The sequence below is a fragment of the Lycorma delicatula genome, chromosome 8 (assembly GCF_047948215.1).
Source record: "Lycorma delicatula isolate Av1 chromosome 8, ASM4794821v1, whole genome shotgun sequence".
Taxonomy (NCBI): domain Eukaryota; kingdom Metazoa; phylum Arthropoda; class Insecta; order Hemiptera; family Fulgoridae; genus Lycorma; species Lycorma delicatula.
This window is the reverse complement of record NC_134462.1, coordinates 3,909,681-4,486,396: the sequence shown is the minus strand read 5'-3', so window position 1 is coordinate 4,486,396 and position 576,716 is coordinate 3,909,681. Positions and strand designations below refer to the sequence as shown.

Genomic DNA, 576,716 nt, shown 5'->3' with positions numbered 1-576,716 from the left:
CTTTACCTTTCGGGTAGGTAGTGGATTTCAGTTCCTTATTTTTGTTGTTCAGCCTTGTTTTAGACTTAGTTTAGAAGTGTTTTGTTTTCTTTTCTTAAGAGTCCTTAATGATAGTAGTACATCGATTGGAATGTCACACCTGGCATTTGCTCGGTGGCATCCTGAGCGAGACAAGAACAAGGCAGATAAATGCCTTTTGCCGAGGTATTGAAGATGACCGCCGATAAGCCCATAAGGGATAGGTACGGTGGGAATGACGTGATGACCGAAACTGCTACGTGGAGGGTATTCGCCTACGGGATCGGGATGATACCTCTCTTTCTTTTTCCTGTTTAGCCTCCGGTAACTACCGTTTAGATAATTCTTCAGAGGATGAATGAGGATGATATGTATGAGTGTAAATGAAGTGTAGTCTTGTACATTCTCAGTTCGACCATTTCTGAGATGTGTGGTTAATTGAAACCCAACCGCCAAAGAACATCGGTATCCACGATCTAGTATTCAAATCCGTGTAAAAATAACTGGCTTTACTAGGACTTGAACGCTGTAACTCTCGACTCCCAAATCAGCTGATTTGGGAAGACGCGTTAACCACTAGACCAACCCGGTGGGGTTCGGTATGATACCACTTGATTTATAAGTTAACGATATGAACTTTAAAATGTATTCAGTATGTTAATGGATAAAAGGTCCTTTCGAACTTTCATCTACAATATTTTGACGATAATGTGGTTGAAAAAATTAACTTCGAATAAAAAGTAATGATTATTTTTTATTTCGCGTATTTTTGTTTATCACAGGTTTATTAATCATCGATAGATTCAAATTTTCAACAATTTTAGTACAAAAATTGTTGAATTGTTAAATTTTCTTTTTATAAATGTTCCTTATATTTCTGTAAAAAATAATAATAAAATTAAAATATTTTATTTGGTATTATAATACAAATTAATATTAAGTTTCTTTTTTTTATTAATTATTTAAAAAAGAAGCAATATAGAAAAATCCCATCGTGAAGTTGCTTGTTTTCATTAACAACCTCAGATAAAAAAGGTATTCTTGATTACTTAGAAAAATCATCAGTTATTTGAAGCCATTCAACCACGTGTTGTTTTCGTTTCAGTCATAAAAATATATTTCATTTTTATTTTAATATGTTATTTGTATAACAATTTATTTATTTTTTATTATTATTATGAATACATAGCTAACACAAAATTTGAACTTTATTTACCATAAAACTTTAGTTGAATAGTTATTCGTTATTACTTTTGTTAAAAGTATTTCAGTTACATCGAAAATGTATTTCACATAGAAAAGACTGTTTTTTTTTAAAAAAAAAGAATATTGCATTTCTTGGTACAATATGTTAGTATTATTTGGAGTACTGTAAAACATTATTTAGGTAATATATATAGGAAATATCGCAGAAGAAAATGCATTAAAAATTCATTTTTACAAAACTAAATATTTTTTTAATTCGCATTTTTTTTTAATATGTTTATGAGATTAATGTCATTAGTCATTTTAAGGAATTGTTAAGGTAAATTAATAAGCAATTATATATACTGTATTTGCTCGTATCAGAAAATTTTCAGACGGCTTTTGTGAAAAAAAGTTGATAAAAAAATAAGATTTATTTACTAAGAAGGTTTTTCAAAAAACAGGTAACAATAATTTTAAAAAGGATTGTATAAAAAACAGATAATTTGGTAAGCTAATTACAAGTAAAAATAAAATCTAATTAATAAAAAGTTGCAATACACAAAAACATTTAATTGAATGAATATCAATTACAACAGATAAACACTCACTTACAATAGCATTACTGTTTTCTGAAGGGGTATCAGTATTATTATTATCCCATATTAGGTCTTCTTTTCCATTTATGGGATTTGTGATGCTACATCTTTTAATAGAATGAGATATTACTTCATTCGGGATTTTATTCCGGGCGATAGAAATCCATTCTGCTATGCTGTTGAAGAACTTGCTTTTTTGATCTTTCCGGAATCATTTACAGAACGGTTTGCCGAATGTAACCAATTTTCGTATAATTTTCTTACATAGTCTTTTTAAAAGGCTTCATAATATAGACATCGAGTTGTTGGAGATGGCTGATCATACCTCCTGGGATTATTACAGTCACAATTTTCTTTCTTTAATTTATTTTCCACTTAATCTGCTAACCGTCTTTTAAATTCACCTAAAACAAGCATGTTTTTTGGTATTTGGAGAGTTTTTGATTTTATGATTAACGCTGAATTTACCCAGACTTCGGAAAGGCATCTTAACCACCATCACTTCTATGACTTCCTTGACCATGACTTCCTGGCACCTAATCTGGTTTGAATCCGTACCTTTAGGGCACGGTTATCCTGTTTGGGCCACTGGTTACGGTTGACTATCTGCGCCAGCGTCGACTCAGTGTGGGCACACACTATCACTTGAATAGGATATTTCACTTTTTTTTTTGGCGTGTCGTTGTTTTCTTATTTAATATTAAGAATGGCGGTAATTTTTGTCCGTTTGTCGTAATACGTAGCGTTACAGTGACACGTTTTTTTTAGCGTCCTGTGTTACTATTTGAACTTCTTTTTTAGCCTTTGATGTTACTGTACTTACAGATCAAAGTAAAGGGAGGTTCATCCGCTGTTCCGATATTCAATGAAAAGAATTTATTAACTCTGATGAGATAATCTTTTTATTTTCAATTGTAAATTTTCGTAATAATTTACGATATTAAAAAAACTGGAAAAACAATTAAAAAGAATATTAAATTATATAATAAACCTTTATTTCGAATTGAAAATAAAGATCAAATCTAAGCCGCACCCGATTTTTTAGATATTAAAAAGAAGAAAAAAAGTGCGGTTTAGATCTGGGCAGATATAAATATATTACTAGCAGCTATTCTGGACGACGGCCAATATATCTATTTTATTGGCAATAATAATTACAATAAATTATAATTTTTTAATAAAATAATATTAATTTATTAGTAACATCCTGACCTGAAACGGAATTTAGCAGTTTTGTATTATAATATTATAAATAAATTAGTTTTACGAACGATATTGACATATAAGAGAAGGCAGCATGCTTTAATTCAGTAGTTTAATTTATTTCTACTTTCATATAAAATTTATGATACCATTCTATAATTTCTTTATATATAAGGTTATGTTTTTATTTATTTTTTTGTTTCCTTTGTGAATACTAATCATCTTCATTCGTTGAAAAAAATAAAAGAACTTTTTCTTATATAATAGTTACTCTAGTAACCAATAATATGTAAACTTCTTCCTTAATGTAACGTGTAATCTACATAACAAAAGTAACGAAATGTAGTAGAAATAACAAAGATGAACCACTGAATGTGAAAATAGGAGGAGAAAAGATTATGGAGGTAGAAGAATTTTGTTATTTGGGAAGTAGAATCACTAAAGATGGACGAAGCAGGAGCGATATAAAATGCCGAATAGCACAAGCGAAACGAGCCTTTAGTATGAAATATAATTTGTTTACATCAAAAATTAATTTAAATGTCAGGAAAATATTTTTGAAAGTATATGTTTGGAGTGTCGCTTTATATGGAAGTGAAACATGGACGATCGGAGTATCTGAGAAGAAAAGATTAGAAGCTTTTGAAATGCGGTGCTATAGGAGAATGTTAAAAATCAGATGGGTGGATAAAGTGACAAATGAAGAGGTATTGCGGCAAATAGATGAAGAAAGAAGCGTTTGGAAAAATATAGTTAAAAGAAGAGACAGACTTATAGGCCACATACTAAGGCATCCTGGAATAGTCGCTTTAATATTGGAAGGAAAGGTAGAAGGAAAAAATTGTGTAGGCAGGCCACGTTTGGAATATGTAAAACAAATTGTTAGGGATGTAGGATGTAGAGGGTATACTGAAATGAAACGACTAGCACTAGATAGGGAATCTTGGAGAGCTGCATCAAACCAGTCAAATGACTGAAGACAAAAAAAAAAGTAATCTACTACAGGTCATATCGATTTTGTAACTACCTTTTTGTTATTACTATTTCTAAAGAACATTACAAAAATTAGATTTTTTATCATTCTATACCCTTTATCTAATTTCAGTTTTTTTTTGCTTTATATAAAATTATTATTTATTATCGTTTTCTTTATGTTAATCCGGTGATTTAAGCTGAACTAAACTGAATATTTCCCTTTGAATTTTTTCCATGTTTTTCACTCACCTTCCAATATTTCAATTTTTTGATAATATGTCCTATATCTTTTTTATAAGCTTAACCCGATGGGCATCGTGCTTTAGAATTATGCTGCAAAAAGGAAAAAAGGAAAGTAGAGTAATCAGTCAAAAAATGGGGAATTTTTTTTTCATTCTTCGACATTTCATGACCAAGAGACCCAAAAAAAAAAGAATAGGTAGGAGTAATATTCGTATGTACGTATGATATTTGAAGCTGAATAATTTTTGATTGGATAAACCCATTTTGATGAAATCTGGCAGAGAGACTCGTGTATATAGGGCATTTTATATATGAAAATTTGGAATAAACATTTTCTTAAGGGACAATTTTCTCAAAATTTTTCAAACATAACCCCCTTTTATATTAAGATCAGAACTTTCCCGCAAAATTGAAAAACTCTTATCTTTTTATTTATTGCATATATTTTAACTATTTTTTTTTTAATGTCTTCTTTGTCATAGAAGTAGTGCAAACTATCCCCAAAAAAATATTCTGAGGGCAATATTGTAAAGGAGCCGATCAAAGTCTAAAAATATCGATTTTTTTTCATTTTTAATATTTTTTTTTTTGATTTAAACTTTTAGTAAGAATTATACAATAAAATTTTAGCATACTTTATCCCCACCAAAAAAAAAATGTTGGCAACTTTTTATTATTTTAAATATAATATTAAAAACAGCTTACCAATATATTATTTGATTTTCTCAAGCGTTTTCGGCTATTCTGCCATCTTCAGGAGGAATATAAATAATTTAGAATTAAAGTATATAAAATTTACAAGTTATATATTTTATACATTTTTTAAAAATGTATTTTAATTCTAAATTATTGTAAATACCTCATGAAGATGGTAGAATAGTCAAAAATCTTTGAGAAAATCAAATTATATATTTGTAAACTCAACGGTGCCATGTTTGAAAACGTTTTATTGGTTGTACATTTTTCAGTGGGATTATTTTTAAAGTATTACACTTAAAAAACTAAAGTAGGTAAATTAAATAATCTTTGTGGAAGGTAATTTTTTTTTGTATATTGGGGATTAGAAAGAAGTAAAAAAATATCGATATTTTGAATTTTTAAATATTTTTTCATGATTCCCACTACATAAAAATAAATACTGAATGTCAGGAAAGTGTAACAACTTTCTTGTCAGCTTTTACTTCCTTGTACGAAGTAAAGGAAGTATTGCGATTACAAAAAATTTTGGTTTCCAGATTTCAACGGAAATATCCGTTTTGACCATCCCTGAATCCATTTTGACTAGTTTCGGCGTGATGTCTGTATATGTTCGTATGCATCTCGCACTCAAAAACGATTAGCTGTAAAATGTTGAAATTTTGAATTTAGGACTGTTGTAACATCTAGTTGTGCACCTTCCCTTATGATTGCAATCGACTAATCCAAAAGTGTCCAAAAATACCCAAAATCTATTTTTTTGGATTTTGGGCTTTTTCTTAACTGCATTAATAACCCCTCATTGAGAGCTTTTCAATAATATATCATAAATTGTACTTATTTTCATCGGTTCCAGGGCAATAGCCAAATGAAATTTTAATTAATGAAATACTTATAACGAGAAGGCACACCGGTTCGAATTAGACATCTCCTTTTTTTTATTTTAATTTATTAATATTTATTGACCTCTGATTATAAAAAAAAATTACGATAAATAATAATTGAATAATATTAAAAAAAAAAAATATGAAAAAATATCAGTAGTTATTAATGAAATAAAATTGTATGTACTTTTCATTTTAAAATAATGTGTATATGTAATTTAATAGGCGTACAAGGAAGTCATGTAGAGTCCACAAAGAGTTTTTTTTTAAATTTCATAAAATTTCTGCGTCCAGTAATGAGTGAGCTGTAGAAAAATATTTTATAATTGTGGATTTAACCGTTTGTCAGATGTAAAGAAAAAAAATTTCCTTTTTTTAAAATTAAATAGCGCCTTGTTCCTTGGAACAATATATATATGTATCTACCTGTTGAAGGATCATAATTTTCTTGAAGAAGAAAATTCCAACAGCAGTTAATGTACGCATTGTCTTCTTAGAAGTCGTAAATTGCAAAAAAAATGTCAAGAGGATGAAAACGTCATGAATTATATTTGTTCATAAGATTAATTGCCAGAATATTTATTGTATGATTTTTGAGTCTTAAATAGTACGTTAGCAAACTTCGAGATATCATCTGTGACTAGATATATTAAAGTCTCGATGATGAACTTTTAATAATAACTTGACTCAATTAATTACAAAATTATTTGTAATTTCCCAAAGTGAAACTATAATGTTCCATAAAATTTTGAAACGAAAACTTTGTAATATACTTATGTTAGATTTTAGGTAGGTTTCATGAGAAAGCTACCTATTGTAATGGGTAACATGATTCGACTCCGCAAAATTTGACATATCATCGAGTTTTACATCCCCCAGACCCTTAAACTATCATCAGTTCAAAAGTTTATATATACATTTATATATAAATTTCACTTTCTTGTGGACACGATAACTGCCGTAATTTTGCGCCAATCACTTTCAAATTGTTCTCTATAAAACACACGACCCATAATCTCGGTCGAGTTTATTAACGGCCAAAATGGAACCATAGGGGTGGAAATGGGGTTGCTTTTTCGAAAAAAAATATTGCTATAACCTTTTCATTAAGTAAAATATCGCATTCGTTTAAAGTTCATACGGTTCATCGGATAAGGGCCTAAAACTTATATCGGTAAAGTTTTTTGATATCACCAACCATTGACTCAGGGAGTGGAAAAATGGGGGTTTTGAAGAGAAAAAATCATACCTCCCTTAATAGGTATAGTATCGAATCGGTTTAAAGTGGTCCTCTAAACATTACCTAAAACTTTTGTTAGAATTAATTTTTGATATAACCAATTTTTACGGCAAGGTATCACCAAAATGTTGCTGGAATTGTAAGACGGGGGCTTGTCGTTTGCTAAACATTTTATCACACGCAACCATTGTCGTATTGAGTAAATTTGAAGTTTTTCTTAACTTTAAGGTGGGAATTTTCTCCTTCTTAGCACCGGTGAAATCTTTTTTTTTTCAACTTTTTTTAAAATTTAATTATATTGATTTATTAATAGTTATTAACCTCTGATTGTAAAAAAAGTTTTACAATAAATAATTCAATAATGACAATAAAAAAAAAAAAAATATGAAAAAATCATAAGTTATTAGTGAAATAAAAATTTATGTACACTTCATTTAAATTAAAAAAAGGAAATGAAGTCGGATTCGAACCGATGTTCCTTCCGCTTGTAAGAACAAAATATTTCATTAATAAAATTTCTGGAACCGATGAAAATAAGTGCACATATGATATATCGTTGAAAAGCTCTCAATGAGAGCTTATTAATGCAGTTTAGAGGAACTTCAAAATTTTTTGACACTTTTGGTCAATTCAATTGCAGTCAAAAGAAGAGGTGCACAATTAAATATTACAACAGTCCTAAATCCAAAATTATAGCATTCTACACCTAATCGTTTTTGAGTTACCCGACATACATTCGCAGATACGTACGCATAGACGTCACGCCGAAAATAGTCAAAATGGATTCAGTGACGGTCAAATGGAATTTTCCGTTGAAATCTGAAGACCGAAATTTTTCGCTATCACAATTCTTCCTTTTCTTCGTACAAGGATGTAAAAATCGAGATTTGTAAATAACAGTTAATTATTTTAATTGGTCAAAAATTATTTTTTTTCGTAACTGGTCCCTGGTTACTGAATCCACTGCTGCAACAATTCGATTTCGCAGATCTTGAAGAGAACCGGGCTTAATTGGTAAACCCACCGGGTTGATCTACTGGTTAACTCGTCATTGCAAATCAGCATTTCGAAGTCGAGAGTTCTAACGTTCAAATTCTAGCAAAGGCAAGAATAACGTTTTTACGGATTTGAACACTAGATAGTGGATACCAGTGTGATAGTGATACCAGTGGTTGGGATTCAATTAACCACGTATCTCAGGAATGGTCGATCTGAGACTGTACAAGACTACACTACATTCATACATATCATCCTCATTCATTCTCTGAAGTAATACCTTATGGTAGTTCCGGGGGATAAACAGAAAAAAAGATAATAACCCTGAAGTAAAAGATTACATATACATATTTGTTGTTTATATTCTAATGTCGACATATTACAAAATAGAATTATAAACGAGTGTTCCGGCTAAATTGATAAAAAAATATTATTTGCTATTTAAAAATTAAAGACATAAATCATTTCATTTAATAGAATGTAACAATATTAAAAACGACTTTCTTATAAAAAAAAAAATACCAATAATACACGTGTAACGACCCGCTTGCAATAAATTATATTATGAAAATCAAGTTTAAATTTAATATTATATTATAATACAATATAAATAAGATAGGGCACCTTACAATTTAATATCAACGCATCACTTTATATTTAAATGACTTGAAAATAATGACGTGATATTTAATAATTAAAGATGTTTAATATAAACGAGGTCGTGGTTTTAAATGGACTTTTATTCAAAATCTGTAAAAGATCTTTAATAATTAAAAATAAATTACTGTTTTTATTTTAATGTAAAATATTTATTTTTCAAGTCGAATGAATTTTTTAATTTTAAGGGGTTTGAAAATGGGTAAAACCCCCCCAAATTACAAAATAGTTTATTTCATTATATTTTTCGACTATCTAATATTTTAGGTAGATTTCATAAAAAAAATACCACCTGTTGTAATGAGTACCATGAATCGACTTCCGGAAAATTTCGACATTTCTTTGCGTTTCACATCCCGCAGACCCCAAAACCACCGTCAGCTCAAAAGTTTATATATATATATATATATATATATATATACTAGCTTTTACCCGTGGCTTCGCTCGCGGTGAACCTTTAAACGAAATACGCGAGCAACTATGTCATGTCGATCAGTGGCGTTTTGCCCGGGCATTAGCTCTTTAGTTACATTCTGCCACGAAGGATTACAGGATTACAAGGAGACTGCCGTAAGTTCGTACATAAGCGAAAGCGTCTTGAGTGTATTCATGCAGACAACGGGGACTGTTCACAAAAGTAGAAGGCAGAATAACCATCTTGCCTATGTCGTTAGGTCTAATATTACCATCTGCGCTAATCGCATCTTGTAGATGAATGTAATTTTCAGCTCGTAATTTCGTCTGGTTTATAGAAATGTAACGAAGGCGTTCGCTCTCTTCTTTAATATACATATGTACCAAGAATTGATGAAAGAGTTGCCTTGACCGCGAAAGGAGACTGAAGTCGTGCTCTCGAAGCATCATGTGATACGCATAAAAATCCATGCAGGAAACTTTTTTATCGGGAACTGGCTGTCTTGTTGTTGGATTAATGACTGGGATATTGAAACTATATCCTGGCTCACCTTTACTGAAAATTAACGGGTACTGCAAAGCATCATAAAATTTATGAGTATCGGCTACGCGTTTCAGCGTATTATCATGTGCCCGCAACACTATGTCTCGTGGAGAGCACGGGTCACCGGTAACCAAAACAGCAACTTCATTGATCATCGGCGCATTATAACGCCTCTCATGTTCGCCACGTGGAGTTCGATCAGCATGAATGACCACTATGTAATTATCTGGAGGCCAGTTTTCTATTGCACTTTTAAAGGTATTTACCAAAAAATTGTGGCTGTGTAACATTCGTTGAATTTTCAATACTGTATCTTTGTCGATTCCCTCAATATATTGACAACGACGGTTTACTTCATCACCCGTAAAATCCACCTGCAAAAATTTATGCTGTTCATTATCTGCTGGAAAAAGTGATCCAGTTTGATGATATATCTGTCCTTGTACGGTAAAAGTTGGTGAAAATCCGGGCATTCTTATCACTTTATCTACTCCAAAGGATGTCATTTGCAAGCAAGAGCAATACTTTCTGATTTTACTTAAAAATTGCTTCGACTCATTTGTAGCACTTAAATATAGTTTTCAAAGGCACCTCTGGTTCAGCAAGTAAAGGAAGCGAAACTTTACCGCTGGAGCAGCATATTCCAGCAGTTTCATCTTTCCGTTTCAAAGCATCGCAATGCTGACATTTTCTATTCGTTGAGCCAATACTAATTAAAGAATGCTTATGGTATTCAAGTGAAGGATCATATTGAAATCCAGAATTATTAAATACAGACCAATTGGTACGCATGAAATTTCGACGGCGCGCGATTTGCATTTCTGCATGAAAGATTCTTCTCGCCTGCGATTGTTCTGGAGTTTCTCTCGCTCTTATAACTGCCTGCTGTTCAGCTTGTCTTTCTAAACGAACTTGTGTTTGAATTGGCGTTTCAGCTGCTCTTAAGGTAGCTTGGCGTTCAGCTTGCTCATCTAACCTTTCTTGTCTTGTTGCCTGTTGTTGTGGTCTTAGTTCTGCGTGAGCGGAAAATTCTTGAGTTCGAGCAACTTTTGCCGCCCGGGCCCGTGATGAATCCCTGGACAGGTTAGATTTGCGCTTCCGAGGCATTTTAGAAAAAAAAACAAAAGAGTAAAAACTGAAAATAGCGTTAGAAGTAAAACAATAAACAGGCACCTAACCTCAAAAACTGGAAAAGTTTTAGTATTGCTTAGAAGCGACAGAAGAATAACCATAAATATAGAAGGATTCGAAACAGCAGAAGCACTATACTCGATTGAATAGTGACTTGACCGTCGGTATTACAGTGTTGGATCGGCACTTTATTTCATTTACTTACTGGAACGCCAGATGTCGTTGAATTTGGTCAAATTTTTTGTCGGACGATCATACCTACTAATATAAATTTTTTACCCTCCGGAAAAAATATTGTTTTTTTTTTTCACTAAAAATTGTCCTATGTCCTTCGCAATACATTTCAGAATATGTGTACGAAGTTTAATGATGATCGGTTGAGAGGTTTCTGCATGAAAGCGTAACAAACAAACTCACATTCACATTTATAATAATTATTAAGGATATATATATATATATATAAAAAAAAAAAATAAAAATAAAATAAAATTTTATTATATATATATATATATATATATATATATTTTACTTTCTTGTGGACACGATAACTGCCGTAATTCTGAGCAATCACTTTCAAATTGTTTCTTAAAAATAACTCGTCCAATGATCTCGGTCGAGTTTGTTAACGGTAAAAACGACCATGGTGATGGAAATGGGGGGGAACTTTTTCGAAAAAACAAAATATCGCTATAACTTTATTATTAAGTAAAACATCGATTCGATTAAAGTTGGATTTGGGCCTAAAACTTATATTTAAGTAATTTTTTTTATATCACCAACCATTGGCCTAAAAGCTTGAAAAATTTTTATTTTAAACACAAAAAGCATCATAGCTCCCTTAATACAGTATCGATACAGCTCGGTACAGTATCGAATCGGTTTAAAGTGGTCTTTAGTCCTCTAAACATTACCTAAAACTTTTATCTGAAACAAATTTTGATGTGACCAACCCTTACGGCAAGGGATGACCAAAATTTTTCTGGAATTGTAAGAAGGTCGTATGCTAAACATGTGAAATATTTTTCACATGCAACCATTATCGTATTGAGTAAATTTGAAGTTTTCTTAATTTTAAGGTGGACATTGTTTTATCCCCACCTTAGCACCGGTGTGCTAAGGATCTACCTCCGCTTCCCCGTGTGCCGAAAGGGATTTTTTTTATTGTCCCCGTAACTGGACGCCATAAGATTCGTCTAAGAATAGCTTAAAGCAAAATAAAATGGATTCAGAGTATCTCAAATCGACGTAATACATAAAATTCATTGGAAATCTTTGTTTGTTTTGTTACCACCACAATCTATATATATATATATATATATATGTATGGTCTTGTTACTAAAAAATACAGTATCAAATTGAAAATTCTCTTTCACATTTCCAATAGATTTCTGGTTATATTTTAGTCTTTTTTTTTTTTTTTTTTTTTGTCTTCAGTCATTTGACTGGTTTGATGCAGCTCTCCAAGATTCCCTATCTAGTGCTAGTCGTTTCATTACAGTATACCCTCTACATCCTACATCCCTAACAATTTGTTTTACATATTCCAAACGTGGCCTGCCTACACAATTTTTTCCTTCTAATATTAAAGCGACTATTCCAGGATGCCTTAGTATGTGGCCTATAAGTCTGTCTCTTCTTTTAACTATATTTTTCCAAATGCTTCTTTCTTCATCTATTTGCCGCAATACCTCTTCATTTGTCACTTTATCCACCCGTCTGATTTTTAACATTCTCCTATAGCACCGCATTTCAAAAGCTTCTAATCTTTTCTGCTCAGATACTCCGATCGTCCAAGTTTCACTTCCATATAAAGCGACACTCCAAACATACACTTTCAATAATCTTTTCCTGACATTTAAATTAATTTTTGATGTAAACAAATTATATTTCTTACTGAAGGCTCGTTTCGCTTGTGCTATTCGGCATTTTATATCGCTCCTGCTTCGTCCATCTTTAGCAATTCTACTTCCCAAATAACAAAATTCTTCTACCTCCATAATCTTTTTTCCTCCTATTTTCACATTCAGCGGTCCATCTTTGTTATTTCTACTACATATATTTACTTTTGTTTTGTTCTTGTTTATTTTCATGCGATAGTTCTTGCGTAGGACTTCATCTATGCCGTTCATTGTTTCTTCTAAATCCTTTTTATTCTCGGCTAGAATTACTATATCATCAGCAAATCGTAGCTTCTTTATCTTTTCACCTTGTACTGTTACTCCGAATCTAAATTGTTCTTTAACATCATTAACTGCTAGTTCCACGTAAAGATTAAAAAGTAACGGAGATAGGGAACATCCTTGTCGGACTCTCTTTCTTATTACGGCTTCTTTCTTATGTTCTTCAACTGTTACTGTTGCTGTTCGGTTCCTGTACATGTTAGCAATTGTTCTTCTATCTCTGTATTTGAACCCTAATTTTTATAAATGCTGAACATTTTATTCCAGTCTACGTTATCGAATGCCTTTTCTAGATCTATAAACGCCAAGTATGTCGGTTTGTTTTTCTTTAATCTTCCTTCTACTATTAATCTGAGGCCTAAAATTGCTTCCCTTGTCCCTATACTTTTTCTGAAACCAAATTGGTCTTCTCCTAACACTTCTTCCACTCTCCTCTCAATTCTTCTGTATAGAATTCTAGTTAAGATTTTTGATGCGTGACTAGTTAAACTAATTGTTCTGTATTCTTCACATTTATCTGCCCCTGCTTTCTTTGGTATCATGACTATAACACTTTTTTTGAAGTCTCACGGAAATTCTCTTTTTTCATAAATATTATATATTTTAATCATTATTAAAAAACCAAAAATTTGATAATTTTTTTAAAATTTATATTAATTTATAATTTTATTTTTTTTTATTTTTGTCACATTTTATTCATAATTTCTTGCTGGTTTGTAAAATATATAAATTTTTCAAGTTTTTATTATAAATATTATTGTATAATACTGGTTTTGTATTAATTTATTGTATATAAAACTGAAATTGCATGGTTTTCCATAGTAATAGTAATAATACCTTTGCTTATATGCAGTATTTTCTAGTTATTTTTGAAGTGAATAACCTATAAATAATGTACTATAACCGTCCGAAGAAAAACATACAGTGAAAAATTCATGGACATTGATTTTTTTTCTTTATAGTATAACATCAACTTAACTTTGCGATGTAGTAGGAAATATTATTCCATTTTATTATTATTGTTATTATTATTATTATTATTATTATTATTAATTATTACTATTACCGTAATATTTTATAATTCTTTTGTATTCTTGTTAAAAGATTCCAAAAATGTTGAATTATTTCCACGCAATAACAATTTACTCTCGTTTTTGTTCGCACGATATAAAACTTATGTTAAATAGATGTGATTTATTTACCCAATTTTTATACGGAAAATTACCTTTGATTCCATATTTGTAATTTAAAAATATTATTATTATATCTCATGAATTATTTATTATTATTATTTTATATATACAGACATAATATGAACGGTACTTTTGCAATTATGTAATTTTCTAATTTTTTTTTTCATGTAACCAACTTGCAGAAGAAAATTCTTACCTTACAAATTATACGTGGGTATTACACCGCTATCCACCATTTCCTGCGCTACACACGCTATTGGCTTTCTCCATTTAATCTTTTAATGCGTCTAAATCAATCTCTTTCTTTTTTTATGAAATCAAAAGTGTTTTATTCCTATGATATTTTTTAACGACCGGATTTTTTAGTTTTATATAGGATCAATTCATGTAGATCTTTTCTCCTTCGTTCTGGACAAATTATTTATTTGTAAATCATTATACGATAATTTTTTTTATACAAAATTTTCAATAATTTAACTTATATATTTTCAGTTGATTTCTTAAGAAAAAAAAAAGTACAACAACGTTGTTATATTTTCTTGGCACTGGTTATGTGTTCTTACATACTTGAAAAATAATGATATATAAAAAATAAGTCTTGTAAACATCTTGCAAACATTACCTTACTGTCTTATTGACGTAGGAACTAATTTTATTCTTGACGACCGACTATTATAAACATAACAGTTTCATTTAAAAACGATTATTGATTTGAATTTAAATAAATTTCCTTTAGAAAATTCCTGAAGATGGAGTAACAGCTCCGAAAGTACTAGGATTTACACTTTTTAAATTGTTGGTAAGTGAAAACTTGATTTATACAATTATATAAAAAATGTTAAAATATTTTTTTAAAACCGATATTTTTCTGCACCCCCACTCAAAAAAACCACCTCCTAAGATTTTTTTTTTATTTGTCTACATTTATTGTGTTAAATGGAAGAAAATTAAAAAAAAAAATTGACTGAAAAATATGTAACCAATAAAATGTTTCTTAAGATTTCGTATTTGGAGTCGGAAGAGAATTGTGATGTAATTTTATAATATTATTACTAAAAGTTTAAAAAAAAAAATTATATTTTTAAAACTATGATCGGCTTTTCCACCCTTAATATTGTTCCAATTTTCTTTTCTCGGTACTTCACTACTGCTATGTTTTGTAAGACGTAAAAAATTCAGTTAAAAAATATTTGCAATAAATAAAAAATAGCTTTTCAAAATGAAAATATTAGCACGCACACATATACTGAGATAAATATAAAGTGAGGTTATGTTTGCCAAAGTTTGAAAAAATTAGCCCCAACGAAATAATATACCCCATCCTTTGGAGATAATTTTATTTATTTTTTTTTTTTTTTTGCTCAATAACAATTATAATTACAATCGGCTCTCCTGCGGAGCCATAAGTAAATTTCCTGACAAAAGTACGTGATAAGAAGGTCCTTAAGTAACCCCCCAAAAAATAATAATACACTATAAACAGTTACAAGCAAACTGAACGTGAAAAATGAAATTTCAAGCTCAGTCGTAAATCAAAAACCATTAATTTCAGCACCACAAAGTCCACAAAACAAACATTAATAACAAATAAAAAAGAAAGAGAAGTAACAAGAAATTAGATACGACACCACTAAACTTGACGGTGTTAGATTCCAAACCGTTACGCAGACCCTAAGTCGAGTACATGGGCACGTTTCAACCGTCGGACGTCTCTGCTGTTATCGAGTAGATTAATTGCAAAGTGGTTTACATGATTCTCAAACCGATGCAGGTATTTGACATTGCGCTGTTGTGCAATCTCACGAACCGACGGGAGCTCCAGATAATCGTGAATCTCATCGTTCCGCGTGAACCACGGAGCTTCGGCAATTACCCTCGCTACTTTGTTCTGAAATCGTTGTATAATTTCCACATTACTTTGGAGATATGGACTCTAAAGTTTTACCAACATATTAACCCATATTTTCGAGTCATCAAAATTGATTTATCTAATCAAAAGATACTAAGCTTCAAATAAGCCAACACATATAGGAATATTTACGTACGTTCAAATATTTCTTCATTTTTGTTTTTTAGGGTCCTGGGTCGTGAAATATCGAGAGAAAAAACCACACCCTGTTTTTCGACCGATTATCATCCTCATCTTCTTGCTATGTACCAGGAAAGTAGTATGTATTAATATTACAAAAAAATTTATTTATTATACCTTTTTTCGTAGAGTTTCAGAACCGATAAGTTTTAAAAATCTTTTTTTTATCATTTTACTTATCTTTTGTATAATTTTCTTAACTATTAAATCTACCGGTTTTTTAAAATTTCAATTCTTGAGGTTATTTGTGATTTATATTTGATCACATGTAAGCATCATGATTATACCACTTAAAATTATTCAATTATTGATATCAAATTTTAGATTTCTTCCACCAGCTTTGTTATAAAAATTCATTTACTTCTTTTTGATTTTGGTCACGTACAAATAAATTTATTAATTATAGAATACTTATTAAAATTATTATAAGATTATTCTCTTAGTATGATTGTAGATGAATTTATCGATTTAACTGGCTTTTTGTTTGGTGAAAAAGATACAGTTGATTTATTTTGAAAAAAACATACATTTTATATATATATTTTTTATATTAGCTATTATTAATTACTTTCATGAAAAGTTAGTTACATGTAAAATATAATTACATTTTTGTAATAAGGATATTATTATTTTTATAAAATTATTTTAATATGACACTTTCAACTTAACGATTTTTAAATTAGATTTTCTTTTTTTTTCAAATACAATTTTTTATTCAAAAATAAAATTAATTTTAGGTCAATCTTTATAATTTTCAATATTTTTACTTTTCCGGTGAATATAGCTAGAGTGGAATTAAAGGGGAAAGTATGGTGTTCATATAAAAAATGGAGTATTGATTATTTTTGCAAAAGTTTACATTTTACATTCCAATTAGTTCATCTAAAACAAAACAATAATATGTATGTATCTACGCGTTTCCACTACTTTTGACCAATATCTCAGCATTGATTAAATCGATTTTCTTCAAATTTGGCTCAAATATTTTTATATATGAAGCAGTGATCATATTTTTATCCAAACTTCGTTAAGAGAAAAAAACAATTTCGATTTATTTCAGAGGTATTTTTTGATAAAACTTTATTAAACCAAATTTGTTACCTACAATGCATACATAAATAATTTAATTTTTTTTCTTTTTTAATCAATCCTCGCCACTTAAATTTGAAACATATTTTTTTTTATTATTTTACTCTATCTCTCATCGGTTTTGAAAAGGTTTTTTAAAGTTTTTATGAAGTTCTTAAATCTCGGTCGAGTTCGTTAATGGGCAAAATTGGACCATGGAGGGTGCAAATGGGGGAAGCCTGTTTTGAAAAAAAATATCGCTATAACTTTTTTTTAAGTAAAATTTCGAATTCGTTTAAAGTACCTACCATTCTTTAGATAAGGGCCTAAAACGTATCTAAGTAAAGTTTTTTGATATCACCAACCGTTGGCCCAGGGGATGGAAAAAATGGTTTTTAAAGACAAAAAAATTATACCTCCCTTACCAGGCACAGTATCGAATTCGTTTACACTAGTCGTTACTAAAAATATTACCTAAAACTTTTGTCTCTAATAATTTTTGATATGACCAATCCTTACGGCAAGGGATGACCAAAACAAATAAAAAGGATAAAAAAAAACAAAATATTGCTATAACTTTGTTATTAAGTAAAATATAGAATTCGTTTAAAGTTTCTAATATTCTTCGGATATGGGCAAGGGGTGAAAAAAATGGGAATTCAAGGACAAAGAAAATCATAGTTCTCTTAATAGGCATAGGATCGAATCCGTTGAAAGCGGTCGTTAGTTCTCTAAATATTACCTAAAAATTTTGTCTGAAAGGATTTTTGATATGATCAACCCTTACGGCAAAAGATAACCAAAATATTGTTGGAATTCTAAGAAAAAGAAGCTTCCCATATGCTAAACATGGGAAACTTGTTTATATATGAAACCATTGTCGTATTGAGTGAATTTGAAGTGAATACATTTAAACTTTCGTGATTTAGTACTGTGTATATTTTAATTTTTGCAAGTGACAATATTTTATTGGCAAGGAGTGTGATTTTTCTGTGTGTTATTCTTGCTTAATGTGAAAGTGTGTAAACATGCCTAAACTTAAGAAGAAAAGTTCGGTATATTCAAACAAGGTAGTGTAAGTTGTAATACTTAATGCGGGTAATCTAGGCCTATTGTACTTTAAAATCGTCTTCTCGACATTACTGTTATTACATTTATACATGTTTTTAAATAAAACTTTCTGAAATCATTGTCTTTTTTTATCAATACAAAGAGACAAACCTAGAATCTCCTACAAATCCTCAAATATTTATGTTGTTAAGCAGTTCAGGAAAAATCATAAGGAAGTTTTGATAAATTTAGCAATAGCTTGTAGTCTAATGAAAAAACGGAGTACCCGTAAAACACGGAAAATAATGTTTAATACGAGCTCGTACAATCCGAGTTCGCCTATCTCTATTTTGCTCCGGTGAAATCTACATCCGCCTTCCGGCGTACCGAAAGGAAATTTTTTACACCGATATTGTTTTCAAAATTATAAAGATTTGTATACTCGTAACAGTTTTGTGTATATCATACAATTAATTTTCTGAAAAATTCGCTGTGTAGTTATTATTGATACAAATTTACTTTAATAGTATAAATCTAATGACTTTTTTAAAATTTAAAAAACATCTAAATTAAAAGTCTGATAAGACAATCTACATAACAAATCATTATGTTTTTTCGGTTGTGATAAACGGTTATATTTAATTTCTTAACATTTAATAAAGAATGTAGGCTCCCTCAAAATGTTACTTTACCAAGTAAGGGCACCTGCATATTTATTTCACAGAAGAATGAATCTGTATTTCCTTAACGACAATATAAATTATTCCTTTGAAGCCAAAGTAAAACAACTGTAATTTTGTAAACGGATAATAATGAATTAAAAGTTTATTTATTAATAATTATTTTTCTTTGGTGCCGATTAGTTTTTCCTAAATATCATTACAATATCACGCCTGAATATATTTTTAAATAATTAGATATCAATTAATTATTAGTTATTTTCCAATTACAAAATAGTAGTAACTATCAAATTAACTGATTCACGGAAGCGTGATCCCGTGCCTTCCTCTAACACCGAAGGTTTCACACAAAAACTCTTCCTATATCTAACTTCAATTAGACTATGGACTCAGATCATTTACTTGATTGCATTTTTAAACACCATATATACTATCCTCATACAACCAAAACAAATGCTGATCTCAACAAAGACGGTTTTGTTCTACAATTCAATTTACGCAAAGTCCTCTTAACTCGGTTAAAAATGAAGAAACAGATTATCAAATTTAATAAGCCTCTAATGAAAACATATCACCTCTCTCTGCTCTGATCAATTTTCAGGAGCGAGGTCAATGCGTACAACCTCCCACACCGCAGCTCCTAACACCGCAGCCTAACAGCGATTATCTAAGCTAACCGGGACTCGATGCCAAAACGCCTACCTTGGCGAAGTAAGTAAGTACCCGGGCGCGTCCCTAGCCACCCGGGTTGCTATTCTATTTATACACCTATAGCAGAATCAGACTCCCTCAGCCATTCCACCGCAAGGCTAAGAGTCTAAGAAAGCCGGCAATTATGTTTCATTCCTATTCGGTTTTCCCGTTATTAATTTGCAGATCAAAACCCTAATCGACCCTCGCAACCTATCTGACACGGCGTACATCATCGGTCGATCAATCAGCCTACACTCCGGACACAAACCAAAATTAATGAAACCAAATCTGGTCAACCTATTTCAAAAATCACCACGTCCACAAAGAAACTGTGTAATATGACGATTTTGGGAAATCCACTTCTAACTTTCTAAATTTCAACTGCCCTTACTTCTAAATCAGGAAAAATTTCACGCGCTTTAAGGGCCATCGGACGATTTAGTCCACCTTAACTACCATAAATGAAAATCTTGGTCGTTTATTTCTTCATGTATTCAGTTGTTTCCTTTTTGGAAACAACTGAATACTAAATTTTGTCGAATGTATTGATTTAAATATAAAAATCAAATTTTTTTCTAAACAACAAAAAATTATAATTTACGAACACATTCGTAAACCGATCTGGACCTATGGCATCCTTTTACGGGAAATAATCTTGAAATCTAACATAAATTTATTACTACGTTTTCAACCCACAGTTTTATCCATCATCTCAGATTCACCTTGGTACATTATGAATAACATTATATATCGAGACTTGATTGCATTTTTTTAATCATACAATCATACAATTGATTGCATTTCAAAACATACAATCGCAGAAGAGGTCTAATGTTTTGTTTTAAAGGATCGTTCAAGACTCCACAACTATCTAGATATACTGGCATTTAACCTTTTGGCCAACGTTTATAGCGTTTACATCCTATTGATTTTTTTAAAAATTCGCAATCATAAAAAAAGAATACACATAATGAATAATCTCTTCAAAAAATTCTCCTTCAAGACATTTTAAAATGCGATCATTCCATCTCATTTATATATTTTTCCAAGAGAACAGATTTCTGATATCTAACTGAGCTAAAAAAAACTGCAAAACTATCTATTTAAAACGTTTTAATTTAACACAGAACATTTGTTTCAACTGTAGAAAAATTCAAAATTATCATTTGTGGGAATTTGTTAGTATTTGGTAATTAATCAGTTTGACGAAATTAATGTTAGTAGATTCTGAATTAATTATTTTTTTGTCAGCAATATTTTTTTTGTCCAAACGCAACTTTGTTTAAAAATGTCATAAAACTAAATAGCATTTCTAAAGTTAAATACTGATAAAATGTTTTTGTGATTTTAAAAATAAAATCTAATTGTTTATATACGGTATTAATTAAAACGGTCGACTTTTATTCGTTCAATATTATACAATGAAATAATAATCGTTGTTCATTAATGAACCACTTGGAATGCAACACGGATGTCCCTTCTGTATCTCTTGAAAATATTGCCATCGAATTCATAGTGTTTCTTCAGTAATTTATAATTTATCTCAGGGCGGAAATAATCATTTTATTTGATACCTAAAACGTCTAAGCTATTTTAAAAAAATATATGCAAATATATTTGTCTTTAAAAGTCAATTTTTTATATTAAATTTCATAAACCAAGATTTAAAAATCGATCTGAGTGAAAAAGAACAAATCGTTCTGACTAAAAATCAGGAACATATTTTTATTACAAACCATCTAAAACGTTAATAATTTTTATTAAAAAAATAATTTACTTTTAAAGGTATAAAAGGAATTTGAAAACGAGTTATGTGTCAAATCCTTGTGAATGTACACTAATGAGTTATTTCTTCAAGTTTATTGAATGAGCATCCACAGGTTTACTGCTACTGCAACTAGATTATATCACAAAGTAATTCCGGCTGTTTTTACTGTTAAAATGATTCATTTTTTTACGTGGTTAAATTTGTTGCAAATATTTAACCTTGTTTTCCGGTTTACATTATCGGTTTTATTTGGAATATATATTTATTTCATAAAATTGGGCTTTAATATTTTAGCAATATCCATTTGTGTTCTGGATAATATTGAACGCAATTTAATTTTCTTTTGCTTTTATTTTATATTTCTACGTATACCAAAAATAATAATAATCAGAAAATTATAAGCACACGTAACTAAGAAATTTCCTTTATTATATTTAATAGTCTTAAAATAATATATAAGAAACCAAAGCAATTAAAAAAATGTGATGTGGATACCACATAAATAACTTGCACGCCTATTAAATTACATATCCACATTTTTTTTTTAAATGAAAAGTAAATAAAATTTTATTTCATTAATAACTTCTGATATTTTTTCATATTTTCTTTTTTATTGTTATTATTGAATTATTATTTATCGGAAAACTTTTTTACAAACAGAAGTTGATAATTATTAATAAATCAATTTATTTAAATTAAAAAAAAAGTTTAAAAAAAGGAGATGAAGTCTTCTTTTAGAACCCCCTTTTAAATTCGGTATAACTCTGAAACCGGTATAACAATGAAAGTAAGTACCACTTACGAGATATATCGTTGAAAAGATTTCAATAAGGGCTTATTACTGAAGTTAAAGAAAAGTTCAAAATCCAAATGTTTTTGGATTTTGACCTTATTTGGGCACTTTTTGTCCAGTCGATTGCAATCAAAATGGGAGGTGCATAACCACATGTTACAACAGTCCTAAATCCAAAATGTCAACATCCTACGGCTAATTGGTTTTGAATTATGCGATACATACATACTTACAGACTTCACGCCAAAACTAGTCAAAATGGATTCAGGGATGGTCAAAATAGATATTTCCGTTGAAACCTGAAACAGAAAATTTTTTGCGATCACAATACTTCCTACAAGAAACTAAAAAGTATATAAATAAACAAAATGTAAAAATAACAGCTGAACGAATCTGCTTAGCCATTCTTGTGGTACAGAAAACAAAACCTCAATATACAGAGTGAATCAAACCAAACCCCTTCACTACTTTAACAGAATATGTTAACCCCTCCACTACTTTAAAACCATTCCAAATAGAACACTGTAACTTTTAAGATACGGTATCGGTCAATTCCTTTACCTTTTGACGAGAAATAGAATTTCAACCTCTTCTTGGATGTTGGGGTCCTGGAAGTGTAACTCAAATATTTTAAACGGTAATACCCTTGGTGTGATAGCAACATTTAAAAGGTCTCATTTAAAAGACAAGGAAAATGGCATAGATAAAAATCTGATACGATATCTGTAGCCAAAATGGCGGCGAGATAAAAATCCAATTTCGAAAATTCCCAAATTTAGTAAGTGCAAATAATAAAATTAAACATAAAGAAATTAAAGTGAATTAAATCAAAATTTAATCTGATTTAATTAATAATTATTTTAAAAAACTAAATTTTTATTTTAAGAAATTACATAATTTTTTTTTAAACAAAAATTGTTTTTGTTTCAACTTATGAGTAAATAAATAAAAATAATTACCTAACCATGCTAACCAGCTGATCACTGTTAATCTTACAGTTGTTGCAGAAACTTACTTCATTGTTGTGTAATATTTCAGTTACTTCATCTGTTTCATTACTACGCTGTAGTTTCTTATGAAAATTTATTTTTATGGATTCGCTAATTAATTTTGTTCTACATTTACTGCATTTGTATTTACACCTGTTTTATTTCTTTTGTAATTGTTATTTCCTGAATTATTTTTTTCTGTGCCACCTGCTAACATTACTATCAAAATATCACAGTAAACAGGAGAGGGCCATACTTTTAAAGATAAAGGGCTTTGATGATAGAGGTAGGTTGTATAGTGAAGTTAATGAATTGTTCAATACAACATTTAACAATCGTAATTCTTTTTGAAAAGATACAGTGTCAAAAACCATCAAACGATTTCAAGAAACAGGGAGCATTAATAATAAGGGAAAACCAGGGAAGCCTAAATCTGCAGCAATAGTAACAAATCGTAAGAAATTATGCAAGAATTTATTGAGAATCCTCATTCCTCGACTCCAACAGCAGCATGAGAACATAATATTAGCTAAAGTTCAGAAGCGTTAAACGTTAAAAAGTGAAGATTTCTTCCAACTCTTCAAAATTTGTCTAGTGCAAAAACTTTATGAAGATGATTACAATCGAAGACTTAAATTCTGGGAAATTATGATGAACAGTATTTATGCAGATCCTAATTTATTAAACATCATCGTTTTCAGTGAGAAGACCACTTTTTTAAATGGCAGTATAAATCGTCATAATTATTGATACTGGACTGATATTAATCTACACTGGTATCGACAGCCACATACAGTATTCAGTCAAAGTAAACGTACGGGCAGGTATTGTTGATGGACGATTGATAGAGCCTACATTTATTGATGGAAATTTAAACTCGGTGAAATATGAGGCTTTGCTTCTCAGCTATATCATTCAAAACGTTGTTGGCCCCAACTTTCAAAACATTTGGTTTTAAAAAGATGATGCCCCGCCTCATTTTAGTCTTCAGGTTCTTGAAATTTTAAATTAATTTTTTCTGGAAGATGGATTGGTCGAAGAGGTCAAACAGAATGGCGAGCGAGATCACACGACTTTTCACTATCGGGTTACTTTTTTTAGGGCCACTTAAAAATTATTTTTTATCATAATAAGCCCCAAGATATCGATGATGTACAAAATAGAATTCGAGAATCGGCACAAAATATTACAAAGGAATCGTCGAATAATGCAATATCATCCTTTTACAACCGACTGGTACACTGTCAAACAACAGAAGGAGGACATTTCGAACAATTATTAAAATGAAATGTAAATAAATAAGCAAACGTTATAATTAATTCATAATTTTTTTTTAAATAAATTTATTCGATTAATAACATCTGCCTTGGTGTAGTACCTTGGTTAGGTTTAATTATTGTAAATCTTTTGTTTTACCGGTTCGATTAAATAAATAATAGTCTTTATTATTTTATATTGTAAATTAATTTTATTATAATATTTGAACTTGTAATAACTTTATATATAACAATATTGTATTATCACATGTTGAGTCGTTGACAGCTGACAGAAGACTTATTATTTTAGCAGGAGGCAGCGTAAATTAAAGCTTTGTTTTTAGCGAGGAGGGAGCCGAGTGCTGCCGCCCGGAGCTGTGTGCAGCTGTCCAAAGGAACTTTAAAATTTAAAAGTCCTTTTTTAAATTATCAATGAATTTTTTTCAAAATCCAAATTTTATCCCGCCGCCATTTTGGGTACAGACATCGTTCAAACGTTTTACTTATACCGTTATTCTTGTCTTAAATAGATCTTAAATATGATATATCACACAAAGGGTGTGATACAATATTATTATTTTAAATATTTGAGTTACGACCGGGGGCCACCCTCCAAGGAGAGGTTGAAATTCTCTTCTCGTCAAAAGGACAAATAGTTGACCGATAGCTTATTTTGAAAGTTAAGTATTCTTTCTGGAACGGTTTTAAAGTAGTTGAGGGGGTTTCCATACTTTTGACTCGCTCTGTATACATATTTCCAAATCTTTGGGAATCATATTTTAATGATAAACAAAAAATAACTTCTTTATATATATATATATATATATATATGTATATTTAATAAATAGGTATATTTAAAAATTAATGTAATGTCAAGGAGTTAGTGTCCTGCTTCCCCACATTAACTCAGTATAATAATGTGACTGAAAAAGCATCGTTAATCATTGGTAGCAGTTTTTGTGTAGCGGAGTTTAGTAATCCACAATATGTTACCTCAATCAGTAATTAATTAGTAAATGTTTAATTAATATTAGTATACGATATGTTAATGTTAAAAGATTTTCATTAACCAACAGGATTACTTTTTGGTATTTCTTTTATGTTTGTTTTAAATACTCTTTAATTTAGAGTTAATTAAATATTTAATTAAACTATTATTTAATGCTCTATTTTTTTTTTTTAGTTAACTTAAATTAACATGTAAATTATAGTTACAGTAAATCTCCCCATTATGGAAAATATATTTAACTCGCAATAATATTACAGAGATTTAACGAATTTACAAAATTACATTGATTTATAAATCATGCGTATTATGTTTGTTTGTATTTAAATGGTACGAAACACGGTTTTACCTACTAAGCAGTTTATTTCCTGGTTAGGTTTTATAATTAAACCACCTTATTATTAATAAAAGTTTTGACAAGATCATACGAAAAATTGCTTTAAAAATCAATGAATCGGCAACCACTGCCGTTCCCCATATTTTTTTAGTATGGATACAACGGACGTCTGCATAAAATTCATTCAATACCCCCTAAAAAGAAAAGATCAAAGAAATGTTAAAGAGGTGAACCTGTAATGAGGAAAGACCTTCAACGGAGTGAACTCCTAAACGAGACAGCCGACGTGAAGTCGGCTACAATCAATTTCACTCATAATTCTTTAAACATTACGAATAGCTAGAATGAGAGTGCTACATTTCTGATCAACAATTTAGTTTTGATCGGCGCAAATATTTTTTAGATACTAAAATCTTTATGAGAACAAGCTTAGGATATTTTAAGAAAGACTGTCATCACTCACTAGAATAATATTTTTTGTAGACATATTACAGCCTTTTTAATTTTTTGTAGGTCCAAATAAAACATTTGCAACTATGGATGAAATATGTTCAGATGATTTAATGCTACAAAATTAAAAACAAAAGATACCCTACGGAATAAGCACAAAAAAGAAACAAATATTTGAAAGTAAATTTAACAAAAATATAAGAATTTTTTTTATTCGGCGAAAATAGCATGACGAAATGTGATAACGCCGTTAATTTTATAAACGATTTACTTTGAAATTTTTTTTCTGGACGGTTCGGAACTAATTATCCAAATCCTTCTTCTTTAGGGTTGTTATTACAGATACTATTGTTGAAGATGTTCTTCGTTAACGGTCAGTGATGTACTTTACTGGAAAAGGAACTGTATAAGTATATACGAAAAGTCCCTCGGAAGAATAACTTCGATCAAATTTTATACCATTATAATGTTTATAAATAAAACATTTTATCCTCATTCGATCAGTAAATTTATTGATTTCAGTTTTACCTGAAATAATACCTAATTTAGTTACCTTAGAGAAAAAATATATTTTGCGTGGTTGTAGGTTATATAAATATTATATTTTGGCATTCTTTCAGAATTTTTCCTCCCAAATTTTTGTAATATCATAATTTATTAAAAAAAAAGCATGTATAATAATGATTTGATAAAATCATTATTGTGAAAAGAGAATATGATTACGAATTCATATAATATATTTGTAAATATAATATTTATTATAAATCAAAATTACAATTACTTTTACATACACAATAAAAAAAGCTTATTCTACTAAATGATTAATTACATTACAGAATGTAACTCACTAATACGTTGAAGTAACAAATTAAACAAATCATTCTCATCCTTATACCAGTGACGCCGTAGAAATTCACATAAATAAGAATCCAATAAACTCCATTAGCCATCATTAATGATTGTATCATTGTTGTACATAATTTGTATAAATAACGTTAATTAGACGAAATTAGCGAGCGTAGGTTATGTTCGGTTGGTTTTCTTGATACATGTACGATTCGTAAATAATCGTTAAAAAAAATCTGATGTGGACACCATATTACTTCTTCCTACGCCTATTTAATTAAATAAACACATTGTTTTTTAAATGAAAAGTACATAAAATTTTATTTTATTAATAACTTCTGATAATTTTTTTTTATTTTTAATTATTATTGAATTATTATTTATTGTAAAATTTGCTTGACAATCAGAAGTTAATGATTATTAATAACTCAATACATTTAAATTTTAAAAAATTAAAAAAAGTAGATGAAATCTGATCGAACCGATGTGTCTTCCGTTATAAGATCCAAATATTTCATTAATTAAAATTTCATTTGGCTATAACTCTGAAACCAATGAAAATAAGTACCACTTATGTGATACATCGTTGAAAAGTTCTCAATGAGGGCTTATTACTGCAGTTAAGAAAACGTCCAAAATCCAAATTTGTTTGGATTTTGACCTTTTTTGTCCATTTTTGGCCTAGTCGATGACAATCAAAAGGGGAGGTGCACAGCTAGATGTTACAACAATCCTAAATACAAAATTTCAACATTCTACGGTTAACCGTTTTTGATTTACATAGATACGAATGTACGTACCTACGTACAGTTTTCACGTCGAAACTAGTCAAAAAGGGATTCATGATCGGTCAAAATAGATATTTCGTTGAAATCTGGAAACCGAAATTACTTCGTACAATGAAGTAAAAATAAAAAAACTTAGGTGGGGGAAAATTCCGAAAGAGAACCTATATTATTATCAAGGGAGAAACACTCAAAGTAAATACTCAAAGCTTAAAATCTTCATTATTATTATTTTATAATTTCCCAAGAAGGTGAAATTCTGAAATATTACAGAGTTCTAATAATTACAGAGACAAATGAAACTTCTGAAAAACTATTTAATAAATAGACTTGAACTGTGTACAGTTCAAGTTGGTACCTGTGAAACAGAAAATATCAGCTTTTCAAAAAGAATTTTCATCATTATAACCTCGTTTGTTTATTTACAAACGTCGAATTCTCCGGAAAAGTACACCATGGAAAAACAGCGTGATATAAGATTTTTATTTTCTAAAGGTGTAAAACCAGCCGGAAGGAATATAATCACTTATGTTAAAACGGTAAGGTAAAATGTTTATTAACCGTGTAAATTTATTTAATTGGAACGAACAATTTCTACTTAAGAAATACGAATTTATACGGATTTAAATACTAGATCGTGCATTCCAAACCCACCGGGTTGGTCTAGTGGTGAACGCGTCTTCCCAAATCAGCTGATTTGGAAGTCGAGAGTTCCAGCGTTCAAGTCCTAGTAAAGCCAACTATTTTTACACGGACTTCAATACTAGATCGTGGATACCGATGTTCTTTGGTGCTTGGGTTTCAATTAACCACAAATCTCAGGTATGGTCGAACTGAGACTGTACAAGACTACACTTCATTTACACTCATACATATTATCCTCTGAAGTATTATCTAAACGGTAGTTACCGGAGGCTAAACAGGAAAAAGAAAAAGATAGTGCATTCCAGTGTACTTTGGTGGTTGGGGTTCAATTAACCACACGTCTCAGGAATGGTTAGTCTCAATCTGTACAAGACTGTAACCTCATTTACATGTCATACTTATCCTCATCTGACTGGGCCGTGGAGGGGCTTCTTATTGTTCACTAGTTGAACAGATTGCAGCGTACACATTAGAAAAAATATTAAAAACATTTATACACATACTTTTCATTTAAAAATGCTTCATCTAATTTTCATGATTAAAAAAAAAGTAAATTAATTTTGGTATTCCATTTTCCAACAAAAACTGTTTGTTGTTGAGCAGAATGAAGATTGATACTAACGAATCGATTTCGAAAAAACTGTTCTTACTGTATTATTTTTGTTTTAATTTATTATTTTTAAAAAAGGGTAACAAGAAAGTCTGAATTCTACAGTATTTCAATGGATGAGCGTTTTAAAAATACTAAATAAATTCGTTTCAAAATTAATAAATATAGTGGAGCTTGTATTATTTCAAATTTTAGAATAACGGCAATGATTTTTAAATTTGAATAGCTCTATAAATATTAATTTAGTTAATGTGTATATATTTATTACGTAATCTTATAAGAATTTTATTTAGAATAGAATTATATACATATAAATAATTATTTTTGTAGGGAAAATCTGAAAAAAATAGTTTTTTTTTAGTTTCCTCAATTAATAAAAGTATTTTATTAACAATAGCGTAAATTTGAATTCATTTTTTATTGATTTTCCAAAAATTAAATGTATTTCAAAATTTGTTAATATGTCATATTAATGAACGTGGTAATATCCTACTCTACTAATCAGCATTTTTATGTATATGTGTACGTGTGTGTGTGTTTGCGTGTATGGGCGCGCGTGCGTGCGTTCACCTTAGCTTAGCACCGGAATATACTAACCACTATCGAAAAATCCCGATTCGTTAGTACATGTCTCGTGATGGTCATGTGTATACCTGTTACATTAATATACATCGATATATACCGTATATATATATATATATATATATATATATGCGAAATATAATCGCAAATATCTCTAAATCAATTCTAGTGCTCTGAAAATTTTTTCGGCCCCCCTCGGAAGCTCCTTTTTCGCTCCTAGTTGTGCCCGTCAGATAATAATATTTCCAAGTACCCCCGGGACGTCGTTCGGAAAATTTTAGACGGGATGCGATGGGGTACCACCGTAATATCTCGGCAAACACTCGTCCGTTTTTCACAATTAAAAGGGCGCATGTACCAGTCGGTCGAGCGGTGACGGTTTAACGCATCGGGTACACTGTTGATCGACCGGATCTTGGTTATCCGGAAATTAAATCGTTTAATTCTATGTTTTGATTGCACTCACCCACCGTAAAACGTATCTATCCGATCTTTTGCTAAATACGCTCATACCTGTGCGTAAGCGCTGCTGTAAAGTATAAACTTATGAAGACTAAAAAGTAGAAAGTAAAAATATGTTAGAGAATTTTTAAAACACCACTCTTACATTAAACGCACTAAAATATAAAAGAATTTAGTAAGTTATCTCAGAATGTATTTGACAACAAGCTTTGATTTTTTTTTTTTTTTTTTTTTTTTGGTTGTTTATGGGAAAAACGCTTGGGCGTTATCATCGCCCGGTAGTTATTATTAAAAGGGTAATATAACTCCGAAATAATAAGCTATACAAGGTGTAAATGTAATATTAATCATATAATAAAAATTTACTAAAACAAGCCAAGAAGGCAAAATAAAACCCAAAACTAATATCACAGACAAAGTTGATAAAACATTAAAGATAAAATAATAGAATAAAGAAAGTATAAAAACTTACCTAACTCTGACGGGTTGTGCAAAAATCCCCACCCCGGATAGTAAAATTAAACTAAAAAATCAAATCGAAAATAAAGGTTAGAATTATTAAAAAACTCTTCTTACAGAAAAACACATATAAGTATATTAAATCCTTTGCGGTAACCCAGTACTATGCAAAAAGAGAAACATTCGCTCCAAAACCCTGCCATCATTGCCCAAGACATCACGAATGCTGCTGGCTATATTAAACTGACGACGCAATGCCGCATAACATACGCAGTCCACGAGAATGTGGTGCACAGTCATGCGGCAGTTGCATCGTGTGCACAGGGGTGGGTCTCCTCCTGACATTAGATATTCGTGTGTGATCCTCGTATGCCCTAATAGTAACCGGCAGAGGACCACTTCCTCACGACGAGAATTCCTGCAAGAGGAGCCCCACGGCAACACCGAGTCTTTAATCCGTCGAAGTTTACTATCGACGACAGCTGTCCAGCCACTTTGCCACCTTGCACGCAGTAAGGTGCTTACATATTACCATCAAAGCTTGCCAACAAGCTTTGATGGTAATATGTAAGATTATGTGAAAGTCATAGATTCTGATTAAAAATTTGATGTTTTTGCCAATTTTTTTCCTATGAATGGCCTAAAGAGAGGGGTGCAACACGAATAAGAAAAATTGGCAAAAACATCAAATTTTTAATCAGAATCTATGACTTTCACATAATCTTACATATCACCATCAAAGCTTTTTGTAAAATCCATTCTGAGAAAATTAATTTTTACATTTTAGTGCGTTTAAATGAGTGTTGTTTTAAATTTTTTTTACATAATTTTTATTTATTTATGTGACTGTTTTTCTTCATAAAATAATCAACTATAACCAAAAAGTAGGCACCGGAATGTTCCGATCACTAGCGGAAAATCCCGATTTGTTAGTATCAATTTGGAAGTTAAATTTCCAATTTAAACTTCGTTTTGAATTGGTTGGTTTGCTTGGTACTTCTTCCTCCACCACCCGATTCGGTCACCCTAAAGCATAAGACCGAATGTCTGTGCCACAAACGGCTACTGAGCCTCGAAACAGTTTAGCGACCGGTGACCTAACTAGCTCCTAGAGCTAACCTAAAAGCGTGAGCGGAATAAACGTGGTACCATACACCACTCGCTTGCGTTTCCCACCGCCACTTGTCATATATCACTAAAATGGGTAAGCGCACCCGTGAACTACTAAAACATATATGACTATCAATAATTAAATTATCTCAACAGCAATTCGCTGCCACGGCAAAGCCGCTGAATCCCAATAAGTACCTGCCCTCCATTAAAGCACTTGGAGCCCTAATCTGGCTGGTAGCCAGTCGTATCTCTCGGTTAGCGTGCTACAACAGTGCGGTAAGAGTCTTTTTCCTTAGGCAAACTACTGATGTCGGTTGAACAAAGGAACCGCATCAAGAAACTCCCATACGGTCCGACAATGCGGCTCTCGCCACATTGACTCGCCGCTTGTGAACAGCCAATTTTTCCCTTGACCTCTAAGTTCCAGAGAGGCCTGAGTTCTGGCCCTCCCAAGAGCTCAGCAGTCGAACACCATGTTCGACTGGACCTCCCGGCAGACGCACAGCTCATCAGTTGCCAGACGGAAACAAAACATAACTTTCGTTATATCAATTTTAATCGTTCAAAAAAAAATGTTTTTACACAAGAGGTAATCAATTTTAGACCTGATAATCCCATTCCGAAACGACGCCTGCCAGGGAAACCTGCTCGGAGGGCCTAGCTACGGAGGCGTGTCTTAGGCACGCCATGCAACTAGTTTCATAATAAACGGTAATTTAATGTTGTTTACCTAATATTATTACAAAATCGTGTTTTCCAGTTATGATTTAAAAATAAAATAGAAACAGGTACATAGAAAAATAAGCGTTTTCCGACAAACGTTAAATTATTGAATTTTTGTTTTTAACACTCAACGTTGTATTACAGTGTTTTTATATATATTTATATAAAAGCGTTTACGTTTGTACATGTTTATGAATAAGTACACTAGTATATAAAGTATACTTCTAATTAATTTATACTTGCCCGTTCATTAATTATTACCAAAACTAAAAAAAAAATAACTTTTTATAAAATTGAATAAGTTACAACTTAAGAAGTTTAAAAATTTAATTAAATGTTCATTTCCACTTGTAAAGAGTAATATAATAGTAATATTCCTTTTTAACTATAAAGAGATGATAAAAAGAAATTGTTATTAACGACATCTTTCAATATCAGGTGGATTAAATAAAATTTCTCTCGCTAAAATCTTATGTTCACAGAAGCGACTAGAATAAAAAAAAGTTAAGTTACAGAGGTGGATGAAAACAGGTTGGTAGGTCGGGAAAGGTGAGGTATTTTCTTCGGTAGGAACTAGAAACTTTGCCGTTTCTACTGGCGATGTAATGGACGTCATTAGTAGAGACCATTAGTGCGGCTAACTTCTTACCGCAGCAAGTACTTGCGAATGAATTCCGGTTATATCTAAAGGAATACCGCTAAGGAATTCTATCATCAAATTTCCAAGTATTGTGATCGTTATTTATTAATTTTTTTCATTATTTAAATATACGATAAAATAAAAAGTTTTACATATATTTTGGTGATCTCTGGAACGTTTGAAATTATATCGGTAATAAAAATAAAAATGCGGTCATAGATAATGATATTAATTAGTTTCGTTGATAATGCTTGACATAAAACCGTAAAACTCTTTCTCGGTTTCACCAAGTTCTTGCTATTTATTACTTTTTTAACGGTTATATCTTTTTATTTTACAAAATATTTATCCAACCGCAATAATTATTTGTGATTGTTACGAATAACCACGTATAGTTACTAGTTAAATAGTACTTAAAATTTTAAAATATATTATTGTTATTTTTAGATTTGTATTGCTTACAAATAAAACGTATAGTTATAATAAACTTACAATAATTATTACAATTATAATCGTATAAAAAACTATTATTAATATTGTTTAGTTATTAAAAACCATAATATATATCCTCCATTCATTTATTTTTTGATCGATGAAATTACACAGAAGCTTTGAAAATCTTGTACGTTGAATATGAAAATGGAATTTTGTAGCATATGAAAAATTCCATGTCTGACTGGGATTCGAACCCGAGACTTTCGAATGCAAGTCCGTGACGCTACCACTCCGCCACGGAGATCGGCATATAAATTTACTTTTGCACTAATCTACGTCTCACTAATAATTTAAAAGCTTACCATTCTATAATACTTATATTGGGTCGATTCATTCACACTTGCAATTGACCCCAAACTATACGTATTTCACAGATGACAGGAACCACGGCGTTACTCGCAGATTTGTCGTCTTAATACCTAACGACTTCATAATTTTGAAACAATTTTAACATACCTTTACCACTCATTGATTTTACTAATAAATACGAAAAAACTGGAAATTGTTTTAAATGAACTGGATTTAATATTAAAAAGTGAAGAAAATATGAATTTATTTTACTAAAGCTTTTTCTTCAAGATAGTTCAATGAGTAAACAGTGTTTAAAGAATCGTGGTTAATTTAGGTACTGGGAAGTCTCAGAAGACTTCTTTTTTGTCTCCTCCTCTTCGTCCTTCTTATTTTTTTTCCTCTTTTTCCTACCCTACCATCTTCTACCGCTACTGCATACCATTAATATTACGAATTTTGGCAACTATGATAGTTTACCTTCATGTTTGACATTGCCACTCTGACTAACTGACAGTAACTTCACTCAAACCGTTACCTTAAACTTTTCTCAACCAATATTTTCTTCTCCTTCTACGCCTTTTTCCCTAAATTATTATTTACAGTTTCACTTTATTTTTCACCACGCATAACGCGGCCTTATTATTAAACTTTAAATGCTTTTATTATTTCTTATTCTTTTTCCTATTTTTGTCAGAACCTTCATGTTTTTTTCTCTGTCCATCCCACAATATTCTCAAAAATCTTTGATATACCACGTTTCAAGAAATAATCAACGTTTATTACGTTAGTTTTTATTAACCACTACAGTCAGTAAAAAATAATAAGTACAATTCTGTTTAAAGAAGCGTTATTGAGAAATTGACACATCTTCGGTTTTGTCAATTTTTTTGTTGTAAATTACATATAATATTCTAAAAATAACCGTTAAATAATTCTTTGTTGTATCGTAAAACTTCTTACTTTGGTTATAGCTACTGTAAATCTTTCGTTGTTGAAGCTGTGATAAGTTTACGAAAGCACTATTTTAAAAAATGTAAAAATTATTACGTTAAACCGCATCTAATGGTTAACGACAAGTAATTCGATAATATAATTATAATTTACTATACTGGTAAAATAAAGAGCTAAACAATGTTTGAAAAATTAATATGTATGAGCGCGCGCGTTCACACACACACATATACAAATATACGAACTCAATTTTATATTATTATACGAGTATAATACCTATTAAAAGCCCTTTCCATAAGCCACTTTTGGAAAGTCTCTCGGTATCCTACGATAATTTTTCATTCTCTACCGACTCAACAATTCGTTTTCCTGAAAGCTGTTTTTCACACTACCGATTGTGTCCACACCTGTTGCGATTATTGACAAATTTCCTACCCTAAGTAAGAATGTTCCATGATACTTTTTTATTTATTCTTTTTACAGTATAGAAATGAGATTGACATTAAAAATGTCAGTTTCTAATTAATTGATAATTTATTGAATTAACTTTGATACAATTTTAGTAGTAAATAATTATTTTTTTTATTTATTTTTTTTTCATATTTAGTTGAAGGATTAGACACAACTTTACTGTATGAGTTTCATCTACTTTCAGTATTGATAGGAGGGTATTAACCTAGTAGAAAGCAGACAGATCACTTTTATAAAATTATTTATAATCCAATCGCCTTTTATAAAATTGTTTAACTATTTCCACATCGCTACAGAATTATGAGAATAGACGAGAGTTATTTTTTTAAAAAATCTCGCATCAGATGGTTCCTATTTAAAGTAATTTTTTCAGCATATTTTACTGCAATAAAAGTTTTCAAAAATGTCTACTAAAGGGACTGCTTCCTCCTTATGTAACGATGCTTCAATTTCACAAATAATTACAGGTTGGATGATTACTTAGTACTTGAAGGGAGTCTAAGTATTCCTTTGGGTTGGATTGTTTCGCGGACCCTTTTTTCTTCCTACAGATCTATCCAGGGCTGGCTTTATCCAGTTCTTTTTCAAAATTAGTGGGACTTAAAAGCTTAACGGTTAAATGGGTCCTAATACAGTGCATACGATACAATTATACTTCACGGTGCATTTTTTATGGTTTAGAAGTTTTTTATTTTTATTTTTAAAAAATAACAATGTTATTTTATAACCACGTTATGAACTACAACTATGTCTCTTATTCTTTTTTATTTATTTATTTATTTTTGATTCTTTTGCTTAATCTTTCAAAACCTTCAATCTTTGTATAAATTTAAAAAAAAACTCAAATTCTCCTATATCTAAGTTTTCATCAAGTCTTAATTTTGTAAAAAGAATTAAAAATATCAGATTAATAAACATTCATAAAACTGTAAGTAAAATAACAAAACTATGATCGATTCGAATTTGAAGATTATGGATATTAAAACTGAATTATCATCTTAGAAGTAAACTGGCATATTAAAATCACCCTTAATTACGTAAAACTTTTTTTTTTTAATTTTCTAAACAATTTTATTATGTTAGTTAATTTTTTATAGCTGTAGTGAAATATGTGAAGACTAAAGTAATTTAATGTGCTGCAATTGATAAAATCCAATTACACTGATATATCAAATAAATGTGTCCACCGATTCAGTATCAAATTTATTATCGTAATATTTAAAGGATTTTCTCAAAATGACAAGATGACGGTAATTAATTTTTTTTCATAGATATGAGTGCGTGCGAGTGAATTTGTATCCGTTAAAACGTATAACAAACATATAAAAGAATAATGTTTTATAAGTTCAAAGAGAAGTACGGTAGATTTTAAAGGGGCACAACGAAGAGTTCAACAGGTTATTCTCTGTAACACGGCTGTCTCTCCACCATTAATTTGACCTCAGATCGTCAGTATAAGTGCCTTCTCCTTCAGTACTCCCACACTGTACAACGGTAGTTTCCAACGCGTCAACCGCTACCCCTCCCTTTTCTTTTACCGGTACAACCCCTACTTTTGCTCTTACGACTATGTTTCCCCTTATCAATCCCTCCCCTTTCGCTATCTCTTTCTAAACTTCAACAGGAGGTTACCCGTTCTGCCCTTTACAATTAAACACTTCACTGACAAAAAGACATCCTGGCAAAACAATTTATACGTTTAAAGTACCCGTGTTATTCATTATGGATCCAACTTTTCCCTATCTTGTTTTATTACGCTGTGTTTATTCATATTTGATGCGATTAAAAATTTATTCATTTTTTCTTCCCGCTAAAACTGATTTTCTACGTAATTTAATTTTTATTGTATAAAAATGAAAAATGAACTGTTTTATTAAAAATCTGAAAACATTTATTCTTAAAAAAAATTAATATTCGCTTGCAATTTTAACGAATAAATCATTTAATTTTGAAAATGAAACGTAAAACGAGCAGACTGTATCCAAACATCACCCTGAGGCTTGGCCCTTTTAAATGATTTTGTTGCTGTAAACAGCTGCAGGATTATAGAAGTGTTAACGAGTGAGCTCCTGTACGAGTAGTATTCTCTAGAACTATTCCTTCTTTCTCTCAAGCATGTCAAATGACTTTTTGATAAAATTAATTTCTCTGACAAAATTGTTTAGAACAGAATGTTATACCTTTTGCATCGTCCAGTTATAGTTGAGTAATACGATTTTCTGTGTTACAGTTATCTAGATTCATAATAATAGGATTAAAGTTAAAGCTCTGTAACAGTAAAATAAAACAATCATTGTTCTTTAATCCTAAATGTATCTTAGAAGGATTGAATATATCATTTTAATTATTATAGCTCCGCCGACCAACCTCCGTGGTGAAGTGGGTAGCTTCTCTGCTTCTAATCGCGAAGGTTTTTAATTCGATTTACGATCAGGTATTGTATTTTTTCACATGCTACAAGATTTATTTCTCATCATAAAAAAATTATGAGGAAAGTATATAAAAAGAGTATATCTTTTTTTTTAATTTACATATAAAAATATAATAATAAATTTATCATTGCTAATAAATTCTGTTATAAGTTTAATTTTTGTAATAAATTATTTTTAAAATTTCTTGTATTATTACTAATTGAAATATTAACTATACTTTTATTTAAAATTTTTACTTAGAATCGGTTACATTTTTGTAGGAACCTTAAGTAAATTATATCACGTATATCTATATATATATATATATATAATAATGAATTTTTGTTTGTCTCATGCCTTCCTACCGTTCATCCGATAGCGATGAAACTTTGGGGAATGGTTGGGCGCATGCCAGGGAAGGTTTCTGAATTAGTTTGGACCCGCTAAGTGGGGCTGGGGTCGAGATATTTCGAAAAATTTTATTTATGGTCCGATTTGGCTCATATTCAGAATATATATTAGTTATGTGAAAAGAAATATTTTGAGTAAAAATGAACTCGCTAGGTGGCGCTGGGGTTGAGATATTTGGACGAAATTTTATTTGGTTCTTAATCAGAATATGTATTAGTTACATGAAAAAAAGTTTTGCAAAAACTATAAATACTAAATCTAACAATAGCGAAGCATTGCCGGGTTTGCTAGTATATATATAAATAAAAATGAATGTTTGTTTGTCTATATGTCTCCTAAACCGTTCATCCGATAGCGATGAAACTTTGGTGAGTTGTTGTGCGCCCGCCCGCGAAGATTTCTGGATTAGTCTGGATCCGCTAGGTGGCACTGGGGTCGAGATATTTCGGAAAATTGTATTTATGGTCCGATTTAGCTCATATTCAGAATATATATTAGTTACGTAAAAATAAATATTTTTTTGCGAAAAATGGAAAAGAGAAAAAGGGAGAAAGGGAAGAAAGAAGAAGGAAAGAGGGAAAGGTTAAATTTTTGGGAAGTTCCATAATGTTGAGTTTTTATAATGTTTTATCAAAATTTCATTTGTGTTCATTTAATCTATATATACACAAATCTAGCAATGGCGAAGCATTGCCCGGTCGACTAGTACATATTAGAAACGAATCCAGATAAAAATTCCTCAAATTTATATACAAGTCCGTTATAAAACTTCTAAGAGCAGAAAGTAGAACGTACCCAAGGTAGTTTTGAACAACTGTACTATCAGTAGTTGAGTAGAAAACATTAACAATTATAAGAATCATAAACATAGCAGGTAAACAAAACATTTTGAAAAGAAAAAATAAACCAAAAAATAAAAATGAAAGTGAAAACACAAGCGGAGAAGAAAAGAATGAAGAATTGTTTAATGCCACTCAAGGGGTGTGATTATACGTGGAGTTAGTAAGGTTCAGGACTTGTACCCTTAAATCTAGAGATCTTAAATCTAGACTATCCTGCTGGGGTTGAAGTTATGACCCATGCCGACGATTTGGTGGTCTTGGCGAGTGACAGGCATGAATTGGAGGCACAAGAAAAGGCCAATTTGGCATTGCAGATAATAAATGGTTGGCTATGTGAAAAGAATCTAACGCTAAATACCGCTAAATGTAATTTTATTACATTTACTGTCAGAAGGATCATCGAACGGCCAAATATCAAGGTCAATGAACAAGTAATAGCAGAAACAGATAGATTAAAGTACTTGGGGGTCACCTTTCAGAGATCAAGGTGTTGAAGTTCATGAATCGAGGCATAGGCTAATAGAGAGATGGCAGGAGAGATGGAGCACAGCAGGCCCTGGAGACAGGACTAGAAGGCTAATCCCCGATCTAAGGAACTGGATATATAGAAAACACGGTGAAATAAACTTTTACACGTCACAGTATTTAACAGGACACGGTAGTTTTAATTACTATCTGCATACAGTCGGTAGAAGGGAAACTGCAACCTGTATGTACTGCGACTTTGATGATGATGTCGAACATACTTTCACTGTATGTCATAAATGGAGGGAAGAGACAGACGGTATTGACCTGTCATATAATGGAACTGGCAGACTAATCAATAGCATGTTAAACAGTGAAGAAACTTGGAAAAAAGTTGAGTCGGTCATCAAAAGAATACTTATGCAGAAAAACAACGATGAGAAGAGACTAGGATTTTAAACTTTAGCATAGGGCAGGGTGGACAGCCTCAGTGGTGAGGGGTGACATGCCGAGGTGTGTCGGTTCTGATGATCCACTGGGGACTCCTAAGGGTTTTTTCGTTAGGTTAAGATCAAGATCTGAGAAGTCCCAATCGCCACGTCACGACAATACATGGTATTGACGTGGCGATATACGGATGGGGCAAAAGAACTCAAAAGAACCGACCGGTGGGCCGACCTGCCATGCCGGACTTATAGCCGGTAGGTGGGAAGGCCCATTAGAGTAGAACAGGCACTCCCCTGGGTTGCGCAATACCAACCAGTCGGAAAAAAAAAATGACTTGTAGCCGCTTAATTCTTGTAACATCTCACCGTTGTCTAGAAGGTTTACGACCAAGTAACTTGGTGATTTAATCGAAGTTCATATTTCAAACTGATATATTATATTTTTTCCTTGACGTACCATAGACCCAAATATTAGTGGATGTTTTTAGCAAACGACAAAACCTCAGCTACATATTTTATTTGTTCTGAAACCGTTTTATGATTTCAATATCTGTCTTACTTGCCGTGCCCCGTAGTTGGATGCCATATTTATTGTTGGTTTCAAAATTGCAGAGTATAAAAATAAACAAAGATAACTCAGAACTCCCGCTCAGCTCTCAGTACATTTCTTTGAAATTCATATTAAGTTGCTTTTTCTCCTCCTCATATGAAGGTCAAACGACACATCAGAACACACACACACGTCAAACGACGACACGACGATCCAGGTGAAGACCCGTGTACTTATACTTTCAGTTATCGGGATTAAAATGCCATCAAGATAGGTAGACCGTAGGCAGTCTCCTTGCATTGCTCGACTTAGCTTATCTTCCATAACCCAGCCGCCTGCTGATTAGATTTAATTTTGATTGTAGATTGGTTGAGGTCATAGTTAGGTTGTCGTCAATTATTAACATCATTAATATAATTATTATAAGTATTAGTATAATTATTATCTTAAACGATTTTTTTTTCTCTTAAAAATTCTCCATATTAAAAAAAAAACTCTATTATTATTATTAACTCTTTTATTTTTTTTTAAATAATAAGATTTTAAATAATTTAAAAGTTTAATTTTAGACAATTATAATTTATTAAATTTAAATAAACTATTTTACAATGAAATTTATTTACATTAATATCATTCTTTGAATCGTAGTTTTTATGAAAAAAGAACTTATATGTATTTTGTTATTATTTTTTTTAATTATCTGATTTATTGTTTTCATAAACCTACAGTTATGAGTAAGAATATATTGTGAATTGTAGAATGCTAAAATGCATTTTATTCTATATATATCCTACAATTCTGTTTTTTTTTTTTTTTTGATGATTAATTAATTCGCCACAGAAATTTGTACATGTAGATATGAAAATGGAAATTTGTAGCGTATGAAAATGCTATGCCTGATCAGGATTCGAACTCGGGACCTTCACATGAAAGGCCGGGACGCTACCACTCCACCATAAAGATCGGCGGATAAAATTTATTTTTCTGTATTTTTTTCTAATTTATTTCTTTTAATTTTTTATAGTTTAAGAATAAGGATGAGTTATGAAAAAAATAGGTGAATTTAGAAAGAGCGCAGACAACAGTCTGTAAATTTTTGTTTACTGAAACATTTTTTTTTGTTTGTAATTTTCATCCTCACTTAAGGAAAAAAACGCAAATTTTATTTACATCTTTTATTTTTATAAAGAATATTTTCCCAGATTTATTTGGGTTCTGACAGAAAAGGTTTTACTGAATTTTTTTTTACGGTGAAATTCATAAAATCCGATATTCATTTTTTTTCAAGAATCCTTCAAAAATATATTTTAATTTCGATGTGAAAATGAGAGTCGTACCGGAAATTTACCACAAAACGTAGTTTTAAGTATTTGAAATTCTAACGTATATTTTCTTTTTAAATATACCTACGGGGTAAAACATGAAATTGAAAATAATTTTATCATGAAAAATGGAGAAATTCAATTTTAATTTCAAATGAATGAACTAATGAAGTACAAAATTAATGAAATACACGCTATAATTTTTGTTCACCTTAATAATTTTTCTACTGTAAAAAAACAAATTAATTGAAATTGCGGAAAATAAGATAAGATTATTACCTTAAGCATTACAAAATTACAAGTATTATAGGGATGTGCATCAAATTAGCAAAAAGAGGTTTTAAAAATTAAACCTATAAATAAATAATATTAAATATTGTTTAATAAGTATTTTTACTATAGGTCTTTAGTATAGGTCTATCAATCAGCCACAAGATGTTTTGCAGGACCTTTAAAATCTGACTGTTAGCATAGAAAGGCTATTGGAAAAGATAAAGGAAATTAAAAAAGAGAACCGGCCTAAGCCTTATTTAAAGATTTTTTCTCAGTACTTTTCCAAAATTTCACTGATGAATTTCAAGTGAAAGCAACTTTCATTTTTTTGATAAATTAAATGATTTTTCGGGTTGGTTTATCTTTATTATTATTTGGTTCATCTTTGAACGTTGGTTTATCTTATTATTTGGTTCATCTTTATTATCAACTCTTTGATATTTTTACCCTTTGCAAATAGTTTTAAATGCAGTTTTCTGGATCGGTAGTAATTTAGATGGAAACTTGTTTAAATAATTTTTTTTTCTGAAAGAAGAGTTTAATCTGTTTCTGAAAGAGGAGACAACGTGCAGCACAACATGTCAAGTAAAGAAGTAGACATTCCTAAGATATCTATCGTGTAAATTTCAACCTATAGATTAATTAAAGCAAATTAATTGTTAAAAAGTTTTTTAAAACTATTTATTCTGTTCCACCGTAATCAAATATAATCAGTAAAACGAAATAATCGAACTGATGGGCACAAATTGAAATTGACAAATTCTTTATACCGAAAGGCTTTTTATACAACAGTTCTGTTCCGAACCAAAACGATAACACGCAAATAAGATCAATCAAAGTTGGTTACTAACCTTAAATGCAGGTTAAGTTATTTGTATATACAGAACATAGTTTCGGATAGGATCAAAAATTTCCTTCACTTGCTACCTACGAAAATAGTGGTAAAATTGTCAATTTAATCATTTATACATTAATACATGGAAACCGATTTACATAAATTAAATGTAGCCCTTTTTTAAAAAATTCAGTCGCACGAACTACGCTTTCTTTCCTAGTTTGATTTATTTAGCGACAATTTATAGCAAAATATTACTATACATGAAATAACGCTGTAAAATACGACTCATTCTCAGTTTTACTGCCCCCTCTCACGCTTTATTGCTCACAGAAAAAAGGAAATACTTTCTTCTATTTTATTCTAAATTACATAAAAGATTTTAGTGTTTCAGGTCTAATTTTTTGTGTATACCAAGAATTTACGTACTGGAGTATTTTTTCATGCAGGTTTTACATAAGAAAAATTTTTTTTAAATTTGAAAAAGATAAATTAAGATCGGTTTTTCAAGCCATCCGATTTGAAAGCTTTCTCATTTAGCCTCGCATTTTTTAGAAAAAAAAAACTGATTTGGACACTATATGACTTTCTTTTACGTCTATTAAATTGCATATACACATTTTTCTAAAATGAAAAATACATAAAATTTTATTTCATTAATAACTTCTGACATTTTTACATATTTTTTTATTTTTTTTTTATTTTATTGAATTATTATTTATCGTAGAACTCTTTTTACAATCAAAGGGTAATAATTATTAATAAAACAATATATTTAAATGAAAAAAGAATTAAAAATGGAGATGAAGTCTGATTCAAACCGATGTGCCTTCCCCTTGTAAGATCATAATATTTCATTAATTGAAATTTAATTTGGCTGTAACTGGAACCAATGAAAATAAGTGTGGACTACTTATGAAATATCGTTGATAAGCTCTCAATGAGGGCTTATTACTGCAGTTAAGAAAAAGTCAAAATCCAAATTTTTGTGGTTTTTGGGATTTTTTGGACATTTTTGATTCGGTCGATTGCAGTCAAAAGGTAAAATGCACAACTAGATGTTATAAAAGTCGTAAATTCAAAATTTCAACATTCTACGGCTAATCGTTTTTGAGTTATACGAGATAAGTACAGAGGTCATGCCGAAACTAGTCAAAATGGATACTTGCGTTGAAATCTGAGAACCGAATTTTTTCGCGATTACAATACGTACAAGGAAGTAAAAAAAGTGAAAGCAAATGGTAGGAAATTCAACCTTTCGGGAGGATTTTAAGAAATTATTCATAATGGAGACGAAATATGGGCTGGTGTTACATCCACCCGAAATTAAGAGACCAGACGTATCAATAATGATTTTTTTAAATTTATTTTTTATATAATATCAGTTTGTGCCATCAGTTCGATTTATTCTTTTTACTGGTTGTACTTAATTACAGAAGAACTTAGTAAATACTTTTAAAAACCTTTTAAGAATTTGTTTGCCTTAATTAGTCTATAGATTGAAATTTACATGTTAGATATCTTAGAAATGTTTGTTTCTTCACTTGAAATCTTGTGCTTTACGTCGCCTCCTCTTTCACAGATAGATGTCAGTTTTCTTTAGTATGATTGATTTACAAAAAAAAATCAATAAAAATTATATGCAGAGTGTTTTTAAATGGTGGGCTGGATATACTTTTTCGGATTCTACTTGTAAAACTAAACAAAAAATATCCTTAGGAAAAATGACGATTTCTCCTTCGTTCTCCCATTATCCGCCATTTTGTTATTTTTATATAAAAATTTATACCTCAAGTTCGGATACAGGAACAGCATTAATATTTGGTAAGCGTCTGGGTAATAATGTTTTTAAATTATCAAAAAAAAAAGGACTTAAATAACTTCGCAAATTAGAAAGTGGCGGCCATGTATATTTTTCAATCCGTTATATCTGCATAAATATTAGCTTTATTAAAATTTATGTTATTTGCTAAAATATTAAGCCATTTATTTTGAACAAAATAACATTTTATTTTCTAAAATCGGTTAATAGTCGAGTTATGACAGAAAATTGATGTTGTAATTTTGTGTCATAATTATAAGGTCTATTATTGTGAGAAAATTATTACGTAATTTGATATTAATTTACAATACTAGAAAATTAACATAAATAAAAAGCAGGGGCAAATAAATGTGAAGAATACGGAACAATTAGTTTAACTAGTCATGCATCAAAAATCTTAACTAGAATTCTATACAGAAGAATTGAGAGGAGAGTGGAAGAAGTGTTAGGAGAAGACCTATTTGTTTTCAGGAAAAGTATAGGGACAAGGGAAGCAATTTTAGGCCTCAGATTAATAATAGAAGGAAGATTGAAGAAAACCAAACCGACATACATGGCGTTTATAGACCTAGAAAAGGCATTTGATAACGTAGACTGGAATAAAATGTTCAGCATTTTAAAAAAGTTAGGGTTCAAATACAGAGATAGAAGAACAGTTGCTAACATGTACAGGAACCAAACAGCAACAGTAACAATTGAAGAACATAAGAAAGAAGCCGTAATAAGAAAGAGAGTCCGACAAGGATGTTCCCTATCTCCGTTACTTTTTAATCTTTACATGGAACTAGCAGTTAATGATGTTAAAGAACAATTTAGATTCGGAGTAACAGTACAAGGTGAAAAGATAAAGATGCTACGATTTGCTGATGATATAGTAATTCTAGCCGAGAGTAAAAACGATTTAGAAGAAACAATGAACGGCATAGATGAAGTCCTACGCAAGAACTATCGCGTGAAAATAAACAAGAACAAAACAAAAGTAATGAAATGTATTAGAAATAACAAAGATGGATTAATGAATGTGAAAATAGGAGGAGAAAAGATTATGGAGATAGAAGAATTTTGTTATTTGGGAAGTAGAATTACTAAAGATGGACGAAGCAGGAGCGATATAAAATGCCGAATAGCACAAGCGAAACGAGCCTTCAGTAAGAAATATAATTTGTTTACATCGAAAATTAATTTAAATGTCAGGAAAAGATTTTTGAAAGTGTATGTTTGGAGTGTCGCTTTATATGGAAGTGAAACTTGGACAATCGGAGTATCTGTGAAGAAAAGATTAGAAGCTTTTGAAATGCGGTGCTACAGAAGAATGTTAAAAATCAGATGGGTGGATAAAATGACAAATGAAGAGGTATTGCGACAAATAGATGAAGAAAGAAGCATTTGGAAAAATATAGTTAAAAGAAGAGACAGACTTATAGGCCACATACTAAGGCATCCTGGAATAGTCGCTTTGATATTGGAAGGACAGGTAGAAGGGAAAAATTGTGTAGGCAGGCCACGTTTGGAATATGTAAAACAAATTGTTAGGGATTTAGGATGTAGAGGGTATACTGAAATGAAACGACTAGCACTAGACAGGGAATCTTGGAGAGCTGCATCAAACCAGTCAAATGACTGAAGACAAAAAAAAAAACAATTAATTTTTTATCTAATAGTACGTAAAGTTGAGGACATGAAAATAAACAAAATTACAACATCGATTTTCTGCCAAAACTTGTCTATTTGTTAACCGATTTCAAAACATAGATATCATTTTGTTCAAAATAAAACACTCAATATATTAGCATAACATAGATTTTGATAAACCTATTATTCATGGAGATATAACGGATTGAAAAATAAATATGGCCGCCACTTCGTAATTTAAGGTATTAAAGTCCTGATTTTTTGATAATTTTAAAACTTTATTACAAAGACGCTTACTAAATATTAATGTGATTCCTGTATCCGAACTTTAGATATAAATTTTTATACAAAAATAACAAAATGGCGGAGACGGGGAGAATGAAGGAGAAATTGCCATTTTTTCTAAGGATATTTTTTGTTCAGTTTTACAAGTAAAATCCGAAGAAGTATACCCAGCCCACCGTCTTAGAACATTCTGTGTATATATATAAAATTATTACGAAGGCTTGGAAATTAATACCAGTCTCATTTGAGTTACAAATTTTCATAGGTCTAAAACTATATATATATTCCTATGAAATATATATTTATATATAATACAACAATTTGATAGCTTTGGTGCTGTTTTTACTATAATGTTTAAAAAGAAGTTTAATTATACGTTCTGTAGAATATTTTTTTCATACTTTCAGCATTACTGTAATTTAAACTGGAAATCATATTTCAGGTATAAATGTTTATATTAATTACTTTTCAGTTTGCGTTAAAAAACCCGACTTATTCTTATAAAAAAAAAACACAATTAGATTTAAATTCTTTATTAAAATTCTACAATGGCGGCATTATTACCAAATAATAATTAAGGAAAAGATAGGCTGGATACAAAAATGTAAACCACAATCATCAGATTTATATTGTGAAAAATTACAAATAAATAGTTTTTTTTTCAAATCAATAAGAGATAAAATTTATAAATCGCGTGACGTTTAATTAAAACCGATGTACAGGTTAATCTTCTATAAGTGATTAACAGAACGTAAATCTAACTAGTATAATTTGAATATCTACCTAATGTATGCAAAATCAGAAATTTCATCAAATTCATCAGTGTTTTACGTTAACGACGTTTCAGATAAACAGAAAATAAAAATAATTTTATAAATACTATACAGTAAGTTGGGTGAAAAACAATATTAAAACTTTATTATACGCAAATAAGCAGTCCCCAATTATCTTGACTGTGTATCAACCATTTTTGTACTTGTTACACTCATATAAATTTCATTTTGAAAATGTATTAAATTATTTCATTTTTATCAGTTACAAAAAATTATAATATTTTTTCGGCTGTAAAGTTATATGTCTTGTGTTGGTTTTGTAAATATCTAGAAGTAAAAAAACATGACGTAATTAAATTTATTTAATTGAATAAAAAAAAACGTAAATATTAAATACCCAAAAATCATATGAATTGAATTACATTCGTTTTTATAATAATCGGAAATACACACGGATTTTTCATACTGCTTGAGAATAAACTGTCGTAACAATTATTAGATAATTAAACAGGGACTCTACTATAATTTAACCCAAGACAGGTAATGGAAAAAATCTGATGTGGATAACAAATGATTTCCTTGTACGCCTATTAAATTACATTTACACAATTTTTTTTGAAATGAAAAATACATAAAATTTTATTTTATTAAAACTGATATTTTTTCGTACTATTTTTTTGTTATTATTATTGAATTATTATTCATCGTACATTTTTTTTTACCATAATCGGGTTAATAATTATTAATAAATCAGTATTCTTAAATTAAAAAAAGGAGAGTCTGATTGAAATCGATGTTCTTTCCCCTAAGATTAAAATTTTATTTGTCTATAACTCTGGAACCAATGAAAATAAGTACCACTTATGATATATCATTGAAAAGCCCTGAATGAGTGCTTATTACTGCAGTTATAAAGAAGTCCAAAATCCAATATCTTTTTTTTGGGCTTTATTGACACTTTTGGTTCAGTCGATTGCAATCAAAAGAGGAGGTGTAACAACAAGATGTTACACCTCCTCGTTTTTGAGTTATGCGAGATATATAACTACGTACAGACGTCACGTCGAAACTACAGAGTGTCCCGTATAAAACGCAACCCAACATTATATTGGTAGGTATTGAAATAATAAAAAGGCATGTGTAAATGTAAATGTAATTTTTATTATTACCATCCATTACCTTACATTTAGAGTAAATGTTGGAAGTGGCCGTCATCTTCTTGAATACAAGCTTCAATTCTTTTTACAGGGTTTCTTGCAACTTTTTTCAAAGTTTGTGGCTGGATATTTAATACAGCTTGTTCAATATTGACTTTCAATCGTTCAAGTGTTCGTGGTTTGTTGCTGTAGGCTTTTTCTTTGACGTAACCCTGTAGAAAAAAATCCGCCGCAGTCAAATCTGGAGATCTTGGTGGCCACAAGCTTCGACCGATAACACGATTACCAAAGAATTCCTCAACGAAATCAGAAGTTGAACCTGCGAAGTGCGATGTCGCACCGTCATGTTGTAGCCGGCAGTGTCTGTCTTCCCCTTCCAAGAGTGCGATGAACTGAAATAAAATATCCTGATATCGTTCTGCATTAATGGTGTACTCGAAAAAAATACGACCGATTATTTTCTTCCGCGAAATCGCTCACCACACGCCCAACTTCTGCGGGTGTAATTGTTTTTCGTGATAAACGTGGGGATTTTCAGTGCTCCAAATTCTACTTTTTTTTGCTGTTTACGTAGCCATCTAAATGAAACCGTGCTTCATCTGTGAAAAATAACAAATCCATAACATTAATTCCCTCGCGCAGAAATCGACGAAACCGTTGACAATATTGTAGCCGTTTTTCTTTGTCGGGCTCAAGAAGTCGATGAACCGTTTGAATACGATAAGGTCGTAATTGTAATCGTTCGATCGCCCGATGAATAGTTGATTTAGACAAATTAATTTCAGCAGACAAACGTCTGATCGATTTATTTGGCGAGGCGAGTAATCGGTCTTTGATTTCAGTGACTGCATCTGTATTCAACACTGACGCAGATCTTTTGTGTTCCTTGTTTTTAACAGAACCGGTCTCTCTAGATTTTTCAACTAACCTTAATACTGATGTTTTGTTAGGAACTGGTTTATCTGGGTACTTATGGCGAAACAAATCTTGCACTGAGACCGCTGATTTCGTACTGAAGTACGACTCAACAATGAAAACACGTTCATCTAGCGAAAACATCATCTTGTCTCTAGTATTACACTGAACGTTATGATTGCATTGTTGTTACTATCATCGGTAGTGTTCTATTGAGTCGCTGCGATGTTCAGATGTTGGACGAATCCATTTCAGTAACGAGTAGAGGAGTAAGCTTGACTTTTGAAATTTCATGGATGAGTGATTGATGGGTTGCGTTTTATATGGGACACCCTTTGTTAAAATTGATTCTGGGATGATCAAAATGGGTATTTCCGTTGAATTTAAATCTAGAAACCGAAATTTTTCACCATCAAAATACTTCCTTTACTTCGTACAAGGAAGTAAAAAGTAACAAAACAGAACAAAATAAATTAAAAATTAATAAATACAAAATTTATTTACCAATAAATAAACAGACACAGAGAATAATTATCAAATCAAGCAGAAAATAAAAAGGAAAGAAATGAAATCCTTGTAAAAATAACTTATTTTTGAATAAAAATTTAGACATAAAACTTTAAACAACTTTAAAATTTATTTAATGTGTAATTATTTTTACCATTTTAGTTATTAAATTTAAAAAAAATAAATACTTGAAATTAATTTTTTTTCTGCTTTTAAACGTTTAAAAATTATTTTTTTTTAATTTTTTCATACAACAAGTATGTTTCTAATGCGAACAGTTTAGAAGAAAACAATCATGCAAGAATAGTTAAACAATTTTTACAAAACAATCAGATTTAATTTATTCTAACCTAGATACATAGCATTGCAATTACAAGGATAAAATGCGATTAAAAGGGGAACTTTATAGAGTTTATTGCATGCTTTACACGGGCTTAACTTCGAGTTAAATATTTAAAAAAATATATTTTTCTTTGTTTTTCGTTAATTTTTTGACGATATATTTCAGGAACTAATTTATTTTTTAGGGTTTAATAAAAATGTGTTTGAGAAAAAAGTAAGGTTCATCCCTTATTTTTAAACTTTAATTTGTAGCCTTTTTAAGCTTCTAACCGATCAGCAAAGGTAACAAATCAATGTTATTTTTACTATCTTCAGAGGGTTGAAATTCAAACTGGTTCGCAGAATTTGTGCTATTCTCTGTAATAATGTGACCGATATTGAAAAACAAAGAAAATGTTGAATTAAATGGTTGTTTTTAAAACGTTTTTAAACAACAACCAATATCAACTGGATGAAATGACATTTATACATAAAGGAGGAAAAAATTGTTTAACCACGTTATTGCATTGGCTTGTAACTACTATTGTGTGCTGCTCCAAATAAAAAAAAATCTGATGTTATTTCGTATGACTTTCTTGTGCGCTTATTTAATTTCATAAATACATTTTTTGGTGCACTTCATTTAAACCTATTTCATTTCAAAGCGAGATACGATCCTTCAGTTCATTAATAAAGTAAACATTTACACAGTTGCTGAAACTAGAAAACGTGTACACAAATTAAGATCAGAAGAATTATATCAAACCAAAGAGCGATTAAATGATTGGATTCAAAAAACAAATAAACGAAATGATGATTAATTTCGACTTAGGGAGAATGTTGTTCGACAATATCAGAGGAGTAATGAACTAAAAGATAAGAATATTGTGCAGTTTATTAAAGATCGGGCATGTATGCCTTAGTGTATATGTTGTTGTTGTGAGGGTCTATTTTTCAGTCACTCAGTTATCTTTATTGCAGATAAAATTAAACTGAAATTAAACTAGAAAATCCAAAAATAATACGATTCTAAATTATAATTTTCAATTGATATTAAATAATCAAATGTTTCACTAAATCTATTACATATATTCATATGTAATAATGCCTATTAAATTACTCGCACATTTTTAAAAGTATATAGATTTTTATTTCACTAATAATGATGATTTTTTCATTTTTTTTTTTTTTATTATTGAATTATTATTTATTGTAATTTTTTTTTACAATCGCAGATTAGTAATTATTAAATCAATATACTTAAATAAAAAAATAGATTAATCTGATTCGAACTGAAGGGCCTTCCCTTGTAAGATCCAAATATTTCATGAATTAAAATTTTATTTGGCTATAACTCTAGAAGCAATGAAAATAACTACCACTTATGATATTTCGTTGAAAAGCTCTCGAGGGCTTATTACTGCAGTTAAAAAAAATTCCAAATTCCATATTTTTTTCATTTTGAGCATTTTTGGTCCAGTCGATTGCAATCAAAAGGGGCGATGCACAACAAGATGTTACAACAGGCCTAAACCCAAAATTTCAACATTCTACACCTAATCGTTTTTGAGTTTTGCGAGATAGGTACGTCCAGACGTCACGCCGAAACTAGTCAAAATCAATTCAGGGATTGTCAAAATGGATTTCCGTTGAAATCTGAATACCGTAATTTTTCGCGATTACTATACTTCCTTTACTTTGTATAATGAAGTAAAAATAATAATTGTCTTGCGTATGTTAATGTAAAATACCCAGTCTAATTTATGTGTGTTTATTGTTGAAGTGATTTTAAAAGAATTTCAACGAAAACCAAATTAAATCCTTTACTTTTTAATTACATCCTTTACATTTTCAAATGCAATTTATTAAAATATATTACAGTCTTTTAGTTTTTAAAAATAGCCATTCCTAGAAAAAAAAACTGTTGGTTCAAAAACATCCAAACTTGATGTGGAAAATAATAGAATATTTAAAAATTTAAATAGTGTATTTCTATTATTTTTTCTGCGAGTTTTACACTAGCATTAGGTCGAGTTAAGAACTAAAAATTCTGTATTTTTTCTTCAGATTTTTTTACCTACAGTATTAAAATGAACTTAACGGATTTGAAAAGTATTGGGAGAATAAATATTATACTTTTTTCCGTTATTTTTTAAACTGGTTGTGCAGTCAAACTCATTATTAAAGATACAGATAAAGAATTTATGTTATTATTAAACAAATTCATTTCATATTATTTACTTAAATTCTATATGAATTAGTGAATAATAATGAAACGAATATGAATAATGATGTACTGTCAAAGTCAGAAGTCAAAAAAACAATAACAGAAAGAAAAAACCAATGACAAAAGTAAACGTCATGAGATAAATTGAATAGTAGGATACTGTATCCTGAAAAAACAGTCCTGCAAAACGAATCGCGCAAACGTACGTGTTTGTTGTAAGAGGAAAAGATGTTATTGTATGTGACAGAAAATCTAAGCTGCGAGAGAAAAAATATTAGTAGTACACAATTCTTAAAAGAGGGTAGAGTTGTATCCGTATAAAAAGAAAGAAACACTTGGCATGTTTGAAAACGCGTGCGTGCCTGAATATATGCACTCACCATATGACAACTGTGACCGAATGTTTCATAAAATATGTCAATTTATCCGATGTATGCGTGCATAAATTTTACTGGAGTGCAGAGTATACCGATCTTTAAGCATTGTACTTTTCAAATGTTCTCGGTAAGACTACTACTGTTTTTTTTTTTCAAATCACGCCTGATTCCATATATATAGAAACATCTGTTCTCTTCTCAACCTATAAAATAGTATTTTATGATTGTAACTATGCGATCAATGTTCGCTATCGAGAGCCTAAATATCTCAATTTATACTTTTCTTTATTCATTACCCAAACGTAGTAGATATTATCATTTATAAACATAACGAAAGGCCCAGTAAAGTAACTAAGCTAATCAGCTTTTGGAGACGTAAAAGTAAATATCGAAATTTTTTCTCTGGCGTACGGAAGAGAGAAACGTTTTATCTTAACTCGTTTTCAAAATTAAATTACTTACGCTAAAATATTTATGGAAAATGACAGCCTGTAATATCATGCAGTGAATAATTAAGCGATTTTAAGAGATTTTCATTCATAAATGTGACGTAGTATGAAATAATGTAAACCAACTAAATGGTTTTTTAAATTTATAAATTACTTTGACTTAAATTTCTATCTTTTATCTTCGTACCAAAGGTAAATATGAAAGAAAATATTATTTAAAACAGAATGTGGTAGACTATGACATACTGAATTTTTTTTCTGTAATTTAGGTACAAAATGAAAAAGAAAATTATTTCACGATTTAGAAAATGTTGACCCGTTGTATCTTTCTTCTTTTTTTAAGCGCCTTCTCCTAAATGGAGGTTGGTGGTCCACTTGCCAGCTCCGACGGTGAAACATCGAATAGAGCCACGCCGTGTGAATTCAAAGGGATATCCTTCACGATCTTTAATCCGGTTGCCTTCTACACTCTATTGCCTTCTTCGCAATGCTACATTTCTATTACATTCTTATTCTCAATGATAAATTTTGGTTCTTTCGCCTTTTCTGTTCCATGGACAATGCCCTAAACTCTACCCGCTCATTCACTCTCAAAGAGGCTGTTGGCACTTGGTAGAGAAGATCTTCTTATCCCTGAAGATACTGCATAAAACAACATGCTATAAACAACCGTTCGCCTCTCTCTACCACGGTGAGATGGATGTCAGGATTTCACCATCATTGAAATTGAGATCATAAAGGCATTTTTCAGCTTCTCTGAATCTTAGAGAGGAGATCCATTGTATCTTTATTCAACAAAAAACCAAAATATATTTTCTAAAAAATTTATAGAAGTTGATAGGCTAAAACGTAATTCAAATGAAATATAAAATATAAAATTTTAACAAACTATCATTCTTAAAGGTTATGAAATAACGCAAACCGCGTCAATAGCGATTATAATTGTGAGTCTAGATATCTGCTTTAGATTTTTTTTAAATTTATTCCAATACATGATTTGAATGAAAACACAAATTATTTTTCTGAAGAGATTTGATTTGGAATAATTACAAAACCCATTTAAAAAGATTTCCGTAGATTAGGTGAAAAACGAAAAAATATTTTTCATTAGGTACATGTTCAGTTAGGTAAATGTTGTGCTCGGTAAGATTGGTTGTGCTATGTTTTTTCGTGCTGTAAGTTAATTATATGTTTGAATTCCTGTTCTTTTTTTTTTATTTTGTGAATTTAATGTTTATTCAAGTATTCTCAGTTACGTCTTCTGTTCTTGTAGCATAAATGTTATTTACCGTATTGTTTTCCTTAATATAGAAGATGCATAAACTCTTCTTGCGTTTCTGGTATAATTATAAATTTTAACAAACTTTAATGTTGATGTGCTGTAATTACATCAACTCTCTTTCGTAATCACTACCCAATCCAGACCATCAGATCCTCTCAAAACAGTACAAAATTCTTACTTCAATATAACTTATGATGTAGTTATATTTTAACACAATTAAAAAAGAAAAATATGGATTACAAAGAATTTCCTGAATTTGGAAAGATAGAATTTAGTTCAGTTGTGTAACAGAATTGTAAGTAATTTAAGCTCATTATCTGGATGTAAAATAAGATTATTTTTTAATTACTTTGAGAATCGTATAGTTACCTAATTTATATTAATTTCCTTTATTTATTAAGGTATAATAAGGCATATCTGCATGAAAACATTATTTTCGTTTCGAAACTTGATAAAATACAACAAATCAAATATATTTTATATTTTTTAAATATTTCACACGAAAACGGGGAAAAAATTCGATATATGCAAACCAAGTTGTATTCAACTTTTTTGAAACAAAGGAAAAATTTTTTTTCTCTAAAAAATTTTATTATAAAAAATGCAAAACCTTTATAAAAAATTTCAATTAATAGAATTATAAGAAAATATTATTTATAATTTAAATATTATACGAGAAAATCTAAAAAACAAAAACAGCAAATCATGGTTTCGTTTCAAAACAATAAACTAGATTTATTTCCTCTATTTCATTTTCCATAGTTAAATTTATATTAAAATATGTTTTTTTGACAAAATTTAATGAAGACTTTTGAAAATTATAAAATGTAAAATATTATCTTATCTCTTAGTAATTTAATTAAAAATGTCATTGTTTCTTTGTTTAATTGTTATTTGGGTGATTGGTAACATTATTTTTTGGTGTTTTCTTTGTTTTTTGTTTTGAATTTTAGACTTTAATTAGTATTCTTTGGACTCATTTTTTTATGTACTTATTTATGTTTAGTATATATTTATGAATATTATATAAGATATGTATATATACGGATACCGTTCTTTGAGGGATATTCAAATATACTTATGGTTCCGGTTAATTGGAACCAATTAAAAATTAAACACTCCGGCAAAAAAAAAAAAAACTTAAAAAGTGAATAAAATTAATTATAAATTAGTTTGATGCAATAACTACCTATTTATTCTAAAATGATTATAAAATAAACGACTAATAGAAGTTTAAGAAATTATCATTTTTAAATGTGACGTAGATGACGAAATTTTAACCAGTCAGTTAATCGCCGTTATCAATTGTGTGTTTTGATTTAGCAGAATTCTTTTTAGCCTTTCTACTAATAAAAAATCTGAAATAAAACATTATTTTTGTAAAGAAAGGGATTTTTTTTTGTCTTCAGTCATTTGACTGATTTGATCCAGCTCTCCAAGATTCCCTATCTTGAAAGGGATATAATCCTACAAATTATTAATTTTTTAACATATTTTCATAAAATGAGGAGACATTTTTAAAATATATAAAATGTAATTCTGTATATATTCTAACTCTTGGCTTGGTAAAAAGATAACATTTTATAAAATTTACAGGAAATGATAAGCCACAATAAAAGTTATTGGATTAATAGAATTTTAAGAAATAATCAAATTTTAAGAAATAACCCGCCAGGTTAGTCTAGTGGTTAAACTCGTCATCGCAAAATCACTTGATTTTCGAAGTCCAGAGTTCTAAGGTTCGAGCCCTTGTATATGGACTCTTCGTTTATATGGATTTGAATACCAGACTGTGGATACTGTTGTTCTTTGGTGGTTGGGTTGCACAGATGGCTGCAGAGTACTGTTGACATCACGTCACTGTGCTGTTACTCTATAACTTGGTACACATAATAAATTAAATAAATCGATGTAAAATGAGACATATGATTTTAACCAGTCGTTCAGAATCTAGAGACAGTGCAACAGACAATTCAATTTATTTATTTTTTGTTTCTGTATCGATGTAAATCTGGTTATAAAAATTATTTGTAGTAGAAAAAAGTTCAAATTATTTAAAATATATGAAGTTTTGATTATTTTCTTCTGAAATTTAAATAAAAAATTTAAAACATTATTTCAGGATATTAAAAGTTCTGATTCCGTTATTAGTATATATTTATTGTTTTCTCTTACTGTAATAAGGACTCATTTTTTAAAACGGGATCGCTAATTGTAAAATTCAATCTACCAATGAAATTTGAAGGAAGATATATGCTAAAGGTGCTATAGTTTAAAAAATTGAATATGGAAATCTAGAAAGGATGGAATATAATCTATCCTTACTACTGCCTTATTCAGTATTTACAACTAAAATTTTATGTATCAGTTTTTACATAGGTAACTTTTGACTTTGAACATTTTTAATAGACAAGCTTCATAGAATTATTCAAAAATAATTTAAAAAATTGTAATCGGGAAAATTTCGGTTTTCAGATTTCAACGGAAATATACATTTTCACCTCCCTGAATCCATTTTGACTAGTTTCGGCGTGAGATCTGTACGTACGTATGTACGTGTCTCACGCATAACCAAAAAACGATTAGCCGTAGAATGTTGAAATTTTGAATTTAGGACTGTTGTAACATCTATTTGTGCACCTCCCCTTTTGATTGCAATCGACTGGACCATAAGTGTCCAAAAAAACTCAAGCAAAAAATTTGGATTTTGGACTTTTTTTAACTGCAGAAATAAGCCCTCATTGAGAACTTTTCAACGATATATTATAACTTGTACTTATTTTCATTTGTTCCAGAGTTATAGGTCGATAAAAGTTTAATGTAATATTTGGATTTTATAAGGCGAAGGAACATCGGCGAAAATCTGACATTCTTTTTTTTTAATTTAAATATATTGATTTATTAATAATTATTAACCTGTGATTGTAAAAAAAATTTACAATAAAAATAATAAATCAATAACAAAAAAAAATGTAATAAAAATATATCTAATTAAATAGGCGTACAAGGAAGTTATGTGGTGTCCACATCAGATTTTTTTTAAGTTTAAATGCTTAAACCAGATATAAATTTAGATATATAGGTAAAAAAAAATTATATTAAGGCATTGCCCAAATTTTATGATAACATTAAAAAAAAATTATCTAATTGAGGTTAAAGAACTGCTGTATGACTGCAAAAGTACTCGTACATAAAAAATGTACTCACCATAAAAAATTCTCCCGTTTACCTATTCTTTTTCTTTCTTTTTTATATATAGTCGCTAAGATTTATTCCATTTATTATGATTAAAAAAACATTCCTTTACTACAAAAGGCTTCACTTTCCTAAATATGCATATATACTGTGCTTAAAAGCTATGATTAAAAAGTTCTTGTCAAGTTAGTAGATAAATTGGATCAATAGCTTTTAGATACTATGACACCTTTAAAAAGGAATACTACATGAAACTCTTTAAATCGAGTTAGAAGTGTAGTAACTTTTAACTCGATTGCTCGATTGTATTATAGTCACCGGTACTTTGGTTAAACTAATGGTATTGTCTCTGTAAGGTATTGGTCTATAAAGGTTTTATCAGATCAGGCAACTTTAATTGGCTGTTGGACAAGTTTTGAGATATTTTATATTAGTAAAAGTTTTCTTTGTATTAACAGAATTTAATTAATGTTAAGAGAAAGTTAGCGGTCAGTAATTTTATATTTTGCAATTTTTGAATATAAAATTTGTCACGTATACTAAAATATTTGTTACAAAGTTAAGTATATAAATAATAACTAACAATAGTTATATGTAATAAAAAACCCACCGGGTTGGTGTAGCGGTGAACGCGTCGTCTCAAATCAGTTGATTTGGAAGTCGAGAGTTCCAGCGTTCAAGTCCTAGAAAATGCAGTTATTTTTATACGGATTTGAATACTAGATCGTGGATCCGCCTGTTGTTTGGCGGTTGGGTTTTAAATAATCACACATTTCAGGTATGGTCGAACTGAGACTGTACAAGACTGCACTTCATTTACACTCAAGCAAATCATCCTCATTCAACCTCTGAAGTAACACCTGAACGATAATTCCCGGATACTAAACAGGAAAAAGAAAACAAAAGTATGTAATAAATGAAAAACTACTTTCATTTATATTTCAGGAAAACTTTACTCCAAAACCATGAAATTTGGTACTGCATCATGTGAAAAGGATTTTTTCACATGCTGTAAGAAATCCTTTTGCAGCATGTTAAAAAGGATTTTACAGGATTTTGATCGGTTGATATGATAGGAAAATACTAAAGCAGGGTTAAATCTCGATCACAACTAATTAGAATTGCTTCTAGTAAGTTTTTAGCTTATTTAAAAAATTTGGATATGCAAAAAAATTTTTTTTTTTGTCTTCAGTCATTTGACTGGTTTGATGCAGCTCTCCAAGATTCACTTTCTAGTGCTAATCGTTTCATTTCAGTATACCCTCTACATCCTACATCCCTAACAATTTGTTTTACATATTCCAAACGTGGCCTGCCTACACAATTTTTTCCTTCTAATATTAAAGCGACTATTCCAGGATGCCTTAGTATGTGGCCTATAAGTCTGTCTCTTCTTTTAGCTATATTTTTCCAAATGCTTCTTTCTTCATCTATTTGCCGCAATACCTCTTCATTTGTTACTTTATCCACCCATCTGATTTTTAACATTCTCCTAAAGCACCGCATTTCAAAAGCTTCTCATCTTTTCTTCTCAGATACTCCGATTGTCCAAGTTTCACTTCCATATAAAGCGACACTCCAAACATATAATTTTAAAAATCTTTTCCTGACATTTAAACTAATTTTGATGTAAACAAATTATATTTCTTACTGAAGGCTCGTTTCGCTTGTGCTATTCGGCATTTTATATCGCTCCTGCTTTGTCCATCTTTAGTAATTCTACTTCCCAAATAACAAAATTGTTCTACCTCCATAATCTTTTATCCTCCTATTTTCACATTCAGTGATCCATCTTTGTTATTTCTACTACATTTCATTACTTTTGTTTTGTTCTTGTTTATTTTCGTGCGATAGTTCTTGCGTAGGACTTCATCTATGCCGTTCATTGTTTCTTCTAAATCCTTTTTACTCTCGGCTAGAATTGCTATATCATCAGCAAATCGTAAAATCTTTATCTTTTCACCTTGTACTGTTACTCCGAATCTAAATTGTTCTTTAACATCATTAACTGCTAGTTCCATGTAAAGATTAAAAAGTAACGGAGATAGGGAACATCCTTCACGGACTCCCTTTCTTATTACGGCTTCTTTCTTATGTTCTTCAATTGTTACTGTTGCTGTTTGGTTCCTGTACATGTTAGCAGTTGTTCTTCTATCTCTGTATTTGAACCCTAACTTTTTTTAAATGCTGAACATTTTATTCCAGTCTACGTTGTCGAATGCCTTTTCTAGGTCTATAAACGTATGTTGGTTTGTTTTTCTTTAATCTTCCTTCTACTATTAATCTGAGGCCTAAAATTGCTCCCCTTGTCCCTATATTTTTCCTGAAACCAAATTGGTCTTCTCCTAACACTTCTTCCACTCTCCTCTCAATTCTTCTGTATAGAATTCTAGTTAAGATTTTTGATGCATGACTAGTTAAATTAATTGTTCTGTATTCTTCACATTTATCTGCCCCTGCTTTCTTTAGTATCATGATTATAACACTTTTTTTGAAGTCTGACGGAAATTCCCCTTTTTCATAAATATTACACACCAGTTTGTATAATCTATCAATCGCTTCCTCACCTGCACTGCGTAGTAATTCTACAGGTATTCTGTCTATTACAGGAGCCTTTCTGCCATTTAAATCTTTTAATGCTCTCTTAAATTCAGATCTCAGAATTTTTTTCTCCCATTTCATCCTCCTCAACTTCCTCTTCTTCCTCTATAACACCATTTTCTAATTCATTTCCTCCGTATGACTCTTCAATATACTCCACCCATCTATCGACTTTACCTTTCGTATTATATATTGGTGTACCATCTTTGTTTAATACATTATTAGATTTTAATTTATGTACCCCAAAAGTTTCCTTAACTTTCCTGTATGCTCCGTCTATTTTACCAATGTTCATTTCTCTTTCCACTTCTGAACACTTTTCTTTAATCCACTCTTCTTTCGCCAGTTTGCACTTCCTGTTTATAGCATTTCTTAATTGCCGATAGTTCCTTTTACTTTCTTCATCACTAGCATTCTTATATTTTCTACGTTCATCCATCAGCTGCAATATATCGTCTGAAACCCAAGGTTTTCTACCAGTTCTCTTTATTCCGCCTAAGTTTGCTTAGGCCGAAAAAATACCATAAAGGTATTGTATTTTTTGAAACTAGAAATTGATCTTTTTACTGAATTTGTAACTTTTATTTGTTTAGCCAGTCGATTTGATTTTTTTTTATAAATGAGGCGTTATCAGAAAGGGAACAGTATTATTTAGCACTAATCGCTGATAAAAGGGGGATAATCACAGAAGGGTAAAGTAATAGTCTCATCCCTCATCCTTCAAAAGTAGGAATTTTGAAAATGCTAATGTTTTGAAAATATCTGGATTTATAAATTTGTCAAATTTAACAACATGGCTAAAAAGTACAATGGGTACACTCTGATCTACACAGACGGGTCTGTCTCGGCCGACGGATGTGGCTGTTCTATTGTACTCCTGACACCGGGATATTATAAAAACTTAATGCCTGTACTTCCTTGTTCTTTTGCAAGGCCTATGCAATTTACTCCGCCTTGAAAGTTATCTAAACCCATAGTGATGACAGCTTCGTAGTAATTGCCGACCCTAGGAGTGTACTTGAGAGCTTGAGCTGCAGACGGTCTGAATCCTTTGCCCAGATTATTCATGATATCCTTTCAAGGATAAATAATGATACAGGTATGGGGCCCTGGCCATTGCGGCGTCCTCGGGAACGAACGGGCCGATGAGGCTGCCAACAGAGCTGCAATAATTGGTATCCGAGTACAATCGACATGTAAGAGAACTTCGTGAGATCAGTCCGTGTAAAATTGCGGGCTCAGTGGAATAGATTCTGGCTGCTGAGTCCTCCCGCTGCATTGCATAACATCCGGGAGAATATGCTCGAGAAATTTCTTTCTCCGAGCAACAGAAGAGATCAAGTTATCTTAACTCGACTGAGGTTGGACACACCAGGCTTACCCACGCTCATCTATTTGGCTCTCCTCAGATCTGTGGGGCTTGTAAGTCAAATGGTCCGTGCACCATCAACTCTTTGATTGCCCAATCTTTGGAACCATCCGACAAAACTTAAACCTAGTTTCAGATATGAAATTTCTATTAAACCAGAAAGAAGGTATAAAACGTCTGTTGCGATTGCTCTCCTACAGTGGAATGTTGTTACTTGTCTGTTTGTTCTTGTTATTTGTGAATATGTAGTGTTATTTCAGTCGTTAATGGCTGTAACTGTTGATACGACTGTAAATAAAAGCATTAAAAAAAATTTTCAAATTATTTTTCTAAATAGGTATAATCGGGGAAATAAAAGTTCTGAATTTTAAATTAGTCAATTTTTGATGTATTTAATTTTTTTTTCGATAGTTAAAACATTTTCATATTAAGCTTTTTAATTAAATTTTTCATCTAATAATCCCCTTAGAGTAATATTTTATCAAGGTTCTTGAAGTATGGAAAATTTCTCTGAATTAGATATTATTAAGTAATGATTTAGGTAATTGATTAGATTTATAAATAAGTTAGATTAATTAATAAGTCATCATAAGTGTTAATTTTTAACCTTTTCACTAAAACGGGGTTACAGTTCAAGTACTATACAAATTCTGATAACTTTTTAACTACAGTGTACAGTGTTGCTAGTCTTTTTTTTACATTAATTATGAATTGATTTTATTCAATTTTTTATTTGATTGAATTGTATATAATCTACGCACGTGTACATTTTTGATTTTTGTAAATGTGTTAAAATCGATTAGAAAGTGCTGGGCGTTGGCTCACGTATGCGGTATCTGGCCCCAGGCGGGAAGGCTATGTAAGGGTGCTATCCAAAAGGAAGGTGCCAGCAGAATTGGTTAGATTCTTTCCACACACTAACAGGGTACACACATATACACACACACACAAAAATACTTTCTTTCCATCTTTCTCTAGCTCTGTCTCTTTCTTTCTATGTCTCCCTCATGAAGATACACACACACATATATATATACATTCCTACCTATAAACGCGCCCGTACGCTCGAACACAGATTTCGTGTGTGATACGGTACAATTTGCTACACCCACTTCTTACTTTCACGATCCGAAACATAGCCTCTTCCGACATCTTCTGAAAACTGTTCCTGAATTGTCTCTTGCCACACCCTTTAAATTGCTGGTCTTTCTAATAAAGAATTCCTTTTTTGTAGGTCTACATATAGGTAAAAAGATAAAAAACTTTTTTTCCGAGTTGTTAACCAAACAAAAATAATACTATTATTTTTTCTTTCTTTTTAACTATATTGATCATTTCCAAATTTAATTTAATTTAAATTAAAATTCAATTATTTATTCTCAAATATAATTCACAGAAAATCGTAAATCCATTCAAAGTTCAGCAATCTAATCCAATTAAAGTCCAGTCCAATCAACTACGAGAGTTTGCTGCATAAAGTTGCGAGGTAAAAGCTTAAAACAGTTTACTTAGAGATTCAGCATTTTACTTTAACATCTTGCTTTAAAATTTTCATTAAAAGCTTTATTATTTGGCTTGAAAATTAATTTATTTTTCTCCTGCATTTACTCGTACAGAAATAATTTTATTTTGGTAAAATTATTTTATTTTTTTGTAGCTTTCTACATTAACTACGTGAAATCCTTATGCACAGAATTTGTCTTAAATAAGCATTTTAATGAACAGGATATCTGTAAAATTCTGAATTTAAAATTTTTAAAAACTCTTCACATTTTTTATGGTGGATATCTTACTAGCAAAAAATATATTTTTAAAACTAGCACGGTTTTTTTAATTAAGCTATTTTAACTTTTAAAAAATCTTTCGTCCAATTTATTTAAAATTAAATTAAGAAATTCTATTTTACAAAAATAATATTAATGTAAGTGATTTTAGTTTTAACTAATTGACTTTCCTCCCATCGATCTGTTGGTAAAGGAATGGACGGACAGTTACGTCCCCGAGATATCGGCTGCATTGGTACGGGACGTGACTTTTAACGTCTGGCAAGATCGGTGGCAGGCAGGCAGGCGAAACGGCAGCCTGACGACAGTCTTATTACCGGACCTGCGATCGTGGTGTTTGAGAAAACTCGGTGACCTTGACTATTTTGTTTTTCTTTGTTTAATCTCCGGGACTACCGTTATATATTGATTCAAAGAATGAGACGAATGATTTTTAGCGTGTGTAAAAGAGCCAAGCCTGACCGGGATTCAAACTCGGGACCTCCGGATGAAAGCCCGAGACGCTACTACTCGCGCCACGGAGGCCTTGACTATTACACCACGCAAATGTTCCACAGGCCATGGCAATTTTGGCAGTACCTTCATCGTATTGGCAGGCTTGATACCCCCGATTGTATGTACTGCACAGAATGTGACACCGTCGAACACATCCTGTTTCAGTGCCCTGAATGGGAGGAACAAAGGGCTCGTGCAAGGATTATTGGCTTGTCACCTGCGTCCCTGCTACCTTACATTATCGCTTCAACTACTTTCTGGGATGCGTTCAGCCTCTTTTTTCGGACGGCGCTTAGATTCTTTGAGGAAGAATAAATAATTATTGAGAATTCTCCTCCATTCCTCAGGCATCCCACTGGGGTCTTCCTAGCATCATCAGAACATGCAGACTTCCTCTTCTGAACAGCCAGCCCATCCCTCAACTGGAGGGATGTGAAGGACAGCTCTCCAGTTATAACAATTTATGTGTATTGCAGAACCTCAGAGTGATTGTTAATATTTTAAATTTAAAAAAAAAATGAAATTTACAAAAAAAGAATAGTTTCTGCAGATTTGGAAAACGATGTTTACTTTATAAATTTTTATTTGTTATAAAATCAGTCAAGATTTTTTTAATGGATAATAAGATCATGGGTAAACATGACTTTTAAATTATGATTTAGAGGGATTAATTTTTGTGATCTATAAGAATACTGGGAAAGATTACTTTTTCCGGATATCGTTTCAAGGTATTCTTTTTAAAGTTCAATATGTATTTAATAAATAAATACAGTGCGTCTAATGAAAAAGCTTCCTTTTAAATAAAAGCTTGCTCGCTTGCTTGCACGAGGCAGGCAGTGGCTGTTCAGGGCATTATATTACTCTTTTCTCCTAACATTAGGCTCATTCAGAAACCGAGAATTCTGCAATATAGAAGGTAGGTGGATGGTAGGCGGATTTTTGTTTGAGACTGGGTGGAAGTCCTGAACAAATTTAAGACAATATTTATTGCACGCATTGATTATGAAGAGAATAAGAAGCCCCGTAGTCAAGCTCGTGGTATAGTTAATAACGTATACGATTTTATAAAGAAAGAAGCTGTAAAGTTAGGAAAATTAGAAGATAAGCATTTAATACGCATTCAAGAATAATAAGAAGAACCGCTTAAGCTGCAGCTTTTGGGACTTCAAGATTACAAGTTCAAAAACTGCGAAAAGAAAAGCAGGATCTTCTTAAATCTAAATTGCAGTCATGCTCATTCAGCACACCAAAAAAAGTATAAACAACGTTCAAAATCAGTTAGTGGATTAGATAGTTTTGATCAAGGCGTTGTAAGACGAACGGGTAACGATTTTCACCCAAAACATAATGAACTGCCTACATTAAATATAATATTTATATTATTCTGTACAGAATAATATTTATATGTATTAAAAATTATATAAAAATATTAGTAATGAACGTGTGATTACGACCAACCGTTAATTTCGTCAATTAACGGTTTAAAAGAGAAGCCATTGTCGTTATGGGAAAATTTTCATTTTCCCATACGTTACACCCCTAAGGGTGTAATCACATTAATTATGTGATCATGTGATATCAAAAGAGTATTCAATTTAAAGGTTCTAGAACTACACTAGCAGTTATACTGAAAGAGTTAGCGTTTAAGTGGTGTAAAATTGATGAAGACTTTTGATTGAGAAAGACATCTGGTGGTACAGAATAGAATATTTAAGAAAAGTGACCGATAACAGAAAAAAAAATTCTTGTTTATTTGGTCGAATCGTATATTTTAACATCCCATTCGACGACAAAATCGTGGTCAAATTACGGTGGTGCAGAATTAAAAGTGCCGATTTGTAAAGGTGATCGGTTAATGATAATTTACGCTGGAGGAAAATAAGATTCATTTCGAAGGCGATGTTAACTTGGAAAACGAGTTCAAAAAGCGATGACTATCATTATAACAACATGAAGTGAGCATCTATAAAATTTAAGTGGTTTTTATCGACAATGCCCCATAATTCTAGAGAACCATCCGAATTCAAATTATAGAGAACATGGCATGAATAATTGGTTAGAAAGTAACAATATTCTGTTTAATAAAGCAATTAAAACCATAATTGTATGACAATTAATTCACGTAGATATTCAAAAATAAAGTACCATTTTGGTGAACTATAAAAACATATGGGTATCAGGTTCTGCGACTTTCACCTTACCAGCTCGATTTAAATCCGATCGAGATGATACGGTCGGCTCTGAAAAGATATGTTGGAAAGTAATAACTTGGAAACTACAGTTTCAGTGTCAATATTAAAAACTTTTCTGAAACAAGAAAAAATGACTAAAATGAATAAGGACGATTGGAGGCCATACTGCAAACATGAAAAAAAGCTGAAACTGAGTATAAGAAGATGCAACGGCTAATCGATGAAATTACGAATAAATTTATCCTACATCTAGACAGTGGTAGTTAAAGACTGTTCCCATGAAGACGTTGAAGATGTTGAACTTTCACAGGATATTTCAAGGGTTAATAATAATTATAATAATAGTAGTATAATCAACAATGAAAATGATCTTACAAAAAAAAAGAATTTCAAAATTCTAAATAATAAAAAATGTATATATTGTTCAAAAAGAACTGTACAATAATAATTATATAGCCAGTTTAATGTAAGTATGGATACAATATACTCACTCAAGCATTAGTTAAGATTTGTTTAATTTTAAAAAAAGCTGAGAACACAGTTGTAGGACATCCCTGTCATGTGGCTATTTTCTGAAGCACGGCTTACACACACGCACAACTTAATTTAAAATATTTATAATCTTATTTATATAGAATATTTTTTGTTTATTTAATTCAATGATTCTAACTAAATCGCGTGCGCATACTGTATTTCATTCGCGCAGGTGTGGCGGTACTAGCGGCTACTTTAAATACTTTTTTATACTTAATACTAAAACTCCACTGCTCATCTGAGACTTATCAACATAGCAGACGACCACAGCAGCTGGACGTCAGTGCCACACTAGCGCTCCTTGTGGTGAGATGGGGTATTATTGACGCAGTATACCCGCTTAGACGCTAATTTATTTTCAGCATTTTTGCGGTGGGGGTGGGATTTTACAAATTTTTTTTTGGAAGTATTATTATTTTGTAATTGTTAACAAATGCGCCTAAGAAAATTAGGCGAAATCTCGAGATACTGTGGGTGACCTTGTTCTACAGCCTCAGCCCCTTGACCTTTTAAATTGAAAATTTAATAACATCAATGCCTCATATATATTAGTAATCTGACCGAGTTTGGTCAAAATCGGTCCAGTAATTCTGAATGATATAAGGTGATTTACAGGGCGACACCGATCATATATACGTACATACGATCATCTTGAAAATTTCAATCCGGTTTTTGGGTTTTTTATGTTTCTTAGGTGTCAGTACGTAAAGATCCGGTGAAAATCGCATATGCTCAAATTGGGCCGATTACAATACTTTCCCTTGTAAAGCTATAACTCTGTCATAGCGCTAGACGGGAAAGTAATACACCTAAATTAAAATTCTTGTTTTTGCAATTTTTATTTATTGTATTATTAATACTAATTACGTAATAATGAATTATAACTCATAAAACGGTAATAAAACAAACGTGTATAAATAAAAGTACAACGATTATTACTGTTGTCCTATTAAATGTTTTCAGGTTCGGTAGTAATGCGGTCTCAATCTTCTCCAATGTAAGCTTTTATTTCCAGTGTACGCATTATACATTACGTGTTTAAAACTGATAAAATTTTAAAATCGGTCTTATAAACATACTTGGAAACAAAAAGACATTCGGTTCAATGAATTGTGGTTCAATAACACTTTAAAAAAATTGTTATTAAATATTATTGATCTTATGTAAAAATACAAAATTAAATAACTCAGGTTTACTAATTTGAAATTAGTTTCTAGTTAAAGTTTCATTTATAAGAATTCTTTTCTCTTTTTAAAACTTTGTTTTAATCATAATAATGTATAATAGTAAGAGAAAGAAGAAAGATAGAGATAATAATACTGAAATAAAGGGAAAGGTAACAGCAAATGTGTTTATTGAAAAGGAAAATTTTAATTGTTATACTTTACGCGCTAAAGGAAGTTGGATAATATTTAATATAGTCCTTCGAAGGAAGTAAAAGTTTTATATATTTTCATCATCTTTATATTGTTAAGAAATTCTTCTGTTGATTTTGTAAATAAATGTTTTATTTCTTAATTTATTCTCAAGAGAATAAATTACGTAATTAATATTTCATTAAATTATGTTAATATATATAGTCATGAGATTTGTTGCATAAAGGTGGCGATGTTAATTTTCAACGAAAAAAATATTGTTATTGAATTCAATATATATATATATATATATATATATACTAGCGGACCCGACAGACGTTGTCCTGACGCGACCTTATTCTGTAATAAATGCACACACATAAATATAAGTAACTTAATTTTAAGTTAAAATTAGTAGGGATGTGTTCTAAATTTCATTAAAATGAATATTAGTATGATATTATCAGTTTGTGATTGTTGTATCATTTTAATGGGTTTATTGATTAATTATGTGTAGTATGGTTAATATTTATTTTCACTAAATATTGAGATGTCCGATGAAAATTGAATAAAAAATCGAAACGTCGAAAAATTAATAATTAGTGTAATTAATAAATTTTCATCCACATTACTACTAATTTTCACTTAACATCATACTAAAAAAGTACCTCTTACATATATTTTTTTTTTATTTAATAATTTTGATGTTCCATAACCATGTAACAGCTTAATTAATCAATTAATAAAAAAATTAAAGCGCTGTAAAAAAGCAACGTAGTTAAAATTTTAGTAGAAATTTTTATAATTTTTCTCATTCTTTATTTTAACATCTATTTTACCAAATGTTAGATAATTGTAAATTAAAAATAATTTTAGAAAACTTTTTATAAAATTAATCAGCTAAAACATTATAAATTCATTTTTTTAAATATACTTTAAACTATATTATAAGTAACTTATATTTTAATTTTATAAATGTTATAATTTATTTTACAAACGGACATTTTTATTTTCAAAGAGCCGTTCAAACTTCATAAGTTGCATAGAATCAAATGAGAACTGACAATTTAAATTTGTAGGTTAAGTTGATTGTTATTGATTACATGTGTATACATCATTAAAATTCATGTAAAATACTCACTTCAATACTGCACCTTACAAATTTGCACATGTACATTTTTTAATTAAACTTTAAAACCTTATTTTAATAAATAATAATATAATATAATATTCTCAATAAGCGCGCAATTCTAGCAGACTCGGCAATGCTTCGCTATTGCTAGATCTGAGTATACATACAGATTAAATGACAACAACTGAAAGTTTCATAAAACATTAAAAAACTGAACATTAGCAATTTAACAAAATTTAACCTTTCACTTTATAAAAGTCAAAATGTAAATAAATCCAAATGGCAAAACAACAGCACTACCTATCGGATTTAATTCACACCACTCTCTAATCACAGTATTCGGTGGAAAATAATTTTTTAACGAAAAGTGTGATGGCTACAAAATCATTACAATTAATACTGAACATTAAGAAACTTACAAAACATTACGGAACCTTATAAAATTTCACCTTTAACTTTATAAAATTCAGAATGTAAATAAATCCAATTGTCAGAACAGTACTAGCTATCGGATTTAATTCAAACTATTCTCTAAATACGAATTTTAATGTAAGAACAACACTAAGCTACGACGCAAGTAACTGATATGCGAAAAAGCAACAAAATAAAAAAAATTCTAGAATCCGATCGCAGCACCAACTACCGGGTTTGACTAATAAACCAAAAATTTTAAAAAATACTTCTAAAACGCGATCGCAGCTCTGCCTACCGGACCCAATTGTGAACCTTAACCATCCCAAGATCAACAACACATAAATAAATTAAAAAAACATTTTCACTTCAATACTGTACTTTACAAATTTGCACAATGTATATTTATTAATTACACTTTAAAACGTTATTTCAATAAATAATAATATATTTCTCAATACGCGCACAATTCTAAACACGATCGCAGTGCTGCCTACTTGTTACTTAATCAGTTGTGATTTTGTTTACATTGGCAACGGTCATACGGGCTCTTTGTGATTGGTCGTTGTGTTTGACAGCGGCCATCTTGCATTGATCTGATTGCTTTTCCTTTGTTTACATTTCCATCTGATTTATTAGTCTCTTATTTATTAAAAAACTGGTTTCTCGCGATTTTTTGTAACAATAATAACACAAAATTACGAAATATTTTTCTCAATTTGATCGCAGCACCAACTATCGGGACAAACTAAAATTAAAATAGAATATTATTGAATATTCGATACTGCGATGGTAGCGCAGTCTGCCGGATCCAATGGAAAACATTCCAAAATCAACAACTACTTATAAATAAAAAATTAATTAAAAATCATTTTCCAGTGGACCAAATTGTAAATCTAAATCATTCTCGAATCCACTTGAACACAAAAAATTTCATCAAAATCAGTCCAGCCGTTTAGGAGGAGTTCACTTTCATACACACGCACACAAGAAATATATATATATATATATGTGTGTGTGTGTGTGTGTGTGTGTGTGTTAACATTTTATAACTCAGATGTTATCGTAATTTCGGATTCGGATTAAGCATCGTTAGAGAATTACAAGAATGGTTGGGATCGGCCGTCGGGTTCACCTCAAAATGGACGCCAAAATTAAAATTTTGTAATCATTACGCAACAATGGTGTAAGCTATTAAATTGGTCCAAAGCACTATTGTAAAATTTACTAAAATGTGTAAAATATATAAATATCAATTTTGTTAATCAAATGTAAAACCCCAAAATGGTTTAAAACTAACGTTTTAATAGTTAAAAAAAAAATTCCATAAAACCGCCAAAACACGAGAGAAATAGATTATTTTAACTTAGCTTATGCTCCCAATACAGATTTATTATCTGGAGATTTAAAATTTTTTTTTTAATTTAAAATTATAAAAATGTACAACTTTTTAATTGTTACAGATAATGAAAAGGAACCAACTACGTACAGGACTGTAAATTATGATAACATGATATGTGAGTACTGATTTGATTAGTCACCAAATATTAATCTTGTGATCTAAGAAAACTTTAAAACATAAAATAATTTCTTAAAGAAAGACTTAATGTAACCTTAATGCTCAGTAATGACATTATGTAACTAATTTTCATAATGACATATATTTAACGTTTTATATATATATATATATATATATATATATATATATATATATATGTGTGTGTGTGTGTGTGTGTGTGTGTGTGTGTGTGTGTGTGTGTGTGTGAGTGAGTGAATTAATTAATATAATAATTACAATATATTATTAGTATAATAATTAATTAATTATATATGAGGACTGTCCAGAAAGTAACTTAAGTTTAAAACTGAATAAAACCAAATAACAAAATAAAAAAAAGGAATTTTATTATCTATATTTGAAAGGAGCAATCTTAAAATATTTTTCTACATAGTCGCCATTTAAATTAAAGCACTTATCATAACGATGCACAAGCTTTTCAATTCCTTCTCTGTACAAATCTACCGCCTTAAATTTTTTACCCATCTTGTACAAAACTTGTGACCAAGCTTCTCCTATACAATTTCATGCATTAAACTTCGTGAAATTTGGGGGAAATGATGCGAGAGTTCCATAATCATAACGCGGCGATTTTCAGGAATTTTATAGTTGAATTTCATCGTCCGTTCATCAATCACAAGGCTCGGCCGACCACTGCGGTCCTCATCATGAACAGTAGTGCGACCATTTGTAAACTGAATGCACCATTGCCTGACTCCACCTTCACTCATTATTCCATCTCCGTACACCTCACAAAGTTAACGATGAATTTCAATTAGTTTGAAAAACCTAATCACTGAACGCACCTCACAACTCGCGGGATTTTCTACTGAAGCTCACATTTCAATAATTCACAACAAAGTAGAAAAATCACAGTCCACACGCTACGACAGCTTGATGCGTACTGAGTGTAGAAACATTTTAATGCCAAGATGGCGGTTCTATGTCCACCCATCTCCACGCTAGGCACAAACGTAAGTTACTTTCTGGTCCGCCCTCGTATATGTATACATATATATTAATATATTATAAACAAATATATATATACTCAGATATACTAAACATACATATAAAATTTACAAAAAACAACAGCATTAAACAGTAATACTCATATATATTAACAAACATTAATATGTAAAACTCTTGAGTTAAGCAGAAGTTAGAGATATCTTTGTTAGAAATGAATTAATAATTAAGAGAACAGTAATAATAATAAGAATGTTCTTCTAGAAGGTCTAGACTTTTAATTGATAACTGGTTCGTATTAGAATATTGAAAAACCAACATAATTCTTATACGTTTTGTTTGAACTAACAGATTTTGATATTATCAATTCTCAAGCTTTATGATATACAGAGTGTTCAACTTAAAAGAAAGCCCCATCACTTAGTTTAGTTTATAAATAATATTTTATCGGCAAACATTTACATAACAATTTGCAAAAGGTGTTGAAAATGACCATCCACTTTTATGCATTTGACAACACGTTTGACCATATTCCTCGGTTCTCTTGTTAGCTGTATCCTGTCTATTTCCTGGATGGTATTGATAATGTCTGTCTTCAATTCCTGCAGCGTATGTGGATTGCTCCTATAAACAAACTCTTTTAAGTAACCTAACAGAAAGAAGTCTGAACTAGTCAGGTCAGGAATTCTTAGTAGCCACAATCTTTTAGAAAGGACTTCCTACCGTTATCCAACAATGAAGTTTGTACATAGTTTTTGATAAAGAAATTACTTTTTCCAACTATCTCCTTTCTTATAAACTAATTTTGTGACCAGTTCTCAGGCAATGTGGTAGGGCTACATCCGGTTTCTGTGATCTAAATTTATAATAGCCCAGACATTATTTTATGCTTCATTTTTTTTTAGTTTCCCCTACGTAACCGAAATGCCAAATAATTATCATTAAAAAAAAAAAAAAAATGTATAAATTCCCTCTTTCAACGAATTTATTTTTATTTTTAGCATTTCTATTTATATTTTCAGCGTTTCCACACACATAGACCAATTAACTTGAAATAGCTGCTATACGATAAATTTGTGATATATATATATATATATATATATATATATATAATATTTTAAATATTTTTTACCTTGCTGCAATATAGAGGGAATATCCTAATTTTTATTCTCCCTTTTTCTATCTCACTTTTTGAAAACGAAATATTTATAAAGAGATTTTTGAGCATAATGTTGTCTACCAATTTATTTCATTATACGTTTGGTATAACCGTTTATTTATATTTCATTTAATATACCGTTTGTTTCAATATGAATATCGGGGTTTTAGAACTATTTAATATTTCTCAAGTTTCACGTGCGTTGATTAATTACACATGAAATGAACGAACAAATCAAATAGTTTTAGCTGTGCTTAAGTCCTAAAGTCATAAAATTGTGGTTTGCGTGCTAGCTTTGCAAATGTAATGATGCGCTATGACGATAAAGATTTTCTTTATCGTGTAGTATTCAGTAACGAATCAACATTTCATGTTAATGGAAAAAGTAAAAACTCATAATGTAAGTTTCTGGAAATTAGAAAATCCTCACGAAATATTCCAGTGTAAACGAAACTCCTCAAAACTGAAAGTTTTTTGTACCGTATCCCGACGGTAAGTTTACGGGCCGTTTTTTTTTTCGGAAGCAATTGTGTCTGGAATGAACTGTCTTGATATGCTACAACTGTGGTCATTTCTTCAAATGCAATACGAATCACAGAACTTTATTTGGTAACAATATGGTGCGCCTCCTCACTGGCCTAATGCTGTGATTGGTTTAATTAAATTATTCGCGATCGCTGGATTCGTCGCCGAGGAACAGATGACAGAGCTTGTTTACCGTGGCCACCGTGTTCGCCCGATCTGACCCCGTGTGATTTTTTTGCTTGGGGGTTTATAAAGGATCAAGTGTATGTGCCACCAGTTGTCCTACTCGACTTGAGACACAGGATTGAAGCAGCTGTCGCGTCAATTACTCCAGACTTTCTGATTAAAGTATGGGAAGAACTCTCCTATTGGCTGGATGTGTAACGATTGGTGCTCACATTGAACACTTATAATATTAACTGTTTGAGTTGCTTTTTCATTTCGTGTACAATTTATTAATATAACTAAAACCTAATAAATATTACATAACTTTAAAACTCCGATATCAGTTTTGAAACAAAGGGTATAATTATTATTTGTTTTTTTGTCTTCAGTCATTTGACTGGTTTGATGCAGCTCTCCAAGATTCCCTGTCTAGTGCTAGTCGTTTCATTTCAGTATAACCTCTACATCCTACATCCCTAACAATTTGTTTTACATATTCCAAACGTGGCCTGCCTACACAATTTTTTCTTCTACCTGTCCTTCCAATATTAAAGCGACTATTCCAGGATGCCTTAGTATGTGGCCTATAAGTCTGTCTCTTCTTTTAACTATATTTTTCCAAATGCTTCTTTCTTCATCTATTTGTCGCAATACCTCTTCGTTTGTCACTTTATCCACCCGTCTGATTTTTAACATTCTCCTATACCACCGCATTTCAAAAGCTTCTAATCTTTTCTTCTCAGATACTCCGATCGTCCAAGTTTCACTTCCATATAAAGCGACACTCCAAACATATAATTATTATAATTAACTGAAATTTAAGTTCAGAGAATTTAAATTCAATTTTTTTTCCAAAATGCAAATAAGCTTATAATAAGTTGAGCAAATATTAGTTGTGAATTCCAGCAATTTAGTTGATTTATAAGTCAAACTTCATTTCGGCGTTTCAAACGTTCGAAAAGAGAACTGCCAATAAGTACATTTTTTTAGGACAATTTATTTATCAACTCACAGACTATAATTTGCATTGATTTCCTAAGTGTAAACATCGTTTACGTTTACTTTTTCAAATCGATGCCATTATTTAATTTTAATAATTGTGCGTTCATATAACAGGTTTTTTCATCATTTTCTTTGCTATAATTTTAAAAATGACCGTGGAATCCGACTCATCACTTTTAATTAAAATTTTATGTATTCTGAAAAAATCCAAACAAACTGAAACGAGATAGAAATAGTAGTAAAAAGTCATAATATTAATTGGGGAAAAAATGAACATGTTATCAAGCGCGCCTATTTCAAAATAAAAACTTCGTGATAATGCGGTTAGACGAAGCCTGATGGACTAAATTAAAGAACCATAAAGAAAAATGTGTATATGAAAACCAACTGAACGTTAAATTTTGAGGCTTATATATAATGTTGCTCATCTGTACGTACTGAAATGGACAAACTGTTAATCCTTAAAATCATAATAAACACATCAATGAAAATATTATTTTCAGATATTTATGTACTGTTGGGTTCCAATTTAATTTTGTTTATTTATTAATCAAGAAAAATTAGCCCATATTAATTTAATCTCTCGGAGTATTAGTTATACCCGTATATGTTTCAGTTATATTTTTAGATTTGAATTTTGATATGTATACCGATATAGATAATATTATGCTTAAAAAAAAGACTTGTCTGTTTATTTTATACCACATATTTTTTAATTATAAGCAATATAATAACCGATTTTTCTACTTTAATCTGACTATTATACCATAACACCAAGATTTTTAAAGCCATTTCTGAAGTTTGTTTTTCTCTTCAATCAATTTTTAACATCTTGCAATTTCTTCTCTTTTATAGTCGTACATAGAATCTGAACAATGTAATTCTTTCAACTTTTCATCAATCGTCTTCTACATCGCTTTACCTCGCTTTCGATCGCTTCCTTCACCAAATTTCCAGCCGATATTTTTTCCCGCCTTTTTTTTATCTGTTGTGACGTAATTATATACGTCACAACCGACAACCACTTCAAATATTCTTATATTTACCGTTTCCTTTTTTTATGTTCTGGGTCATTTTTTTAATATTCTAGGTCATATGATGTCTTTTTTTATAAATTAACTTCATTATAATCTTTTTGATACAACACGCAAAATTGCAGCGAAAATTCAAACTAACACACAGTATTGGTGATACTCAGATGATAATGAAGTAAAAACCGGATGTATTTTTTAAATTTTTTAAGTCTATTTAGCTTTCTGCTGAACTGTAACATAATTTGCTATTGATTTTCAATTTTTTTTTTTTAAGAGTATATTTTATTTTATTTTTTGTCGATGAATTCCACAGAAGCTCTGAAGTTTACACGTGAAATATGAAATTTTTTGCGAATGAAAAAATTCCATACCTAACCGGGATTCGAATCCAGGACCTCCGGAAGGCCTAGACGATACTACTTCACCATGAAGATATTAAATGTTATTATACGATTGATTTTAATATATAATTAATATTTTTTATATAATTAACAGAAATCAGCTATGAACACATCCAGAATATCAATTTTAATATAAAATAAGCATTTTATATAGTGTCTAACGAAGAAACGGAGAGATATTTAGTACTTGTTCTACTGGTTAAAACAATGAAAAAAATTCCAATATAAACATAGTTCTGGAAATACTTTGTTTTCGAGTTACGGCTAACGAAAAATTTCGCCCGGATTTCAGCTCTTCTGATAAAAAAAAGCCCTACTACAATTTTTGAGACCTAAATTAAGGAATAAAGTTGGTGGTTTCTTCCGTAATTTGAGCTAGGAAATAGGATAAAACAGGTCCCAGTACTGTAACTCCAGTAGGTTTTAAGATACCCGATGTAAAACACAAAATTCGGTGCGGAAAATCAATTTTTTTTTTAAGGTTTGTAATACAATAACTTTGTTAAATGAGTAATAAATGCGGAAGATTTAGAAACAAAACTTGAATAATAATACGATTTTCTGTATATTTTTCGTTCGTTTTGCTTCAGTAAAAAACAATTTTTTTTAAGTTTTTATTTACTTTTTATTGGCTGTATTTAAGTTAATTTTCTCAGAATTAAATTCTCTACAAGTTTTGTTTCTCTTGTCGTAACTCGGAAACAAAGGGTTTCCAAATCTACGTTTGTATGAACATTTTTCGTTATTTTCACCAGTAGAACTCTTCTGAAAGTTGCTCCATTTCTTTATGGGACACTCTGTATAATAATAGACTTTTTAAATTCATTGATTTATCTATTAAACTAATGATAAATAAGCATAAGTTGATATAATATTTTAACTGATATTAAATAGGTTTATTTAATCATTCGCGGATGATTTTTGTTAATTACCAATTTCAGTAAAATAGATCGCATTCAAAAAAAAACCGTGTAACTAAATTCAGCAAAATGATAATAATTTACAGCTTTAATATATTTATTTTTTTAATAAATCACTAAAATAATTTATAAAATAGAATAAATTTACAAAAAATAACCAGTGGAAAATATATTGTATGGCTCACCTATTGAATGGTGAAATATTTTTCTTCTCTAGGGAGATATTTTCTAAATATTGTAAAAATTACGTAATATAAAAAAAATCACAAATTAAACAAAATTATAGCCAAAGGCTTTATTAATGAATAGTCAGCTCGAATTAGGTCAGTCAATCGATTATAAATAGTTTGAACTGAATGTTATTTTCATCGACTTAAATGTTGCCTTTCTTGTGATTTATTTTATTTCGTCTTATACAATAATAAGCCTGTATTAAATACAAATAATACCAAAAAAAAATTATAAAAATAAAATAAATTGCGTACAGCACTCATGGCTAATGCAATCAGAGCGATTAAGTTTTGATTATAAAAAATAATAATGTTAATATAAAACCAAAAAAATATAAACAAAATTTCTCATTTCAAGTACATCACTGCTAGTAAAACAAAACTAATAATCTTTTTTTTGAAAACCATAGATATAGTCTCTGTTTTATTTTTTTTCTTGTTAACCTACGGGACAACTATTAGGTATTGGTTCAGAGGATGATATGAAAGATTTATAGCGTGTGTGAAAATGCCATGCCTGACCGGGATTCGAACCAGGAACCTCCGGATGAAAAGCCGAGACTTTACCACTCGGGCCACGAGGGCCGGCCCCTCTTTCATTTAGTTTCTTATAGTCTTACCTAATTTACTCAGATATATATTTACTTAATAAAACACTATCTGTTCTTATTTAATTATAGTTAAAGTAGTAGCACAATTTGTAGAGCTATTTCATTTATATTTACAACAATAGTTTTCTTCTATCCAATTCCCATCGTTTAAAAGGTTCACCAACTCCTTAAAAATTGAAATTTAAAAGATTAAACACATCAATTCCTTAAAATTAATTTCTTAAAAGATAAAATAACTTGTTACACAAGTATCTCATCCTAAATTTACAAAGCATAGTATAAGTGAAATTCATCTATATCTGCCTTTTTATTACACAAAGAATACGTTTTTAAATTCTGTTAAATACACTGTGTTCACCGTAAGAGCTAACCTAGCTATTGTTTGTAGTAGTGAGATTTTACTGCGTGTGAAATTGTTTTAGTGAAGTAATTTACTTTAGGCTTAGTTTTTTTAGTTCTCACCAGTATTTATACAATACTTAATCATCTTTCCTGGTTCCTTTAACAGCGATATAACTTTAAATAAAGCTGCCATTTTATTAATTTGTAAATAACTCGATTTAATCAGCGCTAAATAAAAACGTCGAAAATAAATCAGATCAATAATCGAACATATAAACTGTACACGTAATATTTGAGCGAGTCTCTATCTCTCTCTCAAAGCCTCGTGGTTTGTTTACAACAGGATAATTCTAAAAGTGAATCGAGTATTGTTATTAATGTAAACAGATCAATTCTGCTCTACCTTTAAAAATTGTTTAAAGAAAATATTCAATTTTTCCATTTAAATTATGTTTTAAAATCCAAATTTCCAAAATGCGGTTAGTGAGCACCGTTTTGACTTTTTCTACTCTAATAAAATTTGATTTCATCTATGTGACTAAATAAACGATTATGTTCACAACAATAATGTCCGAACAATAAATAGTCATTTTGAAAGTATTATTAGTATTATTCAATGAAATAATTATATATGGACATTAGCATCCCCCGCCGTTTCTTCTTCAATGCTATATGCGTATAGCTTAACAAATTGGAAATTTTTGAGTAATTATGTGTGGGCTGTTGCTCTCAGAGATATCGCTATTCGCAACTTATCGAATAAAATAGATTAATTTGGTTGAATAATAACGTTCATTAAAATGGAATGTCAAACATCTTGATAAAATTAGTACATTATAAAATTTCCGACTAAATTACATATCTTGTTTATATTATATTATTTTAGTAGATTATTGTAACGGTTCGTAAGAACGATGAAGCTCAGAAGAATATTGTAATCGTCTGTAAATTTACTACTATGTAAATGTAAGATAATATCCCTTGAACCTTTGTTTTTGTCCACTAATAATACATCTACTTCATCAATTTTAGGCGCAATGCATTGCTCTCTATGTTATATACCGGAAGTTTTCAGCACGAATAATCAATTTCAAATTATTTAATTTATTGGAACATCTCGACTCAAGATTATACTTGAATCTCTGTATGAACCCTTATATCTTACAAAAATGTTAACAATAATTCAACGAGTTTCCTATTTCAAATTCGGGGTTATATTTGATCGGCTGATATTTTTTCAGTTAGACATAAAATATTGTACAGACATATAATTTATAAAAATTGGATAATATTTTCATATTCAGGAAGTAAACAACTAATCAAATTATAAACTCGGCCCTGTATTATAAAATTAGGCATAAAATTCCCTTCTCTTATCCCTTTTGCTCCGTTTGACATCATTTGAAATTGTAGTGTCTAAAACTACATAAGAAATATTTAGATAAAAGATGTATTCCCAAGATCAATTTTTTTAATGAAATTAAGAGTATATTGATGTTCTTCAAGAAGTACTTTTCCCCCGGCACAGCAAAAACTAACAGTTTCATCATTACATTTTTTTTTATAATTCAAATTTTTACACATTTTAATCACATCTATTTAATTCAGTTTGATAATTTCAGGGTAATAATATAATCAAAAATTGATTCCAGACCTAACATATTTCTCGAAAGTTGAACTCTATTTTGAGCTTATCGTTGCTCTTCAAGTTTTTGAGAAGTTTCTGGCGTAGATTCAAGTTATCTTCGATCATAAATTCTAGTACCCTTAGAAGTTCTTCCTATCTGTGACCTCACTGATTTAGGCATTATTAAATTATTATTTTTTTTTTGTCTTCAGTCATTTGACTGGTTTGATGCAGCTCTCCAAGATTCCCTATCTAGTGCTAGTCGTTTCATTTCAGTATACCCTCTACATCCTACATCCCTAACAATTTCTTTTACATATTCCAAACGTGGCCTGCCTACACAATTTTTTCCTTCTACCTGTCCTTCCAATATTAAAGCGACTATTCCAGGATGCCTTAATATGTGGTCTGTCTCTTCTTTTAGCTATATTTTTCCAAATGCTTCTTTTTTCATCTATTTGCCGTAATACCTCTTCATTTGTCACTTTATCCACCCGTCTGATTTTTAACATTCTCCTATAGCACCGCATTTCAAAAGCTTCTAATCTTTTCTTCTCAGATACTCCGATCGTCCAAGTTTCACTTCCATATAAAGCGACACTCCAAATATATACTTTCAAAAATCTTTTCCTGACCTTTAAATTAATTTTTGATGTAAACAAATTATATTTCTGACTGAAGGCTCGTTTCGCTTGTGCTATTCGGCATTTTATATCGCTCCTGCTTCGTCCATCTTTAGTAATTCTACTTCCCAAATAACAAAATTCTTCTACCTCCGTAATCTTTTCTCCTCCTATTTTCACATTCAGTGGTCCATCTTTGTTATTTCTACTACATTTCATTACTTTTGTTTTGTTCTTGTTTATTTTCACGCGATAGTTGTTGCGTAGGACTTCATCTATGCCGTTCATTGTTTCTTCTAAATCCTTTTTACTCTCGGCTAGAATTACTATATCATCAGCAAATCGTAGCATCTTAATCTTTTCACCTTGTGCTGTTACTCCGAATCTAAATTATTAATACCGAATATAAATCGAATCTATACCAATTATGTGTATGGCTTAGCCTGATGGAAGAACTTCTTAGTTCAGAATATAAAAATTTACATAATGTAGTTTACTTGTGTGAGGATGAATTCTTGCGGATCGCTACCAGATTAGACAATGAAATTAAATTTAGTAATGGGTCAATCCATTTGAAGTGACCCAAGGGTGGTTGCTTGAGCAATTAAAAAAAAATTAAAACTTATCCACTTGTTTCGTATATGTATCAGAAATTAAAACTATTTTTTTTAAATTTTTATTTAAGCAGTTTACCTGTGGTGACCATTTTTGTTACGGTGCATACACCTATTTTTGTGATTGTAAAGGTTTATGGAAAAATTCATAACTAAAAAACTATTAGTCCTGGAAAGATGAAACAAAAAGAAATTTATTTATATTTTCTCAAGGTAAAACTGTTATTGGTTTATTTACCTATCTCTCTTCTTTCTATGAGAAAATTACTAATAAATTTAAACATGAAAAACGGCGAAATATTTTTGGTAATTTTTTTTCATAGAGGCTGTTATAGTATACACAGTTTGAATTATTTTTTTATACGTAGGTATGTATGTTTTACCATAAATAATATTAATTGTGATGTACTTAGCCCTAAATTTAGGAATTAATGAAAACTAATTTTTTTTTTTTTTAAATTCAAATTTTGGCTTCAAATAACTCTGGTGGGGCTGGTGATAAAAATCTCAAATTTGCACAACTTACAGTGTTTTTGTAGATTTTTATGGCAAATAAAAAAGTTTCTTGCTTATTTTACTAATAAAACGTTATAACCTCTCAAAAATCATGAAAAACCTGTTAAAAGCGATACCATTTTGACTCGCTAAATAAGTGCTCCGAGGGGGTTTCTTGTCTTCTTGACACTTTAATATTTTATACTTATTACTATACTTGAAATAGCCTTGTTTGAACCATTCAACTGCAGTTTTCATGTTATAACAGGCGTTTGAAGTAATTTCCAGTCGTCAGGAAAATTCATGTTGCAACATCCTCATTTATGTTTGTTGCATCATTTAGCTTTTCAATTACAGACTGGTCAGTCTGACATTAGTCAGTGACCTATTCATATCTTTACCGAGTGTCTCAAACTTCATCCTGTGTTTGGAAGGGTTTATTAAATAAATAAGTTTTACTTACTTGGTGTGGTTAAGCACACTAAATAATAAATTTTTATTGCTACAAAAACAGGCTGTTTCATCGAAGAATAATTAAAATTTTGCTACAATTTATTTTTTCTTCGATAGCGTTTACAAAAATAAACGAATATAGAAATAAAAATAATTTTTTGAAAAAAGATGTAGGTTACACATTGAAATCTCAGTTTTGGTAAGTTTTACAAGCATTTTTGAATCAAAATTGTATTTTTTTGCTGGTATTGGATAAGTTATCATTAAATTACGACCTATCATTAATAATTTAATAAAAATTATTTTTAAAATATTGAAAACGTCAACTTTAACAACATAGGGGCTAAATACAAAAAAATTAAAGTGCAAAGAAGAAACTCCCTTGGAGCACTTATTTAGTCAGTCAAAATGGTATCGCTTTTAACAGGTTTTACATGATTTTTGAGAGGTTAAAACTTTTTTCTTAGTACAATACACAAGAAACGTTTTTATTTGCCATAAACGTCTACAAAAACACCGCAAGTTATGCAAATTTGAGATTTTTGTCACCAATCCCATGAGAGTTATTTGAAACCAAAATTTGATTTTTTTTAAAATAATTTTTTAAAAATTCATAAAGATTTACGTGTACCCACTAATACTTACCCACTATATTTACTTGCCCACTAATATTATTTATTAATATTATTTATGGTAAAACAATTAACACATATCTATATATAAAAAAATAATTCAAATTGTGTATGCCATCCCTGCCTCTTGAAAAAAATTAACTAAAGTGAAATTTCACCGGTTTTCATGATCAGATTTATTGATAATTTTCTCATAGAAAAGAGAGAGATAGGTAAATAAACCGGACCAGTCTTTTACCGTGAGAAAATATAATTAAATTACTTTTTGTTTCATCCTTCCAGAATCAATAGTATTTTAGTTATGATTTTTTCCGTAAACTATTACAATCACAAAATAGGTGTGCGCATCGTAACAAAAATGGCCGCCACAGGTAAACTGCTTAAAGAAATAAATAAAAAAAAAAATAGTTTTAATAGTTTTAAATTTGTAGGAAACAAGTGGGTAAGTTTCAATTTTGTTTGAATAGGTCAAGCAACCAGCTTGTTTATTTGGGACACTTCAAATGTATTAACCCTAATAAAAGTTCTAGGTTATTTATTTATATGTTTTTTATTTATGATTTATATAGCAGCGAAATTAGTGAGGTTTGAACTGTAGTAAATATTCCGGAGTCATAAGAAATTTATAGTTAAAATTTCGTAATGATTGGTTCAGTAATTTTCGGCAGTTACGGGAAAAAACGAAAAAACTCTCTGAATGTAGTAGTGAGATAAAAGAAAGTAATCATACAGTTCGTCTTCTAGTAAAAATTTGATCGACACTACTACTTGCAACATGATAATATAACATTATACACAATAAGTACAATATTAACATTGAGTTTTGAAAAGAAAGATCATTTCTATTGGACTACAGTTTCTTTCAATCAGCATATTTAACTCTCCCATAAATTTTTTTTTCGAGGTTATCTAAAGAAATATCCCACGCACAATCGACCAGTTGAAGCAGAACATTGAAACCTCGGCATCAAAGATGCAACCATTCAAAGGGTAGAAACTAAAATGAACAAAAACGCGTTCAGATCTGTATAGCTCCTGATGGAAGATATTTCTTTTCAACAATCATTAAAAGAAATTCGTCTTTATTCAAAAGAAATACGAGCTTTTTTTTTAAATAAGAAAGTACTTAACCGTATTCAATTTTTTGAATTTATGAAGGGTAGAGATTTTTATCAGTAAAATTATATTAACGGTTTTACATCAGGTTGCATATGGGACTTAAATTTTTTATTAAATTAGATTTCATACACTGTTAAAGCACCATAATTATTTTTTATAAAAATTCATGTTAAGTATCGATATGGAATTTAAATAAGCTTCAGTATTTATAATTTCAGGTAAATAATGAATTAGCGTGCGTATTTTTTAAAATAAAGTAATGCATTTTAAATTTCCATGAGGATGGGAAAAATTTATGAAATATACGCTACTGTAATAAAGTAAGGGTGAAATAATATGATAGGAAAAGAGAATAAAAGAGGGGGAGGGGGTGCGAGAAGGTTATAAAGAGACTGTAAAAGCACGTGATGAAGTAATGTATAGTAATGGCGTTTAACAAAGTTGCAAGTTAAATGAGAGACTGCTGCTGCAGTACGTAATGACGAATCTGCCCTAGTGAATCAAACAATTAGTTCAACAAAGCTTTTACTCACTTTACTCAAATCATCTTTCTCTCTCCCTTCCCCGCCAACTAATTCTGTCTCTTCTCTATCGCTTTCTCTCGTTCAATCGCTCTCACTTTATTTCTTTCTATCTCTCCCCACCAAACAGTAATTTTGAATTTCTCTTACAACACTCTCTTATTCCTAAAACACCTGAAGGCAACTTTCGTTATAGATTTAAAAAAAATGTTTTTTTAAAGATATATTGATAACAACAGACTTTATTATTAAAAGCATTCCCCATTCTCTGCAAAATGCTTATTTACAAAAGTTGTTTTTATTTTCTGTACGATTCTAATATTTATTATTTTAAAATTATTGTTTACTCTTCCCTTTTGATTAGAGATAGAGTATGCGATTAGTATTGTCTATTAATGGTAAAAGGCAGATTTATTTGTCGCTTTTTATTACGTGTAACCGTAAGAATTTTATCTATAAAGCGTATAAAGTATTTGTAGTCCATGAGCCTACAGTAAGAGTTACGTTTTCTGAAATTAATAAAGTTCATTATATAAAATATGATAATACGGTTAACAGTATGAAAACGTTTAATTAATCTTTAATTCGTTCCGGTAAGTTCGGCCATCTGACTAGTACTCAAAAAAGTAAATAAGTAAAACTATAATACAGTTATAGGACTTTCCCGTCACAGGCTTTTTCCTGATGCACGACTTTTTTCTTAACACACACACACACACACACTCACAACTTAATTAAAAATATTTATCATTTTATTTAAATACTAACTGAAGAGGCGTGCCCGTAGGAACGCCCTCCACATCTAGACCCTCCAGGCGGATTGCCCTGGCAGGCGACGTCTCGGAATGTCATTATTAGGTATCCAAAATTTAGTACCTCTTGTGTAATTTTTTTTCAAATGATGAAATTGACATAACGAAAGTTAAATTAGAAATTTTAATTTAGAAATTGATACTAACGAATCGAGATTTTCCGCTAGTGATAAGTACATTCCTGTGCCTACTTTTTGGTTATAGTTCATTATTTTATGAAAATAAACAATCACATAAATAAAAAAAATACATTATTAAAATATATTTTGCATATATATCGATACATATACGATATATCGATATATAGTAATATAACAAGTATACTCCTGATCACCACGAGGCATGTACTAACGAATCGGGATTTTCCGCTTGTGATCGGTACGTTCCGGTGCTAAGCTAAGGGGATGGACACACACACACACACACATATATATATATATATATATATATATATATATATACATACAAGTCTCTATTAGTAGGATAGGATAATATTTTTTGTTTATTTAATTCAGTGATTCTAACTAAAGCGCGGGTGTGGTGGTACTAGCGGCCACTTTAAATATTATTAATTTTCTTAATTAATTAACGATAGGAGGCTAAAATGGCGTCTCCTTGTGCTTGATCGTGTTGATGGCCCGTTATGATGATCCAGTTTGGCTTCTTGGTGCTCACATTTATTGTTTTTTGGCTGTTTCAAAGTTACTGTTTCGTTTACTGTTCTGTTTAAAGTTGTTATTTGTTTGTTTGTTTTGAGGTTAATGTTAATTGGACATTCGGTTAGACATTTAAAGGCACTATCAAATGTTATATTATTTATGTTATACTATTGTTTATTTTTTATGTTATGCTATTGTTTTTGTATTACTTGTGAATTATCACTGGGTGGTCCTCTTTCAGGTAATGGTCTGTCATACGACTTACTTATAGAATCATTGTAAAAATTGGTTGCAAGTAAATAAGGAAATTCAGCAAAAAATATAAATATATATATATATATATATATATATATTTGTACCGATCACCTGTGACATCACAATATATCAGAGGACTAAAGTAGCCGTACGTCAGTGCAGTACTAGCGCTCCTTGTGATGAGAGAGGGTGCTATTAAGGCAGTACCCACTTACCCGTTAGTTTATTTAGATCATTTTTTTGAGATTGGGATGTGATTTTACAAAGTGTTTTTATTGCAAATATTATTTTTTAATTGTTAACAAACGTCCATAACAACAAAAAAATACCTTAATTATTAAAAAATCTCGACATACTGAGGATGACCTTGTTGTAAAACCTAACCCCCTTCACCCTTTAAGTTGAAAATTTAACGGCATCAATGCCCTGTATGTAGAAGTAATCTGAGAAAATAGGTCAGTTTAAAAAATTGGTCAACAGAATTGATCAGACAAAATTGGTCAAAATCGGTGCTGTATTTCTGGAGATATAAGAGGTGCAAGATCAAACACACACGTACATACCAAAATTTCCAACCGGTTTTTGAGTTTTTTGGGTTCCTTAGGTGTCAGAACGTCAAGATCCGATGAAAATCGCATATGCCTAAATTGGACCGATTACAATACTTTATTACCTTCTAAAACTGTAGCGTTGTTATAGCTGTAGACGGGAAAGTAAAAATTATCGGAAACCACTTCATCCTTTACTACTGAATGTGCCTATTAAAAAACAGTGGTTGTTCTTAAGCTAATCCATACTTTATTTTAATGATACTATTAAATTCGGTAAATTCAAATTCTACTTTCTTTAAAACTGTTCACCATAAAACCGAAGTTTTTATAATCGATCTTTATACAATTTTTTACGACGAATTGTAATTATTAAACTACTTTACCGTGAATCATTTTGTTTTCTTTAATTGGTGTTTAAGTATATGAATCGATATAACTCCGAGGTAGAGAATTTCTTGGAAAGAGATTTTATTCTATACAAGAAGAAAATATACTTTAACTTAATGAGAAAATAATCTGAGTTGAGCTTAGACAATATAATTTCTGTCTTTTGATATGTTGATAAAAAAAAGATTAATAAAAATTTAAAAAGTAGAATATTATCGCATAAAAATATACGTTACCAGATTTTCAAGTGAATTATATGACAGAAGAATAATGGAAATTACTTTTTAATGTCTAAATGAGATTGTAATAGATTAAAAGAGAGAAGACTACTACAGTGAAATGAAAAGGAACCTAGCACACATATAAATAGGGTACGCTCTTATACATTTTGTACATATATCTATCTGTCTTAGCCGTTTAAATAATGCATCTGTCTATTTTCATTCCATCTTAGAATTTTCTCATTATAAAGCGGTATTTATCATCCCACTTACTTCCGATGTATTTCGACCCTATATACTCGTAAAATGAATGTCACAAGTATAACTGTAGTCTATTATTAAGAAAATGAGAGATATTTATAAAAAATATTCTTGTTATGAAGTGCCTTTATTTATTATCATAATCCAATTTTCTTCGTGTTTTATACCCGGCTTTTTTTTTCATTTTACTCAACTTATTAATAATGTAATATTTTATATTCGGTTCTGAAATAAGTCTTAGCACTTAGGTAATGATTAGAAACCTCAATAATAATTTTAACCGTCCTGAAAGAGTATGAATTCTTTTTAGAAGTTTTTTAAAATTTTTTCATTTTTATAAAATTTACATATAATTTTTGTTTTTTGTTAGAAGTAAAATTTTTTCTATCGATCCCGAAATAATAAATTTAATTTGGAGATATTTTAATCGTAAAATTATATCACCATAATTTCTTTAGAGTCATCGGAAAACGTTCCAGCAATTTAAAAAAATCGTATTTCAGAAACTACTAGAAATAATCAAACGAGTAATTTTTTTTTTTTAAATTACGCGACTCAGAAGATTTATTTTCATACCTTAGGATAGTTCAATAAGAGCCCCGTTGGTTACTCTGCAAACATCCAGCCGATAATTGACTTCTGCCCAGGTCCGCAGGCGTAACTGTGGCAATAGCAGCAACCCAACTGCGGCAATGTACATTCGTGATTTTTTTCACTTTAGACAATGTTTTTAACTATCCCCATAGAAAAAAGTCTACAGGTATCAAATCTGGGCTTTTCGGAGGCCAAAGCATAGGACCAACCCTACCAATCCAACGATTAGGGAATCATTCATTGAGAACGCGTCAAACCCTAAAGTAAGGGGGCGCACCACCTTGTTAAAACATTACGCCAACCTTACATTCTTGTTCGATTTGACCAACCTTCAGAAAAATACTGTGGCGTATACGTTCAACTGCTTCGTCACTTGTTTTGGACCGTTCGGGGGGAGACTTTTTCACTTCGACGTTGCCAGGTTTTCTAAAAAACTGTTCGTACCACCGTCTAATGCTGTTTGCATGAGGGGGATCATTGTCAAAAACACGCCGAAAAATTCCTTGAAAGTTCAAACCGGTTTATACTCCGCTAACCACGTTAAGCACTGTGCTTTCTGGTAAACTGTCTCCATTGCATTGACAGTGTCGCAGAGGGTTGTGCCGTTGTTCGCATCGGCTCAAGGTCACGGCCGGTCACGTCTAAAAATAACATAATGATATCCCAATTATTATGCAGTTTTAATTAATAATTTATCCCAATTAAATAGCGAAATATTATTTTTATTGCTGTGATCTTTTTCGATGACCTCTATTCATCCAGAAATACAGATTCTGTACGAAAACTTTAATAAAATAAATTGAAAAACAAAATTAACACTAAAAACACTAAACGTCACTTCGATCGTTATATAATCATCATTGTCAGTAGATACTGGGAAAAATCAGTGTGTATATATATATATAAATATATATATATGTATGCATTTATAATTTATTACTTCCGCTTTTTTATTATTATTTTTACACACACCACAAATATTTGTTTATATGTGTGTGTATGTGAATACAAGAGAGAAACAGTGAGAGTGTGTGTGCGTATGTGTTAAAATAATAAGTTAAAAAGTTAAATAATAACTTTAAAAAAATAGCACAATATTAATTAACAAATAATAATAATAATAAATCGTGCGAAACACATTACTTAAAAAAAAAAAAATCTTTTTAAATTCTTAAAAAGAATTTATTAAGATCAGAATTATTACTTAATAGAATTTATAGAACAAAGATAAAATTGCAAACAACTGTCGTCGTTTTCAGAAAAATCATTCGTAAGATTAAAGTTAACTTAAAAACAACTAAATCAATGAGCCGGCCTCCGTGACGCGAGTGGTAGCGTCCCGACCTTTCATCCGGATATTCCGGTCAGGCAAGGAATTTTCACACGCTACTTGTCATTCATCTATCCTCTGTAGCAATACCTAACGGTGGTCCCGGAAGTTAAAAAAAATAAAAAATCAATGAGCAGGCCTCCGTGGCTCGAGTGGTAGCCTCTCCGCCTTTCATCCGGAGATCCCAGGTTTGAATCCCGGTCAGGCATGGCATTTCCACACGCTAAAAATCATTCATCTCATCATCTGAAACAATACCTAATGGTTGTCCTGGAGGTTAAAACAGAAAAATCATTGAAACCTTCAAACCATATTTGTCTAATTATTTATTTATTTTTTTAAAAGTATTCTCTCTTCGCGTAATATAAAAGAGAGAAATAAAAAATTCCCTTTTCGCGTAACATTTATTTTAACTTAAAGCGGCAAAAACTATAAACTAAATTATAAAAATCCGACCGCACGAAAGTGTTCCTCGCTTTTAGAAAAACGGCAACCATAATAAGTCGCTAAAATTCTAATTAACGAAATAAAATTAATCATATAACACGAAAAAGATAATTTTTGGTTATTATCAATGGAAGGGTCGAAATGAATGTGCATTTTTCATAAAATTGTCTTATAGCCAGCCGCCTGGGGCTATAGGTCATATTCTTGAGGTCTACTATAATACAAAACCAAACATTCCCGCACTGGAAAATTCTCTAGTGTACCCCTGATGGCATTATCACTAGACATGTACGTTGATGTAAGCAGTATTACAAAAACTATTAAAATCTGTTATTTCAAGATATTCAACTCTTACTTACATAATCAAAAATTATTATCTGTCAACCATTTAATAAAATATAAATATCAGTAATAATTACAAAATTAAAAAAAAAAAGTAATATTACCCAATTATTATGTCACATCATTACCTTGTAATTACAAGTAATATAACCGCAAAAATTCAATTCATTATAATAAATAAAACAGAATTATACAAAGTTCAATATTTTTTATGGAGGAAACAGATTAAAAAAATATCCTCTGACCCAATTGTTGACTTACTTTTTTCTATAACTTTGTGACTGAAGAAGGAATAATATTTATTAATCATGTATTAACAAAGAAATTAATTTATTCTATTTAATAATATTTATTATTCTTTACATTAACTTTTGTACTATTTCCTCGTGTCTGTTGTGACGATTTTTTCACAATTTGATGTTTTTTAATACACATCTCATCATTTGACTTCAAGCAAATTTTTTTTTCACGGTTTATGAGCATTATTTAGTTTTCCAGGTGATATATACATATATATATATATATATGTTTGGGCAAAAATGTAGAATATATATTTTATTTCAGCTTCTAGTTGAGACATTAAAGTGTTTTACAAAGCGTTTGAAAGCTCTTCGTTACAGTTATACTAAAGGTCTACTGAAAATGCATTAAAAATTCAAGATGTTCCGAAAATAACAAAATACAATTTTTATGTTTTAAAGTAAACACTCTTGTAATTTTAAATAATCCTTATTAAAACGGTCATTTTGATTATAACAATTATTATTTTTTATATTAATTACTAGCTGAATTAGGGAGCTGATTATTTTGAATTCTTAGCGTTATTGCGTCGTCTTGTTTCACCATACTTACTCGAAAAAATTTAAAAAGCTATTTAGCTAATTTTTAACAAAAATAAACAAAATTTACTCCTCACGTACAGGCTGTTCAACAAATTATAATAATTAAAAATTAAATTAGTTTTAATTATAATGAATTTAATAATATTATAAATTTAATAAGTTTAAATTTATTAAACATATATTTTTAAAAAATCATATATTAATTTTTCTTAATTTTTTTTTAATAATTACGTCAGGATTATATTTTTTATATAATTTTTTTTTTTGTAATTTATTGTAATTAAATTTTATGTTAAAAATAATCATTTGTTATTTGAGTTATGTAATCCAGCCCAAGGTACAGGCCTTGTAACAGTACAACGTGAAAAGATAAAGATGCTACGATTTGCTCCTGATATAGTAATTCTAGCCGAGAGTAAAAAGGATTTAGAAGAAACAATGAACGGCATAGATGAAGTCCTACGCAAGAACTATCGCCTGAAAATAAACAATAACAAAACAAAAGTAATGAAATGTAGTAGAAATAACAAAGATGGACCGCTGAATGTGAAAATAGGAGGAGAAAAGATTATGGAGGTAGAAGAATTTTGTTATTTGGGAGGTAGAATTACTAAAGATGGACGAAGCAGGAGCGATATAAAATTCCGAATAGCACAAGCGAAACGAGCCTTCAGTAAGAAATATAATTTGTTTACATCAAAAATTAATTTAAATGTCAGGAAAAGACCGTTAAAAAGCTCTTCGTTGGAGCTATAATTAGAGTGTGCTCAAAATGGATTAAAAATACTGAACATACCGAAAATTATATATATAATAATACTATATATATATATATATATATATATATATATATATATATATATATTATATTAAGGTCCGAAGCTCCAGCCCCTGGACCCCTCGGGGTCCAAGTCGACCCAAGTGAGTCCCAGAGCCGAACCAGGGCCCCAGAGCTCGCTTTACTCGACACTGCCGTCTAGCAATCTGGACCCTCTCATTTTTCGTTACCCTCATGGTTGTGAGAATAATACTGATAAATTAATTACTTAGATATTCAGGCTTTATTGAAACCTGAAAAAACTAAATTACAAAAGAGAGATTATTTGTAACTATGGTAACTAAAGTACACAGATACAACATAGACCTTTGACGAGGAAAACTCCACAACCTACTTTAGATACCATGGTGGCAGAAATATAACATGGATTAATTCTTTTTTCTTACAATATCCTTAATTTACAACATAATCCTCAAGAAGGCTAGGGCCTCCATCTATGGCTTAAAACCTTTCCTGGAATAACAGAAATGTATCCTGTAAATTTGAAAGGGATCGGTCGATTAGTTCTCGCGTGATCCTGATAAAAACGGACAATCTTTCGCATTTATATTCGAGATATATTATTTGTCTGTTTGCATTATTGAATAACAGTGGTTTTTTGGATAGCTATTTTATTTTTTATATTAAAAGTAATTTCAACCTAAACATCAAGAAAATTGGTTTCGAAAGCTTAATTTAAGAAGTAATATTTTTTCGAACACTCCAGAGGGGCTTAGCTTATGTATATTATTCTACACAATTTCTCTGATACCGTTTTTTATATTTTCATATAGCGAATATTTTTTGCAGAGGTATTCTTATTTTAGATAAAAGGAAAAATAAAACCTTTTTAATAAATATAACATTTTGAAAAGTTGGAAAACCGACATATAAACGACAGACTAAAAGGTGAAAAACATTAATAATTTTTCAATTTTTCTTAAACATTTTTTAAAGTTGGCGACCAACTAAAGGCTAGTAAGTTGTTTATTTTCAATCTGGCACAAAATTTTAAAAGTAAAAGTTGAAAAAAGTATTATATTATTTTCAATTTTTTTAAAGTTATTTACATTATCTATAGAAAAAAGATTTTACAACAATATTAACGTCCATTTGAAGGTAATATTGTATATAATCTTCAAATATTGATTTAAAAAATCAGGTCAATCTTGAATAAAGTGAATAAAAATGATGCGCCTATTTAAAATTTAACTTTGAAACTGTTTTTTGCTCTCCTGATAAGTTGAGTTTTTCACGTTCGTTACTTTGTCGTCGTGGAGACTACGTACGTGCACGCGCGCGTGCACGTGTGTGTGGTTGGAAGGGGGTTGTTTGTTTATTTATGCGTGCGCGCGAGTTAATAAGTTTAAAAAAAGAAATTATAATAAATAGTAATTGAAAGACTAACTGTATTTCCAAAAAAATAAATACGAATTATTTTAGCTGAAACTTAATACTTTTTTTTAATATAACTAACTTTTGAGCGATATTGGTAATTCTAATGAAAGAGTAAATTTTGCTTAAAAAATGTTAATTAACTCTTAATTCAGTTTATCTTGATTTAATGCACCATTTAAAATTAAATAATATCTTACAATTTATTCTTAAAATTAAGTTTTCTGGAAGATGAGAACAGTTTTTGAAATAATAGTTAAAAGCATGATAGACATTTGCCGGGAATCTAACATTGAACAAATGATCAAGAAGCTATTCCAACTACTATTTCATTTAAATGGAAAAATTAAGTTTTCATCTAATTAAGGATTAGTATCAGTAAGTTTTTAACTGTTTGTTTCTAATTTAGGAAACCACAATTTAATTGAATGATATTTTCGTACTCCTCCTTCCTCAAAACGTAAAAAAATTTCATTTTCACTCTCCACTCCGAAATGCGACCGAAAGTAATACCGTAATTTTTTTCAAAAAATCGGTAAACATTGATCAAAAAGAGTGATAATTTTACCTCTAAAACAGAAAGATTCAAATTAAAATTAAGAAAATAATATATTCTCAGAATAAACGTTCCTTAGGATATATATTTTAAGCTTAAATAACGAAATTTTTATTGGAATTTAAGGAATTCTTTTACGTAAACTAAACGGATCTTTTTTTAATTGAATTTCGGATAAATATCAGAAATTATGATTGTTACTTGAGTGTTAAAAATTTTTGATTTAACGTAAAATGTAATCGTTCAAGTTCCTAATTTTGTTTATTATATTCTTTTTAATAATTTCAAGATAAAAATTAATAAAATAATTTATTTTTTAAAGATATAGTGTAACGATAGAAAACTTTTATAAAGAAAAAATGTACATTATACTTAAAATTCGATAAATTTTATGAATTTTGCGAGCAAAAGACGAGTTAAGGAGAGTGATAAGAAACTGAGAATAAAGGAAAAGAATAAACGACTTTGTTAGACGAGAAATAGAAACCTAGAATTTGACAAAGTACGAAGCCTAGGAACTACGATGGTTCGTTCCCAGTATTCAATATCACATTTGCATCTCATCAGATGTACTAGTCTCGTTTCACTAACACACATATACACATAAACTACCAAGCTAGCATAGCGGCCGATGATATTACGCCGTTCTGAAATCCACCCTTTTCACACTGTTCTCTGCTTTTGATCTCCCTTAAGACCCTAAAGATATTCTTACCCTACCCTCTTAAACCTCCACTAATATTTTATGTATGGCACCCTCCTCATCGTGTATCTTCTGTGTTTCGTCAGCCCTAATGACCTTGTTATCCAACAGCCGGCGGGCCCAACACTCGCACCCCACCATCATTCACTCTCAATCTCTCTTACTTTCCTTGTCGATCTTTATCTCTCCATAAATTCCTACCCTGTGCCAGTACCATATACATCTAATGAATCTTAATATGTTGCAGGATCATCACTTAAAAAAAACAAACACTATACCACAACATACCGCAAAAGAATGATATTGCTTATTACGGTATATACATTTAATTTTATTAATTAGAAATCTAAGAGAAATTAATCATTCTTTGTAAAATTTATTGTACCGTACGGAAAGTAATTTTAAGTCTTTGAGGCTAGAAAATATAAAAAAATATTTCTTTAAATTCTGAGGATGATTTTATAAATCAGATCTTATAGCGTTTCAAAATTTTAGCTTAATTACTATAAAATCAAACATTATTACTCTATATAAGTAGCAGTGTAAAGCTCGGTGTTAAAAAAAAATACAACGGTCTGTAGAAAATTGTTTGGATAATTTCTTTCATTTAAATTCAAAATACAGAAGATTAATAAGATGATAATTTTCTCAGTCAATGTGATATGGATCTTTCGAGTGATTCTAGAAATTTTAGGTAGATTTCATAAGAAAGTTACCTGTTGTAATGGGTTCCACGATTCGGCTTTCGAAAAATTTTTACCTATCTTTGCGTTTCAAATTCTCCAAAACCCAAAACCATCATCGGTTCAAAATTTTATATATATATATATATACTTCTCGTTCTTGTGGACACGATAACTGCCGTAATTTTTCGCCAGTTACTTTCAAATTGGTACATAGAATATAATAACCCAAAATCTTCGTCGATTTTGTTAAGGGGGCAAAATCGGACCAGGGTGGAAATGAAGGGCTTTTCATTTCACAAAAATTGTTATAACTTTCTTATTAAGTAAAATATCGAATTTGTTTAAAATTCCTACTATTCTTTGGATAAGTGCCTAAAATTTAGTGCCTAAGAAAAGTTTTTTGATATCACCAACCATTGACTCAGGGCGTGGAAAAAAATAGGGGTTTGAAGACAAAAAAAAATTATATCTTCCTTCATATACACAGTATCGCATCGGTTTAAAGTATTTATTAGTCCTCTAAATATTACCTAAAATCTTTGTTTGAAGCGATTTTTGATATGACCAATCCTTACGACAAGGGATGACCAAAACCAAAACGCAAAAAAATAAATAAATAAAAAATAAAATATCGCTATAACTTTCTTATTAAGTAAAGTATCAAATTCAGTTAAAGTTCTTACTACTTTTTTGATAAGGGTCTAAAACTTATATATGTAAAGTTTTTTTATATCACCAACCATTGACCAAGGGGGTGGAAAAAATTGGGTTTGTAGACAAAAAACATCATACCGCCCGTAATAGGCACAGCATCGAATCGGTTTAAGTTAGTCCTCTAAACATTACCTAAAGCCTTTGTCTGAAACAATTTTCGATATGACCAACCCTTACGGCAAGGGATGACCAAAATATTGCTGGAATTGTAAGAAGATGAGGCTTGTCTTATGCTAAACATGTGAAACGTTTCCAAACATTGTCGTATTGAGTAAATCTAACATTTTTCGTAAAAGTTGGCGTATTTCAGGATTAATAAATCTAGACAGGATAAACCGATTAGGATGAAATTTGAACAGTCGTATATATGGACCAATTTTTTGGTAAAATGTTGGGGTCAATTTTCTAAGAATTTTGCAAACATAACCCTACTTTACATTAATCTCAGTACATACGTGCATGCTTCTTAGCATTTTTAAAAATTTTGCCTCAAAATTCCCACTTCACCAAAAATTAAAAAAACTACCTTTTTATTTATTACATTTTGTAGCCGAAGGTTTTTAGTTTCTTCCTAGACCAATAATAGTGCATGTGACACGTAAAATAATTGAGGAGAATATTGGGAATGAGGAAGCCGATCAAAATAAAAAATAATGATTTTTTTTGATTTTTTAAGGCTTTTTTAGTTGATTTAAACTTTTTTTAAAAAATATTACAATAAAACTTCATCATAAATCACCCCCACCTAAAAAAAATTTAAGTAACTTTGTTTATGTATTTTTTCATGATATTTTTCTACTCTGTAAGAATAAACAACCAATGCCAGGAAAGTATTACAACTTTGTTGACCGTTTTTTTTATAAAAATTTTGCCTGAATCTGGAAGTAATTTACCTTGTTCTGGTCAATGGACAATTCAAACGATATCTTTTATTGAGAAATTCTGAACTAATTTCTTACATAGTGTCTGCATAGCGAATTTATTATTTCTACGGTGAAAGTAAACAAACATAAATGATTGTCCAGCCTGAATTCTAAGCTAGCTTCTAAAGTTTGTCTAGAATGTTTACTTCGGCTGAAATGTTGAGCATTGATTGATGTGGGAAGAAGTAAATGTGCAATCTGCAAAGAGCATTTACTTTTTAATAAGTAGAAACAGGAAAGCTGTGATAATTAACAATTCACTATTTTTTTTAGTTGTTTTAAAAAACATCTAACACTGAGAGATTTTATATTTTGATGTGTGTGGATCGGGGAATATCAATTAAAAATATCTTCAATTCTTTGCTAGTTTAGGAATAAGGTACGTTTTCCGAAAAAAGCGTATTTAAAATTAAAAAAAGAACTGAAAAATTTATTCAAGCAAAAATATATTTTGTGGTGAAAGTAAACGAACACATGATGTAAAACTTGACTTCCGACCTAGCATTAACTAGATTAGATAACGTGATGGGCATTAAAGATGAGGAATCAAGCAACACAAAAATCATTAAAATTGGTCCGGTATAACTCTAAAAATATGAATTTTTTATAAATAAAACTCTTAACCTTTAATAAAGTAAAATCCTTATTAAATGTAGAAATACAATACTTTATTTGATTAACAAAAAAACCTTATATTGAAAAAAATTTGTTTTTGTGATTAATTCACCTCAGAAGCTTGTACGTGGAAATATGGTGATGGAATTTTTTGTAGCGTATTAAAAATTCCGTGCCTCACTGAGATTCGAACCTGGGATCCCCGGAATAAAGACCGGTACACTAACACTCCGACACGGAAATCTGCTTACTTCGCCTAGCTAGAGATCTAATTACTTCGTATAATTGGATATTTCGTGGATAGAAATAAGAAAAATAAATGATAGAAATTAGTATCACACGCACACTCACGCGCGCACATACATAATACATTCAAGCGCACGCACACATACACACACACAAAACACGTACAAATCTGTAGACATATTTGATAAGAGTTCCCAAAGAGTGTAAGAATTACCAAGGGAAGTCGTATTTAATTTCCTAGGGAAGAATTTTATATTAAAAAAGTAAATAATAATTTAACTGGGTAAACAAAATATAATTTACATTAAGTAATGAAATAAATGAATTTCTTCTTTTATAATTTTTATAGAAAGTTTTATAAAACAAAGAGACCATTGTTAGTAATAAAAATATTTACCCGTTCCAAACTAATTTTTTTTCTCGACGTACTGAGATCGACCAAAGAAAACAATCTTGGTTACAAAATTTAATCTACTCGTATATGTGTTAATATATTTAATAACTCAGGAACAGGTTAAAGTAAACATCATTAAATTTGGTTTGTTCATGTTACAGATGTTGATCCTAGTAATTTTCTTCCTTTTTTTTTTTTATTATCATATTTGCTCAAATCTATGCCTTACTTATTTTCCTTTTTTTGATATCAAAAAAATCGGGTATTTAGATCCGAACTTTTTTTTTAATTTGAAAAAAAGGTTATTATAACTTTTTATTAAATCCTCTTAGATTTTTTTTTCTCGCTTCACTATGTATTACGGCAGACGGCCAGTAATGACGGCTGGAAAATCAGTGCCCAATAACGAGAAATTTTCCAATGATATTGATAGTGCTTGCCCACAAGAATAGTTGGATAACTTCCAAAATTATGGAAGACTGGGTAAATTCCGTTGGAACAGAAGACCAGGAACTCTCTGAAAACCTTAAAAATAATTGTAATAGTTACATTAAAAGGATAGTTAGAGGATTCAGTGAAAAATAAAATAAAGAATGAAAAGTATGAGTCGGTGATAATCCCGGTTGGTATGACCAGCCAACTCCAGTCATTCGATGTCTATATTAGGAAGCCTTTCAAAGACTACGTAAGAAAATAATATGAATACTGATTGCATTCAGTAAAACCATCCTCTAACTGCTTCCGGAACATAAAAAAAAGCAAGTTTTTCAACAATACCAGAATGCGTTTCTATCGCCTGAAATAGAATTTCAAGTAAAATAATCTCTTGCTCCTTTAATAAATTCATAATCACAAATGTCATGGATGGAATAGAAGACGACCTAATATGGGATAATGATGTTGACACTAAATTCAGAGACTGCAGCGAGAGTGAACGTGAGTGTTTATCTCTATTATTAATTCTTATTCAATTTAAATTACCTATATGAAATTATATTATGTAATGTGGGATTTTATTATTTAAATTTAGATTTTATTTTTTCTAGTAATTAGCTTATCAAATTATCTATTTTGTTTTTACACAATCCTTTCAAGTAATTCTTATTATTTTTTTCTTTTGAAAATTATCTACTTTACCTTTTGAAAATTTTTATGGTTCAGCTTAGATTTGAGCAAATGCTGTAGTTGATGGGGTACGATGATTTGGCGGTTTACTGCATCTAGAATTAATTACATTTTAGAGTGAAAATGTTTTATGATGGAGGTCTTCTTTTAGTTTATCAAAAAAAAAAAAAAAAAATACCTTACTGAAATAATATCGCGTGAAAATAAACAAGAACAAAACAAAAGTAATGAAATGTAGTAGAAATAACAAAGATGGACCACTGAATGTGAAAATGGGAGGAGAAAAGATTACGGAGGTAGAAGAATTTTGTTATTTGGGAAGTAGAATTACTAAAGATGGACGAAGCAGGAGCGATATAAAATGCCGAATAGCACAAGCTAAACGAGCCTTCAGTAAGAAATATAATTTGTTTACATCATAAATTAATTTAAATGTCAGGAAAAGATTTTTGAAAGTATATGTTTGTAGTGTCGCTTTACATGGAAGTGAAACTTGGACGATCGGAGTATCTGAGAAGAAAAGATTAGAAGCTTTTGAAATGCGGTGCTATAGGAGAATGTTAAAAATCTGATGGGCGGATAAAATGACAAATGAAGAGGTATTGCGGCAAATAGATGAAGAAAGAAGCATTTGGAAAAATATAGTTAAAAGAAGAGACAGACTTATAGGCCACACTAAGGCATCCTGGAATAGTCGCTTTAATATTGGAAGGACAGGTAGAAGGGAAAAACTGTGTAGACAGGCCACGTTTGGAATATGTAAAACAAATTGTTAGGGATGTAGGATGTATACTGAAATGAAACGACTAGCACTAGATAGGGAATCTTGGAGAGCTGCATCAAACCAGTCAAATGACTGAAGACAAAAAAAAAAAAAATTTAATTATGCCTAAATCAGTGAGGTCACAGATAGGAAGAACTTCTAAGAGTACTAGAATTTATGATCGAAGACAACTTGAATCTACGCCAGAGTCTTCTCAAAAATTTGAAGTTTGGACTTGGAATATGCAGTGGAAATCTTGTAGCGTATAAAAAAATGTCATGCCTGACCGAGATTCAAATCCAGGAACTTCCGAATAAAGGACTTGAAACGCTACTATTCCACCCGGATGTCGGCAAATTATATAATAATATACGCTTTTAACAACGTAAAAAATATGGTCTTAATGTTTTCTTATGTACATAATACTGTCTCGTAACGTAATATTTTAAGCTAGTAATGCAAGAAACTGGCACAACCATGCAAGGATTTAAGTAGGAAATGGATAATCTTTTCCTTCTTTACTGAGCCGATCTGCTACTCCATTTAAGGAAGTATTTAATCCCTGCAATATATTTTTTTGAACCTGTTTATGGCTAAATCTATGGCTATATATTTTGTTTCGGCATTTTGTTTTTAAATTTATAATCAGTATTAAATTTTTTCCATTTATGAACATAGAAATAAATTCACTTAAATTCGTATAGTTTTTTCTTTATATTTATGTTAAAAGAAACAATTCTTTATCTAGGAAGTAAAAATAAAAAAAATTTAAAAAATTTCTTAAAAATTCCTCGCATAAATTAGTAAAATGAAACCTATATATTACAACAACAAAAAAAGGTAGAATATCTATAACAAATGAACAGATAATGAATCTGTAATTAATTTTTATGAGCTTTTTAAACCGATTTGAAAATGTAGTTAAAATCGGATATTTTAAATCTAAATTTTTCAGTTTCATGCAGGTTGAAAGGGATATTTTTAACACAGTTGAGGGAACTACTTTGTTACAGTGCTACTGAAGCGAAACGTATGTATGCTCTAGCGTAATACTATGTGTCTGTGTGTACCTCGGTCTTTCTGAAAGCAGCAGAACCTGTCTCCCAATATGTGGCTCTTATCTTTCCGTAATCATTTTAAAACAAACCGTTTTTAATAATTATGTTTGTTATAGATATCAAAACATATTCTTTGTATTATAAGCCCATTCAAAGATCAATAGATACGACACTGGTGAAGGATGCAAAGAAATTGATGACATAACATTGTCTTATACCGTGCTATAAACATCAACTACAACCGCTCACCAAAACCGATAAATATTCAAGACACAAATAGAATGAATTACTACTACACATCATCCAGTTAGGCTTAAAAAATATAGATTTACTTTTAATAAAAACTAGAAATCTTGATTGGATTTTTATCGAATATATTTTATATCAGTTAGTTATAAAAAATAATCTACGAATCTAATTTTCTTGATCTCCCGTTGATTAAATATGTTGCTTCAAAGGCTTAAAAGGCTATTTTTTATTCTGCACACAATAGTATGTGCATATCTGCAGGGCGTGTCTACGACACGCGTCTCGGAATGCTATTAACAGTTGTCCAAAATTAATTACCTCTTGTGTAAAAATGTTTTTTTTTTAATGATAATAATTGATCAAGGAAAAGTGAAAAAAGGGTTCGTCATCGTTCAGTTAAGCGCCCTTCCTCATTAATTAAGTTTTAGGGTGGATTACTATCATCGCACTTTCTAAAACCAAAATAACTTCAAAGCAAAATATCTGCTTACACTTTAACTCTCCTCTTCAATAAACAAAAATCCACTTATCAATGTAGACCATCCAAATTTAGACTCTCAACATTTTCATCGATCATAATATCCATATGCGAATTTACACACTACGAGAGCTGGAAGCTTAATTATAAATTAAATTAATTAATTTATTATTTATGTATTATATTCAATTTACGAAACAGATTATCGTAATGCGAAACTAACCTTCCGATATCAATGAATTAAAATATCAATGAATTCTAAATGGATAATTGATAGTATTTTCAGTATCGATTTATTTTTATCGAAAATAGTTGTTTTAAGATCTGCTATGACATTGAATGAATGAATTACGGTAGTAAAATTTATTAATTTATTTTACTCTTATTACTATGTTATTATTTATTGTTTATAAACTTTAAGAAAAAATCTTTTTTTTTTTGAGTTCGTCATTTTTATCCCCCTCCTGGACCCGGACACGCAACTAGGCATAAACTCAGCCTCATGTGATGCCATCGTCTCAAGTTATAAGAAACATAGTTCTCCCCGGGACACGGTCTTTAAGTTATGCGCCGAGCCTCTAATGAGGGGATCCCAAATGAATCCCCACCACCGGGACTCGGTCTTTACGCCACCCCTCAAGAAAACGTCTTATGATTTTTTGACCGGCAGTATGTTCAAACATGTAAGCATGTTCTCAGCTAAGGGGTCGCATATACAGACACACACACACACACACACACACAAATTACATTACGTTCTTTTGATACCTACTGACCAAAGTTACATATATCTTGAATAAAGTTTCTCAATATTGTTTTGCTTAATAGATCAGTTGCTCATCGAGCGCATAATTTTTCTTATATTGATATAGTCTTAAAAACAAATATTCTTTTATTTTTATAAACGTTAATATATTATTTTATCGATAAATACATATATAATTAAGCGTTATATTTTTTAAACTCAGAATAATTTGATTACCACGTCATTTAAATTATTCTTGTGAAGTAAATAAATGAATTGATAAAGTTATATACAATTTTATATAACCGCACTAATTAATAACTTTTATTTAAACAAATATATAAATATCATATATATATATATATATATATATATATATATATATATATATATATCTAAATAAACTTGATTCAAAAAGTTAAACAGGAACGATTCATTTTTTTTTTTTACTTTAGGATTTTTTCTTTTTAGGAAACAGGGGAATCGTAATTGATTTTAACAATCACTCTTTCCACTAATTGATATTAGTTATTACCGTATAATAGTAGGGGAATAACCCCCCCTCCTTTTATCTACTCTTCTCTACCAATACTAATATACCATTTTACAATATTGGCAATTTATACAATCAGCAAAATTAAAGCTTTACATTAAACTGCATTGAAACGAAACAAAATTGATATGAGAATAACCTAGTTATTGAACTGTAGCTTCTACAGTTCATATATATATATATGAATACTCACTAACACATAGACTTAAAAGTACATCATTTTACTCATTCATTGAATTTTTTATACACACATACGGATACACGCACATGTACGCTCTTTTTTTTTACATGAAGCAGTTCATATGTTTTATTCCTTTTTTTTATGTTTACGCAGGAAAAAATTTGTTTCTTTTTTTTTTAATTATCATTAACGATTTTTTTTTGTTTCGACACAAAAAACATATACTCTTATTTATTTCTATAAAAACGTGCACAAAAAGCTCTCGTTTACGAATTTAAATAATAAAAAAGAAATTCAAGATTACTCCGAGTATCAATTTCAGACGTATGAAATAAAAATATCATGTTAGATTATACTGAAAGTTTCATTTATATAATTTTTACGAATAAATATAACTTATATTTATTGTAAATTAATAATAATAATAATAATACACTTTAATAACAAAAAATATATATTTTCGTTTATAATATTCGATGTACTTTAATAAACATTATAAAATTAATGATTCTATGTGTGATAATTAACCAACGTGAATATATCAAGTAATCCAGATAGTTTGGTTTATATTAGAAATTATATTAGTCCCCAATTTAACTAACAGTAAATGTAAACGAAGAAAGTTTGTTTTTACATCGGGTAAAATACGTTTAAATGACTTTGTGATAGTAAAATGTGAACCGACTGAACAAATAAGTTACTTAATTGTATGTACATTCCATAAAATCAACATTATTTATTGTTTAAATAATATTATATTTTATAACCTTTTGAATCGTCGTTTTTAACAGTCGATCATTATCGTGAAATAGTTGTAATGCAGGATGTTAGACTGAAGGCATTAATAATATTAATAAGCTGTGATTTAGCGTTAATCACTTTTATTATAACCGAGTTCTATTTCAGGGCTGGGAAGATCATCATTTTATGTTATTTTTTATTAAATTAAATAATTTAATAAAACAGAAATCTGAAAGAGTCCCAAGAAATATGGGGCAATTTGTTGGTAAAATTTTATGGTCAATATCTCCAAGGGGTGGAGTTTTTGGGATCAATTTTCACAAAATTTCCTGTTATTTATTTATCCTGGCACGGGTTTTTTATTGTTATATAGTGGAAAAATATATATGAAAAAGTTACCTAAGATTTCTTTTTTGGGGTGGGGATAATTTATGATGAATTTTTATAGTAAAATTATCATTTTATGTTTATATAAATCAAAAAATTTTGAAAAATTCAAAAAAAATGTTTTTTTCTACTCTCCACCTCCAAAAACACCTTCCACGAAATATTTTTGATTTTTCTACTTTTCGTTTGTTAAATGAAGGAAACTTTTAAAAACTTTCCGTCGAAAAAATGTACAACCAATAAAAAATTATCTAAGATTTCTTTTTTGGGGATGGGGAAAATTATTATAAAGTTTAACAGCAATATTATTATTAAAAAAGTTTATTACTTAAATACTATTAAAAATAAAACAAGAAAAGTTGAAAAATTTAAAAAAATCTACGTTTAAAATTTGATTGTATCCCCCCCCCCCCCTTCAATATTGTCCCTAAATTATTTATTTTGAGTTGCTTGCATACTACTATGCCTAGAAAAAAATACTTTTTTAAAAGTTTGGTTAAAAATATACTGTAAATAAAAAAAACAGTTTTTTCGATTTCATGAAAGGGTGGGTTTTCGGGCAAACTTTTTTTAAAAATTGTAAGATAAGCATGCATGCATGAATGTACTGAGTTTAATATAAAGTGGAGATAAATTTGCAAAATTTTGAGAAAATTGAACCCAAAAATCTATCTACTCCACCACAGGGAAATATTGACCGTTTGTTTGAGCTTCAAACACACCAACACACGTACTTACCTACGAATATGAACCCCGCTTTTTTTTTGTTTTTTGGGGTTCCTAGCATGAAATGTCGAAAAATACTCATTTTCCATTATCTAACTGATTACCATACTTTTTCTTCATGCAGCATGATATGATGACATTTTTAGAGCTGTGATGAGAGGAAAGTAAAAAAAGAAGTTAGTTAAATAATAAATTATTAGGTATGTATTATTCACAGACCTAAAATAAAAAAGGTAAACCTAATATGAATTTTAAAAAATAAGTACTCACAGAAGGTGAAAAAATCAAGTATTTTTCAAAATATTCTACATAAAAACTATTGAGAGACTATTTCTATTTAACAAATATTTCTTAAGAGTATCCAGATATAGTGGTGTGGAAATACTTTTTAAGTAAATCATTGCATATTGTTAATGTATACTCTGTGTGTGTGTGTGTGTGTGTGTGTGTAGAATGATTTACGAAAAATGTAACAACTTAAGAAGTCGTTCTACTGGTTCAAATAAAGAAGAAATTTCATTAGCGACTGTAGGCTGGCAAAAGATTTCACCCTGATTTCTACACCTTCCGTAAAATTAAGCTTAACTGTAATTCTTGGGACGCAAATTAATTGATAATTTTAGTGAATTTGTATGAAATATGACTTGAAATTCTGAAAAAAATATATTCGAGAACCGTATTTTTAGGAATTTTTGTAGAAATCTGGGCAAAAATACAAATTATTTTCTGGGTGGACAATGTGTTTTTTTGAACCGAAAAACACGTTATTTTATGTTTGGAGTAAAATAACTTTGTTAAATGGCTAAAACAAAAGATTTTTAAACAAAGCTTGTAAAAAATATTATTTTGAGTAAAATGATATGAATGAAGTCTACAGAAACTAAATGTAAATGTAAAATTTTCGAAATTTATTATATATATATATATATATATATATATATAGAGAGAGAGAGAGAGAGAGAGAGAGAGAGAGAGAGAGAGATATATATGCATGATATACAGTTTTTATTTAGAGAGAGAGAGAGAGGGATAAATTCATGGAGTAAAAAATGTGAAATCTTTAAAAAAAACTTTTAGTCTTTAGTCTAGAAATTAAATTTTATATTATAATTTTTATAAAACATTTAATGAGAAAATTTCATAAATTAGTTTTGTTTTTTTAGAAATATCTGTAAATGTGTCTTTACAGAACATCCTTATGATAAAGAACTAGAGAAGACCTACGAATCTAATCAGTCAGGAAATTTTGTCTTTATATTATATTATACAAAACGTTATATTATAAAAAACAAATCGTTAATTATTATAATTTTACAGCTTGGGAAGACTGAGAAGCGAAATCAGCTCCAATCACAAAAAATGTAAAAACCATACAAAGTTGTTTACGCAGCCCATAGTTGGACTACGTCGAGAAAAAAAGAATAATTCTTTAGCTGATCACGTTTGTAAATTTTTTAAAGATTTTCTTTTAGAGTTACAAAAAAAATTAAATTATTTTTTTTTTCTCACTAAGTATTTCAATTGATATTTCAAATAAACCACAACTCGTAAAATTTTTTTCAAGATTTTCCTTAAATATTATTTAGAATTCTAATTAAAGGTTTTATCCTCTTCATTGTTTAATAAATCTTTATTATTAAATATATCTTATATTTTAACATCATTTTTTCTTTATTCTATATTCTTCTTTCTGGAAACAAGAAAGAAAAAGATGAATATTTTATGTATAGGTAAATTTCTGTATGAATTCAAACTGTATGATTTCAACTGTTGACCAGATCTTCTCCAAATCTAAAAATAAAAGATTGATGATTTTTTTCATAATTTAATGGGATTTATTATATTTTTAATATACGACTGCTAGACTTTAGCGGGGACGACAAGATGGATGAAATAAGTTGTAAAAAGAAAAGCCGGTTCTTTGCCAAGAAGCAAACTGAGACAAGCTCGGCCAGCAATTAACGAGTGAGCAGCCTATCAACTGATATTTTCTGTAGAAAGAGATTTTTGATGAGACGAGGCAAAATTTATTAAAATTCAACTGTAGTTTGGAGCTAGGAATGATTCCAACCGATGTAAATTCGTCTCTTTATGCGGTGAAGCTTAATGAAATGAGCCCCATAATTGGAATTTTTGAGATTTTTTCTGGGAAATTTATTTATCTTTATTTTTATAGTTACCGCAGCTTAAATAATCGTACTTTTCCTGTAAAAGATGTATCCAGTTATTTTCTCAAATTACATCCTTCTTAAATGAAATAGAAAGGCTTTTGATATTGACAACAGTAATAATGTTGCAATAATTTATATAATTTTAAATGTTAAAGTATTGTCAATACAATTAAACATTTTTAAATTTTGGAGTTTAATACTTAATGGTTTAACCATGATTTTTATTCTTTTCTGACTCATCAGTAAATTTTACTGAATTTTGTTTTTTCTAACCTCCAAGGACTACCGTTAGGTATTGCTTCAGAGGATGAGATGAATGACAAAAGCAAAAAATGCCATGTCTGACCGGGATTCGAACCCAGGACCTCCGGATGAAAGACCGAGACGCTACCACGCGCGCCACGGAGACCGGCCCTTTTAATCCGTTTAACTAAACTTAACGTAACTACTACAACCTGCAGGCACAATTGTCTATTTTATATATTCAAATCTTCGACTTTCTCCATAGTGTTTACCTTCTACATATCTCTCTATAACCTGAATGACCAAATTAACTAAACCTGAATGTCTTAATTCATGTCCTATCGACTCCAGCTTATTTGTCCAAAAATCTGTTCGTCTCGTATTTTATGATAATTAGCTTTGTCGTTTTATGAACAGCACTGAAGCTATAGAAATCATGATGATTTCCAGTTCTTAATTAGGGATATCTCAGCCGGTTCCAACTTCCAATATGATTTTAATTAAATAGATTTTAATGGTTTAAATAGAAAATTAATTTATATATTTTATAGTTTTTGTAAAAGACTCCAGCCTATGTCATCAAAAGAGAATCATATGAAAATTGGAACTTTCTTAAAAACTATCAATTGCCAAAAAAAAGAAAACTAAAGTAATTTCGGATAATCTAACCTTCCTTTTGTATTATACAAAGAGTGCGTATGTGTATGGGAGTATATACGCATGTGTATAGCAATTATATTAGTGGAATGTTTTAGTATTTTGTTTATTAGCGTTGTTGTTTTGAGTGTTAATGTTGGATCAGTATAAAGTCCTTCTGACTAGTACAAGTGCAATGATAGCTGATTATGTAGATCTCCAATTTTAATGAAAACTTCTTCAATAATTCTGTAAAGATTGTTTGGATAAGTGAAAAGCAAACAATTTTTTTTAAGAGTTAAATTTTTTTTTGTAGAAATAGTATTTGTTTATTTTCCTACTGGAAAAGATTTTTTTTTTTGTAGGAAAAGTATTTGTTTACGTCATCTATACTAAAGTAAATGTAGACAATATATAGTTAAAATTATCTTCAACAATTTGTTTTTTTTTTTTTAACAATCCACTAAGCTTCTATTAAATAATAAATTTTACTACCCTTCGTTGGAAGCTCTCCATAGCTTTCTCCCGATCTTGTCTCAAAGCAGAATCTGAGAATCTTCTGAGACCTAACAGGTGGTCCAATCATCGAAGATATCTTTTTTTTTTGTCTTCACTCATGACACTGGTTTGACATGAGACTAGTTTGATGCAGCTCTCCAAGATTCCCTATCTAGTGCTAGTCGTTTAATTTCAGTACACCCTCTACATCCTACATCCCTAACAATTTGTTTTACATATTCCAAACGTGGCCTGCCTACACAATATTTCCCTTCTACCTGTCCTTCCAATATTAAAGCTACTATTCCAGGATGCCTTAATATGTGGCCTATAAGTCTGTCTCTTGTTTTAGCTATATTTTTTCATATGCTTCTTTCTTCATCTATTTGCCGCAATACCTCTTCATTTGTCACTTTATCCACCCATCTGATTTTTAGCATTCTCCTATAGCACCGCATTTCAAAAGCTTCTAATCTTTTCTTGTCAGATACTCCGATCGTCCAAGTTTCACTTCCATATAAAGCGACACTCCAAACATACACTTTCAAAAATCTTTTCCTGACATTTAAATTAATTTATGATGTAAACAAATTATATTTCTTACTGAAGGCTCGTTTAGCTTGTGCTATTCGGCATTTTATATCGCTCCTGCTTCGTCCATCTTTAGTAATTCTACTTCCCAAATAACGAAATTCTTCTACCTCCGTAATCTTTTCTCCTCCTATTTTCACATTCAGCGGTCCATCTTTGTTATTTCTACTACATTTCATTACTTTTGTTTTCTTCTTGTTTATTTTCACGCCATAGTTCTTGCGTAGGACTTCATCTATGCCGTTCATTGTTTCTTCTAAATTCTTTTTACTCTCGGCTAAAATTACTATATCATCAGCAAATCGTAGCGTCTTTATCTTTTCACCTTGTACTGTTACTCCGAATCTAAATTGTTCTTAAACATCATTAACTGCTAGATCCATGTAAAGATTAAAAAGTAACGGAGATAGGGTACATCCTTGTCGAACTCCCTTTCTTATTACGGCTTCTTTCTTATGTTCTTCAATTGTTACTGTTGCTGTTTGGTTCCTGATATCTTTTTACGTCCTCAAAATTCAAGCTGTTTTAAAAAATTATATCTTCTTCTTTGTAACTCACAAAGAAACTTTATTACTAAATTTTACGTTAATGTATTTTTTATTTTGTTAGCCTTGAAGAACAGCAATCAAACTTTAGAATCGGCCTGTATAAAGTAAACTTATCTTCCACATGCTATCTGGTTTTTTTTCTCCATAAAATCCAGTCGTAGACCTTCACAAAGACTACCCTACTTATCTATCACTAATTCTGTATCGATCATTATTTTTAGCTGCTTACAGCTACCACTTATCATATAATTTTCTCAGCACAAAAATAGCTTACATTTATATTTTCAGTTTTAATTATTCCCGGATTATAATTGCTATTTTGATTCTGTTAGCGTCCCTAGAACTGTTTATTTATAAACAGCTAGCAATTCATTTCCCAGAAATGGTTGCGGATAATTTAAATCATGCGCATTAAAAAATAACAATAAATAAATCAAAATTATGATAAAACAGATTGTAAAATTACAAAAAAACAAAACGTAAAAAACAACAAAATTTAATTCAGTTTAATAATAATGAATGTAAAGCGGTTACGAATAGTGGTTATATTACAGAAGTGTTCATCTATGTTTTACTTTTTATAGTTGGAAGGCAATTTGACAGGTCACAGAAATGCCAGCTTGGCCCACAAATTCCAACCGACCTCTTCTTCTCTTGTCTGGACAAATGTCAGACACTGAACTTATAAACAAGTTCCCTTCTGCTATTATTATTACTATTATTACTAGTTGTATTATTATTAATGTTATACATCCGATAAAACTTTACCGCTATCTTTCTCTCTTTTATAATAATATAATTTCCTTTTATCATGCCTTCATCCGTTCACCCGTATATACTGTACATATATATATACGTTTATGTGTTCTATCTTCATTCTCCATTCTCTTTATCATCAAAATTAGTCGGTTTGAAACTGAGAGACTTAGCCGCAAGTGAAACCAGTTCAAACTAAACTGGCGGTATATATAGTTTTACTATTGGTCTTCTTAGTTCTCTAGTTTAGAAGTTAAATTCAACCCCTTTTTGGTTACAATAGACACAGTAGTTTAGTATTACTTACTTTCTCGTAAATTTTAGTAACAATTAATGCTTTGTTATTCCATTCAACTCAAAGTAACAATAGTATAGTAATATTAATTATATTACATACTGTACTGATTATAATTATAGTATTGAGATAAGGTTTAATACAAAGCTACTTGTAACAGCATAATATGAGTATCATACATTGTACATCAGTTATCTAAATACTGTTTGTTCATTACTTATTTGTTAATGATGAAACTTAGTTGTAAATTATATCAACCCATCGAAATTTAATTTTATCAGTATACCAGTATACAAAGTCAAAATAAAACAAAATATACACGCAGTAGGTAAAAATTAGTTTTCCCTGTACGAAGATTTAAATTGGGTAAAATGTTTTAATAGATTGAAATACTGGTCTTGCAATTAGTAATCAATTGTTATAATAACATATCAATTTTTATTCGGTTTATTTTTATATCTTTATTGCGAATAACAGCTTTTAAATAAATAAAAGAAAATGTTTTTGTTTTGGTTAAAAAAAAAATAATACAGATCTTGTTTTAGTAAAAAATTCCACTCGTTTTTCTAATACTCCTATGAACTGAAAATAAAATTTAAAAATACTGTCTTGGAGATAATCCACAATTAGGTAGGTTTCTCCTACTAATTTGCATTTTAGCTGGTTCTGAAGACAAGAATAAATAAGTCCTAAAATAACAACCAGGCTTGTTTCTCAGGTTAGAAAAAAATCAGAGCAAGTTTAAAATAAAATTTACAAGAATTGAAGTTTTATAGGTCATAATTATTTAACACACTTGGTTTAGTTGTTTTGAAGGATGGAATTTTGAGAGGGATTTACTATTTACTGTGAATCAGATCCTTATTTCTCTAACAGTAATATATGTTTTTAATTCAATGACCTATTAAATTATCATAATTATAAATACTGGTCTGATGAAAATCCTCACGTAATTATGAAGAAGGTACTTAATATACCTCGAGTTAATATTCGTTACGAGATCAAAAAAAATAAATTTTGGGATCTTATATTTTTTAACAGAGAGTAATCGGGAATTCATACGAGGGTAAGTCAATCCGCAATGTAGTTATAAATTTTATTGGAATACAAACAGAAAACTTACATGTACATCATTTTTCAACATAGTCCCCTTGCATTTCAATGCACTTGGTCCATCGTTGCACAAGCCTCCTGACGCCCACATAAAATAAGGTTTTCGGTTGAGCTGCGACCCAGGAATGCACCGTTTCTTTCACTGTTTCGTCCGAGGTAAATCGACGGCCCCTTAATGCCTCTTTGATTGGACCAAACAAGTGGTAGTCAGAAGGGGCAAGATCAGGACTATACGGAGGATGAACCAGTACTTCAAACTTGAGTTTCTGGAGCGTTTCAGCAGTGTGTGTAACAGTATGTGGACGGGAATTGTCGTGCAACAACACAACACATTTCGACAGCAGTCCTCGGCGTTTGCTTCGAATTGCAGGCTACAGCTTGGCAGTAAGCATCTCACTGTAACGCGCACTGTTTATTGTCGTACCCCTTTCCTCATAATGTTCCAGTACTGGGCCTTGTGAGTCCCAAAAACCGTAAGCATCAGTTTTCCTGCGGACGGTTGGGTGTTGGAACTTTTTTTTGCAGTGCGAATTTGGATGTTTCCATTCCAAACTCTGCTGTTTACTCTCCGGCTCGTATTGATGGATTCATTTTTCGTCACCAGTGATGATTCTGTCTAAGAAGATGTCCCGTTCGTTACCATAGCGATCCAAATGTTTTTGGCAGATGTCCTAGCGCGTTTGTTTATGCAACTGTATGAGTTGTTTTGGGATCCATCTTGCACAGACTTTATGAAACCCTAGTCTGTTGTGGATGATTTCGTAGGCAGAACCCTGACAATTTGCAGACGATGCGCCACTTTATCAGTACTTACTCGTCTGTCTAAGAAAACCATGTCACGTGCACGCTCAATGTTTTCCTCATTTGTGGCGGTAAACGGTCTTCCGGCTCCTTCGTCGTGCGTAATACTTGTGCGACCATTTTTTAATTTTTCAATCCATTCGTAGACACTCCGTTGCGATAACACACTGTTCCCGTACTGTATCGAAAGTCTTCGATGAATTTCGGTCCCTGATACACCTTCCGACCCCAAAAAACGGATCACTGAACGTTGGTCTTCTTTGGTGCAAACAGAAAGCGGAGCACCCATGGTTAACGGCAGGGCAGCGATGACGGAACTAACCTAACAGCATCAAACCTGCACAGATAAAACAACAATTAAACCACGCATGCGTCATCTACGCAACACGACAATAGTACCAACATAAACAAAAATATAACTAAATTGCGGATAATAATTGACTTACCCTCGTATTTTGAAATGTTATTCTTTCCTGAAATGTTAGGAAACCCTGTTGACCGGTAGAAGAATGGTGCTAATCTCATTAAGCTTTTATTTTCTGAAAAATAGGGCTCTATGACATAATTGAAGGCCGACCTCCGTGGCACGATTGATAGTGTCTCCGCTTTTCACTCGGAGGTCCTGGGTACGAATACCGGTAAGGCATGGCATTTTTCATACCCTAAAAATTTCCATTCGAACTAAATGATCATAGCGATCCTCGCACATTACATCGAATAAAATAAAAATAAAAAAATAATTGATGGACCTGCAGTTTATGTGATTTGATGACGTGAGAATTTTATTTCTGATGTATCGTCAAAGATATGGTATTTTCTTCAAATTCACATATCCTAAACTGCTTCAAGATTTTGTTTGAAAATTCAAATGATTTTATGAAATGAAGTAAGACTTTACTGGAAAAAGTTTAGTAGTTAAACGCTGCGACGACTTCGTAAAGGTAGTTAGAACGACAGTTTGAATACTCCCTTTGATAAACATTAAACAACTAAACTAAAAACCTTTTCTTTAACTTTTCTTATTAATCTTTTTTTAATTAATAATTAAGAAAAATTGAGAATTTAAAGAAAATTCAATTTCTAGTTGAAAAACAAAGATTATAGATTCTTTTTTTATATGCTGTAATTTACCCATACCAATGAGAATGATTTTCTATCAAAGTATTCAAGTTTTATTAGTTTAAAAGTTTAAAATTTTATTTTATACGATAAATGATATGTGTAGTAGTTTGCTTTTAGTTGTGAAATTTTCTCCTAGTAAAGGCAGTTATTTTAACACCAACTTTGGTGGTTGGATTTCAATTAAACACACACCTCAAGAATGGTCGAACTGGGAATGTACAAGACTACACTTCATTTACACTCATTCATATCATCCTCATTCATCCTCTGAAGTAATATCTGCAAAGGTAATTACCGGAGGCTAAACAGGAAAAAGAAAGAAAGTTGTGAAATTCTCAAAAATTAATAATAATTCATTCTTTTCAGATTTTTTAATTTTATGAAAAAATGTTTTATCTTGTTTGTAGTTACAAAACCAAAAAATAAACCGGATTACTTGTCCGTAAAAATGTCTTCCAATCGATATAGATTGCATAAAATACGAATTAATTCGTAATATTCCACCAGTATTTTTTTGTAATTTAACATTCTTCTTTTAATCAGTGAATTTTGTTTTCTATGTATCTAAAATTTCAGTTATCATTACTTTTTTTTAAAGTACTTCCTTTAAAATTTTCTGCCGAATAAAATTTAAGAATAATATACAAGTTGCATTCTTTTTTTTTTTTTACGACTTTAAAGGAAACATTCATTTCAGTGTTTTACACATCTTTCCTTCTTACCACTGAGATAATATAAGCATGTCACACATATCGACTTCATTTCTTCGAGAGTATTCTTGATTATTAAACACCAATTCTCTTTATGATAAACAGAAGGTGTCCCCTGCATCGAGTTAAATTCCCTACCTCTTAGGTGGAATAATATGCGTATGTGCAATATTATTTGTGCCTCGTTGTAAACGGCAACCGAAAAGCATTTAACTTCTCATTTTCTATCATGAATGTTGCACGGTATCATTTTTTTGACGACAGTTTTATTTTCTGAAGCGGTTTTTTTTTCACGTGTCCATTCATGTGTAACTGTTCTATTTATGGTTATAACAGGTGGTTAAAAGTAAATATAAACTATTTCCCATCATCACTTTGTAAATTTAACTAAGAATTAAAATAAAAATTTACAGCTGATTATCTGTCCCCTCTTATTCCAGAAAAAAAACTGTCATTCAGATTTCATTGAATGCAATTTTAAAATCAATTAACATATTTTTTAATTTATTTTTATAACAAACAGTTAATTTATAACTTCTCATAAAATTGGAATTATCATCTCGTACTAATTAATCAATTATTTTTATTTTTAATCTCCCTATTCCGATTTAAAAGAACTGAACCGATTTCATAATTTTAATTTAATAAAACTTCCCGATCTTTTATAATTAATTTAACTTTCTTGTTATGTATAATAAAAAGCTATATCTCAACTGAACTATGATAATGTCATCGGTTACAAAATTATGATACGACAAATTTTGAATTTTAAATAATTTTAAATAAGGATGAAGAAAAATTAATAAATAAACATTGATTAAAATTCATGTATTTATAATTTTTACCTTATAATCGCTTTCATAATCTTAACAGTTTTTAATTATACTATATTAATCAGGTACTTAACATATTTGGCAAATGGGCATAAAAGTATAAAAAAAGAGTTCCATTGTTTTCCTACATCACTAAATTATTATATATATATATATGTAAGCATAAGTGAATTTATTATAGGGTCTAGCAGTTTTATAGTTATTTTCATATTGAGCATTCAAGCGGAAATTTCAGATTAGAATTTATTACATACCTTTTCAATATTTTATATTTCAATATGTCAGAACATTCATAAATAAACGAAAGATGAGTAACGGAGATGGCGAAGGATCGGTAGATAGACAGATAGGTTAGGTAGGTAAATGGATGAAGAAAGAGAGAGAGAGTAATAAAAAGAGAGATATTATTGGGGGAATGATAGAAAACGAATCGTATAATAATCAGGACCATCGGTTGAAAAATATCAATAAATGATATGGAAAATATTAGAGAATAAAATCCATTAATACATTTATTATTATATTTGAATATATATATTTTTTAATACAACTCCATTCCTATAAAATAAAATGTTAAATACCGTATTAAAATATTACAAAATAAATTATAATCCTTCTGTTTATAAAATGCATGTTAACAGCTAATTAAATGGAAATAACTCGTAAATAATTAATCACTTAAAAGCTCTCAGAATAACAAAAAGTAACTAACTGATCAAGTATTTTTCTAAAAGGATGACAAGATATCATGCAAAATCCCAAGGTCATGGCAGATCCCTTGAAGTACAATATTAATAAATAATAAAAGAGAAATGTTTATCATTTTTATTAATAGAAAGAAATAATTATAGTTTTTAAAAATAAAAAATATTACTATCAATCACTTTTAATAAATAAAGTTGGTACAAATTAAATCGAATATTTTGAAAGCGTCGTGTTAATCTTAAGTACACGTTAAACAAGTATTCTGAAAATTTAAATTTATCTAACAATCATTGTTTAATAACTAATCAATAAAGTAATATTATTTTTCTGAAAAATAAATGTTTGATTTTAAAGAAATTAATTTTAAGATTCCTTAGATCGTTAGATTAGTCAGTGAAAGTGAAAGTAAAAGCATAATAAGGCTCTTTCTCGTAGAATGAAGTTAATGTAACGTTCAGATATTCTCTTGAACTGATTTCTTACAAGAGAATATTGTTATTTTTCAGGGATAAAGGTTTTTTTTCTTTTTTTAGGGAGGATAAGAAAAGTTACTGCAGTCTTAATAATATTACAAAAAATTGTTAAAAACTTGCTTTATACTTTTTAGTCATACTTCAATCAAATTATTATCATACATTGTATGAGTTTAATTAGTAGCTTAATTTGGATTTCAAAATCCAAAGGTACGGAGTCGAGCTCTTCGATACGTAGCCGAGTGAATCGTCAGGATCTTTGTCTCAACATACTGCTGCCAAAAATCATACATCTTTATATATATATATTTCTTGTGTGCGTGAGTATGTCACTGAACTCCTCCTAAACGGCTGGACCGATTTTGATGATATTTTTTGTTTGTGTTCAAGGGAATTCGAGAATGGTTTAAATTCACAATTTGGTCCGATGGAAAATGTTTTTTAATTACTTATTTATTTATGTGTTTTGTTGATCTTGCGATGGTTAAGGTTCACAATTAAATCCGGTAGGCAGCGTTGCGATCGTGTTTTAGTATTTTTTTTTTAATTTTTGGCATATCACTCAGAACCGGTAGTTGGTGGTGCGATCGAATTTTAGGAAATTTTTTTTTTGTTGCTTTTCGCATATCAGTTACTTGGGACGTAGCTTAATGTTGTTATTACATTAAAATTCGTATTTTTAACAGTCTACTGTGTTTAGAGAGTAGTTTGAATTAAATCCGATAGGTAGTGCTGCTGTTTTGCCATTTGGATTTATTTACCTTCTGACTTTTATAAAGTGAAAGGGTAAATTTTATGAAGTTCCGTAATGTTTTGTAAGTTTCTTAATGTTGAGAATTAATCGTAGTTTTCAATAAAAAATTATTTTCCACCGAATACTGTGATTAGAGAGTGGTGTGAATTAAATCCGATAGGTAGTGCTGTTGTTTTGCCATTTGGATTTATTTACCTTCTCACTTTTATAAAGTGAAAGGTTAAATTTTGTGAAGTTCCTAATGTTCATTGTTTTTAATGTTTTATGAAACTTTCAATTGTGTTCATTAAATTTGTATGTATGCTCAAATCTAGCAATAGCGAAGCATTGCCGAGTCTGCTAGAATTGCGCGCTTATTGAGAATATTATTTATTTAAATAACGTTTTAAAGTGTAATTAAAAAATATACATTGTGCAAATTTGTAAGATGCAGTATTGCGTGAGTATTTTACATGATTTTTCATGAATTTAAATTATGTATACACTTGCATTCAATAACAATCAACTTACCTACAAATTTAAATTGTCAGTTCTCATTTGATTCTATGCAACTTATGAAGTATTGAACGGCTCTTTGAAAATAAAAATGTCAGTTTGTAAAATAAATTATAGCATTTATAAAATTAAAATATAATTTAAAGTATACTTAAAAAATTGAAGTTATAATTTTTGTAGATCATTAATTTTATAAAAAATTTTCTAAAATTGTTTTTAATTTACAATTATCTAAAATTTGGTAAAATATATGTTAAATAAAGAACGAGAAAAATTATAAAAATTTCGACTAAAATTTTAACAACGTTGCTTTTTTTACAGTGCTTTAATTTTTTATTAATTGATTAATTAAGCTATCACATGGTTATGAAACTTCAAAATTATTAAATTTAAAAAAATGCATGAGGTACTTTTTTAAAATAATCTTAAGTGACAATTAGAAGTAACGTGGATGAAAATTTAGGCACTTTCGTATAAACGCCAACGCAGCTACAGCTTTATTTAAAAACAAAGTAGTCAATCGGATTTCGGTGGTAAATGAACAGTCTCTTTATTAATTTTAATAAATGGTTATTTATATTTATTTATTATATAATTATAATTTAACCAAACTTAACCTACGCTCGCTAACCTTGACTAATTAACACCGTAATTATATTGAGTAATTATTTAATAAATTTAGTAATTATTGCAATTATATATTATTTAAATAATCAAAACACTCTTGTTAATTAGGCAAGGTTAGCGAGCGAAGCGAGCGTCGGTTAAGTTTGGTTAAATTATATTTATAAAATAAATAACCATTATTAAAATGAATAAAGAGACTGTTTTGAATCTTTGTTAAACTCTATATCGGCCCATTTTCCACCGAAATCCGATTGACTACTTTGTTTTTAAATAAAGTTGTAGCTGCGGTGGCGTTAATACGTAAGTACCAAAATTTATGAATTACACTAATTATTAATTTTACGACGTTTCGATTTTCGTCAGATATCTCAATATTTAGTGAAAATAAATATTAACCATACTACACATAATTAATCAATAAACCCATTACAATAATACAACAATCACAAACTGATATATACTAATAGTCATTTTAATGAAATTTCGTCCACATTCCTGCTAATTTTAACTTAAATAAGTTACTTATATTTACGTGTTGTGCATTTATTACAGAACAATGCCACGTCAGGACAACGTCTGTCGTGTCCGCTAGTATATATATATGCACGAGTGATGACGAAATGTTGTCAATTTCGAAACCACAAAAACTCCCGTACCAAGCGTTTGTCATTTGTTTATGTTAAACAGCTATCGGATTTGTCATCTGTAACCCCAAAAACCCCGCGTAGTCGTTTTGCAGATTTTGCAATTTTTTATACCCGCACCCCCGTTACCCCCGTACGGGGGGGTGTTTGCAAAAGTAACAGTCGACTATTGTATTTCCACCGGACCTTAATAACTGTACAAAATCTCATCAATACGCAATATCAGGAAGTACGTTAAATTATTATACCTATACCCTTAATTTACCTTCGTACGAGGGGATGTATGCAAAAGTAATAATGGATATTGTATTGTATCCGACCTTAGTAACTGTAGAAAACTTTATCAACAGATAATGTCAGGAAGTATGTTAAGTTATTATACCTGCACCATTAATTTACCCCCGGTATGGGAGGGATTTTTGCAAAGGTAATGGTGGAAAATCGTATTGTCACTCGACCTTAGTAACTGCGCAAAATTTCATTAATCGGCAATGTCAGGAAGAATGTTGAATTAAGAATGCAAGATGCGGGATAAACATGAAAAGAAAAAACATTAAGTTAAACAAAAGCAAGTAAAAATAAGACGGTGGTTCAATAATTAATGAAACAGATTACAACAAAGGAAAAATTAGAAAAAGAAAATAAAGAATAGAGTAAAACTGTCTGACGTTCAAAATTGGCACTCCTGACATAGTCAATATCTGCTATTTGTAAAGAATTTCAATAACCGATTTTTATACAAGTTTAGCTGTATCAGCGTAATCAGTGAATGAAAATTCTCCATAACACATTTCGTTAGTCTTACATACAAAAAAAATAACGTAACTCAGATCACTTTATTACATATTAAATTATGTATTAACAAAAAGTATGCAGAATTGCCTGTTTTTCCGGTCTACGTTTATGCCTAAACTTAATATAATGTTAACATGTATATAAAACTTAATAAAATTAAGTAGTGCAATTTAATAAGTATATAAATTAAATAATATAATTAAATATAATACTAGTGTAATACTAAGTGCAATGTTAAAAATCTTCACTAAAGATCATAACAAAAAAGTGAAGCATGACAAATAAAAATTAAAAACCAAACTAGAACTTTAAAGACTGTGTAAACCTACTACAAAAATAGGATAAATTGAAATAATTAAAAAATATAAACAAACTGATTGGACAGAAGTGTAATTTTATAAAATTAAAAATTATTCATAAACGTAAAATTTTAAATATACATTAAAAAATAATAAATTATTTAGTAAGGATTATAAATAACTAATTAATGATAAATAATTTCCTTTTGATAAATAATTTATGCATTAATTAAAAATTAAGTATGTCTTTCATGTTTCTAGAATACTACTATTGTAATGCTGACAAATCTGCTAACTTTCTTCCAAGCTCCTGAATTGTTGGCGCACGTTTTACAATACATTAATTTAATAATTTTTATCTTGTTGTTTAAGTAGTAATCTAATTAATTAAATATGCGTACTTACATCGTGTTGAAAAACAAACGATTTCTTAGCTAAATTTCATAAGAAAGCTACCTACTGTAGTACGATGATTCGACTTCCGGAAAATTTCGATATATCTTCGCGTTTCACACCCGCTAGACCTCAAAACCACCGTCAGTTCAAAAGTTTATATATGCATTTATATATATATGTATAATATACACATACATATTTCACTTTCTTGTGGACGCGATAACTGCCGTAAATTTGCCCCAGCACTTTCAAATTGTTACGTAAAATATAACGACCCAAAATCTCGATCGATTTCGTTAACGGGCAAATTCAGACCACGGGGGTGGAAACGGGGGCGCTTTTTCGAAAAAACAAAATATCGCTATAACTTTCTTAAGTAAAATATCGGATTCGTTTAAATTTCTTACTATTCTTTGGATAAAGACCTAAAACTTATCTGCTTAAATTTTTTTATATCACCAACCATTAGCCTAGGGGTTGAAAAAATTGTGATTTCGAAGACATAAAAAAAATCATACCTCCCCTAATAGACACAGTATCAAATCGGTGGTCGGTAGTCCTCTAAATATTACCTGCCTGAAACAATTTTTTCTATGACCATCCTTACGGCAAGGGATGACCAAAATATTGCTGAAAGTGTAAGAATATGGGGCTTGTCGTATGCTAAACACTGTAACTTTTTTTTTCACATGCATCCATTGTCGTATTGAGTAAATTTGAAGTTTTTCTTAACTTAAAGGTGGAAATCTTTTGAATCCCTTACTTAGCACCGGTGAAATCTATCTCCGACTTCCGGCGGGCCGAAAAGTATCTTTTTTTACGAAATATCTCGGCAATGATACTGCTGGGTTTTCGCGGTATTTTTATAGAAGTTAAAATTTAACCCTTGTCCTCGAATTATACAATAAAATTAAATACATTTAGATAACTAGTACGGTAAACCTTACGACGCTTTCTTAGATTCTTATTTATTTTTCTAATTTTTAAGGAAAAAAGGGAATAAAATTTCTTTAACTGATAGTTCTTTTTTTTAGTCACATTTTGTACCGAATTATCAAAATAAGTAATTAAAAATCTATTTATACATAGTTTAAGAAAAAAAATGAATCCCTTCCTACGTTACAAAAACTGAAATTTATTCTCATCCTGATATTTCTAAATTTCTTTGTTTAACAATAAAAACGTTATAACATTAAAAACTAATGTTGAATAATTACTAGTAGAACTTTACAAAAGCTATTACACCGACTCCATCGCGTACTTTATACATCCCACCGTACAGAAAGCCTTTTCCACATCGTTTCTATTCGCTCCTACTTCCAACAATGAAGCATATTCCACATTTTATCGTAGAGTATTCCCATTAAATTGCTTTATGTAGTTACTCTTGCTTATATATATATAAAAAAATATATATATATATATAAAACACCTATATATGTATACACCTATAAGCTGTATAGGTGTATATAAGCAAGTATACCAGTCCCGTCGCGGGTTCACCCCCGCTATACGGTAACTAGCGTTTCTCGTTGCGGTCAATCTTTTTATTTTACTTTTCTAGTCAAGTAACCGGAGATAGGTGTAGCCACTTGCGTCGCACGTACAGTAACAGAGGCTGGGTAGGTTGACCCGACGCGCCGTACTCCGTCACACGCCTTAAAAAACCGAAATTCAAAAAACCCGAAAATAGTTTTTAGATATTTATCTGAAGAGTATTAGCAAGTCGAAATCTAGTTAACATAGATTTGGGCTAGTTTGTTATAGAAATTGGGAAAATTTGCGATCATTGTTCAAAATTTGTTATATTTCTTTACCCCCATTGAAGATCGAATTTTGAAAAAGTTTAGAAATTCGTTTCTTCATTTGTTACCGGAAAATTAAAAAAATTGTAAATTTCATTGTTACTTCATTTTACCCCTTTAAATTTCACAAAATACTTTATGTAGCAGGCATTTACATCGTAAAGTGAACGTATATGCAAATTTTCATCAATTTATCTTTAGTACTCTCCTGAGCGTAGATTATGAATCACTCACGACATGTTGTTATATATATATATATATATATATATATATATAGTGTGTAAAACGTATAAATGTGGTGTGTATAAAACGTGTGTAGATATAAATCGTATATACACGTATAGATATTCGCTTTTTTTTACCAAAAGCTTCCTAACTGCATAATATAATTTCTTATGAAATTAATTTTTTGCATTTGTTGGTTTTATTTTTTCTTAAGATGTCTGCTTCATCTGAACATTGTATAGCTTCTTATATATAAATGCGAAAATTTGTGGATCTGTCTTTCCGTTTCTTTGTTTGCAACAGTATGACGCAATCTACCCAAAAACATCCGTGGTTTCTTGTGCAATGATAATGAAATTTTAACCCGGATGTTTCTATTTCTGCGTAGTGCTGGGTTAATGCAAAAAATTTAATCTCGTTGCTTATATTTTTTAATGCTTTTAGTTTTTAAATAAGTTTTTTCTGAGTTTTTGATTTTTTTTTTATCCGATTAGGAGCCCTTTACACTCCTTATCGGAATTTGTTAAATTTTACATAGATATTTTTTTTTATATTTTAAAGACTGTGTGAAATTAATTGTAAGATTTTATTAATGTTAGTTTTATGCTTTATTTCTCCTTTTTAATTTTTATTTTTAACCTAGTTTTAATTATATAATTAATGTTAGTTTTAAGTTTTACTTAATTTTGTTATTTTAGTTTTTAACCTAGTTTTAAGTTTTATTTTAGACCATTTATAGTTTATAGTTATCCAAGAATGGGTCCTTTACACCCATCTTGGACTTTGTAAAATTCTATTTAATCTTGATTTTATATTAGCTTTTACCTGTGATATTAGTCGTAAGTTTTATTCATCTTGTAGAATAGTTTTAAATCCTTTTATTTTTTATAAAAATAAAAGATTCCGGGCGATGATAACGCGCAAGCGTTTTTCGCCCTAAAAAAAAAAAAAAAAAAAAAAAAAAAAACAGTATGACGTGAGAATCAACCTACTGATTGCTTTCAAATCTTCAGAATACAAGTGTATTCCCTTGGGTTTTATCCCAGGCAGGGTTTTAATTCATAGATCAAGACTTAATTAGGGATTAAGATATTAAAGATATTCGTGAAAATTAATCCTTTTACGATATTTATTTCTGTCCAAACAGAAATATAATGAATTAAAATCACTTATTCTTTTTTTTTATGAATAACTGTAAAATATTAAATATTCTCACAACCACGAATATGACAAACGCTCAGGGTCCGTAGGGCGGACCTCTTACCGGCAAATAACTACTGAAGATAAACTAATATTTGTATGAATGTATGAACATTTTTACCATTTGTATACCTCCATACGGTGTAAATGCACACAAAGAAAGGAATTTTTGAAACTCCGAGTATAAAGGATTAAAAAGGAGTAAGAATGAAATTTACTATATTTTTTTTTTATTCTCGGTAACAAATGAAGATAACATGTTGATTTTTGGTGTATTTAATCTTCATATGTATATCTAAAAACCGATTTCTAAATTTTTTGAAATTCAACATTAAAAGAGATGAAGAAAAGTAAACAAGTTTTGAATAAAAATTGCAAATTATCCCCAATCCCAAACTATACTAAACGAGATATCCACTAGATTTACGCTTGCTAATACACTTCAGATAAATATTTAAAAAACATTTTCGGGCTTTTTGGAATTTCGATCTTTTAAGGGATGGGACAGTGTACGGTGCGGCAATTCAACCGACACAGTCGCTGCCGCTGTTACTTTATGTGTGACTAACTCCAGTTTAGTTGACTAAAAAACAGAAAATAAAAATGATTGACCTCAACGGGAGCATCAAAAACTTGTTTTTTACTAAACAAACAAAAATTTACAATAGTATAGCTTCCGATAATGCAATAAAAAGTACTACGACTATGAAAAAATAGACGTGCTGTTAAAATAATCTACTGGAAATAAATAAGCTCACCGTTCGATAAAATGCACGTGGTTTACAATAAAACTGTTTTATTTTATTTTTATCATTAAGGAAGACTTTTGTGCGTATAATCAAATCTGTGGTAAAAAATAATGTTCCGTTTAGAAAAATGAAAATTCGGTCTAGCTAACTCACTTCCGGCCAAAACCGAAGCTGATATCACCAAACACGAAATCATATGTGGTTTACTATTGTAAATTTAATATATGATTTAATTTAAAATATTGAAATTACAGCGGGAAATATTAGAAATAATATATTCTATAAACTAATTTTTGTGACTAGTTTCTAGAAAGTGTCGGGCTGCAACCGATTTCTTCAATTTAAACATTTTTATAACTACATAAAAGCTGCTGAATTCTAATTTCAGTACGCTTTTAGTTTGAAATATAAAACCTAAATTGCAATTATTTAAAATAGAGTTATAAAGGACGTAATTATTAGTAATTAGTTAAAGAATTTATTTTGTCAATAATATAATGAAGAAATTAAAATGTTGAACAATGAAGGAAATTTTTTTTATATCTAATAACTTTTTAGAATTTTAAATTTGTTAAAATTATTTTTGGGGCAAGTTTTTAAATCGTAATAACATTAAACAACCTTTTTCTAGCATACATTTTGTACATGGGAGGGATCTGTTGAATCGGTTTAAAGTTCATTATTATACGTAAGATAAAGTTTTATGTAATCCAGCCCAGTTTAACGGGCGTATAGTAAATCTATTGAACGATTTTGATTGGAGGTTTCAGTTGTTATTTTTTTAACTAAAATTCTCAAACAGTTGAGATTGACCAAAACGGTAACAGTTATTATACTTTATAATCTCGTTTTTTAAACAGCATTATAAATTTCCCTTTTATAGTTTTTCTTAGCATTGTTTATTAATTCATTAATATTTATTATCTCTTTTTAATTTTTCATTACTAATTTATTTTAGCTTGTTATTTATACTCTTTTCCCCCAGATGATCATTTAAAAATCGAAATGCAATATTTTTTTTAGATTTTAAATAAACATTATTTACAACAGTTAGAAATATTAAAAAAAATAAATAACCGTTGCCGGTTATTATTTAATTAATTTAATTGTTGTGCCGGTTAGTATTTCTCGTTTATTGTAAAACAAAAAATAATCAAAATTATTTTAATTGGTCGTCAGATTTTAGTCTGTAATGTTCGTAAATACAGAAATACAAAAATAATTACGTTTATTATTATTATTATTATAAATTATATAAAAGTAATATTCAGTAATTAATTGTTTTTTTTTTTTTTATTACATGCAGAAATAATTTTACATGTTTACTGTTAACAACTAACTCCTTTATATAAATATTTACATTAAAAATGAATTACAATTATATTTAAATAAAACCAATGAACATTTTATCATGAATTTATAGGTAATTATATTATATTTTACATAATTTCAGAATATATTAAAAAAAATACGTATAATTATTAAAATTTTTTCTTATAAATTATAAAATAACGTACTATGTGCTACGTGGAATTTTAAAAAAGAGCACTACAGTATACAGAGAATATGATTACGCCATTGCTCTTTTGTTTTTACCTGTTACGTTATAAAAGGAAGTTGATATTAAAGGAGATACGTAGGTAAGCAAACAGTGTTTCCCGGGCACAGAATGAGATATCGAAGAAAAGGATGGCAGGTATAGCAGCGGTGCGGGCACGGTTCGGGCCCATTATTAAGGGACATTTGTATGCGAATAATAATATGATCGGGCAAAACAACCGATCTCAGTCGGTGGACTCGTGCCAGAGCTGTGATAGGATGAGATAGGCAATGAACATTACATTTCACTATGTCGCTCTCTTTCTCTCGTTCGGTGTACATACAACTAAACCGATTCAACCCGTATGAACCCGCAGCACGTTATAAAAACATGCAACTTGACGTTAATACCTTACTTTGTTGTTTCGTTGGCTTAGTTTTGCTTTAACCGTTCTCAATTTTTTTTATTTCTTACGAGTTTATTTCAAACTATTGCAAAGGTAAATTATAAACGTATAATTTCTAAAGTATATTAGAGCATTAAAAACGCTCCGTACAGTTTTCCGAGATATTTAATTTAAGTCATTAATAAATAATAGAGATTTGAGTGATGCGCTACTACCCACTTGTCTTTCTTTATTAAGATCAACCAACCGATGGAGGTTTGCCTTCTAAACCGTTTATACGGAAATAAAACTTTTGTCTTCGAAAAACTATTACAATAGTACGACCGCTTGTTGAAAAATTAATTTAATACCGAATTGAAAATTATTTTGTGTTATTGGTATGCCTTAAGGTACATTTATTTGATAAAAATTTTAATGATTTACGAAAAATGTCCTGTTTTCGCCTTTTTTCTAGGACTACAATTTTTACGTTCGTTAATTTTGTTTACTGGTTTAAGATTATTTTTTTCTTTATTTGTAAACACATCAACAATGTAACTTTAACTGTAAATATACAGTGAAACAAATTCAGGGCTATAATTTCTGAGTAATTAAATAAAACCCGACTATCAAAGAACACCGATATCCACGATCTAGTATTAAAATCCATACAAATGCAACTACGTTTCTTAAGATTTGAACCTGAGAACTCTGAACTTTTATATCAGCTGATTTAAGACGTCGAGTTTACCATTAGACCAACCCGGTGGGTTAAGAAGTTTACCTAAATAAAATACGTATTATATATCATATAAGTATTTAAAAACACATTTCCAATATTCGGTTTGATATGAAGAATATCTTTTCTAAAAACAAAAAGAAAATAGCTATTTTCTGTCTGATTAAAGAAGGAAACTTTTGTTTTCATTGAACCATCTATTTTGATAACATTATTACGATGCTATATAGTAACACAGTTGCACTTAAACACAGAGTGAAAAGAGGGTTGAAAAGAAAATAAAGTTTTTCATAACGTGTTGCAAAATTAAGTTTTTTGTGGGAAAAAAATAGTAGTTGTTATATAACTGTTAAATAGTTTCCTATTTTTTACTATGAACGACTGTACTATTTTCTAATAGACAATCGAGTTTCCCAGTAGTTTCAAAGAAGGTTTTCTCTTTAAGCTCATTGTCCGTTCTGTTCTTAGGTGAAAAAGTAAAAGTTAAATTACATTTTAATAACAAAAAATACTCTCCTTTTACTATAATATTTTTTTTTATATTATCTCTAAAAGAAATTACGGAAATTGCTGAACTGGAAAAACAGGAGAAAGTATGTCAAAAGTACTTTCATTCGTAATTTTCTGAAATTCCTGTTGGCTTACTTTAAATTATTTGCATCCCACAACAATAACGAAGAAAAGTTTTAATTAATACCGTGGAAAACTAATTTTTTTCTGCCAAGTATTTCGTAAAATATAACTTCCCATTAGTATTTTCTTTTTTAATTCATACTATAATTAAATTTTAACGTTACCGATTACACTGTTCTATCCTTCGACCGTTATTTGTTATCAGGATCTAGTTAGTAATATATCCTGGCTTGGCAATACAACCATGTAGCTTTGCTCTATGTACACTATACTTAACAAACACGAGACACAGTTATTTAGGGGTCTTTTCTAAATAAAGCTGCATTAGGACACACAGTAACATTCGAATTGTGATACGACTGAATCATTAACAAATAAGTTTAAATCGTTCACAGTTACTAAGACTTTATTCGTATTTATTTTTAAAACGAATTCGGAATAAAAAAATTTTATATGTTACGTCTAACCACAGATAGAATATTTTGCTAAGATTCATTATTTACGAGTAAATTATAAAACAATTGCCAACCGGTGCTTGAAAAGATGGTTTGATATTTGAAAAATTCATTTTCAGTAAAATCGTAGAATATTTTAGCTTCTTTTTCTAATGCCTCTCTAAAGAGATCCAACGTTTTTAGTACAGAAAAAACTGTCAAACACGGAGGAAATGGGCTCCATTTAAAAGATATGCATAAATCACCAACATTTTTTGCCGATTTATCGGTTATTATAATTTTAATTTTATTAATTTATCTGATCAACTGTATCTTGAATGAATAATTTCAGTGTGCTATTTTGTGATATATGGTGAAATTCCTAGTAAATATATATATATATATATTAAGTTAAATCTTCTGTATACGAGTATTATAAAAGGTAAATTTGTCCCTTATGGGTTCCTATACCATCATCCGACTAGGATGAAACTTTTGTGAGTTGTTGTGCACGAAGGTTTGTGAATTAGTTTGGACCCGATAGGTGGCGCTGAGGTCGAGATATTTGGAAAAATTGTATTTATAGTCCGATTTGTCTCATATTCAGAATATGTGTTACTTACATGGAAAGAAATACCTCTTCAAAAAATGGACGCGCTAGATGGCGCTGGGGTTGAAATATTTGGAAAAATTGTATTTATGGACCTATTTGGCACATATTCATAATATAAATTAGTTACGTGAAAATAAATATTTTTACGAAAAATGGACCCGTTACGTGCTGCTGGGGTTGAGATATTTTGATAAATTTAATCGCATAATTACCGTCTGAGGAAGTCTATACTAACATAGACAACGATCGATATAGACAATGACAATCGTTATAGACGATATCTCTCGATATACATAACTACTTTAAATTATAAGTTTTAGGTTATTTATTTACACATTTTTTTTATGAGTTTAATGAATACAGAGGGGCCCAGGGTGCAGAGCCCTCTGGTTAGATGGGAAGGGCAAGTGATGCGAACCTTGACTGGCTAAATATTCCTGGTCGCGACGGGAAACACAAGTAATCATATAGTGCGGGCGAAGCCACAATGAATCTGCTAGTCTGTTAATAAATAAAAAATATTTTATTACGATCGATATATGATATTACATTACAAGTGTATAAATCAGGTCAGAAATGGATGGATATATTATTCCATTGACAAAAAATAACTGTTTATATATTTACCTGGTGGGTTGACCAAGGAAAACTTATTAAAAACCTTCAAAAAATACGCAATTGTTTATAAAATACAAAGGGGATGAAGGAGAAGGCTTGGAACAGAAATGAGTGAAAACAGTGGTAGACCTGTCACCAGACAGAATACCAATTTATGATGGTTATGGTGGTGGTGGTGGTGGTGATGATGATGATGAACGAGGTACCTTAAAATGGGATTATACTTAAAAAGAATAATAATGAATACTATAAAATATATTTAACAAATTTGCACAATTATATACTTGTATAAATGTACCCATTTGTGTTGTATAAATAATTATATATATACAGAGTGTTTCTAAAATGGTGGGCTGGCTATACTTTTAACAATTCTACTTGTAAAACTAATCAAAAAATATCCTCCGGAAAAATGGCAATTTCCCTTTCGTTCTTCTCCTCTCCGCCATTTTATTTTTATATAATAATTTATATCTCAAGTTTGTATATACGAATCGCATTAATATTTGATAAGCTTCTTCGTAATAAAGTTTTAAAATTAGCAAAAAGATTCGTAGCAAAATTATGTCTTTCCTTGTTCTCCAGTTTACGTTCAATTCCATGCAATATTAGTTGTTTTTATTAATTGTTAATTCTAGTACTGTAAATTACTATAAAATTAAGTAATAATTTTCTCACAATAATAGACCTAATAATTATGACACAAAATTAACACATCAATTTTCTCCCATAACTCGCCTATTTGTTAACCGATTTTCAAAAATAAAATGTAATTTTGTTCAAAATAAAAGTCTAAGTCGTGATTTTTTGCTAATATAGAAACTTTATTACCAAGACACTTACCGAGTACAAATGTGATTCGTCAATCTGAACTTGAGATATAAATTATTATATAAAAATAACAATATGGCGGACAGAGAGAATGAATAGAAATTGTCATTTTTTCTAAGGATATTTTTTGTTTAGTTTTACAAGTAGAATCCGAAAAAGTAATAGCCAGTCCACCATTTTAGAAACACTCTGTATATATATATATATATATATATATATATATATATATATATATATATAATTATTCACGAGTATTGAAATAAATGTAATTACTTTAGCTACATTAAATAAATATGCAGGTTTTAGTTTTACTTTACACATTCAATTTGCTGACTTGAATTAAAAACGTTAAACTGTACAGCTTTCAAAATCAAAGAAAAGATAAATATTGATGAATATACTGAGCTTCGTTTTTTTTACGGTCTCTTTAAATTTAAACCATAAATTTTACTATGTAATATATTTATTAACATAGTAAATATTTATTGTTCATTATTTAAAACATATTATATAAATAATATGTTGTAGATATATTAAAAGAAATAAAGTATAAAATTAAAAATACTAACTATGCACTTTATACTTTTTGCAGTAAAATAGATGAGTGAAGATACATTTTCGACATCATAATGTTAAATGTGCATTTGAAATATATCTGTCACCAGATTTATTTATTTACTTTTTGGATAATCGTTATAAATAACTTTTCTTTTTTTTTAAAGTCTTAGGGGCATCGATTGCTATCATCATTCCACAATCATATGCCCTTCCACAACAAAAAAATTAAATATATACTTTTCCCTCCCGGTTAAAAGCACGAGCGACATAGTCTGTAAACTTCTCTTGTCAAGAGAAAGATCATCTAATAAACAGGCTTATCGTAGGATTAAAAACCACGGAAAGAAACACAAATGGCGAAGGTGTAAATAGTCCTTGCCACTTTATTTTAAAAGAAAGGATAAAATTTTGAAATAAAGATATTAGAACGACCGCTTTAAACCGATTCAATATGTGCCTATTAAGGGAGGTATGAATTTTTTTGTATTCGAAACCCCATTTTTTCCACCCCTTGCGCCAATGTTTGGTGATATCACAAAACTTTACTTACATAAATTTTAGACCCTTATTCAAAGAATAGTAGGAACTTAAATGAGTTCGATATTTTACTTAATATGAAAGTTATAGCAATATTTTCTCTCTTTTTTGTTTTTTTGTGGTCATCCCTTTCCGTAAAGGTTGGTCATATCAACAATTGCTTCAAACCAAAGTTTTAGGTAATTTTTACAGGACTAACGACCTCTTTAAACCTACTCGATACTGTGCCTATTAAGGGAGATATGATTTTTTTGTCTTCGAACCCCATTTTTTCACCCCCTGAGCCAATGGTTAGTTATGTAAAAAAATGTTACTTTCATAAGTTTTAGGCCCTTATTTAAAGAATCGTAGGAACTTTAAAGCAATTCGATACATTACTTAATAAAATAGTTATAGCAATATTTTTTTTTTTTCAAAAAAGCCACCCCGTTTCCATTACCATGCTCCGATTTTTGCCGTTAACGAAATCAATCGAAATTTTGGGTCAAGTTTTTTTAGGAACAATTTCAAAGTAATTGGCGCAAAATTACGGCAGTTATCATGTCTACAAGAAAGTGAAATATATATATATATACATATATTAATAAATATAATATATGTATATATATATATATATATATATATATATATATATATAAAGTAGATATATATATTTATAAATGTATGTTTAAAATTTTGAACTCTAGGTGGTTTTGATGACGGGGGGATGTGAAACACAAAGATATGTCGAAATTTTCCGGAAGTCGAATCATGATACCCATTATAATAGGTGGCTTTCTTATGAAATCAACCTAATGGTACTTTTTGATGTTGCGCATGGCTGTAAATTGATCTGAATATTTCCGCTTAAAACGCCATTAGCAAAGATGGCGAGTCCTGAGCAGAAAGCTTTTTCTATTTTTCAATTTGCTAAATATGAATCTGCAGTTACATTTCATCCCTATTTTACAGCCAATTTCTGCCAGCGAAATTTTACTTTCTACCTTGAAAACTTCGTTTTAAAGATATTAACCGACATTTTTTAAATACCACAGATCAAAATGGTATAAAAGTATGAACATATTCTTACTCTGGGATAGCTTACCCCAATTCTGAACGTGAAGTTTAAGTTTTAAGTTTCTCCTAACTGTTTCAGTCTACTTATTTTCCTCCCTACATCGTATCGTGAGTAAACAAAAAAATTGGTATTCAATATATAATACGTAAAATATAATTTATAGATGATAAATAGACAAATGTTAGGTCAACTTTTAATGTTAGGGCTCTTATAAATCGGTCAAGTACTTTATTTTATTAGAATTTATATATATATATATATATATTATATAATAAATTTTATTTTTATGTTAAGTTTTAATGAAATTTTTAATCGCTATATGTTGATATTAAAGCATTATTTTTACGGTCTTGTAAACATTTCCGTAAAAGAGAGATCAGAAGAGTTTTAATTTTGAAAATAGTAAATGATCATAAATATTTTACCACTATTACCCGAGAGAAAGAAGTATACAAAGGAAGTTTACAAAAGTAAATAAATAGTAAAGAACAAAACTGCATCAAATCTCTGACGTTATACTGATCCAATGACTAACGAGTGCTCTGGACGGTTGCTGATCAGTATGCGGAGCGCCTACTGGCGGACAAAAACTCAAACATCAACTCTTGACAGGCTAAGTGCTTCCCGCTAGTCTCGCCCTGATTTACTCGCCGACCATTTCTTTACCCAAACGGCCTTCTCATCTCTGCTCGTTTTTTTTTTCCTTTTTTTTTATTATTTATTTCTTCTTACTCAACATCGTTTTAGTACAGAATAATGTATCTGACAGAAATATATGTGTTGCTGTACATTATGGCTACATTAGTTTTGCAATATACTGAAACTTATACGTGCATAGATAGTATATATGCGAGTCTATATTTATATATATGGTTTGTATAAGTGTGTTTAAATACATTTTGCTAGCAAGCTAGTACTTCATTTTCGATGTAAACAGATAATACTGTCAAGGATTTCTACTGCAAATAAAGCGTTTTTATACAGTTATTAGGAATTGAATGAATTTCCAGTTATGAAATGATCGATTGAACTAGTCGCAACGATTTTAAAATTTAAAGTAAATGATAGAACTACACGATTGTTTTTATCTTAATATGAAAAAAATAAAATGAATTTTATGGCAATTTAATAAACCAATTTGGTTTCAGGAAAAGTATAGGGACAAGGGAAGAAATTTTAGGCCTCAGATTAATAGTAGAAGGAAGATTAAAGATAAACAAACCGGACATACTTGGCGTTTATAGACCTAGAAAAGGCACGATAACGTAGACTGGAATAAAATGTTCAGCACTTTAAAAAAATTAGGGTTCAAATACAGAGAGAGATAGAAGAACAATTGCTAACATTTACAGGAACCAAACAGCAACAGTAACAATTGAAGAACATAAGAAAGATGCCGTAATAAGAAAGGGAGTTCGACAAGGATGTTCCCTATCCCCGTTACTTTTTAATCTTTACATGAAACTAGCAGTTAATGATGTTAAAGAACAGTTTAGATTCGGAGTAACAGTACAAGGTGAAAAGATAAAGATGCTACGATTTGCTGATGATATAGTAATTCTAGCCGAGTAAAAAGGATTTAGAAGAAACAATGAACGGCATAGATGAAGTCCTACGCAAGAACTATCGCGTGAAAATAAACAAGAACAAAACAAAAGTAATGAAATGTAGTAGAAATAACAAAGATGGACCGCTGAATGTGAAAATAGGAGGAGAAAAGATTATGGAGGTAGAAGAATTTTGTTATTTGGGAAGTAGAATTACTAAAGATGGACGAAGCAGGAGCTATATAAAATGCCGAATAGCACAAGCGAAACGAGCCTTCAGTAAGAAATATAATTTGTTTACATCAAAAATTAATTTAAATGTCAGGAAAAGATTTTTGAAAGTGTATGTTTGGAGCGTCGCCGTATATGGAAGTGAAACTTGGACGATCGGAGTATCTGAGAAGAAAAGATTAGAAGCTTTTGAAATGCGGTGCTATAGGACAATGTTAAAAATCAGACGGGTGGATAAAGTGACAAATGAAGAGGTATTGCGGCAAATAGATGAAGAAAGAAGCGTTTGGAAAAATATATTTAAAAGAAGAGACAGACTTATAGGCCACATACTAAGGCATCCTGGAATTGTCGCTTTAATATTGGAAGGACAGGTAGAAGGAAAAAATTGTGTAGGCAGGCCGTGTTTGGAATATGTAAAACAAATTGTTAGGGATGTAGGATGTAGAGGGTATACTGAAATGAAACGACTAGCACTAGATAGGGAATCTTGGAGAGCTGCCTCAAACCAGTCAAATGACGGAAGACAAAAAAAAAATGCATTTCAAAATAAAATATATTCTTCTTACAATGCCTTTTGTTTGAAAGGAATAAACCGTAATAATTTTTAACCTTATTGAAATTTAGTGATTTTCATTTAATTTTAAAAGTTTTATTTTTGTACATTTTTTAACGTATTCTACTAAAATATTAATAAAGAATGTTCTATTAAGAAAACGCCTAAAAACGTTTTGTTTTCATGTCACAGTTACGGAAAATATTAATGAAAATAAAATTATTCATTCAAATTTTTCAAAATTTTATTCTTTAAATTCAGAGGAAATTCAAATAAAACTGTTCAAATCCTAAATTTTAATAATTTTTCAATGAAAGTTCTAAATTTTTATTAATAAAGGAAGTTAGAGTTCCTATTTTAAAGCGATTTTTTTATTATTTATTGATAAGTAAATATTCCCGAACAATAAAAAAATATTTTGTTCCATATAGTTACAAGAAATTCTGATTAAGTTTGTTGCAACCATTAACTTTACCATACAATTCGTATTCGTTTGGGAAATATAATAACTATTTTTGCTGATATTTTAGTTATAAATTTAAGCTAAATCTTTCTAATTCTTTTAAATTAATTTTTTGAAATTTCTTTTTACTTTAATAAGTAGTCTACGTTTTCTGTCAGTAAGATATGTCCTTTACCTAGTTTACACAATAAATAATTTATATATATTATACATTGGACTGATTTCATTTTTATATTTAAAGTATTTGCTAAGTGAAATTAAAAAAAAAAAAATGTGTTTCATGCCCTAAAGGTTAAAAATAATAAAAATTTGTAAGGACTCTTTTCACGGTATATTTAAAAAAAAAATAATAATGATTTTTCAGTTCTCTTAATATTGATCGAACTACCAAATGGGATTATGAATAAAAAATACTACAGTCGTGTAAAATATTAAACGAAAAAATGCTGTACAAATATCCAGAAATTTCTAAAATGTAAACCTCAACAGGCGAGAAAAAACAAAATACAATTTTCGAATGTGTTACAAAATATTAACCAAAAATTTTCAAATATTTTAACCAGCTTCACTTATTTCTTCATCGACATATTAAAAAAAAAAGAAAAAACGTGTAATAAATGTTAATGTTATTGATTTTCTTTTAATACATATAAAAATACTTGTTTGACTATACAGTCTTCCACGAAGAAACGGAGATAGTTTCAGGATTTGTTCTGCTGATGAAAATAATGAAAAATGTTCAACAAAAATAGGTCTGGAAACGCTTTGTTTTCGAGTTACTGCTGGAGAAATATTTCGCCCGGATTTCAGCTCCTCTAAAAAAAAGAAACCCTACTGTAATTTTTGGGAGACTGCACTGGTGACGGCATGGATTACCATGCAGCCGTGAGACGTAACGGCATCTCGACTATGGTAGTAAGTGAAAGTAAATGTCACGTGAGACTCTGAGATAAAGCTGAGTGGGTGTAGTAGGTCTATCCGCGTCTCCCTGATAGACTAAACCGTAGTCCATAATGAAACAAAGTCAGGGGTTTGAACTGAAGTAGAGTTCAGTAAGGGAACTAGGAATAAATTTCGTTGTTGCGAACAATTTTTTTGGTGGTATGTTATCATTCATTTGCCTCAAATTTTATGAGAAATTTAAGCACGAATTGGCTCCGTAAAATGTAGAACTAGGCGCGGGGTTAGTGCTTCCGCCAACTCGGTTAGCAAGTTGAGAGAACAACGATACAGTACATTTAAGATGTCCGGATGAGGCTTGCAGCGAAGGCAAAAGCTGAGTTTATTGTCTACCGAGGCATTTACATCAGTGGCATCCCAACGAGGCCTGGCTTATTACTATGAGGTGTAAAAAGTTGGCGAATGACGACTCCCATTAAACACATCAGGGCTATGAACGGGGGAGGGTGGTGACCGGAAGGGACACAAGGCGGGTGTCTTCCCCTAAGAGGTTGGGATGTAATTTTTGGGACCCAAATTAAGAAGTAAGGTTTTATGTAATTTGAGGGGGGAAATAGGAGAAAATCGGTTCCAGAACTGTAAATTTAGTAGCTTTTAAGTTATCCAGCGTAAAACACAAAATTCGGTGTCAAAAACAAGATTTTTTTAGGTCTGAAGTTCAATAGCTTTGTTAAATGACTAATAAACGCAAAATATTTAGCAATACTTGTAGAGAATTTAATTTTGAAATGATTAATTTGAATATAGCCAGTAGAAAGTAAACAAAAACTTTTTAAAAGTCGGTTTTTATTGAAGCAAAACAGACTAAAAATAGATAGAAAATTGTATTATTCTTTCTGTAACTAATAAACATTATTCTTAATGTTCATTAAGAATATATTGGAAAAATATGTTTCCAACATTCCAAAATTTGGGGTTCATATATCAGGGCGCTTTTTTTTAATGATTAAGATATTCACTAAGATTGATTTTGAATAAATTAAAATCGAAAAATAAAAAACGATTTTTGACTTTTTTTTAATTTGAAGTTTCTAAAAAACTTTTATTTTCATTTTGGGGGCTTCCATACGCAAGGGAAACATTAGGATTAAATTAATTTTTAAGAAAATAATCCATGATTGACGATAATAAATGTTAAAAAACCTTTAAAAATTGTTTAAAAAATTCAGAGATACAGCCATAATTCTGAACAAGCGAAGGAAGGAGAGATGAAAATTTTTGGCTAACTTTTTTTCAAAAAATACTAAAAAGTAAGGGCTATCAAAAAATGTAAGATTTATTTTTACGTTTTAACGAATAGATAACTTGCAAGATTTGTTTAAATTTCAAATAAATTTAATTAAAAAAGTATATTTTGTTACCACAGATCATTGGAGTGAGATGGTCAAAAAGTTGTTTTAATGCTTTGAAGGCCTATGATGTTTAAAATATAGTTGCAAAAAAACTCCCATTAAATTCTTTTCTGAAGCAAGCTACAAGTAAAAAATGAAAAATATATAAAATATTTTTTTGGGACGGAGGTGAATATTAAATAAAATCTTTTGATAATTAGTATAGCGATAAAAACCCTTCAACTTTCATAAGATTTTTTTTTGTTAATGTGCCCCAGTAACGATCTGAAATTTTATTTCGGCTAAAACACCCCCACCCCTTTTTCCAATTTTTGTAAAAACTTAATTCATTCTTTCCCCCTGAAGGTAGTACCTATCTACCAAGTTTTAAGAAAATCGGTCGACGGGGTCCACAGTTAAAAGACAGGCCAACATACATACACACAAACATCCGTCTGACGAAATCCTCGTAGACTTTTGAACTTGGGAGCCTTGGAATAATTTTTTTCCGCAGATTGTTTACAATTTATTTAAATCCACTTTTTTGTTAAAATGTTTTTTATTCTCTCTATGATACAAAGCTTAAAAATGACCAATTATTTCAATTATTTTTTTACCGAACTGTATACTTTCCTATTACTGCTATAACAGCATATATTGTAATAGCAGGGAAATTGAACATAACTCTACTAAAATAAATTACAAGAATTAAATACAAAAGAAATATATTTATATAAAAAAATTATCTTAAATACTTTTAAATATAAAACACCGTAATTATTAATTTTATATGTTTAGTATTTTATTGATTTTCATTACTCTAATCTCTGTTTTAGAAATAAAATAATTTTATCCATTGGTGAAACCTTCCTAAACAAAATGATTTGCCCAAAACTACTTTTTAGAATTTTTAAACAAATACGTTTTTTAGATTACTAAAATTTTGAAAAGTTTTCATAAATATATAAACTTCCAAAACGTATTGTCATCGAGGAAAACACTAAAATAAATTTTCTTTATTAAAGTTAATTCATGATCAATTTACATTTGTTCCTTCATTGAAAAGACATTAAATTCTTTTTGTAAATAGTTTCAGCGTACCGGTTTAATATTTTTATCAATTAGTTAGGTCATAAAAGTTACTTCACTTAGCTCAACCTATTTAAGAATGGCTCTTAAATATCTGGGCAAAAGTTGATCATTTAAGCTGATCATAGTAAAACTAATTTATTTGTAAAAGTGGGAATAGCACACTGGACAGACCAGAAGCTTAAAGGGTGTCATAAAGCTATAATCTAAGTGAAATTATATATCTTTTTATTTCTTCTTCTTGGGTAATCCTTTTTCCTACCTATCCTTTTTTTCTAAATCTTTATTCCACTTCCTCACTTTGTATTTCTATATGTATAGATCTAAGTGTAATAGATCCATGTAGACCTGTGGATTGTAGCCGATGATCTGAACAGCTAGAAAATTTATTCTTGACGTGATCTGTTGGAAATTTTCTATGTAATGTTGATTGCAAACGAACAGACACGGATTCCAGATCTGGTTTTCCAATCTTAATTAAAGTATAACACCATTAAGTTGTATAAACTCAAAATCCGTTAAATGTTTTATAAATTAATAAAATGTTTTTTGTGGCGTACGAGAACAAACACACACCCGCAAACGATTATTTACGAACTTATCGAGATCAAAAAATTAAGTTGAAACATATATTTAGGTTCACAACAGTAAAACAATTAAAATGTGCATAAAATGAAATGTGTAAACGATGTACGTACTCGGTTGAAACATTCAATTTATTTAATCATAACCTTTTATTAGAGGACTTGGTAAAGCATTAATTCATTCACTCATTTGTGAAAATGAATATGTGCAAACCTTTGTTACAATGTATGTAGGGGTTATTTGTTATTGAATTATATGTTTCTACATATGATGTTATCTTTTGTGTAACTAAAACTGATCTGTAAAAATAAAATCATGGGCTATTAACTTTTTTTTTTATTCTAGATTGTCAAACAATTCAAAATAATTTAAAATTGTATATAATAAGTAAACTTAAATGTAATTTAAAATAAAAAATAATATCATTAATTAAAAAAAAAAATCATTTTATATTAAGTAAACGTTTTATAAATTAATTAATTATAATGTTAATATATTGTTTTATGTAAAATGTAGTTATACAATATGTAAATTGTATTTGAAAATTATGTTTAACTCAACCAGTTTGGGCTTCTATTTATCCACTACATAAAAAACGGAGTTTCTGGAGAGATCATTAGACAGCCAAAATACCAAAACAGTAACTCAAAACCTTACCGTGAATCTTATATGCTTCTAAGAAAAACTCTTCTAAGAAAAACTTCTGATAAAAAACTTCTTTTTTTACTGCAAAAATATATACAATAAAAATGTATTTTTTTGCAGATATTAAAGGACTCTCAAGAACAGATTTTTGATTCCTTAAGAAAAATCTCACCTATCTTTAGAATTTTAAGACATATGGAAATATTCAATTGAATTGTAAAATGTTGTACATCTAACTATACGAAGTTGTTAAACAATTTTTTTTTTTTTTTAAATTATAATACATTTACTATTTATATAATAGAATTTATACAATATTATAATGTTTAACTTTTTTTTTCTTGATGAATTAATTCACCACAGAAACTTGTAAGCTGGATATATGAAAATTTTTTAGCGTATGAAATACGACTTAATGGGATTCGAACCCGAGATTTCCGAATGAAAAGCCGAGAAGCTACCACCCCACCGCGGATATCGACAGATGACTTTTTTTTAAAAATAATTATGTGTTTCAAGTCATTTCTTGCAGTATAATTATTTTTATAAATTCTTTTTCTTGATTTATTTCTATTTGTTAGTTCAAATTAAGTTTACGAACATTTAAACACTGTTTTATAGAATCCTATCTAATATTTTAATCTTAATATAATATAAGAATTACGGTTTCAACTTAAAAAATGGGCGTCACTTTGCTATCGATAAAAAATTAAAGTTTTAGATATTCTATTACTAAGGATATATCTGAAAGATGAATTTTCTAAAACAGAAGCAAATTTAAATAATTTTTACCAACTAAATTATGCATACAAGACCATATATGGGTGTGTTTCATGTTCGCTAAAACCGTCCCCTCCTCACTGGTGCTGTAATTTTTTTTTAGATTTAACTTAATTCGGTAAAGTTTAGTAACAGACGATTACAAAGTACTCTTGTCTGCCATTCACACACCGATAATTAAGAACCTGACTTTCTACTACCTACTTTTATTTCAATACAAGTATGTCTGATTATTACGTCTTAAGTATGGTATTTATTTGACTTAATTTTAAATTCTTGACTTTAATATAAATTCAGGTAATAATAATAATTTACCAAATTCTTTTAAAGTTTAAGTAATGATATTTTTTTTTATAAACAAGAACAAAACAAGAAATAACAAAGATGGACCACTGAATGTGAAAATAGGAGGAGAAAAGATTATGGAGGTAGAAGAATTTTGTTATTTGGGAAGTAGAATTACTAAAGATGGACGAAGCAGGAGCTATATAAAATGCCGAATAGCACAAGCGAAACGAGCCTTCTGTAAGAAATATAATTTGTTTACTCAAAAATTAATTTAAATGTCAGGAAAAGATTTTTGAAAGTGTACGTTTGGAGTGTCGCTTTATATGGAAGTAAAACTTGGACGATCGGAGTATCTGAGAAGAAAAGATTAGAAGCTTTTGAAATGCGGTGCTATAGGAGAATGTTAAAAATCAGACGGGTGGATAAAGTGACAAATGAAGAGGTATTGCGGCAAATAGATGAAGAAAGAAGCGTTTGGAAAAATATAGTTAAAAGAAGAGACAGACTTATAGGCCACATACTAAGGCATCCTGGAATAGTCGCTTTGATATTGGAAGGACAGGTAGAAGGGAAAAATTGTGTAGGCAGGCCACGTTTGGAATATGTAAAACAAATTGTTAGGGATGTAGAATGTAGAGGGTATACTGAAATGAAACGACTAGCACTAGATAGGGAATCTTGGAGAGCTGCATCAAACCAGTCAAATGACTGAAAACAAAAAAAAAAGTAATTACTACTGATCATATCGATTTTGTAACTACCTTTTTATTATTACTATTTCTAAAGAGCATTACAAAAATTAGATTTTTTATCATTCTATACCCTTTATTTAATCAAACCAGTCAAATGACTGAAGACAAAAAAAAATTTTTTTTTACAATATTTTCGAAGAAATTTATCAAAAGGAAAAAAAATTCAGAAATATTGTTAATTTGTATTAACATTATTTCTTTTTTTCTTCTTCTGATTCTTTCATGTCAAAAACAATTTTTTTTATTCTTGTTTATACTTTAATTTTAGAAGTTAAGTGAAGATATAAAAAGATAATATAAAAAAGTAATGTTCCATTCTATCCCACTACTTTTTTTTTCATCTTCATCAGTCTATCAGACTATTTATTCTGTGGATATTATAATAATTTACGTAGTAATTAGCGTATAAAGTGTTAATAAAAACTTTTACTTGATAGTTAAAAATATTACATTTCTTCAAGAATCGTAAGAGTTTACAACCTTTTATGCCAACAAATATTATTAAAACACATAATCTTAAAAAATTAATCTATTTTTAAATTGTTCACCCCGTTTCTTAAATTAAAAATGTAGAACACTTAAATATTTATGTATAAATACATGGTCTTTAAAAAAAATGTGAAGAAATGGGAAGTGAAAGACATTCTTGACCTTTCACCCCTGACGTCACCCCCTCCAGGTCAAGGTCATGGTTATTACCATGTGCTGTTAAAATTTAATGCATATTTAACAACGGGAAAATAAAATGTCACCCGACGCGACAGGTGCTGCTATCAAGTAGTATCAGTCTTACACCGCTAACATTCCAGAACTCATTTACTCCTCCACTCTCATTTTCACCATTATTATGGAGTTTAGTACATCTATTACGTCAACGCTCCTAAAAAAACGTGTAATAATTGAAAGTTTTAACAACGGAAAGCTAGTGTCGTTAATCGTTGTTTAAAACCGTTGCGATAATGAAACTGTTGATCAAAGTGCTGTAAGTAGGTGGATAATAAAAATTCAATCGGAAGCTGATAAAGCAAATATCCAGGTTAAAGCTAGCAATGGTCAAACAATTTCTGTGACTAATGAGACGTAACAAAAAGAGCTGGATGAACTGATTCAAGATGACCGTCGCATTACGCAATAACGCATCGCCACCTTGTTTAGGCATACATTATTCAGCAGCTAAATACATTATTTTTGCCACGGGTAGGACGTATATTATTCCGCAGCTGAGCTACCGTAAAATCTGTTCGCAATGGGTATAATGCAAATTCACAGAGAAGGACAAACAAAAAAAAATGTTGCGAACAGCTTTTGAAATGTTATGATGAGTAGAGAGATTAATTTCATTTCAATATTATGATGGTAGATAAAATTTGGGTAAATTATTACGACCCAGAAGAAACGGCAGAGTATGGAATACTGGCACTATATTTCGCTGCTATCAAAAAACTCAAAATACAACCCTTTTTCAGAACAATTCTTTGGAGTTTTTTTGGGACTGTACGTGTTTAACTATCTGGAAGCCGAGCAGTACCGGTTTTGCGATACATAGAGAAGTTAAAACACATTAAGAAAAAAGTCTGTCGTGAACGATAATCTGTTAAATCCGTTATGATAATCAGAGTACACAGGTTATATATACCTTTTTATTACAAAATATATTGATTGATAGTTAGCCAATAGATCTGTAACATGATAATGTTCGACCCCCACAGATCGCACGCAACCGTCGAAATCTTGTAAAATTGAAATTTGAATCTATTTCTCACTCTGCATAGTCACCAGATTTGGCCCCTGCAATTTTCACTTCTTTCTGAATTAAAAACGGATATTAAGGATATTCATTTCATACAGATTATGAAAAGGACGTAGTGACATAATGGAAAAGACTGCCAGCATTCTTCATCGATGGTATGAGAAAATTGGTTCACCGTTGGAAAACATGTGTAGCCACAAATGATTACTACTTGGAAAAATAAACGTGAATTTTTGTAGCAAATATAAATTTACTTTTATGCCATATTTGTTTCATTTTATTATTTCTTTTATGAGTTATTAGCGGCTGGGCAATACGTTTCAGCCACCCTTCATTTTATTACTCGTGTTATTCGGGAGACCATCGCCTGGGATGAATGGACTTGCACGTTCATCGCCTGGAAAGAGACCTGGGACCGCGAGACCAGAGCACGATGGACCGCAAGGCTTATTGCTCTGATCAGATCGGTGTGATGGAGAGGTGAAGTACTCCAACTTTCGCGGCCCAGTTTTTAACGGGTTTATTGCTCCGATGTACGGGAGTACACCGAGAACACTTTTTTTGAGTGTCCTCGGTGAGTGGTGGATATAGCGACATTACAGGGGGATCTTGGAGCACGGAGCCCCCACAACGTGGTTGTCATGTTGCTCCGGAATTGGAACAGCTGGGAGAGTATGGTCCGATTCGTCTGGGGCATTCTCAAGGCCAAAAAGAGTGACCTGGATAATCTTGAGCCAGGTGCAGACTAGATGGTAGCCATTTTAGCTAAGGATAAGAGGACTCAGCTCGAAGTAACGTGTAAAACGGTTCCCGGCCGAGTCCTGGTAGAAAGGGGGGTGGTTTTAGACGGTAGTCTGCTGATAGCGGTTTGATAATACCACCAATAGGAGCCCGACACTGTGCGTAAATGTGTTTCCACCTGCTTCACAAGAAAAAAAAATTATTATTTTATTAAACACTCTATAGGATTTATTACGATTCTGTTTGATATCAGGATTTTAAAAAAGTTGAATTTTACTGGTGTGAAAACTGGTAAACAAAAAAAAAATTTTTTCGTGTATGAATTTGGCATTAAAATTTACGATGATAAATATAATATTTTTTTAATATATAAGTGATATAACAAATGATGCTTTACAAATGCTTAAAATCATGATAACATAAAGGTGTGTGCGATTGTAGACTATGTATATTAGAATTAAAATAAAACAGAAATTCTTTTATAGTCTTATAATATAAGTTTTGAAGTGAATTAAAGTATATTGATTTATTTACAAGTACAAAATAGCGTTAGAAATATGTACTTAAGTAGGAAACAAATAAAGCGCCGCAATTCTTAAATTAGTGAATGCAGTCGAATTAATAATAGCACCAGCGTAAGTAAAAATAGACCACGACTCGTGGCTATTTTTTTTTATTCGCGTACAGTGTATATATATATATATTACATGGTCAGCCATGTTATAAATTGTACATACATTTCAAAAATACCTCATGAATCCCGGAAATACTTCTATTATTTTACCGTAACAGCATAAAAATAGGGAATACTATACCTTTCATTCGTTAACTTTTTTTCTCATTACTATACTCCCTCCCCTTAGCCGGTTCCACAGTTAAGTATAAAGCAGCCAATGGGAATCTCCTTTAACTCTAAAAAAGAAAACTCTAACGAGCCTTTCTGCGCACCAGCTGAACATCCGGCAAGGCAGGTCGGCACATGACAGAATAGAATTTTTAATTTTATTATAATTTAAATTTTACATAAATATTTTTGCCATAGTGTTAAATTTACAATCTGTTCCAGTTTACCGGAACCATAGGTAACTTTGAATATAAAAAAATATTACATGCAAAGAGGGGTTTCCATTGAAATACCTCAAAGAACGTAATAAAATAACTATTAAAAAGTAATACCAAAAATCATTGAAAAAAAGCTGGCGGCACAGTTGTAGGGCTTTCCCGTCACCTTTTTTTTTCTGATGCACGGCTTACGCTCAAAACTTAATTTAAAATATTTATTATTTTATTTTAATATAATATTTTTTGTTATTTGATTCAGCGATCCTTACTAAAGCACGCGCGCATACTATATTTCATTCGCGCGGATGTGGCGGTACTAGCGGCCACTTTAAATATTATTCATTTATTTATTAATTCTGTGACGTCACAACATAGCGGACGACTACAACAGCAGTACTTCTGTGCTATACTATTGCTCCTTTATGGTGAGGGGGGGTACTTTTGACGCATACCTACTTAGCTACTAGTTTATTTAGAACATTTTTTGGGGTGGACATGCGATTTTGAAAAAAAAATCTTTTTGCAAATATTAGTATTTTTTTAATATACTAATAACATTTGCAACAAATATAATTATTATAGAGTAAACACATTATCATAGATTGGAAAACATTATTATAATTAGCTTTTGGTATATTTTGAATGCAATGCCGATTCTAAGCCAGGTAATACAGATTAATATTTGCGTAATGCTAAAAATTTAATTTCTTTAGTCACTCGCAATAGGAAATTGTATTTACCAAAGAATTATTAATCAGAATTTACCGAATAATGTAAATTAATTAATCCAAGTTTTAAAAAGTCCTTAACACTGTGGTAATGTATGAAACAATGTTAACTATGCATTGCAACATCGGATCTCAAAAAAATCAGGCCTTGGATCTTCGCTTTGGATGTGGTTCATGAATTAGAAATTCAATTTTAGAGAGATGGAGAACATTTTTTTTATTATTTCGACTTTACTCAAAGAAAAATATTTTTAAAAAAGATATTAATTAATTAGGTCAATAAATAATTGGAAAACTGATACAAATTCAATCAATCCTTTATTTAGAAATATGTGAAATATGATGTACACTTTTAATTAAATCAAATGAAAATATTTTGCAAAAGAAAATAAATAAAAATGTTATTTGATTTTCACAGATTTAAAAAAAAAACCACAGCAGCTGTTACATCTTAGGTGTAACAATAGAATAAAAATACTTTTTTGTTCGATTTTTTCTATTTTTTAGATTTATATATATTCGATTTATTATATATTATGATTTATATTTATTCGATTTTTTATTCTATTTTATTTTTGATATGATGGATTTTCATCAAGTATTATTTCATCGATTATTATTTGAAAATATTTTGCCGTTAGAAAAAATATTTTGAAAGAAATTAAAAAGTGTGCGCTATTATTCCTTGGCATTGGTTATTTATTGTTAAAAAGATATTTTTGGGGTAGGGTTAATTCATGATGAATTTTATTTTAGAATTATCATTATATATTTAAATAAACCTCAAAAAGTTTTAAAAATTCAAAAAATCTGTATTTTTTAAATCTTTTCTGCTCCCCCATTCAAAAAACAAATTTTTAAAACATTTTTTTTAAGTTTATGTTTAATGGAAGAAATTTAAAAAAATTCCGCAAAAAATGTACAACCAATAAGAAATTACCGAAGATTTTTTTTTTTCTGGAATGGGGGTAATTATTATAAAATTTTATTTTAATATTATTATTAAAAGTTTATTATTAAAACTTTAAATACGATTATAAGTTTCAAAAAACCGAAAACATTTTTGAGAAATTCTAAAAATCTATATTTTTAAACTGTGGTCGGCTTTTCCCCACCACCAATATTGTCATCAGAGTATTTTATTATATTTTATTTTGGCCGCTTGCACTACTACTATGCTTAGGAAGACATTGAAAAAAGTTTGATTAAAAGATATTCATTAAATAAAAAGATAATTTTTTTTCGATTAGATGAAGGAAGAATTTTATAGCAATATTTTTTTGTATATAAAGTGGGGTTACATTTGCAAATTCTGAGAAAATAACCCTAAAAAACCTATTCTTAACCCTAATTCTATTCTTAAATATGTATTATACACGTAAACATTTTTTTTTGTTTTCCGGACTCAAGGGGGATGAAATTTTGCTAAAAAAGTGGGATGTATTATTGTGTGTCTGTGTGTGTGTGTGCGTGTGTTATTTTTATGTTATGTATGCTAATAACTTGGAATTAGTCGGATAAAAAATATTCAGATTAGTCATGGTGGCTTCTATAAGTGCGGCGTTATTGCTATTAAATTTTAAAAATATATATATATAAGTGATAAGTAAATAGAAAAGGCCAAAGATTATACCCGGCTGCGGCTGTATTAAGAAAATTTTTACTCGTATCAGTTTTGAGCTCTTTAATAAAGATAAACTTTTTTTTCTAATAAAATGTTACCCGAAATGAGTATCAAATTTCAAAATAAAGATTTTAATCGAAATCTTCATCATCTTATATTTTTTTTCGTTCAAAAATCGTAGACATAAATTTTTTAGGAAAGTATGATTTCGTCGCGCCGATTTTTAGTTTCACAGCTACAAGACAATTGTTTTAAAAAAAAAAGGTTATATAAAGTTTCGGAAGATTTAAGTACATACATCTGTTGGCCTATGTTTTGATTAATATCTCCAAATTGACTGAACAGAAATTCTTTAAAAATCCCCCAAAAAAGTGTCTATATATGGACATTGTTGGCAGCAAACTTTGGACAAAATTAAAACGAGGATGAGGCAATTTTTAGCATTTCAAATTTTTATTTTTTCTATAGCGATTGAAAGTGAAGATTAGTATGACGAAAGTAACAGTTTTTGTCCTATCTTGAAAACTCGTTGACCAAAATCCTTCATATATGTCAAACATATTTGGCTATATTAACCCAGATTTGGACTTATTTTCGACATTTTCGAACAAGGAGATATTACGGTCTCTGTTCCCCCCCCCCCCCCCCCACCGACAATATAAATGCAGGGTGTCCCAGGATGTTGCCCAAATTTAAGATTCTAATACAGGGCATCAGAATAGACAAAAAATTTCATGTGGGCAGAGATACAACTCGCTCGCTTCATTTTCTCTGTCCGCCTTTTTGCGTGTGTTTCTTTTTTCAATAAAAATGTATATCTTAAGAACGGATTTAAGTGTAATGGAATTTTGTGTACGTACCCAATAATACTTTTAGATATAAATAATTTCTCCTTTATAAAGAAATAAGTTAGAAGTTTTCTTTTTGGAAATTAAACATTTTTTTTAAATGAAAAGTACATAAAATTTTATATCATTAATAACTTCTGATATTTTTTCAAATTTATTTTTTTTATTGTTATTATTGAATATTATTTATTTTGATTTTTTTTTTACAATTCAAGGTTAATAATTATTAATAAATCAATACATTTAAATTATTATTATTTTTTTTTTTAATTATGTATATGAAGTCAGATTCGAAACGATGCGCCTTCCCCTTGTAAGATTCAAATGTTTCATTAATTAAAATTTTATTTGTCTATAACTCTGGAACCAATGAAAATAACTACCACTTATGAAATATCCTTGAAAATCTCTCAATGAGAGCTTATTACTGCAGTTAAAAAAAGTTCAAAATCCAATTTTTTTTTTATTTTGGCCTTTTTTATCCAGTTGATTGTAATCAAAAGGGAAGATCCACAACCAGATGTTACAACAGTCCTAAATCAAAAATTTCAACATCCTCCGGATAATCGTTTATGAGTTATGTGAGATACATACGTACGTACAGACGTCACACCGAAACTAGTCAAACCTCACGGATGGTCAAAATGGATATTTCCATTGAAATCTGGAAACCGAAATTTTTCGCGATCACAAAACCTCCTTTACTTCGTACATGGATGTAAAAATGGTAGCAATTAATTTTTTTTAATCATTTTTAGTTCATAAAAATTGGCTTTATCGTATTAGGTTTTATCAGGTAAAATATTAAACCTTTTTACGTGAACAAAATCACACCACATTTATTAAAATTTGTTGATAAACTGTTGAGGTAAAGCAGAAATTATTTATGTAGATCGCAAAAATAATGCGTGAAAACATTCACAGTATCATCAAATTGCATAATCCCCACCTACATACTTACTGAAAAGCGAATAACCTTTTAGCAATTATACTTTAAATTAATTTTTATATTTTATGATAAAACGTAGTTCGGTCATTGGTACCAAAATATTTTACTATGAATATTGATTTTTTTCTCAATTATATTTTTAATACTGAATAATTGTAGAAGCATAAACGTCATTTGACCAAGGAGGTTAAACCGTACTCAATATCTTTTTACTGAAAAATTTTATTTTTTTTGCTATTGTACTTTAGTTAACTGAAAATATTTAAAAACCGTGTGATGTATTTGAAATTAAAATTTATTAAGATGAACGCCGGTAAAGTTATGCAAACTTTGTCAGAATTTTTTTTTTACTAATCGATTATCGAACAGTGAGGTTCCCTACCGCTAAATCGATAAAAAAACTGTTTTTTTTTTATGTTACTTGCTATATATAACTCCCAGGGTTTATAAAACAACGAAATTTAACTCTCAAGAATAAAACAGAAATAACAACTTCATATACCTTTTTAATAAACAGTATTATTACAATTTTCGGCTACGGCATTGGATGTAATAAAACGTGATTCAGTTCATAATACAAACGGTTAAATTAAAGAGCTTCATTATTTCTATCGATATTAGCACCTTCAATAATATCAAATGGGTATATGGTATGGACGTATAAATATTATTGTTTATTATTCTCTATTACTGTCCTTTGTAAGCTGGAATGCTTTTAATAACGCTACTCTATTTATACGTATTTGAACTTAATATATATATATAAAAAAACTAATTTTATATATATATATATATATATATATATATATATATATATATATATATTGGTTATTTCATGTACTCGTTTTTTTAATAAGAATTAATTTAACAATCTTGTATTCACTTATGTAAATACCACAAAACACATCAACATATTCGTATTCCGTCTGTTAGGTAAAAACAAAAGAAATAATTTTTTTTCAAGTATACTTTTGCATCTTGTCTAAAATGTTTCTCAACAAGTTTTTTTTTTTGTAACATTTGTTCCAAAATTTGGGACCCGATCCAAGCCTTAGGGTATATAAATTTTATGTATATTCAGAACTTTTATTTATTAATATTTTGGTAAAAAATAATCACAAATAATAATTATGCAACAATATAAACTGATATTTAGTATGTAATAAAGTTTAACTAGTTTAAATTTACAACTAGCCGGTGAAAAGGTATTTATTCCTAAAATATAGAATGATCGTAAAGTCGCCCAACCCAAATTTTGCTTTGTAGGAATGATAGTTAAATTTGTAAAAGATATTTTAATTATGGTAATTTTTTGTGTGACAGAATAGTGTATGGTAGCACTGCCAGATCATGCCTCCGAGCAACAGTGGGCGTAGCACCAATGGTGCCTATAATTTTAACAATATTAAACCGGTATGCTGAAACTATTTACAAAAAGAATTTAATGTCTTTTCAACGAAGGAACAAATGTAAATTGATCATGAATTAACTTTTAATAATGAAAATTTATTTTAATGCTTTCCTCAATGACAATACGTTTTCGAAGTTTATATATTTATGAAAACTTTTCAAAATTTTAGTAATCTAAAAAACGTATTTGTTTAAAAATTCTAAAGGTAGTTTATGGCAAAAATCTTTTTGTTTAGAAAGGTTTCACCAATGGATAAAATTATTTTATTTCTAAAACAGAGATTAGAGTAATGAAAATCGATAAAATACTAAACATATAAAGTTAATAATTACGGTATTTTATATTTAAAACTATTTAAGATAATTTTTTGTATGTAAATATATTTATTTTGCATTTAATTCTTGTAATTTATTTTAGTAGAGTTATGTTCAATTTCCCGGCTATTACAATATATGCTGTTATAGCAGTAATAGGAAAGTATACAGATCGGTGAAAAAATTGGTCATTTTTAATCTTTGTATCATAGACAATAAAAAAAATTTTAAAAAAAAAGTGGATTTAAATAAATTGAAAACAATCTGCGGAAAAAAATTATTCCAAGGTTCCCAAGTTCAAAAATCTACGAGGATTTCGTCAGACGGAACGCATTAAAACAACTTTTTGACCATCTCACTCCAATGATCTGTGGTAACAAAAAATACTTTTTTAATTAAATTTATTTGAAATTTAAACCAATCTTACAAGTTATCTATTCGTTAAAACGTAAAAAAAATCTTAAATTTTTTGATAGCCCTTACTTTTTAGTATTTAAAAAAAAAAAATAGCCAAAAATTTTCATCTCCTTCCTTCGCTTGTTCAGAATTATGGCTGTATCTCTGAATTTTTTAAACAATTTTTAAAGGTTTTTTAACATTTATTATCGTCAATCATGGATTATTTTCTTAAAAATTAATTTAATCCTAATGTTTCCCTTGAGTATGGAAGCCCCCAAAATTAAAATAAAAGTTTTTTAGCAACTTCAAATTAAAAAAAAATCAAAAATCGTTTTTTAAATTTCGATTTTAATTTATTCAAAATCAACTTAGTGAATATCTTAATCATTAAAAAAAGCTCCCTGATACATGAACCCCCAAATGTTGGAATGTTGGAAACATATTTTTCGAGATTGCGGTGATGATATTAAACATTTTGATTATTGGTTTATTTTGATGAGCATCTTGGCTTCAAAAATTAAAATTAAAAGATTTAAATTCAGAGTGTCCCACAAAGGGACGGAGAAACTTTCAGGACATGTTTTACTGATGAAAATAATGAATACATACTAAAATATTGAATTTATACGAAACGTTCCTGAAATGATACGGAAAGCAACCCGGAAATGTTTTACGTCGGGCAGAGTGCTGTGTACATTGTGAAGGATGGAATTTCGAACAATTAGTGTAACTGAGTTTTGTTATTTTATTACCTTTGTCATTCAATTATTTTATTTGTTGTTTTGCTGTATTAAGAATAATGTTTATTAGTTACAGAAAGAATAATACAATTTTCTATGTATTTTTAGTCTGTTTTGCTTCAATAAAAACCGACTTTTAAAAGGTTTTTGTTTACTTTTTACTGACTGTAGTCAAATTAATCATTTCAAAATTAAATTCTTTACAAGTATTGCTAAATATTTCGCGTTTATTAGTCATTTAACAAAGCTATTGAACTTCAGACCTAAAAAAATCTTGTTTTTGACACCGAATTTTTTGTTTTACGCTCGATAACTTAAAAGTTACTAAATTTACAGTTCTGGACCGATTTTCTCCTATTTCCCCCCTCAAATTACATAAAACCTTACTCCTTAATTTGGGTCCCAAAAATTACATCCCAACCTCTTAGGGGAAGACACCCGCCTTGTGTCCCTTCCGGTCGCCACCCTCCCCCGTTCATAGCCCTGATGGGTTTAATGGGAGTCGTCTTTCGCCAACTTTTTACACCTCATAGTAATAAGCCAGGCCTCGTTGGGATGCCACTGATGTAATGCCTCGGTAGACAATAAACTCAGCTTTTGCCTTCGCTGCAAGCCTCATCCGGACATCTTAAATGTACTGTATCGTTGTTCTCTCAACTTGCTAACCGAGTTGACGGAAGCACTAACCCCGCGCCTAGTTCTACATTTTACGGAGCCAATTCGTGCGTAAATGTCTCATAAAATTTGAAGCAAATGAATAATAACATACCACCTAAAAAATTGTTCGCAACAACGAAATTTATTCCTAGTTCCCTTAGTGAACTCGACTTCAGTTTATCTCCGTGACTTAGTTTCATTATGGACTCCGGTCTGGTCTACCGGGGAGAGCAGACAGACCTCCTACTCCCACTCAGCTCCATCGCAGAGTCCCGCGTGTCATTTACTTTCACTTACTAACATCGCCGAGATGCTACTACACCTCACGGCTGTTTGGGAATCCATCCCCTCGGCAGTGCAGTCGCCATCCCGCCGACAGTGACGCTTGCTCATTCAAAAACTGCCCTCGTCAAAGCGATGCAACACCTCGCGGCTGCATGGTTACCCATACCCTCGGCTCAATATGAGATACAATAATTTTTAAATATCTTATTGGCTAATCGAATTTTATTCAAATCATTGATTTTTTTACAGATTTTGAAGAATAAATGCACATGCGTTTGCGATTTGTATATAATAAATAGATAAGTAATTTTTTTCACTCAAATTGTAAGGTAAAAGAAGATATTTATGTATTTAAAGATATTATTTTTCCCAAAATCTGAAATAATGTAGTCAAAAGTGTCAGTTAAATAAGTAATTTAAAAATACACAAAAATGTTCTCAATAATTTCTTCTTGGTTTGATGAATTTTATCATTCGCTAAATTTTTTACGGTTTTTTTTTAACTTCATTAAGCAACAAACATCTGTCTGGATAGTAAACGGAAGATAATCATTCCGTATATTAAGAATACATAATGTTTCCCATAAAATATTCAGAAAAAGATTAATTTATCGCATTTTACCATTTTTATTATAAAATAAAATTTTTATGTATATTTTACGTCGACCACCAATATATTAACGATCATCAATTATTTAATCTAATACTACATCAAAATGCATGAAAGGTCTTATAAAATTTATTGTGTACAATTTTTTAGAAAAATTATGCCAATTCTTCATTTAATAATCTATAAGGCATAATTAGATAATTACATATACGCACTGTTTCATTTGCTTATTTAGATGTTTATTGCTGTTCAAATACAATACATAAAACTTAATTGTTGGAATCGGCTGTTAGTACTACCAACTTTGTTGGAAAGTTGAAAAAACTTGGAAATAAATTACTTCAAACAAATTTCAGTAAAATTAATTTTTAATTAGTTTTAAACAAGTATGATAATTTTTTTTTTTTATTTTTCATGTTTTTCTTTATTTTAAATTTTGATCGTTATTTTTTCTAATATTTAATTCTTTTGTTTTGTAATATTGAATATTTTTTTCGTTTAATACCTACTATATCATATTTTGACATCTTTTGTTTTTAATAAACTTCAAAATTCTTACGTTTGTATTTAGTAATTGTGTATTTTATTCCTATTATTTTACTCAAATTCTCTGCATGTTTTATCTAAAACTTTTATCTGCTTAATATTTATTTAACGAAGGTATTTTACGCCAAACATAAAAATAGTGTAATTTTTGATTCCAGTCTTTTGTTTTTTACCCCAGATTTCTTGAAAACTACTAAAAATACAGTTTTGAGATTATTGTTTTTTTTTCAGTTTTTCAGGTCAGCATTCATATAAAAGCACTAAATTTACCTCTTAATTGGGATTTAAAAATTACTGTCTGGCTTGAATTTATCGAACGCGTACATATCAGGGCGAAATCTTTATCCAGCCGATACTCGATAACGAAACGTTTTCAAACTTATGTTTATACGTATTTCTTCTTTATTTTCACAAATAGAACGTGTCTAGAAAGTTTGTTATATTATTCGTAATCACCTGTAGTGTGTGTGTGTGTGTGTGTGTGTGTGTGTGTGTGTGTGTGTGTGTGTGTGTGTGTGTGTGTGTGTGTGTGTGTGTGTGTGTGTGTGTGTGTGTGTGTGTGTGTGTGTGTGCGCGCGTTCGTGCACTCAACAACTTTAATAATAATTTTAAAAATATGATTTATTTCGATTTATTTCCTAAAAATAAAGTAATAATACAAATAAATAAACCCGAAGATTAAAAAGTAACAACAATTTATACATATAAACACTTTTAAAATGTTATTTTGTGTTTATTTGTCGCCTTAACCGTTTCCGTTTTGAAGTATCTTCCTATAATAAGTCATACAGTATTTTCATAATAATTATTCTACGTTATTTACTCTTTCATTCACTTTTTCGTGCAAGTTTTATTGAGTTTTTTATTGACATAATTTGGTCATAAATTTCCTTTTGATTGATGAGTTTCCTTTAGATCGGCTCTAAAGGAAGATTTTATCGTAGTCTTGATTGTTTTTGGAATTTTTTAATACCTGCTTAAATATACTCGTGTATTACTTTTTTTAATAATTATATGCCTGAAAAGTATATATTTATACGTATATTATTTAATTTTTTAATTTAAATTTGTTTAACAGCTAAAACAGTTCTAAAAATAAATATAATTATTATTCTATTGAACTTTAAACTATTACTATTATACTGTTTTAGAATTTTATTCTATGCTATTGCATAGAATAAAGTTAATAACATATAGCATAACAATTTGTTGAAGTACATTTATCCTGTTGCAGGAAGCTACTGGTGAATTTATACACACATTCAATATTCTAAACGCAAATTTCAATTAGCTTTTGTTATCAAATAATTTCTGACAAATGATGCTTGTGTAGAAGCAAATTAGTAAACGTGTTTCGCAAAATTAAAGCCATTTTACAACCACAAAGATGTTTCGATTTTTTTATTTTTTTTTTATTAAGTAAGATTTTTTATATGAATTTTAATTTTTAATTATAATTTAAATAATATTACTTCGTTAAAAAAAAATAATTACTGTATCTATTACTAAAAAAAATCATTGAAAATACTTATATTTTAAATTTCACTAAATGATCACTTCGGTTATAACGAAAGTGGTGGTTTTAACCTACAAATATTTGAGGTAAAAATAATCTATATATCTATAACGGGTAACAATAAATGCATCTTTTACTGTCATTTATTACTGATGAAAATAATATTTAAATAAAGAAAAATTTTGTTAATGATCAAAAAATTATTCTTTTCTTTGTTTTGGCCGAAAAATATTATTTATATTTCTTAGAATTACGCCACAAAAATGCTGTGTTGCAATTATGTGTGTTAATTTTTATTTAATTCAAGAATAATTTGAGGAAAAATTGTGAAATTTCGTAAGGTGGTAACTTTTGTGTTGTAAGGAATTTATTTTCATAATAATTCATAAAAAAAAATAATAAAGCATGGGGGAAATTACGGAGGGGGTATAAATTAAAAGAAATAAACTTTATGAAAACTGTACTCGTATGTTAGATTTTAACTAATAATAAAAAATAACACCATGGAAAATAAAAAAATTTGTAAGTTTTCCCTCTAATAAAAAGTATTATTTATTTCTAACTGTTTATCGCTTTAACTTTACGATTTCATTTTTTTTTTTACTCAATTTTTTATCTTTACCAGAAGATAAAGTCAATAGATTTTTATAACATTTTTTTTTCATCCTGTTAATATTAATTTTTATATTTTTTGAATTTTTAATGTATTTATTTGTTGTTAAAATGATATGTAATCAAGGTAAGAAACATTTTAATACATTATAATGTTAGAAAGTACAAAATTATTTCTATCCGTTTAAAAATATGAATTTTATTCTTTTTAACCGTTTACTATGTCAAATCATTGTCAATTTGAAATTTAGTTTATTTCTTTAATGGAGAAACTAAGTTTTTCCATTTCAAAACTTAAATCGAATCAGGCTAGGAATAGTTTTAAACTTTTGTTATTGAGAAAGAAAATAGGTTTATTTTTCTTTTGTTTTTTTTGTTAAAGTTTGAAAGTTTTAAATACAAAATATTAAAAGATCGATACAGTAAAAAAATTTTAAATTTCTAGGAAGAATAATTTATTAAAATGACTGGAAAAAGAAGCTAACAAAATCAGAGTTAGAATAATGGAACTAAAATTTCAAATGATGAAAGTATTTTATATTCAATAAAAAACAAAATCCACAAAAATAAAAACGAGATATTACAATACAATTCCAAAATCAGAATGCCCCTATATGCAACCGAATATTTATCCTTAACTAGGAAAGGAGAAATAAAATAATTAAAAAGAAAAGAAGAAAACAAAATAAAAAAAAAACAAAAATTATTGGGAGCAAAAAGAAGTAAATAATTTTTTTTTGAAAATAAAAACTACCAGACACGCTTAATAAAAGAAGAGTAATGTTTATTGACACTTTTCCCGGATTCATTGAGGATAAATTAACAAAGGAAACATTTAAACATTTTAATTTAAACCCCAAAATAGTTAATAACTGGATAAAAGAAGTTAAAAAAGAAAACATGGAAGAAATGAGCAATAAAAAGGAAGACTTTACGGTAGATTATGGTAAAGAAAACTTTTAGAGGAAAGATTAAGAAATTTAAAGGTTTCCTGAAAAGAAAAACTCAAGAAGTCCAGGTCAAAAGAAAGAAAAAACAACTTTGTGAAAGAACGAAAGAATAATGAAGGAAGAGAAAAGAAGATCAAATCACTTATTTCACGAGATTTGAAGGTAGTTAGAATCAGCAATAAGAAGAATAAATCTAAAATATTATTATTTTATTTGTTTTTAATTATATTTTAAATAGAGTACCTTAACGTTGGGACTGAATTATCATCTATTTTTAAAAAAACTTTTACCGGTTAAAAACAAATCCTAGTAAAGGTTTAATTGTAAAAAAATAAATAAATTAGGAAAATGGATATTCTTTAAGAGTAACAATAATATTTTTATTGCGTAAAAAACAATAAAAAATTGCTTCACAGTCGTCAACAATCAATAACGACAAAATGTAGTTAAAAGTCTACAGAAATTATTAAAATTTTAAAGACCTTTCTATCCATTCATTCGCCTCATTGAAACATACAAAACGTATTATTTATGCACAATTCACATCATTTGACATCAGGCTCTGTCCTTATAAAATTTTGATTAATTATCCCAGCGGCCATCCATGAACTCAAACAGATTAGAACGCCTTAGATACTGAAAGGCGTTTTAGTCGAGATTTAAACCGGCTCAGAATGGGAATTTGTTTGAAATCTTCTGGAAGCCTATTAATTAATCTGACACCAACTTGCGACGACAAACGTTCGAAAGCCACTGTTCTGTGCTGTTGGTCACCCAAATTGTCCGTTCCTCTGGTATCGTGCTAAATTGCATTTCGAACGGGAATACATCACAAAATCTAAGATATAAAAATAGTACAAAGTCAGAAATTCCAGCTCCGAGAAAGCGTCCCTACACGACACTAAATTTTAATTTCATAACCACTAACAGCTTTCTTCTACACCCGAAACACCCTACTCGGCAAGCTCCGACCACAGTATCCCCAAATTCGAGTCCCGTAAAACAAGTGTGGAAATATTACCCCATTGTAGGCCATTTTCAACAGATCTAAAGTGCAGACACTTGCGAGTTTACGTAGGACAAAAATGCCCGATAAAATCTTACCACAAATATGATCTATGTGTTTATCCCAGGTCAGTCCTCGATCAAGATGCATACCCAGGAATCTGGAAGATACAGATTCCTCTAAGAGTTCATCATCAACCATCAAGGAAGGTTTCCTGTCATGCTAATGCTCTCGGAGACAAAATTGAATAACATTCGAGTTTGATTTATTGGTCCTTAAGTTTAATTTTTTAAAGTGTTGAATTAATTGGTTTAGTTCAACGAAAGTTTTGACCTCCAAATGACTAAAAGATTTATCTCTATTATAGTAATAACAATAATAGTAATGTATAACGTGATCAATGTGGGAAGGATTCAGTTTTAAGCTTTACGTAAATGCTACGAAGCGAAGGTTCATTATCATCATTGTCAGTTTGTTTTTTTTTCTAACTTTATCAAGAAATGTCGCTGTGTTGTAAGAATCATTTTCAGTAAACTTACAACAAAACTTTGCATTTTTAATATTCTAATTAGAAATGGAGAAATCTGTTTTTGTTTTTTTTTTCTTTTTTAGTAATCTATATAGATAATAAATCGTACCTTGTTTTTCCTATTTGTAGATTATCGTATAAGTAAAGTAAGGTGAGGTATCTTATATAAATTTATTTTATTGCTAATCTTTTGTCGTTTCACTCATAATTTGTGTAAAATTAAATTAAATCGCTCGTCTGTAGTATTAATTAGCAAGTTAAATCTTTTAAATATTTTGTGAGTATAATTATGAAATAAATAATAAATTAATTGGATTAATCTCTTAAAATAATTAAATTTCTCTCATTACACTTTATAAAACTTATAATATTTATTAAAATGTTACAAATTAATAAAACATTTTAAAATAAAATTACGAGTTATAAAATATTTTGTAGTAATTAAACTATTTCTGTAAACTAATACTCTGCAAGAAAAAAATTAGATTAAAGTTTGATCTTTTTTTTAAATATTTGTTTAATTTAATTTTAGTCAACTTAGCACAATATTAAGAAGACAAGCTGTTATCTATTAATTAAATAGAATATATTAATTATGTAGAATAGTAATCGATTAAATACAAATATAAAATTTCATAAAAATAAAATTAACAATCACCAATATTGTTTAGTGTATAAGATTTAACAGGCTAAATTTCCCAGCCTAACCGGAGTCAAATTATACAATATCTTGCATAATTTTTTCATTGCGATTTTTTCATTCCAACTCCGTGAAGCTGGAAAGTCTTAGTAATTCAGTCATTAAAAGTCTTTTTATTTTCATAATAATGGTTTAAATAGGTAACAAAAAATTCCCCGATTTTTTTTTTTTTTTTAATTTTGCGGCCTCCGTATCAATCAGGCTTTTTTAATTGTTTTAATGATCACCAAAATAAGATTTAACAACCAAGATTTCCAAATCACAAATAAAAAATCGTCGATTTTGGGGCTCCAAAATCAAAAATTGCCCTTCTGTAGGAACAATTCTGCAAAACTTTTTTTTATAAAAAAATTATGTTAAACAAAAATTATATTTAAAAAAAAGCTTGATTAAAAATATTGAAAAAAAATGTATACTTTTATGATATAATGAAAAAAAATTCTTTCGTAATAAATGCGTCAGAAGGGTGGATTTCCAGTTTTACCAGTTAACCTTAGAAACGTATCCAAAAACCCTATTTTTCCCCTGTAATTCTCATACCTGTCAACCGAATCGCTTGAAAATCAATAGGACTCTACTCTCAATCCAACCACCAAGTTTCGTCAAAATCGATTAAAATTTGCGTCCGGTAGAGCAAATGAAAAAATCTTATACATACGAGTATGTATATAAATATGACCCGGCGTCGAAACAATTTCCAATTTTTTTGGAAATCCGCTGGTAAAAAAAAAAATGTTTATAGTATAAACTGAAAAATGTTTGAACCAAAAAACGGAAAAAAAGCAGAATATATATTTCTTAGAAGTGAAGAATAAATTTTAAGAAAAGTTTTTCTAAATATTTTGATATATAAGTTAAATAAAGAAAAAATTTCCGTAAGTAAAGTTTTCTCTAAATCTGACATCCCCTCCAATAAACTCTTTAATAAAATTTTCTAAGAAGTTTCTTTAATAATTTTTTCTCTAAAATGACTCTGAAGAAAATCGAAATTGTTTTTTTCTCGATATCCCCCGTCCCTTTAACGAATTTAGATAAAAATAATACCATTAATGCCCCATAAATAAATATTTGAGCCAAATTTTCAATTCTCGTGTTTTCTGCATTTTTCTTACCGTATAGAGAGATCCAATGTTCGCTAATATCTCGACTCAGAATTGAGGAAAAACTTTGGTTGAGGTCTCATTAGGTGTGACTTGATTCGCTGAGTATTCTAAGCCATAGCCCGTCCTAGTAGATCATTCGGTTTAATTATTGCATTTTTCGTGTTTTCAGAATTTTAATGTGGGGGTAAAATCTTAATTAGAGTGTTTTTACAGCATTTTCTACGAAAGGAACGTTAACGTGAAATCGTATCTTGGTAAATGCTGATCGTATGGAGCGATTTTAAGTGGGAATTATATTATTATAATAAAATATTACGGATTCTATTATATTACACAGTATAATATGATTGATTATAATATTATAAGCATTATTATCATCATCATCATATGATTATCTGCGCTGAAGTAGATTTCTTCCTTTTATCTGCCACCATTCAACTCTAATTCTAGCATATCTTTGATTGCTTGAATTTCATTTTTTAGATCATGTTTTAATACGTTTTAGCTTTTCTTCGTTGTACCTTTTACTGATCCTTCAACAAATAAAAGAAAGTAGTAATACGTCACCTATTATTTTCAGATTTACAAAAAAAAAATATTACACCCTTTATTCTCTATTGAAATTCAATTTTGATTGCCACGTTGTACCCCAAGTTACAAAATTGACGTCCGATATCGTAGGGCTAGGTCATGTCTTCCGTATAAACGTTAGCAGAAAACTAATATCGAGCCGAGTCGGGTAAAAGCAATAAATAAAGAAAGAAAGAATCTGAAGGAATATAGTATGTACTTCATACGTGCCGACATCTTTGATCTGTTTTAGTCGGTGAAATTTCTCATCATTTAAACCATATGGACATGTTTTTACTGATTACTGGTTTCAAAATAATAAATATTTAATTAATAATCATTAAAATCATCCATACTTACATTTAATGCATGTTAATTTTTATGTTTTTTTAATGGGATCAGTCAGGTTTCATACATCTGAAAAAAAATCGATTCTTGGAAGATATTTGTGAAGCGGCTCAGCGGCGTTGCTTTAACCGGATAGATTCTGCAAATAATTTTTGAGATTTCCATTATTTAATTTCATAATTTCTTCTCTTAATTATTATAATTCTGTTTATCTTTTCTGCTTAATTTCCATATTTTTTTCTGAAAGAATTTGATAGAATTTTTATAGTCAGATACTCTTCTGGACACAAATCTAACAAAGGATGCCAATAGCGTATGACCTATATTTGAATTTAAAGAAGGGTTTGGAAGCTCAGCTTTATGTAAGTTTATTATACAACACCATATAGGAAAAACTGTCCTTAATTCGATTCACGTCCAGTGAATCTTCGTCAGATCACAGAAAGGATGCTCTGAGTCAACAGACCCTTTCATTCTCAGTTTAGATTTACCAGGACCTGTCTCCTTAATTTAAAAGGGAAAATGGATCAAAGATTAGTGAAATAGATGGATACTAAGAAAAGGTTCTCTGTAAACTCAAATCCCGAGGAGAACTACAAGTAGCAGACGCTTATTACGCCTAAAATCCATCAAGAGATCAGACAGATCAACTATTTTCATTGGTCAGTTGAAATATATACTCCAATAAAAATTATTCTTTCTCTAAACATTCAAGAGCAACTCAACACCATACAAAAGGTTCTCAAAGGAGCAACCTTTTCTATGTCCAGAATTAAGTAGTCGATGAAAATTTCTAACTAAACTACGTGGGGCGGTTAAAATATAATGCACGCTGAAATAAAAGGAGAACAAAATATCACACAAATCGAAAGGTGCTGTCACTTTGCAGTTTCTTCCCAGTATTACTAATATCCCGAAACTCATTTTGAATGTAAGTCATTTTCTCTCATTTCCCTTTCATTTTCTGTCAGACGCCGTTGTTATGAATTGGAGTATGTGGAGTGAATGTGTGTTATGTAATCGCGTCTAAATAGTATCGTGATGAGGGATATGAGCTCCTTTTCAATATTATAATGGGAGACGAAACTTGGGTGCATCAATACGACCCAGAAGAAACGACAGAGCATAGAATACCGGTTCTATGCTTAGCTACAATCAAAAAGATTTATAACACAACCGTTGGCGAAAAAATTCTTTGACATTGATCAGAGTACCAAACACGTGTAAGTGACTGCTTAGAAGCTGGGTCGTAAATTCGGTGCGATGCACAGAGACGTTAAAATTATTTAGGAGATGGATGTCTCGTGTTCGAAAATCCACGGAATCAGAATTTTGCCGCGTTAATGCTTGGACATACACATATGAGCGTTCAACCGTAGAGGCTCTTGTAAAGTTGAAATTTCATCCTATACCATATTTGGTGAGTATAGAGATATGAAAGATGTGAAAATCTCAGATGCCCTGCGAGTTTTACTTCTTTCCGCAATTAAAGATGGATATTAAGGGTATTCATTTCACCAAGGATAATAAACTGAGGGATACTGTGACGTTGTAGATCAAGGAAAGAAGGCTAGCATTTTTCATTGACAGGATAAGAAAATTGGTTCACGGTTTGAGAAATGTGTAATTGTAAATGCTGACTACCTTTTTTTTTTTTTTTTTTTTTTTTTTTTTCTTTCTCAGCTCCCCTGGGCCGGACCGACTTGTTGGTATTACGCCGCCCAGGGGAGTGTCTTTAAACTCAAATAGGCCTCCCCACCTACCGGCCTACTGGCATATACCGGCAAGGCAGGTCGGCCTACCGGTTAGCTCTTTTTGAGAGTTCTTTGTCAATATTGGTCCCAAAAGGGCAATACTAATACACCACGCCAGACCCAGTTCGCCGCGACGCGGTACCGGGTCCCTTCAGAATTCAGTGTGCTGTTGCCTGACTGTTACCCGTGGAGTCCTTGGTGGCTCATCAGTGCCAACACACCGCGGCATGCTGGCCCTCACCAGCAAGGCTGTCCACCCAGTCCTATTCTAGCCAACACCTTGTCTTCTCTCATCGGAGTACTCAAAAAAGGTGTGCTCAGCATCATCTATCTCGTTGCAGTAGTTGAAAATTGGCTCTTCTCTCTTGCCTATTTTGTGCAGGTAGTTATTGAAGGAACCATGTCCTGTAAAAAACTGCGATAGGTGATGATCAACCTCACCAAATCTTCTCGACAACCGTGGCTTGATGTTGGGGATGAGGGTTCTCGTCCATCGACCATCTTTCCTGCCAGATATTATAAACGGCATCCCTGACCTCTTGTTCTGGCTTGCCTTGTGCCCTCTCCACAAGGCAATAGGATTATTGTCCGTTTTTCTGGAGGATAACTCCTAAGTACTTGATGTTATACGCTTCTTCTATAGCATGACCGTTAATGGAAATATTGAACGGTTCTAGCACTCTTCTACCCGTAAAGGCAATACACCGGCATTTTTCCGTAGACAGTTGCAGACCCCTGGACCTCAACCACTCCTGTATAGTGTCGATGGCCGCATACACTCTCTCCCGCACCTCCAAGACCGTCCTTCCCTCTACGAGGACTGCAAGGTCATCTGCATAAGCCAGCACCTGAACGCCGACAGGAAACTCCTTCTGAAGGAGTTCATCTACAATCACCAGCCACAACAACGGCCCCAGAACAGAGCCCTGCGGAACTCCACCGTGCATTTGAAAATGTACTGTTTCTTCCTGTGCTTCCACCAGACATCTTCTGTTGGACAAGTAACATTCAATTTGCCTACGCAGGAACGGGCTGAGGCCCCTAGCCGCAATTGCGTCATTAATATGACCCCAACCAATAACCCCGAACGCGTTTTTTATGTCTAGTGATAGCATCAGTGGAATTCTCCTGGTTCGCCAAGTGCCTCTCTTCACCTCGTCGGCCCATCCCGAAATTCGGCAGATAGCCTGCACGGTAGATCGCCCCCGCATAAACCCGTACTGGCTAGGACTGATTCCGGCTCCCTCTTCTAGTTCTTTGATGATGCGGCGAGCCAGCATCTTTTCTACTAGCTTCCCCATCATGTTAAGGAGGCTCAGGGGTCTATAGGTTATATCTTCCTCCGAAGAGGTGCCTTTAGGTAGGAATACCACTATGGCCTCCTTCCAGCAGTCGGGGAAGTCTCCGTTCTCCATGCCATGGCTGGCAATCTCGAGCATCTCCCAGGGAGCCTTCTGAACCAGCCCCTTGATCACTGCCGCGGGAATCTTGTCCGGGCCAGGGCTCTTATTGGTTGCCAAACTCCTCGCCGCAAGTTGTAGCTCTTCCATGGTGAATCTTCTATTGTCGCAAGGTGTGGATCTCACGATATCAGGCACTGTATGCGGGAACAACCTGGCTACCTCCCTTGCAACACTGGTCTTATTGAGGATAGGCATACGTCTCCCGAACTTTTTGGTCACAATACGATATGCCTGGCTCCAGGGATTGCTGTCAAGCTCTTCGCAGAGCCTGATCCAGCAATCCTTTTTACGTCTCTTAATAGCCTTATTGAGCGTTCTTCTTGCCTCGAGGTATCTATTGGCTATTTCCTGGTACCCTTCTCTGTTATTTCTAAGAATACGTTGTTTCCTTCTCCTAAGGGACTGGGGCTCTTGTCTCATTGCTTCAATTTCAGCAGTCCACCAATATACGGAGCGCCTCCTTGTATTGTTAGCTGCCATTCTGTCCATTTCCTGCTTTATTATATTAGATAAAGCCTCAGGTGATTGTTGATGTCTATCAGACAGTCTACTTGCAGTCCTGTTGACGATTTGCTCTATTTGTACTGATGAGAATCTCGATGGGGGGGAGTGCACTTCACGCCTGAAATCTACGTCTTTCAGATCCAAGATAGTGGCGCGGTGATCGCTCGCTATATCTTCTGAGAGAACCATCCACTGGTACTGATTCCTCCTCCACCTACAGTCCAGGATGGTGAGGTCAAGCACCGACCGATGACCTCTCGCTACGTACGTGGGCGTATCGTCATTAATGCAGATGCAGCCGGCAGTTTCCAGGAGATCGGCAAGAAATGTCCCCTCCTGAAATGCTGACTACCTGCAAAACATAAATGTAAGGTTTTGTGATCAACAAAATTTACTTCAATGCCATAGTATTTTTCATTTCAGAATTTTTTCTCATATGCGAGTTATGAGTAACTATATTTCAGCCACCCCTCGTATAAATCAATCAGCTAGATCTTCATTGAAAGTAATGATATATATAAACGGATCAGTCATCCATTTACTTATCATGATGGATGTTATTTAACTTCAATATTCACTAAAGATTAAACGCGGTTTGGATCACTTGTAATTAATTGGTTATTGTTAATTAATTATCTCAACACGTAGCCTAATATATACAAAATTATATTAATTGCATCGTTAGTAATTCGTATTTAAAATTAGATTTTATAATGAGATAAACACTACAGTTTGTTTCATTGAATCCTCTTAAAATTTTAGTGATATATCCCATTCATTTGATCTAAGTCGGAATTTGGTTCTGAGTTTTGGCATACCTAAAAGTTGGGAAAAATTCATAAAAGATTGTTGGGATCTTTTGGTCAGCTGGTGTTTACATCAGTTATATTCCTTAAGGAAAAACATTAAATATTTATAAATTTTTAATCTTAAAAGAAGATAAAATAGATAAGGATTTTAATTTACTTCTTTAGTTTATTAAATATTTGCATAAACGATAGATTTTTCTTTATCTGATAAAAAATGTTCATATCTCACATTTAAAACTCGGTTTGTTTTATAATTCCATATCCAGAGGAAATAAATGAGTTTGATAGGATCACACTCATGCATTAATGAATTTATTAATTCACCACTGAATATGATATGATTTGATTGCTAAAAATTGTCCCTCGTCAGATTTGTTTTATTTGTCTTACAAAATCATTAAATCATCCATAGTCTATGTTGAACTGTAGTATTTACGTTTTTATAATAGTTTTTGTTATATACTAGCAGGTCAGGGCTCGCTTCTCTCATCCATCCCATCTAGCCAATGGGCTCTACCCCCTGGACCCCCTCTGTATTCGTTATTCTCATGATTCTGAGAATAATATTGATAAATTACAATCATTTTCCAACGTTTCCCTCGTTCTTGAGTAAAAGCTCTGATATGCTCCTGCTGCAGACGAAGCTGCTGTTTGAGTCTGGGCGTAGCGTTCTCTGTCAGTAATTAACCGAGAATCCCGCACTTCAGCTGTTTCAGAAGACTGTAATATCCTCATTAGACCGTCATACTCTCATTCTTTTAGCAAACTTTGAATAATAAGAAAGGTTAATTTTCTTTCTCGAAGACATATTTTTTTAACTTTTGACAATCCAATATCGACAGCCAAAATAAACAATTAAAACTCGTAAACGTTCGCTAAATATGCTATTTTAAGTTAATTACAATACTAATAAATAAAAAACAATTAGTTACTACACACATAAGGTTAGATGATTTGAGTATAGATCTGAGCTCAAAAATCTTTTTTTGTTACCATGGTAACAGAAATACAGGGTCCGGCATATAAATCTGACGATTTTGTAGTAATTGTTATGTTGGCACCACTGTAGATGAGAAGGCGGGAATGTTGTACATCGACAGATCTATTCATACTATTTCAGTAGCCAGTGTATCGTGGTCGGGTGAACAACGAGCGTTTGTGATCGAAGCCTATTTTAAAAATAATTACTCGGTTATTGTAACACAGCGTTTATTTCGCTGACATTTCAATTTAAATCGACACGCGTCTGTTCCTAGTAGGAATACGATATTGTTGTGGGTGAAGAATTTTAGGAACACATCGTCTGCTTTACAAATGAAACCAACAGGACGAAAATGGACTGTGAGAACGCCTGTAAGCATTAACACGCTGTAAGGTTAGCTGTTACGCGGTCTCCACGACGTTCAGCAGCGAGACATGCTGCTGCGCTAGCCATTTCTGATCGAAGTGTACGACGAATTCTTTATGCCGATCTGAAATTCCATCCGTATCAGATGATGTTAGTGCAGCAACTTAATGCAAATGATTTGGCGTCTCGCAAAGCTGCTTGTGAGGTCATCCTCGAAAATGTCCACCAGGATGCCATTATTCTTTTAAGTGACGAGGCACATTTTCAGCTGTCAGGATTTGTGAATTGTGACAAGAATACCGTTATTGGGCTTTGCATAATCCACGGCAAATTCTTGAAAACCACTTCACAGTCAATATGTTGCAGTGTGGTGTGCTGTTTCAAAGTCCGGTATAATTGGCGCATATTTTTTTGAGGAGTTAAATCGCAGAGTAACAGTAACATCTCATCGATACGTAAACATGTTGAATGAATTTCTGCGACCGAAACTAAATGACTTTCAAGGACATGAAATTTGGTTTCAACAGGGTGGTGCCACCGCCAATACGGCGAGAATCGCAATGGATGTTGTGCGAGAAATCTTTCCTGGACGTTTGATTTCCCGATTTGGCAACATTCCTTGGCCAGTGCGTTCACCTGATCTGGTTGTTTGTGATTTTTATCTGTGGGGTTATCTCAAACATAAAGTCTTCAGTAGGCGACCACAGTCAATCGCAGAACTCAAGGATGCAATTCAACGAGAAATTGAAGCGGTTCCACAAGTGATGATTGACCGAGCAATATCAAATTTTAGAATGAGGTTAAGCGAGTGTGTGAGGAGTAATGGAAAACATTTGGACGACATAATATTCAAATAAAAAAAATCTATGTAAGTAATTCATTATAAATTGCAAAAATGATCTTTAATTTGATATATTAAATGTTTTAATAGTACGAAACACAGTTTAATTATTATCCCTCAAAAATCTTTAGGTTTATATGCCGGACCGGTTAAAGTCAACTAAAAGAACTAATTTTTTATTCTTATACTAAGTAAAGGAAGCATTGTGATCGCGAAAAATTTCGGTTTTCAGATTTCAACGGAAATATCCATTTTGACTAGTTTCGGCGTGACGTCTGTACGTACTATGTATCTCGCACAACTCAAAAACGATTAGCCATAGTATGTTGAAATTTTTGATTTAGGACTCTTGTAATATCTAATAGTGCACCTCCTCTTTTGATTGCACTTGACTGAAACAAAAGTGTCAAAAATGGCCAAATCCAAATCAATTTGGATCTTGGACTTTTTCTTAGGTGCAGTAATAAGCCCTCATTGAGAGCTTTTCAATGATATAAGTGGTACTTATTTTCATTGTTTCTAGAGTTATAGCAAAATGAAATTTTAATTAATGAAATATTTGGATCTTGCAAGGGGAAGACACATCGATTCGAATCAGACTTCATCTTTTATATAACTTTTTTTTTTTTTACTTTAAATCTATTGATTTATTAATAATAATTATTAACCTCTGGATTATGAAATTTTTTTACGATAAATAATAACAATAAAAAAAATTATGAAAAATTATCAGAAGTTATTAATGAAATGAAATTTTATGTACTTTTCATTTTTAAAAAAAATGTTATATGCAATTTAATAGGCGTACAAGGAAGTCATGTGGTATCCTTATATTTTTTTAATAAAGGATTGATTCTCTTATATATATAGATGTTGTAATTAATGGTTATTTGTAGTTTATAATATTATTATTCTTTACAGTTGTTAATTTCATGTTTTCTTTTTTAAATTCTATCTTGGATTAAGTAAATAAAGTTTTTTCTTTTTAAATAAGTTGGATTTAAGTTTTAATCGTCACTGTACTCTTTTATTTCTCATATATTTTTTTCTATTATTATTTTGTTTTATTTTTATCCACAGTAATTGGTATATACCATTGGCTGGATAATTATTATAAAAAAATAATTAATTAAAAACAAGATAGATTTTTTTTGTTAATTTTACGACTCATTTATTTTATCATCAGTCATCTTAACTAGTTTACTTGCTTATCCAATTCTCCATTTTATTTTGTACTAATACGCTAAGCTTATAATCCCGACCTTCTAAATCTTTCATGCAAAGCTTCATTTATTTCTATCATCTCTTGCTTTTTTCTACCGTCTTCAGTTAAGTCGATTTCTTTTAGTAATGAGTTAACAAAATTCGATTTTTTTTTTATACAACAGTAGTTTGATAAAGACTTCCTATTTCTTTCGGTTTTGTTGTATTTTAATATTAAAATATTTATCTTATTCTGTTTCCTCTATGTTTACTTTTAGTATGAAATTAATTAACTTCGTTTCTGTTAATAACTGATGAAATTACTTCTTCTTTTTATCTAGTTTCACTTACTTCTTTAGAAGTTTCTCGCTTCTCCAGTTCATCTCTATTTCATATTGTATCAATAACAATAATTTTCAGTAAACTCCAATAAAACTAATGTAACACCTATTCTTTTCGTTTCTGGTTTTCTAACTTCTTGTTTATACAGCTAGGACGTTTTATTCTACCAGAAAATACATTTCTGGGTTGAAAACACCTCTGGTTTGTTTACATATATATATTTACGTCTGATTTTCTGTTTCCCGTACGCTGTCTATCCTATATAATTTTATTGTTTAGGTAAAAAATGTTACACTTTCAAAAATAATCTGTTTTCTTTTCTTAATATCTAATTACGTTTGCCTACGCCCTTTTCTGTTATATTCCATTTACTTTATTCTATTCTTACTTATTTTTGATTTGAATTATTTTTTTTATTTTTAGCCGCTGGTTATTTTCTTATAACTATTCAATCTTTCCTTGGGTGATTAAAATTTTTTATATGAATACTGATTTTATGATATATTGTATGGGTTTTTTCATCATTCGATTTTTACCACTATTTTTTTTATAGATAAAGGTTGCCTCTTTTAAACTATTTTATATCTGTTAGGCCGTTTAGGTAATCTTTATTCTTGTGTACTTGTCTAATATACAGAATTGAGTTACAAAATATGCACTTAACGCGGTTTTTTTTTATTCAATTTGTTTCTTTTTTAAAAATATTCCATTATTCTATAATTTTTATCTAACTAAACTGATATAGCAATGTATTTTATAAATTAATTAAAATTAATCCATGATTGTGGTTATAAAAAAGTGTCCCAAAATGAACTGATATTTTAAATATGGCGTCATTTTTTCTCGGTAAAACTAAAGTAGAGATTTTTATATGGAGTTGTTGTAAAATCGCCCAACCCGGTGGGCGATTTCTGGTCTAGTGATGAATTCGTCATCGCAAATCAGCCGATTTAGAAGTCGAGAGTTCTAAGGTTCAAATCAAAAAGGCAGTTACTTTTATACGAATTTGAACTAGATTGTGGTTACCGGTGTTCTTTGGTGGTTAGATTTAAATTAATCACACATCTCAGGAATGGTCGACCTAAAACTGTACAAGACTACGCTTCATTTACGTTTAGTTGGGCGTGAGAGCGATTGACCGAGCCCTTTAGTTCCCATGCATTCATAATCTGGGTCCGGTAACTTTTCTCACGGAAAAGTTACCTAAATCAGTTTAGGATGTGTCAGAGAGCAGTTTTACAAAAGATGATTGTTAAACGGACCTGTTACCTTTACTAAAAGGATTACTTTTAGCCTCTTTCGTGATGTGTCCCATTATTATATTTTCTACTACTTTCTTCTTAATTGGTAGGAATCCGTTACTCGGGTTCGTTATACCAGCCATGTTACAATATAATATATATACATATATATATATATATATATATATATATATATATATATATGTATATATATTATTTGAATCACAAACCACGTGTCTATTCATTAAAAGTTTGAGGTTAGTTGTAAATTTATTATTAATAATGTCGACGTATGTATAAATCAGTTCATGTTTACATCCTGTTAATAACAATGTAATTAATAAATTATGAATAGTTACATCAGTTTAATTAAATTTGTAGAATTAATTTTGTTACTATTTTTAAGATTTAGTTTTATTGATGTTTTTTTTTTTTTATCAGTTTATGTTTTAACTCCAATTCTTGTTATTTAATAATATTGTTATAACTATTTATTTTTTTGTTTATTCCCGAATAATTAACACAAATAAGTAAAAATTTTATTTTTTTCTTTGAGTTTTCTCTTTCTTTTGGGCTTTTTCTTTCCTGTTTTTTCAATCGGTCATTCTTTCATTTTGTTTCTTCCTTCTATTCCCTGTCCAGATGTTGTTTGTTTCTTTTTTCCTCCTTTTCTTGGAAAACCTTGAAATCTTGTATCAATTTTGTGAATGTTGTTCAATCTTGTATTATTTCTTCAGAGATTTTTATAGCTTATTAATAAAAATCTGTATGATAACCTGCATAGTACTTATATATATACTCGTATTTACGTGCACGCGCGTATGTGTGAGTATGGCTATTTTGATTGACAGATACACGTTTCATCTAAAAGCAGTATACTCACGAGAATAATGCGATCATTATAATCTCGTAATTTATACCATACTTTCATTAAACTAGAGAATTAAAGAATTCCATATCAATAAAAATTTGCTGAATGCAATAATTTGGAAACTTTTTTGTATCTTAAAACACATTATTTTACACTTCAATTTTGTTTATAAAATTTCACAAAACTGTAAAATAAAGCAGCTATGAGATCCAATTGTAAAAGGTCATTCGACTTCTGTAAAATAATAGGATGTTTACATGATGGATTCGAAAACAATGCCAAGTCTTTCGTAATGCCAGTGCCAATGTAATCCCTTTGGCCAATGCCAAGTTTTAACCTAATTAATGCATAAAAATATTAGTTCTACTTTAGTAAAAATATTCAGCGGTTTTAATGGTTATGCTGATCATTTTATTTTTCTGCGTTCGTTACAAAAATTGGCACACTCATTTTTAATGAAACGTGTTTGATAAAGTTTCTTTATTTCGTTTACTTATAATTAATTTCATGTTGATTTGCTATGTGAAAAATAAAATTTTATGAAGTTATATTTAAAAGCACACTGTACAATGATATTTTTTAATATTAATCTATTGTGGTTCATCACAATTTTTTATTATCAGTATCAGATAATTTAAGTCATTTTATTTATAAAAGAAATATAGTAATTTTATCTTCAGCCAATTAATTCCATCAACTTTTCGCCCCGACCTATATATATATATATATATATATATATGTTTAAAAAATCGGATGTAAATCTATTTTCAAACCGTATGGACGTTCTATTGTATGGATCGGACTGATTTTTTTTTTTATTGTGCTCGGAATTACCTTCAGTTATGTCATCGAGCGTTACCGGACCACGAACTTGAATATCCTCTGAGAAATCCTCAAAAAATTCTCATTTATTCTTTAATTGAAGAAATTTCCGAGATTATTACTCACAGGAGAATTACTTTGAAGGTCCGTTGATATTTGATGACATATCTACGGACCATTCCGAGTAGAATTAAAAAATGTTAGCCCGATCCGTCCAGAAGAATTTCTGGTCACACTAGAAATAGTTTTAAGTACGCTTTTTACCTGCGACAGGAAAGGAAAAAGAAAAACAAGGGGAATTGGAGATGATTCGTGTTGCAGATGGAATAATTTTTTTATAAATTGTAGTATTGATTTATGAAAATTGTCTTCATTCTGTAAACGGTGACTCTTTAATTATGCGAATTATTTATTTAACCAATTTATTACTACATTTTTATCCATTAATATGAATGAATAGCGTTTAAATAATTTCATTGAAATATAATTTATTAATTAGGAAGTAAACAAAGATTAAACGCATAATAATAATAATAATTATACTATTGAATAAGAATTATTAACCAAAAAAAGACTAAAACAAATCAATAATAAAAAAAGGATACTGGTAATAATAAACAAGTCCTTGACATTTAAATTGACGATTCTGATGCAGATATTTTGTTAGATTGTTAGGTAAATAAACAACTTATTCATGCAGTACGGTATTAGAGTGCGGGAGACCTCTATCATGATATGATTATACAATACAGTTGTAGCCTATTTTACAGTTTTACGAGATTCTACGTAGTTTTAGAGAGTGAAGTTTGAAAGGGTGTTAGTTGTTTTCCGTGTTGGTAGGCCTGTGTTTGTACGCTATCACAAACAGTTAAACCGACTGATTCAGCATGATAATGATTTTTCGCTCGGTGTGCAACTACCCGCGCCCGCAGAATGCGCCCACCGGCAGAGAGCTCAGCCGAGCAAATACGGGGTGTAGATAGAAAGAATGGGAGGGAGCGAGATTGAAAGTGTGTGTGAAAGAGAACGAGAGAGAGCGAGGCTACCGAACAGATAGTCCTCTATACATCCCATATCCCATCGGCAGGCGAGCACTACATATACACTAGACTGTGTGTTTGCCTATTCTTCTAAACTTCCCGCCGCCTACCGGCAAACAATTCCTACTCTTCCTCCCCACCGACATCGCACACTAACAAATCCCTGCTGAAAATTATATGATATCATTGTGATTTATTACAACCCTTTCTATTGCTTTTCATATACAAATAGATTTATTAAATTAGATATAACCTAATATTATGCCCGTAAAAATAAATGATTTTACAGATTTTTACAATAGTAACAAGTATTATTTATATATAAACATTTTTACATTAATATTTAGTAACTTCTCCATTTTCTAATTACTTAATTTCATAACATTATTATAAGATTATTCTTCATAAAACGATTTTAGGTGATCTATTATCGAAATTAATTTTTGTTGGTTTTAACAAATAATAAGCTATTAATTCAATTGATTATTATTCTGAACGGAAAGAATCCTCAGATTTTTAATAAAATTAAAGTAATTGCGATCAAAATGAAGCAGTATTAAGATAGTTATAAGAACTGCAATACTAATTTTGACATCTCACTCGCCAAAATATTTTATTAAAATAATTTAAAACTAACAGAATCTGAGGTGAAACGTATTAAAATTAAGAATTCGGATTAAAAGGAACATGGGAATAATGAGGATAAATACTCATATTAATCTTGGAAAAATAAAGCTGCCTACAGTGAAATATTAGATTAGAAGTAAATAATTGCCTAAGAATATATTTTTTTTGTTTTTGTTTTCTTATATAAGATTGAAATATTATAGAAAAAATGTATTTACAATACACAGTGATTCATATAGTATTACTGGCGCTTTCTAATCTCATTCTACTAACAAAAATAATGAAAAGCGTTCATATAAACATGGCTCCGGAAACGTTCCGTTAGCAAGTTACGGCTAGCGAAAAAGTTACATTAGCAAGTTGCGATACGGGAAAAACAGAGGGTAGCGAGGGGGTGATGGACAGCCCTTTATGGAGCTGCTGCTTGCCGGTGCTTGCACGAGTGAACAGTGGCTATGAGACACGGTGACTACAGAGCCCCTGAGTGCTAAAAGATCGCACTCCCGGCGGGGATTCCCCCCTCCTGGGGTGTCTCCTCTAGAGGCGAAGGCATAAAGACTGAGTTCGGCTATTGGAGTAGATGAACAGGGAGACATAGTCGGACCTGATAACTCCTCTCCAGAAGTTAGAGGCAGAGCAAAAAAGAAAAAAGGCAAGATCCAACTGACGAGCCGACCTGTCCTGCTGGACGTATAACCGGTAGACTGAGAGGCTCGTTAGAGTATTGGACACTCCCCTGGGCTGTTTTATACTTAACTGTGGGTCCGACCCGGGGAATGGAAAAAAAATTTTGGTTCCCTTTTTGGAACCCAAAAAGGGATAAAATTCATGTTTCTTATAGTTATAATGTTTCTTATGGTTTTTTTATCTGAAAAATTGAATAAAACAGGTTTCAGAACCATATATTTAATAGTTTTCGTAATATCCGGCGTAAAACAGAAAAATTTATTCTCTAAAAACACATTTTTTACATTGGTAATACAAAAATTTTGTTAAATGACTAAAAAATGCGTAAAATTTATTATCAAAACTTGCAAAGAATTTAATTCTGAGAATATTTATGTAAAATAACCCAATAAAAAACAAAAAAATTTCAAGGAATTTTTTTATTACTAACATTTACCGTATAAGTCAATTGATTAAATTTTTAGAAAGTGTAAAGTTAAAAATAAATTAACAAATATTAATTAGAAAATATATTTATTTATAAATTAAAAAATAATTAATAAATACAAAGTAAAATGTTAAATTTAATAAAGTTTACAGTGTATTTTTAAAAAAAGTTCTTCAACTTCAATACATTTTCCTGCACGCTTTCGGATTGCTAGCGTTGTTCTCCGCACTACAACACGACTTTCCTTAATTTGTACAACAGCATTTATATAATACATTTATTTATACAAACGTTTTACGCGTATCAATGTTTCTCTTGAACGCAATACTTTTCATTCAATCCACACCCAAAAATTTAACGATATTAGATCAGGTAGTCAGGTAATCTTGGTGGTCAGGAATACGGCCTGCCGTGGCCAGTCCAGCGCTCTGTAAATTGCACATTTAAGTGCGACGATACTGCACGTAAGAAGTGAGAAGACGTATGTGCTGAAATTAAGTGCGGTATCTTGATGCTAGAACTCTTTTAATAGCAATCCAATTGTTCCTTAAGGAATTCCAAGTAAATGTCGGAGTTTAAACGTCCTTGGAGAATGAATGGTCTAATTCAGAGGTTCCCAAACTTATTTTTCTCATAGACCACTTTCAAAATTTTGCTGGTTCCGGTGGACCCCCTTTTTTTTTTTTTTTTTTTTCTCAGCTCCCCTAGACCGGACCGACTTGTTGGTATTACGCCGCCCAGGGGAGTGTCTTTAAACTCTAATAGGCCTCCCCACCTACTGGCTATATACCGGCATGGCAGGTCGGCCTACCTGTTAGCTCTTTTTGAGAGTTCTTTATTAATATTGCCCTTTTGGACACCACGCCAGACCCAGTTGGCCTCGACGCGGCGCCGGGTCCCTTCAGTATTCAGTGTGCTGTTACCTGACTGTTACCCGTGGAGTCCTTGGTGGCTCATCAGTGTCAACACACCGCAGCATGCTGGACCTCACCAGCAAGGCTGTCCACCCAGTCCTATTCTAGCCAACACCTTGTCTTCTCTCATCGGAGTATTTCTGTACAACAACTTGTCTAACAAAACTAGCAAAATTATTCCAGTTTGACTCGTTTCTTAGCATGTAGTCTATTGTTGTCTCTGGAGTTATACCTGTGAGTGCCTTACTATGTCTAAGTGTGTCCCACCTATTGCACTCAAAAAAGGTGTGCTCAGCATCCTCTATCTCGTTGCAGTAGTTGCAAATTGGCTCTTCTCTCTTGCCTATTTTGTACAGGTAGTTATTGAAGTAACCATGTCCTGTAAAAAACTGCGATAGGTGATGATCAACCTCACCAAATCTTCTCGACAACCGTGGCTTGATGTTGGGGATGAGGGTTCTCGTCCATCGACCCACAGCCTCCTGCGACCATCTTTCCTGCCAGATATTATAAACAGCATCCCTGACCTCTTGTTCTGGCTTGTTCCGGTGGACCCCCTGGAGCTACATTTCTACCATATTTCCAGTCGACGGAAAATGTGAAGATTAGTAGATCTAACTATGAAAATTTGCGTTACGGCCGAGTTCCACGAACTAATAGCAACTGAAAAAAAAAGTGAGAATTGATTGGTTAATTTTTGATTGACTGTGCTCTGAGTGGATGTCAAAAAAGTAAAGTTGGCCGATCAAAAAAAAAATGCTTCCATCCAACTTTACATTTTTGACATCTACTCACAGCACAAGAAAGCAATCGTTCTCACTTATTTTATTTAGAAAACTTCCCATTCGGAGTGGTAAAAAGCAAAAGAAAAATAGTATATTTTTTGTGTTGCATTTATTCAAATATGTAATCATTACACTATTAATTATTATTGTTATCAAATTTTAAATAATCAACACGGTACAGTCGACATTTCTTCTTAGATTCAGCCATGTTTCGCATCAGTTACCTACCGGTAAATAAAAAAAAAACTTTCTTTTAGTAATCTCAAAGCGGTCTTACTTAACAGGATATGACTATTTTAACAGAATAGGATTAATTAATTATTGCAATGAAATAAAGTACCAGCGGCAAACTGATTCTAATTATTAAAAGGAATAAATCGGTAAGATCCAGAATAAAGTTTTATGAAAATGGCTGAACCGATTTTAATGTGATGTAAAACATTTTTTTCATTAATTATATTTCTGTAAATTCTATAGAAAATACTTTTAAATAACCAATATTTTGATATCACAACTCTGCGATTTTAATCATTTATTTATTACATTGATGCACGTTACGAGTATGTAAAGACAGGTACAATTTATGAAAATATACAACGTATTACAGAATAAGGGTTACAACCGGGAAATGGTATGTTCAGGATAAGTTTTTAAGTCGATTTCAATAGTTTTTTTATATATCTGAAAAAAAAATTTAGACCAAAAATGAATAAATTCTTAAACGGAGACAGTAAAAAGTGGTCACATTACAATATTGTGATGTCGCGTAGATAGCGTAGCCCCCGCGGCTTTGACCGCGCCGCGCGCGACGTTTCAATATTGTGATTTTTACTGATTTTTTAGTAATTTTTGGTGTAAATTTTTTTTCAGATATATAAAAACAAACTATTAGAATCGACTTAAAAACTGATCCTGAACATAACATTTCCCGGTTGTAACGCTTATTCTGTAACACGTTGTATAAATGTATATAATTATTAGTGAACCACCACACAGTCGGGTAAAAAAAATATTACTAATAAAGTAGGGACAAAAAGTTCAACCTTTCTCGGCTTTCTGTTCTTTTAGGGAAGTCTCTAGTAATGGCTCTGTTCAGTATTTAATTTTTACTACTTGCCTACTACACGCAAACATTACAAATATACTTATTACAACATAAATATATCTTTATCGCAGGCGGGTTGGAAGAGATTTCTTTTAGGAATAAGCCTCGGCTTTTGTACCTACGTATTTTTTCGTAATTTGTGCATTTTTTTTTTTACTGACGTGTACAGTAAATTGTCAAATAAATAAATAAACAATAAATAAAATAAAAGTAAGTACAACAAAAAAGCAGGTAAGTACTTACTACTTTTTCCGACACTGGCAAACGCTAACATCTATTCACTTTACTTTTCTTTTCGAAATTCCGGAAACAAATGAGGAACGTTTATCCTCGGCAATCGTATTTATATTAGTGAAGAATCAAACAAGTTCATGCAAGATTGCTAGCACACACACCACAAGTCGTATTTCGTCCCTTTGCACGTCTGAACAAGCGTTGCGGACGGCGGCGGCGGCGGCGGCGGCGGCGCTTTACAAATCTCGACACGTTCGTTGTACTCGATATGGAAGATGCAAGTTTTTATAAGTAACAGTCGCTGAGCTTCTCAAAACATTATCTGCCTAGATTGATACGCAAAGTCAAGCCAACATTTTAGTTCTTCACTATCGAAACCAGATGAATTTTCGTTGACCCCCGCTTATGAATTGTGAACTCCCATTTTGTTGTCACGCCAACGTAGACCCCCGTCGAGTCTCCCGTGGACCCCTGGGGGGTCCACCTGGACCACTTTGGGAATCAATGGTCTAATTAGATGATCGTAGCCGGTCTCCGTGATAGCGTCTGTGCCTTTCATCCGGAAGTTCGGGGTTCGAATCCCGATCAGGCACAGTATTTTCACACGCTACAAAATTGTCATTGATCTCATACTCTGCAGCAATATTTAACGGTGCTGGTCAAATTTTTATCTTGTATTGCTGATTTTTCTGATCCATTTTTCTTTATAAGTTCACTTAGATATCTGAATTCTTTGACCGTTTCTACTTTACCTATTCCTGTTTGTATAATATTTTGTGTGGTTTTTAATACTTGTCAATATTTTTACCAAATTATTCTTTTTTATTATTTTATTTATATTTTGATTTTATTTTAATAATATTTCAACTTTAATGGAATATGTATCAATGCTATTTTTGTTTAAGTAAAAATTACATTGAATAGTACTTTATTTCTACTAAAATTTTAAATGCTTATAATTCTTGAACCCGTGGACCAATTTTAAAAATTCAAGTTTGCTTATAAGGTTATACTCATGCGGTTAAATTAACAATCTTTTTTTTAATTTTTAAGGGTTTCACTTCTTTTAGTGGATAGAGAAAGAAAGAAATTTTGATTCATTTAATCAACTCCCTTCTATCGCTATATATATATATATATATATATATATATATATATATATATATATATACAACCTAACATATATATATATATATATATATATATAGACCCTATATAATTATTGAGCCTTTGGAGGCCAAAATTAAGATTACATTTATTGTTATTGGAAAATAACATGCGACCACGTATTCGTTATTTTCGATGACCTTCTGCCATTTTTGCAGCAGTATCACAATGCTTTCGTTATAGAACTTCTGTAGTTTCTGGTCAAAAAATTACGACACGTGGTTTTCACAGGCCTCTTTTGAATCTAACTTAACATCATTCAGGGAGTTCACCGAAGCAAATGATATTATGACACTCCGAGCTATCAGCGGACGTATTAAAACCTCTCTGTCAAGTTCTCTTAATTTCTAATGGGTCGTTAAAGATGTATGCTGTCTTATGTTGTCAGCGTGATGTACGATACCCTTTTTGTTGGCCAGTTCAGGCAATTTATTTTGAATCTTTAGGTGCAATCGCGCTAATTGTCGACAGTACAGGTTTCAGTCTATAGTTCTGCCTGGCGGCAGCAGCTCGTGTTGGATGATGCCCTTCTGATCTCACCAAACGCCCAAAATAACCTTTCTGGGTGTCAGTGTGGGCTTTACCACAGACTACGGAGCTTCTTCTTGCTTCAGCCGCGAACTTTTTTGCACATTGTTGTCGTAGGCTAACCACTTTTTATCACGCTTGATCAACTACTTCATAAATGCCTCAATTTCATTACGTTTCATTAAAGATTCGCGGTAAATGTTTCTTACTTAGATTATATGGTACCCAAACGTGGAGCTTCTTTTTGTAGCCAGCTTTCTCCAAATGGTTTAACATTGTTTTGTGATGGATGTTTAGGTCATTGAAGTAGACATGTCTGCTTACATACCAGTCTTCCTCGACTTTCGCCAGAATACGCTAATACTATCTCGTGCGCAAAACGCTCAGTACCTGTTAGAAGACTACCTATTACCGATATATTCTGATTAATTCATCACATATAGGCTAGAAGCTTGTACACGGGAACATGAAATGGAAATTTTGTAGCTTATGAAAAATGTCATTTTTTCGTTATTTGACTTGACCTTAACTCTTCAAAATAGATTAATTACAATAAAGATTTTATTTAATTTTTATTCAAAATTTTCAAACCCGAAACATTTTAACAAATTCATCATTTTTCATTTTTTCTATGTCGCCTTTAACCCTTTTCAAATTTTATAGTACGCCTATGGTAAAAAAAAAAATATATTTTAATTAGATAAAAATGTTATTAACGTATATTTTTATTACTATATCAATCTTTAAATCATTACCAGAAAAGTCAGCCATAAGGCCCCTATTCTGGATTTCTCAATTACCAATAAGAATTGAATTTTATACTTTACTATTTCTGTTATTACCTTTGTATCTTGGTCTAAATATTACACCTTCCAAACGCCACGTAAATTTTTCTGTTTCAGTAAATTTATTTCCCCCTATCCCTATTTATATAAAGTAGCTTTTATTTCAAATACGATAATTTTAATTTTTAATATTTTCACTAGTCCTTTAGTTTTCTGTTTGTCCGATAAGTTGAAATATCTATTTTAAAATCTTTATTTTTTATAACTGGAACAAATGGAACGTTCCAAAGACCACGAAAGGCGAGCTACATTCCAGAAAGGATCTATTTTACCCCTTTGTGTATTAACGTGAAAATAAAGGATGAAAAATTGGTCGGAAGAAAAATTAAAAGAGCGAAATAAGAACTAATCTAAGGAGAAGAATTAATTTAAAAATTTCTTAATAATGTTATTTTGTTAATTGAAACGAAACATTTATTAAAAGGAATAGTCTTTTAATAAACGATGTGACTTAATCGATTAAAGAGAAATCTATTTTAAAGATAAATAAATATATAACACACCAGTTATCAATGAAAAGTTAGTAAGACTTTTCCGAATGAACATTCTTATTTCAGTAATGTTTTCTCAATTATTAATTCGTTTCCAACAAAGGTATTATTTCTAACGTCTACTTACGCTGCATACGCTAAGTTAATATCTCATGTTATTTATCTCGTGGTTTTTGGCTTTTTTTTTTCAATTATTAAAAAGGTAGTTTTTGCGCCGTCTTACACTTGGTTTTAAAAATTCATATTTATATATTTATAAAACTTTACATTAGAGCGTTTGAACCAATTTGATAGCTTCAACAACATTGAGTAAAAGCAATTAAAAAAATTTAATTTTGGCGGCCATTCTGAGGTAAACCCGACGGCCGATCGCGGTTGTCTGTGTATTTTTGTTATCCTCAAATGATGCTTCAATCGAAATCAAAATCCGGCACCAAAAAGTATCGCATACATACATACATACATATTGAATTCAACAACGATCTGTTCGTTCGTTGAAAATAAAGAATAAATGAAGTGTAATAAAGATAATGGTAAGATAAATATTTAATTAAGGAGTGGTATATAAAATGAATTAAATAGTTTTATTACTTAGGCTTTACAAGGGACGGAATGTGTAAAGAAGACATACAAAGCAGTAATACAAAAAAGAGATCCTTCTTCCTTACATCTAAGAATTTACTAACATCAAACATGAACTTACGAATTAGCAAGAATTTTTTAAGAATATTCTTGTAAAATATCGCACTTAATTGCAACTAAACATAGAAAAATAAAGTCGGAAACTTTAAGAGTAGAGGCTTTGTAATGTATTGTTACGGTAAAATGTTAAATTAATGTTTCGATGAATTTTATAAATAACAATTATTTATCCAACTGCACAACTTAAATGTACTGTACGTACCATAACGAGAAATTGTTTATTTTTCTTGTAAATAAATAATCTAATGATTCGTTTATTGACTGATTTTCATGTCGGTGTGGTAGCGTCTTTGCCTTTCATTTGGAGGTTTTTGGCTTGAGTCATGTCATTTTTCACACGCTAAAATATTCATTATAATCAAAATCGCTAAAATATTCATCATCCATCAATAACTGTTGTTGCTGCTGAATAAATAAATAAATAAATATTTTAACCATCCGGGATTAATTAATTTATAATGAAAGAAAAAAGTGAAAGTAAAAAGTATTAAGTAAAAGGGTAAAAGAAACGTTTGAATATTACATAAATCATTTAAAGGTGTGTATTAATAGTGTATGGGAGCTATATTAAAAATTAAATGATTATAGCAGAATAAAAACGAAATAGTGTATCACTAGTAGAATCTCCCTATTATCCTGGAATAATTGCTCTATTAATTTTATTAGGAGCCATCTATAAATTTCATTAAAAAAAAAATATTCTATTTTATAGACTCCCTTCCTTCTCGGTCCGGAAATTTCGTCAGAATTTAGATCTCTTTTCCCGCATTTCTTATATAATATTTTCTTAAAGCAAAAAAATTAAAGAATATTTTAAATATTAAACTGTTTATTATTTACTACAACTTAAATTTAAAAATTCATTTTTTCCGACAGTGAAATGTGTAAGGGTTTTCAGTTAATTTTTTTCCTATTTTTAGATTAATAAGAAAAATATAATTAATATATCATTTTTTTAATGAAGATTAAAGAAAAACAAACCAACATACTTGGTGTTTATAGACCTAGAAAAGGCATTCGATAACGTAGACTGGAATAAAATGTTCAGCATTTTAAAAAAATTAGGGTTCAAATACAGAGATAGAAGAACAATTGCTAACATGTACAGGAACCAATCAGCAACAGTAACAATCGAAGAACATAAGAAAGAAGCCGTAATAAGAAAGGGAGCCCGACAAGGATGTTCCCTATCACCGTTACTTTTTAATCTTTACATGGAACTAGCAGTTAATGATGTTAAAGAACAATTTAGATTCGGAGTAACAGTACAAGGTGAAAAGATAAAGATACTACGATTTGCTGATGATATAGTAATTCTAGCCGAGAGTAAACAGGATTTAGAAGAAACAATGAACGGTATAGATGAAGTTCTACGCAAGAACTATCGCGTGAAAATAAACAAGAACAAAACAAAAGTAATGAGATGTAGTAGAAATAACAAAGATGGACCACTGAATGTGAAAATAGGAGGAGAAAAGATTACGGAGGTAGAAGAATTTTGTTATTTGGGAAGTAGAATTACTAAAGATGGACGAAGCAGGAGCGATATAAAATTCCGAATAGCACAAGCTAAACGAGCCTTCAGTGAGAAATATAATTTGTTTACATCAAAAATTAATTTAAATGTCAGGAAAAGATTTTTGAAAGTATATGTTTGGAGCGTCGCTTTATATGGAAGTGAAACTTGGACGATCGGAGTATCTGAGAAGAAAAGATTAGAAGCTTTTGAAATGCGGTGCTATAGGAGAATGTTAAAAATCAGACGGCTAGATAAAGTGACAAATGAAGAGGTATTGCGGCAAATAGATGAAGAAAGAAGCTTTTGGAAAAATATAGTTAAAAGAAGAGACAGACTTATAGGCCACATACTAAGGCATCCTGGAATAGTCGCTTTAATATTGGAAGGACAGGTAGAAGGAAAAAATTGTGTAGGCAGGCCACGTTTGGAATATGTAAAACAAATTGTTAGGGATGTAGGATGTAGAGGGTATACTGAAATGAAACGACTAGCACTAGATAGGGAATCTTGGACAGCTGCATCAAACCAGTCTGAAGACAAAAAAATTAATTTATTTTAAATAGGAAAAAAAAGAAAGGTTATATACGGAAGGAACATATAAAGGAAGTAAGCTAATTTAAAGGACTAAAGGAAGGAAGATTTTAATGTTTATTATTTTTAAATAAAAAATATATATATGATACAAAAATTAGATTTTTAAATAGAAAAGAAATATCTTTAACAAAAATGTTTTTAGGTTTTTTTTTAATGTAAACATTATTTTTTTTTTTAATTTCACACATCACACATGAGGTTTTCAGTGTTACGTACGGTGTTTATAACATTGTATATTAGGCACTTAGTGTAGATAATTGAAGCAAGCAAAATAATCTTTAAAGAAATTTGTAAATATGAAATTTTACCGACTTTTTTTTTATTAAATTTTTTTTTTATTATTTAATTCACAGAGTTCTTGATAATCTACCAGAAATCTTACACAAAAATATTTTTTACACTTTCCTCACCATACATGAAAAAAAAAAAAAAATGTAAATATTGGTTACCTTCTTATCAAGGAATATGTTATCAAGAAATCTGTAAGGATTTGTGTCGGGCAAAGTTATTTCTGCTTGTTACATGGAAGGATTTAATAATCATATAGAATATTAATTTATGAAATATTACTTTTATTGAAATATATTAAGAAAGTCGGAATTTATTTAACTGTATTAAATTAGAATCAGTCACCCTGTTTCTAAAAGAAACCAATTCTATGACTAAGGAATACCCGATCAAAATTAAAAATGTATGGTTATTTTTTTCAAAATACCATAAATTATGACATTTTTGGGTTTCATACAATGATTTAAGAAAATTATCTTATTTTCATCAAAGATATTGGTTTATCCAATTTTTTCTTATCACATCCAAAAATAATCGAGCCGATTAAAAAAATAAAACTTCCAGATTAAATTTATTTTAATTCTATTTGTATTCTAAACTTTACAATAACTTTAAATTTACTTGAACTTTCTTATATACTTCTTGGAATAAATAGCTTTTTGACATCTTTCTTCAGGATACATTTCACCTTCTAAAAAGAAATTAACGTCGCATAAATTTTGCTAAACTTTCCTTGTATTTGTGAAGTTTCAAATTTAACTCCAACCTAACACTGATAAAGTTTATAATGGTTTTTACTCTTTAACGTTGCAAATTACAATTTTTTACACATTACATATTAAAAATTACACAACAAATTTCTTATTTAATTATTTTCTTTTGTAAATAAATAGTTGTAGAAAAAATACAACTGGCTCTAAAAAAATTGTCATTGCCGGTTTCATTCATTAAAAAACAAAATGCAGTAACATTTCAAGAATGATAATCCCTCCAGTGCCTGTTTCTAAACGGTGATTCTATGTACGTGTGATAAAATGTATGAATTTTATCGCTTTGATAGAAAATGTGTCTAGATTTCTAGGCCAAGAAATCTATTTAAAAAATGTTTTAATTCCACATCTTCAACGTTAAGAAATCAAGAAAAACATATTTTTCTGATGAAGAAGGAACTTTATGTATTTCTAAAAATGTACTAATGATAATCAATCGGACACAAAAATCGTTCAAAACTGTCCCGTCGATCTCTAGAAATAGGCAGACTTTTATAAAAATCTTAATATTTTTAAAGTTATTTGTTCATTTATATAGTAAAAACAGTACTTGATACCAAGTAAAAAAAAACTATTGGATAATAATGAATATTGTAGGGTATGAAAAATGAACGGAATTTGAACCAGAAACTTCCAGATGAAAAGCAGAGGCAGTATCACGACGTCACGAAATTTTGTACATAGGCAATAATAAACATTTTATTTAGTATAACATGACAATAAAGATGTTTTAAATAGATTTGTTAAATCATTCTTTTGGAAAAGAATGTAGTTAATTAGAAAGAGTGGCGCTTAATAAGACAGCTGTACTGTAACTAGATAATAAAAGTGAGGGTAGGAAATGAAATGACAGGAAAATAGGGATTGGAAAGAAAGTGAGGCAGGGATGCTGCATGTCACCAGCCCTCTTTAATATACATCTGGAAGAAATAATTATATGTGGTCTGAATGGGGAAAAAAAAAAAGTAAAGTTCGGGGGAAGAATAATAGAATGTATAAGTTTTTCTGATGACATGGCGGTACTGCCGAAGAGTCAAAATAAACTAAATGAAATGCTTGATGACTTAAATGAAGCTTGCGAAAGCCAGGTTTTGAGAATCAAAAAAAGAAAAAAAATCTGATGTGGACATAACATGACTTCCTTATACGCCTATTAAATTACATATACACATTTTTAAAGTACATAAAATGTTAAAATGTTATTTCATTAATGACTTCTGATTTTTTTTTTATTTTTTTAATTGTTATTATTGAATAATTATTGTAATTTTTTTTTACAATCAGAGATTAATAATTATTAATAAATCAGTATATTTAAATTAATTTAAAAAAAGTTAAAAAAATAAAAGGAGATGAAGTCTGATTCGAACCAATGTGTCTTCCCTTGTAAGATCCAAATATTTCATTAATTACAATTTCATTTGGCTATCCGTCTGGAATCAATGAAAATGAGTATCACTTATGATATATATCGTTGAAAAGCTGTTAATGAAGGCTTATTACTACAGTTATGAAATAATTCAAAATCCAGACTGTTTTGAATTTTAAACTTTTTTTTTATACTTTTAGTTCAGTTGATTGTTATCAAACAGTAGTGCACAACTAAATGTTACAACAGTCCTAAATTTAAAATTTCAACATTCTACGGCTTATCATTTTTGAGTTATGCGAGAGATACGCCGAAATTAATCAAAATGGATTCAGGGAAAAATTGATACTTCCGTTGAACTCTGAAATCCGAAATTTTTCGCGATTACAATACTTCCTTTACTTCGTACAAGAAAGTAAAAATGTATGATATTAGGTGGAAAAGAGGAGAGAATTGAAAATTAAGATAGGAAATGAAATTTTAGAGCAGGTGAAAAATTTCAGTGCTTAGGGAACTTTATAACTGATGACCTGACTTGCCTGTTACAAATTAAAACAAGAATATCGAGAAGTATGCAGGCATTTAATAAGAAGGGACGATTGCTGTTCGAAAAGTTAAACTTAGCGTTAAGGAAGAAATTAATGAAATGTTTTATTTGGACTGTGATGCTCTATGGAGCTGTAACGTGAACGATGAGAAAGGCAGATAGAAATTGAACTGAGGCTTCTGAGATGTGGATATGGCGCAGAATGATAATTGTCAGATGGCAAGACCATGTAACAAATGAAGTATTAAGGAGAATCGGAGAAAACAGGAGCATGCTAAATCTTATTGAATAAAGGAAAAGAGACTGGCTAGGACATTGTACTAGAAGAAGGTGCTTATTGTGGAACGGAAGGAAAGGAAGACAAAGAAAGAGGTTTCAAGTGATGGATGGGATTATGGAAAAGGGGAAATATGCGGATACAAAGAGGTTACCAAAGGATAGAACAAGGTAGAGAGCAACAGCTGTGACACTATAATGAATATTAAATTAAAAAAATTATAAAATTTGCGAAAAAAAATCAATCTACTTGTTTGATATTTCTATTTTAATTTATTATACAATTACCGGTATGTTTGAAAAAAAAATCTTTTTTTAAAAACTGGAAATGCAACTTCTCACTACTGTCATAAAGATTGGAAACTATTCCAGGAGTGTGATATCTCTAACTGTCGTATAATTTTAAGAAACGAACTAAATGTGTAGTTTAAACAGTAATAAGCTTGAGAACTCGTTAAGTTTGTTGGTTTATTAACCCTAATTTAACAATAATGGGATAACCTTGTTTGTAGCTGTTACTTAATTATTAAAGTAACTTAATTAGTCGAAAGTTAAAAAAATAATAATTTTCACATTTTGTCAAAAAAGAACATTCGTAAAAATTTATATGTTTTAATTTTTTATTTTTAAAATTTTTCAGTTGTAATATTTCCTGTGTTTATTATTGTTACTTTTACCACCGTCTAAGAGGATAAGCTACATAAATTTTTATTGTTCTAATCCTATTTTACATGATACACTTCAAAATATACCTAAACGGATATTCAAAAGATTATTGGAATAATTTTATTTAAAAGACAAAATATCATACAAAATTAATAATTCTATATTTAAGCACTCATAATAATATCACACTCGCATACACACACACACACACACACAGAGAGAGAGAGAGAGAGAGAGAGAGAGAGAGAGAGAGAGAGAGAGAGAGAGAGAGAGAGATTTATCATTTAGAATTTCATAAACCTAGATTTTTTTAATTTATTTTTTTTTCTATTCTGGTGACCTCAAAACAAATAAAAAAAAGGTTGCGGCAATTTAAAAAATATCGCATCTCAGAAACAACTACTAGAGATAATCAAACGAATATTTTTTTTTTAAAACTCACTACTCAAAAAGTTTTTTTACATATATTAAAATGTTTCAATATGAGCTCCGTCGGTCGCTCTGTAAACATCCAGCCGATAATCGACTTCTGCCCAGATCCGCAGGCGTAACTGTGGCATTAGCAGCAGTGATCCGGTCTTAAATGTTGTACATCCCTGATTTTTTTACTTTACACAATGTTTTTAGCGTATATCCTTAAAGATACATATATGGCGTATACATATATAGCGTATATCCTTAAAGATTTCTTTAGAGCTTTAAAGTCAAATCTGAACTTTTATATGTAATTAAAATTACTGGGGTATAAAATTATGGCTTTTGTTAAACAACCCTCATTGTTTTTTAACAGATATCATTATGTTTACAGTGACAACTAAGCCACTCCAACAGTTGACAATGTAAATATTGTACAAGATTAGTTCCTTTTAATTTTGAGCTGATTTTCTAACCCTTGATATATATTTATTGGAGTTTATAGATAAAACAAATTTTTGTCATTTAAATGCTCAGGGATGTACTTTATCCCTTGTATTTTACAAGGGATACCCATTTAGATAAATGTAATTTAATTTTTTTTTTTTAAGTGAAACCAAATATGTAGTAGGCTAGTTGTGTAATATCAAATTTTCATTTCATACCGACCGTTATTGATGGAGCGAACGATATTTTCGTTTAATAAAAACATTAATAACGAATATTTTTGCAGAGTTTTCAATCCGCACGAATAGCCTGATAAATATATCATCATGCACATATTTTTATCTCGTGCTCTTTTACTGCTAATGCTTTTTCCCAACTCCTTTATTATAAATATGCCATTCCATCTCATCCCACTGTCCTCTTTTAAGGTATAGGTGAATACTTAATTCTTTTACCATTTGATATCTCTTTATTTAATTAATCTTTTTTATTATCAATGAAAATATATTATTAATAGTAGCACAGTCGAAATTTCGTATTACGGTACTTATACGGAACTCATTTGAGTCGTTATAGTCAACCGTTCAAAAGATACATAAATTTTTTTAAATTAAAATTACATAATTTTTAATTATGAAGTTTATTTTTGAAATTCACAACTTTATTATAGTTTTTACAATGATTATCTATTTCATGTAAAAACTACAGGATGATTTTTTAGTCCTGTTACCCAATTGATAATGTCTGGTAATTTTTTTCTAAGAAAGGGAAATTTTGTTTTGTGACACGAAGTTGGTAGCGCTACTCAACCGGTATAGGCACGGCAGTGTGAGTTGATTCTCCTTGAACTGTGTAAACTTTTGTGCCGTTTTCGGTCGTGTTACTAACAGAATGTCTTTTACCATAGAACAACGAGTTTTCATTCTTGAACAATATTTTCGCTACGAAATCGTACGCGAGTGTAAAAGAATCATTTAAAATTAAATTTGTTTGTGTTCCTCCGCCAGAAAAAATGGCAATTTCTAGGCTAGCAAACCGATTTCGAGAGACAGGTAGTATTTGCGAACAGAAAACGTAGTGGTCAACCAACTCGCTTGACAGATGACGTTTTAGATAATGTGAAAACAAGAATGCTCAATTCTCCACGGAAAAGTTTACGAAAACTTTTCACGCAAGTTGGTTTGGCATATTCAAGTGTTCGAAAGCTGCCAAAAAAATTTAAATTGTATCAGTATCGCGTACGATTAGACCAAGAGCTTCAGTTTCCAATTTAAACAAGTGATTGCAATATTGCTGTCGGTTTAGGTCTCTCGTAAATGATAACCGAATCGAATTTTTAAACGCAGTGTTCTTTAGTGATGAAGCTTGGATCCATCTCGATGATTATATGTGAACAGTAAAAACTGTCAAATTTGGGCGGTTGAAAATCCTAACGCTTTAAAGACAAATCTTTGCATCCTGAAAAAATTGGTGTCTGGTGTGCGATATCTCGTCATCGTATAGCCCCCATATTCTTGGAACAGACAGTAAATGGTGAAGAATACAGGAATATTGTGCGCCAATTTGTGTCCCTCCTGGAACCTCAAGAACGGTATTGCTGGTTTCAGCAAGACGGCGCTACATGCCACACGTCTCGAGAAACCATGGATTTTCTGTAAGAGTTCTTTGATGATCGAATAATAAGCAAGGGCTTATGGCCTCCAAGGTCCCCAGACCTCACATCTCCTGACTACTTTTTGTGAGGCTATATTAAGTCGAGGCCTTCAAAAACAATCCTCTCACTATTGATGAACTTAAAGTCAATATTACAGACAATCACGAATATTTCCAATGCAACTCTTAAAAAATATGTTGAAAAGAATGTGCGTGTATAACCGCAAGGGGTGGGCAAATTGAGCATATTCTTTAACAATTATGTAAGTAATAACTTTTTATTAAATCTCTTTTGTAAGTAACAAATACATTTTTTTATTCCACCTAAATTTCCCTTTCTTAAATTGCATTTAAAATTGGGTAACAGAACTAAAAAGTCACTCTGTATAATAGAATATTATTTATTAACACTATTTAAAAGACATGCTTTTTTAAAATATATTCCAAATTAAAGAACTTTCTTTTTCCTGTTTAGCCTCCGGTAATTACCTTTCAGATAATACGTCAGAGGATGAATGAGGATGATATGTTTGAGTATAAATGAAGTGCAGTCTTGTACAGTCTCAGTTATACCATTCCTGAGATGTATAGTTAATTGAAACCCAACCGCTAAAGAACACTGGTATCCACGATCTAGTATTACAATCCGTGTAAAAATAACTGGCTTTACTAGGACGAACGCTGGAACTCTCGACTTCCAAATCAGCTGTTTTGGGAAGACGCGTTCACAACTAAATTAAACCCGGTGGGTTAGATTAAAGAAATATCGTGTTCTTAACTCCACACATTTCCTAGGTATGCAAAGAATGCGAACGGACTATGTTAAGGAAGTGTTATTATAATTGCCATTCCTTCATTCATTGCTGTAGTATTTCTCTAGCCACTGTCTATATTTCTTGCCGCCCAAGTGCGCAGAGTTTAAAATTGACTAATATTATTAAAAGAATAATATCTTGCTTAAAATCAAATAAACGACACCAACTACTATTTTACTTAAAATTTTATTAATTAAAATAGTAATTATATTTCACTTAAATATAATTATTTTAATTAATTATTAAGCTCTAACATAATAAGAAATAATTTATTTGTAATACAGTGAAATAAATCAATTTTTTAACTATTTCTTATGACGATGACGTACTTACTTATTATTTTTTTCTCCATGACGATCGGTAGTTAAAATTTTATAAATAATTACATTTTTAATGAATAACTGGTATCAATGTTCAAAGCTACATATAAAAAGGATATTGAAATATTTATCAGTATTTTAAAAGATTGTGTATTAAATATGTATAATTCCGTTTATCATCAAAAAAATATGATGTGGACACCACATTACTTCCTTGTACGCCTATTAAATTACATATATACATTTTTAAAAGCACATAAAATTTTATTTCATTAATAACTTCTGAGATTTTTTCATGTTTTTTACTGTTATTATGGAACTATTATTTATTGTAAAAAACCATTGTTAATAATTATTAATATATTAAAATTAAAAAAAAAAAATTAATAAAAAAGGAGATGAAGTCGGATTTGAACTGATGTGTATTCCTGTTTGAAGATCCAAATATTTAATTAATTAAAGTTTTATTTGGCTATAACTCCGGAACCAATAAAAATAAGTACCACTTATGATATATCTTTGAAAAGCTCTCAATGAGGGCTTATGACTGTTGTACAAAATCGAATTTGTTTGGATTTTGGGCTTTTTTGGACACTTTTGATCCAGACGATTGCAATCAAAAATGTAGTTGCACAACTAGGCTTATTGCTGCAGTTAAGAAAAAGTCCAAATTCCATATTTTTTTCATTTTGAACTTTTTTGGTCCAGTCGATTGCAATCAAAAGGGACGATGCACAACTAGATGTTACAACAGTCTTAAATCCAAAATTTCAACATGCTATGACTAATTGTTTTTGAATTATGCGAGATACGTACATACGTCACACCGAAACTAGTCAAAATGGATTCAGGGATGGTAAAAATGGATATTTCCGTTCAAATCTGAAAACCGAAATTTTTGGTGATCACAGTACTTCCTTTACTTCGTACAAAGAAGTAAAAATTAATCATTTTTATTATTTTAACAGTTTCTTAGTTTTAACAGTTTTCTTTGTTTTTGTATCAATAGAACCGTAATTACATGAGCAGTAAAAGAATAAAATTTCTAGCTGCTGTATTTTTTTTTAAGTTTCCTCTGTAATTTACAAAAAATGTTTCATTGTTAAGACTATTTGTGTATTTTTGATACTTCGAAAATGATTGGTTTAAATTAAAAGTAAATTATTTTTTTTTTATTATCAAAATAAAAGAAAACATACAAATTTGTTTTTTTAACTTAAATCATTACAAATATGTCGAAACTTATTTTGAAAAAATTGTAATTTATAAAGAATGACATCAAATTCAAAAATGATATATTTTTGGAAAAATTAAATTTTTTTAAACTATAAATTTAAACCAGTTTTCCATATTTATCTTAGTATCAATTGTGGAAAGAATAAACTCTCGTGTTTTAATGTATACGCGTATCATCGACACATTACACTATAGTCGTGTTATAAATTTAGTACAATCCAGCTGCTCCATTTTGTTTATGTTCACGTTTATTACTGGTTCCAATTAAAGACAGATTCTGGCCTGGCAGAACACAATTGACAGTATACAATAGTGTATACTGTTAATTTATGATACACGAAAAGAGATATTTATGGAGCTGGAAAAAATAAAGTTGTTCCATATTCCGAAGAGATCCGAGTTATCATCGAGGTAGCGAAGATTCTGAGAGAATTCAATTGAATTGTTTAAAGGGAATTGAATTTTAAGAAAATTTTATTTATTCGATATATTCAATTTATTAAAGATAATTCCAGAGGAAATAATAACAATTTTTTCCTCAATTAAAGAAACTTTTGAAAGAAATAAAAATTCTTTTCGGCAACCCTGAAGCTTTACACCTAACAGAAGCTTAGTACCGGAAAATTTCACCGGTGCTAAGAAGGGGATAAAAAAGATTTCCACCATAAAGTTAAAAAAAACTCAAATTTGCTCGATATGACAATGATTGCATGTGAAAAAAATGTCACATGTTTATCATACGACTAACTCCATCTTACAATTCCAGCAATATTTTGGTCATCGCTTGCCGTAAGGATTGCTCATATTAAAAATTGTTTCAGTCAAAAGTTTTAGGTAATATTTAAAGGACTAAGACTACTTTTAACCGATTCAATATTGTGTCTATTAAGGGTATGAAAAAATCATACCTCCCTTCGAAACTCCATTTTTCCACCCCCTGGGCCAGTGGTTGGTGATATCAAAAAACTTTACTTATATAATTTTTAGGCCCTTATCCAAAGAATAGTAGGAACGAATTCGATATTTTGCTTAATAAGAAAGTTAAAGCGATATTTTGTTTTTTCGAAAAAGCCCCTCCCCATTTCCACCTCCAAGATCCGATTTTGGCCGTTAACAAAATCGACTGATTTTTTGGAACGATTTATTTTTAAGGAACAATTTGAAAATGATTGGCGCAAAATTACGACAGTTATCTTGTCCACGGTAAAGTGAAATATATATAGATGTAAACTTTTGAGGTGACGGTGGTTTTGGAGTCTGGGGATGTGAAACGCGAAGATATTTCGAAATTTTCCGCAAGTCGAATCATGGTACCATTATAATAGGTAGCTTTTTTTATAAAATCACCTAATAACTAACTAAACAGATTTACTTTTACATATTTTTCTAGTATTTTACAGCGTTTTTTATCGACTAGACCCTTCATTTTGTTATGTTTACTATATGAGACGTTATCAGGATACATTTTTTAACTTTTATCTCATTGTAACTTATACATATATATGTTCCAACCTCTAAAAATAGAAATCTATAAATTTTTCTAACTTTTTAATATTTAACCTATAGAAATGAAACTTTTTATTTAAATGAAACGTTATCACGCTATGAATATCTTTTCAGCATTTATCTCATGAGCGTAGGAAGAGATTTATACAAGTTTTTTTTAATGTTGGTTTTCGTTGAAGCAGCTAAACCTTATCATTAGAAGTGTTTTTTAACTAAATTTTATGAAACCTAACGCTGGATAGAATTGAATTTTATGCGTTTTACTGGTTTAAAAAATCATTTTAAAACATTTAATATATATATATAATATATTGTATTATAAGCGATATTGTAGTACTGTGTTATTATAATATCGGTTAAATTGTATGTCCTCATATATTGTATTTCCTCATACTGTGAAGAGCAGCAACTGCATTACTGCTTTTTTTTTAGTGTAAACAAAAATTAACGATCCTTTCGTTTATAAATATTTGTTTTATTATTATTATTTTTATTGTAAAAAAAGAGAGAGAGAAAAAAAATGGAAACTAATGAAAAAAAGAATATATATATATATATGTTTAATTATTTTAATTTGTAATTTGTTTACAGAAGCGTGTGAAAATTAAGAAGAGTTTTATCTTTTGTAAATGATAAAATTACGCATGAGCAGAACTGAAAATTAAAGAGACAGTTACAAGACGGGTGTGATGAGGGTCAGATTAATTAATTCAATAGAATGCGGGTAATTGGACAAGCTGTCCTTTCTCGCCTCATTCCTAACTCTAAAATTACATTTTTCATGACCACGAGAGGTATAAGTGACGAATTAAAAATACAAGAATGCCATCTAACTAGTCAACAATGCATAATTTAATTTTGTACGCCAAACTTAATCTAATTCTATACCGATGTTGCTAAGTTGTTTTTCGTTCTATATATAATTTTTTATTACTTTTTTTTTAATTCCTTAATATTTAAAAAACAACTAAAAAATGTACAGAATATAATTATAGACAAGCGCATGTGTATGTAGTCAATATTTTAAATGTTGTGTTTTATCGATCCGACAAAAGTAGAGTTCACACCCGCTAAATCTCTTACAAGTAAAATTTATTAGTTCTTTAATATTTTACAAGATATATAAATTATATGTCACAAACGATAATTTCAATTCTATAAGGATCATCAATAATTAAAAGACACAAACAGCTGTGGAGGATTTCCAAAAGAGGAAACATTTGGTAAGAGATTATGAGACTTTCAGAACAGTAAGTTGGTAACTCTGTGATGACTTTTCATCAGCTGTTTAAGTAAAATTGTTTTGTTTGTAACCTTAAAATCTCAGTTTACAATCGTGAGCTCTCCTCTTGAAGTTTGCAAATTAGAATAGAAAAAAACAAATTGAACAGCGTGTAGTGATCCCTTTTTGGGTAACCGTATTTAAAAAACTGGTTATCGTTTATTCGCGTATGACCAAACAATAGTATCACTAGGAAGGTGATCTTTTTCACAGTATTCTAACCTGTGATGACACATGGATTCACCGTTCTGAACCAGAATCAAAAAGACAGAAAATGGACTGGAAACAAACAAGTTCACGCGTCCAGAAAAATATGCTAAATTGGCTACGACATCAAAACAATGATTTCTTTGCGGCAGGGATAAATAAATTGATTAAATGAACAGACAAGTGTATTATCGGTAGGAATTGTGTTGAAAAAGTTTAAAAATGTGACATTGCTTAAATTGTTTTAGCTCCAGAGCAACCTGTCTTTTAAGTATTTAATGATCCTCTTATTCTAAAATTTACAATAACTAATATAGAATTAAGAAGTGATTACGGGATTGAGGTTATAGTTACAAGATCAATAATAATCATTATTCAAGGAATATTTATTTCTACTATTTATAAAGATATTTATCTCGTACGTTTATCAACGAATAATGACCCCTTATCGCCTGTTCACAACGAACTTGCCGACTAGCTTCTCGTACGTCATTGGAGAACAGAATACTGTTGTAAAACCGAATCTACTCGTACGCACTCTTCGTCGTACACTCGAAAAATTTACTTCGAATAGTACCTCGCATTGTCCCACTCTCAAAACTGACCGTAAATGGGTCAGAGGTTCCTTTATCCTCCGATATGTAGCAAAGTTTGGACATCCGTCTTTCGCTGCTGTGCTTTCTAACTGGGTGGCAGGTTTTTTTTGTTTTTTTTTGTCTTCAGTCATTTGACTGGTTTGATGCAGCTCTCCAAGATTCCCTATCTAGTGCTAGTCGTTTCATTTCAGTATACCCTCTACACCCTACATCCCTAACAATTTGTTTTACATACTCCAAAAGTGGCCTGCCTACACAATTTTTCCCTTCTACCTGTCCTTCCAAAATTAAAGCGACTATTCCAGGATGCCTTAGTATGTGGCCTATAAGTCTGTCTCTTCTTTTAACTATATTTTTCCAAATGCTTCTTTCTTCATCTATTTGCCGCAATACCTCCTCATTTGTCAGTTTATCCACCCATCTGATTTTTAACATTCTCCTATAGCACCACATTTCAAAAGCTTCTAACCTTTTCTTCTCAGATACTCCGATTGTCCAAGTTTCACTTCCATATAAAGCGACACTCCAAACATACACTTTCAAAAATCTTTTCCTGACATTTAAATTAATTTTTGATGTAAACAACTTATATTTCTTACTGAGGTAAGGGTATGTATGTATGTATGTATGTATGAGCTGAGGGTGGCAGGTATGTTTTTTTTTAATGACTGACTTGTCTTTATAATTGAATTGAGTTTGGATTTCGTTCTGATTATTTTCTAGAGTAAGAATTCTAAAGTTATTATGTTTATTTCTCAGAAGAGTTGCAATATTATGAGTCTTCCTTGAAGCACAATTCCTCTTCACTCAGTCCTGTGAAGGGCTTTCGGTTGTAATGCTTTTTACCAGTGCCAGGTATATTATACTCACTGCCCCGTGGCAATATGTACATCTCTGGACCTAGCAGTTGTCCTGACATAATAATAGCCGATCTATCGACTTGTTCTTTTAGCGTAATGGTTTCAAAATATTTATTCTCCTAATCTTTTACACTTTTCTAAAAGTTCTTTCCGTTGTACTTTTTTGGTTATTTCTAGATTATTCTCTCTTTTTAGGTGTATTTATAGATTTATTACTTTATTTTTTTCTCTCTCTCTTTCAATTCTTATTCTCCCACTTTCCATTACTAGAAGCTTCTCTAAGCATCACAATATTTTCAAATTAAATTATTTTAGTACTACTTGGTTTTATGATTAAGTTTATATGGCTCAGATTAATGGTAATTACTTTCATTAATGGCAGTTACTTTTATACGGATTTGAATATCGGTAGATACCGATGTTGTTTGCTGGTTTTTTCTTTTTCCTGTTTAGCCTCCGGTAATTACCTTTCAGATAATACTTCAGAGGATGATATGTATGAGTGTAAATGAAGTGTAATCTTATACAGTCACAGTTCAACCGTTCCTGAGATGTGTATTTAATTGAAACCCAACTACTAAAGAACACCGGTATCCACGATCTAGTATTCAAATCCATGTAAAAACAACTGACTTTACTAGGACTTGAACGCTGAAACTCTCGACTTCCAAATCAGCCGATTTCGGAAGACGCGTTCACCACTAGACCAACCCGGTGGATTGTTCTTTGGTGGTTATGTTTCAATTAACTACACATCTCAGGAGTGGTCGACCTGAGACTGTACAAGACTACATTTCGTTTACATTCATACATACCATCTTCATTCATCCTCTGAAGTAATACCTTACTGTGATTCCGGAGGTTAAACAGAAAAATATTAATGGTAATTGAAATACACCGTGAAACAATGTTAATGTTAAGTTTTAACATAAATGTTATTCTTAACAAAGTCCATCAAAAATAAATTATATATAATAAGTGCGTGACAAATTATGAAATACAAAATTTTCTTCTAGTTCAGAATGTACTACTGCCTACAAATGCTTTAAAATAAGACACAACTCTCAATTCAATTTCACGATAATTTTTTTAAAATTCTATGGTCATTCAAATTTCGTTATAATTGATTTCGTTATTTCTAAGTGGTACATGAAAAATATTCAATAAAGTATTTAAGTAATGAGTTAAATTGTTACATTATTCGCTACAAAAAATTTAAATACAAAAACGTATCCTCGTTGAATATATATTTTATAAAGGTAATATATTTATATTTATAACAAAGGTAAGAAATTGTGAAATAGAAATTTTGTAACTTAATCTCAACCACTTACTATTAGCTGTCGTCTCTTTCTACATGAAACCTTACTTATAATTTTACTATTTGAATTATTTAATCTGTCTTTCCCTTTCTTTTTTCATCGTTTAGATGTATGTGCATTTATACCGCAACCTACGCGATATTTTAAGTTCAAGCGTTTTGGATTGCAGTGAAGTCAAATGTGAAAGGCAAGAAAACTGCACGTGTATAGCGGAAACTCATGAGGGCGATCCGCACAAAGGTCCTCCAGTTTGTTTCAGTTACAAAGAACAGTTAAACTCTCGTTTAACTGTCCGGTTTACAAAATGGAAGTAGATTAAACCACCCAAAGACTAAGCTATCCTGAAGCAAGGAAAGTTGTCAGCAGTCGAATATATCGACTGACAATGACTTATGCAGAAGCGGCTGCTGCCCCTTCTTAATCCAGCTTTATTAATCAGCTTTTATTTGTGAGCTTATTAGTTTTAGATTAAAAATAAAAACTTTAATAGGTATATGATTTATCAAGAAAAGCTATAAATGTGAAAAGACAGCACGTTGAAACATCATTTTTTATGGTCCATCTTAATACCACGTAACATCAAAGAATATTTAGTCTTAATTACGTTTGGTAATCTATTAATTACAATGTCTTATTGTAATCTCCAATACTTTCAATCACATTTATAACGTTTTAATAGTAAAATAATAAATCTTGTTTTCTGATACAAACTCTCTTTACAATGAATTTAACTATCCATCTTCTACGTACAAACCTTAATCGCACTTCACTAAATCGGTGTGAATACTAAGTGAAACAACAAACGTTACAAATGTTAATCATCGTAAACACAACGAACGATTTATTTTAAATCGTAAAAAATAGTAAGAATAAAAAAACGTGAACTTTTCCTGTAACGATGCTTTTAAGATTTAGGTCTACAAAAAATTTCTTCTTTTAGAACAAACATTTTACTCGGTGAAAATAAACAAGTGTTTAACCTTGGATAAAATGATCGTAGGATTTTAATACTTATGAGTCCAAGAAAAAGGAAAACGTTGAGAATTATCACTTGTTTTATAACCTACACATTTTATAGCCAACCTTGGTTTTCCTACATTAAATGTTGAATACTTTTTATTGATTTTTTAAGTATGTTTACTAATTTTTCTTTTTTTTCTTTTTCATATTCATTTTCTTATCAAATACTGTCTTGATTTCTGTCTTATGAGATACTGTCTCTCTTGATATTGCCTTGTATGAATTCACATTTATTTGTTATCTATATATATATATATATATATAAAACATTGTATCTTCAGTCTCAAATTAAGGTTTTTATTACCGATTTTCGAAAAAAATACGGTATTGCTTTGAGTCGCATGGTTGAATTAGGGAGTGAAAATGGATTTTATTTAAATTTTGATATGTGAGGAGTACGAAAATATCATTCATATATAAAAGTTTGTGGCTCAAAAAATCTCCTAAACTATTAGTTAAATTCATTGAAATTTTGATATGCTGTAATAATGAATCTGAAGTTGGGCATATGGAAATTTTGTGAAGATTGGTTGAATCGTTCTTGAGTTAAACTCAATTTAAGGTGGAAAATATTTCAGCGGGGTAAATTAGAAGCTTTGTTCTGTATGATATTGTAGGTTGGAAAGTTGAGGTTTTTTAATCTGCGGTATCTATTTTTAGAAATATTAAACCAAATTAAATTAACTAAAAGTCGGCCTTCTTGCACAGAACTGCCGAAGATGTTTTTCGTAAAAAATAATAAACTTTTAATATATTTTAAATACGAGTATATTAATAAAATTTAACCAGTCAATTTTACCGTTCATTACTTATATACAGAGTGATTCGGGGAAACGGAAAATAGTGAAAATTAGATAATCCTATAAAAGATGATATAAACTAAATTTTTTATAAATCTAAATAGAAAAAAAAATGCCAAAATTTATTTTTTGAAGATTACATCTTGCAGATCACCTTAGTCTCTGCGTAGGTATTCTTGCAGTTTTGTAGTGAAAATGCAAGCTTCAATGCAACATTTCGAAAGGAATTTCAACAACTACTGTTCGGATCATGGCGTTTAGGTCTATTGTAGCAGGTCGACTACTATAAAAAAAAAAGGTTGACTATAACCCACCGGGTTGGTCTAGTGCTGAATGCGTTTTCGCAGATCAACTGATTTCGAAGTCGAGGAGTTCTAATGTTCAAATCCTAGTTAAGGCAACTACTTTTATACGAATTTGAATACTAGATCGTGGATACCGGTGTTCTTTGGTGGTTGGGTTTCAATTAACCACACATCTCAGATGGTCGTCCTGAGACTGCACAAGACTACACTTCATTTACACTCATACATATCATCCTCATTCTTCCTCTGAAGGTTTATCTCAAAAGTAATAACCGGAGGCTAAACAGGAAAAAGAAGACCTTTCATTAATAGCTGGTTTACCATGAATTCTAGAAATCATAAAAAATTATTTTCGAATTAATAAAAAATTATATATATATATTAATTTATTTTTCGATTAGGAAAGGCCTTTCCAATCGATTTAGTGGTGAAAGTTCGGGCAGCGATGTAGAGATTGCGAAGAGGCTGGGAGGCCGAGGTATTTGTGATGCGGTTTCGGGCCGGGCCAGTACCGGAACGGAACGGTGATCACAATGCACCGATCTAAATTTCGTTCAGTTGCCCATCTCCCGCCTGCGGAAGAGGCTGCAGAGCCTCGCAATGGAAGCATGGCAGCTGGAATAGGACACCACGACTAAGGGAAGATCCCTGTACAAGTTTATACGGGATCTGGGGGATTGTATGCCTCGAGTTCGTTTTTAAGGGCAACGTGTGCCCAGGTGGTTCACCAACCATATTAATTTGAACCAATATCTGTTTCGGTTCCGCCTGACAGCTGATGAGCTGTGCGTCTGCGGGAAGGTCCAGTCAAATGAATACCTTTTGTTTGAATCCCTGCCCTTGGGGAGGCCAGAGACCGAACCACCCTAGAACTTAGAGGTCAAGGGGAACGTTGGCCACTCACAAGCGGCGAATCAGTGGCGACAGCCGCATTGTCGGACCGTGTGGAAGTTCCTTGATGCGGTTGCTTTGTTCAACCAACATCAGTAGTTTACTGAAGAGAAAGACTCCTACCGCACTGCTGTCGGAAGCTAACCTAGAGATATATGGCTAACCACCAGCCAATTAAGGCTCCAAGCGCTTTAATACGGTGAACAGGTACTTGCTGGCATTCAGCGATCTAGGCGTGGCAGCGAATTGCTATCTAGACGAAGTCAATTTTAATTTATGGATGTCATATATATTTTTAGTAGTTAACCTACCCATTTTAGTAAATATATGACAAGTGAGCGATTGGGACACGTAAGCCGGTGGTGTACGGCACCGCGCTTGTCCGCTCACGCTGTCAGGTAAACTCTAGGAGCTATTTAGGACACCGGTCGCTAAACTGTTTCGTGGCTCAGTAGCCGTTTGTGGCACAGACATTCGGTCTTATCCTTTAGGGCGACCGAATGGGGGATGGTGGGGTGAAAGAAATGCCAAGCCAACCAATGCCTTACGATGCACATCACTCCATAAGCTAATCTTATTGCTGTGAAGCGGGTACTAATGTAGCTGTGTAGGATTCTCTTATGCCGAAAAACAAAACTTTGTTTATTAACAAATCCATTAAGAAGGAAATGGGCTTCGTCCGACATCCCCATATGTTAACAAACTCATTTTCCTTGTTTATCTTTATTCCCATTCGTTCACAGAATTGATAACGTATTATACGATTATTCGGTTTCCGTTCCCGGATGATCTGCAAATTCTACGGATGGTAAAGTAAGTCCTGCAACAGTATTCTTTGAAATCTTGAATTATACGTCTGTAAAGACACTGCATGACAACGAATCGAACGGTATGTCTTATGACAGCAGCTCAAATAGTCACGATATTTTCTAGCGTACGAACGTCTCCATACCGCCTGGAGCTTTCTTTGTCATTAGTTAAACTGTTTCCTCAAAATTACGAATAATTGTATGTGAAGATTGTAGAAGAGTGTGGTGACCTATATTAAACTAACGGCGAAATTCTCTACGCATAGATTTTACGCTGTCATTATTTTTATAAAACGCTTTCATGACAAAAGCATATTGCACAATACTCTAAGTATCCGTGATAACTAAACGGTAAGGAATGGAACTCAAGGATGGCCGGAGAATTTGTATCTCCCTACTAATCGCAGAACCTGGACAAATGTCCCTCGCTGCTATATGTTTCATTTATCGGGCGGGTCGTTGTTTATTTAGTGAAAGTTATGATTATTTTGTTTCATTTATGGATGGAACTGTTATTTGCGTTCCGATCCTTTAGACCGGTGAAAATTTGTTGACCGAGACTCCGTGGGAGACTAGGCGCATATGAGCTTCGTTCTTCCGGCGTGATCCCACTTCGTCCGTCCTCGGAAGTTCTTTCGGTGCTAGCGTCTTCCGACCTAGCAGGAGTACGCCTTTCGTTGACCGTAGTGTTTGGAGGAGGCGATGCGGTCCCCTTTCCGGAGGGAGTCGCATCTGATGGCCGGGACGTAATTGTAAGTATTAGGAAAGGATGATGGGTGTTTGGTGAGGTGAAGTTAGGAGAATTTCTTCCCTCTGACTGTCTTCGTTACTGCATCTCAGCAGGGCGGATTCCAGTCCATGTTGGCATGCCGATTTTCATTCTTCTTTTCCTTTTTTGCCTGCCTTTCCGTGAGCCGGTTGTAAATGATTTACAGTCCGTAAATCTGAAGTTGTCCCGTGGCTCTGAAAAGGACAACACGGGGGAAAGTGCAGGCCTCTTCTTTCTTCCGTCGGGCGGCTGCGGGGCTATTTTTCCTCGTTTGTCGATGTCTGTCTGCGATCTTCTTCGCCTTCTTGAGGTGGGTTAGGTTCTTACAGTTGTTTTAAAAAGTTGAATTAAAAAAAAATTTGAAAATTTACACTATTTAAGCGGAGAGAATTCGCAAGTAGTTTTATCTGGGAAAAAAGTAAGTTTAATAAAATATTGAATGATATAAAAAAAACCTAATTAAAAAATAAATAAATAAAAATAGGACTGAAAGTAATGAAATATGCCAAAAATGAAGATAAAGTAAGAAAGCTGTTGTATGAATTAAAAAAATGTTAGTTATTTCTCTTAACTTTAGGTTCTAAATGATTAAAAATGTTTTATTTGATACATAAAACAATAAGATTCTCAGCTCCTTTGTCCTTTATATGAGAATGCTTTAAATAATAATGGTAAGTTACGATCGATAATGTCTGTATTGACCGAATCCGACTTTACATATTCGGATAGTAAAGAGAAATACTTTCGTTGTTAAAGAATATTTCAAAGCATTCCTTTTTGATCGTATTGAACAGTACATTAGTTGATATCACAGTAACTATAATGAAACATTTATTTAATGTTTCTGTTGTAATACACGATTCCAACAAACACAATTTTAATCGAAAACATTTTATTGTAAACAAAAGAACAGAATGTACAAAATGTTCAATAGCAAAAGGTTTAAATAAATTGCTTTTCTGTCATGAAAGGAATTTGTACAGCAATGAATACGGGGACGACATATGACTGCGTACTAAATCAGACGGTCGACAAAAGAGCATATAAATCTGGCAGCGATGCCGGACCGAACCCCTCCTCCATAACTATTCTTTCTTGCAAACTTGAACACTCCGTTGCCAATTGTTCTGTTGACATGTAAACAAGGACTGGTGGTTTATTGCGGCAAGCAACACGCCCATTACTGTCGTCCAAATCTCAACTACCGTTCACCATAACACCAAAACCACAGATGACCGTGACCACAGATCAAAATGTAATTGATTCCGTGTGTAATAAATAATAGTAATAGTATATTATTCTGTAAATATTTGTTTAAATTATATTCTTTTCAGATATGAAGCGTGATTCAGAGATAATGAATGGAGATAAAAAATCATTGTACTCTGAAATTGAAGAATTATTTCGTTTAAGCCGTAAGTTGCAAAAAAATGTGGAAGTAAGAAAACCAAAGGAAACAATATCAGAATGGTGACTTAAAACATAAGCTTAGAAGATAGAATAAAATTAAATATTTGTCTTTAATGTAGTTGATAAACGTAGTTAAGAAGATATTGTGGTAAAAGACGAAATAAGATAGATATCTGAGACAGGGTTTAAAAAAAAAATAATGAAAGTAATGTAATTGTAATTTGTACTGATAAAAATGTTAAATGAAAATTCAAGTTGAATGGAGAGGAAAAAAAGAAGTAAATTTGTAATTTATTAATATAGTAGGAAATTCAAAACGTGTCGGTTTGTTGCGCCTGGTTCTCTGAACAGTGGATCTTATTTTATTCACTTTGATAGTAACAAGTCACTACTAGCTGTACATTTACTCAACCTCACAATAACTGTTGCTTTGCATACAAATTTGTGTAATACGTGAACAAAACTCACCTTCATTATCGGTTATGTAATATTCCTTGAAGTATTATTTTAGATGTAATTCACGTTATTGAAAGTTTGTACCGACTACTGAAAGTTTCCTTATTCTATCCTAGAAGAGTGATTAAATTTTCATCGAAATCTATTTATTTTTTTTCGTAATATCCTTTAAAAACGCTTAGCTGGTATTTTTCAAAATTTGTAAAATAATTTCTGTTTGACAACCATCATGATTATTCTATTATCTTAATTGTGCGTGAAATTTTAAGTAGTTACTGGCTATTTATATCACATATGCTCACAAGATATCAAAGACAGTGACAGAAAAACGGGCACGTTTGTTGATATGGGACAAGGTATTTTTAGCAAAAATTCATAAATACCCGAAAGGAAGTGACTAAAAATAAAGAAAAGGGGTTCATAATTAGAAAGTAACGTTCCATTCACAGACTTTTAAGGTTCCCGGATGGACTTGAAACTCAAAGTAGTACATAAAAGCTTTTTCAGGCAACGGACTTTCATCCCGCCTATAATTTCTCGAGAGATCAGAATAATTACTCCGGGTGTGAGCAGTATACCAGATACATTGATGACGAAACGATTTTTATTAACCGGCTGAAATATAAGCTACAAAAATCTTTATCGTTATCTCTATCAAGAAATTCACATGAGAAGTGGATTATGTCTTTTTTATTGAGGAAACCTTCGTACATTATCAGAATTGTGAAACGTATGGAATTATAAAATTAAATAACATCCAATCGATGTCCTTTTTTCAATTTGTTATATTTTTATGTTTAAGAGAAATATATTAGTTTAATATCTTTCAATAAATTGGGGTGTGTTAATGGTGAATCCCAGAACTAGATTTCTTTCTACTTCCTTTTTTTTAACAATTAGAATTTTTTAAATACATAAAGTAGCTCATAAGTAGTAGATAATATTTTAACGCGCCGTAACTTCTAGCAGTATAGGCATAAAGAGAAAACAAATGGTTTATTTTGTAACACAAACACTCTTTAATATTGGTTTTCCATTATGTGATCAACTTGTATGCTATTAGCGTCAATAGAGCCTGTAATCGCAAAGACAAGTTTTCACACGATTTTGCACACAATTCATGAGGAACAGCAGTAAATTCCTCAGTAATCACATCCTTCAGATCTTGTAGGGTGATGATGTTGCGGGAATAAATGTTGTCTTTTAAATAGTCTCACAGGAAAGAATCTGGTGGGATGAAGCAGGAGAGCGGACGACGTCCGATCCAAAGTCCAGGGAATGCCTGGTCCAACCGATTCCGTACTATTGTGGCATAATAATGGGGAGCTCCATCCTGCTGCCACTACAATGGATCAAAGAAGTTTCTCTGTTGTAGTAAAGTGTAAACAGTATTCCTAATGAGCTCCAGGGAATTCTCACCATTGAACGCCGTCTTCAAAGAAAAAAGAACCAATGACTCTTTCGTACGTAACACCTTCACAGATCACGATGCCGGGACTTTTATCATCATTTTCGACTACCGTTTGGATTCAACGTACGCATGTAAATACATTTAACTTTTGTCAGTTTACACTACCGGACAGGTGTAATTTGGCTTCATCAGCCCACACTACATTTTGTTCCAACTGTGCGTCCTCTTCCAAATTGGTGAGCTACTCTTCTGCAAATTGCAGGCAGCGATCAGTGTAAAAAAAAACCTTTTGAAACATTGCAATATGACACTTCTGCTATATGTTAAAAGTTAAATCCGTCAGAAAATACACATCTACTAGAAGTTACGGCAATTCAAACTGCGGTCCACTACTTATAGGCCACTCCTTACGTATTAAATATAATTTCAGAAATTTTGTCAGTCTGATGTACAAAACGTATACGGTCAAATGAATAAGGCAACGAGAAACTACTTCATTCTTCAATTTCCGGGATAAGCCAGCCATTAAATATTTATCCCTTATGAATGATTATACATTTATGAAAACGAATCGTGTCTCATGTTAACCATTTTCTTTTAAAGTCGATTATGATATCAAACAAACATATAAGGTAATAAAATAATACGAATCAATTCTTATCAAGTATTGTTGTCGGAAAGTTTGAAAGGCATGTTTTATAAAATTAGGTTATATTAAAGAGAAAATTTCATGAAATAAATTTGGATAAAAATGTTTTCGAAGTTTTATTACGGTGTAAAAACTCCGAGTAAGATATTTTGCTGCTAATGAAAGAAAGATGATGGCGGTTCTGTCAGATTTGAAAGAAGAAATGATTTATAGATTTATTGAGAGCTAGCTGTGGAAGAAGTGAAGTAATAGTAGTGCCAATTTAGTGCGGAAGGTTTATACTGAGTTTTAAGTTAGAGAGAAAAAGTAACATTGCTAATGTGCAAGTTAGAAAAAAAGATTCTGTCTTCCCATTGTACACCGACTACACTCTTCGCCTCTATACAACAACCCCTTTTCATTCCTTCTTCTTCTTCATCTTTTTCTACCAAAAAAACAAGTGAACACAATTTCCCCCACGTAACGCCTCCTAACACAGGTGCACATAACTTTTGGTTTTCCCGGCATTTGACAGCGTTCACAATTTCCTTTAGATGATGAAAAGTTTTACTTTAGCAAGGTCAGAAACTTTTCCTTAACTTTTCTCTCTTTCCACTAGCGAAAATAGGTCTTGGAGGGTAGGAAACAACGTTATAAATATGTTCATACACAATAGGGGGATTATCTTAGACCCAAACAACAGTGGCAGCAGCCTGTTGCCATCGTATTATAAAGTTAACTCCCCTCTTTGATAAAAAAAAATTGATATAAGTGCTATTCAAACATTATTACTGATACTTTATCGGAAGTTATATATACATATATATATATATCTGAATTCAAACTCAGTTTTCAAACTTTTCATTCTTTTTTTTTTATTGTAATATTTTTCTTTCAAATTAGATTAGTAAAATTATCATTTCTTTTTTTAATAAATAATACATAGAAAAAAAATATATATATTATGTATATTTATATTTTTTTTATTATAAAAATATTTAGTAGAACCAAGATTTTTTTTACCTGACTGTAGAAGAATATGAAATATTTTTATCATTTTTTTTTTGTCTTCAGTCATTTGACTGGTTTGATGCAGCTCTCCAAGATTCCCTATCTAGTGCTAGTCGTTTCATTTCAGTATACCCTCTACTGAAATGAAAGATAAAGATGCTACGATTTGCTGATGATATAGTAATTCTAGCCGAAAGTAAAAAGGATTTAGAAGAAACAATGAACGGCATAGATGAAGTCCTACGCAATAACTATCGCATGAAAATAAACAAGAAAAAAACAAAAATAATGAAATGTAGTAGAAATAACAAAGATGGACCAATAAATGTGAAAATAGGAGGAGAAAAGATTATGGAGGTAGAAGAATTTTTGTTATTTGGAAGTAGAATTACTAAAGATGGAAAAGCAGGAGCGATATAAAATGCCGAATAGCACAAGCCTTCAGTAAGAAATATAATTTGTTTACATCAAAAATTAATTTAGGGATGTAGGATGTAGAGGGTATACTGAAATGAAACGACTAGCACTAGATAGGGAATCTTGGAGAGCTGCATCAAACCAGTCAATTAACTGAAGACTAAAAAAAAAAAAAAAATACCCTCTACATCCTACATCCCTAACAATTTGTTTTACATATTCCAAACGAGGCCTGCCTACACAATTTTTTCCTTCTACTTGCCCTTCCAATATTAAAGCGACTATTCCAGGATGCCTTAGTATGTGGCCTATAAGTCTGTCTCTTCTTTTAACTATATTTTTCCAAATGCTTCTTTCTTCATCTATTTGCCGCAATACCTCTTCATCTATCACTTTATCCATCCATCTGATTTTTAACATTCTCCTATAGCACCGCATTTCAAAAGCTTCTAATCTTTTCTTCTCAGATACTCCGATCGTCCAAGTTTCACTTCCATATAAAGCGACACTCCAAACATATACTTTCAAAAATCTTTTCCTCACATTTAAATTAATTTTTGATATATATATATATATTCATTATCATATATATATATATATATATATATATATACAATGTGCTACAGTCACTCTAAAATGATAGCAATGATTTTCATAAAATATGAATAAAATGGTTTGTCAATTTTCCGAGTGAAAGGAAAATGGTAAAGACGATTTTCTCACTTTGAGAAAAAAGCAAAAACAAAATTCTTTGTAAAAGAGAGAGAGAGGAGAGATATTTTGAGAAAGATGGGCCGACAACACAGATATATATATATATATATATATATATATGTACAATTTTTCTAAGTTAATCCTTTCGAGACTCATATATTACTCTGAACTAATATAAAAATATTAACCAAACTGATCCACCTAAATACAGAAGTATACATTAAATAAGATGACTCTTTATTTTTTCATATTTTTACAAAAACGTTTTCGCGGAAATCCCCATTTTCAGTTTTAATTAATTTTAAACTGTTTACATCAAATTACATATTACACTCAAATACATTCAAATTTGTCAGAGGAAAATATAAATATTTTTATCATTTTAAAAATTAAAAATAAATAAAAACTATTTATTATAAATTATAGAATTTAAAGATTAAAAATTAAAAACTACATATAATCAAATATGATGTCTAATTTGGTAAAAATAAAAATAAATAAATAACCAGGATAAAATGCACCATGTAGCTTAGCCAGCCAATGTTACTCAAATCTGACATCATATTTGATATATGTAGTTTTTAATTGTTAATTTTTAAGATTTTTCCCCTATAATTTCCATTAAAAAAAGTTTTAAAAAAGTTGTAATTTATTTTTTTTTTTTTTATTAACTATTTTTTTAACGTTATATTTTTCTTGATAAATTTAAATGTATTTGAGTGTAATATATATTACACTGAATATTATATTTGATATAAAGAGTTTGAAATAAATTAAAACTGAAGATGTCGGTTTCCACGAAACCGTTTTTGTAAACATATGAAAAAATAAGATAAATCTCACCTTATGTAATGTATATTTCTATACATACATGATTTTATTTAATAATATGGTAAAACAACAATAAACGTTTTCTAGAGTATTTTCAGAAAGTAAAAAAAAAATTATTTAAATAAAAATATACTTGAAGTTTTTTACTTTAATAAATATTACAAATATATTAAAAAAATATTATTATTACATAGAGTTACATGTTAAAAAATATAATAAAATCAACTTACAAAAAAAATCTTAGAAATAAACAAATAATTTTTTTTTCAATTATTTAAATTCCAACTTTACAATTCAACATCACATTATCTAAATTTTGGGGTGAAAATAATTATTTATATAAAATATTATTAGATTTGATTTTATAATATATTATAAGGTATTTATAAAAATATTTATGGATTTCGTGGAGAGCTTTCTTCATTTTTAAAATTAAATATTTGGAAAATTTTTTAAAGAAATTGTTCGAATTCGTAACAAAGGAAAAAGACTTTATTTTGTTATACAACATATATATATGTGTTGTAGAGAGTATAATTTTCAAAAAGCTAAAAATATTTTTTTTGTGTATATTCTATAACCTTTGATTCTAATAAATCGATTAAAAAAAAAACCATAACTGATTTTTATATATATATACAAAACTAACACGAAATATTTTGTTTTTTTTTTTTGTTTTTTAAATTATACACCTCGAAAAAAAATTCAAAAATGTTTTTTGAAAATTTTCTTTTCCTTATTTTATTTAGCCTTTATTGAAGGAGGTGTTAGATTTAGAAAAAATATAAGAAAATTTTTTAATCTTGATTTAGATATAAATATTTTTAGAAAAAACTTTCTTAAAATTTATTCCCTACTCTAAAAAAAAAATATTCATTCCGTTTTCTGCCTCTTAACTGTTTTCATCGCTTAAAAAAATTATAAAAAATTTGAATGGCTTTTGTCCTATATTATATTTCGGATCCGAAATAAGAAGCAATTATTTTCATCGCTTTCATAAAAGTTTTACTTTATTTTTCCAATATTTTTAAACAATACGCTTTTAAATTAATTTTTTTACTTCCTTGTACGAAGTAAAGAAAGTGTAATCGCGAAAAATTTCGGTTTTCAAATTTCAACGGAAATATCAATTTTGACTAGTTTCGGCACGATGACGGTACGTATGTATGTATGTATGTATGTATGCATATCGCATAAGTCAAAAGCGATTAGCCATAGGATGTTGAAAATTTGGAGAACTGTTGTAACATGTTGTTGTGCACCTACCCTTTTGATTGCAATCGACTAAACCAAAAGTGTCAAAAAAGGCCAAAATCCAAACAAATCAGGAATTTGGTCTTTTTCTTAACTGCAGTAGTAAGCCTTCATCGACAGCTTTCCAACGATATATCATAAGTGGTAGTTATTTTCATCGGTTTCAGAGTTATAGCCAAATAAAATTTTAATTAATGAAATATATGGATGTTACAAGGGGAAGGTACATCGGTTCTAATCAGACTTTCTTTTCTTTTTTTCCTTTAAGTTTTTTTTAATTTAAATATATTGATTTATTAATCAGCTCTGATAGTGAAAAAAAGTTTACGATAATTAATAATTCAATAATAATAAAATTATGAAAAAATATCAGAAGTTATTAATGAAATAAAATGTTTCATTTTATTTCATTTCATTTTTAAAAAATGTTGTATGTAATTTAATAGACGTACATAGAAGTTATGTGGTGTCCACATCAGATTTTTTTTGTTGGGATTATTTCTCTGTGAATAAATATTTCCTAAATTTTCCCCACAGAGTGGGAAAGCCCCAAAAATCAATTTTTTTTAAAAATCTTATTTTGGCAATCATAACTTCACCACACACCCAGAAAAATTCGATTATTTATTAAAATTGTTTAAAGTAATTATTTATTACATGATTACCAGGTCGGGAAAGCGATCCAACCTAATTACCGTCTCAAATGGTTGATTTATTAATTTCGGTTCAATTTCGATTCCTTTCGGAAACGCAATAATTTCGTTAACATTTAACATTTGGCTAATCGAGAATATAATATTAATAAAATGTAAAGTTTTTATTAGAATTACGAAAACCGATCAAAATACTGTTTATAAATCCGATAGGATTTAACTTATCCCACTGAAGAAAGAACGAAACTTGTTCAAAATAGATAAATTTATTTAACTTTTAAGATATATTACAAAAAGAGAGTTAGGATTACTAGAAGAAATACACAGTGAAGTTAAGATAAGCCCGATTAAATACCTTCATTACCACAAATTTCAAATTGAAATCTTTAATACTGTACTAGTTTTTGCTATCCTTTATCTTTAATGACATCTAAGAGTTCACAGATCCTTAGTAAGGTAATAAATTCTGGATTTATCTCGTTAGATTACCTGTAAGGAAATGGATTATAGAAACTGTAGGAGAGTAGTAATATTTCATTTACTATAAATTAAATTCTAAATTACTATTTAATTTTACATTTTTAAAATGATCCTAGATGTATTAAAAAATATAATGTATTATTGATACAGAGTTTGTCTGAATTAGAAATATTTTTAAATATTTTATTAATAAAAAGAAACTTTTAATTAATAAAATTGAATTCTGTTAACTTAATTAAAAGTTATATCGCTGAATTATTTACTTAGCTGAAAATTATCAGATTTATAAAACGGTACTTTGAACAGTTTTCGTACGTACTCATAAAAATTTACATTTCAGCACGAAAAGAATTTTACTTAGTTTTACGTTTGTATACCGAACATCAAATATTGATTTCCTTCGTTAATTAACTACCGTCCTCTGATACAAATTACCTTCGGGAAAGAGATTGCTGCGGTCATTACTGGTTTGTACCGAAAACAGAAGTAACATTCTGATATGATTGGCCAGTTAATTTTAGGTGAATAATCAGTATGCGGTAACCATGTCGGGTGAAGCAGGGTGAGACTGTTGGTCAGCCTAGGCCGTCCAATTTTCTACTTCAGTTGAAAGCCATTTATCTCTGGTAGCGCTGCCTGTAGGATTTACTGCTAACTAACCCGGCCGTTGGAACACTGGGGCAGATCATTAAAAACACTGTCTAGTACCCTATGTTGTTACTACGGTTTGCTGTAGCCACTGCCTGCTAGAATCGTTTATTCTCTCATCCCAACTCCATTCACCATCTGTCTGTCTGTCTATCTGCTTGTCTTTCTCATTCGTTTTCCTTTATTAATTCCTTATTGATTCCTTTAGTTACTTGTTAAGATATAAAGCTCCATTAAGGAAATAACCCGATGTAATCTTCTTGTGAAATAGTTTTAAACAAAATTTTTATGTTTTTCTCAAATTTTATTTTAAAAGTGAAGATGGACTGAATTTTATAATTTGTTGAAAATATATTTTCTTTATTATGTATTATAACTATAAAAACCACAACTAACTGTTTGAAGCTATTATAAAAGAATTTGCAATTTTTTTACAATAGTATAATTTTATCGTATTCTTCACAAAATATGTTTTTTTTTGTCATATTTTTAGAAGTAATAATGTGCCCTACAATAGAAACAAAATGTTATATAAGATTTCATGGTATTCTAACTTTAGAGCTTTGCTGCAAGAAAGAAAGTATAGTAATCGATCAAAAAATGGGATATGGACTTTTTCATTTCTCGACGTTTCATGTCCCAGGATCCCCCCAAAAAAAAATAAGTGGGAAGTCGTGTTTAAAATAAGTGGGAAGTGTTCGTTTCTAATTAAGTATGTTGATGTTTGAAGCTTAGTAACTTTATACTGGATAAATCGATTTTGACGAAATTTGACACAGAAACTTGTGTATAGAGCGATTTGTTGGTAAACGTTCGAGTCAATATCTCCAGGAAGTAGGGTAAATAATAGGGTTAATTTTTTCAAGTTTTTGCAAACATAACGCAACATTATGTTAAGCTCAGTACATGGGTATATGCTTATCTTATTACTTAAAAAAAAATTGCCCCCAATTTTCACCTTCCCCAAAAATCGAAAAAAGATATAATTTTATTTATTCCTTTTTTTCAACAGAATTGTTTTATGTCTTCGTAGACATATTAGTAGTGCAAGTGGCTCCCCAAAAAATAAATACTTTGGGGGCAGCATTGGAAGTGGGGAAGCCGATCGAAGTTTAAAAATATCGATTTTTTTCATGTATCATTTTTCACTACACACGAATAAATTAACCAATGCCAGGAAAGTATAACAACTTTTTTGTAATATATAATAAATAAACTTACATTGTTTCTTAAATAAAAGTATTTAATTTTATATTATAAAAACGTGTAATGGCTTTCTTTTGCATTAATCTTCAACAGGATATAAAAAATAAATAAACTCTGATCGAAACTAGAAACAACAAAAATTGAAAGAACAATTTCCTGTTATTTATTGATTAATTAAAATAAGTTTAAAATTAATCTGTGTTAATTTTTTTTTTTTTTTTTGTTTTATGAAAGAACGGGTATCAGCAGTTAAGGTCATCAGCCCGGTGGAAATTAGTAGCGTATGAAAAGATGCCATGTCTGACCGGGACCTCCATAGGAAATACCGAGCGCTACTTGTTCAGCCCCAGGCGTGGGACAGTAAATATATACAAATGAGGAATAATTAGGTATGTAAAAATAGAAAATGAAAAGTGAAGGTTGAAGTTTGGAATTAAAAATTATTAATTAATCTCAGTCATCACAATAATAATAATTGTGCTTCATATTTCAGCGATTTCACTTCGTCGTTACTAGAACCGAATTCCTACATTTTTTCCTTGAACTTTTCTTCTGTAATTTGTACTTTTTGATCTTCTGTGATCAGTGCTGAACAATTTTTTATCATCACGTTTTCGTTTGGCTTGTTTTTCTAGTATATATTTCATCTGAGTACTAGTAAGAATTTAAGATTTTATCTTTCTTTGATTAATTTTAACTTTACATTCGTCACCTTCAGGTAAGGACAAATTTCTTCAGGATTCCTGTATAAACCCACCGGGTTGGTCTAGTGGTTAACGCGTTTTCCCAAATCAGCTGATTTGGAAGTTGAGAGCTCCAGCGTTCAAGTAAAGCCAGTTATTTTTACACGGATTTGAATACTAGATCGTGGATACCGGTGTTCTTTGGTGGTTGGGTTTCAATTAACCACACATCTTAGGAATGGTCGAACTGAGAATGTACAAGACTATACTTCATTTACACTCATACATATCATCCTCATTCATCCTCTAAAGAACTATCTAAACGGTAGTTACCGGAGGCTAAACAGGAAAAAGAAAGAAGGATTCCTGTATAGTGCGCCTACTATTCCTCCTACTGAATCTGTTTCAACTTGTTTTTTGGAGTTTTGGAGTTGATTTTTAGTTCCTAATAAATTCGGTACGTTCCTATTTTACCCTCAAAATTTAAGTATGATCACAACACAATTTTCAGGATTAAGCCTACTAATTTTCGTTTATATATGGTCTACTTATTACTTCTGATTACGTAAAATCTTTTTCAGTAAATACTACATCTTAATTAAATAGCCTTGCACCAGGTATCATTATATTATGCTCAAACCAGGTTTCTGCCTTCACCAGAAGTTACGGTTCCAATTTGTTTTACACCCTTCAAAGGAAGCTGACTGTTCTTAGGCAGTTTCACCCGTATTCCACACTTGATGGCACTGAAACCCATACTTGTCCTAAAGCTATTCGAGAGAGCTGAAAAATTCTGTGATATTGTGCTTATTAATACTGTCATTTCCTAAGGCTGATGTATCTGGTTTTCTCAGCCAATGGTTAATAATAATAATAGTTTTACTTTATTTTTATTTCTTCTTTTTATGTTCTAAACTAGAACAGCAATCTAAGCCTTGGCATATTGTACATTACACAGGTAACATTAAAAATATTCATATAACAATAAACGTAATCAAGATCAATCTACGTATAATAACAATAATAATAATTATAAAATAATAACAATAACAGTAATGGTGATTCTAACTACAATAATTATCATTTTACATCAACATCAGACATGACAAAGAGTGTATTATCTAGTAATATAAACAACCATTTGGAAAACAGAACGATATCGGAGAGTCTACAAATATAAAATTAAATATACCATAGAAATCAAAAAGAAAGGATGTCAATTAATTTTCTTTTAAATGCACCCAAATTTGTGGCAAAGCATCCAACTCATTTCTGCGGCAGAGAGAATTTAATGTGTGGTTGCATCTTTCCACTGGAGCAAAATCACCATCATATGTATAGATAGATATATTCCTACTTTTGCTTGCGATGTCAGGCATCCTTAGCCCAATGCCGCATATGTCGATGACAAAATATTCCCAGCAATTGCGACTCCTCCGGAGAGTAGGGGTCGCATTGCTCCCTCCTTATAGGTAGTGCCCCGTTGTGGCGTATTCCTGCTAGCCTATGAAGCGTTATCACCGAAAGGACTTCAGTGGACGGTCTGAAGGGGAATTACGTCGGGAGGACAGGTTTCATAAGCCTAGCCTTCCGCGGTCGGCCCATAAAAATGGGATCGATAACGCTGGTTTAACAACGGATTGGAATGCAATTAAATCCGTCCTTAAAATACTAAATAAACAAAACAAAACTTGAAACATTAGACCCGGCATTTAAAAATAAACCTTTTAAAAAAACACGCCCGATTAGAATCATCCAGCAGCAAGGGACTCTGTCCAGGTTCTGCGATAAGTAGGGAGAAATAAACTTCCGCCAACTTTGCATTCCATTCCATTCCAAAATAATCATTCAGAGGTTGTATACAAACGGCGCTTCGTACTTGATTCTTCTTATACTGAGAATAGAAGCGTACAAAGTCCAGCATTCTTCTTCATAAGACACAGCCCGCTCACAAATTTATTGATGATTTAATGGTGATTAATAGTCCATCGTGGTCAGCCTCAACCTGCGTACTAATTATTTCTATCGTAATTCGAGATCGTAGAGCAGTAATTAAGTATCGATATAACGATAGTCTTTTACGATTGCGTAAATTCTGCGAAATCCCCTACCGACCCAAAGAAGCAAGCCCAAACATCGTCTAGCCTTGAAATTCACCTATCAACATTAAATAGTAACTTGGCATTAAAGTAGACGTCCAGATAAAGGGATATTAGTTACACTGGACTTTCATATTAACAACTTTATAGTCGAAGCATACATTGTCTTTCTTGAAAAAGTCATGACAAAAGTCTTACCCAGATTCAAGTTAATTTTTTGTTGACAGACCGATAAAACATTAAGTCGATATCACTTTGCAAATCAAGAAAGTCATGAAAATTATTAATAGCCCATTTGTATTAATGTATTATTATTAATAGTACATTTTAATGTCAACCGAAAATAAAAAAAAAAAATCTTTTTGATGTATTTAGTAACATCATTAACAAAAATAATAAATTACAACGGTAACAAGATGGAATCCTTGTAGAAGCCATGAGGCCGCTGCATAATATACGGATAATTCGTTACCCACCTTCACACAAAAGGATCTACTATCGAGATACGGCCAGCCATTCCAATATCTTCCCTGTTGTACCACATCAGGAAATTTTCGGAGTAGGATATTATGCGGAACCGTATCAAAAGCTTCAAGGAAATCAAAATATATAGTATTACCTCTATTCTTATCTAACGGTGTAACAAAATACAACATGCGGTTAAGATTAGTTAACGTTGATCTACCACTCGTAAAATCATGCTGTCTTGGATCAGTTAAATTTTTAATTACATCATACAAATAGTTGTGGACGATTTTCTCAAATACCTTAGCGATACAACACAGAAGAGAAAACAGCCTGTAACTTCTGACCTTATAATGATCACCCTTCTTCGGCACAGGCGAAACCAAATCTATTTTCCAAAATTTTGGAAATACACCATTTTCTAAGCTGAAGTTATAGATCCATGCGAGGACTAGTGAGTGATATTAGAGCAGATAATCCTTTTATTATTTAGGAATAAAGTCCAATTATTATATTAAGATATCATAATATCCCGTAACCAAACGAGGTCGAAGCACGCCAATAGCTCTGGAAACATCAGACTTAGTAACATTTAGATTTTCTTGAGATATATCAACTCCTTCTTCACTAACTTCATCTACACTTACAGGTTTATTTCGCAGATGATGAACTCATTGAAAATATTTTTTTTTACAAAATCTTAATATTATTTTACAAAATTTGAAATTACTTTGATTAGATGATTTATTAAAGCTAAAGGATAGAAGACAATGTGAGAAAAATTAAATAGTCGTAAGGGCTACTTGTGTATGAGATACCGGCATAAATTTGTGACAACAAAAAAGTATTCTGTATGCAGAAAACAATAATAAAATAATAAAAATTAATGAATTTTTAATTTCTTTCCATCGCATACCATAACCGTATTAGTACATTTTTCTTTTATACCAACAATTATATAAAATTTGGTTATGCTTCGCTTTATAATTAATTTTTACACTCATAAAGATACAGAATATAACAAAAATGCAATTTAAGACAACCTAAACGGATTATCGTTGGATGACTAAATATTTTGATAAATTTTACACTGCGTGTTGGGTAATAAAAATAATTCAATGTTATCAGTTTCCATTTTTTTAATGCGCTTCTATAAATACTTATTCGCTAAATCTGCCTCTTTTAGGAGGGAGTACTGTCCCGAATATACGGGGAGCCACATACAAATAAGTTTCTAGAATTTTCTTTACGGGGGTCTTGGAGGAGAAAATATACCCATCGATCTTAAATTGTAATTATTACAAGTGTAGTTAAACGAGTATTGGCGACTTTTGATATAATTTTTTTTTTAATAAATATCTCAGTGGAAGGAACCCTCTCTCTCTAAACAAAAACATTGAAGGATTAGTGCGGGATATTTTTAGGTACGTTCCGTATTATAAATTACTGACCTAACATAACTGGTTTAATTTCTAAGCGCTTCTCCATGCTAATATTTAATACTGAAGTCTGCTTTGAACGCACAATATAACACATTCATTACATAAGTTGGGCATAAGCTACAAATAAAGAATAATTTATAACATATGCTGAGAAACGCTTTTCTTAAACGTTTGATATGGAAACTCCAGGTCAGTCGGGAGTATATTGTTATGCCAAGATATTTGACGTGGTCAGCCTTCTCAATCACAATAGTGTGCCGTGCATCCAATAGTGTGTATTTTGAAGTGACTGGGTTGTATTTGGCCTCAACTTACAGAGGAGTCATTTTTTTCCCTACATTTATACTCAAAAAACATTTACGAGAAACATATATTAGATTTTTGAAGGTCCTCGTACACCAAATACGAAAGAAGATCTCTTTTATCGGCACCGTAACAGCGCCATATCATCGGCAAAATCTGTCAGCTTGCCGTTCAGTTGCTCTTCACACAGGTATTAATGAAAATTAGGAACAGTTTGATTGATAGTCCTGAGCCCTACGGTACCCCACATTTTATTAAAGCATTGACGTTGAACGTTTCCGAAATACGGACTCAACGAGTCCTACTTAACAAAAATATGGTAAACCAGTCACTGCAGACTTCTCGTCACCGGTATTATTCAGTTTACTTAAAAGAGTATTGTGCCCTACAATATCAAATGCTTTTTTGATGTCATCGCAGCCTTCTCGTCATTATTAACCCTCTGGTAAATAGATTCCAGAAATTTAACGTTGCTTCTTCCGTTTTGAGCCTTTCATGAATTCAGTTTTTTTTTTATCAACATAATTAGTTTTTCTAAGGTAGCAAGACACTCATATCCTAACAAGTTTTTCAAAAATCTTTACAAATACAGATAGAACAACCGGTTTGTAGTTATTGGGACAATCTCTGTCCTCCTGATTTATGCAGTGGAACAATAACATCCAATTCTATTCCTATCAGTATCTAGTGCTTTTTTCGATTTTAAAAGATTTGACAATATTTTCGGTTTCAGATGTAGTCAGGGAAAAAAAGAACATCGAAGGAAGATAAACTTTATTTTGACCAATAATAAATTATATTGGTTGAATTTTTTTCATTTAATTTTATGTTTTTAACATAAAGCTCATTTGTTGTTTTTAAATACGTTAGCTATTGGTAGCTTATAAGTTAAAATATCCCCGTTTTCTCTCGTTAAAGTTTTATTTCCCTTCTGTTCCGGTTTCACCTGTCAGCTTATTAATTCATTTCCACCCTTCCCTGTTGTTTCTTTTAACATTAGAAAAGGTTTCCTGACTGTAATAATTTTTTATTTGTAAAATGTCAGTTTTTAGTTTATTGCGGAATTTCTTGTAATATTTAAGTTAATTTTTGTTATAACGATGTTGTATAACCTTGTTGTCGTTATAACCTTATTGTATAATGCGATTTTTATAAACCGTTACTTAACCAAGGGGTAGGTTTTCTCCTAATGAGATTGCCTTTTAAGTTTACGTCCCTGGTAGCTTTTGTAACAGCGTTATTAAAAATGTTTAAAAAGTAATGAAAGCAACGTCATCGTTGTAAGCAATTATATTTGCCCAGGTAGACGGCACATCTTTAATAGGAGCAAATCAATTTTGTTTTATGTGGATCTCTTTATTTAAAGGAGTTGAATTATAGGTGATCAGTGATGTTATTGTGTCGAAAAGTAGGACTTGGATGGATATCATTTGTTGCTTAATCAAAAACAATGCATAAATAATGATCGGTACAAAAAACACAGTATTTACATCGACGAGTTGGCTCGTTAACAAGTGACCAAAGCTAGATAAGGTGAAATTGTATTTATCATTCATGATAACTGTTTTCAAAATATCTACGTTTATATCTCCTGCGTATAAATGAATCCTATTTTTAACATTCGCGAAGTAGTCTTTGAGTTCATTAATAAAAATGTTATGTAAATTACGGAATCTATAAAATACAATGAGACAAAAACGATAGTTATTCACTTCAATATTGATTTTTATACCGCCATCGTAAATAATCTTATCAATTCCAAATCTAATGAATATAGCAACACCTCCAGACCTTTTTTCCTGTTTAGCCTCCGGGAATCACCATTAGATATTACTTCAGAGGATGAAATGTATGAGTATAAATGAATTGTAGTTTTACACAGTCTCAGATCGACCGTTCCTGAGACGTGTGGTTAATTGAAACCTCGATCTAGTATTCAAATCCGTATAAAAGTACTGATTTTGCAAGGATTTGAAAGTTGGAACTCTCGACTTCGAAATCATCTGATTTGGGAAGACGCGTTTACCACTAGACCAACCCCGTGGGTAAAAACTCCAGACCTGTAGTTAATTTCAAATCTAATATATGTAGCAACTCCGCCAGACCTTTAGTTGTATTTACAATTAGCATAGCAGTGATAATTATAAATTGAATAATTATTTATTTCATCGTGAAGATCCATGTTTCAATAAGAACAATACAGACTGGAAAGCTACCTAATCTATTCAACTCCAGTAACATCAAATTTAGATTTTCTCTCGTATTTCGTATATTATGTATAAAACACAAAATATTTTGATTTGATCAGCTATCTTTTATAAAAGCTAAGTAAATAAACTCAATTAAAACTCTATACAGTAAACAAAATAAATAAACTAAAAAAAATTGTAGTAAACCGTTAAATGCGATTTGATATAAGATTATCACACTAATTAAATCTACTTAGACTAAACAAATGATGCAATACCTAATCAATTGAAATTTTTTTTTTTTTTTGTCTTCAGTCATTTGACAGGATTGATTACAGCTCTCCAAGATTCCCTATCTAGTGCTAGTCGTTTCATTTCAGTATACCCTCTACATCCTACATCCCTAACAATTTGTTTTACATATTCCAAACGTGGCCTGCCTACACAATTTTTTCCTTCTACCTGTCCTTCCGCCTTCCTCTTCACACCGAACCTCACTAATTCCTACAACATCCAGATTTATCCTATCCATTTCCCTTTTTAGATTTTCTAGCCTACCAACCTTTTTCAAGCTTCTAACATTCCACGCTCCGACTCGTAGAATGTTATTTTTTAATTTTCTGGTGACCCCTTCCTTAGTAGTCCCCCGTTCGGATCTCCGAACGGGGGACTATTTTACCTCCGGAACATTTTACCAAGGAAGGCGTCTCCATCATTGTTATATGAAAATGCAGAGAGCCACATTTTCTTGGAAAAAAAGCAGCTGTAGTTTTCCATTGCTTTCAGCTGCACAGAACTCAGAGGACTGAGTGATGTTGATATGGCCGTGACTCACGCCCCTAACAACTACTGAAAGAGCTGCTGCCCTCTTTCAGGAATCATTCCCTAGTCTGGCTCTAAACAGATACCTTTCCGATATGGTTGCACCTTCGGTCCAGCTACTCTGTATCCCTGAGCGCTCAAGCTCCCTCACCAACGGCAAGGTCTCATGATTCATAGAGGAGGATATATATATATATATATATTTTTTTTTTTTTCTTTTGTAATACTTTTATTTATAGTCGCATTAACAGTAAAGTCATTAGCGACTTATCAGTGTAATGTAACTGTAACGGTAAATTTGTGGTCTTGAACAAACTCAGGTTGACTACTCAACCTGAGACGTGTGGTTAACTGGAACCCATCCACCAAAGAACATCGGTATCCACGATCTAGTATTCATATCCGAGTAAAAGTAACTACCTTTATTAGGATTTGAACATGAGAACTTCGACTTCGAATTCAGCTGATTTACGACGACGAGTTTACCACTAGATCAACCCGGTGGATTGAATCGAATAATTATTAATTGATAATAAATGTTGAATAATTTTTTTTTATTCTCCAGAACCAGCGTTAGGTATTGCTTGAGAGGATGAGATGAAATAACAATTTTGTAGCGTGTGAAAATTCCATGCCTGACCGGGATTCGAACCCGGGATCTCCGGGTACCTCTCGCGCCTCGTAGACCGACAATAATAAAATGCAGTTATTGAATAAATAGTTAATATAATTGTATCATAGTGAAAAAGTATAAATAATAATAATTTATTTTCCAAACTAAGAATACACTTTCTAAGATACAACAATACAATATTATTTACAATATACAACAGTTACAAATTAGACATAGCTTATGAATTACATAAATACTTCTGTTGAACTACAAGAGGTATCTCAAGAGTAACTATAGTTTTCTAATTTAAAACTGTGATGCAATCATTTATGATGAAATAAAAATTTTTGTGATTTAATAATACCCGTCGGTTGGAAAGTTATATACTTCTTGAGGATAAGAGTCCTTCCTGTTTTAGGGGTTACCATCAATTGATGGTTAAAACATTGAAGAATATTAAATATATATTAATGAGGACAGAAGTTGATGAGGAGAAATTTAACAAATAATACAAATTATACAAACATTAACGAGAGGGAAAATCATTCAGTTTGTCATTAGAAGTCAAAAGCTGATTCACGAAAGCCATAAGCTGTATGCTTTCATAGGATAACTTGTCAATTTTAGTCACAATTGAATAAAAAAAGAACTCCAGGTTTTCATCCTGAATGAGCCACCGCTCAAAAAAAATTCTAAACGAATTTAAACTTAGACTATCTCTCACACAATTTGGTAAAAAATTATAAACCTATGGTGCCATATAAGTGAAAAATCTACGAAAACACTCCTTCCGGTGTCTACGAAGTACAAAATTAACCTTGCTTCGCGTATCTCAGTCAATTATTATATATTTAAGAGAACCTTATTTTCACTTCTAAGAAAGAAAGGTTTAAGTACCTTAAACAAAAATAAATTCCTCAAAGGGAGCAAGTTCAAGATACAAAAAAAAAACGGGAATGTTTGTGTCCTAGCAGGTATTCCACATATGATACGTACAGAGTGTCCCATATAAAACGTAACCCAACCTTATATTGGTAGGTAATGAAATAATAAAAAGGCATGTGTAAATGTAAATGTAATTTTTATTATTACCATCCATTACCTTACATTTAGAGTAAATGTTGAAAGTGGCCGCCATCTTCTTGATTACAAGCTTCAATTCCTTTTACAGCGTTTCTTGCACCTTTTTTCAAAGCTTATGGCTGGATATTTAATACAGCTTGTTCAATAATGACTTTCAGTTGTTCAAGTGTTCGTGGTTTCTTGCTGTACGCTTTTTCTTTGAGGTAACCCCATAGAAAAAAATCCGCCGCAGTCAAATCTGCAGATCTTGGTGGCCACAAGCCTCGACCGATAACACGATTACCAAAGAATTCCTCAACGAAATCAGAAGTTGAACTTGCGTAGTGCGATGTCGCACCGTCATGTTGTAGCCGGCAGTGTCTGTCTTCCTCTTCCAAGAGTGCAATGAACTGAAATAAAATATCCTGATATCGTTCTGCATTAATGGTGTACTCGAAAAAAATAGGACAGATTATTTTCTTCCGTGATATCGCGCACCACACGCCTGACTTCTGCGGGTGTAATTGTTTTTCGTGATAAACGTGGGGATTTTCAGCGCTCCAAATTCTACTGTTTTGGCTGTTTACGTAGCCATCCAAATGAAACCGTGCTTCATCTGTGAAAAATAACGAATCCATTGAAAATATTGTAGCCGTTTTTCTTTGTCGAGCTCCTGAAGTTGATGAACCATTTGAATGCGATAAGGTCGTAATTGTAATTGTTTGGTCGCCCGATGAACAGTTGATTTAGACAAATTAATTTCAGCAGACAAACGTCTGATCGATTTATTTGGCGAGGCGAGTAATCAGTCTTTGATTTCAGCGACTGTATCTGTATTCAACACGGACGCAGATCTTTTGTGTTCCTTGTTATTAACAGAACCGGTCTCTCTAAATTGTGCAACTAACCTTAATACTGATGTTTTGTTAGGAGCTGGTTTATCTGGGTACTTATGGCGAAACAAATCTTGCACTGCAACCGCTGATTTCGTACTGAAGTACGACTCGACAATAAAAACACGTTCATCTAACGAAAACACCATCTTGTCTCTAGCGATACCCTGAACGTTATGATTGCATTGTTGTTACTATCGGTAGTGTTCTACTGCGTTGCCGCGATGTTCAGATGTTGGACGAGTCCATTTCAGTAACGAGTGGGGAGTAAGCTTGACTTTTGAAATTTCATGGATGAGTGATTGATGGATTGCGTTTTATGTGGGACACTCTGTATAAGATGTTTCTGGCCTATTACTATAGGTCGGATTTTATTAAAATACGCACTACCCCAACACTCAGTTCTTTATCTTAAACGAGATTCAGTCATATACCAATAACATACAATCATAAAATAAATATATTTTGAATGTTTTAACGATTTTAATCAGGATTAAGCTTAAATTAAATTATTCAAATCAAAAATTGGCTGTAAAATAATACAAATTAAATAGCTAAAAATTTTTAAAACTTAAAAATTGTGTGCTTTACCTTTTTCTTTAAGTTTCTTCCTATTGTTCAATCTATCAAATTAAATCTTTATGTTTTGAAATCTACATCCAAATTACATTATCTATGTTTAATTTTTTACCTTGGAATTTATATTTACCATGAAAAATAAATTCTTTTATTTAAAAAGGAAATGCTTTCTAGATTAAAAAGGCTAACATTCTTGTCAAAAGGTATTAAATTTCCACGAAAGAGTGAATCCCGTGAATTACCTATCATCCGTGAATATCGAGTTCGAATCCTGGTCAGGTATGACAGTTTGCATACCACAAGATTTCATCTTCATATCCCCATATACAAGCTTCAAAACTGTGGTTTTGCTTTCATCAAGCAAAAACAAAGAATTACATGAACTCAATAATTACAATTACATGGAATTACAATTCAAATAGGAATCTCTTCTTTTTTATAAGATAAAACTAAATGATTATCAGCTATAAAAGGGATTAAGTTCTTCAAATAATAGTCCCTAGATGACAAATCCACAGGTGGTAGCAGTAGAATGCCTCCCAGATATAAATGGTTGGAGGAAAATTAAAACCTCTCAGGAACCAAGAGACAACAGAGGATGTATTTAAAAAGGATGATTGAAATCACAGATTAATAGCCTTGAGAGCAGAAGAGATGAAATTCTACTGGTGAATAGAATGTATAAAACTCGAAGGAAAATCCTGTAAACTTAATGCAGTTAGGTAGTGTCCAAAACCAACCGGGTTGGTCTAGTAGTGAACGCGTCTTCCCAAATCAGCTGATTTGGGAGTCGAGAGTTACAGCGTTCAAGTCCTAGTAAAGCCAGTTATTTTTACACGGATTTGAATACTAGATCGTGGATACCGGTGTTCTTTGGTGGTTGGGTTTCAATTAACCACACATCTCAGGAATGGTTGAACTGAGAATGTACAAGACTACACTTCATTTACACTCATACATATCATCCTCATTCATCCTCTGAAGAATTATCTAAACGGTAGTTACCGGAGGCTAAACAGGAAAAAGAAAGGTCGTAGTCCAAAACTCCACGCCTTTCCTTGTTGTTTGATTAAATAATGCGATCGGGAGAGATTAATAATCGATCGGGAGGCAAAATTAATATGAAAAATTATGTTCAATGTATATTATATTTTTATTTTTAAATGGGAGTTGAATATTATATAAAATAGATAATAAAATTTGTTTAAAAATTCTAATACGTAATCTTTTCCACTTTTCAAGATTCTAGTTTTGTAAAAACTTTTTATTTGAATTTATTGTTTAAACAGATTATTATTATTGAATGAGTGTAATATAATGCACATAAATTATAATTAAAAATTTGTTTGTTCTGAAAATAAACTATATTAATGATTAAGCTATTTAAAATAAACCTTAAAATCTTTGATAATTTAGTAAAGTAATTTTTATTTTTGCTAATTTTAACTAATGCCATTACTTAATAGGAAAACCTTCTCTTATTATTGTTATTTTCTTTATTATAATTTAACTTTTCGGGATTATTATACCCTTATTTCAACGCCTAACAGTCCAGCATGCATAATTTAATAGCAGTCTATTTTGGTCTGTTTTCATAACTCTTATTAATTGCAATGGAACTTGATTTGAATGGCCGAATTCTGGCAAATAGTTTTCTTTCATATTCAAAACAAAAAATTATTGTAATCATATTCTCATTTTCCCACCAACCATGAAAAGTTTATCTCTAATACCGTACTTTTCCAGATGATCACTTTTATTTGTACTTTTCAAAAATATACAAAATTAATTCACAAACTTTATGAAACTTTTAAACTGTTATGAAGCTCATACAAAAAAGTAAAAAATGTATACACAGTTGACTGTCCACCTAGCAAGTCATAATTAATTAATTCAATTAATTGACTGTGTACATCGTTACCGTTTTCCTGAGCATTTAAAACTTTGAAAATCACACCACATACGAAATTGAATCCGATCCAGTTTTTTTTTTAAATAAAAATACTATTGTATCTATCTGCGCAAGAAGACCGATTTTAAGTTTCTGACAACTATTTCGCACTGAGAAACGCACTGATTTTCAAAGTAAAACACACTACATATATTCTGTTAACGATTAGACCCTACTCACAAGCATCAAGTTTAAACTTGCTCATCATTGTGACTCGTTGCATAAGCGCGTCTGAAAAATATACCGATACAAAGTCTGTTGTCTATCTTAAACTGTTCGTAACTCATGAACCACTCAATCTTCATCTAACTTTCACATTCACAACTTCATATATACCACTACAGAATATCTAAATTTCAATAAAATAGATCAAGTAGTTTTGGAGATTATATATACGGAGTGTTCCCGGACGTATTCCCCGAATTTCAGGACACCTAAATCAGCAAAAAAGTTCATATCGACATTTTGCTTTGTTCTCTTCTAGACGCCGTTTCGTGATTTTCAACAAAAAAAAACTATTTTTTTAGGAACGTGTAAACCTACTTAAATAAATTAAATTTGGCCAATCTAAGATTAGTATCTTATTCTACCAGGGTGATTCAAAGAAACGGGAAATTAAAAAAATTAAATAACGTTAATGAAAAATTTTTTTTAGAAAATGAAATTTATTTCATGTAATTGTACAAATGTTGCCATTTTAGGATATACATTTTAGTTTATTTTTTAAAGATGACATCTTCCAGGTGACCTCCTCTTCTACGTAAACACTCACGAAGTCTCTTCGTTAAATTGTTCACGGTTTGACGTAAAATCTCGACTGGAATTTCCGCAATCGCTTCTCGGATCTTTGCCTTCAGTTCTTCCGTTGTAGCAGGTCTACTGTGGAACACTTTGGTTTTAAGGTGACCCCACAAAAAGTAATCGCAAGCTGAGAGATCAGGCGATCTGGGAGGCCATCTAATGTCACCGTTTCGTGAAATGACACGTTGTCCAAACAATCGGCGTACAGCTGCCATCGATATTCGTGCAGTATGTGACGTTGCTCCGTCTTGTTGAAACCAGGCTATGTTAAAGCTTATGTGGAAATCTCTTTTGTTGTTCCACAACAAAGGTTTCAAGCACGGCTACGTAACGAGCCGACGTCACTGTAATCGCAAGACCGTTGTCATCCTCAAAAAAATAAGGGCCTATAACACCGTAAGATGACGTAGCACCCCACACGTTCACTTTCTGGCTGTGCAACGGACGCTGGTGTAGCTGCGTAGGATTTTTCTGTTCCCAGTATCTGAAATTTTGTCGTTAACAAATCCACTGAGGTGGAAATGCGCTTCGTTTGACATCCCCAGTTCGTGAACAAACTCTTCGTTATCATTTATCTTCTGAAGCATTACATTACAGAATTATACTCGCACAACTGCATCGTTCGGTTTCAGTTCCTGGACGATCTGCAACTTGTACATATGGTATTGCAAGTCCTTCATTAACATTCTTCGAACACTTGAACTATGTAATTGTAAAGATGCTGGGAGACGATGGATTGATCGATGAGGACTTCGTGTGACAGCATCTTGTAAAGCTTGAACATTCTGTGGTGTACGGACGGTTCGCTCACGGCCTGGAGGTTTCTTTTACATTGCCGAACCGGTTTCCTCAAAATTAGATATCCATGTTTTAATTGCATGTGCTGATGGAACACGGTCGTTCCGTCCCAGACTAAAATGACGGCGAAATTCTCTACGCGCTCCCACCACACTGTCATTGTTTTTGTAAAACGCTTTGATAGCAAATGCACGTTCCGCACCACTCCAAGGATCCATGACAACTAAATGGCAGGTTAGGTTAAAGAGGCTGGCGCCACTTATCAAGTGGTACCAATCGCCCACGGCTACCAACACAACTTTCAAAATTTCCCGTTTCTTTGAATCACCCTGAAATAAAAAAATTTGAAAACATCACCTCAAAAATTTCAAAATGTGGCCATCTAATTATTTTAAACTTCAATATCTTTATAATTATTTTTTCTATCAAATTTTACTTATTACAATATTTATTAAGCATTTTATTTGAACAAAATAACACCTCATTTGTAAAATTCCGTTGGCAAACAATCGAGTTATTGTAGACAATTAACCCGGCAGTATGCTTGTGCACCGTAATGCAAGATGGGAATTTCTATTAATTTACTATTACTATTTGTTATTAATAATTTTTATTATATTTAGTGGAGGAAATAAAAACAAGCATAAAATTATTAGTCACAAAAAATTAAAGTGATTTTCAGAAGGAAAACAAAGACTTACGTCGATATGAAACTTTTTGCTAATGTTGGTGTCCTGAATCAGTTCCTGAAGTTCGGCAAATACGTCCCGAAACATTCTGTATATATATATATATATATATTTAGAATTATCCTCTTATAAAATAAAATGTCATACTAATTGAATTAAATTAAAATTTAATTTTATGTATATCGATTTACGAAATCAGGATGCTAAATATGACTACATAAAATAATTAATAGTATATTTTAGTAATACAAGAGAAGTGCTATCTGCTATCACGACCCCATGTAATCAATAAATATATTTATCACTATATGCTTTTAAAATTTAAACGAATTATGTAGTTGATGCCACCTTGAATCTTCCTTTAAAATGCGGGTGACTTACCACTGAATCGACTTACAAACGCAATTTACTTTATTTATCTACGTATATAATTCTATTTTTCATGAATAGCAATACAAACCTACAAAACTATTAATACCATGACCTATTTTAGTAAGTTCGTATTTTACAATACAAAATAGAATTATTTAAAATAAAAAATTTTAAAAAATAAATTCAAATTTTCGTTAGATTAAAAGGGTAGATTCGGATATAAAGAGAAGATTGTTACAACTAAAGATTTTATAAGTAGCAATTTGAATATAAATTGACTTAAAAGGTCATTTGGTATGAGGACTGAATAATGAGATGCAATAAAACCGAGTACAAATCCGATGCAGGTGTTAGCTATGAGCCACCCGTTAACAACTGCATTAATCAAAACGTGCAACTGACACGCGGAGTAGACCACTACCAACGTATGTTGTGTAATGTCCAATACCGTGGGCGTGATACAGTAGCGTCACGTTATATTTTAAACTGTTAGGGTAACATGTACGTACGATTGTATCCTGTAATGCAAGTATAAAAATGGTAGATTGATTTACGCGTGGGATTTTAAATCACACCCTTAATTTTAGAAAATCGCTTAAATAAATTTTACTTTTTTCTGTTTTCTTATCGCAAAAATACATTTTAAGTCAATAAATATGGTTAAAATTAAAGTGTATATTTTAATAAAACTAAAGATCTACAATACATAAACGAATTTTTTTTAATAATAGGAAATTTGTGATTAGTAAATATTTGACTAGGTAAAATTTATTACATGGTTTTCATTTTCATTTGAACTATGTATTATTTTGTTTAACACAGAAATATTGACTGTTTTCGTCGACCGTAATCTGAAAAAATTCAAATTTTGAAAGAAATGCATTACAATAATGGGTTCAAATGTTTATTTTTAAACAAACTCTAGAGTATTTTAAAGCGAAAGAAATATTTATTAAACCAAACATTTCAATATTTGATATTTGTAAATGTAACAAGAGGATTATAAAAATTAATAACATCCGTAAAGTCCTCGCTCAAATTGAAGAATTGTTTCCTAGTATAGATTGGTTTATAATGGGTTCGATTAAACATTAACAGACAACGATTTGAAAGGTTTCATACAATAAAAATGTAGATTAGTGCATTGTTTATTCAAAATATTATGAATACATAATTATGTTATTATACTGTGTAGCAAGTTATGGAATATTTAAAAACAGATGAAATCAAATGTTTATTGATGTCCAGATTATAATATATTTTTTATTTTGGCAATTTTTAAAAAATAATCTGTATTTAATAGTTTTTTGTAAAAATGAATTGTAAATTTGCAAAATTATTTATTTTTACTTTAATTTTCGAATGTAAATTATAAAAATTAATTGTTATAGATTTTTTCTTCTTATAAGTCTTTTTAAATGTATGTATGTATGTATGTATGTATATATATATATGTGTGTGTGTGTGTGTGTGTGTGTGTGTGTGTGTGTGTGTGTGTGTGTGTGTGTGTGTGTGTGTGTGTGTGTGCGTGTGTGTGTGTGTGTGCGTGTGTGTGTGTGTGCGTGTGTGCGTGCGTGCGTGCGTGCGTGTGTGTGTTTGTGTGTGTGTGTGTGTGATTTTCTGTACAATACATAAAACAATATATATATATATATATATATATATAAACTAAATATATATAATAATATATATAAATATATATAATAACTAAACTTTATTCTTTGATTAGACAAATATAAAAAAACTCAATAAGTTAGAAAATTATCCAAATTAATAGAAAATTCTCTAATGCAATTCATTAAGTCAACAACCAAGCAGACAAAAGCAGAAAACCTCGACGTTTCGTCCAAGATATAGGACTTTATCAAGACAAACCACAAATGACAAAAAACAACACCAGCAAACACTTATAAACCCCAACCACGTAATCTAATAAAAACCAAAACCCCCACTACTAAAAATGTTATCATTTTCATAGATACTCCCACCACCATTCCAATGATAGCATTTTTAGTAGTGGGGGTTTTGGTTTTTATTAGATTACGTGGTTGGGGTTTATAAGTGTTTGCTGGTGTTGTTTTTTGTCATTTGTGGTTTGTCTTGATAAAGTCCTATATCTTGGACGAAACGTTGAGGTTTTCTGCTTTTGTTTTTGTTATTTTGTTTGTTTGGTTGTTGACTTAATGAATTGCATTAGAGAATTTTCTATTAATTTGGATAATTTTCAAACTTATTTTGTTTTTATATATATATATATATATATATATATATTGTTTTAATAATATTTATTCACATTTAAGTTGTATATTATTAGTACTTTTTTTGTTTATATAGCTTTATAACTATATACTGGATGGGCGGGAATTAACTCCGTATTGGAAATTGTTTATAACGTTTTTAATACTTAACCAATTTTCATGAAACAAAAAGCATTTTGTCCCTTACAATGGTAGAATTTGTTACATTATATCTCATTTATATCATTGCTGGTATCGGTGGTGGACCATAGCACAACGTCTAACCTTACTTGAGCGGGCTCAGCTGCAATCCCGGTACGAAGTATGGCGGTCCATACTTCGGTATGATTCCATACGGTATCAGGTGTTAGGAAACGCGGTCGCCCCTCAACATCCAAGACGGAAGAAAATTTGCAAGTGGTTCACGAAATGTTCGCTAGAAGTCCTCAGATGTCACAAAGACAGCCATCTCGCAAAAACGGTTTAACCCGAGATACAATCCGTACTGTTCTGAAGAAAGAATTGAATTTTCGTCCGTGGAAATCGCATTACTGCCACGAATTATCACCGGAAGACTTCTTTTTCCTGTTTAGCCTCCGGTAACTACAGTTTAGGTAATTCTTCAGAGGATGAATGAGGATGATATGTATGAGTGTAAATGAAGTGTAGTCTTGTACATTCTTAGTTCGACCGTTCCTGAGATGTGCGGTTAATTGAAACCCAACCGCCAAAGAACACCGGTATCCACGATCTAGTATTCAAATCCGTGTAAAAATAACTGGCTTTACTAGGACTTGAACGCTGGAACTCTCGGCTTCCAAATCAGCTGATTTGGGAAGACGCGTTCACCACTAGACCAACCCGGTGGAGTATCACCGGAACACTGTGTTCATCGGTTGGAATACGGGAAGATGACCCTTGGTATGAAGGCTGGTCCGAATTTTCAGTAATATCCTATGATCAGATGAAGCCGTGTTTCATGTTTGGGGGTTTGTTAACCGACGCAATTGTTACAATTGGGCAACAGAGGATCCGAGAGTGGTTGTTGAAAAAAGCCAACATCGCCCAAAGGTCACAGTGTGGTGTGGCATGACATCCACGAAAGTTGTGGGTCCATATGTCATTTGGGACACAATGAATGCAGAACGGTACCTTGATATGCTTGCAGATTATGTTCACGGTATTGTATCCACATGGGACAATTACAACGACCTAATCTTTACTTTTTCACAGTAATTATTTCGCCTTTAAAATTAACTCTATATACCTCACTTCTGAACCACGATATGTATAGTGATGTTTGTGTATCCGTCTCTGACGGATTATCCGACTGATTATCGGTTCAACGATAGAAAAAAATTCGTGCAGCACGTGTCCTTCTTCTCCATTTTTGTATACCAACCTCTATGTTACAGGTTATGAGTACGGGGTTCATAGTGAACCCCGTACTCATAACCATTCATAACCATCATTAGCATAGTGCTAATGGAAATCGGTTCGGCATATACGTGCATTTATGTGGTTGTAAAACGTGTTGATTGAAGTTTAATATCGAACTGACAGTGTTCGGCCTAGTAAGATTTTCTAACGAACAGTACAACATACATCCCATAGTTTTCTTGTCATATAAGATATAAAATGCGGACGGTTCTGAACACATACTGGTCTCGTCAAACACAACTGCAGTCTTCTGTTTTTTTATTTTTATGTTTTTTTCTTTAATCCCACAATAAAAACATGATTCGCGTCTTCGTTATTATCCTCATCGCACATGTTTTTTTGGTCATTTCATGTTTCAACGTCATTTCTATGCCTTCGATTTCGTACATACCTTCGATTAATTCGATTTTATTTGTCAATATCGTAATAAAAAAAAGATGGCCAGTATGACCGGCGTCTTTTGAACCAATCGTCACTTTCATCCTCTCACGCAGTTTGTTTGGGTCATCAAAATAAACGTAATCAGTTTTTGCGGTTTTATAAAAAAACCACTGGCGGCATCTTTAACCATCAAACATTTTTTTCTGTGCTGGAAATAACTTCTTTATTATTTTCATATATTTCAAATCGACATTCGATTTTATACTGCCGTATCTTGAATTCTGTATTCTATGATCATTAGTAAGCATAAGAATTTCTTTGTACTCTCTGAGGTCTTCGTCAGCATATATATATATATAGAACTCGGTTCTTTATAAAAAAATAAAAACTCTAGGGAAATTCCATATTAAACAAAATCACCCATTTCACATAGTAACAAAGAGACCACGATCACCAATTTTATCAATTTATGTAATAACAATACTTACAGGAACAGTAAAATGAACTCAAACAAAATATTATAATATAATACTAATAAGAGGAACTTTAATATTAATAATTACAGCAACAGTATGATGACCAGACGTCAATCCAGAATCAACATTTCAAGGAAATCATTAAAGTAAATCCTCGTTTGCCTTGGAATCTTGTCTCGTATAAAAATTACATTGTCTTAATTGAAACGAACAGGATTTATCTCCGATTTTCAAATCATCACTTTCAAAGTGAATTCCGTAAACATAATTGGTCTTATTTTTTGCATCGCTTACGGCATCGACCATGTACTTCCTAGCAAGTTCGCCTTGAAATTTATTCTTAACCATTCCACGGCCTGCAGTTTTCCTGCTGGGTGTTGCCAACATCTCTTCTACCGTAACAGGTGAACTATACTCTTTTGATGATGATAAAATTTGTTTAAGCGTATGTACAATCTTTCTGAGCTCCGGTATTTCCATCTCACGTAAATCAGGAGATGATGATGTATAATCTGGTGGAACAGTCCTTTCAGTTGTATCCGTTTCCTCAATTCGGACTGCGCACGTTTACTTTCAACTTCTTCGGCGGGTTCAAGCATTTGTTTTTTTCTCATTATACTAGCACGATAGTCATCCATGCGTACGTCATAATCATATTCATAAAGCATTTGGTTGTCTTTCATCGCGTCATAAAGATGATCCGTTGGAAATAGATAGAATTCGACTTAATCTTTAGGCTTACGCTGTTCGATTATTTCCCCTGTAGATATATATTTTGTCAATTAGTTTGTTGGTTAGTTGGTAACATGTGTAAACTTTTTACGTGTAGCTGTTACTCTTTGCTCAAACCGAGCTGCATAGTGTCATGTTTTCTCTTTATGCTCTTTACGATCTCTGCGATCTCCTCGACGAGCTGTTCGTTATTCGCTATTGTGGACATAATGATATATACAAGAATAATTCACTCGCATATATATGCGGTAAAATCAGTGGATTTATTAACAAACACGCTGTCGGCAACAAACCTGCTAGCGGATCCGCTAGTACTAGCTCACCCGAAAGCGGGTATGCTTTAAAGCTTATTTTACTTCGTAAAAATTCTGTAACAAAGATGTACGGGGTTTGGCTATTAAATAAAGAGACTAATGCTTCTACAGAAAAACTGCGCATGCGCCAAATTCGTAGACCGACAGCTGTGTAGCGTAAAACCTTCTCTTTCGATTGTTGCCGCTTCAATTTCTGTAGACATATTAGTCTGACTAGTCTGACCGTGCCTTTGTTTGGATAACATCTGTTTTTTTTCGTTTTGCCGAAAAAATTATAAGGGTTTTATAAGAGATTGTCGTGAAATTTCATATGAAACGTGGAAAAACCGCTACTGAAATTTACCTTTTATTAAAAAAACTACATGGCAATGAATGTTTATCACGTGCGCGGGTTTTTAAGTGTTTTAAGCGTTTTCAAGATGTCCGAGAAGACGTTGAAGATGATCAAAATTCTAAGCGATGATGATAGTTTTTTTGATATTCATGGGATTTTGTACCTTTACTGGATTCCTGAAGGTCAAACTATTAATCAACATTACTACCTTGAGTTCCTTTCTCAACTCCGTGAAAAAATAGGAATAGAACGACCCGAATTGTGAAAGAACAAGTCACGATTTCTTCATCAGGACAACGCACCGGCTCACACCGTATTTGCTGACAAGATGTTTCTAGCCAAGTATAACATTCCAGTGTTAGACCATCCGCCTTATTCGCCTGACCTGGTACCATGTTACTTTTATTTGTTACCCAAGGTCAAATCTCCATTAAAAGGAACAAGATTTCAGACCGTTGAAGCTGTGAAAGAAAAAGCGGCATGCGTCATGTTAGAGCTCGCAGAAGAAAACTTCCAGCACTGTTTCAAACGATGGAAAATTGTCATGGAACGTTGTAGGTATAGAGGAGGGGTGTATGTTGAATAGAACAATAACTAAATATGTACAAATTTAAAATAAAATATTTTACAGCATTAGTTTCGTTATTTAATAGACGCATCTCGCATAAGTTAAATCCCTTTTGTCTTCGCGTATTGTATTTATTTCTATGGATTTAGTACTCTTTGATAGATGCAAACAAACAAAAGGCATAATTTCTAGTAGGCGATAAATTAATGTATTCAAGTTTAACTTTTATGTACTTTTAAAAAAGTAACGGCGATTACCTTAGCGCTCGGGAGAATATGAAATTTAGTCTCCATCAATTAGGAATTAAATTTTAAAAATATATTGTTCTTTTCGCTTGTACGTATTGCGAGTTACAAAATTCCTAACTGCATGTATCCGTGTTTAATTTGTATCGTTTACTAGAAAGGTAGGTTGACAGATACGCGTTCAATGATAAAACGTATAAGTTGCAGATTTTATACACAATGAAACGACAGATTCATTGTTTATGTTAACTGGTGCCCGTAAACTGGAGTACGTTGAGGTGGTACGTAAATAATTACAATTCTTTGAACATATTATAGAATAATTTTCCTTTATGGGTACAACTGAAAAAAAAAACCAGATGTTTATATTAATCGTCATAGAATACGTGTATGTATGACGTGCACAACTCTCTCCAGCCCACGCTCTTTCTCATCCAGGAACTCACTCACTCCTCTTCCAATTCTCTTTAGCCCTCCTACTTGCCTCTCTGAAACTTACTGAAGCGTTCTATATTGCGTTTGCGCTTGCAAGCACACATTAATACTCATGCCCATATTAATAGCATTAAAGGACTTGGTTAATTTCTGAAAAACCTTAGCGGTTTTTGCGAAACGAAAAACTGAGCTATATAATTTTTTTTTAATACATTATCTCTAAGGGAAAATACAAAATATATATTCCTTTAAATAACAGGAAAATTATTAATATATTTAATGATTTTAAAAAATATGTAAAATAATAAAGAATTTCGAAAATTATACATTTAAACGTGTAACATGGAAATATATAATAATGCAAGACGTATAAATTAAACTACATTTGAAATATATACTCGTATCAATTCCTTTGGAAATCAGTGGACATTGTAATGAAAGCGTAAAATTATTTCATCGTTAGCGTCAGAAATTTATACTTGTATCTTTAAAGTCTTTTTAGTTTTTATTTAAGAATCATGAGAACCTAGAAAATTTGACTTGGAAATTTCGCGTTCAGGCCGCAAACGCAGTCCGACTAGTACAGCGGTCACTAGTAACGATACGTTTCTAAAGCGAGACCGATTGGATTATGACATATTAATCCTACAATATGGTATAATTCAAATATAATGTCTTACTAATTATCTTATTAGGAAACGTGTTGTATAACTTTTAGAAATTGTTTCCGACTTTCGTTTACCCATAATAAGAAATCGTTTTAATATACGAATTTGACTAGAAATATGTGGATTTCAGACGGCATTAGAATATAAGTTAACTGTTTTTCAGAGACTAATACGAAAAAACAATATATCATTGTTACCTAAACTGCTAAATGGACGAAGCAGGAGCGATATAAAATCCCGAATAGCACAAGCGAAACGAGCCTTCAGTAAGAAATATAATTTGTTTACATCAAAAATTAATTTAAATGTCAGGAAAAGATTTTTGAAAGTATATGTTTGGAGTGTCGCTTTATATGGAAGTGAAACTTGGACGATCGGAGTATCTGAGAAGAAAAGATTAGAAGCTTTTGAAATGCGGTGCTATAGGAGAATGTTAAAAATCAGATGGGTGGATAAAGTGACAAATGAAGAGGTATTGCGGCAAATAGATGAAGAAAGAAGCGTTTGGAAAAATATAGTTAAAAGAAGAGACAGACTTATAAGCCACATACTAAGGCGTCCTGGAATAGTCGCTTTAATATTGGAAGGACAGGTAGAAGGGAAAAATTGTGTAGGCAGTTTGGCCACGTTTGGAATATGTAAAACAAATTGTTAGGGATGTAGGATGTAGAGGGTATACTGAAATGAAACGACTAGCACTTAGCACTAGATAGGGAATCTTGGAGAGCTGCATCAAAACAGTCAAATGACTGAAGACAAAAAAAAAAACCTAAACTGCCGCCTTTATAAAAAAATTAATGCTTAATTATATTTTTCCATGGTAAATAATTTAAGTTAAATATAAATTTCTATTATTAATGTATTAATAATAATTTAATTATTAACGTGTTCTATCTATAATTTCTATTATTAATGTGCTTATTTTGTTTGTCGGTTTCTCTCTTCTTTTACGAATATCTGTTAATTCATATTCAGAGAGAGAGACCGGGAGAGAGAAAAGTAAGGCAACCATTTTAAAGACACAATAAAAAATAAACGATTTATTTTTATTACAGCTTGTCGGTTTGTGAACACGCGGTTTTAATGTCTTAGATACCAATTGTTCCTTTAAAAAACCTTTAACTTCTTAAAAACTATTATGTAAAAACTGAATGGCTTAAATTAAAAAGATTGAGGATATATGCAACAATCACTTTATACAAGTATTAGCGTAAAACACTCTCGTTTACTCGATAATAGTGTTACTTTGACAAAAATACTAGTAAATAAAATGTTTTCAAAATTTGGCTACGAAGTGTACGGTTTCTTCTTTTTTTTGTAGAGGTGGAGGAACCCCATTTACGGGCGCCAAAGCATTGTCGGACTCGCTAACAGGTTCGGCAAGCTGTTACAGAAAATGCGTATATAATTCCCCACTACCGACTAAACCTACACCCCTGGCAAACCCACCTTCTGGGAAACCGCTAATAAAGCATTATTTCAGGAAAGGGGGTAAACGCCCACACACACTCGATCTCCACAAGCAAACATCATCCATACCAAACCACTACACGCACACCACAATACCTAAAGGAGAAAAACATCCAGAAACACAGCACACCTAACAGATACTAAGATGTATCACACATTCATACAATCAAGCCGAGACAAGACATGCGCACAACAATTATGAAGACATAGCCACAAGACATAATTTATCCACCAAAGCACACTCAACAGTTAATTAAATTTCCACAATCTCACCCAGAGTACACAAACTCACACCCACTATCTAACACACACACAACTCAATTACTTACCGACTTATTACTTACTCACACGACCGTCAGCCATAATCACTAAAAACGTGAGCAACGCCCTCAGGCACCGGGAGCGGAGTGTCCATGCCTCACCGCACCAAAACGAACCCCCCCCCCCTTAATGCTAGAGAGGGCGACGGTTTATAATCCTACGAATATAATACCCTTTTTCTTATAAATTAACTGAGAATAAAGAAATTGGTTATAATATACCTTGAAAAATGGACCACAATATCTGAAATATTTATTGTCAGAAATTTATTCCTGATTTATATTTATTCCTAAATATGTAATCGTGCAAATTGATGTCTAGTTCTGAAGTTAATACTTTTAATGACTAGAATACATATTTACGTAATATTTGGATTTTACCGACAAAATTCTACAATGGAAAAATCCAGATAATCGGTACAAACTTAAATTAATAAAATGTTTGATACAAAAGACGTTTTTAAATTAATTTTGCCTACAGAAAATAAAATGCACATAAAACCAATCTTAACAATGGTATAAACCGATCATATACAATGGTATATGATTGTCAATAGGAATCACTTGTTAAAACCAATTTATTACGTGCCTGTTTATGAAAAAAGCATATAAAATCGGTCTGTTTAATAACTGTCACATCAGACAGTGCAAGTATTTAAATTTAATAAAATTCACCCATAATGTTTTAACTTCAATGACAATAATTATAGTTGTATATCTCTAAACTAGTTTGATTTATTTATTGTCTTTAAACTCGCAATTTCAACAAAAAAAATCCTTTCTTAATGTACACTTGAATTTAATACCGTAAGAAGGACGTTTATATAATTTTTTATTAATTTATCTTCAATAGTTTTTCCTCAAGTAATCTTAAACCGGTTGGTTCAGGATTAATTGGGAACAGATATCTGGAATATTCTGAGAAAAATAAATATACCGGATGTGAATTGGCGACTGATAAAAAATATTACAAAAAATAAACAAATCTCCTGAAGAAAAATATGACAAAGTTAACATTCCTGATTATATAACATTAGGGTTACAGCAAACGGTAGTTTGATTTATTATTATTTGAACTAAATAACGGAAGATTTGAACAATTTTTATTCTACCATTAGACTTATGTTTTAAATAACTTGCTAAAGAAGCAGTTCTTCTCCCGGCAGAAATTATTAAGTCTGGGAATCCTTGTCTGTCTGTAATAATTTCCCACAATTGTAATAGTCCCTTTTTTACAGAATTATCGTATAAGTTCACATAAGGTTTTTAAAGGAATAGCGGCAAGAGGAAAAACCACTAAGGGGTGGTTTTTCCTCTTGCGACGAAATAATTCCTTCAGGTAAAATCAAGAAAGTTTTTTAATTCGTAAGTAAATTAGAATAGCTTGGGGATATAATTCCAGAATAATCTATTCAAAACATTTTGTATTAAAAATAGTTGAGGAATCACAGTATTTTATAATTTGTATAAACAATATATTTCCACTTAACAATTTTTTTTAATATATTATCCAAGCGCTTTCAGAGCCATTTCTCCAACATCAGGGATTAATTAAAACTATGAATTTTTATTCCATTCGTATAGTATTATATGTATGATTGTAATTAAAATTAAAATGAAATCAAAATTTTATTTTCGTAACAGTCTGTCGTCAATAATTAAAATAAGTTATACCGTAAGTAAAACAAAAAACCTCATATCAGTAAGGTTTTTACGACAATTTAGATCCGGAGTAACAGTACAAGGTGAAAAGATAAAGATGTTACGATTTGCTAATGATATAGTAATTCTAGCCAAATGTAAAAAGGATTTAGAAGAAATAATGAACGGTATGGTTGAAGTCCTACGCAAGAACTACCGCATGAAAATACACAAGAACAAAACGAAAGTAATGAAATGTAGTTGAAATAACGAAGATGGACCACTGAATGTAAAAATAGGAAGACAAAAGATTATGGAGGTAGAAGAATTTTGTTATTTGGGAAGTAGAATTACTAAAGATGGATCAAGCAGGGGGCGATATAAAATGCCGAATAAAACAGGCGAAACGAGCCTTCAGTCAAAAATATATTTTTTTTACATCAAAAACGTCAGGAAAGATTTTTGAAGGTATATGTTTTGAGCGTAGCTTTATATGGAAGTGAAACTTGGACGATCGGAATACCTACCTGAGATGAAAAGATTAGAAGATTTTGAAGTAAGGTGCTATAGGAGAATGTTAAAAATCAGATGGGTGGATAAAGTGACAAATGGCAAAATCTATGGTATAATGGCAAATAGATGAAGAAAGAAGCATTTAGAAAAATATATTTAAAAGAAGAGATAGACTTATAGGCCACATATTAAGGCATCCTGGAATAGTCGCTTTAATATCGGAGGGACAGGTAGAAGTAAAAAATTGTGCAGGCAAGCAACGTTTGGAATATGTAAAACAAATTGTTAGGGATGTAGGATGTAGAGGGTATACTGAAATGAAACGACTAGCACTAGATAGGGAATCTAGCACTAGATAGGGAGAGCTGCATCAAACCAGTCAAATGACTGAAGACAAAAAAATTGTATTTTATAGAGAAAATATGTATAACAAAATTCAATTGATTTATATTTTAATTGAAGTACATAAGCAACGTTTGCTTTAAAATAATATCGAAAAAGAAAATATTTCACCGTTATGTAGTGTGAAATTTCTGTTTTTATTTGAATTAAATTATTATTTAATTCGAATTTTTAACAGGAAAATATGGTACTCATAAATTTAAAAACACTCAAAGGTACGTTTTTCAATTACTCAACTTTGTTTTAAATTAACGTTTAACAATTTTAACATTTTTCCTACATAACTGACATTAAAACAGGAACGCTTATTAAATGATACTGCTGTTACACGTGTTTAACACACACTGTAATACACGTGTAAACACATTCAACATATTTTCTTTTTTAATTTTATTGTTTATTTATTTTGTATTATAAAAATTATCATGGAACATACACATGTCATAATGCAGTAGTATAACATACTGGCGTACACACGGCTTCTGTATATATATATATATATATACACACACACGCGAAAGTAACTTATGGATACCATAAATTTATAAATTTCTTGACACTGTTAATTTTTCATTTTTTTAACATTTAATATTATTGCAATATCAGATAAATAAATAAACAAATTGAAAGTTCTATATACTTTTTAATAAAATAAATAACTTATTTTAATAACACATTTTAATATTAAAAAAATATATATTTGCTTTTATTTTAAAGAAGCCTATATATTTGAAACATCTTTGTTAAATAATTTTCTCGAGTTTTTCCGGGTAATTTTCTGATATAAGTTTTACTTAGTTCTCTTCAATAAATGTTTTCATTTTTTTGTATTTCTTTTAAAAGTAAGACCCTCAACCTTTCTAACTAAGTTTTAACATCTTACATTGAAATTGTATTTAGAGAATTTCTTTAGAAAATTACTTCTCAAGTTAAAATTGTCACACATTCTCAATTCTACACTACAATCTATACTATATATATGACAATATTATAAGAAAAAGTTGTTCGTTTACTTGAATCTCTTGTAACCAGAAACATATATAATAATATTCTTTAAACAGTATTCATTTCTACGTTAAAGAAAATTCTTATGCAGTTGTAAGGAAGAGATTTTATATTTTGCCTTTTTAAAATTAATATATTTAATGAATCTTCCGTTACTTTCTACTCATTTTTAATTTTGGGTGATTTTATTTACGCGAATGTAGTTTTACTGTATTGTATAAACTTTGTCAGATAATATTATAAAGTCTCACGCTATACGGTAGGTGGGGAACAGATTGTAAATTATATTACAAAAAGATGCACGCAGGCGAAGAAATACTTTTCTGTAATTTTTAGAGCCAAAAAAAAACTACAATCAAGGAATTTATATTAAGTTTCAAGTCGTCTATTTCTAAATATTGTAATACAGAACGGAACGCAAGAATGGCGAGAGTTTTAATATTTTTCCCTTCAGATCGTAGAGCCTGGACAATAACCCTTGCTGCTGTATCTTTCTATTATCGGGCGGATTTCATCGGTTATTTATTGGCGGTTATAAATTTTAACTTTTATTTATGGACGGATTTGGTAATTTGCGTTCCTATCCGTATGGACCATCGTGAAATTTATTTACCGGTTCTGACCGTGAGAGACTAAGCTTTTGAGCCTAGTAATCCCGGCGTGATTCTCCTTCAGTCCATCCGCTGAAGTCCTGTCGGTACCAGCACCTATGGGCTAGCAGGAGTGCGCCTACCGGAGCCCTAGTTATTTGGAGGGAGAAATGCGCCCCATTCTCCGGAGGGAGTCGCATACGCTGAATAAATGAAATTGTGGTCTCTTCGTGGGACGGTGTGGGGTGTTGACTAGCTTTTTAGAGTCGTAAAAAAATTTAATTGCAAATCGGTCCCTTTCGCGGCCGGAATTTTCGCGCGGTTTCCATTTATAGGTTACTCGATATAGAGGCTCCTAAGCCTGGTTTGTCATTTATTGACTCTCGTACCACCTCTTCAGGGTGGTTCGTTTAATACGGCATGAGGCCGTTTTGTTATACCCTGTGGAGTACGGTCCTCTCGGCAGATATCCTGGAGATGACCGTTACCAACTTGATGGAGCTCCTACACATTTCACATTTCTTTTTTGTAACATTTTCTTCTAAGTTTTCGTCGGTTTTGTTGTTAGTTAAAGTCGACATGTTTAAAATTTTATTTCTTTTTTGTTGATATTATTTACATCAATCTTCTTATAATTAAATTCTCTACAATTTATGTTTAAAAAATGTACGATTTATTGCCAATTTAACAACGTTATTGTACAACAAACGTAAAAAAATGTGTTTTAGACCCTATTTTTGGCGTTTTACATGGGATATCTTAGAAACTAAGAGAGATACAGTTTTGGGACCTATTTTTTTGATTTTCCAGTTCAAAAATCATAAGAAACAATCGAATTTGCCTCTTAATTGACCTTCCCAGAATTTCAGAAAGCCTTAATTTATTCGGAGGAACTGAAACTCGGGCGAAATCTTTCACCCTATATAACTCGCTAACGAAGCGTTTTCGGACCTATGTTTATATGAACTTTTTTTCTTATTTTTAGCCTCTAGTTTGAGTCGTCAAAGTATTGCCCTATCCTCCTGAATCACCTCTATATACTAGACTTCATCAGGATCAGAATGTATTTGGAGAGATTAGTGGTGGACGATTTACTCAATATTTTTTTTAGCTTAGGTTATTAATTTAATGAAACACAATTGTCAGATATCCTTAGAACCGATGTTATACATCCGTTGAAGAAAGCTAAACAAATACAAAGAACTCTGCAACCATAAAAGTCCTTAAAGTCTTAGAACGATTTCAATCGACAGAACCAGTTAGACCATGGAAAGGGATGAATCAGCGATAAGGATAAAAGGTAGATAATGAGAAAGTGTTGGCCTACCCACAGAGAAACTGTAAATGAGATAATAAACTTTATTCAAGAGTGTTTAATTTTCTCGAAAAATAAGGATGCAAACAGTTAATTGCTTATCAACGATTTTACTTCGACCAGATTAAATATATGCTTATATAAAAACTGTTTTTACCTCCGGATAATAGAGATCTACCCGAGAACAGTCAAAAGATTCATTAATTAGATTTAAATCCGAGTAAACTGTGGTCAAAAGAATCTGTTTTACTCTTTCCTCAACTTACATGACTGTACCTATTAAAAAGACCAAAATCAATATGAAACTAACCCATCAACCAACCTTACCAATGCCAATCCTTAATCCTCAAACTAGGTACAGGAAAATCCTAAAGAGTATAATAATCCAGAACTGCTGAACAACATCGGATTGAAGATTTTTTTTTAAATTGTAGACAAGTAGGTTAATAATTTTTTAAATGGCCCCCTTGAGTTTTTTTAGGTTATAAGCAAATATTTCTTATAAATTGCAATTTATTAATACTCATTTATATCTTTATTTTTATATTGATAAAGAATAGAGACCGAGAGTTTTAAGAGCACAAAATACGATTACTGTATTATCAACGATTTTTATTTTCAATTACCATATTTTACCGTTAAATTTACGCGTTATTATTTGTTAATTCTTGATTTATAAATCGTGATGATTTATTTTATCCCGTTGTTTTTACAAACTTCAACTCTGTTTGATAAGAGATAATAATTACTAGCCTATAGTAAAATTATAATTACTACATTAATAAAGAGAAATACTATATTTCAACAAAAATGGATGACTCTTGAGTGAACTGAAATTTTGCCACACAGTAATTGAAGTGCCGGCTGAAAGAGCAGAGTGACATATGAAGCAATTGAAATCACTTTGAAATTGAATTCTGTTTTAATTTAAAACGGTCATACTGTTTTTCAATTCGACTGATTAATGATGTAACATTCGGCGGCATACGTCATTAAGAGTTTCAGAAGAGTGTGCGTGTGAGTGCGGGGGGGAATAGGAAGTGAGGAAGAGAGGGAAAAAAGAATCGGAAGAAGGGAAAAAGAGAGAATGACAAAGAGTGAACAGTGAATTTCAGTTCGGTTCAATCAAACTAGCTCTTATTTCAAACCAAATAATTGGATTTACGACGCCTCACTTCAGTCATTTTAGTAACTGGAGAATTTCTCCTCCATTTTAATTGGAATTTATCATTTTAATTGCGTAATTTTTTTCCCTCCTCTTCGTAAAATTAAAACAGTTTCTTAACAATTTTCTATTATTTACCACCTCTAGTTAATAATGGCTATAAAAGTAATTTATTTCCAACATTTATTCTTATTACTTCCGAATAGTAATATATATGGATTTTGTATCGTATACTTAGTTACATTGAACGTTTAAATAATATAACGGTTAAATGACCTATTAAACTATTCATTTTAAAATCTAATTTATTGTTTTTAATTAATTTTTAGTAATATATTTAATTAAATCGACTTTCAATGAACAAATATTTTCTAAGGTTGGTGATTTTGAATTAAAGTTTTATGTAATATATGACATAATAACCGTGTAAAAAAAATTACAAAAAATGACTTAGACTTTCCCCAGAACTAGTATATTTGCTATCGGCTCCTTAAGTGGAATAAAAAATAAATCGTTTGATAATAAGCACATGATATGTCGTTTTTAAATAATTCTCGTAATAAGTCAATCCGTAAAAATGTTATTACTAAGAGAGCTTCCGAGAGCTTCCAAGAGAAGATTAATAGTGTCTACAGTTATGTCTTCTGTTCTGTATGCTGCCCCGGTTTGGGGCGCCGCCGTAGATGTTAGAAGAAATTTAACTCGTCTTCAAAGTTTACATCACCGTACGTTGTTGTTCGTGATATGTGAATATGGGATCGTTTCATATGACGCAGCCTGTTTGCTAGTTCCAGCTACGCCAATTGAGCTGCAAGTGAAAGAACGAATGAAGATATGATGAAACATGATGCGATGAAGGCTACAAGAAATTCCTGAAAAATCAAACGGATGACAGGTAGAGGTTCTAATTGGATAATTACAGACATAGATCTTTGGTTAAATAGGAGTCATGGCGAAATGAATTTCTTCATAACGCAAATGTTAACAGGTCATGAAACTTTCGAGTATTATTTGCATAGGTTCGGCAAACGTAGTTCTCCCTGCTGCATGTATTGTAGTAGGATGGATACTGCGGAATATACAATCTTCGAGTGTGAGCAATGGCGCGTTTTACGTAGGTAGGCTGGCCTGGATGGGTTCCAGCCAGAGACTTTAATACCTTTTATTTTGACATCAAATAAAAATTTGAGGGCTTTTAATTCGTTTACCACTAAAGTGCTACCCAACAAAGACGAGGAAGGGCGCGCAGCATGGAGTTTAGAGTTAGAGAATGGGGGATAGCCCTGGTCGTGAGGGCCGGCATGCCGAGGTGTGTCGGTTACGATGATCGACCGGGAACTCCGGGGTCCTTAGACTGGGATGGGGCAAAATAAAAGACCCAGACCCGGCTGCTGGATTGGGTGGCCGGGGGCAACTGGGTCAAGCCTGGTTCTCTCTGCTCAGTGGTCAGAGGCGTTCACTTTTAAAAACCGAAAGGAAAATTTTAAGAACGATTCACAATATCATTAAATTGATATTTGCGTGGTCTTCTACAGGCCGATTCGAAAAAAAATGAATATAAAAATACGTACTGGTATATGAACGATTTGTTTTTAATTTCTAACACCTAATTATCGACAAAACTTGGCTTAGGAATGATGGTGATAGGAATGAGTAAATTTCATAATAATTACTTTTAGTTCAGACTTTTATTTGCATCTTCAAAGTTGTTGTTAACTTACTTCGCATCGTTTCATTGTTTCCACTAGTCAAAAACGGAGGGATTTTTTTTTTATAGACCACAACCGGAAAAGTTACAGTTACCGTGAATAAAAAACAACAAAATAAGTGAAAAAAATTTACTACAGTTTACATGCAATGAAACAAGCAGTATAGATTTATTTTAAGTTATGTTCAGGTTTTTCAATTTCTAAATTCGAAGATTCAGCAAAAATTAAACAACGTCTAATTAAAAAAGATCACGAGTGTCTATGCTATTCATAAAAGTTTATAAATAAACGAAACATCAAAAAAGGCCATTAAAAACAAACCTATTATTTCGTAAAAGGTATGTAATATTTCACAACACAATATAAAGTCAATATATCAATATTTCACTATTCCTGTTAAAAATACAGCATGTATTTTTTTATATTTAAATGTATACAGAAGGTTTCTAAGTTAAACTTTTAGCATCTACTCCACTTTTCATCTACGATCTACATTATTTTTACATCGATTGGGTCAAAAGTTAATAAAATAAATCAAAAATAACCGATATTCTATGATACTACATCACCTTCGGTCGAGTTCATTATAACTTAGTTATGGAGATTACCGACATGACTAATTTATTTTTTACTTTTATGCAATTTTAAAAAAGCTGACAACAAAGTTGTTATACTTTCCTCGCATTGATTATTTATTAATTAATAATTAATATAATATTTAATAATTAATTGATAATATTTATATAATTTAGTTAAAAAAATTCAAAAAATCAATATTTATTTACTTTTTTCTGTACTCCTGCCCTTAAAATCACGTCATATTTTTTTTTTACGTTTTCTATGTTAAGAAGACTAAAAAAAATTCCAATGAAATATTTACAACCGATAAAAAACTACATAAGATTTCTTTTTAAGGGTGAGTCTCAAACGTACAAAAATAAAAACAAAAAAAATTAGGAGGTGATTTTGGGGGTAAGGGTGCAGAAAAATGTAATAAGTATCGATTTTTTTAATTTTTTAAACTTTTTTCGTGTATCATTATTTTTCTACTATATATATATATATATATATATATATATATATATATATATATATGTGTGTGTGTGTGTGTGTAGCTGTGTGTGTGTGTGTGTGTGTGTGTGATTAAACTTTATTTTAATATTATTATTAAAAGTGTAAATAAGCCAAAAAAAATTTTTAAATATTCCAAAAATCTATATTTTAAAAATTTGATCGGCTCCCCTTCCCCAAATATTGCCCCCAAAGTATTTTTTTGGGTCGTTTTTACTACTATGGCTAGGAAGACAAAATAATTCGGTTAAAAAATATGCGATAAATAAAATGATAGCTTTCTTCGATTTTGTGAGAAGAGGGAGAATATGGAGGCAAATTGTTTTTTAAATGTTAAGATACTTTTTAATGGTTTTTTTTAATGATACTAAGATTAATATAAAATAGGATCGGTTATATTTGCAAAAGTTTGAGAAAATTGACCCCGAAGAAACTATTTACCCCAGCCCTAGAAGATATTGACCCCCAAATGTTTACCAACAAATTACCCCATATACACTGGTCTCTGTTCAAATTTCATCAAAATCGCTTTACCCAGTCAAAAGTTAGTAAGCTTCAAACACGCCAACGCACGACATATGTACGAACGAAATTACCCGTACTTTCTTTTTTTGTTTTTTGGGGTTACTGGATCATGGAACGTTGAGAAGTGCAAAAAAACTATATCCAGTTTTGTGACTGATTATCACCGTACTTTCCTTTTTGCAAGCTCTAAATCTATGATGCCAGACAAGTAAAAATGATATATTCCCAAAAGAATCCCCCTAAAGTAGAAAAACATGAAGTTCATTAAAAATTTTTGTAAAAATTATGAAAATGAAACAAAAAACTAATAATCTTTTTGAGAAAAAAAAAATTATTTATATGCAGATTTCTACAATCACATTCCTCTTTTTTACTTTTAAGGCCGCAAAGGATCACTTTAGACAGAATAATTCAAGTCTTTTTTCCCGATCTTTTGGCCTTTAAGTTCTTAGCTTTTACTTTCTCCCAATATTTAGTCATTCTTATTGATCTTGCTTTACGATCCTCTTCTGAATAAACCCTTTTTGTATAATTAAAAGTTCTTACTTTAAAGTTGGTATTCGGATCTTTAATAACAAATTTTAATTTTTCGGATTTATTAAGTAAATCTTCGTAAGTCGAATTTAATTCTTGCTTGTCTTCTCTAATTTCTTTGATCCATAATGGCGGATTTTTAAAGACCAAAATCGATCGATAATTGTCTTAGTAATCCTATCCTGCGGTAATCTTAACAAGCGTGCACAGAAAGAAATTTGCTTCTTTTTCATAGTATCAAGTTTTCATTCCAAGTTTTCGTACAGAAAATTATTAGGCGATAATTTGTACCGATTTTCGTGTTTATATTTTTTGTTTATGGAGGTTCTAAGAATCCTGCGTTCAACTTTAAGCAAAGGTTCAGTCCTATTTTTCTGATTTAATCTAAATAAAGTCTCGCTCGCGTAAATAATTACCGGTTTAACCACAGTTTTGTAACGTCTAATTTTAGTGTTAATCGAGAGCGATTTTTTGTTGTAAGTATTTTTGGTTACTTTTAGCACTTTAAATAATTTATTAAGTCTTTCAGCCCAATCACATTCCTTTAATTTTTTTTTTCATTATTTTAATTGTTTTTCATTGGTTCTACTTTATTTGTCGCCTTTGGTGTACTTTATAAATCAAAACGAAAAGTACATTTTTTTTCGTGACCTACTTCTTACGGTAAGATTGGATTCAGGCAAATTTTCTTTTTATTTTACATGGATCGTGGAGATTCAGCTTTATCGATGGGTCTTTAACTGTTCGGCTGATTTTGTTACTATCGAATAAAATAGAGTACCCGCTACACAAGAGTGCTAGAGTATGCTCTTCAGTATAAGTTAATATTTATTTACGATAGATATGAAATCTGGGAACGAATTACATATACATTATAATAAAGGAAAGAAAAGTTATTTCTCGTAAACACCTTGGTAGAAAAGTTCTTTAGACACAAGTTCAAACATAACATAATATCACATTCTTATCTTTTTTCTCTTTGAAAAAAATGCGGATTAAGGGTATGTAAAGAAACATTTATTTACCAAGTTTTTTAAAATTCAGGAAAATAGCATTATTCTTAACATATATATCACATTTTAGATAAAACTTCTATGTAATTAATAATTGCTTATCTTTTGAACACGAATAATATTTCGGGTTAACCGATATTTATGATTATTCGATCTGGTGTTAAACTTTCCAAGCTGCATTTAATTCTGAATAAAATCGAATATGAAATAATCGTAAAGTAACCCGATACAGAACAAAACTTTGCCGGCTATAACATATAAAGGTAAAAAAAAAGAAAATATGGAATTTTGCACAGATCAAATTAAATAAAAAGCACTACCTGGACAAGATTAAATTAAAAACAAACCAACAAATAAAACAAATAGCAAAGCTTCATATATTTACATAAATATATAAAGTGAATGTAATCTAGGCAGCAGTATATAAATAAAAGGTTTCCATCTGAATGGAGAGAAAATAATATTAAAAAGATTAACTAAACTTCAGACTTGTTTCAAATTTCATATTTGTATCTCAGTCGTATATATGAGTACGTGAATAACCGCGTGTAATAATACGCGGTAATTATCTACGGAAAATATTGGAGCATTGTTATATTATATGAAAAATCTATTGGTTTATCTGATGCGCTTTAAATTTAAAATGGAAAGAAGGAATTTTTCGAGGGGTTGTTTATGCCTCATTATCTCGATTTTCCTTAGAAGCTAATTGCTGACATCGTCTTACCACTTACTCCACCTGCTGATATTACTTTTCGCGAAGTATGTGTAATCAAGTCATATGTATTTGATTAAACGTGCAGTTCCTATGAAGTCATATTTGACTTGAGGTTCCTGCATATTAAGAAACCCCAACAAAAACACTGCATTATTCTGTTATTTTTTTTTTTCGTATAATTGATATAGACAATATAGACAGAAAACATTATGAATGTTAAATACAGAATGTCCCACGAAGAGAATTTTTTTTATTTTTAACCTCCGGGACCACCTTTAGATATTGCTTCAGAGGATGAGATGAACGATTTGTAGCGTATGTGAAAATGCCATGTCTGGCCGGGATTCGAACCCGAGACCTCCGGACGAAAGGCCGAGACGCTACCACTCGCGCCACGAAGGCCGGCAACGAAGACGCTTTGATTCAGTATTGCATTCCCATTTTTCCACTGATTCTCTTGAAACTTTACAGACTTTTTAACTAAAGTTCTAAAAATGTTCTTTAAAAATGTTAACCTTCTAGGTTTTATAGAAACAAAATGGCGGCTTTCAAACAAAAACATGATTTCAGATAAACCACATTTTTTATTCATTACAAAATAGCTGGTAAAAGATTATTAAAAACTGATGATAAATGAAGTAGAATAATTAGAAAACGTTAGATAATAATTCACGGTTATAATTAAATTAATTTGTTTTATTCAATTTGAACAGCTGTTCGATAACATCATGTGTTTTTAATCATTTTTACCAGCTATTTTGGAATGTCGGATATGACATTTTCATACACGCTCCAATGCTCATCTTCTGAAACAATACCTAACGGTGGTCCCGGAGGTTAAACAAAAAAAAGAAAAAAAAAGTTAATTTGTGAATAACGAATGAATAAATAAAAAATCTGATTTATTTGAAATTAATGTTTTTGTTTGAAAGCCGCCATTTTGTTTCGATAAATCCTAGAAGGTTGAAATTTGCAAAGAACATTTTTAGAACCATAGATAAGATTATGATAAGATAAGATCAGTCGTATTCTATTGTTATCTATTTCATACTGAGATTTTTATCAACTTCGAAAATAATTTCCGATTTTAAATATTTGTTTACGCCAATGCGTATAGGTTTTAATCCAATAATGTTTTTGTTATTATTTTTGTCTGCTGTGGTCGCAATATTTCATAAAAGCAATTTCTATTTATTGACCAAGACCCGGTTCTCTGCGTGTGGGGGGGACGGCATAGCCGGACCTTCTCTTACGTGCGGAGGATTAGAGGCGGGCCGCAGTAAGAAAAGATCCGAAACCGGGGGGCTGATCTGCCGTGCTGCACGTACAGCCGGTGGGTGGTGAGGCCCCCTTAGAGTCACAAGGACACATCCCTGGGTCGTGTATACTTGAGTGGATGTCCGGCCCAGGGATGTAGGGGAAAAAACAAAAAACAAAAAAAAAATTCTATTTAACCAAACTAGTCTTAACTGTTTTTGTTATCTCTACTTTTAATGTTGTCAAAGTTCCTAGAAGTCTAATTTCCTTTGTCTGCGATCACGTCATTTCTTCAACTTGTTCGTATTCTACGTAGTCTACTTGCTTTAAAAATAATCGTTGTTAAATAAAGTTTCGTACCCAAACTTTCCGTTTATGCTAATCGTTCTCATACCAATATTAGCGCATTATCTCTTTTAAACACACATACACTCTCTTCTGTCCGTTGCCTAGTTTGTTTCCCCCTCTTCTCATCACGCCTTTTCTTTTGGGAGAATGGACCTAACTTTCACTATGTGTGGTCGCCTGCGTTTCGCTTTCACGTTTCTCTCTCTCTCTCTCTCTCGTATAGCTTGGCTATTCTCGTCGCCTTTGTGCACTCATAACGTGTTCGTTCTAGAAGCGTTGTTTTTATATGTTACGCTATCAATATTGGACTTATACTTATTTCGATCTTACAGAAGTTAGTTACTGAAAATAAGTCACGTTATCTTCACCGTTTAGTGTGGCAATACTCTATCGCCGTCTTCTCTTGTTGTACTCGTCAGTGTTTCGTGATTTTACAGATTTCTATGTTCGTTTTGCCTCGTTTCTTTGTTAAGGGAATTTCAATAAAATGCGTACAGTGTCAACATCGTCTTTCAAGCATCTTTATTGCAGTTGTTAATATAATTTACAACTAATATTTACATTTACCTCGTGTGTTTTGTTTTATGATTGTCTCATTATTCTATTGTTTCAACGAAAGTTTTTGTGAAAGAAGTGTACAACATTTGTTTTTAAAAAACTGTTACATGCTTCAGTTCAGATCGTATTCCTAATATATTCTAGAGCAATTTTTTTACCTCGTAAGAACTTCCGACGTTTCCTCTGAGTCTCAGACTCAAGTGCATCAAATACTGCCGCTCCAATATGTAGATACTTGATTTATTATGAGATATTTATTGAATATTCTGAATGTCTCCATTGTCGTTAATAGTTATAAGCGAACCTTATCTTCCTTCAAAACAATATATTACTTATTGAGAAATTATCAGGTACAATTTGATAAACTTTATTTATGAATGTGTGTACATATTACTTTATGAGTTTATTATTCCTGTATCGATAGAAAACTTTTCAAATTTTTAATTTCAGAAAAGTTAGAAAAGTTATATGTATGATTATAATTTTACGTTCATATTTTTTCTGTGCAATCGCTAATATCTTCCTTTGTGAAGTTCACAGTACAACATTTGTACAGGTTATTAATAATTTTATTGGGTATTTTGTAGTATTTTATTATATTATTGTTATATTTGTTGAGCTACATTGTATTTTTTTTACAATTCATTGAACAAAAATTTCAGTTTTTTTTTTATGTTGTGATTTATGATAAAACTTTAATCATTCATTTATTGTATGATTACTTATAATTTTTTTGCATTGTCATATCATACATATTGTATTATTTTAATTATACTTTATATAAAGTCCAATATTTTTGCCAAAACGAGCTATGTGTCATTTTATTTTGTAATTTACCCAACAATATTTTTATAAAATACATTTCGTAAAAATTAAAATTATTTTGGTAATATCTATCTGAAATATTGTCTACTGTTTCATCCGCAATTTGCAGAATAACAAATCGATACTTTGTACGGCAAAAAATACTATTTACCGTAGTTATTCTTAAAATCAAGTTATCAAGCTTAAGATTCACTTTTTATTCATATTTCAACAATTTATCTTAAATAAACGTAATATTAACATTTATTTTATAATTATTTTATTTATTTACATTTATTTTAACCTTTTATTTAATTAAAAAAATAAATTTTTTTTAAGATTCATTCGGTCACAGATGCATTTCTTAAAGACTTACACTAAATACTTTGTAGCAATTATAATTTAATTTTAAGGCAACGTAAATTACATTACTATATTAGTAAGACTATAAACGTGTTCTAGGTCTATAATCACTAGCATAGCAAAGGAGCATTATCATTTACTAAGCGCAGAATTTATAGGTTTGCTAAAAAACAAGTAAATTTATTCTCCATTATATTAAATATATTAAATCTTCTTATACTTTATATAACACCTTAAGTTAACATTAACCTCTAAGGAAATGTACTTTCTACAATTTTTGTGATGAATAAACATTTAAAATAAGTTATAAAAATCATAAATATTATCACCGTATTATTTATGTAATACATATAGTTTATTACATAAACTAAATATGTGAAATTTATGTTTATTCTGTAGTCTCTAAAGACGAAGATTGTTTTATCCACCTTAATTTAAAATTTAAAATTGAAAAAAAAGAAATTAACAAAAAGAAATTCTGACAATTGTAACGGCCACCTTGTTTAGGATTTTATTTTTTTAAAAACCGCTCTATAATAAACCGTATTTAAACTTGGCACTTTTTGAAGAATTAATACACGAAGAATTCAACAAAAAATTAGCCAATCGAAAGAAGTAGCTGAAAAAACAAGCTTGCAGTCTCCTTTTCAAACTCAGAAACGATGAAAAGTGCCAGTAAATATTCCAAAAATACAATAGAAAAATGTATTGCAAAATTAAGATGAGATTCCATTTTAAATATGTTGGAGAAATAATTAGTTGAAATGGAACAGATAAACTAGTGATTGAGACAAAAACACAAATTATAACAATAAACTTTAATACAAAAAATATTTAATAAATGCAAAATTAAGGCATTACAGCACTGTTATAAACCAGTAATCTTGTACGGCATGGAAGTTACAAATATAATTGAAATAGAAAATCTATTCAAGATAGAAAGAAGAATTTTACGAAGGATTTTAAGAAGAATTTTAAGAAGAACACAAGAACGTAGAACACTTCTTGTGTTCATTTGGACATTTCACATACGTACGTACAGGCGCCGAAACTAGTCAAAATGTATTCAGCGATTGTCAAAATGGATATTCCGTTGAAATCTGGAAACCGAAATTTTTCGCTGCCACAATTACTACGAAAGTAAAAATCAATAAACATTAAAAAAAAGTTTAAATATTTTTTCTTTTTAAAAGAAGTTTATTTTTATTATGACACAGCAACTTTACAATCTGTTCACCAAGATAATTGAACAATAAGTAAAAGAGATGTATCTGAACTAACATTAAATTGCCGCAGACCCTCACTGGCTTGTGACTTAATAATGAAATAGAAGAGCACTCCGTACGGCCAGACCATAAAGAAATAAACAAGAAAGTTTCTAAATGTGGAAAAATATGCCTGAAAAGGTATATTCCAGAACTTTTTATTTAATTACATTACAGTTAGTTTTATAGATAACGTTATTAACATAAATAAATAAGTTTTCAAATACTTAGAAAACTCATACACTATGCGATATAGCTGATGGTTAATTATTTTGTAATTGTGTTTAGTGTCTTTCTTATGTTTCATATTTTTCGAGTGTGTTGAGAAGGCTTATTTTAAATAAATAAAGAAATAAATAAATTAAGAGCCTACACCAAATATTTATTGAAATAAATTGGTAAATGAGATTACAAATTTTGTAAAACCGTTTACAAAAATGTTAAATAAATTCATCAGTAGACATTGTAGAAAAGAGTTTGTGTGTGTGTGATAAACATAAACAATTTTTTTTAATATAAAAGTTCAAATAACTGTTGACTTTCTAGACAATCACAGTAGAAAGCATAAATTTAGTTTAAAGGGTTATCATAAAAGAATGGTGCGGTTTTGAACATGGTTTAAATTAAAACAGAATTACTTACAGTTTATGTTTTTTATTTTTCAAATTTGTCGTCTCAACATTTTTTTTACATAATTAATAAATTTTTTATATGTGCGCCCTTAGTCGCTCGACAAATTTCCAAACGATACTCAACTTCTCACGAAACATTAGTTAACATTTCTTCGTTAATGGTTGTCATTGCTTCATTAATTCTGTTTTTTAAGTGGATTAGGTCGCACATTTTTTGTGTGTAAACAACGCTTTTGATGTACCCCCACAAGAAAAAATCTCTAGGTGTCAGGTCTGGACTCCTTGTAGGCCAAAGTATGGGTCCTTGCCGGCCTATCCATCGATCTCTAAATTCTTCGTTCAGCGTCCGTGACCAATGCATTGAAGTGCGGGGCATCTTGTTGGAAATGAAGCTCCACTAATTGTTGGAAATGGAGCAACTCCATTAATGGTTATTTCAGCAAAGAAGAAAGGCCCTATTACACGATTTTTCATTACACCACACCACACCAAACATTAACTTTAGGCGAATCGCGTTGTTTCTCAATAATTCCGTGTGGATGAGCCTCATATTCGTGAATTGTGTCTGATAACACATCCATTCACATGGAATGTAGCTTCGTCTGTAAATATCATCTAAAAATGATTCGTTTTCACTTATTCTGTCCAAAAATTTCAACAGCGAAATTGTAACGTTTTAAACCATTATCGGGTTTCAATTCCTGCAGTATTTGGATTTTATAAGCGTGTAATTTCAGTTTTTTATGTTAAACTTTGTGAACTGTTGATTTTGGAATACCTAATTCGACGCTTCGACGGGGGATGGATTTCCCTACAATCTTCCTATGAATTACTGAAACCGCACCATTCTTTTATGATAACCATACATTCAAACCTATTTATACCTCCAAATCAGATCCCTACCACCATTTAGCACACATCTCTTTTAAAGGCTGATTATGTAAAATTTATCTCAAAATACTCCAGTTGAAAATACTTCTTTATTGTTAATCAATACTTCTAAGTATTCTTTAGTATACAATTTTTTTTCGAAGCAGTCTACGAAGATTCTACGAACCCCATATAGTTTCTTTTTTACTTTTTTCTTTTCCGTATTTTTTACATTTTCTCGGAAAGCATCCGTTTTTCTTCTTTTCTTTTAGCGCTTTTCTTTTTCTATTTATAAAAACCGTCGCGTTTTAAATAATTTCTCCTTAATTTCAACATATCCAAACACTCCTCCCCTTTTATTCGTAAGTTTTGAAGTTTCGCTTTCACCTGTTTTATGTATCCTGATTGGCTTTTTATTTTGCAATTTTTTTCAAAACTTTGTTTATTTAATCTTTTTGGATTCATTCAGATTATGTGCAAGGAATTATTATTATTATTTTTTTTTTCTCCATTTACGTTTTTTATAGATTTTTTTTATATATCTTTTTCGGTAGTGTTTTTGATGAAGATTATTTAACGTTTGAAAATCGGCCATTTTGATTAGTTTGTACATAACATTTTTTGTCTATGATTTATGAGAAAATCTTGTTTTCTAATTTGGCTTATTTTATGATATATGTAACAATGTTATATTGCGGTAAATAACTTTGGATATGTTTTATTTATAATATTTACAAATGTTGAACCTATTTTTGTGTAATACTTAGATATAATTACATTAAATAGATTTACAATAACCTTTTACATTAACCATTTTTTACATTTTATTTGATGCAACGATCGTATTTTTCTTAATTTAAAAAGTAAAGTTGTTACTTCTGATTTAGCTGAAATAAAATAAATTTCAGGGGAAAATAAGAATAGAATTTTTTTTTAATTTTAGAATTTTTTGATGATTTCTACAAACCTTGATTGAGAAAATTAACGTTTTGCAACAATGTAAATTATGGTAGTACGACACTGATCTAGAATTCCCAAATTCCCATCTGACTGATTTGACAGATTAGTTATAAGTGACAGAAGTCACATGATAACTATGACAGTTTATTATAACGGTGAAGTCTGACGCATCATTCAGGAACAATTACCTCAATTTATTGCGAATATAAAAGATTTGTAAACTCGGGTATTATGAAAAGTTTTTTTAAAATTTGCTTTTCTTCAAAAAAAATAATAAATAAATAACAAACAAAAAACAATACATAGTAAGATTGAGGCATGTTCTCATATACGATTTTATAATTAGAGCGGCCGGTCCACGCTTTTCTTTTTAGTCATACATAAATAGAAAATATTTATTTTTTTAATTTTTACTACGTAATGTTGTTCTTATCGTTTGTTTATTTTTTTGAATAAAAGTACATTTATAAAACTCTTTTCATTCTTTTTTTTTATTTTCTACTATTTAGTTTTAATTGAAAAAAAAATTATCAACTATATATATCTAATGTACGCGTATGTATATCATATTTATGCATATATGTACATGTAATTACATACATGCATATATGTTTAATTTTTTTTTTTTTTTGTATTTTATTAGATATACTTATTAGGCTGATTGGGATTTTAAATAACAGCAAGGAATATTAATAAAATATTTAATAAGTTTTTATTATATATTTAAATACATTTTCTATTTACATTTTATTCTATTTCATAGATTTATTTCTCATATGATCCATTTCCGCTATGACATCACCGTTACAAGGTTTTCTGCCTGTTAATTTTGGGTCGTCCAATTCTTCAATCCAAAGTCCATCAAGCTAAAGCTAATGTATGCTTGTCGTTCGGCGAAGAACTCGGACCTAGGTAGACAGCAGTGTAGGCCAGCGCAATGTAGCGGTGTACTTCCTTGCATAATGCGCACTCTTAATGTTATAAAATTTTTGTAATATGTTAATTTGACCACTATTCTTTTTTTTATTGTATAAGTATTTAAAATGACGATTTAAAATGACGAGTAAGTTTTTACCTTTAGTTGTTTTAACTCTTTACAATCAAACCAATGTTTGCATGAAATTTTATTCTACATTATAATCTGGAGAATTAGTCTCCAGTTATACATAATGATACCAGTTATTTATATATAAATCAGATGATTAGCGTACATGAATTTTAGAAGTTTACACTAGCTTTATTAAAATCCGCTTCAACAGTCACCTGATTACTCAAGCGAATCGACAGTTACATCTTACTGAATCTCTCTCTCCTCCTCGCTCTCTCCTCACGATGTTCCCCTTGTATCTCCGAACACTTATATATAAATATTCTATAAATAAAATATGGAAACGTATGAAATGAACAAAAAAAATTTATAATTTATTGTGTATTAATCAAATTATTTATTCTGTATATCCCATTGCCCGAGTGCAGCCAAGTTACATGTAAGGAAAACATATTGTGAGAAATGATTGCTGATTAGCAAACAGATTGGAACTAAATACAAATATACAATTCACCAGAAATATCAATAGACTTTCTAACTTGAGAAAGTCTACATGGCTTGAAAGTGTAAAATACTCGTTTAATCTAAATTATTTAAAATTTATTATATATATATATATTGAAAAAAAAGTCTTTTAATCTAGGTTTCGTTTTTATATAAATACAGCACATCCTAATCTTGTAAAACGATGGATAAAATATTTCTCATCCGATTTGGCCAGTCGTTAACCTTTGTAGTAATCAACTAAACTTAGACAATTGACGTTAAGACAAACTGTAATATATTCGCTTAATTTAAATGGACTTCACATTTATTAAGATGTTTTGCGTTATTTTTTATAATAATTAAAATTATCAAGTAGCAAAAATAAAGTTTTCATATTTTAAGTGAAGCACTCAATTAAATCTAAATTGTTAAAATTGACAGATTAAGTGGCCGGTGGACGCTTATAGGTTTGGATAGGCTGTATGAATTTATTTCTACACAGCCTTCAAAATTTATTGACTAAGTTTTATAAGTTACATTTTTTAAATTTGAAAACTATTTTCTCATTTCAGAAAAAATCTATTAATAAGGATTAATTAATTTACAAACAATTATAAACCACTATTTTTTGCAATAGTCGTATGAGCACAAAAAAAAATTATCATTTGCAAAATTTTATAAGTGAATTAACTTAAAAATATGCTTCTTATGATTTTAATGTTAACTGTAAATAACTATATTTTTCAGCACCTAAAATCAATTTTTATTACTGAAAAAATCACTCACTTCAAACAAATTGCTTTTCGGTTAAGTTTTTACCATAAGTCAATAAAAAGAGGTTTATCAAAATATAACTCTCACGACTAGATAAATATAATTACATATGTGGACTAGCGTAGAATCGATTTAGAAAAAGAATTGAAAGAAATGCTCCGACCCTAAAATTAATAAAAATTGTATTTATATATATATATATATATATATATATATATATATATATAATAGCAGACTCTTCGGCAATATACCAAATAAGATACACTCCCACTCTTCGGCAAGCATTGCTGAAGAGTGGGCGAGAGAGAGTATAAATGAACACAATTTAAAATTTGATAAAAAAATTAAAAACTGAACTTCACAAATGTTACCTTTCACTACTTATTCTCCTTCCCCTTTTCCCTTTCACCCTTCTCCTTCACCCTCTCCCTTTTCCCCTTTTCCGTTTCCCCCTTTTCTGTTTCCACCCTTTCCCCATTTTCCATTTTCCCCTTTTTCCCTTTTGCCCGCGCGTAAATCGGTCTGTTAGTTTTTTGGTCTTTAGCGGACACACATACTAACATGCCTTTTATATATATATATATATATATATATATATATATATATATAGAATAAAAAAGTCTGTTTGTATATTTGTTTGTTAGTTTCGTAAATATCTCGACACCGGCCCCACCTAGCGGGTATAGTTTTTGCAAAAATATTTCTTTTCACGTAACTAATATTCATATTCTGAATATGAACCAAATCGGTCCATAAATATAATTTTTCTAAATATCTCAACCCCCAGCGCCATCTAGCGGGTTCATTTTTTGCAGAGATAATTCTATCCATGTAAGTAACATGTATTCTGAATATGAGGTAAATCGGACCATAAATACAATTTTTCGAAATATCTCGACCCAGCGTCACCTAGCGGGTTCAAACTAATTCAGAAACCTTCCGTGGCATGCGTCCAACCATTCCCCCCAAAGTTTCATCGCTATCGGATTAACGGTTTAGGATTAAATTTAGGATTTTTTTTTTGTTATTCCTTGTATTGTGTCTATTCATCTAAAAATTTTAATTCCTGTTGGAATTAATAAAATTATATTAATTTATTGATAAATTAATATATATGTGTTGAAGGAGTTATTTACCTGTTACTTTAAATTATATTTTGGTTCTTATTTCATAAGAGGCATACAGACAGACAAACATTCATTTTTATATATATAGATATATATAATTACATTAGTAGTATTAATTATATTTTAATGTACACATATTTGGCTCGTCCTTAATTTTTGTATTAAAAGTATTTATCAGTCATTGATAAGCAGATTTTAAAAATCTTATAACTATTCTAATTGATCTATATAAAACTTTTCTCATAGAGGTTCGGAGTAATTTTATTATCTTTTCCACATTTTTAAGTTACAAAAATTTAATTTTTTAAAAGTATTTTTTACTTCCTTGCACGAAGAAAAAACAAATAATGTGATCGCGAAAAGTTTCGGTTTGGAGATTTCAACAGAAATATCTTTTTTGACCTTCTCTGAAACCATTTTGACTACTTTCGACGTAACGTCTGTACGTATGTGCGTATGTATGCATAACTCAAAAACGATAAGCAGTAGGTTGTTGAAGCTTTGGATTTAGGACTGTCGTAACATCTAGTTGTACACCTCCCCTTTAGATTACAATCGACTAGATCAAAAATGTACAAAAAAGGCCAAAATCCAAAAATTTGTATTTTGAACTTTTTCTTAACTGTAGTAATAAGCCCACATTAAGAGCTTTTCAACGATATACCATAAGTGGTACTTATTTTCTTTGACTCCAGAGTTATAACCAAATAAACTTTAATTAAAGAAATATTTTTACTTACAAGGAGAAGAGCACATCGGTTCAAATCCGAATTCATCTCCTCTCTTTTTTCTAATTTTTATTTTTAATTTAAACATATTGATTTATAATTATTAACTTCTGATTGTTAAAGAGTTTTTACAATAAATAATAATTCAATAATAACAATTAAAAAATGAAAAGTATCAGGTTAATAAAATGAAAAGCATATTATTAATTAAATAAAACTGAATGTTCTTTGCAGTGAAAAAAAGTGTATATGTATGTAATTTAATAGGCGTACAAGAAAGACATGTATCCACATCAGATTTTTTTTATTGTTATTATTGAATTATTATTTATCATAAACGTTTATTTACAATCAGAGGTTCATAATTATTAATAAATCAATATAATTAAATTAAAAAAAAAAAAAAGTTAAAAAAAAGAGATGAAGTTGATTCTTACCGATGTGCTTCCGTTTGAAAGATCCAAATATTTCATTAATTAAAATTTTTTTGGCTATAACTCTGGAACCAATGAAACTAAGTACCACTTATGATATATCGTTGAAAAGCTCTCAATGAGGGATAATTACTGCAGTTAAGAAAAAGTTCAAAATCCAAATTGTTTTGGATTTTGGGCTTTTTTGGTTCAGTCGATTGCAATCAAATGAGAAGGTGCTGTTACAGCAGTCCTAATCCAAAATTTCAACATCCTACGGCTAATTATTTTTGAGTTATGCAAGATACATACGCACCTATGTTCGTACAAATATCACGTCAAACTAGTCAAAATGGATTCTGGGATGGTCAAAGTTAATATTTCCGTTAAAATCTGAAAACCGAAATTTTTCTCGTTCACAATACTTCCTTATATGAAAAACTATCAGAAGTTATTAATGAAATAAAATTTTACTTATTTTTTTGTTTATTTAATTTAATAGGCGTATAAGGAAGTCATGTGGTGTCCTTATCATATTTTTGGTTCAAATAATACAAATTACTGTCATTTGAGATGGTTTTTAAATAGTTTTTTTTAATCAAGAACAGAGTATTGCAACGCAAGACTAAATTTATAAAAAATGTTATTACTTTACATTGATTTTAATAAGTACAATTGCGTGCGCGCATACAGAGACATGGACAGACTCTGCGTATAATAAAGTTTTTCCAAATTTAAAAAGGCATTCTTATATCTGGAAATTAAACTTGTACAAATTTATAAAAATTAAAGTAAAACTAGTTTTATTAATATAAATACATCTTTGTTATGTTTTTTTTTTTTTTAGATAAAATAACCAATAATAATAATATACATTGCTACATTACAACTTTCATTTATGTTATCTGTTTGTATATATTTAAGTTACGTGTACAAAAGTGTTTTGTGTTATATGTATTGATTGTATAATATACCAAGACTTAAATAGCTGTTCTACGTTCCAGATAAAATAAATAAAATTTATTATTATTTAATAATTTTATTTTAAGCTTTATTTAAATCGTAGAAAGTTTACCGTCATCATTGACAGTTTGTTTCTTTTTCTTCTCTTCCTGCTTTTTTTTATTAACCAATTATTTAGCTGATCGATTGTTAGTAATGAGAAATGAATACAAAACAAACGACTAAAAATCCCATTTTTTATTTTCTGTAATGGAAATATAATATGTATATAATCAAAAAGTTGGTTTCCGTTTGGTAAAGGGTTACAAATAAATCATTATAATGCTAAGGAAATGGAAATAAAATGGAAGGGAACGAGAGAGTGTGTATTTGCTATTGTAAAGGAAATGAAATTCTGTTTTATAGGTTTATGTTATAACGGCCTTCAGGCTACAACGAATGAAAGCTTATAAAATGCCTATGAAGAAGTAATACACAAGATTTTATATCTAAGTCATCAGGGTTTCATAGCAAATTGAATATAATTAAGTTTACTTTATAACTAATTAATGTAATATAATGGGTTTTAAAATTTGTATATCACGTAATTTGATTAATGTAATCTACGATACTGTTGTTTCATTTTAAACTATAGTGTTAATTTTAGTAGCCATTACAAAATAAAGTCTACGTTAATAAAATTTAAACACAAAAAAGAGTTTCCCTGACTAAATGTCTCATAATTGAGTAATTCAGATTATATACTTGTACCGTACAATTAAATATTGTGTTCATTTTATATTCCTCCTTTATAACCAAATTTTATCCCACATTAATTCAAGATAATTTTATAAATTATTAAACATAATCCTAATATGTATTTTTAAAGCTTAGCCTATATATAAGTTAAAAAACTTAGATAATTAAAATAATATTCTAGTATTAAAAAAATAGGTGGAAAAAGTATCAATTGTGTCAGATTTGCTGATGATCTGCTGATTATATAGATAAAAACATTACAAGAGATGATAAAATCACTGGAAATAGGAATGGAGGAGTACGGGATGAAAATAAATATGAGGAAAATAAAAATTGTGAAGGTGAATGAGAGGGAAGATATGGATGTTGTAACAGCATAAGGAAAAACTGAACGAGTGAAAAAAAAATACAGATACCTCGGGACAGTACTAACTGAATAATGGAAGAGAAAAGAAGAGATTAAGGTAAGAATTGCAATGGAAAAGGAAGCCTTCTTTTGAAAGAAAAACCTACTCTGTAGCAACGTGGATCTGAATTTGACGAAAAAAATTGATAAAATGCAATGTGTGGCGTATACTTTTATACGGTAGTGAAGCGTGGTTACTGGATAAAAAGAAACAGATAAGACCAAGTTTTGGGTCTGGAGGTGGATAGAGAAGATAAAATGGGTGTACAGAGTAAGTAACATATAAAATAAATATAGAACAGTATTGACTATCAGAAGCAGGAAAAGAAACAAGTATATCGGGCATATAATTAGGGGAATAGCAATAATAAATACAGTTCTTGAAGATGAAAAAAGGAGAGGAAGGAAGAGGCTGACGTTAATAAATGACATAAAAGGTACTGAAGGTTATGAAATTAAAAGAAGAGCATGAGACAGAAACAAGTGGAGGGAACAATAGTGCCAGGTGTATAAAAATCTGAGACGGAAAATATATAAGTATAGTATTAAATAATATCTACGATTGAATTTGGGAAAAGGTATCTCAGAAAGATACACACATTTCATAAGTTATGCAGAATAATTTAGGTTAAATTTATGCATTTGTCGATTACCTTTAAAAATTTATCGGACTTTATTTAGAGCTTTTTAAATAAATCAAGAAACTATTTTTAGATTCTGATCAGAAGGTCGTACTTTGACTGATTAAGTTTCCCAATTTATTTAAAATAATTAAAAATTATCTATTTCGGAACAATAGTATTCTGCAGATGTATTTTTAAATAACACTAATTTAAAAAAAATAAAAAATAGTTTATTCTGCATCCCGTTCAAGTGTTTATAAATGTACTCAAAATAGTTTTTAATAGCGTTGTCTGAATTCTGAATTATCTTTTAGTAATCTTCTGTTCTTAATATATTCCTTAACCACTTACTCATCTACAATTATATAATTATAATTGGCGTTTATAGACCTAGAAAAGGCATTCGATAACGTAGACTGGAATAAAATGTTCAGCATTTAAAAAAAATTAGGGTTCAAATACAGAGATAGAAGAACAATTGCTAACATGTACAGGAACCAAACAGCAACAGTAATAATTGAAGAACATAAGAAAGAAGCCGTAATAAGAAAGGGAGTCCGACAAGGATGTTCCCTATCTCCGTTACTTTTTAATCTTTACATGGAACTAGCAGTTAATGATGTTAAAGAACAATTTAGATTCGGAGTAACAGTACAAGGTGAAAAGATAAAGATGCTACGATTTGCTGATGATATAGTAATTCTAGCCGAGAGTAAAAAGGATTTAGAAGAAACAATGAACGGCATAGATGAAGTCCTACGCAAGAACTATCGCCTGAAAATAAACAAGAACAAAACAAAAGTAATGAAATGTAGTAGAAATAACAAAGATGGACCAATGAATGTGAAAATAGGAGGAGAAAATATTATGGAGGTAGAAGAATTTTGTTATTTGGAAGTAGAATTACTAAAGATGGACGAAGCAGGAGCGATATAAAATGCCGAATAGTACAGGCTAAACGTGCCTTCAGTAAGAAATATAATTTGTTTACATCAAAAATTAATTTAAATGTCAGGAAAAGATTTTTGAAAGTGTATGTTTGGAGTGTCGCTTTATATGGAAGTGAAATTTAGACGATCGGAATATCTGAGAAGAAAAGATTAGAAGCTTTTGAAATGCGGTGCTATAGGAGAATGTTAAAAATCAGACGGGTGGATAAAGTGACAAATGAAGAGGTATTGCGGCAAATAGATGAAGAAAGAAGCGTTTGGAAAAATACAGTTAAAAGAAGAGACAGACTTATAGGCCACATACTAAGGCATCCTGGAATAGTCGCTTTAATATTGGAAGGACAGGTAGAAGGGAAAAATTGTGTAGGCAGGCCACGTTTGGAATATGTAAAACAAATTGTTAGGGATGTAGGATGTAGTGGGTATACTGAAATGAAACGACTAGCACTAGATAGGGAATCTTGGAGAGCTGCATCAAACCAGTCAAATGACTGAAGACAACAAAAATTATAATTATATAATTATTTATACAATTATATAAAGAAGAGAGTATTTGTTTGTGCACGATAAACAAAAAAACTACTCGATCAATCGCAACCAAATTTTTACCCATATTTCTTGCATAAAATGAGAAGGTTTTAAGATATATTTCATCTCAAAAAATTTCGAAAAATACCATGAGTGTTTATCACTGTTTGAGTTGGGTTTGAACTGAATGATTATGAATATCTAAAAGCCTTTTTCTAGATTTTTTGAAATTCCGCGTTTCAAGTGTTTTAAGTGATTTTTGAATTTTTTTTGTAGTTCTGTTAATCTTTTAATTTCTCGGTAACAAATGAAGTGATCAACCCGATTTTTGGTGAGTGTAATCATCATGTCAATAAACCAATTACTAGATTTTTGAAATTCGATCTTGAAAGGTGATGAAGATAGGTAAAAAAATATTGAACAATGATTTTAAATTTTCCCAATCCCGACTATAGTAAACGAGATATTCAGTAGATCTGGGTTTGCAAATACTCTTTAGATAAATGTTTAAAAACCATTTTTGTTTTTTTTTAATGGATGCGTAGGTATACGGCGCTGTGTCTCAACCAACACTGCCGCTGCCACCGTTACTAAAAATGTGAGACTGGCTCCGATTACTTGACTAAAAAAAAAAGATTGACCACTAACGCAAGTAACATATAGCGAGGGCGAGCTGCGACGGGACGCTAGTATCGTTATATTTAAATAATATTCATATGAGCTTTAATCACGTCTCTTTTTTATCTTATATGTTTTTATACAATGTATATATAAGTAAAAGGGTAGATTTAGTGTTTTTATATGAAATTTCATCTCAACGTATGAAAAAAAATCGGTCCCAGTAGGGTATATAGTCGTTTTTGAGAAAACTGGGGTAAAAGACAAAAAAAATTGAGGTCGCAAACCGACTATTTTATATTTTGTGTAAAATATCTTTGTTAAAAACGTAATAAACTCGTAGAAATTTTAAATAAAACTTATAGAAAATTTGATTTTTAGTAAAACGGTATGATTAAAGTTTACAGAAACTAAATTCAGACGTAAGAATTTTGAATTTATTTTAAACAAAACATATCAAAATGTGCTAAATTTTAACTTTGTATTAAACGAAACAAAATTTTCAGCATTTTAAACAAAAGAATTACATATTTTATAAAAGTAGCAAATACAAATTCAAATAACAAAACCAATAAACCAAATTCAAATGACAAACCCACAATAAAACCAATTTAGAAATAATTAAAATAAATTGCTGAAAACGTCCTCTGCCACAATGGATATCGAACTTTACTCAAAGAATAATGTTTTTGGTGGTCAACAGAATTATTTTGTATAAGTTCTACCGCAGTGAGAATTTTAATAACTATCTCTTCTCTGGTATACACTTTTGTTTATTTTGTAAAGATTCCAAGTGGCCTCACAGTAATAGTCCAGACTTTAAGCCAGAAGACTTTGGAGGCCAGTTGATAGTGTGCCAATCCAACTTAATTGCTTAAAGTCGCATTTAACTGTTGTCTAACTGCTAGAGAAAAATTTCAAGTTGCGCAATCGTACTAGAAAAGGTCTGTTTTGTTTTTTTTTATCAGAGGAACATTTTCCAACTGATCTGGCAAATTACTCTGCAAAATATTCTATTATGAAACACCCGAAACATTCTTGTTGAAAATAAATGACTCAAATATTTTGTGATCTATATCACTGCACCATACAATTACGTAGAATCTTTGTTAGTAATCTATTTTGACGGTTCCGTATGGATTTTTGTGACTGAAAGTTGTTACACTCTTTGTTAATCATTCTGTATTTGCTTTTTTCTTATAATAGAGTGATGTATAGGTATCGGTCAGAATAAAACGTTTATTTATTTATATTATAACTCGCCTCAAATTACAATTCACTAAAGTTTATATATATATATATATATAATATAATTATATTATATATATATATAATTTTGCTTTTTGCTTCGAAAAGACAAGCGTGTAAGGAAGGCTATCTTAATTTCGAGATTAATGTTGATAGAAATGATAAAGAAAAAAATAGTAGATTAACATGATATTTTTTGATAATGAAAAGGTCTAAAATTTATAATCTCGGATAGAATAGAATTTTAAGAAATACATGTGCAAGACATAAATAAAAAATAATTATTTTACAAAACTGTTAAAAAATTCAATTTACTTTAATTACAGGAGAAAATTAAGAACATAAAGCACCGACGAAGTAAGGAGTTTGATAGGGATAAAGCTTACTACGGTTTTCAATATGTATATTGAAAATTTGTTTTCCATGGAAAAATAAAAATTCTACGATTCAGCGATGATACTGTTATCTGAAATTACTGTTCTATTATCTGAAATTAAAAATAAGGTGAAAAAAATACTAAGTAATTCTAATTGATTGTCAGAAGAGAAATTTAATTTGAAAATAAATTTGAATAAAACAAATATAGTATATTTGATAAAGTGGATGTTAATAATGAGTTATATGTTATGATAAGGAAACATAATTTACATGAAATCGAAAAGTACTTTTATAGCATAGTACAATTTCAAAAGATGGATGGAGTAAAGAATACATTAAAAACAGGTTAGAAAGAGGAAGAAGAATCTTTACATAAGAAACAAATTTATTATTATCAAACATGGATTTAGGAATTAAGAGAAATTTCTTTTTTTGAATTCTTGTATAGTGTGTCATTTTACGCACAGATATGGATTAAACAGGAATACTGTAGCCAGCTCATTCAAACAGTATACGCAAACGGATTTGAAGACGGAAGACGAGTAAAATGGAATGAGTTAACGAAACTTATATTTTATTTTGATAATGTATATGTATATATATATATATATATATATATATATATATACGCCAACTTGTCCTGACTGACTGAAAATAAAAGTAATTAAATGTAAAAATAAAAAAAAAATGAGAAACGAAGTACGATCACGTTGTAGTGGTTTCGGGTAACGATAAAAACCGGGCAATATTTTTTACCCGAACAAAGTACGGGTAACCAGTTATAACTAATATTTTTAAGATGGAGGACGAATGTTGAAACCCACATTCTAAAATCACTCAAACTTTCGGGTCCTACACTAGCAACCTGTTGCTCTGAAGAAATTACAATACACTGATATTTTTTATAGATTAAACAGGTTTTAATTTTTATTTATGATTATTATTCTCACAAGCATACGAGTTTAATAAACATAGCGGGGTCCAAGAGGAAGAACACTCAGGCTTGACCGGAAGGTCGAGCGAAGTGAGTCATGACCGGCTTTCCTTGACCCGACGGGAAAAATAAGTAACTATATAGCGCTGGGGAAGTCGCGATGAAGATGCTAGAACATTTTTAATATGTCATCATAAAGACGTATTATGTTATATATAAATGCGAAAGTTTGTGGACCTAATTCTGCTTGTTTGCCACAGCTCACACGAGAACCGGCCAACCGATTGCTTTAAAATTTTCAGAATACGTTTGTGTTATCGGAAGGAAGGTTTTAAGCCGCAGATCGAGTCCCTAGCCCCTTTGGGGTTAAGGTATTAAAGAGATTCATTAAAAAAACAAAAATTAATACCATTTTCGGTTTTGATTTAATTTTTATTTTTTAAATGGTCCGATGGTGTGGCTCAACCAGCACAACCAACCTCCACTGTATCTCCGACGCGACAAGCTGCACCTGCCTCCGGTTACTTGACTAAAAAACGTAAAATAAAATAAAAAAACCTTTCGGTACGCCGGAAGGAGGAGGTAGATTTCACCGGTGCTAAGTAGGGGATAAAAAAGATTTCCACCTTATAGTTAAGGAAAACTTCAAATTTAGTCAATCCGACAACGGTTGCATGAGAAAACATTTTCACATGTTTAGCATACGACAAGCCCCATCTTCATACAATTCCAGCAACATTTTGGTCATCCCTTGTCGTAAGAGTTGATCATATCAAAATTTGTTTGAGACAAAAGTTTTAAGTAATGTTTAGAGGACTTTTTTAAAACGATTCTCTACTGTGCCTATTAAAGGAGGTATGATTTTTTTGCTTTCGAAACCCTATTTCTTCCACCCTCTGGGCGATAGGTAAGTTTTAGGCCCTTATCTAAAGAATAGAATTCGATATTTTACTTATTATGAAAGTTATAGCGATATTTTGTTTTTTTGAAAAAGCTCCCCCATTTCCACCCTCATGGTCCGATTTTGCTCATTAACGAACTCGACCGAAATTTAGGATCGTTATATTTTATGTATCAATTTGAAAGTGAATGGCGCAAAATTATCGTGTCTACAAGAAATTGAAATATATATATAAACTTTAGTGAATTGTAATTTGAGACGTTATAGTGTAAATAAATAAATCTTTTATTCTGACTGATACATAAGAATACTTTCTATAGATCACGCTATTCTAAGAAAAAAAGGTTTATATATATATAAACGTTTAAACTGAGTGGTTTTGGGGTCTGGGGATGTGAAACGCGAAGATATGTCGAAATTTTCCGGAAGTCGAATCATGGTACCCATTACAACAGATAGCTTTCTTATGAAATCTACCTAAAAATTGTCCGTGACGGGAAAGGCAAGTAACCATATAGCGCGGAAAATCCGCAACGAGAATAAACATATACGTATATATTCTTATTCTGACTTAAGTAGTCTTTGTATGCCACTCCTACAAAGAAAAAGTTATCTAATTACGTTCCACGCAGTTCTGTATCCAATAACAATTTGAATTTTCATCATAGAAATTCATACCGACAACGGATAACGATTTTTCACCTCATTATATTCAGATATAAGCGTCAAGCACTTTTCTACTATTTTGAACATTTAAATATAGCTTAACTTATGGATTATTTATACAGTGGATCTGTATGGATCATCCTGATGAACGCGTAGACATATACATCCTTACTTCACATGTTTCCTAAGTATCTCCAGAGTTATAATTTGACAGGTTTTCCTCTTACTTTTACCCAATTCTTAATTCGTTGCGTATTGAAGTCGATATATACATATGTCTTTATTATTCCTCACAATGGGTTTTCGGCTGTGGTAGGGTCAGGAATTTTTGATGTTCATTGCAATGGGGCTGATGATAATTATTAACCACAGCCAATCTAGAGGACTGGAAATTGTTCATTTAGGAAATCGCGTACTCTCGAACAAAATAAGCTGGAACCCGTCCTACTGTATCCAGAATATTCAACTTTCCTTAAGGTTGAGGTATTAATCATTTCTCCAACATTTACAATTAAGAATCGCCATAAATGTACTATTCAAAAGAATATGAACTGAACAAATACCGCGATGTCAACTCGGCCCATATCATACATGCAGTGGATTATTTTCCGACTCGCACATAAAATGAGCATTTTCCTTAGCCCAGAAAATCACATTCTTTACTCGTAAACTGTGATAAATTGCACATTCATCAGAAAGAAAACATTCTTATGCCGAACACTGAATTTGGAAATTGTGCTAATAAAGCGGATGTCCTGTAACACGCTGCTCCATGTCTCTACCCGATAATTAGCAAATGTTGGTAGAAATGATTTCATATTCAAGTCTTAACTAATACGATCAAGTATTATTATTATCGGCAGTATATTAATTTCGGCGGCTTGTTTACAATAGATTTAATAAGAGACTGCTCAATCTAATCGGCGATGGCGACATATTTGCATTCACTTTTTAAAACTACCTGAGAACAAATGTATTTTTCTCCTCATCAAGCAGTGTTCCTTTACGAGGCAAGTCCTTGTTAAAATTTAACGAAATGTATTCATTATTTGTGACATTGTTTGCTCTTTGTATCGTCGATCGTGTTCCCAAACACATGACAATATTGTAACTTCGTCCGCTATGATCTGACATGAATTTTTAACTGAATTAAAAGGATGAATTAGTGTTTTGTTAACCTTGAGTGTTAAGATAATAAACACAGTAAAGAAATTTGAAACCGAATACTTCACCACTTTCAATATAGTAGCAACATATTAATTGCAGAGTTGAAGTTCGGGGGACTTCTCAGATATACTGTAGAATATGAAATATATCACTTCAGATTGAGCTCTGTATACTTGGAAGGAAATGGTTTACAAATAATATAATTTACAAGAAATTTTTAATAATTACCGTAAATTTTACGTTTTGTTTTTTTTTTGTATGTATTAATATACTGGTTTGGATGGATTTAAAAAACTGATATGAATCATTTTATTTTTTAAATTGGTATATCGTAAATATTATCAGTATTTTTTTAATGAATCGATAAAACTTCCCATACCACAATTGCAAAGGATTTAGAACTTGTATCGTGAAGTAGATTGATTGCTGGTATTTTATAAAAAAAAATGATTAATTACTTTATTTTTCGAAAGAAGTATAGAATAAAAATAGATATTAAAGTATAGAATAAATTATACAAATAGACAATGAAAACAATTATGAAAAAAGCAAACAACTGAAAACATTGAACGTAACAAATATATTGAATTAATAAGTAACCGAATAGGTTATAAAAACAGTCAAGTGACTGATGTTTAAAGAAAAAAAACTTAAAGCAACATTTTTAAATTAATTTAAGTAATATTAATAAAAGGACGTTAACTCATTTTAATTTAAAAAAAAATGAAACCGCTTCTTGTTATTAAAAGTCTCAGTTCTTATTTTAATTTTTTAATTTAATAAAAACTTTATTAAACAATATCCTTTTCTGGAGATATAAGCTATATATATATATATATATATATATTTATACAATTTAAAAAAAAAAAACAAAAAAAAACGTTAGTTTGAATTAAGTAGATTTTATTAGATTTTTTTTCATTAAGAATTAAATTTACTTAGTTTATTCACCACCATATAAGGGTAGATGGAAAGATAGGAAGGGTCAAAATTGTAGGGAAAGCATTTTAATTTGAACGAGTAAAATGTTTCTGTACCTCGCTCGTGTACTGTACCCTATACAGCCTGTGCGCTGTGCTGGCACCTGTTACATTGCTCATTGTATTAATAATAAAGCATGGTTCGCTACAAGTGGTGTTAGCGGGTAGGTTAGAGGGTAGGGAACGTGTATTCCATAGTAAAAACACCACAGCGCATGGCTTCTCACTCAACTGTCTGTCATGCTACAGTATAACAAAATAAAAAAAAACTTTTAATATTTTATGTAGACTGCAGTCTGATGTAAATGTAATAAAGAACAGAATTAATTTAAAATACGTAAAAATCGATAATTTCAAATAAATTTGCCCTACAGATTATCAATTAATATTTAATTTCCGATGTTTAGATAATAATTATTTCATATATGTAATTTTCCAAAAAATATCCTGTTTTTTGTAATGAAATATTTTCTTTTAAATAATATTGAAAAAAGGTTCATTAATTTTTTGTTCAACAATATCTGTCCCAGTGTTTCCTATTATTTGTTATGTTTGAAAGTCATCAGATATGCAAGAAACACTAGTCAAGAGTTGCTTTTTCTAAGACAGCGTTTTTTAACCGCGGTAGCAAACCCAATTGGGTCGAAGAGATATGAAAGAAGGATCGCAAAATTAGCCTACAACTTTATATGTAAACTATAATGAAATCATTTTAAAAGAAAAAATATCGTTTATTATAAACATTTTACTTACATTTATTTATAAGTACTCATTGAAACAAAATAAATTAATAAAATGTTGCGTTCGTTTACATTTCATACGTGAATCTATGTTAGAAACACACAAACCCAAATCGTTTTTAAGTGATAAAAGACGATTCCTGTATTTAGTTTTTAGCGCAACCATAGATGAAAACACCTTTCCATAGAGGCAAGATGTAACGAAAGGGATTAATAATTTTAATGCTTCTGTAACTAAATTTTACTTCGAACAGCAAGCCAAAACTTAACTAAATATTCAGATGTGAATTGTAGTTGTAAAGATTTATCGGTAGACATTTCGATGAGCTGGTCGTGAATTTCAACTGGTAACTTAGCAGCTGTACCAACGTTTTCACTAAATGGATTCAGTAAACGTCGTTTCAAGAAATCATTTTTTATCATCCGGAAAATATTCCGCCAACTGAATCTTTAGCTTACATAAATGCATCTTCATGCTATCTAAACTGTGGTGAATAATAGTAGTGTCTTCTTCATCCAAATTTTTCTCAGTGTAATCGGAAGTCGAGTGAAAATATATTAACTTTTTGTTTTGAAGGCGATTAATTCATATAACAAGCTTCTTCATGAAAGCGTGAATTTTTTCATTAATAAAATGTTTTCGTAACGTTCTTGCAAATTTACATTCAAGTTCCTTAAATTTCAAAAATACATCACCTAAAGTAACCCATCAGTAATATACAGATGATTCAGGAGGATAGGACAATACTTTGACAACTCATTCTAGAGACTAAAAATAAGAAAAAAGTTTACATAAACATAGGTCCGAAAACGCTTCGTTAGCGAGTTATACAGGGTGAAAGATTTCGCCCGAGTTTCAGTTCCTCCGGGTAAATTAAGGCTTTCTGAAATTCTGAGAAGATCAATTAAGGGGCAAATTCAATTGTTTCTTATGGATTTTGAGCTGGTAAATCGAAAAAAATAGGTCCCAGAACTGTATCTCTCTTAGTTTCTAAGATATCCCATGTAAAACGCCAAAAATAGGGTGAAAAAGCACATTTTTTTTTTACGTTTGACGTACAATAACATTGTTAAATTGGCAATAAATCATACAGTTTTTAAACATAAACTGTAGAGAATTTAATTATAAGAAGATTTATGTAAATAATATCAACAAAAAATAAATAAAATTTTAAACATGTCAACTTTTATTGACAACTAAACCGACGAAAACTTAGAAGAAAATGTTACAAAAAAGAAAACAGACGTGTCTAGTAGGTACAATAATTTTAGACCTACGGAAAACAAGTTGGCAACACTGATGTTTTTCATCACAATTTGTTTAAATACTACTCATTGTTGTCAGTTAATTGTGGTAATGTGTTAAAGAACCTTTCGCTGATCAATTGTGTTTTTAGTAGTACGTCGAATTTTTATTGTAAAAATTTCAGAAAGTGGTGCTTTTCCACCAGAGTAGGGGTATTCGGTAGTTGTGCCCGGTTTTGTTTGGTATTTTCATCGGTTGACTGGTAATTTTGGTTGCTTTGGTATGGTATAGGTCAAAATTACGATGTTGCGAGGAATTTTTGAGGATATGAGCTTAATATTTTATTATAGTTCAGTTTGTAAATTTCATTGGTTTTCAGTTTTTTGATTCGGTTTAGATAAGATTGAAAATATATTTTGTAGTTATTGGGTTTTAACACTGATGGAAATGTATTTCGAGGCGTTTGCATCGATGACATATTCTGATACAGGCCGTGCTGATGACTGAAATATGTAATCAGGTATTAAAGGTCTAGAAGAACCTCCGGAAAAGCCCCCATCATGGCCATGAACTGGAAGGGGGGGTGGGCACCGGAATCGTCATAAAGCGGGTGTCTTCCCCTGTGGGGTCAGGATAGATGTCATAGAACAATCTTGTCTTTTTACCAGTCGATTCATTGGATGTAGATGGCTCACTTCGTTTTTTTTTCACAAATTTATCCATTTTGAATAAGAATCTAATTGAAAATAAAAAAAAACAGTTACACCGTTTGAGCGCACACTAAAAAATCGAAACCTCAATTATTATTATTTTCAATGAAACTTCGCTTTTAAAATCCTAAATAAAGGCACCAGACGCATTCAAAACTAAACTGACGTTCTGTAATCCCTTACGTCTCATTAATACTGCTGACAGCACGACGTGTTCAACCATATTATATGCATGTTCGAACATGACGCTCTCTCAGCGAATATTGTACAAGCAGACCAAATTAAAGAAGCTCGTACACATCAAGTTGAAACTGTAAATACATTACATTTGTACACTTCATACATTCATGGTCATACCTGTCGCTTTCAATACAGCAAAAAAGGTTTTATCTAGATTTCAATGGGTTGCGGTTGGGGGGTCACGAAATATTCGTTATATACTTTTTTTACTTTTTGGGGGTTATGGAGCTAAAATGGTTGAGAATCACTGCTCAAAGAGACGTATAATGATTTTATTACACACCCAAGCCCTGTGATGAAGTGAAGTTTAAGTATCAACATCCCAACCCCATAGGGGAAGACACCCGCCTTGTGACGCTTCCGGTTGCCACACAACCCCCCCCCCCCCCGTTCCTAGCCCTGATGGGCTTTAACGGGAGTCGTCTTTCGCCTTCTAACTTTTTACACTTCACATTAATAAGCCAGGCCTCGTTGGGATGCCACCGATATAAATGTCTCGGTAGACATTTACATCGGTGATTTTTAAACTCGGCTTTTGCCTTCTTTGTAGGCCTCGTCCGGACATCTTGAATCTCCTACATCGTTGCCCTCTAAACTACCTAACCGAGTTTGCGGAAACACGAACTCCGCGTCTAGTTCTACTTTTACCGCTTGGAGTTTAAGTATCACTGAAAATTTATCATTTGTATTTCTGAGGACTTGAATAATATGAACAGTATATAAGCCAACAGAAAAATTGTCACCAGTTGTAAGCCTAAGGTGGGATCTGTTATTCTTGGCTATGCCATTTTTGTAAGTTGTTTGTGCCCCATGTCAGATCATCTAAGTCATTATATAAAACATACTTGTATAATCAAACCTTACATTTCTTGTATGATAACTAAAAACACTCAGTGGTTGCTTTATTTATATTTTTTACAATATATACTAGTTATCTTTTTATTATAATCCACGTCAAAATTATACAATTCTTTCAAATTTTATCGCTTTAAATTGATGGCCAACTTTTCTATAAAATAGTAGTTTCTACTGTCATAGTTAGCTTTTATAAAAGAATATTAATGCGATAGAAGAAGTTCACTTATAACAACAAAAATGTTTGAAAATCAATAATGTATATCTGACATCATAAAACAAAAGTAAATATATTTTATTATAATTAATTCGTATCGAGTGGTAATGTTTATTTGTTATATGTATAATCAATTTTTTTTGTGTATATTTTTCATAATCTACAGTATATATTTTTACATTAAAAAAAAGTTCAAAATAGATGATCTGATTATTTTTTATTTTGATAGATGAATAATTTATCACATGAGTTCGATGCTTAAGCGTGAAAATATATAATTCAAAAATTTAGCGTATGAAAAATGCCGTGCCTAAATAGGATTCAAATCCTGGGAGATTCCGGATAAAAGGCCGAGACTTTACTGCTCCGCCATGTAGTCGGGCTGATTTGGGTCGATTGTTTTTATGTCCCGTCATAACAACCATTTGGAATAATGGTATTAAAATGCTAATTTCTAAGTTAGATCTTACCATCAATTCTCATAGCGAGTAAAATATTTTTTTCATCTATCACTTCATTTTCATCTTCATCATTAAAATATAATATAATTATATATTATTTAATGTATAATATATTTTATATTATTAAAATTAATGGTCAACCGATTTTAATCATTCTTCAGGTTTAAATAGCAACCACCGCTATGAAATAATGGTAGTGTCTCAACCTTTTGTACAAAAGAACTTAAAATCCCTGACATATTTTTTAGATTCATTGAATTAATTATAGAAACGTTATTTGTAATAACCACGATTAAAGTGTTAGCTTTTTATTTTAAATATTTACGAGAAACATCCTCTTTAAATTAGGATTCAAAAAAGGGAAACTTACAAAAATCTGATAATAAATTTTGCTTGGAATATTAAAATATTGAAAATGGATTTTACCTCTCTTTTTTTAATATTTACTTGTTAAGGATCCATTCTAGTGAAATATCTATCTATCATGCTAATAAAATATTTGAAAAGATAAAATAATGCTTACTTGTATGCTGATTTGAGTGAGTATATACGCATTTATTTTTTAGCGGAATTCCAAAGAATCTGTACAAATCGAGAAATCGCTACTGCGCCCGCTTAGTTTTTATAAAGGGGTGTCGAACCCCCTTATATAATTTTATTATAATCCGATATAAAATGGAGGGAGAACAATTCTTCTTTACGTTTTGGAGTCACCTGAACATGATTCAGTAATGTTTATATATATATATATATGTTTACAGTATATATGTATAAGATTTTTCAGTCCGCTCCACTGAACGCAAATCTTAACCAGCTTTGACGAAACTTGGTGTTGGTGATTTCCAAACCTTTGGGAATAGAGCCCTACTGATTTTTAAGCGAATCGGTGCACAGTAATCGGAGTTAAAGCCTAAAAACGGGTTTTTTGGTAGTTTTCAGCTTTTATTCGTTCTACTGGGCGCAGTATTTAACCGATTTTGATGAAAATTGGTACGATTTTGTAAAACTAATAGAAACAGAACCCTACTGACTTTCAAGCAAATCGGTTCACAGGAACCGGAGTTAGAGGCAAAAAATGGGTTTTTGGGTACCTTTTCAAGATTGTCTTTTGAAACTTGAAGGGTGACATATTAGAAAGCCAAAGTTACAATTTTGCGAGCACCATCAGGTGCGTGCTGGTTTCCCAATAGTCCCAAAAAATCAAGTGTATTGCTCAATCAGTTTTTTTACAAGCACCGCTAGGTGCGAGCTAGTTTCGTTTTAGTACTTTAGTTTCGCAATAATCCAAAGTATATCTGGTATGAAGGAAAGGAGCTTGTGCCCAAAATATCAGTTTTGAAGTTTTCATCGTTTTAGATGTTTTAATGTTTCGTGGCAGTTTGAACCTTTTCTTTTTTATGAGTACGGTTCAAAAACCACACAAATTATAGTATATAAGTGGTTTGTAGGCAACTAGAACTGTTAAGCAGTTATGACACAGTCACAACTCAACAACTATATGAAAAGAAGGAAGAAAAAAAACAAATATATAAACATAATGTACTTAATGGAATAATGCATAATACCTTACGGTATTATAAAAGAACAGATGATACTAACATAACATGAAATAAAAAAAAAAACCAAAACCTAGGTAAAACACCGAAACCAATACAATTTAAAAAATAATTACAACAGAACTACATCCTTTCTAAGTCAAACCGGAAATCCACCATTCTTACTGAATGGTGGATTTCCGGTGTATTTTATAAAATAAAAACAGAGGTTTTTATTTTAAATAAGAATTTTCCTTCATTTCCACTAAAGTTTCCACTGATTTCTTTTAGACGCTTAAAATGCATTTTAATTTTATTTAAATAAATGCTTAAATTTACTTCTTTTTTATAACTACTGAATGTTTTAGTAACGAGTGATAATTTTATTATAAAGAATTACTGTATAATAAAAAAGTCTGACAAATCTTTTTATTACAAGAAAAAACCTGAAAACGATATTAGAAATTAATTCAAAAGAAATTAGTTACGTGTGAGTTATGTATTATTAATACGCCATTTCCCAAGATATCTGGTAAATTGATTTAATAAAAAAATACACTCAAGAATTTTTGGATGATGTAATCTCATATGATCTACAAACGTGAAAGAGCTTTTATATATTTCGACAGGACTCTAGCGTGTGCATATTTTAAATGAGATTAATAAATAATAAAATGCTGTAAATTCATATTACTCGTACTTTTATTATTTAGAAAAACTGTGCTCTATCATCGATTTTATCGTCTTTTGTGCAAGGTTTAGTCAGCTTTTTAAAATTATCAGGGAAACTGGAATAAGAAAAGATGGACCTCTTGTAGATCGAGATAATTCGTTAATCTATCTCTAAATCGTTTATAAAAAAAAAAATAAGTTCATAACGGAGTACGCGTTACACAATATTTATTCCAGAACCTGATCGTTTTTCCTTTGTTGTTGGATTATTTTTATAGAATAGTAATTATAAGTTTTTTTTTTAATGACATTTCATAGTGCTTGAATAGTTAGAGGTACACAGACTATGCTGCCAACCTATCGTGAATAATTTTATTTGAAAAATACATTGTTGCAGTTACCAATAAGATAATTTTTCACTTAAAAATTCATACAATAACTAAAGTTTTTGCACGGTCCTAAATCGAAATAAATATTAAAAGTTATTCGTATGCAATTAATTTTGAGATATCTTAGATGGTCCAGCTAGAACTCGATATAACGTGAGAATTTTTTATAAATTTTAAAAGTCAAATTACATTTATTTACGTTTCCTTTTTTTTATCAATATCTCAAATTAATAAAAAAGATTAAGGAGAAAGAAGACATTAAGATTTAAAATATATATATATATATATATATATATATATACAAAGTGTGAAAAAACGTTGATCAAAATTATTTTAAATGAAAAAAAATCTAATAGAATGAACCTTTATTTCTAAGATTAACAATTAACAAGGTTCCTACATAAATGTCAAAAATATTTTCTAAATATAAAAATTTATAACAAATTTCCTTCGATTTTTTTTTAAATCAAGAACTACAACCTTCGAAGATAAACTGATTTTTTTTGTTTTCCTATAATTTAGTAGCTGCTTTATGATGAAAAGTTGCAATATTAAAATTACAAGTACAGTTTTAAACAACTATTACGTAATATTTTTAAAAATTCCAAATGAATATTTCGTTTCCTTTCGGAAGAAAAAAATTATAAATAACTAAAAAAAAAATAAAAAAATAAATTTAATTGAAATAATTTTGATTCAAATCATTTATAATTGAATGTGTGCTTTTAAGTAGATAGCTAAGAACTGTGATCTAAAATACTCCAGGCAATTAATATAGTACGTATAATAAAAAGAGGAAAATAGGAGGAGAAAAGATTATGGAGGTAGAAGAATTTTGTTATTTGGGAAGTAGAATTACTAATAATGATGGACGAAGCAGAAGCGATATAAAATGCCGAATAGCACAAGCGAAACGACCCTTCAGGTAAGAAATATAATTTGTTTACATCAAAAATTAATTTAAATGTCAGGAAAAGATTTTTGAAAGTGTATGTTTGGAGTGTCGCTTTATATGGAAGTGAAACTTGGACGATCGGAGTATCTGAGAAGAAAAGATTAGAAGCTTTTGAAATGCGGTGCTATAGGAGAATGTTAAAAATCAGATGGGTGGATAAAGCGACAAATGAAGAGGTATTGTGGCAAATAGATGAAGAAAGAAGCATTTGGAAAAATATAGTTAAAAGAAGAGACAGACTTATAGGCCACATTACTAAGGCATCCTGGAATAGTCGCTTTAATATTGGAAGGACAGGTAGAAGGAAAAAATTGTGTATGCAGGCCGCGTTTGCAATATGTAAAACAAATTGTTAGGGATGTAGGATGTAGAGGGTGTACTGAAATGAAACGACTAGCACTAGATAGGGAATCTTGGAGAGCTGCATCAAACCAGTCAAATGACTGAAGACAAAAAAAAGAAAAAAGAAATAAAAAGGAAAAAAATAAAAAATAGCGATAAAGAAGCAAATCAATTTCTGCAGATTTTCTTTTGTTGTATTACCAATTCTATTTAGATATACGACACCATTCAGCGGTCATGTGAATTTAAAAATAAATAACTTTAATTAACACATTATTATTAAAGTTATGCAAACTAATCAATTTGATAATTAAATTTAATGTAATTACAATTTAATTTAATCATTTTAACTACTTAATTACTGTTTTGATAGAATTTACGGAAAGCTAAATAAGTTTAATAGTCTAGTAAGTTGTTTGCATAGTAACAGTAAAGGTAGGACACGGTAGAGTGTAGAATAACGTAACACGGTATAGATAGTCAACTTGTATTGGGTATTGTAAAGGGCGGAAAGTATTGGCAGCAACCACCCTTTCGTAGTCATCGAAGGGTCGGGGAAGAGAGAGGCACCTATCATTTCCCACCCGTTCGCTCTTTCTCTTCTTCGTCTACTAGCTACTACTGACTCACCGATCTACTCCCTCACTACCCTTATTGTCCACAGGGAGTTTGAATCTCAACTCTTCCGCATTGCGTGCTTGTCGACCAACACGCCTTGTCTTGTACCGGCCCGATTGCTTGCCTAAAGGATAGATCGGAGGGGATGCCGTCTATCGTTCATTACTTATCCTTTATACCCCTTTAATGTCTTTTGACTTTTCAATAACTGAAACTAACTAGCTACTCAGAAGTATATCCTCGTAAGTTAATATAAATATGCACGATATTTATATATGAGCACGCAAATGAATCGCTTTGAATTATTTGTTAAAATATAAAATAAAGTAAGTCGATGTACATATATTTATATATAAGAACTTAAACTATGATCTCCTTTATAAATAAAATGTATGGATTGTTCGAATTTTATTATCATAATAAAGTGTTCTGTTTTCAAATACGACGTTTCTGTCTCCCAGCTGCAATAACTGCATTTTCCATTTATTACAATTTTCTTATACTATTATATTATTATCGTTCTACATTGGTTATTTGTTTCATTTCCCCTATCCTGTTATCCTGTTTAACCATTTATATTTTCTTGTTATTATTACAAATTATTTTTTTCTGATAATGCACGAGCTTATTTAAAATATTAACTTTTATATGAATCCGTATTTTTTTTTTTTAATTTTGGTATTTACAATTCAGTTGAAAGTATTATACCAAGGATACTTTGAATACATCGAATACCAAAATATAATATTCTACAATTCAAAAGAAAGAATAAATAATTAAAAAAATAACTACTACTGCGCGCTATGTATTTTAGGAGTAAAACTAATACAAAATTGTAATCAAAATAGGAATGCTAAAATTTCCAGTTTGTTTAAATGTAGAAATTTTGTGAAAATAATATATATACACTAATTTATGTGATATGAATCTTTTCACATTCTTTTTATAAAGTTAATTCGAATAATTTTTATTTATTTACTAGCGGATCTGCCGCGGCTTCGCCCGGGCTGTATAGTTACTTGCGTTTCTCGTCGCGATCAGGGATGTTTAGCCAGTCAGGCTCGCTTCACTTGCCCTTCCCGTCTAACCAGAGGGCTCTGCCATCCTCGGCCCCCTGTATTCATTAAACTCATAAAAAAATTATGTATTTGTATATATATCGAAAGATATCGTCTATAACGATTCTTGTCTATGTCAATATCGACTTCCTCAGACAGTTAATATTTTTTTTTTTTGTCTTCAGTCATTTGACTGGTTTGATGCAGCTCTCCAAGATTCCCTATCTAGTGCTAGTCGTTTCATTTCAGCATACCCTCTACATCCTACATCCCTAACAATTTGTTTTACATGTTCCAAACGTGGCCTGCCTACACAATTTTTTCCTTCTACCTGTCCTTCCAATATTAAAGCGACTATTCCAGGATGCCTTAGTATGTGGCCTATAAGTCTGTCTCTTCTTTTAACTATATTTTTCCAAATGCTTCTTTCTTCATCTATTTGCCGCAATACCTCCTCATTTGTTACTTTATCTACCCGTCTGATTTTTAACATTCTTCTATAGCACCGCATTTCAAAAGCTTCTAATCTTTTCTTCTCAGATACTCCGATCGTCCAAGTTTCACTTCCATATAAATCGACACTCCAAACATACACTTTCAAAAATCTTTTCCTGAGATTTAAATTAATTTTTGATGTAAACAAATTATATTTCTTACTGAAGGCTCGTTTCGCTTGTGCTGTTCGGCATTTTATATCGGTCCTGCTTCGTCCATCTTTAGTAATTCTACTTCCCAAATAACAAAATTCTTCTACCTCCATAATATTTTCTCCTCCTATTTTCACAGTAAATATGTGATTAAATTTTTCTAAATATCTAAACCCTAGCGCCACCTAGCGGATCCATTTTTCGCAGAAATAATTTTTTTCACGGAACTGATAATCGTATATATTCTGAAATAAGCCAAATCGGACCGTACATTCAATTTTTCCAAATATCTTAGCTCCAGCGCCATCTAACGGACCCATTTTTTGTAGAGGTATTTCTTTCCAAGAAGTAACACATATTCTGAATATGAGCCAGATCGGTCCGTAAATACAATTTTTCGAAATATTTAAAAAATTTTTTGATAAAATTAGATATTTGATATTAGATTTGACGTTTTTATTCAGTTTTTGTTGACTTTATTCGTACCATTTTACTCAGAATCAAATTCTCTACAAGTTTTTTTTTTTTTTTAACTCTTCTGTATTTATTATCTATTTAACAAACTTATTTTACGCTAAAAATACTCTGATTTTCGACCCAATTTTTTGTCTTTTACTAGATTTCTCAAAAATTACTAAAAATACGGTTCTTGCGCCTATTTTTTTTTTTTTTTTTCATTATGTCAGTTCAATTATAAAATAAAACCATTAAATATGTTCCTTAATTTGGGGTCCGAGAATTACAGTCTTGTTTAATTTTAACAGGAGCAGAAATCTGGGTGAAATCATTCGGCAGCCGACATTCGCGTTATTGAAAGCGTTTCCTAACCTATGTCCTGAAAATTTGTTACATTCTTAATTTAACATTTGTTAACATTATGTTTATAAAACACTGATTTTCATCTTTAAAAATAAATTGAAAAACTGAATAATTGTCAAGAATTATTTTTTTCAAAAAATAATGAAGAAATATCATCCAAAAAATATATATATATATATTTTAGGCCTCAGATTAATAGTAGAAGGAAGATTAAAGAAAAACACTTGGCGTTTATAGACCTAGAAAAGGCAGGAACCAAATAGCAACAGTAATAATTGAAGAACATAAGAAAGAAGCCGTAATAAGAAAGGGAGTCCGACAAGGATGTTCCCTATCCCCGTTGCTTTTTAATCTTTACATGGAACTAGCAGTTAATGATGTTAAAGAACAATTTAGATTCGGAGTAACAGTACAAGGTGAAAAGATAAAGATGCTACGATTTGCTGTCGAGAATAAAAATGATTTAGAAGAAACAATGAACGGCATAGATGAAGTCCTACGCAAGAACTATCGCATGAAAATAAACAAGAACAAAACAAAAGTAATGAAATGTATTAGAAATAACAAAGATGGACCAATGAATGTGAAAATAGGAGGAGAAAAGATTATGGAGGTAGAAGAATTTTGTTAATTGGAAGTAGAATTACTAAAGATGGACGAAGCAGGAGCGATATAAAATGCCGAATAGCACAGGCTAAACGAGCCTTCAGTAAGAAATATAATTTGTTTACATCAAAAATTAATTTAAATGTCAGGAAAAGATTTTTGAAAGTGTATGTTTGGAGTGTCGGTTTATATGGAAGTGAAACTTAGACGATCGGAGTATCTGAGAAGAAAAGATTAGAAGCTTTTGAAATGCGGTGCTATAGGAGAATGTTAAAAATCAGACGGGTGGATAAAGTGACAAATGAAGAGGTATTGCGGCAAATAGATGAAGAAAGAAGCGTTTGGAAAAATATAGTTAAAAGAAGAGACAGACTTATAGGCCACATTACTAAGGCATCCTGGAATAGTCGATTTAATATTGGAAGGACAGGTAGAAGGAAAAAATTGTGTAGGAAGGCCGCGTTTGCAATATGTAAAACAAATTGTTAGGGATGTAGGATGTAGAGGGTGTACTGAAATGAAACGACTAGCACTAGATAGGGAATCTTGGAGAGCTGCATCAAACCAGTCAAATGACTGAAGACAAAAAAAAAGGTAATCAGTTTTATCCAAACTCATTATAGCATTATTTTATAGGCCTTTAGATTTTAAAATAAAAAACTAAAATATTTTTAGTTGATTAATGACTTTATTTCTGTTTTTCTTCCTTTTGTTATTTATTTTAGGACGCACATAACAATTTCACCAATTTCAATTTGATAAACAATTTTTTTTTTACTCCCTAATAAAAGCTGTCTTTTATGTTTCTTTAAAGATTTTGTCACCCATTCTAGCAATTATCTCTTAGCATTATCTAAGACACTTCAGTGCTTATTCAATTTTAATCAAATGTACAGTAGATAGATTGTGAATTAATGTTTAATTGTGATTTAATCCACTCTCATTGCTAGTTTGTTTTTGGTCTATTTAAATTGTTTAATCTTAAGTCTACTGTCTTATTTTTACTTTTTATTTTTAATACTTTTGTTTAATACTTTTTTATTTCCTTTTGTTTAATTTTAATGCTTTTATTTAAGTCGCATTAACAATTACAGTCATTATAGATTTATCAGTAATGTAACTGTAGCGGTAAATGTATAGTCTTGAACAACCTCAGGTCGACTGCTCCTGCGATTAATTGAAACCCAACCACCAAAGAATACCGGTATCCACGATCTAGTATTGAAATCCGAATAAAAGAAGTTACTTTTATTCGGATTTCAATACTAGATCGTGAAGGTAGTTGCCTTCATTAGAATTTAAACCTGAAAACTTCGACTTCAAAATCAGCTGATTTAGGACGACGAGTTTGCCGCTACATGAACTCGGTGGGTTATTCATTTTATTGTTGTATTTATGAAGTAAATTTTCCTTAATCTTAAAACATTTATAATAAAGCGTATCTATAAAATTATTTTTTCCTTTTAATATTATTTTTTTAAATAACAATTCCTAAGTACCTACTAATAATGATTGAATATCAGTGGATAAATCCATAACGTTTAGATTTTAAGTAAATTTTCTGTAGACAGTTTTTAATTTTCAGTTAGTTATGTTTAATTCTACTTATTTTTTTAACTGTGATAACGTGATCGTTAAATGAATACAAAATCTGTCTTTGAAGAGATTTGTAATGATAAGTATTTCATTGTGATCATCAATTTAAAAATAGATAAAAAATTAGTTTATATCTAAATTACAGTTACCAATTTTTTATATGGATTCTAACAGTACTGTGATATGTTTTTCTTCCATATCGATAAATACCGAAATCAGTATAGGTTACAGATTACGTTTCTTTTTATCGCTTAAGTGAAAGTAAATTGTATTGTATCTTTGAATAATTTATAACTTTATACATACTAATTTATTTTGCTTTATATTTTTTATGTTTTATATTTACATAAGTGAATGTAAATTTTTGTTTGTTTATTTACTGGATCATAAACTATTCCTGTAAGCCGGTATAAGTCTTTTGAGTTTTGATTTTCAGACTGCCTAACCGTTTATAAACTTTGTTGTTCTCTTTTGTTTAATTTATTTCTTATGTTCAAGAGGTGTTAAAAAAAGTACTCGCTGTTTGTAATTCAATAATATCTAAATAAAAAAAACTTACTCTAACTAATCTAATGTGTAGTGTAGTGTAAACTATTAAATTTTTCGTGGTAGGCGAGGCTGGCAATTTATGCCGCACATATGGTTTTGGTTGGTAGTGGAACGATCCAGACATATCAGTCAGTGCAGCCGAAGACAATCAGTTTGCAACAATGTCTGAGGTTTGCTTACCGTTTGTTGAACGCAAGGCTGCACTGAAGTAGTAATGGAAGTACGAGAACATTCACGAGTACAACGGCAGTGGCAAAGTTTGGAACACCACCACCAAACGACAAACAGTTGCCCGAAAACGCGATAAATTCAAAGCTAACAGAACTGTTAAAGATGTGCACAAGGAAAGATCCGGCCGACCACGAACAGCTACAATTCCGGCATCCAGTGCTGCGTTGTTGCAACATTTCACCCGATCATCGCAAAAAGTAAACCAGAGAGCGCGCGAAAGCGGGGTGAGCCGGTCAAGTGTAAGACGCATTTTGAAGAATGCAAAGTGGAAAGTGTACATTCCAAGACCGCTACACCCGATGAATGAGGACGACCCAGATCAAAGGATGAATACTGTGAATGGATTCAACACATGATTGGCGAGGATGAGGAATTTTCAGGGAAGTTTGCGTGGACTGACGTGGCGCAATTCAAACTTAACGGTACTGTAAACCGTCACAATTGTACCTGAACATCCTCATGATTATGCGGACAAGGCAGTTAATCTAGCAAGGGTTGCTGTGTGGTTTGGTCTATCAGTGCGTGGTTTGATTGGTCCCTTCTTCCAGGGTACCGTAACTGGTGAGGCGTATCTTGATATTCTTCAGATAAGGATTTTGCCTGCCATCCAAAACCTGTACGGTGATGAACCTTTTTACGTGCAACAAGACGGATCCCCGCCTCACTACTATCGAGGTGTCAGGTTGTACCCCGATAAAATTCTACTTGGATTGTAGGTGGGTTGAAGAGGTGTTGTTGAATATTCAACTCGATCTCCTTATTTAACACCTCTGGATTTCTACCTTTGGGGGACCGTCAAGAATGACATGTATTGACAAAAACCAGCAACAATTGACGACCTACGTGAAAAAATCGTGGAGTCATGTGCTGCCATTACGCCAGATACACTAACAGCCGTAGTTCGGTGTGCAGTTCGACGCCATGGGCGTTGTATGGAAGCTGCTGATGGTCATTTCGAACACATGCCATAATCCTCTCTCAGTGTTAAAAATTGTCACGTCAAGTCAAATTTGTCACGAGATATGGACCGGCAAACAGTGAGTACATTTTTTTGAACCTCTCTGTATATAATGAATTTGGCAAATAAATAAATTATAACATCAATAAAGAAAATATATTGGGGAGAATTTCTATTTACGATTTAATATTATATATACAAATTACGCTCCTCGTATTTGGCCGTTAGCCTTTAGTTTTGGAAAGGAATAAATAATCATATTGTGAGAATTACTTACGTAAGATTAACCCGCTATATATTAAGGTTATTATATCAACTGGCTATCAATAACAGATTTTAACCGATATCTTAATTTTTCTTATAAAACTCTTTTATCCTATAAAATGTAAAACAAATGGTAATTTTTGCCCGATGCTAAAACTTGAAAGTATAATGCTGAATTATTGAACGCGTAGAAACGTAAAGTTTCTTTTGAAAAGCGGATAAGGTAATAAATTGTGAACCCAAGAAGTTGCAAATTCCCTTAGTTTATCTAGAAACAGGGATAAAAGAGAACCTCGGTGATGTTCGTTTGTTCCTTCTTTCTTAATTTTTTTTTTCTTTTATTTTACCCCCTTAAAAAGACAATACATTTCACGTGATCAGAAAGAAATATTTTGTGTTATTTTGGTACTTTTTATTCAGTTAGTTAAAAAATCGCGCAGTACTTTTTTTATGTAAATTTAGTTAGTATTATAATTCTGTTTGACTAATTTGTGAAAGTTTCATTAACTTAATTCTTTATACTTAAAATTAAATGGTACACAAAATAAGTTGTATGTGTACATCTTTATAGTTTATAGTTATTATTCAAAATAACCTAATTTAACAAAATTTTATTTAGCAGTCATTTAAAGCAGGAATTTTTTGTGTATTAATTCTGTAGAGTTGATCGTCAACTAAAATTTTAATTTCTCTTACTAGATTTAAAATTATAAATCAATAATTAGATTACTATTTTTATTAGTAGCTGCTTTAATTTTTAATTACAAAAACAATAAATGTTTACCAAGGATTTTCTTTTTTAATTAAAAATGCAACTAAAATTCAATAACCTACAAAATAATGTAGGTCACACAGAAATAAAAATAGTTTTTAATTCTAGTGCCTTGAATTATATTAGTTACAAACACAAATTACAAAAAACAATTAGAATCAATTTAATTTATTATTTAATAATAATTTAACTACTTGTTTTTCTATAATGGTTGTATTTTGCATTCGGCGTCTCTGATCCTCTTCTCATTTTCCAACCTTTTTTTTTTTTTCCTCTCATCACCCCTACATTTTCCAACCTAATTTATCCTTTCGCTACTTTGGGAACTGAAGATAAAGGTCAAATCCTTGTTAGGTACCATTTTATTAATGACGGAATTTATGAAATAAATTTAATGAATTTATTTCATTAAAAAAAAAATAAAATTGACGGAATTTTTTAAATATCTGTAATGTGATCTGAGAGAGATGGCTGCAAACGTACTTGTCCAAGAAATCATCAATTATCAAAACGTTTTGAATTACTGAAAAGGTGTTTTATCTAGATACGTTTTGAAATACTGTTTTAATTATTTCCAAACTCTTTAGCTCTTCTAAAAAAAGAAACACATGTTAATAAAACATCGATTTGTTATTGTTAATAACCTTGATAAAAATACCATTATAAATAAATGTTTAATTTTTTTATTGTTTTAATTGCAGAATCAAATTTGATATTGTCATGAGTAAGTTATCGTGGATGTAGTATTTGTGGAATGACCAAACTACAACGAGAAAGTTATAGCGTCGTATGCTGTGAAATTTATTAGCGCTATTGCCTGAAGCATTTTACGGTCCAAGTTGGAACGAAATTGGGTTTGCCAAATAACTTACAGCTAAACCTAAACTCAAGGTATTATTCCATTTTAAATAAATATTATAAATACTAAGTTATAACTTATATTAGTTATCTATTGTTTTGTATATATTAATAAATTACTTTTAGAATATAAGCGGTCAAAATTATTATTAAGTTGCTATACTTAAGTCCTAGCGTAGTGTATTTTAGTTAACTCTTTTACTTATTATATATTGACCACAAAAACAATTAAGATCACGATCCATAAATAACCTGCCTTATCGGTGAACTAACCAATAAAAGCGATTGCAGTGTTAGTTTTCGAATATATTATGTATATATAATTTATTTTTTAATATGATTGGTTCTACGTACACCAGTCGTCTACTATAAATATCATTCTTATTAATGTATATTTATATACGTCTGATAAATATCAGTTCCTCTGAACTCTGCTCGCACATAAAATGAAATCTCCCGATGACATATAAAATTGTAATCAGGCAAAAATATGTTCGTTACTTACGTAACGATAAAACTAATAGTTAATGGAGCTTACCTATTGTTCTGATTCTTTATTTACGTTTGACCCGAATGAGTATAACATTAAATGTTATTTAGAGATTTTTCGATGTACAAAAAAGACTAGATTAAACTAAATCTCAAATTCATAAAAATAAAATCTTATTTTTTGTTATATAAGATTGCGTTTTGGCTTAAAAATTAATTTTCTATTCTTAAAATTAATTAATTTTTTGTATAACAGAATATAGATTAAAAAAGGGGGATTAAAGAAACAGTTTTTGTTTTAATTTACTAATTTGGAAAAAAATATTGATTTTTCCTTGAATCTCTTGGAATATTTTTTATAGATCGTTAAGAAAAAACCAAAGTTCTGGTTTGAATCGCTTTGATTTCAATAGAATATTAAAATCATTTATACATAAATAAAAAGTAACAACTAATAAATAAAAATATAGAAATTTAAAAGAAACAGTTTTTTTAATGTACTTAAATATTTCCTCATTCTACATTCCTTCTTTTAATTTATATTTTTAAAAATTAAGGATAAACAGATTTAATTATTTGTTTTTTTCTATTAATTTTTAACTGGTTAAATTAAATTCGTCTACACCATCGTCGAAACAAATACGTTAATGCGTGTTTTACAAAGAATCTTTTATCCCAAAACAAAAAATATGATCAAAAATTTTCTCTCGCGTTACCTTTTTTTAGATATTTTACCTTAAAAATCCCTATCATGCCATTTTTTACGCATTATAGAAATAATCTGTTATCTTGGGAATTGTGTTATAAACATGCCAAATATGACTATAATTAGAAAAATAATCTTTCTATAACATAGAGCATGTTGGAATAAAAGTGACATAAGAAAGTATGTCATTATTTTTGAACGCAACCAATTATGTGGCGACTTCAAAGTTATTGGTTTTCTTGGTTTGGAAGGTAGCTTTACAACAGTTGTTTTTTAATGTTATTAGGACAGTTGTGCAATAAATGAACATGGTTAAAGAATGACTAAAAAAAATGGTTAAAAAAAGACTTTTTTATTCCAGTCTAAAAATATATTAAATTGTTCCTTCAGTCAACCCTCAGCGTGATATTTTACCCCCTTTACATATTAAAGAAGGGTTGATGAAGAATTTTGTTAACGCATTGAATAAAAAAGGAAAAGGATTTAAATATTTAAGACCGGTGTTTCGTAAATTATAAATCCAAATTAAAAGAAAGAATATTCTCGGATCTCAAAATAGAAAATTACTGGATGATGAAAATTTTGACATAAAGTTGCATAAAGTACAGTTAACGAAATGGAACTCGTTTAAGGATGTGATACATAATTTTCTTGGAAATAACAAAGATGAAAATATCTTTTAGTAGAAAAGTTTTTGTTGAAATATAAAATTTTGGTTACCAAATGTCATTAAAAATTCATTTTTTGCTTTCCCTAGTTGAATTTTTCCCCACCAATTTTAGGTGTTGTGACTGACGAGCAGAGAAAACAAATGAAGCAAGCTAACCGCGGTAAACGGGACGTATCGATGATGAGTGTCTAAGGAGTCACTCATCAGGAGTTTGTGGAAACCGAGGCGTTTCTACAAAAAGAAGTCCGTACAGTAAACAAAAGGAAGAATTAGTTTATTAATTCATCGATTCAGTTATCAAACATTTTTGGTATGTGATAACTATTTTAATTATATTCTACAAGTTATTTCTTTTTCTAATAACCAAAGTAAAATATGAATATTGAAAATATACAGAATGTATCTCGAAGTTCTCCGGAGACGTTCATAACGTATTCTACTCGTGAATATAATGGTAAAAGTTCATATAAACATATTTTTTAAAACGCTTTGGTAGCGAGTTACGGCTAGTGAAATATTTCGCTTAGGTTTCAGCTACCCCGGTAAAATGAGTTCGTAATGGAATTTTTAGGATGTTAATTAAGTGACAAATTTAGTAATCCCTTTTGGTTTTTTTACCTAAAATCGAATAAAATAGGACCCACAATCATATCTGCAATAGTTTTAGCGAAATCTAGGGTGAAAACTAATAAACTGAGGTAAAAACCACCTAAAACCATTAAAAAAAACTTGTAAAGGTTTAAATTCTGAATAAAATGGTTTAAAATAGTCTGAATAAAGCAAAGAAAAGTTTTTAAAAAATCGAATTTTATTTAAAAACAGTTATTACTAAATTTGCCACTATTTAACCTAAACAAAAACCAAATTATTTTTTGGTAATATGAAAAATTTGTAAAAACAAAATCCACTATTAAAAATTAAAAAAAAAAAACGGAAACCACACAATTGTAAAATAAAAATCTATATAAATAAAAATGTAAATGATTGTTTGTTCAAAATCTTAAATTTCCGAAAATTCTTCACCGATTGCTTTGACATTTTGACACAACGTTGCATTCGAATACGAGCGTGTTTTTATATATACTATTTATATACCTAAGATGTCACACCTGTGACAAGTAAAAACATGTTTTGTTTTTTTTAAAAAGCGCTATCTGTTGGATGTAAAAGCAACACACGCTATACTAAATATTTTACGATTCCATTTCATTTTTTCCGATATGTGTGTCCACTAAAGACTAAAAAACTACTGGACCGATTTACGTGCGGGGAAAAAAGGGTGAAAGGGGAAAATCGGAAAAGGCAAAAGGAAAGAAGGGGAAAATGATAAAAGAAAAAAGAGAAAACAGGGAAAAAGAAAAACAGTAAAAGCAAATGGAAAGGGGACATGACAAAAGAGAAAAGGGAAAAGGGGGAAATAGGAAGGTGAAAAGGGAATAAGGGAAAGGGTTGGAAAGGAGAAAATTAGAAAACGAAAAGGGGGAAAAGGAAATGGGGAAAGGATAGGGAGAAAAGGAAGAAAGGGTAAAAGGGAAAAAAGGAAAAGGTTAAATTTTGTGAAATTCCATAATGTTAATTTTCTTAATGTTTCATCAAACTTTCAATTGTGTTCATTTAATTTATACATATACTCAGATCTAGGAATAGCGAAGCATTGCCGGGTCTACCGGTAAATAAATAAAAATTACTTAGATAATAATATTTTTATTAACGACAGAAATACAATAAATTATTTGAAAAATTATTATTTCAAAGTTGGTAGTTAAATTACAATAGTTTATCAACAATACTCAATATTATTTAATGCTCAATGCTAAATATTATTACTCATATTTAAATCATTCTGCAAGGTACATTATGTGCATCGAGTACTGGGAACTGTGCTGTTATTAGCATAGGTTTTCTGTGAATTTTAGTTTGAACGCGATAGATTTGCCATTAATTAATTCCGTACTTAATTACAACAGAGGAATACGCTGTAATTCAGTTTTGGTGTGTGTAATGGTAATGCTACTGTTGCTGCAGTAGATAATGAAATACCTTTTTCCGAATCTCAGGATTTCAGATCCCAGAACAATTAGCGCGACTTTTCGTAATCTTTAGAAAACAGGTTCATTATCTTCATTACTTATTCGTACCAGCTACGTACGAATGATCTGTCCAATTATTGATGAAATTATTATCGCTGCAGTTCAACGCAGTCCAGGCGTCAGTATACGACCTCTTTCTAAACAGATCGGAGTTTTTCATTCGATGTTTTGGAAGACACTTAAATAAAACAAGTTTTATCTTTATCATAAATAGTTAGTTCAACATCTACACCCAGATGACAGTCCGCTTCACTTGGAGTTTTGCAAGTGGTGGTATAAAAATCAAACATTCTACATGTACATCTTTACAAGTTTACCGTCGAGGCAAATTTGACTTGATATGGCGTCAACAACTTGCGCGATGAGCATTGATGGACAGAAGTAAATCCTCATGAAACGGTGGAAAGCAACGGTGATTTAGCTTCAATTTACGATGCGACGTTTTCCAAAATCAGGAATTTAATAACAAAGGATTAGAAAAGTATGCATAACTACAATACGATTTTGGGACCTATTTTATTCAATTTTTCAGGTCAAAAATAATAAGAAGTCAATCATTTTTTCCCCTTATTTAACGTCCTATAAAATTTCAGTACTATTTCATTTCAACGAGGTAGCTGAAATCCGAACGAAATCTTTCATTAACTCTCAAAAAAAAACATTTTAGGACATATGTTTATATAAACTTTTCCCATTATTTTCACGAGTAAAGTAGGTTATGAATGTTCCGGGAGAACTTCGTGATACAATCTGCATATAACACTTTACAAAATTTGTTATACCTACAATTGACCAATTTCATTATTATTTAGCTTTTTTTAAAGGGTTCAAAAAAATTTTGATTGAAAATGCAGAAAACCAAATTTTATTTCAAATTTAGCGCTCAAAAAAGAATAAAATTCACTTATTCATATTTCTGTTAAAAAAATCTGTTTCAATTTGTAAAATAGATTAGTGTTAAAAAAACGATGTTGAAATAAATATTTATGATAAAGATAAAAAAAATGAATTACGATAAACTTTTAGTTACGTGTGAACATTCAGTAACTAATTATGCAACTATAAAAAAAATGGAAAATTAAAAAACGCCTTCATTTCATCGGCTGTTATTTTCAGCGTCAGTGCTTATAATCGATGGACAGTGGTTCCAAATGGTTTTGTTTGGACCGGTACATTTATTTTTTGTCTGATTATAATATTACAGATGTCCCGGGTGAAAATATCTTAGCCGAGTAAGATAACTAAATTGAAGAACTTTACTAAATTTATTAAATTTAAATAAAGGTTTAAAATATTTACTGTACACAAATTAAATTGTAGATGGAGGACAAAAAAACAAATTAGACTTCAACTCGGCAAGATTAAATTGGACAAGAGAATGGCGAGCAACAATCTCCCTAGGGAAATAACTCACTTAAGAGCTAAATGAAATCTGTTAGCGGCCCGTCACCAGTTACTAGATATAGCTTGTCCTATTACGTAAAGCGTGAGCAAACGGGTAGGAGAAGATTGAGAGTCGACTCGAGTCTCTCTCCCGTTTATTCTTTCTCACTCTCTCTCCCTCTCTTCCTTTGTTACTGCCTTTACCTCAGCTAACAGAGTTCCTGTTGTTATTGCTCTTTTCTCGCACATTTTCAACTCCCTGTTTCGTGAAGTTAGACGTAGTAACATTAAATAATCAGATTTAAAAATAAAAACCAAAGAGAAATTTGATAAATAAATTCTGCGCTTCTGAAAAAAAGATTTTAATAATTGAAGGTTGATTACGTCTAAAATGCGTACTTCATATACTAGGACTTACGTAAACAGTTGCGTGTTTTGATATTTGTATTCCCTTTACAAAAATTTGTAATAAAAAGAAATTTATTTTTTTTAAATGCATCTTCAAAACGTTCTTCATAAATACCTATTATTACATTTGAGAATAAAACTACTAATGATAGTTTTTTTTATGATAATTTTATTAACGCATCTCTTTTCTCATTATCGAATATATATTTAGCGTACTACGCTACCTCAAAACCTATTTATATTCCTTCAGATGATTGTAAAGAAAGAAATTAAAAATAAACTTTGATAAATGTTATTTGAAAATTCTTCATTCAAAGTTAAAAGCAACTTTTTCCAACAGGTGGATTTAGCCCCCTGGTAAAATTTAAAAAGAAGTTATTATCTCTTCTAAATATTTATTTAACCTCTTCTATATATTTACTTTATGTCCTTACGGTACATAAAATAAAAGCAAATACTAAATTTTGAGTAAATTTTTATCTGATGATTTTATATTTATAAATGATTGATAAAGTTTATATTTTATATTTTTATTTACGTTTTGTAACACAGATTATTCTTAGTTACGATATAATAAAATATAATACGCAAGTTTTTACGGTTTTATTATTAAACAACTTATTACGAAGTTATTCTATTGCACAGCGTGTTCGGAAAGTTTCTGCGCACTGGAATTATGGAAATGTTAAATAGTAAATTAATTAAAGTAATTATAATTATTAAATAATAATAATTAAAAAATTTATATTTTACTTTTTTTATAGAAACGGATATTTGAATGACTAGAAGAGTTTATAAAAGGTTTTTTAAATGACCTTCTCTAACATCAGTACAACACTGCACAAGTTTCAGTTTGTTTTCAAACACTTTAACCAGCTGATATACTGGAATATCTCGTACTTATGCCGTTACTGTGGTCTTTCGTTTGTCAATGGTGACGTTACACTGCCCGTTTCGCTGCCTCCCCTCCCAACAGAAAGTAACCTTGAGGAGTCAGATCGGATGATCGTGCAGGCCACAAATCCCTCGAAATGATTCGTTCACCAAAGACATTTCGTAAAAATTGTCATTGTTAGCTGTGTGCGGTGTGGCATCATTGTTGGAACCGACTGTGATTGATTTTCATTTCTGTTAACTGACTAAAATGAAGTTCGTTAAAACAGAACAATAACGGATTATTATTAACCGTATTTTCAAAAAAAATTGAACCTACAATGCGTATTCAACTCACACCGACCCAGACTTCAATTTTCGCTTGGTCTAATTCATGGGGGTTAGTTGTCGACCACAGTCGTGTATTTTTTGAATTAATATACCCTTCCAGATGAAAACACGCTTCATCTGTAAAAACGTAATGTCGAGGATACCTACGGAATTTTGGTCAGTAGAACGTTTAAACCGTTGAAAATAGTTTAGTCTTTTGGCTTGATCTGTAGATTTCAGTTTTTAAAACACATTACTTTGTTGGGGAAAAGTTTCAGTTTTTTCTTACAGCTTAATGTGCGGTAGCAAATCCGATATCTTACTGCTGTGCTAACTTTCGCAACGACTTTGATGGATTTTCGACCATACCATCCGAAATATCAAGCAGCTTCTGTATGTTTAGTTTAGATAGTCTTTCACTTAGAATAGCATCTTGAACCGAAACTTTTCCTTAAGAGTTCGAACTGTATTGCGCTGAGGAAAAGAAGTATTTGGAAACTTTTCAAAAAACATTTGCTTCACTAAATGTTTGTCACCTTTACGAAAGGCACGTTCCAATGAGAAAAGTACCGAAAGAACCATTACGTTTCTCCCAACTATTGATTCCGGTAAACGAAAAAACACAAAACGAAACGAAGCACGTTGAATCGCAACTCGAACTGACATCTTGGTTATTACTGAGCAACGCCTAACGAACCCATAAGGCAACCAATCTAACGCCGAAAGAACAGAATGCACCACATTATTCTAAAGCATCCTCTACTTTCGGAACGCACTCTACAATTAGTATGAAAATATCCGTCTACTGATTCTTAACTTAATAACAGCTTTTACAGCTGTTACAGTATACTGTTTAAAGTAGAAGATAATCCGGGAATTGTTTCCCGGTAATGTAAGAAACCAAAAATTGTCAGCTCTACAAATTCAAAGAGAAATCATAAATAATTGTACAAAATACCAAAATTTGTTTTCAATGTGGAATTACGAATATAAAAGATATCCAAACAGAAATAGTTATTTTTTAATTTCATGCAGATGCTAAAATTGCCGGTAGAAATCTATTTTTCAACGATAATAATAGACGTATAAAGATTTTTTTAAACTCAGATGTTATGTACTATATTCATAATCATGTATAAATTCGCTTACTTATGCGTATTAAATTCATATATGGTTATAATATATAACTATTTAAAAATGACAGTTTAGTTTTGTAAATTCACTAAATATTTATCACGCCTTAAAAGTCATTGAGTTTACATTTAATTGACTGATATTAATTTAAGATAAGAATCCTAAACGAAACATATAAGAATTTGGGTTTTTAATATTTAAAAACAAAATTAATCTCAATTTTTTAAATTTTATTTTAATCTGAATTCAGTTAGAATTTGCGTTAATTTGGCGAGTGAGGAATAAATAGAAACTATCTTACCCTTCTTCGGTAAAGAAAAGGAACTACAGAATAGAGATGACAATACTAAGAGAAATGTTACTTGTAATCGTGATTATAGTTTTTGTTAGCTTTCTTATATCTCGTAATAGTGAAAGATACTGTATACAGCCTGAGAAATTGTTTACAAAACCTTCGTAATTATTTAGTATGTTAGATTCGAAACGACTTAGGGATTTTAACAAAACTTCTTTTACGAAAGTAATACACCAGTCTACTAATTTTACTTCAAGATAATATAATACTGTATTTACAAGACGATAACAAAAAAAAAATTTGGTAACCTTAGTACACAATGTTACGTAGGAGGAGTAGATAGAAATAAAAGATAGAAATTTAACTTTAAAGATAGAAATTATCAAAGATGTCACAAATTATTTTAATATACTCTTTATTTAAAAAAATTAATTAAATAAACATATCAAACCATTCATCCATTGAGAATTCATTTTATTATTTTTATCTCTGCTAGAATTAGTTTTAACCAATTAAAGGCCTTTTCTGGTTTTCTTTATAATATTATGTATTAATTTCAGTTAGTTATTAAGGATAAAAAAGAATCAAAATGAATTTTTAAGTGAGTTACTTAAAAAAAGGATATTTTTCTTTCTTTTTTCAACGATTTGTACTTATATTTTAGAAATCATTAAAAAAAAATTATATTTAAACAGAATATTTAACGGCTATTTGGAGTATAAATGATTTTTATTTCTATTTTCCGGTTAATAAAAAGTGCGTTGATTTTTTTTTTTTAACTTGTTTAGCGAATTTAACGAATTTTATAACTTGGATTAGAAATTTTATTTAGGAAATGCTAAGCTAAACATCTTTTAGAAACTGAGCGTTTGGAAAAGTAAGACACAATTTGTTAAAAAAATGTTTTGCCAATTTTTTTTAAGATGACTAACTTGTAGTATGGATATGAAAATGTAAAAAAAAATATGTATATCAAAAGAAAATATACATAATGTTAAATCTAATTGTGAATAAAAAAGGTGGATATTTAAATTGATGAATCAAATGAGAATTGAAAAATAAGAGGAGAACATGTTGGGTTAGATCCTATATTGAAGCGAACGAGATCATAAAGAGAAAAATGCAAGAAAAGACAACAGAAAAACATTTGGATACTAAAATACATCAACGCAAAATGAAATACTACTCCTGAATGGATTTAGAGAAGTAGCAGTGTTATACAAAGTGATCGTAAAATCGCGTAACCCAATTTGTTCTGCTTTGTAGGAATGACAATTAAATTTGTAAAAGATATTTTAATTAGGGTAATTGTTTTTTTTTTTGTGTGACAGAATAGTAGTGTATGGTAGCACCGCTAGATCACACCTCCGGGCAACAGTGGGCGTGGCACCAAGCAGTTTCTTCAGTCCGAGCAGCAATGTCTTTTACGCAAGAACAACGCGTCTTGTGTTGAGTTGTGAGTTACTGCGAATCGAAATAGTACGCGAAGTGTCAAAAAGATTTTTTAAATATATTTCCAGATGCTAATGTGCCAAAAAAAATCCACTATATGTCGTTTAATTAATAGTTTTCGGGATACAGGTAGTGTGCATGGTCTAAGCGTACCGGCCTTTCCAGTGTTTTAACTAACGACACTCTGCAGACGATAAATAAAACACTTCTTTGTTCTCCAAAAACGTCTCTTCGAAAACTTTCTAATCAGATTCAGTGATCGTACGGAGTGTTCATAAGGCTACTAAAGTTCTAAAATTACATCCGTACCGAATGAAACTAAGTCGTCAGCTTCAAACACCAGATAAGAAGTAGCAAATCCAATATTGTAGGTGGTTTAAAAGTTTCATTGGAAATGAAATATCTATTCTAAACAAGGTTTTTTTTCAGCGATGAAGCTTGGTTTCATCTTAGCGGATATGTTGACAGTCAAAATTACAGAATATGATCTTCAGAGAAGCCACATGTTTTCTAAGAACAGCCATTACATTCGCAAAAAATTGGGGTGTGGTGTGGTGTATCTCGTTGGAGAATTGTCGGGCCTATATTTTTTTCGGAAACCACCACAGCCGAACGGTATCAAGAAATAATCATGCAGTTTATAGCATTGCTACATGCTGATGAACGTGATTGCTGGCTACAACAAGAGGGAGCAACTGCACACACGGCGAACAGTAGGATTCAATTTCTTCACGATTTTGTTCGGTGGCCGGGTAATTTCTCGTGGTCTATGCCTTTCTTGTTTGCTGGACTGAGTCCTCCCGATTTTTATTTGTGGGGCTTTCTAAAAGCTAATGTATACACAAACAACCCGCATACAGTTGATGAACTTAAACAAAATATTGAGGTCTGTATATTAAATATCACTGCTGCTACATGAAAAAGATTGCATACAATGTAATGTATGCGTTGATGCGTATGTAATTTACGCGTTGAAAATCATAGTGGACATCTCCACCACTTATTATGAACCTGTAAATACTTTAGTACATGTTAATATTATTTTGTAAATTAATAAAATGGCTTTCTAAAAAACAAATTGTTGTCATTTGGCTTGTGCGACTGTCAAGTCGCACAACCCAACGAGTGATCGTTAGATCACTCGTTATATAACAGCAATTTCCGTATTTGAAGTAGTTTCTGTTTTAATAATTACTTACGTAAAATTACAATTGTGTTACTATAACATTACTAATTCACAATTTAACCAAGTGTTACTATTTTTTTCTTGAGAAGTTATCAGCGGCACGTACTCTCTCGAAACGTAGATACGCGCAGAATTAAGAACTTGTTATCAGTCGGAAATAAGTATTCTCGTGAGAGCTGAACTGTATTTAATATTTGTAGGCGAGGCATGGTAGAAGGGTATTCTCAGAAAGTCATGGCTTGCGGTGGTGTTTACGGGAGGGGAGAAGAGTAGTTGTTGAAGAGATTGTAAAGGGGAATTCACCTTGCTAGGGGCCCCTTCTCATCTGTTTAAAATTCAAGAGGACAAGAGAGTTACCGACCGTCCGACATACGTACGTTACTGTTTTTTCATACGCCCATCTCGTTCTGTTTACGGCTCTTCTTTCTTATTTTTATAAAGTTACAATGCACAAAGTACGGGCGGGACTAAGGTTTGAATTCTTAACTACCCATTCCTCTAATCCTGTTCCGTAGAAGCTCCATTATTCAAAACCAGTAAACAATACCATTAAATTATACTTTTCTTTCCTAAAAACAAAACCGCTTTAGTAGTACCCTCAAAGTCATTAACTGCTTCCTCTTTCCCTCTTCCCGTACTGCATACTACTTCCTAACTTTATAAACAAATGCTCGACTGAGTTACTCTTTTGTAACTTTTAACTAAAATACAATATGTATATTAACTCAGATCTAATTTACCTTCATTTTTTTATATATATATTTATTAGTACTATGTTAATTTTGTTAAATATTCATTCAAATTGAATTACTTCCTTAATTATATTAATTAATTCTTTTTATAATTCTACGTTTTTACTTTTTCATATATATAGAAAAAAGTTTCGCACATTCTATTAGCATAATTAATAAGGATTTTAAGTTACATGGAAATCTATATATATTAAAAAAAAACGTCGTGAATGATTCTTAATCAATGCCCAGCAAAACTACTGAAGCTACGCAGATCGATGAAAATTTTTATACACATTCTTACGGAGAAAGTATACACTAAAAAAGATTTTTGAAATTCCGAGTTTAAAGAGTTAAAATGCAGTAAAAATTAAATTTACTATTTTTTTTTTAATTTCTCGGTAATAAGTTAAGATATAATTTGATTTTTAGTGTGTATAATCTTCACACGAATACCGAAAACCTATTTTAAAATTCATCCTTGAAAGGGATGAAGTAAGAAAAAAACATTTTTAACACTCATTACAAATTTTCCTTATTTCCGACTAAACGATTTATTCACCTAATTTGGGCTTGCAAATACTATTCAGTCAGATAAGTATATAAAATCCATTATCATGTTTTATGGATTTTAATATTTTAAGGGGTAATAAAACATAATTTTTTTTTGCATTTTTCCCTTTTTACCTCTATTGAATCAATCTTTATGAGAATTTGGCAACCCTGTGATGGTAATTTATTTTTTTAATTCTAATTATGTATTTCGCGAGGGAATCCGCGGCAGGAAATATAAAAACCAATTAGTGGATCCTATACTGACCAAACTGTGGCTTTGAAAAAATTACAATACACTGATAGTTTTAAAAATTGAACAGCTTTTAATTTTTATTTATCATTATTATTCTCATAAGTATGAGTTAAATGAATTGAGGGACAAAGGGGGCGGAGCCCCCTGGCTAGACATCCCCTGGCCGCGACGGAAAACCATACAGCGCGGGCGAAGTCGCTACGGAAATGCTAGTGCTAGTGTGTCCGTAAAATAATAGTGGGGTTTTAAATGGTTATACCCTTAGAACAAACTACTGTAGAGAGATGAACTGTATGTTAAATGAAAGAGAAACACTCCAAGTTTATGTGTGCAAAAGCTAGCGCATGCATGTTCTGTTTCCAGTACGTCAGCACGTGCGCGATAGTCATCATGTTTGCAGTCCAGAGGAAGATTCAGTGTGTATTTTGGCCTGGTATATTTGAGTCAGTTACACGTAATCAATGAAGACTCTTTGCATGAAAATAACATTCAGCAATGGGGCAAAATCAAAGAATCAGATTGAAAAGTCTGACTGAAGCAGTGCGAATAAGTTTATTGCACAGCCCGAAGAAATCCGCGCGGATAACTTCTTGACAGTTTTAAGCATTGTTTTAAGCATTCTTAAAACAACTGTTCGCAATGCGCTAAAAAGACGGTTACATTTGACTGCGTCCAAAATTCAGCAGGACAACTTTATCCGCAGGACAACGTGAAACGATTTGATTTTGTTGTAGATATTCTGGATAGCGTAGAGCAGGATGATGATTATTTTAAACGAGTTCATTTTCAGTGATGAAGAACCGTTTCATGTCGAGTACATCGGCATAATGTTCTTATATGGCTTATATGAACCTCCACATCCGCCTTTATCAGCGCACCATGAAAAAGTCATCATCATCGCACCATGAAAAAGTGCGATGATGACCGTGATGGTGCGCCATCAGCGCACCGTGAAAAAGTGCTGCGCTATTGGACGAGACAGATTTATTGGCCCCTTTTTTTTTTCTGAAAAAAAATAACGGAAAACTTTTTTTTTTGTCTTCAGTCATTTGACTGGTTTGATGCAGCTCTCCAAGATTCCCTATCTAGTGCTAGTCGTTTCATTTCAGTATACCCTCTACATCCTACATCCCCAACAATTTGTTTTACATACTCCAAACGTGGCCTGCCTACACAATTTTTCCCTTCTACCTGTCCTTCCAATATTAAAGCGACTATTCCAGGATGCCTTAGTATGTGGCCTATAAGTCTGTCTCTTCTTTTAACTATATTTTTCCAAACGCTTCTTTCTTCATCTATTTGCCGCAATACCTCTTCATTTGTCACTTTATCCACCCGTCTGATTTTTAACATTCTCCTATAGCACCACATTTCAAAAGCTTCTAATCTTTTCTTCTCAGATATTCCGATTGTCCAAGTTTCACTTCCATATAAAGCGACACTCCAAACATACACTTTCAAAAATCTTTTCCTGACATTTAAATTAATTTTTGATGTAAACAAATTATATTTCTTACTGAAGGCTCGTTTCGCTTGTGCTATTCGGCATTTAATATCGTTCCCGCTTCGTCCATCTTTAGTAATTTTACTTCCCAAATAGCAAAATTCTTCTACCTCCATAATCTTTTCTCCTCCTATTTTCACATTCAGTGGTCCATCTTTGTTATTTCTACTACATTTCATTACTTTTGTTTTGTTCTTGTTTATTTTCATGCGATAGTTCTTGCGTAGGACTTCATCTATGCCGTTCATTGTTTCTTCTAAATCCTTTTTACTCTCGGCTAGAATTACTATATCATCAGCAAATCGTAGCATCTTTATCTTTTCACCTTGTACTGTTACTCCGAATCTAAATTGTTCTTTCACATCATTAACTGCTAGTTCCATGTAAAGATTAAAAAGTAACGGAGATAGGGAACATCCTTGTCGGACTCCCTTTCTTATTACGGCTTCTTTCTTATGTTCTTCAATTGTTATTGTTGCTGTTTGGTTCCTGTACATGTTAGCAATTGTTCTTCTATCTCTGTATTTGAACCCTAATTTTTTTAAAACGCTGAACATTATATTCCAATCTACGTTATCGAAAGCCTTTTCTAGGTCTATAAACGCCAAGTATGTTGGTTTGTTTTTCTTTAATCTTCCTTCTACTATTAATCTGAGGCCTAAAATTGCTTCCCTTGTACCTATACTTTTTCTGAAACCAAATTGATCTTTTCCTAACACTTCTTCCACTCTCCTCTCAATTCTTCTGTATAAAATTCTAGTTAAGATTTTTGATGCATGACTAGTTAAACTAATTGTTCTATATTCTTCACATTTATCTGCCCCTGCTTTCTTTGGTATCATAACTATAACACTTTTTTTGAAGTCTGATGGAAATTCCCCTTTTTCATAAATATTACACACCAGTTTGTATAATCTATCAATCGCTTCCTCACCTGCACTGCGCAGTAATTCTACAGGTATTCCGTCTATTCCAGGAGCCTTTCTGCCATTTAAATCTTTTAATGCTCTCTTAAATTCAGATCTCAGTATTGTTTCTCCCATTTCATCCTCCTCAACTTCCTCTTCTTCCTCTATAACACCATTTTCTAATTCATTTCCTCCGTATAACTCTTCAATATATTCCACCCATCTATCGACTTTACCTTTCGTATTATATATTGGTGTACTATCTTTGTTTAACACATTATTAGATTTTAATTTATGTACCCCAAAATTTTCCTTAACTTTCCTGTATGCTCCGTCTATTTTACCAATGTTCATTTCTCTTTCCACTTCTGAACACTTTTCTTTAATCCACTCTTCTTTCGCCAGTTTGCACTTCCTATTTATAGCATTTCTTAATTGCCGATAGTTCCTTTTACTTGCTTCATCACTAGCATTCTTATATTTTCTACGTTCATCCATCAGCTGCAATATATCGTCTGAAACCCAAGGTTTTCTACCAGTTCTCTTTATTCCGCCTAAGTTTGCTTCTGCTGATTTAAGAATTTCCTTTTTAACATTCTCCCATTCTTCTTCTACATTTTCTGCCTTATCTTTTTTTCTCAGACCTCTTGCGATGTCCTCCTCAAAAATCTTATTTACCCCCTCTTCGTCAAGCTTCTCTAAATTCCACCGATTCATCTGACAACTTTTCTTCAGGTTTTTAAACCCCAATCTACATTTCATTATCACCAAATTATGGTCGCTATCAATGTCTGCTCCAGGGTAAGTTTTGCAGTCAACAAGTTGATTTCTAAATCTTTGCTTAACCATGATATAATCTATCTGATACCTTGCAGTATCGCCTGGCTTTTTCCAAGTGTATATTCTTCTATTATGATTTTTAAATTGGGTGTTGGCAATTACTAAATTATACTTCGTGCAAAACTCTATAAGTCGGTCCCCTCTTTCATTCCTTTTGCCCAGCCCGTATTCACCCACTATATTTCCTTCCTTGCCTTTTCCAATGCTTGCATTCCAATCTCCAACTATTATTAAATTTTCATCTCCTTTTACGTGTTTAATTGCTTCATCAATCTCTTCGTATACACACTCTACCTCATCATCATCATGGGCGCTTGTAGGCATATAAACGTTAACAATCGTTGTCGGTTTAGGTTTTGATTTTATCCTTATTACAATGATTCTATCGCTATGCGTTTTGAAATACTCCACTCTCCTCCCTATCTTCTTGTTCATCACGAAACCTACTCCTGCCTGCCCATTATTTGACGCTGAGTTAATTACTCTAAAATCACCTGACCAAAAGTCGCCTTCCTCTTCCCACCGAACCTCACTAATTCCTACTATATCCACATTCACCCTATCCATTTCCCTTTTTAAATTTTCTAGCCTACCAACCTTTTTTAAGCTTCTAACATTCCACGCTCCGACTCGTAGAATGTTATTTTTTAATTTTCTGGTGACCCCTTCCTTAGTAGTCCCCACCCGGAGATCCGAACGGGGGACTATTTTACCTCCGGAATATTTTACCAAGGAAGGCGCCTCCATTATTGCTATGTGAAAAATGCAGAGAGCCACATTTTCTTGGAAAAAAAGCAGCTGTAGTTTTCCATTGCTTTCAGCTGCGCAGTACTCAGAGGACTGAGTGATGTTGATACGGCCGTTTAAGTCATTGTGACTCACGCCCCTAACAACTACTGAAAGAGCTGCTGCCCTCTTTCAGGAATCATTCCTTAGTCTGGCTCTCAACAGATACCTCTCCGATATGGTTGCACCTTCGGTCCAGCTACTCTGTATCCCTGAGCACTCAAGCCCCCTCACCAACGGCAAGGTCTCATGATTCATAGAGGAGGAACGGAAAACAACTTCTTAGATATGTTAGACAAATACCAGAGAATTCCATTTTCCCGTTACATGGAGCTCCTCCACATTTTGCTGCAATCGTGCAGAATTTTCTTTTTACGAAAAATTTCCTCAGCGATGGGTCTTTACGGTCTCCAGACCTTATCCCAATGGATTTCTATTTTTGGGGTTATGTAAATAAAGTATATTCCGTTCAACTTCGAAATCTGGACGATTTTAAAGAAAGGATCACTAAAACTGTTTCTTCTATCACGCCGGATGTTCTCAGCCATGAATGGCAAGAGGCTGAATATGGTCCTGCCGTTTGCAGGGCAATTAAGGAAGCACATATCGAAATCTACTAAACAGGTAAGAAACTTGGAGTTTTCTCTTTCATCTCACCACTACTCTCTCTTCTGAAGCTATGACTATTTAAAACACTACTATTATTTTACGGACGTACTGTATATAAAATAATGTTTTATATGACTAATAAAAAAATTCTTGTCCGGTTCCTTCTGATGAGGATGATTGTGCCTTAATACGCTTTACAAGTGTTGTTTAGGCTTTTTATAACCGTTAAATGATACTGATAAATTTTACACCATTCTTTGATTGATGTTTTACAATTAGAATGAAATGTAATTTGTTGTTCAATAATCTGGATTAACTCGGGTAAATTTACTTGTAGTTAAATAAAAACAATTACCATCTATCAGAGTTGGTGTTGTTAACAAATAAAAAATTTCATTTCAAGAGACGGAAATTTCAATATTTCCTAACTTCCATCACTTGATATCCAAAAAAAATAATAAATAAATATTAAGGAATCTGATCTTTTATATTTAACGATTTATTTAGCGAAGCTATATTTTGAAAAAGTTATGCATGAAAGTTAGTAGCAAAGTAAAGATAACAAAGTAAGTTACATTGAATAAAATCTATTTCTGACATAAATTTTTTCTCTTTGATATTCATTTTTACTTCCTTGTACGAAGTAAAGGAGTATTGTGATCGCGAAAAATTTCACTTTTCAGATTTCAACAGACATACATATGTAGATTTCATTACATACATATGTATGTATCTCGCATAACAAAACCGATTAGTCGTAGGATGTTGAAATTTTGGATTTAGGACTGTTGTAACATCGAGTTGTGCACCTACCCTTTTGATTGCAATCTACTGAACCAAAAGTGTTAAAAAAAACACAAAATCCAAAAAATTTGGATTTTGGATTTTTTCTTAACTGTAGTAATAAGCCCTCATTGAAAGCTTTTTTACGAAATATCGTAAGTGGTATTTATTTTCGTTGGTTCCAGTGTTATAGTCAAATAAAATTTTAATTAATGAAATATTTGGATTTATGGGGGGAATAATGTACATCGGTTGGAATCAGACTTCATTTCCATTTTTTTTTTTTTTTAATCTTTTTGAATTTATTTTTTTTTACGTTGTTTTTTTTAAATTAAAAAAACAAATTATTATTTTTTTTTATTTTTTAAAACAAAAAATAATATTTGTTATTATTTTTTAATAATTAAAAAATAATAAATTATTTGCCTGTGAATAATAATAATAACCTGTGAATGTAAATGAGTTTTACAATAAATTCAATAATAATAAATTTAAAAACTATGAAAAAATCAGAAGTTATTAGTGAAATAAAATTTTATGTACTTTTAAAAATGGGTTTATGTAATTTAATAAACATTATAATTAGAAAATTATAATAGAAAACTATAATTTAGGATCATATTATTTTTGGATCTTCTAGTTTAATTTTATTTAATTCTTCTGGAATTTCTGTTTAATATTATCTACATTAAAGTTAACTACAGAATGACTGAAAAATAGGCCCTCACAAGAACAACAAGTTCACTGAGGTATACATGCCCGATTTTTAATAAATTGCAAAAATTCTTATCTTTTAGTTCATTACTCCTCTGATAAGTCGGCGTTGATCATAATTTCGTTTATTTGTTTTTTGTTGCCAATCATTTAATCGCTCTTTGGTTTGATATAATTCTTCTGATTTTAATTTGTGTACACGTTCTCTAGTTTTAACATTTTCAAAAATGTGTATATGTAATTTAATAGTTGTACAAGGAAGTCATGTGGTGTCCACATCAGATTTTTATACCACGGAACCACTATCTACAGTTATAATGTTTTTTTTTTAAATATTGAAAATGTAACTTTCATTTTAACCATGATCGTCGCCAATATTGATCGCGTAGTTACTGTTATAATTACAGTACTAAAGCAACAAAAATTTAGTAGTAGTAGTAGTAGAACTGGAGGGAAATTTTTCCCATATCTCAGGCTCGTGGTAAAAACAATTTTATTTGTAATATAGTACCTAAAAACTTTTTTTTTAATTTGTTTTTTTTCTCGAAATTTTGCCTTTCTTTTATAATATATAATCTAATTTGTTACTGTATAAATATTTTAATTATTAAATACGGTAAAAAAAAAAATTGCTAACGCTAGAAGTATTGAACTCAAGACCATATAATTCAGATCCGATTACTACACCTACTAGGAAAATTTTGAAAAAGTTTTTTAAATTTTTGTAAGAGTTATTTATTCGCTTAGTTGTATAACTGATTTTTTTATATGTATATTGTTTTATAAATAAATATTCACGTTTTAAATATTCTCTATTTATTATTTTCCTTTTTTTTTGTAAGTTACTCATCGATTTTTTTAAACTGAAATTGATAGAACTGATTATAACGTTTAGATATCCTTTTTGGTATATAAAGATTCGTAGTTAATGTATAGAAGACATTGATCTGATTCATTGCTACTCGTAAGTTGAATTTTATAAATGTGTGTGCGCGCACGCGTGCAGTTATTGAACATCCGTTTGAATGAATGAATGTGCGTGTAGCAAACGACCATTGACTGATATAAAGGATTTGAACACACACGAGGGTATGTTTTACCCCAATATAGACGGAAGCGCAGCGGGACTGTCAGCTTGGCAGCTAAGGTTAGTCTTTGTCGTATACAACCCGTTGATCCATCCCCGAACATCTCTGTTATTAATGGCTCCAAAAAGTAAATTTCATTAATCTCATCTCACCCCACAAATCCGACTCTTGTCCTGTACTGAAAACTCACCACTTGACCTAGCGGTGTCCAGTACCACCCTCCTGAAGTGGACGTCTTGTTCTTCTACACTTCCCCTCTCACACCGCTCTTCTAACAAACTCCTTTTGCTCTGTCACCCGCACTCTACCCCTTAAATCTTTAGAGTTAGTTTTCTGTTCAACTTTCACGCCCTAATTTACAGTCTTTCCCTTAACTTCCAGGATTACATTTCCGTTTCTTATCTGGCAAAGAGTTTGTTAAATGCGTTCGCCTCTTCCACACTCCTTAATCTCCTCGCTTTAAAGAAGAGAATTTCCCACTTTTTCCTCAAAAGATAAACTTACATCGTAATTGCCTAACTTCAGATTTTAATTGAAATTCTTAACCGTAATATTGTGCAAAATATACATCTTAATTTTTATCAGTAATTAATCCAAAGAATTCTGAAGCAGTAATTAATTTTTTTCCCCCTTAGATGAATTAAATACATTTTAATTTATTCGCATTACAAAGAGTTATTTAAAATTAAATAGTTTATATTTTCATATTAATAAAGTTTCATTTATTTTTACTGAATTTTTTAGAGAATTTTAAAAATTTATTCGAATTTCTCGCATACGAAATATAATAATCCAATTTTATAGTAAAAATAATTTCCTTTTGTTTATTCAATTTTCACCAAATTATTCAATAAATGTAAAAAAAATCATTTTTTATGAAAATTTTACTTTTCTCGATCGCAATCGATCTATCAACAACTTAAGTTAATCTGTAACTATCAAATCTTAATTTTTATTTAGATAAAGCTACAAAGCATTACTTCTGTTAATTTTTACATAATCAAATTATGCAATTTTTTTCTTAAATAAACAATTTGTTTTTAGATCGATTCGTTAATTTATTATGAAATGACTATAAAAAAGTTGTTGTGTAACACTTTAATGGATTTCTTTAAAAGATTAATTTTATCTACATTAAAGTTAACTACAGAGTGACTGAAAAATAGACCCTCACAAGAACAACATATACACTGAGGCATACATGCCCGATCTTTAATTTACTACGTAATCATGAAATTTAGCATGAGAAATATGATGTTAATGTTATTGTAGAGTATACAGCCTTCTTTTCTTTCTCTTTCCTGTTTAGCCTCCGGTAACTACCGTTTAGATAATTCTTCAGAGGATGAATGAGGATGATATGTATGAGTGTAGTCTTGTACATTCTCAGTTCGACCGTTCCTGAGATGTGTGGTTAATTGAAACCCAACCACCAAAGAACACCGGTATCCACGTTCTAGTATTCAAGTCCGTGTAAAAATAACTGGCTTTACTAGGACTTGAACGCTGTAACTCTTGACTTCCAAATCAGTTGATTTGGGAAGACGCGTTAACAACTAGACCAACCCGGTGGGTAGAGTATGCTGCAGCCTTCTGAATAACTAAATCATATACATTGTAAGTGTTTTCAAATAAATTTTATTATCTTCAAAAACGAACATTATATTATCTAAAACTATCCATCCATTAATTTTGTAATCATTTTTCAATCATATAAGGGCCTATGTGCTTACGCATAGGTATTTTTTTTTTTTTTTTATGATATTTACAGAAAATTGAATCCTCGGTGAAATACTTTTCTCCTTTTACATTAATAGAAAAAACTTATTAGATTATTATATTACTTCTAGTAATTAATAATTAACGTAAACTTTAGGTTTTAGCTAATAATAATGTTTTATAAAAATATCACACTCATTTCCTTGAACCGCAGACATGCCGTGCCAATCATATCAGGAAAGATTGTTGTATAGTGGTTTTGCTACACTGAATACGAATAGAATATGCTGCAGCATATCAGCACGCTATGCACAACGAATGCATGTGATGGTATTCAATTATACAAGTTATATAACTTTAATATACTTATGTATTAGCTGAACAGTGAAGATTACCTTTACAGAAAACAATTTAACGTTGACAAAATTCTACCACAATCTTCTCTCTTCTTTATTTATCTTTAAATGTCTTTATTGCTTATTTTGTCAATCCACCTAATTTTTAACACTTTTCAACCACATTAAATTTTACTAGGCATTTTTTTTTCGAGTATGACCGACTAAGTAACACGTGAAGCAAGATTTTGCTTTCATTTCTCTTTCCTTAGGGAGTATTTTTTCTGATCTTCCAATAGTTTATTCTTTCGCTTCGTTTTTGTCTTCTTTCTTCTGATCATACATTTTTGGATTATTTTTCCTTTTTCTTAGAAACCCTTGAAATGTTGTACCAATTCTGTGAATGTTTTACTTTGTACTTGCTATTTCTTCAGCTATTTTCATTTTTTGTTGGTCGTTTTCAACGACTGAGGTTCATTAATTTCCTTTCTTTTTGTTGTAAATGTGGATGAAGATTTTTTTTGTGAGCCTGTAACTATTCATTCTCATTAAGTTAAGAAATTTGGCTCTTCTTTTTCTGCTCGTATCTGATATTTTCTCATTTTTATTCATTTTTACCTATTTTTATTGGTTCTAAGATTTTTCTCAAAATTTTCCTTTCTTTTTTTATATTGTATTTATGTCACCGGATTTCTAACTGAATATGCATTCTAATGTATATAGGCCTTCTGATTTTAATACCGATTACAATGCCTGATTTTGGTTTTTATTGAGATTTTTTTTGTGAATATGTTTTAATACCTTATGCCCAATTCTATTTTCTCGTTCTTGTTTGATTGGATTCCTTATTTAAACCATTAATTTCCCAGATATTTAAATTTATTGGCTTTTATGATTTTTCCATATTTCATATTTAGAGACTTGGCGGAATCTTTAATGTTGGTCATGAATTCTGACTTTTTGAAGAAAATTTTTAGGCCTATCACGAAGCATTATTATTTATTTTCTTCTTCCTTTCTTTATTATCTAATTTTTACGTTTATAAAGCTTTACATTTTATACAGATATTTACATAGTATAAATGTACGAATAAAAATAATTTTTAAATTAAATATAAATGTATAGTATAAAAATTCCAATAACACAAAAGAGCCATGTTAACTCATGTTTAATAGTTAACAGATATTCTTTTAAAGTATAATATTTTTAAATTTTAAACATATTTCTTAAATAATAAAACTTACTATTTGAATTTTAGCATTTTAAATTCATTAATGAATTAATTTTTAGTAATTTGTAGCTGTCTTTTTTTCTTTTTTTTACTTCAGAACATTAAAACTTAAATAGAAACTTTAAAATTATTATTTTTTATCATTTAAGTACATATTTTTGTATGAGTTTGTTTAATTTTTTTTTATAAAAGTTCTATTTTATTAATAGGACATAAATTAATACCTTATTTTGGACGGATGTTCATTTTCCTAGTATATATTTTTCAAAATATATATTTAAAAAAACAAATTGTTGATTTTACGTTGTTATTAAGAATAATATATTAATATAATGTATTGCAATATAATAATAGTCAGTTTAAAAATATTTAATCGCTACTATGATCAAATTGTATAATGTTAACTGCCAGTTTTATATGAATTATGAATAGTTAAATAAAATAAAACAATGAACGTTTGTAATCCCCCTATACAATGTTCTGCTTATTGATGTCGGATGTATATCAGATAAGCAGTGACGGCGTATTTTGATTTTTATTTATTTATTTATTTGTTTAATAAAAATAAACCCAAAAAAATTCCTCTAAACAACATTAATTCTTATGTGGATAGTTTTAATATTGCATTAATAAAAACATGCTTAAAATGTTATCGATAAATTTAAAAATTGATCGTTAGAGCAAAAAATAAATCTGCATCGTGGATTATCTCTTATATTTCCTATTTGTTTGCGTAATATAATAAATAATAAAATACTATATAGTGTTTATATTACAACCACCATCAATGTGAACGCGTGTGTTCACTGACCTAACATCCGTCGAATTTTGGGCGTTCACCATTTATTTTCAGCTTTTCCCGTATGTGCTTCCTCTACATCCCTCTTTTCCGACTATTACAGATATTCCACCCCTTAAACACCTCCTCCTACTCACAAACGTACCGGCCACAATCCCGCAGGACAACCAACACAAACTGATTTCCATCACACTTCCTGGAATTTATCACAACCCTACCAAAAGCCCTAATACTCGTACCTATATACCTTTTTACTATTTTCACAAACTTTCATCAAATCATGAATAACCGTTCGTCCCACTTAACTTTTACATTTATTTATAAATAAAATTTTGTTATTACAACGAAATTTTATTAAAGAAATAATAAACATAAAGTTTATTGTATTTTGTGTAGCGTAATAGTATATTATTTTTCACAAAACAAATTTATTTATTTATCAACCAAAATCATCATCCTGAATCCTATCCCTAGAAAAACCCTCTTTGGACTATTAGGATTCAATAAAATATATATATATATATATATATATATAAAATAATAAAAAATAAAAAATGTACAAATCAATTCATCAAGCAAATTGCTCAAATTTATTTTTAATTCACAAGACCGTTTAAAAAACAAACGGATGAATAAAAGCAATCATTTAAATTTATTTAAATAGCTTTGTGGAGAATAATATTTCAAAGAAGACAATTACATTAAAAAAATAATAATAATTATAGTTTTTTAAAGTAATTCTAAGAAATACATAAACAAAAAAATATTTCTGCACATAATACAAATTAAATTTTTTGAGAGCTTTTCAAATTCAACCTTCACATATCAATCTAAAAAGGCGTTTCTTGTCTCTTTTCTCTGTTTAATGGTTGGATTTCCTTGTAACTAAATCTATTATTATAATTTTTTTTATTTAAATAACTCATATTAAGGTTAAAAAAAGTAATATAATAAATAATTAATATTATAATAGTCAAAGAAGCAAAACTTTTAAAATAATACTCTATTCTCTTAGTACATTACAGAATGCATACCATTTTATATGAAGAATGGTGAAATTTCTTATAATAATAAAAATTATAACGAATTGTTTATTTTTTTTATTTTTATTTTTTTTTTGAAGAAGAAACGCATGTTTTTAATTTTTGTTTTTTTTTACACTGAAATTCATTTAAATTATAAGAAAAAACTTAATGAATACAAGATAAGTTTGCAAACTATAAAATTTAAAAAAAATGTAAAACTTGCATTGTTACAAATCTCTGTATGAGCTTTTGTAACATATATGTTATGGTACAGAATAATAGCTCACCTAACCTGTGTAGGAAGGAATAGACAATTCATGGTGACCGAGCAAGTTGCATTTTAACGCTTCAGTTCACAATTTTGTTGTTAGGTTCTACTTAACAATTTCCTCTTTCCTCAAAAATATTATAATCCCCTCACTACACGAAAATTCGATTCAGTAATGCTACTATACGTGTCTGATTTACAGAATATCATCAATTCAGTCAATCTATAACTTAAATTGCCGTGGATAAACTGCTTAAGCTATATATGATTAGCTTTGTAATGCGGTAGACTGTTTGAATCGAATTTAGTTATCGATTATTAAATAGTGTATTGCGATTTGCGTTTATTTAATTTAATGTAGATTAATTATATAATTCTATAGAACAATAAGAAGTAAAGAATATAAAATCTGTAATTATGTATTAAAATTAAATGGGAGAAAACATTATTATTCATCGTCGGATAAGTTAATTCCTATTTAAGTTGGTTGGGTATAGGATACAAAAGATGGTTTAACGCACCCAGCCTACACTTAAATTTCTTTTAACCGGATTAAAAGCTAAAAAAAAAATTCAAATTTTCTTTCCTAAAAAAAAAAAAAATGGTTGGAAAGAGAAAACTAACAAAGAAAAAAATAGTTAAAAATATACATTGCCAGTACATAATACGATTTTCTCCTAAAGGCAAAAGAATATATGAATAAGTTATCCATGTTTTTCAAAAATTATATACGTAATCGAGTGATTTCGCGTTTCATTCCAACTAACTTATTAACATCATTTACTGACACAGCTTCTTAACTTATATAAATTTGCCAAAATTAACTGTTTTTTCAAAATAAAAATAAAATCATTTAGTTGAGCTGTTGATTTATACGTTAAAGGTCCCGTGCTCGATCCCATTTTTTTTATTCTTACAATTTATATCGCTAACTACACATAAAAAATCCAATTTATCATTAAAAATAAATGAGTTATCCTTAAGCTTCTTGAGTGCATGTACAAGTTAGTAGAAAATTTATTACTTAGACGATTATCGTAATCTGAAATATATTCTTTTTGAACAATCTTCATTTATGAAAAGGTTATATTTTATTTTGTAAAACTCTTAAAATTTTCGTGATGTAGACATTTAGAATTTTGTAAATGAATTTAACATTTTTTTAAATAATTTTACAAAGAATTTAAAGATTTAAAAAATTAAAAAACTTCTGTAAAATTTAGAATTTTTGTAAAATTTTGTACCAAAGTACATCTCTGTTTTAGCTTTACTCTTAATACTTAGAATTTTGCAATTTATTCTTTTATTGCTTAAGCATATTTCAAGTCAAATATATTTTTTTTTTTTTTATTTTACATTTAATTCCTATAGGCTGGATCTTAACGAACACTATCCTGTAACATCATATATTTATTTTTCTGCCTTTTATATCATATTCGGTTACAATAATTATATTATAGAGGTAAAAAAAAATCAGCTGAAACTAAGTCGTAAAAACTACTTCAAGAAATAAAACAATAAATACACTTTATACGTTATGTAAATAAAGTCAAAAGGAATTCTCCTTAGACTGAAGAATAAATTATGTATCATGATCGGTTATTAATGACATTTTTTCTTTTTCTGTTTTATTCTCGGGAACCAGCGTAAGGTATTACTTCAGAGGATGATATGTTTGAATGTAAATAAAATGTAGTCTTGTACAGTCTCAGGTCGACCATTTCTGAGATGTGTGGTTAATTGAAACTCAACCACCAAAGAACACCGGTATCCACTACGTCGAATTAAAAAGATAGACTGACATGATATAGAAATAAAATTATTGATAAAGGCGTCTAATACCATAAAATCTCCTTCTATATATCTATATATATATATATATATATCCTTTTGACGGGTTTTAACTACTGGATCCCAAGAAAACAGGGTTGACTATGCGGAAAACAGTCGTTCCTTAAGCTTGTTCTAGACGCCAAGTACCTTTTCGAGTTGAAATCATGGAACATTCTATAAAAAAGAAATAATTGAACATCAGATGTAGCCTTAGTAAGTTTTCTTCGTACTTCTTTAATAGAACCTATCTGTCGTCCTGTCTCAAGGAAATGAGATTTCCGTTTCCTGTTGTAATTAGTAAATAATAAGAATTTTGCTCATTAATCATTTTAATCTGGAAAACAGGTATTTTTTTAAGATGTTAAAAAAAGTTTTGAATTTTAAGATTTTTAAAAACATTTTAATAGTTATTTAAATCTACGTCAAGTCAACAATGAGTTTGGTACATAATTTATTTTTCAGTCTAAGTCTCCTTTTGACTTTTTTTTACATGACGTATAAGCTATATTTATTGCTTTATTTTTGAAGTAGGTTTTACGATTTAGTTTTAGCTGATTTTTTCTTTTTAGTAATTTTTAGCATGTTTTTAGCATGCAGATAAATTTTAGCATGCAACTATCAAAAAATAGCAAATATTCGTTCTGTTTCTTCTGAGAATAATTTAATATCTTTTAACCGTATATGTTTCCGTTGTTCTTTCAGTTGTATAATCATTTTTGTTTTTAAATTTTACATATCCAGTTTCGCTTTTTTCCGTTTCTAAGGTGAGAGAGAATTAGCAAAAAACTATTTCAACCTTTATTTTCATCCTTTGGAAGTGGAGCTATTTTTAATATCTGCGTAACATTAACTTATATAGATATACCCTTACAATTTTAAATTCTTTAAAAGCAAAAATTCAGATGATGTACTATTTAATAACACGCAGTAAAGCAGTTTTGGAAAGATAAAGTTAATTTAAAAAAATAATAACGTCGGAATTTTGAGATTAGAATAACAATAAAAACGAATTACTAAGTTTAAATAAAAAATATATACGAAAAATAAACTGTTTATTAAAATAATTTATCAGTTTGATATTAACTGAATTTTTTTGTATAACCCTTGTTCTTTAATTATTTTTAAATATATGTGTATAGTCCACCGGCTGGTCTAGTGGTTAACTCGTCGTCACAAATCAATCGTTTACCGTTTAACAGCTTATTTTCGAAGTCGGAGGTTCGAATCCTAGTAAAATCTAGTTGCTTTTATATGGATTTGAGTACTAAACAGTTGATACCGGTGTACTTTGGTAGTTTTTTCCGTCCCTTGGAACCGGATTCGCGACTAAGCTTCAAGGGGTGCCATCGTCTCGAACTGCCTCGGAAGGGTAGAAGGCCCCACCCAGGCAGCCGGAACTCGGTCTTCCTTGCTTGCCATCCCATACTTTGGTAGTTGGGATTCAATTAACTATACATCTCAGAAACGATTTACCTAAGTATGTATGTTACAAAATTGACATGTCATGCATACCATCCTCATTTCATTCGGCCGTGGGAGGGTTTGTTATTGTTCACTAGTTGGACAGATTGCAACGTATACATTGGGGGGAAAAAATACACACAAATAATATCTTAAACAAAGGTTTAGTAAATTTTTAATTGAATATTAATAATAAATTACTTATTAAACACGAATTCGTTTCCGTTCATACTATTTTAATAAAACAGTCCTGTATAGAGGAAAATAGCAAAATATATGGAGAAATAGAACAATGGAAATTATAAAAGCTTCTTTCACTGTATATGTTTAATGTTAGCAAATAAATAAATATTAGTTATTTATTATTAACATTATAATATAAGCCTAGTTCATAATTCAAAACAAAATTATTATAAATATCTGTTTTTAAATCACTTGGAATAAATTATGTCGTATATTGTAAGCGAAATTTTATTTTTTCATATTTTATATATATTTCTGTTTATAATTTAACAGTTAAATTTAAAAATATTTATTACTTTTATTTTATAATTTATGAATAACCAAAATATATATATATATTTTGTATTTTTACGGGCATCGACTACTAAGGTCATTAGCCCTCATCACGTTCTTAGAAAAAAAATTAGTATCACCACCAGGATCGTCATATGTAAGGGTGTAAAGGGCCCTTACATTTTATTTAAAAGCACAAACTACACAGAAACATTAAAACACAACAAAAACAAAACAACACTTATAGGGTGTAAAGGGCCCCAATATTAAAATTTGAGATAAAATTCTTTAAGAACATAAAATTTAAAAAATACAAGTTATCAACACCATTATCTTCTTCTACCTGTCTCGATTATTTATTAGTTTAGCACCCTCGGGGCGACCAGAACCGCCGTTAAGCAGTATGTTAGTCGCGCCAGGATGCCGTGGCAGTTGACTCCCCATATAAACAGGCTACAGGTATGCATTGCGCCCACCCATAGCCTCGCGCCCTCAGTCCACCCTTGCGGGTCCCCCATGCCATCATTGGGCACACCCCGACTCACTGCTCTTGAATGCAGACGAGCCAGGGTGGCCTAGGCAAGAGAGCTACCTCCCGTCACTATACGTGCCACGATTCGAGACCCCATATATAAATGAAACTACCTCTTACAGACTCTTTATCACAGCTTTAAATTTTTTCACTTTTACAGACTTCTGAGAAGTCCACTGGCGTGTAAATAAGCAACTATCTTTTCTTCATTTCCATTATCCAGATCAGCAGTAATGTCATTTCTTAGACGCAACCTCTTTCTGAGGTTCTTATATATTGTATACTCTTCTATTAGATGCTTAATTGTAAGTGTTTTATTGCAAACACCGCACATTGGTCTCTCTTCGCCGGTTAACAAATATGAATTTGTTAATCGCGTGTGACCGATTCTAAGTCTGGTCACAGCTACTTGTTCACGGCGAGTCAACTTCACGTCGCTTTTCCATTTATACGGAGAAGTTTTTACTGAGTTTAGTTTTGTATTTAAACTCCAACCAATCAGTATTCTACTTGTTTCTTACTATGTTCGTTAGACGGTTTTTAAGATCTGCTACTCTTACAGGAAATACAACCAAATCATCGTAGACTGTTGCCTTTCTGGCAGCTTCGTCTCCGCTTCCATTACCTGTAATACCAGCATGCCCTGGAGTCTATACACATACGCATCGCTGTGCTCGTTGGTTTAGAACGTTTAAAATGGACAGGAGGTTTGAAATTAGGAATCGGAACATATTAGCACTCTCTCTTCGCAATAGTGTTCAGTAAACACTATTGCGAAGGTTTTTATTTGTTTTTATGTCGATTACAAATAATTTGAGATAAAGAAAATTAGGAAAATTATCTCGAAATCGGATAAATTTCCACAATTTTTGTTATAATACTAAAGATATGTCTTACGAATATTCACTTGTGCGGAGGTGAAAAAAATCGATATCCTGCAAAATGTAATCGAACGGAGATCTCTGTCGATGTTACATTACGTCATATGAATTCGCAAAGTAGGGTAACGTAGATCTCAATGCCACATTCCTTATTATTCCGTCTTTTCGCTGCTGCCCATAAACTCTCCGCTGTTTTTGTACGCGCCCCAGTAATTAGATCTCGAATGTTAACTGAGCGATTAACAGTTTGACGTGCAAAATTGTAACCGTGTCGATTATCATCACAACTCCGCCAACAATCAGAAATTAGCTTTATTCCAGGTTTAATACACTCCTTTGTAAAAAATACATAATAATGTGTCTTTTGTTCGATGGGAGACCGCATATACGAAACATTCTTTTATCTCTCTGCAAATTCCCGCAAACACCCGCTGCTGAGGGTAAACCATCTCCACATTGTATTTTCTCCTTGAAAAAAGAGATTCGTCTATTTCCACATTCAGACCGTTCCCGCATATTATTACGTTACGGAGTAACACATTTGAGTTGTTGAAAAAAGTTTTCAAAATTGTTCCAATCACTTACAGCGGCCCTATCCATAACAAATTTTTCGTTAAAAAAAATTAAAACTGGTATATTCCTTACTCCATGCGTACAAGAAATAAACGCTTTCCAATTTAGCTTGCTGATCCCGGGTTCGAATCCCGGTTAGGAATGGAATTTTCACACACTACATATCATTCATTTCATCTTCTGAAGCGATAACTAACGGTGGTCTCGGAGGTTAAAAAACAAAAAAAAAATGTTTCAGCTTGCTGGATTGCAGCCAAATACCGTTCCTTAAACGCGCAGAATTGCCTCAACTCGCCTTTTCGTTTACGCCATTTATATCTTCTATCGAAAGAGATATTTCATGAGCCGATACGCAAAACCTAGGATTATGTAAAATTCCTTTGGCTTGAAAAACCGAATAGCTGCTTGTTGTTTATTTGGCATCTAACGGATTAAATCAATCAAACCTCTGTCGAATAAAAATAACGAACAGTGACAAGCACAAACAACATGCGCAATACACGATTTAAACAACAGACTGCACCGACTAGTATATAGTCAGCGATACGACAATGATAAGACAGAGGATAAAATATTACTAGAACGACGGAAGCATTAACAATTTATTATTGTGTATTAATATATAATCCATTCTATATTCACATAATCTATATAACGATATTAATAATTAATGAAGATTAAGGAATGTGTTTGCTTTCGAAATAAGACCAAAGATTAGATATCAACCCTGATTAGTTAATTTGTTTCTATGAATTTACGAAGAGTTCTGAATAAATTAGATTATCATGCTGAAAATTATGATTCGAATAATACAATAATTCCATCTGCATCGGGAGTTGTGTCTCCACAGTAACTTCATGGTGTCTTTGAGGGACAGCTCCATGCGAGAAGGGTGGGAGGCTTCGGTCTTCCACCTTCAACGATCAGGTGGGGACTCCTTTGAGATGCCATTGGGGGAAATGTACGACCGTAGTCCCGGCGGGGATCCCTTTGGGGGTTTCCTACTAGAGGCGAGGCGTCAAGACCAGTATCTCGGTGGGGAGGTCCCTTTTGAGAACTCCTCATTTGAGGCAAGGCATCCAAAAAGGCCGAGTCCTGGCTGCCTGGGCGGGGAGGTAGTTCTTCCGAGGTAGTCTGAGGCGAAGGCAACCCTCGGAGCTGAGTTTTTGCTTAATTGCGCAACCGGCTTCAAGGGGCGGGAAAACTACAGACGTATATAAAGAAAAAAAGTACAAGGATATACCTGAAAAATAATATTGAGATACTTATTCTTGATATGACAATAATTGTAAGATGATGCACGTTTTATATATATCTGTCATTAAATTATAATCAATAAAAATTATTCCGTTATGTAAATGTTTCATTACCTCGAAACGGTAACTCTAGATATTTGATATCTAATCCCTTATACCTGAAGATGTCAGTAGAGTTCTGATTATAGAAACCTTCTGACGGCTAGATGATGTTGATAACTTAACCGTGATATAAAATCTTAGTTGGAATACGTTTCCCGAAAGATAAATATTCTCCACTAATTTATTATATCCGTACTTATAAAAGTCAACTTGTTCCCTGGTGTATTTTATAATTAAATAATATCTAGTTGGAAATACCTGGGTCTGTATTGCCATCTCAAACCTCTTAATTTTCAGATATATTTGCGTTACCAGCAGTTAGTAGTTCGATTCATATCATACCAAATTAAGAGATGCTTCAATCGTAGTGTTTTTCAGTTTATTCGACTAGCTTCTGCGTATTTGTACAAAGTTTTTCATCTCATTACTTACTGCTACATGTTTAATCGCAGAATTGTCGATTCTCTGCCTGGTAAAAGGCTTAGTACAATTCGGATTCTTCTGATTGTAAGTGGAAGTACATTCATAATGATGTAACATAGCGGTTTACGTAATTATCAAATTTCTAATTCATCAAAAGTGACGAGGAAGCAATATTACATTCCCTGAAGATGTTTTTTTAACAAAACAGAATAATTAGAGATTGAAATGGTGTTTGATACTTAATATGATAATAATAAAAATATTATAAGAATAGAAAATTTTTAACAAGTTCCTAACTATGTACTTAACTTTTAACATACATGTGTATATTATAATTATATATTCATTCTGAATTTTGATTAATTTAACTAATGTTGGATGAAGGCAGACAAAGATAAAACGGATCAGGAAATAGCAATATATCAGGAAATAGGTTAAATCCTACATAATCATACGAATTTTATTAAAAATATATTACCATTTTTATAAATTTCGTTAACATTTAAAGTACTGCAATTCTAAATCAAGCTAGTCTATTAGAATTAATAATTCTACTGGCGAAGAAATTCTCGAGATTTAAATTTGTTATTGGAATCAGACACGGCTAAGATAAAGGTTATGTCAAATTGCTTATCACAAATCCCAGTTTACGAAAGACATTACTTTCCGATCTGGTTAAAGGATAAATTTAAAATCTATACGTAGATAGGTTACTGAGAACTTATCTACGTTCTACGTTCTTCCGTTTCAATGAATTCCAAACGTGGCCTGCCTACACAATTTTTCCCTTCTACCTGTCCTTCCAATATCAAAGCGACTATTCCAGGATGGCTTAGTATGTGGCCTATAAGTCTGTCTCTTCTTTTAACTATATTTTTCCAAATGCGTCTTTCTTCATCTATTTGCCGCAATACCTCTTCATTTGTCACTTTATCCACCCGTCTGATTTTTAACATTCTCCTATAGCACCGCATTTCAAAAGCTTCTAATCTTTTCTTCTCAGATACTCCGATCGTCCAAGTTTCACTTCCATATAAAGCGACACTCCAAACATACACTTTCAAAAATCTTTTCCTGACATTTAAATTAATTTTTGATGTAAACAAATTATATTTCTTACTGAAGGCTCGTTTCGCTTGTGCTATTCGGCATTTTATATCGCTCCTGCTTCGTCCATCTTTAGTAATTCTACTTCCCAAATAACAAAATTCTTCTACCTCCATAATCTTTTCTCTTCCTATTTTCACATTTAGCGGTCCATCTTTGTTATTTCTACTACATTTCATTACTTTTGTTTTGTTCTTGTTTATTTTCACGCGATAGTTCTTGCGTAGGACTTCATCTATGCCGTTCATTGTTTCTTCTAAATCCTTTTTATTCTTGGCTAGAATTACTATATCATCAGCAAATCGTAGCATCTTTATCTTTTCACCTTGTACTGTTAATCCGAATCTAAATTGTTCTTTAACATCATTAACTGCTAGATCCATGATGATTTTGTATGTAGTCGTAAATAACATCGTAATTTATGGATTTTGTTGCACAGTGCAAATGTATAAAGTGGTGATGTGTTTTACTGTATCACGGGCATTTTTTTAATTTAATTTATTATTTCTCAATTGTAGAAATTACTATGATCTAAGGTACGTACAATTTATGTTTGCCGATTTAAAATGAACCCTCGGAAAATGATAGGTAACTTAGTTTCTCCTTTTTGAATATATAAGATAAAAGATACGTAGATAATGAAATTTTATTTAATCATTTCTTTTGTATGTTACTTCACTAGAGATGTAATTTGATACTAAAAACATGCGGTAATAAACAGAACGTTTTGATTTGATTACAATGAATATTGAAATCAAGTCAAATTTTGTTGTTTAAAATTATGATTAACAGATTGCTATATATAGCTATGGAAATAATTCAACTAATTTGCCATTGCGCGTTTTTTCAAATTAGAAAAAATTATCGCGTATTTTTTTGTAGTATGTTTTATTTTGCACGCACACTAATATTAATATGGCTTGTTTTTACAATATACCAATTTTTTTATAAATTAATCTAATGTAACAAATATATCTGTAAATGTTATATATGTTACAACATTTACAATATGTGGTATAACGAAGCTTTTTAATAAAAAAGCTTTATTATACAAGTACGTTTACGTACATGAATGTCTGTGTATGCTTGATTCCCAAGTGTGTATGTATATACACATTTGATGTGTATGTATCTTGTGTATGAACATACAGTACCGTGATGTTTGCTTAAAACCGGTGTAACCTCCAAATCAATTTGAATGATTATTTTATTTTTATTTATTTTTTAATAGTAATCTTTGAGCTGTTATTTCAATCTTCAATTTATCCAGATTACTGCATCGGTTGGTAAACATTAAACAAACTACCCCCATGAAATTCCATCTACTTCTTTAAAAGAATCCTTGTTAAATTAAAAACGATTTTGATTCATACATAAACATATTAGATTTAGTTTTCTAACGAACAAGTCAAATTCGATAACGATATCCTATATAAACAAATTATATAATAATTATAATTAATTGTTTGGAATATGTAAAAAAAAATTGTTAGGGATGTAGGATGTAGAGGGTATACTGAAATGAAACGACTAGCACTAGATAGGGAATCTTGGAGAGCTGCATCAAACCAGTCAAATGACTGAAGACAAAAAAAATTAATAGGTTGGCACTACTTAATTTATATTTCATAATAGTCGCAAGCATCTTACAGACGTGACGTTACATTCTTATTGAATGTCTTTTATTTCTTAACGACCGACTATTATGAACGGAACAATTTTAATTTAAATATAATTATAGATATGAATTTTGAATTAACATCTTATATGAAATCCCTGATGAAGGAGTAGCAACTCCGAAAGTACTTGAAAACTTATTTGAAAATTGTTGGTAAGTGGAATTTTATTTATAAAATAAACATATTAACCTAAAATAATCCTTTATTTTACAAGAATTGATAGATGTGCGATTAACCATCCTTCCATATTTTCTAGATCTCAGAATCTCCTAAACGTTTTCTGTATAAGAATTCTTGAAAATAATACATAAAATCAAAAGATATCAAAATTCACCAATTCTTAATTTTTTTTTTTTTTTTTTTTTAATTATTGATTACATCAGAGCTATTTTTAGTAAGAAAGGATTGTTATTGCTATAATTTTTTTTTTATCACCGTTTTGATAAATGGTAAGTTTTCCCATTTATTCCAGCAACAACTGGTCTTATTTGATTTATCTCATTTTGGGTCACAATATTATTTTGATCATGAATACGTAACAAATAATTAGCCTACGTTTTTCTTCACGTCCTACGAAATCCATTATCGTAGATTAGCAAGTAAAAATTAAATCACATTGTTTACGCCATCGACGAAAATTGTTCCTTTAATGTCGAAAATTCTGGGAGTTAATTTATTGCCGCTTTCTTCTGCTTATAAAATCATATTCCTTTTTATAACATCTTCGTAGTAAACTCTTCTTGATGCTATTGCTAGTAAAAATGATTAAAAATATTGGAGATAAAAAAATACAGTATGTAGAAAAAAGAAACAGCAAAAAATGGAAATATATGAGAAACCACAACCAGGTTATAAGACAGATTAAATAACTATGAAGTTTACCACAAGTAATTTATATTTTCCAGGTTTTTCTTAAAAACTTTGTTAACCTCTAAACAAAGTGAAAAAACTCACTCTTATCCTTTCCTTCCATTAATGATCCCGATAGCATTCTGAAAAACTGTCTGACTAAGAAAATAAGTTAAAACTAACAATTTTCAATGAACAAATTTTATTATCTCTGGAAAGTGAGTGGATGTATTTATTTTCCCGTGTTAATTTTTTTCTAAATGTTAATGTTAAATCGTAATAATATACAATAATTAAGGTATTAGGAAATAAAAAACTAATAGGGTTTAAAAATGTATAATAAATCTTTTTTTCAAAATAAAAATTCTTTTGGATATAACGAAAAGGAAAAATATGCGGCTTAGATTTTAGCAGATATAATATATCATAATTTTAATATTCATGAACCAATTTCGTAATCTTTATTCATTTTTTTAGTACGCCTCGACTTATAATTTTAATCTGTGTTTTATTTTCATATTTTCCCTTTGTTTCGTTAAACAATTATTTTAGTTAAATTATTGATATGTTGTAAATTATTGTAAAGTTGATAGATGGGTGGAATATATTGAAGAGTTATACGGAGGAAATGAATTAGAAAATGGTGTTATAGAGGAAGAAGAGGTAAATGAGGAGGATGAAATGGGAGAAACAGTACTGACATCTGAATTTAAGAGAGCATTAAAAGATTTAATGGCAGAAAGGCTCCTGGAATAGACGGAATACCTGTAGAATTACTGCGCAGTGCAGGTGAGGAAGCGATTGATAGATTATACAAACTGGTGTGTAATATTTATGAAAAAAGGGAATTTCCGTCAGACTTCAAAAAAAGTGTTATAGTCATGATACCAAAGAAAGCAGGGGCAGATAAATGTGAAGAATACAGAACAATTAGTTTAACTAGTCGTGCATCAAAAATCTTAACTAGAATTCTATACAGAAGAATTGAGAGGAGAGTGGAAGAAGTGTTAGGAGAAGACCAATTTGCTATCAGGAAAAGTATAGGGACAAGGGAAGCAATTTTAGCGCTCAGATTAATAGTAGAAGGAAGATTAAAGAAAAACAAACCGACATACTTGGCGTTTATAGACCTAGAAAAGGCATTCGATAACGTAGACTGGAATAAAATGTTCAGCATTTTAAAAAAGTTAGGGTTCAAATACAGAGATAGAAGAACAATTGCTAACATGTACAGGAACCAAACAGCAACAGTAATAATCGAAGAACATAAGAAAGAAGCCGTAATGAGAAGGGGATTCCGACAAGGATGTTCCCTATCTCCGTTACTTTTTAATCTTTACATGGAACTAGCAGTTAATGATGTTAAAGAACAATTTAGATTCGGAGTAACAGTACAAGCTGAAAAGATAAAGATGCTACGATTTGCTGTTGAGAATAAAAATGATTTAGAAGAAACAATGAACGGCATAGATGAAGTCCTACGCAAGAACTATCGCATGAAAATAAACAAGAACAAAACAAAAGTAATGAAATGTAGTAGAAATAACAAAGATGGACCACAGAATGTGAAAATAGGAGTGGAAAAGATTATGGAGGTAGAAGAATTTTGTTATTTGGGAAGTAGAATTACTAAAGATGGACGAAGCAGGAGCGATATAAAATGCCGAATAGCACAAGCTAAACGAGCCTTCACTAAGAAATATAATTTGTTTACATCAAAAATTAACTTAAATTTCAGGAAAAGATTTTTGAAAGTGTATGTTTGGAGTGTCGCTTTATATGGAAGTGAAACTTGGACGATCGGAGTATCTGAGAAGAAAAGATTAGAAGCTTTTGAAATGCGGTGCTATAGGAGAATGTTAAAAATGAGACGGGTGGATAAAGTGACAAATGAAGAGGTATTGCGGCAAATAGCTGAAGAAAGAAGCGTTTGGAAAAATATAGTTAAAAGAAGAGACAGACTTATAGGCCACATACTAAGGCATCCTGGAATAGTCGCTTTAATATTTGAAGGACAGGTAGAAGGGAAAAATTGTGTAGGCAGGCCACGTTTGGAATATGTAAAACAAATTGTTAGGGATGTAGAATGTAGAGGGTATACTGAAATGAAACGACTAGCACTAGATAGGGAATCTTGGAGAGCTGCATCAAACCAGTCAAATGACAGAAGACAAAAAAAAAAAATTGATATGTTTTGATGTCCATGCGAGAATTACTTTAAAATGTATGTTGATTTTGCATAAATTAAGAATTAGATGGAACAACCTAGTGTGGATACCGATAGCAAATGATATAGATGAAAGATATGTCCATTTACTACTCGTATCCAGTCTTGTTTACTTATAGCTAATCGGTAAATTAATGCATCTGTCATTATTACTAGCAATTGAATTATTTTATAAAAAATATAGTTGTAAACGGTAACGAATGTTGTAACTTGTTTTATGGTTTTATAAACAATTAGACGTAAATATTATTTCTCTAAAAGTAACTTGTAATAGAGTAGTAAAACTGTTGCTATTACAAAGTTTGTTAAGAGTAAACATTTGGATTAATATTATAATATCTTTAAGCAAAAACCAACAGATTGTAGGTAGCAATCCAAACAAACGCTTATAACCTTGTTTTTATTCAAGTAGCCTACAGTAATGTAATGTTATAATTTTACTGCAGTTGTTGAAAGTATGGTTTAACTATGTTACGAATGTGAATAGCCTACGTTAACAAAACATTTCTCAATATTCTGTTATTAATTTTTTATGTAAATTTAGGGAACAAAATTAATTACTATACATTTTTTCTTAAAAAATAAAACATCTTTATGAAACACAGTTCAAATTTTTTTATCGTCTTTATTATATAGTATTGTGATCCATAAAATAATTGATGAACCACACAGGTCTTCTTCTGTATGAATAATGTGTTTAGTTTCTTCTTCCACTGTTATGACTTTTACGTTAGATATTCATAAAAAAATAAATTACCCAGAATTTCAGTAGTTATGTAATTTTTTAAGCATTTGGGGTACCGTTGGTATTAATACAATTGTATAAATTCCATTTACCAACAATTTTAAATGTATATATCGAAGTACTTTTGGAGCCGTTACCATCGTCAGGAATTATCAGGGATATTTTTAATTAAAATGTTTTATTAAATTTATTATAATTTATATTGTATTCAATTTTAGCGAATATTATATTATTATCGTTAGCTCTATTTTCTCCTTTATGTGTATTTTATTTTTTAATCTGGTGTATAATTTATTATGATAATTTTATCATAATAAATGGTGTATAATTTAGTTATTAGTCTCTTATGGCTACATCAGTACAAACGGAAAGACTTTTCTCCAAATCAGGGCAAATATTATCCGAAAGACGTGCACCATTAAAACTGAAAATAATGGAAAAAACGTTTTTTTTAAACGTCAACAGCAGATTACTTGATTAAGATTTTTTTTTTGTCTTCAGTCATTTGACTGGTTTGATGCAGCTCTCCAAGATTCCCTATCTAGTGCTAGTCGTTTCATTTCAGTATACCCTCTACATCCTACATCCCTAACAATTTTTTTTTACATATTCCAAACAATTAATTATAATATAATTATAATTATTATATAATTTGTTTATATAGGATATCGTTATCGAATTTGACTTGTTCGTTAGAAAACTAAATCTAATATGTTTATGTATGAATCAAAATCGTTTTTAATTTAACAAGGATTCTTTTAAAGAAGTAGATGGAATTTCATGGGGATAGTTTGTTTAATGTTTACCGACCGATGCAGTAATCTGGATAAATTGAAGATTGAAATAACAGCTCAAAGATTACTATTTAAAAATAAATAAAAATAAAATAATCATTCAAATTGATCTGTAGGTTACACCGGTTTTAAGCAAACATCACGGTACTGTATGTTCATACACAAGATACATACACATCAAATGTGTATATACATACACACTTGGGAATCAAGCATACACAGACATTCATGTACGTAAACGTACTTGTATAATAAAGCTTTTTTATTAAAAAGCTTCGTTATACCACATATTGTAAATGTTGTAACATATATAACATTTACAGATATATTTGTTACATTAGATTAATTTCATCCCTAACAATTTGTTTTACATATTCCAAACGTGGCCTGCCTACACAATGTTTCCCTTCTACCTGTCCTTCCAATATTAAAGCGACTATTCCAGGATGCCTTAGTATGTGGCCTATAAGTCTGTCTCTTCTTTTAACTATATTTTTCCAAACGCTTCTTTCTTCATCTATTTGCCGCAATACCTCTTCATTTGTGACTTTATCCAACCGTCTGATTTTTAACATTCTCCTATAGCACCGCATTTCAAAAGCTTCTAATCTTTTCTTCTCAGATACTCCGATCGTCCAAGTTTCACTTCCATATAAAGCGACACTCCAAACATACACTTTCAAAAATCTTTTCCTGAAATTTAAATTAATTTTTGATGTAAACAAATTATATTTCTTACTGAAGGCTCGTTTAGCTTGTGCTATTCGGCATTTTATATCGCTCGTGCTTCGTCCATCTTTAGTAATTCTACTTCCCAAATAACAAAATTCTTCTACCTCCTTAATCTTTTCTCCTCCTATTTTCACATTCAGCGGTCCATCTTTGTTATTTCTACTACATTTCATTACTTTTGTTTTGCTCTTGTTTATTTTCACGCGATAGTTCTTGCGTAGGACTTCATCTATGCCGTTCATTGTTTCTTCTAAATCCTTTTTACTCTCGGCTAGAATTACTATATCATCAGCAAATCGTAGCATTTGATTAACATAAAAATACCATATTTAAAATTAAAAAATAAACCTAATTAAAACAAAGTAATTAAAAAAAAACTTAATAAGATAAATAAATAGAAGTTATTAGTTTTATTAATTGAAATTATTTATTACTTACTTGTACGAAGTAAAGGAAGAATTTTGATAGCAAAAATTTCAGATTTCAATGAAATATCCATTTTGATCATCCCGGAATCCATTTTGACTAGTTTCGGCATGACCTCTGTACGTACGTATGTTTGTATGCATGTATGCATCTCGCATAACTCAAAACCGATTAGCCATAAAAGTTGAAATATTAGGATTTACGATTGTTGTTACGTCTAGTTGTGCCCTCCCCTTTTGATTGCAACCAACTAAACCAAAAGTGAACAAAAAAAGCCCAAAATCCGGATTTTGACTTTTTCTTAACTACAGTACTAATCTCTCTCATTGAGATCTTTTCAACAATATATCATAAATGGTACTTATTTTCATTGGTTCCAGAGTTATTTAATTGAAGAAATATTTGGATCTTAAGGGAGTCTCATCGGTTCAAATGAGACTTCGTCTCCTTTCTTTTTTTTTAATTTAAATATTTGCTTTATTAATAATTTTTAACTTCTCAGTGGAAAAACAAGTTTTACGATGAATAATAAGTCAATAATATCACAAAAAAAAACGAAAAAATAACAGAAATTATTAATGAAATAAAATTTTATGTACTTTTCATTTTAAAAAAAATGTGTAAATGTAATTTAATAAGCATACAAGCAAGTCATGTGTCATCCACATCAGATTTTTGTATTGTGATCGTGATGAATCAGTTCAGTTTTGTGTAGTTGTAATTTGTTCAGTGTGTATTCACATTTTTCGTTTAATATTTATGGTTATAAACAATTTTTTCACGCGATAAATAAAAATAGTTGAACAATTTAAATACTAAGGTGAAATCATTCACTGCAGATTGAAGGAAAAAAAATTCATGGCAAAACAGAATAACTAGAATTAAAAGAGCACAAAGTCTAACTTGGCAAACATATAATAAAAAATGTCTCTCAATAAAATCCAAAATTCACCATTATAACACAGCAGTTCTTCCAGTGGCGCTTTATGCTTGTGAGTCTATATTTCAGATTAAGAATGAAAGTAAAACGGACCGATTACTTAAAATAGAAAGGCGAATTAACACAACTTGTTTAAATAAAAGTTATCAAAAGGATGGAGTCTAGCGAATTGCCACAAATGAAACAGTCTACGAACAAGTCGACCCGATTCTCAGTACAACGAAAAAACGAAGAATTTCCCATTTTTTCCACGTACACCTGAGAACCGAATTCTAAAACAAACACACAAGTCACAAGGTCACAAGGAATATTAACAAAAAACCTGTTGAAAATATGTTGGAAAAATCCAAAGAGAAAATTGGCTTGAGGGTTTAGGACGCCTGTGATAAAATGAAAATTAAATACGCACTTCAAAACAATAGATTCAACGTTAAAAAATTAGAAAGACAAAAAACAAAGTGGAGGTCACAGAAGAGATCAGGAAGCAGCGATCCGATAGAATGAAGAAATACTGGGAAAATCGAAAGGCTATAAATTCAAGAGGAACTGAGATATGGATGACGAAAGTGGTCCAACGTGGCCTCAAAAGTAAATAAAAAATTTACTTTTTAATTTTTATGAAAATTTTACTGGATTCATGATACAAAAATTATCAGATAATCACAAAAGGTGACCAATATTTTTACTTTTTTTTAATATTTTTCTGCAGAATATAAATAAAGTAATAATTATAAATAAAAAGACATTTAAAAAAATCGGTGGAGTGAATGAGTCGAGTAAAAAAATTTGTTTCATTGTATTTTAATTTTTGTTACAATACTAAAAAACTATAATTCCCTTTTTTTAAAATGGTCTACGATGTAATTTACCCGAAATTTCTTTGCATAACATAGTATTTGTACGTATGATACGGGTAAACTGCCATACAGTATCGGGTATCTTAGTAACGAATATTCAGTAACGGGTATCCAGCTGGAAAATACCGAATACATACGGGTACTAAATTTATCGTTATCTTTACAGTACTGTAATTTTTTTTTTTAAATAGTATAATATTGAAAATTCAATGTCAAAAATTAGAAGAGTGGCTTTAAAAAATTTGACAACGACAACTTGTTTTATTTAATTTTTTTTTTTTTTTCTTTTACTTAATTTTTTTTTTCAAAAAGTATATAACTTGATGGCTTGTGATTTTAATTTACTTGGAATATTGCATTCAAAAGATTAAAATATTCCTATTCAGTAGATAAGAATTTTATTAGATAACATTATATAACGAAGTACAAAAGACTGTAAGGAAATAGTTCCGTCTAGTACATTTATTTGAGTGCAATCCATTCTTATTTGCATATTGGTTGGTCGATGAGAAAAATTAATGCTGAATTATTCCAGCAAAGAGAGCTCATTCATATCATAAGGGAGAATAATCATGTGAAGTTTTACATAGTAATAAAAAATTTTATGACTGTAGTAAATGTAAAATGACTCGCGGGTGTCGATCGGACAAATAGTACTTTCACAGTCTATTATGTTTTTCGAAGAGTGAGAAATTTATTGATAGGTGACGTCATCATTGTACGTCTGTTTTGTTTTATTAATGTGAGTTAGAAATTAATGCCGAGACCACCCTCAATCGAAGCCGCTACTTTCGGGACGTTGTGCCGGTTTATCCTTAGAAAACCGGATCCGAGAAGCTGGGATGACAATAGAATTGATGAAAATCTATTTAACTGGAGGAAAAACGATTGAGATTCTTACCCGGCAATGGAAATTTGGCGAGCAAAAGGAAGTTTCCTAGTCGATGAACGGAACCGTTTCCCTGAAATTTTATTGCCGTTGTTATGAGATTGTTCGTAATTACGATATATGAAATCCACTGTTTCTGATCGGTTATGATTGAACATTTAATTAACTAATTGTTAATCAAAAGCTGAATTTTGTCGGTCCAGAAACGCAAGCGCATACTCAGAATATGAACGGAAGTGGCGTTTGGAGAAAATGTATAGTACCAATCACGAATTTCTCGGCGGTTATTTATGACATTTTAAAATTAAAAATTGCGGCTAACAAAGATGAGTTCAATGAAATTTAAGAAGAAACATTTTACAGTTCTTCCGAGCAGAATAAGGTATCAATCTGTGATTCTGTGATAAATTGCCGGTAATTTTTTTTTTTTTGTTATGAAAGAACGGGCATCAACAGCTTTTGTCATTAGTCCGGTAGAAATTGGTAGCGTATGGAAAGATAGCGTACTTGACCGGGATTTGAACCCGGGACCTCCACACGAAACGCCGATATTCCTTAATTTGTTTTTTTTATATAATTTTTTTGAAAGAATGCTTTTTATCAAATGTCTGACGATGATGTATGATTTTCACACACCAGCACGGAATATAAGTTTTAAAATAATAACGATGACAAAAAAGCTCTTTGATCATTATTTCATTTTAATTAATTATTTTTTAACCCATTTTAATTAAAGAAATTCCATCCTTCGTACTTCTTTTTTTTATGTATGACTAACTTTATTCGTCAAATAATCCAATTCTTTTTTTTTTATATTCAAGAAATTCCTCTAACGGTCCAAGTTTTTTTACAAATTACTTAAGTTAAAAATGTCTTAAATGAAAAACGATACTATTTACATATTCAGTATCCCAGATTTTTTTTTTTCATCACTGGTTAGTATCGTATAATATAATATGCTGCTACAAGCTTCTTGTGATTCCGTTATTAAAAGTATGTTCTTGATAAAACTAAACAAAATTAGTTGAGGTAAAATGTCTGCATTAGGCCTACTGTATACAAGAAATTTGCATAATACGCTTGGTAACAATTTCTTAGGTATGTTTTTTCTTATTTTTATCAAAACAAAGGTTTTATGCCTTAACGTTTCTTCGAAGTGGATTTTTTTATACCGGTAGCATTTTTTATAAGCCTATTTATATTCTAAGTAAAAATTATGAAATAAAATAAAAATAATAAAATAAAATAAACGTAAAATATAAGAGTAGCGTAAGAGTATAAGAGTAAAATATAAGAGTAATTTAAAAAAAAAAAAAAAAAAAATTTCAAAGAATAACACTTTTTCAATTCTTCATTAAATTTCATCTGATTAAATTGATGGTAATTGTTTGATTTGAATAATTTATTAATGAATGTATAAAGTTAAAACTTAAAGAAGATTGAAAAAGTATTAGTTTTTAGTGAAATTTGTTTTTAAAAGATGTCAATTTTTTTTAGAAACTTTACTTATTTATAGTTTTATAAAATAGATTCTAATTCAATAAATATCGAAATTAATTTTCATCAAGAAATATGTTTATTTGTCCTTATCGGGGAAAAGTAAACTGTTGATGTATTTTTTTTTAAACAAAAATAAGGTAAGGAACTCTAAGAAATTACCTCTACCAAACGAGAAATAAGACTTTGCAATGATGGAATAAGTATACTTTTTTAATTTTATTTTGAAAAAATAAGAAAAAAGTTATAAAGAAATTACGCAATAGACAGCTAATTAGCACGGGTTAAAGAACTCTGAAATACAGAATATCTATTTATTTTTACTATATGTTTTTCAAATAATTTTCTGTGTGAATATTCTTTGGATATAAAACTGATAACATAATAGGACATGCATGTCTTGGATTAACATTACATCATTATATTAAAATAATCGTACAATACCGAATGATTATAAAAAAAATAAAAAACTATCTTAAAATCAAGTTTTTCAAACATGGCACCGTTGGTAAAATATAATTATTGTAATTACAATATTAAAAAAGATTTCCTCAAACGTTTTCTGCTATTTTGCCATCTTCAGGAGGAATTTATAATAATTTAGAATTAAAATATATAAAAAATATAAAATTAGAGACATAGCAATTGATCGTCATAAGATAAAAATTTTGTAAAAATGTTAAGGTCGTATGTTAAAATAATTACTTCCGTTTGGTAAGAGTTTCACAATTGTGATGAATTCTATTGATTGTAAAATCAGTTTAGCTAACTTAATAATAAAAAAATAATATAATTTAATAAAAAATAATCATAAACAGCAATTAATAACTTGGTTAAACTGATTCCACCACCAACAGAATTCATAACAATCTTGACACTCTTACAAATCGGAGGTAATTATTTTAATTTATCTTATGACTTTAACATTTACAAATTTTTTATCTTATGACTATCAACTGTTTTACCTATAATTTTATCTTATGAATTTCATATTTTTTATATATATTTTACTTCTAAATTATTATATATTATTATATTTTTTGGCAGAATAGCCAAAAACGTTTGAGGAAATCAGAAAATATATTGGTATGCTGTTTTAATATTGTATTTATATCTTAAAATCGTTTATGTAAGTAGATTATACGGAATAATTTAGGAAACTGTAACAAACTTTCAGGATATATTCTACTGGTGAAAAAAAGTTCTTATAAATGTAGGTTCGAAAATACTTCGCTAGCTAGTGACGACTAGCAAAAGATTTCGCTCTGATTTCTGAGCCTTTGGCAAAATTATGCCAGACTGTAATTATGAGGTTACAACTACTAGAAATAGAATTCTGGAATCTACTTTTTTTTAATTTTCAGATCAGATTTTAATATTAAATCTTTTAACTTTATCAGTTAATTTGGAAAAAAATTAGGTGCTTCATTTGGTACCACATAACTTTAACTTTTTTTAAAGTTAAGGTTATTTTAAACTTAACGTTTTATATAAATTCCGACCTAAAATTTGAAAAAAAATAGGTTCCAGAATTCTATTTTTAGTAGTTTTTTAAAAATATGGGGGTAAAAGACAAAATGTTGGAGTCGAAAAACACACTATTTTAGTTGGGCGTATAACAACATTAAATAGATAATAAATAGAAAATCAAAACGTGTAAAAAATCCCTTTCGGCACGCTGGAAGGCGGTGATAGATTTCACCGGTGCTAAGTAGGGGATAAAAAATATTTCCACCTTAAAGTTAAGAAAAATTAAAAATTTATTCAATACGACAATGGTTGCATGTGAAAAAAACTTTCACATGTTTAGCATACGACAAGCCCCATCTTCTTACAATTCCAGCAATATTTTGGTCATCCCTTACCGTAAGGGTTGGTCATATCAAAACTTGTTTCAGATAAAAGTTTTAGGTAATGTTTAGATGACTGATGACCACCTTAAATCGATTCGATTCTGTGCCTATTAAGCGAGGTATTATTTTTTTCCTTCCAAACCCCATTTTTTCCACCCCCTGGACCAATAGTTGGTGATATCAAAAACCTTTACTTATATAAGTTTTAGGCCCTTACCTAAAGAATAGTAAGAACTTTAAACGAATTCGATATTTTACTTAATAAACAGGTTACAACGATATTTTGTTTTTCGAAAAAGCTATCCACATTTCCACCCCCACAGTTCCATTTTGGCCGTTAACAAACTCGACCGAGATTTCGGGACGAGTTATTTTTAAGGAAAAATTTGAAAGTGATTGATTCAAAATTACGGCAGTTATCGTGCCCACAAGAAAGTGAAATATATATATATATATATATATATATTTCACTTTGTAAATGTATATATAAACTTTTGAGCTGACGGTGGTTTTGTAGTCTGGGAATGTGAAATGCGAATATTGTCGAAATCTTCCAGAAATCGAATCATGGTATCTATTAAAAAAAGTAGCTTTCTTATGAAATCTATATAAAAGTGTAACGTCCATAGAAACTAAATAAAAATACTAGAATTGTGAAATTTATAAAAAACAAAACAATTCAAAATGTGACAGATTTTAACTATTTGAACGAAACCAAATTTTCAGTATTACAAAGCAAAATAATTAAATATTTCAGAAAAATAAACAATCAAAATTGAAAAAGAAAAATCAAATCAACAACATATCAATAGAACTATTTGTTAGACTTTTAAGCAAATTAAAAATCTTTTTTTCTAAATTTGTTCGAAATAATTTTAATTCAAAAACAGTTACATATGAGAGTCACCAAAATCCATACTACACCGTCAAAACTGGATTCCAATAGATTCATTATCGAAATACGTTTATTCTATGAGAAGTATTTGTTTAATTTGTACACTTCATAAAAAAAGCCATACAAATCAAAGTACGAATCTTTTCTCTCATTGACGTTGGTTTTATACAAAAGTAGTTAGAAGAAGTTTTATTAAAACTAAGCCCATATTAAAATAACTAAATAATATTTATGCATATATTCTGAAAGTAATTTGTGTACATAAGAAGGACTTTATACGATATATTGCAGCTGATGGATGAACGTAGAAAATATAAGAATGCTAGTGATGAAGAAAGTAAAAGGAACTATCGGCAATTAAGAAATGCTATAAACAGGAAGTGCAAACTGGCGAAAGAAGAGTGCATTAAAGAAAAGTGTTAAGAAGTGGAAAGAGAAATGAACATTGGTAAAATAGACGGAGCATACAGGAAAGTAAAGGAAAATTTTGGGGTACATAAATTAAAATCTAATAATGTGTTAAACAAAGATGATACACCAATATATAATACGAAAGGTAAAGTCGATAGATGGGTGGAATATATTGAAGAGTTATACGGAGGAAATGAATTGGAAAATGGTGTTATAGAGGAAGAAGAGGAAGTTGAGGAGGATGAAATGGGAGAAACAGTACTGAGATCTGAATTTAAGAGAGCATTAAAAGATTTAATGGCAGAAAGGCTCCTGGAATAGACGGAATACCTGTAGAATTACTGCGCAGTGCAGGTGAGGAAGCGATTGATAGATTATACAAACTGGTGTGTAATATTTATGAAAAAGGGGAATTACCGTCAGACTTCAAAAAAAGTGTTATAGTAATGATACCAAAGAAAGCAGGGGCAGATAAATGTGAAGAATACAGAACAATTAGTTTAACTAGTCACGCATCAAAAATCTTAACTAGAATTCTATACAGAAGAATTGAGAGGAGAGTGGAAGAAGTGTTAGGAGAAGATCAATTTGGTTTCAGGAATAGTATAGGGACAAGGGAAGCAATTTTAGGCCTCAAATTAATAGTAGAAGGAAGATTAAAGAAAAACAAACCAACATACTTGGCGTTTATAGACCTAGAAAAGGCATTCGATAACGTAGACTGGAATAAAATGTTCATATATAGGAGAATGTTAAAAATCATATGGTTGGATAAAGTGACAAATGAAGACAAAAAAATTAAGTTAAATTAAATTTTTTACTTATAACAGTATCTCCTCTATTCTTCCTATCGAAATTTATACGGCATTGAGATCTAGACTACTAAGGTGTTAGACCGGAGGAGAATTAATAGATTCGAAAAGTGAAAGCGAAAATGTGATTCGAAAAAAAGACGAACAACTCAGTTATTAAAAGAGCTGGCTATACAGAGAGAATGTATCTGAGAGCTGGGGAAGAAAATTGTTTTATTCGCAATGTGCTTCCAACACATCGTCCGTTTTTTGACCAAATAGTCCGTAGTCCCGGTAAAAATCTAGAGAAGAATGTAGGGAAAAATCGTGGACAGCAGGTCACGCGAAAGACCGCTGAAAAGATATTGTTTCTGATTGAAGAGGCGACTAATGTTGTATAAATTTTCTTCGACTTGTTCTCGATCTAAACCGAAAACTACCATCATCAACATCTATTTCTAATTGTAACTGCATGGAATCTGAAACTGCAAGCAGATTTCGTAATCTGACTTGCAAGGCATAGCTGTCAGCTTGTGACGCGTCGAATTTGTCCGCGAATGTTCCAATTCTTATAATGGAGGCTTTAATTGATTTTCTTTGACGTATATTATTTTTGGTCCTACGATTAAAAAAATTGGATAATCCGGATAATTAAAAAATTATATGAAATAGCCGAAGTTTTAATATTGTTATATATAAATACACTGCACCTTGGCAAATGCAATTATTATTGGTGATCGTCAATAATAATAATTAAATTATGAATGAACTAAAATATTATTTTGGAGTTTTCTTCGCTACATTGAAACCGGTTTCGTAATTTACGTTAACACCATTATCTGTATAATACTTATGTAATTTAGTTTTACTTTGTTTTTTTAGCCATATTAGTTATTGTAATCAATATGGATACAGAAATAAATTTTTTTATACGATAGCTAGTTTTAAATTTTCTAAGATGTCTGAAGTATTAATAATTTTTAGTGATATACTAACTTCATCGCTGATTTTTATTGACGGAATAAAAATTTTTAAACAGATATTGTGTACTAATATTTCTTCTGTTAAATAAAAATTCATGTAATTTTTTATTTTATTACAACTTTTTTCAAATTACAACTGGAAAAACGTTAGACGCATTGATTCGAACGACAGAAGGTCGTGAGCTACGGCGGAAAATTGTCAGCGGATATGAATTGGGTCACCAGCTCTCAGACAAGAGAGGAAGAAGCACTGCTGATGATGATATGTTTATCTCGTACTTATCCTGTATTTAGATTTCAAATCAAATTCTCTTCAACTTGATTTTTAAATTCTCTATATGTCTAAATTATAAAGAATTATTTATTTTATTAGATTTACAACAATTTTTTTATGTAATCGTATTTTATTTTATTTAACAAAATTAACTTTCCAGTGAGAGAAGGGTAGAGAGAAAGAGAGTGTGCGTGCGCGTGTATTTACTGTTATTTACAATATTGTTTTTTAAATTGTATTACCTTAATAATATTACTTAATACATTCTTTCCTTTTTTTATCTTCGATTCATTCATTGCAATTCAAACTTTATCCTAGAATTACTGTATCTTGATTCATTTTCCTTCTTTCTCCGTCTTTCTCTTTATTTCTGTATCTACCCATCTTTATCTTTCAATCGACCATTCGTTCCTATTGAATTGTTATTGTTAAAGTTATTGTAAACCTTGATATAAAGAATGGAGTATCTACTACGTCCATTCAACTCTGTTTTTCTTTGTTATTGAATTCCGTTTTCTTTTCCTTTTTTTTTTTGTATAGAAGTTAAAATCTTACCGATCCATTCTTTTGATAATACATAACTATTCTATCTAACCAAGTCAACTGAAGAATCAATCGCGCTTCCGTAAAAGAGGGGAAAAAATTAAATGATGTAGAAAAAGCGTACAAAAGGTTTATTCTTTAAACTTTAATAATTTTTTATTCATTAAATATATTGTTTTTAGTTTAACAAATTGCATCCTATCAGCAAAACATAATATTATTTTGTTCTTTGTTGTTTCTCCTATTCATTATATACTTGATACTTTCACAGAGAACTCTGTTATTTTAGCATTAAATAATCTAATAAAATTACCTGTAATAATAAACGAAAATGGTTATAATATGAAGGATATAAATAAATTTAAATATAAAGAATTAAATCTATTCTCGTATAATGAAAATTGTCGATCTCCGAGGCAGAGAGGTAGTATCTCGGTTTTTAATCTGAAGGTTTCCGGTTCGAATCGCTATCAGGTGTTTTTCATACGCCAAAAATATGAAACCAACTGAAGTTCTTGATTTTGTCTCTAAATGTGTTGCAGTTTTGTGTTTATTCATCGGTGATGCTTATTTCTTTGATATCTTTATACCTTTACAGATAACGTCGATTTACCTATTTTTTCTTTTGAGTTTTCATGGATGTACGAATACGTTTTGTGAATTTTATGTTTCACGCGAGAAATATGACCGTAGAATTGGATGGTGCGTTTTCGGATTAGATCGGTGAGTCTTTCACAGTGAGTATTGAGTGAGTGTTTTCTTTTTAACACACATTTCATGTTACTATTAAATTACAGTACAAGGTGAAAAGATAAAGATGCTACGATTTGCTGATGATATAGTAATTCTAGCCGAGAGTAAAAAGGATTTAGAAGAAACAATGAACGGCATAGATGAAGTCCTACGCAAGAACTATCGCATGAAAATAAACAAGAACAAAACAAAAGTAATGAAATGTAGTAGAAATAACAAAGATGGACCGCTGAATGTGAAAGTAGGAGGAGAAAAGATTATGGAGGTAGAAGAATTTTGTTATTTGGGGAGTAAAATTACTAAAGATGGACGAAGCAGGAGCGATATAAAATGCCGAATAGCACAAGCTAAACGAGCCTTCAGTAAGAAATATAATTTGTTTACATCAAAAATGAATTTAAATGTCAGGAAAAGATTTTTGAAAGTGTATGTTTGGAGTGTCGCTTTATATGGAAGTGAAACTTGGACAATCGGAGTATCTGAGAAGAAAAGATTAGAAGCTTTTGAAATGTGGTGCTATAGGAGAATGTTAAAAATCAGATGGGTGGATAAAGCGACAAATGAAAAGGTATTGCGGAAAATAGATGAAGAAAGAAGCATTTGGAATAATATTGTTAAAAGAAGAGACAGACTTATAGGCCACATACTAAGGCATCCTGGAATAGTCGCTTTAATATTGGAAGGACAGGTAGAAGGGAAAAATTGTGTAGGCAGGCCACGTTTGGAGTATGTAAAACAAATTGTAGGGGATGTAGGATGTAGAGGGTATACTGAAATGAAACGACTAGCACTAGATAGGGAATCTTGGACAGCTGCATCAAACCAGTCACATGACTGAAGACAAAAAAAAAAAAAAAAATTAAATTAAATGCATTTTTAAATTTTATAAATCATCGAAATTTTGCGTCCTACGATTTTTTTTTTTTTTGTTGAAAGAATGATAAAATTAATTACGTAGCATACTAAACTTTTAAGTTCATTAATTATTTGTTTTATAGCTGGTATCTATGTTTAGACTTAGGGTTATTTAAAAGAGTAATTTAAATTAGGAACTTTAAATTCTACTTTAAAGAAGTACTTTTCATTTTTAAAAGTCCTTGGGACAACTGCACACAGCTCCTGGCGACTCCATCCACGCTAAAGCAAAACTACGCTGGCTTCACTAGAATAATCAGTCTGATTCTATCCTTCAGAGACTCAACTTGTGTTTGTTATGAATGTACAATTAATTAATTTAATAATGTTAAATATATGAATTATAAGTTCAAGATTAAAATAAAAACAATTTATATTATAAACGAAGTAAAGACTGCTTATTTGTTTGAACTAGACCGCATTAAAATATTTAGAATAACTAACCCTAACTGAACTATTGAAACAAGGGTGTGTATTATTCGACAGCTTAAATCTGAAGAGTCCAGCTGGTTTAAATATTTGAAAAGGTTTAAGACCCTATATACAATTTACTATTTCAAGCAAATTTTAAAAAATGAATTCAAAAATAAATCAACCAATATTATTAATTTGTAATTCAAATATGAAAATAAATACAATTAATTATACATAAAATAAGATAAAGGCCTTGTAAGAAAAAAAATATATATATTTTTCTAAAAATCCTTTTAAAAGGATACAAAATATTAATTTTTATTTCACTTTTAATTCTTAAATATGTCATAGAAGTACAAAGTAATAACCTATTTTATATATATATATATATATATATATATATATATATATATATATATATATATATATATATATAAAGAGAGAGTGAGAGTGTAAGAGAGAGAAGGGATGAAAGGAAAATATCCATCGGATATATACCAATATATAACCTTACATTGTTTTTCAATTAACAGATTCCTGTTTATAGCTATCAGGATATGTCAGCTAATTTGAAACAGTGTACTTTTTTATAAATAACAAAATATTGCAAGTGTGATTTTTGCTTCTAAATAGAATTAAATAATTGTTTATTAACACAACCGTAGATTCATAATAATTTAATCAATAAAAATGTTCGGCTATATTATTATATACAGAGTGATTCACAAAGAATGTAACAGACTTCAGGACATGTTCTCTCAGTGAAAATAAAGAAGAAAATTCATATAAATAGAGGCTCGGTAACGCTTCATTACCGAGTTTCGGTTGGCGAAAGATTTCGCCCTGATTTCTGCGACTTCGGTAAAATTAAACCAAACTGTAATTCTTGGGACCCAAATTAAGCGATATATTTTGTTGTTTTATATGAAATCTGATTTTAAAAAAATTTTAAAAGCTGTTTTTTAGCAGTTTCCAAAAAAACTGGGATAAAAACAAGAATGGTATCGAAGAACACGACCGCAGTTTTAAGTTTGGCGTAAGGTATCTTTGTTAAATGGGTTATAAAAACATAAAAGTTTTTAAAAAAAACTTGTAGAGAATTTGATTCTGAGTAAACTGGTGCAAATAAAGTTCATAAAAAATAAATCAACGCGTAAGAATTTTGAAGTTAATTAAAATCAAAATGCAAAAGATTTTAACAAATTCGATTGATTAGTTTAATGGCTATTGTAGTAATAAGTAATAAAAACTGTTAGAGTTTGATAACCTGGTTCGCACTAGTTTTAAATAACATATTGTAAAAAGACGTTGAACTTTACGATAAAAAAAAACTGTAATATTAATTTTAAAAAAGATGAGATATTTCGAAACAGAAAAACAAGATAACCAAACAGGAAAAAATAAAACAAAGATATCAAACGTACCAACTAATGAAAGCTTTAATTACTCTGTACAATAGAAATCTGCTAGAATCTAACATAGACATAGAAATCGTTAGATTAGAATCGTCTTAAACAATCGCTTAAATACTGTTTTAATTTTACGATTTAAGGAACACGCAACAGAAATTTTAGCAATTTAACTATTTCCTCGCTTGAAATATTTACAAGTTATTTTTTGACTATTAAAATGTGTTTTAGCATTTACTCTTGTTCAGTATAGAATTAACAAAACAAGAGATAAATAATAACATTTAAAAAACACGACTGCCAACATTGCTGACAAATATTACTCTTTAATATAGGATAATTAAAGACCGTCCGGGTGACAATTTTTTATATAGTATAATTTTTTTTTATTATTTAAACATATACATATATATGTATAAAGCCCATGACACTCCCGGTAACGTAAGGATACCAACGCGGGATCATACATCGAAATCTGTTCTGCCGTTGAGCTGCTACGATTGAACAACATACATATGTACACACATACACACACACACACACACACACACACACACACGCTAAATATATTACGCTCCTTTTTGGGTAGTCGTGTAAAAAAAGTCATTTCGCTGTATTAAATATTAAAAGTGCTCCTCTTTTATAAAACTTTATATACTTACAACTCGAAAAAACTGTTAAAGTTAGGGAATTGTTTGCCTAAGAAAAAGCAAAGTGTATGCACATGTCCGATAACGTGTTTTATATCTTGTCTGGTTCCTTTTTTTGCGTGATATGAACAGGGTCTTGTGATCTGGAACAGATTATAATCTCCATCATTGTATGGTTTCTGCCCTGTGGCAGGTCCCTCCACACCGAGTCCATCTCCATTCTTTCCTCTATTTGTGCTACATTTTTAAAATCCTAATAGATTTCACTTTTATTTAAATTGTCTATCATTTTTAGTCTTTTCCGGGTAATCTTTTTTTTTAACTTTCTACTAATCCCTCTTCTCTCATGATATCACAGTTTTCCTATTCTGAACTGTTCAAATTCTCATACAATAGAAGAAAAATAGAAGTTTTCAGATAGCGCCGTTTTCACAAATAGTTTTCTGGACATAATTGAAATAAATTTGAAATTATCTCGTGCTTGGAATGTATAATTATAAAAATAATATATAGTAATCAAGAATCATGCTTGTTAAATTTTGTAAAACTCAGCAAGGTTTTTAAGTTGAAGGAATCATTTTTTTATTTTAATTTATTGTTAATTAATCCTTTAGAACTCTTTTTAATTCATTTGCGAACGGCTTTTTGAATCTTATTCCATCATCGGATTGATTATTATTTGTTTTTTCATGATTATTTTTTCTATGTAATTAAAATAATTTTTTTTAAATTTAATATTGTCAATATATAAAAAGAAAATATATTAAAACTCTAATTAATTTTTGATGCACTATTCTCTTAATATCATTCAATCTCTATGCAAGTTACTCTCTCTCTCTCTCTCTCTCTCTCTCTCTGTCTCTCGCTCGCTCTCTCTCTCTCTCTCTCTCCCCCTGTGTGTATGCATGTATGTATGTATGTATGTATGTATGTGTGTGTGTATATATATATGTGTGTGTGTGTGTGTGTGTGTGTGTGTGTGTGTGTGTGTGTGTGTGTGCGTGTGTGTGTGTGTGCGTGCGCGCGCGCGCGCGCGCGCGCGCGTGTGTGTGTGTGTGTGTGTGTGTGTGTAGGAAGGGGGGGTCAGTCAACAGTAAGTGATAAATGTTGGTATATTGAAATTATTTTAATTTTTTTTTTCCCGTGCCTCCCAAAACCAGACCCCCGATTAAGCATGAACACGGTTCTGGGAGGTCCATGTGCCTCTAGTCGCCAGACGAGGGAACGCCAAGCCCGGCTATGCCGTTCCCGGTCTCCATCACCCAGCAACCGGGACTCGGTCCTTTGTGCTTCGTCTCTAACGGGGACACCCCCGAAGGAATGGCCCCGCCGGGACTCAGTCTTTTAGCTCAGGGACTCCAGAGTCCCCGCACTTCACCACCGCCCACCCGTATAAGCACGGGCGAACGGCAGCTCCGTACGGATTGTCCCTCACCCCCTCGCTTCCCGATATTTCATTCGCAGTATTCCCGTCACAGCGTCGAATTCCACCGAACTGCGTAACATCGTTCCAACGATTATCTCCATCTCCAGATGCCCAGTTACGGCAGTACAGTCGCGGCGTTCCTCGTCCCACCGCGGACACTGGAACATCACGTGTTCCGGCGTGTCTAACTCCCGATAGTACCGGCAAAAGGGGTCTTCAGCTCTTCTTCGTCCACACAGGTATGAAGGAAAGACCCCGATGGCCGATCAGGAATTGTGCCAGCCAGAGTCTCAGTTCGCTAAACTTCCTCCCGGCTCCACGGCTCAATCTGTGTGATCAAACGATGCGTCCACCTCCCTTTCGTGGATGCATCCTACCTGGCTTGCCAATCCCTGTAGACAGTTGAGTTGGCATCGTTCTTAGACACACCCTGATAAAATTGCGCACGAGCCGCCACCAGCTGTTGAAGTGGCGGCATCCCAGTCGCCACCAGCAGCAGTGGCGTATGCCGACGCCACCTTAACACCCATACGGCGCTGTACACCCTATTCCCTATTTTATTCTCTTAAAAAAAATTTTATTTGCTTTTAAATTTTTTACCTACCAAAGTACAAATTTGTGATAACTATTTTTTACTTTATATCGCTTAGATTCATTTCTTCATTGAATATAGTCAGCGTTTATAAATGTCATATAGTCAGTGAATGTAAAAAGGAATTCTCTTTTACAAATATGTGTTTAAATGCACGGTTTAAGGTTGTATAAATTATCTGTTCCAGTTTTTTTATGCGTGTGACTTATTTAAATTTTTATTACTTATTTATTTTACTTTTTTGTGACAATCTTGTTTAGAAATATATGGGAATTAGTAAAGAAACTAATGGTAAACAACTGACACTTTCTACGGGGTACTTTTTCTTTTTCAGATTATGAGTGACATTTGCAAGCGTGATTTCTATCTTAATATAATACCACTTACATCTGTTTAATTATGATGTCTAAAAGACGTCGCTTGAGGTTTAATTTTAGTAAAAACTTAGTAATTTTTATAATGGTATAAGAAGATAAAGTGCTAAGAAAAAAATTTAAAAAAGAATTCATGTTAGACCTATATTCATTCCACTGACAAATCAATACTAACCCAGTGTGCTAGAAGAAATATAGAGCTTCTATAAGAAATATGAGTCTTCTTAGCTACCTACTTGTAACTGAATGGTGTTTTTAAAATATTATTTTTCATATTTGAATTTTATTGACTGAACGAAGCGAGGTCCTATTTAAGTCAACCCTTAGCCACTTCGTCTGCCAGTTATTTATTATTTTATTCTCTAAAAAAAAAAAAAATTATTTGGTTGTTAACTTTGTTAACTAAACTAACTTTTCAACGTACTGGAGTAGTTAAAATGAGAAGTATTCGGTAATTTTGAAATCGTTATTTTATGTATAATCGTAATATATGAATGTGTGTATGTGTGTGTGTGTGTGTGTGTGTGTGTGCGTTAATTTATGTTACGGCCATATAATTTTTTTGATATTTATTAAATTTTTTAATAAGGTTCTTTCATACTAGATATATCGATATATATGTAACGATTTTTCGTAAAACGTTTGATTTCAAATCGACGGCTATTGTCTTTCTGAACTAGCATGATGGCGAGGTACGGTGGAAAGGAAGTTTCGTCTCCAAGCCATCACTGTCGGAGACGTAATTTCCGCTCTACTACAAACGTAACCAGCGGGTTTCTGTCTGTCTGTCACTTTAAAAGTGTGACTACATACTTTACTCTCCCACGTTTTGCTCCAGTAAATTATTTACTTAATTTTTAATGTATTTTTCTCGTATGACATAATGTAAGATGTCTTAAGACATCTTACATATATCGGGTTACAGTAAGACTGCTCTTCTGCTATTCAGTGATCTCCGGCATGGAGAGCAACACTGCCACCACGTTGTAGAGCTCCAAGAATTGTAATACAATCGTAGGGTTCGTGGCGAAGGTTCTTTAGGAGAAGGATCGGGGATGACGAACAGCCCTCTGCGGAGCTGCCGTTCGCACACGCTTGCACGACTGGACGGCAGCGATGAGCTACAGGGACTCTCGCACTCCCGAGCAGTCCCGGCGGGGATGCCCGACTAGGGTTGTCATTAGAGGCATTGGCATAAAGACCGAGTCCCGGTTTCCGATGTTGGGACCCAGGGACGGCGTAGTTGGGCCTGGTGAAGCCTACTCTGGGGGTTTGAGGCGGGCGCAAAGTAGGATCCGACCGGTGGGCCGAGACTTGGAGGCCCGTTAGAGTAAAGTACACTCTCCTAGGCTGTGTAATGCTTAAGTGCAGGATCCGGCATGGTGGAGAAGGTAAAAAAAAATTGTAATGTTATTTTTGACATTAGTTAATCCTTTTTAATCAATTACAATCTACGATACCACTTTTTATTTATTTTCTATTCTATTAATTTAAGATTTCAGATTGTTAAATTCAATACAAAACGAAAGAAGTATACTTTGCGTAAAAGTACTAGTTTTAATATATTTTAATAAATCATTATTTTTTTAGATTATTTTTTAGTAGGTGGTTTGAAATTTTTTAAATAGTATTTAAATAAATTAGTCTACCCTATATTTAACGTAGAGCATTAGAAATCGTTTCAAGACTGCAGTATTTTCCCTCTGCATTAGCAAAACCAAAAAGAAAAATTTAGAAAAAACAGAAGAGAAAGAAGCTAAGAAAAAGTAAACAAATTAGAGCAGAAAAAAAAAGAATGAGGGTAAAATGCAAAACTTAAGTTAGAAGGGTGGAAACAAACGGATGTTAAAACCACTAATTATAGAGCTAATGAAAGTCTCGTATAGTCCAGCTGTAACAGTTTAGTAACTCCCTCTTGATAGTACGCGTGTGCTGTTTTGTTGCTCATATGTACTAATACTAATAAACTAAGTTTACTAGTAATAATTTTATATCCATTTAGATTTAACCGCAAATTGTATGAAAGTTGCACGTCCATATGGCGCAAAATTTTACTTGTTCAGTTTTCAGAAATGATGTTTTTATGTAAATTCATATTTAATATTTATTTAGTGCAGTTTTTTAATAATTAAATTCTCTTAAACTTTTAAGATATTATTCATTACTTGCTCGTTAATTAAGTTATTATACAGAGTGAATCAAAAGTATTGTACCCTCTTTCTACATTTGAAGCTGTTTCATACAAAAACGTTTAGTAATTTTTATTAATCAATTACTCTACCTTTTGGAGATAGTAATCAAATTTTCCCTCTTTTGGAGGAGGTTTCTTCAAGACTAGAAAAATGGTGATAAAAAAGATCCTCTCGGTTTCAACCCAAAATATCTGAAGGCAAATTTCAGATTATCTCTGATTTTCAAATTATTATTGATAAATTTTAATACTCATTCGTTTGGAGGTTCGGTGGAGTGAAATGCTTTTTGAAGTGTGAAACTTTGGATTGTCGAAACAGGACCAATCAGGCTAAGACAGGTCAGCACTATCAAATATAATTACAATATAACCTCAAAGTAAAAATTAACTGTAATTTAATAGATAAATATAAAAAGCTGAATTCCCTAGTGTTCTCCAATTTACCGGTTCTTATCTACTATACAGAAGTAAAATCTTACGAAAATGTTTTCATATATTAGTTGCTTTTATTCTTGTTCCTCTGATTTCTTTCATTATAATGAATCTCAGATTATTAAAAAAAAAAAAAAAAAGATTTCGGCCAGATGGTGAAAAGAATTCCCGATTGAATTTTCAAGTTTTTTAAAACTTTATTAACTTAAATTCAATCACAAAAAAAAAGTTTTGTTGAAAAGTGATCTGAACTTATTTCCCAGCTCGAATAGAAAAAAAAAATCAGATATAATTTTTTATTTTTATTTTATCCAATGAAATTTTTTTGCCAGAATGAAACCTGTTTGGGTTAAATTTTCAATCGTGTAAATTGTTGATAGAAACTTTGTTAAAGTTAGTTATTCCGTTTGTGTAAACAGAAAAAGACAAAATCAATATAATAGGTTACAAATTTGATTCAAATTAATGTAATAAAATGAGACTTTTTTATTTTTTATTTTTTTTTTTTTACGCAAAACTAAACAATAATTAAACATTTTTTTAAAGTTTGTTGGGTTTCAAATTATTCTTCAGCTGACTGCGCTGTCTGGAGGACTGGAAGACATTCTTAGTTTAGTTTTTTTTTTTTTTATTTGCAGTGTTAGTGTACGGACAAGTCAGCCGAGAAGAAGAAGTCCGACAATACGTTCTGTGCACGCCAGTTAGGCGTCTGCATCACAGCAATGTAGTTTCATATTGTTAAAGTTATAAATACAGTGTTATTAGTTCTTATTCAGTTGCAATTATTTACGCAAAATACAGTTCATTATTTTGCTATAACGTACAACCCGTTACAAAGTTTATCGACAAAATTTTGATTATGCTTATAGAAAATATATAGTGCTTTAAAGTACATTAAATAAGTAATATTTTAAGAATGATCAGCCCGATTTTGATGAATTAAAAAGTAAAAGAAAGTTATTATCATCTTCTAAATCACACTTCAAAATGATAATGTAAAAACCTTTTTTAATAAGTAGCAAAGGTAGGATCTCGAGATAATACAAAGCAAAAAATGACGCTAAAATACAATATGCAATAACTTAAGAAATATTGTTTCACAAATACGAATTTCGTGAAAAACTTAGGCTCAAATCTTTGTTAAAGCAATCTTAATTTTTTAAGGTGAAAAAAGGTTTACAAGGTGAAAAGATAAAGATGCTACGATTTTCCGATGATATAGTAATTCTAGCCGAGAGTAAAAAGGATTTAGAAGAAACAATGAACGGCATAGATGAAGTCCTACGCTAGAACTATCGCATGAAAATAAACAAATACAAAACAAAAGTAATGAAATGTATTAGAAATAACAAAGATGGACCACTGAATGTGAAAATAGGAGGAGAAAAGATTATGGAGGTAGAAGAATTTTGTTATTTGGGAAGTAGAATTACTAAAGATGGACGAAGCAGGAGCGATATAAAATGCCGAATAGCACAAGCTAAACGAGCCTTCAGTAAGAAATATAATTTGTTCATCAAATTATCATCATTAACATCAAAAATTAATTTAAATGCCAGGAAAAGATTTTTGAAAGTGTATGTTTGGAGTGTCGCTTTATATGGAAGTGAAACTTGGACAATCGGAGTATCTGAGAAGAAAAGATTAGAAGCTTTTGAAATGTGGTGCTATAGGAGAATGTTAAAAATCAGATGGGTGGATAAAGTGACAAATGAAGAGGTATTGCGGCAAATAGATAACGAAAGAAGCGTTTGGAAAAATATAGTTAAAAGAAGAGACAGACTTATAGGCCACATACTAAGGCACCTGGAATAGTCGCTTTAATATTGGAAGGACAGGTAGAAGGGAAAAATTGTGTAGGCAGGCCACGTTTGGAATATGTAAAACAAATTGTTGGGGATGTAGGATGTAGAGGGTATACTGAAATGAAACGACTAGCACTAGATAGGGAATATTGGAGAGCTGCATCAAACCAGTCAAATGACTGAAGACAAAAAAAAAAAGAAATAAATTTTCCGAGTTAGATCGTGTGGCACCCAGTCGGGCTTCTTTTTGTAGCCAGCTTTCTCCAAATGGTTTAACACTGTCTGGTGATGGATATTTAGGTCATTGGCGATATCATGACTTACCTGCCCCCTTCTACGTTTTCCAGAATACGCTAACGCTACTTCGTGCGCAAAGGGCTCAGTAATTTTTAGACTACCTATTTATTATAAATATTTACGAATTTATATTACTTAGTAGCATCCCTCCGTCGTGGCTTCGCTCGCGCTAAATGCGTATAGAACTTCAAAAATTGGATGTAATATTTTTAGTTATTATGTGTGGGCTATCGGTCTCAAATTTTTTCGCTATTCACAAGTTACCGGATAAAATAAAATCTTTAGATAAAGAATGAGTTTCCAAAATCAAATTTTTGTCAATTTCAGGGTTATAATCAAAATCTGATTTTAGACCTGTCATATTTCTCGAAGGTTGAACTAGATTTTGAACCGGGTCGTAATGCTTCAATGAGCCAGAAGAGACTCCGATGGGATAGTGTCCAAGGATGGACAATGCTGATGGGTGGTGGTTAGACATCGCCGTGTCACATCAGGTCAACCGAGGCAACGTCTTTTAGGCGGTTACCGGATGCCCTGGTGTGGTTAAAAAAGGATTGAAAAAATAAAATATCTATCGATACAGACAATTCCAATAAATTTAGTAGGAGAAGTTCCAGGTTATTTATTTATACATTTTTTTTTATAAGCTTTATATAGAAATTAGATTTAACTACCGTAAAAATTCCGGGGGTCAAGAAATCTACAGTTAAAATTTCGTAATGATTGGTTCAGTAGTTTTTACGGTTATCGGGAATAAACGAAAAATACGTTGTCTTTTTATATAGTAGCGAGATTAGATTTTTATACGTATATTATATATTGTAATAATAATTATATAGAATATTATTATATCTTGAATTACATCGATCTATTTAATAAAGTAATAGTATCTCTAAAAAAACATCTTAAGTTATTGCTAGATTACATAAACAAACGTCAATTCGTGGAATTAAAATGATTAACAACTTTTAATTGTTTGAAGAATTGAAAATTGTGGCCTTTTATAATTTTGGTACACAACTGTATAAAAAATAGTTGACGTCTATATAAAAAGGTATTTATTTGTCATAATAATTGTAAATTTATATTTTGATTGCATAGATTAGCAATACATACAGTACGGCGTGCGAATAATGCTTCCCAGCTTGATCTTTAGTCACTCGGTAAAAATTTTGAATAAAATATATTTATTCTAGACGAAAAAAATATATATTTATAAATAATTTTATAATCTATTCACGTTTCTGCGACAAAATATTTTTTTCTTTAACTTAAATATTTCTTTAAGGTTTCTTTCTTAAAGAAAAATGGCCTTTAAATAAGTTGTAAGAATGGAAAATCGTAGCCAAAATGGTTAGGGATTTGAAAATACCATTTTTCCCCAGAACGAGGGTTATAATTTCAAACGCTGCACAAAATACGGGCACAATTCAATTTGTTACTTCCTGCGTTAGAGGCGGATTTACAGTCGTTCAAGGCCAAGAAAGCGGCGTGGTAGTGGAATGGCGGTGTGGAAGAGTGGAGTGGAGAGGTTCTAGAAAGCGGACCAATAAAGCTAGGAATTATGTCTGGCAATAAGAAAAGGTGCCTGCCTGCCCGCTGCTGGACGCCATTAGCTTTGTGGCTGAATTGATCTTATTAATGGTATTTTTGCCGCTGAAAAATTATTACTTCTTTTATATTATATTCTAGTTTCTATTATATTTATTTATGTTTCGGTTACAAATTTTCTATCGTGTTTTTATTTTACATATTACCAATAGCGTTTAATAACTCTATTTTATATTTATTTGTTAAAGTTGAAAATTATGAAAAAATTAATAAGAAGTTATTATTATTTTTTAAATGAATAAGAACTGAATTTATTTATTTTTTTAAATCTTAACTCTGGAAATATAAATTAAGAAGTATTAAATAAATAATAATAATATTATTATTATTATTATTATTATTACTATATATTATTTATATATTAATGAGAAAATTATATGATTGTCAAATTGTTAAGAAATATTATATAAAATGGTAAAAAGTAATCTTGTACCATTAACTGAACACGATACAATTACTCTTTAAATCCATAAAATCCGTATAATTATAAAAATATTCAAGAGGATTTTTTCTTTTAAACATATAGATTTTTGTATAAATTTAGTTCAGCCTGTTGTTAATGGTATTCTCAGAGGATAAAAATAGTTACGTATAGTAAATATTTTAATTATATAAAATAACAATTTTCACGTTGACATAGTTTTTTAATATTTTTTCATTTTAAAAAGTTGAATAAAACTTTATTAACTTTTAATTTATTTCATTAACGTTTATATCATTAATTCTGCTTATTAAATTATAACAACTTCCATTTAAATTCATTCATCTAAATATAAATGCCAACAAAGTAGCACTCAGTAGATTTTTATACATTGAACTAAGAAATTCCATCAGGATAAGCGACACACTTAATTGGTATAGATTCGACTTTCAATTCGGAATAAATATTTTCATAACGCCTAGGTCAGTTAAGTCACAGGTAAGAAGAAGAACTTCTAGGGCTACTAAAATGAATGGTCGTAGACAACGTGAATCTGTGCCAGAACGTTCTCAAAGATTTTAAAAGCAACGTATACACTCCGCTCAAAATCGAGTTAACAAACTTTGAAATACGTTACATCTCAAATCGGCTTTTGATTATCACCCTATAATTGACAATCTAAATTTGAAAGATATTCAAATAAGTATCGGCACATACGTTGGCGCAGGGACTGAAAGTCTATGTACTAACATATGCCAACGTATGTGCCGATACATCTACTCATTTGAATATCTTTCAAAAAGTAGATTGTCAATTACAGAGTGATAATCAAAAGCTGATTTGAGATGTAACGTATTTTAAAGTTTTTGAACGGAATGTATACGTTGCTTTTCAAATCTTTGAGAACGTTCTGGCATAGATTCACGTTGTCTACGACCATACATTTTAGTAGCCCTAGAAGTTCTTCTTCCTAACTCAGGCCTAACTGACCTAGGCGTTATGAAAATTAAAATCTGTTTGTGTGTTTCTAAATATGCTTTATCAGTTTTTTTTCATAGTCGTTCGATGTTGACATAGCTTAAATTCGATCAGCAATTAATGCTTTCAAATTATTTTATCTTCTATACTGTCCTTTCTGTTATCATTATTAAAATTCTGTCAGCATAATAAAAATAAAATTATTTCTGATTTCTACTGTTTACTAATAAGAAAAATAGTATTCTTGGAACCGTTTTATCTACACTTTAATCCTTCACAAGATTGAAATTTTTTAAACGGGTACCTAACATCTAAGCAAAATTTACAGAAAATGTTTAGTTGATTTAGGGCCAAAGATATACTTGTAGTATAATATGTGAGTAGATGAATGAGTTTCGCGTATGTTTGATATAAATTTTTTACTATATATTCATATTTTAAGGAAGAAAAATAAGTTTTATTTGAATTTAACCACGAGTAAAAGAAAAATAGTCTCAAAATTAACGCAGGATTTCAATTGCGCACTATTTTTTTCCGTTGGGTTGGCAACACTCTCTAAAGCACATGTAGTAATTACATTTCAATTAGTTGTGATGGAGAAATACACAATTCAGGAGAACATAAATATTGTGAAAGCATATTACAAAAACGGAGAGTGTTGTGCTGAAACTGTCATCGCGTTATCGCGAAATGATAATATTTTTGTAGCTTCAGCTGAAAACCATGGAAGCTTTGATATCGATGAGATGATTTTCCGATAGGATAACGCCACGAAATCTTGTGTTGTTACAGCAGAGATTTCACGGGTGGCTGATTTCGCGTAATACTGATCACCAAGGTCATGCGATATTAAATCATGTGACTTTTATCTCTTGGGATTTTTAAAGTCCTAAACATTCCTGAACTTAAAGAATAAATCCGACGTGTAATCGCAAAAATTTAGTTACATGTCTGAGAAAATATGATTTCATATATAATCAAAAGATTGCGCGATTTTTATATGAAACGTGAAAGACAACTCTTGAATATTGTTTTTCATATTTAATCGGAGTGTTTACTCTTTCAAAGAATGTCGAATGTTTACCGATTCATGCGTGAATAAATGTTCATTTTGTAAATTTAAATGCATTACTTTTGGGATACTCTAGATTATGTTATTTATTTAATAATTTTTCTATTTCTGATTAATATTCCGAAAGAGTTTTGTTTGTATAAAGCCATTTATTTAATTATATTTATTTTTAGATCCTAAAATAACATATAGATTAAATCTTAAGAGCATTACTCTAACTTTAAGAACACAGAGTGTATGTTTACTCTTAGTCTTCTATTCTTGACTCCCTCATACAACCTACTTAATTGTACTTTCCCCTTTAAAACGCCATCCTCAACTCTCCTTTTTCTTTTTGTCTTCTCTTCCACTTTTACTTATCTTCTCCACGTCCGTTCGTTCTGCTTGCACTATAGCAGTACAACATTCGTAAAAGTAGCGAGATATATCCTTGTAGTGTAGCGTTTCTTGTTTCCTATCTCTACACAGTCGGTTGCCTATCCATTTTACTATAAACCTCTACAACTATTCTGTTGTTAGTCATTCTCTCTTTCATTCTACCTCCCTTTCTGTCTCTCTTTTATACCAAACAGTTTATTTATTTCCTCCTATTTATTCACATATATAGGATTATAATTTTGTAATATTATTATAATTCATAAATTAAAAGATTTAATTTATTAAATACAATAAAATTTAAAAATCAAGACTGTCATAAAATTTTAAAGGAAAAACCTAACTACAAAGTTGTTATACTTTTTTGGCATTGGTTATTTATTCTTATATAGTGGAAAAATAATTTAACATGAAAAAAGTTTAAAAAATTGATATTTTTTATACTTTGATCGGTTCCTCCATCCCAATATTATCCTAAAACATTTGTTAGGGCCACTTGCACTACCACTCTGCTTTTTTTTGTAGAGGTGTGGAATCCATTTTATAGACCTCATATGGCAATGTCGGGGTCGCTAACAGGGGTTCCTCAAGATGTTTATAAATGCGTTTGTGTACCTTTTTTTTTCCTGTTTAGCCTCCGGTATCTGCCGTTTAGATAATTCTTCAGAGGATGAATGAGTCTGATATGTATGAGTGTAAATGAAGTGTACTCTTGTACATTCTCAGTTCGACCATTCTTGAGATGTGTATTTAATTGAAACCCAACCACCAAAGAACACCGGTATCCACGATCTAGTATTCAAATTCGTGTAAAAATATCTGCCTTTACTAGGACTTGAACGCTATAACTCTCGACTTCCAAATCGAAGCTGATTTGGGAAGACGTGTTAACCACTAGACCAACCCGATGGGTTTGCGTTTGTGTACCTGCACACTACCGAATAAACCTACACCCCTGGCTGCCCGCCCTTCCTGGAATTACTTAAATAAGGATTACTTCAGGAAGGGGGGGGGGGGGTGATACGCCCACTCATTCGTACACCACAATGCAATACATCATCATCAAAACAATACACAGGAACAACATTTTGCCAAGAAAACAAATCCAACGACTGACAATACAAATCATGATTCAACAAAATCAAATCAAAACAAAATATATATATATATACATTAAATCTAACAAAGAAAAACTCAGACTAGTTCATATAAAACACTACATGAGCAAAGAATATAATTGCAGACAGTACATCAAAAACTTATCAAATCAGCCCCTATCAAAGGTATGTAAGTGCCACGAACATCCAGAAAGATCACAAGTTTCCGGAGCAAGGAAAACTAAATAACATAATACATAAAAATAATATAATACAGTACTACTAAGCTTAGGAAAACAAAAAAAAATTTTGATTAAAAATATGCAATAAATAAAAAGATTTTTTTTTTTCGATTTTTGGTGAAGGGGTAAATTTGTGGGAATTTTTTTTTTAATGGTAAGATAACCGTGAACTGAGCATGATATAAAGTTATGTTGGCAAATTTATGGAAACTTTTTTTTTTGTCTTCAGTCATTTGACTGGTTTGATGCAGCTCTCCAAGATTCCCTATCTAGTGCTAGTCGTTTCATTTCAGTATACCCTCTACATCCCTAACAATTTGTTTTACATATTCCAAGCGTGGCCTGCCTACACAATCTTTCCCTTCTACCTGTCCTTCCAATATTAAAGCGACTATTCCAGGATGCCGTAGTATGTGGCCTATAAGTCTGTCTCTTCTTTTAACTATATTTTTCCAAATGCTTCTTTCTTCATCTATTTGTCGCAATACCTCTTCATTTGTCACTTTGTCCACCCGTCTGATTTTTAACATTCTCCTACAGCACCGCATTTCAAAAGCTTTTAATCTTTTCTTCTCAAATACTCCGATCGTCCAAGTTTCACTTCCATATAAAGCGACACTCCAAACATATACTTTCAAAAATCTTTTCCTGACGTTTAAATTAATTTTTGATGTAAACAAATTATATTTCTTACTGAAGGCTCGTTTCGCTTGTGCTATTCGGCATTTTATATCGCTCCTGCTTTGTCCAACTTTAGTAATTCTACTTCCCAAATAACAAAATTCTTCTACCTCCATAATCTTTTCTCCTCCTATTTTCACATTCAGTGGTCCATCTTTGTTATTTCGACTACATTTCATTACTTTTGTTTTGTTCTTGTTTATTTTCATGCGATAGTTCTTGCGTAGGACTTCATCTATGCCGTTCATTGTTTTTTCTAAATCCTTTTTATTCTCGGCTTATTTACCGATAAATTGTATCATGTGCACGATGTTCTGTGTTTTTCCCTGTGTGATGAAACGCCAAGAAATCCAAAAAGAACCCCATACCCCATTTTTAATTGTTACCGTAATTTCCTTCTTGCAGCATAGCTCTAAAGCTATGATGCCACAAAAATATAAAAAGATATTTCAATTCAAGGAAACAAAATAAGTATATTAAATTTAAGCAATACGGAAATAAAATTTAAGTAAGAAGAAATACTAAACGATATGGATTTTCTGATTGAAAGAAGTTTTGATTGTTATATAAACGGTAAAAAACAGTTGTAAAAATAGACTTTTCTAAGGATGGACTTATCTCCCCTCAGATTTCGTATTTTCTATTTCTGATTAATAATATCATATTGAAGTATACAACTCAAAAGTAAATTTAAACAATAAGGAAAAAAATCGCTTTAGCAGCCTTATAATAAATATACAAAAAAACTTAATGAACAAAGGACGTACACTACGAAATTAAGCGCTTTCTATTACTAACTTAAGCGGCTGAATTTCCAATAATATACTTCTGTAGCTTGGCGTACGGAAGTCGATAGTTTCTTTGCTGTTTATTTTTGTAGTTTAATATCTTGCTTATAGTAATAGTAAAAGATAGAGGAAAATTGTTTTTACTTTCCAATCAATTTTTGCTTAATCTATTCAATTTTATTTTATTAGTAAAGTTTTTCTTAAAAATAAAAATAAGGTAAAGCTACAAGTTACCATTTCTTTTTTCTCTTTTTTTTTAATTGAACTCAATTTCACGCGCTAATGAAAAAATTGCATTGATTCTAAAAAATCATTTTAAAAAAAATTATTTCTTACTATTAACTAATAATAAATCTTTTTGTCATTTTTTCTCATAACTTGGACAATTTTGAACCAATTATTTTCTAATTATAGGTTATAATTTTTAAGAATAGCACTTCAATCAGAAATAAGAAAAAATGATTAACATAAATTTAAAACCAACCATTACTGTTGCAAAAATGAATAAATATTTGTAAATAAAAATTTGATTAAATATTTTGTTCCAAAGAGGATGATGTACTGTAATAAACGGATCAGGGGCTCGCTTATTAGTGAATAAAAGACGTCTGGCCTTTTTGAATAAAAAAAAATATTCAATGATAAATTTAATTTCCAAAAATATATACAATAAAAAAATCAATTTTTTAAAATACAAAATTTATACATTACAACACGGTTATAAAACCTGAAATTCTTTACGCGCAGATACTTTAACATTAAATAATCAAGAAAGAATTGACGATATTTTGAAAAAGGAAAGAAAAATTCTAAGAAAAATATATGGCCCGAATTTTGAAAATAATAAAATATTTTTTAGCTCAAACATGAAAATTTATAGAAAATTTCAAAATATACATAATCGAAAATTAAAAAGCCAGAGAATAGTGTTTTACAGTCATTTAAAGAGAGTGAATGAAGAAAAATAAATAAGAAAGATTATCAACCTCTTCGATAAACTAAAAAGTAAAAATAATTCGCTTCTACAGATCTCCAAGAGATAAGAGAAGAAGAAATTTTAGACAGAGAAATCTTCAAGAAAAAAAGTACATGAGTTGAAAACAATTAAAATGGTTCAAGACGGAAAAGGAGACGACAAGAAGATAATCACAGAAGAACAAGTAGAAATATTAAGAAAAATGATGTCTGAAAGACGGCAGAAGATTAAAGCCTTAAAGGAAAAATTAAGTTTACTCATGCAATCCAAAGGTGACAAATTCGAAAAAAATATATATGCCTCATATAACATATATGTATACATTTTTTTTTTTTTTAATGCTTTTATTTACAGTCGAATCAGCAATTATAGCCATTAGCGACTACAGTAACATTATCATGTAGTATTATATAAAACAACAAAAATAAACAATAAATAAACAGGAACAATAAAGAATAAAAAGAGACAAATAACAACAATAAATACAAGATAAATACATAAATCAGACAAAAATCACTAAATGGTATTCTTCATTCCATTGTAGGAGAGGAACCGCAACAGACGTTTTATACCTTCGTTCTGGTGTACACATTTGTTTTATGTAATTTGCATAAATTTATACATAAAACTGTAATTACAATTAATATCAGATTAGTTAATATTAATTCCTTTACGGGGTGGGGGGACATAGGGACGAGATAGGTAGTATAAATCTAGCTTCCCTGAGGAGGGGCATTTCGGCTATCCAGAAGAGGATCGGAATGACCCAATTATCCAGGGAACACCCCGATGGGGGCCTCAGAAGAGGGCCAAGCTAGGATGGGGCAACTGCTGCCGCGTCACTATGGGGGGTTACTAGATAGTAATGCTGAAAGGCGGATGCCGGTTACTCACAGGGTGGTTAAAAAGGGTACGACAAAAACGGTAATTCTAAGATAAAGAATAAGCATCTTGAAATTATTCTTATGTTTTAAATTAAATAATTTTTGCGGCGAGATAATTCAAATAATTACGCAGTTATGGCCGCACAATTACAGTAGCAAATACTAGTTACAACGGGGATATTATAACTAGTGGCTTGACAAAAGTTATTTTTTACAAAATATTTGTTTTCAAACACAATTACGTCGTAGCTGTATTCATAATTATTTGTAATTACTGATCATTTTTTTCTAATTTAGTTTATAAAAATATAAACGATATGAATTATTTTTGTAATTCTGAAAAATAATTTTTTCTGAGTGAAATAATTATTTTTTTAAAAATGGTAGATCGAAAATCTGAATTTTTTTTAAGATAAATTTAATAATGAAATTAAATTGGGTATATTAATAGAAAATTATTATGAAAATTAAATTAGACCACCTTTAAATTTTTACCGTAATAATGAAACGTCTTATTAAGATTAAAACTCGTCGACAAAAATATACTTCAAGTACAGTGTAAATGTTGCATATTTATATAATAATCTCTTTGTTTACGTTTTGTATTAATAGTTTGTTTCTTTTTTCTAATTGATTACTCTTATAGGATAAAAAAAATAAATAAATTATCATAAAAAATATAAATTTTTAACCCTTCTAAATTTATACATTTCTAATCCATACGTAGAAAAATATTCTTCTTAAATAAAAATAATCAAACGCTTCAACAAAATATTTCATTAATAAAAAAATCGTTAAACGGGAATGAAAGAAAGTTAGGATCTTTTATCTTTTATAGCCTCGCATCAGGGTGCCGCTTAATTACGTGAAAGATCAACCATTTCACTCGTTCCAAACTACCCTCCCCGCCAATTAACAATATTGGACTCGGGTTATACGCATATACCATTAATAAACAATTAAATCACGCGGTTTGTTGAATCCAATAGACATATTGGATCCGGGTCCCAGCTACCTAAGGGGAGCTTTAGTTCCCGACGATATAGTTTGAGGCGATTACACCCCCTGGAGCTGAGTAAATGTTTAATTGCGAATCCAGCTCCGGGGGGGGGGGGATAAAACAATGATGTACTCAAAAAAAAAATACATATTTAAAATCAACAATACTAAGTATTTACTGTAAATACTACGTACGGTTTTTTCGAGATTATTATCAAACAGATTTATTGCGTTGTTTACTAAAGGAGTACTATCTATTTTTGATATTTTGTGGTTTCACTCCTATCACGTGATCAACAAAAGTTTAAGTATCATTGTCGTGTAAGTGTCCCGGGAAATAAGCAATTTTCCGGTAAGGTTTACATTTGTCTAATACTGAAGTTGATTTAGCAATTTTCTATTTTATAAAGATTTCACAGCATCTTCTTTGGTTTTGATAAGTTCATCTAACTCGAAAAAAAATTGTTATTAAGTTAAGATTAACAATAAATAAAAAAAAAATATTGTCACTTATTATCGATTCGATAAAGAATGTTGAAAGATTACACGCGTTAAAATTCTTACAAATGCAATTTATTTGCTCTTAAGTATCTTTTATTTACAGGATAAGTAAATTATGTGAAACAAACAATAATTATTATTCAATTATGAGATTTATAAAACTTAACATAAAATTAAGAAGTGAGATTAAAATTATAAAAATTGATAATAAACTTTGTACAACGAATATTTACTTCTAAAATTTGCAAATGAAAGTAGCTTATATTTTTATTAATGAATAATGACACCTTGTCCTCATAGTGAACTCACCGAACAGCTTCTTGTACTTCATCAGAGAACGGAAATTTCTCGTAAAACGGAATATAGTCGTGAAGCATTCTTCGCTAGTGCACTAACTGTTAACATACCCTCTCTTTAAATCTTATCGTACACTATCTTACTTGCTGACCCTCGGCAGTATTTATACCCCCCGCGGGCCTAAAGCTTATCCTGACGTAATAGCAGTCAGTTCATCCAAATGTTCATTCAACCGTAATTTTTTTCAAAATATTTACGCTCCAAATTTTCTACCCTATTCTAAAAATTCTTCCTATCGTTTCTGTTTCTTGATATTTTTGGATTTATCTGTCATAAGATTTATTTTTTTGATTTATATTCATCACTCTCTCGCGCTCCCTTTCTTAATTTTGCACTTTTCATTGCTAGAAAGCTTTCTAAGCATCACGATATTTTTAAATTAATTTATTTTAGTACTTTATGATTTAATATGATTCAGATTAATGTTAACTGAAGTACTCTGTAAACAAACGTTAATTTTAAATTATAACAAAAGTATTATTCTTTAAAAAAATCATCCAAAATAAATTGTAATAAAAGAGGAGATTTATGTTATGTGTATAAGATTTTCGGTAGTACTTCCTTTACTAAAATCTTCTTTGCACGTCACACTATAAGAAAAATAAAACTAAATTAATGCATATATAGGCAAAATTTGACTGTAAAATTTACCCTGGAGCAGACATTGATAGCGACCATAATTTGGTAATAATGAAATGTAGAGTGGGGTTTAAAAACCTGAAGAAAAGGTGTCAGATGAATCGGTGGAATTTAGATAAGCTTGAGGAAGAGGAGGTAAAGAAGATTTTTGAGGAGGACATCGCAAGAGGTCTGAGTAAAAAAGATAAGGTAGAAAATGTAGAAGAAGAATGGGAGAATGTTAAAAAGGAAATTCGTAAATTAGCAGAAGCAAACTTAGGCGGAATAAAGAGAACTGGTAGAAAACCTTGGGTTTCAGACGATATATTGCAGCTGATGGATGCACGTAGAAAATATAAGAATGCTAGTAATGAAGAAAGTAAAAGGAACTATCGGCAATTAACAAATGCTATAAACAGGAAGTGCAAACTGGCGAAAGAAGAGTGCATTAAAGAAAAGTGTTCAGAAGTGGAAAGAGAAATGAACATTGGTAAAATAGACGGAGCATACAGGAAAGTTAAGGAAACTTTAGGGGTACATAAATTAAAATCTAATAATGTGTTAAACGAAGATGGTACACCAATATATAATACGAAAGGTAAAGTCGATAGATGGGTGGAATATATTGAAGAGTTAAATGGAGGAAATGCATTTGAAAATGGTGTTATAGAGGAAGAAGAGGAAGTTGAGGAGGATGAAATAGGAGAAACAATACTGAGATCAGAATTTAAGAGAGCATTAAAAGAGATAAATGGCAGAAAGGCTCCTGGAATAGACGGAATACCTGTAGAATTACTGCGCACTGCAGGTGAGGAAGCGAATGATAGATTATACAAACTGGTATGTAATATATATGAAAAAGGGGAATTTCCGTCAGACTTCAAAAAAAAGTGTTATAGTCATGATACCAAAGAAAACAGGGGCAGATAAATGTGAAGAATACAGAACAATTAGTTTAACTAGTCATGCATCAAAAATCTTAACTAGAATTCTATACAGAAGAATTGAGAGGAGAGTGGAAGAAGTGTTAGGAGAAGATCAATTTGGTTTCAGGAAAAGTATATGGACAAGGGAAGCAATTTTAGCGCTCAGATTAATAGTAGAAGGAAGATTAAAGAAAAACAAACCGACATACTTGGCGTTTATAGACCTAGAAAAGGCATTCGATAACGTAGACTGGAATAAAATGTTCAGCATTTTAAAAAAGTTAGGGTTCAAATACAGAGATAGAAGAACAATTGCTAACATGTACAGGAACCAAACAGCAACAGTAATAATCGAAGAACATAAGAAAGAAGCCGTAATGAGAAGGGGATTCCGACAAGGATGTTCCCTATCTCCGTTACTTTTTAGTCTTTACATGGATCTAGCAGTTAATGATGTTAAAGAACAATTTAGATTCGGAGTAACAGTACAAGGTGAAAAGATAAAGATGCTACGATTTGCTGTCGAGAATAAAAATGATTTAGAAGAAACAATGAACGGCATAGATGAAGTCCTACGCAAGAACTATCGCATGAAAATAAACAAGAACAAAACAAAAGTAATGAAATGTAGTAGAAATAACAAAGATGGACCACAGAATGTGAAAAGAGGAGGAGAAAAGATTATGGAGGTAGAAGAATTTTGTTATTTGGGAAGTAGAATTACTAAAGATGGACGAAGCAGGAGCGATATAAAATGCCGAATAGCACAAGCGAAACGAGCCAACAGTAAGAAATATTTGTTTACAGCAAAAGTTAATTTAAACGTCAGGAAAAGATTTTTGAAAGTGTATATTTGGAGGGTCGCTTTATATAGAAGTGAAGCTTGGACAATCGGAGTATCTGAGAAGAAAAGATTAGAAGCTTTTGAAATGCGGTGCTATAGGACAATGTTAAAAATCAGATGGGTGGATAAAGTGACAAATGAAGAGGTATTGCATCAAACAGATGAAGAAAGAAGCATTTGGAAAAATATAGTTAAAAGAAGAGACAGACTTATAGGCCACATACTAAGGCATCCTGGAATAGTCGCTTTAACTATGGAAGGACAGGTAGAAGGGAAAAATTGTGTAGGCAGGCCACGTTTGGACTTTTCTTTACCTGCTGTAATCAGCCCTCATTGAGTGCTTTTCAGTGATATATCATAAGTGGTACTTATTTCATTGGTTCCAGTCTTATAGCCAAATAAAAGTTTAATTAATGAAATATTTGGATCTTACGAGTGGTACATCATTTCAAATCCGACTTCATCTCCTTTTTTTAGAAAACTTTTTTTTTTAATTTAAATATATTGATTTATTAATAATTAACCTCTGATTGTAAAAACGTTTTCAGAATAAATAATAATTCAATAATAACAATAAAAAAAATAAAATATGAAAAAATATCAGATGTTATTAATGAAATAAAATTTTATCTACTTTTTATATGTAATTTGATAGGCGTACAAGGAAATCTTGTGGTGGTCTACATCAGATTTATTTTTAAGTAAAATTAATCAATATTATTTTATTAAGTAAAATTTTATATTAATATACTGTTACTTATAGCGCATAACATCTGTAACATAATTTTTTTTTAATCTAAAAGTCATGTCTTTTATTCCAGCTTTTTACTTTTTGAACAACTGAGGATGAAATTCTATGTGGTTATAACTTTCTGAAAATATGACATCTAGTGAAAGTCGACCCTTTTATTTACATGTCGTAAAGGGAATTCTACTCTCTGTAAGTAATAATAATTTAATAATATCTTCCTTAATTAGAATAAAAACTTACGGTTTTTTTTTTTAATGTCAGAAACTTTTTAACAAGTTATTAAACAGAAAGGTTGTTAAAAATTAACAAAAAAAAAAATCCTTGACTACAAAATAAAATCTCTCATTTTATAGTCGATATTTTTTTTTTGTTTAAATACATCAATTAGAACCAATTAATTATTTTTTCGTAGATAGTTTTAACTTACTGCATCCTTATTGTAAAATATAATTAATTATAAAATAATTTTTTTCCATTTACAGATATTGTTTTTTCTCTTCGCGTTAAATATTTTCTCAGCTTTATCAGAACGTTGTTTTATAAAATTTAATTAAAAACAGAATTTAAAAGTGTAAAAATGTATGTTTACAATCACATTTATCGATCGGTAGTTAAATATTATATTACAAATTGTTTTTTAGGTAATGAATCCATTGTTTGTAATACAGTATCATCATTTGAATATACATTTTAATATAAATTTTAATAATTTAATTTAAATTTATTATTTCCCTAAGCCAAACTTTGTAATCAAATTTTACCTTTTTTATTAATTGTATTTTCCCTCTATTATTATTTTTATTATTATTATTAAATTTATTTTCTCAAGCGTAAGGGTTCAAAATTCTAATGTAAGAGATTTCTAATTCTAATATTTATTATAAGGTAAGTGTTTATGAATAAAAATGCGAAGAAAAAAATTACTAAAAAGATTTTTTGTACAAATGACAGAGCTGCATCAAAAAAGTCAAATGACTGAAGACAAAAAAAAACAAATGACAAACAAAAATTACAATTAAAAAAAAAACGCTTTCAAGAACATTTGCAAGCATATAATAACAATAAAAAAACTAATGTGTACACTACATGACTTCCTTGTACGTCTATTAAATTACATATAACCATTTTTTGCTGCACTTCATTTAAATTTATTTCATTTGAAAGTGAGATACGATCCTCCAATTATTTAATAAAGTGGACGGTTACGCAATTGCTGAAATATTAACATCAAATATCTATACAATTATTAATTCAACAATCTTACATGAAATATTAGGATACAGTAAAAGTCTCTTTATTACTAGATCAATATTATTCGTATCTTTGTAAATTGCTAATTAAAAAATGTTTTAGGTTTTTTTTTTTTAAGTAAAATTAGTCAATATTACTTTATTACGTGCGGAATAAAGTAATATCTCAAAAAAAATGACAAGAAAATTAATATGAAGAGGAAGAAAATGTTAAGAACAAGGGAAGAATAAAAAAATTAAGAAAAGATGGTAAATATAAATAGGAAGAAAATGTTAAAACCAAGGAAAGAATAAAAATATTAAAAGAGGATGATGAATATAAAGAGACGGAAACTTTGAAAACTAGAGAACGTGTAGACAAATTAAGATCAGAAGAATTATATCAAACCAAAGAGCGATTAAATGATTGGCAATAAAAAATAAATAAAGAAAATGATCAACTCCGTCTACTTATTGTGGGAGAATATTGTCCCACAATATCAAAGGAGTATTGAACTAAAAGATAAGAAGTTTTTGCAATTTGGTAAAGATCGGGCATGAATGATCAGTGTATATGTTATTCTTGTGAGGGTCTATTTTTTAGTCACCCTGTGGTTAACTTTAATGTAGATGAAATTAAACAGAAATTCCAGAAAAATTAAATAGAAATTAATCAATTTCATTTTTTTTTTTTTTTTGTTTTGTTTTTTGTGTTTTTTATTTGTGTAACCTTTGGGTCCACCGTTTGTTATTGCTGAGATGAATAATTTGTAGCGTGTTTGAAAAATTCCGTGGCTGACCGAGATTTGAACCTGGAATCTCCGGATGAAAGGCCAAGACGCTACCACTCGCGTCACCGAGGCCGGCTGATGTAACAATGCCTATTAAATTATAAATACGCATTTTTAAAAGTATATAAAATTATATTTAACTAATAACTTCTGATTTTTTTTACGATTTAATTTTTTCAATTTTTTTACAATCACGGTTTAATAATTATTAAATGAATATATTTAAATTTAAAAAAAGTTACTAAAAAGGAGACGAAATCTGATTTGAACCGAGCCTTCCGTTGTAAATCCGCATATTTCATTAATTAAAATTTTATCTGGCTATAACTCTGGAACCAATGATAATATGTACCACTTTTTCAGCGTAGAAAAACTCTCAATGAGGGCTGATTAATACAGTTAAGAAAAAGTCCAAAATCCAAAACAATTTGGATTTTGGGCTTTTTGAACACTTTTGGTTCAGTCGATTGCAATCAAAAGGGTAGGTGCACAACTAGATGTTACAACAGTCCTAAATCCAAAATTTCAACATCCTACGGCTAATCGTTTTTTATTTATGCGAGATACATACGTACGTACAGACGTAACGCCGAAACTAGTTAAAATGAATTCCGGGATGGTCAAAATGGATATTTCCGTTTAAATGTGAAAACCGAAATTTTTCGCGATCACAATACTTCCTTTAGTTTGTACAAGGAAGTAAAAACAACAGTAAATTGATCACGTTAGAGGAAAATAAATACGTATTTTCACGTGTAGAAAACTTATCCTGTTACAAACCAGTAACCACAAACATAAGACCGCGAATAGTTGGTAATTAAAATTTTATGGAAATAAAGAACTTTCACGTAGCTTGACTGACGGTATATTTTCAAAGTTAACTATCATTGATATTAGTAATTACTTGTTTTAATAACAGAATGTGTAAAGCCTTTTGCTTCGGAGTAGTCTTTTCGGCTTTTTAATTAGCTACCGTACAAATCAGAGCTGTATGACAAAATGGTCATCAGTTCTGCTAAGATATCTAAGTTTTAATTAATTTTTTACTATTCACGGTGGAAAAGTGAAATTAGGTGATTATTATTAAATAATAATCTATAAAACTAAAAGCCTGTTTAAAAACGTTATCGCTACTATTTTAATAATTTTAAATCTTATTTTATTGATGTTAATTAGAATAAAATAACTTTTATCTGTTAATATTCGTTTGATGTTGCTAATTAAGAAATCGGAATTCATTGGTTTATCACTAGAAGCGTTGTTATATATATATATATTTTTTTTTTTTAATTTGGACGATACCTATAAACAGTGATAGATATTAAATTTTTCTTTTTAATACTTATCAAAAGAAAGAATAAAACGAAGTGTATATTTAATTATTAAAGAGAAAAATACATATTATATCATTTAACATTTTTTTAATTCTTTGAATAGTTTAATTGATATATATTGGAGCTTGGAAATTTCAAATAAATGAAAATAAAATGTTATAAAAATTTGAACATTTTTGTTTATAAATTGAGAGCTTTTAATGAAAAATATTGTTGATAAAAGCATATTTTAAATCTATTTATAATTCAGTTTTAACAACATTATTTAGACAAAAAAAAAGAATAATAAATTCTCAAGATAATTTTTTTGCTTATCAAATTACAATAAATAAAAAGAAACAAAAAGTAAAAATGAGCTTGTTATCATGTTTTATTTCAATATTATATCATAAATTTCTTTTTTTTTTATAGTATAAATTTATTTTTGTAACTATAGAATACAAAAAACGTAACAACTTATCCTGTTACAAACCAGTAACCACAAACATAAGACCGCGAATAGTTGGTAATTAAAATTTTATGGAAATAAAGAACTTTCACGTAGCTTGACTGACGGTATATTTTCAAAGTTAACTATCATTGATATTAGTAATTACTTGTTTTAATAACAGAATGTGTAAAGCCTTTTGCTTCGGAGTAGTCTTTTTCTATGTTAGTTTCAATATAATCGCTGATATACCTAAGCAAAAACACGTCTGCTTTAAAGAATGATTCAGGAAGAATGTAACAAACTTTTAGGACATGTTCTAGTGATAAAAATAGAGAAGAAATTTTGTAATAAACATAGGTTTAGAAATGCATCGTTAACGAGTGTCGGCTGGTGAAAAATCTGCCGTAATTTCTGCGGATTCGATAAAATTAAGCCAGACCCAAATTAAGGAATAAATTTTAGTCTTTTTATATGAAATCAGACCTGACAAATTGCAAAAAATAGATTCCAGAACTGTATTTTTAGTAGTTTTTAAGAAATTTGGGCTAATAAATAAAAAAAATTGTTTTATTCAATGTTTACCGTAAAATAACTTAATTGAGTAATACACATAAAAACACACTTTTTTTTCATCAATTAGTATAATTACAATCGGCTCCCAAATTGGAACCATAAGTAAGTATCTTGACAAAAATCACGTGATAATGGGCTTCCAAAGGAACTCCAAAAATAAGTAATTTACAAAAATATTTACAAGTAATGTTAAAGTCCAATATGGAATTTCAAGTCCAGTCTCAAATCTTAAAAATATTTATCTCAACACCTTTTAGTCCATAGAAACCAAACATTAATAATAAAGAATAAAAAACAAAAACAAATAAAAATAATAATAATACTAGATTTGGCGTTGTCAAATCTCAGACTTCATGTAGTAGTCCCTAAATCGAGTACATAGAGACGTTCCAACCGTCGGACGTCCCTGCTGTTAATTAGTAAATAACGATTTTTTTTTATTGTCTTTACTCATTTAAAGACTGGTTTGGTGCAGCTCTCCAAGATTCCCTATCTAGTGCCAGTCGTTTCATTTCGGTATACCCCCTACATCCTACATCCCTAACAATTTGTTTTACATATTCCAAACGTTGCCTTCCTGCACAATTTTTCCCATCTACATATCCCTCCAAAAATATGATTACCAGCCAAAATATGGCAGATTTTAACCAGGTATTAAACGAAACAAAATTTTTAACGTTACAAAAGAAGGGAATTGTGTTGTGTAATTTATTTATTTTTTTTATTACTATAAATGTAAGAGTAAAATTTCGTTAAGTCCAGCCCTTTTCCAAAAACAGCATTAATTCATTATTTTTCCATCTTATAATTATGTTTTTTTTAAACGTTTAAAGGTTTGACGCCCACTTCCTTCCACAATTAAAGAGGGATGATGAACTGAAGGATGCAATGAGGTTCTGGTTTGAGAAAAGGACCACCACTCTTCACTGACGGTATAAATACTGGTTTATCGTTGGAAGAAAAAAATATAAATGGTGAGTTCGTGGAAAAAAATTAAATGTCAATTGTTTTAGGAGATAAAAATATTATTATTATTAAAAAATTTTCTCATTTTTATTTTCTTGTACGAAGTATTGTAATCGCGAAAAATTTCAGTTTTCAAATTTCAAAGGAAATATCCATTTTGACCATCCCTGAATCCATTTTTACTAGATTCGGCCTGACATCTGTACGTACGTATATATCTCGCATAACTCGAATACGATTACCCGTAGGATGTTAAAATTTTGGATTTAGGACTGTTGTAACATCTAGTTGTGTACCTCTTGTTTTGATTGCAATCGACTGAACCAAAAGCGTCCAAAAAAGCCTAAAATCTAAAACAAATTTTGATTTTGGAATTTTTTTAACTGCGTAATAAGCCTTCATTGAGAGCTTTTCAACAATATATCATAAATGGTGCTTATTTTCATCGGTTCCAGAGTTATAGCCAAATAAAATTTTTATTAATGAATTATTTAGATCTTACAAGTGGCAGGCACATCGGTTGAAATCCGACTACATCTACTTTTTTTTTTAAGTTTTTTTCTTTTTTTATTTAAATATATTGATTTATTAACAATTGTTAACCTCTGATTGTAAAAGGTTTTATAATAAATAATTCACTAATAACTTGAAATAAAATTTTATGTACTTTTCATTTTAAAGTAATGTGTATATGTATTTTAATAGGCGTACAAGGAAGTTATGTGGTGTCCAAATCAGATTTTTTATTAAAGAAAATATATTTATTATTATAATAAAAAAAACACACTAGTATCCACGTCTGCATGTTAAACAGTTCCTGAATTATTAAACCAAAAAAATGTTGATAATCATACACAGATAAATATAAAATTTTGTAAATAAGATTTTATATTTACTTAGGAAAAATTAAAACTAGAAAAAGTGTAAAAAAAATGAAGTGGATCGCTTTGGCACCAATATCAATAATACTTTCTCTTTATTTTAAATTATAATGTAAAAATGGTGTAGATTGTTTCATTTTTTTATACCCTCCCTGATCCCTCCGCATCTCTTGAGGGTTGCGCTCTCCTATTTGAGAACCTCTGGTTTAACGGATTGTATAAACCCATAAATAACTCAATATGTCAACAGAGAGAATTATTATTACTAAACTCTACTTTTCCCGTTTAGAAGAGTATTAAAAATAAAATAAAAACATCTGGGAATGTTGTTAATAAAATTTTCGACATTTGTTTGATAAAATATAATAATCCTTCCCCCAGTGAAAGTAAAAAGTAAACGTTTTTATTATACCTTCGCCGGTGGTTATTTATTTATTAGTTTATTTTCGTAATTAAATAAATATAGTTTTAAAAAAGTTCTATAATGATCGGTAAAATTTTATAACTATTGCTATAAATTTTATCTTGTGCTGTATCCCATGCTCAGGAAACGTTATTTTGGATGACCTACATTTTGGAAAGAGTCTGTGATAGATAAAATTGAAAAACATCGAAATTATAGTAGTTAAATAAACATACATTTCTAAATGTTCATAAAAATAGATATAATTACTCTTGCATAAATTCTGCAGTAAAATAATTACTATATCATGTTGTGTTCTAGATAGGACACAACATGATATAGTATGGAGAAGAATATTTTAGAGTTATTTTACCTTTTTATTAAAGAAAATTCCGGACGATGATAACACAGAGGCGTTTTTCGTCCCCCCCCCCCCCCAAAAAAAAACGTATGGAGAATAGTATAGTATGGAGCCGGGGTCGGCAACCTGCGGCTCGCGAGCCACATACGGCTCTTTGGATGTGAAGCTCCGGCTCTTTAGTTCCATACGCAAATATTATTTATTTTATAAAAAAAAAAAACATTTAAAAATCGTTCTAAATCGATTAACGAGGATTAGGCACCGATTCTATATCTTTGCCACTAGTACTCGCTTTTCATCGCACTCCTCCCCCGTGACACGCGTCGTCACTGTCGTCAGTCCGTCCGAAGCTCTCGAATGACGCCGTCGTCGGATGTTTCTATGTAGGTTTTAATTCGCTTTCGACGCAAGACAATTTGGCGTCTTCACCAGTGCTTTGGCTGTGACGTATAGTTTGTTGTTTCAAGTAAAAGAGTTAGAAACGAATTATCTTCTCAAAGTTATGTATGTACATATATATAATAATAATAATAATAAAACCGAAGTAAAGATAGGTAACATAATAAGTATTATATTTTTGAAATACATATTATACATATTTTTTCCAAATAAGATATCCAACTACTTTTTTGAAGTCAATAAGAATTGTCAAAAAAGAAACAAAGTACTACAGTTGAATATTACCGCGAAAGTGTTTTTATTAAAATATATATTTAATAAATTACCTATTTTATTATTTATCTATTTTATAGCTTTTATTATTTAAAAATTAGCGTTAAAATAATAATTAACAATGAAATTACCTATAAATTGTTATTTAATAAACCTATTTTCGAAAAGATTTTGTGGCTCTTTAAAAACTTTGAAATTTTGTAAATTGCAATTTTTGACTCTTCCGACTCAAAAGGTTGACGACCCCTGGTATGGAAGATATATTTATAATATTTTGATATTATAATATCCTATTACTTTGTAATATTGAGGTGACTGGTCTATATCAGTGATTGGTGTGATTTCGACGATAGGTTTACGATTGTGGTGAGTATTCTGTAGTAAACTATTTCTGCAGTAAAACTACTTTTAGTTAGCTTCTTCATTGATTTTAATATTGACGAAGATTAATCGAAAAGTCTGTAAAATATTATTGGTAGTTATGTATCAATAAACTTGGCTCATCTCCTTCTATTTTTGTTCATTCAGATTTAGAACAAAATGAGCCAAGAAAAAAATTATGTGCAGTTCTCAAATTAATCACGCATAATTAATTTAAAATAAGTACTAAAGGGGATTATTGGTCGTAAACTGTAAATTATTATTCTGTAAGGTTTACCCAGTGATAAAAATAATGTTAACGTATTACAATATCGTAAACACTACTTCCATGGTCGCCTGAAATTACGGTTATGACTTATCGAGGACGTATTCTATTATTGTTATAAACGATGTTTTTTGTATATTTTAAACATTTTTTAACTGTTCTTACGAATAAAATGTACGAGTAGAAAACTATAAAAAATAAGTTTATTGAACCAATTTTAATTTATCGAAAGAATAGTCTCAGAATCAAAATTTGTCACATAGGAGTAAAACACGTAGCGGAAGCGAAATAAACTGGATGTAATGGTGACGTCATGAGTGGTGGGGAGTGTTTAGCGTTAGTGATTGGTTGGTGGTTTGGTGATAGAAACTCCCTCTTCACTACACATCTAGCTTCCTTTCACAGTTTAAGAAAAATAGAAGCAGCCATTTTGAAACGAAAATTTTTAGACGCAACATTTATTCCGCTTAACAACAAGGAATCTTAATAATAATTTTATAAATATCGGAAAACATGTGACAAGAAACAAAAAAGATGAAGTAACAAAGTTGATTTAGCATGATTTGTTTTACTCGGTCAACAATATTTGAATTTTATTGTTTGAGTACTTGCAAAATATGATTTACCGTTCTAGTTTTTCGGCAACGGTAAAAGGGAAGTATAACTATTTTTGACAGTTTATAATATAATGAATTCTTTTCTACCTGTTTTTAAATTTTTATCTAAATCTTGTTCCTTAACAGATATAATTAGCAATTTTAACAAAATTGCCTTCTGGTTTTCTAGTAAAATTTATTTATAAAAGAATTATAAAATTTTTAATTAAATTCTATTGTAAATTAATTGAATTTTTATATCACTGACTAATCTTTATATATTTATTTTAAAATTTTAGCATTTTAAAAAAAATAGGTTTCAAGTATAGAAATAAATGAAAAATTGCTAACATTTACAGGAACCAAACTGCAACAGTATTCATCGAAAAACATAAGAAAGAAACGGTAATAAAAAAGGGAGTCCGACAAGGATATTCCGTATCCCCGTTACTTTGTAATCTTTACAAAGAACTAACGGTTATTGATGTTAAAGAACAGTTTACATCCGGAGTAACAGTACAAGGTGAAAGATAAAGATGTTACGATTTGTTGATGATATAGTAATTCTAGCCGAGAGTAAAAAGGATTTAGAAGAAGCAATGAACGGCATAAATGAAGTCCTACGCAAGAACTATCGCGTGAAAATAAGCAAGAACAAAACAAAAGTAATGAAATGTAGTAGAAATAACAAAGATGGACCACTGAATGTGAAAATAGGAAGAAAAAAGATTACTGCGGTAGAAGAATTCTGTTATTTGGAAGTAAAATTAATAAAGATTATCGAAGAAGGAACGATATAAAATTCCGAATAGCACAGTCAGAAATCAAAAAAATTGTTTACATCAAGGTAAAAGGTCAGGAAAATATTTTTGAAAGCATATATTTGGAGCGTATTTTTATATGGAAGTGAAACTTGGACGAACGGAATACCTAAGAAGAAAAGATTAGAAGATTTTGAAATGTGGTGCTACAAGAGAATGTTAAAAATCGGGTTGACAAATGAAGTGGTGTTGCGGCAAATTGATAAAGAAAAAAGCATTTGAAAAAATATAGTTAAAAGAAGAGACAAACATATGGGCCACATATTAAGGAATCCTGGAATAGTCGTTTTGATATTGGAGGGATAGGTAGATGAGAAAAATTGTACAGGCAGACAATGTTTGGAATACGTAAAACAAATTGTTTGGGATACGATGTAGGGGGTATACCGAAATTAAACGACTGGCTCTTGATAGGGAATCTTGGAAAGCTGCATCAAACCAGTCAAATGAGTCAAAGCAAAAAACAAAAAACTATTTATTAAATTTAAAAATAATTTTTTTACCTCTCAGTGCGCCTAAAACAGGTGGAGTAATATATGGTATTTAGCAAAACGTACATGAAAAGTTCTCAATCGGCACTATTGGCACTCTTACAACATTACCCTGTTCTATTTCTGTTACCGAAGATGAAAATTATTTTCATCCTATTAAGGTATCATTTATAAAATTAAAATAAAAAAAATCGTATAGTAATAAAATTCCGTGGCGGAGTGGTAGCGTCTCAGCCTTTCATCCGGGAGTCTCGGGTTCGAATCCCGGTCAGACATACAAAATGCTATTTCCATATTTCCACGTACAAGCTTTTTCTGTGTTGAGTTAAAACTTAAAAAAACTTTCATTTTAACTATCTTAAAATAATATAACAATATATGTACAAAAATTTTTAGAAATTATATTTTTAAGGATTTTTTTATAGCTTCAAAGTTTATTTGCAATCGTTTACATTTATATTAACCCTGAATAAACTGGATCAACTCGCAATCACATGATAAAGAGTTCCCAGTGAATCTCCTCAAAAATTACGCGCTAGTATTACAAAGAATTTTTTTGGCAAGCAGCACATACACTAAGTAATATGAACATTTAACAACTAACAATAGAACAAGAGAAAGCAAAACAAAAGAAGTCATAAACAGCAAGAAAAACAAAGAAACAATGAGAAGAAAAAGAGAAAAGAATGTACAATGAATTTTAAAATAAAAATCTAAGAGATAATGCACAGCTGAAGTTACACTTAGACACTAAGGTCCAGCAGTTTTAATCTTCTAACGTCATCCCCGTTCTTTAAGAGGTTCAAAGCTAAGTAATTCACGCGGTTGTAAAGTCGCAGTTCTTAATTTGAACTGAAACGTTATATTTTCTCCCAAACGTATTGTAAACCTAAAAATTCGTGCATTTCACTGTTTTTTGAAAATCAAGGTGTGTTTGTTATGCACTTTGCTACTTGATTTTGAAACCACTGTAAGATTTCGGCATTAGACTTGCTTGTGGTATCCCAAATTTGGATCCCTTAGTTCCAGATCGGTTTTAGAATTGTTAAGTATACCAGCAACTTAATATGTAAATATAATTGAGAACGTCTGCCCAACAACCAGAACATTTCCCTGAACTCTTTACCTCTTGTTTTCTTCTCTTCTCTTTTATATGAACTGTCTATATTAGTCGACGGTCGAGGAGTAGAGCTAGGTAATTCAAACTTTCTGTTTGCGGAATTACGTCTTCAAGGTGGACCTGTGGGTAGTTACTTCTCCTCACCGCGAATGTCGCATGGTTTGATTTTGCTTGTTTAACGCGTATTCTCTATGTACTCAACCATCTGTTGAATAAATTCAATTCAAATTGTAGACAATTTCTGTTACAAGGTGGTAGGTTTTTTTAGTATTTGTCTCGTACAGCTTTGAGGATCATTCCCCTCCGTGATCCGAGGATTAGAGTTGAAACCGTTTCTCAGCTCAGAATTTCTTATTTAGAGGAAAAATAATTTTTTAGGTTTTATATAGTTGTATTAAAAATTATAAAATTATACAAAAAAAGAAATCAACATTTTTAGGAATAGGATCTTAAGATTTTTTCAGATTTTTTGAAAAAATATTTCTAATGGTGATTCTTACATTATTTTTCATTAGCTAAAAAAAAAAATGTTTTCATTAAGTCCAACCCCGTATAAAGTACACCATCCGTTTCAATATCTCCACCGTCATTATCCATTTTTTTTAAAAATGCAACAGAATCAGTACTCTCAATACACAAACTTATCAAATTCATGTTCCAAACGGTCAAATTGTTCCTGAAATATTAAGTTAAACGGAGTATATAGGTACGGTCTATACATGCTTATTTAAAAACTAACGTTTAATATTGAATAAAAAAAACAAAAAAAAAACAGGGTTTTAGAATAAACTGTAACAGCGGGAAAATTAAACGGAATGCTCCAATAAGCTTAATTACTTTTTAAATTCAAGGGAACAAATTTTTTTTTCTTTTTACAAAACTTCAGAATAGAAACGTGTAACGTTTTGTTCTGTTCAGTTTGAGTGCAATTACTTCATTGTTCAATAGCTTCGAATGCAATTGTGTTCAATGGAATCCTCGGGTATGAAATAGTCAAATGCATTCATAAAGTAAAATTTATATTATTTCAACTTTAATTCAGATTTTTTAATTAAAACTCGATTTAATTAACTCAAATACATATAAGTACGGTGACATGCATTTTCTTAATATCAACAATATTTCTTTTTTTAATTTTATTTTAATGGAATTAGACGTAATACTTTCTTAATTTTGAATTAAACTATTGAATTTATTACACAGGGTTAGCGTTGTAAGTATCCAACAATATATATATGCAGCGGGGATCGTGAGGTGGACTCTGCTATTTCTAGGTCCATCCCGCTGAACCCACCGGGTTGGTCTAGTGGTGAGCGCGTCTTCTCAAATCAGCTGATTTGGAAGTCGAGAGTTCCAGCGTTCAAGTCCTAGTAAAGCCAGTTATTTTTACGCGGACTTGAATACTAGATCGTGGATATCGGTGTTCTTTGGTGGTTGGGTTTCAATTAACCACACATCTCAGAAACGGAGGAACTGAGAATGTACAAGACTACGCTTCATTCACCCTCATACATATCATCCTCATTCATCCTCTGAAGTATTATCTGAACGGTAGTTACCGGAGGCTAAACAGGAAAAAGAAAAAAAAAAGGTCCATCCCGCTGGTGTTGGAGAATGGACAAGATCGGCGGGTGTGCTTCTATCATCCAGAAGAGCGGGTCGGACAAGACTTACGGCGGTACTTGACAAGTACCGACAAGTCGGTACTTGACGGCGGTCGGACTAGAGTACGCAGGGAGAAGGATGGGGAAACGCGTTCTCGTTCATCTGACTCGACCCATTAGAGGCGAGGCATAAAGACCGAGTCCCGGTGGGAAATCCTTTGGGGTCCCCTCATTAGAGGTATGGCACTTAAAAGACCGAGTCCCGGCTATCTGGCGGGAACTTTGTTCCCGACAGGATAGTTAGAGGCAATGGCACCTCTTGGAGCTGAGTTTATGCTTAGTTGCGGATCTGGCTCCGGGTGGGCGAGAAAAAAAACAATATATATATATATATTTATATAAAGAAGAATTTTTATGTGTCCGATTGTCTTTCTTTTATCCGAATCTACAGTTTTATTTCTATCGTGATGATATTTTGTACACTAATAGTTTCAGACTAGAGGGAACGTGTCATGTACATTTCATTTTGAAAAACTATTCCACCCCTAAAGAAAAGTTTCAACGCGCAAATTTTTCTCGAATATCTTGAAAACGGAAAAGAAATCGACCAAAGCGGAAGGAATTATTTTCTAAAAGCCCAAAAAATTTGCTAAAATATTCAATTTTTCCAACTCTGATAATGTACTTAGTTACGTCTTGTTCGTTATTATTGATTGTTATTAACAATCAAAGCTGAAAACTGGTACACAAATGTTTTGTTCTTTACTTCGTTGAGAGTATGGAGTCACCATTTCTTCTGCTATCTTCTCAACCGTTTTTCACCTCTTTGTCGGTCTCACTCGCTCAGTATTAGACTACAAAAAAACCGGTAATCTGATCTTCAAGCATCCGGAAAGTCAAACGAGTGTCGAAGAATTCAAGCTACACATCAAGTACGCGTGCGTAACCGCGGGTAGCCGTTAGTTAATTAATGAAGATAGAGAAATTGTTTCGTAAAAATTCACTCAAATATCATATTGTTTTTACTTATATTCTGCGTAATTATTTGAATTATTTTATGTAATCTCCTCTCTTTAATTAATTAATTTTGTGAAATTTTAAGACTAATAGTTTAATATTTCATTATTTGTATAGAATTTTTTTTTTAAGTTTTATACATTCGTAGATAAATTCAAATTATTATATTTTAATGTCACACGCGATATTCTTGATGGTCAGGCTAATATCATCGACCAGATAACAATTCGGAAAATTAAAATTTCTCGTCATGAAAGTATAATTAAGTGTTGGTAGAAAAGAAATTCTATGAATAAAATATGATAAACATACAGTACTGTTAAATATAACTAACGGGTGTATATATAACCTTTAAGCTATAACTATAAAGGTAAATTATTTACTGTATATTTCATATTCTATACCACATCTAGAATTTACTTTTTCTTAAGGATAATAATTTCTTTGTGACGTTTAAATGTATCTAAATTACATCTTTAAAGTAGGTTTTACAATATTTCATGGTATCTATTGTAAGATCCAATAAACGAGATACGGTTCTAAGCACTTAACCCATCGAGAAAGTTAGGTGGCGTTTATTTAATAAACATATTTAATTTAAACACATGTACCTGTTTCGTTGATTAAGAAATCTGGAAAGTTTATTTATATAGATGACTACATACCGGGTAATATAACATGAAATGTGTTATAACACCCGATTACGTTGTTTAATGTTGGTTAACACAACATTGTCGGTTGATTTTCAAATACCATCCGAACTTAAGGATGAGAGCGAGAAGTGAACGGTGGCGGGGGGAAGAGTTTAAGTGTGAACAACATTCATTGTGATTAGTCCAGCAATTAGGTATCCGTGAAAGTTGCAACGTGTAGATAACATATAGTTAGTTAATGTTGATAAGTTATAAAGTTGGATTATGAGGCGAGATAGAAGACTCCTCATTTCAGAGCCGGAGTTATCCCTTTTCTTGGTAATGGTCCCTCAGGATGGTTAAAACAGTACTGGAGAAAGCCATAAATCAGAAAGGCTGTAAAGCTCTCCCGCTTCCCCTTTACCGACTCTCCTCTCGTCTTACCCCTTATCCTATCTTACTTCCCGAACAGAATTTCTTCCTGCAAGTTTCGCCGCTACTTCTGCTTCTCTATGCTTCTTCGTCGCTGTACGCTTTTGAATGCGTAACTCTCTGGACTCTTTCTTCCCGTTTCCCCTCTTTATTTTTCTTCCACCCTCACTCTCACTCACTCACTCTCTCTCTCTCTCTCACCATGTAATGTTATACAAGAACGTGCTACAAGTGTCTGAAGTTTTATTTCATTTTCAAGAAAATTTAAGTCACCATAAATAATCTAAAATATTTTTTTTGCAGTATATATTTTCTCTGAAGGAATTTTATTCAATTAACTTTTTACTTGCATTGATGTTTATGTTGTATTCTACTTTCTTTTAACTTTTAAACAATGTAAAGTAGCTTTTGTTATAAAAAATGATAATAAAATAAACAAAACAACTACAGTTTAAGTGTAAACTTTTATTATCTATGGTTTCTACTATTTTCATAAATAAAAACTAAATAGGAAATTTTAAATTACTAATTTTATTCTACATCACATCGTAATAGTTTTATTATTTTTTAATTAATTGAGATTTATATTATCTTTTTTTTTATTATTATAAAACTATAACGCAATTATCTTTTGAGATGGATATCGTAACACAACAGGATCGTGTAAGTAGTATGTTGTCTATAAAGGTTTGTGATTTCCATGACCCGGCAGTGAAAAATATAAAAAAATTGTATTAATTTTTTAATAAAAAGAATTGGTAAACAAGATTATTCTGAAAAAATGTTTAAAAAAATTTACTTAAAATCTAATTTCTTTAGCTAGCTTCGTTCGTAGCCCTGATGTGCTTTACCGGAGATCGTCTGTTAGATTCTCTAAATATGATAGCACAACAGTCATCAGTTTGACCTCTCTCAGAATGCCACCGATGCAAATGCCTCGGCAAAAAATTTCCATTGTATTTATACAACCTACTATCGTCTTCGTACGGTCTCTTCCAACCACGATCACCTACCATAACTTACAACTACCAAATTAATCGATTCGCGGAAGCGTAATCCCCGCGCCTTCCTCGAACACCGAAGGTTTAACACAAAAACTCTTCTTATTTCAGTTAGACTATGCATTCTGATAATTATTTGCTTGAGTCTTTAAACACAAAAAATACTATCCTCATACCAACAAAAACGTGTTAATTGAAGCAACAATTTTGTCCTGCAATTCAATTTATTCAAAGTCCTTTGATTTACTTAAAAATCAAGTAATAAATTCATAAATTTAATAAGCCTCTAATGAAAATATACTTTATTTCTTTCTGCTCTGGTCCGTTTTCGGGAGCGAAGTCAGTGCCTACACCCTCCCACATTGCAGCTCCATCAAAGTGTTCTCCATATATCCATTCTCATTCCATTTCTCATTCATCCATTCTCATATTCTTTCTCATTTACATATTCTCATTCTCAGTGAATATTTCAGTTAACCGGGAGTCGATGCCAAACATATACCTTGGCGAAGTAAGCACCCAGGCGGGTCCCTAGCCACCCGGGTGTCCTGTTCTATTTATACATCTGTAACAGCATCAGATCCCGTTAGTCATCCTCCAGAGGGCTAAAAATCTAAGGAACCCAGCAACTATGTTGAATTCCCTTTCGGTTTTCCAATTAACTTGCAGATCAAAACCAGAACTAATCCTCGCAAGCTCTCTAACTACTTCGGTACATTCAACTTCTCAGTAGACTCTGTGGGTATCTATATTTTAATATATATATATATGTAAAAGGACATGTCGTGAGTGATTCTTAATCGATCTTTTGAAATTCCGAGTTTAAAGGATTAAAATGAAACAACAATCAAATTTACAAATTTTTTTTTAATTTCTCGATAACAAATCAGATATCAAATGATTTTTTGTGTTTAATCTTCAAGTGAATATAAAAAACCAATTTCTAGATTTTTCGAAACTCGACCTTGAAAGGGGGAAAGAAAGGTAAAAAAAAAGTTGAACAATAATTCAAAATTTTTCCAACTATACTAAAAGATATATGCAATAGATTTGGGCTTGCAAATACACTTGAGATAAATATTTAAAATCCATTTTGGGTTTTTTTATATTTCGATTTTTTAAGGAGTCGGTGCAACGGTGTACAAACGGCGGCTCAATCAACAGAGTCGCTGCCCGTATTACCACTGTACTGTGTTTGTAGCGACAGCTGTATCTGCCTCCGGTTACTTGACTAAAAAATATAAAATAAAAAAAGTAACTGCGACGGAAAACGCAAGTAGCCATATACCGTGGGCGAAGCCGCAACTGGATGCTAGTGTATATATATATATATATATATATATATATATATATATATATATATATATAAGAAAAATATTTTTTGATAAATAATACTATTTATGAAACACAACAAAATAAACAATGTTTAGCAGGTTTATCGTTCCTAACAAACTAATTTTGTAACCAATTACCAGGCAATGCTGCCTTATAGCCGATTTATCTGGTCTTCTGTAGTATAATCAACCAAATATTTTTTTATTCACTTATTTTCTTTACAGCTCAATTTATAAGTACCCGCTATTTTTGAGGGTTGAGTTCTTTTATCGTCAGCGTTTCCGAAAACAGAGATCGATTTCCTATAATTAGCCATAGTAACTTAAAAGGTGTACTTTTTTTACTTCCTTGTATGAAGCAAAGAAAGTATTGTGACTGCGAAAAATTTTGGTTTCGAGATTTCAACGGAAATATCCATTTTGACTAGTTTTGGTGTGACGTCTGTACGTACGTATGTACGTAAGTACATACGTATGTAACTCGCATAACTCAAAAACGATTAGGCGTAGGATGTTGACATTTTGGATTTAGGACTGTTGTAACATCTAGTTGCGCACCTTCCCTTTTAATTGCAATCGACTGGACCAAAAATGTACAAAAAAGCCCAAAATCAAAAAAAATTGTGATTTTGGACTTTTTCTTAACTGCAGTAATAAGCACTTACGAGAGCTTTTCAACTATATATCATAAGCGGCAATTATTTTCATCAGTCCAGAGTTATAACGAAAATAAAATTTTAATTAATGAAATATTTAGATCTTACAAGGGAATGCACATCGGTTCGAATCAGACTTCATCTCCTTTTTTTAACCTTTTTTTTTTAATTTACGTATATTGATTTTTTAATAATTAACCTCTCATTGTAAAAAAAATTTACGATGAATAATAATTCAGTAATAACAAAAAAACATATATGAAAAAAATCTAGAAGTACTTAATGAAATAACATTTTATGTACTTTTTAAAATATTTTATGTACTTTAACAAGTGTACAAGAAAGTTATTTGGTGCCCGCATCAGATTTTTTTTTATTTTAATCCAAATCTTCTAAAGTAGATTCTGGAACTAATTTATGAAAATAAGTTTAAAATTTTTGAATTTAACTTAAAAAAAACACGTTACCTATAAATGAATAATGCTGTTTAATCATAACGTAATAGAAATACAAAATTGTAAAACTTAAATGTTTACCTAACTAGTGGATTATAGTACGGTTTAAGTACTTAAATACGCTACATAAATCTTTGTATGGGAAAGACTTTTCTTTAAGGAAACCTGATCCTGTTTTCAGGAACCTTTAAGTGTCTGTATAACAAATAATTTTGTTGTTGACTATATTACACTCGGTTAATGGAAAACCGTAGATAAGTATTTGCTCCTAGAAGCGAATATCCTGATCTTCCAAAAGATTGTGTGATGGTGACACTGTCTAGATGGGTAGTTGAATCTCTCCTTTTATTTGATGGTGGGGTCGTTTGTCTCGTTACGAGATCTCTATGTGAATAGATTGTTGTTTTTTATTATTCTTTTTACTGGTATAATGTGTGTGTGTGTGTGTACGCGCATATGCGCGCGCGTATATGTATATACATATATCTACCTAGTTATGTACAAATTTAACACCTAGTAAACTTATGACACGTAGTTTGTATATAAATATATATTCATACTAACTAGACCTAAAGTCCATTAAACGAAAAAATACAATGGAATCTTGGAAACAGTTGTGAATAATTTCTTTCATTAAAATACAAAAAACAGTGTCGTGTACAGGATGATTATGATTAAAAATACCGTTCCTTCCAAGGAAAGGAACGGTAAAGTCTCTTTCGTGAGTTCCTAATATTTTTTTAATATTTTCATTTTTTCTTTTTTGGTTTTTCCAGTTTTTTTAATTTTTTTTGGTTTTTGTTGTTACAGGTTATAATTACAGGCTATAATTTGTTTTATTGTTTCTTAGCATGTATAATTTATATTATTCAGTTGTTTACAAGTTATTTTCTTAAAAAGTTGCGTACAAAGTGTACAGCCATTCTAACCGGGGTATAATACGTTGATTGTGGTAATAGCATACGCTAAGTAATTTTTTTTTTGTCTTCAGTCATTTGACTGGTTTGATGCAGCTCTCCAAGATTCCCTATTAGTGCTAGTAATTTCATTTCAGTATACCCTCTACATCCTACATCCCTAACAATTTGTTTTACATATTTCAAATGTGGCCTGCCTACATAATTTTTCCCTTCTACCTGTCCTTCCAATATTAAAGCGACTATTCCAGGATGCCTTAGTATGTGGCCTATAAGTCTGTCTCTTCTTTTAACTATATTTTCCCAAACGCTTCTTTCTTCATCTATTTGCCGCAATACCTCTTCATTTGTCACTTTATCCACCCGTCTGATTTTTAACATTCTCCTATAGCACCGCATTTCAAAAGCTTCTAATCTTTTCTTCTCAGATACTCCGATCGTCCAAGTTTCACTTCCATATAAAGCGACGCTCCAAATATATACTTTCAAAAATCTTTTCCTGACATTTAAATTAATTTTTGATGTAAACAAATTATATTTCTTACTGAAGGCTCGTTTAGCTTGTGCTATTCGGCATTTTATATCGCTCCTGCTTCGTCCATCTTTAGTAATTCTACTTCCAAATAACAAAATTCTTCTACCTCCATAATCATTTCTCCTCCTATTTTCACATTCAGTGGTCCATTTTTGCTAAGTAATTGCCGGATAAATAAACTATGGATTTACACTTCCTTTATTTACTTTAAAAATTACATTGAATTAGTTAATCATCCCAGTTCCATACTGTAGTAAATACATAAATATATGTTATCGTTAGAACAGATATATAATTAGTAAAGAGTTTAGTTTACAGTTCAAAAAAAAAAGTGAAATCATAAATTATTAATTGCTTAATAATACTTAAGCTCGGCTGGTTCATTATTAAAAAATAAGAAAATGACAGGATATGTTTATCTTTATCAAGAGTATGAAGAAAACATGAATCTGAACACAAAGGGTAAAATATAATTTTAGTAAGGAAAAGAACACTTTTTCATGTTTAGAAAATAATATTGAAACGGGTAATTTAAGAAACAGATAAAGTTTTAAAAAACTGATTCTAATTTTATTTCCCTGTAACGAAAATAATATATTTTTTAGCGGAAGTAAGTGACTGAACAATATGACTTCTGAACTAGCACTGGTTTCAGTGGAATGAACTTCGCTCTGAAATGGTTGGGATTATTTGATAAGGGAAGGACGCGTACCACTTACCAAGGGTTTTAATTTTCAAATTAGGTTTAGGAAAGCGACAGAAATTATCAAATCAATATACCGAGAGTCAGAAAATTATCTGAACAACTTAGATATTGAGTAAATTATTTATTTATTAAGATACAGAAACGGGTACTATAAATTTAGAAACATTAAAAGTGAGATTTTTTTACTTGTAATCAAAGATATTAAATGTTTACTCCATTAATAATTCGCAAAATACCCAACCGGTAATCAATTTCATGCCGTATCCGTTGTATATATCCATACCAGTGAGTTCGGATGCGTTAACAATTCTGTCTTAAAGCCATTAATATTCACCACAAGAGTTTTGTTCCTTGATGATACTTTGTAGGAAAAAATCACATGAAGTTATATCCAGTGATCGAGTTGGCCAAGGAATCGGTCCATCACGTCCAGTCCAGCGATTTTGGAATGTATTCTTGAGGGATCACTCACTAATAATCCCCAATGTGGCGGCGCTCGATCTAGTAGAAATACGATTTCGAGTTATAACTCTTCAAACTGAGGGTAAAAAAATCCGTCTAACAAATCCAGATAAATATTCCCGTTAACTACCTTTTACACAAAGAAAAAAGGTCCAATCACACGATCGTGAAGCAGTTCCCATCAAACATTAATTTTTGGGCAATCTGTAATACGGTCAAGTGTAACATGTACGTTCGCTGATCCCTATAATCGAACGTTCTGAGCATTCACTTACCAGGCACGTGAAATGTAGTCTCATCTGATTACATAACTTTTTTAAGGTAACAATCATCATTTTTAATTCTTTCAATAATTTTCACAGTGAACTCCTTTCTAGCAGTGCTATCTTGTGGTGTAATATGTTACAATATTTGTAATTTATCAGGATACAATTTTAATTGTTTCTTCAGAACATACCAGTGAATGGTATGTTGTTCTGAAGTAGATGGCGGAAGATTTAAATCGTGCGCTGCACTCCATTTTTCATCTGATGTTTTAGGCCTGCCTGCATTTCTTTCTTACGCTGAACACTACCAGTTTCTTTAAATTTATCGTACTATGAACGAATACTTGTTCCAGAGGGTCGCTCTAAGTTACACCGAGTTCTAATATTGCGTCAAACTTGTGTGTCTAATTTTGTTTCGATAAACCACTCTACGCATTATGCTTTCATCTGTGGATTCTGTGGACTGATGTATGCGGTCACGTATGCAGTTGCGTTATATAGTATTTGTTGAGGGAAACTTTACGAGTTACCTTTTAAAGAGAGCCCAACCATTCGTTAACAGAATTCGGTTAACTGAACTATTAATTTTTTTTTTTCAAATAATACATCAAAGTTGATATAATTTTCGAACACCCAGTATTTTTTAGGAAACTGCGAAAGCAGACATGTATTATATAATACATTTACATCTATAGTTTTTATTTCTGGGAATCTACAAAAAATAAATTTATTACAATATCTTAAACCGGTTTTCGAATTAGGTAGATTTACCCGGTAAATGTTTTAAGAAAAAAGAAACTTTACAGAATTTCTAAAAAAATATATACTTTAAAAAATATTTCGATCAACACAAAAATCCACCAAATAGAACTCTAGAACTAAGCAATTTTTTTTAAAAATAAAATCTTTAGCTTATAATAGGATACATTCTACTACGCTCTGAAGTACTAATTAAAACAATTCTACCGTCCGAAAAATGACCGCTTTTCGAGCAGAAGTTTACCAGAAGTAATTGATATTATGTAAAATTACACTTTAATTATCATTTATTAGAATTTCAGTGTCCGTTAAAGTTTGGTATTTTGATGAATTTTTAAAAAAAATATGAGGATAATGATTTTTATTTTCCTGTTATCTATTACGAAAACGAAGATGATAAGAAAATTATTGCGATAGAATAGTAATAAAGTGTAGACCTAATTTATCTGATTTTAATTTATTGATAGAATTGTCTGAAAATGTAAATAAATCACTTTGTTAATTATTATGTCACTTGAAATGAATAAATTTTCCTATTCGTGTTCATGACCGTGACAATTTTACTGAGTTATTATGGAGATAATTTAAATCCAATTGGTACAATTTATTGCTTTTAAATTTTAATGGAAATAAATATTAATCATGTAGCCTAAATATACTTTCATTAATGATATATTTACTTTCATTAATGATTTTTTTAAATCATATTAAAAGTTTTTCTTTGATAAATGTGATTCTTTTTTTATTAGTTTCATTGATAACTGAAAGCTTGTGGAGATTATCTTTGGTATAGATTGAGAATACACCGGTTTTTTTTCAAACCTTGTAATTTGTATGAATAACTGTTTACAATTATTTTCCAAAGAAATTATGTAGGCTTTTATCATCACAAAACACATTATTATGACAACAAGTTGTATTTACCAAAATATTTATCATTTAAATTTAACTGTTAAAACGTTAAATACTTTTAATTTTTTTTCTACAGATCAATACATCATTGCATCACTTAAAAAAAAACTCAAAAAAAAATTACAAAAATATATTTGATTACATATAAAATATTATTTTTTTAAAAAACTTTTATTTAACTAATATTAATATTAACATTAATAAAAAAAGGAAACAAATTAGAAAAACCCTATAAAAAGTAAAAAATAAGAATTATATCAAATTGAGAATTTTAAACAAAAAAATATAATATATTAACAAATATAAACACGCACTGCTGCGTCGCTAACCATTTCTTCATTTTTGGAAAAAAGTGGTAACCACTGGAGCCGAATTAGGACTGTACGGAGGATATTTAAGCAACTCTCATTTGAAACTGTCGATTTGGCGTTGAATGCGTACTGCACTAAGCGACCGAGCTTGTTACGAAGAAAAAAGATATCTCAACTCAGCATGCCGCGTGGTTTGTTTTCTACGGTCCTTTCTAATTTCTTCAGCGTCTCCCAGTAAGTTTCAGCGTTAATTGTCGTGCCTTTTCCCATAAAATCAACGAAGATCACAACTTTACGGTCCCAAAAAACCAATGCCATCAGCTTTTTTGAAAAAAAGTGTTTAAATGGCCTTTACGTGGTTTCGAACAGAACTGGTGTGCCCCCATCGCATGGATTAAGCTTTTGTTTCCACCTTAACAAATTTAACAGATGTCTAAATCGCCTGTTACGATGCGATCAAGGAATTCATCCTTCTCATTACGGTAACAGTGAAGGAAGGTTTACATTAAGCACAAAATTTGTGAAAACCAAACCTATCGGTTACGATTTCATACAGCAGTGATAGCGATATGTGAGGAAAAACCTCGGATAATATTGTTATCGTGAATCGATGATTTTCATATCGATACTTGCAACAGGTTCATTTGCGACAATTGAAGGTCGACCACTTCTTTCATTGTCGTGAATGTTTGTTCAACCTTCCCGAAACATACGGCACCATTTTCTTCCCGCACTATCCCTTATATTCCTTCCGTATACTGAGTAAAGTTCGCGAATGAATTTCAGCAGCTGACAAGTTTTTTGCGTGAAGGAAACTGATGACGGCACTCACTTCACACTCAGTGAGATTTTCTGAGAGCAGCCATTTTGAATGAGGGTTTTGCAAAGACAAATAAGCTAGCGATATTTTCAATAACATTGCAAGAATCGCACTGAGCCAGGCTATTCAACTGTGCAAAAATAAAATCGCTATCCACATTCCTTCGGGCAATACCGAGAACCGGAAGTTATTTTCCGAATACCCCTATAGTATATATATATATATATATATATATATATATATTATGTATAAAAGTATAATTATATGAACAATTAATAGTGTATTAAACATAATTTAAGAAATAATAAAATGTATTAATTTTTTTTTTTAAATCACTAGTAAAATTGAATATCAATCCCCTAGTTCCTTTATTTAATTAACAGCTCAGTAACTTCTGATAACCTTTTATCTCGACCTTTGGTTTTAAACTTTGATATAGGGACTAATAAACAAATTGTATTAACAACTTCACACTCAATATCTAAAATTGCTTTATAACGAAAATCAAAAGCGTTTTACCTTAGAATACCCTGAATATATATATATATATATATATATATATATATATATATATATATGTATATGTATAATGTATTCTATGGAAGATATTGTTTCAAAATATATATTTGCAGACCTGCGCATGTTAAGCAATAGATATGAATGGAATTCCTTCATGTAAATTGCGGAGTTTATGTTTTTTTTTTGCACTTTAAATTTTAAGAATCAATGCAAAATCAAGTAGGCATAATCACTTGCGGCTCGAGATTTATATTCGTTGACAGAAATCTGTAACTACAACCCTTGTTTTACATATACACTCGCGTACACTAATACTCGTGGTGGCATTAACCTATTCACGTACGCACTTGCACACAAAATATAAAAAGGAAAGCAGTTATACAGATTTGTATCTATAGTCGTTTTTAAAACGGTTTTTTTTGTATTAATTTTTTACTTCTTGTACGAAGTAAAGGAAGTATTGTGATCGTAAAAAATTTCAATTTTCAGATTTGAACGGAAATATCCATTTTGACTATCCCTGAATCCAGTTTGATTAGTTTCGAAGTGACGTCTGTACGTACCAATGTATATATATATATATATATATATATATGTATGTAGCTCGCATACCTCAAAAACAATTGGCCGTAGGATGTTGAAATTTTGGATTTAGGACTGTTGTAACATTTAGTTGTCCATCTCTCCTTTTGATTGCAATCGACTGGACCAAAAGTGTCCAAAAAAAGCCAAAAACCAAAAAAAATTGAATTTTGAACATTTTCTTAACTGCAGTAATAAGCCCTCATTGAGAACGTTACAACGATGTAAATGGTACATTGGTAGTTTATTAGTTCTAGAGTTATTGCTAAATAAAATTTTAATTAATGAAATATTTGGATCTTACAAGGGAAGGCACATTGGTTCAGATCAGACTACATCTCCTTTATTTAACTTTTTTTTTTAATTTAAATGTACTGGTTTATTAATAGTTATTAACCTTTCATTGTAAAAAAAAAAATTACGATGAATAATAATTTAATAATAACAAAAAAAAATCTGATTGAATATCACAAGTTTTTAATGAAATAAAATTATATGTACTTTTCATTTTAAAAAAAAAAATGTGTATATATTATTTAATATGGTTAATTTAATGTGGTGGCCACAACAGATTTTTTTAAATTACATCTCATGGATAATAGGGTTTTACGATTTGTGTTCTTCATCACAACTTAACCGGTCAAATCTTAAAATTCAATATAGTAGAACAATTCTTATTGATGACTGCTTATATTTGTAATTTTCTTAATTACTTAGCTTACTATTTTTAATTTTCTTAATTACTTAGGAGGTAGAAGAATTTTGTTATTTGGGAAGTAGAATTACTAAAGATGGACGAAGCAGGAGCGATATAAAATGCCGAATAGCACAAGCGAAACGAGCCTTCAGTAAGAAATATAATTTGTTTACATCAAAAATTAATTTAAATGTCAGGAAAAGATTTTTTGAAAGTATATGTTTGGAGTGTCGCTTTTATGGAAGTGAAACTTGGACGATCGGAGTATCTGAGAAGAAAAGATTAGAAGCTTTTGAAATGCGGTGCTATAGGAGAATGTTAAAAATCAGATACGTGGATAAAGTGACAAATGAAGAGGTATTGCGGCAAATAGATGAAGAAAGAAGCGTTTGGAAAAATATAGTTAAAAGAAGAGACAGACTTATAGGCCACGTATCAAGGCATCCTGGAATAGTCGCTTTAGTATTGGAAGGACAGGTAGTAGGAAAAAATTGTGTAGGTAGGCCACGTTTGGAATATGTAAAACAAATTGTTGGGGATGTAGGATGTAGGGGGTATACTGAAATGAAACGACTAGCACTAGATAGGAAATCTTGGGGAGCTGCATCAAACCAGTCAAATGACTGAAGACAAAAAAAAAATTACTTAGCAGTAGATTTTTCTTGTTTTCCTACCTTTATCTATCTTCTTTGCTTTGTTCTTACACTCAAAATTTACAAACTATTTTTCTGCCCTAAAAGATCATCAGACTTATCTAAATGGTTAAATTGGCTCATCGAAATTAGAAATTATTATTTTTTTTTTTTTTTTTAATTTTTAAGATATTGAAATCCTTCCATTCCCTTTAAATGGTAAAAATAATAGGATCTTATGTAAAGTTTTCGTTCCTGTCTCAGAGTAAATAAAAAGAAATCGTACATCTTACATTCAGTTTATTAACTCTTGCCAAATAGTTTTTTTTTTCTTACTTTGCCGATTGTTAAAATCTTAAACTGAGGGAAAATATTCTCAGTGTTAAAATCCATCCATCAAATTTTTGTATTCCTCAAAATATTTAAGTCTTTTTAATACGAAAAATTTTAAATCTTGATTACAAATTGGTTATTTATCTACGGTTGTGCGTGTAAGTTGGTTTCTATTTAATTAATATTTTTAAATCAGTTCAAACTGTAGTCATGAGATTTATTATTTAGTCAGTATCATAGAAAATCTTAATTTATTGTTTTTTTTTTTTTGTTTTTTTTTTAAAAAACGAGTGGAGTTATGGATTAAGGAGAATTTAACGGTTGTTATTTTTTACAGAATACAAAATATTTTATTCAAGCTTTTATTTTAGCTTATAAAAAATAGAATTAAATCAGAATTATCTTCGAAAATTTATAAATAAAGTAATTCATAAAAAAATCATCTGTTCCTAAAGATTTTCATTTTAAGATATTTTCTATTTCAGAATTTTACTACAGAATTTCATTTCCTACAGATTTTCACAATTTTATTACAGAAATACGGTATTACTTTCATCGCATAGTGGGAGAGGGAGTGCAAATGAATTTTCTTTACGTATTAACGTATGAGAAGAACAAAAATACCATTTACTTAAATTGGGATTTCCTTATATATATGTATATACACATTATATAATACATTTATATAAACATTATACTTTATATGTATAAAATTTTCTGGATCGTAATTTTTTAAAACTATTTGATTAATTTTCTTGAAATTTATATATGTTGTAGTAGTGTATCAGTTTTGCATGAGAAAATTTGATAATGACTGGTTGAATGGTTCTTGAGTTACGTCTAATTTAAGGCTCAAATCTTGTGATTCGTAAATCTCCGAAACTGATCGATCAATTTCTTTGAAATTTATATATGCTATAGTAGTACATCTGTTGTGAACGTAAAAATTTTATGAAGATCGGTTAAGACGTTCTTGAATTACGCTCAATTTATGGTAAAAAAAAAAATATGAGGTTATGTTGATTATGTAGTGATGTATTCTTCATATGTACTTATGCAATGAGTCACAGCGGTAAACAAGTTGAAACTTGATTCTTGTGTGTAGATCTACACGTAAGTTGAACACGATATATAGTTATAGCGTAACATATTACGCTGTAATTTGTAAATCAGCACAATTCTGAGTGCAAAATAGCGAGGGCATCGGAAACGAAAAGTCGGTCTTCTTGGTCAATCATTTTTACTTTCTTGTACGAAGTAAAGAAAGGATTGTAATCGCGAAAATTTTCGGTCTTCAGATTTTATCTCCTTTTTTTTAACTTTTTTTACTTCTTTGTATGAAGTAAAAAAAAATAATGTGATCGCGAAACACTTCGGTTTTCATATTTCAACGGAAATATCCATTTTGACCACTCCTGAATTCATTTTGACTAATTTCGGCGTAACGTCTCTATGTACGTATGTATATATGTATGTGCGTATGTATCTCGAATAAGCTCGATGTGGCTTCCGTTTGTAATTCGACATAATCCCACCTGAAGACGATTTCATTCCAGACTGTAACCAGGAAGCGGGACATTACCTTTGCATCTGTGGCGTTAATTCAAGTCGGCTCACTAAGATCGGCAGCCAAAGGTAGCAAAAAAGTCCGATCTTTAATTAAAACCCTTCAAGAAGGAATCTAACGGGGTCAAATCTGCGGAGCGAGGTGGCCATGCGACTGGATTTTCACGACCAATCCACCGACCTGGGATTCTAGTATCAAAAAAATGTCGGACTTCTAGGCGGTAGTGAGGTGGTGCCCCGCCTAGTTGATAGTAATGACTTCCGTCTTGATCAACATCGCCTAACTGAGAAATAAAACAATTTTGAAATATGTCCAGATAAAAGATACCACCATTTACGATTGCCTCCTGGAAAAAGAACGAGTACATTTTGTATGTTTGCAATCGTATGCCTCCTAGTAGATTTCTACCGTACTCTCTACGAAAATTATGTTGAACTGCAGTTACTGACTGCAAATCGTGATACCAAAACAGTCAGTAAGCACGTTTCTCACCCGTAAATATAACCATTTTTAACAACACTGGTGGCTGAATTCGGTAATAACAACTACGCGAGGAGTCAAAACTTGATGTGTTTTGCTATGAAATGACACTTCAACCGAATCTGTAACTTATCTAGATAATTTTTTACATGCTTTTTAAGTTATGAAGTTCTTATTGAATCACCCGGTATTTATTTTTTCAATAAATAGCTTAACATATTTTTAAATAATTTTCTTTAGATAAGAATTAACAGATAGAAATAACTTTTAAATAATTTTTTGATTTATTTTTTTAACATTAGGAGGGATTATATTTTAAGCACGATAAAATCTCTGGAAAAATTCAAAACTTTTCTGGCTTTTTGTTTACTATTTATTTAATGTATTATTGACTTAAAATATAACTTTTATAAAATAGATCCCTGAATTATTTGCTACTGTGTTTTTATTATTTTTTTTTCTGTTTTATTTTTCAATGAACCAATATTCCTGTAGATTTTATGATATAAAAAAATGGATGACATTATTATGTTAGAAAAATTATAGTAGAAAACTTTTAACAAGAATTTAAATTTTAATTTATGAATCAATAATGATGCCTTACATTTTCATATATAGTAATATTATTGTGATATAAATTTTCACTTTCAATTTTTAGTAGTTCGGCAACGAATATCAAACGTTTTTCCTTCCTTCCCTGTATTTTCACGTTCGAAGAAAGTTAGATTGCTTACTTTATGATATTTGAAACCTCACTCCATCATACTCATACAAACAGTATTTCCACCTCCCCAAGCAAACAGCTAAAATCAACAGGTGTGTCGCCCACCTGTCCTCTCTTTTTACGATAAAATGTCTTAATATTATTATTTGTAATGAAAATGTTCATTATAATATAATTACTTCATTATATCTGTACTTAACTTAAAATATTAAAAAGATCTCTGATTAAAGAACACCAGTTAATAATTTACTAATTTTTTATGGTGTAATTTAATTGTAGTGATTATATGCAATTATTCTGTTTTATTAAAACAAATTCGTTATTGTTAATATGATAAATTATAATATTTTATAACAAAAAAAATTTCTATTTGTAAAACGTTCCTGTAATTTATTTATTATTATCATCATTATCGTATGCTAATCATCGTATAATTGTATGCTAATCCAGTAAACCTTCTTTTAATAAATTTGATACCATTGAAAGTTAAAGAAACAATGCCGGAAAGTTTGTTATTTTTACTTAATTGTATGAAGTAAAAAAGTATTGTGATAACAAAAAATTTCGGTTTCAGATTTCAACGAAAATATCAATTTTAACCATCCCTGAATTCATTTTGACTAGTTTCGGCGTGACGTCTGAACGTACGTATGTATGTATCTCGCATAATTCAAAAACGATTAGCCGTGGGATGATGAAATTTTGCATTTGGGATTGTTGTAACATCTAGTTGTGTACCTCCCCTTTTAATTGCAATCGACTGAACTAAAAGTGTCCAAAAAAGCTCAAAATTCAGAACAAATTTGGATTTTATAACTGCAGTAATAAGCCCTCATTGAGAGCTTTTCAACGATATACCATAAGTAGTACTTATTTTCATTGGTTCCATAGTTATAGCCAAATGAATTTTTAAAATTAAATATTTGGATCTTATAGACCTAGAAAAGGCATTCGATAACGTAGACTGGAATAAAATGTTCAGCAGTTAAAAAAAATTAGGATTCAAATACAGAGATAGAAGAACAATTGCTAACATGTACAGGAACCAAACAGCAACAGTAACAATTGAAGAACATAAGAAAAAAGCCGTAGTAAGAAAGGGAGTCGGACAAGGATGTTCCCTATCTCCGTTACTTTTAAATCATTACATGGAACTAGCGATTAATGATGTTAAAGAACAATTTAGATTCGGAGTAACAGTACAAGGTGAAAAGATAAAGATGCTACGATTTGCTGATGATATAGTAATTCTAGCCAAGAATAAAAAGGATTTAGAAGAAACAATGAACGGCATAGATGAAGTCCTACGCAAGAACTATCGCGTGAAAATAAACAAGAACAAAACAAAAGTAATGAAATGTAGTAGAAATAACAAAGATGCACCACTGAATGTGAAAATAGGAGGAGAAAAGATTACGGAGGTAGAAGAACTTTGTTATTTGGGAAGTAGAATTACTAAGGATGGACGAAGCAGGAGCGATATAAAATGCCGAATAGCACAAGCGAAACGAGCCTTCAGTAAGAAATATAATTTGTTTACATCAAAAGTTAATTTAAATGTCAGGAAAATATTTTTGAAAGTGTATGTTTGGAGTGTCGCTTTATATGGAAGTGAAACTTGGACTGTCGAAGTATCTGAGAAGAAAAGATTAGAAGCTTTTGAAATGCAGTGCTATAGGAGAATGTTAAAAATCAGATGGGTGGATAAAGTGACAAATGAAGTGGTATTGCGGCAAATAGATGAAGAAAGAAGCGTTTGGAAAAATATAGTTAAAAGAAGAGACAGACTTATAGGCCACGTACTAAGGCATCCTGGAATAGTCGCTTTAATATTGGAAGGACAGGTAGAAGGAAAACATTGTGTAGGCAGGCCACGTTTGGAATATGTAAAACAAATTGTTAGGGATGTAGGATGTAGAGGGTATACTGAAATGAAACGACTAGCACGAGATAGGGAATCTTGGAGAGCTGCATCAAACCAGTCAAATGACTGAAGACAAAAAAAAACCAAAAAAAAAGGATCTTATAAGGAGGAAGGCACATCAATTCGAATCAGTCTTCATCTCCTTTTTTTTAATTAAAATGTATTGATGTATTTATAATTAATTATTATCCTCTGATTGTAAAAAAAATTACGATAAATAATAATTCAATAATTACAGTAAAAAAAATTTATAAGAAGTTATTAATAAAATAAAATTGCATGTACTTTTCACTTTAAAAAAAAAAAAACGTATATATGTAATTTAACAGGTGTAGAAGGAAGTCACGTGTGTCCACATCAGATTTTTGGTTAAATTTTGTTCGGTCATTTAAAAATTAATATCTGATAATCGAGTATATATAATACTTAAATAAACAATACCGGAATTCTATAAAAAGGACATTACGATCTCACAAATAAAAGTGAAAGCTTATCCCTAACATTTGGGAAAACAAAAGTGAAAGCTTATCCCTGTTTTCCCACCATAATAACTTGTTTCCTTTTATTAGTAGTGTATTTACATATTCTTTTCATATCGGAAAATTTGTTTCTTGGAATATCTTTTAAATAGTAAAATGTTTTGTAATTCATATCTGTACTCAACAACTGATCAATTCTCAAGTCTGTCCATTATTTTTTTTTTCGGGAATTTTTTTATTTTAATTGCAAAACAGTACATCTATTGTTCTAATCTTAATGAAATATGTAAAGAAGGATTGCTCTTAACAATATTATGAAAAGCAAATGAGCATTTGGGATTGCTTTATCGATTCATTATCTATATAATCTACTACAGAGAATTCATGAAAAGGTTATATAATTACAATTATAGCCTCATAAAGACATCATCTTGTTTGTTCACTAAAGAGATGAGATTTTACAAGAGACGATGTTAAGCCAAATATCATTTACTAAGAATAAAACGTTAGAACTCACTTTTATAAGAGTATTTTCATGAAATCTTATGAATAGAATTGTACAAAGTATAATTGAACATAGAAAGAAACCTAATAAATTGAACCGGAAGAGTGAATTGACTATTACCACAATAGAAATGTATCCTGTAGTAACATTGAACAGTTCTAATGTAAGCAGCTTGGGAATACTAAAGTCGATGGGCTATGAGAATCGGCCAATGAGGAACTCTCGCAGCATAGCCAGGTTGAACTGCACCCGATCAATAAAGTAATAAAATAAAATAATCTACCTAATTTAGACGTCACGTGACTTTGTTTATGCGTTAATTAACTAAAATTCGTTTCATCAGTACGTATTTCATCAGAATTGTATCACTTCATGACCATCATCGGAATTTTAAAATTACTGAAGTTTGAGAAGTGTACAAACCTAAAAACATTCACCGTTCACAATAATATTACACATGGATACATACACATGCCCTTTTTAAATATACACTGCTATGTGAACTATAAGAATTGTTTTGTTTTTACTTCCTTGTACGAAGTATTGTGATCGGGAAAAATTTTGGTTTTCAGATTTCAACGGAAATATCTATTTTGATTATCCCTGAATCCAATTTGACTAGTTTCGGTGTGACGTCTGTACGTACGTATGTATGTATCTCGCATAACTCAAAAACGATTAGCCGTAGGATGTTGAAATTTTGGATTTAGGACTGTCGAAAACCTAATTGCGCACCTTCCCTTTTGATTTCAATCGACTGAAGCAAAAATGTCCAAAAAAGTTCAAAATCATAAAAAAATTTGGATTTTTTATTTTTTCTTAACTGCGGTAGTAATCTCTCATTGAGAGCTATACAACGATATATCATAAGCGGTACATACTTTCATTGGTTCCAGAGTTACAGCGAAATAAAATTTTAATTAATGAAGTATTTGGATCTTAGGGGAAGGCACATCGGTTCGAATCAGTCTTTATCTCTTATTTTTTTTTTTATTTTTTTTTTAAATTCAATATATTGATTTGTTAATAATTTATTAACCAGTGATTGTAAAAATAAATTACAATAAATAATTATTCAATAATAATAAAAACAAATATGAAAAAAAATCAGAAGTTATTAGTGAAATAAAATTTTATGTACTTTTAAAACTGGGTAAATGTAATTTAATAGGAATTATTACATATGTGTATATGTAATATAGTTGGTGAAACATCTTATTTAATATTAATTGAAAATTATAATTAAATCGTATTATTTTTGGATTTTCTAGTTTAATTTGTTTAATTTTATTTAATTATTTTAGAATTTCTGTTTATCTACATTAAAGTTAACTATAGAGTGACTGAAAAATAGACCCTCACAAGAACAACATATACACTGAGGCATACATGCCTGATCTTTAATAAATTACAAAAAATTCTTATCTTTTAGTTAATTACTCCTCTGATATTGTCGGACAATATTCTCTTTAAGTCGGAAATGATCATAATTTCACTTGCCAGTCATCTAATCGCTCTTAGGTTTGAAATAATTCTTCTGATCTTAATCTGTGTACACGTCCTCTAGTTTTCAAATTTTTTCTCTCTTTATATTCATCACCCTTTCTTGATTTTTTTATTCTTTCCTTGGTCTTAACGTTTTCTTCCTCTTTATTGTTATAATCTTCTCTTAATCTTTTTATTCTTTCTTTGGTTTTAACATTTTCTTCCTCTTTATACTCATTTTTTATCCTTTTTTGAGATATATTCCTTCATGTTACCTTTCTTTTTCTGTATGATTGTTACTTTTTCATTTTTGATTATTCACCAAATAATCCACTAATAAAAACTGAATATTTTACATCGTAAGGTCGAAATTAACATTTGAAACCAGTATAAAGGAGTTCACTAAACGGAATTGTTTAATTATTATTAATTTTTATTTATACGCCACATCAGAAATCTGAAACTTATGTTAATCAACAACTCACGAAGATACAAATAATACTGATCAAGTAATACGAGTAATAAAGAAACTTTTACTATATCCTAATATTTCATGTAAGATTATTGAATTAATAATTGTTTAAATATTTGATGTTAATAAAAACAAATATTTCAGTAATTGTGTAACTGCCCACTTTATTAAACAACTGGAAGATCGTATCTCACTTTCAAATGAAATGAGTTAAATGAAGTGCAGCAAAAAATGTGTAAATGTAATTTAATAGGCGTACAATGAAGTCTTGTATTTCCACATCAGATTTTTATGAAGAAGTTGTTTGATCAATAGTCGAACGAAGCATGAATATAAGATAAAGGATCTTTTATTATAGATATAATACGTAGTATATTATGAGCCATTACGAATTCAATTTTATAAATTAAAAATTATGATGAGCAATTTTTTTTTTTATTTTTTTAAATTTATTGTTGGATGTGATGAAAATGATTCTTTGCAGGTATTAAAGTTGTTATATATTTTATCTATAAAATGAGATTTTATTAAAATATTCCGTGATTTATACACTGTTATATTTTAAATGTGATCAGTAAAGTTAACTGCTTAATAATTATTAAAAAAAATAAATAAATAAAATGGGATCGATATCAAGACCATGTAATGTGATGCACGTATATAGAATTATAAAAATAAAATTGACCCCACCGATGTATATTATGTATAATATATATTGGGTCTGAAAGTTTTAAGACGAGATATCTCTATTTTTGATGATTTTATTAATGGTGTTACATATCGTGAGCAGAAACTCACATTACTTGCCCTACAGATGACCATATATCATCATCTAACGTGACGCATACTAGAATATCAGGATTCCCACTGTCCCTAGCAACCGTCGAACGGCGAAAACGTTTTTTTGCCAATTTGCAAACCGATATTTTGTTTAAAAAAATTATTTCAACATCATCATACCACCGCGAAAAGCAGCTGCGTTGATTGCATGCGGAGCCTGAACTGAAAGCTGTGGTGCAATCAGTTTGAGTACAAGAAGATGTCCTCCGTTAAAGCCACTACTGGCTAGGAACGGAGGGGATGGTGTAGCGACCGGACACGCTACGAGATGGGATCTTCTCCCCTCGGGGGGGAATTGAGATGTGTTGATCGCAACAAGATTTATTTCAGTCGGACTAATAGGAAAAATATTATGCGTGAACAAACATAAAAAAAATATACGGGGAATACATAACCTCCTTTTTTGAAGTCGGTTAAAAATTATTTAAAATGTAGAAAAAATTATGAAAATTGCATACTTTTTAGACGTATACATTATTAATTTCCTCCATACTTTACAAAAAGAAAAAGAAAGTGAGAGGTTTTACACGCTGAAAAAGAAATTGTACGTTATAACTCTACATCCTCAACAAGCACAATTATAATAGCAAGTAATAAAAATATTTTCCTAAACAAGATTATATCTACATCCAACAGCAACAAAAATATGAACAGAAAAAATTATAAATCAATTTAGATCAGATAAATTAAAAATCATAGTTTTAAGAAAAAGATGTTTTTAAGATGAAAAATATAATACTGAGATTAATGTAATCATCATATTTTAAAAGTCGCAATAAAAGGCAATCAAGTCATAGCGTGATTATAATAAGAAGATGGAAAAATTATTTGTATATGTAATTTTTACTTTTTTCATGAGTTTATGCAAGGGATTAATATACTTATTGTATTTATTCATATTTATTTTGTTGCTTATATAATATAATTTATTACGTTACCTTACGTACACTATAATAACAGTGCAGTAGGAAATTGTCAGCAAGTTGTGTCGTTGAAGCGTAGCGAGTCCGCAGTAGTTGCATTGCTATCTGGCGTTAGACAATGTATTGTGTAAACCAATTAACTAGAGGCAGTAAACAAACACAAACATATGAATATTTAATTTATACTATAACAAACACAACCTGGACTTCCACTAGAATTAGGGGGTCGGTCGGAACATATGAGGCGGTTGATTGCGTTTTATCTAAGTTCAAATAAAGCTTGTATACCTCATCATATACGTATACACATCTACATACACACACGCATACTTCGGTTATATGTTTGTTTGTACCTATTATCGATATACCGTGCAGCTTCTGTTTGTTTATCTAAGGAACTAATACATCATATTAGTTTATATATCGTCCTTTACCCTACTCATGACACAACTAAGTTTAAACTTAACTTCTCGTCTCGAATTGTATCTGAAGAATTTTGTATCTACGGTAAATGTTCCCCGAGATAAATTATCGTTGCACGAGTTATTTTTTTTATTCTATGTTGTAAGAATTATTTTTTTTTTTGTCTTCAGTCATTTGACTGGTTTGATGCAGCTCTCCAAGATTCCCTATCTAGTGCTAGTCGTTTCATTTCAGTATACCCTCTACATCCTACATCCCTAAAAATTTGTTTTACATATTCCAAACGTGGCCTGCCTTCACAATTTTTCCCTTCTACCTGTCCTTCCAATATTAAAGCGACTATTCGAGGATGCCTTAGTATGTGGCCTATAAGTCTGTCTCTTCTTTTAACTATATTTTTCCAAATGCTTCTTTCTTCATCTATTTGCCGCAATACCTCTTCATTTGTCACTTCATCCACCCGTTCAAAAGCTTCTAATCTTTTCTTCTCAGATACTCCGATCGTCCAAGCTTCACTTCCATATAAAGCGACACTCCAAACATACACTCTCAAGGAGTGTCGCTTTATATGGAAGTGAAACTTGGACGATCGGAGTATCTGAGAAGAAAAAATTAGAAGGTTTTGTGACAAAAATTGAATAGCATCAATGTTTCATTTACAGAAATTATCGTACCAAATTTCATCCAAATCGGTTTATCCAGTCTGGAGGTATCAATTTGAAAAAATCCAAAAACCCCAACGTAAAAAATTTTAACCGATTAGCATACTCTCCTTTACGTAATACCCTTATACTGTATGTATATACGATTAAATATTACACAATTTAAATAAATTGCTGGTAAGTTAAAAAGATATGTATTGCTGCTGATAAAGTAATGTATAATACATCAGCGCTTCAACAACAAATAAAAAAAAATACTTAGTCATCGACTATTTTTAAATATTGTTTAAGTTGAAAAATTACAATGGAATTAGAGCGTACCACCGAGATACCATCCGAAAAAGAAATTTTTCTACTACAAAATGTATTAAAAAAATAAATTTACGTAGTTGTCAACAAAAGGGGAATAAAACATATAAAGAAATGTTTTGCAATCAATTTGGTTTCTCAAGATAATTCTAACAATAATCTTAGGTACCGGATGCTCTGTTAACCTAGTTTTAAAAAAAAAAAGACTCTACCATAATATATCTCTTCTCCGGTTTTTGTCTCATAGCCTTTGTCATTTTGAATTTCATACATCTTTTTAAATTTCTTCTATAAAACTGTAATTTTAAAAACTCTGTTATCAGTATTTAATTTTCTTTTATAACCTACATTTCGCTATCACATAGTGCCTTCTAAATAATTTTTTTCCAAACAAGCCTGCAGAGAACCACACAAATATCATTTCAATTCCTTCTGTTCTGATTTTCGCTCTTTCTCCTCCACAATTCTTCCATTCTTTCACTATACTGTGTTTTTCGTTCTGTCTAGTACGGGTGCTTCTTTACATTTAAAAGAACCTCTATTCTGCAAATAATTTCTCTAAATTTTTTTCTACCTCGACAATCTTTTATTTTTATAATCGCTTTATTTAAGGTCTTCCTTTACTTGCTTTATGTATGTGGGGACGAAATTTTATATCTCCAAAATTTATAAAAAGTTTTTTTGCACAGTCTATCTGAATCCATTCGAATATGTCCCAGAATATTACATATGTCCCACAAGATGTAATCTTCTCTTTCGGATTGTGGTTTTTAAATCTTCGAAAATTTTATATTTTTTTCTTACTGTTATGTTGTAGAGCGAGTATGGACTGTATTTTGAAATGATTGTTGAGACGATGAAATAAGCTAAAACATATTCTTCTTGAATAATTAAATTGAATCTGTCGCATTACACATTTTTTGAATATCGCGAAATACAAGTCGCATTAGACTGATGAATGAATGACACATTAGTCAGAATAACATCATTGAACATTATCAAAAAAATCTATAAGCCACATGAGAAGTTAAACTACTAAATAAAACTAGTCGCATTAGCCTACGAATGAAATGTTACATTAAACAAATCATGACCGCACTGAGCGGGATCCGGCACTCGAATGCTCGTACGAGACTAACTCGCCGGCCAGCGCTAGTAGATGCTAGAGTGCAGCACCAATCGGCTCAGCATGGAACGGAACACTTACGTTTTTCTCTTTAATTTTGTGAATTTCTTTACTTGACTTCATTCTCCATCCGTTTTTTTTTGTTTTTCTTGGGCCATGGGTCGTTCTTAAAATTTTTCTTTCAGTTTTTACAAGGGATTCAAGATTTTTTATATTGGTAGTTTCTCAACCACAGAGGATTACTGGTTTCAATATCTATTATAGTGTCTCAATTTTGCATTTATGGATAAATGTTTCTTGTACATATTTTTTTTAGTTAAATATTTAAATATCTCAAAAACTATTTTTCAGCTTTTAAGCATCTTCTTATCCGAACCATTAGAGGTTATTATTTTGTCTAGATATTTAAATTTGACTTTTAAATTTTTGTATTTAATTTTTCAAAATTTAGCTTTCATACATTTCTTGTTTTGTTTAGAATATTTCATTACTTCTGTTTTAGAAAAGGAGATTTGTAAACTAGATTTTTCGGCAATTATTTTCAAATTCTTAACATGAGAAAATGTTTTTTTCTGAATTCGCCAGTAAAGCCAAATCATCTGCAAAAGCTAAACAGTGTACTTATATTTTTCCTTTCCGTGCTCCGATTCCAAAAGCAGTTTTGTTAACATTCCAAAATGTTTTCATTATTTTATCTAATACTAGGTTAAACAGTGTAGAGGAAAGGCCATCACTCTGATTCAGACCTGTTTTAATTTCGAAGCTAATTTCGCCTAAGAATTTTATTTTTGGGAATGTGTTTATTAGAGTTAGTTTTATTAAATTTATAGCCTCTGATCGACTTTTTTTTTTTATTTTTTTTTATTTATTTTTTTTTTTAATTTTTGATGAATATTTTATCGTAACATTAAGAGCTTCTCTGTCTAACGTAGAACCATAAGTTTTTTGCAAATCAACAAATTTTAAAATTAATAATTTTAAACTAAATTCTGTTCTGAATATGACCTACCTCTTCTGAAGCCGCCTTGAACTTCACATAACTTTGAATCAATTACAATTTCCAATCTATTTAATAGTAGTTTAGAGAAAATTGTATATGTTACTGGTAACAGGGAGATCCTTCTATAATTATTCACATCATTTTTTTATTCTTTTTCGAAGAGGATGGATAACTGCAGTTCTTTAATCTTCAGGGATTTTTTCTTACTGCCAAATTTTTCATAAAATTTCTACTGTTTCCGAAAGAAACTCTTCATTGGCTAATTTTTTTGCAATTCCGGCGTTATTCCGTCCTCACCAGAAGCTTTATTATTCTTTTTTAATTTTATAGTTTCTTTTATATTTCTTCCAAATTTGGAAGTTCGGAATTTTTGTTTTGTTGCCTTATAGTAAAAATTTAACTTATTTTTTTGGGGTTTTATAGTCTAATAAATTTTTGAAATATTCTGCTAGGATTTCACAGTTTTCTTTATTGTTTTTCGCTATAGATCCGTCTTATTTAAAGCATAAGTTTAGTAAATTGTAGTTTGTGATTTTATTTTTAAACAATTTGTAAACATTTTTTCGAGTATTCTTTTTAAATTCTTCTTCCAATTTCTCACTTTGTTCTTTATTAGATTTCTTTCTGTCTTCTCTCAGAATTTTCTGTGTTGTTTTTCTTAACTTCGTCAAAATACTAAGGTTATCCACATCTTTTTTTTATAATTCCAGTACTTCCATGCTAGGAATGTTTTTTCTGTAGTCATGTACATCATTAATCTTTTCTCAATAAATTTGTTTGCATATAATCTATCCTTATCTATTCCAACCACAAGAGTACTTCTAATGTATACGTTACTTCTGTAATTTTAATTTTACTATTTAAGAAAAAAAAATATTTTAATCCAGTCCATCGATTTTATCATTTTTCTTATCCAAACTTTTAAAAGTTCAATTAAAAAGAAAAAATCATCATTGAATTTTCACATTTCCTCTTCTCGTACTGTTTCTCCGTTTTCCATTTCTAATTAAATCGGTTTAATCTCTTTTTTAATCTATATTTTTTAATAAAAGTAAGACCGGTCGAAAGTAAAACTTTAATAACCTATTGGTCTACATAGTTATTACATGTCGTAAAGTTTGATTAGTTCATTTTCTTTTTTTTTTATGTTATCACTAAAGTGGAAATAAGATTGGATAGTTAAACCGAATTGGAAATTGAGTTTCAGTAACCGGTACGACAGGTATAATATGTATACGATTCGTTTTTTAGGTTTTTTTTTAGATAGGCTCGTTTAAATGAATGGCTAATTCATCGTGTTCTTTTTTTTTGGAAGGGATGGGTTTATAGGAGATGGGTTTTGGATGGTAGCTCTCAGGCTTATGGGTATATCGGAATAGTAAGCGGCACTGAAGAGTTTAAACGTTCGGGATAGAGTTAAAGAAATACGGTACGCGGTTAAATTTTCAAAGAATACAGATGTTACCGTTCTATGAGATCGCTGACCCTTTTCTCCTTCCCTTATCCGTTGAATCTCTTTCTCGCTTTCCCTTTCCCTCATCCCGTTTTCTAAAATACATACACTCATATGGTGTATAGTTTTTCATACTCGTAAACCTTCTCTATCGGTTACTACACTCAAGTATCTTTCCTTCATGTAATATGGATAAATAAACCAGATGAATTTGTTAAGACTTCCTGAAATCGTAGAAATTTTTAAAACTTTGATCGTATTTTCATCATGATCAGCATCGATTATGTTTATTTTTTTTAAATATTACCGTTTAATTTATATTAATAATAAATGTCAGTATACGTCAAAATGGAATATAGTATATTAAAAATATACGTAGAGTAATATTAACTATATATATATATATATATATATATATATATATATATCCGTAAAATTTAAACCGAATGATGATTATTATCGATCATAATTTATGATATAAGGTCAGGTTTTCCTCCTTAGATGTATTTTGATGAATGGTTTATACCAGATAAATTGATTTATTAACCAAATAAACATTTCGAAATTAATTTATTTCCACCAAGTTTCACTTAAAAGTCATTAAATAACGAAATTTATGACAGAAGGAAATAATAAGGATATAGTTGGTTATTCAAATAATAAAAAAAAAATTGGTTTGTGTGGAACTACGTTTAGCACGAGATTTGAGCGTGATAACGTATTGCAAAGACCGACAATGTAAATCCCCAAAGAGCTGAAGGCATACTAGAAGATTATCAATAAACTTCGTCATAAACAGAACCTTCTAGCAAACTTAAGGAGTTCGATAAAATACACAATAGCGAAATCATAAATTTATAATTTTTATTTACAAAAAAATGTTCATTTATTATGTTTTTTAAATCATTCTTTTTAATAGTTTAATTTAAAATCTGTCAGCGTTAGTTTAGAAATAATAATAGCTTTCATTGTTTACCATTTGATTTGACTCACGTGTTTTGCCTATATGTATGTTTAGTTGTAATTACAAGGCCGAAAAAATATCATGTTTACGTTTCTAAATGAAAGCAAGCCCTCATTATTTTTATCCTTCAAAGAATAAATAATGAAAAAATATAAAAGTAAAGTAATTGAATAATGAAAGGTATAAATAATGAGTATTTTAAACCCTCATTATTTATACTTTTGTTATTTTCTATTGTGTTTTATTTATTATTATTATTATTATTATTATTATTATTAGGGTATTAGTAATCCATAGTGTTTTCAGTATCGAATTATTTGTATCGAGAATAGTTGTTTTATGATCTGCTACGTTATTGAATGAATGAATTACGATAGTAAAATTTATTAATTTATTTTGCAATTATTATTTATTGTTTATAAATATTTAAGAAAAACTTTTATGATTTTTTGACAGGCAGTATGTTCAACCATCTAAACATGTTCTTTTTCTTTTTTCTCTTATTTGCTTTCTTTTTCTTGTTTAGCCTCCGGTAACTACCGTTTAGATAATTCTTCAGAGGATGAATGAGGAAGATGTGTATGAGTGTAAATGAAGTGCAGTCTTGTACATTCTCAGTTCGACCGTTCCTGAGATGTGTGGTTAATTGAAACCCAACCACCAAAGAACACCGGTATCCACGATCTAGTATTCAATCCGTATAAAAATAACTGGCTTTACTAGGACTTGAACGCTGGAACTCTCGGCTCCCAAATCAGCTGATTTGGGAAGACGCTTTCACCACTAGACCAACCCGGTGGGTTTTCTATTATTTGCTGGTGTTGCTTCTTCTCGCTTATTGTTTATAAACATTTAAGAAAAAACATGATTTTTTGTGGGGAGTATGTTCGATAATGAAATCATGTTCTCAGCTAAGAGGAACGCATGCACAGACAGATACACACACAAGTGCCTTTAGTAGGGTAGGACTTAAATGCAATTCTGCGAAGCGCCCGCGATTCTTTGATTCAAAGGTCGACGATATTCGTCGATCTTTGATTGTAATGTCGCAAAAGAAAACTTGTTATCCTTATGAAGTAAACACATGTTTTTTTGAGAAACTGGCGTTGGGCTAGATGAAATACCAATTAATTAAATTCATCCATGATTTGGATGTTTTAAAAAATTACTTGTTTAAACAAACAAATTGAAACGAAACACGTTAATATTCCATTTTTCATTTCATTTAATAATAATAATAATTAATATTAATAATTTTTGCAAGTTTAAATTGAATGATTTGTTCAAAAGTAATTATGAACAATTTGTTATAGAAATAAACTTTAATCAAATCAATGTTGATAAAGTGTCAATTTAAACGATGAAATTGAAATCATAAATCAAATTCATGAAATAGGTGTTTTTGAAAAGCCCGCCAAAACCTGCTTGACATGATAATTGACTGTTCAATTGCATGATAATTCCATTGCACGACCATTCGGCTCGGCTCGGCTCAGGCGGAACGGGACAATTTTTCGTGCGTGCTGCCGGCGTTCATCGATTTTTAAGACGTCACGTCAATAAATTTATTTTAAAAAACTTAGCATATTGCCTTTAAGATAATTGTATGATTTTAGAATCCTAAAAACTTTTTAATAAAATAAAAGATGTAAACGCACACATATATCAACAATAATTTAAGTAAAAACGATAAATTTGTGTTACTTTTTCCATAATTGATATTTATAGATATTTTCATTCATTTGTGGCTCTGACGTTGTACAATTTGTTATCTAATAATATCAAAATACTTTAGGAATCAAAATACTTTAGAGAATACAATGCTCTGTTATTTGTATGGTTACTATAAATCGATAAAATTGAAAAGTTATTATTGTAATTAAATTACTGAAGAAATCGTTAAAAAAGATTTACTATTTTAGGATTACAATTTGTATAGATTTTTAATGTTATTTTAAGTTGCTAACGGTGTAACTCAGAATTTATGTTTCACTTTATAAAATGTTATTGTTGTGGTAACCCCAACGTGGATTTATCTATAGATGGTATCTAAATTTTCATACGTTTCACATTTGATATTTTTTTTGTAGAAGTTATTTTATTGAATTTTTTTATTATTATTCTTCAAATATATAATTGTCTTAATGTTTGTAATTGTGCGTGAAAATAAAACATTAGGCTGATAACCAAATTAATAGTTATTCAATCTTAAAATTCTGTTGTAATATCCATTAATTGAAACTTCAAAAGTTGAAGTATACCGTTAAAGATAGATCACTTTCATAACAGTTCTGTACCTTAAATTCGTACTTTTTGCGTGTACAAGCGTATTTTTTCACTATGAAGGAGGAATCACCATCGCTCTCCTTCAAGTCAACAAACTGCTAACCTTAACCATCACGGCAACAGAATGTTGTGAAGACATAAATATAACTCATAGGACTTAATTCTTTTGTATATTTTAAATAACTATTTATTAATGATGACTATTACCTTTGATGACAAATCACTGCATAAAATTTTATAAACAGCCTTAAAAAATAGATCTACTACATAAAATTTCCTTATTGCAATTATGTGAATTCTTTTTACTTGTATTATTATATATATTCATAAATGAATTGTAACTACGAATATTTTCCGACCAGTTTATTCCCGCATATACAAGTGATACAAAATTGCACGTCAGTATCTCAGGAGATGATTCTATAGCCGAAAATAAGAAAAACGTTCACAAAAACATAGGTCAAAAAACAGTTCGTTAGCGAGTTTTGGCTCGAGAAACGTTTAGCCCTGCTTTCTGCTCCCTTTGTGAAACAAAACCGTACAAATATTCTTGAGATATAAATCGATTGTTAAATTTGGTGCTTCCTTAATTACTTTGATCTAAGAAATTAAATAACAGTGGTCCCAGACACAAAATTTGCGTCTATATCTATGTCACAAATTTGTTGTATCACCCGTTGTAAAAGACCGACCGAACAATAACAGTAAAAACACCGTTCAAATGAATATTCAAATGCTAGACACTGGACTTAATTATTGATCAGCTGTTATTGCCGACCTATGAAAAAATAAAAAATGTTAATAGAAGGTTGTCTTTCAAATTTATTTTTATAATTTTTAGCATTTGTATGCAAATTTTTGTGTTTAATCTCGTATCACTTTTCCGATCCAGTTCTTGTGTTTTGTTTTTAATTAAGTTGAACTTCTAAAATTTGTGTTTAATTTTAATAGAGGTTATTTACATCCAATTTTCTCATAGTTAAATTTTCAACAAAGTTAACTAGAAATTTTTATTTGTTTATTAGTAAAGTAACAGTTATTTTATTCTAAACCTTAAAAATGTGTATTTTCCGAAAAAACATTTTCGAGTTTTATCCCATTTTTCTTAAAATTTAAATGAGATAGAAGTCTGAAGTGAGATAGCAGTGTGAAGACTTTTATTCAATTCCTTAGTTCAAAAAAATAAGGAAGCCCATCGATATTTACCTCAGTAATTTTATGACAGTTTTATTTCACAGAGGGAGCAGAAAGCAGGACTAAACGTTTCGCGAGTCAGAACTCGCTAACGAACTGTTTTCTGACCTATGTTTATTATACTTTTTTTCTTATTTTTGGCTATAGAATCATCTTTCGAGATTACCGTGTAATTTAGAATCTCTCTGTATCTTATTCGAATAACAAAAATAATTTATTCTTGTGCAAAACACCGTACTTAATTAAGAAATAAATATAACTTAAATAGAATGTAGTTTGTTGTTTTGTTATACTTAAGTATTGATCAAAGTGATCAACTAGGATACTTAAACACGTCGCAGTAAAAATTCTTGAATCTGTTCGAAAATTCCTATAGAAATTTAAATATATTTACCTCCCTTCTACATGGTACAACTTTTTCTCCTCTCTCCTACTTTTTTTTTTATGAAGGAAACGAAATTTTTTTCTATTATCTATTTTGTAATTCGTATTTGAATAATTATTTCGAAATCGTATTTGAAAAAATCAAGTGTCACTTTATTTTAAATAAAGTGCTTTAGATTTTACGTAATAAAATGTAACTATTTTATTGATAGTGTTATGAAGATATTAATTATTACAAAATTGTAATGATTGCCATTTTAGCATTTTCATAACGGTAAAACGCAAGATTTATTTATTTCATAGAAATTTTGGATTAGATATGTTTATTAAATTATAAGGTACTTTTGCTGAATTTCACAGCCACCCGACTTGCGCTGTTTTTAAATACCATTAATTACTGTCTTTAGTTTACGTTTTTTATTAATAACTTGTATATAATTTGTATATTTAACATTAATTAGACAAGGTTAGTGAGTGAAGCGAACGTAGGGTATGTTTGGTTAGATATGTTGATTCCGTTTACAGATGAATCGTATGTATATTAACATAACCTAATCATACATAACCCACATTCGCTTCGTTGGCTAACCTCAAATTATACACAACTTATTAACAAAAGTGATAAAACTTTACACCTTACTTTTCACCTTTTATTTGGTTGTGAAATTCTGAAAAAGTACCAATTATAATTAAATATTTCAATAACTTCTTGAATTTATCTTTAAACAAAGTGAATCACTAAAAATATAACAGACTTTCAGGGCATGTTCTACTGATGAATATAAAGAAGAAAGTTCATAAAAATATAGATTCGGATGTTAAAGAGTGTCGGCAAACGAATGATTTCTGGGCCTTCGGTAGCACAGGCTCGTTTCGCCTGTGCTATTCGGCATTTTATATCGCTCCTGCTTTGTCCATCTTTAGTAATTCTACTTCCCAAATAACAAAATTTTTCCACCTTCGTAATCTTTTCTCTTTCTCTCTTTATATTCAATGCTACTCTTCTTACTCTGCTCTTTTACTGCTCTGCTTCTTTACACTTTATACTACATTCCATTACTTTCGTTTTGTTCTTGTTTATTTTCATGCAGTAATTCTTGGGTAGGACTACATCCATGCCGTTCATTGTTTCTTCTAAATCCTTTTTACTCTCAGCTAGAATTACTATATCATCAGAAAATCGTATCATATTTATCTTTTCACCTTGTACTGTTACTCCGAATCTAAATTGTTCTTTAACATCATTAACTCCTAGTTCTATGTAAAGGTTAAAAAGTAACGAGGGTAGGGAACATCCTTGTCGGACTCACTTTCTTATTACGGCTTCTTTCTTATGTTCTTCTATTATTACTGTTGCTGTTTGGTTCCTGTTAGCAATCGTTCTTCTATCTCTGTGTTTGAACCATAATATTTTTAAAATGCTGAATTTTATTCCAGTCTACGTTATCGAATGCCTTTTCTAGGTCTATAAACGCCAAGTATGTCGGTTTGTTTTTCTTTAATCTTCCTTCTACTATTAATCTGAGCTTCCCTTGTCCTTATAATTTTCTTGAAACCAAAATGGTCTTCTCCTAATACTTCTTCGATTCTCCTCTCAATTCTTCTGTACAGAATTCTAGTTAAGATTTATGATACATGAGTAGTTAAGCTAATCGTTCTGTATTCTTCACATTTATCTGCTTCTGCTTTCTTTGGTATCATGACTATAACATCTTTTTTTGAAGTCTGACGGAACTTCCCCTTTTTCGTAAATATTACACCCAGTTTGTATAATGTATCTGTTGCTTCCTAATCTGCATTGCGCAGTAATTCTACAGGTATTCCGTCTATTCCAGGAGCCTTTCTGCCATTCAAATCTTTTAATTATCTCTTAAATTCAGATTTCATTACGGTCCCCCCTTTAATCCCCTTCGACTTCCTCTTCTTCCTCTACAACACCATTTTCCATGGTTTAATTAATGAAAAATTTGGACTTCGAGAGGACATTGAATGAATCTGAGAAAGCAGCATGGGTAAACTTTCAAAACATTTTAAAACCATTTCTGGGGAAAAGAAGGCTGAAAACTCTGTAGAATTGGTAACTGATATTCTTGGAAGATATATTTCCCACTTCACCTTGGCAATGTAAGTGATGAGCACGGTGAACACTTTAACCAAAATATATAGCTGTTGAAAACACTCTACAGGGAAAATGGATCCCGTATATGCTTGCCAATTGATGCTGAAAAGGGACATTCCAGAGACTGAATAGAGGAGAAAACTAAGAAAGAACAGATGTTAGGTAAGATAATATACTGTAGACTATATAATTTTTTTTTTTTGGAAAAATCATGGTTTTGTTTAGATCCGTGTTACTAAAACCTCTGCCCTCCATTCAATTTTGATTTGCAGATTTTAAATCAACACAAAAACTACTATAAGACATACCTTACTGAATGTATCAACAGAAAAGACTTCTTTTTTTTTTAATTCCACTGTATTTTAATTCTGAGAAACGTAACGTCAAATGATCATGATGAAAACCGAAATTTTTCGTGATCACAATACTTCCTTTACTTCGAACAAGGAAGTAAAAATGAGAACGTATATACCAATTAAAAATGTAATATTGTTCAGCCTTAGTTATAGTCATATAAGCTTAAATTATTTCGATATTATGAATCTGACTAAAATTAAAATTAAGAACCAAAATTAAAATAGTCTCTTTATTTGAAATTCAGCATTTTAAATACTATAAATTTCATTGTTTCTCATGAGAATTATTTAGCGTAAATTCTAATCTATTTACCTTACCTCAGTTATCATTCTAGTACAATAAATTTGTATAGTATAACATTATCCATGATTGATGAATTGTTTACCGATTCGTTATGAAACTGAATTGTTTTGATTTATATTTACCTTTATTTTTACGTATTCATTCTGTTTCTAAAGAGATTGTGCTTTACTGTTGCATTACATTGTTATAATATATAGTTAGAATAAAAAATTCTGTATTAAATGTACGGTAATAGAGGCAAATATGTATGCAATATTTAAAGTTACGAGTTGATTTTATTTCTTATTGTTCATCTTACAATATATTGTACTAAAAACAGTCGGCAGCGGTAGATTACTGAATTAAACAACCACTTTTAGTTTTTTAATAATAGACCAGTTGCAGACAATATTCCAGCATAAGTAAATAGATTCTTTTTTTTAATTCAACTGCGAAATTAAATAGAGTTTCACAATTGTTTTCTCCGTTTTAAATATTAAAATGGTAAGTAGATAAAGAATATTTAATATGTGGTATATTTTAAAGAGAGATATGAAATATATTGAAATCAGTATAGTTTTTATTATTATTATTATTTTTTTTTTTTTTTTTATTTTAAATGAAACAAAATAAAGTAATTTGAATCTACCTCATAGAAATTTATAAAAAAAGGAAAAATTTTTTTTTTAGAAAAATGTAGGCGTAAAAATCTTTTATACAACTTTCAGTCGTTTCATCCAGTTCAATGAATATTTGTTTTTTTCTTAGTAAATTAAAATTTAGCTGATTCATCAAAACCTTTTTAGTTCAATTAATTAAATGGAAAAAGGTTTTTTTAGGGAACCTTGACTTATTTTATGGTTATTATTTTTTTTTTTATATTATGAAAACTAGATTCTGGTAAATAAGTTAGTCGAAGTAATACATAAATCACTAAGAATTATTCTGTAGATTTTACTTTAACTTTTCGATTAAAATACTTCACAGGTTTTTCAATTTTTGTTTTTTTTTTCTATTCTCTCATCAGTGAGTTACCTAGTTTAATCCTAATCTTTATTCCTTTCTACCTTTCGTTAATCTTTTAATTTTAGTTTAGTTGTTACATCATCCTACATCTTAAATTATACAATTTATATGTTCTAATTTAGTTTCCTCTTGAAGATTTTACCTTTTACATTTCCTTCAATTTTAAATTAAATAATCTTAGATGCTTTAATTTATATAATTTATCTATCTCTTTAGTTTTACAAGATTCTTCTACAAACTTTTATATTCCTTACTTATTTTTAAAACTGTTTTAAAACTCTTTTTTCATTATTTTTTTTTTTTAGTTCTGATTTTAAAAATCACTAGTATTTGCCGTCGTTGCATTATATTGAAATTTATTTAGTCTATATTAAGTACTGTAACGCTCTTCACTTATATAGATTTTTTATTTTGTTATCTCGTTCTCTTTCTACCGAAATGTTTATTTTTGACAAAATATTTTTAGTTCAGTAATTAATGTTTAAAAATTACTAAATTTTTAAAATTTACTTTTTAATTTACTTTCCTAGCAAATATAGCTAGAATATTACTGGTGAAATTATAGTGTTCATGTCAGATTTTTTTGTAAAGATTTGCGTTTTAGGGTCCAGGAAGTTCAGCTAAACCAAAAAAAAACAAAACATATGAACGTATGTGTGTCGCGCTGATTTTTACCTTATATTTCAGCCGATTATACCAACCGATTTTCTTCAAATTCGGCTCAAATATTTTTATATATGGGGCATTGATAATATTATTATTTTTTTTAATTCGTTCAAGGATGAGAGTTGTGAAAAAACAAGTTCGCTTTTCTTCAGAGGCATTTTAAAGAAAGGTTTATTAAAATAAATTTGTTATTTACAATGCATATATATAAATAACCCAAAAAAGTTTTTTTCAAAAAACCAACACCCACCTTTTATAATTGAAATATAGGTTTTTTGTTCTATCTCGCTTCGGTTTACATTTTTTTTTTTTGTCTTCAGTCATTTGACGCAGCTCTCCAAGATTCCCCATCTAGTGCTAGTCGTTTCATTTCAGTATACCCTCTACATCCTACATCCCTAACAATTTGTTTTACATTACCAAACGTGGCCTGCCTACACAATTTTTTCCTGTCCTTCCAATATTAAAGCGACTATTCCAGGATGCCTTAGTATGTGGCCTATAAGTCTGTCTCTTCTTTTAACTATATTTTTCCAAACGCTTCTTTCTTCATCTATTTGCCGCAATACCTCTTTATTTGTCACTTTATCCACCCGTCTGATTTTTAACATTCTCCTATAGCACCGCATTTCAAAAGCTTCTAATCTTTTCTTCTCAGATACTCCGATCGTCCAAGTTTCACTTCCATATAAAGCGACACTCCAAACATATACTTTCAAAAATCTTTTCCTGACATTTAAATTAATTTTTGATGTAATCAAATTATATTTCTTACTGAAGGCTCGTTTCGCTTGTGCTATTCGGCATTTTATATCGCTCCTGCTTCGTTCATCTTTAGTAATTCTACTTCCCAAATAACAAAATTCTTCTACCTCCGTAATATTTTCTCCTCCTATTTTCACATTCAGCGGTCCATCTTTGTTATTTCTACTACATTTCATTACTTTTGTTTTGTTCTTGTTTATTTTCATGCGATATTTCTTGCGTAGGACTTCATCTATGCCGTTCATTTGTTTCTTCTAAATCCTTTTTATTCTCGGCTAGAATTACTATTTCATCAGCAAATCGTAGCATCTTTATCTTTTCACCTTGTACTGTTACTCCGAATCTACGGTTTACATATTTTTCAAAATTATTTTAAGTTTATACTTCGTATATAAAGCTATCAAAAAATGTCTACACTTTTTTTTAATTATAAACACCAGACCTAAAATCCAGAAAATTTTTTTGAATGTTATTGAGAGCATTTATTGTACGGTTCAGAAGCTTGGGAAATTAGAAAAAGAGATGAGGGAAGGTTGTTGGCTATGGAGATGGATGTGCTACACAGGAGTTGTGAAGTTTCTAAAATGCGGTGCGTCAGAAATGAGGAGACCAGGAGAATTGGGGCAACCGGTACAGTGATTGATGTTTTGGAGGAAAGACAACTACAATGGTACGAGCAGTTCGGAGAATTAAGGAGTACAGATGGCCTGGGAGGATGCTGGAATGGACTTCAGGAGAGAGGACGAAAAGTGGACGACCTCAAAAGCAGTGGATGTCTGGAGTGATGGAGGCGATTGAAAGAAGGAATTTGGAGGAGGAAAGTTGGTGGGATAGAAGAATTTAGCTGTTGGGATGAGAAAGACGGTCTTTATAGCTGTAAACAATCGCCTAAAGGAGCAATTTTTCTGATAATTTTATTTTTCTTACTGTAGCCTTTATTTAAAAGGGAGTGTTAGATCTAGAGAAACTTTATTTAAACAAATTCGATAGGCTTACCTAATTTTTTAGAAAATTTTTCTTAAAATGTATTCCCCATCTAAAAAAAAGAAATTTTTTTGCTTTTTTTTTTGTTTTTTGGCTCTTTAAATTATTATCTATTAATAGTCTGCAAATTCACGTAATAATTTGCCAGTATTTTTTTAATATTAAAATCTGTATTTTTACTTTCTCTTGTAGCGCTATAGCAGAGCAATAGCTTTAGAAGGGAAAGTATTGTAATCGGTCCAATTTAGTCATATGCGGTTTTCACCGGATCTTGACGTTTTGATATCTAAGAAACCCAAAAAACAAGATTGAAATTTTCCGGATGTTAATGTTCGTATGTGTTTTGGTCTTAGCCTCTAAATCACCTTATATCTTCATAACTACAAGAACGATTTTGACCAAACTTAGATTACTTCTATATATGGGGCATTGATGTCATTAAATTTTTGACTTAAAAGATCAAAGGGGTGAGGCTGTAGAGCAAGGTCATCCCCAGTTTCTCGGGATTTTGCCTAATTAAGGTCTTATTTTTTTAGGCACTTTTGTTAACAATTAAAAAATAATATCTGCAAAAAAGGTTTTTGAAAAATCGCACCCCAACCCCAAAAAATGCACTAAATAAGGTACTGGCTAAGCGGGTACACTGCGTTATTAGTATCTCCTCTCACCAAAAGAAGCGCTAGTGTAGCATTGACATTCAGCTGTTGTAGTTGCCTGCTATGTTCTGATGTTACAGGTGGCCGGTAGAATTAAATAAATGAATAATATTTAAAGTGGCCGCTAGTACCGCCACACCTGCGAAAATGAAATACGGTGCGCGCGCTTTCGTTATCATTGAATTAAATAAACAAAAAGTATCATATTTAAATAAAATGATTAAAACTTTAAGTCGTATGTGGAAGTCGTGAATCAGAAAAAGCCGTGTGACGGGAAAGTCCTACAACTGTGTTGTCAGCCTTTTTGTATTTTCTTTAGGAATATCTCTGTTTTTACCTTACTCTTTTATTTTTAAAGTGATCGATGAAATTCATTCTGAGCGTATAAATTAATTTTTTTTAACATAAAGGTGTTCGGTTAATTTTTCTCTTATTTTTTTCTTTGTTTTATTTGTTAAATTCATCATGATCTTGTAAAACTCAAACTCCCTTTTTTATCTGACTGGGGAAAGCATACTGGTAAAAACTAAAAGTAAAAACATTATTAAAAATTTCATGTAAATTGCTATATGCTTGTACAGAACGTATAAAAAAAGAGCCGATGTCAAACAGATTTATTTCATAATAAAAATGTGTTAAATTTACAAAAAAAAATTATATACTTCTCAAATGTGCATAAAATTTTGTTTATCAAGTTTATAAATGTTCTATACTCTCCACCATCTACTGGACGAATAACATCAAGGCGAGAGCTGAATTCTTAAGCTAAGTGTTGCAGATAGTTTTCTGTTACAGAAGTTATGATCCTGGTTTTCAGCTCATCTAAATCAGCAAGTAATAGTGAAACTTAAAACTCTTTGTTTCACATATTCCCGCTTGAAAAATTTAAAGATATACGTATGGGAATTTTGAGGAACAAACGTGTAGTGAAGACGGCTGCCACTCCTCACCGACGATGAGCTGAGGAAAGGCGTTGATGAACTGTTTTCCGAAAGGAGTGTGTTTCTAAATAAAACAGAACCAAAATAATTCCAGCAATAAAACGGATAGTAAAGAATTACTGAAACAAAAATGAGAAATAAAGCAGTTGGAATAAATCGGTTATTTATTTTAAGCAAAATAGGTCAGATAGTTTTGGGTTCGAAACTTGGATTCTTGCTCAAGATCGATTGATATAAACCCTTTCAAGGGTCTGGAATTTTTTCACTAACGTCTTAAACCACCTTATACCTTTTAGTATCATTAAAGTAATATATTTACAACATTTAGCATTTAGTATTTTTTGTTTCATGAATTAATTCCCGACAAAGTATGAATGAAATATTTTGCAAGGAATTTTTTTTAATTGAATTTTGTTGCGTATGAAAAATGCCATAGTTGATCGGGATTCGAACCCGGGATCCCGAATGAAAGGCTAATGATACCATTCTGCTATGGAGATAGGCATTTAGTTTTTAATATTAAAAACTAAAAATAGAATTTTTTTTAGATTAAAAAAAAATCTTTATCTTTCTCTTTTCTGATTTGGAAATTCCTTTTTTGTTTAATCTTTTTATTTTTATCGTATTACCTTTTGTTCTTTTTTTCTTGTTCTTCTTATTCATTTTCATATACTTTATACACATCTTTATATATTCCTTTAATTTAGTTAGCGACGAAAGTAATTTTGTTTATTCAAACAAAAGTTTTGTTCTTATTTGATCTATTTAACCCAAACCAGAAGTTGTTTCACAACTAACGAATTCATGTATATCAGTTTCTATTTTAAACCCTTTCACTTAAATTCTGGATATAACCAAGTAATTTTTTCTTTATAAATCAACAAATATTTTTCGCAGACACTTTTTTGTGGATAGTTTTACGAGTGTGCGAATATTCTACGGTTGTTGTGTTGTCAGCTGATGAACTTTTCTTTAAATATATATACCCACCTTTTTTCTAATAAATTGCTTTACATTAATTTCACAAAAATAACTGGAAAAACTTCATAAAAAAATCGTTTTAATTTATTTATATATTTTATTTTACCATTAATACAGGAATAAATAATACTTTATTCGGATAGGTGCACAATTGAAGTGGATATATAGACTACTAAAAATAAGAAGTAATCTCCCACGTATTTCCCGGAAAGGATCAAGAAAATCAATCGGAAAACTAGAGCAGCGTCATAGAATAGAATAGGATTAATAACACAAGAGAGATATTTAAACCCATATTAATACATAAGGATAATATTGATATATGAAATAACAGTTACTAAATGCGATTGTGAAGATAATAAATAAAATTTATACAAAACAAAATAACAATGTGAAAGGTGTTAATTCAAATTATTTAAGCATACATAATGTTATAACATGTTAAACGGAGATGCAATAAAAAATATATAAATACATATATTTATATAAAAAATATATATTTTTTTATAATATTTAAAAACTTATCAAAAGAATACTATATGTAATACTTTTTGTAAACGAAAATCGCTTAGTTTTGTTTTAAATAAATATTTTGAAAGCTGCTTTACACGGTTCAATTATTTATTAAAATGGTTATGGAATTTTATAATCCCAATTTTTTAAGCAAAATATGTTTAAATTTCTATATACGAAAGCAATTCTATAGTTTTATACTTTGAAAAAGATGAATATTTTAACAGATTTATAAATATAAGCTATCAGAAATGCGATAAATTTAATCTATTCATTTATAAATTATTTATTATAATTTGCCAAATATAAATGATTCATTTATAAAAGAATTTATGTCGTCTGTAATCAAGAAGACACAGTATCCCAAATTAACAACCTAAAATAAAGAGCAGAAAAGCAGGCTTACAAATATCGTTCACAAAAACAGATATCATTACAAACCTCATAGATTACCCCAAAAAAATCAATAGAGATCAATTATGGAAAAATAAATATCACAGTCCAATCTAAATATATAGGAGAAATAAAGTAAAGTAAAATAAGTATGTGTAGGAGAAGTAAAAAACAGACAAAGCAATTCTGGAAATCCGGAAATTTAAATTAGAAAAATTAAATTTCCTAAACAAAGAAATTAATAACAAAAATAATCTTCCTATAAACGCAATAATTGAGGCATTACAACATTGTAGTCAGACCAATGAACTTATACGGAATTGAAAAAAATCTGACTGGCTTACACAATCTCCTTAAAATTGAAAGAAAAATCTACGATGAAAAGTAGAAGAACGGTACAGATTAGAATTAAATCAAAGAAATTGATAAAACCAAAGATGATTTGGAAATTGCATTTAGAATAAAAGAGACTAAAATTCAAATAAACGATGGATGAAGCTGTTACTTGATGAAAATCCATAACAAAAAAAATAAACAAATATAAGGTATCAGGAAGGTACTGTGTATCAAGAAAATTGTGATTTTTTAAAAATAATTTTATGAAAATGAAATTACATATTAATGTAATTTTACCCTTAATTTCAAATTAAAATTCCTTGGACATGATCTGAATGAATCCAAAAAGATTAAATAAATAAGTTTTCGAAATTCTTAGGAGAGCAAAAAGTGAAACAGGATTCATGAACCAGATGAAAGGAACATCAAAACCTTATGATAAAAATAGAGGATAGTTTGGAGGATAGAATGAAGTTTAGAGAAATAATTTATAACGAAAAGATTCTTGTGGATGAATGAAGAAAGAGCACCAGAAGATAATTGAAAAACGAAAAATGGGTGAACTCCGAAAATATAAAGGAAATGAATCAAAAAAGAAATGATATTGGCATGGTCCCTAGTAAGTTTCAAAATAAAAAAGATAATTTTTATAGGCGTAAAACAATTATCCTATAACCCATTTTTTTAATATACTAAAAATTCGTTCTAACTTATTCCAATAAATAATAAGTTTATTTACTTATCAAACTTGAATAAGATAAAAACTTAAATAAATTATTTAAAAATAATTTTGGAGACTTATTTTTTGTGGAGCTTTAAAGAGGAAAAGATATTGTTTCTCTAGTTGTGATAACTCTTTCTGTTAATAATTAAACTTAAAAGTTGTTAAAGGTTCATTTACCTTAGACATCAAGATATATCATACCTTGAGGACATGCACATAAAAAGGTTGGATTTTATAAAATATACAACAATCATATAAAATTTGTATATTTCTTTATACGCTGTAATAAGAAATGAAATATATAAATTGTCTGAAAGTACATAGTGTCACACATACACATATATATATGTATATATATATATACCATTTTTTTATATAAAAATAAGATATATAAAAACCATTGAAGGTATATATATATATATATATATACATTTATATATATACCTTCAATATATGTATGTGTGCGTGTACGCGCCAGAGAGAGATAGAGAGAGTTGCAAATTGAATTTTATTTGATTTAAGCTATATACTTTGTCACACGTCAGTAGGAATTTTTTTTATTTTGTTAAAGAAATAAATCACAAATCCAAGCTGAAAGAAGTTGCCCTGTGGCCGTCACCGCAATTGTATTTCGTATTTACTAAAGCGAGATCGGTGTTCTATTCATTTGGAGCTGACTTCACAACGCCTCAAATTTCCTCAACACAATTCTTGCTACGATTTCTTTAGATTTTTTCCTGTTACCTACACTTATTTTTTAACTGGGAATTCTTTTTTAAGATTACTATTTATTTTAGTGTTATATTTTCTATCTTTCATAAAGTTGAAACTTTTCTACATATTTTGTATAATATTTGTAATAAACTGTATTATTTTACAAAACTTTTTTATATTTTATTAACTATTATTTTTATAGATTTTAACACTTAAATTTTAAATATATAATCTCTTAAACTAGAGTTTAAAATTAGAATGGCGTTGAACTTGGATAATGACCAATGGTGTCGCTTTGCGTTCGCAAAAGTATATCGGTTGTCACTGAGATTATAAAAGTTTTAATATAAAAAATATAATTTTGTTAAAACTTTTTATTTGTTAAAATATTTAACGCTGTCTGAGTGTCTTATAATTTTGTTATTCGGCTAATCACTTAATATAAATGTAAAGATAACATTTCCTAGCTTATTTTTTCAACCCACCTGGTTGATCTAATGGTAAACGCGTCTTCGCAAATCAGCTGATTTGGAGGTGGAGAGTTCCAGCGTTCAAGTCCTAGTAAAGCCAGTTATTTTTATACGGATTTGAATACTAGATCGTGGATACCGGTGTTCTTTAGTGGTCGGGTTTCAATTAACCACACATCTCACGAATGGTCGAACTGAGACTTTGCAAGATATTCATTCATTCACACTCATACGTGTATCATCCTCATTCATCCTCTAAAGTAATACCTGAACGGTAATTTCCGGAGGCTAAATATAAAAAAAAAAACTTATGTTTGTCAATTATATTGGATATGATATTATTGAGTTTATTTTTGTTGTTTTTAGTTTAATCCGGATCTCCGTGGCGAAGTGTTAGCGTCTCGGTCTTTCATCCGGAGGTCCAGGGTTCGAATCCCGGTCAGACAAGGTATTTTTCATACGCTACAAAAATTCCATTTCCATATCCAACGCACAAGTTTCAAGTATCAAGTTTATGTGGCAATATCATCAAGCAAAGAAAAAAGAAATTGATTAATCAGTTTAAATATTTTCGAATGTAATAAATTATTACATCAACTTGGCTGACGGCTTCGATCAAGTCTAGTAATGCGTAGAGACGGTAAATATAAACTTCGGTATCATATGATATTTTTAAAACGTTAAAAATAATGCTTGAGAGCTGTTGTTTTAAATTATTAATTTATAATATCCATTTATTTTTATTGCACTTTCGTATTAAATTTTTTTTTCTTTTTTATTATACAACTGTTTCTAAAACTAAGTTGAAATTACCCTTTGGAATTAAATTTTTATAAGTATTTGTTTATTTTTATATATTTGAGAGTGGAAGAAGTGTTAGGAGAAGACCAATTTGGTTTCAGGAAAAGTATAGGGACAAGGGAAGCAATTTTAGGCCTCAGATTAATAGTAGAAGGAAGATTAAAGAAAAACAAACCGACATACTTGGCGTTTATAGACCTGGAAAAGGCATTCGATAACGTAGACTGGAATAAAATGTTCAGCATTTTAAAAAAATTAGGGTTCAAATACAGAGATAGAAGAACAATTGCTAACATGTACGGGAACCAAACAGCAACACTAACAATCGAAGAACATAAGTAAGAAGCCGTAATAAGAAAGGGAGTCCGACAAGGATGTTCCCTATCTCCGTTACTTTTTAATCTTTACATGGAACTAGCAGTTAATGATGTTAAAGAACAATTTAGATTCGGAGTAACAGTACAAGGGGAAAAGATAAAGATGCTACGATTTGCTGATGATATAGTAATTCTAGCCGAGAGTTAAAAGGATTTAGAAGAAACAATGAACGGCATAGATGAAGTCCTACGCAAGAACTATCGCGTGAAAATAAACAAGAAGAAAACAAAAGTAATGAAATGTAGTAGAAATAACAAAGATGGACCGCTGAATGTGAAAATAGGAGGAGAAAAGATTACGGAGGTAGAAGAACTTTGTTATTTGGGAAGTAGAATTACTAAAAATGGACGAAGCAGGAGCGATATAAAATGCCGAATAGCACAAGCGAAACGAGCCTTCTGTCAGAAATATAATTTGTTTACATCAAAAATTAATTTAAATGTCAGGAAAAGATTTTTAAAAGTATATGTTTGGACTGTCGCTTCATACGGAAGTGAAACTTGGGCGATCGGAGTATCTGAGAAGAAAAGATTAGAAGCTTTTGAAATGCGGTGTTATAGGAGAATGTTAAAAATCAGACGGGTAGATAAAGTGACAAATGAGGAGGTATTGCGGCAAATAGATGAAGGAAGAAGCATTTGGAAAAATATAGTTAAAAAAAGAGATCGACTAATAGGCCACATACTAAAGCATCCTGGAATAGTCGCTTTAATATTGGAAGGACAGGTAGAAGGGGAAAATTGTGTAGGCAGGCCACGTTTGGAATATGTAAAACAAATTGTTAGGGATGTAGGATGTAGAGGGTATACTGAAATGAAACGACTGCATCAAAGAGCTGCATCAAACCAGTCAAATGAAGACAAAAAAAAATTGTTTTACTTTTATTAGCCACAACTAAATAATTGTATGCGACCAGATATAACATAACAGTTACTCCAAAAATATTATTCCAAAGATCACCATTAAATGCTGGTTATTCTGACTTTCTAGAAAAAAATAATAATTAAGTTTTATTTTGTTGCCTTTTTCACTAAATCAATAAATTTTAGAATTGAACATGATTAGATCAGACTCACCGAAACGTTAGTAATTTTCAGCCTCACATATCATCACTGTATTCATAAGAGAAGTTAGTATAATGTACAATGGTACTCTCAGAGAGATGTACTATATAATACTGTATGTGAGAGCTGTTGTATATTCTGTCGGGAATAATGCATTATATACACTGTTTCTATTTAATAGCGTAATTAATTCAATCTATTCCATATGATTTTAATTAATTTTCTTCCGTAATTACTGGATAAAATCTAGCGTCGTTATACTAATGCTTATTTTCTGTTTTCTTTTTATCGTTTTTGTAATGAAAATATATAAATTAATAATGAATATAATTTTTTATTTTTAAATATATAATTAAAAAAATAAATTAAAAATTTGTTTTAAACAAAATAACAATATATATAGTTAATTTTAATAGGATATACACCTGAGTGTTCAATTTATCTCGTAATGTCACAAAGGTTATGTAACAGTCCGTTGCGGAAATGAGATTTCACATGCAACCTCAATTAATTACAAAACGTAAGCAAACAGATACCAAAAATAATGGTTATTCTGGTTTAAATTCTCCCTTCCCATTGGAATTTCGGTTATACGTTTTGCAGAGTACCACTTATTACTCGTCACTATCTGTGGGGAATCATAAACAAATGTACAATCCTATTATTAAAGTATCAAACGGTGAAAATAGTGATGTTAAATTTTTTGTAATTTTTTTTTTATCTCGGAATTTAATATTTGCCTGTTGTCAAACTGGCCGCTGGTAACATAAATTTTGCTTTAATTTCTGGTAGCACACATAGTAAAATATTAAATGCATTGTTGTTTCGGTGCTCTTTTATGCTGTCATGCAGAAATTATTTTGCCAGACGATTATTTTCAGAAAATTAACAACCTTGATAATGCATCAAATTATTAGTAAGTCATTAAAAGATGATTGTATTATGTTTAACCATTTGCAAATTATTTTCATTTTATATATATGTCGGAGAGGCGAGGAGATTTGTCAGGGATTCAACGTTTTGTGCTTCACTCATTCCCACCATTACAAGTGGAGAATATATCAGATTACAATAAAGTTCAATTAATAAAAATGAGTAGATAACTCGTACAATGAAATAATTACAAATGATAATTATCACTTATCAATAACTCAGTAGCACACGAATTACAATACAAGATTAATTCAATTTAGAATTCAAATAATATTAAAACAACTTGCGATAGACCGAGGCTCAGGGAAATAACGAATTCGCGATCACCAGGACGTCTGTTCGATCTGGGTTCCAAAGCAAGACTACCCTTTCTCCATATTCTCAAATAATATACCTACTGCATATTTCCTTTTCCTTATTAATTTTATGATACCCCTATCGTCCTGGGATCCCGACTACGTTGACAACCATGTGCCTACCTAGCCTAAGCCTACCGCAATAAAACAATTTAAACCTTATTTTACAAAATATTACTAGTAATAATACATTTCTTAAAACTACTAAAAATACAGACATTCTAAAGAATATTCTCATCGTTTTGTCGGAAGATACTCCACTGTACTTTATTCTCCGACACGGCCATTCTGACAATCACACGCCCTCGGGTGTATCTAAAACATTGAGTTACAGTGGTATTTTAATTTTTGTTTTCAACTGACCTCGGTCATTATAAAGCGTTTTACAATAGTTAAAGTACAAAAGATAGATTCAGAAGTCCTCTCGAGTAACAGAAATCCATTAATTATTCATTATCCTAAATAGTCATCGTACAGTACTCAAGAGATCGAAAAGCCATCAATCATTATTCCTTATCAGTTAACTGTCAAATAAGATTTTATTTCCTCCACCAATAGACCTCTGCACTATCTCTAGGCTACCCTGTATGCCACATACAGTATCATACATATTCTGTAGTTGCCACAACTACCTGCCCGACACATCATCAGGTGCCCATCGCGCCCTGATCAAACTAACATTAGCCACTAATTTAGTTTGCAGTTACGACTACACACTGATGCATGTGCGAAAAATAAAAATTCCAGGTCCACGACCTGCTGCCAGCCATTAGTGCATTCCGTCATTGGTGGTCTCTTTTTAAACCATAGTCCCTGTTTCAGGACCAACATCAACAGTCTTATTTCCTACACCAATAGACCTCTGCACTATCTCTAGGCTACCCTGTATGCCACATACAGTATCATACATATTCTGTAGTTGCCACAACTACCTGCCCGACACATCATCAGGTGCCCATCGCGCCCTGATCAAACTAACATTAGCCACTAATTTAGTTTGCAGTTACGACTACACACTGATGCATGTGCGAAAAATAAAAATTCCAGGTCCACGACCTGCTGCCAGCCATTAGTGCATTGCGTCATTGGTGGTCTCTTTTTAAACCATAGTCCCTGTTTCAGGACCAACATCAACAGTCTCCTCGGCACAACTTTCATTGTCCGAGGAAACATTCAACTCATTAGGAATATAATTCTCAGGCATTTGTCTCAACTTATCATGACTATACTTATAACTTCTACTACTACTTAAAGATTTTAGTGTGTACCTGTCGGTATCAAGTAATTCTGTTACTACGAATGGACCTCTAAATTTCCTATCGAGTTTCGTTTGATTACGTTCTTCGTTCTTAATCAAAACGTGATCTCCTATTTTAAACTTATTAACCTGTTTTGGTAAATCGGACAAAGGGTTTCGAGAGAAGAAATCCGCGTGCGACATACGTTTGCCTTCTCTATAAACTATATCGAACTGAAAAGCCTGTAAATAAGCCCACCACCTATGGACTCTATCATTAAGATCAATCTTATTTTGAGAAGATTTCAATGAATTACAATCAGTTACAACAGTAAATTGTCGTCCATGCAAGTAATGCCGAAAAGGTTTAATAGATTTAACAACGGCCATAGTTTCGAGTTCGTAAGAATGATACCTGGACTCGGCTGGGCTTGTCCTTTTACTAAAGTATTCAATAACTTTATTTTTACCGTCTACTTTATGCATGAGTATTGCTCCGTACCCATCGGTATGCAGTTCTATAGGGTAATCCGGGTCAAAGATAATTAAGACGGGTTCGTTGGTCAAAGTATGAATTACTTTTTGTCGGGCGTTTTCATGTGTCTCAGTCCACTCAATATATTTTTTACCTGAGGTAAGAGCATATAATGGTTTCATGATTTGTGAAAACTTAGGGACAAACCGTCGGAAATAAGATGCAAGGCCAATAAACTGTCTAAGCTGAGTAACGGTCCTTGGAGCGGGTAACATTGTTAAAGAGTTTATTTTACGACGGTTTGGACGAACTTGTCCTTCTTGAATCTCATACCCAAGGTATGAAACAGATGTTTTGAGAAAAGAACATTTTGAAAAATTAAATGAGAATCCCGCATCTATAAGAATTTTAAATACCACTCGAAGTCTTTCAAACGCTTCTTCTATCGTATCTGCAATTATAAAAATTTATAATTTCGAATTTACTACATTCATTTACTACTTTAGATTTACAGATTTTAAAATTATTTTGAGAAATATTTACTTCAAAACCCAAGCTCAAAATTTCTCGACCAATTAAAATATTATAACTCAAATATTCATCTGGGACAACGTGAAAAAGAATCTCTAATGTAAACAAATCCATAATCACAATAGATAAAATTTGCATGCTACAATTTACTACAACATTTCCGATGCCTTTCAAAATTATTAATTCATTAATTCTACGTCCAGAAAACTTAATCGCTATCGATTCCTTTATTAATGAGCATTCCGCTCCTGAATCAAAACAATATGGAAGCGACTCACCAAGATGGTTTAGAATACCAGTAGGGGCTGCAACTGTGCAAAGATTCACACGGCGTTCGACGCTACCATTCTCCTTGTTGTTCCCTGGACCGCTACGGCTGCTGAACCTTCCAAAGCTTTGCTAAGCGCAGATATCAATTCACTGCCTTGAAGAGGATTTTCTAATAGACACAATTCTGCTGCAGAGCACCAAGCAACAGAATCCGATCCCGCACTCTCTGGATTAAATCGTGGTAACGCAACACTTTTCTTTGTCGATAATGGCTTTTGCATACAACACTTCATAAACTCAAACAATGTATTCCACTGATCAGGTGATGGACCAGATGGAGACGATCCCACTTCTGATGTCGGAGAGGCGAGGAGATTTGTCAGGGATTCAACGTTTTGTGCTTCACTCATTCCCACCATTACAAGTGGAGAATATATCAGATTACAATAAAGTTCAATTAATAAAAATGAGTAGATAACTCGTACAATGAAATAATTACAAATGATAATTATCACTTATCAATAACTCAGTAGCACACGAATTACAATATAAGATTAATTCAATTTAGAATTCAAATAATATTAAAACAACTTGCGATAGACCGAGGCTCAGGGAAATAACGAATTCGCGATCACCAGGACGTCTGTTCGATCTGGGTTCCAAAGCAAGACTACCCTTTCTCCATATTCTCAAATAATATACCTACTGCATATTTCCTTTTCCTTATTAATTTTATGATACCCCTATCGTCCTGGGATCCCGACTACGTTGACAACCATGTGCCTACCTAGCCTAAGCCTACCGCAATAAAACAATTTAAACCTTATTTTACAAAATATTACTAGTAATAATACATTTCTTAAAACTACTAAAAATACAGACATTCTAAAGAATATTCTCATCGTTTTGTCGGAAGATACTCCACTGTACTTTATTCTCCGACATATATATATATATATATATATATACACACACGCACACGCGCGCACACATATATATATATATATATATACACACATTCTAACCGCATAATCCGACTAAAATTGAAAGTAAGGAAGGTATTTCTACTTTATTAATTTATTCTTTTTTGTGCATGGATTAATGAGTTTTGATTTTGACATTTTTAAATTCCAAAATATATTTTGATGGTACATCAAATTAATTTTTTTTTTAAATCCTTAGGAATCCTTTCGATTCTAATAAAGAGGATTTTAAGTTAACAAATGAGATTATGCATAAAAGATGTGTATTCGAATTGAGAATCGAACCTGGTGCCTACTGTGTAAATGTATATATATCTTAAAATCACATTTCTTCAAAATAAAATTTGTTTATCTGGCTGTAAGTTTGTGAATATAAAAATTACGTTCGCATATGTATTTAAAAATTATTCAAATGCAGTTTTTCCACATGAAATGTATTTAATATTAGTTGAAACATTAAAATATCCTCTTTGATATTTGAACGGTCTTTACCTGTTAAACATTTTATTATAACCTATTTTGTAAAAAGAATTAATTTTTTTTTTCCTTTTACAATGAATAAATTGATTTTGGCGTTACCGTCATTATAAAATTTCTTTTATAAATAATACTACAATTTAAAAATTAATGTATGTCATGTAATTAAAATTAAGTCACGAAACTTTAATTATATAATAGCCATAAAATTAAAACTTCGTGACTTAATTTTAATTACATGACACGCATTAATTTTTAAAGTGTAGTATTATTTATAAAAGAAATTTTATAATGACGGTAACGCCAAATTCACTTTATTCATTGAATAATATATATATATATATATATTTGTTTATTTGTTATGACATATGTAACAACGCATTCACTCAGCATTCACGGTGTTATATTGATAAAAGTTATAAGCGAAATATTATGAATTATATTTTTTTTATAACTTAATATATGTATAATTTTTAAAATTCAGAGTTTTTCTTTTTAAATGGTAACTAATGAGTCCACAACACCAGTTTTTTTCACGTTATAAAATAAAATGTGTTCATTATAAAAAATATTCATAATCTAAAATGTTAACTAAGGAATAAATATATATAAATGCGCGCGCGCGCCGGTGTGTGTGTCTAATACAGCACAAAAATATAATTTTATTACAGTTCACACCTATCAGCTACCGTCATAAACATAACAGTTGTAGATGTCCTAATATGAGCACAAACAGTCCTGAAATTATCACCGCCACTTCCATGAATTGCAAATGTTCGTGTCAGTTTCTCTAAAGAAAGAGAGGAATGGTGTAGTCTACTGAAATCTTTACTGAATTGAATTTAGGTTGTAAATCGCTTGCCAACCTTACTAAAATGTATTTGATATTTAGGCTTTGCAATAGATACTTCCACTATATTCACCATAAAAATAATGTGTAAAATAAACATCAATAATCGCAGAGAAAGCAAATTTGTGTTCTTGTTGTTATAAATTCAACAACGCGTTTATTCAGCATTTATAATGCTGAATTATAAAATTGTAATAGAAATATTATGCGTTTTATTTTAGTTTATAATTTAGTTGATCCACTGCATAAAGAAATCAAAAGAAATTAATAATAATATTACGTTGTGTTTTATTGTATTCCAAACGAAATACGGTTATAAAATTTGATAATACTGTATTATAAAATTTCAATCATAAATTACGTTGCTGACTTCCGACGAATTGCGCATTCGTTTTGGCAAATCTCTCTTTTTTGATTAAACCATTGAATTCAGATGTTCTAATTTCCTAATCCTAGCGGTAGTTCTAATACAAGAAGTATTAGAATTTGAAATTGTATCGTTGCATATTTCAAATGAGCTTAGAGTAAAGGCATTCATTACCCGTGACTATCTATTTGTTAACGATCTATAATGATTGCTAATTAGCAGCATTATATACAGTACAACTGCATTTCCATAATATTACATCAAGATTGTCTAATTTATACAAACATAAAATATTAACAACATATACAGCATCATTAATCGACATAAATTCAAATCCAGTTGTCAAAAGAATGCCTTAATTATTATTTCTTGTATTATAGATTAAGATATTTATAATCATTATTAATAATTTTATTTAAATTTTATGGAAGTTAAATAACAATAAATGAGTAAAAATTCGAAAGAGTGGATGCAGTCAAGAGGAGTAAATTGTGGTAATCGACATAGGACCTCTTTCTCAACTATTTTGTTGTTGATAATTATACAATTTTAAGGTCATGCTTTGACTATGCAGAAAAAGTCTATTACTATTATTACTAGTTTTGCTTGTGTAGAAATTAGTGCAGAATAAGATAATAATAATCATGGATAATTATTAGATAATGCCAGTTAAAGATAATATCCATCTTATCGAATCACTGAAAAATGTAATAATCGTAAAAATTTACGTGTTTTTAAGCATAAAGTCTATTCTTTAACAACTGTTCTTCAACAATTTTAAAAATAATTTTTGTATGCAGAACCAAAAGTCTATAATTTTATATATATTTCATATATATATTTAAATAAAAATGTAAATACTCGTTTGTTCAAAATCGTAAGTCTCTAAAAGTTCTTCACCGATTGCTTTGAAATTTTGACACAAACACGCGCGTGTTTTTATATACCTAAGATGTCACACCTGTGACAGGTAAAAATATGTTTTTTTTTCAAAACAGCACTATCTGTTGGACGTAAAAGCAACACACGCTACTATACTAAATATTTTACGATTCCATTTCAGTGTTTCGGATATGTGTGTCCGCTATAAATTAAAAAACTACTGGACCTATTTACGCGCGTGGAAAAGGGGAGAAAGGGAAAAAATCTGAAAAGTGAAATAGGGAAAATCGAAAAAAGGAAAAGGGAAAATGTAAAAAAGAAAAAAGAGGAAAACGGGGAAAAGGAAATGGAAAGGGAAAATGGTAATAAGGGGAAGAGAAATGGGGGAAGGAAAGGGAAAAAGATATCGGGGGAAGGGAGTATTGTAAAATTAAAATGGGAAAAGGAAAAGGAGGAAAACTTAAAGGGAAAAATGAAATGGGGGAAAGGGGAAAAGGGGAAAAGGGAGAAGGGAGAAGGGGAAAAAGAGAAAAGGATAAAGTAAAATTTTGTGGAGTTCCGTAATGTTCATTTTGTTAATGTTTTATCAAACTTTCAATTGTGTTCATTTAATTATATATATATATATATATATATATATATATATATATATATATATATATATATTGGTGTCTGTAAGTTTATCCAACTGAGCTGAAATTTTACATGAACATAACTATTATACGTAGAAAGAACATATTGCCGTAAGAAGGTATTAGAATATTACCGTTAAACAGAATGTTTTACCGTTTCAGTATGGTGACCTTTTTAATGGCTTGTGGTAACAACCGTATTATATTCCTTGCATATATTCAGTTTTACTATGAACAAACTGTTAGTCGAATCGAATTCGGAGACCATATACAGCATTTGAAATTAAAATTTTTACAAAAAACCTTTCTTTATTTTTCGAAATTTCTTTCGGTTATCGAGAAAAGAAGGTTTAAAGATGATTTACATTCATTATACATTCTTGTAGACGTGGCCTTAATTTTCATGAAGGCCACGCTTCACGTTACTTTTTCGTTGACAGTAAATAAATCACCGGGGCAGATGCTTCAAGTCAAGTGGAGTTTGTCTCCACTTGGAGAGTCAATGCTTCTTGCGTGGGCAACTGTATGTGGCTAAATCCAAAGTCTCCTGTGGGAATAATCAGTATGTACACGCTCCACAGAGAAAAACCGAAAATATTGTGTACAATTCCAAATAATAAAATATTGTATACAAATTCTTTAAATTATGTTGTTCAAAAACTATTCCAAAAAAAAAATAGAATAAAAACAAAAACATAGATAAAAAAAATAATAAAAATGGGAAACGAAGGACATTCTCCTCCTCGCGGTGTTTTTCAGGTACGCTAAAAACCGTGCAAAATACTTTTTTACCCGTTCAGTATACTTCGCGAGCGAAGCTGCGACGTAAAATAAAAAAAACAAGTAGTGGGTCCTGTACTGACCAAACTGTTGCCTGAAGAAATTACAGTATACTGACGGTTTTTATAAATTGAACAGGCTTAATTGTTATTTATCAGTATTATTCTCACAATCATGTGGGTAATGATCACATTGGAGATCGAAGGAGTGGAACCCTAGCTAGACGGGGACGGTTAGCGAAGCGAGTCCTGACCGGCTAGCATTTAAATAAAATGTTAAAGAAATATTTGTGAGAAGAATTTATACCGGAAAAGTAAAGAGATAGATATCAAAGTAGTAGATAGATGATATCAAAAACATTATTCGTTAAATTAGATTATGTTAATGTAATACGTAATTATTTATCTACGATTAGGACAATATCTGCCATTAACAGATAAATATAAACTAATTTCAAATTTAATGGTAGTAACTGCATTGTTATATATTTTTTATTCATTCTAATTATTAAGTCAACTAATATTATCACAAATTAATGTATTAATTTATTTAATTTTGAACTTAGTCATGAGCATTCTTAGCTTTATTTAATTCGGAGAAAAATTTCTCTAGTAAAAACGTATACAGTAATTGATTGGAATAAAGAAATTAGATGCTCTTTATTTCTTAACGGTACAGAACCAGAGTAAAATGCGTCTTATTATAGCATCATATTTAATGAAACATTAAAATTTATTTTATGTACAATAAGAAAGCTGATGAAAGCACATGACTTTCTTGTACACCTATTAAATTACGTACACGCATTTTTTTTTTTAAATGAAAAGTACATAAAATCTTATTTCATTAACTTCTGATATTTTTTCATATTTTTTTTTTATTGAAGTTTTTACAATCACAGGTTAATAGTTATTAATAAGTCAATATATTTAAATTTAAAAACAAAAATGTTAAAAAAAAGAAAAGGAGATGAACTCAGATTCGAACCGATGTGCCTTCCCCTTGTAAGATCCTAATATTTCATAATTAAAATTCTATTTGGCTATAACTATGGAACCAATGAAAATAACTACCGCTTACGATATATCACTGAAAAGTTCTCAATGAGGGCTTATTACTGCAGTTAACAAAAAGTTCAAAATCCGATTTTTTTTTTGAATTTTGGACTTTTTTGGGCACTTTTGGTCCTTGGATTGCAATCAAAAATAGAGGTATGCAACTAGATGTTACAACAGTCCTACATTCAAAATTTCAGTATCCTACGGTTAATTATTTTTGCGTTACGCGTTTGTACAGACATCACCCCAAAACTACTCAAAACGGATTTAGGGATGATCAAAATTGATATTTCCGTTGAAATCTGGAAACCGAAATTTTTCGCGATCCCAAAACCTCCTTTACTTCATACAAAGAAGGAAAAAAGTAAACAAAAAATGTTACATTTAATGTAAAAACTTTTTACAACTCTTACTGGGTGAAATGTATAAATATTAGATAATGTATATTTATTGTGTTCATAAGTATTTGAATGTATATACTATATATATATATATATATATATATATATATATATAAATGAATGTTTGTCTGTCTGTATGTCTCTTACGCCTTCCTAAACCGTTCATCCGTGAGCGATGAAACTTTGGGAAATGGTTGGACGCATGCCAGGGAAGGTTTCTGAATTAGTTTGGACTCGCTAGGTGGTGCTGGGGTTGAGATATTTAGAAAAATTTTATCACATTACTTTATGAGAAAGTCGATATTGACATAGACAACGGTCGATATAGACAGTGACAATACGATAGACGATATCTCTCAATATATACGTCTATATTAAATTTAGTAAAAGATGTTTAGTTTATTCATATATTTCTTTTATGATTTTAATTTTTGATGTATTATAGCTTTTTTTTTAATAAGTTTAATGAATACAGAGGAGCCCAGGGTGCAGAGCCTCCTGCTAAACGGGAACGGCAAGTGAAACGAGCCTGGACTGGCTTAACATTCCTGATCGCGACGGGTCTGCTAGTATATATATATATATTTATATATTTTTTTTTGTTTTTTTTTTGTCTTCAGTCATTTGACTGGTTTGATGCAGCTCTCCAAGATTCCCTACCTAGTGCTAGCCGTTTCATTTCAGTATACCCTCTACATCCTACATCCCTAACAATTTGTTTTACATATTCCAAACGTGGCCTGCCTACACAATTTTTTCCTTCTACCTGTCCTTCCAATATTAAAGCGACTATTCCAGGATGCCTTAGTATGTGGCCTATAAGTCTGTCTCTTCTGTTAACTATATTTTTCCAAATGCTTCTTTCTTCATCTATTTGCCGCAATACCTCTTCATTTGTCACTTTATCCACCCGTCTGATTTTTAACATTCTCCTATAACACCGCATTTCAAAAGCTTCTAATCTTTTCTTCTCAGATACTCCGATCGTCCAAGTTTCACTTCCGTATGAAGCGACACTCCAAACATATACTTTCAAAAATCTTTTCCTGACATTTAAATTAATTTTTGATGTAAACAACTTATATTTCTGACTGAAGGCTCGTTTTGCTTGTGCTATTCGGCATTTTATATCGCTCCTGCTTCGTCCATCTTTAGTAATTCTACTTCCCAAATAACAAAATTCTTCTACCTCCGTAATCTTTTCTCCTCCTATTTTCACATTCAGCGGTCCATCTTTGTTATTTCTACTACATTTCATTACTTTTGTTTTGTTCTTGTTTATTTTCACGCGATAGTTCTTGCGTAGGACTTCATCTATGCCGTTCATTGTTTCTTCTAAATCCTTTTTATTCTCGGCTAGAATTACTATATCATCAACAAATCGTAGCATCTTTATCTTTTCACCTTGTACTGTTACTCCGAATCTAAATTGTTCTTTAACATCATTGACTGCTAGATCCATGTAAAGATTAAAAAGTAACGGAGATAGGGAACATCCTTGTCGGACTCCCTTTCTTATTACGGCTTCTTTCTTATGTTCTTCAATTGTTACTGTTGCTGTATGGTTACTGTACATGTTTGCAATTTGTTCTTCTATCTCTGTATTTGAACCCTAATTTTTTTTAAATGCTGAACATTTTATTCCAGTCTACGGAATAAATATATATATATATATATATAAATAAAAGCTGTCAAAATATTGCCTGACTTTCCCGGCTATTAATAATAAAAATTAGAATTGACAAAAAAAAATGATTTTTGTTAGAGGTAGAACAAATTTTAAGAAAACCTTTTGCTGAATATATTCATATATAGGTAACAAATATATAGGTGGCTTAACAAATTTGCTTGTGTAAAGTTTTCTCTAACTCTATCACCCCCTTCAATAAGGACTAAAATAAGAAAAATATCTTTAAAACACTTTTCTGTACTTTAAGCTCGGAATTTTATTTTTTTTAAATTGTTGAAAGGTTTTGATAGCTCTATGTATGAAGTATAAATTTAAAAAAAAATTTGAAAAATATTTAAACTGTAAAGAGAGAGAAAAAAAATAATAAAAAACATAATTTCGATTTTAATAGGTGCGGTTTATTTTTAGAAAAAAAGGCTTTTTATTATTTATATATGCATATTAGGTATAAAATGTGCTCTAATAGTTTTCTCTAAAATACCTTTGAAGCAAATCGAAATTATTTTTTTCGCGTTTTCTCGTCACCACCTTAACGAATTTTGAAAAAAAATAATCATATATAGATATATTTTAGCCGAATTTGTAGAAAATCTGTTTGGTCAATCCTGAAATATAAGGTCAAAAGCAGTGCGACCCACATCCTTACGCACATACATACATATGTTCTTTTGTCTAGATGAACTAGTTTGACCCTAAAAGATGTGTAAAAAAAATTCCGATACCCCATTTTTGACATAATCACCATACTTTCCCTTTAATTTAGTTATTCTGGATATTTCACCGGGAAAGTAATATATATTTTACGTTCATTTTGGTTAGATATTGTACAGATTATTAAATTAATATCAAGAAAACTAATGGAAACAGTTTTTAAAGATTGTGTCTACTATACTAAAAAAAAAAATGTTAATATTTGAGGTAATCAAGTAATACAAGTTTTAGTGTAATATAGATAAACTAAATACCCTGGAAATTATGAATGAACAATATAGTAATTTCAATACAGTTTGTTAGTTAATGTTAAATTTGTAGAATATTGCTTATCATCGGTTCATTTCTAAATAACACACATATTCGTAGAATAACAGGTTAAAGTAAACTGAAACAAACCCTCTTACCAGAATACATGAGCGAGGTCAGCAGGTGGTGTATTCACCTTCTCTTGATGAATATTCAACATCTTTCCTTATGAAGCAATTTAAACAATTATCACGGTAAATCAATATTTATGCAAAACTAGAGAAGCTCCCTGTGAGTATCACTTCATCTTGTTCGTGTACAAAATTCTGAATTTCAGTAAATTATACGTTACAACGAATTACAGATGAGAGCACATATGATATGAAAGGTGTTACTGATTACGTTACGAACGTGCACTTCATTTCTTAATTAATACAATTTTACTTTATTATTGAAGTAGAATTATTTTAATAATTAAATAGTACATTGATTGATTTATATAATTGCCTGTTTACTTATGTACTATCCAAGACAAAATTGAAACTTCCTGTTGTCAAGAAAAGATTAAGATTTGGTAGAAAACTTTATCCTTTGTCCGTGAATCAAATGGATGTAAAATTCTAAGATATTTTAAGATTTTTTTAATAAAATTTGAAATTTCATCTTCCTCCCGATTTGAAGTTACAAAACCTAATAACAAAATTAAAGTACATAGAAACTTTAAACAAGTTTACCTCATAATCTTTCAGTCGATGAACTTAAAATTTGTAGTATTAATTTATGATAAATGAGACGTCACGTTGGAAATATACTCAACTGTAAGGTAGATAATAAATTAATTTATATTCTAATAAATAACTAGATGGTATATTGTTAATTATTTTCATTTGTAGTACTTATAAAATGCATTTAATAGAATTATAAGGTGGAATACTTAACCATAGAGTTGAATTAGTACGACTTGTTAAAACTTTTGACTGAGTTAATAACTTATCGTTTTACCGTGTGCTTCAAAATGAATATCGGGGTTTTATAATTACGTAATATTTATGAAGTTTTACTTGCATTAATAAATCACAGAAGAAATGAAAGAGCAACTCAAACTGTTTTTTCTACAATTGTTCAAAGTGAATGCTATTCATCACAAGGCACACAAGGATAGGAGAGTTCATCCTATATTTAAATCAGCAAGTCTGGAGTAATCGATGCGACAGCAGGTTCAATCCTGTGTCTCAAGTTATTTAACCTTTTTAAACCCCCAAAGAAAAATGTTGCACGGGTCAGATCGGGCAAACCTGAAGGCCACAGCAAACAAGCCCTGTCATCTGACCGCGGATTGGTCGCCGGCTACCAATCAAAGCTTTCGGGGAGAGTTTCATTCAACCAATCACGTACAGTGTTATACCAGTGAGGAGACGCACTATCTTCTTGCCAAATAAGGTTCTGTGGTTCGTACTGCAATTAAAGAGCCATAGTTGTAGCATATCAAGATAGTTCATTTCATATACACTTGCTTTCGCGAAAGAGAACGGCCCGTAAACTTTCTGTCGGGATACGGTAAAAAAACTTTTAGTTTTGAGGAATATCCTTTACACTGCAATATTTCGTGAGGATTTTCTAATTCCTAAACGTCACCACTACGGGAAAGATTGATACGAACAACGTAGTGTGTACCGTGCTCGTCGGGGTGCGCTACTTTGCGGCAGTATCAAAACTGTTCACGGTAGTGTTGCAAAAAAGGAGAGGAATTCGAATGGGTGAAGGACAGCTTCCTGTGGAGCTGCTATTTATCCGTATTTATACGGATGGGCGCAGTGATGAGACAGATGGACTTTGGATTCCCTGAGCCAAACGACTGTAGTCCCGATGGCAAGGAAGACAACGAGACAAGATAGTCAAGGAAGACAAGCTAGAAACCAAGACCTTCAAGAAGGACAGAAGTGGAAACAAAGGCTTGAGCGAGGGGGTGACGGACAGCCTCCTGTGGAGCTGTAGTTCGTCCGCGCTTGCGTAGATGGGTGAAGGTGATGATATATGGGCTGATTTCCCGAGCTCAAAGGCACCTACCGGAGCTGTATTATGCTTAATTGCGGTCCGGTCCCGGGAGGGGAGTTTGTAAGGAGCAGTTTTAGCGGGTAGAGCGCAGATATACATACGCACTTTAACAACGTCTTGCAGAACCTGATAGCGAGCCCAACAATTTGTCCATAAATGGGATTCTTCCCCTCACCAGAGTAAAAAAATAATAATATCGGGGAAGCGCTGTAGTGCAATGATTCTATCGGATTAGCACCAGGGTCGTTCGGCCTGACGCAGAGGTGGCGTAAATATAACCAAATGGCTATGATATTTTTCAAGTATAATCTTTTAGAAGGCATGCTGGGAATTTTCAGACGCGTACGTTTTGTTGCTTGTTTGTGGCGATTGAGTAAAGCAAATAACTTTTGACATTTTCTTAAAAATGAATAAAATTGAAGTGTGAGCTGTTATAAAATACTTTATTTTAAAAGATTTAATTCCAATGGAATGCGAAAAGTTACGTTTCACTTAAAAAGATTCTTTCTCATCATTTCATCATTCAGGCTGCTGAATTTAAATGTGGTTGTACGTGCATCTAGGGTGATGCTCGGGACGCCTAAAACTGCTACGTCCAACGGAACCGTCATAAAAATCCGAAGTTCCTTATTAAATGATTGCCGACCAAAAATACACGACCTTTCTAACACCGCAAACATCTTCACACATCTTGTCCACTACAGTTTACAGTATATTTTAGGTATAAAAAGCTTTCCCTCGAAAGGTGACGCGTTTGTTAACAGTCAATTGAAAACGCATTCGAGTGAATATTTCCCAAGAGTGTTTAGACTTATTTAAACGCGATTTCGTTGATCTTCAACGATTTATAACAGGATATGAAGGCTGGATTCACCATTAGACAACAGTAGTCCAAATAGCGGATAGGAGCAGGTGAAAGTGCGACGAATAACAGCGGAAACGGTTTCATCTGCAGGAACAGCTGTGGTTACGGTATTTTTTGGAATTTCCGTGGTGCTCCAGTGCTTATAGACTACCTGGAGAAAGCCGGAAACATCACCAGGAGGTATTGTGCTTCACTATTGAACCTATTTAAGGGTGTATTTCGGACTAAATGACCAAAAAGAAAATTTTCTTTCACACAAATCTTGCATCGTTGCTACAAAATTCATGACCTATGTTTTGAAATTCTTCCACATGCCCCGTATGATTTGGCTCCCAGCGATTATTTCCTCTTCCTAAACCTGAAGACTAAAATTCACTTCAAATGATGAGGTAAAAGCTGAGATAACCGCTTATTTCCCGGAGTTGGACAAATCATATTAAACTTAGGGTATTAAAAAGTTGGAAAATCATTAGTCTAAAGGTATTGAACTGCAAGGTTATGAACATTTATACAGAATGAAGAACAACAGTTGACAAAATAAATATTTCATTTTTATGAAAACACAACCATAAAGACCATATGGTTTAAAAAAATTTAAAAACAATAATAATCTAGAAAATTTTAATTGTGGACAGAGATTACTTCTGAAAATTGAAACAAAAAATAAATTTCCAGTGAGAAAATAAACATACACCACTGAATAGATGTACGAAAGATAACTATGCGCAAAAATGAACTTTTGGGAAATACGACCGTTAGTAATCAGAACGTAAAAAAAAGAAAAAAATCGCGAAAGTAAAATCAACGGTTATTTTGCGCTTTCTAAACAAAAGTAATACTTTTGAAATCAGTCGGCAGTTGAATTTCCCCTTTTACATTGTATTTTTTAACAATCCTACTGTTAAATAATTCATTCGTTTCACCTATTGTATTCTTCCATTAGGACAGGTCTTGTCATGGCCATTTTCCACTTTATTCTATCTTGCCCCAATTTCTTTGTCTTTTCGTATTTTCCGTTTTCCATAATCTCATCCAGGATTTGAAATTTTTTTCTTCCTCTTTGGTTTTTTCCATTTATCAATCCCTCCATTGTGTCCAATATTAAACATTTTCTTCTCATTCAATGTCCCAGCCAGTTTCTTTACCTGTTCTCAATTACATTTAACATTCGTCTTCTTTCTTTTATTCTTTTTAATAAACCTTATAATTCGTTACTCGATCTTACCATCTGGCATTAATCATTCTGCGCCACACCCACATCTCAAATACATCAATTCGTCTTCTGTTCACCTTCCTTAGTATCTACGTTTCAGCTTCATGTAAACATAGCTCCATGAAACTCAAAATATAACATCTTACCAATCTTTGTCTTTTGTCCCAGCTCAATTTTTCACACAACAGTTTTCTCTTCCTATTAAATGCTTTCTTTCGCCTAGATATCTTCGTTCTACTCTCTGTGGTACACATTAGTTCCTCATTTATAATGCTATCCAAGTATTTAAATTTCTTCATCTAGGCCTAATAGTTCATCTCCCACTCTGATCTCAATCTTCTCCACTTTTCCGCCTGTTGCTATGCATTTTGTTTTCTTTTTATTTGTTTTCATTCCTTAATTTTCACAAGATTCTTTTAAGTCGTTAACACATCAATTAGCTTTGTTTCACTTTCTGCTACCATCACAATATCTTCAGCAAATCGTATACATTCCACTTCCCTCTTACTGATGTTAAATAAAAACTTTAAAAAAATATCGTATCTGATTATCCTTTGTTTGTAAATAAATACGAAAAATTTCTACGCTAGTTTCGGACATCATTTAAAGATTCCTCAAACATCGATGAGAAAGGTCTCCTTTAGGCTGGGAAAGATCCACAACAAATTTACAAAAAATTCTAAAGAAATTGAAGTTTTTAGGTATTATAGATCAAGATTACTTTTGGTAAAAGAATGGAATTTTTAAGGTATTTATTACCCGTTGTAAAGCAGATTCTCATTTTTTTAACTCGGTAACATAATATAATGAACCATATTTAATTTAATTTAACGACGTATTAAATCATTATAATTCTTTCTGATGAAACTCCTCGTTTAAATATGGAGAAGGAATTTCATATACCTAAAATTAATTTTTTTATGAGAGATCATAAAAAAAGGTGTGTTGGAACTTAATTATTTCATGGAAGCGCAACTAGTAGTAATTCATTCGACGTTAAAATATTACGAGATGTTCCTTTTTTTAATTATTAAACCTGGACAATGACCGCGCCTATCTTTGACAGTTTGCAAACAGTTTGAGAGTGAGTACCTCTTCATTGTGATTCTTCAAGTTAGGATAAATTCTAATCGCAGCTATCTAGATCAAACTTATCGTAGACGTCGAAATAGAGTAGATAGATAGGATTTCGAAGAATAATTGAATGGCCACTAGATTCATATGAGTTGCCGTGTTGAGATTTTTCGAATAGGAAATCGTTAAATAGATGGTACTGTCTTCACATTTATATAATCTGAATCCGTCTCGAACTGTCGATTGAAATTCTGTTGATTATATAAAAAAAGGATAAATATATTTGTGGAAAAATTGAAATTCAATGGTTAAATCCTGCCACAAATAATAAGGGATGACATTTTGAAATTTCCTTTGATATGTATTAAACATCTATTGTTAACTTCTCTTTTTAACATTTTTGTTAAATTTTTTTTTTTTTTTTAATAATATTTGGAAAATTGAATACTTGACGTTTGGCTCAACTTGTATGTTATAGTATAACCTTTTAATAAGATTTAATAATCTTAAAGTAAGAAAAGAAATAGAAACTTTTTATTAACAAAAATTTGTATTTTAAAGCATGAGAAGTTTCTTTTGTGATTTTATACAAAAGAAAATCTCTCATGATGAAAAATATGTATTCCACTTAGCTGCATTAAAAGCTGTCGAGAACATCACCCATCGATTTTTTTTGTTTTTACGGGGCGAAAAACGCATCGACGTTATCATCGCCGGATCGATTCTTTTCAATTAGATTATAATATTATAATCTTATAATATAATATTATATTATATTGTTAATATTAATATAATATTATAATATTTTTTGGAAGGCAGAAAATATAATGAATTTAAATATAAAAATTACAATATTTAAAAAAAATGTATTAACTACTTGTTTTTTAATAGCAAACATTTATAGATAAGAAATAGTTTAAAATTTCATAAAAAATAATAAAGATCCAAACAGTAATCCTTTGTAAGATTAAAAGGAAACAAACAAAAATTTATTGAAAAAATGTCTTTGTCTACCTCAAGATACTACCTTGCATTCGTTTATCTATTTCTAATTTCGACAATAATCTAATAAATAATTATAACTAATAAATGATAATTTTGAACTTTTTTCAGAATCTTTCTCAGTTACTGTTTCTACTTCTTATAGTAAAAAAAGCTGCCAACACCGTTATAGAATTTTCCCAGCACGCGGCTTTTTTCTGATACACCATTTACACACACAACTTAATTTAAAATATTTATTATTTTATTTAAATATAATATTTTTTGTTTATTTAATTCAATTATTCTAACTAAAGCTCGCGCACATACTGTATTTCATTCGCGCGAGTGTGGCGGTACTAGCGGCCACTTTAAATAAATTCTTACATTTTAAATATTATTAATTTATTTAATTAAACTCATTTTATAATTCTACCTCTCACTTGTGACGTCACAAAATAGCAGACAGCTACAGCAGTAGTCCGGCCGCTAAGAGGGATATGGACTTTGTAAAGGGGTGGCTACGTGTGGATCCAACGAGATGCTAATAAAAAAAAATCTGATGTAAATAACACATGACTTCCTTGTACGCCTATTAAATTACATATACACTTTTTTTTTTTTTAATGAAAGTACGTAAAATTTTATTTCATTAATAACTTCTGATTTTTTTTTTTTTTTTTTGTTATACAATTAATACTCATCGTAAATTTTTTTTTACAATAAGAAGTTAATTTATTAACTATATTAATAAATCAATATATTTAAATGAAAAAAAAAAGTTAACAAAATAAAGATGAAATTTGGTTCGAACCGATATGCCTTCCCCTAATATCCAAATATTTCATTAATTAAGATTTTATTTGGGCATAATTCTGGAACCAATGAAAATAAGTACCATTTATGATATATCGTCGAATAGCTCTTAATGAAGGCTTATTACTAAAGTTAAGAAAAAGTCTAAAATCCAAATTGTTCTGGATTTTTGGCTTTTCTGGACACTTTTGGTTCAGTCGAGTGCAATCAAAAGGGGAGGTGCACACCTAGATGTTATAACAGTACTAAATCCAAAATTTCAGCATCCTAAGGCTAATCGTTTTTTAATTATGCGAGATGCATACGTTCAGACGTCACTCTGAAACTAGTCAAAATGGATTCAAGGATGTTCAAAAGGGTTTTTTTTTGTCTTCAGTCATTTGACTGGTTTGATGCAGCTCTCCAACATTCCCTATCTAGTGCTAGTCGTTTCATTTCAGTATACCCTCTACATCCTACATCCCTAACAATTTGTTTTACATATTCCAAACGCGGCCTGCCTACACAATTTTTCCCTTCTACCTGTCCTTCCAATATTAAAGCGACTATTCCAGGATGCCTTAGTATGTGGCCTATAAGTCTGTCTCTTCTTTTAACTATATTTTTCCAAACGCTTCTTTCTTCATCTATTTGCCGCAATACCTCTTCATTTGTCACTTTATCCACCCGTCTGATTTTTAACATTCTGCTATAGCACCGCATTTCAAAAGCTTCTAACCTTTTCTTCTTAGATACTCCGATCGTCCAAGTTTCACTTCCATATAAAGCGACACTCCAAATATACACTTTCAAAAATCTTTTCCTGACATTTAAATTAATTTTTGATGTAAACAAATTATATTTCTTACTGAAGGTTCGTTTAGTTTGTGCTATTCGGCATTTTATATCGCTCCTGCTTCGTCCATCTTTAGTAATTCTACTTCCCAAATAACAAAATTCTTCTACCTCTATAATCTTTTCTCCTCCTATTTTCACATTCAGTGGTCCATCTTTGTTATTTCTACTATATTTCATTACTTTTGTTAGTAAAGAAATTACCAATGAAATTACCAAATGAAATGTTACCAAATTATACAAATGAAATTGCCAAAACCCCAAAAGGGTTATTTCCGTTGAAATCTGATAAACTAAATTTTTCACGATCACAATACTTCCTTTATTTCGTATAAGGAAGTAAAAGTCAGTTATACTACATAATTTTTCGGTGAAAAAGAAACGTTTTAGTTTCTCATTGATTCTAAATAAAAACATTTGGTTTTGGAAAGCAATTTTATAATTTGCCAACAACGCATCAAAGAAAGATTAGCGTTATTACTTCATGCTAAAATAATCAGTATACTTCACCGTGACGTCACTCTGTAACTTATAAAAATAAATTCTTTTTTTTATTATTTGTAATTAGATAAGAAAAAAGTGAAAATAAAATCCTGCGTTTGAGATACTTATTCTTGATAAATAAATATATAAAATATTTTTAAAATCAACCCAACATTATCTTGCAGATCGTAAAACATTTATTTGTAAATCATAAGTGACCTAATTTTCTCGGCAACCACGTTAAATATAAAACATTTATTTATATTCGACAATTCACTACAATAATTTTGAATGAAATTAAAAAATTAATTTAATTAATTCGAAACGGTTTTAAAGTATTTATCAGTAGAGTAAAATTCTATTAAATAGAAAAAAATTAATAATAATGTTATAATTTTAAGCAGAAGAACGTTTCGTCCTTTTTTCACATTATAATAAAATTTAACTCCATTTAAAGACTTATAATTTAATTATAATGCTATAAATTTGCATATTATTAGTATTATGAAACTGATTTTATGTTTGTTTTTTTTTTTTTAGTAAATGAATTGAGAATAAATCATTATGAAGAAACAGTTAAATTTATTTAATAGCGGACTAGTAATAATGAAGGAGAATATAAGAGAACAAAATGAGATAAAACAGAATAGATAAAACTGCGTAAAGTAATAACGATGCAAATATAAGAGGATTAAGCTAGAATAAGGGAGTGAGAATGACAGAATTTTCGAAAGGGGGTAGGGGATTAAAAAGAGGGGGGACAACGACTCTAGGTTAACTTCTCTCCTCACGTTCATGCCAATTACGGGCAATTACACGTGCTGGGAATCTCCAATTGGCTTATACTTTGATCCGTAACTCGGTTATACTATGCTATACCGTTTGCCATATATCTTTTAAATCTTGCTTCCAAGGTCTTCGTATTCCTTACCGCTTTACTTTGTTCACCTCTTTCATATTAACTTCCGTGTTACTTCTCTGATTACATCCGGAAATCGTCTCTAGTTGCCTACTTTGTCTTCCAATAAAAGGCTTCCTTTTAATCTTACATCCCTTTATAATACAATCTTATCCGATATACATTGTCGATTCAAATAGTAATCAAATTCTGATTTCAAATCTTTGTAAATATCTCAAATCATTTTGAAATAGAATATGTTAGAATTTTAATTTTAAACGAAATTTCTACTGTAATTTCATACCTTAATAGATTTTATATTCTATTAAATAAATTAAATAATAGTTTTGTAAAATTTATCCTCGATGTGACCGTAAATAATATTGGTTTTAATGGTCGATATAATCAGTTAATTAAACAATCGATTACTCAACGGATAAGCAGTGAGAGGCATATTTTTTTTTTCAGCAGTCATTCTAGTTGTTTGATTCTAGCCTATCTCTAGGCCTAATTTAATATAGACCAACGCAATCCTTATTTTTTCATCTTCAGTTATTAATAGTTTGTTTTATCTAGTGTTTTTTTTTAAATTTATTACTACTTGCTAATTCTAGTTTAGTTTATCAATAAATCTTCCCATAAATCCTATTTTCCTCTTTATTCCATTCTTCATTTAAATTGTTTATCTACAAACGCTATGTACAGTACGTTGAAAATAAAAGCTTGCTTGCACAAGGCAGACAGTCGCTGTGCAGGGCATTACATTTTACTCTTTTTCGTAACATTAGGCTAATTCAGAAACCGAGTATTCTGCAATACAGTGTGTTTAACTATTTTCGTGTATAACAAAAATGTTTTCCACAATTAAAATTTATCATTTTGTTTAATTTCAGACAGTAATTTCTTTAAAAATATTTAGTGTATTTATAAATATTTTTTACTGTATACAGTAAAAAAACGAATATTATATACTTGTATTAATAGATTATTATTACACTCCTTCCATCAAGTGAGTCGTAAAATGAATGACCACTTTATACGAATAAAGTTTATCAAAATGTTTCTTTTGAGTTATATTTATGTGCCCTTGCTGGATATTAGTATTGATGATGTTTATAATAATAAACACCATCATTAATTAATAGGCTTATCCCCTATAAATTGTAATAATTCATTAATAGCTTAGTCATTTTACACGTATCCATAGAACACTAAGTAATTTGGGTAGATGAATTGTGAGTGGCGGGCGGGTGAAAGTCCTGAACAAATTTAAGATAATATTTATGGTACGCCTTGTTTATGAACAGAATAAAAATATCCTTAGTCAATCTCGTGAAGTAGTTAATAATGCATACGATTATATGAAGAAAGAAGCTGTAAAGTTAGGAAAATTAGAAGACAAACATTTAATACGCATTCAAAAATAATAAGAAGGAAGCGCTGCAGCTGCAGTTTTTGAGATTTCAAGACTACAACTTCAAAAAATCCGAAAAGAAAAGTAGGATCTTCTTAAATCTAAATCGCAGTCGAGCTCATTAAGCAAAACAAAAAAATGAACTGTGTTTCTAAATAAGAAATAGAAGTTAATTTCCTACGATGAATACCGCTACGTCTAACCGGTGGATAAAAATAATAATCCAGTTTTTTGGGTTTTTTTTAATTAGAAAGGAAATTAGAACAAATTTTTTTTTCGATCATTATCGTAGTCAAGAGTATAATTTCTAATACTAACCATAATATTTATATATTTTAACGAGGAAAATAGGCTAGATGACAAGGGAAAACCTGATTTTTCCTTGTTGAATTTGAATTTTGTTTTCTACAATTGGTCTTAACCTAAAAATATGCAAAATGAACCTAATTTGTTAATTTATTTAAGATTACTTAATATTTTCAAGAAATAAATAAGTAGAAATAAAGCCCGTCGGTAACATGACATAAAACACCAACCAGATCGCATAACGTCATGTCTTGCAAAACGTCAGATTGTTGTTTACGTCGGTCTAAGAGGTTTGTTGATTTTGTACTCTAAAACACATTTTTTCGTCTGTTATACGATTTTCTATAACAGTACGATGACTACAACAAGTTCTTTCAATGGAAGCAGGATTCGTAAAAGCCAACAGCAGTAACTTGCCCAAATTCGGTTGTGCCGGGAATGTTTTTCGCATCAAATAGTGATTTCTGCTCAGCTGGAATTCTGAAATATCAAAACTTCTATGTAAGTACACAATTATAAATATTCAAAATCCATTATATGCCCGCAACGCTTTTGTAGTAATTTAGTTAGTTCTTAGATGGCGCCACTGAAACGCTGTACTGAAAAAGAAAATAAATAAAATTATAAATATAATCTAACCAAACTTAATCTACGTTCGCTAACGTTGACTAGCGAATGTAGATTATGTTGTCTTCTCGACAACATACTGGATACGTTGTCGAGAAGGCGGAAAGATCTGCGGCGGCACTGGGCAGGATAATGCCCAGGACTGGTGCACCTTGGACTTCAAGGAGGAGACTGGTAATGTCAGCGACTGTCTCAGTCGTCTTGTACGCTGCACCAGCTTGGTGTGATGAGAATAACGAGAAACAAGAGGAGGCTAGAAGCCGTTCAGCGCAGGGTTGCGCTACGTATAACAACGGCGTACAGGACGGTTCCGGGGGGAGGCGGTACGAGTACTGGCAGGACTACCTCCAATGAGGTTATTGATTGAGGAACGAAAGCAGAGACTTAGAGGACCGGCACCAAGAGAAGCCGGACGGACCAGCAAAAAAAAAACCTCAGGAAGTGAGGTGTCCAGATGCCGGACTGGAAAGCGAAGGGAGAACAGACAGCCCTCTGCAGAGCTCATGCTTGCATGGATGGGCGACACTGATGATGCACGGGGACTCTGAACACACTGAGCTCGAAGGCATCTCCTAGGGCTGACTAATGCTTAAATGTGGTTTTCGGCCTCGTGAGGGGGGCTGGTGAGGTAGAGGTTTAGTCGGTAAGGCGCAAAACTACATACGTCGTAACATCTGCGGAACCTGTTAGCGGGCCCAACACTTTGTCCGTAAATGGGATTACTCCCCTAACCAGAGGAAAAAAAGATTATATTATAATTTTATTTATTTATTTTGTATTTCAATGCGTTTCAGTGTGCCACCTAAGAATTAACTAACTAACTAATTATTGATCGACGGGCTATTAAGCGGACGGTTATTAAGTGGACACAATACAAATTTTGACCGTATTGTTTTTGAGGTTAGTTGTCGGAAGAAAAACGTATCTCATAATTAAATAGTTTTAATAATGGCTAAATTTGATTTTAGGTCCTCAAGAACATCGTATGGAGACGATGCTGTAAGCTATGTGCAGCTAATGCGTGATGGCAGAATATGTACAGTCAAATGTAAAATATGCCCGGAACATAAAGTTCGTGCGAAATTGCATACAGTTAGTTAAATAAATATGTATACAGTTAAATAAACAATTTGTTTTGGATAATGGTAGTACTTTCACATTGAGGCACTTGTAAAACTTGGAATTCACTTTAAACTTAGTCATTTTCGAAAAACCTAAAACACACCATTAAACATCTGATTGTTTTGTAAGGCGTGACGTCATACGAGATGACAGTTTGGAGCGTTTTTGCGGGAAAATTTAATCGGTTTGTAAAAATGAAAAATAATCGTGTAGATGATCGTTTATGTGTTCTAATGTTTATATTTTAATAAAATAGACCGTGAGGAATAACATAAAACGATTTCTCAAAAACAGTCAACTAGCCTATTTTTTTTTATTTTTTTTTTTAATTTAGATCAGGATCGGATTTTGAAATAGAATAAATTTAACTTTCTTATTTCTTCCTTCAAATTATGTATTTCTTGTAACATAGAGTTAATTTTTCTGCGATTTAAAAATAGGCTTAACTTTTATATTTTTATTAATTTTATATAGTTTTATTAGCAGCAAATTAAATTTAAAATTCTTCATATGGTTATAAAGGTTGTTACGTTATTTAAAATATTTAATGTTCCTAAAGATTTTTATAAAAATAATATTGCAGAATACTGGAATAGAAATTTGAAATGGTTGACGGCTACTGACCAATCAAAGAGAATAAATAATAGCTTATCCTCTAGTAAGCGTGTACGTTGCTGCCGAATGGCTTCGACGGCACGTGGTACTACTAACCTTATGGTGGCCCTGAAAAGAGCCGTTTTTATTATCGGCTTCGACAGCTCGTTATAATTACTAACCTTATGTTAGCCCTGAGGAGGGCTGCTGTCGTCGAATGGTTACGACGGTTCGTATTTCATAACCTTTTGGTGACTCTGAAAAGGGCCGTTTTTTGCGTTAGAACGCAAATCTATTTTGTTCCGGACCTGTTCCGAACAGCTCTTCTCAGAGCTGTTGGGTCCGGAAGCTTATCTCCGGTGAAGTCGGGGAGTTGCGGCTCGTCCATTGAAGTCCGACCGGACTTCCTCGTCAGCGGCAGTTGGGTCCCTACTACAGCGTAGCAGTGCTGGTTCCCAGAGCACCTCAGTGTCGGGTCGGCGACGGTCGTTCGTCCTTCGCCGGCGTGGACGAGGCGGTTCTCCCCGAGCAATCCCACGCTGGGCCGGCTCCTGCTGTTGAGTCTCCCGGCCAGGGCGATTGAAGCCCGGCGAGCTGGATCTGGAGCGGGAAGGTAACGTCTGCGTCCAGCGACTCCCTCGGCGGACCGGCCAGGCCTGGTGCTCCGATGGGGATATTGGCATCCGCCGAGAGGTCCCACGTTGAGCCGGCCAGGGAACTTCTGTCTTCTTCCATCTTCTTCTTCTTGGTCTTCTCCAGGTGGTGATCGACGATGAATTGCCAATTCACTCTCATGGACGCCCTTTAATTGGAGCCTGAGAGTGGTGGGGCTGCAGCGCCCCTATGGTGGGAGAACTACGCGGTGGGAGTGATAATGATCAGCGCGTCCGTACACTTTATGCCAGTTCGCATCTGAGTTGCTATACCGTTTTCAGCCGCCGATAATAAATTTTGCATGTATGTAGTAACAACTAATAAACATAATAAAACGTGCATCATATTATTGACCGAAATAGAACTTTCTTTTTTTCAATCTACTCTGCTTACAATATTCCAGACTTTGAATAAAATTTTTACTTTTATTTTAAAAAATCCATAAATTATTTATTATTATATAAATTTTACACACACACCCACACATATACGATATGTGTGTGCGTACACATCTCTCGTACATTCATAAATATCTATAACAACGCCCAGCAAAAACTACTGAAGAAGATAAATTGATAAAAATTTGTAAACACCTTCTTCTTGCGGTGGAAGTTCACACACTAAAAAAGGATATTTTGAAATTTCGAGTTTAAAAGGCTAAAATGGAGTAAAAATTAAATTTACTATTTTTTTTTTTAATTTCTCGTTAACAAACGAAGATATTTTGAATTTTGGTGTGCGTAATCTTCATATAATTATATAAAAACCAATTTCTAAATTTTTTGAAATTCCGAGTTAAAAGGATTAAAATGGATTTTTGATTTTTTTTTTTGAAACCCAGCTATTTTTTTTAATTTCTCGGTAACAGATGAAGATATCAATTTATTTTTAATGTCTAATTTTCATGTGAATATCTAAAAACAAATTTCTAGTTTTTTTTTCGAAATTCGATAATGAAAGGGTTGAAGAAAGGTAAAAGAATTTTGAACAATGATTGGAAATTTTCTCCATTTCCGTCTACAATAAACGAGATATTCACTAGATTTGGAATCGCAAATACTGTTCAGATAAACGTCTAAAAACTACTATCGGGTTTTTTTTAATTTCGATTTTTTAAGGGATGCGACGGTGTACGGCGCCGCGGCATAACCAACATAGCCATTTTTATTGTTACTGTATGTGCGATACGACTGGCTGTACCTTCCTCCGGTTACTTGACTAAAAAACATAAAATAAAATAAAAATTGATCCCGACGGGAAAAGCAAATAACCACATATGGCGGGCGAAACCGCAACGGGGATCCTAGTAAATATATATAAATAAATGTTATATTAAAACTATTTAATATCTAGAATACACTTACTCAAACTATTTTATACGAGATTGAATATGAGTTACAAATACACACATCGTATCATGATAATGTATTGCGATCACGTTCCGCGACATGCTTTTAGTACAAGCCTATACCATACAGTATAGATAGATACGGTTTAACTTTTGTAATATGTGAACTGAATAACGTAATATCAGTTGCTTTGATTATAGGTACAGTCTATATCATTAATTATTATGAAACCTACAGTACATCCCCATGCGAATAGGTACACGCATTCATTTATATACATGTATGGTGAAAATTTCTATTCCGCTGTGTTTTTACAAAGCTAACGTCATTACTTGTATTTAAATCTATTCTTGATTGTTTGCTCGTAATATTAGGTAGATTTACTATCAGAAATAGTTTGTTTATATCAACTATTGTAGTTTAATATAATTTCTTGAAGCAAAAATTAAATCCCATACTATTTAAAAATAATAAATAAAAAATTATACGAAAATTCGTTTTTTAATTTTCAAACTGAGGCTTCAGCTCGCTTTTCTTGTAAATAGGTTCTCCTACATCCTCTTCTTTATTTTTTATTAGCATCCCCTGTCCCGGATTTGCCCACGGTATATGTGTAGAGAATTCCAAAATCGGATATGAATTTTTTGTCATTATCTGTAAGCTGTTGCTCTCCAAGTTATCGCTACTCACAACGTACCGGAAAAAATAAAATATTTAGATAAAGTCAAAATCAAATTTTTAATGATACCAGAAGGATATTGAAGAGTTCAAGTAACCCTTTGCTCCTGGCTCAGCAAAGTACAGGAGTTTCACCGTTCCATTCTTTAGCATTGCAATGGTTAATTATTTGAATCACGTTGTCAATTTCAGAATTAAAATCAAAAGCTGATTTGAAACACAAGCACAGCAAAGTCCTGAAGTTTCATTATTCCATTTAATTGTACTGAAATATTTATGTATTTTAATCGTGTTACTTAGTTCAATATCTTTGTCAATTACATGGTGATAATCAAGCACCGATTTGTGACGTAACCTCAAAGTTTTTGAAATCGATTTTAAGCCGAGTGAATACGTTGCTCTTCAACGTTCTCTTTTGAGAACGTTCTGGCGTAGATTTACCTTCTCTACCGACATAAATTTCCCCTAAAAGATCTTCTATCTGTGACTTCGCCGAACTCAGCGTTATGAAAATATTAATACCAAATTGAAAGACAAACGTATCTGAAGGATGTGTATAGCTTACCCTGATGGAACTTCCGGATAAAAATTCTGCAGAATACTACTTAGTTCGCATGAGGATGAATTTTCGCGAGTAGTCACCAGATTAGACAATGACGTTCTATAAAACACATAATAACTTTCTGAAGAAGTCGATGTTGAAATAGAAAATCAATATTCATCAAACCATCAAAACTTTGATAAATGTGTAAATATTCATCATTGTCTTTAATTATTTGGTTTTCTTTAACTCACAATGTTTTTTTTTTCATTTTTGTCCTCAAATCTTGCATCCTTAATTTAACACATTGCCGATTGATGAAATTTTGCACAGTTACTAAGGTTGGGTGACAGTACAATATTCAACCATTTCTTTTGCAAACATCCCCCAATGCGGGAGTAAAAAATTAATTTGTATTTGTATGCGGCAGTAAAAAATTGCAAAATCTGCAAAACGGCTATGCGGGGTTTTGGGGGTCACAGATGACAAATCCGAGAGCCGTTTGACAAAAAAAAAAATGACGATACGGGAGTTTTTATGGTTTCGAATTTGACAACATTTCATCACTTTATGATTTTTGACATTTTTGACAACATATGATTTTTGGCGGGCAGTATGTTGAGACACAGCTCCTGACGATTCACTCGGCTTGATTAAGTTGATCTAATAAAAGCAAGTTTTTAACAAATTTGACGAATCAAATTTAGTAAAACAAGTTCTAGGTTGTTTTTTTATACGTGTTTTTATTTATGATTTATGTAGTACTGAGATTAGTGACATTTGAACTCTGGTAAATATTTCAGGGGTCATAAAAAAATATACAGGTAAAATTTGGTAAAGATTTGTTCAGTGGTTTTCGTAGTTATAACAAAAGTAAAAGTCATGGTCTTTTTATATAATAGTGAGATTTATCAAAATTTTTATTTTAACAGAAGTTTATGAACACAACTTTTGTTTCTTGAATCTTTGGCCCGGAATTTCAGACCGATACGGTAAAAAATTATTTTCTATGGTATCCTCATATCTTTTAGCTTGGATTAAAATCATGAAAAAACAATTTTCATGTAACTTTTTCTTTAATTTATGTCTAGCAATAATTCAATCTTAATTTACACATCATTTTATTAACAATTTTAAATAAAACACTAAAGAACTTTCCAGTACATTTTGTTTTAGCCTACAGGTAACCGATAGGTATTATTTCAGAGGATGAGATGAAACGGCAATTTTGTAGCGTGTGAAAATACCATGCGTAACAGGGATTCGAACACGGAACCTCCTTATGAAAGGCCGAGATCCTATCACTCGCTCCACGTAGGGCGGCTTCCATTAACCTTAAACTCTTTTCTATACAAAACGACACGTATGAGCTATGTACAATTAAAATTATAAGATACAAATATATAAAAATCACTTTATATTATCTTCTTTAGTATCTCTCCATCAATTTATTTAAAATACAAATAGAATTTTTTTTTATGGAAACAATAATACTTTGTCCATGAATTTTTAGATAATAATTTTATTGATTTTTCTGTATCCCGTTCAGTGTGTACGTAAAAAGTGATCAAAATAATTTTCAAAGATTTATTTATAAAGTATGATAATTTTTCTTCCTATGTGTACGTTGTAAATCTATTCAACTACAAAACAATAAGCACCCCCTCCCCAGCCCAATGAAATGATAATGGATGATGCGTATGATATGTAACTGAGGTGTAGTCTTGCACAAATTCGGGCCGACCATTCCTGAGACGTGTGGTTAATTGAACCCCAGCCATCAAAGTACACTGGTATCCATTGTCTAGGATTCAATTCAGTATAAAATCAACTGCCTTGACTTGGATTTTAATGTTTTATATATATATATATATATATATATATATATATATATATATATATATATATATGATATATCAATATATAATATATAAGTATACACCTGATCACCACGAGACATATACTAACGAATCGGGATTTTCCGGTAGTGATCGTATATTCCGGTGCTAAGCAAACGAGGACGGACAAACAGACACAGATTCGCACCCAAATACCCTTTATTAGAATAGGATATGGTTTGGCCTACAAAAAATCGAACTTATGAAAAATGTAATTTTGAAAAAGAGTACTAGCAAGAAACGAGAAAGGCAAAAACTGCTTATTCATAAAAAAATATTAAATGAATCTAGAATCGTTAGAAAAGACTGATAACAAATCTTAAATATAAGTCTCTTTGGAAAGTATTCGTATGAGTATGTACTTCTTTAACGTAGATTTTCCAAATAATTTTCTTGTATTTTCAAACACAGAAATACTCCGAATAAATGACTATAGTGGATACATATCTTTTTTTCTATAGCTTAATCTGATTCTAGGCATTGATGACAAAAAAAAAACTGACTTCAAATCTAGACACTGATGACTTCAAATCGTTATGTAGACAATTGATTTTTTGTTAAAAATTTATTCTAATTAACTATAAACAAATTATTTGGGAAAGAAACTACAGGATTACAACAGGAACTTGTTATATGAAATAAAAAAAAGAATTCTTACATTTAGAAAAGACTAAGTTTTGGACATTAAAAATAATAATGTGATCAAATTGAGAAATTGTTTTAATTCAATTAAATATAATTTTCATTCTGGGTTTTATTTTAAAATTATGTAATTAATCTTTATTGTTTTCTTTTTTTTAATAATTTTTTAATCGCTTATAATTGTTTAATTGGTTATAATAATAATAATATTATTAATAATAATAATAATTTATAAAAATAATTGAATTATTAAACAATTCCTTGAAAATACAGCATTAATGAAATCCCATTTTGGATTTTAAATTTAATGGAAAGGTAGAATAGATGTATGTCAAACTTGAGTGCAATTCTGTGCTGTTGCTATGCATTTAATTGCATACGTGAATATTTATTTAACAGAAGCGAACAAACACATACCAAACATTATACATCCAATATCACTTTATTTTATTTTTATCCTCTATTTATTTTTTCATTTAGTTTTTCTCGAAAATACTTTTTCCTTTCCCTTTATCGTTACTGAATAGTTTATACAATGTTTTTTATTTAATTTTTAAAAGTAATTTTTTATTATAATATTTATAAATTCTTTATAGATTATCCTTTCTTTATAATTAATTATATCGTAAAATCTTTTATCATTTTTTTTTTGCGAAAAATCTTATTTCTTAAAATGAAGTTGTTCCTGTTTTTCATTCTTAAGGTAAATTAAAAAAAAAAATAAAAATAAAAAATAAAAGAAAGTTAAGCCCTTGTTTTTTCATTTTCGCTGTTTTAATTCCTGCGATTTTATTCACCGTATTTCCTAGTGAATATTTCCTATTTTTTTTACACGGCGACTACACAAAGAAGGGTGATATTTTAGGTGTATGTATGTTTATTCCACCGTAGCAGCTCAATGACTGAACCGATTTAGATGTATGACCCCGCATTGGAATCCTTACGTTACCGGGAGTGTCATAGGCTATATAAGTGTATATATACACTTATAGTAGGAATATGTTTAAATAATTTGTCAACAATTTGAAATAAAAAATTATTATAGTATTTAAAAAATACGATATACAAAACTGTCATCTGCATTCTCTTTAATTATCCTATATTAGAGCAATGTTTGTTAGTAATAATTTTTTTGCACTCGTGTTTTTTAATGTTTAAAATTTTTAATGTATTTTTAAAATGTTCTTTTCTGTTTAATAATTACTTTTTTTTTTGTCTTCAGTCATTTGACTGGTTTGATGCAGCTCTCCAAGATTCCCTATCTAGTGCTAGTCGTTTCATTTCAGTATACCCTCTACATCCTACATCCCTAACAATTTGTTTTACATATTCCAAACGTGGCCTGCCTAACACTTCCTCCATTCTCCTCTCAATTCTTCTGTATATAGTTCTAGTTAAGATTTTTGATGCAGGACTAGTTAAACTTATTGTTCTGTATTCTTCACATTTATCTGCCCCTGCTTTCTTTGGTATCATGACTATAACACTTTTTTTGAAGTCTGACAGAAATTCCCTTTTTTCATAAATATTACACACCACTTTGTATAATCTATCGATCGCTTCCTCACCTGCACTGCGCAGTAATTCTACAGGTATTCCGTCTATTCCAGGAGCCTTTCTGCCATTTAAATTTTTTAATGCTCTCTTAAATTCAGATCTCAGTATTGTTTCTCCCATTTCATCCTCCTCAACTTCCTCTTCTTCCTCTATAACACCATTTTCTAATTCATTTCCTCCGTATAACTCTTCAATATATTCCACCCATCTATCGACATTACCTTTCGTATTATATATCGGTGTACCATCTTCGTTTAACACGTTATTAGATTTTAATTTAAATTAACTTTCCTGTATGCTCCGTCTATTTTACCAATGTTCATTTCTCTTTCCACTTCTGAACACTTTTCTTTAATCCACTCTTCATTCGCCAGTTTTCACTTCCTGTTTATAGCATTTCTTAATTGCCAATAGTTCCTTTTACTTGCTTTATCACTAGCATTCGTATATTTTCTACGTTCATCCATCAGCTGCAATATATCGTCTGAAAACCAAGGTTTTCTACCGGTTCTCTTTATTCCGCCTAAGTTTGCTTCTGCTGATTTAAGAATTTCCTTTTTAACATTCTCCCATTCTTCTTCTACATTTTCTACCTTATCTTTTTTACTCAGACCTCTTGCGATGTCCTCCTCAAAAATCTTCTTTACCTCCTCTTCCTCAAGCTTCTCTAAATTCCACCGATTCACCTTTTCTTCAGGTTTTTAAACCCCAATCTACATTTCATTATCACCAAATTATGGTCGCTATCAATGTCTGCTCCAGGGTAAGTTTTGCAGTCAACGAGTTGATTTCTAAATCTTTGCTTAACCATGATATAATCTATCTGATACCTTGCAGTATCGCCTGGCTTTTCCCAAGTGTATATTCTTCTATTATGGTTTTTAAATTGGGTGTTGGCAATTACTAAATAAATAATTACTTAAATTATATAATTATATAGACTCAGATTTGTATTGCCCAATTTTTTTTTTTTTTAATTACGGTACAAAAATATTTTATCCAAAATTCCATAGTAAAAATTCAAAGTAGGAATATAAATTTGCAAAATTATGCTGGTTTTAAGGTAAAATAGATGATATAAACTTATAATTAAATTCAAAACCAATAATTTTTAAATAAAAATTAAAAGTTTATATTGAAAAGACCAATTTATATAAATGCAAAATTTCTACAAAAAAAATAATAAAAATCACTCCTGTTAAATTACAAAGAAAATTAAATTTCCAAATAATTTATTTAATTAAGCAAACGAAATAAACGTTAAATATAAAATTCAGTTTTTTCTTTTTTATAAAAACGTTCTTGTTAACCTATACGCTTAATGGCAGTATAATTAACATTTTATTGTGGGTTTTAATTTTGTAAATTTCTAATTTATTGTATTTAACAATTAGTAAATATTTTATTTTTAAGCTGTTTTCACTAATTTTTTCTAAGGTTCATCGTGAATGAAAAACGTTTTTTTCATCAATTTATGGTATGAAACCTCTTGTAAATATATATTGTGTTAATACGCAGACAAAATTACAGTTAAGATTAATTCATCAACCGAGTTTTTATTAAAAATAGTCGTTATTATCGTTAAGTCACACGCGTTGACAGATTGAAACTAATTTTCTTAACTTTTGAGTGAAACGCAAACATGTCATTAGGAGCAGAAGCAGCGTTATACGTATATATAATTTTACAGATATTCGATAACATTATGTCTTACCATTAACTAAAAGAGGGTAAAGATTTTTTTTAATACTGTGTTTTGATGCAATTATGCGCAATATTTTCTTAATAAATTTTTTTTTTTGGATGAATTGATCTTTCATGTTTTGCTTCCCGTAAAAATTTATTTTCTTTTTCTAAAATTCATAATTTTATTTATCATTTAATTTACTAATTTCATTTTGTTTTTAATTTGCATGCATCGGTGTAATAAAAAAATATATATATCTATTCAATGGAATAACATTTCTATCGAAAATTCCACGAAATAGAATCTTACCGCTGTGAGGTTACAATTGTCCAAGATTTGAATCATGATTCTGTCCACTTTTGGCTAAAAAGGAGAGAAAATTTGATTTTACAATAACTTTATGAAATAAACTTATGTAACATATATCGGATGTATGTTTGGTACCGTTTCCTGACATCCGTAGGTGATCTGAAATAAGATACAAATCACTCGACGAAAATGGTTTGTTATACTTGGAAATGGCGTAGCTCAGTTATTCCAAAGCAACAATATCTCATGCTGTAGTTAAAGTAAAATTTATGATGAAAAAGAGGAATAGATTTTTTAATTTTCTATGATATGAAATTATGACTGCAGAAAATGTTTACGATTTAAAGATTAAAAAATATATCTTAAATAGGAGACGTGGTTCTTGTTCGCCTTATAAAATTTAATCCAGATCCACAAAGACGGAAATTTAATTTCCTAAACATCAAAAAACTTACTCGCATTTTGGATAAAACAATAATTCATAATAATTAATCAAGATGCGTTGAACTGTTAGTATTCCTTAACATCAATGAATATTTTAAAAGACTTAACAATTAATACAATCCATCTTACCAGCACGTTGATACGTTCTCTAGATCTTTCGGCTTACTTGGAAGCCACCATCAGGAGTTAAAATTAATACGTTAAAATCAAATTTTAAGAATGATTAACCTATAATTCTTAATATACGATTGATTATATATTCAGTGATCAGTGACTAAGCATACTAGTAGGACCGGAACAGTCATGATTGTTTTTAAATTTTAACTATGTTTTTTAAACTTTGACTTTAATGCATTAATTTTAATTCCACAATTTTAGCCGAAAGATCTAGAGAACGTATCAACGTGCTGGTAAGATGGATTGTATTAATTGTTCATTTATTTATTTAACATAGCGGTACCCTGTTTGAGAAATTAATTTTAAAAGACGTAAACAAATAACACTAATGAAGATAACTTCGAAAGACACGGGCATTTAGTAACAATAAGTGGGGAAAAATAAATTCTGAAGGGTTTGTGTGAAGAGTATAGTTTTATAGAATCGAAAAATGGGGAAGAGTTATTATAATACGATTTCGGCTGTGTAGCTTATATTAGCGTGACTAACTACAATACTGAAAGCAACGGTGACCCCCCCTTCAAACAGCTAACATCCGTATTTCTACCATTGTGAACCTACTTCCTGACATGCTAGTTTTCCGAACAATTTGCCCAATACATCTAACATCTTCTATTTAACTCTTCTACTTACCTAGGGTGCGTGTATGTATATCTGTATAAATATTTATAACCTGGATTTTTTGTGTGTTTTTTTTTACTGCACACGAAATCATAAATGTATTTCGGAAATAAATATTATAGACTTGCAATTTTCGATTAATTTACTATGTTTTGAGGGTTGTTGAATCCAAAATGATTATTTTTTTTTTAAATAAAATTTCGATTATTATATATCTTATTGAATTTTTGTCATCATTCGGCTAGAATGATGACAAATAGCTATGATACATAATAATGATATACATAAGCTATAATACATAATGATACGTTCTATGGTATGATACGATACAATACGGTACGTTTATGATACGATCTATACATAAATACATAATGATACATAAGCTATTCTGCCTTAATTTTAAACCTGAACGTATCTTTTTATTTGCTTACACGAAGGAAAGGAAGTACTGAGATCGTGAAAAATTTCGGTTTCCAGATTTCAATCGAAATCCATTTTAACCATCCCTGAATTCATTTTGACCAGTTTCGGATTGACGTCTGTAGGTATGTGTATGTATGTATGTGTGCATGTGTGTATATATGTGTGTGTGTGTATGTGTGTGTGTGTGTGTGTGTGTGTGTGTGTGTGTGTGTGTGTGTGTGTGTGTGTGTGTGTGTGTGTGTGTGTGTGTGTGTGTGTGTATATATATGTATGTATCTCCCATAACTCAAAAACGATTAGCCGTAGGATATACCGTAGGATAAAATGTTAGATTTAGAATTGTTGTAACATCTAATTATGCACCTCCCTTTTTGATTGCAATCGACTGAACCAAAAGTGTCCAATAAGTTCAAAATTCTAAAATATCTTGGATTTGGGACATTTTTTTTAACTGCAGTAATAAGCCCTCATTGAGATCTATTCAACGAAATATTAAGTGGCACTTATTTTCATTGGTTCCGGAGTTATAGCCGAATAAAATTTTAATTCATGAAATATTTGGATCTTAGGGGAAGATGTGATTTCCCATTTTTAAAATTTAGTAATTTTAGGAAAATACTTTCTTCACAGTTTTTATATTCCTTACATTGCATAACATAAAAAAATTAATCATATCAGCATGACCACAAAGTATATTATGATCTTCATTAAAAAAAATATTCATACGACTTTATGAAAACAAATTTTAATCTTAAACTCCATTTACAAAGCACTATTAACAGTTAAAATAATACAGTATGTCCCCCGCTATAACGCGGCTATCCGGATACACTGTTATACCGCGTTATTTCGAAGATAAAGTGATAAACGAAAAAAAAACAATGCCAATTGAGTTAATATTGTAACACAATTAAAATATAACCAAATGTTACAATTAAAAATGATAATATTATGGGTTAAAATAAAATTTAGAAAAATAAAAATACAGTACTGAATATGCAGCTGAATTTAATTTACGCATTGTTTTTTTTTTTTTTGGAGCGGTAAACGAAGATAACTGCACAGTTTTTCTCTTATAGTCTAATTGAAAATACAATACTGTAGTAACTGGGTTGAATTCAAAATACCGTTACGTAATACACAGTACTGCTTTATTAGAATTTATTACTACATTACCAACTCATCCGAATATATATACGTGTAATTTAACACTTATATTTCAAACAGTTATTTGAAAAATATCTAATGTGGACACCACGACTTCCTTATATACCTATTAAAAAATACATATTTTTGCTGCACTTCATTTAAACTTATTTCATTTGAAAATGAGATACGATCCTCCAGTTCTTTAATAAAGTGGACAGTTATACAATTGCATTGTGGTGGATACCACATTTTTTCGTGGTGTCCCGTATCAGCATTTTATATTAGTTTATAAATTAATTTTGTTTCATGTCGCTCAAGTAGTTATGTGATGTAACTGAGAACATATTGGTTTTATAACTCAGGGTATATCGGTTTGAATCAGACTTAATCTCTTTTTTTAACTTTTTTTTAATTTAAATATATTATTTTATTAAATTATTAACCTCTCATTGTAAAAAATTGTTTTACGATGAGTAATAATTCAATAATAACAAAACAAAAAAATATGAAAAAATATCAGAAGTCTTTAATGAAATAAAATTTTATGTACTTTTTATTTTAAAACAATGTGTAAATGTAATTTAATAGGCGAACAAGGAAGTCATATGTTGTCCACATCAGATTTTTTCCTATTTTTTTTTTAATTACGTGTTTTGTATAATCTAATATTTTTCTTCCCTTGCAACTCTTTTTTTATCCCTTTCACCAACTTATACAAAAACAAATCTTCAATTCATTAATTCTTAATCGTTCTACATAATTTGTCTTCTAACAGCATTCTCTCGCTAAATTTTTTTTTCATTACATTACATATAAAAAACCTCTTCATTTCATCCAATTTAGAATGGAAATATAATGTAAGATCAATCCATTAAAGATCCACTTTGATCTACTTTATTGTAAAAATTACAGTTGAATATCCCTATGAAGATATCTGACTCTCTAGAGATAGGAAATTCAATCGTCAGATATCCAGGTCAGGACTTCAGGATTTTAGAAAAATAAAAATGTAGGTATATGATAGGCACTTAGAATATCAGAACTATTTAAAAAATCAGTAGGTTACGAAATAAAAAAGGTAAATGGAAAGCAAAACATTGATAAAAATGTCAAAATATAGAATTGTAAAGTATAGGCAAGAATTAGAGCATATTCGTAATAAAGACGACTAACAGAAGATAGTAGAAGATAGAAGATAGAAGATAAGCGGAAAGACCACAAAAACTACAATCGGGTTACAAAAAAACAGTAATGAAAGTAAATAGAAGGAAATAGAAGTAAAAGTACAAGGAAAATGGCTTTTTATATGATCTGAAACAAGAACAGGGATATGAACTAGCGCCTACGATATTAAAGAACCAACATCGTACTCGATTGAATTGCACCGATAATACAGGCTGATTCAAAGAAACGGGAAATTTTGAAAGTTGTGTTGGTAGCCGTGGGCGATTGGTACCACTTGATAAGTGGCGCTAGCCTCTCTAACCTAGCCTGCCATTTAGTTGTCATGGATTCTTGGAGTGGTGCGCAACGTGCATTTGTTATCAAAGCGTTTTACAAAAACAATGACAGTGTGGAAGGAGCGCGTAGAGAATTTCGCCGTGATTTTAATCTGGGACGGCACGACCGTCTTCCATCAGCACGTGCAATTAAAACATGGATATCTAATTTTGAGGAAACCGGTTCGGCAATGAAAAAGAAACCTCCAGGCCGTGAGCGAACCTTCCGTACACCACAAAATCTTCAAGCTTTACAAGATGCTGTCACACGAAGTCCACATCGTCAATCCGTCGTCTCTCAGCATCTTTACAATCGCATAGTTCAAGTGTTCGAAGAATGTTAGTGAAGGACTTGCAATACCATCCGTACAAGTTGCAGATCGTCCAGGAACTGAAACCTAACGATGCAGTTGTGCGAGCACAATTCTGTAATGTAATGCTTCACGAACGAAGAGTTTGTTCACGAACTGTGGATGTCAGACGAAGCGCATTTCCACCTCAGTGGATTTGTTAACGAGCAAAATTTCAGATACCGGGCGCAAGAAAATCCTACGCAGCTACACCAGCGTTCGTTGCACAGCCAGAAAGTTACCGTCTGGTGTGCTATGTCATCTTACGGTGTTATAGGCCCTTATTTTTTTGAGGATGACAACGGTCTGCGATTGCAGTGACGTCGGCTCGTTACGTAGCCGTGCTTGAAACCTTTGTTGTGGAACAACAAAAGAGATTTCCACCGATTCTTAACACAGCCTGGTTTCAACAAGACGGAACAACGTCACGTACTGCACGAATATTGATGGCAGCTGTACCCCGATTGTTTGGACAACGTGTCATTTCACGAAACGGTGACATTACATGGCCTCCCAGATCGCCTGATCTCTCAGCTTGCGATTACTTTTTGTGGGGTCACCTTAAAAGCAAAGTGTTCCACAGTAGACCTGCTACAACGGAAGAACTGAAGGCAAAGATCCGAGAAGCAATTGCGGAAATTCCAGTCGAGATGTTACGTCAAACCATGAACAATTTAACGAAGAGACTTCGTGAGTGTTTACATAGAAGAGGAGGTCACCTGGAAGATGTCATCTTTAAAAAATAAACTACAATGTATGTATCTTAAAATGGCAACATTTGTACAATTACATGAAATAAAATTCAATTTCTAAAAAAAATTTTTCATTAACGTTATTTAATTTTTTAAATTTCCCGTTTCTTTGAATCAACTTGTACATTCCCATTTGTTGACCTCCTCGAAGATAATTCTGTCACTGTTATAACGTAGCCCCTAGCTACGTTATGTATCTAGGGGCTAAATTAGCAAGGACGTTTTGTGGCTAAATTCATTCACTTTTTGTCTATTCCTTCTACTTCATGATACGATACCAGAGTTCTGTCCTGTATAAATGTATGATGAATTTAACCGGCTGACAATATATGAATGACAAAATTAGAGGATAGTGACCTGATGAGATGGCGGCACAAAAGAACGACGCATGCGTGAATTTACAGCCGATAGAAGTAGATGGGAGAATTCACGGAAGAAAGGCATGATTTCCTTTTTGCCCTTTGACATTACATGCTGGTTTTTTAATCTCGGTCATTTTGAAAGTCAAAGTTCCGGATATGGAAAATCCAGTTCTTTGATATTATCGTCTTTGATATTTTAATCCATCAGTCGATAGATTAACAGAAAAATCTTTCAATATTCTACCGTTAGAGTAATTTTAAAGTATTTTTTTGTTTTTAATTATAATCAATCTGCTTTATATATCGTTTTTTACTTCCCCGTCGCGTTTGTAATTTTTCTATTGAATCTTAATTAGACTGTAGCTTATTAAATCTCATCATTTCATTTTTTACCCTTTAATTATTACTTGGAGCTCAGTTTCATCATTTTTTCAAGCTCTATTTTTCTTAACTCTTATATGTCTTTTTAAATTTCACTGTATCAAATTATTTTCAAATGATTACCAAATTCTTTTTCAAAATCTTTTAGTGACATATAACATCCTTTTGTCTGTTTACCAATTCTATATTAATTACAGTTGTAGTTTTGTAAACAAAAAAACATTGTAGATTTCTCTTCATATATTATCAAAAGGGTCCATAAATTAAAGTATTAAAGTAAAAAAAAAAATACTCTTGAAATATATTTGACCGAGGAACTAACAACTTAACAGATTTTGTTTAAAACTTATCCGCTCTATTAAGGAAACAATCTCTTTACATTAATTTTATTTCAGGGTTGTAGCCAAAAATTCTCAGTTCAATTAGGAGTAAATTTTCCAGCAAAGTTGTTCATTAATACTCATTAAACTTAGAGTACTATTAAAATAATAGTTTCTATAATGTGTTTTAGGTAATATGGCTAATAAATCTCGTAAAACTTCACCCAACTCGTGATTTAGTTATAAAAAGATTCATTCTGTTAGTAAATTTCAACATATGCATTTACACAAGTACGTAAATTATAAATTTATATACATTACGTTGATATACCTTAATGGTTTCGGTTATTCGAAAGAAAAGAAATTAAAAATAAATAGGAATGAATAAAAAAGGAAGAATAAAGAAATACGATAAAAAAATAATGGTTTAATCAATATTAAGAAGAGGTAAACAGACATTCGAAGGCCGTAAAATAAGACTTAAAATTACAAGAATGAACTATGTAAGAAGATATTATATTAATTTAGCACAAGAGAAATTATCAGGTCTCGATTCCCATCCATCTAATGGTCTGGCTTTAATTTTATTTTTTTAACTTCTGGGAACACTATTCGATATTGATTCGGAGGATGTGATGAATGATTCGTAGCGTGTTTGAAAATGCCATGCCTGATTCGAACCCGGGACCTCCGAATGAAAGGCGGAGACGCTACATCTCGCGCCACAGAGTCCGGCAGGTCTAGCTTTAATTATCTATTATTATATCCACCTCATCTTTTTCTTTAAAATACCTTCAAAAATATATGTCCGAGGTTGTAATTATAAAAATTAAATAAAGAGGAGCGTTTATGTGGAAAGAAATTTAATTGAATTAAACAAAATCTATTAGATTAAAAAGGAATTTTTAAAAATAAAAATATTATTTATTGTAACGATTAAGGAATTAAGATGAGTAGGAAAAAAATCTTAATAAAATTTGATCCGATTAGTTAGTTATGATGGAATGCTGAATTTTTGTATGGGAGAATGTTAGCGGAAAAAATTCTTGGAAGAGGAAATCGCACTAGTCGCGAAAATCACTAGAAGTCACTAGTCGCTAGTAATTGCCAGTCGATTGTTGTTAAAGGTCACCACTAGCCTCTAGATACTAATAATCGCTTGTCGCTAGTCATCGCCAGTACTCTTCGCCGCTTGTATTCGCTAGTTGCAACTAGTAGCTTATTGCTACTAGTTGCTAGTAGTCTAGATGCTAGCCTTAATATTCGTTAGTCGTTGGTAGTCGCTAATGGCTAGTAGTCGCTAATAGTCGCTAGTAATCTCTATTCACTAATAGTTGTCGCTTGTTGCTACTGGTCACTAGTCGCTTGTCGGAAGAGGTTTTCTACATGCTACAACCCGCTTTGCAGTAATATCAGACGTTTCGATAGTTTTCTTAATCTATGTTATTTATTCTGTTGCCTCGAATATTACCAGACAAAATGTAGAACTAGGCGCGGGGTTCGTGCTTCCGCGAATTCGGTTAGCTAGTTCAGAGAGCAACGATGTAGGACATTCAAGATGTCCCGATGAGGCCTGCAGCAAAGGCAAAAGCTGAATTAAAAATCACCGATGTAAATGTCTACAGACAGAGTCATTTACATCGGTGAAATCCCAACGAGGCCTGGCTTATTACTATGAGATGTAAAAAGTTACAGGGCGAAAGAAGACTCCCGTTAAAGCTTAAACTCAGTGCTAGGAACGGGGGAGGGAGGGGTGGCGACTGAAAATCTCACAAGGTGGGTGTCTTCCCCTACGGGGTTGGGATATTATGAGTTTTCTTAATCTTGTTCTCAAACACATAATAAAATGTTAAGATTGTAGGATGTCGCTAAATAAATCCGTCTAACCAAGTACTAGGCAAATAAAGTTGTTTTTAAGTACAATGTAATAGTTCTGGAAGTACCATGTCTATCCGTTTATCATAAAGTGGCTCTGAACAAAAAACTTCATTTGTAAGTCACTTGGTGTAAAAGAGGATATAACCCAAAACAGCCTTATATAAATCTTATATAGAATCGGCTCTGGAATAAGGAAATCAAATCACATACATACTGCAGCTGAAACCATACCGAATTAAACAAGTAGACATTGTACCGAAAGAATCCCGCTTTGTATCAGGACATAATAACTGGAGCCCTAAATTTAGGGAAGCACTGAATAGAGCTATATTTTTTTTTATTGAGAACAAACATAGGTTTGTTATCAACTTTTTCTACTTGTAACACAGGCTTTCTCTTGTTGGCTATACGGATGTGTTCTTGAAATAAAATGTTGTTCAAGATAATATTATATTTATAATTATATTATATTTAGATTTGTTGTTCCAGGTAAAATTATATATTCCCTAATAACACTTAATCGTTGTAAGTGACCATCTACTCCAAAAAAAATTGAACTTTACTGGAAATACGGAACAATGGCTGCTAAATTTGGGATTACACTATACTGAATTTTGGAGTAATTTTACTAAAAATAAACTATTTTCTCTACCCACAGTCAATTGGTCATATCTTGGGATTATATTTTTAAACTTTGGCTAATTTACGAAAGCTACTTACATTTTTTTTTTTTTTTGAGATTAACGGCGATGTCTTGATATCATAATTGCTTGTTTTTCCAATAACTTTCAATCAGGAAGGTTGCTGATCAGTATTGCTTCTCTATCACATTTGACGTTTCTGTTAAAATTTTAGTCGGGTAACCTTCATATCCTCTGAATAGAGCTTAATAGATTGTAAAAGAACACTGATATATCTACCTTAAGTAGGGTCGAAGGTTAAAATATAATCTCCAATAGGTGAGAGATGGTGAGATTTACATAAAAAAGAGAAGGAATACATCTGGTAAAATGGTATTAAAAATGATGTAGTAATATTGAGAATATCTACTAAGACGGTTGAGAATGTAACAATTCAGGAGAGTTTTGAGGGAGAACAGAATGACTTGAATCAACAAGAGAAAGATTGTGTGGGGTCTGGACAGTATTTCTCTCGCATTTCTACTCCCAGCCTCTATTCCCGCCTTTCGACTCACTACCGGACGTGGCAACCTCTAAATCCAACTGCTTAATACCAGTGATACAAAATGAACCCAGGTGCGTCTGGTACCACTTAGTAATATTGGTATTACTATGTACCTTGCTCTAAATATATACTGCACTTAATCAGATAGGGCGGTGGTTAAAGAAAGTAACTTGTATGCGTTAATTAACTATACATAATCATGGTATATTTGATTTTTATAGGAATTTTAAACTTTAATTTTCTTGATTCGTCTGTTTGCTTGATTTTCTCCTGACGTTTATTTTTTTTAATAAAAAGAGAGTTTTGGCATTTTGACGGAAGAAAGTCTTTCATTAACATAAAATAACTAATTACCTGAATAAATTTTACAGTTTACCTGAATAGAATCATTGTCTGAAGTTGTAATAACAGACAGAAATTTTTTAGCCAAAACCTGGACCCTAAGGGCACAGACGAACCCCGGAGCCAACTCAGGGACTCCTCGGGACCTGCCGGGACTACGGAGCCTACCCTAGGGCCGCAGAGCTTGCTTCAGACGCCATTCCCGTTTACCCAGAAGGCTCCGCCCCCTGAAACCCTGAGGATCCAGGGGACGGAACCTTCTGCTTAGACGGGAATGGCGTCTGAGGCGAGCTCTGCGGCCCTAGGGTAGGCTCCGTAGTCCCGGCAGGTCCCGAGGAGTCCCTGAGTTGGCTCCGGGGTTCGTCTGTGCCCTTAGGGTCCAGGTTTTGGCTAAAAAATTTCTGTCTGTTATTACAACTTCAGACAATGATTCTATTCAGGTAAACTGTAAAATTTATTCAGGTAATTAGTTATTTTATGTTAATGAAAGACTTTTTAATGAAAGACTTTGAAAGAATGAAAGAATTGTTTAATGAAAGACCGAAAAAGAAAGAAAATTACAAAAGACAAAATAATAGTAGCTATGGTAACTAAAGACACACACCTTTGACAAAGAAAAATTTATAATTTATTTCTTTGCCATAGAGGCAGAAATATAATAACGAAGTAAAAGGATTCTTGTTTTTCCTTAATGAATATCTTTAATTAACAAATTCACCCTCCTTGGAGATGAAGAAAAAATGGATATTTTTATTTTAACCTTCAAGGGAGCTAGGGCCTCGGTCTGTGACTTAAAACCTTCCATCATATAATACGAATGTATCCTGAAAACTTAAAAATAATCGATCGGTTGGTTCTTCGAGATTTTTCGAGATGAAATATTTTTTCAAACCTTTTCAGTTACGTCAAGAAACATAGATAAAAATTTGGTTTTCCATGATTGGTTGCAATCGGTCGAGTAGTTTTTTTGTTTACCTCGAACAAAGAAAAACTCTCTTCTTCTCGATCTAATAATACAGATATATTGCGAGTCTAGGAGTTTTCAAATTTTAAGATTTTTCATCCTTTCTTTATTTATTTATACTATATTTATTTTTACTATATCATCTCTAAGAAAAATCATAAAATACCACACAACTGCACATTTATGTTTTTTTTAGATGTAACTAGATTTTAATAACTTAAATTTATCAGTTTAATGGAAACAATTTTTAAATAACTAAATAAAAGAAAAATAAAAACAATATAATTTAACATAATAGATTAGCTACGAGATACGAAACTAGAATATAGCAGACCGCTTTGTACGTAATTTATTTCAAAGAAGACCGTGACGAATGTACCATAGTGGTAATGAATAGAACAGAAAATTAAACCAATACAAAGAGCAGGAAAGCTACATTGCTTACACGGTTGGCTAAATTAATCATTTGCTACATGTGTAGTGTACCGAACAGTTGTACTACGTTAAATATTTTTTTTCAGACCTAATCCGAGGAGAAGAAGAATGTCACGAACACTCTCCTACCAAATCATTCCCGTTAACACCCACCAGAACATCCTCGTGCGCATACGCACGCACCCGTACACATATTGTATCTATCCCATGATTTTAACCATTATATATGACGATATTAAAGATATGAAAGGTACAAGAATGAAATCCACCACTTTACCAAATTTTTGAGAAAGTGGACAATTTATATTTTAATAATTGAATACAGATATTACTTTTAGTAATTGCATACAAATCGTTTCAAAAAAATTATTCCCTATGCATTATTCTGTTGTGTAAAGGAATAGTTTGAGATTATTAAGTGCAATTTTGAAAATACAAGTCCTTTAATAACCAGATATTTATTTTAAGGTAATTACTGAACAAGTGCTGAACTTAATGTACATATACAAAGAGTATTGAGCTATTCTTTTAGGTGTATACAGATGTAAAGAAGCTAATATTGCAGGAGACAGAGGTCAATAAAAATAATCAGACTATTATTACCTTTAATTACAAGAAAGTAAGAAAAAATACAAAATTTATATAAAAAAAAATTGCATTACTTTCTGAAATAACATTTTTATTTTTTTATTTTATTAATTTTAATTAAAATATTAAATTAACGAGTTGTAAAATAAATTTAACAAGTTACCAACATTATAAATTCTTTTCAGAGTGGAGTATGGTGCAATCATACCCTCATATAATTACTTCTATTTTATTTTTACTTCCCCGTCTAGATATCACTACAGCAGAGCTATAGATCTAGAACAGAAAGTATTATAATCGGTTCAATTAGGGCATATGCGGTTTTCACCGAATCTTAACGTTTTTATACCTAAGGAATCCAAAAAACCTAAACACCGGTTGGAAATTTTCTAGATGTAATATCCGTACGTAAGTTTGTGTTCGGTGTTTGCTTCCAAATCACCTTATATTTCCAGAACTACACAACAGATTTTGACCAAACTTGGTCAGATTACTTCTACGAGGCTAGTCTGATAAATTTTGCACACTAGCGTGCTACACGAACATAAAAGGTACTATCGAGTTAGGCGTGGCAGTACATGATAGCTAAAATCCCCCTCCAAAAACTTGCGATAATGCGTTGAAATCCGTTTACCGGTTTATTTTCAGTAACAGTTAAAATGGAGTCCAGTACGCCCAATATGTCAACACAGTTAAAACAGTGCGCAATGATCGAACTTTTAACAGCAGAAAATGTGAATCCTACGAATATTTTTCATCGTTTAAAAGCGGTTTTTTAGTGTGTTTTTTTTTTTAACATTAGTGTCCACCGTTAGATATTGCTTCATAGGATGAGATGAGTGAGTTGTAACGTATGTGAAAATGCCACTACTCCTAACCGTAAAAGCGGTTTACAGTAGTGAAACTGTTGACAGGAGTACTGTGAATTGATGGGCCGATGAATAAATTTCGCCAATGCGAAGCTGGTAAAGCGACAATTGAGGACGCACCTCGCAGCGGATGAACGGTTTCTGTGACTGACGGGAAACATTGAAAGGAGGTGGATCATTTGCTTCAAGGTGATGAGTTGCTGGGAGAATCACCCAGCAACCCATCGCTATTCAGTTAGGCATATCTAATGAACGAATAGGCCATATTATCGAGCGATTGGGTTACCGTAAAATCTGCACGACGGGTACCGCACAAACTCTCTGATGGCTCTCCGCAAGCTGAAGTTTGAGTCTATTCCTCATCCGCCATACTCGCTCCGATTTGGCTCCGTACGACTTTCACTTCTCTCATCTCAACAGGAATCATAAAGGTAAACATTACACCATCGACGATGAGGTGAAGGAAGCTGTGGCCACTTGGATCCGAGGAAGACAGCCAGAATTTTCCATGACGAAATGCAAAAACTTGTTACACGTGGGAAAAAGTGTAACGGTGTAAACGGGGATTGTATTGAAAAATAAATACTGCATTTTGTAGCTAAGGTATTTTACTTTTATTAATTTTTTATTTCTTTCCAATTTATCTTTTCATTTCCATGCTACGCATATATGCGCAAAATTTATCAGCCGAGCCTCGTATATATGGAGTATTGATGCAATTAAATTTTCATATTAAAAGGTCAAGGGGATAAGTCTTTAGAGCAAGGTCATCCTCAGTATTTCGATACTTCGCCTAATTAAGGTCACATTTTTCTTAGGCACATTTGTTAATTTAAAGATATACAAAATCGCACCTCCTCCCACAAAAAGAGTTGTTGCTGTCGTCTGCTATGTTGTGACGTCAAAGGTTAGCGACAGAATTAAATAAATTAATAATATTTAAAGTTTAAAAATGCATCTCGGTCTGACTGGGTCTCGAACACGATCGCCGTGTTACCTCGGTACGTAGTGCGTTCAGCGGCTACATCAGTCAGCCGACAGTACAAGCGAAATTTTTTCTACGCAGGTTGTGAAATTACATTAGTTAGTGCTGACCATCGCCGACGTATACGCGCAGGTTTTAGTTAGAATCATTGAATTAAATTAACGAAAAAATATTATATTTAAATAAAATAATAAATATGTTAAATTAAGTTTGTGTGTGTGTGTGTGTGTGTGTGTGTGTGTGTATGTGTGTATGTGTGTGTGTGTGCGCGCGTTAAAAGTCTCGGTTCTTGATGAGAACGTTTGTGATGCATTATTAAATCTGACAATAATCTTTTATTTCTCTATTTATAATGAATGTCGTTACAGAATAATCTAAAATCAGTACAACTATAAATTAACTGAAATATTATTGCACGGTTTAAATCTTACTCTTAAACACATATTTAGCCATATAGCAAGATCTAACCCTTTGAAAAGTTAGCAGATTTCATACACATTTTTATTAACGCCCATTCTCTAGACTCCCTAAAGCTGAACTGCATTAAGCATTAAGCTTAACTGCATAATAAGAAAATAAAATATATAACTTAGCTTATTAAGGGCGTTATAGTGCCGCTGGCAATTTATCTCATACTTAAATCCATTGATTTCTGCCTTCCAGTAGATTCTCATCTGTTCCTCGATTTTATCTAGTTAAGTTGTCTCCTATCCTTCCTTCTTTCCACTACAGCCCAGACATAAAATTTCCTTAGCAGTTCTGCTTGGGTTCATTCTATTCAAACGACCATTACAGAAGTTGTAATTGTCACTGTTCAATATTATTCATCAGAAATTTATTGATCTCTCATCGATCATCTTCTTTCCTTAAACAATCTTTTAAAATCACCTCACAATTTTTTCTTCAGAATAGTAATTTTTAATTAAATGTGTACAACTTTGCTTTCTCGTATTCATAAAGACTTTCATGAAAAAAAAATTCACAAGAATGTAACAGTTAAAGACATTGAAATTGAAAATATTTGAGGCGGTTAACATGACACTTCCTATTTTTTAAGTATTCTTAAAGAAAAAATCCAAAAATTTAGAAGTACAAAAGTGGATAAAATTTAAAAAGAAAAGAAATTCTCATCTTTTTTAAAGAACCATTAGAAAAATTCTATAATTAACTTATTAGTTTTTTATAAATGCAGATTAATTCCCAAAGTTTTTTGAAAGCATATCAACAGTCATTCCAAGTAATACTTTCGTAAAAATATATTTTCGCAAACATTCATTTTCGTGTTTTTGAATATTGCTTCATAAATATGTACCAAAGATTTAATTTTAATATATTTGTAACAATATAATTTTTAACTGGGTTGTTACAATTACTCAAAAAACGAAGGGTGTATGGATTTATTGCATCAAGTGACTTCACAAAAGGGGTAAAATTTTTAGTATCGTTTTATACAAACAGTATGTAACACAAACGTATAAATGCATGCGTGCACAAACGGTTATTAAAAAATAATAATTCATAGTTGAAATCAAGATCACTAAAGCGCTCCTATTAAAGAATTTAGTTTTTAATAGGAGTAGAAAAGGAATTTAATGGAAGATTTCAGGAAATTACCGTTAAAGCAATAAGAATTTTAAATAATTTTTGTACGGAAAATGAGGGTTCTTTTCCGGGTAATAAATAAGGGTTATTGCCTGAAAGAACGCCGGGTAATTTAGCTTGTATAAAATACACTATGAAACGAAATGTGCAATAAAATATTATGAATTTGCATACTACCATGTTACATTTAAATAATATAATAGGCCGACTGAATTTGACTATGTCACTTTTACGGTGAATTCTGGTCGAATATTCTTTCTTTTTCTCGTGCAACGTGTCATAATGTAATCAGAAAATTATATAATTTTAGAACGGTTAGAATGAATAAATCATTTTATATCAAAGTTTATGTGCATGTATATATACACTAATTAAACTAACTAACCAGCTTTTCGGTACGACGGAAACGTCCGCTCTCTTCCACCAACCCTCCAGTCGTGACGTCATATCCGGTTAGTGTTGGCTTCACTCATCACTTCCACTTCAGTACTTGACAACCCGAGGCTGAAATGCGCAATAAAATTAATTTCAATTATTTGGTATAATCGTTAATATGCAAAACCAGTGACCCCATTGAATAGTTTTACTCCCTCCCGGCGGAAAATGCAAAACAGCAGGTATAATAATAATAATAGTAAAAATAATAATTCCTATCGGAACAATATTGTAGGATGAACTTCTGTAAAATTTATATTACGTTTACAGAATGATTTTTTATACCCTGTAGGGAATTATCCGTTTCTATTACATCAAAAATATTTTAATGTATTATAAAAGTGAGAGTTAGGTAAAATTTATAAAACATATTAACGTAGACCGAAATATATTTTAAAAGAATCATACTTGTTTTTAAAAATTTATTAATTTTAGGAAAATGCTTTCTTCACTGTTTTTATATTCCTTACGCTGCATAACATTAAAAAATTAATCATATCAGCATGAGCATAAAGGATATATTATGATTTTATTAAAAAAAATATTTATACGACTATTATGAAAAAACATTTTAATCTTAAACCCCATTAAAAATCGCTATTAACAGTTAAAATAATACATTAATAATTAATGTAATATGTACCCGCTATAACCCGGCTATCCACGTTATAACGCGTTATTTCGAAGATAAAGTGATAAAGGAAAAAAAAGCCAATTGAGTTAATATTGTTAATTTTTTTTTGTGTTCAGTCATTTGACTGGTTTGATGCAGCTCTCCAAGATTCCCTATCTAGTGCTAGTCGTTTCATTTCAGTATACCCTCTACATCCTACATCCCTAACAATTTGTTTTACATATTCCAAACGTGGCCTGCCTACACAATTTTTCCCTTCTACCTGTCCTTCCAATATTAAAGCGACTATTCCAGGATGCCTTAGTATGTGGCCTATAAGTCTGTCTCTTCTTTTAACTATATTTTTCCAAATGCTTCTTTCTTCATCTATTTGCCGCAATACCTCTTCATTTGTCACTTTATCCACCCGTCTGATTTTTAACATTGTCCTATAGCACCGCATTTCAAAAGCTTCTAATCTTTTCTTCTCAGATACTCCGATCGTCCAACTGGTAACAAACGGAGTGCCCCTGTTATGGGAGGTATAATGAGGTCCTTCTATAATATCTCTGGAAAAAAATCGTCCGATTTTCAAAATTCAAACGGGGTATTTGCTGCTAAATAAAAAATCACGATGGAACCAAACGAGAACAAAAAAAGCGATGTTTGTCAGCAATGTTTTTTCTCAGTCGTGTTTTTTAATTTTTATTTCGGGAATTTAGTTAAAAAGCCCAACATAAACCAAGAATAAAAACTACAATTTTTCACTGTAAGGAAAAACACTTTTTTTATTATTTTGCATCTAAGTAATTTATTTTTAATTTAGGCATGATGAGTGTCTATAGATTGCCAAAGAGAAACATTATTTTTTAATCTTTGCATTTTAAAAACAAGAACAGTTCATTTTGTGTATTAGTAACTACCTTTTTTTTAAATTACATTTGTTTGTTGCAATTATAACTAACGTAATTCCCTTTTGTAATTTAATTATTTATTTGTCCTATCACACTTGTTTTTTTTTTTGTTCTATCCTTCCCGAAAGCCGATCCATATCCACTTGACTCGCAATTTTTTTTTATATACTTTTTTTATACATATTTAAGAACCGCGTTTTAGCTATTTAATCTATTTATATAACACTTTTAAAAGTTAAAATTTTATAAAATTTTAAAAGTCATCTTCACAAGTTAATACTAATTTAATTTCGTTAGGGTTCTAATTTCCAATGCTGATTTTGGGATTGGGTTTTTCATGATACAAAAAAACCTACTTGAAATTAAATATAGAAAAAAGATTACTTTTAACAGTTTTAGAGCGTTTTTCTTACTACAAAACTTTAGGCTAAATGTCAAAAAAATTTTAGGAAGTAATAATAATTACACAAATAATATGTTATATAACATATGTTTATTTAACGTTTAGATTAATTTTGAATTTTAATAAACATTTCCTCAAATGTTATTTTTAGATTTGTTTCTTTCAAATTATAACACTCAGGTAAAATAATCATTAATGAGAGATAAATATTTCTTTTTTTTTAAATATTGACTGTAATAATGTAACTTTATTAAACAATTACATAGTTGTTTTTTACCAAAAATTCATACCGTAGATTTTTCTATTTGTACCAATTTTAGTTTTATCCTTACTAAAAACAATATTATAACTTAACTTAAAATTCATTGCATTCAGTGTATTGTCACACAAGTTTTGTTTAGACTTAAACAAAGTTTAACAAGTTTAAAACAAACTTTTCTTCTAAACCTCTTAATGTCTACAAATTCCTAACAAGTAGTTTACTACTTTTCTTTTCTTTTTTTGCGTTTAAAGAAAAACTTTTAATTAGTCCTTAATTTATTGAGGTTTTTAGAGTGTTTTTATTTTAATTTTTGTTATTGAACTATACATTTAAATAAAAACTTAATTTTAATTTGTTTTATTATCAAAATTATACTGAAGTTAGTTAATTCCACAGCATTTTTTTTAATATAAATTATTTTTATGAATTAAAAATATTCTATGTAAGAGTAGTTTTAATAATAATTATTATTATATTATTTCATTTAATTTTTTTTTTAATTCTTTATTTTCAGATTTAATTAAAGTATAAAAATTATTGTATTTTTATTATTTGATTTAATGTATTAAGAAATTATAGATTAAAAAAAAAATCTGACAAAAAAACTGTAATGCTTTCCATTCCTGGCATTGGTTATTTATTCTTATATAGTGGAAAATAATTATACATGAAAAATTTACCTAAAATCTATTTTTTGAAGTGGGGTAATTTATGAAGAGTTTTATCCTAAAATTCTTCAATATATGTTTAAACAAAAAAAGTTATAAAAATTCAAAAATCGGTATGTTTTTTTCTTCTACATCTCAAAAAGAAATTTCCTTCCGAGAATTTTTTTTATTTTTCTATTACCGCTATACTAAATGAAAAAAACTAAAAAAAATTACATTAAAGAAGTGTACAACCGATAAAAGAATATAAAATATTTCTTTTTGCGGGATACGGGGTGAATTATGGTGAAATTTTATTTTAATATTAATGTAATATAATTATTTTTATACCAAAATTTTGTTATTTAAACTTTTATCATTAAAAGTTTAAGTAAACCCAAACAATTTTGAAAAATTCAGAAAATAAATATTTTTAAACTTTAATTAATTCCTCTACCCCGCCAATATTGCCCCCAAAGTATTTTTTGGGAGGTCACTTACACGACTACTATTCGTAGGAAGATATTAAAAAAAAAATCAATACTCTTAAAAAATATGCAGTAAATAAATAGATAGCTTTTTTCAATTTTTGGGGAAGAAGAAATTTTGAGGCAAATTTCTTAAAAATAGTAAGATAAGCATTGACACGTGTACTGAGCTTAATAAAAATAATGGGTTTATGTTTGCAAAACTTTGAAAAATTGAACCCAAAAAAATGTTCTACCTTACTCTGTGAAGATCTGGAGATATCTATCCCAAAATTTTACCGACGAATTTTTCCATATACACGAGTCTCTGTGCCAAATTTCATCAAAATCGATTTATCCAGTCAAACGTTATTCACTCTTCAAACACATCTACAAACTTACGAATATTATTCTCCACTTTTGTTTGTTTTTTGTGGTCCCTGATACAAAAAACGTCGAGAAATGAAAGTAAATCCATACCCCATTTTTTGACTTATTACCAACCATACGTTCGTTCTTCAGCATAGTTCTAAAATTATGATGCCAGGAAAGGAAAAATTTGCATCGGATTTAACCTTCATTGATCAAATGAGATTTTACTAATAGATTACGCAATATTTAAAATAAAATTGAGAAAAAAATAAAAACTTTTAGTAAAAATATTTGGATCCCATATGATCTCCTTACTTGACAGCAATTTCATACAAAATGTTTAATAACAGTCAAATTTAAAAAACAAATAAAGTATTAAAATTACAAAAAAAATTGTTTAAATTCCGTAGTCGGGTCACATCGAAAACCCCTTTTCTTAAAAAGTACAAATGTCATTTTTTGAATGTGATTTTTAATATTAAAAAATATAGTTTAAAAAATCTACATTTGTAGTACGGTCTTCTTTTTCTGAGGCGTAAAGTTTATTTATTGGAATAATAATTTGCTTTAATAACTTAGTCCAATTTAATACATTGTTATCCAATAAGGTTAAAAAATAATAGTTTATAAAAAATAAATATTAATACCGTAATACTGTCTTGTTTGATTAAATTAAATATCAGGCAGAAGCTGTAGTAAAGTAAATTTGGCCAAATATTTGTGTCAAATTAAAATTTTTTTGATCAACAGGTTTTTGAAGTACGAGGCAAAAATTGTTTATAAATAATGTTGAATATCTCTTCACCCCTAAATCGATCGCCTTAAAACTTTGGAATTTTTAATTAATAAATAGTAATATTTTCATTGTACTAGAAATCAGGTTTCTTTGATCTTTATACGTAAAGTCAAAAATTAAGAATGGCGGAAACTACTCCTTCCCTTTTAATTTTGTCCAGAATTTTATACCATCAATAGCAGCCCATATATAGACATTTTTTTAGATATTTTCGAAAAATGTACGTTTAGCCAGTCCAAAGACAAAAATCAAATTACAGGATAAACATACATACGTAAGTATAACAACTCCGGAAATTTCTATAACTTTTTACTTTCTGCCATCATAGCTGTAAAGCTATGCTGCAAGAAGGGAAATGAGTCAAAAAGTAGGATGTGGGTTGTTTTTAATTTTTCAACGTTTCATGACCCAGGGATTCCAAAAAACAAAATGGTGAGGAAATTACATTATTACGTATATACACGTGTGTTTGAAGCTTAATAACTTTTGACTATATGAATCGACTTTGATAAAAGTTTGTACAGAGACTCATGTATATGGGGCAATTTGTTTGTAAAATTTTGAGATGAATATCTCTAGGAAGTGGGGTCAAAATTTTTGCATTAGTCAAAATTTTGCAAACAAAAACCCCAGTTTATATAACACTCACGACATGCGTCCATGCTTATCTTACAATTTTTTTTTTAAATTGCAGACTTTTTTACATTTTTAAACATTTTTTTGGTTTATTTTCATGTATCATTATTTGTCCGTTATATAAATATATAAACCTATGCCAGGAAAGTATTACAACTTTGTTGTCAACTCTTGTTTTGTATCTTCTGAATAAAGGGGTTCTTGAAACATCAAAATTTGCGAAAAAAAAACCACACCCAAAATTTTTTTCTCTATTTTCCCTTTATAGGTAAGCTGAAGCAACAGCAATAAGCCTATAGCCGAAAAAATAAAAGTAAATAGCAAACGGAAACTTTTTTATACTATAAACACAAAAACGTTTCTGTAGAAATCGAGAAGTTGGTTTACCGAAAGGATCTAAGTCTTTTAAACAAATGGTTTATTATTGTACCCTAAATCAAAATTTACTACTATATATAATTCTTTCTTTTGGATTTTTTCCTTTTTTTGTAAACTCAATAACACTAAAAATTGGATAAGTTGTGATTAAATTACGCGAATTTTGTAGAATATTTTTCTGTATTTAATTTTTCTTTCCTTTTTTATCTTAAAATATTTCAAAAACTTTTTTCTAAAAGCACAAGAAAAATTACTCTTTTGTTCATCATATGAAAATTAACACGCGATTTACGAATCACATTCTTTCTAAAGCCTAAAACTTAATATAAGATTACGAAAGAAAAATGTCACGCAAAGAAATCGTATAGTAATTTTAAAATACATTATTTTTATTTTACAAATAATCAATAATACACTACCAACAATGTTTTATTATCAGGCATTACTTTGTTTATTTACCTTAAAAAAATATATTGAAATATTTTTATATTAAAAAAAATAAATAAAATATTACACAAGTTAATTAATGAATTAATTATTTTTTATATGTTTATGTACAAATTGTCTAATTTATGTTGGTTACATGATAATAAATTCAGAGTAAAATTTTCTTACTCAGAAAATATATTCAGAAGGTAATATATTGCACTCCTGATCGCGGTTTATCAGGATTAAATAAAAACCAACTGAATTTCTAACATAATACTCGTATTTTTACTACTTTGACAATTTTATCGTCTGGAGCTTTAAACATTGATAAACCTGTTTCATTTGATTTATACATTAAGAATGCATTGTAGGGAAAAAACTCAAGAAACATCTCGACACAAGATTAAATTTATCAGCAATTGCAGCTTCGCTTAATGTTCCCTTATAATATTTATTACAAATATTTTGTAATAAATTTGTTGAAATACCTTTTTTTCAGTTTTCTTTCTTCAAGTGTATCGGTAAATTTCTTCCTTAGGGTTATTATTTAACAAACCAATATAAATTCACCTTGAGAGAAAGGAGAAGCTCCCATTTAGAATCCGGAAAAAAAATTCCTGTAAAACGTTTTTTTTAATTATTTTAATTTAGTTTCTTGTCCAGAGAATTGTTAATCTATATTCTTAAAAAAGGTTTTTTTAGAAGGAAGGAATAAAATTTTTAAATTAAAATATATTTTTTTAATAATGTTTGTACATTATTTAGGCTTTGAGGACCGTACTTCACAGGGTATAGAAAACGGCCTCATGCCGTATTAAACGAACCACCGTGAAGAGGCGATACGAGAGTCAAAAAATGACAAACCAGGCTTAGGAGCCTCTATATTGCTAACCTATAAATGGAAACCGCACAAAAATTCCGGCTGCGAAAGTGACCGTTTTCGCAATTAAATTTTGTTAAAATCATAAAAAGTTAGACATCACCCCACACCGTCCCAGGAAGAGACCACAATTTCATTTAGTCAGCGTATGCGACTCCCTCCGAAGAACGGGGAGAATTTCTCCCTCAAAATAACTACAGCTCCGGTAGGCGCACTCCTGCTAGCCAATAGGTCCTAGTACCGAAAGTACTTCAGCGGATGGACTGAAGGGGAATCACGCCGGGAGTACTAGGCCGAAAAGCTTAGTCTCACGGTAAGAACCAGTAAGTAAATTACACCATGATCCATACGGATAGGAACGCAAATTACCAAATCCGTCCATAAATAAAACTTAAAATTTATAACCGCCACTAAACAACCGATGAAATCCGCCCGATAATAGAAAGATACAGCAGCAAGGGACATTGTCCAGGCTCTACGATCTGTAGGGAGAAATATTGAAACTCCCGCCATTCTTGCGTTTCGTCCCGTTATTTAGGCTTTAATTTTTTTTAGCTAGTGACAGATAAAAAACATATCTCAAAATATTTCAAAAAATTTTCTAAAACACAAGAAAAAATTATATATTAAGATAATGCTGGACTGTATAAATATATATATATACAGTCCAGAGTATAGTTTATTTATGTATAAATATATATATATATTTACAGTCCAGAGTGTGTGTGTGTATATATATACATATATATATATATATATACACACACACACACACACACTAGCATTCCGCTCTTCATGTCTTCGGCCGCGCTATATTATTATTGCGTTTCCCATCGCACTCAGGGATTGTTTAGCTGGTCAAGGCTCGCTTAGCTCAGCCTTTCCGTCTAGCCAAGGGACTATACTCCCTGGACCCTTTATGTTCAAGCTCATGCTTGTGATAATAATAATAATAATAATAAATAAAAATTAAAGCCTTTTCAATTTATGAAAAACTATAAGCGTATTGTAATTTCTTAAGAGAAACATTTTGTTCAGTACAGGACTCGAAACTTTGAGTGATCTGAAGAATACAGATTTCATAATAGTCAGCCTGCATTTTAAAAATATTAGTTAAAACTGGTTACCCGTATGAAGGACGGGTAAAAATTATTCTGTCCGGTTCTTAGCGTTACCCCACAAACACCACTAAGAGATGACTACTTCGTTTCTCATTTTTTAATTTTTTAATTTTATGTTTTTTTAGAAAAGCGACCGGAGCCAGGTGCAGCCAGCCGCGTCGCACATACAGTAACGGTGGTTGTGGCTGTGTTGGTTGAGCCGTAGCACCATACACGTCGCACTCCTTAAAATATCGTAATTAAAAAAAAAAAAAACGGAAAATGGTTTTTAGATATTTATATGAAAAGTATTTGAAGGCCCACATTTAGTGAGTATCTTGTGTAGTAAAGTCTGAAACGGGGAAAATTTGCAATCATTATTCAAAATCTTTTACCTTTATTCACCCCTTTTAAAATCAAATTTTGAAGAGTCTAGAAATTGGTTTTTAGAGATTCAGATGAAGATTACACACACGAAAAAACAAGCTGATATCTTAATTTTTATAGAGAAATTCAAAAATAGTCGGGTTTCAAGGTAAAATTCAAAAATTCATTTTAAATATTTAAACTCGGAATTTCAAAATATCCTTTCTTACCGTGCACTTACACCTTCCAACGAGAACACGTTGGACTTCATCAATTTATCTTCAGTAGTTTTTGCTGTACGTTAATTATAAATCACTCACGACTTGTTATCTGTATAAATAAAAGACAATGTTCGTATGTGTGTCCGCTATAGACTAAAAAGCGGTTTACGCGCGGTTTTTTGCAAAATGGTCCGCGTTGTCCAGAGAAGGTTTAAATCTATTGAAATCCTTCATCTGACCAATAGAAAGAAGTTAGGGGTATTTTGAAACGACTACTGTGTTTAGAAAGTAGTTTTAACTAAATCCGATTGGTAGGTTGTTGTTTTGCCATTTGGATTTATTTACATTCTGACTTTTATAAAGTGAAAGGTTAAATTTTGTGAAGTTCCGTAATGTTTTGCAAGTTTCTTAATGTTCTTTTTAATTGTGATGATTTTGCAGCCATAACTCTTTGCGTTTAAAAGTTATTTTCCACCGATTACTGTGTTTAGAAAAAGGTTTGAATTAAATCCGATAGGTAGTGCTGTTGTTTTGACAATTGGATTTATTTATACTCTGACTTTTATAGAGTGAAATGTTAAAGTTCAGGGTAATGTTCATTTTTTTATGTTTTATCAAACTTTCAATTGTGTTCATTTAATCTGTATATATATACTCAAATCTAGTAATAGCGAAGTATTGCCGGGTCAGCTAGTTTTACTTATATAAATTCATGTATTATAAAAATTTCATTCACTGTTTTAAATAAACACTATTCCCGTTATATCTTAACCGATTAGTTAGAATCTTAGCAATTTCCTTCCTAATAACAACAAAAAGAATAATTCTATATTATTCTGTATGGTTTTATCCGTGAAAGTTAGTAGTAGGCAATTTGTCATCAAAATAGGCTGTATTTGAAAATCCTTACCTACCGATTGATCTTTTGTCCATGCGTTAGGGGTGATGAGGGAAGCTTAACTCCAGATTTTTAACATCCCCCACCCTTAGAATTTTTAAAAACTCAAAAGGTTTTTCAATGCGTGTTTCTCTGAATCTATGCATTTTAGAGAAAAGTTTTTGAAACAAAAAATGTAGAGAACATTCTCCTCTACAATTAATGTATTTGAAGTTATGCCGTTTAATTTGAAATTGAAATACTAGGTTGCGCTGAAGTTGTTAAAAAAGAAGATCGGTTTCGAACATGTGCCCAATTCACAACATTTTCACACTTTCACAAGCTACAGCTCCAAAATGGTAAGTCGTAAAAGAAAAATGTTTAAATAAAAGTTTTCTGTTTTTTGAGATTAACAACTTTTTAAAATGCGATATAGACGAAAAAATTTTCTCTGGTGAAAAAACCGAAATAACATGTTTTTTACAACTTCAGCGCCACCTAGTATTTCAATTTCAAATTATACGGCATAACTTTAAAGAATTTAAAGAATTAATTGTAGAGGAGAATGTCCTCTACATTTTTTGTTTGAAAAAAATTTCTCTAAAATGCATAGATTCAGAGAAAAATGCTATTAGTAAAAATTATTACTAAAATGCTATTTTAGTTAAGTATAGTTATTTTTTAAAAAATGTAAAAGCTACTATATTCATTTTGATAAGCTGAATAAAGAAATGTGTATATTAATGTTATTTTTATTAAAAAAAAACTAACCATTTTGGATGAAATGGAATTGTTATTAAAAATTTGATTTAATATTATAGGCATTGTACAATAACCCTCTTAAAAATATAATTACACGGCGCATTGCCTTAAAAACAGTAGACCATAATATCAGTTACATAATGTATATTTTTCAAATAAAATAGAAAGAGGGTTCCAGAGTAAATATAATTTTTTTTTTCATCTCCTCCCCCAGGCTGGATCAACGCGAAGCAAAAACACAGCCCAGAGGAGTGTCCATTACTCTAACGAGCCTACCGGCTGTAAGTCCAGCATGATAGGCAGACCCGCCGGTAGGATCTTAATTTCTTTGCCCTGCCTCTAACCCCAGTACAAAGCCACCAGGTCCGACAAAGTTGTACCCAGCAACCCCACCCTGAAAGCCGGGTCTCCAGGGCTAATATAATTGCTTAATTTTGAGTATACTTCGAATCGATAAATATAAATCACATCGATTGTTTCGCGGAGAAAAACCAATCGATATATGAAATTTTATTTTATGTTCTATTCCTAATGTGTACGTTGCAACCTGTTCAACTCGTGAATAGTAAGCAACTCCTCAACCCAGTAAGACGAGTATAATATGCAAAACATGTAAATTAGCTGTAGTCTTGTACATACTCAGACCGACCATTCCTTAGACGTGTAGTTAATTGAACCCCAACCATCAAATACATCGGTGTCCATTGTCTTTTATTCAAATCGGTATAAAAGTACTAGGATTTACTAGGATCTTTACTAGGATTTGAATCAGAACCTTCGACTTCCAAAATCAGCTGTTTAACAGCTAAATTTAATTAATGTTAACCACTGAAATATCAAAAAAAAGCTGACAACAAAGTTGTAGGATTTTCCCGTCATGCGGTTTTTTCTGATGCAGGGCTTACACACACACACACACACACAACTTAATTAAAAATATCTATCATTTTATTTGATTATAATATTTTTTGTTTATTTAATTCAGTGATTCTAACTAAAGCGCGCGCATTCAATATTCCATTCTCGCAGGTGTGACGGCACTAGCGGCCACTTTAAATACTTTTTTACTCTTTAAATATTATTAATTTATTTAATTTTACTGCTCAACTGTGACGTCACAACATAGCAGGGGACTACAACAGCTGTACATCAGTACTACACTAGCGCTCCTTGTGGTGAGAGGGGTTATTATTGAAGAAGAGTACCCACTTAACCGCTAGTCCATTTAGATCATTTTTTGGAGTGGGAGTACGAATTTGCAAAAAAATCTTTTTGCAAATATTATTTTTTTATTGTTAACAAATGTAATAAGAAAAATAAGACCTTAATTAGGCGAAATCTCGAGGTACTGAAGATGACCTTTCTTTACAGCCTTATCCCTTGACCTTTTAAGTTAAAAAATAATGGTATCAATGCTTTATATATAGAATTAATCTGGCCAAGTTTGGTCAAAATCGGTCCAGTAGTTCTGGAGATACAAGGAGTGCAAGTCCGAACACACACACGCACATACGAACATCCGGAAAATTTCCATCTGGTTTTTTGGATTCCTTAGGTGTTAAAATGTCAAGATCCGCTGAAAACCCGTATATGCCCAAATTGGTCCGATTGCAATACTTTCCCTTCTAACGCTATAGCTCTGCTATAGCGCTATACGGGAAAGTAAAAAAGAAATTATCTTTTAAGAGAAAAAAGAAAGAAATGTCATGAATATTTCCGCAGAGACTTCTCAACAACGAGAATGTAGACTCTCACAAATGGAACTGTACAGCGATTCCTACGGAATGAAAGTATAAAGAGTCCTGCTCATGGTGTTAATTTAACACATAAACATTTGTGAAACGAAACAGCGCCTCGGCTTGATATACGAGGAAAAGAATTATCGAAATCTGTACTCATAAAATTTGATGACAAGACTAGACGGTCTTAGAATGAAACGTTGATGGTTGTGTAGCCACTTCATCAGTTTGTACAGCATCCTAAGCGACAAATAATACGGATATGTCAAGCGCAGAATGCTATCTCTAATATTAAGCTAGGCTGATACTGTTCACAAACAGCAGGGTACAACTCTTCACAGGGCAGTGATAGACGTCGGCAAGAAGAATTTTGCCAAGGAGAAGATTTATGTAGCTCTTAATCGAGTTAAAACTTTAGAGAGAATCGCCTTGTCTGATTTGGTCCCAAATAAGTTATTAAATAGACCACACGATGAGAAAGCTCTGACCAGAAATGATGAGGTTGAGCAATCTATCCAATTTATAGGTTTCATTATTGCGAGTAGACATTTGGACAAGATTTGCGAGTACCCGGTTAAAAAAAAGAGTTTATTATAACTATATAACATTGCTTATTGCAAAATTATAATATTTAACTCGCTTCATACAATTTGATTTCGATCGGGAGCTTGTTGTATGATTGTTTATTTAATATTACAAAATTATAATTTTTATTGCAAAATTAGAATTTATTATTGCATAATATCAACATTTATATTACAATTTTGCAATTAAGAATAATACACTTTTCCATCATTTTATATAAATATTAAATGACGGTATAATATTTATATTGAGTTTAGAGGAAAATAGCCAAAAAAAAAAAAAAACAGAAATGGTTTAATTTACTAAGCGTTTGAAACCGTTGGTGTTAATACAATTGTGTAAATTAATTTTCCACTTACCAACAAATTAAAAGATTTAAATCCTAGTACTTTCGGAGCTGTTACTCCATCTTCAGGGATTTTCTAAAAGATGTTAATTTAATGTTGTTATTAACAACCCACTATTATGAACATAACACTTTAGTTTAAAAACGATTATTGATTTGAATTTAAATTAACATCTTTTTGAAAATCCCTGAAGATGGAGTAACAGCTGCGAAAGTACTAGGATTTACACTTTTTAAATTGTTGGTAACTGGAAATTTAAATTATAGAGAGGAATGATTGTTTAAGAAAAAAATAAAGAAAGAATATTTCCACGAAGACGATAATATAGACTGAACGAATAATAGAACGATAATACAGACTGTTATTAATATCTTAGTCATAGAGAGAACAGAGCAACACGGTACTGGTGCGAGCGGTCAGTGGCTACGGGTGTCGAGCCGTTCGAATTTTTTTTAAATATTTTTCCTAAGATTATCATCAGATTTGGTTAAAATTTATACGGGACCATTCCGAAAGTATAATCTTTCGACTAAAAAAATTATCAAAATCGGTTTACTAACGTCGAAAATACTGAGTAACATACATTAAAAAAAATACAGTCGAATTGATAACCTCCTCCTTTTTTGCAGGCGGTTAAAAAAACTTAAACGAATCAAATATTAACAGTTGAAATAAACGTATTGCTGATACTAATAAACTGTTATTTTACAATCACAAATATATATATATATAAATACATATAGTTAAAAAGAATTACTTAGTTCACTTTAAAAAACATTGATGTTTGGTGTAAAAAATACGATAACGCTTTGAAATGGGAAACTTTTTTTATTTATTCAACTCAATTTGTTTTCTTCCACAATCCGCTTAATTTCTTTTTTGCTTTCTTTTATTGTTATTTGCTTTACGTAAACTTCATCGTGAAATATGTTATAAAATATATGGTAATATTTTTAAATGTTTTATATAGAAAAAGATTTAATACAAATATACAGAAATAGAAATTAAACTGCAAGGTGTTATGTTATTTGATTCTGTTATATGAAAAACGGTTTAAATAAATTTTATCGATTTTTAACTTAATTCAGTGAAGCATATAGAAATCTGTTCAATGCTTCATTTCATCCGACGCTTACACCTTATATTTAAAGCAAGAACCAATAGCGGCAGTGAGAATTATCTGTAGAATTTATGTATTTACATATATATAAACATTTCGGTTTATAAATGTACGTCCGCTCGATGATGTTAGTCTTTATAAGCCGTAGTAACATTTTCATGTTAAAACCGTGCCGTGTACTGGAATATTTGAAGCAAGCTAATGAGCAGGTTGGTTTACACATATTTAATGCCTCACCTTCACTCAATCTTCTTTATCCTTCATATTATTACTCTATCTCGCTTACATTCTTCTCTCTCTCTTTCACATACAACGCTCACGCATAAACTCTCCATTGGATATATACTTTGATAAAAGAGAAAAAATATATAGTTTTTTTTTTGATTATATGAAAAGTAATTTAACGTTTAATAACAGAAAATTACTGAAACGTATTCGAATTTTATAAAATCTTGTTTGTAAAAAAATGAAAATCATCGTTTGTTATAAATTTATATGATGCTTTTTAATGAATTAAATTTAATCTTTCTATAAAACTTCCTTTTTAACTTAGGACTACTTTAGTTTAAATAAAAAAGAAGAAAATACGTAAATTCAGTTACGATCTGTTACTTAATTTAAAATAAGCTATGTAAAGCAACATATAAAAGATTTTTTATGAATTTATATATATATATTTTCTATTTCAGTTTTAAATGATTTTTTTTTTTTTTTAATATAATTTTCATATAAAATTAAATTTTGTCTTTCCATTTCTCATAATACGCTCTTTTAATGATATCTTTTATATTTTATATAAAACTGGAATAAATTAGACTATTTTTTTTTTTTTTAATCCCAAAGAAAATAAAATGCTCAAAACCTTTTAGAATTAAATAAAATATAAAACTATATTCTCTGATTATTATAATTATTGCAATTCCGACTATGTTCGAACGAGTTAAAATATCTCGGAAATGGGTAAATCATATTTTTATAAAATACATTATAAAACTGTATGCCTAATAAGTATGGCATTTAAACATGTTTTCAAATATTTTATTTAAGCGAATAAAATAACTGTTTTAGGTAAATATGAAAGTAGAACCTTGAAAATGTTTTTTGAGTTTTAGATTCTAAATTCTAAACGTATTTCTTTGATTAAGTAAGATTTAAATTATCAGCGTAAAACTTATAATCACTAATATTCTGCTAATATCTGCATAAAAATTCTCCGATCATTAGACAAATTTTTTTCATACTGCCGTTCCTCAGAGAGTAGTGTTCTTTTTTCTTATCTTTGGCCTCTTCCTTCTCTGTTTGTGAATGCGTACGTGCGCACGCGAGCGCGTGTGTGTATCTCTCTCTCTCTCTCTCTCTCTCTCTCTCTCTCTCTCTCTCTCTCTCTCTCTCTCTCTCTCTCTCTCTCTCTCTCTCTCTGTGTGTGTGTGTGTGTGTGTGTGTGTGTGTGTGTGTGTGTGTGTGTGTGTGTGTGTGTGTGTATGTATAGATGTGTGTGTGGGGGGGGTTCATTCATGAAGTGTTCTTTATATTCTGTATGCATGAAGTAAAGAATAAACAGTTTTATGTTTTGTAACGAAGTATTTGGTATGGGTAGTGCTGCTGTAACCGACCGGAAAAATTTTGTAAGAGAAGTGTAAGCTGACATGATACTCCGTAACCCCGTAATAATGTGCGGGAACGGTCTGAATGTGGAAATAGATGAATCAGTTTTTTCATAGTGAAAGTACTACGTGGAGAAGATTTATCATTAGGAATAGATGTTTGCCGGAATTTACAAAGCAATAAAAGAATGTTTCGATCCACCATCAAACAACGTTACTAAGTATTAAAGAGGAATGTATTAGACCTGGGACGAACGTAATTTGTGATAGTTGGCGGAGTTACGATGATATGCCTTATCTACAAGGTTACAATTTTACACATCAAACTGTTAATCACTCGGTTAATTTTCGAGATCAGATTATCGCGATCCATACAAATAAAGTGAAGAATTTATGGGCAGCAGTAAAAAGACAGAATGGCAAAAAGTGTGGTACATCGAGATCTACGTTAAATTCCTATTTATGCGAATTCATATAGCGGCAGGTAACATCGACACGGACCCGTTCGATCAAATTTTGCAGTATGTAGTCTTAGTTTCCACAACTGTGAATATAAGTAAAATTTACTCCTTACTATTACAATGTTTACATCAAAAATTAATTTAAATGTCAGGAAAAGATTTTTGAAAGTATATATTTGGAGTGTCGCTTTATATGGAAGTGAAACTTGGACGATCGGAGTATCTGAGAAGAAAAGATTAGAAGCTTTTGAAATGCGGTGCTATAGGAGAATGTTAAAAATCAGACGGGTGGATAAAGTGACAAACGAAGAGGTATTGCGGCAAATAGATGAAGAAAGAAGCATTTGGAAAAATATAGTTAAAAGAAGAGACAGATTTATAGGCCCCATATTAAGGCATTCTGAAATAGTCGCTTTAATATTAGAGGGTCAGATAGAAGGAAAATATTGCGCAGGCAGGCCACGTTTGGAATATGTAAAACAAATTGTTAGGGATGTAGGATGTAGAGGGTATACTGAAATGAAACGACTAGCACTAGATAGGGAATCTTGGAGAGCTGCATCAAACCAGTCAAATGACTGAAGACAAAAAAAAAAACTATTACAATAGCAATTTCGAAAAGCATTTTCTTTGAAATGATACCCGTAATCGGTACAACTGTCCTCTAACTGTAAATCTATTTTATTTCATTAAAAATATATATTAATACTACAAATTTGTTAGACTTGTGGCTGAATTATTAGTATTCTTTTACATCGATATTACGTCATTAATTGCTATTATATTACCTAAAGAAAAATGTACGTTTATAAAAAATTATTTTTAAAATTAACTAATAAATAACTTGTATTAATATTTATTTAATAAATATCTCGTTTACAACAGGTTGAATTAATCACGTAATACAGTTTTAAGATAAATTTAAAAATATTTATTGCTTGAAAATTTATAAAGAAAAGATTTTTTTTAATTCCATGAATTATGAAGTCTTTGTTGTTAAAGATGAAATTTTGTTCTTTTATAAGAAGAAAAAAAAGAGAGAAGAAGCTTTGTTCTATTGCTGCCTGAACAGTTAAGATAAAAGATTTAACGGTAGTACGGGAAGTGATGTAGTTCATTCGTAATACTAGTAGTAATATCAGTGTAGAAGAATAACTAAAGCGATGGTGGCGGTCTCTTTAGGGAGGTCTGCCATGTGTGATACGGGTACTGTGCGAATTATCTGACCACTGCAGCACGCTTATACACTTCCCAGTTCATTCATCATTCAAGTATAACCTATGTGGGTTTCAGTTTCAACTTCTGCGTCGGCTACGTTTTGATGCGATGTCGTTTTCAGTGCCAATACCGTATAGTATATTGTTTGACCAAAACGTCATCTTCCACTCCAACTGGGGAATTAACAGCTACGGTAACAAACATACAGTATATATATTTACATATATATATATATATGTATATGTTCAACAAATATAAACCCTAAGTATGTTTGCAATATCTCATTCAAAAACACTGAATAATAACAAGATTATACAAAGAATAAAACAACAAAAATTACAAACAAATTTCCTCCACTAACTAGTAGCGGATTTATGTAACAGCTTCCCAACAAACAAATAGCAAAGAATGAGCGCCCAAAACAATTTTCTTCCTTAGAATAATATTTCAACTTTTCCTATGACTGTAATAAATGTAAAAACCTGATATACAAGAAACATCAGACAGATCTGCTTTTCCTATAAGTAATGATGTTCACAATATAGTGTTTATCTGTGATTAACTGATTGAATGATCTTAGTACGTAGTAATGAAAAAGGCTAACAGCAAATCATTTTATTATTTAATTTTTCATTTAATTGTTAATCTTTTGATATAAGATTCTTGTTATTTTTGAAAATTACTGTGCTATTTTTGTAAATAATGTTTATCAGATCATCTTCAACAAATAGATTATGATATCAAGCAAACAATAATAATATTATCCTATAATGTAATAAGAATGGTGAAATTTTCTTTTTTATACGTATTAGTAAAATATTATGAAATGTTTTTCCTAATAAATACTATACTGAAAAGTTTTCAATTACAATTTTATGTAAAAATTATTGGAAAAATTATTTTATGTAAAAAAGTCATTGGAAAAATGACTTTAATTTTTTTTTTTTGTCTTCAGTCATTTGACTGGTTTGATGCAGCTCTCCAAGATTCCCTATCTAGTGCTAGTCGTTTCATTTCAGTATACCCTCTACATCCTACATCCTTAACAATTTGTTTTTCATATTCCAAACGTGGACTACCTACACAATCTTTCCCTTCTACCTGTCCTTCCAATATTAAAGCGACTATTCCAGGATGCCTTAGTATGTGGCCTATAAGTCTGTCTCTTCTTTTAACTATATTTTTCCAAATGCTTCTTTCTTCATCTATTTGCCGCAATACCTCTTCATTTGTCACTTTATCCACCCATCTGATTTTTAACATTCTCTTATAGCACCCCATTTCAAAAGCTTCTAATCTTTTCTTCTCAGATACTCCGATCGTCCAAGTTTCACTTCCATATAAAGCGACACTCCAAACATACACTTTCAAAAATTTTTTCCTGACCTTTAAATTAATTTTTGATGTAAACAAATTATATTTCTTACTGAAGGCTCGTTTCGCTTGTGCTATTCGGCATTTTATATCGCTCCTGCTTCGTCCATCTTTAGTAATTCTACTTCCCAAATAACAAAATTCTTTCACCTCCATAATCTTTTCTCCTCCTATTTTCACATTCAGTGGTCCATCTTTGTTATTTCTACTACATTTCAATACTTTTGTTTTCTTCTTGTTTATTTTCAAGCGATAGTTCTTGCGTAGGACTTCATCTATGCCGTTCATTGTTTCTTCTAAATCCTTTTTATTCTCGGCTAGAATTACTAAATCATCAGCAAATCGTAGCATCTTTATCTTTTCACCTTGTACTGTTACTCCGAATCTAAATTGTTCTTTAACATCATTAACTGCTAGATCCATGTAAAGATTAAAATTTAACAGGGATAGGGAACGTCCTTGTCGGACTCCCTTTCTTATTACGGCTTCTTTCTTATGTTCTTCAATTGTTACTGTTGCTGTTTGGTTCCTGTACATGTTAGCAATTGTTCTTCTATCTCTGTATTTGAACCCTAACTTTTTTAAAATTTTATTCCAGTCTACGTTATCGAATGCCTTTTCTAGGTCTATAAACGCCAAGTATGTCGGTTTGTTTTTCTTTAATCTTCCTTCTACTATTAATCTGAGGCCTAAAATTGCTTCCCTTGTCCCTATACTTTTCCTGAAACCAAATTGATCTTCTCCTAACACTTCTTCCACTCTCCTCTCAATTCTTCTGTATAGAATTCTAGTTAAGATTTTTGATGCATGACTAGTTAAACTAATTGTTCTGTATTCTTCGCATTTATCTGCCCCTGCTTTCTTTGGTATCATGACTATAACACTTTTTTTGAAGTCTGACGGAAATTCCCCTTTTTCATAAATATTACACACCAGTTTGTATAATCTATCAATTGCTTCCTCACCTGCACTGCGCAGTAATTCTACAGGTATTCCGTCTATTCCAGGAGCCTTTCTGCCATTTAAATCTTTTAATGCTCTCTTAAATTCAGATCTCGGTATTGTTTCTCCCATTTCATCCTCCTCAACTTCCTCTATAACACCATTTTCTAATTCATTTCCTCCGTATAACTCTTCAATATATTCCATATTTAAAATTTTAAACTTACTTTTAAAATTTACTAATTTTTAAAATTTTACTCTAAAATATAAATTTAAAAAATACACACAAATATTTTATTCAGACAAGACGTAAATTTCTTCCAAATAAATCTAACAAAATGATTTTGAACAAACCTACGTAACATATTTAGAAATTTAAAAAAAAATTCAATTGTATGGTTTTATAATATTGAAAATTTATCTAGTTACGTAGTTACCTAGTTAAAATGTGCCATATGTTGACATGTATTATTTTTATAATCTTCGAAATTCTTACGTTTGTATTAAGATTCTGTATTTAAGATTCATATCATTTTACTCATAATCAAATTCTCTGTAAATTTTAACACATAAAAGTTTTAAACTTTTATGTGTTTGTTATTTATTTAACAAAGTTATTTTTTGCCAAACATAAAATAGTGTGTTTTTCGAACCCGATCTTTCGTCTTTTACTCAAAAATTACTAAAAATATAGTTCTTGAACTTAATTCTTTTTACAGTCTTTCAGGTCAGATTTCATATAAAACCTTTAATTTGGGTCTTAAGGATTTCAGTTTTACCGAAGGAGCATAAAACAGGGAAAAATCTTTTGCTACCCGATATTTGCTCACCATTGTAAGAAACTTCTGTAAACATTTTTCTGCTGTATTCAACTTACATTTTATATTATCAATTCAGCTACTTTTTTTTAACGTAGCATAATCCAGTAATGCCCCATTTCAAAAAAATCCTCTACTCCTTCCCTTTCTGTTTTTTTTATATTCAATATTTCGCTAGCGTAACAGTCTAGAGAAATATATTTTAAAGTCTTGTATATACTTTAAATATAACTTAAATTGTAAGATTTTAATTAAAATACCTTTTTACTTCCCTGTACGAAGTAAAGGAAATATTGTGATCGCGAAAAATTTCGGTTTTCAGATTTCAACGGAAAAATCCGTTTTGACCATCCCTAAATCCATTTTAACCAGTTTTGGCGTGACGTCTGTACATACGTATGTATACTCGCATAACTCAAAAACGATTTGTCGTAGAATGTTGAAATCTTGTATTTAGGACTGCTGTAACATCTACTTGTACACCTTCTCTTTTGATTGCAATCACTGCTCCAAAAGTGTCCAAAAAGCCCAAAATATAAAATAATTTGGATTTTGGGCTTTTTCTTAACTGTAATAATCAGCCCATTCCGTTTCAATTCATCAGTCCATTTCACTGTTCCAGAGTTACAGACAAATAAAATTTCAGTTAATAAAATATTTGGATCATACGAGGGAAAGCCATCGGTTCGACTTTGACTTCATTTCCTTTTTTTAACTTTTTTTTTTTCATTTAAATTATTAATAATTAATAATAATTACTTATTTAATTTACGCGTATTATTATATAATTATTAATGATAATTTATTTAATATATTTTTATTAATAATTATTAATAACTTCTGACAGTAAACAATTTTTTTTAACTTGTTTTTAAATTTAAATATATTCATTTATTAATAATTATTAACCTCTGATTGAGAAAAAATATTTATATGTAATTTAATAGGCTTACAAGGAAGTCATATGGTGTTCACATCAGATTTTTTTATATAAGTAAATGGATTTGGAATGGAATGGAATGCAAAGTTGGCGGGAGTTTATTTCTCCCTACAATCGCAGAACCTGGACAGAGTCCCTTGCTGCTGGATGATTCTAATCGGGCGTGTTTTTAAAAGGTTTATTTTAAATGGCGGGTCTAATTTTTCAAGTTTTGTTTATTATTTAGTATTTTAAAGACGGATTTAATTGCATTCCAATCCGTGGTTGAACCAGCGTTAACGAACCCATTTTATGGGCCGACCGCGGAAGGCTAGGCTTATGCAACCTGTCCTCCCGACGTTATTTCCCTTCAGACCGTCCACTGAAGTCCTTTCGGTGCTAACGCTTCATAGGCTAGCAGGAATACGCCACAACGGGGCACTAACTATCAGGAGGGAGCAATGGGACCCCTACTCCGGAGGAGTAGCAATTGCTGGTTTATTTTATTTAACTTGTAAGTTTTAAAGGAGAGGTTAGGTAGAAGTTCTTCATCCACTTCTGTTATGGCTGCCTTCCAGGACGCATCTCTGCTGGGCTCTGTTCCGGACTCCAGTCCGTGATGTTGGGGCGAGTAGAGGGTCTTCCTTCTTCTTCATCTTCTTCTTCTCCCTCTTCTTCTTCCGAAGACCGCTTCATTCTTCTTTGGCCTGCACTTTCCGAGAATTGGTAGTAACCGAAGTTACCTACCGTTAACAAATGGATTTCAAAGAATTTCACTAAAAAGTGTTAAAATATATATATATATAAATTTTTCAGTTCTTTTTTAAATTTCACGTTTTTAGGTTGATAAAGTGTTTCTAAATTATTGATATTTGCTCATTTTTAATTGGCGCCCAAATTCAAAACGCCAAACAAATAAGAAGAATTGAAAACCTATTATTATTTTCCTAAAATCATAGTTCTAGAGCTACACTGCAAGAAGGAAAGTATGATAATCAGTCAAAAAATGGAGAATGGGGTTTTTTATATCTTTAGAAGTTTTATGACCTAGGGACTCCAAAAAATAAAAAGAGGGGTTAATGTTCGTACATATGTACGTGTGTTGGTGTGTTTGAAATGTAATAACTTTTGACTGAATAAACCGATTTTGATGAAATTTGATACATAGATTCGTATATTTACCCACATTACAATAAACTCAATACATGCGAGCATGCATATCTAAGCATTTTTTTTTTAATTTGGCCCAAAAATCGAAAGAAACTTTTTTTTTAATTTTTTTTTAATTGTATTAGTATTTTATTATTATAAAATATTTTTAACTTTATCTCTTTTATGTCTTCCCAAGCATAGTAGTAGTGCAAGTGGCCCAAAAAAAAAATACTTTTGGGGTAATATTATTGGTGGAGCCGATCAAAGTTTAAAGATCAATGATTTTTTGATTTTTTAAAATTTTTTTATGTATCATTATTTTTTTCACTTAATAGGAATAATAACTAAGAAAGTACTACAACTTTGTTGGCAGATTTTTTTTTTTTTTTGCTGATTTTTAGACCCTTTTTTGAAAACTTTTTTAATCTATTTTGAAGTTAATTTTATTTTTATTTTAATATACGAAAAATAACTACTTTTTTAACAAATTAATTTTTTTAATTAAAATTAAATTATAATATAAAAATTAAACTTAAATACGATTTAATTTTTTTTTTCTGTAAAATGTGATATTAAGAAATAGATTTCTTTAATTTATAACTCTTATTAGCTCTAAAATCAATATTATTATTACAGCTTCAGATAAACATTAACTAAGATACTTTTTAATATTTTTTTATGTTTCTGACCGGTTAATTTTTATATATAAAAAAAAGTTAAACTTTTATTAGTAAAACGTTTTACTTTCTGAAGTGGATTATAAATAACTTGTAAGAAGAGATCAGGTTAAGTATCGGTCACTGTGGCTTTTAAGCTGAAGAGGAGAGAAGAAAGAGGGGTGAAGTGGATTTAACGTTAGCGCTAAGAGGATGATCATGAAAGTGTGCTAGTCCTAGTTTTCTATCGGTTTGGTGTGTGTTTATAGGTGGATGAAGGTCATTAGCCGGCGACTGTTAATCCCAGTGGGGAACGGAGAGGCTATGATCAGGCCTCGGTGCCGGTATGCGGACTTTAATCCCCCCTCGGATAATCGGATCATGTGGTCTGCGGCTCTCTTGCCCGACTAATGAAATACGGAACGGTCCCCTCTCCGATTCCCTCCTTCCCTTTTCCATTTATCTCCTATCTCTTTCCTCTGAATGTTTACGTATGCAAGGAATGCTTAACAAACTCTAGTTCGGCTTTTGCCGACACGGTCGCTCTATTCTATTGTGTTCTCTTCTATTTGAATTTTCAATTACATTCATAGTTGCGGGTTTCTTCCGGGCGGCACAGTCGGAAGGCCGGCCTCCCTCCTATAGTACTGACGTTTACTTGGTCGGTTAACTGCAAATTTTCTACGGTTTTGATGATGTAAAAATACCTGAAATAGAATTCACAAAACATACAGATCTGATTCATTTCTTTCTTTTTAAAAAAATATTTAACGTTTCATTAAATCCGTTATTTAGTAGAAACTTTTTAATGATATGTAGAAACTTTTTAATGATATTTTTGTATAATTACTAATATTTTTTACGTAGAATTATTTTCCTATAAAAAAATCAACTAGTTAAATTGGACGAATATCTTGCGTTAAGAATACTACCCAACCGTCTAATAAATGATTACTTACATAAAATCTAAAATAATTCAAGATATCTGATAATTATATTCCATGATATCTGATATCTTTTATTGCGCGTTTAGCACCCCGTGAGTTCTTTATTCAATAAATGACAACATACATGTTGCTGTTTTTCATCTAGAGGTTTACTAGGATAGTTGTCAAAGTATAAATTTAAATTATTCGTGTAAACCTTCTAATCAGTAATTTATGCTCATATCTGCGTAAAAATTTTCTGATCATTACATCAATTTCTTCTCATATTGCAGTATCTCAAACGGTAGTCGTTCTTTCTCATACCTTTTCCATATCCTTGGTCCCTTTCTTCTCTGTTTGCGCAAGTGTGTGAGTGTGCATATCCTTCTTTTTCTTGTTTTAGCCTCCGGTAACTACCGTTCAGATAATACTTCAGAGGATGAATGAGGATGTTATGTATGAGTGTAAATGAAGTGTAGTCTTGTACATTCTCAGTTCGACCGTTCCTGAGATGTGTGGTTAATTGAAACCCAACCACCAAAGAATACCGGTATCCACGATCTAGTATTCAAATCCGTGTAAAAATAACTGAATTTTTCTAGGACTTGAATGCCGGAACTCTCGACTTCCAAATAAGCTGATTTGGGAAGATGCATTCATCACTAGACCAACCCGGTGGGTTAAAGAGTTTGCGTATCCTGTTAGAACTTTCAGGATGCCAAAATGCTGTGGAGCCTTGATATGATGTTATGGAGGAAGGATTATAATTAAATTAATCCATAAAATTGTAAAGAAATGCAAAATGTAAAACTGATAATAAAATCCAAAATATTTTTTAATTGAATTCTTTTTCGTAATGTGTACGTTGTTGCAATCTGCTCAATTAGTGAGCAATAAGAACCCCTTACCCCTTACCGGTCCAATAAGATGAGGATGACATGTAAAGTAAATGAAGAGTAGTCTTGCACACACTCAGGCCGACCATCCCTGAGATATGGAGTTAATTATACTCAACCAATTATACCAAAGTACACCGCTATCCACTGTCAAGAATTCAAATCAGTATAAAAGCAGCAAACTTTACTAGGATTTGAACTTGAGAACCTTTGACTTCGAAAGCTGTTAAATAACTCATTTACGACGGTGAGTTTACCACTACACCAGCTCAGTGGACTTTTAATTTTTTTTTTAATAAATAGCCGGTTCCTAACATGCAATTTTTTTTATTGTAAGTTGTCTAATTTTTTTTATTTACTTCAAAATTATACTGCGTGAAAACAAATTTTTACCCGAATCTTCCAAATTCCATTAATTTTTCCAGAAACGATTTCTTTTTAATCTAGTATTTTAAATATATTCTTAAAAAAACTTTTAACTTTTTAGGATACAAAATAATTTAATTTTTATAGAATTTTATATTTTGGAAAAAATAATTTTTGAATTCCTTTTTAGGAAATCTCAAGTATTCGTAATTTATAAACTATTAAAATATTTTTCATTTCTTATCAGTTTTTTTAAAATCCAGCGCCTTAATTTAGATTTACTTAAATTATAATCTTTTTTTTATAAAAATTGTATATTATTGGACTAAATTTTCTCATTTCAGTCTTTTAATAAATCTTATAAATCACATGAAATCTATACTGTTTACAACTCCATTTGAGAGAAAACAGTGGAAAACAGCATACAAGTAACCGATTTTCGAATCTTAGCAACCGAAACGCCTATAAAAGATGAGTTGTACATATTTTATGCATTTTCAAACTTTAGTTTCTCTTTTACAGTTATTTAAATTCCTTATAACTGTATGGGAAAGAAGAACTTTTATGGATTGGTTATTTTCAAGTATTATATAATCATCTTAAGTAGAGGAGGAGATTTTGAGCTCTTTTCACTTTTTTTTGACAATGGAGGGGGCTGCTTAATATTTTACGTAAGACAAAACGGAAAACGCAAAATCGATTAAAGTGTGTCGTGAATACATATTAATGTGTAATTTAATAATGTAAATTATTTCACGTGACTGGATTGTTCCAGGAGTACTCCAATATGTTTTACAAAGATTTGATAATTGTAATATTGAATGAAAATCTTAAAATGTAGAAAGCATAATGCAGCAGTTTTTGTATACATTAAAATCAAACGCCGATTTTTAAAAGTAAATTGCAACTAATTTTTTTATTATTTTTCATTTGATTATTATTACTTTAATATAATAATTCTGCTGCTTAATTAGGTTCAAGCTATTCTAGTTACAAAAAATATTATATAAATAATCGAATAACAAACTGCTTTTAAACTTTATTAACGCACTATCAATGTATCTGGATTTTCAGCTGATAGATCCATAGATATTTTTTCTTTTTCTGTTTAGCCTCAGGGAATCACCGTCAGGTATTACTTCAGAGGATGATATGTATAAGTGTAAGTGAAGTGTAGTCTTGTACAGTCTCAGGTCGACCATTCCTGAGATGTGTGGTTAATTGAAACCCAACCACCAAACAACACCGGTATCCACGATCTAGTATTCAAATCCGTATAAAAGTAACTACTTTAACTAGGAATTGAACCTTAGAACTCTCGACTTTGAAATCAGTTGATTTGCGAAGACGCGTTCACCACTATACCAACCCGTTGGGTTAGATCCGTGGATCTAAAGGAAACTAAATTTATAGCGTTCTATTTCCAATTAGTTTTAATATGTAGAGAAATAAAAATAATAACCAAATTTAGAATTCTTATGTAAAACAAATGAATGAATGAATAATATTTTCTTTTATTTGCTTAAAAGGGAAAAGGGTACTATAATATCACAAAAAATTGCTTTCATAATGGTCCCATAAGAATTTGACTTTCTCTTGATTATTCATGATAAATAATATTTTAATTAATAATTATTTTTGAAACAAATCAAACCAAATTTTATATAACAAAGGGTTTTTATAATTTTTCTTTAAAGTTATTTCTGTGTTTCTTCAAATTTTACTTACTCTAATTTTGGTTCTATAATATTTTTAACAAATATTTTCTTTTTCGATTAAATCAGAAAAAAGCTGTTCCCAAAAGAGAGGGTGAGTGCCTAGTTTGAAATATTTTGCGAAATGTTGATTTAATTTTATCCGTTGAAAATTTTCTATATATTCATGGTTATTATAACGAAATCATAAAAAAGTTCTACCAAGACAAAAAAGTTTTTACTACTTCACAATTAAATTATTACTTTTTGTAATTTGTAAACTTTGATGTTTTTCTGTTTAGTATATTTTAAGCTTAATAAGATGAGGTTACCTTTCATCCGGATGTCCCGGGTTCGAATCCCAGTTAGGTATGGCATTTTCACACTCGTTACAAATCATTCATCTCATCCCTTTTTCCTTATCCCCTTTCCTCTTCCGCTTTTTCCATTTTCCTTTTCCAATTTTCATTTTTACCGTATTTCTTTCCCCCATTTACCTTTTTCCTCCCCTTTTCCTTTCCCCATTTATCTTTCCATTAGTTTCCTTTCCCTTTCATCTTTCCCCCTCCCCCTTTTCCTTGTTATTCTTTCCTCTTTCCACTTCATTTTCCCTTTTTACATTTTCCCCATTTCTCTTCTTACCTTCTTCTCTTGAACCTTTTTCGATTTTTCCCATTCCGATTTTTCCCTTCTTCCCTTTTTCCCCGCGCGTAAATAGGTCCAGTAGTTTTTTAATCTATAGCGGACACACATATGGGAACATTGAAATGGAATCGTAAAATATTTATTTTAGCGTGTGTTACTTTTACCTCCAACAGATAGCGCTGTTTTTTTAAACAAAGCATGTTTTTACGCGTCACAGGTGTAACATCTTAGGTATATAAAAACACACGCGTATTCGAATCCAACGTTGTGTCAAAATTTCAAAGCAATCGGTGAAGAACTTTCGGAGGTTTAAGATTTTGAACAAACGAACATTTACATTTTTATTTATATAGATATAAATTTCACGTGAAAGAATCATACGCTAAGTTGCGTGCGATTTAGTCAGCTTCAAATCATTAAAACAGAGAAAAAATATTTACTGTCAATTACAAGACCTATTACGATTTATTCTGTACTGTTTACCTGATTATAGAAATATTTAGATAAATTTATATCTATAAAACTTTACTCAACTTTCAATCAATAACATGTCGTAAAAGAACCATTCAAATCAGCCCAGCAGTTTACGAATTTTACTCGAACGCTTAATTTTATTAACACTTGATCGGATATTCTGAAAGGTTTTTTAAATAGATTTGTATACTGTATATAGTTTTTATCACTCACTAGTGCTGTTATTGCAATGCAATTTCTGCTGAAGTATGTAAAGAAAATCATGAAAATACTATTTTTATTAAAGCACATTAAATTTTAATTGTATTTATTTCTTAATTTAGTTAATGCGTATAATCATTTTATAATTTTTCGGATGTTAAAATAAATAATTACAATAATAATGAGGTAATGTCATTCTATCATTAATCGTCGTGGGTAATATTACGGATTAATTTCATTAGAAAATTTAATTTTACTTATTAATAAAGAAATAGTTTTATAAATGTTTATAAAAGTTTAAATATTATATAAGTTGTACATCTATGAATTATGGAACTGTAACACTATAGTTGCAGTAATCGAAATTTTTGCAAGTTTTTGGGTAAAGATGTTTTCTAAAAAAAAAATAATATTATTCAAAAAACGTTTTTTAATAATAATTGTTATTATTATTATTATTATTGTTGTTCTTGTTGTTGTTGTTGTTATTATCATACTCTTTAAATAAAAATTGGATAAATTAATTAATACAGTAGTTTGAAAACGAAATGTCCGTCGTAAAAGGGCAGGCAATTGATGATACCGGTTGGACAAAACGTGTGCAATAAAATGATTAATAAGGTAGGAGGTAGCAGATGTGTTGTAGGGCGACGGGATCCGCAAGATGGATGATTGGTTGACGGTCGAGCCTCGAGCCTCTCCCGCCCAGACCGAACTCCTCTCTCAACGGTAGCGTTATGTCGGTGTCGGGGTAAGTCCCACTAAATAAACTAATTGAGCTCCACTACCACACCTCCTGTCACGGTTTAGATCTGTCTACTTCAAACCTACACTGCTATATACTCCCCATCACTCTTTTAACATCTTTGCTTCTCTCTCTCTTTCTAACCCTCCCTTTCCTTCTGTAGCTTACCTCGTTTTTCCAGTAACCTGGATCAACGCTTATCCGATTCTATTTACTAATAGATTTCACCTCCTTTATTTTTTTTATTTTTCTTATAGAGCCTTTAGATTTTTTTTCTGTAAAACCCCATTGAATATCGAATTCAAATGAAATCTTTCCACGATACTTCAATTCTGTTTGATTACTTTAAAGTTATCCGTTAAAACGATACGTTTTTATACTTTAAACAATATAGAAAATTGAAATTAAAAAGAAAAAAGCAGCAGGGAAAGAAAATTTATACCGGATTTTAATTTGATATTAGAATTAATTATCTGCTATTACTACCACTCAGATCGGTATAGCTAGGTTGTATAAATGAATACTAATCCTAAAGACATAGGTTAGAATACGATTTAAAAATATGGAAAATAGATAATTAATGAATAACCCATCCTACTTGATTCCAAAAAAAAAAAATACTCATTTTCATTGTTGGGAGCATTAATTATGTCCATTATGTACCGTTGGCAGTTTTATGACAACTTCATTTCTTTCATTTGTAATCCCTTCCTCGAGTAGATAACTTGGCTTGGGGAATAACTTTACTTTTAACCGATCTGAATAGCGAATTAGATTATTTATCCTAGATAAACGCAGAAAATGGTTATAAAATTTATTTTTTCTTATTTCACAAAGCCAAAATATCATTGAATTATAAACGGAGATTCACTTATAATTTCAAAGTCTTAAAATCTTATATTACCGACTGATAATAAGAGAAAAATACTTTGAAAGAATAATTAAACAGTCAAAGTTATGGACTTGTCAGAGAAACACAGAAGTCATAAGATCGAGGTCTAGCAGTATAAATAACATTTAAAAGTATACGGTTCTTCACCGTCATTATTTTTCATGTCCCGCTAAACAAATTTTCTTACTTTTGCCAATCTATATTTAGGTTTGTGATATCACTATCTGAACAACGAATGTTTACTCTAATCCAGGCACGGCCAAAAAACGGCCCGCGAAAAATATTTCATATTAACCATCAGGAAAGCTCCTGAAAAGCAAGCGCTTTTCCACCACCCTGACACCAGATCCCTCCCGGCGAAACAAGTACAAGACCGTCCGTTCGAGGCATTTCGCAAGCCGACCAGGCGGGAAAAAGAAGATCGGCTCTACCGACTGATATCTAGTGTTCTTCGACGCACCCAAGACCGTCGTAAGAGTCAGTTCCTCCCCGGCTGCAGCATCATAGAAAACGGTGAAACGCGCCGTAGAGACGACGCAACCTCCCCGCGACCAAGAAACCGGCAAGAGTCCTCCTTGATGCCCCCCCCCCTCTGACGCCCGAAGGCACACTCCGTGATCCTCAATAGACATGGACGCGGAGAGCTTCACAAACCGGCAAGTATCCATTGCGCTAGCAACCCCTCCGCCACCCGGGTCACCCGAGACGCTGTGCGGCAAGGAACTGCCCACCGCCTCTATCAACTTCGCGTCAGACAGGGACCGAGACGACACGTCCTTCAAGTCGTGGTCCCTAACCTAATTTAATATAACCTAACCTTACCGACCAAACATAATAAATTATACGCGTTGTTATTCCGGTGACCACAAAGTATGAATTTCTTCCAGTATCTCATTGAATAAGTCGTTCCCCTTATTGCGGCTTGTCCAAAGATATTAAAATTATGCTACAGCCTGTTATATATGAGAACATACTAACTTACAGAATCGAACTTGAACGAATTTTTGAGTTTAACAAATTAATCTAGAAATGTTTTTATTGTATATTCTTTTTAAATAGAAAAATAATCAAATGAATAAATAAAAAAGATCGTAAAGCGTAAGTTATTTTTAGGTTTATTGGTAAGAAAGAATTTAAATTTTAAACTGTACAAAAACGGCAGGAAATTAAAATACTAACATTTACAGTTATTTTTCTGTTTGTTGGATAAAATTTAATACCATCCTTCTCATTAATTCTTAGACTTCTTTGAATTTATTGCTCCTTGATATTTTGTTAAAGTGTAATAAATTTTACAATCTTTTCGTTGTATTGTTAAAAACGAAAACATTGTATAAGATTGCATAATTTTAACATACATAATTTTTACAATGTGCGTTGTACTGGTTTATGAGAATTGTACTTTTGTAAGGCTTCAAAATCCCCGTTTCAGCATTTCATGTAGGAGTATAACTCAACCGTATTTCTTACCCCCCTCTCCAATGGTATTAAACCACTTGTACTTTGCTACAAAGACGCAGGGATCACGGGTAATAGTACCTGCTCGGTTTTGTTTAGTTTTAGAGTGTTTTCTGCGCTATGACATACACAGCAGTTTTACAACCGTAATAAAGATACTAGCCTTGTGCTGTAACATGTTCTTCTGTTCTCTAAACTAAACCGTTGCAGGTCGTGTTTGTTATTCCTCGTGTTATTTCAGACACGTGCACATACACTACACGCCTCTATTCCGTCCGTGTATATTATATAGTCTTCTTATTCGGTTTCTTTTTATTTATGCACACTGCGTAAGCAAAAGTTTGTTATCTTCACAAAGAAACTTATGGCGCTATATTTCTTTGTTGTAAAAAGAATAACTTTGAAGAATTATTCAATTTTTAAACCAAAAATATGTTATTTCCTTATGAGGTTTTGTTCGTATGAATTATCGATTCTATTTTTTTTTCTTTTATATGTATAAAATAAAATATTTTACCAGCACAACAAAAGTTTTATTCATATTACAGATGTATAAATAAAGTAATTTATTATTAAACTTAAATAAATTTGTTTAAAAAATATAATAATATCAGGAATATTCAAGTATTTTTCTCAAATATAATTTCAGCGAATTTTAGAGTTTTTCGATCGACAATTTTAAATTAAAAGCACCGTCTTAAATTTGATTGATTTGAGACTAGACATAAGACCATCCACTGTATTGTACGTTTTTGAATGAAAAATTAGAAATCGTATTATTAGGTTTTGATTTTCATTGATATTTTTTACACATCAATTATGAGGTTAGATTACTATATAATAAAACTATCTTTAACTAACCTCAGCCACAGAACGAAGGGTGTTTTGGATTCGAATATGATTGCCAGCGCAGGAGAAAAAGTACACTTTTACCGGTACACATTATTTCTCCTTATCTAGCAGTGGTCTAATGACGTCGATAGGTAAGGGAAGAAACACGCTATCATTCATCAATATTTTCCTACTTTTCAATCGAAAGTATTGATATTTTTTATAAAAATTATACCAAGACAAACTTTTCAACATTCATACAATATCGTGAGTCTTAACCACAGTGTAGATCTCTGTTACCATAACAATAATAGGAGAGATCCACTGGTTTATATCGTTCACTGAAAATGTAATTTTATGCAATTTGTTGAACTAGTCGGCGTTTAAAAATAAATTTAATCGCTTTTTCAGAATAGAGTTTTTATTGTACGTGTGGAAATGTGTTTCTTATTTTTATTTATTTTACCATCTTTAACATTTTGTTAAAATGCTTCCAGTAATGAAATTTAAAAAAAAAATGTTTTTACCAGAGGAAAGAACAGAGCGTCCATTTGATTTTATGTAGATTTCATAAGAAAGCTACCTATTGTAATGGGTGCCATGATTCGACTTCCGGAAAATTTCGACATATCTTCACGTTTTACATCCCCCAGACCCCAAAACCATCGTCAGTTCAAATATTATTTATACACTTATATTTATATTTCACTTTCTTGTGAACACGATAACTGCCGTAATTTTGCGCCGTCACTTTCAAATTGGTGTAATATATACATATATATTATTATATTTTTCCCACGGGAAAAATGTAATAATGTAATATATGTTACATTATAATAATACAATATGTTACATTATAATTGTTACAATATATGTTAATGGGGAAAATCAGATCATGGAGGTGGAAATGGGGGGGGGGGGCTTTTTCGGAAAAAAAAATCGCTATAACCTTCTTATTAAGTAAAATATCGAATTCGTTTAAAATTCCTACTGTTTTTTTTTTTTTTTTTTTTTTTTTTTTTTTTGTTTTGCGAATGGCCTAAAACTTAATTAAGTAAAGTTTTTTGATATCACCAATCATTGGCCCAGGTGGTGGAAAAAATGGAGTTTTGAGGACAAAAACAATCACCGACCTGCTTAGCTCAATCTTCTCTACCACTTTTTCATTAATTTTTCTTTCTTTCTTTTAATAAGACACATCTTTTTATTTTAAAGATATTTACTACATTTAAACAGGTTTATATACGTAAACGTATAAGGTTACGTTAAACCTTTGGTTTCTTTACGCGCCCATTATGTTTGATAATAAAAGATGGATTAAGAGGCTTGATATGGAGCGACGATCATTAGAGCCTTATATGTAAAACTCTAATTGTAAACATGATCGTTTAATTGGCCTAATTGGCCTACAAAGAGAGGACCCGTTCTTCGTTAACGATCGCATTCCTTTAAAGGAAGAAGAGTAAAAAAATAAGGAAATTGGTAAAAAAGAGATGACATTGACATTTATTAGAGCAAAAGGCCATGAAAACAATCCCTTGATAGTTATGCCCTAAAAATATTCTCTTTGGGGACTTATTACCCAAATTGTCTTCTACCCATTGAATATAGTATACGCGAACCAGACTGGCGCCTTAACCAGCTATTAGTGCTGTCATACATTTCAATTCCATTGAAATATAGGCACCCGAGCCCCCTGAGAACAGGTTTAATATTATTTAATGAAAAATTTTCTCATTTTCAGAAGCGTATGCCATAAGAATTTGAACTAGATCAACGTTATAGGTAACTAAGTGATTGTTGCTTTCTCATTACATATTGTGGAGTGTTCGCGGTTTGACCAGGATATTGAGAGGCCAACAAACTAAATATTTCTTATAAATAAAATTTATTACTCTAAAACCTTAGAAAATAAAATAAATAATAATAATAACAACAATAATTATTTTAATGAATATATGATATACAAAATAGTAATTCAAATAATAGTAATAAATATAATAAATTATAAAAACCAGAATACAGTCCAATTTACTAAAATCGTTATAATGACCTCAAATATTAATACCTATTATTGCATTAACAAGATAAAACTAGAAAAGTCTAAAGTTCATACAGTTCAATTTCTGCAAATATTATTACTTCTGCTGTTTACAATAGAACTACCCTACACTCTAGGAATCAGTATAATACTACTGAGTATAAAACTATTTTTACTACTGTTTACCAATAACTCATCGAACTTCCTGCACCCACCCGCTGCTCACAACGAATGCTCGTGACGTAATCTTCACTCGCTGTAGCATACGCTGTCAGTTTCCGGACATAGCCAAGAGTCACTCCGAGACCCGCTCCGGTCGGGTATGCATCAGTCCTGCATTTATACGATGTTCCTCCCATCTCTGCACACGATGACGATGCCGAACACACTATATTTGTGTGCAAAAGATGGTTGGAACATCGTATAAATGCAGGACTGATGCGTACCCGACCGGAGCAGCTCTCGAGTGACTCTTGGCTATGTCCGGAAACTAGCATAATTGTGCAATATTTGCAAGAGCAGTCTTCAGAATAAAAGGAAATGATGCAAGACGACTGGGATACTGAGGGTTTTAGTTTATAGCAGGGCAGGACGGACAGCCCCGTTCCCGAGGGCTCACATGCCCTAGTGTGTGGGTTCCCGTGATGGAGCGGGGTCTCCTGGGGTCCGTTAGGTGTGGATTAATGAAAAGACCGAGACCCGGCTGGCGGTGTTATTTCCCGGATACGCTTCGGCTCCTGCGCCGTCGGTTTGAGGCTGGCAAAAGGAAAGACCGAGACCCGGTCTCCGAGGGGGGCTGGGAACGGTACAGCCGGGCCTGGTTTCTTCCGTCGGAGATTAGAGGCAGGCAATTAAAAGATCCGGAAAGGACACGTCCCCGAGCCGAGTATACTTAATTGAATGTCCGGCTCGGGGATGTAGGGTAGAAAAAAAAACATATGCTTACTGATATCGCCGTCACCGCAACCTCATCTAACTCGGGTTTGCAAAACTACTATTATCGCTTCACCGCGACTACGCCAAACACGGCCTCGAACAACTACTAATTACTCCCGCTGATCACTGGCGGCATTTATATCCTCTGGCCCGTAGAACCAGTACTCTTCTCTTCCCTTCAATTGTTGAAGTGTAATAATTTTCAACGTCCACGCCCTTACATTTTTGTTAAATTCTTATTCCGTTCCGATTAACAGGTCCGTACCGGACCTGTTAATCTGGGAAAAGAATCCCTTTTAGTTCCTTCTTGATTCTTCTTTTCATTATTATTTTCTCTTTCTTTCTTCTTATATGGAAGAAATCTGTTACCCTGAACCGTTATACCGGTCCTGTTACAATATCTAGACTGGTACCGATTACGCATTATATAATCTATTCTTTTTCTTCTTCTTTTTCTTGTATCTTATCCGCTCAGAAAACGTTAGCTAACATATCGATCGTCATAGCCATGATTGTCATGTGAATATTCGTTGGCTCTTTAATACAGTGATTTTCCATGACCTTTTGCATCCCAATGACATTGACCAACTTCTGTGGTTCCTTTGCTTTTTGGGGCAATTTCTCATCCCAAAGGACAATAGGTTGCCCTGATTCCTTCCCACTTATCTGTCCTACGAGGAATCAATTGACATATGGTAGAGGAAGGACTCATGCCGGGAGTCACTTGACTGTGTCCTTACACTTAGAAAATTCTTTTCTTCCAAATTAGCTGCCACGTATTTCGCATGAGTTAAAATCGATAACATTCTCTACTAAAAATTTGTTTTCATCTTCCATTCTTTGTTATTCACAACCACAGGACGTTACAGAGGCTTCTTCTTCATGATTAAGATTTTAATTATAATAAAATGTAATTTTAATACTTAAATAAATTATAATATTATACTTAAATACTAGGTAATATTAATAGATAATTTATTAATAATATAAACTAACAGAAGTTATGAGAAATGAAGCAACGCTTTAATTAAACTATATTGTTAGAATTAGTATTAATATTATTTGCATGTAATATACATGCATTTGCAAAACGATGAAGATGGAGCTGGTGAGGTAAGAGCTGGTTGGTGGAGATGGTAACAAACTAAATTAATAGGTTGTGTAAGATAATGAAATTCAGCTGTAACGTGCACGTTGTAGGCCTATTCGGTACACTTACTACTCTGTAGGCTTCCTTCTTAGTAGGATTTAGTTGTATGCGTGGTAGAAGTCTAACGCGTGATAAGGAATAAGGAATATATATATATACACACCAGTATATCTGTGCGCGCACTTATTGTACGTGTATATTCATGTGCACGCGCGTTAATGTGTCTGTGTGTGTAGCCTAGAGCCTATATGTTTGTGAATGTAAGGAAAGGGTCTGATTCGCTGATACCAGTGATGTTTTAGTAGTTTAGTAGGTCTACATTGGTGTTCAGAACATACAAGACTGAATATGAATGAGGTGATATCAATTCTACCTCGTTGTTGCTATCTTAAGGTGTAAGCGACGATAACTCGCCGGTAAAATCTCTGGAAAGGTTAAAACCTATTATTTTCACAATAATATTTAAACATTTATTGCGAATTATAGATGTTATATTAATCCAAGTAAATTACTGTTAGAAACTTTAACTTTGGTCGTAATTGTGGATTAAATGCGGTACCAATATCGCCTATAAAATTGAAGTATTGTCTCGGTAGAATATTATATTTTCATAAAATAATATCCAAATCGTACGTAAAAAATTAGTTTGTTTATGAATTACAAAAAAAAACGGATAGTTGATTTAAATAAAATTTATCATGTACGATTGAAATTTAAGCTGTTTTAATTTATATTCTCTATTTTTTTATGACACATCTAAATATTTATTTTCTCGGAACAATGAATAGATAGATATGTTGAATATCTATAATTGACAAGGTGCCCGTTACCTTGTAATAGTTACGACTTTGTCATATCTGACTGGGATTCGAACCTATATCCTCGGGATGAAATTACCACCATTCTACCACGGAGATAAATCTTAAGTAAAAAGAAAATAACTGACTTTATAAAAGTTCTTAATTCGATGATTAGTATGTTGTTTTTTTTATAGGCATCTATACAGAAGTTTTTTAAATTTTACTTATGTCATACGGATAGATTTTGATGACTTTTATTTTCCCGTCTAGCGCTGTAGCTCTAGAAGGGAAAATATTGAGATCGGTTCAATTTGGGCATATGCGGTTGTTTTCACCGGATCTTGATCATTTGACACCTAAGGAAGCCAAAAAACCGGATGGAAATTGTTTGAAAATAAAGCAATGTGAAATAGATATTCACGCAATTATATATAAAATGTATTTATTGAAATTATATAACATTGTACAGTATAACAAACATTTAGCACATTACATATCGTTTAATTTTACGTTTAATAACAACAATGTACTGTCAGAGTCGGCATCTGGAACGCGACTACCCCCACTCCCTCTTGAACAGTGATCAGAGAGGTAAATCCACTAGAAACGCTTAACAGAAATTTTCCGGATGTTCTTATGTACGTGTTTGTTCTGTGGTCTCACACCTTATATCTCCAAAACTACCGGATCGATTTTGAACAAACTTGTTCAAATTACTTCTGTATATTGATGTCATTAAATATTCAATTAAAAAAAGTCAAGGAGATGAGGCTCTAGAGCAAGGTCACCATCAGTATCTCGAGATTTACCCTAATTAAGGCCATATTTTTCTTAGGTAGATTTTATAACAATTAAAAAATAACAATGTTTGCGAAAAAAACATGTTTTGCAAAATCACAGCCGAAAAAATGCTCTAAACTACTGCTATGTTGTGACGTCAACGGGAGCGGTAGAATTAAATAAATGAATAATATTTAAAGTTTAAAAAAGAAACTCGGTCTGAATAAATCTCGAACTTGATCCCCCCGTTTACTCGGTACCTAGTGCGTTAAGCTTTGCGGCTACACCGGTCTGCCAACCGTCGCCACTAATACTACACAACAACGCGAATTAAATACGTATGCGCGCGCGCTTTAGTTAGAATCATTGAATTAAATTAATGAAAAAATATTATATTAAAATAAATATTTAAATTAAGTTTTGTGTGTATGTGTGTGTAAGCCGTGCATCAGAAACAACTGTGTTGTCAGCCTTTTTTTTAACTTCATAATTGCTCAGTGTAGGATTGTTATAGTGCAGCGATTGATGTGTAACCTATTTTCATTTTGATATTCAAGATAATTTCACTCTTAAATTTAACAAAATTAGTTCAAAAATTTTGAAAAAAATATTTTTTTTATTAATTTCATAAAAATGCTTTTTTTTAATTTCTAAATGGTTTTTTCATATGAGGTCTTTTGTACAGGCCTACTAATTATTTAAATAAAAACTATACTAATAAAATTATTATGGAGTAATATTTTTTAGTTCATCAACAGGTCGTTCAAAAAATAAATATTATCGTTGATCTAAAAAAAGAACCTTTCAGTATATCAAAGGTTTATCTGAAAAATAAAGGAAAACAGAGTCGGACATATTACAATGTTCCTAACTCGAGGCAGATAATCAAACGAAAAATAATTTTTTTAATGTAATTATTTATTAATTTAAAATATGTTATAAAAAATAATTTTTTTTTTTTTTTTTTTTTGTCCAGTCATTTGACTGATTTGATGCAGCTCTCCAAGATTCCCTATCTAGTGCTAGTCGTTTAATTTCAGTATACCCTCTACATCCTACATCCCTAACAATTTGTTTTACATATTCCAAACGTGGCCTGCCTACACAATTTTTTCCTTCTACCTGTCCATCCAATATTAAAGCGACTATTCCAGGATGCCTTAGTATGTGGCCTATAAGTCTGACTCTTCTTTTAACTATATTTTTCCAAACGCTTCTTTCTTCATCTATTTGCCGCAATACCTCTTCATTTGTCACTTTATCCACCCGTCTGATTTTTAACATTCTCCTATAGCACCGCATTTCAAAAGCTTCTAATCTTTTCTTCTCAGATACTCCGATCGTCCAAATTTCACTTCCATATAAAGCGACACTCCAAACATACACTTTCAAAAATCTTTTCCTGACATTTAAATTAATTTTTGATGTAAACAAATTATATTTCTTACTGAAGGCTCGTTTTGCTTGTGCTATTCGGCATTTTATATCGCTCCTGCTTCGTCCATCTTTAGTAATTCTACTTCCCAAATAACAAAATTCTTCTACCTCCATAATCTTTTCTCCTCCTATTTTCACATTCAGTGGTCCATCTTTGTTATTTCTACTACATTTCATTACTTTTGTTTTCTTCTTGTTTATTTTCACGCGATAGTTCTTGCGTAGGACTTCATCTATGCCGTTCATTGTTTCTTCTAAATCCTTTTTACTCTCGGCTAGAATTACTATATCATCAGCAAATCGTAGCATCTTTAGCTTTTCACCTTGTACTGTTACTCCGAATCTAAATTGTTGTTTAACATCATTAACTGCTAGATTAAAAATAAATATAATACTGTTAAATTGGTTTTAAACTTCGACTTTTTGAAATCGGCGCTAAATTGAAGTTTTTGATAGTTGTTTGGTTTAATTTGACAAAAATTTCAGAAAATAAAAATGTAATTGTATTATTTACTTAATAAAATATTCCTAAAAACATGAAACATTAATTTGAAGAGCTTGTCTTGCTTAAATGTTTAATAGTGTTACTTTATTTTTTTTTTAATTTACTTTATAATATTTTTCTGCAGAATTAACATTTCTTTTTAATTTATGAATAATAATTTTTTTTTTTAAAGAAATTAATTTTTAAGGAATAATCTTATGTATTAATTTTTAATAAACTTCTAAATTAGACAGTGATATTCGTTTTAATTTTAAATAATATATATTTAATCAAATTTTTATTTCTTTTGAAACTATGGATTACTAATTAAGGCGTTATTAATATATTCTGGACCCGGGTGAATTTTTTAACCTTTTTATTTAATTAATAAATTTGGAGTCTTTGGTAATTATTAATGGTCCACGAACCACTATAGACGTTTCTACATTCAAATATTGATTCAAATAAATGAGAATCTACGGTGTGGAAATTTTAAGACTAAAATAAATATAATATAAATATTATGGACAGATCATAAAATACAGGTGAATTGTACAAAACCGCCCTAACTGAATTGATGTAGCACCAAAAACAAAATAACACCGAACTGTAAACCTAATTTTCATTTACCGAACAAAAGAAAGAGACGGTCTTATCTTTTCTGAGGAGATTACATACATTAATTCAAAGTACGGTGTTATTAACAGAGACTTAAACGAAGATACCTTATGAAAATTAATTTATAAGAAATTTTAGTTATTATAAACATATCTTCATCACTAAAATTGCTGATAATTCTGCCACAATATGAATCTGACCGAACTAAATCATTCCTGAAAACATCAAAAACATTCTTGAAAACATTAGACATCAATTTGAATGGCAAAGTCTTGTTGCTTAATACATAAGTTCAGAATACATAAGTAGCAGGACACGAGAATCGAACTACAGTATATTATTAAAAACAGGTATATTTTCTGTTAAAGCATATGTGTTAGAAATAGTTAATTTTAGAATAGCAGAATTTTTAGGTTTAGGTATCATCCGGAGGTCTCGGATTCGAATCTCGGTTGACATTTTCACACACGCTACAACTCATTCATCTCATCCTCTGAAGTAATAGCTGACGGTGGATCCGGAGGTTAAAAAAAAAAGTTTAGGTATCAGGAAATATAGTTAATCATACGACTATTAAATAATAAACATCTATTAAAGGAATTTCATAATTCCATTATGAGATAAAAACAATTTTTTTTAAGTCTTAGACTTGAATTGAACCTCTTCAAAATCACCGCATCCTTATCTCTACTCTATGATTCCTTATTGGTTATTAAGTCAGTAGGCGCGTCCACTGTGGCCACCACCTTATCTTCTATATTCAGTACCTTCTAACCAATCAACTGAACTCAGACTTTATAAATTTTTTTCTTTTGATTTATCACAGTCGCAAGCTTTCTGGAAGATTGTATCATTGAAATTACCTTTAAAGTAATATGGACTAGAAATTTTTTTAAATAATAAGTACTGGTTTAAATCAGAGACAAACCAAATAAACAGTCTAGTTTCATTAAAAGAGATAAGCTATCAGGATTGCTATTCGAACCAGACAGACGTTCATTTTTTTATTTTTTTTTTTTAGATGCAAATATTTTTTTGACTGTTTTTGAATAAATACGAAATGAAATATGTAGTTGTACATGAAATCCTTATCGAACACTCCGGTTCGATAAGGATAAGATTATCTTAGATTATTTTAGTTATATTTCCTTTAAATGAAACTGCTATACCAAAGTTTTTTAAATTCTTCTGCCAAATCGCTAATTACAAAATACGTATTCATAAATGTGTTATTTATATACTTACCAAATTTGGATAGTGCATTGCATAATTCCTATAATAGGAATAATGTTAAACAAATAAAAAAAATTATTCACAGAGTGTTGTGGCGAAAAGAAGATAATCTTACTAAAGTAACATTCAATCAAAAAAATCTGTCCAAGACGGAACGGCATCATACTGTAACAAGACCGGTATAGCGGACCTGAGTAACGGTTTCCTGCCAATTAGGAAGAAAGTAATAGAAAATATAATAATGGCACAAATCCAGAAAGGGGCTAAAAGAAACCCTTTTAGTAAAATTAACAGGTACGTTTAACAATCTTCGTTTGTAATACTGCTCACTGACACACCTAAACAGATGCTGTTCCGTGAGAAGAGTTACCGAACCAGGATAGGAATTTCATGGGAATCTGTGAAGGGGAACGTGTTGGGTCCTGTCCGGCAGCTAAAAAGAATAGAAATATAAATACTCCGGGGAATACCAGTAGACAGTGAGTCAGAGAAATCGGTCTAAGCGAGTCTACGAGATATGAGTCGGCGAGGAAAGTCTGCGAAAGTGCTACAATAGAAGAGTATTATGCGAATTCAACGCGATTAAGGTGACGTCACAAGTAATTTCAAAACACGAAAACGAGAAATAGTGTTCGGTGAGTTACTGTAAGACTATAAAGGAAAAAGATAACGTACTAAATTTCATTCATAAATTGTTAGGGTAGTTTTATTTGTGAACGGCAAAGGTATTTTACTGAAAGAACTTTATCCTTCTCTTATCTATTGTACTATTGTTGTTAATACAAGTCTAGTGGTTAAAAGCGTTAATACTAGCAGTCTGATATCTTTTTCAATGGGACTGAATTCTAACACCTGCGAATAAAACCTCACGATTACTTTAAATTTTGTATGTTTAAGTTTTGTATATAATTATTATGATTATTTTTTTTTTTTTTTTTTTTTTTTTGAGGTTTTTAGGGGCATCGACTACTTTGGTCATTAGCCCCATCCCACTTCAAAAAAAAAATAAAAAAAGGGTTCAAAATTTCACATTTTCATGTGTCAAAAAAAAAAAAGATCAAAATTTTACTTTTCTTATAACTTCTGATCCAATAAAATTACTTTCTAGGCTTTCCTTTCGGCCAACCTTTTTTACGTTTCTCCATTCTTCTGACGGCCTCAACCTCTGATGACAGCGTATCTGAGGCCTCAGACATGGCATCGTCTTCCTCTTTTTCGGATGCCAGTGACGTTCTTCGGCTGACGTCAGTTGATGAGACTTTCGCCGGCACCGTTAGCATCTTTGCTAAAGAATCTAAATTAATGTGCGATGATGTCTCCGCGGCGGATGAGCCGGACTCTATGTCTACTGCAGTACTGGGTCCGGCTGAAATAGATGCTCTCACCGAAGCTGGTCTTTGCGCTTTGGGAGGCTCTATTGGTACAGGTTTTATTTCATCTGCGCCTGGTGCTTTTTCTATAATAACTTGCATCTCTGTTTCCGCAGATTCAGGTTTTCTTGTCACAATTTCATGGGATTTGTGACTACACGACGGAGCGATCTGTTTCTCTTTGTCAGATAAATCAAGATTTTTAATTCTTACACAAGTTGGTGATTTTACAATCGCAGATTTAGCTGGTTTTTTAAACGGCGCTGGTGTGTCTCTCATGTCAACGGCGTCAGTCCGGGGATGAGCCTTCTCATCTTTACTTTGTTTTCTCTGATGAGTCGACTCAATCTTTGAATCAATGATTCTTTCAATCATCGTCGCAAGACTTGGTGCCATCGTGTTAAGCAACTGCTCCACATTAATTTTAGATGTGGAAGGGGCAGCCGCTGCTTCTGCATAAGAAGTCGATGGTCGTGGTGTACGCTTATTAACAATCTTCTTTCCTTCAGGATAGCTTACCTTCTGAAGCGTTTTAACTTCCTGAATTGCTGTTTCTAATTTTTATGTAGGGCAGTTTCTTGAACGACAATTGTGATGCCCTTTACAGTTAACGCAGGTTGGAGGGTCTTTACATGGGTAACCCTCATGTGTTTTCTCTCCACATATACATATTTCCTGCGCTTCACATCTTGCTGCTGTGTGTCCGAATCGTTGACACTTAAAACATCTCATCGGCTGCGGGATGAAAGCTCGTACATCAAGCCGATGGATGCCAGCTCGTACCTTTTCAGGAAGATTCGGCCTATTAAATGTCAAAACATGCGAGGCCGAAGGAAGAATCTCACCATTTCTTCTCATAGTAAGTCTGCGACATTGAGTTACTCCCTGACTTGACATTTCTTGTACAATTTCTTCTTCTGTACAATTAAGAAGATCGCGACAAACAACAACTCCTCTGGATGAGTTCAGTGTGCTATGCGGTTGGACAGAGACCGCAAATTCACCGATCTTCTTCAACGCCAAAACTTTCTGGCTTTGCATGTCGTTGATGGTTTCGACATGCAATCCATTAAAAGTTTTACGAATATCCTTGACAGGACCACCAGCACAATTTGTAACTTCTCTTGCGATAAGGAATGGACTAACTTTTTGAAAGTTTCCATTCTCCCTTGTAATAATTAAAAATCTTGGCTTTGGTGCGCTATAGCCAAATAGACTTTTCTTTAATTCTTTACTGATCCTGTCAGTATCTTTCATTATCCTATCAGATTCTTTACTTTTTTTCCTCTTCGCTTGCGGCGAATCGGAGGTTTCTAAACGAGGGTGTTTACGTGCACCCTCTGCCACGTTTGAATGTTCAATGTACATGAACAGTGGATCCCTTCTGTAGCAAGGCTAGCCGCCGGGGTACACCCCCACTCCAGGGCTACTAACCTTGGAGGTCCTATCCGGTACTCCGGTGGAACCGGCATATGTCCTGGCAGAGAGCGGATGCGCAGTCACTGCACTGACTCCAGGCTCCTACTCACCGAAGCTTTCAGAGCTCCCATGCACCGACATACATGGGCACCATTGCTACATGCTTGCCATCGCAGGGGGCATGTGGACAACGGAAGGGTCTCCGTTACACCTGCAATAACATTGACCCTGGCCGCCACATCGCCAGCTCTAAGAATGGTATGAATCCATTTCCAAAATCGTTTGTTATTTCATTACCTGCAGGTAGCCAAAAATCCAGTCCGTTTAGTGACCTGAAGTTGGAACCAGGTCAAACTTAACAAGGCATAACCGAGGAATTTACTCGGAACCCCGTTAGCCAGCTATATGTGATGTACAAAGGTACAGCTGTTGCCGCCCTGGACGTGGAACATAGATGTTGTGTTCCGGACGTGGGGATTATCTACCTCAGGGCATTATGATTATTATTGGACTGTGATTACTATTTTTATTATTTGTTTTATTATTGTTGTTTTTTATTATTATTATTATTATTATTATTATTATTGTTGTTTTTTATTATTATTATTATTATTATTATTATTATTATTATTATTATTATTATTATTATTATTATTATTATTATTATTATTATTATTATTATTATTATTATTATTATTATTATTATTATTATTATTATTATTATTATTATTATTATTATTATTATTATTATTATTATTATTATTATTATTATTATTATTATTATTATTATTATTATTATTATTATTATTATTATTATTATTATTATTATTATTATTATTATTATTATTATTATTATTATTATTATTATTATTATTATTATTATTATTATTATTATTATTATTATTATTATTATTATTATTATTATTATTATTATTATTATTATTATTATTATTATTATTATTATTATTATTATTATTATTATTATTATTATTATTATTATTATTATTATTATTATTATTATTATTATTATTATTATTATTATTATTATTATTATTATTATTATTATTATTATTATTATTATTATTATTATTATTATTATTATTATTATTATTATTATTATTATTATTATTATTATTATTATTATTATTATTATTATTATTATTATTATTATTATTATTATTATTATTATTATTATTATTATTATTATTATTATTATTATTATTATTATTATTATTATTATTATTATTATTATTATTATTATTATTATTATTATTATTATTATTATTATTATTATTATTATTATTATTATTATTATTATTATTATTATTATTATTATTATTATTATTATTATTATTATTATTATTATTATTATTATTATTATTATTATTATTAATATTATTACTATTTTCATTATTATTAATATTGATTTGCCTTTTTTTTTTAGTTATGTTTTAAACTAATAGTTTGTAATTATATAAACATTTTCAATTGTCAATCTCTCAATATCCTGATCGAGCCGCGAACACGCGACAATACCCACCCTTCCTCATGAATAATATTGAAATTCTCTGTAGTACTGGTTTAAATCAGAGACAAACCAAATAAACAGTCTAGTTTCATTAAAAGAGATAAGCTATCAGGATTGCTATTCGAACCAGACAGACGTTCATTTTTTTTTTTTTCTTTTTTGGATGCAAATATTTTTTTGACTGTTTTTGAATAAATATGAAATGAAATATGTAGTAGTACATGAAATCCTTATCGAACCGGAGTGTTCGATAAGGATAAGAATTATTTTAGATATTTTAATTATGTAACGTATCTGCATTATATTTATTAAAATTAAAATAATAAATATCATTGATTTTCAGTTTAATAACGATAAACAAAAGCTAGTTGAATTGATTAACAGCACATGGGTGGACCAAGACTGACCGCAAAACCCAGATACTTTAGATAAGTAATTTGGAAAATAATAGTGGACCGGATGTCCGAAAAAGGATTCCACGGTTTCAAGATCGAATATGGCTTTTATTTTGCAGCACTCAATAATAGACTTGAAGCGACCACGATTAAGTTTTAGTTTACACATTCTCCGTAAGTAACGGAGTCCGGTCCGGCCCGGCAGCTAAAAATAATAGAAATATAAATACTCCGGGGAAGACCGGTTGACAGTGAGTCAGTGAAATCGGTCTAAGCGAGACGTTATATGAGTCTACGAAATGTGAATCGGCGAGGAAAGTCTCTGAGAGTGCTACAATAGAAGCATGTGGACTCCACAGGCCATTGCCGATATTGAAAGGAGAATTATGCCAGTCCAAAAAAATTAATCACTCCGCAAGTTAACCCGACAGATTGAAAATGAGGAGGTTCTAAGTTTTGCACCAGGATGGACCCTGATCCCGTAGAGGAAGACACTCTCCGCCAACTCCTCCGTTCAGAGCCCTTATGGGCCTTACCGAAGGTTATCTTCAAAAGCTCGGCTTTTGACATACTCCAGTCCGCCTCGGCCAGGATGCCACCGGTGTACTACTGTTTCTGGTGTCAAAACAAAACACATCTCACCGAGTCTTAAGCAAGCACGTTGTGCAGACTGTGCTCGACAGATTTCCAGAAAGTTGTATAAGCAGAGAAGCTTTCATAGCTTGGCCACCTCAAAATCCTGATTTGACACCGATAGATTTCTTCTATTGGGACTGTTCAAAAGGAAAAAGAAAGTCACTTGACCGATTGCGACAAAGTATATTAGCAGCCATGGTAGTGATTCCTGCAGACATGCTCACCAAAGTGTGGAATTAGGTGGATTATCGGTTTGACGTCTGCGGGGATGTAAATAATACTCATACTGATTTACATTAAGAGGTAAAAGAACTTTAGGCTTTGTACGTAACGTGTAATAAAGCATATACGTTTGTAATTCTAAATGTCGTAAATTTAATTTAAAACCGCGAAGTTCTTTTAACTGCAGACACCCGTCTACATATGTTAATATTAACATATGTATATGTCTATACATGTATATGTTAATTTTAGTAACAAACTTTACTCGTTTAACAAATGTAACATTGATATCGATATCAACATCTATATTGATAAATTATATGATAACACCTGTTTAAGATAACGAGACTGGAATCTTGAATCGACCACCAAACTCGATTTTTCTATATTACTTCCTTTAATTAGTAATTCATAGCAATCCGAAACGTATCGGTATTTATTATAATTGCGTCACATCTATAAAAACAAAGTTGTATTATATCGGTAGCATTAAATAAAAGTTAATTGAATCGATTGCACATGCATACTAGAATACTTATATCGAAGGTTTACAGACTGACATCTAAACTCAAATTTCTATCATTTATTTTTTTTTTTTTTTTACGGATCGAAGTATTTACGTTTTTATTATTTTTCTTTGTTTCTTAGTAATATTTTTTAAAAACACGTTTGAAATGGTTTTAATATTAACTACCGGAAGGCTTTTAACAAATCAGAATTGAGTAAGCGATATAAAAACGCTACAGATAATTTTAGTTATTTTGATTATTTATTAAGTTTAATAAAATTTATTTATTGTTAATTTACTTTTTTAATTAATTAAATAATCTAATATCGATGATTTATCAGCGTTTAATTAGAATTAACAGTAATCTTGTATCTTATGGCCATCATTTCGTGGTAATTTGTATTATTGTAGATACACTGGAGGATTTGAAAAGTAGATCATGGATAACGGTGTTCTTTGGTGGTTGGGTTTCAATTAACCACACATCTCAGGAGTGGTCGACCTGATACTATAAAAGACAATACTTCATTTACCTTCATGCATATCATCCTCATTCATCCTCTGAAGTAATTCCTTACAGTGGTTCCGGAGGCTAAACAGGAAAGATAATATATACTGGAGGATTTTTAAGAAATCACGATTAAATTATCGATCTGCACAGTATTAACGAATGAAATATTAAATTTATAATTCTTAATATATATGCTGTTATATAAAGAGGAAAAGAGTTTTTGTTTGTTCGGGATAAACAAAAAATAAATACTCATCAATCGTAACCAAATTTTTACCCATGAGTCTTGACGTAACTGAGAAGGTTTTTAGATACATTTCATCTCGAAAGAAAGATATATATATATGTATGTATGTAGTAGTGGGAGATTTTCCAGTTGAAGCACAAACTTTAATGAATTGAATTAATAAACTGTGAGTCTCTATTACTGTGTGAACTGGGTTTGAACTGAATGATTCGAATAAATAATATTACAAAAACAATAGACTTAAATTTACGTTAAATAAAATAATGATAAACAAATTTAAAAAATTCTGTTTAACAGTAACGGGCTTTCCGTGGGGACTGCGTGTGAGGCTAGAGTGGCGAGATATGAGAGCACCTCATGGGAGGCTAGACCAATAATATAAATATAAACTTACAAATAATAAACTTTACAAAATGTTTAAATACTAAATTTTTTACTCTCTTTGTAGAAAGATTTTTTCCATTTTCATTTTCATATATTTTCACATAACCTGTAGCTATAAAATAACTTGCCCTGATTGACTAACTGATTCAATGACCAGCAAAAACTAATGAAGATAAATTGAAAACATTTGTATATATGTTCTTCTTACAGTGTAAGGGCATAGTAAGAAAGGATTTTTTGAAATTCTGAATTTAAAGAGTTAAAATGAATTTTGATATTTTTTAAATTTCTCGATTATAAATCAAGATTTCATTTTCATTTTTCGTGTATGTAATTTTCATTTAATTACCTAAAAATCAATTTGTAGATTTTTAGAAATTCGACCTTGAAAGGGGGGGTGAAGAAAGGTAAAAAATATTTGAACAATGATTGAAAATTTTCCCCACTTCCGACTATACTAGGCTCGGCTAATAAATTTTGTACACTAGCGTACTACACGGAGACAAAAGGTGATCGTGCAGTGATCGAATTTTTAACAGGAAAAAATGTGAATCCTACGAATATTTTTCAACGTTTAAATGCGGTGTACGGTAATGAAACTATTCACAGGAATACAGTGAATAGATGGGTGTTGAAATCTCGCGAATATGAAGCTGGTAAAGCGACAACCGAGGACGCACCTCGCAGCGGACGACCAGTTTCTGTGACTGACGAGAAACATCGAAAGGAGGTGAACGATTTGCTTCAGATTGACCGGCGAATCACCCTGCAACGCATCGTTATTCAGTTAGGCACATCTAAAGATAGAGTAGACCACATTATCGAGCAATTGTGTTACCGTAAAATCTGTGCACGATGGGTACCGCGCAAACTCTGTGATGGCTCTCCGGAAGCAGAATTTTGAGCCTATTCCGCATCCATCATCTAGCAACAAACGGGGTGCCCCTGGGGCGCTGTTTTGGAAGGTACAATGGTGTATTATAATATTTCTGCAAAAAATCGTCCGATTTTCAAAATACAAACAGGGTATTTGTTAGTAGATTGAAGGCTAACCTGTTTGCATGCATCAGGTACACTCTCCATCTAACAGATCACGGTTATTCGGCAATATATATATGTATTAAATTTATCTGTTTGTTTGTTATTACTTTTAAATTTGCAGGATACATTCGTGTTTTGCCAGGGAAGGGTTTAAGCCATCGACCGAGACCCTAACTCCCTTGAAAGTCAAGATTTAAAAATATTCATTATTTCTTCGCCCCCTAAGAGGGTGAAGTTGTGAATTAAAGATATTTATTAAGGAAAAAATAGATTAATATTTTACTTTATTATTACATTTCTACCACCGCGGCAAAGAAATAAGTTATGAATTTTTCATCGTCAATGGTGTGGGTACTTTAGTTATCATAGTTGCTATTATTATTTTTTTTTTAAATTTAGTTCTTTTTTAGGTTAAAATGCTAATTGTTCGAATGCTATAATTATTATTTACCGGTATTATTTTCACAACCTTGAACGAGCTCTGCAACCATGGGGTAGATCCCTCGGCCCCGGAAGACCCCGAGGAGCCCATGAGTTGGCTCCGGGATTCGCTGGGCTGACCTGAAGCTCCAAGCTGACCAAAACCTGACCTGGTTTTGCCTGGACGGACCTGATGTTTTTTTTTGCTATTTAATTTATTTTTTATTTCAGTTAGTCATAAATTTATTTTAACACATAAGTATTTATATGAACATTTTATTAATGTAAAATAAAAAGATTTATAAATTGATTTTATTTGAATTCTTGGTGTAGCACTATATTTTCTTTTCTCTGTACCAACAACAACAAAAATTACAATTTCCTGTGAAAACCAATGTTTTAAACGAGTTAAAAGCTGTTATTTGATACAATACAAAATTTATTATCGGGTTATGTTTATAATACAATAACATCTATCCTTTTCACATACGTAGCTTAGTACTTAAGGAATATCTGCAGGAAAAATTGCGTTGTAAGAAGACTCTTGTATGTGTATGTAGCTAGCCTATATATATTGCAGTTCGTAAAAATGTTTTCATTTCATGGGACAGAAAGCTGCAATATACTTCTTCTGAACCCCTTAGCTTTAGAGTGATTTTTCTAAAGCTTTTATTGCTCTAGAATGTTACCTGTCAAAGCTTTCTCTCACAAGTACGAGGTGAGTGGAGCAAATGTGAGCGTTATAAAACGAAATTGTGGCAAACACACAAACCGAACCATTTCATGTAATTTATTTGATGCCAATTTTGTATTCTTATTGCATACGTATTCATTTTATTTCGTTTTACTGCTGCTGATTTTTGTTAGTTTTTTCATATAAAATAGCAAATATTTATTTATTAATCACCGTTACAATAAAAGTCTCTGCCTCTTACTAAGACACACTTAAGCCCTTTCCCATCTCTCTCTCTCTCACTCTCTCTCCCTCTCTCTCTCTCTAAATTTACATATATTTTTTTTCAGAAGATTTTATAAATATTGACCGGTGTAAAATTCTTGTGATTTATTCCCGTTTTTGAAAGAGCATTTAAGAAATGTTTAATGTACACATCCTTCCAGTAATACTTCATTTTAAAGTTTAATTTAGTAAAACTATAAAAACGTGTTATGTTTTGTAACGATGGCTCATTAAGAGACTAAGCGGAACCTATTTTTTATATTTGAATCATTTAAATCTGTTTAGCGATTTAGAAATGTAATGTAATGTAATACACAAGCTTGGATTTTACTTTCCTGGTATCATACATCTAGAGTTATACTGCAAGAAGTATGGTAATCGGTTTAAAAATTGGGGTATTTATTTGCATTTCTCGATGTCTCATGACCGTGACCTCAAAAAATAAAAAGGGGAATAATGGTTGGACGTCTGGATAAGCCGATTTTGATATGTGGCGCAAAGATTCGTGTATATCGTGTAATTTGTCGGTAAACTTTTGGAGTTAATATCTCCAGGGAGGGAAGATTTTTTTGGGGTCAATTTTCTCAAAATTTTGCAAACATAATTCCACTTCATATTTATCTAAGTAAATGCTTTCATGTTTATCTTGCATTAAAAATAAAAGAAATTTAGCTCTAAAATACTCCCCCTTCTCCAAAAATCGAAAAATTTATCTTTTTATTTATTGCATATTTTAAACCGAAATTTTTTTTATCTTCCTAAGCATAGCAGTAATGTAAGGAACCCAAAAAAAAATACGTTATAGCGATATTGGTGGTGGGAGAACCTATCAAAATTTAAAAATGTCGGTTTTGAATCATTTAAATATTTTTCATTCATCATTATTTTTCTACTATGTAGAAATAAATAACCAATTTCAGGAAAGTATAACAACTTTGTTGACACCTTTTTTATCCTTTCAATTAGAAAGTATGATAAATTTATCAATCAGAAAAATTACCCACTTACCTCTTTATTTCTGCACTCCATTTTGCTGAGTTTCATCCCTAATTTTTATACGACTGCCCAAAAAGAAGTGTAATGTTTTTAGCGTATATATATGTATGCATGTATTATGCTTTTTCTACCGCAGCAGCTCAACGGCTGAACCGACTTAGATGTATGACCCCGCGTTGGAATCCTTAAGTTACCGAGAGTGTCAAAGGTTATATAAATAAGTAAATATCTATGTAAATAAAAATTTAATGTTCGTTTATTAAAAATCTGAAATCTCCGAAAATTCTTTACCGATTGCTTTGAAATTTTGACACAAACACGCGGGTGTTTTTATACACCTACTATTTATATACCTAAGATGTCACACCTGTGACAGGTAAAACCAATTTTTATTTTAAAACAGCACTATCTGTTGGACGTAAAAGCAACACACGCTATAATAAATAATTTACGATTCCATTTTATTGTTTCCGATATGTGTGTCCGCTATAAATTAAAAAACTACTGGAACTATTTAAGCACGGGGAAAAAGGGAATAATGGGAAAATGAAAAAGGGGAAAAGGAAATGGTATGGGGAAAGGATAAAAAATAAAAGGGGAAACAGGTGAAAGAGGAAGGGGGAAAGGGAAATTAATGGAAAGATAAATGGGGGAAGGAAAGAGGTAATGGGGAAAGGGAATATAGTAAAAATGAAAATGGGAAGGGTAAAATGGGGAAAAAGGAAATGGGAAAAGAGAGAAAGGGAAAAAGGGAAAGGTTAGATTTTTTGAAGTTCTGTAATATTCACTTTGTTAATGTTTTATAAAACTTTCAATTGAGTTCATTTATATATATATATATACATATATATACTCAAATCTAGCAATAGCGAAGCATTGTCAGGTCTGCTAGTATATATATATAATGTTTAAATAAATTTAAAAAAATTGAAATACTATACTTTATATAAATAACGCAGCAAATATGCTGAGCAAAATGAACAATGTCATTTCCAAGATATAGGTAACGACGGGAAGTCTATTATAGTACGTGGGCATTTTAACCAAGTTAAATATTTTAACCCAGCCATATTGGCATAAAGCCTTCACGGATCTAACGACAATGGTCCTATTTTTTTTTTTTTTTTATGTTTTTTGATACGTATTTTTATTTTTTAACCGATAAAACTTTTTTAATCATTATTTATGTATAAAAAAATTGTATTTAAGTTTATTTTGAAAAAGATTAACGCATAAAATTCGACTTAACTTCATACAAAACGACGCGAAAGGCTGCAACATGAAATAAGAAAATTATTTATTAAACGTCTATAATTTTTCTTGATTTTTTTTTGAGATCGACAATGTCTGCGGGGAAACATTGTCGATCTCTGTTCAAAATACTTTCTTATTTTGCATACTTATAATGTCATTATGGAAGCAAATTGTAGAAATTAATTGAAAAGGAAATTAAATTTAATTTCAAAAAAAAGTTTAATGTTATTTTCAGTTATTTCGAAATAATAATGTTTTTTTCTCTCTCTCTTTTTTTTTATGAAGACTCATCACGCTGGAAAAATTATTTTATTATTTAACAAATACAGTATGAAAAAATTATTATAAAATGTTTAATTTTCTGTTAAAAAAAACTGAATAACAATTGTTTTTTTTATAGATTTACAAGAATAAGAAAAGTTTTATAATCGCTTAACTACACTTTTCAACCAAGGAGTTGGGAGTAGGTGCTGAAAGAAAACGAAATAAAGTAAAAAATTTACGGAAAAAAGCCTCAAACTTATGAGATAATACATACATTTTAACTTTTGCAAATAGTTATTAAGTTTTTTTATAATTTCCATTAGTAATTAAATTATTTTAATGCTGGTCTATAATACTAGGTTTGCTTGCAGTAATTAATACCGTATATACCAGCTCTTGACTTTTAAGTATTCTTTCGCTTTAGACACACACGCGCACTTAATACGCTTTTTTAAAAAAAATTCCTAAAATTCTTTTAGAATAGATACATAGCAATAAAATTCAGAATGTTCTCCTCTCCATCATTGACACACATCAAACATCTTCTGGAATCAGCTACGTTATTCGTTTATTTAAATTTTAGTCTGCCCTTCATTAACAAATCTGTTGTAAACGTATTTTCCTTAATATAACTGTATTTTCTGAAGTTTTTTCATTCATTATAAAAAACATAACACTGACTATTAAAACTTACTTGTTTAACTTCAGAAGATAATTTATTTCGTATTTTATTCAATATTTTATACTATATCCTGTTACATTTTTTTTTTTTTTAACCTCCGGGACCATCATTATTGATGGTCCCCGGTATTGCTTCTGAGGATGAGACGAAATAACAATCTTTTACCTTGTGAAAATTACCGGGATTCGAATCTGGGACCTCACACTGAAAGGCCGAGAAGGTACCACTCGCGTCACGGAGGCTCGTAATCTCATATTATCTTTTTTTTCTTTTTTCCTGTTTAGCCTCCGGGAATAACCGTTCAGATATCATTTCAGAGGATGATATGTAGGAATATAAATGAAGTGTAAGTCTTGTACAGTCTCAGTTCGACCGTTCCTGAGATGTGTGGTTAGTTAAAACCCAACAACCAAAGAACTACCGTATCCACGATCTAGTATTCAAATTCGTATAAAAATAACTGCCTTTACTAGGACTTGAACGCTGTAACTCTCGACTTCCAAATCAGCTGATTTGGGAAGACGCGTTAACCACTAGACCAACCCGGTGGGTTAATCTCATATTATCTGGCAGAATAACACCATACTTTCTGCTCGGCGCTGCAATCCATGTAGATCCGTGGTCTCTCGCACTATATAACTCCAAACATTCCGATTTTCAGCAAACCTCTTCCACCTCCTCAGGTCATCCAATCATCTTTCTCTCTCCTCTCTCTCTCTCTCTCTCTCTCTCTCTCTCTCTCTCTCGGTCTTCCTTTCCTTCTTCTTCAATCCCATTTTTCCAGCAAATACTTTTCTAACTCTTCTATCCTTTGGCATTCTTTGGACATGTTCAACCCAAATAATTCATCCTTGTAATAATATCAGGTTCTCCAAACTGAAGAGCTGCGAGCGAGGTATTTAAATTTATTCTCTTTTTCAAACATCTTTCTACCGCAGTTCAAATTTCACACTCAGGGATCCCCAATCACTATACCAAAATAATCTACAAGCGGCGAATCAATGTGGCGAGAGCCGCATTGACGGACCGTGAGGTTCCTAAATGCGGTTTCTTTGTTCAACCGGCATCCGTAGTTTACTTAAGGGAAAGACTCTTACCGCATTGCCGTGGGAAGCTAACCTGAGTATGGCTGATCACCGACCAATTTTATAGCGCCACGCGCTATAACATGGTGGACAGATACTTGTTGGCATTCAGCGACCTAGGCGTGGCAGCGAATTGCTGCGTAGACGAAATACATTTTATTATGGATGTCATATATTTTTAGTAGTTGACGGGGTGCGCCTACCCATTTTAGCTAATATACGACAAGTGAGCGACTGAGAGACGTAAGCCGGTGGTGTATGGCGCCACGCTTAGTCCGCTCACGCTGTTAGGTAAGCTCTAGGTGCTATGTTAAGATACTGGTCGCTAAACTGTTCGAGGATCAGTTGCCGTTTGTAGCACAGATATTCGGTCTTATGTTTTAGGGCGACCGAATGAGGTGGTGGCGGGAGAAATGCCAAGCAAACCAAACCAAAATAATTTTCGTCAAAAGAACATTTAAGAAATTTATTTTGTTTTTTTAGCCAAAAAAAATTGTATAATAAATAAAAATTAGTTAATTTTTAATTTTAAAAATACCGTACTTCAGTTTCGATGATATTTCTGTTTTGATTACGTAAGCGTTGTTGTGAATGTTATTTCTTACAGTATAGGTTACACTGCATTAAAAAATAATTTTCCTTCGTTTTCCGTTTTCTTACCAAAATTAATATTAGTTCTACTATTATTACTCAACTTTTTTTATACGTTTATTTCCATTACACATTTACCACGATTTTATTCTGAGTTTTATTATGTGTTTAACTAAAATGCGAGAATATTAAAAACTCTTTATTGTAGTAAAATATATTTTCAGTTATTATTAAAAAAAAATGATGTATATACATTTTATCAATCTCAATTTGTTTATATTTACATTTTGTTATAATAATAATAATAATAAATCTATTTCTTTTTTCGTAAGAAACACCAATTTCTTTGATACTTTTTCTTACTTAAAGGTTAGATTTATAACTTCCTCTTTTTGTAACTTCAATTTTTTTTTTCTTTTTATCTATTTCTTTTGATATTCCTTCGATAATGATGTTGGTAGAAAAGATGATGACGAAAGTTCAAGAGAAATCTGTTGCCATCATTTTAAATCACCCATCCCAAAATCCTTTAAAAAGAAAACAAAGATAATATAGCTAAAAGAATAAAAAAAATTTCACCGTTATCTATATTTGATTTCTCATGCGATAAAATTGTTGATATTTTTTAACAACCAAAGTTATTTGAAAGATTATTTGGTTTTTTCTTCTTTTCTTTTTTATCAATGTATTGTTCTTTTCATTCTTTTGTTTTTTAATACGGAATTTCTTTAAAGATTAAATGTAATTTATTGTTTAAATTTATTATTATTATTAATAATAATTCTTTTTATGTTGTTTAAATGTTGATATTAACGGGAAGAGACCTGCAGTTTGAAAAATTATGGTATTATTTAAACTAAAATAAATATAAATTTGATACATCAAAAATGTTTAACTCGAACCGGGAATTGAATGCGGGACAGATTGCTTCTCAATCATCCGAGCTATCAGTTTAACCGATAATTATTTCAATCTGTGATTACTATTTCATACATTTCTAGTTACAGTAGAATGTCAATAATTTCAATTTTTATTATCCAATGTTAGTTAAAATTATTTAATTTAACAGTTTTTAACAAAATTTATTAAAATACTAGAATAATAGAAAGTTAAAATAATTGTTAATTAAATAGTACATGAATGCATTGACCTCCATGAAACCACGACTCATTAGAAAATAAAAACCTGTCTAAAATTTATATATTACTACTAGCAGACCCGGCAATGCTTCTCTATTGCTATATTTAAGTATATATATATATATATATATATATATATATATATATATATATATATATAGATTAAATGAACACAATTGAAAATTTGATAAAACATTAACAAAATGAACATTAAGAAACTTCACAAAATTTAAACTTCCCTTTTTACCCTTTCTCTCTTTTCCACTCCCCCTTTCCCTTTTCTCCTTCCTTTTTCACTTTCCTTTTTAACATAATCCTTCCCTTTCCCCAGTTTCCCCTCTTTCCATCCCCTTCCCCTTTTCCTTGTTTCCCTTTCACTCTTCCACTTTCCCCTTTTCTCTTTTATTTTTTATCTTTTCCCCTTTCCGTTTCCTTTTCCCGTTTTTCCTTTTCGTCTTCTTCCCTTTTTACCTTCTTTCCTTTTGCCTTTTTCGATTTTTCCCTTTCTCTCTTACTCCCTTTTCCCCGCGCGTAAATCGGTCCAATAGGTTTTTAGTCTATAGCGGACACACATATCGAAAACACTGAAACGGAATCGTAAAATATTTAGTATAGCGTATGTTGCTTTTACGTCCAACAGATAGCATGTTTTTACCTGTACAGGTGTGACATCTTAGGTATATAAATAATAGGTAAATAAACACACGCGCGTATTCAAATGCAACTAGTGTCAAAATTTCAAAGCAATCTTTCAAAGAAAAAAATTTCAAAGAACTTTCGGAGATTTAAGATTTAGAACAAAGGAACTTTTACATTTTTATTTACATAGATTCTAAGTAACGTATTCAAACCGCTGAAAAAAAATCAATCCTTTTTTTATAATTATCTTCATTCAGTTCACAAAAAAAATTAAATATTTATAATATTTTTAATAACTGTTTGAAACCAATACGAAACATTTAACTTCCCTAGGGATTTGAGTGGTTATTTAATAATTTTCTTTTGAATTTTGTATGTTTTTTTTACGTATCGTATCAACTGAGCACAGCTATAATTCTGCGCAGCTGAATACCAAGCAGACTGAACTTTAGAGCTCGTTAGCAACTTTACAGAATGTTTACAGACTGCAGTTTTTATTCTCTTTTTAGTAGGCTTTTTTGCATTTTCATAATGTATTTTCACATAACCTGTAGCTATAAAGTAACTTGCCCTGATTGACTAACTGATTCAACGCCCAACAAAAACTACTGAAGATAAATTAAGAAAATTTGTATACATGATCTTCTTACGGTGTAAGGGCATACTAAGAAAGGATTTTTTGAAATTCCTAGTTTAAAGGGTTAAAATGAATTTTTTTTTTTTTAAACCGAGCTATATTTTTTAATTTCTCGATAACAAATCAAGATTTCATTTTCATACGTCGTGTAATTTTCACTTAATTATCTAAAGATCAATTTCTATATTTTTCGAAATTCGACCTTGAAAGGGGTAAGAAAGGTAAAAATATTTGAACAATGATTGCAAATTTTCCTTACTTCCGACTATACTAGGCTCGGCTAATAAATTTTGTACACTAGCGTGCTACACGGAGACAAAAGGTACTATCAAGTTGGACGTGGCAGGACATGATAGCTAAAATCCCCCTCTACAAACTTGCGATAATGCGTTGAAATCCGTTTACCGGTTTGTTTTCAGTAGCAGTTAAAATGGAGGCAAGTAGGGCCAATATGTCAACACGGTTAAAAGACCGTGCAGGTATCGAATTTTTAACAGCAGAAAATGTGAATCCTACGAATATTTTTCATCGTTTAAATGCGGTGTACGGTAATGAAACTATTCACAGGAATACTGTGAATAGATCGGTGTTGAAATCTTTCGAATATGAAGCTGGTAAGGCGACAACGGAGGACGCACCTCGCAGCGGACGATCAGTTTCTGTGATTGACGAGAAACATTGAAAGGAGGTGAACGATTTGCTTCAGACTGACCGGCGAATCACCCAGCAACACATCGCTATTCAGTTAGGCATATCTAAAGAACGAGTAGACCACATTATCGAGCAATTGGGTTACCGTAAAATCTGTGCACGATGGGTACCGCGCAAACTCTCTGATTGCTCTCCGGAAGCTGAAGTTTGAGCCTATTCCGCATCCATCATCTAGCAACAAACGGGGTGCCCCTGGGGCGCTGTTTTGGAAGGTACAATGGTGTGTTATAATATTTCTGCAAAAAATCGTCCGATTTTCAAAATACAAACAGGGTATTTGTTAGTAGATTGAAGGCTAACCTGTTTGCATGCATCAGGTACACTCTCCATCTAACAGATCACGGTTATTCGGCAATGTATATATGTATTAAATTTATCTGTTTGTTTGTTATTACTTTTAAATTTGCAGGATACATTCGTGTTTTGCCAGGGAAGGGTTTAAGCCATCGACCGAGACCCTAACTCCCTTGAAAGTCAAGATTTAAAAATATTCATTATTTCTTCGCCCCCTAAGAGGGTGAAGTTGTGAATTAAAGATATTTATTAAGGAAATAATAGATTAATATTTTTACTTTATATATCCGCCATACTCGCCGGATTTGGCTCCGTGCGATTTTCACTTCTTCCATCATCTCAAGAGGGATCTTAAATGTAATCATCAAGGGGTCAATCAAGGTAATCATGAGGAGTCAAGGTACACCACCGACGATAAGGTGGAGGAAGCTGTGGCCACTTTGATCAGAGAAAGACCGCCAGAATTTTCCAGTGACGAAATGCACAACCTTGTCACACGTGAGGAAAAGTGTGTCAGTGTAAACGGGGATTGTATTGAAAAATAAATACTACATTTTGTAACAAAGTTATTGTATTTTTATATATTTTTTTTATTTCAATATATTTTTCATCCTCATGTTACGCATATATGTGCAAACATTATCAACCGAGCCTCGTACTAAACGAGATATTCGCTAGATTGGGGTTGCAAATACTCTTCAGTTAAATATAAAGACCATTTTCGGGTTTTTTGAATTTTGGGTTTTTAAAGGGTGCGACGGTGTACGGTACGGCGGCTAAGTCTCTTTTCTCAGTTTACTATATTCTCCTTTCTTGTTGACTGTTAGGCATTCCGATGCATATAGCCCTTCCGGTTTGATTGCCGTGTTGTAATGTCTGATTTTGACAATGTAGGATATGCTGCCTTTCTGGTATATGTTTTGCGTAACTCCATATGCTCATTCCAATTTTTTAACACGTTCTATATTTGCTGTTTTATCCAGTCCGTAGGGTTGTATCTATTCTCCTAAATACTTAAAGTTGTCTATTCTTTTGATGTTGCCGTATTTCGTGTCATGTATTTTTCCATTTGATATTCAGTTTCCTTATATTCGGGTTTTTTTTGTAAGAAATTTACAGGTCGGTTTTTCTAGCGATTTCTTGCAATTTCTCGATCATTACTTGCGTTTCCTGCTCGTTCTATGCTAGTAAGGCGATATCATCTGCGAACGTTAAACAATCTGTTACCAAATTGCCTCTTTCCTTTTTCCTAATTGTAGCCCTTTAATGTCTTCTTTTTTCAGTTCTTCTTTCTATTTTATTATCTTTTTCAGCATTATATTGAATAGAATGCGTGAAAGCCCATCGCATTGTCTCACTCCTGTTTTTTATTACAAACACTTCAGATATTTCTCCGAGGAATTTAACTTTGAGGGAGGTGTTAGTTAGGGTTTGTTTGATTAGAGTACTTGCTTTCCGGTCGATGCCGAATTCTTTTAGTGTTTTAAACAGCGATTGGGGTCTATATACATACAGTCTATATATTGGCCTGTGTAAACATGATTTGAGTTGGGGTGAATCAGCTTACTTAGCTTACTTACTATTTTTGTATCATCAGAATGTTTCGTTTCGTTTCACCATTTACTTCTGTTTGTTTTGTTTCACTGTTTCTTCTTTTGGTTTGTTTTTTTTGTGATTCTTTGTGTGATTGATAGGACTGCTTTCTTTTTTATGTTCTGTACAACGTTGTTTGGGCTCATTATTGTACGTACATGTTTATCTTTGTTACATATATACGTGTTCTGTATAAGATGTATGTATATATGATTCATTGAGAGATTTCAATGGAAACCTCTCTTTCCATATCACTTATTTTATTTAGATTTCATAAGAAAGCTACCTATTGTAATTTTTTTTTTTTTTTTTTTTTTTTAGGGCGAAAAACGCTTGTGCGTTATCATCGCCCGGATCCTTTTTTTTATATAGAAAAATAAATGTTTTAATACTATTCTGAAAGATGATTAAAACTTACAACTAATATCAACGGTAAAAACTAATATAAGATCAAAGTAAATAGAATTTTACAAAGTCCAACATGGGTGTAAAGAGCCCATTCTTGGATAACAAAAGATTAAAAACCATAAAACATCTAATATAAAACTTAAAACTAAAATAACAAAATTAAATAAAACTTAGAACCTATTGTAATGGGTACCGTGATTCGACTTTCGGAAAATCTCGACATATGTTCGCGTTTCATATCCCCCAGACTCCAAAACAACAGTCAGTTCAAAAGTTTATATATATATAAAATATAACGACCCAAAATATCAGTCGAGTTCGTTAATGAGCAAAATAGGACCACGGGGGGCTTTTTCGAAAAAAGTTAATATCCCTATAACTTTCTTATTAAGTAAAATATCGAATTCGTTTAAAGTCCTTATCCAAAGAATAGTATTCTTTGGATAAGGGCCTAAAACTTATTTAAGTAAAGTTTTTTGATATCACCAACCATTGGCCCAGGAGGTGGAAAAAAATGGAGTTTCGAAGTCATAAACAATCATACCTCCCTTAATAGGCACAGTATCGAATCGGTTTAAAGTGGCCGTTAGTCCTCTAAATATTACCTAAAACTTTTATCTGAAACAATTTTTGATGTGACCAACCCTTACGGCAAGGATTGACCAAAATTTTGCTGGAATTGTAAGAAGATGGGGCTTGTCGTATGCTACATATGTGAAACTTTTTTTCACATTCAACCATTGTCGTATCGAGTAAATTTGAAGTTTTTCTTAACTTTAAGGTAGAAATCTTTTCTATCCTTTAGTTAGCATCGGTGAATTCTACCTTCCGGTGTGCCGAAAGGTATTTGTTTTTAATCAAATTTACTTATGGTTTCGATAATTGAAAGTGATTGTAGATACAAATAAGACCACAGCGCCACGATCACATCCTAATTTAGAATGATTAAAGCCGCATTTGTTATTTATAATTTTAATCGGATCTTTTCTCTTACATCCCCGTCTACTATATTTTCCAGAAAATTTTGTTGGATTTTACGATAATTTATCGTTGTTATTCTTCAATATGTGCATATTTACTAAAACATTAATCGTTCTAAAATATAACTATACTGAAAACTAAGTAAATGTTTCTCTTACATGTTCTGTAGAAGTTGTTATTGGGGAGACCATAATTCCGTTGTGTTGCAGCACCAAATGAAATAAATCGTTGTCCGTGTGCCGCCTGCACAAAGTTACTCACAAAAATTGACGGTTTTCCAACCTCGACTCGATTTCTTCGCTTCATAAATATCTACATCAACTTCACAGTTTGTGTGTAACCGCCGTTCACGCGATCAATAAAATTCTGCGAACAGGTGGATCAAATCTCCGTCACAGAGTGGTAGCGTCTCGGTCTTTCATCCGGAGATCCCGCATTCGGAACCGTGTCAGGTATGGCATTTTTCATACTTTCAGGAATTTCTATTTCATATTATGAAAGCCCAAGCTTCGTGCTTATTCGGTGAATTAATCATAACAAAAAATAATTTTTTTAGTAATGTAATAGACTTCCAAAAATCGGAAAGTATGGTTGCCTCGCACTCTCTCTCGTATGATACAAATTAGTATTTCTGGCGTACTATCCGACAATGCGAACATGAAGCGCTCAGTATAATCGCGACAAACACAAACTGTAATGGATGTACGCGTTCAAAATTTTTTTTTCGTTTTTAATACTGCGACCCGTCAATCTCTACAGTCTTCTGCGATCCAACGTTTTCTGTCGGTTTTCTAGTAGGTGATCGGCACACGCCTCATTTAAACAGTTCTTCCGATCGGTAATACCACTGACGCTCATTATCTAAAATTTCGTTGTTATATAAGTCTTAGTTTTGCAGTACATAACTGAGATTTCAAAAGGTAATCGACTGCCATTAAATCAGGTGTTTTTCCTTAACCCAATCTCGTGGCTGGAGGTGCCACAGTAAGTACATCCAACGATTTGTCTATCGGTGTCAAAATTATTCAGGGGTGGCCTTTCTTACAAAAATTGGAATTTAATGGTTTTTCCAAGCTAGTTTGAACAGTAACATTTCCGCTATAAAATTCACAACCGAGGTACACGGCGGTTTTGTGATGAGAATTAAAGAGAATTCAGCTAAGTAATCTTATTTTAATAAAAAGTAATAAGATATCGGTTGGATTCGAACAAAATCGGTTTATCCAATCAAACGTTATCATTAAACTTCAAACATACCTACATACGAACAGAAGTACGTACGAACATAACTCTTCCCCATTTTTTTTGTTTTTTTTTGAGTTCCTGGGTAATGAAAAGTCGCGAAATACAAAAAAAATCGTACCCCAATTTTTACTAATTACACGCCTTTCTTCTTTCAGCATATCTCTAGACTAATGACAAGAAATTAAAAGCCAATGAAATGCAGTTGATGAAAGGAAAAATCAAATGAAGTTGTGTAGTGTATTATAACATGGAATTAATGAAGTTTTGACAGTTACGAAGGGAGGCCCTAAGGATTGAATTTTCATAAATATATATATTGTCGCCTGTTCGCGGTTGGACAAGAATATTGAGAGACTATCAAACGTAAAAATTTCTTACAAATACATTTTTTTATCCTAAAGCATATAAACAAAATTAATAATTAAAATAATAGTAACAGTGATAATGATCTCAATAATAATTATAAGATAATAATGACAATATGTATAAATAGCATACAAAGTAGTAATTCAAATAAAGAAGACAAGATTTGTTTAACGACGGTTAAATTATAAAAACCAGAATACAGTTCAATTTTCTAATATCGTTATAATGACCCCTAGAGATTAATATTGCATTAAAAAAAAAATAGAAAAATCTAAAGTTCATACGATTCAGTTTTCTGCAAATATTATTACTTTAACAGTTTACAATAGAACTACCAACACTTTATGAACGAATGAAATAATAAAATACTGTTACTCTCTCCTGTTTACCACTAACTTCCGAACAACTTCTTGAATTCACCCTGTCTATAATGGAATGCTCGTGACGTACTCTTCACTCGTTGTTACCGCATGTTTACTGATATCGCCGTCACCGTAACCGCACGGAACACTTCTTTTTTTATTTCTCAGCTCCCCTGGGCCGGACCGACTTGTTGGTATTACGCCACCCAGGGGAGTGTCTTTATACTCAAATAGGCCTTCCCGCCTACCATCTATATACTGGCATGGCAGGTCGGCCTACCGGTAGCTCTTTTTGAGAGTAATCTTTTATTTTATATGCCCCTTTCAGACACCACGCCATACCTGGAGTGTCGTGACGCGGTGTCGAGGTCTTTTCTTTATATCTTGTGTTTTATTATTCTATTATTCCCTAAACTATATCCCCAGGAGTCCCCCAGCGGCTCATTGGAATCGACACACCTCGGCATGGCGGCCCTCCCCGCTGAGGCTGTCCTCCCTTCCCTAACCTAAATCAAAAAGCCAGTCTCCTTTCATCGATGTTTTTCTACGATAAGATGTCTGGTGTAACACGCTATTTTCTTCCAGTTGGATTCCCGACTAGTCATAAAAGGTACTATAGCTTCGGGAGTCATCCCGTCGATCGCCATGTCAAATCTGAGGGCGGCCCATCTTTCACATATGAAGAAAGTTCTGCATCGTCGATCTCTTCGCAATACATGCAGATTGCCTCTGTTCTCCTTCCTACTTTATTTAAGTAATTATTAAATGAGCCATGCCCGGTGAAAAAATGCGTTAAAAAGTGATCCATCTCGCCAAAACCTCCTTATCCATGGTTCGATCTCCGGGATGAGTTGTCTTGTCCAGCGACCCGCACCGCTATTAGTCCACCTCTCCTGCCAGGTAGTATTGACTTCATTTTTGGCCTCTTGATCTGCTCTGCCCTTCAATCTTTCGACTCTATCTCGCGATGAGGTCTATCGGCAGTACTCCGGCGAGAACACAAAGGGCTACATAGGACACTGTCCTATACTCGGCCACCACACCTAGGAGCCCTCTCCTATGCATCCTCGCTAACTTCTCCTTGTTACGCCTGATATCTATAGCGTGACTCCATGCGGGAACAGCATACATCAACAAGGATACTATCGTTGACACCAACAATCTGCGTTTTGATGCTCTAGGGCCATTCTGCGTTGCCATTATAATGTTAAGGCTCTTTACCATTGCTTCAGCCTTCCTACATCTGTTACTTATACGGTCAGTGTATCTACAATTCCTCTGGAAGGTAACTCCTAAGTATTTCAAACTATGCACCCCCACCGAGGGGAGAAGAACCCACCTCGTAGCGTGTCCGGTCGCTACACCACCCCCTCCGTTCCTAGCCAGCAGTGGCTTTAACGGAGGACTTCTTCTCGCCCTCAAACTGATGCGCACCACAGCTTACAGTTCATGATCTGCAGAGATGCCACCGATGCAGATGCCCCAAGGGACATCTACATCGGTAAAAATTCACCCCGAGAGATAGATTTACATGTTTATGCCTTCAGAATGAAGACAACGGACACCTGCAGCTACCACGTCGCCCTCAAGAACTAAGCTAGAAACCTAACCGCGGAAAGAAGACCCCGCGCCTAGATCCTACTATAAAGAGCCACTATCTGAATGTCACAGATCCGCACTAACAACCTCAACAATAAACTTCCCACTAAAGTTTAACATCGAAATTTAGACCTAGTTCCCTTAAGAACCCCGCTTAATACTCTAATGAGTTTCTATCTGACTCCGTTCCTGTCTGCCCGGGAGAGGAGAATAAACGCCTACTCCCGTACAGCGCCATTGCGGAGTCCCGCGTGACATTCACCATCTTTCGCAATTGCCGCCAAGCCTCCCCTACGTACCACCTAAGCAGCACCCAGAGAAGCCCCGCCGACAGTGACTTTAGCTCAAAATGCCCTCGTCGGAGCGCGACCCCACCCGCCGGGCAAGAATAATCCCGCCCGCCGACGACGGCCGCAACTCCGCCGACAGCCTGATTCAATGCATACCACCAATACATCTAACCGAGGCACGCTGCCTAAGCGCCTACCTTCGGCCAGTCAACTGCCCAGGCGGTCCCTAGCCACCCAGGTTCCTATCACCTACTAGATTCCTTCGGCGGTCCTGCTCAGGGTGAGGAAGCGAAGGAAGCCAGCAACTATTTTCCACTCTCTACGAGTCCTCCAGTTGACTCGTAGATCCAAAACAGAATTTACTCTCTCGAGTTCCCTAGTAACTCTGGTACGTTCAGCTTCGTACCGGGAGAGAGGACATGGTCCACAGTGTCATCGACCCTACAGTCCGGACAGAAGCCGGAATCAACCAACCTAAATTTAACCAATTTGTCCCTAAATGCACCATGTCCTGAAAGGAACTGAGTGGTATGCCGATTGGGGGATACCCAGCTAATTGCTCGCAACTCTCTAACATCGGGGAATATACCATGCGTATAACGACCTGTCAAAGAAGTGTTCCACCTATCTTGCCAAGAGTCAAAACCATGGTCTTCGATCTCACGCATACGCCCTGTAGTAAGAAGGCCAGCCTTCCTAGCAACATACCGCTGGCTACGTTCCGTAGCCGAAATATCCGCAGGTTTGATGCCTGCGATCACAGTCACTGCCTCTCGCGAGACAGTCCTGTAACCACCGACAACCGCTAACAGAAGAAGACGCTGGGCTCGTAAAATAATGTCCCTATAGCTTTGGTGTCGTAAACGATGAGCCCAGACGGGCGCAGCGTACAACATAATGGCCTCACAGACGCCTTTATAAAGAATCCGCATGGTACGGAAATTCAACCCCCAATCGGGATGGACCACTCTACGGACGCCGAAGAAAGCATCAATTGCTTTCTTCGCCACATACTGAAGGTGCTCCTTGAAGAGAAGCCTCTCATCAAGGATAACACCCAGATATTTCTGAAAAGTGACATACCTAATAGACCGACCGTCCATCACAACCCGCGGATGGCGAGTTGCAGCTAAACGGCCCTTCAAAAACATCATAGTGGTTTTCTCCGCACTGAAAACCATCTTATGCTGAAGACTCCACAACCGCAAAACGCTACATTCCTGTGCCGCTCTAAGCTAGATCTCAGCACGCGAATTACCCTCAACCAGCAGCAGCCCATCGTCGGCATAAGCCACGACGCGACAGCCACCAGGCAAGCGCAACCGCATGAGAGAGTCAAACTCGATGGTCCAGACGAGTGGACCTAATACACTGCCCTGCGGACATCCTTTAGACAGGGTCTTTCCTACTTGCGAACTGCCGTCACGAAGGACGACAGTTCTGTCGCTGAAATAACTCGAGAGAGTCCTAATTTCTTCCTGCGTGCAACCACGCTTCTGCAATTGGAACAAGGCAGATGGCCACCACAAGTTATTAAATGCCCCGGATATGTCCAAAAAGACACCGAGTACATACTTGCACTCGCTGCCCGAAGCCAGATTCAGGACCCTAATAATCGCATCCTCTGTACTCTTACCGGGTCTAAAGCCATACTGGTCGTCCATCAGCATGTGATTTAAAGTGAGCCTACTATTAATGCGGAGGTAAAGAACCTTTTCGAAAAGTTTTCCAACAACTGGTAAGAGCGTCAGAGGACGGTAAGAAGAACTAACGGTGGGGTCCTTGTCGCCACCCTTGAACAATAGCTTCAGAATTCCTCGCTTCCAACAAGCCGAGAAATACCCGGCAAACAAACACCTATTGAATACCCTAGTCAACGGGCCAAGAATTACGGGCAGGGTGCGAACAAGGAGCTCCACCGTGATACCATCATATCCGGGGGCTTTGTTCCTAGCAAGGCTACAGATTACCTGGCGGACTTCCGCCTCAGTAATCTCCAAAGACACAGAGTCCGTAGTAAAACTTACAATCGCCGCTCGAACTCTCCGGTGATCCTCAACTAGTACAGCGAGATCATCTGCATATGCCAAAACCTCAACTCCAGCAGGGAACATTCTGTGCAGGAGATCATCTATAACTAGCAGCCATAGCAGCGGCCCCAGGACCGATCCCTGTGGCACCCCACCTTGCATCTCAAAGTGAGTTCTTCCTTCCTGGGCTTCAATCAAACATCTTCTATCGGAAAGATAGTCCTCGATTTGCCTGCATATATAAGGGCTCAATCCCTTTGTGGCCATTGCCCTGTTTATGTGACTCCAACTGATTGAGCCAAAGGCATTCTTTATATCAAGTGAAATCATTAATGGAATCCGTCTTGTGCGCCATGTGCCTCTTCTGACTTCATTAGCCCAGTCAAAAATCCTACAGATGGCCTTCACCGCCAAAAACCGCCCCCGCCAGAAACCATACTGGTTTGGGCTAATCCCGACTCCCTGTTCTAGTTCCCGAATAATACGGCCCGCCAGCATTTTTTACACGAGTTTCCCCATGGTATCGAATAGGCTCAGGGGTCTGTAAGTGGCGTCCTCCTCCATGGGTGCACCTTTAGGAAGGAGCACCACCCTGGCCTCTTTCCAACACGCGGGGAAAACTCTTCTCTCCAAACCGTAACTGGCAACCTGTAATACTTCCCAGGGAGTGTTCTGGACTAAACCTTTGTTGACCGCTGCAGGGATTCTGTCCGATCCAGGGCTCTTCTTTAAAGCCAGACTTTTGGCCGCTAGTTGCAGTTCATCTATAGTAAATCTCCTGCTCTCACATGGTCTGGGTCCACTATCATCGGCTATCATGCTAGGGTACAATCTCGCCACATGCATTTCAGCATTAGCCTTATCCAAAATAGGTAATCGTCTGCCGAACTTCTTAGTTACTATACGATAAGCTTGGCCCCATGGGTCAGTATCGAGCTAACCGCAGAGATTATTCCAGCACTCTCTTTTCCTTTTCTTAATTGCTCTGTTAAGGGCCCTTCTAGTTTCAATATACGGAACACCGCTATCCCTTATTATCACGACTGTGCAGAACACGCCGCCCAGAACTAGTGACTCTCTCCTCTGGTCCCTGGCAGTATTTATATTTACCGGCCTGCAGAACCAGTACACGCCTCATTCCTTTACTTGTTGAAGTGTAATAATTTTCATCGTTCGCTCCCTTACCTTTTACTATAAATTCTTATCCCGATCCAGTAACCCTTCTGGTCGAACAACACCTTTTGAAAGTGTCATTGTCTGTATTACAAAGAACAGACTGTTAAATGGACCCGTTACTGTTAGGAAAGAATCCCTTTTAGTTCCTTCTGGATTCTTCTTTTCATTATTATTTACCCTTTCTTTCTTCTTAATTGGAAGAAATCCATTACCCTGATCCGTTGTACTGGTCCTTTTACAATATATATATATATACATCTCCATATTTTATTGAAGTCGATTAAAAAGAAATTCTCAAAAAATAAAGCGTTAGAAAATAGTAAATTTAATTACATTTTATTAAATAATAATATTAATGCCTTGATAAAATATGACGTAACTTTTTTTTTCTAAGTGAGAAATAGATTTTTAAGTGTAACATGAATTAATTATCTACTTGACAAGTTATAATCTTGTTTCAAAGTAGGTTACTTAATTGTTATATCGATTAGTCGAAATTGTAAATAATAATTTACTTTTAAACTAATGATTTTAGCTGCCCCGGTGAATTGAGGTTGTACTGAAATTTTTAGTACGTTAATTAAGGGGCAAAATTAGTGACTTCGTATGATTTTGACCTGAATAATCGAATAAAATAGATCCCAGAACCGTATCTGCATTAGGTTTTGAAAAATCTAGGGTGAAAACAATAAATTGAAGTAAAAACACCTGTTTTTATGTTTAACGTTCAATAACATTATTAAATGGGTAATAAACACATAAAATTTTCAAACAAAACTTGTAGAAAATTTAATTGTAAACAAATTAGTGCAAGATAATTTGAATAAAATTAAGAAAAGATAGAAAAATTCGAATTTTATTTTGAAACAGTACATTGTTACATTTGTCAGAAAAGTACTTATTTAATGTAAATGAAAACCAAATTCTTTTTTGATGATCTGAAAAATTTGTAAAAAATATTAACTGTTAATAATTTTTGTTAAAAGATTATAAAAAATGCAATTTTATAATAAAAATAAATAAATAGAAATTACTTAGATAATTTTTTTTTTATTAATGATAGAATTACAATAAATTAATTAAAAAATTATTATTTCAAAGTTGACAATAAAATAAAAACAGCTGATCAACAATGCACAATGCTGTATTAGCGTTCAAATCATTCTGTAAGGTACATCAAATATATCGAGTACTGTGAACTGTGCTTTTACTAGCGAAGGTATTTTGTATGAATTTTAGTTTAAACGTGATCGATTTACCATTAAAGTAATGCCGTACGTATTTACAACAGAGAAATACGATGACATCACATTCATTTTGGGTGTGTGTGTAATGGTTACAGCTGCTGCAGTAGAATATGAAATACTTTTCCGAATCGCAGGAATCCAGATTCCAAAACAACTAGCTCGACTTTTCGAATCTTCGGGAATCAGGTTCGCTACCTAGTATTCACATCAGCTACGAACGATCTGACCTACATAACGCTTTTATTGATGAAATTAATATCGATGCAGCTCAGCGCAGTCCAGGCGTCAGTACACGACGTCTTTCTAAGCGGATCGGAGTTTCGCATTCGATATTTTAGAGGACACATAACCAAAACAAGTTTTATCCTTATCATAAACATCCAGTTCAACATCTATACCCCGGAAACGGCCCGTTTCGCTTGGAGTTCTGCAACTGGTGGAATACAAGTCGAAAATTCTAGAAGTATGTTTTGTTTACCGACTAGACAATTTTCAACACCGATTTAGCGTTAATGTATGCGTTATGCGTTAATGCTTCTTCACAATCAGCTGTTTGGACCGTTCATATTATCTTGCAGCTTAAATGCTACTTGAAGATGTTCCTCTGGTCCCGAGAAGCAAAGTTTACTTCCAGCACGATGGCGCGTCTCCCCATTTCTCTTGTGCCGTTTCCACTCACTTAAATCATCATTTCTCTGACAAAATGGATCGGTTTGGAGGTCCACATTCCTAGCCACTAAGATCTCCTGATCTGACGCCTTTAGATTTTTGCACCTGGGAATGGATGAAAATTATTGTATACAAAAAAAATATATTCTCGTGAGGAATTACTTGTCCGCATTATTGATGCGGCTGGACAACTTAAGTACAGTCCTGAAGAATTAAAAAGAGCAACAAAAGCAGTATAGAAGCGTACCACGAAATGCTTTGAAAATGGCTGGCTTACTGTTACATATAATGCACTTTGGTCTAATGTACAGTTTCTAAATAAAATTCAAATTTTTCTAACTTTGCATTGTTTTATTCAACTTATCATAGACCAATCTGTTCAGAATTAAATTTTCTACAAGTTTTGTGTAAACGTTTTATGTGTTTATTACCCGTTCAACAAAATTATTGTACGTCAAACAGAAACAGGGATTTTATCCTAATTTATTGGTTTTCACCCCAAATTTCTCAAAACCTAGTACAAATATAATTCTGGGACCTATTTTATTCGATTTTTCAGGTCAAAAACTATATCAAATCACTAATTCTGCCCCTTAGTTAACGTCCGAAAATTTCATTACGACCTCATTTCATCGGGGTAGCTGAAATCCGAACCGAATCTTTCACTAGCCGTAACTCGCAAACGAAGCATTTTAAAACATATCTTTCTGAACTTTTTACATTATTTTCACAATCAGAATAGATTATGAAAGCCCCAGGAGAACTTCGTGACACATTCTGTATATATCTATTATTTTATTATCACTATAAAAAATATAAACGTTATTCTCCAGACTGTATATATATATATATTCTGTAGTATAAGATTAGTTCAAAAGACTGTATCATAAATGACAGTTAAATTAATACAAAGACCCATCCGTGTAATGTAAAAATTAAAATTATTTTTAAAATATAACAAAGAAATTTTTGTTGACTTTTAAGAAATTTTGTTATTCAACTGCATTTATAAAGCGCGTATATTCAAAATATTTATTATATTTTAGACCAATAGCCCGTAATTTTTGCTTGTTTCAAAAATGCTAAATTTGGATTTAAACTTTGCAATTTTTTTATCAACTTTTTCATTAGGTAGTCAATATTATTTAATGTCTAGTTTTATCATTTTTGTTTTTTTTTCTAAGCTTTTAATTTTTTTTTAGTAAAAACATTTAAAATATATATTCTGATTTTGATTTCCTAGTACGAAGTAAATAAAGGAAGTATTGTTATTACGAAAAATTTCGGTTTTCAGATTTCAACGGAAATATCCATTTTGACCATCCCTGAATCCATTTTGACTAGTTTTGGCGTAACTTCTGTACGTATCTCGCATAACTCAAAAACGATTAGCCGTAGAATGTTGAAATTTTAAATTTAGGACTGTTGTAACATCTAGTTGTACACCTCTTCTTTTGATTGCAATCGATTAGACCGAAGTGTCCAAAAAAGCCCAAAATTCAAAATATTTGAATTTTGGACTTTTTCTTAACTGCAGTAATAGCTCTCATTGAGAGCTTTTCGATATATCATAAGTCGTACTTATTTTCATCAGTTTCAGAGTTATAGCCAAATGAAATTTTAATTAATGAAATATTTAGATCTTACAAGGGGAAGGCACATCGGTTGGAATCCGACTTCATATACATATATTTTTTTAAACTTTTTTTTTAATTTAAATATATTGATTTATTAACCTCTAATTGTAAAAACATCGTTACGATAAATAATAATTCAAATAATAACAATAAAAAAAATATATATATGAAAGAATATCAGTTATTAATGAAATGGAATTTTATGGAGTTTTATTTTTTTTAAATGTGTATATGTAATTTAATAGGCGTAAAGGAAATCATGTGGTGTCCACATCAGATTTTTTTATATAAACAGACCTCTATTAATCAGAACCTCTATTAAATCAGACCTCTATTAAATATAAATATCCCACTTTTTTCCTTTAAATTATTTTTTTTATAATATATATTCCTGAAAAAATGAAGATGTTAAGATTCACTCAAGACAGTGTTCTCTTTAACCCATTAGTGTTCGTATCTTTTTTACTGAATATTTTTATGGAATTTAAATATATTGCTCCTAAAGCATTTAAATGACATATAATACTAAAAAAAATTAAATTAATTTTAATCTGAATCAAGTATTATCATGGTCGTTAACGATCCGGGGGGCAAATCAAGGGGCGACGCCAGCGCTCCCTCTGTCAAGTATGACAACTTAACAGAGAGGCGGCCAGGCTACCTCTATAATCTTTAAAATAGTTTTTCGACACGTTCTCTACCTTTAAATTCATTTTATTAAATAAATAAGAATTATTTTGAATATATGACTTGTGTTTAAGAATTCTGAAAAAAATAAAAGCGTATGCGCAAAACAATTTTTCGATTAGTATTCTTGTTTTTTTTTTTAATTCATCAAAGTCCCATAGTAACTACTCTAAAAATATTCAGACTTCAGAAGTGGTCCGACCGAAATCAGCTTATAGGTCAAGAACGATTCAGGAACGACTGACTCAACCAATTTTTATCAAATTTTAGCATGCATATTTAAATTTGAATGAAACTGATGTAGTAGTTTGGAAATATTTGGGCCTCAAAATTTTATACATAGACATAAATATATAAAACAACCCGTCAAGAATTTTTCATGATTCATTTAATATTTATATTGAACACTGTACACGCAAACAACCACGCTTTTTCAAAACAGAAATTTGTCTCCGAATTTATTTTCAAAATTAGTGAATATTCTTTTTTTACAAAAAAGATTATTTATGAGCAAGCATGACTTGATAGTCCTCACTACATGGAACTCTACGGACAATTCCATCTTCAACTCGATGCAAAAATTAAATCAAAACACATTCTGTCAAGCTTAAACTTTCATTCGATAATTTTCCTAATACATGAAGTTTCTTTTATATTTCAATATAAGATATTTTTCCATGCATAAACATATTTATGTTGAGCTAATGTATTTTTGTAAACCGTTTATAACAATGAAAGAGATGAGATGTGATGAACAAAATGAATCACAACATATTTTTAAAAAGTATTCTTAATAGTGTTTCGTATCTTACTGAATTCATCCTGCAGAATTCGTTGTAGGATAAAAACAATATGTCTGTATTAAAATGGGATCCCCGTAGAAAAAGTCTGGTAGATATCACATGACTTCCTTTTACGCCTATTAAATTACATATACTTATTTTTAAAAGTACAAAAAAGTTTTTTCACGTGTAACTCTAATTTTTTTTATTTTTATTGTTATTATTGAATTATTATTTATCGTAAAAACGTTTTTACAATCAGAGATTAATAAATCAATATATTTAAATTAAAGAAAAAAAAACGGTTAAAAAAAAGGAAATAAAGTTTGATTCGAACCGATGTATCTTCCCCTTGTAAGATCCAAATATTTCATTAATTAAAATTTTATTTGGCTATAAGTCTGGAACCGATGAAAATAAGTACCACTTATAATATATCGTTGAAAAGCTCTAAATTAGGGGGTACTACTGCAGTTAAGAAAAAATCCAATATCCAAACTTTTTGAATTTCAGGCTTTTTTGGACATTTTTGATTCTTGATTGCAATCAAAAGGGGAAGTGCACAACTACATGTTACAACAGTTCTAAATCCAAAATTTCAGCATTCTACGACTAAACGTTTTTGAGTTACGTATGTTATGACGTACAGACGTCATGCCGAAACAAATCAAAATGGATTCAGGGCTGTTCAAAATTCCGGCCTCCGCGGCGTGAGTGGTATCGTCTCGGCCTTTCACCCGGAAGTCCTGGATTCGAATCCCGGTCAGGCATGGCATTTTCACACACGCTACAAAACACTCATCTCATCCTCTGCGGAAAGAATTACTTGACTCCAAACACGGAGGTTAAACAAAAAAAAATAATAAAAAAAATACAAACTTCCTTGTTTGAAGAACAAGGAAACATAAATGGAATCGACCATGTTACCCATATTGTTACTAGATTTATTTTCAATCGAACACACACGGATCTTTGAACATACTTGACCGGTCTGCCAAAAATGATTTATTTTTCAAACTTTGCTAAAGATTTCAACAAAAAATAAGGAAACCTTATCATCTTTAAGTCGCTGATAAAAAATTAGAGACTATTCTGCGTTACCGTTTCATTGCATAATAATTCTTTGTATTCAGAATAAGACAAAAAATTATTTCATATCCCAATAGAAAAATGTTAATTAACAAACAAATTGTTATCGTTGTGTCTGTGTTTGTGTTTGTGTGTATGTATATATTAATATAAATATGTTTTATAAATGATGAACCGATAATTAAATATATAAACGTACCAGTTAAGATATCTTTGAACTAAACAGAATCTCTAGCGCTTTTATTTACACAAATATAAATACCAGTAGTACATGCAACTAATTTCGATGTAATCTCAACTTTGTCAGTAGTAAGAGTACCGGAGTATATTGGAAATTCCATTACACTTATGTTAAAATTATCTTACAGCAAACGACGTAGAAGGTAGATATGTGCAGTGAAGGCAACTATCTACCTATCATCTTTCCCGGTAGACGACATTAAATTACACAGTATATACATATATGCTTCTGTAAGGAAGGATAGAATTAATGTCAATACAAGAAGGATGTCAATATAAGGCGCGTTTGACAGCTTCAAGTTCTCAAGCAAACAACTCTCTCACTATAAATCGGTAGAGAGGTAAGAAACCTCACTTGGGTTTGGCTTGACAGGCTTAGCTTTAATAATCCGTTTTGCAGTTTCCTTAACAATAAAGGTTTTCTCATTTATATACGATGTATAGGGAGGTATCTTATCAGATTTTATAGAATACATGTATTGTATAGTATATCCTATATATTATACCGACGAGCATTTATTTTGTTTGTACTATAATATAAATTTAAGTATTGTATGCTAGTTCAATTAAAATTTAATACTCGAACTTTTAAGTATATTTAGGACAGGTTAATGAGACGGTTGTTAAGATTTCAACGGTTAAACAACGTGTTCTTTCGTTTTGTTTAAATCAAACTGCCGTAAACTAAATAAAAAGCTATTATTTTTTCTTAATTTCAAATTTAAATCTTTCTAAGTTTATATGTAGAGAATATTAATCGATTTCAAAAATAGTAGAATCTCAATCAAACCGTACGATTTTTTTTTACAAACACATTCAAGCTTTACTCTTTACAAAACAGCAGATTTCAATGATTTTTTTTTTTTTTTTTTTGTAAATTATCCTTTCTGGTCAGATTTTAAGTTGTTTCACGTGTTTAAAGAAAAGTTATATGGTCCAAATATATAATTTCATTTCTCGTAATTTTTTTGCCATTTTTTTTATCATCATCATTAGATTGTTACACCATTATGATTGTATCGTGATATCTTACGTATAGTTAAAATATTTACGCCTGAAAATTGAAAAAATTTAATTAAGAAATCTTAGGGTAAAAAATAAAAAAAATATTTCCGCATACCACAGAGTTATCTCCTCTCGGTGACAATTTCTTAATGTCGTTTCTCTGCATTCCTTTTTTAATTATCAATGTAGGAATATTTTTTCCTTTTGCGAGCAAACTGAATTGAATACTTGTACTTATGTGTATTTTAAATAGTAAAGTAAAAGTAAAAATACGTTTTGTTTTTATGAAACTAAATCCTGCTTTTGAAAAGCTAACTAAAAATTGAAAAAAAATAAAAATATTTTTAATTATTATGTTATAGTACTACATTAAGAGGAAGAGGGTATTTATTTGCGAGGTAAAGAAAAAACTACTCGATTAATCGTAACCAAATTTTTACCCATGTTTCTTGGCATATCTGAGAAGGTTTTTACATATATTTCATCCTGAATAAAAAATATATATATATGTAGTAGTGAAAGATTTACCAGTTGAATCACAAACTTTAATGAATTTAATTAATGAACTGTGAGCCTCTATCACTCTGTAAGCTGGGTTTGAACTGAATGATTCAAATAAATAATATTACAAAAATAATAGAATTAAATTTACGTTAAATAAAATAATATTAAATAAATTTTTTTAAATCCTGTTTAACAATAACGGGCTTCCCGTGGGGACTGCGTGTGAAACTAGAGTGATGAGGTGATGCGAGCACCTCGTGCGAGGCTAGATCAATCATCACCATTAACCGGTAACAAACACGGTGCCCTTGAGGCATTGTTTTAGGAGGTACAATGGGGTGCTCTTATCTCTGCAAACAATCGTCCGATTTTCAAAATTCAAACGTGTTATTTATTAGCAGGTTGAAAGCTAACTTTTTCATGCATCAGGTACGTTCTTGATCTAATAGATCACTGTTATTCGGAAATGTTGTTATAACTTAGTAACCGATTTTCCAATTTTAAAAATTCAAACTGGGTATTTGCTACTAAATACAAAATAACGAAATAAAACCAAATCAGAACAAAAGAGAGCAATGTCTGTCATCAATGGTTTTTTTCCGTCAGTAGTGTTGTTTTTTAAATTTTAATATTTTTACAATGTAGTTTATATTTACTTAAAAACAAAAGTAAAAACCTTTTTACAGGAATTGCCTTGCCAATGCCTTATACAGTCTCAATAATATTTCCTTATCTGAGCCCCGATTAATATTCGATAAACATTTTATAATGTTTAGGGCTTTTTTGCATCAATCACTCAACTCCTGTATATGTAATCCCCACGTAAGGGATTTATCCAATACCAGTCCTAAAAATCTCACGTTATCCTTATATTGTATTGGATTATCGCCAATTGTCAACGTAGGACTTTGATGAGGAATTCTCTTCTTACAGAAGTGTACCAACACGTTTTTTCTGGTGAAAATTGGAATCCATTATTCCTTGCAACTTCATTTAGAGCGTTAATCGCTCGTTGCAATTTGTATTTCACCATAGCAGTCTTGTTGCTGGCATACGCAATTGCCAGATGATCAACATAGACGCTTTTGCTGATTTCTACTGGAATGGCTAATATCAATTTATTAATGGCGATGGTAAACAAGGTACCGCTCAGCGGCGAACCTTGTGGTATGCCATTTTCCAACACTCTTTCAGACGAATATTCATTGTTGACACGTACTTGGAAGGTACGGTCATTCATATAGTTGCTGAGCAATACTGCAGATTGCCACGAATGCCCCATTCATGTATCTGGAGCATTACTCCATATCGCCAGGTCATATCGAAAGCCTTCTGAAGATCAAAGAAGACTCCGACACAATGTTTCCTTGTAATAAAGCTGTTATATATAATGTTCTCTAAGTTGATCATTTGATCGGTGGTAGAATGGTATTGTCGAAAACCTGCTTGATATGGTGATATCAGGTTTTCTTTTTCTAAAACCCAAACGAGTCGATTATTAATCATTTTTTCGAGTATTTTTCCCATAGCGCACGCAAGGAAATAGGACGATAGCTATTGGGATCTGTTAAATTTTTGTTTTTCTTTGGTACTGGAACAACATGAGCTTTTTTTCACTGCTGCGGGTACATTCCATCCCGCCATATTTGATTATACAGTTCTAATAATCTGCGTTTTGCAGTGGTATTCAGCTGCCTGATCATATTATAATGGATTTCATTCGGACCAGCAGCTGTATTGCCTGCATTCTCCAACGCTTTCATGAATTCTTCCATTTTAAATGGTACATTATATGAGTAATTATACTCAGTTCTGAAATTTAGTAGACCTTCAAGTTCTTCTTTTTTCGCTCGAAAATCTTCTTCGTAGTTATCCGTTTTGCTGGCTTTCTCGAAGTGATTGGATAATAACTCTGCAATTTCGTTTGGAGTGTCTTTAATTTCATCTTCATCTTGAAGGCTAGTTATGGGAGCAAAATTTTTACGCCCACAAATCGCCTTCACTTTCCTCCAAACGTCTGATGCAGTAGTACTTCTGTCAATGGATGACAAGTATTGCTGCCAAGATCGTTTCTTCGAATCTATCATGAGACGTTTTGCATGCGCCCTGTATTTTTTAAAGCCAATAAGATTCTCTGTGGTAGGACGTTTCTTAAAGGCGTTAGGCCCTTTTCTTTCTTTTTATAGCTTCACTTATTTCATCGTTCCACCATGGAACGGGTTTCTTCGTAAGTTTCCCAGATGTTTTGGGAATGAATCTCGATGCCGATTCAAGTATCGCATTTGTTATAGCGTCGACATCGTCCCCGATAACTCCAGTTGTTTCAGGGAGTATCGTTCAAGCTGTGAAGCTTGTCCAATCTGCCTTATCAAACAACCATCTTTTAGAGATGGGGTATATTTTCCTTGTAACATCAGTTACAATTTGTACCGGGAAATGATCACTTCCATGCAAATTGTCTAATACATGGAAGGTGTACCTCGGTGCTATCGATCCGCTTATGAGTGCTAGATCTATACAGGACGTCGATCCATCTCTGGCATTGAAAAAGATTCCTGACCCATCATTTAAGAGAATAAGTTCAGAATTCATCAGGAACCTTTCTAATTCTCTTCCGCGGGGATCTACTCGATCCGATCCCCAAAGAGAATTATGAGCATTAAAATCACCCACCAGTAAAATAGGTGGGGGAAGCTCAGAAATTAGTCGTGCTATGTCATCCTCCTTCCAAACCAAATTCGGTAAGTATACGCTGCAAACAGTGACCTGAAGCGGACGCTTCATTCTAATGGCGACCGCTTGCAGGTTTGTATTTAGATCAACAGCTTCGGCGGTAGCTCTAGTCGACGTTAATATTGCTACTCCGCCTCTAACTCTTACATTTGGCGGTTGATCTCGCTGAAATATATCATATCCTTTTAATTTAAAATTTTCGTTTCGGCTGAAATGTGTTTCTTGCAGACATATTCAAATCGGGTCTACATCATGTACCAAGCGTTGGAGCTCATGGATGTTTGAAAAACATCCATTGATGTTCCATTGTACAATCGACTCGCTAATTTTTAATTGAATTATTGCCTAGGTTTGCCTTTCGGCCATCCTTTTTTCTCCATATTGCGAACAGGATGTGTTCGCGGAGAACGTCGTCGCCCGTGTAGCTTCCGGTCTCCGAATCGGAGACCACCGAAGCCGCCGACGAGGACGGGCATGCAGGCGCCGATTGAGAGGCGGCAACCTGGCCGACCCCCGACACGGGGATAGCACCAGTTACCGCCTGTGGAAGGGGGGAAAATCGCCCCCCCCCTGTGTGGTTTTTTGTGGCCTCTGTGATTTAGAGGCCATCTCAGTTGCAGGAGGCTTGGGAGCCTCCATAACGGACTGCGAAGCAGTCACTTTCTTCTCATCGACTAGAATCTCATTAAAACGGACTTGGATTTCAGGTTTAGCGTCCGTTTTCTTCTGAGCAAGAGCAACTTTCTGTTTCGGAGATATATCTTCAGGAGGCTGTACTTCTATCTTTGGCTTAGCAGCTTCTTCACTGCTGAAAGGCTTCACCTTGTTTTCAATGATTCATTCAATCATGTTAGCCAAAGTAGGCGCAAGTTTGCTGATGAGCTGACTTTCATCAACAACAACCGGAGTAGGAGCAGGAACAGCAGCCGCAGCCTGAGCATAAGTTGTTGTTGCTCTAGGCTTACGGGCGTTAACAATCTTCTTTGCTTCGAAGTACCTGACCTTTTGCAGAGTTTTTACTTCCTGAACAGCTACCTCGTCTTTGTAGACAGGACAGTTCCTGGATCTACAAGAATGCGTTCCTTTACATTTACAATTGATGCATGTAGGAGGCTCTTTAAATGGCTCTCCCTCATGCAACTCATCGCCGCACACACATATTTGTGGTCTCTCACATCTGACAGCGGTGTGACCAAAACGTTGGCATTTGAAGCATCTCATTGGCTGCGGGACAAATGCCCGCACATCCAATCGATGTATTCCCGCTCTTATTTTCTCCGGAAAAGTAGGCCGGTTAAATGTGAGAACATGAGATGCTGAAGATAGGACATCGCCATTCCTTCTCATGTTCAATCGGCGACACTCTATTACTCCTTGTGTGCTGCTAGTTCTTCAACAATTTCTTGCTCCGAACAGTCCCGACAGACCACAACACTCCTTTAGGTGTTGATTGTGCCATGGGAATCAACATTTACAGCCAATTCTCCTATTTTTTCAGCCCTAGGATCTTCTGAGACTGTGTATCATGTGCAGTCTCTACATGAAGTCCCGTGAAAGTTTTCCTAATTTCCTTAACAGAGCCTCCAGCACATTTATTTATTTCTCAAGCAATTAGGAAGGGACTCACCTTCGAGAAGTTACCGTCTTCCTTCGTGATTATTAAACATTTCGGCTTCGGAATGTAGCTCTTGAAAAAAGCTTTTTGCAAGCTTCTTCCAGCCTCAACTTCTATTCTTCGAGATTCTGCACTCTTTCGACGTTTCGTCTCGGGCGAAACGGCCGGTTCTAAACGAGGGTGTTTTTGTGAACCCTCTGCCACGTTTGATTGTTCAACTTGCATGAACGTTTAATCGCTTCTGTAGTAAGGCTAGCCGCCGGGGGACACCCCCACTCCAGGGCTACCAACCTGGTGGTCCGTTCCGGTACTCCGGTGGAACCAGCATATGTCTTAGCAGAGAGCGGATGCGCAATCTCTGCACTGACTCCAGGCCCTTACACATCGAGGTTTTCAGGGCTCCCATGCCCCGAAAAACATGGGCACCTTAACTACATGCTTGCCTTCGCGGGGAGCATGTGGACAACAAAAGGCCTCCGTTATACCTGCAAATAACTTCGACCGTGGCCGCCACATCGCCAGCTCTAAAGGTGGTATCAGTCCATGTCCATAATCGTTAAAAGTTTCGTTCCTGCAGGTGGCCGCGAAATCCAGTCCTGAAATTCGGCCTGTAGATGTAATTCGGCCGAAAATGAACGTATCCGAGAACAACACTCGGAACTCCGTTAGCCAGCTGAATGTATTGTACTCTCGTACAGCTGTTGCCGCCCTGGACGTGGAACGTAGATGTTGTGTTCCGGACGTGGGGATTATCTACCTCAGGGCATTATTATTATTATTATCCCACACTTTCACAGGTTTTACTTTGACGGCGATATTCCTTAAACTCGGAGTAATTTATACCAACGAGATTAGGCTTGCTATTGTTGACTAAGTGCCTTCCGCGCAACATGACAGGTATTGACACCTGCCATGTTGCGGGGAACACGCTCCTTTGCATTAGCGCGTGGGTCTTCCACTGGATCTTCAGTTTGTCAAGACTGTTGTGCAAAGTAGATGGTATTATTCCCTCAGCAGATATAATTATCGGGATTATATAAACTTCTTTTTGATTCCGCAGTTCTTTAATTTCAAAAGCAAGATCTGTATATTTCTGCAGCTTCTCATTGTGTTTAGTGTCGTTGTTACTTGATTGGATGGTTATTAGATAAACTTTTTCCATTTTGTCAACTACTACTACATCTGGCTTATTACAATCGATGGGTTTTGCTGTTACAATTCCTTGGTTCCAGAAAATGTTTGCGTTGTTGTTCTCCAAAAAAGGAGGCTGGCTCATAAGTTTAGTAAGGCCCTTTTTGAAACTCTACCTTGTATCTATCGCAGAGTTCTATGTGTACAATTTTTGCCATGTTGTCGTTCCTCCTGGTGTACTCCGTCGGAGCTAGAATTGGACAACCAGTGACTATATGGTCTATTGTTTCAGTGTGTTGCATACATAGCACGTACATTTGTTGTTGACATTTTCTTTAAGAATAAATTTCTTAAAATTTCTTGTTGTTACTATTTGATCCTGTACCCTACACATAAACCCCTCCGTCTCGGAATGTAATTTTCCTTGCACAAGCCAATTATTTGAAGCTGCTTTGTCAATTCCTTCCTGGTCTAGATGCTGCCTATATCTCCTATGCAGCTCTTTCCTTCCCCAATCTAGAATTTTATCTGCATCGCTCTCTTTCTTGTATTCTACGTTGTTAGCCCTGTTGGCTAGGTTTAATGACGGATAGTTTTGGTCTGCTGCCACGATGGCTTGATAAAAGGGGTGTTGCTTGCTATGGAAGAAATCCCTTAAGTTTTCGTTCTGGCCGTAGCATAGATTTTTAATATAGAGTACTTCTCTTCCGCCTTCCTTTCTCGGGAACGTGAATCTTTCTTTTGATGAGTGGATGTGGTGGGACTTCTCTTGGTAGAATATTTTTCTAGTGAGTCTGTTCAACTCGTCTAACTCTGTTTCACTGTACTTTATTATACCTAATGCATACGTGAGTACCGGTACTGCATATGTGTTCACTGCCTTCACTTTATTTCCCCCATTAAGCTCTGATTTAAAAATTAATTTTAATCTCTTTACATACGTTTTCTTAAGTTTTTCCTTAATGGTTTTGTGCTCCAGTTTTATCGTTTGATCGCATCCTAGGTACTTGTACATGTCCTCTTCTTTCATTGCTTCCATGCTACGTTGTGTCTGCAGGTCGTAATTTTGCGCCTGGTGAAACTTTCCCTTCACAATGGTGTTTATCTTGCATTTGCTTATTTCTAGCTCCATTTTATCTCTTCGTTCAACATTTCGACAAGTTTGAGCAGTTGCTGCAGCTGATGTTCAGTCCCTCCATAAATCTTTAAATCGTTCATATAGAATAGGTGTGCCAGCTTGTAATCTCCTGCTCGGGATTTTATATTGTAACCGTATCTTGACTCTTTTAGCATGCTTGAAAGCAGGTTGATATATATAGAACCAGAGCGGGCTTAGGGCGTCCCCTTGAAATATTCCTCTACTTACATTTATGGGTTCTGTTTGTATTTTTCTTGTTCCACTGTTTGCGATTAGTATCGTGCTCCAAGCACTCACTGCATGCCTCAAGAACCTAATCGTCTTTTCATCAACTTATAGGTTTCTAAGATCTTCGTCAGCCAGGAGTGTGGCACACTATCGAATGCCTTTTTATAGTCTATACAAGCCAACCATAGATTTATTTTAGTGTATCGAAATTGTTGTGTGGTTACCGTATCTATGATTATTTGTTCTTTACTCCCCCTCGCGGCTTTTGCACATCCCTTCTTCTCCAAATGGAGGACTTTGTTGGTTTCCAGGTGCTTGTATATTTTGTTGGCAATAATTATTATTATTATTATTTCTTTGTTTTTATGTATTTTTTATATACTTTTTCCATGCTATCTACTGACGATGATTGTTTAAAACTGTAATGACCATCTAGATTTAGATTGTAATCAATTTATTTTTAAAGGGTTTCTGTAGCGTAATTCTGTTTTCCCATTTATTTCAAAACCGTTTACCATATCTTTTTATACGTAAATCATCATATAGTTTTTTTTCTCTTAAGCAGGTCCTTTGCCCCACGTTGAACTTCATTTTCTTTTGTTTCTAATTAAAATTTTAAAATGTCAATAGTTCCCATTTACTTCTAGATCATTTATAATTTTTACTATTTTCAAAATTCTTTGTTATGCACCTTCTACTGAAACTATTAGTACTATTTTAATCAATCTCCAGCCATGATATAATCCAGCTTTCATATTCTGAATTCTTTTGATTAACCTTCTATTCCCATCAATTTTCTTCATTAATTCGTCATTTTTCACTTTGTTCTTAACCGCAGTCTCCTCAATAACCACATTTAAAATTCCTCCAGTCTCCCTTTTTACTTACTTTTTTTTTTAACTCGCATTGTTTTTTTTTTCATGTGTACAGTAGGAAATGGGGAAAATTTACAATCATTCTTCAAATTTTTTTTATCCTTCAAGATTGAATTTCAAAAATCTTTAATGTAGTTTTTAGATATTCTCTTAAAGATTATACACAACAGAAATCAAGTTCATATCTTCATTTGTTTCCGATAAATTCAAAAAATAGTAAATTTCATTGTTACTCCATTTTAAACCTTTAAAGTCGGAATTTCTAAAAATCTTTTCTTAGCGTAAGAAAAACATTTATACATATTTTCATCAGTTTTTCTTCAGTAGTTTTTGCTAGGCTTTAATTATAAATCATTTACTTCTTGTTCTTTTATATAAACAGGATGTTGTATTTGCAGAATATGTAGTGGATTTTTTTCTGTGCAATTTTTTTTATATCTAAATAATAAAAAATTAGGTAATTTTTATAGATCCTGGAGATTCTGTTATATCTTAAAAACTCTTCCCACCATTGATCTAAACAATAAATCGAAAATAAAATTGATTTGTTTTATTTTAAATCTGCGTGTTTTCAGACTTACAAAATCGCTTTTTTTCTAAGTTTTTATGTGTATCGATAAATTTTGCTGATTACATCTGATATCTATAGAATGTAATTTGTAAAGATGAAAGAAAAACTTATTTTTTAACCGACGGATAAGTATAAATGATTTTGACTATACCCTAACCGCATGCCTGCGTTGAACTTTGACCTTATTTTATTTGATTCTACACGAAGTAAAGTAACTACTACTGTATAACTGGTTTCGATTACTTTTTAGGCATCCACCTTTTCCATCAATGTATTGTAACTTTGTTATCTCTCCATCAAAACTGCCTTCTTATTTCCGTGCACCCTTCGCAAACCTTTTAACTTCATTTTTTATTACTGTTTTTTTTTAATCATAATCTTTTCTTTACGTACTAACATAATTTTTTTTAAAAGTTATTTTTAGTCTTAGCGTACATCTATTTCTATTCATTTTTTTAATATTGGTTTATGAGAAGTCTTAAAATAAAGTGTTTTAAATATTTAGTAGATTTCAACAGTCGATAAATTAATGGTATCATAAAAATCTTTTAATTAAAAAAAAATATTTGGAAATTTTAATTTTCCATTTCTCAAAATATCTTTGAAATATTTTTCTAATAAAATTTCAAAAATAAAAATCTATCTTTGCTTAAATTTTTAACTATTTATAACATAATATTTCTTCTTTTTTCTCAACCACTACAACATAAAAATTATAAACATAATAAAAAATCAGGAAATTTCGTTATATCTCCAAACAGTCACTTTATCCGGGAGTAGATACTTTTTTCTACAAAAATAGAATGAACTGAAAATAAAAAAACTTTGTTCATTTCTTGAAGTTTTATCGCTCAAAGAATCATTACAATTGGTTCAAAAATATCATAAATAATAATTTGTAAAGAAAATTATTAATTTTTTTTTTAGATATACAGAATATTTTTTTGGGAAAATCAAAAGTATGAGATATGGTTACAAAATACCGAATTGATTTTTTAAGCGTTTCCCAGCTGTACCAACCAATTACGTTTTTAAAGTAATGGCTGATTCATCGACATTCCCCTCCGATCGTCATTCCATTGCATACGGTTCTAATTAACAATGCAACCCTGATCTGATGATTTAGAGAGAACAAGTTACCTGAACAAGGGATGACTCCATATAAACAACACATTTAAAAAAAAACTGTACAGTATATCTGGATACTTTTAATAATCATATGAATCAATCACTTAAGAAAATAAAATAATAATTAATAAAAATAAATTATTATTTATTTATTTAGCGTATGGCACCAAAATATAACACCAATTACAGTAAAAATTACAAACAAACTAATATATGCTACTGGTTCTGGAGTCGTCATCAGGAAATCTTCAGGATTCCCTTCATAAGCTGTTCTAGGGCAAACTTCTGTGATGTGTCTGACAGTTTGATTTTCACCACACCTCACAAAGAGGCGTTGGTGTTTTACCCCATTTATACAGGAAATAGGCGTACCTACCATGCTGAGTCCGTATTCTGTTTAGCGTCAACCATGTCATACGTGGCAAGTCAAAACCGGTTTGAGGTCAAAGTCAAGCCTTTTAGTAATACATGGGATTTGGTTATCCTGCTTTGTGGTCCATTCTCGACGCCAGGCGTCAGTTAGGTTAAATTCGTTCTCTGTGGTAGCAATTGGTGGTCGTCCTTGTTTTCATAGGTGGCTTTCTAGATCGAAGGCGACCACGATTGGCATCCTCAATGTCCTCATGTATTGGCTGGTTTCGATTGTCCATAATCTTCTTGTACTCTCTTACAAGAGCGTTCATACGGCACAGATCCGGGAATGGTATGTGGCTCAATACCGGGAGCCATTCCACGGGAGTAGACCTGATAACCCCGGCAATCATTCTCATAGTGTTATTAAGTTGAGCACCAATTCTATGAACATAAGGGATGTTAAGCCACACTGGTGCACAATATTCAGCAGCCGAGAAGACCAGGTTCAGAGCCGATGTGCGCAAAGTGGAAGCCGATCCTCTCCACATAGCTTTTGTATGATGTTGTTTCTCGCTCTCAATTTCCCTGCAGTTTTCATTAGGTGCTCCTTAAATGAAAGCGTTCTATCAAGTGTCACGCCTAGGTATTTCGGTGTCTTATTGTGAAAAAGCCACACTGTTCTATCCTCGAATAGAATTTTAAGCTCCCTATTAGCAAACTTGTTACTCAGATGGAAGCATGACACCTCTGTTTTACTAGCGTTCGGTTGGAGGCGCCATCTCCGGAAGAACCTTCCCAGTTTCTCCAGGTCAGCCATCAGGACCTCCTCCGACTCTTCAAATGATCTACATTTGATTGTTAGCACCCAGTCATCGGCGTAGCCATGCTTGTTAGATATTGTCACTTATAAAAGACTAAAAACAACAAAAAGAAAAAAGGATTTCTTGCCTCCATCCCTTTACAGAGGTTTGAATAATACCAGATTCCATCAGAAAGTACCTTAACTACTTAAGGGACATTTAATTTTTTTAAATTTACCCACCTCATTAGTAGAATTTATTATATCTATTACCGAGAGAATGCAATCAATAACTAATGGACACTTTTAGCCAAGGAGTTCTACCCAGTAAGACATTCCTTGCTCATCTATCCCAACGCTGACTTAATTATCGTTCTATGTCTCTTTACTTTTTTCTTCTTCATTAAAATCTCAAAATCTTTTTCAAAGAAAAAAATTAGTTTTAGAAAATTATATTATATTATTATCATTATCATTACAAATTTATTTATTTTTTTTTTTATGAAATTATACAGAAACTTTGAGTCTTGTACTTGGAAGGTGGAAATGAAATCTTTTAGCGTATAAAAAATGCCATGCATGACTGGGATTCGATACGAAGATCTCCGGATTGAAGGCCGAGACGCTACTACTCCGCCACGGAGATCGAAGATCGCCAAGGAGATTATATGTCATATATTCTAAGTAGCAATCTTTTTTACACGCACGCGCGTACTCGCACAAAATATTGAAGAGATATGACAGAACAGGGTTAAAAATAAAATAAATGTCGTAATAAGTGAACATAATATCCAAAGATTACTTTAATTTTATATATTTATAGAATAAAATTATGAAAATGTTTTGTGAAAGACTGCATCACCTGATTGTTTTCTGATACCTAGCACATCTCAAAAAGTGGATTCTAGAAATTAAATGTTTAATAAAGTGGTTCCTACAGATCAGCAATGAAATATAAGAATAGACGATTAGTTTCTTATGACAATAATAGTTTATACCATTTATAAATTATATAAAAATAAAATTATTTTCATAGAAAACCGGAAAATTATGCATGCAGCTCTGGTTACCGAGAACTTCATTATCAACAAGTAGCAAAAGTAAGTGGAACAATAAATTATGTAAGTAGGCAAGTAAAAAATTATGTTAAAACATTATTCTACTCTTGAATAAAATTTTGAGACACAGGACTAATGATGTCCTATTAGTAGAAGACTGTACCTTCCTCTGATTAGTTTAACCAAAATTCAATGGCATCATTTATGCCATTGAATTTTGGTTAAATGCTCAGAAATATTTACCCATACTCAGAAATATAATTTCATAAAAATTGATTTATCCACTCAAGATATCAAGTAAAACAATAAAAAAGAAAAAAAAAGAAAAAAAGGTTTTTTATTCCCACTTCTGAATGAATGCCCAAATGCATATCCAAATTGACATATCAATGTAATGGAATAATCTAATTAGTACAAGAATATGACTTTAAGACTAAAAACAACAAAAAAGAAAAAAGAATTTCTTGCCTCCATCCCTTTACAGAGGTTTGAATAATACCAGATTCCATCAGAAATTACCTTAGCTACTTAAAGGACATTTAATTAGAAAAAATTTACGCCCCTCATTAGTAGAATTTTGAAGTACAGGACCCATACGGATCATAACTGCCTGCCTCCTTGGCTGATTGTGACCGGGCATGTCCTATACTCAGAAATCATCGTGCCAGATTCCATTCATATCAGTCCAGTCAATCTGGATAAAGTAAAAAGAAAGGCCAACATATACATTCATCCTTCTGGAATATTTCAATGCTAAAATTATGGGTTTTTTGTTAGAAAGGGTAAAAAAAAACAATCTTCAAAAACTCCAACATGAAAAATTTGATCTGATTATACAGTGTACTATATAGCTAAATAGTATAATTGCATACTGAGATAATAAAAATATAAATAAAAATGGCTGTTGTTAGAAAAGAGAGTCATAATAATGAAAATAATATTTAAAAAAATAAATTGAAGATAAAAAATGTAGGATTACTAGATAGAAATAGATTCTTCAAAATATTTATTTATATTAATATGATTAACAAAAATAAATAAATACAGACTTTTAAACTGCAGCATTATAAAATACAGCTGTAAAATGTTGAAAATACTCCAACATTGAATATAAGTTAATAGAATTCAAAATGTAGAGTGTTTTAAAATGATTGAGAGAAAAAGAAGCATGTCGAACAAATTCTCACTAGAAGAATAACTAGATTGATATTTTGTTTATTAAAGACAACCAGAATTAGTTAATTAAGTAGTAAAATAAATCTAGAAGTAAAATAAAGTATTAGAAATATTATATAGTCTAAATACTAAATACTATAGGAGAATATATATACACGCGCACACACACACATATATATATAATATTATTTTATGTATTTTTCAATCTGAGATGATATAATTAAAAGAATTTACTCATATCAGAAGCAATTAAGAGTTACAGTTAAATCCTTTGATAATCCAACTATGGGGGATTATTTTCATTAAAATGGAGCTTTAAATAATAGTATTATCTTTGTAGTCAATGCAAAGATTTCAGTAAAAGATTCAAATAAAGGGAATATTAAACTCTGTATTTATTAATGGAAAAATAGAAGGTATTATATTTAGTTATACGACAAAGAATTCTTAATAACCGTTAAAAGTGACTGTAATTTATCTATTTTATACCGTTTAATAAAAATAACAATTTAAATTTTAAATTTAAAAAAATTTAATTGTTAATTTTTTTTTACTTATGGTTTAAAATTTTAATATAAAAACCACCTATTTCTTTTGTGAAATATACAGAAGAGCAGAAGTTGTTGGAGTGGGGTGAAAAATTGTCTCAGAATAATGGGATGTTTCACAAAGGAGAAATTTGTAATGAGATGCCCCCCACAAAAGGGGCACCCAACCAATGTTGTGTCAATATTGGTTGACACAACAACTCTGTCAAAATTAATAATTTTTTTTTATAAATAGTGCTGTTTTAATTCCCTTAAAGGAAAATCATCATTAGATTTTAAATTCAAAATGTTTACTACTGCACCACTGAATTGGTGGTTAATTTTTTTGAGTCATTTAGGAGAATATTTTTGAAAACAGAAATTTTAAAATTAAGTAGAAACTCCATACAGTACACTTTTTAAGTTGGAAAACTAAAAAGTACATTTAAAATTAATAAGAATTCAGTACAACTGGTTCAAATCAATATTATATTCAAACCACCAGGATGGTCTAGTGGTAAACTCATTGTTGTAAACTCAAAGTCGAAAGTTCTCAGGTTCAAATCCTAATAAAGGTAGTTGCTTTTATTCAAATTTGAATACTAGATTGTGGATATCGGTGTTCTTTGATGGTTGGGTTTCAATTAACCGCATGTCTCAGGAATGGTCGGTCTGAGTTTGTTCAAGACTATATATTTACCAGTACAGTTACATTTCACTGATAAGTCACTAATGACTTTAATTGTTGATGCAACTTTAAATAAAAATATTTTTTTTAAATATTAAATTCATTAATTACTAAAACAGTTTTTTAATTTTAAACTTGTCTTAATTTTTTAATTATTATATTCCAGTTGTAATCTTACTGTTCCAATTTTGTATATCTAATATTCCAGTCAACTCCTCACAGAGTTGTTAATCTTAAACGGTTGTCTAAAATCAATACTACGATCACATTTTTCAATTATCTCATGGGTATAGGATACATCATTTTCCCAATACAACCAATCATCTGTACATTTATAAAAGTAGTGAGGGATCTGTAATGTTATTTGGTTCAATTATTTGCCTCTTGTTCAGGAAACTTACATTCTAAATTATAATTTTTTATGTACAAATGAACGCTGTTGATGAAGCAAATAACTTTAGTCATTATGCGGTATTTCAAAGCATAATATAGTTTTATTGTTTGTTAGCTGTGAACTTATGTAAAAGTTGTGGTAATGTGCGATAGTCAGTATTTACAAAAAATATTCGATTTTTAAATCGACTTAATGTTTTTTTTTTTTTTTTTTTTTTTCTCAATTATGATGCTAAGCTTAACAAATATCTTTATCTATATTTTTATTGTTTATCTTTTAGGTAAGTTTATAAATAATTAACAATGAATTATACGCTTCAAAATGCGTTTTAACTATTATAACTATCTGGAATCTACAGGTTACATACATGAGTAAGGAATGTTATAACTTGCAATTACAGTTCTAATTAAAAATTAAATTGGATAATTGCTCCTTTTCACCTTCAATCAATTACAAATTACAACATGTCTCTTCCAGCCTCTTTACAACGTTTCACTAATTTATTTTAAGTTAATTTTTTCTTAATGTAACTATGCAGTATTAAAAAACATTAATTTATAAAGCTATATTTTTTATCAATTATTTTTCCATACATAGCAGACAAAGCAAATCTTCAATTTATTACTGACAGAAAGACTTAATTTACTACGGCAGAATTGTCCAATTTTAATCCTACAAGAATATGATGTCTTCATAGCCAAATATCAGTAACTAAATAAATAATTAAAATGTTAAACCCTTGTTTTACATGAATTTCTTTGTCAGTTGATCACCAATTCTTATTGCAATACTCGTCCCTTTATAAATACTCTATTTTTTTATCAAATATTGTGGATAGTTCTTTTCCATTACCTAACTTGATTTTCTGTCTGTAATTTTTAAATATTAAAAATAACAAATATGAAGAAAAAACTTATGATGATGACTGACTGATGAATTAATTCACCATAAAAGTTTACAAATAAGTTTGTACTTTGGAATATGAAAATGGAACTTTTTAGAGTATGAAAAATGCTATGTCTGACTGGGATTCAAACCTGGGACCTTCAGAAAAAAGGCCAAGACGCTACCGTTCCACCATGAAAATGATCAAAGCCACGTTTAATAAACTGATTCCTGTAGATTATCAAAGTTAAATAATATCTAGTGCAGTTTCTGTTTGTTTAGGCACTACATCCTAATGCCAATCCTTTGTTTTATTAAATTGTAATCTTAGAATTAAGATTTTCAAATAAAATACACTGTTTTTTTTTCTTTTTTATGTTTTAAAGCATATGTGTCTGTTGCAAGATAACTGAACACATACGTGACTTAAATAATCATATGATTTTGTAATAAAAAATGAAATAATTACTAGTAGCTTCCACATGTATTTATTGAAATATTTAAATAGAATAATTATTTTTATAAAATGAAAACTTGATGATAGTAAAAACTGATTTATTTACAATAGTGATTTGTGCTGATGTTTTACTACATACCTTTCCACGCAGATTAATTAAATTGAGCTGCATAACCAAATGTTGCAAACTATGTAATGTATCTTAACCATAACTTGATTAATGTTACACAGATTAATATTATTTTTATTTAAATGTTCAACTGCTCACATCTATTTTTGATTCATTGATATTGTAGAAATTAAATATATCTGAGTATATGAAAAGTATAAAATGCCTGAAATAAATTTATTAAGTGTACATATATGTAAAAATAAATTGTTATATTAAATACTAAACCATAGGTAAAGTAAAAAAGGTAAAACAAGAAAAACATAATGCTTTCAAGAAGTCTGTCACCATCAGTATACTATTATTACTGAATATTCAGTTGTAATAAAAACATATTAAAATTTACACTTTATACGAAATAAATCATGTTAGCATTATTAATAAAATTTCCTATCACTATTATGATAGATAATGGGATGATTTAAACTTTTAATCGTTATTAACAATTATATCATTATTAATAATTTATTATTCCTAAAATCTAAAAATTGTTTATTCATCAATTACCATTCTTTTTTAAATTTATTAATGCAAAATATTTTGTTTCCTTAGCATTGTTTATGTGTATACTTTATTAGTTTTTCATATTAGTTATAGTATATTTATTTTTTACAAAGTGTTTGAATGTACTGAAAATCTCTTTTAAACAATCTGGTGGTCTTACTATACATATAATATTTGTTACAAACATATGTTTGCGATAATTACAATTTATAATTTAAAAAATCATTATTATTTATGATTTGTTAAAGCCCATTAATAAAGTGATAAATTTGTCGTCATTATTAAATATTTATTATGCTTATGTATTTTCCCATCTAAAGCAAAATATTTTTTTTTGCTCTCCCTCAGATAATTAGAATTAGTTTTCAAGATATTTTTAATTGGCTTCCAGATCATTGTTTGGTGCCAATAATTATGAATCGCATAGATTAACATTTAAAATATTAGAAATTTTAAGTAATACTTGTGATTATATTTATGAATATGCAGTCTTTGTTAAAACAGATAGACACTTTGTCTTGAAAACTGATTATATTTATGAATATGCAGTTTTTTTTTAAAACAGATAGACAGACACTTTGTCTTAAAAACTAACAATATCAACTGGAGAATGAAAGTGTTTCCCAATAACTCCACACAGTACTTTGACTTATGAGAAAGGTATTATGTTTTAGTTGCCATTTTTAATAAATTACTGATCCATTTAAAAAATTCTTTCCACCAATTTATATAAAATACAACTGAAAGATTTTCTTTTACAGAAAAAATATTATTCTGTTGATTATTTTTTAAATAATACTAATTAATTTTTTTTTAATACCTACTGAATTTTCCCCATGCCATTCAATGTAGTCAATATGCTAAAATAATTTCCAATACTGCCTTATGAATTGTGATTTATTTTGAAATTATTTTTTATATATTTAGTATCTTCATGTATTTACCTTAATATTTTTTAATGTGTTTATATTTTAATTAATTAATATGCCTTTAATCACGTCTATTTTTTTTATTTTTTAATCACATTTACTTTTTACTTATCTGTGACATTGCTCTGATTAAGATTTTACAATGGTTTCCATTGATTCATCCAGACAAATGTTGAGGACAGTTTCTAGTTTCTTTTTTATCTACGTAATAGTATATCTAACCACACACCTGGCGTTATTTATAAAATGCATTATTATGTACCGATCAGAATAAAAAATTATCTAATTGTTATTAGTAGTGTATGGTTTTTTATTTCATTTATTAGGTTTGTATGCTAATAATAAATCTATTCTATTAAAAACATTAGCATTACTATTAACGGTATTTTTTGGGATATCTATGTGATTACATAAATTATTTTGTGTACACAATTCATGAGAAATGCTGGGAAAACTTAGGGATTGTTTTAGGACATCAGTACGAACAAATAAGTTCATGAGGACAAATATCCTACATCACTTTATTTTCCTTCTATCTACCATTTGGTTCTTTCAATAAAAATTCATATAAGTACAGCTATGTATATTTTAATGAAATTTGGTGTACATCTACCTAACAACATACTCTAAAAATAAATAAGTTTGAAAATATTACATTTGAAAATCCCAAAATTCCATTTAAATCTTTCAATCATTATTAGATACAAAAATTTTTGTTTCATCAAATTACATTTTATTAGATA

The 576,716-nt window shown here is 31.1% G+C and overlaps 1 long non-coding RNA gene across 2 annotated transcripts; it reads left to right on the top strand.

Moving 5' to 3' along the window:
- The first annotated feature begins 292,836 nt into the window (after window positions 1-292,836).
- On the top strand, window positions 292,837-569,929 carry LOC142328587 (uncharacterized). 2 transcript variants are annotated; one of them, XR_012757312.1, is made up of 4 exons: window positions 292,837-293,023; window positions 369,673-369,791; window positions 374,793-374,933; window positions 569,702-569,929. It is a non-coding gene; the product is annotated as an uncharacterized LOC142328587 (long non-coding RNA). The 2 variants fall into 2 exon arrangements; XR_012757313.1 differs by lacking the exon at window positions 569,702-569,929 and adding an exon at window positions 427,992-428,122.
- Window positions 569,930-576,716: the final 6,787 nt, after the last annotated feature.